At 44.1% G+C, this 576,716-nt stretch overlaps 1 protein-coding gene and 2 long non-coding RNA genes across 3 annotated transcripts; 1 reads left to right on the top strand and 2 right to left on the bottom strand.

Moving 5' to 3' along the window:
* Positions 102,628 to 349,942, top strand: ZFHX3 (zinc finger homeobox 3). The gene is made up of 10 exons (XM_021097088.1): positions 102,628 to 102,919; positions 180,613 to 183,392; positions 190,004 to 190,500; positions 245,613 to 245,844; positions 302,686 to 302,793; positions 322,785 to 322,918; positions 323,056 to 323,256; positions 333,257 to 333,359; positions 334,622 to 340,099; positions 343,950 to 349,942. Exons 2-10 carry the CDS (start codon positions 180,659 to 180,661, stop codon positions 345,629 to 345,631), a joined length of 11,169 nt encoding a protein of 3,722 aa, XP_020952747.1. The 5' UTR covers positions 102,628 to 102,919; positions 180,613 to 180,658; the 3' UTR covers positions 345,632 to 349,942.
* LOC110261270 lies at positions 331,096 to 344,997 on the bottom strand. The gene is made up of 4 exons (XR_002345306.1): positions 344,909 to 344,997; positions 341,706 to 341,744; positions 340,859 to 340,973; positions 331,096 to 333,382 (listed from the first exon to the last, which is right to left on the bottom strand). It is a non-coding gene; the product is annotated as an uncharacterized LOC110261270 (long non-coding RNA).
* LOC110261269 lies at positions 345,030 to 523,353 on the bottom strand. Its single transcript, XR_002345305.1, has 5 exons — positions 523,112 to 523,353; positions 437,070 to 437,145; positions 354,931 to 355,076; positions 345,445 to 345,632; positions 345,030 to 345,120 (listed from the first exon to the last, which is right to left on the bottom strand). It is a non-coding gene; the product is annotated as an uncharacterized LOC110261269 (long non-coding RNA).

The following is a 576,716-nucleotide window of genomic DNA, read 5'->3' as shown; positions in this document are numbered from 1 at the left end:
AAATATAATTACCTTCAACCCTACTCTCCGTGGTGTTGTTGGGAATTGCCTCGTTCTGTTCCATAGCTTTCACTTTCTCCTGGATATCTCAGGTCGTTCTTTTTATTTCCAAACCTTTCTTTCTAGAAGGTGTAGTCCGTTTATAACATTGGCCCAAGAGAAGTCATGAAGTGCAACGCTCTGCCCCAGAGCTGGGCTCTTTCTTTGGTCATGAGGGGTGGGGAGGACAGACTCTCCCTGGGACAGCCACTTGCTGAATCTCGTCTGATGACTTGAAATTAACAGGACTGGAGTTCCCGTCGTGGCGCAGTGGTTAATGAATCCAACTAGGAACCATGAGGTTTCGGGTTCGGTCCCTGCCCTTGCCCAGTGGGTTAACGATCCGGCATTGCCGTGAGCTGTGGTGTAGGTTGCAGACGTGGCTCGGATCCCGCGTTGCTGTGGCTCTGGCGTAGGCCAGTGGCTACAGCTCCGATTAGACCCCTAGCCTGGGAACCTCCATATGCCACGGGAGCGGCCCAAAGAAATAGCAAAAAGACCAAAAAAAAAAGAAAAGAAAAAGAAAAAAGAAATTAACAGGACTGACTCAGGCCACTCTGAGAGAGGTGGACGCCTTCCACTTTCTAGCCTTATCTGGTTGCGTTGCCCACAGACCCAAGTCTGCCATTTTATTCTGTCAGTGTCCAATGCCTCTGTAACGACTCTAAAAAGGAGCAAAAGCCAGTCCAGAAAACATGTCACCATGGACAAGGCACCAAATGGGGCTGGCCATGTTGCACATAGCAAATCTCAGTGGGGTCAAGGGTGGTATATTAAGAATGCAGGGGCAGAGTTCCATTTGTGGCTCTGTGGGTTAAGAACCCAACTAGTATCCATGAGGATGAATTTTAAATCTCTGGACTCACTCAGTGGGTTAAGGATCTGGCAGTGAGTGGTGGAGGTCACAGCCAAGGCTCAGATCCTCTGTTGCTGTGGCTGTGGCATAGGCCAGCAGCTGTAGCTCTGATTTGACCCCTAGCCTGGAAACTTCCATATGGGGCAGGTGTGATCCTAAAAAGACAGGAAAAAAAAAAAATCCAAGGGTTCCGGCTTAGTGGTGTGGTCCTTTTTGGAGACCTGTTGAAACCTTTCTGCACTTGAGCCTTTTCACAACTTGGTCCCTACTTTTCCTCTCAGATGCTGTCACATTTTGCCTCCAGGCTGAAATAATTCCATCCCATTTCTCTTGTGCTCCCTGCCTTGCTCTGACACACCTGCAGGCCTGAGACCCTCTTAGGAACTTTCGAAGACTCTACTCACAGCTTCCTAAATCTAACCATAGCCACATTAAGGAGGATGGTCATTTTCCCTGCCGTTTATGCAGAGCAGTTTGGGGTTCCAGTCTTCTTGAGCACGATTGAAAATGACGCACCTCTGTGCTTGTTGGTGAGTAGTGCAGGGAATGAGATTGCAGGTTCTCAAGTCTGACCACCCCGGTTCAAATCCCAGCTCTGACATTTACTAGCTGTCTGACCTCAAGCATGTTAACTTTATCCTCATGACTCACCTGTCTTATCTGTATAACAGGGAATAATAGTATCTCCCTCTTGCAGTTGTTGTGAGGATTAAACCCATAAAGGTTAATGAGAGTGCTTGATGCATGGCAAGCCTTCCATAAGTGCTGGCTCTGTTCCAGGGTATCTAAGGAGTATCAGTTCCTCCTTAGGTGTTCTTGGTTTGAGATGAACTTGTCCTTCAAAGACCTAGGATGTTCAGACTCTCAAGGGGGATGAAGGATGAACACATCATGGCTTCAGGTTGCCCTTTACTTGGCAACTTTTAAGCACAACTTACATCAAAACTGATAGTCATCCTTGACTCAACCTCTCACAGCCTCGTGTGATTGAAGGACAGGGAGACTCAGGAAATGGAAACGTTGCTGTAAAAATTAATCAAAGGATTTCATTTCAAAGTTCTCATTGTTTCCTCTGCTACCCATAGATAGCACATGCAGAGTTCTCTGTGGGTTCCTTGCAGAAGCCAGAACCTTGCAAGGATCTCCGAGTGGCCTAGAAGCTCTGCATCCTCCAGCAAGACTTTCACGCAACCTCCCGACCCTTAGCTGCCAAACTGGGATGTGTCGCCCCCATGCCTAGTTCACAAGATTGTGGCAAGCAAGCCAGAGAGTAAAAGCATTTGAAATATAGGCACTGTTATCATGAAACACAGATCTTCTATTGTCTTCAAATCAATAATACTTTTGCAATGTATTTATTATCTAGAATATTGCTCAAAACCCTTAGAGTACTCCATCTCTCCCATGTCATTATCTCATTGTGTCCAAGCTCTACTTTTTTTTTTTTTTTTTTTTTTTTTGCTTTTTAGGGCCATATTTGTGGCACATGGAAGTTCCCAGGCTAGGGATCAGATTGGAACTGCAGCTGCTGGCCTACACCACAGCCGCAGCAAAGTGGGATCCGAGCTACACCACAGCTCATGGCAACAGTGGATCCTTAAACCACTGAGCGAGGCCAGGGAATGTACCGGCATCCTCATGGATACTAGTCGGGTTCATTACTGCTGAACCACAATGGGAACTCCACGTTCTACCCTTTTCTAATGCCCAAATTAAGCCTCACTCCCTCTAAAAAGCTGGCCCAGTGCATACACACACAAACACAACGTTAGACTTTCACTCTTTTGACTGTTAGCTTACTTACTTCTGTCATTTTCCCTTGCTTTGGTATTTAATCGTCAATTTCAGGAGTTGGCAGACTTTTTCTATAAAGGTCCAGATAGCACATATTTTAGGCTTTGGGAACCATACTGTCTCCGTCACAACAATGCACCTTGGCTCTCGTAGCCCAACAGCATCTTAGACGGTATGTAAATCAATGGTAACGGCTATGTGCCAATAAAACTTTATTTATAAAACAGGTCAGGCCTAGGGACTGTGATTTGCAGTTCCTAATCAATAGCCTGGCTTTGTTGTTGAAAACCATTATTTGTGCTTTTTTTTAATCTACTCTATGGGATTGTCAGGACCTCAAGGACAAAAGTCTTTGTTAGGTGTTTGTAATGCCCTCTGCTCCACTTCTCCCAAGCCCAGCCCCTGGGTCAGTACATACATGCTCAATTTAACTATCTCATGGGAAAATTTTATATTTTTTGTGAATAGATGAACTTATACAACCAAGCCAGGCTGAATGCCCTGAAGAGTTAAATCAGGGACAAAGAGACATGTAGTCCTTACAGAATGAGAGATGGCCCTTTGCACGTCAAATACGTGAATGTAGCAGAAATGTCACCGACTGATCACTGTCAAATCCTGAGGGAAAAGCTATGGAAAATACAGGAAGACCACATGTTCCTGGAACATGAGCTCTGTGCGTGAGCAATGCCACAGACGACCAGGAACAGGGGTAGCCTGAGTCTTTCTGAGGGACATGGTTATAACTGAATCCACAGACATTCTTTAGAAGCAATTCTTATTCTTCTTCTTACATCTATTGTTTGCCATTTAGACTCATCTGAAAATAAGTATTTTTATGTGTGGAATTATAACATTCCAGGAACAGGTAGATTAGTAGTTTAGAGCATCAGGGCTTGGAGTAATAACCTAGTTCAAAACTAAGGGCCTTTGCATAAATTCACTTCTCTAAGCCTCAGTATTCCTTCTGCGACCTGGGAATTCTGTGAGGATTGAATGAGACCAGGTATATGAAGAACTTAGTATAGGGTTCGAGACAGAGTCAATATGTAGTTATTTTTAGCATCTAGTAATAGCCGTAGTCATAGAAGTCAAAGTCACAACAGTAAAAAAAAAAAAAAAAATTGTTTCAACATATGACCCAGGAATTCCACTCCACTGCACATATCCACAAGAAGGGAAAACCTATGTCCGCACAGAAACTTGTACACACATGTTCACAGCAGCATTATTCTTAACAGCCAAAGAGTGGCAACAACCCAACATCCATCAACTGTTGAATGGATGATCAAAACGTGATCCATCCACTCAATGGAATATTATTCCGCCATAAAAAGCGGTGAGGTACTGACACACATGCTACAACATGGATTAACCTTGACAACATTGTGCTAAATGAAAGAAGTGGAGTCACAAAGACTACCTATTGCATGAGTCCATTTATACAAAGTGTCTAGAATAGTCAAATACACAGAGACAGAAGGGGCGTCAGTGGTTGCCAGGAGCTGGGAGGAGGGGCACCGGTAAGGAAAGAGGAGGAGTGACGATTAATAGGAATGGAGCTTCTTTTGGGAATAAGGAGAATGTTCTAAAAGGAGACAATGGCTATTGTTGCACAACTCTATGAGATACTAAGTCTGCTTTAATAGAGTAAATTTTATGGTATATAAATTAGAGCTCAATAAAGCATTTTTTAAAAGACCTTTCCTTTAAAAAAAAAAAGTCAAGTAATTTATTTATCCTTACCAAAAAATAATCTGTAGTATATACCTTATTTTCCCTTGATGAGCTAGAAGTTTATGGCTTAAGAATTTCCCCCCCCCCAAAAAAATGTGTTACGTACATATATTTTTTACAAGCAGATTAGCGCTCAGTATAGTTTATATTCCATTTGTTAAAATGAACTTATCGGAGTTCCTGTCATGGCTCAGCGGAAACGAATCTGACTAGCGTCCATGAGGATGCAGGTTCAATCCCTGGCCTTGCTCAGTGGGTTAAAGATCTGGTGTTGCTGTGAGCTGTGGTGTAGGTCGCATTGCTGTGGTTGTGATGTAGGCCGGCAGCTACAGCTCTAATTCAACCCCTATCTTGGGAACCTCCATATGCCATGGGTGCAGCCCTAAAAAGACAAAAGACAAAAAAAATAAACTTATCAAGGGCGTATGTTTATATGCCTTTTATAAACTCCAGTTAGTTATAAACTCCAATTAGGTATAAGAAGTACTCAGTGTTGAGAAGTATCTGTAGGGTCTGCTCTGTGCTGTACATTACCTTGGACAAAAGGATGGAGGTAAAATAAGGTCATAGGGTCATGAACCATATAGTTCAGCAGGTCTTGGCACAGGAGGACTTGGTCACACTTCAGTTTTTCTGTACTTTTTATCATAAGAACAAAGGGGTTCTTCCCAAAGATAAATCATGCGATCATCTTCTCATCATGCCTTTTCAAACCCATCTTCCCAAGGGCACAACACCCCCACCCCCACCCCCACCAAAAATCTCAATTCCAGAGTCTAGAAGTTTCAGTAAGTTCGGGATCCCTACGTTTTACCTAAGGAAAGGAACCCACCAGGCCATGCATGTATGGACAGCATTTTCTCCCTTGAAGACCTACAGTCATAGAAGGAGTGTCGGGGTTTTAGGAGCATGAAGATCCTAGGGAAGCTTGCTCACCATGTAGATTCCTGGGCCTTAGCCCAAAAAGGCAAACTCAATAGGTCTGAGAAGGAGCCCAGGAGACAGAGCATGTTTTAATAAACATCCCAAGTTACTCTGTGGGGGAGTGTAGGCACCCCACTTTGAGAAATGCTGCTTTCGGAGTTTAGAAACCAATGCGCTGCTGGCTGTGTATTGAGCACTGGCCTCAAACAAGCCACTGTCTAGGCCCTTTGGGAGGTGTGGCGACCTAGAATCTGTCCCGTGAGGAGCACATAGTCAAATCTGGGAGGATTGGAAAACTCAAGCTTGAGAATTGACTTCACACATTGCATGTCATCAATAACGGACGAGTGACTGAGACCCAGACTGCTCCATGGGCCCAGGTGGTGGAGAACTTCACAGAGGAGATGCCCCGTAGGTAAAGCAGAGCGAGGCCAAATTCTGGAAGGCCCTAAAGGCTTGGCTGAAGGACTGAGACTTTACCCATAGAGCGTGGGGGGCCCTGAGAACTTGGGAACGGAGAGTGCCAAGTTGAGGTGAGTGCTGTAAAGGGATTATTCTGATGGATGATAAGTCTCTGGGAGCTTTGTTGGAATGAAATGAGAACTAAATGATGAAGCACCAGCATGATGGTTGAGTCCAGAATAGATTGGAGCAAAAAGGGGATCTAATCAAGGGTGAAGGGGCTAAGACTGGCCTCACAGCAGAACAAGCCTGTCATAACAGAATTCCCATTTTACCTAATATCTCTTTTACCTCAAAGAAGAAGCAGGAGTTCCCTGGTGGCCTATCAATTAAGGATCCAGTGTTGTCATTGCTATGGCATGGGTTGGATCCCTGGCCTAGGAACTTCTGCATGGCCCAGGGCACAGCCAAAAGAAGGGGGAGGGGGCGGGGGTGGGCAATACTAATAGCTTTTCTTTTGTAGACTCATTGTAAGACAGATGCTAATTTGAAGGAGGCATCGAGGAAGTGAGGTTATGATAGCAATAATAATGGACGTGAAGATAGAAGTAAGGATTTAACCAGCCTCAGAGATTAGGAAAAGTGCCTGTGGGGTGAGGAAGGGGAGGGGTGGGGTGCGCCACATGTGCCAAGCCCTGTTTGGGGTTCTTGCCCTGAGGACCTTGCTCCCTGGAATGGGACATTGCTTGCCATGAAACCCATCCACAAGCACACTAGAAGCAACCTTTATAAAGGGTCGCCATGACCACTCAGGAAAACTTCCTAAGATGCTTGACCACAAACAGAAGCTGGTCATCGTAAAACAGTTAATAATCATATATCCAAACAATGCCTAACATTCAAGGAAAGGCATCCCTAATAACAAAGCTTAAAGGAGAAACATAACGAGGTTGGTTATTATTTGCTACACGGTTTTGGCTATGTAACAAACCACCCCAAAACTTAATAGCTTTCAACCGTCGATCATTTCCCACGATTCTGTGGGTAGGCTGGACAGTGCAGCTGTTCTGGTCGGAGTTGACTTGACGGAAATGAACAAACAAGAGGGGCCTCATTCTTGTGGCTGGCAGTAGGCTCACTGTCAGCTGAAGTGATGTTCTCACCCTTCAACAGGCTAGCCCGGGCTTCTTCACATGGCCTCAGGGTTTCAAAGGGCGGCAAGAGATGCAGCCTCAGTGCACAGGTATTTTTCAAGCCTCTGCTTATGTCACATTTTCTATGGTCCCTTTGGCCAAAGAAAGCCACACAACCATACCACAATCTGTATAGACACTAAAAGCACAGATAAAATGGGGGGGGGGGTAGATGTGTGACCATAGAGATGACCTATATCTTGCACCTCTGAAGGAAGCAGCAATTTTCTACTTAATTCTGCTTAAAGGATCTAGAAGGATAAGGGTCAATGTTGGGCTTATGGTATACTTGTATGAATGTGAATGTTTGAATTATTGTGAAAGAAATTCATAAATACACACTATTGATAAATAAAAGTCTTGAAAGGGAGGAGAGAGAAGGAAGGAGGGAAGGAAGGAAGGAAAGAAAAAAGAGAGGGGAGGAAAGGAAGAATAAGAAAGGAAGAAGGAAAGAGAAAGATATTTGGGTTGATATATCCAGTTTCACTACTTTGCATTGGCAGAACACGACCAGTCTTATAAAGACTCTAAACTATTTGGTTGTCATCACTTGTCTTGTAAAATAGTCTCCTCTGTCCTGAACTCCTGAGAGGGTCAGATTTCTGCCTCTGAGGAAATGCTCAGCAGTGCACATCCAGGACCCTGTCAGAGAGCAGAAGCCCAAGTTTCCATTCCAGGCATAAATGCTTGGACTGCAGACCTAGGCTTGGAAAGACTGAAGATGCAGACCAGCCACGCCCCATTCTGAGGACATAATTAATGTGCTATTTTTTTTTTCACCAACAAAGGATTACTAAAATACTGCATGATTTCCTTCAAAAAATGTGATCCTCCCTTTCCTGTCTCATTTTTCTTTTCCTGGATCTGAACAAGGTTTCCACTGGCTCACAAAAACAGTTATTTCTGTTCTGTTTTCCTCAACTCATCTTCCAGTTCCTTGATCCCAAGGAGTCCAGAAATGCTAAGGAGAACTGTTAGCAGAAATTTAGGGGCTGCGTCTCTCACTCAGGGCTCTTCTCTAAAATGTTTCTCCTCCTTGCGAGGACAGTGGCTTCTTCTGCATCCCACAGCAAACCTCTTGGTGTTATAAAAAGCCAACTAACTAAATAATGCCATAGGAATCTTAATGACTAGGGTCATTTGGCCAACAACATCACAGTTTTTTCCTCTCAGAACTCAAGCATTTAAAATTACAAATATCTCATCCAATTCAAATTTAATTACCACTGTTCAAACTTTAAGAACTTCCTCATTTTCAATTACGTGAAATTGGAAATATGAACTACTGCTGCTGAAAAATGGTGAATTGATTCCTTTTTTAAGGGAGAGCAGGAAAGTGGTGCCATTGTCATTTCTTCTGGATACAGTTTCTATTGTTGACTGGCCATTTCTTTATCAATCTTCCCAAATCACTCAGGTCAATTTCTTCACCTTTATCATCAAGCAAGAGTGAAGTTACCCTGTGATGAGTTCTGATGTCTGATTTGACCATAGACTCTTGTTTCCAGACGAAATGTCAGTGTCCCAGAGCTTGGCTGATGCAGCTTTGACAATGGAAAAGGCCGTTTTAAGTAAGAATTGGGATGGGAAATCAAGGACTTAGTCGCTTTTAACCCAAGCTTGGAGCCACTTCTGCAGCATCTGTTGAGCTTGGAAGGTGCAGCACCTGAAGGGCTTCTAAAGGATCCCGTTCATGACTTGTCTTCCTTCCTGTGAAAGTCTAGACATTAGAATCAGGCACACCTGGCCATGCTTTAGAAACAGGGCTGCTGGAAAGGCAGGGCCCTGAGCAAAGGTGTCCTTCAAGAGAGTCTTACCTACTTGAAAGATAGCACCTTAAAATTATGGTGGATTCATGATAGCAGGTCTCTGAAAATCCATTTCAGTATGCTTTATCATCTAGTCCTTTGTCTCTAATGATCATTGTTGAGAAAGAAAAAACCCAGTTTTCTTTTGCTATCCCAAATCACTTTTTTTCATATTTTTATTGAAGTATAATTGATATAAAATATTGTGTTAGTTGCAGGTGTACCGAAAAGTGATTCATGTATATCAGATATAGATAGTAGACATATTCTTTTTCAGAGTATTTTGCATTATATGTTATTACAAGATATTGAATATAATTCCCTGTGCTACAGAGTAGATCCTTGTTGTGTATCTCTTTTATATACAATAATGTATATCTGTTAATCCCAAACGCCTAATTTATACCTCTCCCCTTGTCTTTTGGTAATCATGGATTTTTTTCTGTCTTTGGGTCTATTTCTATTTTGTAAATAAGTTTATTGGTAGCATTCTTTTTAGATTCCACATATAAGTGGCATTGTATGATATTTGTCTTTCTCTGTCTGACTTACTTCACTTAATATGATAATCTCTAAGTCCATCCATGTTGTTGAAAATAGCATTAGTTCATTCTTTTTATGGCTGAGTAGTATTCCATTGTGTAAATGTACCACATCTTCTGTATCCACTCATCTGTCAGTGGACATTTAGACTACTTCCATGTTGTTGGCTATTATAAATAGTGCTGCTATGAACATTGAGGTGCATGTATCTTTTTTGTATTTTGAGTTCTCATCTTTTCCAGATATATACCCAAGAGTGAGATCATAAATATAATTCTGTTATATTTATGATAAAGTTTTTTAAAATGCTGTTCTCCATAGTGGATGCACCAGTTTATACAGTGTAAATTAGTGTAGCCAAATCACTTCTTTTTTTTTTTTTTTTTTTTTTTTTGACTTCTTAGGGCCGTACCCATGGCATGTGGAAGTTCCCAGACTAGGAAACTGTAGCTGCTGGCCTACAGCACAGCCACAGTAATGAGGGATCCAAGCCACATCTTTGACCTAGACCATAACTCAAGGCAACACTGGATCCTTAACCCACTGAGCAAGGCCAGGGATTGAACCCATGTCCTCCTGGATCCTAGTCAGGTTTGTTACCACTGAGCCACAATGGGAATTCCCCAAATCACTTCTTTAAATGGAACCTACTCACCTACCTATCAAGTAGTTCATAAAATAGGCCTTATGTTTATGTTTCCAGAAAAGAAAGTTACAAATAAATAAATATGTGTGTATGTATATATGACTTATATGATGGTATAATGACACGCATCAGAAATATGTGTGTATCATTATATCACTAGCATCCATTTGAAATGGGCTGCATCTCATCACCACTGGCATTTCTGTTTACATGGAAGGTGGGGAGTGGGGTGAAAACTTTATTTCCACTCAGCTTCCTCTTTGGAAACCAGAGTCACTATGTCCAGGAGGTGCTCCCAGTTTCATGTTGGAAGAACGTCCTTTCTGTTGACCCCTTCGAGCCCTTGAGATTATTTACCCTTAAATGCGTGCTGTTTTGCCTTCAGAGCAAGGAGAACTGTCTTTAAGAGTATAAGTGCCAACTGAAAAAAAAATCCTTTATCTTTATGTTGGAATTCTATTCATCTTTCATTTCCACAAGCTTACCTTTTAGTTTGTTTTTTTTTTAAATGCCCTTCCCTACACACACGTCCCCCATTCTTCACCTATCTTTAGTATGACAAGGTTTTCTGAAGGTTGAGGATTTTGTATCTGACTTACAGCTTTTTCCCTGAAACAAGTTTCTATTTACCAAAATCTCACATTACCATGGTAACTATCGAGAGGCCCCGAAAATGTATTTGTTTTTTCTGTACTCAACCTACGCAGAGTCACCGCAAATGGCCACAGAAATTACATTAAGAATTACTTCCAAGGCCGAGAAAGAGCCACCCACCCTCTCTGTCATTCATTTCTTTCCATTTTAGTGTGTCGTGGGGGGAGACTGAATGGCCAACCCAGGAGGAGAATAAAACCATCAGTACAGACTCTTCTTGTTACTTCACAGACAGGGAGAGACTGTCCAGTGGCTGTGTGTGCCCGGTCAGTGGTGCGGGAGAGAGAAGAGGAAGTGGTGAAAAACGGAACAGGAAACAGATGGGAGATGAGATCTCTCAAAACTCCCAAAATTCTGAAGAAAAAAAAAAACTCAGACCAGCCTAGTTGCTTGAAGATTAGGACAGAAGTGAGGTCTGAGCATTGTAGCAAAGAGAGCCCAGCTGAAGCTGGCCAGGCAAGGAGTCGTGTCACATGGCCACCAATTCCAACTGACCCCAGCACAGTGGGAGCAAAGGGAAGTGAGAAAGCTGGACCATTTCTGAGTTAATTTGGGCCAGGAGGTGGGGAGCGGGCTGAACCTCTTGCAAGGATTTTCTCAACTCTAGCTCCACACTGAAGGCTGAAATCTCGGCAGTCATGTGATTTGGGCTGAAGAATGTGTCTTTCTCCACTAAGAATTGAGAGGTATTTACTAGGAAGGAAGCCTGTAGTGGTGGCTACGGGAAAGGGACTCAGACTTTACATCTGCAGCCTTTAGGGCTCCTGTGAGGAAAAGGAGGGTGCGGAGTCTGGAGTAAATGGGTCAAGGTCGTATTCAGTGACCTCCCCTCCCCAAAGCAGAAACATCAAAGAAACCAAACAATTTTATTAAAAATGCATCCCAAAGTGCCAGGTCAGAGCTCTGGAAGAACGGTGGTGCTGATTATCTTCCTAGGTCGAACCAACATCCAGACGCTGTCCTTGTCTTCGCTGGTTTGGCAACTGGGGTGGAGGGGCAGGGGGAGGGATCACTCCCTAACCACCAAAAGTTGAACCTGCTTCCTGGAGAGATGCTAAAATCTGACAGTCCAGCAGACCTCCTCCTAACAAAGCCTGATGACAACGCCATCCAAACATCCCAGACACCCCTCCCCCTTCCAGGCAACTGCATTTCCCTTGTGACCTTGCTCAGCCTGTGGTCAGGAAAGAGCCTTTGAACACATCTCCAGAGCTGCAGCGATTAGAAGGTCTTTGATTACTCAGCTCAGCTGGTCCTCCCTTCTCTCCATTTCCCCCTGTCCCCTCCCTCAGCCCCCTTCACCTCACCCAGTGCCCAGACAGGTTTTTTTTTCTAACACAACCAATTTTTTTTCCTCTCTTTTCATTTTCCTATAGCATCCTAAACCTCAAGATGTGGTTAACACTAATCCTGATTTATTTAGGGTTTATCTGCATTATTAATTCCAATCATGGAAGAAAAAAAAGTGTTCCCGGCCCTCATTTGTATACAAAGTTTGGGTGTTTATAAAAAGATCAGCAATCCCTGGGAAACATATTTTCTTTAGATATCTTTTAAATCCAAACAACTTTCTTTTCTAGACAGAAAATATTCCTGGAGGTGGTCCCCCCTCCTTCACAATTTCATTTATTATTATTTTTCCCTCAGTCGAGATCCTTTGAAGCTGCTTCCTGCATTAATCTGGACTTAATATGGATTTAAACATTTACAATGGAAAATAATTTGGGTTAAAAAAATAATCTCCCTTGATAAAGCTAGAAAACCTCCACAACTGTCAGCATCTCTGACAGCCAGGAATGGAATGAGATTCTTGAAAATGCATATGGAAGAAAGGGAAAAGCAAGACTAACAGGGTATGTGTTATATTTTATATCTGTCAGCTGTTATGACTGACTGGAGTTGAGTGATATCCAGGGTCTTGACTTGTTGTTTGAATGAATTCATCATCACTTGGAACATGTGAACAGTTATTGGTGCCCAGGATATACTAAAAATATCTCCCAGTGGAGTGAGAGAAGGCTGTCTCTCAGAGGTAGCAGCCTGCATCCATCACTCGGAAAAAGGCTACTCACTAAGAAACAGTTCTAACCCCTTCCTTACAACTTCTGTGTTCTTCAGCCTATTAACTGGCGTAACACTGGATATTGAAAGTTCACATTTCTTTGGGTCGTGCCCCCAGCAAGGCCAGTGCTACCCCGGGAATTCTTCCTGGATTTGACTCAAGGAGAACATGGAGATCAGAATATTTTCATGGGAATTTAAAGGAATTCACCTTAGTCCTCCAAGGCTACTTTGTCAGACCTCAACGCTGAAGGCTTGTTTTGATTTCTGGGGGATGTACAAAATGCAACTAAGCTGAATCCAAGAAGCACCCTTTCTCCAGGGATGGAAAGTAACATGGCACAGATACCATCACTTTCCATTCCTGTGGCAGACATCACTAATCAATCACAGCATCCTTTCCCACCGAGCCAGGAGGCAGCCTCTGTATCCTTCTCAACACAAACACCCACAGTGGATCCAATTTGGAACACTTATTGAAAGCCATTCACCATTCCTGTGGGCCTTTAGATGGCTGACTGATCTGGCTTTTAGCATCCCCCTTCAACCTACCTTGTTCATTGTTTCTGGCTCCTATTTCTGCTCTTGATTATGTGGGGACATAGCTCAGGGAACAATTCCAGAAAGAGGGCATGGTCCCTTTGACTGCCATAACTTCCAAAATAACCAGTCCTAACCAGATAAATTGGAAACCGTTGCTCAGAAAAAGCCACCCCATTCCTGTTTCTGAGCCCCAGAAAGTCTGTCTCCTGCAGACTTTCTTCCAGCATCCCTCAGTCACGTGGGCCAGGATGCAGGGTGGCTGGGATAAACTTCTAGAACTCACTTGAGCACTCAGAACCAGTTATACCACACTCAGAGCCTTCACTCGGTTCCTCAAGGCCTTCTCTCAATGTGCCTTTGATCATTTCCCCCATGTTCATTCTTCCTAAGGCCCCTGTTAGGCAGCCACTTGCCATGGTCCACATGCGACCTTGCTTTCCCATCCAGAAAGCTTTCCAGCCCTCACACACGCTCTATGCTCCTCTAAGATGTCTCCTCAGTTAACCGACTCTATAGCTTCCACCACTTTTGGTCTGTGCCATACAGTTCAGTTGAATAATGTTTCCTTCTTTCCAAAGTAATATAAACTCAATCTAGACATTTTAGAAAATGTAGATATACCAAAAAGTAGAAAATCAAATTGACTTCTAAATCCCATGAGGATGTTCATATTGATGTATATATATGCTTCTCTTTTTAAGAAATAGTTTTTAATTATAAAAAATTCATATAAAGTGGGTGAATGTTATGGTTTCTTATGTATAAATTATACCTTAATAAGCTGATCATACATCTAAACGTTATACATAGAAAAGAGTATATATAGTGTGTCTCTGAACTTATACATGCATTTTAAACAAAAATATGAGTTTCGTATTCTATGTACACTCTTGGAAAGTCTATAAACTTTGTTGTCTGTAGTCTTTTAGATCCTAAAACATATAATTGAATAATCTTAGGGGTTACACCTACATTTGCAGTATTGCAAAGATAGCTCAATATGTTCACTCATTCTTTTTTATATTTCTGAACAGCTTTATTGAGATATAATTTCCCTACCTAACGATTCACTGAGAGTGTACAATTTAATGGTTCTGGGTATCTCTTCACAAGGTTGTGAATGCATCTTCATATTCAACTTTAAAACATCGTTAGGAGTTCCCATCGTGGCGCAGTGGTTAACAAATCCGACTAGGAACCATGAGGTTGTGGGTTCGGCCCTTCCCTTGCTCAGTGGGTTAACGATCCGGCGTTGCCGTGAGCTGTGGTGTAGGTTGCAGACGCGGCTCGAATCCCGCGTTGCTGTGGCTCTGGTGTAGGCCAGTGGCTACAGCTCCAATTAGAGCCCTAGCCTGGGAACCTCCATATGCCGCGGGAGCGGCCCAAGAAATAGCAAAAACACACAAAAATAAATAAATAAATAAATAAAATAAAACATCTTCATCACGCCAAGGAAAATCCCCCACACCCACTGCTGGTCATTTGCCTTCCCACTTTTCTCCAAGCCACCTCAGCCATAGTCCACCACTCATCAACTTTCTGCCTCGCTGAGTGTTCACGTTGTGGACATTGCATAGGAATGGAATCATTCCATCTGTGGTCTTTTGTGACTGGCATCTTTGACGCGGCATGTTTTCAAAATTCATCCACACATTGTAGCGTTCCTCATTCCTTTTCATTGCCAGGTAATATTCCATTCTTTTTGCCCATTCTTTATAAGAGTTTGTGTTTTGACATTGTGGTAGTGATGTTGATTGTAGTCCTTTACTGAATTGAGTGGCTCTTATATCTCCCATCTGTGCACCCTTTAATCATTCCAGTCATTATTTTTTAGAGGATTCTACTGAACTTACAAGAAATCCAGTTCCGTTCATCAGATACGAAATGCTGGGGATACAAAGATAACTGGACACACAGTCTATTTACATCAAATCGTAACAGCAAACCATGTCCATGCATCACTCTGATACCTCTAGCTTTTAACTCATACTTTAATTTACATTAATTGGATGTAAATATATTAATGTTTTTCAAGTTAATGTCACATGTTTTTATGTTTCTACCCATGCTATTCTGTAAGCTACCCCCAAACAGGATCTATGGATTTTGTTTCTTTTCTTTTCTAATAATAGCGATGATAATTAGAGCAGCTACCATTTACTACGTGTTTATTTGATCTGCACAACAATCCTGTGAGGTAGCTATTGTACCTTCATTTGCTGATGGGGAAACTGAGGCTCAGGGTGATCAAGCAATTCTCTGAAGGCCACCCTTGTGATGAGGGTGGTTCCTGGACCACCCTCGCCCCCGGCTGCATGGAGGACATTCTCAGCAGCCAGTCAGTGATACTGTCCACCTGCCATGCTGGCAGGCAGCTCTGCAACTCAATCTGGGCAACCTGAAATAGTCTCCAGGGATAAAAGATAAAGTCAGAGAGTCTCAAATCTTCATCCTGAGGCATCTGTGGTTGTGTCCATTCCATTCTTCTTTTGACAGTGTTGGAGACTCTCCCCCCGCTCCCAAAGAGTTCCCCCTGCTTGGTACAGAAATCATTAGATGTTGTCTCTGGAGTTCACTATTTTGGAACAAAACTTGAGAAGATTCACCTAGGGATAATAAATTAGGAAGTTCCCCACCTCCAAGATGCATCATTTGATAGAGCAGCGTGATAGAGGGCAGGATTTGAGAAGCCAGGCCTCCTGTTTTGGGTCTCTAGAACTGTCCAGCTGCCTTCCTGAGACACACTTGACTGTTCTGTATGTCATCCTCAGCAATAAGGCAGGTTACCTCCGTGAATCTACATATCACAATGAAGACATTCAATAAATATTAAATCATAATTATTGTTTCTTTCACATTCGTTGACAGGATAAAATCCTGGTAAAGAGCCTTAAAGGTCTAATTACTTCGTAGGCACTGAAACCAAACTGCTAGTTGAAAAATTAATTGTGGAGCCGTCGGAGATGGAGGAGTAGGAAGTTGTTTTGAGCGGTGGTGTCACTTTGAAACTCCATTTAAGATGTGGAGCAATAAATACCAACGCGAGCTGCCAAAAGAGACTGAGCAAGTGGAGACTAGGTGTGCAGCTGGCACTGAATGGACCGGAGTTCATTTACTGATGACTTTGGCACACAGAATACGTGTTGAATGAGTGACCAGCTGAATCAACTAATAAGCAGAAAGTGTCTCTAGGGATATTTAGAACAATATACACATGAGCCCCATGGTGCACATAGAGGCCACCAGTATTAATAAAAATAATTGCAATAGTAATTAACATTTGCTGAGCCCTAGCTCTGAGCCAGGACCTATTTCAAGTGCTTCAAATGTATTATCTCATTTAATCTTGGCAACACATTGTGAGGCAGGGAGTTCCCACTATGGTGCAGTGGGTTAAGAATCTGACTGCAGCAGCTCGGGTTTCTGTGGAGGTGCGGTTCAATCCCCAGCCTGGTGCAGTGGGTTAAAGGATCCAGCATTGCTGCAGCTGTGGCATAGGTCACAGCAGTGGCTCAGATGCATTCCCTGGCCTGGAAAACTTCCATATGCTGTGAGTGTGGTCATTTAAAAAAAAAAAAAAAAAAACATGGAATTCCCATCGTGGTGCAGCAGAAACGAATCTGACTAGGAATCATGAAGTTGTGGGTTCAATCCCTGGCCTTGCTCAGTGGGTTGAGGATCCGGCCTTGCCGTGAGCTGTGGTATAGGTCGCAGACAGCGCTCGGATCCCACGTTGCTGTGACTGTGGGGCAGGCCAGCAGCTACAGCTCCAATTAGACCCCTAGCCTGGGAACCTCCATATGCCACGGGTGCGGCCCTAAAAAGACCAAAAAAAAAATTGTGAGGCAAATATCCTCATTTTATGAGGAAATGGGAGTTCCCATTGTTGCACAGCAGAAATAAATCCGACTAGGAACCATGAGGTTGCAGGTTCGATCCCTGGCCTCACTCAGTGGGTTAAGGATCCGGCATTGCCATGAACTGTGGTGTAGGTCACAGATGTGGCTTGGATCCCACATTGCTTTGGCTGTGGTGTAGGCCGACATCTGTAGCTCCAATTAGACCCCTAGCCTGGGAACCACCATATGCTGCAGGTACAGCCCTAAAAAGAAAAAACAAAATAAATAAAAATAAAATAAATAAATAAAATGAGGAAATGGAGGCATAGAGAAGTAACTTGACCATCATCACATAGTTTAAAATTTTTTTGACTGTGCCATTCTCTAATCTCTTAAGAGATCACTGAGTTTCCAGAGCCTTGAAAAAGATATATATCCAGAGGAGTCTGCTGTGGCACAGTTGGTTAAGAATCTGGCTGCAGCAGCCTGGGTCCTTGCAGAGGTACAGTGTCCTGGCCCAGGGCAACGGGTTAAAGGATCCATTGTTGACACAACTGGGGATCAGATTCAATCCCTGGCCTGGGAACTACCATATGCCACAGATGCAGCCATTTAAAAAAAAAAAAGAAAAGAGTTCCTATTGTGGCTCAGCATGTTAAGAACTTGACTAGTATCCATGAGGCTTCAGGTTCAATCCCTGATCTTGCTCAGTGAGTTAAGGATCCAGTGTCGCCGCAAGCTGCAGCGTAGGTTGCAAATGTGGCTGGGATCTGGCGTTGCTGTGGCTGTGGTGTAGACTGGCAGCTGTAGCTCCAATTTGACCCCTAGCCTGGGAACTTCTATATGCCTTGAGTGCAGCCCTAAAAAGAAAAAAAAATCCATGGATTTTTCCAATCCATGGTTTTCAAAGTGATCCATGAAACCATGGAAGTTACTTCAGAAGTTCATCAACAATAAAGTATTTGTGCCAAACAAGGATAAGTCTAGCTCCCTGAGGAAATATTTGCTGCTAGAACCTGCTTTGTATATTCCATTTCCACATAGCATTTTCTACTTAAACAAAAGGGAGAGAGAGCGTTCCACTGTTACATTTTGAGGCTGTAAATGGTTTGTGACGCACCAGGTAGGAAATTCTATAAGCTTTGCACGCCACACCATCTCTGTTACAACAACTCACTTCCACTGCTGTTGTGCAAAAATGGCCATGGACAATATGTACATGAATGAGTGTGGCTTTGTTCCAATAAAACTTTATTTATAAGTGTAGACAGTGGGCCAGAGTTTGCTAACCTCTGGTCTTGGTCATCCTCCCATGGTCAAGGGGACCAAAACTTTCTAAACACTGGGCATCCTGCTGACTCAAAAAAAGGAGGGATGTGGTCCAAGACCCCCATACCTATGAATGCCCATTAGCAGAAGGCCACAGCGTAAGGGAAAGGAAAATGAATGTGTATTGAATGTGAACTTTGTGTCAGTTACTCTGCAAATGGTTCTACAGCTGAATGAAGCCGCCTGGTACCTGTGAAAGGTGAACAGCAGGGTTCCCTTCAACAAAGAAAACCCTCGGACTTGGAGAGGTGAAAATAGTAACAAGAGTCAAGCCAAGGTCTCCGTATGCGAGGACACCATGTGGACGTGGCTTAAAGCCGTGTGACTTGTCCTCTCGTCTAAGAGACTGGAAGGTGACTGAGAAGTCATCTTCAGTTGACTCTTCTCTAGGAAAAACCATTCAAGTTCCCTTCATATCCTCACTTTGCTCCTTTGAAATGCTTCACCAACTCTATTAAGTTAGAGGCTTAAAGACTAGTGCGACCATATCTATATGAGTTTTCCCAAGGCATTGTACAAGAGGAGAATAACCTCGCAATTTCAATAAGCTGCTCTCCCATGAATGCTTTCGAGTCTTTTATTGTCTATCTTAGCGAGTGGCATCAAGGGCGTGTATTAGCTGGTGATCCTCCATGATCCATGTGTCTTTTATAAAGATCATTTTTTATCTCTGTACTTTGTTCTCTACCTCCTGTCCTTATCTCTCGAATTCATACTATGCTGGGAAACGTTGGCATTCTAAGTCTTCCATAACCTCCTTTTCCTCAAATATTGAATGGCACTACCAGCTTGGTTATACGGCCCCAGGAGATAAATCTAATTTCTTCCTCCTGCCTGGGATAGGTTGAGATTTTGAGGCTAGATGTTGATGGTTGGAATGCTGAATCTCTTCCAGAACACACATTTATTGTCTTCCTTCATGTTTGCCAAAATGCCTTGCAGCCAAAGGACCTCTCACATCTACCGTCAATGCATTCTGGATTCGTTTCCTCTCGAGAACCAATCATCCCCATTCAAGCAGCGGCAGAATGGCTAGCGCCACCCCAGAAGTCAGACAGCACCATGTCTCATGGCTCTCGATTCTGAAAAATCCCATGTCTGAGAGCCACCGCAGCCCACCTCCACAACTGCTTGTGAAACAGGAGAGAAATCCATCATGTGGAAAACTCAGCCATCAATAAGCAGCTCTGCAGGCCTTTCAGTTAGGGACCAACCACAGACCTGGCTCTCCATCAACAATCAAACAGTCTTTAGCTGGGATCAGCCGCTTCCATCACCTCTGAGACTGGCAGATTTCCAATAAAGCCAATAGCCCCACCCCCAGGGTAAGGTCATCAGCAGGAGGCAGGCATTGTGGTTCAGCCCAGCAATTTGACAACGGTGTTAGCTTACACTCTATTAGCCAGCAGCTACACCCTGACCCCTGACCCTGACACTGACCTCAGAGGGCCCTCTCCCGAGGTAGACTCTGATCATTTGTGGTGGCCCGCCCTGCTGGTTAGCATGAGAGAAGGCCCATCAAGACCGAGCAGGGCTCCCTGGTCACCCCTGCTCCCAACAGGAGGCTTAAGGCTTCAAGTACAGAAACAAGCCAGAGTTGAACCCAAGATGGCAAAGGTGAAAGTTCAGAAGCATATCCATCAGCAGCCTGTCACCAAAAGACGATGGAAGAACCATGGAAGCTTTCAGCACAGGGAAGAGCCGTTGTCTCCAGACAGCTCTGCTCCTTAATGGAAAAGACATATCAAAATATGGCTTACAAAATACAAAATAATGGACTGAGATGTACATTATATGAGAGTGTCAGATTGTAATGTACTTTACAGTGGGGGAATTAGATTGAAGTGTTATGCCAGGGTAGTTAGGTTGAAATATGGATTATCCGAGGAATGGTAGCTTGAGATGTGCTTTATAACACAGTTGTTAAATTAAGACTGCACGTCAAGGCAGGCATTAGCCTGAGATGTGCATTATAGCAAAATTGTTAGGGGAAGATGTGGGTTCCACTTTGGGAGGGGGATAAGAGCCAGAAAAACACCTTGTATGGAACAGTATTCGAGGTTACAGAGAGCCTTCGGCATTGCGTGGATTTCGGGGGTCCGGATGAGAGCATGTCTTCCATGAGTCTAGAGAAAGGGTTCCTTCCCTTCTCCTCTCTCCGCAGTCAACCAATCTGCCACTTTCCCCACTTTTCCTGTTAGGGACTGAAAGGCCTCCCCCATCAATAAAAACATTAGCTCACTAAACAGCCTGATGGCTTTTCCTTCCCTGGCTTAACCCTTTGGGAGCTGGGGTTTCCTTTGGATTTGTAAAGATATTGATCCCAGATAATGTTTGCTTTTCTACCTCTCTCTTTCCTCGCCTTGATGGATCGGGTTAGGGCTGCATCTCGGCAGCCAGCTCCCCGCAGGTACCCGGGGAAAGGAGAGTGGAGGGCAAGGCAAGCGTCAGGTAGTTAACACCCCCAACAGGCTTTCCAGGGACAGACAGGCAGTAACACAGTGACAGGGGAGAGGTGTGGATGCTCCAGTCACTTTCCATCAGCACAGGATATCGCTTTCGATCTTCCTCATTCCTGTCGTGATCCTTGTACCAAAATGTCTTTTCTGCAACTTCAGAGCGTTGTGTAATTTCTAATTCATATCAGAGGCTGTCTTGAGGTTGGCCGCCCTGAGTTGCGTTTGTAAAGACTCCTTTCCCAGTGAAAGAATGTGCGTTTTCCCAGCTTTGTCAACGTGGGATGGATACAGGTATCTGGGTCACTTGCTTGCGCCAGTGGCCTAGGTGGGGAGGACATTAATAAACCCTGGCCTCAAATGCAAATCTTACCCAAGAAAAATAAGAATGGCCATGAGAATGAAAAAAGATAGCCGCCTCCTCTCGCTCATCCGCCGCTCGGTCTACATCAGGTTCACGGATCGTCTCCCCAACAGTGTTTTTGTTCTTTCTTCTCGTCCCTAGGTCGGAAGATATAATTTACAGCCTCCAGAAGTCTCGCCGAGCCTGATTGGATGGTGTCCAGCTTTGCCGGAATCAGGGAGGTGAGTTCCAGCCTTCTCGTTTCTCAGTGAAAGAAAATGTTATACCAGGTGAGTGAACGCGGTCATAAAGACTTTTACCTGCCAGACAAGGGCACCCAACAAAACCAAACCGTTCAAGGGAAATTGCAGTGTCATTAGACACCTCCACATTGTGCCCTGAGGTCCCAGGAAAGAGGCCAGCGGGCAATCCTTGGTGTGTTTTGTCAGGCCCTGGTTGCCTAGATAGGATAGTGGGTTTTAGCAAGATCACAACCCTTGCCTTCTGTGGCTGAGCGTGCTCTGGACAGGACACAGAAATGTGACAGAAATATGTTGTCCAGGTAGGCAACAGCATCGTCCCTCCTAGCGGGTCCTTGCCAGCTTTGGCCTCGGGGAGGGCCTTCTTCCTCCTCCTTTTTCTGAGCATTTCCTGGTTAAGCCCTCCTTAACTTCATTCTGATGTGTTCATTTCTCTTCTGGGTGTCCATTCCTGCCTCATTTTCTGACATCACGTTTTCCTTAAAAATAGGCTGCAAGAGCTATTTCTAGCCCCTGTCAAGGGATCTGTCCAGCCAGACTCCCACGGGATGTAGGAATGAGTTTAAAAACCCATCCCGGAGAAGGACGTTAAAAAAAGAGAGGTTGGCTTAGTCCCAGACTCCTTTTTTAAACAAATCTTCTATTGGGTCAAGTCAGATATTTGGGGCCCCTCCCTGTAAGAGGAATTACATTATGGTTCTCTTGAAACGCCGCCTAAAATGCCACTCTAAAGAAGCATCACATAATATCACAGCAGAATCAGGGTGGCCTGGTGGCTGGAAGCAGCTCTGGAATCCATGTCCACCCCAACCCGCCGTGTCACTGAATTGCTTTGTGAATGTGGGCAAAGCACTGGACTCTCCTGAGCCTCCGTTTCTCCATCCATAAAATGGGTTCAGTGGTAGTATTGACCTCCAGGTTATTAGGAGGGCTGAACAGGCTAATGCATACAAAAGGCTTAGTCTTATGCCTGCCACAGCGTAATCACTCAACAGATGGTGGCTTTAGCACCGTGCCACCAACTCGCCCATTTACCTTGGGCTCCCCTGGCTTTGATGTATCACATGCCACGCCCACCCTCGTGCATTCGTTAACACATCTGGTTTTAGAAATACGCTGTGTGCGTCAGCCTCGCTCCTTTCCAACACTCCTGTTTATGAGGATTTTCTCTGTTCAGGGAGAAGGGCAGCCCTGCCAATGAGGGGCGAGACCGATTAAAAGGGCCTCACCGGTGGAATATAATCCCTCCTCTGTACTCACTGGTGACCAGCCACGGTTGTCTTTCAAAGGTAACAGTTCATCTCCACCGTGGGGATTGGCGTACGGTCCACAAATAGGGCCTAATGTGATCCGACAGGCCTGATTTCTCTAGATATATATTAAAACAACATGCTCAGTGCTGATGGCTCCCAGGTCCTGACCCTGAACAAGGCCTTATGACGTCAGGCAACCTGCCCGGGAGAGCTGGCGGGGGCAGAAGGCCAGAGGGACAAGGTCATCGGCTAATGAAGTGGTCAGCATTGAGTTTCTGTCACTCAGCTGGTTAAGAGGAAACTGAGAGGGAAGTCAAAGAAAATGGGAACATTTAAGGAACAAAGGAAAAGGCTACATTGCCGCTAAGGCTCCGAAGGTGAACTCTTATCTGCGGGGGCGGGGGGGGTTGGGGATGAAATGCAGCCCATCCGAGCCTCTCTTGGAGCCTCGTTCAGCTTTATGTACTGAACATGGACTGGCTGAAAAAGCGTTTAGAAGAAGCTAACTCTCTGTGACTCCCAAGTTTGAATGAAAACGAGCAGGTACTAAACCAGCCTGCTCTTGTGTTCACTTTGGTTTCAGACCATGAGGAAAAGTAGTCAAGAACACAAGCTTAAGAACGGAATCCAAACTGATTCCCTCTGGGCTCCCAGCAGGCTATCCTCGGAGCTTCAGCATCCTTACCTGGACAGCTGCTAATGGTACCCACCTCAAAGGGAGCTGGGTAGAATTAGATGAGAAAGTGCATGTATAGGGCTTCTCGCGGTGCTTGGAAACCGTTACTCAAGTGTCCGCAGTGTTGTTATTCCACATGTTCTGACAGTCCTAAAAGGAGTCGGGCTTTTGAAAAATGGATAATAAATCGTGTGTTGTATAGAAACAGGACAGTTACACCCGTTTCACGGCAGCCATTTCTAATGCCTCCCATTGGGGGAGCACTTCAAACTTTTGAACCACTCACCTAGTCAACAAATCATCAATGGCAAGTGCCACGTGCTAAGTGCTATGCTGGGTCTTGGGGCAGAGTTGCATTGAAGAGAGCCTTTCTTGACTTTGTTCTTCACGGCCTTGCTGGAGAGGCAGAAATACCGAGACATAGCGCATAAGTGGTGGTCTCTTATAAGAATGTGGCATGGGCTGGGGACAACCAGCTCTTCTTGAGAAGGTCACAGAGAAGTCAAAGAGATGAGGACATTCTGATCTTGACCCTCCAAAGGATGCCTTGAGACAGGTCACACTGCTCTCTCCCCCTTCCTTTTATATGTAAAGAGGTTGAGACCCAAGCAAGTTAACCCTTGCCTCGTTTGCAGCAGTGCATGGTAGGATGGAGACTATTACCCCGGTCTCAGCAGGAGGAAGCCTTCTCAGCAGCATCAGAATGAATTGGGTCCACTGACGGCCTTCCAAGGTCCCCAAGCCTTTCTCCTCCCCAGCACTCTCCCCAGACACAATCCAGCTCCTAAACATCCCAATGCCCAAAAGGGCGGAATCTTTCAGCTCCATTCCCTGAGTTATTACAAAGCTTCTTTCAAGTTTTTTCCCTCCCATTTCTACAAGTGAAGTGCCATGGGTTAGGCGAAGAAGCACTGAACGGGGAGATCACGGACCAGGATGCGGAGCTCAGCAGTGCCATGGTTTCCCTCAAGTCCCAGAGCCGCGAATGTCCCAGGTCCCCACATGAGGAAACTTCCTGTTCCCCAGCACTTCTGCCTTACAGAGATGATCTGAGGGTGAACTGAAAGCATTGATCCAAGGAAGCACTTGGAGCGTAGAGTGGGGAGCATAAAGTTCCAATCGAAATGATTATCAGATTAGACTGCTGTAGCCTGGGAATAAAGAGTTGGAACATCACCAGGGAACCAGCTCCCTCTTCCCGTCATGACCCAGGCAAACACTTCTTTCTCCAGATCCACTTCCTTGGGACTTTTGGGGGACCTGGGGACACTGGCAGAACAACATGGGCACTCATGTGCCCTTAACCAAGGCTGCTCTCGTTTTTTCTTTCAAATATAAACCTAACTTTAAGCTTTTTTCTGATTATAAACAAAATATATAATCTCTTTTTAAAGTCCAATTTATCAAAGCATAACGAAGATTAAGATCACCCAAAATTCCACCACTCTGAAGCAAACACTCTTGACCCAGATCATATCCTATCAGATGCCTTGTCTGCAGACATATACATATATGTGTCTTATTTTATGTCTGTGGTATCATATTATGCTTATGTCCAAAACAACACAGCCCCTTAGTGAATTACAGATTTGCATATTTCTTTTCAACAACTGCATTGCCTTCTGGTGCTGGATGTACCATTACTTAACTAATCCCCTGTGGAAGGGTGGTAATGTTATTTTAAACAATACTCTAAGGAACATCCTTGTGTTTGGTGAATCTTTATAATTGTCTCCTTAGGATAAATCCCCACAAGTTGGAATTTCTGGGAAAGCTGTCCCCTTCAACCAAATGTTAAGAAAGATTTCAGGTGGAGCATTGAAGGACCCAAAGGGCAATGACCACCCAAGCTGAAGAGTCCCATCAATCCTAGTGACCCGTAACAATTGCCAGAACCCTTATCCATTCCTCTATGGAGCTGGGAGGGTGAGAGGAGGTGAATTTTCCTATCCCCAAGATTAAGCATCATGCCAGGAGGGTCTATAATGATCTGCTTCTTTGCTTTTACTTCCCACCGCCTACACTTCTTGCCCTGGCCCTTGGACCCAGTCAGTGCACCTCATACTGCTCTCTCTGCAGCCCTCTTCATCCCCTGACTCCTGGACCATCGGCCAGTGAATTCCATTTTCCCTTGACTGGGTTTTCCTCCTGCTTTTCTCCATATGGGGCCCAAAGGTTGATTAACTCCTTTGGGGAAGAGGAGGCGCTTGAGACCAGCCAAGCAGTGAGTTGGGTTGGGTGATTACACTGCAATATTTTAATTTGCCTTTGGACAAATTCTCCTAAGCTTTCCTGAGAAAATCTCCCATTAGACGTAGTCATTTAATTTAAGAACAGTTGGGAGAAGAAGATGAGCTAAGACGACAGATGGAGGAATGCAGATGTGTATGTCTTGGAGAGGAAAGTGCTCGGAGGATTTGGCATCCGGTGAAGCACGAGGTCAGCTTCTGCGGTTGTGTCCCTGGGCTTGAGAAATGTTCAAGAAATCACTAAAGTACAGTGATTTTTTTTTTCTCAGATGACAAGCAAGTTTCATTATTTTCTCTTGTCTATACAATCGTAACAAGGTCACCTGAAGAACTGGATGGCCTCTACACATACCTCAGGTCTAGTACACACAAAAAATAAAAATGTGGAGAAAAAATTTGAGTAGCCTTGTAGGAAAGCAAAATAAAGCAAAGAAATAATAACAAGGCTTCTGTGGAGAGAAATTTTCTTTGGTCACATGGCCACAAAGATAACTTTTTTTAATTCTATGCTTACTCTGATTTCCTTCAAACAGATTTTTCTGAACATCCTAATTTGGTGTTTGCATAATTCAACATCTATTATTGTTTTAGGACCATAGTTATTATTTTAATTATAATTTAAAGCTGCCTAATATACCCAGAGGTCACTGGGCACCTAAAAGAAATAAATAAAAACAACTTGCCATTTTTAAAAGCAGCATGTTTATTTGGAAGTCCCATGAGCCACTCAACTAAGACATCATAAAACCTTCAAATAAACTAAAATGGAAACTAAATAAAATGTCCAGTTTTAATCTCCTTAGAAGGCATGCAGGAGACGGTTGCAGCTAGCAGAGTGCTGGCGTGAGAACTCTCAGCATGGCGTTTGGGAACCCCAGTGTGTGTCTTGATGCGCACATCCCATATCGCAATCAGCAGCATCCTAATCTCAGGTGAATCATCCTTGAGTCTTGATGTGAAGTTTTAGCCAACAGGAAGTCAATCTAGCGATGAATTTGGTACAGCAAAAGTAAAGGGAGAGTTCCTGCCGTGGCTCAGCAGAAATGAATCTGACTAATATCCATGAGGACACAGGTTCCATCCCTGACCTCTCTCAGTGGGTGAAGGACCCAGTGTTGCCATGAGCTGGTCTAGGTCGCAGACATGGCTTGGATCTGGTATTGCTGTGGCTGTGGCCAGCAGCTACAACTCCGATTCAACCTCTAGCCTGGGAACCTCCATATGGCACAGTTGCAGCTCTAAAAAGACAAAAAACAGGAAAAAGAAAAGGGCATGCCAGGGGCTTGGTAATGCCTACCCCCTGACTGTTCTATCCAGGTGGCATTTGATGGCTTTCTCCAATGTAGGTGTCAGTAAAGCAGGTTCAGGTCTCATTAACTCTGATGTTTTAAATGTGGAATTGCTGAAATATCAAAGTCTAGTGATTTTACATTTGGAAAGTGTGAGAAATTTCAAAACAGTTACATGATGTTCCTACATGTGAGTTTCCATAACAGAAAACAGTAAAATCATTTTCAAACCATTGACTGCTAGTATTCTGCATGTAATCAGAGCTGTTATGGTTTGTTAAGCAACAGAATTATCTACTGGGCAGAAGGTTTATGCTGCTGTAAGACCTTCTAGCTACACAAGTGTGCAAATCAGTAAATATGATAGAATCCATCGAATAAGCATTGTCAGGATTTCCAGAGGAAGGCATCCAGTCCCTCCACCCCCAGAATGGCCTGAAGTAGCTTAGGTGACTCTCTTTGGGATCCAAAGAGCTGTCAAATTTGGATTGCTTAAAGTTCCAAGAACAAGGAAGAGAATGGGCTCCCAGAAATCTCTTTCCTTACCATGGAAGAAGAAAGAACGAAAAGAAAAGGCAATGTAAGGCAAAAAGAGAAGAGAAGAAAAAGAAGTTGATCCTCAGAGTGCAACCTCCAATAGCTTCACGGACTAAGCAAAGAATTCAATACTATGGGAATAGTGTAAGACAATAGGGAGAGGTGGGGAGTATGGAAAACACACACAGCCTATAGAGCAACTGCTGCTCAACTCCAGACAATGACTCCCAGGCGCAGTGTAACCAGAATCTTCAGGTTTTCAAGAGAATCTGGAAATAACTTTTTTTTAAAAACTTGAACTATCTCTAACTTTGAATGTTGGCAATCAATTTGCTATAAACACCCACACAACATAAGAACCAAATAAAAAATCAGCATGCCACATTCAGCCTGTGGGCTGTAAGTTTGTAAACTGTCTGAGACAGAAGTAAACAGATGGGAACTGAAAAGAGGCACAGATTCTGAAGCATGAAACATAATTTATATTAAGGATTCTTTCATTCACTGTTTCAGATAAGGGAGAGTCTTATCAAGTCTTCCTGCTAATCCCCATCTGTAAAGGAAAATATACACTTTTTCTCTCTCATGCTATCCAATGCCCTCAAACCTAAAACAACTCTTAATATCCTTTCTTTTTGATTATCTTGTAAGTATTAGGCAGGCAAACAAGTTCTGAATGGACTGAGCTAGGAAAATGCTTCAGACCTCTTAGCATTCTGAGATGAGGATGGGTGGATACATAGAAATTATTTGTAGAAGGCACAGAGTTATTTTGCATCTATTTGCAATATTTCTTGGGTGAATTATAAATTTTACCCATTATTTAAGGATGTTATCCTTACAACAGTTCTGGCATTTCAGCTTAAAAATATTGATATTCAGCTGGTGTCTCAGTCAGTTTTTACTAAGTAAAGCTGCAGTAACAAACAACCTCCAAGTCTTAGTGATTTATGACAAAGATACATTTTCATATACAAAATTGCATGAAAGTATCTGCTACATTTCAACTAAATTGCATGGTGTATTTTTGCTCCATTTCATCTTTATTCTGAGTCCTGTTCCAAAGGAGCAGCTTCTCCCTGGCTTCAAAACAATGTCCTGCTAGAAAAAGAAGAGAAAAGAAAGTACATAATGGCTTTTAAAGCCTCTGCTCAAAAGTAGCATATATCACTTCCTCTCGTATTTTACTGGTGGCCATAACAAGTCACATGACTAAGCCTGATGTTGAAGCCAGAAAAGTCTTACCCTCTCTCAGGGAATGGCAATATTTAGGGACAATGAAACAATCTCCCACAGAAGGTACTGCTCAGGGACTTTGAAAGGGAAAAATAAGGGGACGCTCCCCAGCATCTTCTTTTGGAGAAACAAACCTAGCCCTCACGCTCCTTTCAGACCTTGGTAAGGACCATTCAGGTCATTTGAGCCGTAAGTGATTAAAAGATGGTACCTAGAGTCAGACTTCCTGAGTTTATATGTTGACACTTGACTGTATTTCTCAATCCTCTTGTATATTATTTTTTTTAAGAGATACAAACATTAAACACGCCTGCCTCATTAGACTGTTGGGAGGATTCAGGGAGTGAAGAAATGTACTTATAGAGAGAGAGAGAATACTTAGAACAGTGTTTTGCTCATAATAAGTATTGGTTATTACTACAGTGATGATGACTAGAAAACCGTTAGCTCAAATGCATCTCAGCCTCCTTTTCACCCCTCCGTTATAGCTAGATTAGTCCAGGTTTTTTTTACTTTAAGGATGCCATATTAAAATGCACATACTTCTTGAAGGTATAAACCCTTACATTCTTATCAACTATTACCTTTGGGGAACACTTTGAAGGTAGGTTCCAGGAGAATGGGTATAGGACAGGGTCCTGGAGACACTGAGATGGAGAAAATAGAAACTGGAGAACAAGAACTTCCAAAATAAACTTGTCACACCTGATGGTTTTACCAAAACCAACTTAGACCAGACCAGTGATTCTCATCCTTGCATGGCTACACATTAGAATTGAGAGGATATTCAGACCATACTCTGGACCAATGACATCAGAATCTCTGGGTGAGATGCAGAGATTAAACTCCCAGGTTCTTTTTATGTAAAACCAAGATTTATTAGCCCAGAAGCAGTCCACCTTCCACTCAGAGTACCTGATTGCCTCCTTCTTGGTCCAACCTTTGCTCCACCCTGGATCTGCATTAACCCCCGTTTCTCCAGCACAGTCCAGATGAAGTGACTAGAAGAGGGACATTTGCTAACAAAGAAGAGGGAGAGATATGGCCCAAGTCAAGCATTTGTCTTTCCTCTCTTCCTGATTGATCACTTTATACAATAATAAAACTTTTAAAAGGTTGAACCTGAACTGAGGCTGTGACTGTGACACAATTAATCAAACTCTTGAAGAATCATGTTACATTATGTGCTTCAAGCATTGATCCACTTCACTAAAAGTTGGCCTGAAATACAACCTAGACACAAGATATTGGATCCATAAGAAATGGCCAGAATGCTGTCGGATGCTTTGTGCCTCCAGGCAGTATCTGGATGCACAGCTGACCAGACTTTGAAGCAAGATAAATTCTAACATATCAAAGAGGATGCCACTGGTCCCACCATGCTCCACATTGCTGGGAGTGGAAGTACAGAGAAGAGAGGACTGATGAGGGTGTGTTCCTCAAACCTGCTATCATTGCACCTAGATGATCATGATTCTGTGCAGCAACAAGACTCCAAGGCTCCTCACCTGTTCTTGCATTTATCACAGACGATACCAGCATCCCTGCTACCATAAACTCTTCCCCATGATATATTTTGGGGGTCTTCTCTAAATCCAAGTTTTATAGGCCCAAATGCACCCCCTTTTAACTCACCAGGAAGCATCAGATCGATAACACTCTCTAACATCTATAGGCAGTGCCTTGCAGTTAACCAAACCCTTAAAAGTCCCCAGACTCACTTGAGCTTCACACCAGCCCCAGGAGGGAGGAAGGTGAGCCAGGACCCAGGACCCGCATTTTACAAAGGAGGAAACTTGGTGGGGAAGTGAAGTGAGTTGCTGGGGTCGTGGGGCTCGTAGAAATGGAACACCTGGGTTTAAGACTTATATCCTGTGGCTTCCAGCCCCTTCCAGGAAATGTGGAAGACTACAAAGGAAATCAGGTCTTGCACTGACCCACTTCGCCAGCCTTCCCCTTCTCCTCCAGGCATCCCTCCCACTCTGTGCTGTCCCATAGCTTCACCCTCGCTTTGATTAGCATCTCCAGAAGTCTCTCTCTGCTCCCTCCCCTGGAAACTGCCCTGAACTTAGCTGGACCAGTGAAAAGACAGATGTGCCCTCAAAGCCCGGTTCACCCTTGAAACCTAACTGTGTGACTTTGGGCAAGTTATGCTATGCTTTTGTGTTGCCTTCTCTGTAGAATGGACAATTACAGGTACCTACTTCTTAGGCCTGTCTGAAGGATTGGCTGAGTCATGGACGTGAGGCACTCTAACCATATCTAGCATTTACTGGGCCCTCAAAAAGGGCAGTTGTTTTAAAGCTATTTATATTGAGTGATTAATTTTATATAATAGAGCTAATAGCTAGCATTTTTCAAGGCCTACTATGTAATGACACGTGTTGCATTGTTCTTCGTACTTTTCATGTAATTCTTTCATTGATTTCTCATGACAACGCTATGAAGCAGGTAGTATTATTACCCCACCTTACCGCTGAAGAAACTGAGACACAAAGAGGTTAAATAGAGCCAGCAAGGGCTAGACCCCAGATTTGATCTAAGCAGTATAACTCCAAAACCAGCACTCTTCCTTCAGACACAATCTCCTGTTGGAGAGAATGCATAACAAATCTTTAACATTGCTTCTTGCCATTTGCAACTTTAAATAACAATATCTTTGAGTAAAATAAATAACTTACACATATAGTACTTAAATGGAAAGGAGTGAATTTATGATGGTGAAATATCAGCTATTATTGCAAAGAGGACAGACAATGAGTAGGAATGAGGACTTTCCAGGTGCTGCTAAAATTATACCATGAATATACTTTTTAAATTGAAGGAAGGAATCATAAGAACATGTTAACAATGATAGTTTTTGTAGAGCAGGACTGAGTTTGGGTGAGGATAACAGGGTTTTTTTGTTCATTTTGTTCTTTTCTGCATTATTTGAGTTTTCAAACCCAGCTCCACACACTGGTTTTGTTTTATACTAACAGGATTTATTGGAACAATAAAAGTATTGCTTTATTTTGTTATTTGTTCTTTTCTTCTTTGTATACTCCACATTAAAAAATATAATAATGGGAGTTCCTATTGTAGCTCAGTGGTAATGAACCTGACTATGATACATGAGGACACAGGTTCAATCCCAGGCCCTGCTCAGTGGGTTAAGGATCTGGCATTGCCATGAGCTGTAGCATAAGTCACAGATGCGGCTAGGATCCCAAGCTGCTATGGCTGTGGTGTAGACCAACAGCTGCAGCTCCAATTCAACTCCTAGCCTGGGAACTTCCACATGCTGCATGTGTAGTCCTAAAAACTAGAATAAAATATAAAATAAAATTAAAAATAATGAATGTAAATGAAAAGACAAGCAACAGGAGAAAACAATTGCAAATCATGTGACTGACAAGGTATTAATCTCAATACTCAATATATATACAGCTCACACAGCTCAATTTAAAAAAAAAAAAAAAAGCCAACCCAGTCAAAAAATGGGAAAAAGACCTAAATAGCCATTTCTTCAAAGAAGACTCACAGGTGGCCACAGACATGTGGGGAAAAAAAATGCTCAGTAGTTATTAGAGAAATGCAAAGAAAAATTACAGTGAGATACTACCTCACTTCAGTTAGAATGGCCGTCATCAAAAAAATCCACAAACAGCAGTTCCTGTCATGGCTCAGCAGAAACAAATCTGACTAGTATCTATGAGGACACAGGTTCAATCCCTGGCTTCACTCCATGGGCCGGGGATCCAGCGTTGCCATGAGCTGTGTAGTGTAGGTCACAGACGTGGCTCAGATCTAGCATTGCTTGAGTGTGGCATAAGCCAGCAGCTGCAGCTCCAATTCCACCCCTAGCCTGGGAACTTCCATATGCCTCAGGTGCAACCCTAAGAAAAAAAAGTCCAAAGATAATAAATGCTGGAGAGGATGCAGACAAAAGGGAACCTTTCTACACTGTGGGGCATGTACATTGGTACAACCACTATGGAAAACAGTATGGAGGTTCCCCAAAAAAGTAAAAGTAGAGCTACCATATGATCTAGCAATCCTATTTCTGGGCATATATCTGGAGAAAACTATAATTTAAAAAGATATATACACCCCTATGTTCATTTACGATAGAACATGGAAGCAACCAAATGTCCATCAATGGATGAATGCATAAAAAAGATGTAGGATATGTATAGACACACATATATAAAACACACAATGGAATAGTACACAACTATAAAAAATGAAATAATGCTATTTTCAGCAACATGGATGGACCTTAGAGATTATCATACTACGTGAACTAAGTCAGAAAGAGAAAGACAAATGTCATAGGATATCACTTGTTTGTGGAATCAAAAAAAAAAAAAAGATACAAATGAATTTATTTACAAAACAGAAATACACCCACAGACATAGAAAACAAATTTATGGTTACCAAAGAGGACAGAGGAGGGATAAATTAGGAGGATGGAATTAACACATACACACTACTATCTATAAAATAGATAACCAATAAGGACCTACTGCATAGCACAGGGAACTCTACTCGATATCTTGTAATAACTTATAAAGAAAAAGAATCTGAATATATAGTCTTTTACCTGAATCACTTTGCTGTACACTTGAAACTAATACAACATTGTAAATCAACTAAATTTCCGTTAAAAAAAAAAGCTTACTATAATAAACCAGATTATGAAACTTAAAAAAAAAATTAATGAACGTAACATTTAAAAATTGTATTGTAAAACCAACCACTTGCTCTACTCCAGTGCCACGGCCTCAAACTGCATGTCATTTCAACAGAGAGATAAGAAGGAGCAGAAGAAGGAACGAGAGCGCGCACAGAGACGGGTTATAATTAAGTGCCCGAGAATGCAGAGCCATCTCTTGAGACCGTACTAGTCCAGCTCTCTTCCCAAACATGGTATTTTCCCTGATGTGTTTTTTTTTTTTCTCCCCACCAGAAATTTTCCACTTTAATTATGTGGGTTAGGTTAGAGGAGTTCACCTTCGGAACTTTAAATGCGCAAACAGCTAATCCCTTCCATAAGACACATTTCTGGGAAAGCCCAAAGATAAATGTTTACAGCCTGTGCTGGGAGAAGAGAACCCAGTGAAATTGGAAATGATTTAAGCATAATGTGCCCATGCCTGAAGAAACAATTTAGAGAGACTCGAGCCTCTATGTTCTGGAATTCTGGCCTTGGTTCTCACAAAGAGTGGAATCGCTGGCAATGCTCATAGTTTTCCCCCCCTTTTCCCGGTTTTGCCTTCAACATGAGAAGGATGGTAATTAAAACCATACTTAAAATATTAAGTCTACTACCTAAAGGAATGAAGTTTATTAAAGTTGCTAGGCGTTAAGTACAGAAACTCAAAATAGCTTGAGCACACTCCCTTTGGCATATACCCAAAGTATTGGTTGGAGTCTAAGCGTGGAGACGGCAGACACATAACACACACACACACACACACACACACACACACACACATCAATACATTGATATATGAATAAATGGAAGGTGTTTCCCAAGTAACTAAATTTGACAAGCAGAGAGCAAAGATGACTTCTCTCATTAAGATACTTAGAAGCCAGATACTCAGAAAAATTAGGTAATGGTCTCATAAGGGCACAGAGAAAATAAGGACCAAACCCAGGTACCACTTAACCTCTTTGCGTTTTAGTGTCTCAGCTCACAAGGGGCCAGTGGTTGGCGGAAGGATATGGGGAAGGCAAAGAAGATACGTGGAACGACCCGGGGAATCAGGCAGGACCCCGGCAGGACCCCGGCACCAGGCAGGACCCCAGCACCAGACAGGGGGTAGGTCGTGTTGGGCCCCTTTTTCCTGGGGATCTCACGGTGCCTCAGCTGAGAGATGAGCACTCTCCCTCCTCCCCAGTGGGCTGGATGGAATCTACAGGCCAGTCCAGGTAAATTTCAACTATGACCGAGGAGTATTCCATGGTCATCCTTGTCTCCTCTCCTAAGGTCAAAAGAGAAGGGCAGCCTGGCATAGTGGGAAAAGCTCAGTCCTGGATTCAGATATCAGCTTTGGACATGGGCCAGCTCACATCGCCATCCTGAGGGTTGTTGTGACGCACGAAGGTGATGCTGAATGGCGGGTACTCCGTGGGCAGCAGGGACTTGGCTGCTCTGGGCTGCTCCGCTCTCCAAGGGTTCCGCTCACACTGCACCACTGCTCGGATGGCCTCCAGGCTGGATATGGACCCAGACCCAAGAAAACCCACCAGCAGGATGAGGGCTGCCGTCTCTCTTAGAATCCTGCTCACTCATTTGGCCTAGGACCCCCTCCGTTTGGTGCTTTCTAAGGACTAGACACCATGGACAACCCATGAGTCTCTTAAAAGCAGTATGAACAAGAGGTGATTTCCTTATATGTTTGTTTTCAAATTCCTTGAAGAATTCCTCTAGGAATTTCTTGGAGCGCACTACCTAGTGCATAGTAGCTGCTCAATAAATGCTTATGACTGAATCAGAATTAGTGCTACCAATTATTGAGCTTCTATTATGTTCCACGCCCTGTACTCCAAGAAAATCTTGACTGTCTTCTTCCATCTCCTAAGTGGAAAAGAGGCACTTGAACATAAAAGAGACCAGGATTTGGAATTATCATTTGAACTAGCTTCCCATCCTTCATTCTAGCTGGGTGGGAAAGTATTTAAATCCTCTGAGCCTCAGTTTTTTCATCTGGAAGATGGATATAATATATTATCTACTTCCTAGAATTTCTGTGACATTTAAAACTAGGTATATAGGAAAGTAAGTAGATAAATAGATCTTTTATATGTGTGGGTACAAACACACATATGAAATCATATAATATGGTATCTAGGACCTAGGATATGATGTTAAGAGACAGATGAAAAATCATATATTATAACAACGCAGTGAGATGGGGGTTATTACCCCCATTTTATGGATGAGAAACTCCTCAGAATAGTATCCTGTGACGGAAGTCCATCCAGCCTCTTCCATGAATAAGGAGCGTCCTTGTTGGTATCATGACTAAGTGGAGAATTGATCTGGAACTTTAGAAATACCCGAGATTGAGGGAACAAATGGAGAAGTTTATTCCAGAAGGTTCAAACCTTACAGAGGCTTGTGGGAAGGGATGGGGTAGATGCAATAGTGAGAAAGCAAAAGAAGCACCAGCCCTGTTTTGTTTTGTTTTGTTTTGTTTCTTCTCTTCCTATATAGAATGCTTGAGTGTAAGCCAACTGGCAAACTTTTTCCCAAGCCTACACTGGGAGACCTATTATTTATTAAGCACCTAAGCTGAGAAGCAGGATAGGAAAATGGTTAAGAAAGAGTGCTCTGGAGTCATCTGCCTGGGCTTAAATTCCTGCTTGTCATTTACAAGCTGGTGACCATGGGAGTCTGTTAACCTTTCTGAGTGTTGAGTTCCACACTTGTAAAATCAGGATGATAATAATAGATCCTTTGCAGGGTTGCTTTGAGAATTACACAAATTAATATATGCAGGGCCCATGCCATGCCTATACCTTGAAAGCATTCAATACAACATAATTTTTTATTGTCGTCATTCCTCTTTTTATACACTTTGTATTCATAGCCAAGATTTGGGTAGATTAAGCAATGAGCCAAATCACTCAATGCTTAGTAACTGGTAGACACAGAAATCTAAAACCCATGCCCCTGGACCAGTTAGAAAAGGTTTGATTATGCTAAGTAACTAACAGGCCCAAAAGCTCAGCAATGTGACACGATCAAAGTTCATTCATCACTCACACAAAAGCCAATGCAGTTCTGGACAACTATCCATGTGTTAGCCCAACACTCCGGGGATGGGGGTGCTCTTATCCACATCAATACAAGCACCATGTATGATCACAGTGGCAAACAAAGAGCAGGAAAGTTGTGCTCTACCAGTTAACTGTCCACCCAAAAGGGATACATGTCTTTTCCACTCACATTTCACTGGCCAAAACAGGTTACATAGCCACACAATTCAAGAAAAAGAAGGGCACTCCTGAGCACGTGGAAGTTCAAAAAACGAGTTATCGGTGAGCACCAAATCCTCCAGAGCCAGTCTCTTGGCAACTCTACAGCGCACTGCTCCACTTCTCTCTTTGGTAGCACCAGCCGTTGGTCAACTTTCCCCTACTGTGACAGTTTCAACACCCCTTAAGTTCAGGGAAAAGCATTGTGGTTTTCAGTGAACTAATTAATCAGAGACTGTTTCACAAATCCCAGCCTGCTCTTGTCCCTTTCCTGCCTGTCGGCAGCACACCGTGGTCCATGGCTGTCCTCCAGTACACGCAGTCAGCTCAGTCGAGACCAAGGCCACCCATCCCTCCATCTGGGGGCCTCTCCTCTTCCCTCATCCATCACCAGGGTCCTGTGATCTCACCTGTCGATGTCCAGCTCTTTCTTGCTTGATATCTCAGTTCTGGAACAGAGATGTTCCAGCTGCTACCTGGGAAGACTCTAGCCCCCAAAATATTTAGTTAGCAGCCATTCAGTTAAGTGGAATTGACTTTTTATCGGCTTTCCTCTGTACGGCTGCCACCAGCGAAGGTTGTTTCCTCCTTCCCTCTTCTCTGCCTGTCAGTTCACTCCACATTCCTATCGGCAGCCTTTAGCTCTGATCAATACTAACCGCTGTGTAACAGCTCATGCACGGCTGCTCTGGTTTGCATCGATCAGACCCTTCTTCCAACAGGTAGCCAGCTATTTGAGGCAATGACTTGAGATAAACACCTACTTTTACTTCAGGCTAATTCATTTCAGGTGGATTTCAAGGAGCCGCTGCACCCCATCTCTGTTAGACAAGCTGAAATCATAGAGTCAAGATCAACTCCGCATGTGCTTGAGATCCTAGGAGACCTTTCTTCCTCTCCCCCTTTTTCCCCTTCCCTTGTATGTTGTAAGTGGCACTTATAAACAAGATACCAAGACTTGGGACACCGAAAATGCCACTTCAAAAAATATGTCAGCCAGCCATCCCTCTTTCCTTTTAATGAGATGCATCTGGAACTGCAGGAAACCCAGGGCTGCCCAGAGGCAGCATTGTCACCGGGCAACAGAGCATCCTTCCAGCTTCCCCGGAACTAAGCTCGTGATATCCAGCAACCCTCGTCTCTCACCACCTCAGGAGGCCGTCCTCGAATACACCCCCATCCTTGTTCCAGCCTCACAAGTGAACCTGCCAGGACCTGATATTGCAACATCAGTTATTATTTTGCTATTGATTAGGAGTTGGTACAACTTCATGGTATTTATGTGATAACTGGAAAACATTCAAGACTGGAAGATGTATTCTTCTTTCCCAACATGTACACTAAGTGTGGTTGCATGGTCCATCTGACACCATTATGACCCTGTCACTTGGGTCCCAAACCTCCTGTTCCATTTCTCTTTCTCCAGTTCCCCACCCCCCAGCCCCCACCAGCACACCCAGCTCATCAGTCCCCAAATTCTGTTGAGCCTTCAGTTGCAGTGCAGCTCCAGTATCCTGCCCATCATCTTGGTCACTGTCATCTTATTCAAGCCCTCCTCTCCTGGTGCTTGGACCACTGCAGTATCCTCCAGCTGGTTGCCTGGCTTCCCGTTGTTCTCTGCTTTGTTAATTTCACCCTGCACATAGATTTCTCTTCCTTGCACTCTTCTGTGATTGCCTTTCTCATCTCAGAAGTCCTTATTGGCTTCCCATCACCCACAGAATAAAGGCAAACTCCTCAGTCTGTCATTCTGGTCTTCAGTGATCTGGTCCTTACCTGTCTCTCCAGACTGTCTCTTGCTGTCCTCCAGCAGAAACTCCACACTCTATGCCATCTGAATAACTCCCTAATTCCTCTACAAGAGTCTTTCAGCTCTGTGCCTAAAATACAGATGTCATGCTCCACACTGCCTTTGAATTTGCTTCAAATCCTGGCTCTACCACTTATTAGCTGTGTGACCTCAACTGAGTTATTTAACTTCTCTCTGCCTCAGTTTCTCATCTGTGAAATAGAGATGCTCATAGCACTTAACCCACAAGACAGTTATGAGGATTAAATATATTAGTATACGTATGGCATAAAGAATGGTACCTGCCCATAGTAAATTCCAAGTAAATCCTCTCTCTTATTATTTTGTTAATATCTTCCCAACTGCTCCAAAGCATATCTTGTCCATGAATATTCTCTAGGTCACCTTAGCAAAAATTACTCATTTCCTTTTCTGCCTCTTAGAGCCCTTGGTTTATACTTGGATGATAATGTCATCATAATTACTGGGTGTCAGGCACATACTCAGTGCTTTTATATGCATTATTGCTTTTAAATCCTTGGACTGGATGCCTTCCATTTGCCTCAGATCCACTCTCCTTCCTTCATCACCTCGCTTTTTGGCACAGGAAGCTGATCTGTATGTCCAGTGGCTGCTGGTTGGATTTGGCCATCAAGGAGCACTGGCAAGAAACAGGCAGGAAGAAGTTTTTATTCACCTGGTTCCTTCCCAGACTTGTCACTGCAGAACAGCCTTGTCTTTCGACACAAGGTCATGGCTCCTGCCAGATGGCCCTCTTGACACCACCTGCTCTGGCTCCAGCTCTCAGTCACCTCCTTGCCTCTTCTCATCTGGGGTGGTACATGGCCTCAGGGTGCTGCACTCTCCCTTGTGAGTCCCTGAACCCTGACCACACATTTGTCAATACAATTGTTCCTCTATAAACTGTCCCCAGGAGTTCCCGTTGTGGCTCGGTGTGTTAAGAACCCCACTAGTATCCATGAGGGTGCAGGTTCCATCCCCAGCCCTGCTCAGTGGATTAAGGTATAGGTTGCTGTGAACTATGGTGTAGGTCACAGATGCGGCTCAGATCTGGCATTGCTGTGGCTGTGGGGTATGCCGGCAGCTGCAGCTCCGATTTGACCTCTAGCCTGGAAACTTCCATATGCCACAGGTGCAGCCCTAAAAAGCAAAAAATAAAAACAAACTACCCCCAAATTATCTTCATTCCTGTGTGCCACGCTGGCTGACACAGTTCTCATTATAACCCTGCAAAGTAGGGACTGTCATTTTTACCAAAGATGCCCAAGATCACCTCCAGCGAGTGATGGAACCACACCTGCCTGGCTCCACAGCCCATACTCTGAATCACACTGAATCCTACTCTGAATCACTCCGTTCTAATTTGGTATAAGTAAGGTGGCTACTTCTCTATGGATTTCCACACCTCTTTGTCAGAATATATTCATTTGCTTTGGCCAACTTAAAAAACACCCCAAAACTTAGAGGCTTCAAATAACAATCATTCATTAGCTCACCATTCTGGGAGTCAGCAATCTGAACTGGCTTCAATTGTGAAGTTCTTTTGCTGAATTCACCAGGTTGGCTCATATGGTGTAGCCAGTTGGAAGATTTTCTGGTAGTCCCTGGTGGGGTCACATAAATGTCTGCCCTATCAGGGGGATCCACAGAGGTGACCAGCCACATGTCTCCAGTATCTAGCAAGTTAGCTTAGACTTCTTCACATGGTGGCTGGGTTCCAAAAAGAGCAAGCCTCTGTGTGCAAGCACTTTTCAAGCCTCTGCTTGCATCAGGCTGTCTCATGTCCCATGGGTATAACCCAGATTCAACGACTGGCAGAATCCACTCCACTTCTCTGGTGGGAAGAGCAGCAAAATACTTGAGCCATTCTTTTTTCGACCTTCCACAAGGGACACTCCTTTCTGGAAAGACCTATGCCTGGACAAATTCACATCCTGTATCCTCCTAACCCAACTCAGAAAAGCAGTACGGGCAGGTTCTGTGTTTCGGGGGTGGGGAGTATCCGCTTTATAGCTTGGTGAACATCTGACACTCTTCCTGCCTGTTACCACCAGACTGAAAATAATTCTGAAAGGGAAGTCTCTTAAAACTTAGCATGAGGGAGTGGAATTTTTTTTTTTTAATTAGGCTTCAGCAGAATTTTTAAAAGAATCTTTCTTTTCTTCAGTTGCCTCTCCCTTGTTATAAATTTTAACTCCACCCAGTGGCATACCACAGCCAGCCCTCTCTGCTCCCTCCCAGCCTTCCACACCACTATTTGCTTGGCAGCCATGCTCAGCTCACATGGCCGCAAAAGGCAGAGGGAGAAGTCTTGCTTCCTGCTCTCCTCACTTCCTCTTTTTTGCCCCCTCCATTTCTCCTGGAGCTCATCCTTGTTGGCTCATTCCTGCTTTGCACCCATCAGGTGCCCTCCCACAACCAGAATTCTAAGAAAAGCTGAAAGTTTAGCCTCTAGGGTTGCCCTGTACAGCCCCTCCATTTGGGCATTGCACATAGTGGCCAAGAGACTCAGCCAGAAGACTAGACTTCCAGGATGCCCTAAGATAGAATATTAATCTAAAACGTAACTGTGAAAGTATACTTTGAAATGTCTGTGAGATCGTGCACTTGATGTGGTTAGCCATTCATTAACATATTTCAAAAGTATTTATTGAGTACCCACTATGTGCCAGGCACTGTGCAAGCTCTGGAAATAGAAAACGTGGTTCCTGCCCTTGAGAAACCTGTGGTCTGGGGACAGCTGGGAGAGAGACAGGCACATGAAGAGATCATATAGGTTAATGAGGCACACTATGTAAGAGGATGTCATGAAAAGCCAGGAGGCCACTGCACCTCGCCTGGGTGACCAGGGGAGGCTTTTTCAAGATGACGCCTGCTAAGGTCTAGTCCTGTCCAGTAGAAGTAGACTACCAGCAGTTATATAATTTTACATTTTCCAGTAGCCACATCTTAAAAAAAAAAAAAAAAAAAAAGTGAAAACAGGGCAGTTCCCATTGTGGCTTTGCAATAACGATCCTGACTAGTATCCACAAGGATGTGGGTTCAATCCCTGGCCTCGCTCAGTAGGTTCAGGATCCAGCATTGCCATGAGCTGCAGTATAGGTCACAGATGAGGCTCAGAGCCTATGTTGCTATGGCTGTGGTGTAGGCCAGCAGCTGCAGCTCCAATTCAACCCTAGCCTGGGAACCTCTATATGATGTGGGTGTGGCTTGAAATTTTTTTTCAAAAAGTGAAAGTAGCAGGAGAAATTAATCCTAATAACATATTTCATTAAAACCAATACATTCAAATTATTGCTATTTCTCTACTAAATTTAAAAATTATTAATGAGATCTTTTACATTCCTTTTATTATACAAAGTCTTTGAAATCTAGTGTGTGTTTTATAATTACAGAATATCTCAATTTGGACACCAACTTCTCAACAGTTAAAGTAAAAATGTAATTCTACCAAAGCGATAAAGTTGTGTTTAAGAGAAACATATTTTATATTGCTCCAATTTAAATTTTTAGAAATTAAAAAAATAATTTTAATTTTAATAAAATTAAATTAAAAATTCAGATTTTTTTTCACTTCCACTAACCACATTTTCAGAACACAATAGCTGTATGTGATTTGTAGCTATGATATTGGAGAACACAGGTCCAAAAGGATAAATAGATGTGAAGCAGAGAAAGTAGAAAGGATTGGGCATTCTTGGCAGAAGAAAAAATAGTGTGAGAAAATGCACATAAATAATATGGGGCATGGACCATGCCATTTAGTATTACAGTGGCTAATGGGCAAGGTTAGTGATGGGGAAAGAGCCGAGAGTGGAGGGATAAGCAAGAGACAGTCAAAATGAGGCTTGAGTGCACCAAAAGTAGCAAGCATCATACCTTTCATAAGAATGTGCATAGGAGTTCCCATTGTGGCCTAGTGCAAAGGAATCTGACTAGTATCCATGAGGACCTGGGTTGGATCCCTGGCCTCCCTAAGTGGGTTAAGGATCTGGCGTTGCCATGAGCTGTGGTATAGGTCACAAAGGCAGCTTGGATCTGACATTGCTATGGTTGTGGCACAGGCCAACGGCCACAGCTCCAATTTAACCCCTAGCCTGGGAACTTCCGTATGCCGTGGATGCAGCCCTAAAAAGACCAAAAACAGAAGAAGAAGGAGAAGAAGAAGAAGAAGAAGAAGAAGAATGTGCATAATGTATGAGGGAAGTTGAGCACAGAGAGAAGTCTCAGGTGTAGCCCTGGCTGGGGCCACTAAGCCCCAATGTGAAGGAATCCACCATCCTGGCAACCTGGGTCAGAGGCTCTCAAGTCCACATCTGAGATGATGCCACTTGGCAAGACAAAGTATAGAGTGGGTGCAGAGTGTATTCCTTTTTTTTTTTTTTTTTTTTTTAGTTCTACTTTTTTTTTATTTTTTTCATTTTTTTATTACTCAGATGAATTTATCACATCTGTAGTTATATAATGATCATAACAATCTCATTTCACAGGATTTCCATCCCACAGCCCAAGCACATCCCCCCACCTCCCACCCAAAACTGTCTCCTCTGGAGACCATAAGTTTTTCAATGTCGGTGAGTCAGCATCTGTTCTGCAAAGAAGTTCAGTCTGTCCTTTTTTCAGATTCCACATGTCAGTGAAAGCATTTGATGTTGGTGTCTCATTGTCTGATTGACTTCACTTAGCATGATAATTTCTGGGTCCATCCATGTTGCTAAAAATGCTGGTATTTCGTTCTTTTTAATGGCCGGGTAATATTCCATTGTGTATATGTACCACATCTTCTGGATTCACTCCTCTGTTGATGGACATTTAGGTTGTTTCCATGTCTTGGCTATAGTAAATAGTGCTGCAATGAACATTGGAGTACATGCGTCTTTGCAAGTCGTGGTTTTCTCTGGATAGATGCCCAGGAGTGGGATTGCTGGATCAAATGGTAGTTCTATGTTTAGTTTTCTGAGGAATCTCCATCCTGCTTTCCACAGTGGTTGCACCAATTTACAATACCACCAACAGTGTGCTAGTGTTCCTTTTTCTCCACACCCTCTCCAGCACTTATTGTTTGTAGACTTTTGGATGATGGCCATTCTGGCTGTTGTAAGGTGTTACCTCATAGTGGTTTTGATTTGCATTTCTCTAATAATGAGTGACGTTGAACATCTTTTCATGTGTTTTTTTTTTGGCCATCTGTATGTCTTCTTTGGAGAATTGTCTGTTTAGATCTTCTGCCCATTTTTGGATGGGCTTATTTGTTTTTTTGGTATGGAGCTGCAGAAGTTGTTTATAAATTTTGGAGATTAATCCCTTGTCAGTCGATTCACTTGCAAAGATTTTCTCCCATTCTGTGGGTTGTCTTTTTGTGTTGTTTCGGGTTTCCTTTGCTGTTCAGAAACTTTGAAGTTTGATTAGATCCCATTTGTTTATTTTTCTTTTTATTGTCAATACTCTGATAGGTGGATCTGAGAAGATGTTGCTGTCATTTATGTCAGAGAGTGTTTGGCCTATGTTTTCCTCTAGGAGTTTGACAGTGTCTGGTTTTATGTCTAGGTCTTTAATCCATTTGGAGTTTATTTTTGTGTATGGTATCAGGGAGTGTTCTAATTTCATTCTTACATGTGGCTGTCCAGTTTTCCCAGCACCACTTATTGAAGAAGGTGTCCTTTCTCCATCATATATTCTTACCTCCTTTGTCAGAGTGTATTTGCTATAACCAGCAGAAGTCAACTCAAACAGATTTCAATGAGGGGGCTTGAAACGGCTCACAGGGACCCATCCAGCAGTAAGGCAGGCCATGTTGGTTCCAGTGCTCACACATATAATGAAGGGACCAGGACACTTCTTCCTCTCCACTCTGTGATTCACATGTTGACCTCGTCCTCAGACCTGTTCCCCTGGGGGCCTTAGGATGCCTGCCAGCCAAGTTAGGAGCCCTGTGTTTGCTCATTTATATTCAGTGGTAGAGAGTGCCTCTGTACCATCATTCCAAGGAGGATTTCTGAAATGCACCTGACGGGGCCACCCCAGGACACCCCTGAAAGAAGAGCTATAATCAGGGAAATGAAAGGTGTTAACTGACTCAAATCATTCAGAGCTCCCAGCCCACAAAGTCCGTGGGCTGCATGGGGGGAGTATTCACCTGAAGGAAAAGCTGGATGATGTGAAGCTGGGAGGAGAGGACATGAGTGGTGAGTGGCAACTGACATGTGTCAATGACAGTCCACCCCTTTGGCTACTCAAGATCCGTGCATGCCCGTTGTCCACAGAAAGCCTTTCACAAATGCCTGTAACTACATAAAAGTTCATGCAGAGCAAATGGAAAGAACCCAAAGGCCCCTATAACTACGTGAAATCCCTTTCCTTGAAATCCAGAGGTAACTCCTTGTGGTTCAGTGACATGTGGTTAAATGATATCATCTACCCCAGTACAATATAGTGGATAAGGAAGAAGGTGTATACCATAAAAACTTTGTTTAGAAAAACAGGGAAAAGACGTAGCATATCATCTAGAACAGAAATAAGACTCCTAGCAGTAGAAAAAAATTCTTGGAATCTAGCATAGACCAAGGAGGATCATCTTTTTCCATTTGTCCTCCCTGAGCATGTCTGAGGAAGAAACTAGAAGGACGTGCTCTCTGGGAATTACACTGCTTCAGCAGTTCAAAAGCTTTTGGTGCAAATGTGGGTGCTCAGACTGGTCCTAAGATTTGAGCAATTGTAAACTCCTGTCATCCTCTCACAGAGTTTCTATGGCAGCACACATTAAAGCAGTTAATGGGCTTCCCATTTTTTGCTTCTAGTTGATTCCACTGGTCAGCAGCCACAACCAGAGGGTTTGTTTGGTCATGCATTTCAAATTTGGAAATTTCTGTTTCCTAGCCAATATCCTCTGTGCTTCACCATATGCCTAAACTTTTTGGCCATAACTCATGATAAGAAATGAATTTTACTTTACAACCCCACATATTATCATGCATGTATGTGTATTAATATGTATGCATGCACAGCCACATCACAAGTTGCATGCAACAGTATTTACCCTTCCTGTATGAGGTGCTTGCTGATATTTTCTTTTCCACTGGGGGAAAAAAAAGAAGAAGGAAGGAAGAAAAGAAAAGCTGGTCACACCAAATTGATTTTATAACCTACTAATGGGTCATACCCAGTCTGAAAGCAGTACCTTAATTGAGGCCTTGTTTAATGGCTGCCCCCTTTCACTTTAGCCTCTACTTTGAAGGGAGTAAAAACAATAGCTTTGGATAGAGAGATCCTTATAATTTCTTCTAGCCCTTAGACTGTTACCGGATACAACTTCATAAAGCATGTGAGTCTCCTCTTAGAGATTGTTTGACAGGATGTGCCAAGAGAGCCTAGGATAGGCTGGTCAGGATCTTTGCCATGTCCCAGTCTCATCTCCTGGTGCCCCTCTGGCCTCCCTGCTTCTATGTATATTAACCTTGGTTTGCAATCGAAAATGTGGCTTTGCCACCTCTACAGGCCCCAGGGTAAGGACTTTCTGCCATCTTGAGTCACAGACCACAGGCAGAAAGGAACTCTCTCGGCAAAGCTCTATGTCTTTTACTTTCTGCTGGAAAGCAGGCCACCTCCAGCATCTCTCTTCTAGTACTTTATTAAAGGCTGCCAGAAATAGCTAACCTCCTGCAACATCCTCAATTTTTTCTACCAAATTAAGCTTTGATAGGTCCTCCATCTGCATCCCTCAGCACAAAAATCTATAGTTTTGCCCATTGCATAGAGACCTCTACCTGTCCAACCCAGAGTCTGGTACCCTTGTTGGCTGCCCTTGGCCTCCTTCCCTTGCAATTGCATTATTTAGGGGGTATTGCTTTTCTTTCTTCCTTCCTTCCTTCCTTTCTTTCTTTCTTTCTTCCTTTCTTTCTTTTTCTTTCTTTCTTTCTCTCTCTCTTTCTTTCTTCCTTCCCTCCATCCTTCCTTCTTTCCTTCCTTTTTTTTTTGTTTTATTACCATGCCTATGGCATGGCCAAAACTTAAGTTTCCAGGCCAGGGATCAAACTTGTGCCACAGCAGTGACCCAAGCCACAGCAATGATAATGCAAACCCATTCTCCCTGAAAATTAGTTTCGCCTCTCTTTGTCTTAAGACACAGTCCTTAACATGAATAACTTTCAGCAAATCCCAATTCATGTGTTAGGATTCTCAAAGGAGGAGTTCCCATCGTGGCTCAGTGGTGAACGAGTCCAACTAGGAACCATGAGGTTGCGGGTCTGATCCCTGACCTTGTTCAGTGGTTTAAGGATCTGGCATTGCCGGGAGCTGTGGAGTAGGTCGCAGACGCAGCTCGGATCCCGTGTTGCTGTGGCTCTGTTGTAGGCCAGCAGCTACAGCTCCAATTCAACCACTAGCCTAGGAACCTCCATATCCGTGGGAACAGCCCTACAAAAGGCAAAAAGACCAAAAAAAAAAAAAAAAAGAATTCTCAAAGGAGTCTCCCCACCCCTCCCTGCCTCTGGAGTTTCTGGATTTCAGTGGAAAGACTCTTGGCGGTCGAAACAGTCTTCAATATCTAGAGAAACATACTGAATGGAATTTCAGGCATTAGGACTGAAAGCAGGGTGATGATGTGGAGAGAGCCAGCCTTCCAAAGCCAGGCAGCCCTGAGGTTGAGCGTTGGGTTCATCACACACCATGTGAACTTGAACCAGTCACCTCTCTAAGCCTCAATTTCCTCCTCTGTGAAATTGTAACAGTACATCCTTTCATGTGAAGCCTTAATGAGGGATATAAAGCACGTAGCACTGGACTAGCCAGAGAGGAGGTACGCAAAAAAGTTAGTATCCTACTCTAGAAGCATGGGAGAAGCTGAAGGAAACCAGGTATAGATAATGGGCTCTGAGAACCCCAGAATCTTGAGGTCGGGGTTACTCTGAAATCCCTTGGATTAGATGCATTGGTTCCCATAAAGATATCAACTTAACAGTGCTGCTGAGACTTGGAAATAAGGGGCCGCCAGGGTCAGAGTTTGCTTTCTTCAGCTGTTGGTTCTGCCCCTCCAGGTGTTGACTTCTACAAGAAAAATCCAGGCTCAGAGGTGGTGAACAGCAAGGATACCTGGGGAGGAAAGCTGAAGACAGCTACTTCTATGAGTTTAGGGTTTCCTGGAATAGTTATAGCAGTACCTAGGACCCCAGAGTGGAAGAGGCCACCCTTCACCTCTGAGCTGCCCCCATGACCAAACACAGGCTGACCATCCACCTCGTGAGGTGGCAAAGCTTAAATCCTTCCAGAAAAAAATCGCCAAATAAGTCTGCCCAATTTTTGATAACAACCTAAGGGAGGATTAATAGAGAATATTAAAAATGCAACTTTCATTAGTAAAATTCTATCTTTCCTTCAGCCAGAGTGTTAGCCCTCTCACCCCACAGCCTTGGAAAATGAGTAACATGCAAAATCCACCCCCTTAAAATTTCTAAAGAGTTCTGGCTAGAGGGGACCACCACTTGATTTAAAACTTCTAAGAGTTCCCTTGTGGCTCAGTGGGTTCAGGATCCAATGTGGTCAGTTCAGGTCACTCTTGTGGCACGGGTTAGATCCCTGGCCTGGGATCGTCCACATGCCATGGATGTGACCAAAAGAAAAAAACAAATAAATAGAATAAATAAAACTTCTACCCTGAAAATATGGATACTGAACCCATCTGTAGGAATCAAGACTTCCCTTCAAAAAAAGAAAAGAAAAAAAAAAAAATATGGAGTTCCCGTCATGGCTCAGTGGTTAATGAATCTGACTAGGAACCATGAGGTTGATGGTTCGATCCCTGGACTCATTCAGTGGGTTAAGGATCCGGTGTTGCCGTGAGCTATGGTGTAGGTCACAGATGCAGCTCGAATCTGGTGTTGCTATGCAGGCTGTGGTATAGGCTGGCAGCTGTAGCTCCGATTAGACCCCTAGCCTGGGAACCTCCATATGCCACAGGTGGCGGCCCTAGAAAATACAAAAAGATGAAAAAAAAAAAAAAAAAAGACTTCCCCTCAGTGTTTGAATTCACGTCTATTTATCATTTCTAGAACATTCCTTCCTGTGCATTTGCGGCACTCTCCCGCCTCCTTGCCTCGCCCTGGCAGTTCGCATAGTGGATGTATGTGATCACAGCCCATGGGGGTTCTTGCTTAATTGTAATTACTCACATTAAAGCAACGCCTTGGCTGGTGCCTCGCTCTCAGGTTGTAATGTGGACGTGGGTGTGGGCAGAGGAGGGCCATGTGCATCACGGCCCTGGATTTTTAATTCTAGGAGGCAGCTTTATGGAAGTTGGCAGAAGTCCTTGTACTTCCTCAGGGCTTTTGTTAACCCTCAACTAGAACCTGTTCTTGGTTTCCCAACCAGGTTTATTGACCTTCAGGTATGAGGGACCGTCTTCTAATATTCTTATATGTTATTATATATTCCTTCCTAGGAATATACACCTTCCTTCTTCCCTTCCCTTCTTTTCTTTCTGCCACCTCTCTCCTTGCTTCTTTCCCTCTCGTTTGCCTGTCATCGTTCCTCTTTCCTCCTCTTGTCCTTTTTCCAGTCCATCTCTTGTCCTAACTTTTCTGTCTCCCTCTCTCTCTCTCCTCTTGCTCCATCTTTTCTTTCTCCCCTCTCATCTTCTCTCTCTCCCTCCCTCACCTTTTCTTCCGTGACTCATTTGCACTGTTTAATTTGTGTTGTCATTTTACAATTGCGCCCAGACAAGGCCAAGGGCCAACTTGGAAAATCCCAAAGACAGTGACATCAAAGGTGCAGGGTTTCTGTGGATGCCTCGGCCGAAGTGTGTAGAACATTCGCAGAGTTTGGAGGGGACCTGCCTCGCCCAAAGCTGCAAGAGCTGCCCTCCCTCCTGGTCAGCCAGGCCCCCAGGGCAGCAGTGGGAGGCCCCCACCTGCTCCTCTGGATGCAGAAGGAGCATAGGTGACATCTGAGGCACTTCTCTCCTCCCCACCCTCCACTCCACCTTCCCACCCTGTTGGGAAAATGCTTATTAAAAAAAAAATCCGGAGTTCCCGTCGTGGTGCAGTGGTTAACGAATCCGACTAGGAACCATGAGGTTGCGGGTTCGGTCCCTGGCCTTGCTCAGTGGGTTAACGATCCGGCGTTGCCGTGAGCTATGGTGTAGATTGCAAACGAGGCTCGGATCCCGAGTTGCTGTGGCTCTGGCATAGGCCGACAGCTACAGCTCCGATTCAACCCCTAGCCTGGGAACCTCCATATGCCGTGGGAGCGGCCCAAGAAATAGCAAAAAAAGACAAAAAAAAAAAAAATCCTTCCTGCATGGCTTTGTTGTCAGCCTTTAAATTGAGACCAAGGTTCCCATAGTTCAGTGTATCCCAGGTCCATCCCTCCTTCTCTTTGGCTCATCTTCACTGTCTTTCTATTTGATCAGCATCTCTGTGGTCCCCTGCCTCTCTTTCTCTGGTTATCTCACCCTCTCTTCCTCGCTGACACCGTTCCTTTGTCCTCTCTTTTATCTCTCTTGAGATGGGGTACCGTGGGCAGATGGGAGCAGAGAAAACATGGCCCTCCAGAGAGAAGGTGTCACACATGCCCAGGACATCACTCAAAGCTTGTTCTAGGGCCTCCCTAAAAATGCAGAGAAAGGACAAGGAGACTCCCTGACCCTCGAGTCTGAGATCCTGCAAATGCAAAGCCACCCTCCAGCCATTCTGAAGGGATTCTTGAGAGGGAGCGAAAGTGGGCTTCAGGGGTTGGGAAGGACTGAGTCTGAATTCAGGTACCATCACCTGCTGCTTGGTGTAGGCGAGACCTCGCACACACACATTACACCTTCTGAGCCTTGGTTCGTTCGCCCATCTGTAAAATGAAGGGATGATAATACTTTTCGAAGTTCTGGGCACAGAATGAGATAGTAAACAGGACAAGTGTTTGGAATGTGTTAAGCACACCATAATATTATTTCCCACCTTTCCTCTCGGAACGTAGTGAAGACTTAGGATAAATAATAAAGCTTGGCACTTGAGGCTGATGAGAGCACAGCATTTCAGGTATGGCTTGCTGCTGTTTCCTGTGGATGGCAAGAACCTATGGATCAATTTTTATTCTGGGTATGCTGTAGTAACTGCATTTGATTCTTTAATGTTTAAATAGTGCCTGCTTTCCCTTAGCTGGCATGATGTTTAGACCTCCCATTAGTGCACATATTTATTTATTTTTAATTTCACTCGCAATGCGTGAAAGCATTCTCATGGGAAAAAAGCAAAATCAAACAAGATAGGATAAAACAAAAATGCCCCTTGGCCATCCCAGGAAATCCAAATTCAATCCCAAAGATAATAAAGCTTGGCGTGTGTCCCTTCAGACCAAAAGGAAAAACTTTCATTCACGTGCATATATGTACATACAGAGGTGTCTAGATTTATGTTGTGGTTTTAAACATAGAATGTATCCTTACTGTTGTTATTTTGCACCTTGGCTGTTTGTTTCTGTTCGAGTTTAAAACTGGGGAGGAGTTCCCTGGTGGCTCAGCAGGTTAAGGATCTGGTGGTGGCCCTGCTGTGGTGCAAGGTCAAACCCTGGCCTGGGAACTTCTGCATGCCACAGGTGCAGCCAAAAAAAAAAAAAAAATGCTCTGGAGATCTTTTCTTGTCATTATGTAGAGCCCTGTCTCATTTTTTCTACCTGCAGGTGTTCATTCCATAATCGTCCCACTAGAATGTAAGATCAATACAGAGATGTCTTTTTCGTTTCTTTATCCCTTAAACCGCTAATATTACCTGTACCATAGTAGGTGTTTTACTACTATGTTAACAATTACTACTATTTCTTAAATGATTAAGTGAATTAATATGGGTATACCACGTGTGGTTTTTTTATTAGTTACAGTTGACTTACAAAGTGGTGTTATTTTCAGGTGTACAGCAAAGTAAATCAGTTGCACATATAAATATATACATTCCATTTCAGATTCCACTTCCCATTTACTCTGCAGAGTACTGAGTGGATTTCCCTGTGCTATGCAGTACGTCCTTGTTATGCATCCCTTCCACATATGATAATATGTGTATATCGATCCCAACCTCCCATTTTCTCCCTCCCCCCAGTGTTTCCTGTTTGGTAACCCTAAGTTGGGTTTTGAAATCTTCGAGTCTGTTTCTGTTTTGTAAATAAGTTCTTTTGTACCATTTTTATTAGATTCCATGTATTAGTGATCCCATAATGATATTTGCCTTTCTCTGTCTGACTTATTTCACTTAGTATGATAATTTCTAGGTCCATCCATGTCGCTGTAAATGGCATTATTTCATTGTTTTTATGGCTGAGTAAATATTTCATTATATATATGTACCACATCTTTATCCATTCCTCTGCTGATGGATATTTAGGATGGATATCCATTTCTCTGGTTCCATGTCTTGGCTGTTGTAAAATAGTGCTGCTATGAACATTGGGGTGCATGTATCTTTTCGAATGATGATTTTCTCCAGATATATGCCCAGGAATGGGATTGCTAGATCACATGGTAGTTTGTGTATTTAGATTTTTAAGGAATTGCTGTACTGTTCTTCATAATGGCTGCACCAGTTTACATTCCCACCAGCAGTGTAGAAGGTTTCTCTTTTCTCCACATGCTCTCCAGCATTTATTGTTGGTGGATTTTTTGAGGATGGCCATTCTGACTGGTGGGAGGTGGTACCTCATTGTAGCTTTGATTTGCATTTCTCTAATAATTGGCGATGTCGAGCATCTTTTCACCATGTACGTTTTAACCATTCCCTTGCTGATTGACTTCAGGTTATTTCTTTTTCCTTTTTTTCTCTATGCCAAACAACACTGCAGTGAACATCCTTACCCTGCTTTGTTGTGCACATATGTGTGGATTTCTGGAGGGTAGATCCTAAGAAGTGAAATTGCTGGGGCAAAGAAGATCTCTTTTTCTGAATACTGATTGCTACGCCATCTTCCAAAGACCATGGTTCCAGTCTACAGCCCAACTATTAACGCCTTTTCTTGGGTGTCTTTTAGACATTATGTTTCCAAAATAATCATATGTCATCCTTTTCTGTGTTGATTTCAAGGAAAGAGGAAAAACAATGATTAGAATGATTAGAATTAGAATGAAATACAAGGTGGTACAGAAAGTCCTTCATTCATTTTTCCAATCATTGATTTCATTTTACGCCCTGCTCGCAATGCTGGGCATGGAAAAGTAAATGAGACCTCATACATACCCCAGAGGCTTTCATAGTCTGGACTGAATCCTTAAATGCTTAATTCTTAAAATGCAGTAGCATAAAGAGAAATGACAACTAAGTGCAGGGTCTGATCCTGGATTTGATCCTGGACCAGGAAAAACAATAGCCATAAAGAAAAAGATTGAGGCATTTGATGAAATTCAAATGGGGTCAGTGGATTAGATAATGCCATATTGATGCTAAATTTCCTGATGTCGATCATTGAACTGTGGTTGCGTGAGAGTATTTTTGTTCTTAGGAAGTACACATTGAAGTGTTTAGAGGTAAATATTCTTCAGTTGACTCTTGGATGGCTCAAAAGTATGCATTCATATAACTCAGAGCTTTCCAGTGGAGCTTTCCATGAGGAGGGAAGTGTTCTGTACTTGCTCTGATAACACAGAAGCCAAGAGCTACACATAACCACCAAGCACTTGAAAGGTGGCTAATGCAGCTGAGTTGAATTATTAATTTTATTCAATTTAAATATAAATAGCTACATGTGGCTAGTGGCTACCATGTTGGACAGCACAGATATAAACAGAGAGAGGGGAAAAATGGGACAATGTACCGAATTGGCAAACAAGGGTTTGTGGAAATGCTTTGGATCATTCTTAAGCTTTTTCTTGAGGTCTGAGTTGTATATTTTCAATTACATAATAAATGCAGTGTCATGTCAGAAGCAGTCAAATTAAAATATCACTGAGATATGTTTTATTACGATTGGCACAAATAAATAAAATTACACTAACCAGGAGCCACAGAAAGAACACTTAAACATTACTGTTAGGTGTGCCAATATATACTTGCACGAGCACATCGGAAAATGTATAAGGATGTCATTGCAGCTTTATTTGTAATACCAAGAAATTAGAGAGGGGTGAAACGTTCAACAAGAGAATGGTTATGTATGTGGCTTTGTTCTTATTCTGGAATATTATAATTTACCACATTGAGGCAAAACTTTATGTACTGAGAGGAAAAGGTATCCAAGAGAGATTGTTGGGTGAAAAAAAAAAAAGCAATCTGCCAAACAAAATGTTAGTATGGTTGCATTTTTGTAATAAAAACACTAAAAGTACACACACACACACAGACTCACTTACTTATTCACATTTATATGTACCTAGGAAAAAGTTTGCAGAAATACACATGAAACCGTTATCAAACCATCCTCCAGAAATTCCTCAAGTCCTATGGAAAGACCACCCAGCTCCATCTCTCCAGTCCTTGGGCAGGCTGTGGAGGGTCTTTTCCGAGCTCCTTGTGCTACAGCAACAGCCGGGCCTCGGCCCAGCTCTGAATCTCAAACTGGTGCCCATCGGCTTGTGAGCTGTACCTCTGCATCTGCACTACCAAGTCTCCAGAAAACGCCCCCTTGCACAGCCTAGCATCTCCAGGCCCACACAGTGCCTCTCCCCATAGCCACCAGGCCTGCAGGCAGGCAGGGTCATTACTGAGTTCCAAGAAGGGAGTGTTTATTATTGTTGTCGGTTTGATGCTGATCCCAAAAGGACCTAATCAACAGGTAATAAGACCTCCTGGGAGCGATTAGAAACCTCAACTTTAACCCTGTTCTAACCACAGCACAGCCAGGCCCTGCAGGACTCTGCCCCTAGCTGAGCAGGACCTGATCGGGAGGAGACAGCCAGGGATGTGAGAGGGAAAGCCAGCGAGGTGCTGATGGGTATGCTCGGGGTGGCGTGAAAAAGGAATCTGGAGAAGGGGCACAGCTAAAATTGAGTCTGCATCTGAAGGGAGGTAACTATACATCACTATCATCAGCATGCTTAACTGAAGAGCAGTGCTAGATACATGAGGTACAAACATAAAGAAGCCAGGCTCCTGCTATCAACATGCTCACAGGCATGGGAATAAAGACCTGCAATATGATAGGAGCTATACAACAGGATGGGATTATTCAGGGCACAGGACTGGTACCGAGAAGGGGAGTATCCACCTGGTTGGCTGAATCAGGGAAGGCAAATGCACCAGTAAAGTGATGTCTCGTAGTACATAGATATGACAGCATCTGTGGGTTGGGCATGACGGGCTCCCATTTAGACACCCACTTCTACCAGGGACCTCACTGTGCCTTTAAAGTTGCCTTAAATCCTTTTTCTTTTTTTCTTTTTTTTTTTTTTTTTTTTTGGCTTTTTGCTATTTCTTGGGCCACTCCCGCGGCATATGGAGGTTCCCAGGCTAGGGGTTGAATCGGAACTGCAGCCTCCGGCCTATGCCAGAGCCACAGCAACACTGGATCCGAGCCGAGACTGCAACCTACACCACAGCTCAGTGGATCGTTAACCCACTGAGCAAGGGCAGGAACCAAACCCGCAACCTCATGGTTCCCAGTCGGATTCGTTAACCACTGCGCCACAACGGGAACGCCCCTTTTTCTTTCTTTATAAGGTTGACTATATATGAATAAAACCAAAAAGGAATTAATTTAAAAACATATACTTAAACACTTGCTTTTCCATGTCGCCATGACCCCCCTGCCACCAGTGAGATGGAAAGTTCGTCTCACCCATTAGCAAAAGTTAATAATGCCTGATACGATGACAGCATCGTGACCCATTTCTCATCACCCACATAGTGACCAAGTGTGTCTTTCCATCACTATCACATGGGAACATCCGTGGAACAGAACTGACTAACTACACACAGGCACAGCGCCATTGACGTCGATGGAGAGTTGATAAATGTTTTAATTACTTAAAGCTTCCAAAGCAAGGCCTCTGTGATGAGTGATGGAGACAAGGAAACAAAGTCACATCTGCAAAGGCCAGATTGGCCCCCAGGTTCTCCCAACTTGCACAAAATTGTGACAGCTTCTCCAGTTCTTATTGGACAGGATTTTGCATCTAGCCTAAAACTAGCTGCAAGTGTCATGCCAGCCGTTGTGACCAGGCCCAAGAGCACAATACAGACAGTGAAACTGGACAGCAGCATGGCAGCCATCTCACAGGTCAACGTCTGATGCCCTCAGAGAAGGAAAGTTTGACCATTTATACCTTGCTTATTTCTGGGTTCTCATTCTGCCGGAACAAAAGTCCTGGACACCGAAAGCTGACACCATCCAAAACCAAAACCAGTGTCCATTTAGTCTTCTCAGACCTGATAAAGAATGTCAACGGCATTAGATAAAAAAGAAACATACAATTATACAGATTCTTATTACACACACACACATTCACCCATGCACTTAGCACTCAGTGCTGGGTATGGGGGGAAGAAAATCCTTGCGCTTAGAGAGCTTGCACTCTAATTAAAGGAAAGAGAGAAAATCAGAGCATGATGAGAAAGGCCAGGCAGTAGGAGAAGCTCAAACTAAGCAGGAACTAAGAGGAGAAAACCTGACATGACTTAGGGAAAAAGGGTCTGGGAAGGCTTCAGAGGGCCCTTGCAAGTGGGTTTTGATCTGGCTGATGGAGAGGGTTCTCCCGGTTCTGGGGTTGGTGTTCTAGACGGAGGGGACTGTGTGTCAAACACAGAGGCTGGAGGTGGTAGATCTGCATGTAAATGGTGAAGGTGAGAGGGATGAGGAGGCCAGGGGAAGACTGAATCCAAAGAAATCTCAACCCCAAAAGTCCTGAAGGCCACGAACAAATTTTGACCTAGAAAGCCATGCAGGTGTTCTTTTTTTTAAGAATTAACAAAGGAAAGTTATTTTTTAAAAAACACAAAACAGGAGTTCCATAGCAGTGCAGTGGGTTAAGGATCTCGTGTTGTCCCTGCTGTGGTTTGGCTCACCGCTGGGACATGGATTTGATCCCTGGCCCAGGGAACTTCCTCGTGCCATAGGAATGGACCAAAAAACCCACATAAGACAGCGGCTGAAAATATATTTCCGAATGTGTGTCATTAAGCACAGTGAACATCTGGGTATTAAAAGCTGATATTTTATAGTCACAGTCCCTCTGCAGGACACGCACACGAGCTCGTGTGCTCTCAGAATGGCCCAACAATGGACATACTGGACAAGCAACAGGGAGCACACAGTCAAGTGAGGGACAGACTTGGGTTCAACCCCTCTCTGGCGTAATGGTGGAAGTAAGCACGGAGCACTGTGGGAACCCTTTGGGGAGCAGAGGCCAGGGTTGAAGAGGTGGCTGAAGATGGCTTTCCCAGTAAGAAAGACGAGCTGTGTGTTGAAAGCTGACTAGGAGTTAGCCAGGGGCAGCAGGTGCAAAGCCATGGAACACCTCAAGTTGGCTGTAGCCCCAAAGGGGCTGTTTTCGGGGCCTTCTGTTTGTTCCCATTACTTCTGCAGAGCTCTGTCTCTAACTATGTGTTAGCCTGCCGTAATTAGTGAGCACCTTTCCAGAGTCCCTCAGAAAGAAAAGATCCTCAGCCCTTCACAGAGATTTGCCCAAATTTTCATATTTGAATCCATAGCCAGCACCTAATTTGAGGATGGGGAGACTAAACACAGCATTTTGCCCAGTTCTTTTGGAAATAGTTTCAGTGGCTATTCCCCCAGAGACTGCCCCCCACCCCTGCAATGTTCCAGGTAGAGACAGTTGTCTTTCATAATCTCACCTATCAATTGAGTTTGTCCCAAAGAGACATGGCTGCTTCTTCCTTTGAGGTCACCATCACCACGTATTCCAGGAGAAGCCATGCCATCAGATTAGGAGTTTGACAAGAGACATCAGGATAGCACGAGTTACCCTGGGACTTTGGTCAAATTGCTAAACCCCTTGTCTTGGTTTCTGTGTCTTTCTCACAATATCAGAGCAACTCTCTTACGGCCCAGGAAGATGACCTTATATGGGAAAAAAAAATCTCTGTAGAGAGAAGTTGTTATTTTATCAAACCCGGAAAACATTCATTAAACTCTTAGAACTCTCCAGGTACTTTGACTGGACCAGAAGGAGTCACGAGGCAGAATCCCCACACTGAGGAGTTCATGGACTCACAGAGAAGTTCAGATACTAAAACCAAGGAATTGTCATTATAACATGAAAAGTGCGGGCATAGAGGGAGGTTCAAATTGCAGGAGAAACGTGGAGGAGGAAGGTCTGTAAATGGGGGGCTACGGGGAGAAGAGGCCCTGCAGGGGGGATGGTCCTGCAGGAGGGACGGGCTATTGTAGGACATGCCTGGGGGAGGAAGGCATCGGTCTTGTAGAAGGAAGAGGGAGAGGCCATGTGGGGAGCTGGAGTGTGAGGAACATGGGACAGTGCCAGGAGGTGGGACTGGAGACCTGAGATGCTCTTGGCCCTGGATTTAAACCCTCTTTGGTAGAACTGGGAGCCGGTGGAGGCCTTTATAGAAACGTAAACGTAGGGACACGAGACCCCAGTGGCTCCCATTTGTTGAACACCTAACATACACTAGGAACCATGTTAAGCACTTAACATGTTTTCTCTTTTGACCTTGACAACAACCTATCAGAGAGGTACTATTTTCACTGCCCTTGTACAGAGGATGAAACTGAGGTTTCAAGAGGTTAGAAACTTACCCAAGGTCCCCCACTAAGGGACAGAGTTAAAGTTATGACTTCATGTCCAGGTTAGGTTTTGTTGTTGTTGCTGTTGTTAATTTCCATCTTAACACATGCGGATAAATTAAAAGACACATACAGAGGAGAGAAAGACTAGCTGTAATTATGATCTTGGACATGCCTTGAAAGGTTGAAAAATCCATGCAGAGATCAACACATGTCAGCAGTGGGCCTGTGATTAAGAAATTCACCATTTCAATTCAATTCAACAAATGTTTTTCAAATCACCAACATCAGGCAAGGTCCTGTGCTCTAGAAAAGCAAAGATGACTTCCAGCCAAGAAAGTCACTTTTGGGAGTTTCACATCCAATAGAAGAAGCAGATATGCATGCAGAGATAGATTCCCCCAAAATGGACAGAAAATAAGTGCCGGAGATGAAAACGAACACACAACCTGAATTAAGAGGCTGGGAGAGGCAACATTGAGATGCATCTTGGCTCATGGGCATGCTTCCCCATTCTTATTCTAAAAGCGTAGGAGTGAGGAGGGAAGAAACAGCACCTGATTAATAAAGGGGCCATGTCAGGAGGGATGGTCTCCTGGGTGGCAGTGGCCAGAGGGTGGAGGTGTCATGAACAAAAATAGTATATTCAGGAAGAAAGTCAATCTTGATGTGAACTTGAATGCAGAAGAAATGCTAAACTTCTCTGTGGCACCCAGTTGGATGTCTCTTAGAGCAAAAGTTCTCAACCGGGGAAGTTTTGTCCCCCAGGGGACATTTGGTACTGTCTGGAGACTTGTTTGGTTGTCACAACTCAGGGAAAGGAAGTACTATGGGCATGGAGCGGGTAGGGGTCAGGACAAGCAAAGCACAGGAGAGCCCCTGCCACAAAATAGTGCCAAGGTTGAGGACACGTGTCTTAGAGCATCCCCAAAACTGTGACCTAAGCACCCTATGCAAAAATGGAAAAATAAGGATAATTCAAAGGCCATCATCAAATGGACTCCTTTCCAAAGTACATGTTTCTAGTTGTAAAATTCTTAAGAGGGGCAACAGAGAGCTTTGGTTGAGGTTCCAGGATGCCCACCTATGATGACTGCCTTCTGGACCCCCAAGGAGATATCACCACTTTGCCTGGATGCCTTCTTCCTCCTGTCAATACATTTGGGGGGGTCACCTTCAAACCGCCCCCTGCCCCATTCCTGTGCCCTCCCACACACACATGCAGGAGAAGAGTGACCTTAGGGCATCCTGTTCATCCTCACCACCCAATAGAACAATATCTCATTGTTCATGGCAACCGTGGTAGCCATGCCAGCAGACAAGGTTCTCAGTTCTCTGAGCGATTCTGGGGGGTCCAGAGGCCACCTTAGAAATTCTGGGAGTTCCCATCGTGGTTCAGTGGTTAACGAAGCCGACTAGAAACTATGAGGTTGCGGGTTCGATCCCTGGCCTCACTCGGTGGGTTAAGGATCCGCGGTGTTGCCATGAGCTGTGGTGTAGGTCACAGACGCTGCTTGGATCCCACATTGCTGTGGCTCTGGCATAGGCTGGTGGCTACAGCTCTGATTAGACCCCTAGCCTGAAAACCTCCATGTGCCATGGGAGCGGCCCTAGAAATAGCAAAAAGACAAAAAAAAGAAAAAAGAAAAAAAAAAAAAAAGAAATTCTGACTTGGTAGTTCTTAGGCAGGGCCCAGAAATGTGCGAACTTGACTTGTATCCCCAGAAATTCTGATAAAGCGGATCGGGGGCCACAATTGAGAAGCTCTTGTTATAGGGGTACAAAAGGGGTGGGTAAAGGAGGGGAAATGCAGCAGGTGAGATAACATCAGATTGGGCATAGCAAAGGCAGGCATGATTGAACTGATGGGATACAGACCAGAACACCAGGGAGGTGCTGGACACCATGGTTTTCTGATGCTTTACGCACAGAATCATTTCTTCAGAGAATCCTGGGAATTCTAAACTGTAAACCCCCAAACTGGGAGATGTTCTGACTTCAGTGGTGTGAAAGGGCTCTCTTGAACTCTGCCACTTCCTGATACTTCCGAGAGCCCAATCCTACCAAAGATTTGCAAAGTTAATCAAACCCAGCCGACTCCATTCTGCCAGACCAAAGAGCAAAAAGAGCACACCCACTGGTCCCATATATTGACTCTTGGGTATCTGATGACCTCACTGACTGATGCTTATTGTTTCATTTAGTAAATATTTTTTGAGGACTGACCATGGGCTAGGGACTATTCTGGAATATGAGTAGTATGATAGGGCCATCCATCTGCTGTCCATCTTTTAATTTTTTTTCTCTGCTCATCAGCCCAACTCTCAGAAATTAGGAAAAGGAGAAGGAAAGAAACTAAGTGAAACTCAGAGCCTGGTTACTTGCCAAGGGTTTTAGTGACTATGATGGCAGAATCCTGGAAATTACCAACAGTGAAACCCAAGGCTTCTCTCCAGGTGTCCTTTGTCCGAAATCTCCCAGCTTCTTCATCCTCAGGTGTAACAGGCTGATTATTATGGTGAGATGGTGAACGTGGAACCAACATCTCAAGTCATCAAGACAACGTTCCCAGGAAAAGGAATTCCAATGAGAGGACCCGAGATAGAAACCAGAATTCCATTGAGAGAATACCAAGGCATGGCAGATGCTCAAGGCAGACCGGGGCCCCAGATCAAGGTGAAGCTGAGACCTGTTCCTGCTCACTCTTTACACCCACCCCACTGCTGTTTCTGCTGAGAACAGGACACGCAAAGCTAACCTCTTAATATTTCCAAATCATGCTGTTTTAAGAACCTGGCTGGCTGGTGCGTGACAAAAAAAAAAAAAAAAAAAAAAAACTGACAACAAAAATTACTATTCAAAGTAAAGTATTATTTTAGGGTGACATTATTTTTTAAATCCACATTTTTCATTTGTTATAACATGTAGCAGCTCTGTGAACACATAGATAAGAGGATACAATAGATATTTGACAGTGTAGTTCTCAGAATATTTGCATATCCAAGAGATTATTTCAGCAAGTATACTTAGACTGACCCTATTAACCATTCACAATATTTTGTCTTGAATCCAATTCACACTCTGTAGACATGTCCAATTCACATTTCAGCTCTTACAATGTTTTCCCTCTTAGACTTTATATTAGGAAATAAATCCATAACATCAAATCTCATGACAACATCTGCTCCGACTGACATGATTGAAAGGGAATTTCACTCATGCCAGGTTATTCTGTTTCTTAATTTGTTCTTTATCATACCCAAGAAGCAGCGTGTTTTTATCAAGCCCAATATAGAGAATTAAAGCTGCTGGTACAGAATTCCCAACTGGCACCAGCCTGGGCAATGCCAGAAGGTGACTACAAGAGCAGCAGTGTTTGACAGGATAGATGGAAACTCATTCCCAGACATGAATGGCTTTTCCACTTGTGCCCAGGCCAGCTCTGCCGAGCTAGCAAGCAGATCATTCAAGATAAAGGTAATCAGTGTGTACAAGATGCAATGACCTTTTATGAAGAAAAAATTAGTCCCTATATACTAAAGACTCAGATTCTTATACACCAACAGTCATAGCAGCATCCTTCCCAATAGCCAAAAGCTAGAAACAACCCAATGGCCATGAATAGATGAATGCATAAACACACTGTGGTATATCCATGCAAGGAAATAGTATTCAGCCATGAAAAGGGATGAAGTTCCCTTATATGCTACAGCATAGATGAACCTTGAAAACACTATGTTCAGTGAAATAAATCAGACACCAAAGGACAAATATTGTATGATCCTACTTACATGAAATATCCAGAAGAGGCAAATCCATATAGATGGAAAGGAGATTAGAGGTTTCCAGCAGCTGGTGAGTTCATGGGTACAGAGTCTCTTTGGGGGATGTTGAAAAATTGTGGAAATAGTCATGAGGGATATGCAACATTGTAGATGTGATTAACATCACTGAATTGTGCATTTAAAAAATGGTTACAGAGTTCCCGTCGTGGCTCAGTGGTTAACGAATCCGACTAGGAACCATAAGGTTGCGGGTTCGGGTTCAGTCCCTGCCCTTGCTCAGCAGGTTAACGATCCGGCGTTGCCGTGAGCTGTGGTGTAGGTCGCAGACACAGCTTGGATCTGGCGTTGCTGTGGCTCTGGTGTAGGCCGGTGGCTACAGCTCCGATTGGACCCCTAGCCTGGGAACCTCCATATGCTGCGGGAGCAGCCCAAGAAATGGCAAAAAGACCAAAAAAAAAAAAAAAATGGTTACAATGGCAAATTTTATGCTATACATATTTTACCACAATGAAAAGTTAATTATATATTTATATATAATTATTAAATTATGTAGGCATGTATATATAATTATTTAATTTTTCATTTATATATTTAAGTATTCATCTATATATAATTATTTAATTTATATACATATATATAAAATACCTGGAATCAGACAATCAAATTGCAAAAAAAAAAAAAAAGTAACAGCTATACATGGGAAACAAACTGAAGTTAGAAACACAATCAGCGGCCAGCTCAGAACCACTCAATGCAAACAGTCCCAGAAAGAATGACACCTCTTATCTTGTTCTTGCCAGGGCCTCCCTGTGGAGGTGGGTATTGGTTTGCAGCACATACGTGTGGCCACCTTTGAGACCTCATACCCCTTGTTTGGGGCGGTGGCGCCCATCTCTTCAGGCTGCGTGCTCTTTTGTGCCAACATGCCCGGCTCGGGATGAGGCTCCAGAAGCAAGCCTGCTCCTGAGTGTTCTTCAAGAAGAGCTGTAACACAGCGTCACGTGCTCTGCCTTCTCCTGAGCTGGCTTCCTTCCCACCATCACAACACCAGCTTCATTTCCTGCAGGGTGGGGAGGTGGTGTTTTCACTGGTCAAAGAAATGCGAAGGAATCCCGTGGAAGGCGGGGAGGTCTCCTGAGCTCTTGAGCCATGAAGGACCTGCCCCTCTCAGCCTTCCTCTCCTACCTGCTGCCAGAAGGAGAAAAGGCTGCTTTCGGGAACTGTTCCGGGAGCCCAAAGGCAGCTCGGGCAGCGGCAGCAGCAGGCAGGCGGGCAGTAAAGTTTCCAGATCCCCGGGGATGTAATCACATTCTCCAACCAGGTGCTTGTGGCTTCCAACCTTCTTGGCCTGAGGCCAGAGTTTCCAGGCTTCCCACCACCCTCAAGCGCCTTCCCAGCATCTTTCCAACCAGAAACTTGTTAACTGTTTTCCTGTGCTTTTATCCAGATTTCAAGGCACCCTCTGTGTGTTAAAAACTTCAAAGTAAGTTTGTGCACTGAGTGCAACTCTGTAGCAAGTGGAAGCTCCAAGCAGCTCTGTTGAAAATGGTTTTGTTCAAAGGAATGGGGCAGGGGTTCTTTCCTCTTCCCCCTCCCCCTTTCTTTCAAATGAAATTGCATTTGTGTGTGGATTAAGTTGCCTGGTATCAATCCTGAACTTTTGTGAAGCTGAAAAGCAGAACAGCCACACAATATTTAAAATGTGAAATGATTACAAAATGGCACCGGGCCAATGTTTATGAATCATTGAATATGATCATAAAATCATAAAAAATAATCACCAAAAGGTAAATAAATTACCCGGCTTACTGCTTATTTTCACGTAGGGTCTGACACAAAAGCTGCAGCCATGAATGATTTATACCTGTTTTAACAATAATACTCATTTTACTGAAAGATGGTCAGCACTTGGGCTGCTGTGGGCAACATGCCAGTTGTCGAAAGGTTAATGTTTCAGCAGCAATACATTAAATTATGAATAATACCGGTCCCAAAATGGAAGGTTATTAGCTCAGTATGCTTAATTAGCCCAGCTAGAACTTTGCCATCAAGTAGCAGGGCCCATTACTGCCGCACTAGCGAGAATGGGGGATGGCCGCCTTGGGATTCCAATGCCAGGAGCGGGGCCAGGTCTCAGAGACTGGAGGGGTGTGGGGTGTGTCCTCGGTTGCCTTCTCATTCCATGTACCATTACGAGAAGCACCTCTGAAGCTGGTTTTCGGGATTTTGAACTCTCCCATGTTCTATCCATGAAGTCTTCTCAGAAAGAAAAGAGCAGAGATTATTGCAGAGGGCGTGGTCCTGAGTACTGGAGACCCGCTGTGATCTGCTTCCACATCTGCTCGTGGCTGCTTAGGTTGGGACCTGCCATCAACACTCATCCAACAAGAGCATTTATGGAACAACTACTGCATGCTGGGCACACGCAAAGTGGTTAACAAGACAAACATTTGTTCTTAGATCTGGGGGCGGTGGGGGGGGGGAGCCCTTAAACAACCAGCTGGGCAATTCGTGCCTTCATTACAGCCACATGACAGCCACAGGTTTAAATCAGCAGCGCCTGGACTGGAGTCAGGGTAGGGGTCTTGGATGGTTTCCTGAAGGAAGTGCCATTGGCTCTGATCTCTAAAGGATGAGTAGAAATGAACTAGGAGAACCTCTAGAAAAACTCTCTCAGACAGGGAATAGCTAAACCACAGCAGGGTCTGCAAAAAGGATGGTACTAGAGAAAGATGCAGGCATTGCTTAAAAGGAGTATTGGAAGCGCCTTTGCCTGCCAGGGCCATAACAATGCTGTGGAGCACTGAGCTTGTATGGATGCTTGTGTGCACTCAAGTGTGTGTGTGTGTGTATGTGTTTCTGCACCTGGTCCCACAACCACCCATCTTCCTCGCCCCAACCTGGCTTTGCCCAGCCAGGTGCTCCAGTTTAAACTTGGGAGTTTATAGCCAGGAGTAGGGCCGGGACTGGTCCGTGCCCTGCCGGCTACATCCCCACTGTCTGCATCGCTGCCCAGCTCTACTTAGTACTATTAGTAGCTTGTTTTTCTAAGCCCTGAAATTCATTTTCTTTTCCCGCCTCGCTTCCAGAAAAATAAATAAAAGTGAACACATCACTCATTTAAGACGAGGAATGGAATTTAGGTTGCGTTTTTCTTTCTATTTTTATGATTAGTTAGAATTTTCCTGGGAACGCGGCCAGGAGGGCATTATGGTGAGATAATGTCCTGTATTTAATCAGTGCTGCAATGGCGAACTGCGCTCTGTGGGGAGAAGCCGAGTTAACGCATCCTCCTCTGTCTTGTGTGTGCTTGCAGGACACCACGGGTTAGCCCAAGATGAAGACAAGACGGAGAGGCGGCTGGGCCCCAGGCGGGTGTGACAGCCCACGGGGGGACAGGATGCAACCGTGACCGCCTACATGCAGGACCCATCAGCCCCGAGAGCCCTGAAACTCCCCAAGGGAGCGGAGTGCCAAAGGCCCCCAAACTGACCAAAGTCACCGGCCCTGGTCCTGCATCCGGTGGGGACTTCCGGCGTCTTCCTCGCAGCCTCGGACAGCCTGTTGGCTTTGGATGCACGCCTTGCTTTCCAGTGAGCATCCCGCCCCTTTGCCGCCCCAACACAGTGTGCATGAGGCAAGCGTGAGGCTTCTAAGTGAACCTGGGAGTCAGCAACAGGTAGGACCGAATCGGCCCTTCACTCGGCGTATGCGTGGCCATCCAGAGACAACCCCCACCCCAGGACCCCTGCGGGAGGTGCCTGTGGGAGTAGACAGGGTCTGGAGTTGCTCTCATTTTCCGAAATGGTTGCTCCATCCCTGAAGAACGAAAGAATCCCGGGCAGTGGTCAAATGGAAACATATCTCTTAGCGAGATGTCTGAAAGGCAGGAACAAGGAGGGGAGGGATTTCACTTCTCTGAAGGCCTTCCTTCTTCCCTTCCTCGAAGCGCAGATATAGGTGGATGCATGCAGACTGACTTTTCTCTGCAATTAAGCACGGCGGTGGCCAGGAAAACGGGAGCGTGGGGGTGGGGGCGGGGCACACCCAGCCTTCGGTCCTCACTGTTGTCCCTTGTTAAACGTGGGGTCTGCGAGAGCCGACTGCTCAGGTAAGGGCAGTGCAGAGAACAGGATGCCCCAAGCAACCCATAAATAGCAGGGCGAAGACAAAGTGTTTATTACCTGGCCTCGCGAAGCCCGTATAAATGCTCTCCCAGGGTGCGAGAGAGGGGAGCATGTGTGAGCCGGCCCGCCTGCGTCCCGGGAACGGGAGTCCCAGACCCCGCTGTTCGCGCTTGGCTTGATTCTATGAAGGCGTCTATTTGATGGAACGTACTGGAACAGTTCATAGCCGGCCCAGCAAACCTTGTGTGGAGACAGAGCTTTCTTTTTCTCTTTCCTTTTCCTGTTTGCAGGGAGAATGAGGCCTTTCTCTTCTCGGCCCTTTGCTCTCCCCAAAGTTGTCTCACGAGGTCATTGCCAGCTGACAGGCTGCCTTTCAGTGCAAGGTTTGGATGGAAACAATGCCCTGTTTTCTGGGGGGCTGGGGAGGCTCTGGGCCTATTCCTGCCCAGGCTGCCCTAAATTTAAATGGGTTATTGTTCTAGTAGGGCTGAAGTTTTCTACAGACAATTTGTCTATGTGATACAAGACTTTTTCCTTCTGGGGTGTGTGTGTGTGTGTTACTATATACTATATATATATATATAGTAATACACACACACACATAAACATGAATACCTACCACCAATACTGAGCATCAGAAAGGTGGTTTAATATCATCATATTCAGGAGTTCCCAATGCGGCTCAATGGGCTGTGGAACTGATGTTGTCTCTGTGAGGATGTGGGTTCCATCCCTGGCCTGGCTCAGTGGGTTAAGAATCCAGCATTGGCGCAAGCTGCAGTGTAGCTCCCAGATGTGGCTCAGTGTTGCCATGGCTGTGGCACCGTCCACAGCTGCAGCTCCGATTCAACCACTGGACCAGGAACTTTCCTGTGCCACAGGTGCAGTCATAAAAAGGAAAAAAAAAAAAGATCATCATGTTTATTTTCCAGCCAGGTTCAGCCACTCTCTTGCTGTGTGTCCTTGAGCAAGTTACTTACCCTCTCCAGCTAGGCATTAGCATCCTCAGTTCAGACTAGTCTGCCTGTTAAGCTTCCTTCTAGTTCAAACATACTTTGACTCTGTGATTGCAGGATATTACATTACCATGTTCAACGACGAGCTTAAAAGCACTTTCTTTGAATAGCTTATCCATCAACAGAACTGATTTCTAAGAGCAGTCAAGGATATGTGCTGGATGTTCTATTGAATCTCCTGAATACCGAATTTAGTGCTTTGCAGAAATGAATGGCACGGAGTGGAAAGTAGACGAGATCTATGTCGTCAAGTTCTGGGATCTTGAAAAACCCTTATAGTTATACTCAGGGTTGTCAGCTGCAACAATCTTTGTCACCAGTGGATAATACTTTGAGACTTAAGAAGCAGTTTCAAAAGCTATATATATTGGGAGTTTCTGAATAAGGACTCAGCTCTGCCAACTCTTTCACTGGATGGGGAATGGCAAATAGATAAAAGTAATTCACCAAAACAAAGGTAGACTATTTTTCATTATTAATAGTGATCAAGTAATGATGATAATGTCAAGTAATGATGATCACATCAGAGGCCTCAGAAGAAGCTGGTGGAGAGGACCCAGCCTCTGGGATGCTAGGAGCCTTCTAGCACAGCCAGCCTCAGGCTGGTGCTGGCTGGCTCGACAGAAGTGCCGCCAACATAGAACCATGCTCAGCCTTCTAGGAAGGTAAGTTATGAGCTGGGCCAAGAAAGAGGGATTCCCCAGGGTTTTGCCAGTGGCTGCAGTCAGAATCACAGCCCTGCAGCCACTGACCGCCATTGCCCACTCCTTTGTTGATCTGTGCGAGGTGGCCTCTCCAGCCCAGTGAGCCAGAATCCCTTTTGGAAAAGCCTGAAACTGCCTGGTTAGAGGTCTTTACTGCTTCTTCAACCTTCTTTCCTTCCTTCCTTCTTTCCTTCTTTCCTTCCTTCCATCTTTCTTTCCACAAACACTAATTGAGCATATATTACGCTCCAGGTGCTACATGAGGCATGCAGTACTCATATATTTAAACAAATGGTCCCTGAGCTCAAAATACTTTCTGCCTCACAAGAGAGATAATCCAGTAGACAGAGAATCACCAATCTAGTTTAAATAGAGCTACATACCTTGAACTTGGAAACCATAGAGTAGGAAGAGAGGAGTTAGGCCCAGAGGGGATCTCAGAGGAGCCGTTCTGTGTAGGTGTTGATAGGGGAGGCCAAGGCATTCCCAGCAGAGGAAACACAGCTTATTTGGAAACCTTAGGTAGATGTTTTGTGGCTCTCATGTAGGATTTGGGAAAGAATGGAGGCTGGGGATGAGTTTGGGGATCCACAGCCTCAAAGCAACCATGCATTGGGTTCAGGAATATTTCTTCATCCTTATACACTGCAGACAATTGCCCAGGCCTGCTCATTAGTTGAGGGTGGGGTAGGGTGGGTGGATCTCCAAACCTCGCCAATTATTCATAAAAGATTTGATGACCATTCTTAAAGCCTGTCTCTCAGCGTGACGTCCTGCCTCGGGCTCCATGTCTGCAAGAATAAGAGCTTGGCCTGATGTACTCGCCCCATCCAAGGGTGAATCTTGAATCGGAGGGTTTCTGAGACCTATACCCTGATACCTGACAGTAGGGTCAGTGCAGGGTCCAGGGACAGTGTGGGATCACCACATCCATGGTTTAATCACAGTGGAGTCCTCGATATTTCTTGCATTAGACCCTTTGGCCCAACTCTCTTTTTGATTTCTCCTTGGTAAATGGTATGTCTTCATTGAAGATATGGAAGTGCATGCATGAAGGTAAAATACTAACCTCGCCTTTGAAAGTAGGTGCATGGCTATGCAGGCTACTGAGCCAGGCCCAAGGCTGTATTCTATCCATAGGCAGAGGCCCCACCCAATCCTACGCCTTCCAGCAAGCCATGCCCTTCTGCTTTAGGCTGTCTCTGCCTACCGTCCCCTCCCACAGCCCTACCATGGAGATTAAGTAGAATGACCTCCATTTCAGGGTGTATATAGGGCCATGACTCTCCAACATGCCCAGCACTCTAGGGGTTAGAAGACCAGCCTTCTTGTGATAAGCCACGTTCCGATAAGCAGTTCTATCTTCTGAAACACATCTCAATATCCCTGATCTCCTGAGTCTATTCATTGGACTGCCTTGAACTTCAAGACCTACTTGATCATGTTTGAAACTTCATATGATTACCTGGATTCGTGGCCCCACAACCTCTTCTGAGTCCTGATCCTCATGTGCCTCACTCATTTCCCCCTTGTGCTTCTCCATGTCAAGAGGACATTAAACAGGCTTCATTCAGGTGACTCCTTGTGTGTTCTAGCCGATCTGAAGTCATGGAGACTGCAAGTACAGGTATGTGAAATACAGGAAATGAAAGTCTGGCATAGCTTATAAACTTGCCTGTCTCTCACAATTTAAAACACTTCCTGATCTTTGAACCAGAGCAAATTTCATAATGCATGAGAATTTGGTGACACTACCCTTTACCACTGGAAAGAACCCAGACTGACATGAACAAAGCAATCTCGTCCGTGGAAGAAGATGTACGAACGCCACTTGCTTGTAGAGTCCCAAGGGAGTCTTGTCTGTCATCCTCTATTTTTAATTAGAGCTGTAATCATCTCTCAAGAGGCTTCTGGAGGCTTCATTAAATCTACCAGCTTCCCTATGATATATAAAACGGGTGATGTCTAAAATCTTGGCCATATCAGAAATTCGAGGAAGCTGGGGAAAGTGCATCCATCATCTAGGAGCTTCAGGTAAAATGTGTTTTCCTTTCATCCCTACAAGACCGAGACTTTGTGGCAATCAGCACTGAAACAGAACCCTTTCCAATGGGCACATTTGCTTCATGTCCACCTCACAGCCCTGGAGCCTTACATTGTCCAGTTACGTCTTTAGAAGCTGTCTTTCAGGGCCCTCTTATGATCATGAACGTGGCTCACTGATGCTTCTTGCATGATTCTCCTGGGTCTGCGTTCCTCTGTCTGTGGAGAAGGAAGTGCCCTCTGGGTGCAATTCACCAAGGACTTTTCCATTAAGCTACTCTGAGGTCAAACCTACTGCTGTCAGCAGTGTTCTGAAACCTCTCTACTTCCATTCAGGCTCCCATCCAAACCAATGCCCTAGGTAGGGCTTCCAGCCTTGGTACCATTACCTCACCCTGAAACTGCCAAGTATCTTTTATGGTGTTTTTCACCTGTGAGTTACTGCACGGACCCACGACTGGTGGTACCTGACCCTTTGAGAGGAACCAGTCTTTGCAGATATGGGGCTAGAAGCATTGCCATAGACCAGGGGTTCTCAGTAGTGGTCCTCTTGATACTTTTTTAATTAAAAACTTGTATTGAGATCATTGCTCTAGGCATTTTGAATCAGATAATTCTCTGTTGGCAGGTAGAGGCCATCCTGTGGATTGTAGGTATTTAGCCACATCCCTGGCCTCTTACCCACTAGATGCCAGTGGTACCGGTTCCTCAGTTGTAACAAGCAGAAAGGTCTCCAGACATGGCCACATGTCCCCTGGGGTAGGGAAACAGAGTCACCCCCTCATTGGAAATCACTGCTCTAGACCTCATGCTGTGTGGGGCTATGTGGCTTTTCCAGTAGATGAATGTTCTGGAGTATTTATGGAATCTTCTCTGGCCTATAAGAAACAGGAAAGACATGACCACGAAGAAAGTCACTTGACCCAAGGAAACCACAGGACTTTCCACCATTCATTTACAGTTCTTTTCCTGTCTTACATATCAGAGAATCACTCGGACGTGTTAGCTGTTGTGATGCAGAGGGAAGCTAGATTTCCTTGCCCAGCCATGTCATGTCCTATTGAAACACTTTTTCTCGTCATCACAGGAGGTCTTGTTAGAAAGCCCATAAAGAACTTTGTCTGCTTGTTGTCCTGACTTAGGTGGTTCCACCAGGCCAAGGTTTTTCTGAAACACCATTTCTGTTGTCTCATTTGGCCATTGCCACAGCGTCTAGTAAAGATGTGATGTGTCAGAAACTGTGTCATCATTTCTCAATGTTTTCATCACACTTCATTTCAAAACGAAAAAAAAAAAAAATGCCTTTATTCTAACAAGTTCGTTTGAATGAGCAGTGACTAAGAGAAACAATTGGGCCTGTGGAGATCTGTCTAGGCACTTCGCTTCCTTTAGGCCTAAGAAGCATAGTCTCCCAATATTCACTGCAGAGTCTGCTTTCCTCTTGCACAAAAAGTGAAAATCAATTAATGGAAATAAAATGTAAAATCCATCCATTCATTCATTCATTCATTCATTCAGAGGAAAATTACCAAGTAGGACATTGTGCTAATTACTGTGAGATATTTAGAGACACATAAGACACAACTTCAAAGTTCAAGGGCTCTTTGTCTAGTAGTAGGGTCAAATGTGGACAAGAATATTTTTAATACAAGTCAGGGGTCCTATAACCTAAGTGCCATAGGTGGGCATGGGAAAAGAAGGCAGATTCTGCACATTACAGCCCACTGTCTGGCCCCAGACTCTAGAACGCACATGTAAATGGCCTGTGAGAATGCTTCGTTTCCCTCTCAGACAAGGTTGGTATAGACCAGTGGATCAGAGAAATATGAAAGACAAAAATAGCTGGGCTTTACTGAAGCCCTTGGCAATGGACAACTTGTCCATTTATCTCATGGGAAAGAAGACGAAGCATGAGTTTGTTAGCACTTGGTTGACTGTCGTCATTGGTGTCATTGTGGAGGGAAATTCCTGGTGCTGTGACTTTAGGGTTTTTCATCTTAATCCATGTGTGGTTGTCATGAAGTCATATGTTGGGGATAAAGGACTCAACATATTTTGATAGACCCAGGCAATGTATCAGATCTAACAAGATGAAATATCACATAAGAAAATGGAAGGGCTTGTCTTGGATCTAAAAACCTATCTACACAAAGACAGAGGAAGGGGCTAGGCTTGGCAACAGATGTTGAGACAGTTTTTTTTTTTTCCCAGATTTTGTGTACATTAAGAATCACCTGGCATACTTGCTTAAAATATGAATTCCCAGTTGCCACCCTCAGATTGTCAAATTTAACAAGTTTGAGGAATAGACAAGAATCTGCATTTATTAATGCTCCTTGGACATTCTCTGGTAGAAGCTCCATAAGCCACACTTTGCAAACCCCTGCCTTAGAGGTCTGAGTTGATAGGAAGAGAATTCAGCAATTGTACTGAATAAAGGGTAGTGAGAACAAAGGCAGTGAAAACCCTGCTCTCCCAGGCCAGGCAGAGCAGAAGTGAATAATTTACATTTAATCTTGGGGCATGACCCTTTAAGAAGAGAAGCAAACTAGGAACATGGAGGCAAAGGGACTCAGAACTAGGTCACACAAAGAATAGTTGAAGGAACTGACAGTGCCCAGAAAGACTGGAGAGAAGGGGCCAGGACAGGAGAAAAGTCATCTGCATGACTTGCTCCATGTGGCCTCACAGAATGACATTAGAATCAGTACAGGAGCTACAGGGAATCAATCTGGGCTTAAAATAATGGCCATCCTTCTCCAATAGGCAGAGGCCCACAGGCTAGAGGTGTTCAGTCATGGACTGGAGAACATGCTTTCATGATACTTTCAGGAAGTTGATCGTGAAGCAAAGAGTTGCATATTGAATAGGTAATTAGGATCAAGGAAAGTATTGCTTGTTTTATTTTGTTTTTAATACGAAAGAATAGAGCATGTGTAGATTTCCAAGTAGAAATGGATTGATTAAGGAAAGACAGGAGTATGATGGAGGCAGGCAGGCGGTGGGAACGGGAGTAGGGAGAGAGAAATACATGATGGAGTGGGGAATTGGATGGACCTGGAAGGACTGGGCTCCAGGGCCCAGGAAAGATTTGCAACGGAAGCAAGCAGAAGACTGGGGGTAATGGTTAAGGATATAAATGCATTTCATGGTGGGCAAGAGGGTGCCATGAAAGGCAACTTAAGGTAATGCAAATGGGCAAGTTGAAGTTCATTCCAATCATGGTTTCAAGAAGCAAGGGGTTGAAATGTGTTGTCCAGAGTTAAGAAAGAGTGGGGTTGATGAGGGTTTGAGGAATGTGGGAAAAGTGTGAAGTACCGGGTTTGGGGAATTCATGAAGAAGTCAACAGCCATCCATGACTGGCTTATTGCATTGCAGAACTTTTATTAGGGCACATTCAGCTCAAGTGCTTTGCGTTCCCAGCAGTGTTGATCCATTCAGTTTGGAGGTTAAAGTGAAGAGAGCCGCTGGGCATAACCCGGACTGGAAATCAGCATGGTAGTCCCAAGAAAGGATAAAGGAACTTAAATTTCAGGCTCACAGAAGTTGGTAAATACCAAGCTTTGACCTGTTGAGGACCATATGGATTTCCGCTTCATAGTCTTTGAACAAGCATCCATCTCCATGAAATTTAGACACCCCAAACTCTAGAGTTGCTTACTCAGAAGTACTCAAGACAGCTAATGTCATTTTAACAATATCATTTCTGTGCTCCCATCCTGGTCTGTACAGGCTGTTCTGTATCAGGGCTGTTCTGCCTTTGAGTTGGTATCATGCAGTGTATGTTCTAGAAATGTTGGGCTTCTACTAAGCCCTGATGTTTTATGAAGTGCATAGACCTATGAGCACTGTAACTTATGTTGCAGTATAAGCTATGAGGGTTCTTATTTGCTTTCTTCTATTTTTCTCATTTACTTCCTAGTGGATTTGCATATATTTATGGAAAATAATGGCTTTGACTTGCCTGAAGCTTACAAGATTGAGACAGTCTGAAAATTCACCATACCTATCTTTGACCTTGAACCCATTAAACTCAGAAATCTCTTTAGGTAACACCTGAATCCATGGGAGAAAACTGGAAACAGGTGTTGAAGTCTTAAATCTTGACCATCTACTTCCTTCTTGTTTTTTGCATGCTCAGCTTTTAAATATTCCTTAAATGCTGGTAGAAATGCCTTCTTTTTTTTAAAGTAGCTTCTTTGCAGCGCAAAGATTTTTCATAAGAGGATCTCACTACTGGTTAAAATCATGGGAGTGTAACTTTGTTTTTAAAAACTTGGCAAGACTGAAAAGAAGCAGGATTAATGCCTCTATTTTTAAAAAGCAAAAGGGAAGTTCGTAATGTCCTAATCTGGAACTTCACCTGGGGGGAAAAAAAAAAAAAAAAAACGAAAAGGCCACCAAATCATTTCTAGAATAATCTGTAGTGAATACAGTGTTGGGAACTTATGTCACTTGACAGAACAAGTCCTGTCAAACTGATTCATTTCCTTCCATGAAAGAGTAACAAGATTTTAGTAGATTGAAGGGAAATGATAAATGTAATCTATGTTTTATTTAGCAAGATGCTTGAACCTGTTCCATCCAACATCTTGGTCGATAAATTCAGAAAATTTGGGGACTGGCATTAGCTGTCCAGGGGGGCAACTGAGCTCTATCCTGGGGTCTGGATTTAATAGCCCTTTCCTTTTTGAGAGGCTCTGCAACAGGGGAGAAGTTACCTGATCTGCTTTAAGAGGAAGAAATGATGGCAACTTACTCCAAAATGATCCTTTGAGTCCTGAAAAATGTATCTGATGTGTTTGTCATTCATGGTTTTGATTATTCAGATACGCTCCGCAGATCGGTTATGAATATATATTTTTTATCAAATGAAACAGATGCTGGCTGCTCGCAGTCATTCACATACCCTGCTTGTACATCCTTCTGAAAATTCCCCAAGAACTTCCTGACAGAATTGGTTCTCAGGCTTCTCTGTCACCAAAGAGGAGGGGGAAAAAATAAGAGGAAACAATAACTCTGAAAGCAAGTGAGATGTGTGGAAATAAATCTGTCAGGCCCTGTAATTCCAAAAGGGAAAGATACTTCTGGAAATTCTGCTCCAGCCTAAGAAAGAGTCTGCTGCTAGAAATGGTGATGATATTGGGCTGATGATTTTTCCTTGGATTTACATGTCCCCTCTGCCACTGGGAGCCCACGTCCCTTAATAGCTTGTGTTATTCCTAACTATTCATCTTCACAAGACCCCGCCTGAGGACATCTGCTTGTGTTGCTCACATTTCAGTAACTTTATGGCCGGAATTACGTATATCAGATACCTGTATATGGAGAAAGTTTGTCCTTGATAATGTATCTTAATCTCTGCCTCCTTTCCCTATGCTCACAGATTGGACCCAGATCCTCATAATACCTAAAAAGAGCATCTTAGAATTGTTGAGGACCGTTTGGCTTTCTGAAGCCCTTTCACCATCATTTGATCTTCACAGCCTAACCCAGCAGTGCAGGAGGATAACTAGTATCGGGATAAGGTTAATCATTGCTATTGTGCATCGAACACCTGCCAGGTGCCAGGCCTTGTGCTAGACACGTTGTGTTTACCATCTCATTTAGTCCTTCACCAGTCCCATGGGGTGTGTACGGCGATCTCCATTTAGGAGGAGAAAACACACTCTGAGAATTAAGTTACTCACTGGGGGCCATCCTGGCCTTAAACGCAGAGCTGGGGCTGGGACCCGTCTTTTTTTTTAATTTTTTTTTAATTACTCAAATAAATTTATCACATCTGTATTTGTATAATGATCATAACAATCTAATTTCACAGGATTTCCATCCCAAGCCTTTTGTGATCTTTCCATGCTCTAAGTTTCAAGAATTTTTTTTTTTTTTTTTTTTTTTTTTGTCTTTTAGGGCTGCATCTGAGGCATGTGGAGGTTCCCAGGCTAGGGGTCGAATAGGAGCTATAGCCACCAGTCTACGCCACAGCCACAGCAACACCAGATCCAAGCCATGTCTGTGATCTACACCACAGCTCACAGCCATGCCAGATCCTTAACCCACTGAGCGTGGCCAGGGATTGAACCTGCATCCTCATGGATACTAGTCAGATTCGTTTCCACTGAGCCACAACGGGAACTCCTCAAGAAAAGATCTTGATTATTCCTGGGAGCCAGGGTGTTCTTTCTTATATTTGTTTCCTTTACTGTATGTTTTTAAATCCACGTATTGATTTATATGTTGTACATCACTGCAAGGTGCATCCATCTCTTGTTCACCGTCCTTCACACCTTGACTGTAAGGCACGTCCATCCTGAGCTACCAGCATCACCTCTCTGATGCCCTGCCCAAGCAGATCAAGGGAGAGGTTTTATGGCTTAGGTACCAGCAAAGGACTTTCTTTCTGTTCCGTGGTCATTTGCCTTAAGAGAGAGAAGTACTATATAACTAAATTGTGTTTTTAAAAGTAGGCTGATGAGGAGTGTCTGTAGTGGCTCAGCAGAAACAAATCCAACTAGTAACCATGAGGTTGAGGGTTCAATCCCTGGCCTTGCTCATTGGGTTAAGGATCTGGCATGTCTGTGAGCTATGGTGTAGGTTGCAGACACGGCTCAGATCTGGCGTTGCTGCGGCTGTGGTGTAGGCCAGCGGATACAGCTCTGATTCGACCCCTAGCCTGGGAACCTCCATATGCCGTGAATGCGACCCTAAAAAGAAAAAAAAAAAGAAGAAAACTGATGATAAAAGTAGTTGTCAATCCACTTTGTCTTATTGTTATGCCATTTTAGCCCAGCCTGCAGGCTCAGTAGTTGAGACTGTTTCTTTTAATAAGTAATAATAGAGTAAATTTGGGCAGGTGCTACACCCACAGTCTGCAGAACTTCCGGGTGAAGGATCAAACCTGCACCACAGCAGTGACAACACCAAGTCCTTAATCACTCGGCTACCAGGGAACTCTGGAGTGAATATTTTTTTAAATGAAAATAAAGAATCAGAGTTCCTGTGGTGGCTCAGCAGGAACAAACCCAACTAATACCTGTGAGGACAAGGGTTCATTCAATCCCTGGCCCCGCTCAGTGGGTTCCGGATCCAGTGTGGGTGTGGCTGTGGCTGTGGTATATAGGCCAGCAGCTGTTGCTCTGATTCGACCCCTAGCCTGGGAAGTCCCATATGCCATGGTGCGAGCCTAAAAAGACCAAAAAATAAAAATAAGGAACCAGATCTCAGAAAAAACGCTCGGTGGAAGTCATTAGCTTTGTTCATTCATTCTGTCTTTGTTATGCATATCTCTGTGCTCAAAACGGTTTTCATCCTAGAATCACTGGCAATCCAGTGTCATCATCAACATCATCCTCGTCTTCCTCTTCCCCATGGCACACAGGCACATCATGGAGTACCAGCAAGCACACTGGGCATTTATGGCGATGTGTACAGTGTAAGCTCCTTGTGGTGCCTGTCCTTGGGGAAGCAGGTGGGGTGACCCACAGCAAGAATACACATCTATTCATAAACACACATGCATTTTCACATCATCACAGGTACTGCCAAACAGATCTTATTGATGCTGTTTGGGCACCTAGATAGTTGTAAACAAATCCAGAATAGCTACCCAGACAGCTGAATATGAGCAACTAGATGAGGTGGACTTCAACATGGGGGCAGGGGCAGGTCCATGTGAGGTGGTGAGCCTGAGCTAGACTCGAGGATGGGGAAAGGACTTCCCAGATGTCCTTTCCCAGATCTATCCAAGGTGGAAAGATCTAGAACCCTTCTATGTTTTCTGCATAATTCCCATCACCCTCTATCCCTTCTCTCTACCACTTGGCCTTCACTTTGACAACTGATGATAATTTTGCAGCAGAGACTCCATGACATAGGCACCTCAAGCGCACAGCCAGGAACCTGTGCTCCCTCTCATTCAGGAAGGACTCTATAAATGTTCATGGAGAAGAGAAGAATGACATTGAATGATGTCGACACCACTTTATGCTGGTTTCAAAAGCCACAGAAATCATTCATTGACCAACAGTGCTATCTATCTATCTACCTCACTGACGAATCAAAACAGCAAGTCCTTGGCCTATAACATTTCGACGTTTAAAACTAGAACTTCTACAACATATAGAAAGTTCTGGATTTCCAGCATGTCCAAAGAGGGTTTAGATCCTCACATGCCTGAGGAGACATATCTGTAACCGGACCTACTGAACCAGACCCTTCTGCCAGCATTGTACATTGATCTGTGACAAGGGCTCCAGAAGGTAACCTCATAATATCCGAATTTTCTCCTTACTGGCTGCCAGGACTTTTTTTTTTTTTTTTTTTTTTTTTTTGCTTTTGCTTTTTAGGGCTGCACCTGCGGCATATGGAGGTGCCCAGGCTAGGGGTCAAATCAGAGCTGCAGCTGCCGGCCTGCACCACAGCCACAGCAATGCCACTAGGGCCATGTTAACACACACAGTACTGGAAATGTTCCTCCAGAAACAGGCGTGTAGAGATGCCTGGTGGCTCAGTGGGTGAAGGACCCAATGTTGTCACTGCTGTGGCACAGGTTCGATCCCTGGCCCAGGAAATTCTGCATTCCTCAGGCATGGCCAAAAGAAAAAGAAAAAAAAAAATAGGAATACATGTGCACATTGAAGACAAGGACTGTTTTGGTGTTGAAAGTCCCTTCTCTAAATTTTACTAGGGTCCTCTCCCACAGGATGTTGTATTTCTGATTGTCCATATAATCCAGTGGTAAAAATGCCCATGAACGCACATCCCCCTGGTAGAGCTCCATCTTTATGCGTGTTGGGGATTATGAGTTCACGTCTGAAAGAATGATTCCTGAATGGCCTCACCTCTGCATGACCTCCCCATTCCCCCTTCTGCTGCACTGGCTCATCCCAACCCACAAGGTGTACGAACCCAGCAGAGAACAGCCTGGGGTGAGAGGTGGGAGCAGAAGGGCAGATGAGCATGTGTGTTCTGACCCTTGGCCGGGCCAGCCATTCCATGATTCTGCCCTGGTTGTTTCACCCTCTGGCCTCACTCCCTTGTGCTCTTCTTTTGAAGCAGTTTCCAGGGGGCACCCTACGGCCACCTTTCTGTAAGGGTAAATAAACTGTTGGAGGCCCCCGTGTCTTTATTAAACAGTTCCTCTAAATGGTGTGCTCCAGCTCTGTGCCCACGTGCACCAAGCAAGCTTTCTGGGAGCAACCCCAGAGCCCTGACACAGGTTCCTTGAGTAAACAACCCTTTGAACAGGGTGGGAGGCACCTGCCTGGATGCCTTCCTCCCTGCCTCCTGTGTCTTTCCAGTTCCCAGGGTCCCAGGTTGGAAGGATGCTGAGCTGCCTCCTACGCCCCCTGGGCAAAATGAGGAGCCGAGGGACACATGCTCCCCACCCCCCACCCTGCACAAGGCCAAGGGCCGCCAGGATATGGGTCTGGCTGCGGGGAGGGAAGGGGGTCTGTGGAAATGCCAGAGGGAACCTGGAAGAGGGAAGGTGGAAAAGAAAAAAAGAAGGCCTGTTTGACCAACCCCCCAACACCTACATCTCCAAGCCCACTGGAGCAGGAAATTGAGGGGCTGGACGCGCAGCCTTGCTCTGCCCTTCCCCCACCCTGGATCTGGAAGGTTTTCTAAGCCTTCCAGACTTTTTTTTTTTTTTTTAAAGAAATCTCCAACCTATAGAGAAAGAGGAAGTGTATTTTTAAAACAGAGTGAAGACTCAATGGCCACAGATCTGAAAGAATAAAAGAGGAAGAAAGGCTTATTGAAGGAAAGGAAAAGGGCATGGAGGAGTGTGTGTGTGTGTGTGTGCGCGTGTGTGCGCGCGCGCGCACGTGTGTGTGTGTGTCCGTCCAGGACGGTCTAGGAGAGAGCCTGCAAGGAAAGAGAAAACAAAGGAAAGTGTGCCAGGAGAAAGACAGAGAAATAAGTGGGAGAAGGCGCGAGTGGTGGGGGAGGAGGCCGGTGGCGAGAGAGGGATGGATGCCGGAATGCGGCGGCGGCGCGGCGCTGGGAGGGACGGAGGGACGAGGGGGGGAGGCCGCACATGTGAGAGAGACAATGATGTCAGCATTTCCTTCTGGATTGGTCACGTGGTCCCTGCCAGGTAAACAGACTGGAAATAGACTCCATAAAGGCCGAGCCTGCTGGGGGGGGGGGGGGGAGGGCGGGAGGCGCTGCCGTTTCACCCTTTCCTCTCTGCGGCGTCCGAAACAGAGGGTTGTTTTTTTTGTTTTGTTTTTTTTTTTTGCACGTTTGTGACAAGGTGGTCTCCGAGTGGAACTACATTTTTACGAGCCCCAAGAATATGACTCAGGGAGGGAAAGCTACTTGCTTTTAAAATTAGCTCAAGGAGTTCAGAGACATTTTGATTTTTTAAAAAAGCATGGAGGTTGGGATGAATGGAAATTCAAGCTCAGATGCTGTGGGGCGGGGGAGCTCGGGGTGATGCTGATCCTCGTCTGTCTCCTTTGGAAGAGGGTCAGATAGGTCTAGATTAAGGGTGGATTGGAAGGCTGCAGTTTAGAACGGAAGGATCAGATGCTGTGATTATCAAGATTAGGAAAAAGAAAATGCTAACAGACTCAAGGTGACTATTTTAAGGGCGTTTGATACAGCTCGGTATGTGACTGTGGTGCCACAGGAGGAATTGAGACCCCATGGAAGAGATTAGGTGGAAAAAAAAAAAAGAAAAAGCAAGTTACTGTGACTTCAAATAGAGTTTTTTGTTTTTTAGGTTTTTTTTTTTTTTTTTCCAAAATGATGTAAAACAGCTCCCAAGCAAAACAGGGCAGGGCATCTTAGATGTCTGGAAACTTTATCTGAAAAGCAGAGTGGATGGGACAGGTAAATTTTCCACCTGGAAAGCTCTAGAATCCAACATGGCAGGGGTGAGGAGAGGTGTATGGCTCTTTTTTTCAAATTCCTGGATGAATTCCCCAAGAGGTTGCGGGTTCGATCCTGGCCTTGCTCAGGGGGTGCAGGATCCGGCGTTGCCATGAGCTGTGGTGTAGGTCGCAGACGTGGCTCGGATCTGGTGTGGCTGTGGCTGTGGCCTAGGCTGGTGGGCTACAGCTCCAATTAGACCGCTAGCCTGGGAACCTCCATACGCCTCGGGTGCAGCCCCAGAAAAGACAAAAAAACAAATTCCTGGAAACAGGACCTTTGCATCTCTGATGGAATAGCTTAGTGAGGTCATTCTTTGAATAATTTTGAATTGAAAGGAACTACCTTATTTTGGTCATAATTTTCTCTGTCCTCGTGGGAATTTGGCCAAAGCCTGTGGGAAGGAGAGTGACCAGCTCTCCTCAATCAGTTTTCTAGGATGGAGGGCATTCCTGGGGTCAGTTTTAAATATAGGACCATCTTGGGCAAAGTGGGACCAGTTGGTCACAGTATCGGGAGGCCTAGTCTAGTGGGAATAGAAATAAGAAGATAACTTGTCCCCACCGTGGCCCACCAACAAACAAAACAAAGTCCTCTCACTCTTTTTCTCCTCCTTTCTCCTTGCTCTCATTTCATTCCTTTCCCTCAGCCTTCCCTGATGCTTGCAGAGCAGGGAGCACTGCAAGGGGAACTGGAGTGTCTGTGACGGTGTCCCCGAACTTGGGAGTCGGCAGAATATAGCTAAGGTGAACAGATGGCTTTAGTTGCACCTGGAAAAAGAGAGAGAAAAATGTGCATCCTTGCTGCTTCTCCCTCATCTGTGCCTGCCTTCAACATCCCCCTTTCCTTGGGGGGAGGGGAGGTCCCCTCCGTGTCACAAGTGTACTTTCAGCTCTTGGGTTGAAAGATAGATATTTGATACCCCTCTCCGTTAACAAAATACGTCACTCGGACAAGACTCCCAGCCCAGGGTTATTTTTGCAGCATTATGTAACTGGATTGCCTGCTCAGGAGTACTTCCTTAACAAGGCTTTCAGCAGCCCCTCGGCAGGGGCCTGGCCGGCCCTGCCCAGTTGCACACACTCACACTTGTGCAGTTTCAGCCCAGGTCAACCCGGCTAAACATAGCTAGGAGACATCAGCTTTCACCAGCTCTGCCTACCACGTCCCCTGGCTGCAGAGCCCCTAGAAGCAGTGTTTCAGTGGCTGGTAGCCAGAGGTTGGGGAAGACCCTCCCAGGGCAAATCTCATATCCACAGAGCAGGTGTTCTTGTTCTGAGGGAGCTGCAGGCCTGCAGCTATACAGACCCTCCCCGATTTCACCCCACCCAACCCAGAGCTTCCTGCCCCACCAAGGCCTGCAAAACTGAGCTCCTGGGCCAGCCTTAGAGTGACCAGGGGACCCTCCAGAGGCCTGCCATTTGGCTGTCGCTGCCCTCTCTTCTTCCCAGTTTTCTGGATTTCCTCATATTTGTTCATGAGTAATTGGTCATCTGATCATCCCTTCCTGTTAGCCTGCTGACTCACAGAAGTTAGAAATTTGTCTGCGCTTCAGACACAGTAAGAAAATTTACAAAGAGAAACAAAAAAGGCCGGGTATGAACTTTCCCTCTTAGGACCAAGGCAGGCCTGCAGATTCGGGGGAACCCTGGGCAACTGTTTTGGGGGTACTAATATGTTGCCATCCCCCTGGGGGCTTGGTCATGCTGTTGTGTTTCACGGTCCTTTCTGTCTGGCCTGTTGACAGCATCCTCCATGACCTTCCGTAGCCTGACTCCTAGCTTTGAATCCAGCCTGGAACCCATGTCCCAACCAGAGGACCCATCCCAGAGTATTTTTCTTGCCCTCTGCTCAGCCCCTGGCACTGCACATCTCTCTTACATTTTCCCCCGGGGCCCCTGGTTCTCTACCTTAACAAGAGGCAGCTGGTGTAATTGAAATAGCTTTAAAGCCAGATGGGAGCTGGATTCACATCCAGTTGGAGCCCTGAATAGCTTTGCAATCTTAATCTCTGAGTCTGATGTTTCTCATCCATAAAATGGGACTATTAATACCCATTTCCCAGGGCCACTGGGAGATGTGAATACAATGACCTATAACGTGCCTTCCAGGCGACCCACACTTCATCCCCTTTACCCTGCGTGGGATGCCCTTTTTAAGGCTGCAGAGTGGAGTCTCCTCATCCTTTGTTGGGAGGGAGGGTGAAGAGGGAGAGGAAAGAAGTGCTCTCAGGCTCAGGCTCCCAGCACAGAGCCTCTGGAAGACAGACCCCTGTGGCTGATCCGTTTGGGAACTCTTCCCAGCCTGCAAATCTGTCCCCTACCCTCACCCCCTTTACAACCAAGGTCTGCCTGCACCCCCCTCCCAGGTGGGTACCAGCTCTGGTTTTGCCTGTGCCGAATCGCAGGGGCCCCCCAGTACCCAGAGCAAAGGGAAAAAGGGATGTGTGTGGTTTCTCCCAAAGTGTCCACCTTTGTGAACTAGTTGGAACTGGCAGGTCAGCGATCCTGAGGATAAACTGAGGCATAAACCGCCATGGGCAGAATACTGGGAAGACCAGGAAAGAAGATTTCCTAGCGGTGGGGATGGGGGCGGCAAGAGCCATGACCCAGGGGTACCTCTCCCTGAAGTGCACCAAGGCCAAGAGTGGGTGGCTTTGGCTGTACCTGCAGTGGGGGCAGGGCCGGGTGGAGGAGCGCCTAAGGCAGCCGCACCGCTGTTCCAGTTGGCAGGAAGCCCTTCCCTGAAGACTGTAAGTTTAACCTTTAGCATTCAAGTGTCGGGGCTTAAGTGTCGTTATGAGCAATTCTTCCTGCTGCAGCGTTCCCAGACTGCAGGAAGAGGGGTCGGCACAAATCCACCCGCTTTCCTTTTTCTTCCCAGACAAGACGGAGAGGGCGGGAGGCATGCGGAACCAAACAGGCAGACACAGGCATCCTTCAATGGGCCCCTCGCTAACCCTAAACATCCAGTCCCACCCCCTTGGCCAGCCTGCTGCTCCAGGACTGAGTGTGGGTAAGGACCCCAAGGGGTCCCCTGCTCCCAGATCCCCTGGGGCTGTGGGGTGCAGAACTTCGGCTGGCTGGGAATGGCTACATGGGAACCCTGTCCCTTGTCTCTGCAGTTGGATTCAGGGCCCCCAACTGCTCCCACTTTGGTGTCCCACAGGATGGGGCGGGGGCACCTGTGTCTTTGAAAGAAGCTGGGAAGCCCAGAGAGGGTGGTGGAGAATGATGCAACCCCAGAGCAGCCCAGGGTGGGGAACGAGCAGAATGTAAGTGGGGGCACAGGTGCTGGGCCTGGGCGTCTCAGGCCATGCACAAGAGGTGTGCTGCCCCTGTGCCCTCTCCTTCACAAGCGGCTCCTGGAGCCAGGCACTGGGCCTGGTGATTTTGTGGCGGGACACCCCCCTCGGCAAGGTCTACATGGGGTGCTCCAATTGCTCCGCGGGGAGTCACTTCCTGGCAGAGCCAGCGGCCCTACATTGTGCGCACCTGTGAGGGTTGCCCAGGTTCCAGGGCAGTGGTTCTGCACCACCACCTTAAGCTCCCCAGCTGGCCTCTCCGGGGGCCTGAGCGCCTCCGCTTCCTGTCGGGAGCCCCAAGCCGGCCGGAGAATAAAGCTTTGCCGAGATGGGGCTGAGTGTGCCAGACATTAGGGACGCGAACCCTGGCTCGGGGAATTGTGGTCAGTGTCTGGGAAAACTGTCGGGATCCGAGAGATTGTGGTTCATGGGGAGGGGAGAACAGCCCGCGGTCGCTACGGTGGGAAGAAAAGCAGAGAAGAAAAGCAGACGCGAAAAGCGTCCGCTCTAAGCCCGGGCCGGAGAAAAGTGGCGTCGAATGTCCCCGCTGCCCCGCTGAGCTCTGGAATTAAACAGGGAGGTGGCTGTGCACACAGGGCGCCACTGCCCTCCCCGCTGCCCTGGCATAGGCTGGGTCCGCGGAACATCCGCGGAGAGCCCAGCGAGTTGGAGACCCCCGGGCCTGGCGTGCACCGGACTCTTCGAAACCCACGGGGCTTCGCCCTGTTCTCCGCCCGCCGGTCTTAACCAAGCACGGGCTCCATATTTCGTGCCATCCGCGTGCAGGAAGATGGGTTTGCCTTTTTTTCTGGTTCTACGAATAGGAAAAAAACGAATTGGAATTTTTTTGCTTTGGAAAAATATCTGTTCGGTGTCGTTTGGTGGTGAAATTGTCCTTGGAATTTTTTTCAGCGTTATTTGAAAAAGAAAAAGGAAGTTGATGCGCGCCCCAAATCTTGTTTCCCTTTAAACCGTCCCCTTAGACGTGCAGTCGGTTACCGCAGATGTTTTCTGGGGCAAAGAGAGCGAAATGAAATGGGAGGGAGGATGAGGGCTGGGAATCTCTCATTTTAAATCCCATTACTGGCTTTGAGGAGAAGCACAAAAAAATGAGGGAAAGATGGTTCGTCCCCCACTGATTTTCTTCACTTCAAAGATTTCCCTCGCCCCTTAAATCAGAAATATTATGGCACTAGGTATTTCTCAAGGAAAAAAAGGCACATGTTTCTTCAGAGTATGTACATGGTATAGGTCCTTTTTTACATTTCTCAGAAAAAAAAAAAAGGTGGGGGGCGAAATCAGGCACTCAATTCCCTGGCTATTAAACAAGCCATGCCTGCAAGAAATTCAGGCATCGGGGGATTGCTCAGCCGCGCATCCCTCCATTAGCGCACGCCTGCGTGTCTGCGTGTCAACAATGCACGTGCTACTGTGGGCACCGGCTCCTCGCACCCGCCCTAGTGGGCTCTGGGCAAAGGGGTGCCAGATCTCAGTTACCCGGTCTCAGCCTTGCTCCCCAGCCCATCACCCCTGCCTCTCAAGGATCCCTTCTTTTCTGCCTCCAGCTGGGAAGTCGGAAGCCTCAATCATTCTCCTCCAAGTTATGCCCTTGGAATTCCCTAAAGCCAACATAGCCAGACCAAGGGGCTCTTGTCCTCGAGTTGTTCACTTGGTTGCTTAAGATGAGGTTAGTTCTCTCTTTCTCCCCCCTCCACCTCTCTCTCTCTCTCTCTCTCTCTCTCTCTCTCTCTCTCTCTCTCTCTCTCTCTCTCTCTCTCTCGGTTTCAGGCTTTAGATATAGTGCAAACTTCTGGTACCAGGTCACCAAAAGGGGACGGCGGGTGGTGCTGAGCCTAGAAGAGCCATCAGTTCCCAGGCGCCTCCTGCCCCAAGGTTGGATTTCAGATTTCCATTGCAAAGGAGCCGAGAAAATTGGGAATCTGACTCAAACCCTGGAACAGACTAATTGCCCTGAATTTTCACAATGCGCCATGTATTCAAAATGAAGGGCAGGTGTTATCATTTGGAACTCTTTCAAGGACCCAGGCGCTCCAAGTTTGGGGCTAATTCTTTAAAGGTTTTACTTCTGAGAAATAGGGAAAAAATGAATGAAAGAATAAAATATACCCACAATCCATGGACTGGGGATGGCACTCAAGAGTAGGTTGTGGTCTCTTTTGAATCGGGAGTTCAAAAGGGAGGGGGAGCTGTTCCCTCCCCCTTGCCCCAGGGATGAAACCTCTCTAGATTCTAGCGGCCAATTTGGTTTGATTTCCGCGGTTTGGAGGCTCTGGCTGGGTAAGGGGCGGTGGGGCTCGGAAGACAGACCTCAGCTGCCTTCTGGACCAGCTGGTCCACTCTTGGCCCTGGAAGCAGAAGCTGAAATCGGGGTGATTCACCCAGGCTCTGGCAGCTGGAGGGAGCATCTGGGGAGCGCATGGCTGAGCCTTCCCTAGCCATGCCCTTGTATGTGGACCTCCTAGCTCCTTCCTCTCCCTGTCTACTCTCAGCACCCCCCACCTGTCTCCTGTGCCCCAGGGATCTAGTTTCCTTTTCTCTCTGTCATTTCGTGCCAGTTCTTTGCCCACCAGAAACTCCTTTTTCTTGGAGTTACTTTCCAATAGGGCTGCTGTTGTCCTGAAGTCCAACCTTGTGCGGGTGGATTTGGGAAGCTCTTTCTCAATTAAAGCACCTTTTCTGGGCACTGTGTACATCCTCCTATGGTCCCCAGGACCTCACCTGAGCGGCACAACTTGGTATGCAGCAATGCCCAAACAAAAGCAGACTTCCGTTGCTTTGCTCTTTTCCAGTGAAACACCTCAGAAACAAACCTGCACTTGGTTTTTGGTTATCTTTCAGGCATGAAAGATATTTTCACAAAAGTATTCTCCGGGATGCCTGAGTTGGGGGGAAGAAAGCTTGTGACGGACAATGTGGGCACAAAGCAAGAAGCTGCAAGTAATGGACACCACTGTGTACATCCACTCACGACTGTGAGCAGCGCAACCTGAGTCAGAGGCGCTGGTGCCGACATCCCCAAATCCCCCATCCTACCAAGGGCACCCCTGATTTCTGCCAACCGGGAGCATTTTCTACCCAGAAATAGCTGCTTACCCTCTGGCACATTAAGAGCAAACTTTCTGATTTGGTGGTTGAGACTCAGAGTATAGTGGTTTAACCATAGGACAGAGCTGCGGGTGGAGCAAGTCTGGGCGTTCAAAAGCACCTCTCCTGCACCCCTAGGAGAAAGGGGGAACTGTTCGATTTGTCTGGGGGTCAGGAGGTTGGCTGGGGGCGGGGGGAGGTTGGGAGCCGATGGATGGAGCGCCAAGTGCCACGCCAGGCTGCCTCTCCCTCCTGTTTCTGCCTCCCTACCTCATCTTCTGCCATTTCCAGAGGCAGGAGAAAGGTGATCTCGGACTTGACCCCTAAATCACAGCTGCTGGTGGCTGCACCTCGCTCCGGGATGAGCGCAGCCCCTTCCCCGGGCTCGGGCAGCTTAACCCTTTCGTCCCCTCGCGCTCAGGGGCCGGCGGCAGCGGCGCCTCTGACCTCGGCACTGCCGAGCAGCCCGCCTCCTCCGCGCGGCACCTTGGATCCCACGAGGAGACCACAAAAGGGCGAGACTGCGGGGCGCTGCAAGCCTGGGGCACGGGCTGGACGGCCGGGAGCGCTGCCGGGGAGCCGGAGGAAGAGCCGGAGTTAGCAGAACACAGAGGGATGTTTGGATCGTGTTAACTACCCAGACAGATGCACTTCGGCATGTCTGCATTTATGGAATCCATATGTTGTCGTGGCAAATGAAAGGACAGTAACACGTACATACAATAGACTTAGAATAACAATACACATTCAAAAAGGGACCGCACATTCTTCACCCTGCAACCCTTCTCTTAGATCTAGCTCTGGAGTTGTAAGGAGAGGCGTCCTTTCAACCTCCCCTGCCTCCACACGGGGTTTTCTTTTTTCTTCCTCCTCCTCTTTTTTTTTTTTTTCCTGTCCCCAGTCCCCCAGCAGAAGAGAACCCAAGGCCCAGAAACGAGGCTCTTTGGAAGTGAGATCTCCTAAGCTCCCCTTCACCTCCCTTCCCTCTTAAGACTGGCCCATCGCATCTTTTAGCCCTCGGACCAAATCATAGCTGTTCATACTGCAACCCTAGACTCTGAAAATTGCAGGGGAGCAGATTCTTACTCAAATTAACCATCCACATCTTCATCATTAAGCCAACATTTCTGTGTTAGAGTTGCACAAAGGTAGCTTCAAACCGATCTGGAAACAGAAACCTCCTGCCGGAGAGCACAGCTCTGGACAGTACCTGCATTTATGTACACCTTGTATATTCATGTGCACATATATGTTTACATGTACATAGAGATGCAAAGACATCTGAGGTCATTCAAATGTATATTTATGTACCTGTTTATGCATATATCTTTGTGTTCATATATACATCCATTCATTTGAGCGAGAGACAGAGAATATACACATCAATGCGATATTTAGCCTGCATTCCACTTTCCCTCCTACTGTAAATGTCTTAAAAACAGATTGGTCTAAAATTTTCTGTCCTCTTGCCAGCTAAATGAAGGATTTAGATTCTGAGTGTCTTGGTTCCTTTTTTCATTTTGTACATAAAATAATCCATACAGATGCTGGATTATCGCCTAAGCATTATTCAATCTACAAGCTTGGTACCTCTCCTCCTTATAACGAATTCACTCAGTAAAATTAGCATAAGTATTTACCAGATTAAGCTGACATTTTCCTATATTGCAACACGAAATACATTTATAGCCAGAATTTCCCCCAAATAGCCTGTACCACTGGAGAGACTGACTTCATGCCGTTTTGTATAAAAAAACAAGCTACAAGTTCGCCTCTAGTAGTATTTACATTTTTAAAAGAAAATAAATACATAGCATTTAAGTGAGAGTTCGCCATCTACAAGGAGAAATTGAATTCTGGAACATCTTACAAAAATAAACTAACAGATTTATGAAGATTCATGAAGACAGATAAATAGGAAGCAAATATACTCCTGAGGGTCTGAACAATTTTCCTTACCTGGTGTATAATGGAAAAATTCAGAATTTACCAGTCTTCCTTCAGTCAGCTACATTTTACACTGACCTGCACTTTGGACTGAAAGGGAAAAAAAAAAAAAAAGATTAACTGTTGCCAATGAAAAATTTAAAATAATAATCAGAAACCGGACAAACCGAAGGTAAAAATATACAATGGCTACAATAAAGATAAATATTTATTTAATCAAAGCAGAAGTTGTGTTTGGACTGTAGGAATGTTTCATCCTTCCCTTAAAAAAAAAATCAAGAAAGAAAAAAGCCAGAGTCTTTGCAGACTCCTGGAGAGTTCCCATTGTCCAGGGCTATCGAGAGCCCAGAATGGCATTAACCTCACAAAAGACACATTGTGCAGGGGACAAAAAAAAGCCCCTTCTTCTACAATAACTTTTAGCTTTTTTATTTTTAGAAAATGACAAAGGTTTTGCAAGCACTGACTGGTGAAACCTGTAGCAAGCCAGGCTGGACTTGGCTTTATTGATCTACTGTCCCGCATGGAAAGCAGCCAGGAAAAGTTTGAATGGCAATCCAGATTTGGCTCATAGAGAGGAAACCCCCGATTTTTCTAAATGTATTTTTTTTTCTAAATAAAACTGCATTATTCCCAGAGTGAATTCAGAAGGATTAGATGAGGTAACCCTGCAAAATCCTAAACCGGTTTTCTCCTCCTAGTCTCGACTAAGAAGCAGCATGCTCTTAAGAGCATTGGAAAAATCTTTCAAGATGAAGAATTCCCTTCTAATCAAACAGATTTCCTGATTAGTTCCCCAATTCCTTCTAAAATAAATAAACCAGCTAGGATGGGACAAATTTTTTTTCCTCAAAAAAAAAAAAAAAAAGATAAGTTTTAGTGCGCGTTCTCTCTCTACCTGATGTTACAGGGTTCACGAATGATGCCTTCAAAACATAAATGCTGTTCTTACATTTGTTTGCAGATCACTTAAAGTGCAAATTGCATTTTCTTTTATTCCAGACATTGTATTTCAATGGTACTAGTTCATATTTAGAACTTACATAATACATACTTGTCATTAAAAAAAAAAAATCTACTGCATGCAGTAGCAGTGACGCTAAGGCTAGGATTTGGGGGGTGGGGAGAAAAAAGGGAAAGAGAGAGAGAGACTCTTGTTCTTCCTGCGTTTGTTTGCTTGCTTTTTGGAGGTGCCGTACACCCGCCTAAGTGATGCCTTTGATGTACTGGGAATCGGTACAGTAGCAGGGTCCCTAGTTGCTGTCTTTGATTCTAGGGGTCTCCTTTGGGCTCTGGTGGGATGTACCGCTCCTAGTCTTTATCTGAAATTCATTCTCTCTATTTCAAGCCCTTTGGCTTCAAGACTCTGCTCCAAACTCTTGGAGATAGCTATAAGACTTTTTTTTTTTTTTTTTTTTTTTTGGCATTAGGGAAGGGGTATGTAATTTCCCCCCTTGCTACACTCTAGACCTTTCCTCACTATTTAAATATATTGGCTTTCTTTCTTACAAATTTAGTCTGAAATTATTTTTCACTGCCTTTATTACATCCCTGCTTTTGATGGCAAAATAGCTTCCTGTGTTTTGAAAACATCTGCTTTCCAGGTTTTATAGGAGAAAATTGATTTTACTTTTTTCTTAAGTCCAGAAAGGTAGAAAGTTGGACTTGTTTCCAAGTGCAACTTTTCCTTTTCTTGTCTTTCCTTAAGTTACCCCCCTTTCAGTTCTGATTCACTTTCTCCCTTTTATTTCTTCTAATCATCACTCCCCTCTTCCTCTCTCCTAAAGAACCAGAGAAGATTGATTGCATCTTGTTTCAGAAGACAAAATTAACATTTTATATATTTTTTTGTCTAGTCTATGGTACGTGTTAAAAGTTTTCTCCATATTTTCTCCATTTGTCTTCTGATTTGGGGGGGAGGTAATTTTCCTCCTTAAAAAGAAATCTCTGATTTGCAATTTAAAGTGGCCTCTATTCTAAGTCTGCTGCTTTTCTGCTCTTTCACTTAAATCTTTGCTTTAAGCTGTCCCACTCCATTATTGCCCCCCTCCCTGTCTTTGAAGATGCTCTCTTCCTATTTAATTTAAACATTGCTGCGCTTGCCAAATTAAAAAAAAAAAAAGACAGGGGGAAAGAAAAAAACAAGAAAGAAAGAAAAAAAAGAAGGAAAAAAAAAAGGAAAGAAAAAATCTTAAAAAAAAATCTTAGCCAGGTTCCTATTGTTGCTTCTCTGCATTTCACTTCTCGGAGTGTGTGTGTGTGTGTGTGTGTGTGTGCGCGCGCGCGCGCGCGCGAGTGTCGTGTGTGTGTGTGTGTGTGTGTGTGTGTTTTTAATACATGCATAAACTTTTGGTGCCTCTCTCCCTCTTCCTAGGCTCTTCTCCCATCCTCTCTTCCTGCTCTCCTCGCCCTGCTCATCACTTTCCCCTGGTTTTTTTTTTTTTTTTTCCCTCCCTTCCTCCCCTCTGCCTCCCTCCACCTCCCCCTTTTCTTTTTTGCTGAATCTTATTGATCCAGAAGGTGGCTAATTAGCCCTTCCCGTCGTGCCTGGGTAATGAAGCACATGCGCACTGAATTAATCACAGCCATTTTTTGCAGGAAACTAATTAGCAGAATAAAGATCCAAAGACTTTTTTTTCTTTTCACTCATCAGCTCCCACTTCCAGCGCGTCCCCTCCGACCGCTGCAGCCGCCGCCGCCGCCGCCTCCTCCTCCTCCTCCTCCCGGCCGCAGCCGCCGCCGCCACCGCCTGCTTTGCATCCCAATTACAGCCTAGAGCCGCTGCCGCCGCCGCCGCCGCTTCTCCTCCGTGGCCCCTGCCCGCTCCGGGGGCTGTAAACTCCCCGCCAACCATGCTGCTCGGCGGCAGCGGCGGCGGCGGCTCCGGCTCCCCGGCTGCGGCCGCCTCCCGCCCCGGGCTCCGCCGAGCGCGCTCCAGCTCCGCCGCCGCCGCCGCCGCCGCCAGCAGCGCGTCCTCCGCCGCCGCCGACCCCCGCCAGCCGCCGCTGCTGCCTTGATGGGCTCCGCGGCCCGAGCGCCTCTTTTCGGGATTAAAAGCGCCGCCAGCTCCCGCCGCCGCCGCCGCCGCCAGCAGCGCCGCTGCAGCCGCCGCCGCCGGAGAAGCAACCGCGTAAGTGGCAACTTTTCCCTCTTTTTTTTTTTTTTTTTTTTTTTTTTTTTCCCGCCGCCGCCGCCGCCGCCGCCGCCGCCTGCTCCTCCTCCTCCTCCCGCCGCCACCGCCCGGACGCGGGGCTCCTCGGGGCGCCCGGGCTGCTTTGCATGGGGCTCGTCCTGCCCCTCCCGGCTCCCGCGCCCGGCCGCCGCCACCCGCGCTCCCCGCGCTCCCCGTGCCCGCGCCCTGCTCGCTCGCTGCGTCCCGCTCGCCTTCCCCCTGCGCCAAACTTTCTCTTTCTCTTCTTCTTCCTCCTCCTCCCGCCGCCGCCGCCTCCGCCGCCGCTGCCGCCGCCGAGCCGGGGCCGCCCCCTCCTCCCAGGCCCCCGCGCCGCCGCCGCCGGCCGCCGGCGACCCCCGGGAGGGTGGAGGCGCCCGGGGCGAGGCCCGCGCGGCGAGTTTGGAGGCGCCGCCGGGCAGGGCCGGCCGGGGCGCGGGCCGAGGGCGGGAGGGCGGCCAGGGTCCGGGCGCCGAGACAAAGGCGGCGGCCAGCGGGGGTGGGGGGTCCGCGGTGCCGAGCGCCCCCGCCCCCGCCGCCCCGGGCCCCCAACTTTGCCCCACCCCGGGAGGCGCCGGGGCTCCGGGCTGAGCCGCCGCGCGGGGCGCGCACCCGGCCCGGAGCCGTGGCCGCGGCCGCCGCCGCCGCCGCTGGCCACCCGGCCGCCCAGGCGGGCGCCTTCCCCGCCAGGGCTCCACTTGCCGGGGACGCGACTGCCGGGCCGGAGCCCCGGGGTCCGAGAGCGGGCGAGGAGGCAAGGCGGCCGCCCGACCCTCTACCTGCGCGCTCTTCGCCCTGCCCCATTGGCAGCGCCGCGAGCGCCCGGAGGGGGCTCTGCCCTGGACACTAGGGGCTCCCGGGGGCTCGGGACTGCGCCGCCGGCCGGGAGCAGACCTAGCCTGGCCGGCCTCTCGGCCAGCTGAGTTAAGAGACATCAGAGGATTCCTTTTTCTTCTCCTTTCTTTCTTTTCTTTTTTCTTTTTTTCTCTCCGCGAATGTGGGATTGTTTACGTTCTGTTCCCCACTCTCCTCCCTCGTCCTGTTCCACTCCTCTTTTCCATGTATTTTCTCCATTAGATGCACAAACCGCCTCCCTGAATTTTACATTATGCATTTTCCTGTACATCTTTTGGCTTATCTGTTGGAGTGTAGAGCTAAGAGTATTTTATGTGTGGTATGTACATTGTGTATGGACTCAATGGGCTTATTGTGGAGCTATTAAATTTAAAAAAAATACATTTTACTGTGCACATTAATCTGTTGCTCAGACTCTGACTTTTGCAAAATGTTGTGCAATTCCTTCGACTGTGGCAAATTCTTTGATTACAAGTGCTTGCAAAAATCACCCACTCTCAACTTTTCCCCCTTGTTGCTTTGAAGTTGGGTAAATATGACAATTTTTATTGGTCTCAATTATTGAAACTTGATCTAAGGACTCTATGGAAGAAGGAGGCTGTTTGCCTTTTTCTTGCCTTCAGTTCCAGTGACTTTTTAAAGAGGGTTTGTTAAGTACCTTTGAAGAATATGACATACGGTGATCGCTTGGCTGTGATGCAAATTACAGAGCATAAATTCACTTTGGAATTAAAAAAAAAAAGATTCAAGCCCTTTCAGTGGGGACACGTGAGGATTTATTACGTTTTTTTAAAAAATGACTTTTTTCCTCCCTACTTTGGGCGAATGGCTAGTTCCAGACCAACTTATTTGGAGGTCTTCGGAAAGAAGCTTGGGAAATGGGAGAGGGTAGAAGATTGATCACAATCTGCATAATCGATAAGGCAGCGTGCTGCAATCTTGTACCTACATTTACTGTAAATTTCTACAATATCTGCAGCGTGGGGCTCCAGTGCCTGGCTTGGCTTCTTAGGGCGGATTTAGAGGCAGTACAAGCAGAATTTACCACCCAGCCCTCCGGAGTAACATAGAGGAAGTCCACTGGCTCATTTTAAAACTCCTTCGTTTTACGCTACATTTTTTAAAAAAAATTTATTGGCGAATCGGTTTACGTGTGGAGGTTTCAGGTACTGGACCCCCAAATGTAGGTATCCTATAGGTTGAAGGGAGTGGAAAGTATTGGAGGGGGTCAGAGGACGAGAATTCACTTATTGAATTACCACGTTCAGGGGCCCTCTGCTCTTCTTATAATGTGCAGTGTCCTTAACTGGTGCAAGTAATTTACAGAGGAATACAGGAGAGAGTAATACACCAGAGGTTGTAGCAGTGTCAAAAGTAAGGATTGCTGTGTGTGTGCATGAGAGAGAGAGAGATAATACAGACACTTATCTTATAGTCAGGGTGGAAAGCTTGGTGGTAGGTGAATCCATATTTGGAGATGATTTCGAAATAGTCTAGCAAATGGTGCACGAACAGGATTTCATAAAAAGTGTACACGGAGTCAGTTTTGGAAGGATTGAGATTTGGGGAGATGAGGTGTGGGCAGGAACTCACTCTAGGCCAGCAGCTTTCCTCTGTGTGTCTCTCCCTTCCCCCTCCCCGAGTTCTAGTTTTTAATTACTTAATGCTGAAACGCACAGGGCTTATATAAATATTTGCAAATGCTCTTTCCTATTGATTTCTCTGAATAAACTGCCCTGCTCGGGTCCAGAGAGGAGGCAATTCAGATCTGTGGACTTTTTAAACATACAAAGTCTCTGGAGGAGGGTTGGCCTGTGCACGCGTGTGTTTGTGGGTAGAGTTGTAGACGTGAAGATTTTGGGGGGCTGCAAAGAGAGTTCAGGCTCTCTGGGCTGGAGCTGGCCCCAAGGCCTGGCAGCTCTGAGACAGGCGTGTGAGTGTGTGTGTATGTAAATTTGTGTCCATGTATATATACTGTGTGGGTGTCTACACTGGGGGAGTCCGAATGCATATGCACTTATACCCCCCAACCCCCCATTAAGTATGGAGCAGTTTTCCAGGGTTCTGTAACTGTCTTCTCCTCAGGGTCACATTGAGTTCGAATCTGACCCAAGGTGCAGGAATCCTGCAATGGGGAAATAAAAGAATATACAGAATGGGGTCAGGTCAGCTGCTCAGAGGCCAAAACCCCTACAGCTGCTTTGATTTTATTTTTGTGTGTGTATTTTAGGCTCCTCCTGCCATGTTACAAATTGGGCCTCCCCCTCTCAGGTGCTTGCTTGGTAGCTTAAAGGCACCCGAGCCTCTACCTGAATAGATGTCTGCTCCCAGCAAGAACAGAAAACCCAAGGTACCAAATCCCAAACAAAACAAGGGAGGAGGGGGAGGAAAAAAACCCCTGTTGGGTTCAGGCAAATAAGGTTGGGTCTCCAGATCCGATTACAAAGCAGCTTTGAATATGCAAGACAGCACACAGGACCAGTTATTCCAGTTACAACAAACTATTAAAAAAAGAGAGAGAGAAAAGAAAAGGCATGTTTAGGTCGTAATTTGTTCGTACAAGGAAAAGAATCCCATATAAAGCTGCCTTTTTCTCCCCCCCTCCCTTTGCTGGCTTCACACAGAATTCACTCACCCTTTTCCGATTTGTCTACTGTATAGGTTCTTTTATTAAAATCTTTGGGTTTAGGAAGATCGCTGCAAGCAACACATTTTCTGTATTTTTTTCCCTTTATCTTAGAGGAGAGTTGGCAGGGGTTCTGTGGTTTGCAGTTACACAATATGTTATCATGTTTTTAATCACTAAATCATTGCAGTGGTTATAGATTTACAGTCTTGGGGTATTACAGAGAGGAGCAACGGCGGCTATATATATATATATATATATATGCTTTTAAATTACACCAATGTAAACTGAGTATAGCAGCTGTGAATATGGTTGACAGACTTTATCCCCCAACCCCGCCCCCAGCCCCAGCATCTTAGTTCTTTTTCCCCTCGTGATTTTTTCCCCCAAGTTGTTCGTTTTGCTTAAAATAAACGATTTCCCCCTCTCCTGAATTCCTTGTCTCTTCACCACCCTCCCCCCACACAAAAATTTTTATTTTTCTTTCATTTCAGACCTGTAACCCCAGATAAGGTAGAATTCAAACTCTTGAAATATGACTTTGGATCAGGGACTACAAGAAGAAGAATTTTAAAAGTGGATTTCCTAAGGAATTCTCTTGGTTTTCGTACCGACCTCCTGTATAGGGATGGAGGGCTGGCTGCGAATCAGGAGGCTGGGGGTTGGCCGAGGGGAGGGAAGCCAGGCTTGTGGCCCTTGCTTGCCTGGAACCTCCAGTGTCCTGTCATCGTGAGCCCACTTTCAGCTTCTGTTTTTCATATGATTATGTAACAGAATCCTTGGCAGCATTAAAAATTCAGTATTACAAGCTGATTGTAATGCTGCCTCATTAGACAGCGCTGTCTGGCCTTGTATTAAGTGAAACACAGAGCATGGCTTTCAGATTATAAACACCAATAAATATTAAGGATCCGCAGAGCGGGCGGGGGTGGGGGGGAGGATAGTCTGCTGGGTTTTTGGCCCCTTCTGGTCTTCTGTCCCCCTCCCATGTTCTTCCCTTCCTCTCCCTCTCCCCACCCCGCCCCCACCCACACCGTGGTAACTGTCATTTATTTTCTTGGGATGCTGATGTGTCGACCCTAGTGACATTTTAGGAGGGCTTTTTATAGAGTTATCTTGTGTACACAAAAGGTTTGGAAGTTTGTTTTGTTTTGATCTGCCATAAACAGGCCCTTCACTTTGCTGATGTCATTTCCGTTCATATTTGAGTTGTTTATTGTGTTTCTTCGCAGGCCCTTCTCGTCCCTACCCCCACCGTGCTTTTCAGCAAGGAGTCTGGGGCTGCCTGGGGAAGGGGGGGACGCGTTCCTCAGCTGCCAGGTCTGGGTTCAAAGGCTGAGGGTTGCGTGTCCCTGCCTCGTCCCAGGAAGATGTTTCCCGCTTCGGATCCGGTTAAACACCCTGACATCCACTTGCCCTGGTATTTTCATGGCACGCAGTGATTCATCTCGGCTTCCTTTCTTTGAAGCACCCCCCACCCCCACACCCCCGCCTCTGGCCCCGCGCGCACACACACACACACACACTCGCACGGGCACACACACACACACACACACACACCTTGTCTGTCCACATCTCCATGCAACTCCCGCCCCCCACCAAAAAAACCCCCAACCTCCCAGTCTGGTAATGATGACTTTGATTCAGTCACAAATTGGAGGCTGGCTTTAGGGGCTTCATGCTGTGAAGAAAAGAAAATGTTTCCAGGCGTTACCCCACAGCATCCCCCCCCCAGCTTCTGTCCTTACTCAGTTTTAATTCCCTCCTTTTGCATTTGTTTTCCTGCTGCTGCCTTTTCATAGCCATAAAGGTCATTCTGATGTTACTAAAAATGACCGCAATGTCCAGTCTCATTTCCATGTGATCTATAATCGGAATCCCCCCCCCAGGAAAAAAAAAAAAGTAGAGTGGGGAGAGGAAGGAGGAAAAACTGAGTGTGTAGGCCCCCAAGGCTTTCCTCTAATAGGATGATGGGTTTTAGGTTAAAAAAATATTGTTTTGTTCTTTTAGATTCAGAAATAATAGGGAGAGAGGGAAAAGCAGTCATTAGGAAGTTCACTGAGCTGCTTTCCAAGCAAGACGGGTGAAAAATGAACCTGCTCTGACACTTGGCTCCATGTGAAAACCCCAGTAACCTCTCCCCCCTTCCGTGGCCCTGGCCTTTTGTTCCTGGAGAACGGAGCTAAGGTGCTTTTTCTCCCAGACCAAAGGCAGCAGGCAAGGAGTCCCCTTGTGTGCTCATCGGCCTTTCGATGGCCTTCTCATGGTTATTGTCAATGCAGGCTCCCCCAAACAATTGCTCCAGGGAGACACAAAAGCAAAAACATTTGTCCTATTTTTTGAACCTCTTTGTTTTAGCTTTCCCCCCCCCATCCATTCTTTAAATTTCACAGTTTCTATTTGTCTGCAGAGAGACAAACGGAACAGCATGAAGCAAGCGCATTTTACCGTAGGCCTCACTGGCGATTGGAACGGCCTCAATAGAAATCCAGATTCTCAAAACACTGGCTGACTTGGAGGAGATGTGAAATTTCAGCTCGGGGCTTTTAAGTGAGATTAGCACAGATTTCGAACCAAAAATGCACTAAGAGGAAAAGATAAGACAATGGGATTCTGGACTCATTGGGGGCAAGTGTGAAAAGGGTCATCTTTTGTTTATCTCTGAGGATCCTGCCCCAAGAAGCGGCCGCTTGATAGAAAGGCATTGCAAACCCAAATGCATTTCTTCATTTAAAAAAAAAAAAAAAATTGGATTCCGGTTATGGTGTTCCTGGTGTATCGTTGAAGTGGTTGTTTTAATGCACGTGTAGGGGAACTGTTGGTACGTACTCTGGTATTGATGCTGCGTTGAGATTTTTTTAAAAACTGCAATTTATATAAAGAGGCCACACCCCTTCCCCCTTTTCTCTCCCCTCCTGCTTCCTTTTTCCTTTCTTCGCTCTCCAACCAGAATTCAGTGGTTTGCACCAGGCTGAGGGCAGAGGGATGTGTCAGAGTGTGAGGCAGGCCTGTGGACAAAACAGGAGCCCACCTCTTTTTCCTGGCCCCAGACAAAGCTCCTCGCTCTCCTGTAATGCATGGACCCTGATTGCGATGCTGTCCTTAAGCTTAGGTCTGCCTTTTCATTAACATTCTCAATTTCAAGGTTTAGCAACACAAATGTAAGAATCCCCCTGGGTATAAAAGTCTTGCATGGCAAATTCTCTTGGCCCTTTCAGAAATATTTTTGTTTAAAAAAAAAAAAAAAGAAAGGTATCAAGCTGTTTACCTCATGTTTTAAAACTGTTTCAAGGCAGTTTCCTTATTTTTGCTTTCTGAAAACGTGGACTTTGTCACTTAAATTTGAGGAGAGCTCTTTCCAATCACAGGGCTTTTTGGTTTTTTGTTTTAAATGATTACTCTTGGGGGTCTTTTTTTTAGGTGTGTCATTGACAGATTTTGGGTCCGAGCTGGGGAGGGTGGGTGAGTAAACTAGATAATGCTCCACCTAAGATTCAGGGGTTACAGTTAATCTATGGAATTTGCACTGTACCGAGAGACCTGAGGCCTTGAGGTTTGAGACAGAGAAATGTGAACCAGAACATCTGTTAGGCCTTGGCACACCCGCCTTCACTGGTTAGGAAGGTGAGCGTGGGCTGTTTCGTACCATTCCCAGGAGGGTCTGGGTACCAGGCCCCTAAGTGTGACTGCCTAGAAAGGATGGGGTGAACTCAGGGCATGGAGTGCCGTGCAGCTGCCCAAGAATCTTTGCTTATTTCAGGGACTTTTTGTTTTGTTTTGCCTCGTGCCCTCTTCTGGCTTTTTCTTTGTTCAAGCCTCAAGGTTATTTGAGCACTAGTTTTAAAATCAATGTGTATGTATAATTTAATAAAATAAAGGAGGATCTGGAAGAACACACAAATCTGCCTCGACCCCGTTGGGCTGTGAAGATGGAGCCCAGATGTAGCTAGAAGTCAGAAGGCTGACATTCGCCGTCTGCCAGCTCAGAGATCATCTGTACCTTTGCTGAAGTGAAAGGAGCAGCATTGGGGGGAGTGAGTGTGTAGGGTGAGAGAGACAGAGAGATAGCAAGGGAGAGAGGGAGCGAGAGAGGAGGAGGAGAGAGAGAGGGAGAGAGAGCACACGCCAGTCTGGGCTGGGAGCTTTGTAATTTACCAGCCAGCTAAGTAAGCATCAGGGGCTGGCCTCTGGCTCGGAGAGTGGCTGAGGAGGGGTAGGGAAGGGGTTAGCATTCCCTGATTTCTTTTTAAATATTTATCCTTTTGGCTGTTGCCAGTTACGCCTTCCAGATGAGATGAGACCAGCTCTGGAGAACTGGAAGGGAAGAATTGCCTTTTCTGAGAGGGGGTTTATTTGTCAACAGTGTGCAGAATGGAGCAAGCAGGGTGCCAGGCTGTCCCTGCGGGGTAGGCCAGGGGAGGGGGACGTGGGGGGGTCACGTCTGGAAGCTGCCCTTCGAGCTGGGGGAAAAAATTTGCATCATGTATGTCAGAGAAACTGTTGATTCCATGCGGAAGTGCCAAAGTGGCAAATTCCCTCTGAAGAGGTCTTGTTTTGGTTAGGGATGAAAATAAGTTTTGGTCGAGGTGTCACCCCAGCTTTTGTGTGGTCCTTTATATTTCTAATGATACAGAGGTCATAGCTTACCTGCCCGTGGATTACGTGTTAAATGTGTGCCTGTAACAAAGCCAAGCTTGACCAGGCCTCGCGGTGTTTGTAGCTGGTGCCCTGGTGCCGGATTTAGATAAGGGCAGGGACTCAGGGTCACTTTCAGTTCTACTTGTCAGGCCTTTGAGGGGCAGGAGGCCGGTGACGTGCCTGCCACTGGGGACTGGCAGTTTCAGGACAGATGCCCTAAGGGCCTTCAGCCCAGGACCTCCACATCCGCCCAGGCTGCCTCAGAGCTGGTTCTTTGGGCTTTCCAGCTATTATTTTATTGATATTTATCTGTGGGCCCACAGGTTCATGATGTCACTGGATTGGGAGGCTTTTCCCCTGTTAAGAAAAGTTAAGGCAAAGCAGCAAAATCAAAGTTCCCGACAGTATAAACATTTTCATATTGTCTTTAATTTATCTGATGGGTGGGGAGTTGCTTCCAGGTAGGACCTGGGGGCCGGGAGTCTGCCTGCTCCTTAAGACTTTTCCAGAGCCATCTCTGGATTGTGTGTGCCGCGTTACTTGTGTTATTGCTCGCATCATCATCTTCATGTATTATTCATAGTCCCTTTTTCAATTAAATTATTAATTGGTTTTCTGTAAGGTGTTCTCAACTCATGTGGCTAATATAAATAATAGTGTGTTTTGAAAACACCACCTGTTCTTGGGCCTGAAGTCAGGCGGTCTGGAAACAGCTCTGCAGTGGCCATACTGGTTTACAAAATCATCCTCCACTTTCCTTTTTTCCATCTCCACTCCCCTCGCCACCCCCCCCCACTCACTCTCTCATGTGTGACAGAATTTGGCTTGTGCTCTCCTTTGTCCCTAATCGGACATGATTCCCTAGAGGCAGTCTTTGCTCCCTGGGCCCCAGCTGGAAAAAAAAAATTTTTTTTTTTTTTTTCCCTGAGTCTCTTACTTGGGCTGAAATGTAGAGAGGGGTTGTCTAGCCCCAACAGGTAAGATATGTTCATTTGAACCTGAATTATATTGGGCCAGATGCCTTCTAGTTTTCATCACCCCTTTCCTCCTGCATCAGTGTGTGCTTAATGCTAATACGATTCCATACATACAGCGCTTCGCCTCATGAGCTTATTATATTTCTAACACTTGCACGGTTCATTATTGTGCAGTCAGAAAGGACTCTCAAGGCTGTGGGGCCAGCCTGGGTGGGTGGCTTTCAGAAAGGGTAAAAGCAGGTGCTTTTCTATGCAGAGAGTCGGGAGTAAATTCAGACCTAGCAGTGGGATTCTGGCAGGGGGACAGGGGACTTCCGGTGAGATTTCTGTGGTGCTGCCTTTGCATGTCAGAATGGAGAAAGTGAACCTGGGGCGGTATAAAAGTGTCCAGCAATTGCTTGGACCAACGGGGCAGCCCCATTAAATTTGACCTGGGTGGTAGAAGCTCCTTACGCAGGGCATGATCTATACGTCTTATCTGTGGCTTTTAAGGCGTCTTGTTAAAGATACTGTAAGGTTAATTGCAGGCTGCGACTTTTCTTCCCCTCTGTCTTTCTCTTTTTTCCTTCTCTCCCATGAAAAACTATCCTTAAGCTGTCACTGGAGAGCAGGGGATGTTTTTTATAAGTTTCCGCAGCTGAAAACAGAAGTTCTCTGTAAAGCAGTTAATAGGATGGGTGTGTGTTGCAAATAAATTCCTGTCCACATTGGCTAATGTCCCCACGCTAGAGTGGCCTGGCTGTGACGTGGATGGGGCCCAGAGACCCATGGCTCTGGTCCGGAGGCCCCAGGCTCCTTGTTGTAGCCGAGGGCGCGTCCCTTTCTTCTCGCCCGATTCTAGGCCGGCCCCCGACTTTTGATGAGTGAGGGGTCAGCGCCCGGGGAGGACCGGGCTTTGTTCCCGCCCGCCCGGCCGGTTCTCCGCGCGGCGCAGGCCGAGCCGCCCAGGGCTCCTGTCCCCGGGTGCGCGCGGCCCAGCCTGCCTGGAGGCCCGTGCCCGGAGCGCGGCCGAGCGCTCGGGCCTCGCGCGCCCGTGTGTCCCTGTGTCCCCGCGGGCGCGGCCGCAGCCCAGCACCCGGCCTACGCCCGGCACGACTGTAGATGTCAGGCTTTGCCCGGGGAGCCGAGCGGCGGCGGGGCTGTGAGTTTCAAATTAACCTTCCGCTTTGTTGCCGTGTAATGTGGATCCCCGAAGGCCCCCCGCCCCGCCTGCCCCCCTTCCCCGGGCGGTGCGCGCCGCGAACTGCGAGTTGAGCTTCATTTACATAAAGCCATTCCGGGCGGGCGGCGGAGCCGGCAGCGGGCAGGCCGGGGACGGGGACGCGAGCGCCGCGCCCCGTGGGTGAATCCCCGCCTCGCGCCCGGGGACCTGCCCTCCCTCCCGGGGAGGGGCGACCGCCGGCCCGGCCGGGGCCGCGAGCATGAGCCCCCCTCCCCTGCCCCGGGCCCCCTCGCACCTAGCCAGAGCCAGCTCGGAGCCCCGGGGGCAGCGGGAGGTGGGGAGAATGCCGCCTGGGGTGGGTGCGTTCGGGGCTCGGGTGCCGCTGGAATTTCCCGTGGTCGCGCCCGCCGCGGCCCCCGGACCTGCGAGTGCCTCCTCCCTCTGGAGGTGTGCGGAGCCTTTGTGTGCCAGGTGAGTGCAGCCTCCCGCCCCCGCCGGCCCGCCTGCCCGCGGGTTCGCGCAGCCGGCCTAGAGCTGCAGGCAGGTGCTGCGAGTCTTGGCTGAACTTCCCATTCTCTTGGGGCATGTGGGGGAAGGGCAGGCTGGATGCACCTGAACTACCTGACTCCCAGTTGGAACCTACCTGGGGTGAGAGCCTCTGCATCGCGCTCAGCACCGAGTCAGGCCCTTCCTCCTTCCCTCCCTTCCATCTTTCTTCCCCTCCCTTCTGCCTTCCTTATTTTGCTTTTGGATTAGTTCCTGCCGGTTGAATATTTGCGGTGCTGGTGTCATTTAGAAGTTTGGGTTCCATTGCCTAAAAATGCACCCTTTTCATCACAAGAGAAGTCACCGGCCAGTTGGAAACAATGCGAAGAATGCGCTTGTTGGGGAGTAATTAAAGGGAGAATCAGAGTTCGTGGAGCTGGAAGGCACCTTTGAAGATAGACTCATTTGAGTTTGTGGGCACTCTGGGAAAACCAGAGCTGCGTCCATTTCCATGGAAAGCGGGGTGGTCAGGAGGGAGAGCTGAGATGTTTGTCCTGTTAAAAGAAGGGGAAGAAGGCCCAAGTTAGGTCAGTGGCAGAAGAAGACAAAAGTAATCATGGTAGGCTAGAGGGGAAAGAACTTTCTGGAAAATGGTCCTTTCTGCTTTGGACATACCTGTGTGATAATGATGGGAAAATGCCCAGAGGGCAAAGATCACAGCCCCTGCCTGCCTGGTGCATTGCCTGGCACTGAAGTGCACGTGCCATAAAGTGGTTTAAATGCAACTCTCAAGCAGGTGAATCCAGGGGGGTCATCCCTTCCTGCACCCACTATTTGAGTCATTTAACTGGCCTGGAGAACTATAGAAGCCACCGACAGATAACCTCAGAGAGGGCTGATGGCCCACTTGGGCACCGGGAGAAGGCCTCTCCCTCAGTCCTGGGCCTGGATGGTGGAATGCATCAAGGCAGAGCAAGGAAGACAACCTTAAGCCTCGAAGGCAGATAGTGAGGAAGTTTCCCGTCGTCTTATTTCACCCTGTGCTTTGAGATCCTTGGCAAAAGGTGACTAAATACATGGAGTATAGTTTAAAGCTCGCGCTGGCTGGAGAACTTGGTTTCTCTGCCGTCAAGCAGCAGGTGTAGAGTCGGCCCCTGGAGTCCCCTCATTCCTAAATTCAGGAGGTGTCAAACCTTCATGTTCTTTTAATGGCTGTGGTTTCTGGATAGGTTTCAAGGGGAAAGCCTAAAAATCACGAGCTCCAGCAGCCTGGGCTGCAGAGGGAGGCGTGAGTGCTGGGGGCAGAAACTGCAGCTGAGAGGCAAACAGGCACCTTCCAGGGCAACCTGATCAAGACAGGCCGAGGCCTGGAACCTGGGCCTGTTCCTTGTTACCACAACAGCCACTGGCGGCCTGAGATTCTGAAGCCTTCTTGTCGCCCAGCCTGAAAAGCAATTAGGGAACCAAGGTGGTGGAATGTGAGGGAAGTCAGGCCACAGAGGTTCTCAGTAACATAAGGGTCTCAACAATGGGGTCATTGGAGAGAGGTCCGTACCTGGATGTTTGCACACCTGTATTTGTGTTCCTTCTGTTCCTCGGAGCCCCCCGAAGGCCCCCTTTCAGAGGGCATGTGGCGCTCTGAGGGCCAAGAGAAAACTTTCCCTCTCTCCCTTCCTTAAATTACAGGACTAAGGAGATTGTCTGCATTTAGTTTCCAGCGTGTTTTCAGAGAGCGTGTAAGTGCCTCTCAGAATGGGCCAGGGTCACACGTTGCTCTTTCATTTAATTACACAAGTGTTATTTAACAACATGGGGCAGATGCAGAAGCAAGCACTTTTACACTTTAAAAACAGTCCTTTTGGAGTCACAGGGAATTAAGTGACTTGGAGACCTTCTGTCTTTATCACATGGATCACGTCCCTTTCCCAACTCTCTTTGGAAATGGCTGCATTTTCTATGGGATAGAGCTGCTGTTTTCCAGTTCTCCTGAAAACAGCTTTGATTGACAGGGGACTATTGAGAAACACTTGCTAACTCTTCCAAAAAAAAAAAAAAAAAAAAAAAAATCTGACTGCTTCTCCAGCCACCTGAAACTTTAATTTTGGTTTCTTCCCTTCCGTCTTTTATTTGCACAAGTGAATACTCAGGGAGGGTGGAAAGGGCCCAAATAAAACAGTCTTCTCAGCAGGCCTCTGTTTGGCTCTTCCCAACAGGACAGTGCAGTGCCCGCCTTCTTGCTGCTTTGGGGTTGGATTTAACTGCTGTATAAACTCGGTGCCAATTGGACTGCCCAGTGGCAAGGAGCTAAACTAAGTGAGATTTCAGTTTTCATCATTATGACTTTAAATGATGATTACTGGACACTCCCAGGCTAGGCCTGGTTCACCTCAGGTGACCCAAAGGTTGTTAGTTCATTAGCATAAATCTGTAATTGCAGACTACTAGTAAAGCATTTTCTGGGGCGAATGATGGCACGGCTGGCTTCCTTTAGTTCTGGTCACAAGTGGTGTCTAGGGAGTGTGCCCTTATTGTAACTGTGTGCTATTATTCCTTTTGGACATTGGGGCTTTTTTTTTTTTTTTTTTTTTTTGGCTTCTGAAGTGTTAGTGTGAGAACCTAGAAATACTCCTCCAGGGCTCAAAGCAGCCCTTTACCTAAGACATTATTTTTACTGCAGGGTTGCAACCGTCTCATATGAAAAAGTAAATATTTAAGTGACTAAGCAACATTTTATGAAAGGGTAGGGAACTGCTCCAAGGGAAAGAAAACGAGTTGTCTTTACACCCACTTTTTGGAGTTGCGAGCTTGCTTCCTAACCTGAAGGGTTTGCCCTTGGTCTTGGAGCGTGGTGGTGATTTTGCCCTGAAGAACCTCGCAAGCTCCATCTCAACACTGGCCGGCGTTTCAGCGATAATGCACCTGACGCTCAACATTAATAACCTCAAGAAGCACCGTATGTGCTGTGGTTTATACTCGCATTTGTTATGAAAATGGTGGCTTGCTCTTAGCCTGGCCTATTTCTGTAGTGCTCGGGCCCCTTGGCCTTCTCTGGTTCCCGAGGCTGGTGTCATTAACCAGGATGGGGGCGTTACCAGAAAAACACCACAGGAAGGCAGATTCCATTACAGTGACCTGCATAGGGGTATCCCAGTGTCCTGGTATGAGAATCTGCTGGTAATGGTAGCTGGTAGAAATCACAGCATAGCCCAGAACCGCTGTCAGAGGATGGCGTTCTGGGTCAGAAACTGTGGTGGGGGAACGGGGGACCTAGTTGTCATGCAATCCGGGCAAGGGAATTCCTTCGCAGGAGCTGGTCTCAGTTGGATATTAAAAGGTGCCTGTTCCGTCCAAAGCAGTGTCCTGAGTCCGTAGGCCACTCAGATTGAGAAACACACACACACAGAAGCTGAGATTAAGTCAAACTGCCCCAAGGGAGGGACCCAGGCAGAAATCTTGGCTCCTTGGCAAGCCACTCTCAAAATCCAGATTAACGAGGAAAACTACAAAATCAACAACTGTCAGATTGCCTTTCTGTATGATTTAAAGGTGGTTGCCAGACTCTTCTCTTTGAACATGTACGAAGTGACAATCAGATGTTGGAGGGCTTCTCCCCTCCTCCTCCCAACGTAGTAAATGACTCTTATGTGGACAGGAACTGGGGAATTGACAGCAGCATTGTGTTAAAGCTTCAGGAGCAGTGCCACAACTTGAATGCTTTTTTTCTGCTTTTCATTTTTGGGGGCAGGGGACAAGATGGTGAGAACAAGGCAAGTGTGTTTCTGGCGAATTCTTTGCCCGAGGAAGGTGGCTTGGTCTATATGTCACTTCGAAAGGGGATTTTTCCTTAGATGTTTCTGCTCTTCCTTCACCCTTAATTCCTAGAGTTTCTTGCTTTTTTTCTTTTTTCTTTTTCCCTTTCTTTCTTTTCTTTTTTTTTCTTTCTTTTTCTTTTTTTTTTTTTTTTTTTTTTTTTTTGGTAAGGATAAGGTATGAATAAAAATGGGGAAAGAGACATAGAAAGTTTGCTAGGTGGCGAAGTTGGCTTCGTTTCAGAATAGGACTTGTGATTTGTTGGTTCGAAGCCCAGGCAGGGCCTCTGAGCTAAATGCCTGTGCTTAATCTGCCTTTTGGGTGAGCCCTTCTCCCTTCCCACGGGAGGGTCAATGTCTGGTCTTGTCAACACGAGGATTAATGCATGGAGGGTTTGATGGGCTGGCCTCTTGCGTCCTGGGTGGGTGGGGGCCTCTCAGGTGGTTCTGCTGCTCAGTCTTTGCATTTCGGTATGGTCACCTGTGCCGCCGCCAAGATTTTTTCCATCCTCTTCCCTCCCTGAAGTCGGCCCAGGACTTCCAGGGCAGGGAGAAGTGGGGTGTGTGGAACAGGTGCTCCCTCCCACCCACCGCCCCTTCTGGCTGCTGCAGGTTGGGACTGACACCCCCCCCCCATGCAAGCTGCTCCTTGTGAAGATGGGGAAACCCCAGGCCTCTCTCCTCCCATTCTGCTAATCACATAATGGCCTTAAAGGCTTTCTCAAATGATTATCTTGTCTTTAATTTTAAGTGGGTCTTTTGGGGCAGCAGTTGGGCGTTTATGGAGTATCTTCTGTCATCTGTAGGCAGACTCTGAACTGGGAAAACTGGCCCCATTGGATGCTGTGAAAAGACAGTGGAATTTTCATCTGCTGCCGATTTCACGCACCGTCCCAAGAGTGATTCCGGCCACAAACCTTTGATCTGGGAGTGAAACTTGCCCCTCTTGTGGGCCTCTGGAGGCAGGAGTTGGTGACTGCTCAGACCTCCTCCTCTGTGTGTGTGTGTGTGTGTGTGTGTGTTGGGGGGGTCAGCTAAAGAGAAGTGCTGAAGTATTTGGGGGGGGCATTCTTTGGAGGTAGGCAAAAAGCAGTTTTGCCGGGTTCTGGATTTGCCTCATTTTATCCAGGAATGCAGCTGGAGAAAACCGCTCCTAAGTCTCTTGGTTGAACTAGATCTTGAATGAGAACTGTTGCCTGTTGTGGCTCTGTTCTTGGCTCTGCTTTTCCGCATTAAAATTCCAGTTCACAGGTGGCTCTCTGTCTCCTTCACGGAGCGTCTCGAGCAGAGAGGCCTAAGGATGAGCTGGGTGAAGAAAGGACTGTGAGGCTTATTTGGATGCTTGATTTCAGGCCTCCGCATCCTGCCCCCTCTGCCCCAAAGTCACATACGTGCCTGGTGACATGGGGAAGTCTCGATGCAGTAGATACACAACTCTCTTCAAAAGACTTTAAACTCCTGTAAGCCTATAAAAAAGTGCATGTGTGCAGCCAGGCAGTTACTCTCTTTCCACACCTAGGGTTTCTGAGCAGCCTCTCTTGGATAACCTTTCCTGACGTCTTTTCCAGTGAAAATACACTGCAGACACATGTGCACCTTTGGTTTTCTCCTTTTCAGCAACTTTCCTCTTTTTTTAAAAAAACAGCTTTTCTTAACTGCTCAAGAAACAGTGCAAGCCTCTTCCACCGTTTCAGGCCCTCTTCCTAAAATGCTCTTTGGCTCAGGGCCTTGGTTCTTAATGTACATTTGGCTGGTGAGGGGAGTGGTTTTTGCTTCCCTTGTAGCATCACTGCATTTCTCCGTGGAACATCTGCGTCCTTGCTGAAGCACCAGGTCAACTTTTGGACCTTAAAGAAGAGGCCTGGGCATTCAGTGAGTGTTAGAAGTTTGATGTCCCTTGCAAAAGCAGCTGCTTTCACATGCCACCTCTGCTCTGCCAGGTTTTCGAATGGTGTCACTTTTACACCTGATACATAATGATTGTCCAGAGACGCTCGTCCATCTGTGTCCCTGGCTCTGAGCACCTGGGCGCACCTGCCTTACTTTTAAAATGTAGTGGCAGGAAAAGAATGGCAGGAGTGAACCTAACACGGGTTCTCCCCTCCCCCCACTTTTTCAAAGAGCAGCTTGAAGCTGGTTTTTCCTGCAACAGGTATGAAACCAGAGGTAGAGGCATCTCTGGGGGGAGCAGAGGCCTTTTACACCTTGTGGGGAAGGGCCGTCAGTTTACTTTTTGCTTCCTGGGGAATCTGACGTTTGTCCAGACACGGGAGATGATGCTGGCCGATAAAGGAGGTCCTGGTGCAGACTCCTCTGTGTCTGATTGGAGGGCGGTGTGGTCTCGCTCATTAGTGGAAGGAGTGAGATAGTCACAGAATCCAGAGTGCCGCTTTATGAGTCACTCTTGAAACCGGGGTGCTGGTGTTCACACTCTGTTTCCAGGGAGAAGCAGAGATGCATCAAATGAGCCTGCTCTTGGGAAAGTTGGCTTTTGTTCTCCACTCTGCCTTAGCCCGGACCCCTCTGTTGGGGTCACAAGCGTGAGGCCTGTCTTTGTTCCAGCCGAGCGGTGCGGCCGTGGACCCACCACGCAACCTCTCTGAGCCGTATGCCTTCCTTCCTCTGTACCGTGGGTGCCAGGCACAGCTCCCACGTACGATGGGGATGAACCGGAGGAGAAGACCAGTCTTCCCAGTGCGGGGTCAGTCGCCTCTCCACCGAAGTTAGTTCCCAGCTGCACGTCCTGCGCTTTGTGTTTCTTTTGTCCCTGCCGGTGGCCTCTGCTCCCCTTTGTGTCCCAGCACCCTGGAAGAAAGAAACTACAGGTCCAGCGTTTCTCCGGCTCTTCCCTTAGGGGCTGGGAATCAGGCCAGCTCTTCGTGACATCCTGCAACTGTGTTCAGGAGTGAAAGGGTCTGAAATAGACGCTGTGTCCCAGTCCTCCCCAGCCCTCCCCTCACGTGCTTCCCCCCCCACCCCCGCCGCCCCCCCAAGCTGGCAGGCGGCCTTCTAAGTGAGCAGCCCACTCAATGACCCACCTAGAGAGGCCTTCCCGGGCTGGCTTGTATATGCTAATAGGCCTGACTTGTCCTGGCTTGTTTGTAGTGATTTGTGGAGGCATTTATATGCAAATACTATCAACTTGCTGAGTTAATTATCATGTGCCCTCCCCCTACCCCTTCCTGCGGAGCCTCCCAGCCTGGCTCCGCCAAAGGGGCCGTCTCATTCATCCCTGAGCTCTTCCTGTCTTGGCCTCCTCCATCCGCTGCCCTGTCCCCTTCCTGTCCCCGCAGGCCCGATCGCAGCTCCTCCACTGCTCCGCCACCCGGAACGGAACCTGTGTGGTCAGGGCTGGGGAGCTGGGCACGCTGCTGGCTCGCCCCATGCCAAGCCTCCTTGAGAGGTGTCCCTCTGCGGCCCGGGAGCGCCAGCTCACGTTGCCCTGAGCTTTGAAACCCCGTTTTTTCTAGCCCAGAACCTCAGAAGCAGCTCCCCAGACCTTTCAGCCCTTGAAACTCAGGCCTCGTGCTGGTGACAAAGTGAACGTGCTTCTAACATCAGTATTATCACCGTCATTTCCCCACGTTGTGAATTCCTCCACAGCCTGTTCCCAATTCTGAGCCCGGCAGAGGGGCCATTTTGCAAAGGGATGCCCGCCTCCCCAGCCGCCTGCCCCTGGAAACCCGAGCATTAAACGTGTGAAGTCCTGGCCCTCAGACCCAGCTGCTGCCAGGCCGTGTGGGGGCCCGGTTGATGTTTGGGGTGGGAGGGCTTTGCGTTGGAGGAGCGAGGGTCCCCGACTTCTCCGGGTCAGATGCCAGTAGTACTCGCCCCCATCCCCTCTCCCAATCAGAAACGTCTCCAGCAGTTGCCCACTGTCTCCTGGGGAGGCAGAATTGCCCCCGTTTCAGAACCCCTGGGGTCGACTGCCTGCATGTCTCTTGGATAAAAAGATGGCAGGTTCCTGGCGCCTCCAAGTTAGAGCATCCTCTGAGATGATGCGACCTACCTGTTGGCCGATGTTGCCATTTGCTTGGTCTTAGGGCCTTGTTAGCATTTAAAAATGAAGACTCTTTCCTTGTAGGGCATGGTGATGGGCTGGCATCTGAGGTCATAACATTTTGTCCCCCAGAGTGCCACCCCATAGAAGTAGGAACTCAGGCCCCACGTGGAATTGTACATTCTCTAGGTGTCACATTAATAAACAGTGAAGAAAAAAAAAAACCCAGGTGGGATGACGTTTAAAATATATATATATATATATTTATTTATTTTTTGCTTAACCCGGAACATCGCCGTGACCTTCTCATTTCAGCAGCTGGGACTCGCCAGGGCCCAGGGGGCGCCTGCGGGCGGTGGCTGCCAGGTCGGCCCGCTCAGCTCTAGCAAGGATGATGCTGGCCCTCGTCACTGGCTGTGGACTCCAGCCATTTTCTACAGTTCCCGAGTCTGGGGGGAAGTTTTTTTCTCCTTTCCTTAAAAAAAAAAAGAAAAAAAAAGGCTTTGTGTTTATTCTCTGGAAAGTAGGGCCTTGGCTGCACAGATGCAGCTGTGTGGAGCGGAGGCCGAGGGAGCCGGGGCCTCTAATCTCCAGGGAGGCTCCCCCGACCTCTGCGGGGGAGCACCCTGCGCCCGGCCTGGCAGGAGGGGGCATGATTCCGAGGGCTCGTGCCCTCGCACACCACACAGACTCATGGTTCGGGTTAATTTTGTGTACAAGGTCCCTTTTGTTGGAGAAGGGGGTGAAAGTCCACAGCTGTGACGGGAAGTAGGCGACGGGCCTACTGGGATGACCTTGTTTTGGAAAGTCGAAATGGAACACTAATGGCAGAGATCTGAGCCGGGTGATGGATGTGTGTGTGTGACGGGGCCTAAAGATAAGGTGAAGAGTATTTTAAAAGTTACTTTAGTGCAGCCTCCCAGATAACCAGAGGCTGGGGGCCAGTGACAATTTATGGTGCGCTGGTAGTCAGGCCTGTGGGTTGGCCTCGTTTTATCTTCTGCGTCCAGGCTCCGTAGCTTAACTGGTGGCGCTCTGTTTGTTTATTTTATCTTTTTTTTTTTTTTTGGAGGGGGAGGGCGGGGGGGGGGGGAACTGATCAGGTTCTGCTGCAGGGAAGCTTAGCGGCATTTATAACGCCTGGGGGTGGGGGGCTGTTCATAGTTCCACTCCTGGGTGCTTTGGGACGCGTCCTGCCTTGCTGTGCCTTATCATCACGTCTGCGGGTGTTGCCACCTCGGTGGAGTTTCCAGTCGCCCGGAGTGCAGGCCTACACCTTGCGCGGTGCCCCACGCCTGCCAGAGATGTGAACGGGGCGGAGGCGGGGAGTCCTTCTGAGAGCTTTCATGTCTGAGGTCAGCCAGCCTTTCCTGTTGCTGAGCAGGCGGCGCTGGGCTGGCCAGCACACCCGGCGCACTCCACTGGTGACCAGGGCGGCTCCGGGTGGCGGGTGGCTGGCCGTTTCTGGACAGCAGATGTGCGGGGGTGTCCTCCGTCACCCAGTGGGATCCTTTCATCCCTGCACGGAGCCATGCCCTAAATGCTGCCTTCCTTAGAACGTAAAGAGACCCTGAGGTTTCCAAAGTCCCCACGGATTTGTTGGGGTTTGATCCTGGTGACTGGATGCTCGCCTTCCTACCCGGGCGTCCCAAGGAAGGACCGTGCAAACTACTCCCAAGCTTTGTTCTTGGGACAGTGTGTGTTCTTGAGCTCGTGGGGCCTGTGCTTTCCAAAATAAACTTTATGATCGATTTGCAGCAAAATCTTGCTTGTTTCTTATTTGTACTTTGACTAGGTACCGCTTTTTTTTTTTTTTTTTTTGGGCGCGGGAGTTCTTTCATGAGGTTCAATCAGGATAAAATAGGAAGTTTTGCTGAGTTTTGGACCTATACAAAAATAACCTCTTGACTCCTAGACTGGAGTAGGCTTGTGGGTCTCTTGATTTATTTATCTAGTTACTTATTTTGAGGGAGGGGGATGTGGTCTAAGGTTCCTTCAGACTTTGCAAGTTACCTCTCTGTAAGCCCCTGCCATCTGCTTTAAAAAATTTATTTTTTCATTTTAAATCCTCAAAGACAAAGGGACCTGGAAGCTCAGACCTGTCCTGCCACATTCCTGAGTAATTTGGTTTTGATTAACCCAAGGAGAAAAGTTGGTTTCTCCTAGCGACCGAGGGGATCAAAGCGCCAGGAGGGGCAGTTCTAATACACTCGGTCCTCCGCTCCCCCCCCCAACCCCCCGCCTTTTCAACCTTCCCCCTCTTTAGAAAGCCTGAGCAGGAGTTATTTCCACTCTCTGACTCTCAGAGGAGTGGAAGTGTATCATAGAACTTTGGATGGACGGACGGACCCAGGAGAAATACACCCCCCATTCCTTTCTTCCTAAACTCCTTTCCCCCCACAAAGCTGCAAAGCACATTCCTCTGCTAATCCTGCTGCTGGAGGAATGCAAATGGCTGTAATTGTGTGCCCCAGGATGGGCCTTCCGCATCTGTGCAGCTTTTCTTCTTTGAGGAGGTGGCTAAAAAGTTCATTTACATGGAGAAATGAGACTGGCCTGTGATCCCTAGTGATGGGACAGGCGCTGTCTAATAGGAAAGGGGCCACGTCTGTGTTCTCCTGCCCCTTGCCCCCCCTTCCCTGCTCACTTGTGTGTGTGTGTGTGTGTGTTGGGGGTGGGTGGCCACCGGCCTCCTGCTGGGCATATTTTATGGGAAGGGCTGTTAAAAGAAGAGGACGCTGCCCTTGATAGGGAGAAATCCAGCTGGAGTAGGAGGCAGAGCCTTGGAATGGGCAATCAATCCTTGTATTAAACCACAATAAACAACTTAACTGTTTTTCGAAGCAAACAATGGGTCTTAGCAGTAATTGACAACCGTTTTGGGTGAGGGTGTGTCACTCCGCGGGCCTTGTCCGCCTTCTGACGCACATCTGACCCCCCCCCCCACCCATGGCCAGATTGCAGGTATAAGTGATTTGGATTCTAAGATTTTTCAACCCAATTAGACGTATCACTTGGCAATTGGAAGGCTGTAGCTCTAGGGGGCTGTTGAGAGCGGACCAGAGAATTCTGCCTCCGTCCTGCTCAAGAACACCTAACTCCTGAGACTGAAATTGAACCACAGACTAAGGTTCTAGAACAGCACCCCCTCGTAGTATGGAAGTCACTTAAATCATTGAAAATTTTCTAGTGGCTACATTAAAATGTTAAAAAAAAGCCAGTGACGTGAATTTTAATTATGTTCTCTTTTGCCCAGTATATCTGAAACGTTACCATTTTAACACATACTCATTATCAAGAAAACTTTGAATGAGACACTTTGCACCTTTCACAGACAGCCCATGTGTACTTGGTCCTTGGAGCACGTCTCATCTCGGACCAGCCCCGTTTCGTAGGCACAGAAGCCCTGGGGGGCTGGTGGCCACCTCTCCGAAGGGGCAGGGCTGGCATTTCAGGATGTGCCCTGAGCTCTTCTGAGGTATCCTATTGAGAGAGCCTGAGCTGCCCATTGTCTCTTGTAACTGGCTGCTTCCACTTCCTGGGGTCCAGGGGCATGGGCTGCATCTCTCTACAGCTTCTTCTATAAAAAATGGTCTGAGTCCCCTGACACCCTCATGGGATGAGGAGGAGGCAAACATTTGATGCTGCTGTGCAGACGTTTTGTAAACTGTTTCTTGGCACCCAGGTGGGAGGTGGAGGGACCCACCTGACTTCGAAGGCCATTCAAACACAGAACAGCAGCAAGTGCAGCAAAGTGGGCCACACCCGGGGGAGGGGACACGGCAGGACCGCCTCCACTTGAGTGAATTCAGGTGTGTTTATGACAACAGTCTTAGGCTCTATGCGTCACCCCCTCTTTATTTGTGCAGTCGGTGGCAGGCTGCAGGGAGCTTCTGGAAACCACCTGTTGGTGGTAGCTTATTGGTCTGTGGCAGGATGGGCCTGAATCAGGACCTGAGACACGTGGGTGATCAGTGCCCTGTCCTCTGATGCCACGTGGGCCTCCTAGTCAGTGGGCCTGGGTTGATTGCCGTGTTGCTTGGAGGGCCTTGTCTTTTGGAGGCTCCAGGGCTGCCCAGGTGCAGCCGTTGACCTGGTCCCCAATCCCAGCAACCCAAAAAACCCATCGCTCTTCCCTTAGTGTTTATTTGGATTTCTCACCTCTCACCTTATCTTAATGTCAACCGGTGGAGCCTTCTTTCCCCATCTAGGGCCAGTGGGCTTCTCTGGTTGAAGGTGGAGAAAGGGAGGGGCAGAGGGTGACAAGGAAAGAATCAGAAACCGCCTTGCACAGGAGGATAAGGGAAGGGGGGATATGTGATGGAGGCAAGAAGTCCTCGTCCTAGACTGGTTTTTGTTTTGTTTTTGTTTTGTTTTTTAATTCAAGGCTGTTCATGTTTTTCTCTTGTTCACTCCTGAAGTGACGTCTCAGAGCTAGAGGTTCTAAGTCCTGACGCTGCAGCCCTGATGAGTCGAGTAGCCGGGATGGCAGTCCTGGTTTCTGCTGGCAGAAAGAGCACCTGTAAACCCTGTCCCACCAAGGATGCGCCTTCCTGCAGAGCAGCGGTTAAGTCTGAGGGTTTTCTCACTATTGCTCTTAGCGTCCCTTCGTCTGAATGTGATAACCATCCTCTTGCACCCTTGCTGTGCCCGGGGCACCCACACACCCACCCACCCAGCCAGCTGGCCGGCCGGTCCGAGGGCTGCCGCCTCCAGGGGGACAGTGGGGTTCATGCCCCTGGTAAGCCGAGAGGCGGGTGTGGGTTTGGGGTTTTAGGGAGGGAGGCATCTGATTCCTTCAATGGGCTGGCCTCCTGGGAAGGCAGGAAAAAAACTGTGAAAGTGTGAGCTTGAGTGGCCCCGGCGCCGGCCTCTGTTGGGGCTGGAGGAGCGCAGCTGTCTGACCCCGGGTGAAGAGTTCAAATCTGCATTTAAAAGGCGTGCCAGCCCCCCTGCCCCCCTCCCCCCAGTCAAGTTGAAACTGTTGGTGTTTTAGAGGCTACGGTCAGGCCTTGCACTGGGACAGCAAACAGCTTCTGCCACCACCAGTGATGGGGGAAGTGGGTGTGGGGGGGAGGGTGTCTCTTCTGAGACGCAGTTCTCTTGGGTGACAATAGTTGTCGAGGACACCCCCCTCCCCGGGTGGGGGGCGGGGTGCGGGGGGAGTGCCTGGAAAGAGGGAAGTTTCTCCCTCGGGCTGACACTGAGTGCTTAACCCCTTTTCCCCTGTGCTCTTGACAGGGCCGCTTGGGGGGGTGTGGAGGCCCAGGCATGCCTGGGGGGTGGGGATGGGGGAGGCCAGGTGATGTCTGGTGGCCGCCGACCTTGTCCAGGGAGGGATGTCTCCCTGCTTTGGCACCGATGGTCTGTGCCAAAAGAGGGCAAGTCTGCCAGTCCCTTGCTCCTCTGTGCACACCCGCAGTCCTGAGCAAGGGGGCCTCTTGCGCTTTTCTGGAAGCTTCCTCTGCGGGTGGACTCTAGATGGGCCACATGGGGTCAAGGAGGGCGCAGGCTTGGGGGTGGGGAGAATTGGGGGTGGGGCGGACACTGGCCTCAGCCCCTGAGAAGTGACGGGAATGACATCGGCAGCCCCCTCCCCCTCGCCGCACTCTGCTTCCCCTGCGCAGGAGGGGGTCTGGCCCTCGCCCTGCCGGAAACCCCACCACTCAGGCTCTGATTTGTTTACTTGAGCATTAGGTAAATGTAAACAGTTCAACCTCTCCGATTTTATATCCCTAAAGGGTCTGAGTGTGAATACAAATGGGTATTAGGCCCCTGTGGTTTCAACGACTGTCCCCACCCTCTTCCTTGCTAACTAGCAGGTCTTTAACCCGCTGGGAGCAAGAGAAGGTCCTTTGCCAGCCCCAGGACTCTGGGCGCCCTCTTTTCTTTTCTTTTTGGTTTTGAAGGTGGAGATTGAATACGTGGTGTTGGGAGGCCTCGTCTTTGGACCAAGAGTTGCAGAGAGCAGAGAAGCAGCCTTCTGTTAAGGGGAAGGCTGGTTATTTTGCTCTCCTGTTTGCGAGGGAGAGAAGTTTTCTGTGTCCCAAGCACTTGGGAATCTTGATCGTTTGGTTAAACTGGTGCTTTGGCGCAGAGCGGGTGGTATCGTTTACCTCCGTTTCCCCCTTGCTGAATCCTTTCTCTTTTTTAAAGTGTAGTTGGAAACTTCGGCTTTTGGACCCTCTTCTGCAGGAGAAGTGTGGTCTCTTCTCAGGTCAGTTTAACACCTCTTGGTGTCTCCCCTTCTAGGGTATGGCACATGCATTTTATTTGTTTTCTTTTCTTCCGGGCATCATGGGCACTCTAGTCTTGAGGGCCATGCCAGGTTCTAGAATGTACAAATCCCTGTGCCCTCCCCTCCCCTGCCAGCTCCTCCCACTCTCCCCATCCCCGCCAGTTCCTGTAAGGGGCTCCCTTGTCTGCAACCAGAGGGCCATCGTGACCTCCACCCCTTACGTCCGCGTTCTGGTTGGTGCATTCAAGGCCCGGGCACTTCTGTTCCCTGTGGTGGCTCTGAGTCCAGTCACGCCATCACGGGGGCATTTTAATTAGCAGGGCCTTAGTCATTAGTGAGTTATTGTTTTTGTCTGGAAACACTTAAGTACTGTTTACCCGATGTCTCAACGAAATGCAAAACAGCAATTAAGCAGAAATTTGTTGTATGAGGCAGGAACCAAAATGGATTGTCAGAAGCAGGTCCTGGTTCCTCCAAACCAAGGGACATCGCTCCTGCCTTCGGCCTCCTGATGACCGGAGTCCTCTCTGTCTTGGGGACCTGCCCCCCTAGAGTTATCCGGTAGAAACACTCCGGACGACATGTCTTCCGGGGTCGCCCTTCCTTCCTTGGTGTGGACCTTTAGGTGCGGTGAGGTGTTCGTGTTGACTTTTTTCCTTCCCTGGCCTTTTTGTCCACTACCTGGAATATTTCAAAACCTTTCCAACGAAGATTAATTATTTGTGAAACCTCTTGCGTACCCTTGGGTGACAGTTAATAAAACTTGAGTCTGTTTTTTTTCTCTGCTCCCGGAGACCCACGTGCCACTGTGAGTCCGCTGCTTCGTGACCCCTTGGTTGGTTGGGATGCTGGGATAGATAGCCCTTTTCCTTTAAAAAAACTGTTTTTATGGAAGTTCCTGTTGTGGCTCAGCAGGTTGAGAAGGTGACTAACATCCATGAGGGTGCGGGTTTGGTCCCTGGCCTCGCTCAGTGGGTTAAGGATCCGGCGTTGAGGTCACCAACATGGCTCAGATCCCCGTGGCTGTGGCTGTGGCGTAGGCTGGGAGCTGCAGCTCTGATTTGATCCCTGGCCTGGGACCTTCCATATGCCACAGGTGTGGCCCTGAAGAGGAAAAAAAAAAAAATCTTTTTTTAGGGATTGGTGAGAAAACATCGAAAATGAAGAATTCTGGCTAAGGCGGAACTGGAGAGGCCCTAGAATGAAAAGAAGGGGATGCATGTGAACACCGCCAACTTAGGCCAGAATCACTGACACCCCCCCCTCCGCCAAGGAAGGAGAGTTCCTTGCTGAAACAAATCAATGGCCTCTGCTTTGGTAGAATTCTCGCGCCCCCCACCTCTGCCCCCCATGCAAGGTTTATGGAAAATGGAATCACACGAGAAGGCCGAGGAGGCCGTGTTAACTCTGAATTTCATCACGGTGGCTTCCCTTCCAGGAGACAGGGTGATGTGAAAAGACCCTTGGTACCAAGTTGTCACTGGGGACCCCAGTTGCTAACCACTTGGGCTCTTGTTGCTCCCTGTCTCTTCTCTTTTTTTCTTCTTTTCCCTTCAAACAATATCTTCTGACTTCAGATTTCTGATAAATTGATAAGAGGCATTGCGTGAGTCAATAGAGCTGTAGACACTTTGCCAATATAACCCCGGCTCTATTGATCTGCCAGTAAATTAAAGTCTTACTTAGAGGCTGCCGATATTTCTAATCTCCTGCCTCACCAATTACATCCTCCCAGCTACCTGGAAAGGGGGCTTGAGCCTTTGAACCTTGCGTGGTTGTCATTGCGAGGGGCCCACTGTCCTTCCACGAGCTTGGGGTTGCTTGCCTCCCAATCCGGAGGGAGAAGGGGGAACATGGAGGAAAATGAGCCACATTCACTCCTCGCGTGGCATCCGTTTTCAGGCTCCAAGATTCACGAATACAAATTTCTGCAGAACAGATTCCATCGTGGTGGCCGTGAACATTTGATCACATGTCTGCAGGTGACTCTCACCCTTGAATTTTGCTCCATGGTGGAAGGTAGAGAACGTTTTGAGTAGCTGCCCTTGGCATGTTTTATGGCCGTCTCTCACTTTTAAGAAATGTCGACAGCTTTTTTCTTGCCCTGAGAGGAAAGGGGAGGTAGGATCAAAAGCTGGATTGTTAGTGTTCATCACTTTTTAAAAAATGCCTGAAAGTTTGGAAAAGAGAGGAGGGATGCCCACACAGGAGGGACCGGGTGCCTGTGTATGTGCCCGCTGCTTTTCTGGGTTTTGTGTTACAGTCGTGCCTTCTCATCAGAGCAGACCTGGGGCAGAGAACTTACCTCTTTGTCCACCGGAACGCTTGGCCTTGGGGTCCCCTCTGGCACCCCCCTCTGCCCTCTCTCTCACCTGTTTGAAGTCGAGTAACAATAACAACTGCTTCAAGATGTCGCCCCGGAACAGTGGGGCTCACCGGGTTCCCGGCCGGGTGCCCACTTTCCGCCGTGGAGGTTGGAGCAGATCGTTGGTCTGATAAGCTCTTTCAAGTCCCGTTTATGTGGCTGGCTTTGGGAAGAAATCTCCAGATAACCGCTGCGTTCTCTCTAATACTCCAGAGCGAAAAATCAATGGCAGGGATAATTCCTTCCCTTGTCCGACACACACTTCTCATGTGTTCCTACCCCGGGCGGCGCGCAACGAAATTTTAATGACAAATCCAGTCCCAGGGTCCCATCTCTTCCCCAGCATAACTGGGACGGAAAGACTCGGGGGCAGGATGGGGGGGCATCTGGGTCCCCTTTAGTGGAAAGAACTGCCAGGCCCCTGAGGACCTGGGACCCTTCCCAGCACCCCCCCCACCACCACCACTTTCCTCTCTGGGGACAAAACTGGGTGCAGAGCTGGGGTCAGGCAACGTGGGAAGCTCGCTGGGGCCGTGCATTACCTGACTGGGTCAGGGAGGGAGGGAAGGTGCACCCCAGGGTCCCCCTCACCCTCCCCCCCGCCACCCCCGACCGGGAGTGAGAGGCTTACAGCCTCCATTCTGCCCGAGCGAACCAAGACCGACGGTTGCCCGCCTGGGGTGGTGGAGGCATCTGCTTCAGAGCTGCTCGGGTCCCCTGGCCTGGCCTGGAGACGGCCTCCCCACACGGTCCCTCGGCGCCCTCGGGGCCAGGGAGTGAAGAAGATGTTAGACAAGGAGAAACCCCAGGGGGTTGGGATTGACTTTCCCCTTTGTTTGGATTGCATTGTATTGTAGGAGGTGTTTAAATCTTGTTCACACCTGTCGAGGCTGAGGCCTGGCTTTGAGAGCTGTTTGTAACAAGACTTCTGTTGTTGTTGCCGAAAAGGTTTCTAGCTCACAACAGAGAAACTTTATTGTAGCAACTTGTTAATGTTCAATTAGGCAAATTCTGGGTGCCCTGAGGCAGGGGATGGGCAAGCTGGCTCTCCGACCGCCCCGCAGCCCCTGTTGGCAGGGATGGGCTGGGAGACGCAACGTCTTGTCCACGGGCTCCTCCGGGAGCCACAGGTGGGATCTTGGCTTAGGCTGTTGAGTCCCTTGGAGGCGGTTGAGGCTGGTGGCGGGGAAGGAGCAGGACTGACGCCAGCTCTGCGTCTTCAGTGGCAGCAGTCTCCTCCTGTCTGTTGGCACTTGCGGGCTCGCCCACCCTTGGGTGGGGCACTGGCTGTGCATCGAGCCCAGTTGCCTGTGGGTTGGGAGGAGGGAGGGGGGCCTCCAAACCCGGTGTGTGGTGCTCACTGCCTGGGGCGGTAGAACCCTGTTACCTTTCTGGATCCAAGCCTGACTGGCTGCACGTGGGTATGTTCCCTGGCTTTCGTCCTGGCGTGGTTCCTCTGCAATGACTGTCCCGCACCGTGATGGGCAGTGTTTTCTAGTGCCTGGTAGACTGAGGTCTGGACAGTGGAAAGGGAAAAACAGGAAGCCCGTTTGCCTAGTAGGAGGTTTTATTCCACGGCGCTTACATTCTGCCCCGCAAACATGGTCGGCCGACAGCTGTCTTTCCAGGGTCGAGGATGAGAAGCTAGAGCGTGAGGGGACTGGAGTTGTGCTTTCACAAAAGCCAAAAAGGGGAGTTCCTGTTTTGGCGCAGCGGAAACGAATCCGACTAGGAACCATGAGGTTGCGGGTTCTATCCCTGGCCTCGCTCAGTGGGTTAAGGATCTGGCATTTGCTGTGACTGTGGTGTAGGCCGGCAGTAACAGTTCCAACTAGACCCCTGACCTGGGAACCTCCATATGCCGCGGGTGCGGCCCTAAAAGGACAAAAGCCAAAAAAAAGAAAAAAAGAAAAAAAAATACCAAAAAGGAGAAGCTTGGAGAGGCCCTGCCCCATCCTGCTCCCCTCACCTGCTGTCAAGGTGCACCTGGCAGTGCAGACGGAGGGGGGAGGTGGGTGTGGCCCCTCCCGGTGTCAGAGAGTCTGTGCTGGCAAGGTCTGGCTATAAAATATTGGCCCCCGTGGCAGCCTGGCTCGGCAGTGTTGAGCGATGAGGAGTGCGGGGCAGCCGGCAGTGTATTAAACACTAGTTGAGCACAGGAGGGGCAGTATATCACCGGAGAGAGATAAGCAAAGTTCTCTGATAGTGGATCAATAAAGGTTAGTGACATCATATCTCAAAGTGAGGGAACCTGCTTTCTGCACAGCCATTTATCAGATCACAGCCTGGAAGGGCATTAACCCCTTTCTGGCCAGATTCCTTCTTACTGAGCACAGACCCAAACTCCTTCTTGGGGAGGGCGGGGCGTCCCTCACCCCAGCATTGTATTTAAGGACGCCTCGTGGGCTGATTTTGGAAATAAATGCCTTCTGCAGTTAGCACGTGCACCGTGTGCTTAGGGAAAGTTTCTTAACTTTGAAATTTGTGCAGAAAGTCCCATTAAAAGGCGGTGCTTCTGCCGAAGTCTAAAGACGCTGCCAGTGCACTGTGGGTGCAAAGCTGCGTTGCCTTTGGACGCTCAGGGGCTGGGGTTTGTGTTTGCTGTTGGTTGGTCAAGCAGTTTCATTGGACGAGATCATTACAGTTGTAATGAGCCTGAGAATGATCATGCGTTGTCCTTTGGGCCGTGTAGTGTTCTAGGTATTTACAAGTCTCCCAGTGGGCCAGGACTGGCAGACTACAGCCTGCAGGCCAGATCTGGCCCAGCGCCTGCTTTTGTTTGGTCTGTGAGCTGAGCATGGTTTTTACCCTTTTAAAAGGTGGGGGTGGGGGGTTCTAAAGAAGAATGATACTTTCTGACACATGAAAATATGCGAAAATCGTACTGTGTCCTTAAATAAGGTTCTATTGGAAAACAGCCGGGCTTGTTTGTTTAGTGTCCTGTCTGTGGTGGCGTACATGCCGCAGTGACAGAGCTGAGCAGTGGCAGCGGAGACTGGATGGCCCCACGAGGCCGAAAATATTTACCTTGCTCTTCACAGAAAAATGTTTGCCAACCTCTAGGCTAGCCTCTAACGGCAAACACACTGCCAACTAGCTGTGTGACCTTGGGTAAGTCACTCCACGTCTCTGTTTCTCTGGTCTTGGTGATAAAATCTTGTCCCTTGCCTACTCCAGGGTGTTCTAAAAGTCAAATGAAAATTGAGGAGAGATGGCTTTGAAAAATAGCTTGCTTGTCTGTGCGCCACGTTTCTTACTCAGTTAGCAGGCCCTCCAGTATGTCAGTCCGTCTGAGATTACCAGGCCCAGGGACTCGCCTCCTGGAAACTGGCAGCCGGGGCGATAGTGGGCGCTTGTCTCGCACGTGTGTCATTTTGGGTGAGGTTGGAGTTTCTTTGTCTCTCTGAAAACTTGAAGACAGACCTCTTCCCCGAGCGATCGTCTTCTGCCTTGCAAGGGAACATCAATTTTCCTCAGCGACTGCAGAGATTTTTATCCGTAAAGAGCTGGATCACTTTTCCTTCCTTCCCACCGGTGATTTATAGATGGGAGAGCAGGCCTTTTCCTGTAGGTCTCTGGCTGTTTATCTTTTAGGTTGGGCCCTGACAATGTGCTGGCTGGGATGTTCACATTGGCCAGGGCGATGGGGGGCGAGGTGCCCATTCCAGGGCCCCAGGGGGTGGGGTGGGGGGAGGAGGGGAGGCCGGAGAGTCCAGCCCAAAGCTCATGGGCTGAGGTCCAAGTGGAAAGTGTATTTTCATTGAGGAAGTGGAGGTATTAGTGGAGCCGGGATTACCGTGTGATTGTGCTGTCAATACTGCCGTATTGAGTCCGCGAGAGCCGGCACAATACGGGGAAACACTTAGCTCACTACTGCTGCTTATTGAGAAGCCAATAGCAATTTACTTGCTGACACTTGACATCAAATCCATTCGCAGAGGTGGAGCTCCTGCAAACGACCGTGGAGCTCCCACCCCTTCCCCGGGGGCCCTCCGGCCTTGGGGGTCCGCCAGTGCGCTGCCTCCTGGGGTGTGTTGGGGGACGTGGGGGGGTCGGAGTGGGGGAGGGATGGGGGGCTGCTCCTGTGAACTTTCAGAGCTGATGTCTTTGCCTCCTAATCGCGACGGGTCTTCTTTCAACAAGTGCTCTGCCACCCCCTCTTCATTCCTCCCTGAGCTGTGAGTTTTCTGCACGTGGGAACTTTCTCCTCCTCTTCTGCAGGCAAAAATTGGCTCCTTGAAGTCGATGCAGGAGGAGCTCATCTGTGGGAGGGCCGACGAGTGTCTGCAGGAGGTGGGCAGAGTCAGAGGGGAGGCGGGAGTATCCTGGGGAGCAGAGGGACCTCCTGGTACCCAGGGTCGGGGGCTGGGCCTCCTGGTGTCCACGCTCCGGGGGGGTGGAGGGAGACGGACATGTGATTCCAGAGCCGCTGGGATCGGGCCCAGCCGAACACCCTGTTCCTCCTGTGATTAGTTGTGTGGAGTCTGTCTGCAAAGTGTGCGGCTGCTTGATTTACAGTGTTTTCACTCCGACAGGTCATGCAAATGCCTTCCGAGCCTGGGTTCTCCTCCCGGCTCCCCGGTCAGGGGAACTGCATTCTGGGAGATGGAGCCTGTCACACAGGGATTTGGGGGTGTGACCAGGTCACAGCTCCCATTGGCTGTTCCGGCCTCGCTGAGCGCTGGCGCCACTGAGCTTTGTTCCCGCACCCCCTTGCCGCGGCGCCCAGTCCAAAGATTTTTTTTTTCTAGTGTGTCTTACATGGGTTTCTTTGCAACCACTTGTTGGCACTTGGGTGGAGGGAGACCGAGGCCTGCGTTGTGAAGGTTGGAGGATCTCAAGCCCCACCGCCGTCATCGTGGATGGATCCTGTTGCCCGTGGATGGGGGAGGGAAGCTTGTGAGAGGAGGCCTCTGCCTGGGGGGTGTTGTGAGGCTCCGTGGAGACTGGCAATGCCAGAGCCTTAACCCACTGAGCGAGGCCAGGGATCACACCTGCATCCTCATGGATTCTAGTCGTGTTTGTGACCGCTGAGCCACAGTGGGAACTCCGGCCTCTGACTGTTTTACCTTTTCTCCTTGTGACCTTGATCGGGCCCAGCATCTGATGCAACGTGTGGGCAGAAAGAAGCCTGTGCCTCTGGTCTTGATGGCATGCCCTGCCAGGGACAAGGTTATTGAAGTATGATAATGCTTTGTGATGGGATGACTTTCTCTGAGAAGATGACAGCACTTCAAGGAGGTCACTCTACCTGGTTTGCAGATAGAGCAGTGAAAGCTGGTGTCCCTGGCCCCAAGCCTGTCCAGAAGCGCAGGTGTCCTTCACAGCTCTTTTGCTTTGTGTCGCTGTCTAACGTAGATGAGGCCTGTCGCCCTTGGACAGACACTCTAGTGTGTGTCATCCAGGTGACCTTCTCCTGGTTGCTCCAGCTCTGGGATGGGTGCGGGTGGGGGCAAGGCAGTGCCACATGGGTGGCTTTGAGGTTGTGGACCTGAGCTCTGATGCTGCCAAGCTTCACGATGCTCCCTTTAACCCCTTCCTAAGCCCTGGTTTTCTTTTACACGAGGGGACCTACTGAAGGACACATAGGCGTCCTTTTTGGTCCAGATTATCAGGGGAGGGAGTCCAGAAGGTGCGTGGACCTGTGTGGGGCAGCAGAAAGTGTTCTCATCAGCCCAGTGACCTTGCCCCTATTCCTGGGGGACGCTGCTCCCATCCTGCTGTTCTTCGGCTGGTGGTCTGGATGGATCGGATGGTGAGCGAAGGTCCAGCCAGGTGGCCAGGCTGTTTCTTGACCAGTGTGAAGACGTGCAGGCCTTGGCTTTGTCCAGGGTGGGTTCCAGGCTTGGGATCATGTAGACACAGCCTCACACACCTTCTAGGATTTGTGCGTTCCTATTTATCTTCAGGACACTCTCCACCGTCTGTGGCTTTTACTCTGATGCTTGCAGCAAGACTTGTGTTGTAGGGAGTTTCTGTCATGGCTCAGCGGTAATGAAGCCAAGTAGAACCTCAAACCCATGAGGATGCGGGTTTGATCCCTGGCCTCGCTCAGTGGGTTAACGATTTCGCGTTGCCCAGAGCTGTGGCGTGGGTCACAGACGCAGCTTGGATCTGGCATTGCCATGGCTGTGGTGTTGGCAGGCAGCTGCAGCTCTGATTCGACCTCTAGGCTGGGAACTTGCACATGTGCGGGCCTTAAAAAAAAACAAAAAACAAAGAAAAAAAGCTTGTGCTGTAGTGACATCTGGGGAGTTGTCCTGGTGCTTCTCTCACTTCAGCTTAGTTTCTGACACTGGGCCCTTCCTCCTCACTCTCACAGGCTGGGTCTGGGCCCTGTCCTCTCATGGCTGAATTCCTGCAGGTTCCTAAGGAATCTGCAGTCTGCCTGCCCATCTCTTTCTGCCTCCAGGCAGCCTCTATGCCGGAGATTTCAAAGTTGTGGCCTGTAGGCAAAACCTGGCCTAAAGTTTTGTTTAACCATATGGTATTTTAAAAATCAACATATTTCAAGATAAAAATCGGGATTGGAACCTTCTCCTGGGGGCGGGGTGGGGGTGGGGCAGAACCAGGGCATTTGGCACTTCTTGAGCCTTGACAAGGTTAGAAGCCGGCTAGAGCAGTGGCTGCCCGTCTTAGAAGGGGAATGTGCTTTTTAGGTCACAGGGTGGGGCCTGGCACAGGTGTCCCTATGTTCCTGCCGGCTCTTGTAGATACATGCTTCTGGGGTCACTCTGTGTCTACACTGCCATGGAATCTCTATTTCAGTGGTTCTCAAAGGGGCCAGTTTTGCCTTCTCTTCATCCCTGGGGACATGTGATAATGTCTGGAGACATTCGTGGTTGTCACAGCTTGGGGAGAGATGCTGCTGGCATCTGGGGGTGGAGGTAAGGGCTGCTGCTTAGCCTCCTCCAATGCCCAGGACAGCCCCTCCCCACCCCTGTAGAGAGCTGTTTAGCCCAAAGCACCACTAGTGCCAAGGTCAAGAGACCCTGCCTGCTTTTCTTCCTCTCATTTTTCCAGTCAGGGGCCTGCAGTGGCTCCTTGACACGTAGCATTTTCCACCTGCCTGCGAGGACCTGTGAGCTCTGTGTCCCTGAGGCCAGCCCCTCTGGCTTGGCCCGCTTGCCCCACGGTCAAGGCTGCACCCCTTCCTCCCCTTGGCCTTTTGTCCATTCCCTCATCAAATATCTGAGGAGGTCTCGTGTGCCAGGCACTGTTCTAGGTGTTCTAGGTGTTGGCACTATTGCAGCGCAGGGAGGGGAACGAGAGCAATTCTTGGCTTCATGGAGCTGTCCTTCCTCCACCCCCTCAATGCACGTAACTAGTAGAAAAAATGCAGAGTTGGAAGAGATGTTCAACGCTGTGAGCAAAAGCCGAGCAGGGCGAGGTGGAGGAGGACAGCGCCTGGCAGGTGGAGTTGGGTCGTGAAGAGGCCTCGGGGGAAGGCGACATTAGGGCAGAGGTGGAGCACGCCTGGCGTGTACTGAGGCCGCAGAGGCCCGCGTGGCTGGAGCGGGGGTGGGGGGTCCAGGGCTGAGCTCCCTCTGCCCTGAGTCAGGTGGCCACGTTGGAGTCATCTGCCGAAGTGATTGGACCTGCACTGGACGAGCTCCCTCTGGCAGCTGTTCAGGGCTGAGGGTGGGCACACAGAGCCCGGGGGTGGTGTGGGGGGAGGTGGCTCTGACCGAGGGCCTCGAGGAGCAGGGGTGAGAAGCAGCGCTGTGTCCTGTGGCTGCCAGAGAAAAGTGTTACAACACCGAGGGCTCACACCCGCACAAGTGGGTTCTCATACAGTTCTTCTGGAGGCTGGAAGTTTGCGGTCAAGGTGTCAGCAGGGCTGTGGTCCCTCTGAAGCCTCAGCCTCCTTGCCCTCTCCCGTCGGATCGCGGCGGTCCTCGGCATCCTGGACTTGTGGCCGAGGCCCTGCAGTTTCTGCCCCATTTCTCCGTGGGTGTCTCTGTGTGTCCTTTGCGTTCTGAGGGCACCACCCTAGCCCAGTACGACCTCTGCTTGGTTATACCTGTAAAGCCCCAATTTCCAAATAAGGACACAGGGGGAGGTTCTGGGCGGGTGTGAGATTCTGCTACACGTGGTCACCCTCTGAGTGTGTTTCGAAGGTGGAGTGTTGGGTCGGGTCGGGGGCCGGGAAGAAGAGTCGGGGATGCCTTGAGTGGCCAGAAGGATGATTGTGAGCTTTGCGGGGAGGGGCGCTTCTCCTCAGCAGCCCCTCCCCCTGGCCCCAGAGCCCCCGTGCCCCTCCCTGGGCTGGCGTCTCTGCTCCATCTGTGTTTTATTGAGCTGCTACAGGTCTCCTTGGTGTCACTGTTTAGGCCTCTCTGACTTCGCCACTTAAAAATTTAACAGTTTAATTCCAAATAGAAGGGAGAGGTGCCATGTCTGTCTGAGGAAAACTGGAAAGGAATTTAAGAGGCTTTGTTTTTCAAAGTCCTGGAGCCTGTGCACTTTGAACTAATCCCCGCAGTTGTTCCGCAAGGTCTGCAGGAGGGGACACATCCTTTTTTTCTTTCTTTCTTTTTTTTTTTTTTTGAAAAACTCAAGAGCTAAGTGTCTTAAGAGGTTCCCCAGCAGTTGGTTCAGATCTGACCGTGAATGCCAGTGGGCACGCAGGGCCTTGGTCTAGAGGACAGTTGGGGGTGGAGTGGGGGGGCCGAGTGTAGGGAGACACTCCTTGCTGGCCGCCCCCCTCAGCCCAGGATGGCTCAGGACGCGGGTGGAGGGAAGGTCAGAACCACTTGAGTGCATGTTGGGGTCTCGGCCTCTGAGGGCCTGTGTGAGACGGGGAGCTGTGGACTGAGCTCCTCCTCCTGAGCTGAGCTGGCTTTTCCACGGTTTGGGGGACAAGGACATCTGGAGATGAGCTTCTTGACAGGAACTATCTTAGGAGTGAACCACACCTTCTGCAGGCAGTGCTCCCGATGGGTTTGGTGGCTGCCCTGCAGGCGACAGCACCCCGGCCCTGGAGAATGTCTGCAGGTGCTTCTGCTCTCCAAGGCTCTGGTGTTTGAGAACCCAGGGACTGGGTTCTTGCTCTAGTATTAACTAGCTGTGTGATGCTGGGATGGTTCCTTGTCCTCTCTGGGCCTCCGCTTCCTTGTGGCCAAAATGGAATCAGTGCTTGTGCCCACCTCACAGGTTGTCAGGAGAACAAAACCAAGTGTGCAGATGGAAGGTTCCCTGTGCTTCCTGGCATACGATGCTACAGGCCGTTACACTCTCAGTGCTTCGTGACTTTGCCACTACTTTGGTGAGATTTGGAAAGAATTCAGAAGAAAAGGACGGATAAACACGGCTGTAACTCCCCGAGCTTCCCTTTAAACGAGTGACTATTTGAATGGAAGAAACGTCCAGCACATGTAGGGCGTTGAAGTGTTGCGTCGAGCGCAGCACTGGAGGTCTGAACGGATCAGTCCTACTTGCTTTCAGATTCGATAACATCCTTGCCAGGTCCCGGTTGGCAGGTGCCATCAAAGACGACACAGTGGGTTGGGCTGGGGCAGCTGATTCCATGGTGGTTTGTCTCCTGTGTCTCAGAAAGTGCCCCACGTGGTGAGGCCAGTCTTGGCCCTGCCAGGCTGTGTGGGGAGTGTTTTTCTTTCAGGATGTAAGTTGGTGCCAGTTTGGTTTGAAATGTCTTGTAAGAAATCAGAAGTATGTCGTTATTTTTTTAATAGAACGATAGCAAGGTTAGCCATCTCATTTCTGGTTTCCCTGGATAGTCTCCCTTTGATCTGATCTGAAATTTGGTCTTGATCACCAAGGCAGTGTTTGTCCAATGTAAAGTTTTTGTGTGGGAGTCATTACATTTATTTAAACAAATTTTATTTATTAAGAAAAAAATTTTTTTTGACCAGCCGGTGGCACATGGAGTTCCCAGGCCCGGGATCAGATCCGAGCTGTGGTTGCCGCAGCTGTGGCAACACCAGATCCTTAGCCCACTGTGCTGGGACGGGGATTGAACCTGCACCCTGGTGCCACAGAGCCCCTGCTGATCCCACTGTGCCACAGCAGGAACCCCTAAACAAATTTTAAAGTAAAGGATCCTGACATGTCTGTAGAGTAATCGGTGTGGGTGCCTCCTGTACTGGTGACAGTGGCCTTTCCCCCGTTTCTGGTGTATTGTCTCTCTTTTCTCTTACATGCTTAGCTCCCAGACCAAGAATGTGAAGGGTTCGTGGGAGATGTTGCAGAGTTAAGTGGATTTTGTCTTTCAGCGACGATAAGGAGCGGTGATTCCCATGGAATGTCTGCCGCTCTTTCGGACGGGAAGGCCAGAGGGCTCCGTATGGGACCCACGCGAAGCTGGAACATGCCCTTTTTTGCTGTTGTTGTTTTAAGTATTTATACCCTGCCAGGGATGGCAGACAGCTCTCTCGTTTTTCTTGCTAGTGGACTAAACAAATAAACAGTCTCTGTTGTGGGTCGATGGAAGAGGAGGTCTTGAGAAGGCTGCGGAGAAAGGGGATGGGGGTGGGTGAGCCCGAGCATGTTATGAGAACCGGGGCGCGGTGCAGGGGGCGGGGGGATCTCTCTAGGAACTGGGTCAGGTCTTGGAGGGAGCAGTTGCTTCCTGCGAATAAGATGACTCACACTCTCCAGGTTCATGCCCTTTAGAGCAGGAAGGTCTACCCAAGGGAGACTGTGAATCTGAGGGTGCAGATGTAGGCTGTGGGGAGCAGGGGCCCAGGGTCAGTTCAGGGTCAGACAGGGAGGTGCTGAGGCCGGGAGGGGAGGTATGGGGGCTGGACAGAGGCCTGGGGGGGCGGGGGGGGCACCTTGGTGAGGAAGGTGGATGTGTGTTGTTCAGATGCAGTGGGAGGGTGGCAGTAGCCTATAAACTGCATAGCACACCCAAACACACACACACACACACACACACACACACACACGTGCGCTGGTGCCGCTGGAAGATTCCTAGGCTCCTCTGGGGCTTAGTGTTGACCCTGAAGGCCTTTCCTGGTGTATAAAGACCAGGTAGGAGTGAGGCAGGCACTTGCTGGCTGCACTGGGCCACTTCCCAGGGTGAACCGGCCACAGGATCCTTCGTAAAGTGACAAGGGTTCAAATCCCTCCTCTGATGGGAGGTGGGATGAGAAGGTGCAGGTGCAGTCCTGTTTGACTCTCGTGTCCAGTGACGGTGTTGAGGACTCTTGTGTCACGCATCTCAAGAGATACAGTCAGGAGAGCTTGTTGGAGTGGAGTGCTGGGTCTCCCGGGTGCCTGTTCCTAGAAAGCTCTGCCTGAGTCTTTGGGGACTGGAAGCTCGGGCACCAGCAGCAGGGCACAAGCAGAGCTGGAGGCCGAGGTAGTTTGGGGTTGGCTTGAGGAGGATCATGGAAACAGAGGCTTCCCTCTCCCGCCCTCTTCAAAGACCCGGAATCATTTGGCTCAAATGGGGAAATCCTCCCTCTAAAAGTAGGGGCAGTGGGAGGGTCTGAAGAAGTGCATGGGGGCTCCGTGCTGACAGCAGCTGTCCCGGCCCGTTTGGCTGGTGGCCCGGCTCTGTCCCCAGCCCATAGGACAGGCCCTGGATCACTGCAGCCCCTCCGTGTTTGAGCGCTTGGGTGGGTCATGCCCTGGACAGGCTGCTGCTCTTCGTGTGGGACCACGTCGTCGAGCACCCTGGGACCTGGAACGTCAGCTACAGACGTGGAGAAGGGACGGCTGTGTTGAGTCACGCGGGCAGCCAGGCCGAGGGCGGGGAGCCCAGGGAGGTGCCGGGGAGAGCAGGGTCGCCAGAGCCGCGGTGGCTCGGCGAGGGGAACCTCCGGGATGGGGCTGGCAGCAGCTTGGAGCACTTGCAGACATTCCTTTTACGTAGTCCTCCTCCTATGGCGGACGGACGCTATTTTCTGGGACACCTTCCCAAACCCTCCTCCCAGATAAAAATGAAATAAAGATGCCGCTATGCCCCTTCATCCAAGTGCATAAGGAACCCCCGAGCCATGTCTTGAGTTTTACTGGTTGCCCACCCAGCCCTTGGAATTGTTTTGTCTTTTGTAAAAGCTCCTTAAAGCAAAAGACCTCCTCCCCTTCTCCGGGAGCTGGGCTTGGGTAGGGTCCCGAGTGAGCTCACACTGCAGTGAGAGATTCCGTCCAGCGCCACCCCGCTCTCACCAGGGCGTGATCCCACATCCGTGGGAGGGACAGAGAACATTCTTGGTTCACGTAGAGGTTACAGAAAGGCTGTAAATGGACGTTCGTAGAGAAGAAGAGGAAATTACTGGAGTCAGAGCTGTGGTGTGAGGGCTTTAAAAGAAGGCCATACATTAGTCATAAGAGCCAAGGGAGATGGGATTCTATTTCTGGGCCTGGTTTATTTTGGGGGGGGGGCACATCAGAAGAAGTAGTCGGCAGAGAGAAAACTGGTCAAGTGGCTCAAAGATTTTGAATCTTGGGCAAATTAGATGCCGCTTTTGCCAAAATCCACCTTCTCTTGGACTTGGAATATTCCGAGTTGCATCTTTATTAAGCAGAGGCGGAATGAGAGCCCTTTGTGGAAGGTTGGTTAACTTTCTTTTCTTTTTTTTCCTTTGACTACTTTACCCGGCTTAAAGTGCCACCTTGTACACGTGCCCTGAAGTCACAGGTTTAACTCCCACGGAGGAAGCCTAGGTACCCTGACCCTGAACATCCTGACACGCCCTTCACGACGTTACTTGTTAAACATAACGGAAACGGGCTACACTGGGAGCGTGTAAACCAGTGACTTGTAGGGTTGGGAGGATTAAGGGGTGGATGGGTAGGGAGGGGTGGGAGGTCTGACATGGGCTTGGAGGAAAGCCGAGGTCGGCTGGAGTCCTAGGAAGAGCCTGGTGGGATCCTGCTTTGCGTAATCCGCGCAGAGAACGTGCTTTGCAGAGGCCAGTGTGGAGCGCAGGTGCATTGCATTGCTCTGTAGCCGGACAGCCTCCTTGACCCCCGTCGGGCTGGCCATCGTGTGGGACATTCTTCAAGGCGCCATGCCCCGCTTTGGTCAGCAGCGGCTGGTACCTGTGTGGCGGGTAAAACCCACTCCTGGAAAGCTGGCTCCTGCGGAGGTGTTGGGCAACTGGGGCCGGCTGGCAGCCAGCTTCTGATGTGGTTGGCTGCCTGGCCCACACCTCTCAGGTGCTGGCGAGATGGCGTGATCCAGAGGCCCCAGGCTACCTCCGAGGTGGGCAGGATGCCACCACCTTCCAGAGCCTTCCTCCTCTCGTTGTCTTGAGGAGCCCCGTGGGCACAGGCTCTGGCTTTCCAGGGCTCAGGCTGGCTGCCCGGCAGCGAGGCGAGACTGCAGGCTGGCCCACCTGTGGGATCCATGGAGCGAAGTTGGCTTGGCCCAGCTCCTGTCCGTGTGGTAAAAGGAATTGTGGATCTGGAGGCGCTTCCTTGTAGGTTTTGTGTTTTGTTTTGCCCAGTATCTTCTGTTGGATAAAATCAAAGTGCTGTACACATTCTTTACTGTTTTTCTGTCGTTTCCCTGGTTTATGAATCACAAAGGCAGCAGGCTAGGATGGGAGTTGTTTTTTCCATCTAGGTGCTAAGATGCTCTACTGAGCAGTACTCACAAGTCATAACCCTTGCTTATGGCATCACGGGTCTTGGGTTCTCAATTTTGGTGAGCGAGAGCAGAGGATTCAGCGGGCTCCTAGAGTCCAGAGAGAAAGGCTGTGTGGATCCCAATGAGGACGACTCATGCCTGAAGTTCAAGGGTATTTCTGGTTCTGTGTGTTTATCATCATCACAGTCCCCTTTCTCCGGAAGAGATGCTGTTAGAAATGACCACAAACCTTGTGGCTTAAAATAACATAAATCAATCTTCTCACTGTTCTAGAGTCTTGAAGGCCAAAATCAGTTTCGCTGGGCTAAGGTCAAGGTATTGGCAAGGCTGGTTCCCTCTGGAGGCCCTGAGTAGAGCATCTGTTTCGTTGCCTTTTCTAGATTCTGGAGCCTGCCCCTGTGCTTGGCTCGAGACCCTTTCCTCACGTCTACTTCTGACTCTTTAAATTCTCCTGTATCCTTGTTATAAGGACCTCTGTTGCTGCATCAGGGCCCCCTGAGCCATCCAGGAGAATCCGGATCCCGTCTGAAAAGTCACCTTTGCCATGCAGGGTAATACAGTCACAGGTTCCAGGTGTGAGAACACGGACATCTTGGAGGGGCTCCTAGATGGCCCACCCCAGGGGTCCTGTGGGAGAATTGGTACAGAGAAGGAAAGCCCCCCATGGGCCTGGGTGGGATTAGACTGTAAAGGTAAACCAAGCATCCTTATGAAAACGGGAGCAAAGGATGCCTCTTCTGGCAAACTAGGTTTCCTGGGGAACAAGGGGGAGGGAGGCTTTGTGGTGAAATTTGGTAGCTTCTCTCTTCCCCAAATGCTGTGATATTGTTTTGTTAGATTGCATTGTGATGAGGCGCCAAGAGCAGTGCTTGAGAGAGTTTATGAAGGATTCTCGAGGAGTCCTGTCGCGGTACCATTAAGAGCAGGGGTTCAGGGGACCTGGCCGCACTGAGAGGTCAGTTGCAGGGTAGGGTAGGCAGCAGAGATGGGAGGGATGGAGGCCTCTCTGGGCTCCTTGGGCGGCCTCTGGGGCTGGTGCCTCCCCTACACAAGTGCCAGGTCTGTGGTTCGTTGTCAGAAGTGGTTCCTGTGTGCCCAGGTGGGGTGGTATGCCCGGTCACTGGACCGTGGCTTTTTGGCAGCCTCAGAGGGAAATACTTTCGTGGAATGGGGGCATGTTTCTAGAACCACCACAGATGCATTTTCTACTCGAAGCGATAGTGCAAGTGGCACTTCATTCCTTGGCCAGCCCCTGGTGGTCTTAGTTTGAACTATGTGGGATTGCTCTTTCTGGATCAGGTTGAAGTAATTAAATATCATTATGGAGGAATGTGTTAGGTTCTAGGTAAAGATCTTAAAAGGTGCAATTTTTTTGAACAAGTAGAGATAATTGGATGAGATCATATCACACATGCCAGGTGCTCAAAAACCTGAGGTCAAAGCGATTTCAATCACATTACTGTTTTTTATATCCAGTGGCCGAAATTAAGAAATAAGTGGTTTTGGAATTCCCACTGTGATGCAGTGGGTTAAGGATCCAGTGTCACCTAGGTTGCAGCTGTGGCTCGGATTTGATCCCTGGCCTGGGAACGTCCATATGCCATGAGTGCAGGTCCAAAAATAAACATTAAATTAAAAAAGAAAAAGAAAAAAGTGGTCTCAACCAAGTACCAAGGAGGACTTAGAGGGTGGAGGCCAGTTGCTGCCATAACCCGCGGCCACTCTCAGACGTCTTCGGGGGCTGGGCTGGTGCAGGGGTGCCTGGGGCTGAGGTGCTAATACCAGTGCATCGTGGGGTTGAACAGGAGTTCAGGGCGCTCTGCCTGTTGTGGGTTGTACTTGTTCCATGAGATGGGTGGTGGTGGGAGAACTGAGATCACGTTCTCAGTCGGTGGTGGCTTCAGAGTGTGGTTGAGCAGTTTGCTTCTTCAGGCACCTCGAGTTTTAAGGGGCAGTGGCATTTGACTGCAGCTTGAATGTGCTTTGTGCCTGATGAGCTGATGGCCTCTCTCTAGAGACAGTATTTCAGTCGTGGTGGGAGGGGTATCCTCCTCGGGCCTGGACAGCAGCAGCTGGCTTCTCCTCCTTGATAGAGGCTTACCTGGGGCCCCCAGGATTTGTAGGAAACACCCAAGGAACCATCCCACCAAACTGAGGTGAAAGGCATTGTCGTTCTTCTTGCATCACCCCAGCTTACCTCTTAAAACGCCATCAGGGGACTTGTGACCTTGCAAGGTTAGCCAGAGAGCCCAGGACTTGCTTTGAATGACTCCTTCTTCAGAATGTGGAGCCCATGTGCCGGCCGGGCTGCCTGGGAAGGGAGTGCTTTCCAAAGAGAGACTCGGAGTGTTGGGCTGAGTGCAGGCTTCTGGCTGCTAGCTCGGTCCTTTTATGAGGTGTCCAGAGTCAGCTCCCCTGAGAAGTGGAGGCTGAGACGAGGTAACCTGGCTGTGCAGGTCAGCAGGGGAGGTTCTGCCTTGGGGCAATGTGCAGGGCGCTCTGATAATGCGGCGTTTTCGCTTTAATGCATCTTAGATGTGGATTATACTATTAATTACTGCTGGACAAAAAGGGATTAGCGCAGCTGGCCTGCCTTCCCCCCCTGCACTTTTACACTTCCCCTGTGCTCGGAACGGCCAAAGGGCAGTAGGTTTTCCTGTCATCTGTCTTTTGTTTTAGCAGCAATGGCTGCTGCCCCTCCTGTGCACATAGGTCAGAGGGGAATGAATGAGGCACAGCGCAGTCCTGAACTCCACTTGGTACGTGGGCGATCGATGGAGGTGGGGCTCTCCTTCCCGAGTCTGGCGCTCTTTATGAGGCTTGAGGCTCGGCAGATGTCTGTCTGGATGGCTCGTCCCCAGCAGGGAGAGCCTCTAGGCTGTAGGTGCTGCCTTCCCCAGGGGCTCTGCCTCCCTGGGTGCCGTAGGTGGGAGTCCCAAGGTGCTGTGTCCTTAGGAGTAACTTCAGTGGTCCAGGAAAGTCCAAAGGATGGCTGTGACGTTTGTTGCTAGCCTCCTCCAATCTCAGTGCCAGGATGGAGATCTTAGTAGCCAGCAGTGAGCTCATGCCTTGTAAATTGAGACATTCTGAATTCCTTAGTTTTTTGGTTGTACCATCTCATCCTTGTATAAAACGGTATGGCTTTTAAGTGATCTCTGATTACATTTTCCCCCATATTCAGGCTAGTATACTCATTTTTCATCCATATGGCACGAATTTTTTTTTTTTTAAATAGATGAGGCATTAAATAACAACATCTCCGTAATAATACTCCCAGGAGTACATAACGTGGTAGTGTTTGCAATTACACACAGTGTAATCTGTTGCGTGTGCAGGCGTGTGGGCTTTCTGTTTACTGGCATCCTTCATTATATGGTAACATAATATACAGAATTTCCCAGTTGTAGAAATTAGAAAGTGGAAAACAGATTTCTTCAACATAAATTGGAAAACCAATTTACAGAGTTGGTTTTTTCTTTTCTTTCTTTCTTTCTTTCTTTCTTTCTTTCTTTCTTTCTTTCTTTCTTTCTTTCTTTCTTTTTTCTCTTGCTATTGAAAAGCTTGTGGCAAGACGGGAGTTGACAGTGGCATAAAGTTACAATCACCAGTTCATTGAATTAACTTGGGATTTATTTTTTTAAATTTATTTTTAAAATTTATTTTTTGTCTTTTTTAGGGCTGCTCCCGAGGCATATGGAGGTTCCCAGGCTAGGGGTCCAATTGGAGCCGTAGGCACCGACCTATGCCAGAGCCACAGCAACGTGGGATCTGAGCCGCGTCTGAGACCTACACCACAGCTCACGACAATGCCAGATCCTTAACCCACTGAGCAAGGCCAGGGATCGAACCCACAACCTCATGGTTCCTAGTTGGATTCGTTAACCACTGCGCCACGACGGGAACTTCCCTAACTTGGGATTTAAATTCATTTTAAATAATCACGGAGAAGCCTGCCACAACCAAGATGTACAGTATAGAGCATACAGAGCATTCCAAAAATGGGAAAGCTGTGTTGGAGTTGGAGAATATTGGGAAGTCTGCCATCTTCTCCGATGTACATTCGAGAATTTCAGGTTTCAAAATGGTAGCCTGAATGAAACCTGACTGACTCAACTTTTTTTTTTTCCCCCCCTTTGGTACTTTTCCTTGAAGCTCTTAATTCTTCTGAACTTGAGGATTACAGAATTAGAGATCATATTTTTTCTCTTCCTTTTTCTAGCCCTGAATGTTCATCATCTTGGAGCCAAGTCTTGCTTCATGAAAACAATCTCTAAGTTTTATCAAAGGAAGTATGGAAAAAAAGAGAAAGTATGGCAACTTGCTTGGTTATATACTTAGTATATCTGGAATGGTTTTATTCCATTTATTGAGAGATAGCTTTGCTTTTTAAATTAATTTTTAAAGAGGCAATACATACTCATGATAAAATTTTCAGAAGGTACGAAAGAAAGTGCCTTTTCTCTCTCTTCCTGTATTGTGTGCTCCTCAATCCCTGTAGGAACCCCCTAGAATCACCTGCCGTTATATCCCTTCTCTGAGGCATCCAGCATTATAGAAATAAGTTTTGTTTTGTTTTTGCAGTAAGTAGTGTTTCCTCCTTAAAAATAAATTTCCTCTTGCCAGTGTTTGTCTTCTTTCAGAGATTTTTTTTATCCTCACTAGAATATTGATTATTAAAGATATCATGAAATCCAGTTACTTGGAAATTAAAAAATATTCTCCTGAATTACTTGGGTCAAAGAGGAAGTGAAATTACTTCACTTACAGAATCATTAGGAGGTACTGAAAACTCTGTTTATCTAAATATGTGGATTATTACCAAAGTGTTTTTCAGGGACATATTTATAGTTTTAAATACTTTCATTATTAAATAAGAGAACTCGAAAATAAGTGAATTCAGTATTCAACTCAGAATTGGAAAGAATAAAACAAGCGTGATGAGGCAAGTTGTATTAATGAATTAGAAAACAGACAAAAACATTGAAGCGATACTTCTGAGAGTTATTTATTTGGGGGAACATTCAAGGAAATAGGCTAAACAACTGTCATGTCTAAGAAGAAAAACTACACAAAACTAAAACTGAGGGTATAGAAAAAAAGAGAATAATTATACTTGAAATAGATATGTTAGAATATAAAAATAAAATATAGTAACTTAAAATACAGTGTTGAAAATCTCAGTTGACATGGCTTTTTTAGATGACTCAAAAGTCTTAAGTCCTTAGACCAGGAGCTAGGGAAGCAACTAAACATTAAAAAAATAATAATAGTACTTCCAAAGAGGGCCCTGGATGCAAGCAGTTTAATGCATGAGTTCTTTTAAACTTTGTGGGACAGAATAATCGCCTGCTCAATAAACTGTTGGAGAGCATAGAAAAGAGATAAAGCATCCCAGTTGATTTTACAAAGCTAGCACAACTCGGGGGGTGTGGGGGGCGGGGGGGGGAACCAGAATCATTACAAAGATTACATAAAAAGAAGACTATAGATTGGACTCAGGCATGAGTATAGATGCAAGAACACCAAATAAAACAATCACAGATTGAATTCAGCAGTATTTTAAGGGAATCATGATCACATAGGGTTTATCCCAGAAATGTAAGAGGAGCTCAGGATTAGAATGTCTCTTCTTCAGGAGTTCCCGTCGTGGCTCAGTGGTTGACGAATCCAACTAGGAACCATGAGGTTGCGGGTTTGATCCCTGGCCTTGCTCAGTGGGTTAAGGATCTGGCGTTACCATGAGCTGTGGTGTAGGTCTCAGACGTGGCTCGGATCCCACGTTGCTGTGACTCCGGCGTAGGCCAGTGGCTACAGCTCTGATTTGACCCCTAGCCTGGGAACCTCCATATGCCGCGGGAGCGACCCAAGAAATGGCAGAAAGACAGGAAAAAAAAAAGAATGTCTATTCTTCAGATACATCATTTAAGTAGAACAAAGAAGAAACACATAATATATATCCCAAAAAGGCATTTTGTAGTTCTCTATTCTTACTCCTACTTTGCTTAGATTTTTTTTTTTCTTTTTTTTTCATTGAGCCACAAAGAGACTGCATTAATTTGATGAAGAACGCGGCACCTCCAATGGCTGGAGACTTAATGGTGAACCAAAAGAGGCAGCATAATGAAATTGGGACTAAAACAAAGATCGCCCAGGGTCCTCATTTCTTTTTCCTGCCTTATTGAATTGGCCAGGATATAAAACTAAAGTCCAGTCATGGTTTCAAAGAAATAATACAAATTATTTGCCAATGTTATTGTCTTCCTACAGTGTCCAAGACACACGTACATGGCATTAAGTACAGAGTTCACTTACCAAGGAAAACTTCAATTATCACTCTTTCCTTTACCGAGAAAATAGAGAATGTTATAGAGACCCCTCAGTAGAATGGAAACAAATAGAAGTGTGTTTGGGAAAGGTAGCATTTCAAATCAGCTAGAAGAATTCAAATAACAACAGCTGACATGTTCCAGTATTTCTAAGTGCCAGGCCTTCTGGTTAAACACTTTCACGCGAGCTCATTCATTTACTCCTCACAAGACTTGTGTAAGGTCGACTCTAGACATAGCTCCATGTTACAGATAAGGAAACTGAGGTTCAGAGAGTTGAAGTAACTTGCCCAAAGTCCCCCGCCTTGAACGCTGATCTGATTGGCTCCAAAACCAGTGGACTCCGTCAGTGTGCTTTACTGCCTGTGTATCATGCAATTACACAGTAAATAGTTATAGGACAGTTTGATAAGCACATGGGGAAATTTTGGTTAGAGCCTTCTTTGTAGCACATGTTACCATACTTTACACATGAATTAGGTGTAAGTAAAGCTAAAATCGCAAAAGCTAGAAGGAAGTATAGGTGAATATTAATCTGAATATGGGGCACGGGGTGGTATTAGGCCTAACTCTTACGGCAAAGAAATTGTGCCAGAAAAGTCTGATTGACTTGACGTAAAAGTCCGATAACTCTTTTTTTTTTTTTTTTTTTTTTTTTTTGGTATTTTTAGGGCCACACCCACAGCATATGGAGGTTCCCAGGCTAAGGGTCCGGTCGGAGCTGTAGCTGCTGGCCTACACCACAGCCACAGCATTGGGTGATCTGAGCCAGGTCTGCGACCTACACCACAGCTCACGGCAACACCAGATCCTTGACCCACTGAGCAGGGCCAGGGATCGCATCCTCATGGATGCCAGTTGGGTTCGTTAACCACTGAGCCACGACGGGAACTTCAATGTCTGATAACTCTTGATGCTAGGCACTCATACCAGTATTTAAAGGTGTATGACACACTGAGGAAAGATATGGACAACACATGTAATTGCAGAGTTTGTCCTCGATAACCTTAATATATAAAGAGGTCTTGGAGTTCCCGTCGTGGCGCAGTGGTTAACGAATCCGACTAGGAACCATGAGGTTGTGGGTTTGATCCCTGCCCTTGCTCAGTGGGTTAAGGATCCGGCGTTGCCGTGAGCTGTGATGTAGGTTGTAGACACGGCTTGGATCCGGCGTTGCTGTGGCTCTGGTGTAGGCCGATGGCTACAGCTCCGATTCAACCCCTAGCCTGGGAACCTCCATTAAAAAAAAAAGTCTTAAAAATCAGTGAAGGGGGGCTCCTGTTGTGGTGCAGCGGAAACGAATCCGACTAGGAACCATGAGGTTGTGGGTTTGATCCCTGACCTTGCTCAGTGGGTTAAGGATCCAGCGTTGCCGTGAGCGGTGGTGTAGGTCGCAGATGCGGCTCAGATCCCTCATTGCTGTGGCTCTGGCGTAGGTTGGTGCCTACCGCTCTGATTGGACCCCTAGCCTGGGAACCTCCATATGCCTCAGGTGCGGCCCTTAAATGGCAAAAGACAAAAAAAAAAAAAAAAAAAAGGTAGGAAAAGATAATAGGAAAATGAGCAAAGACTACAAATAGACATTTATATGAAGATACATTTTTAAAAAAGAATAAATTCAGGTTACCCATCTGAAGAGCCCAGATGATAGCTCATTGTTCTAAGTTATTTGCTTACTAGCAAGATTGAGCTTTCTTGGGTTTTTTTTTTTTTTTTTTTTCAATGATATACACACACACACACACACACACATATATATTTTTTTTTTATAAAGCAAATACCCTGGTTTGTGGACGAGTAAGTGCACCCTTTCTAGAGGGTGTTTGGCACTGCATGTTAAGAAGCTTTAAAATAAAATTTATTTAATTTCTAGCTTGTCTTGACAGGAATTCCTGATTCTCCTTTGTCTTACTTTTTCTACCATAGCCTATTTTGCCTAATAAGATAATAAATAATATTGTATAATTTCTACATTTATTATCCTTGTCTCCCCTGCTGGAGTATAAGTTGCACAAGGAGCAGAGATCTTTGATTTTTCCACAAATTTGTCCTAGGACTAGTGACCCACTACCTTCAAGTACAATAAAGAAATCACTGAGTTCCTGTCATGACTCAGCGGTTAACGAACCCAACTAGTATCCATGAAGACAGGGGTTTGATCCCTGGCCTTGCCCTTGTGGGTTAAGGATGCGGCATTGCCATGAGCTGTGGTGTAGATGGGCAGCTATAGCTTCGACTGGACCCCTAGCCCGGGAACCTCCATGTGCGGCAGGTGCGGCCCTGAAAAGACAAAAACAAACAAACAAACAAAACAAATCAGCAGTTATGCAAAAAAATTTATAAGTAGATTTTTATTGCAGACATTTATAATAGTGAAAAACAGCAACCATTTAAATCTCTCACAGGGGATTGATTTAAACTGTGGTGCATCCATATGGCAGATTCTTATGTGGTTTTTTAAAAACTCCTGTCTTGTGGTTATGAATGTGGGAAAACTGTGATGGAAATGAACGGAGGCTGTGTGTACTTTAGGACTTCAGTTTGACTTTTAAAACATGCAGAGGAGAGAGATTGAAGGATGCCTATACCATGATAGCGACCTGAGTGGTTACTTTCAGGTGGTAGAATTACAGGCTCCTTGTAATTCTTTGTTTTCTGGTTCCTGAATAGTGAGTATGTTAACTTTCATAATCGTAATAAAAAAAAAACAAAACCCTAAAACGTTGTCTAAAAGTGGGTGAGAATGTAGGATGGCTTGAGTTCTCTTGGTCTGTGGACATGTCTAGAAGTATTTTGGAGATAATTCAATCTTGTAAATTAGCCAAGAGCCTAATTTAAAAAAAAATCAGCAAGAATGCTTCCCAAAATGTCCTTAGGCTCCTTTGTCTTAATTATTTATGACCCTTACTCTAAGTGTCCAGAGTATGGGTTTGTAAAAATAATGAAAGTCTTAGTGATGTGCAAGCTTGTTCTGTCCTCCTGGAGATGCAAGAACATCTCTGCCTGGTGTCGCTTTCTGATGGAAATGTTGCCTTGTTCTTCCTGGGGTGCCATAGAATTTCAAAGTACGATGGGCTTGCACCTCAGCGTGAGCTGAGAGGGAGGCTCTTCGCTTCTCACATTAACCAAGGGACAAGCGGTCTGCCTGTTGTGACCAGTCCCTGTGTGGAAGGACTTTGGGGGCAGGTATAGGAGAAGCCACCAGGTGAGAGGCGAACCACCTGCCATCGAATGTTATCAGAGAGATGTGCAGAGTTCCCGAAATTTTCCTAGGCAGCAAATCAGAAGTAGCTTCAGCATGTTTGGGCTGCAGTTTCTCAGCTCCCTCGAGGGTCACGTGCCCTCTTGGCCAGCGTCTGAGTTGCATCTCTTCAGCTTTATATGACTGTGGGTCCCGATTTCTTGATCTGTAAAAGGAGACGATTAGACGAGCTCATCTCTGCACTCGACTTTCAGGTCTGCCTTCGGAAAGACTCCCGTGTCTTTTTATATTAAAGCATGTCTTTTAGGATGTGTCATCTGTGGCGATGAGTATTGTCACTTACTGGCTCCGTGGTCCCAAACGTGAGCCCGACGGCTCAAGTCACCTGGTGAGGGGAAGGTGGCTGTAAAGAATCAGTCTGTACCACAGAGTGATTCAGTTCAACGTAAGGCACATATCCATTCTTTTGCAAATTCTTTTCCCATCTAGGTTCTCACAGACTGGAAATGATCACAGCCTTGTCCATCAACTATATTTCAGCCAAACTTGCAAAAATGAAAGAACACCGCATGGTACATGAAAAATTTTCAACAAATATTTGTTGAATTAAAAAAAAAAAAAATCAGTCTGGCCTAAGTAAGAATTCTTGTCACTGCACATACTAGCCAAAAATGTATCCTTTCCATTTGTACCATGGAGGGGTGTATTCATAATCTATTGCTACCTAACAAATTAACCTGAATTTAGTAGCTTAAGACAACACACAATACTGTCTCACGGTCTGTGGGTCAGACATCTGGGTGTGCCCGCAGGTCTCTCATGAAGCTGCCTTAAAGGGGTTGATGGGGCTATTGTCTCATCTGAAGGCTCGGCCGGGGAAGGACCCCCGTCTGAGCTCCTGGGTTGTTGGATTGGGGTTGGGGCTCTGTGCCGTGTTGGTTGGTGGCTGCCCTCAGTTTCTTACCACCTGCCCCCTCCCCAGAGCACACACAGCATGGCACTCGACTTCCATTAGGGGAAGCAAGGAATGTACACAAGACAAGCTACAGGCTCTTTGTAACCTCGTCTCAGGAGCAACCTCTTTGTAGCTTTCTGGTTAGAAGTGAGTCACTGTGCACGGTCCACGCTGAAAGGGGAAGGATTGCACAAAAGTGTGACTACCAAGAGTTGGGATCAGAGGGGTCTCCCCACCAGGAGTTGGAAGGACTGAGGGGAGGTGTTCTTTTAAGGTGTCAGGAATGTCTCTGATGCCCCAAGTTATCTCCTACCCCCACCCCCATCCCTGGTTTAAAGGCTGCTTTTCCCTTTTTTTTATTTATTATTTATTTCTATTTTTTGTCTTTTGTCTTTTCAGGCCCGCACCCTTGGCATACAGAGGTTCCCAGTCTAGGAGTCGAATTGGAGCCACAGCTGCTGGCCTACGCCACAGCCACAGCAGTGCAGGATCCAAGCCATGTCCGCGACCTACACCACAGCTCAGGGCAATGCTGGATCCTTCACCCACTGAGCGAGGCCAGGGATCGAACCCCCCAACCTCATGGTGCCTCATCGGATTCGTTTCTGCTGTGCCACGACGGGAACTCCTAAAGGCTGCTTTTCTCAAGGATAGTCTGTGGGGTTGAGTGGGGTAGGTTAAAATGGGAGGCGGGGGTCCGATCACATGATCTAATGTCCATTCCCCATCCTCTCACACCGAGGCCTTGACGTGTCTGTTGGCCAGTCTCTTAGACCCATGACTCCTCGCCCAGTGTCTGCTGGGTGTGGCGTGTCTGGCGTAATTTGAGAGGGAAATGGGTCTTTGGCCGATGAAAACGTCCAGTGTGTGTTTCCGTGGGTTAGGCGGCTATTTGGGGAAATGCCTGGGAGGCTGCGGGTCGAAACAGAACAGCCTTCCGAAGCTGCCCCTTTTGGTGTCTGAATGCTACCACCTCTGGAGTCGAGGAGGTCTTCCTGGCACAGCCTCTGTTAAGGGACACTCCAGTGGGCCGAGCTGGGTGCCAGACATTGCCACAGCCCTCGGAAATGAGTAAGAGAAAAAAATCCAAAGCAGAGACCTCCCCCAAGAACAAGCCGAGCTTTGTGCAGAACAGGCTCCAAATATGAAAAGCCCATTGTTCCCGGATGGCTTTTTAATTACTGCTCACCACTCACACCCATCAGCTCGCCAAAAAGAGCCGCCTCCTTCCTTCCTCTCCCCGCGCTCGTCCTCTGCTCCTCTCCCCTGGGCCTCGGGGACAGGTCGAGGGACCCTCGAGGATGGGAGGCTGCCAGGAACAGTGTTGACAGAGCGAGTTCCCGTCTTTTCTCCTGCCCGCGGTACTTAGAGGGGAGCCCTCCACCTGTTGGAGCGCAGCCCTCCGCGTTTCCAGGTTCGGGAGCCAGGCCTGTCCCCCGGGGGCTCCTGGAACAAATCCCGGCCTCGGCCCGTTCCAGTCCTTCCTCCCTAGCGCTGCGTGCACCTTCTCTTGCCCAAAGCCGGAACAACGAGCCAGAAATGAACAGTTTTCTGCGTGTTACAGTTTTCTCCTGGCTGTCCCGCTCTCAGAGCTGAATCCGGATGGAAGGGCCTGTCCAAAGTCTTTGGTTTTCTAGTGTTGCCTTTTAAATCAAAGCCTCTCTGCTCCTCCGGGTAGGGCTGTCCTCAATCCAGGGAAAGGGGCCCTCTTGGGAGTTGCTGCCCAGGCCGTGCGTCTGGTGGGCTCTGGCACCGGGAGGCCTGCTTCCCTGGGGCGGGATGGGGGGTGGGGGAGCTTGCATCATGCTGACAGTCCGTGGGGCCAGGGGTCCTGTCGGGGGGTTCGGCGCCCAGGGCAGATGCGTCATCTCTGAGCAACTGTACTTAAGGCAGCTCCCGTGCCACCCCTGCCCAGATCTGGGCCGAACGTGCCAAGTTTTCTGATGATCGCTTGTTGAGAACACGGCCTCAACATTTTATCTCCTGTGGAAAACTTTCCTTCTGTTTACGGGCAATTCCCAAACCTATGGATTTGGACCTTAAAATTCCGCAGGCATGACCTCAGCCAGCTACTCTGTATAAATTGGTCTACATTGTGTACACACATCTTGTGTGACCAGGGCCGGCATAATTCGGTATGAAATGGAGTCTGTCCTAGTGGAGACCACGCCAACGAGGAGATGTTGATGTCACCACCACCGAGTTAACTACCAGTCATTGGGAAGATGGTGCATTTTAGGTCACAGGGTTACAAGATTTTTAAATTAAGTGGGGGGTTACTTGAATGGTGGCCGAGCCCTGGAGAGAAGATCTGATTGACCAGATACGTTGTGCATGATTCCTTCAAAATCTGTCCACTCCAGCCGCAGCCAGCTTCTTGATGTGTCACCCCGATGTAATTCGTCAGTGCCGTGGGAAAGAATCTCGAATAGGGGTGAAGTCTGTGAGCAGGAAAAACAAGCATAAGTTATTACAGCAAGGCCAGATTAAAGTTAATGTTTTCGGTTCTCATTGGCAGAGGAAGGCCGTGCTTTTTAGATTCTGGCACATGGTACTGCCAGCCACACGTGGCTACTGGGCACGTCACATGTGGCTGGTCTGCAGTGAGCTGTGCTGTAAGGACACACACAGGTTCGCAAGGCTTAGTGTGAAAACGAGGGGGAGATAGCTGAATACAGATTGCATTGGAAATGGTATTTTAGACATACTGGTATTAAATAAGATAAAATGTTTCAGTTTGTTTTTTCTCCTTTTTAACATGGCTTCTAGGAAATTTGTTTTTATGTATATGGCTCCCATTTTTTTTAACGGCCCCACACATGGCATATGGACGTTCTTGGGCAAGGGGTTGAACTGGAGCTGGAACTGCCTGCCTACACTACAAACGTGGCAACACCGAATCTGAGAGCTGCATCTGTGAGGTACACTGCAGCTTGCAGACTTGCTGGATCCTTAACCACCTGAACGAGGCCAGGGATCGAACCCGCATCCCCATGGACACTGCATCAGGTCCTTAACCTGCTGAGCCACAATAGGAACTCCTGTGGCTCCCATTTTAGATGAGGGATTTAGAGGAAGGAAGCCTAAACAACAGAGACCCACAAATGTGCTGGTTTTGGTTCTCAGCCAGTGAACTTTGGGGAGAGGCAGGGTTGGCTCGGATTGGGGAGCGCTGTGAAAGATGCCACCAGGGGTGATCTGGGGTTGCTCTGAGTTAAGCCATCCCAGACAGAAATTTGTTAGGTTGCATCCCCCTGGCTGTAGTCAGACGGTGAGGGGATGAGACAGGTGCTGTGGCCAGGAAGACGAGTCACCCCAAGTACCTGGGGAGGCCGAGTGCTGTGGGTGCACTGAGGCTGTGGGCCTTAACCCTGGCAAGCCCTCGGGGTGGGGAGCAGAGAGGAGGAGGTTACTCAAGAGCTGGAGCAGCCCTCCGGGGGTACAGGACTCTTGCTCAACGGTGAGGCCTTTAAGAGACGACAGCTATTGCTCAAAGGGACCTCTGGACCCTCTGAATCCAATCATTCCAGTTCCTCAGGCCCACGGGCAAGGCAGCAGCGATTAATTCTTTGGTGGTATTAAGATCTTAGCCCACGGTCATGGATGGGAGTCACAGAGCAGTTGTGCACAGAGCCTGTTTGCAAGGTTGTGCCTTTGTATAAAGCCACGTTAGATTCCTACTGGTGATTTCCTTTCTCAGCGCGGTTTGGGAGGGTCCCTTTGAGGGCAGGGCCCAGCGGTTCTCTTTCTGGAGCACTGAGTCTCCTCCTCCTTCATGGAGCCCTAGAGGCTTTCTCGTGGACTCAGAATGCCCAGCCCCGCTATTGGCTGTTGCCAGCCCAGGGGTCAGGGGTTCACCATCGCAGTTGTCAGTAGTAATATCTAGAGGGCTCGCAAAACGAGATTGACCTTAAGCTGCTTTTAAGTTTGTCTTTCTTGTGATCCTACACCAGAGTACTGGTCAAACCAGTCTGTATCTGGCTGATGATTATCAATAAAGTAAACTTACCTCTGTGGCCAGGAACAGTTTCCAGCATCCGGCAGCATAGACTTACCTGGTGAAACTGCCCTAGTGACGGAGGTTTGTGTTTCATGGAAGGCAGTGCCCCTCAGTGTGAGAAGTCTCAGCCATTTCTGCGCAGAGAGGGGGCCCCACGCCCCCACCCCTCTTGTGGACCCCCCAGCCGATGCAGAGTCTTTGATGGGATTGGTCTCTTTCCTAGAGGGCTCTCGGATGCTTGTCCGCATATTAGGTCCTGGAGAATGAACGGGTGACCGTGTGGGCTCTGGATCCAGCTTCTTGTGCTGGTTGGTGGCCTGCATACCCTGGTTTGCAGAAGATAAAAAGCCACAGTCCCTTGCCTGCCAGGAAGCCATGTCTAGTTGGACCAATAATTATCCATGTAAATGATGACGTGCATTTAGAGGCCTAGGAGAAGGAGAAGAACCTGTGAATAAATGCTCACAGTGAAGAGCAAGGCAAGGATAGCTCAGGGCCTCTTGAGCAGAAAATCGGGAAATGCTGGGACCTAAGGGCTTGGGCAGCCGGAATAATGCCAGCATTTATGTGCATTTTCAGTTTGCACTGCTTGCGCATGTGCCCATGGACCCTCGTCACAATCTCAGAGGTCGTTTGGTCAGACCAGGACGTTGCTGGTGTTTTCTGGCGAGTTGCTGAGGCCCCTGCGAAGTCACGGGGCACTTCATCCAGGGTTGTGCAGCTCAGGGGGTGCCAGGACTCCGCAAGCGGCGGGGGGCTGGTTCTTCTGCGTTTGCTGCCTGCCTTGTTCCATCCCTCGCCTACTGTTTCTGCAAAGCTCGGAGAGGGACCGAGAGCCTCTGTGCATTTCACAGGAGAGGAATTGGGGGGCTGGCCTTGGGGAGAAGAATGACAGCTGTGGTCATGAGAGTGACTGGAGGAACAAAAAGGGCGTCCATTGGAGAGGTTTGTGCCAGCGGTTTAATTTCCTTTATTTCAGGACTGGAAGTTATTTAAATTACTTTATAGACTTCCTGTTTCCTTGCAAGAGCTCATTAAGCCCTGGGTGAGCTGCAGCCTCGCCTCGCCGCGACGGAGCAAGGGGACCCGCAGTTCCCATTCTGTCCTCTGGGGCCCCCACATCCGGGCGGTAGGTGCTGAGCGTGGAGGAGATGGGGCCGCTGGACCCTTTTGCTGGAGGTCCAGTTAGGACTTGACACTGAGGGTGCTCCTCAAGGACGAAGCATTCCCCAGTCCTCTGTCCTCCGTAGACTCCTTTCTGGACCTGTCTATTTCACCGTCCCGGTACGGAGAAGAGGCCAGCCCATCTCGCCCCGCCACAGGACCAGGAACCTTGCCTTGGCTTTTGGTGCCAAGCTATGGCGTTAGCTGCCAGTGCGTGTGCCGTGAAGGCTGAGGGTTTCCCTGGTGATCGGGGACCCGTGTCGGTGTGTGAGTGTGGATTCCCGTAACCCTCTCTCTTTCACTTGATGGGAGGGCTTTCAGGCAGGGATTCCAGAATTGCGCTATAGCTTTTGAGCCCTGCTCAGAGGCACGTCTTGAAGAGCTGTATGTTTGCCTAGATGATTTCCCTTTAAACTTGCCAAGAAAACACTTTTCGGTGACCAGGAAACACCCCTCCACCATGGGCATCTGTGACCGTTCTATCCTGAGGAAGCCTGCCCCTACGTTCAGGGCTGAGGTCATGGGTAGCGTGCTAATCAGGAACAGCAGACAGGTGTTAGGAGGGAGCGGCAGTGGTGTCAGCATCCAGAAGCTGTGGCTGGCTCCCTGTGGGGCTGTGGGCCAGTGGCAATGCAGGGAAGCCCTGCTGCCGGCCTGCCGTCCAACTGGGAAAAGGTAGAGAAGGTGGCGATGGGATAGGTGGCCACATCCAGGTCTCCCTTGACTCAGTGCGTTTTACTCCTTGGGTTGAAGGTGTGCCCTGCACTGTGTATAACACCCCTTGATATCGGCACATCCTCGGTTTCGGCCGGTCTGGAAAGTCTTGGGGGAATCCCATACCTGGGGGTTGGGAGGGACATCCTTCCTCACTAACAGCCAGGCCAGAATCTTAAAAAAGGAGGTAACGTAGGAGTTCCTGTCATGGTGCAGTGGAAACAAATCCGACGAGGAACCATGAGGTTGCAAGTTCGATCCCTGGCCTCGCTCAGTGGGTTAAGGATCCGGTGTTGCCGTGAGCGGTGGTGTAGGTCCCAGACACGGCGCGAATATGGCCTTGCTGTGGCTGTGGTGTAGGCCAACAGCTATAGCTCTGATTGGACCCCTAGCCTGGGAACCTCCATATGCTGTGGGTGCAGCCCTAAAAAGCCAGAAAAAGAGAAGGAAGTCATACAGTGACTTCAGTGGAACCTGAGTCAGACTTGCATGCCTCAGTGAATGCGGAGTCTTAAATATTCATTTACAACGCTAAGGTCTGTAATTTCTTCATAAAGAATTCTAAAATAATAAAGATGACCTGGTAGGCAAAATTCACTGGTATTTTCTAAAAGCTTTTGATAAGGTCCCTCATAAAAGATTAAGAGAGAACAAAACCACAGTGTGGCGAAAAGTCCTTGTTGTGGATTAAAAAATGATTAAGTGATAGGAACAGAAGAATGCTGGTGGAGACCCACTGCTTGGAGCGGGGAGAGGTTAATAGAGGGGTGTCTGAGGAGTCGGTCGTTGGGGCTGGAGTTATTAAGTGCATTAATTGTTTGGAGACGGGAATGCAGGGACTGCCGCTACCTGCCTTTTGTCCCTGGCTTCAACCTGGAGAGAGTCTCTCCAGCCTTGAATCTCCTGGGGGATCAGGCCCCCCGAGCAGGGGCAGAGGAGGTGAGGTTGGCGACGTCTGCGGCGTAATTCAGATGGGCAGAAAGTCTAGCCCACACGGAAAAGCTGCAGTGCCCCTGACCTGGCCCCTTCTCCAGAGGACAGAGGTTTAGGAGTTCCCACGGGCAGCAGCAGTCCCGTGAAGTATAGAGCAGATAGAGGAAACGGGGAGGGGGTGGCGCTGAGAAATACAGGGTTTCCATAGGACGGCCGAAGCCTGCTCTGGCGCGGATGGATCTTACTGTCCTGCGCTGTTGGGGGGAGGGACATTTTTAAGTCTTTCTGACCATGTTGTGTGCAGTTAGATTTATTTTTAGAGTCACAATGAGGGCAGTCTGCTGTCCATGGAAATGCTGCCTCTTTTGTTCTCTATGGGGACTTTGCAGGGTCCTCCGAAACACCTTACATACGTGCGCACGTGGCCTCTTGGGTGGGTCTGGTTGAACTACCACATCATGGGAGACGATCACGCGGAACCTTAGGGTCGACCAGTGGCCTGGCCTCTGGGATTTTTCTAAGTTCAAGGTGGGGCATCGAAGCCGTCTGGGGAGGGGAATGGGTTTGAGTTGAGCAGGGGCGGGGGTGGTGCAAGCCAGCTGTGGAGCTGCCTCTTTAAGGCTGTTTTCTGTGGTCCTTCTGTGGCTGCAATGAAAGTTTCTTGCCCGTGGCCATCTGCCTCCAGAGCTGGTGCTTTCCTGAGTGGGATCTTCCAGGCAGGCCACGGATTTCTCTCTTCACCCCCTTTGTTTTGCGATCTCCTTCTTTTTAGCTGTCTGCTTACCCGAGTCCCACTTTAATTAAAACCTCGAAGAGGAGTTCCCGTCGTGGCGCAGTGGTTAACGAATCCGACTAGGAACCATGAGGTTGCGGGTTCGGTCCCTGCCCTTGCTCAGTGGGTTAACGATCCGGCGTTGCTGTGGCTGTGGTGTAGGCCGGCGGCTACAGCTCCAATTTGACCCCTAGCCTGGGAACCAACATATGCCGCGGGAGCGGCCCAAAGAAATGGCAAAAAGACAAAAAAAAAAAAAAAACAAACCTGGAAGAGTGCTGGCCTCCTTCAGCAATGCTGCTGAATCCCTCCTTTTGGCTGTGAGCAGATGCCTCTGTGTGGGTTGGGGTCCCCAGCAGCACCCCCCCCCGCCCCCCTCGGGGGAATTTTGCAATCTTGGTCCAGCATAGTTAGAAGCTGCAATTACTACTTGGTCGCTAATTACCCGGCCTCACATTAGATCAGTTTACAGAGGGAGCTTGGAGCCTGTCAGCAAAGGTCAGCCTGAGGTCCTCTCGCTCAACAGCCCTCTTGTGAGAGCTGTACAAGGGAAAAAGGCATTAAAGGGGAAGAGCTGGGGACCCGCTCCAGGCTGCTCGGTCCTCGCTGGGGGGTGGGAGAGGGAGACGCGCCGATGCGGACTAAAGGGGTCACAGGGGCTGATAACCCTTCTCACAACCTTTCTCAGAAAGCCTGGAGGAAGGCGCAGCCCTTTCATTGAGAAGCTGTGCTTTAGAGAGGGCGAGGTAGATACGCAGAGGCAGCCGGGACGTGCCTGTCCTGGACTTTTCTTGGTTGACTCTGTTAGAAAGATAGGTTCAGCCACAGTCACTGGGTGGGGAAGCAGAGTCTGGGAGAGAGAGTGCTCCCCAAATGTGTGCCGTCTTTGTACCACCCGAACTATGTTCTTTGCTTAAACATTTTCTTTTCATGCATTCCCTTATTAAAACCATAAATACCTGCTCTATCATCATCTCAGGCAGTGATACAGGAGGAATACAGGTTTGGGCTAGTTGTATTGGCTCAAATAAACATTAACTAGGGAGCCATTCGAATTTAAAATGTTCACCCACGCATCCCCTTCGCTCTGGCCAGCTGTGCCTGGAGGACACCCTGGAAAATAATGGTGTGAAAGACACTGGTCTGGGAATGTGAGTGCTTGTCTTCAAGGCCAGCATTGCTTTGTCATGAGATGTGAGATGGTGGGTGGGTGACTGTCCCTGCTTCTCTGAGCCTTGAAAGAGAGAAATCTGGTCTTCGTCAGATTTCATGCAAACGAAATGAGACCTCCCCTCTCTGTATGCATATGTGTGTAAAAATATTAATAACCAACACTTAGTAAGCCTTTACTGTGCTAAATCCTGCACTGTCTTATTAATCCTACAACCAGATGGGGCTAATATGATCTCTACACCCATCGTATGAGTGATGAACCCAGGGTGGGTTAAGAACTTGCAGCTTTTGGAGTTCTCATTGTGGTGGAGCAGAAATGAACCCAACTAGTATCTTTGAGGATTTGGGTTCGATCCCTGGCCTTGCTTCGTGCATTAAGGCTCTGGTGTTGCCTCCAGCTGCAGTGTAAGTTGCAGATGAGGCTCGGATCCTGAATCACTGTGGCTGTGCTATAGGCCAGCAGCTGCAGCTTTGATTCAACCCCTCGCCTGGGAACTTCCATATGCCACACCTGCAGCCCTAAAAAATAAGAAGATCTTACCCCTTTTAAGTGGCCTCTGTGCTGGCAGGCCAGCCCAGGACAGAGGCTTGTAGCCTGTTCTCTACCCTGTATAGGAGTTTTCTGTCATTGACCCACTTCAGGGTGTTTGCTTAGAGCCTCTGTCATACCTGCCCCTGGGGAGCAAGGATTAGATAAACACCGTTTGGAGTGAGCAGTGGAAAGAGGAGAGCCTTCAGGTCCGTGTGCGTGGATCTCTGAACTCCCGCTGCGGCCCTTGCATGGTCCTCAGTGCTGGTTTCCAGTCGTCCGTTCAGCCCTTCACTGGTTGGGACAGGCCTGGCCCTCACCGTGGCTCCCCTGCTTCAAATCAGGGCTGAGACAGCGTGTGGTCCACGGGGGCCTTGCGGGCAGGGGTACAGGGTGTCACGTTGATAAAGGGCCTGCAGCCCTTTGAGAACTCTGAGTCCAGTCTCGCTGCCGGTACAGGGCGTGTCCCTGGCCCCACAGGGGCTGACACTGCCAGGACCCAGGAGGACACTGTGCCATCCTGACCTCCGACCTAGCCGAGGGTCCGTGGGTGCTGGGAGCGCTCATGTCAGCCCCTCCCTCACCTTAAGTGGCACTGCTCTCCCGCTGCCCCAGTTGTGGTGCGGGGCTCTGTGCTCCCCCTTGGATACGCTGAGCAGGAAATGAGCCCCCGCACGTTTTCATTTGTATCCCAAACGTGCAGAAAGGAAAAGAACCCTGCGTATCTTTTAAGTGAGGGAAGCTTGGCCCAGGGTGGAGGCTTGGCGGGTGGGAGGGTACCCTTGAATGGACCTGAAGCCCAGTCGGGGGAGGGTTGGGTTTGGAGGTGGAGCAGGGCCTCTGGCTGGGATTCCTCTTCTTTTCCCGAGCACCCCCCCCCCGCCCCCGCCCGCCCGGCCTGTGTGTGAAGCGGGCCTTACAAAACTGCTTTGCTGAACTTCCACCCGCTGGGTGCTGACTCACACCACTTCCCCTCATATAACTTCACATTCATGTAATTAACATATAATTTGATACCTGGAAATTCATGCTGGGTGGAGCTGGAAAGGATTACTCAGCTTTTAGCAATTCAGGCTCTGGGGTTATGGAACGCCATGTGCTGTGTCCTGCTTCTCCTGTTACTACTAACTTGTTTTGCCAGCATTTCTCCCTTCTCTCCTGTGAACATGAGTGAAAATGATGAGACGGTGTGTGTGTGTGTGTGTGTGTGTGTTTTGTCTTTTTTGCCATTTCTTGGGCTGCTCCCATGGCATATGGAGGTTCCCAGGCTAGGGGTCTCATCAGACCCGCAGCCGCTGGCCTACACCACAGCCACAGCAACGCAGGATCCGAGCCACGTCTGCAACCTACCCCACAGCTCACAGCAACGCCGGATCCTTAACCCGCTGAGCAAGGCCAGGGATCAAACCCGCAACCTCATGGTTCCTAGTTGGATTCGTCCACCACTGAGCCACGGCAGGAACTCCTGTGTTTTTTTTTTTTTTTTTTTTAAATCACTTTAACAACAAAAGAGTTGTGGTCCGCCTGCCTCCCTAGTTAAAAATAACCCTCTTCTCCCATTGCCTGGTGGCATTTGGTGGTGCCATAGTTTATTTCATTGTTTCTCCATTAGGGCAGAGCCATCAGTATTTAAAAAATGCAGCCAGTACTCATCAGGGAAGAAGAACGATGAAAAATTAGGATGACTTTGCAATTTAAATGCAGAGTGTGTGCTGATGGTTATAAGGTTTGTTGGAGAAATTATTTACTGTGTTGACACATGTGTTAATATGGGGGATCACAGTGCTTAATATACATGATACCTGCCTATTGAAAGATAGAAAGCCTGGGCGAACTCTGACCTGGTGCTGTGAATCGGCGCAGTTGAAAGCCCATCCGAATATCTTGAAAATACATCTAAACGTCCACCGGCTTTGAAAGATGAAAATTCGTGTTGGGATGTGAACTCAGAGGAAGGAAAAGAGTGAATCCCTTGCACAGCCATGGCCACAGCTTCCTGAGCCCGTGAGTTCAGAAGAATCCAGAGGCCTGGTCCCAGGTACACACACTCTCACTAGTGAAGTACAGGGAAGGGGGGCGTGGGGAGGGCGCTCAGAGGCTGGCCATTCATTCCCTGCCCTGGATTGTGCTTGTGAGCCTTTCAGGGTTTGAGAACTTGACTTTGGAAAGCTTCTAAATTTGTTCCTAGTGGGTTGATTTATTTTGTTGAGGTCAAATTAGAGCTAATGGCCCTAATGGTTTACAATGCTCCTAAATGGTTCTTAGCACTTAGGCGGGCTTGGCTGGCCATCGTGGGCGGGTTTCCAAGTGTGGACCTTATCGTTCCGAGGGTATATTTTTTTTTGTCGGAGTTATTGTTTGAGAGCACAACTCCTATGTATGAGTGAGGTTAAAAGGTAAGGGCAGAATTCGTCACACTGCATATTCAACTTTCTCCTGGTATCAAGTCCAGGGATGTGTGTGTGAACCGGGGCCCCATGGGCACATGGAGCCGAGAGCCGGGCATCCGGCTGGGAGTTGAGTGGTCGATGACTGTCCTCTGCCGCTTTGCCTAGGAGTGGGTTGTCCATGAAATGCAGTCATAGCGAAGCCTTGGATTTCCTCCTGGCCTTCCTGGTTGCCAAGTAGCTCCTGGAAGAGTGGGTAACCGGGTTAAACTAATCTCGGTGCATTCCTTCCAGCCATGCTGCAGTATCTGTGAGTTCATGGGAAGGTCTTTGGCAAGGGGATTATACTCTGCACAAAACTGGCTCCAGTCTCCTCATTTCTGTGTCATTGTGAGTAGGCGGAGCAGACAGGTGTCTACAAAGGAGCAGCGTGTCTGAACTGGTTCACGGAACCAGGCCGTGCATGTGTACGCACAGGCAGGCTCCATGGGCAGTGCGCTGCTAGGGCCGCTGGGTACTGCTGACACGGGAGAGGACTCGGGGCTTCAGTGCCTAAGCAGAGGTCATGGTGCAAGGTCAAGATAGGAGCGTGGGTTAAAATTTCTCCGTGCTTTGGTTGAAAAGGAAGAAGCTGCCTCCAAATCATCTTTCTTTGGCCCATCAACTCACAGAGGAGGAGGGCTCCTAAGGTGTGACTGTGGTTTTGTTCAAAGCCAAGCCCAGTCGAATTCTGTTATTGGTAACATCCTGCTGGTCACTGTGGACTGAGCCTGTGCTGTTGAGGGTCGAGTGGGGGTGGGAGGGCTTTGCCTTCGCATCACAGGTGTAATGGCTTCTGATTTCTTCTCAAAACATGGGTCCTTTTTCGCCTTCTTGCATACCATGAAAATTCACCCTTGGTATATTAGCAGGCTTTGTGTCCTGAAGCTACCGTACTTATTCTTAGGACCCAGTGAGTTTTCCCTGCAGCAGTTTGATGAGCTACCTGTGAGATGCCTACTTCTCTTGAGAAACATTTCCACCGTCATCCAGTTCACCTTGGAAGTCAGATCACAGCCTGTGACAATAATATCACCGCATATCCCCCCCAGTGCCATTAATCCAAAGACTTGGGTCTCAGGGCAGATGGCTGTATCTGTAACCAAGAGGGAGTTAACGCAACGGGTAGTGAAACGAAGCTGTTGCGTCGGGCACGGTAGAGTTGGAGACACGAGCCCCGCATGGCAGGCAAAGTCAGTGCTGAGGTTTGTCGGCAGAATGCATTCCAGCATCAGCCTGTGTTGAGTTAGTTCCACGGCCACCAAGTTCTCCAGAGAAGTTTTAATTACAAACCAAGGTGATGTGGTTTCTTAAATGTGTTATAACAAATGGATGTTAGCTCAAGTAGCCCTGAGCAGCCCCCTCCGTCAATAAAACCCCATCATTATCACATGGCAGGCTCTGAGGAGGAAATCTTAACGCCCCGAGTGTCTAGTCGGCTGTGCTTCCGGCCTCCTTTTCCTGCAGGTGGGGGCAGGGCGAGGCTGGAGGTGGAGAGCCCCTTCCTCTGAGGCCCCTGAGACCCCTGAGGGCAGGGACACACCCAGGACGGGTTCTGATGTGGTCCCTGGGGCTCGTAGCCGCCCCCCCCCGGGAGGGGGGGAGAGGCCCACTTTTTGGTGGTGGGCCACGGGTGGGAGTTTGGGGGAGGGAGGCTGGTTATAATGGAAGACCTTGAAATGGCAAATCTTTTATTAGTTTTGTAAACAGCTTTAGGAAGCACTGGGAGCATCTTGCAGGGACCCTGCAATTATCATAATAAACAGTTTTATCATCTGCTTGGCAATCAATATTGTGGCTTATGCTGCTTTAGTATCTCAGTGGTATTGATTACCTTAACAACTGTGCTGCGGTCAGCTTCCATTAACCCCTGCTCTGCCGGCAGGGCCCGTGCCTTCCACGGTCGGGCGGGTGGAAGTCTGCTCTGGTCCCAGCTCAGGCAAGTGCCGGGATTTGAAGACTGGCCAGAGGGTCAAACACAGCTTTTATCTCAAGGCGCTCAACAAAAGGAAGGGTTTTAAACAGGGAAGCTAATGCAACTTTTTAAAAGCATCTTGTGTGTGTGTGTATGTGTGTGTGAGTGGAGACAGTGTGTAAAACAATGACAGCGGTGGGGTTTCACCTGTGACTCGGGAATTTGAATGTTAAGAGTGAACACTCTGATTCTGCCCTGCCTTGCCTCTGTCCAGTTTTCCTCTCTGCCCCACCTCTGCCCTCCCCGGGGTGTGTGTGTGGGGGTGGGGGGGATGAGCGTGAGTGGAGTTGGGGACTGCAGTGCCGACACACTTATGTAACAGGCCTTCCTGAGACGCTTGGGCAGGTTGCTTTGTGCTCTGCATTTGACTTTCAGAGAGAAACCACTTATTTCGGGACGCCAAGTTCCAGGATTCAGGTTCCTCTGGACCCGTGAGGGTCTGGAGTGAAATGGGCCGCTCATAAGATGACAATGCTGGAGATGCATTTCGGTGCCACTTTAGATTACATTGTTCTCCTTGGCGGTCCCCTGCTTCTGGTCTAGTTCATGTTTACATCCCCCTTTTGTCTTTAGGAAACGAAAGGCAACAGGGACACAGCCCTGTGGAGCAACTGGGGTAGAGTCCCCAGACCCAGCCAGTAGTTAAGGGTTAGGTAGCAAGTGACAGTCATCCAGAAACTTTTTGGGAGAAAATCTCACTAGCAGCGGTTGGGGGTGATGGTGTGTGTGTGTGTGTGTGTGTTGACTTTCTGTGTTGTTTTCTCTTTAAACTGCTCTATTTTGTTTTGTTTTAAAAGAGAAATATGTGTGTGTATATTTCTGTGTATGTGTTATATGCGTGTGTATATATATGTGTATGTATGCATGTGTGTGTATATTCATATGTAAAGTGAATATAAAATGAAGTGTGTGTGTATATTCATATGTAAAGTGAATATAAAACGAAGCGGCGGAGGGGTGAGCTTACACACTATATCCAGCAACTTAACCACTTTAGCCCAGTTTCGGTGCACACTGTCATGGGGTCTTTAACATTTGGCACCAAACCTTGCAGATGCTCTTCACCCTGAGGGACGCTGACCTCTGATGAGAAGCCGGCTACTACAGCCAGGCATTGGTTTTTCAAGTTGTTGAGTTGCATGGAGTCGCTGGGGAGTGGAGGAGAAGGAAGAGGAGGAGGAGGTGGCAGCCTCCTGCAATTTGAACTAGGAGGAGGGTGAATGGCTTTGGCAGCTGTCACCTTCCTGCCCTTCTTGCCAAGGTGCAGCCTCTGGCTTCCTTATCCTTTGTGGCTTCCCAAGAGGAGCCAGGAGTGGAAGTTTATCAGAGAGGGAGGAGTTCAGTAGCTAGGTGTTGAAGGCAAGGGCTTGGAGAAGTGTAGGTAGGTGTAGCCAAAGGAGTCGCAGGTGTACGGGGCTCCAGGTCATGGAATTCAAGGCCTGAGCAGATAAAGGTCCATTTAAGAGAGAGAACCAGGAAGCCAGGCCATATAGTCTGGGCAGCAGGATGTAAGGCTGCAGGCTCTATGTGGTGAGGCCCAGGGTCGTACTAGCAAGACAGTGGTATCTGGCACAGGCTTGATGAGGGGGGCTGAGCCACGGATGGCAGTGAGTAGGTAGACCTGTGCAGGTGAGGGAATGGCCCCAGGGAGGAAGGGTGGGTGGGGTCCTCTGGGGTCTACCCAGGGCCATGGCTTAAGTAAGCTCACCCTCCTGAACCCACCCTCCCGGGTCATCCTCCCTCCGACTGGAATGTCCGGGAATCTCCATCCCTGCCTTGTATTCTGGACCTGTCCACTTCTGTCCTCAGTCTCCTTCTGCCCAGACTGCCTTGGTTCCACAAATTGGAACATTTGATTTGAAGCAAAATGTTCTTTGTAAAATGTCACTTAGGTCCGTAAGTTAGGTTTAAAGGGTGGGCCAAAATTCCCTTATTTTCCCTCATGATAGGACTGTCGCTCAAAGGGCTCCACCGTGATGGGAGAGGGTAGACCAGATGGCCCGGACCTATCGCATAAGCAACACTAGTGATGGGGATGAAACCCCCATTTTTAGTTTTGGGTAGATTTGTGCACTTTGATTGGGTCGTAATGCAGCAATACCATGGCCAGTATCACTGTTTGCATTACCACGCTGATCTTGACTTGAACTCTGCATTGAAACTAACTCTTCTAAGTCTGCATTGAGACTGACTCTTCTAAGTCGGCATTGAGACTGACTCTTCTAACTCATGAGGAGCTCCTAGATGTTGACAACTGTTTCCTTTATTCTTTTCACAAATAGCGTCTTGAGCCATGTGGTCAGACTTGTGGGTAGTAGTATTGTGTACGTGGTGGAGGATGGTTTAGAGGGAGTTGCATTCTTTTTCAAATTTTAAGACTTGATGTCTTGCATCAAGGTTCTTGATTTTGTGGAACAACCTAGTCTTTGGTGTTATTTATAACTCTGCTTTTTAGGTGTGAGCATGAAATACTTTTGGGTTTTTTTTTTTTTTTTTTGGTATACTCAGTTTTTTTCTTATTTAGAAGATGAAATGTGATTTTTGAACAGTTTGAAAAGATGAGTCTCTTTTGGGAAGTGATATCTTCATAGAGAAAAAGAACACTGGAATAGAAACTGGAGACCTGGTGCTGCTTCCTGATTTGCTGCTAACCACCTGGGGACCTTGGGAAGGAATGACTCACAGTGGTCACTCTGACGTTGGATGAATCTTTTTAAAGCTGTAAAGTCTGAATTATGGTTCCTATTCTGTCTACTTAACAAGACAAGATTGGTGGTGGTCAAACGAGAGAGGAATTTAAGAGGGCTTGAAAACGTATAAACCACAGGACAAATTGAAGGAGCATTATTACGTGTTCCTGGGGAGGTTGGTGCTAGGAGTGACTGTTCTCTTGGTCAAATACTAATGCTCCCGTGAAAACGTTCTTCGCAAGAGTATTTCCCAGGAACTGCAGCATGGTGGCGGGTTTGTGTGGGCCCACATGGGGCAATAAGCTCCCTTATCACTGAGCTGTCCTACTTGAAGATGAGCCCGAGACCGCAGCCCAGAGGGAACCAGTCAGTTCAGACTTTACAGAGCAGTTAGGGTGACTTATAAAACATTCATACTGTGATGAAAGACAGTGGGCTCGAAAACAGGGGTTGATAAACATCATCTTATTTTGTAAATCCCCCGAAAGGATTGAAAATTATTTTTTAACCCACTCCGTCAACCAGTGGAGGCTTTTAACTTATCAGTGGATGTGTATTTCTTAATCAGAGTTTGACTGCAGGCTCTAAATCAAGCTCTTAAGTAATTTTAGGCTGTTACATGGGGCTCATTTTTGCTCCCTAATGGTAATGATAGTTGCCGTGTATAAACGTGTCCAGGACTGTGCTCAGAGCGTGATGCATATTCTCTCTTGCTGGATCAGTGGTGGGGTGGTGCCTCGGACCTTCTGAGGGAGACGGAAGAGTGGGTCAGCAAATGGTGAGTTTTGAGCAATATTGAGAAGTAGCTGGAGTCGAAAGTACTTCTTTGGAAGTCCTTTAGCTCTTCTAAAGAAAGAAAAATCCATATTTCCTTGAAAAAAAGCTTAGCTTGCCATGAATATGTCAAGGCTGAGAAGCTTGGCTCTGGCTAGTGCCGTTCCTTTTTCAGGAGGTGCTCCTAAACTGGGTAAAGACAGAGCTTTCTTTTTCTCTTTCTTGTTTTAAAGGGGGGAAAAAAAAAAAACTGTATTATGTAAAAAAGAAAAAAGGATGCACCTATCACCTAGACTTAACCACATTCACTTTTTGTTAGATGTGTTTAATCTTTTTGTTCATTGGCTTTGATTTTAGGGCTATTCAAAGATACCAGGAGGCTTCATCCTTTTCTTGGGTAGTAAAAATACTATGGCGACATAACAAAATTAACACATTCTTAACATCATCAAGTCTCAACGTGCCATTCAGACTTACCTGCTTGTCCCCAGAATGGCTTTCTGCAGTTGGTTCGTTAGAACAGGTGCCCAGATGAGGTACATCATGCATTTAGTTGTTTGGTTCCTCCGTCTCTTAATCTAGATCAGCCCCCTCGCCCTCACTCTGGCCTCCATGTGTGCCCACCGCTACCCCCCTCGCCTGTGGCTTTTGAGGGGTGATGGGGAGTAACTCCTGTGGTAGAATGGGCACTGTCAGCATGGCGTGAGGGTACCCGGGTCTGCTAACTCTGCCACTGCCCAGCTATCTGACCTTGGACAGACCACCAGCACCCTCTGGGCTCATTACTCTTGTCCATCAAAGGAGGCGGTGAGACCAAATGGCCTCAAAGTCAAGCCTTCTCGTCATGACCTTTTGAAAGGTGGCGTTTGCTACCTAAATCCTTAATTTCAATTGTTGTAATTTAGAAATTATTGATGCTAAATAGTCCCGAGCAATTGGCTTGTTCTCTCCCCCCCCCCCACCCCGCTCTTGGACGCTGTGAATAGTGTACTTCAAACAAGGTGGGTATGTTTTTTTCCTGGACTTTGAGAAAGCTTAGAGTCAGATTTATGGCTCAGTGTGCTGTTATTGTGGTGTGCATTTTAAGCTTCCTTTTTGGCTCAGGTTTTCTCCCGCTCTTGTTTGTTCTTTCTTCTTTTGCCCTGGCCTCAGTTTACGCCGTGGTGTTATGAGTCTTATACGTGCTGTGAATAAATGATTACGTGTTGGGTATTCTCTCATGCCCCTGACCTCTTCTGGCAGCGCATTCACCCAGGGTCCCTGTCTTATGTGTTCTCTGTTGAGCCACAAATGAGGTGCTCAATAAAACCTTAGTGATAGATTTTCATTTGACATATTGTCATCACTTATGCATGTACCTATGAAAAGGCCATTTTTTAAATGATTTTTATTTTTTCATTAGAGTTGGTTTACCGTGTCCTGTCAGTTTCTACTGCACAGCAGAGTGACCCAGTCACACATATACATTCTTTTTCTCAGATTGTCCTCCATCGTGTTCTATCCTAAGTGACTAGATATAGTTCCCTGTGCTATACATGAAGAACCCACTTGAGTGGTGCAGGTTGTTGGAGCAGCGTGGATGTTGCGTGTGTGGTCTGGGCCTTCTCTGATTCCCATTTTGCGTGGCACAGCGGCCAGAGGAGGTCTGTGGAGTCGCATGGGGAATTGTTTTTTCTTTCTTTCTTTCTTTCTTTTTTTTTTTTTTTTGGTAGACCTTGTCTTCTTGAGCAGCTCTTCACTGTTTTTCCTGAGGCCTTTGGTGAGTGACGCAGTATTTGCTGGGCAAATGGCTGGGGGGTGGGGGCGGTGTCTTAACTGTTAAAACCGCAGTCATTCTAGGCATTCCAGAGAGTTCATCCTGGTTCCAGCCTTGGATCTACGGAGCGCTGTTGTGGAGATGTGCAGGGCACTGGAGGTGGATGTATCAGGCAGTTGTCTGCTCCGTCTGATAAGTAGACCGGGCAGGCAGACGTGCTTCATCCTGGGACTCGGGCATGCGCATGTGCGTTCTCTTGTTGGCTCTCGCTCAGGCTGCTTTGCTTTTGCGAGGCTGTCTTAACCCTCAGTGAGGCACTGGGCCCAGCTGGTGCTCTCTCCTTTACCTCCCGGGACCTCTGCTTCCTTGACTGTCCAGGAGCAGAAGATGTTCCCTCTGCAGCATTTGGGGTGGGTCCGAGTCCGAGCATGTTGAGCCCCTGGCGCAGTGCCTGGCACACACTAGGTGCTCAATAAATACATGGGCAGAGCCTTCAGGAGCATGTCTACGAGTGGTTGGGGGACGTATTTAGCGCTGTCACTAGTGGCCTCCTCTTTTCTTGTTAGTGACATTTGGAAAGGGACCCTTTAAGGGTTGGTTTCAAGGGGTAACGCGTGAGGTTTGAGGGCTCTGCCTGTGTGCGGGCCCCTGGAAGACTTCCCTCTCGTCTGTGCAGGAGATCCAGGGCTGAGGTGCCCTTGTTGGTGGAAGGCGTCCTGCCAGCAGCGGGGCCTTGCCTCCCGTTGCCCTGCTGAGGGGAGCGCAGACCCAGTCCCAAGGAAGGCGAGACCCCTGGGGGTCCGGGGTGCGGCGAGGAAGTCGAGGCTCAGGGCTTGCAAGTTTTCTTCTAATGGAATTTCCCATCACTTACTGCCCTGCTGATTTCTGATCAATGAAAATGAAATTGCATCACCTCCTCAGAGGCTCCACGTATGCCTGCTGCTTCCAGCTGTGTCAGTTCCGGTAAAATAATCTCATCAGGCGTGCGAGAGGGTAATAGGAAATAAAAATAAAAACCCACAATTAGCAAGAGGCCTTGCAGCTGAGTAACACTTTCCGTCCCGGAGGCAGAAAGGCTGGGTAGTGAAGGCTTAGGAAAGAGTCCTTTTTCTAAAAAAAAATAAAAAATAAATAAATAAAAAATAAAAAAAAAGAAAAGAAGAAAGAAGATTCCTGGTCCTTTGCATCTCCCTTCTTTCCCCCTCCCTTCCCTGAACCCTCGCCCTCAGCCTTGATATGCATTTGGGTTGAAATTGTGCACGGCCTTTTCTGGCCTCCTTGTGAGGTCGGGGCTTGCTGTGTGGTAGGCACACAGGACGGTGGCTTTTGCTTTTCTCCTTCCCCCGTCCCCTGCAGACAGACACCAAATGGATTACAGAAATTTCAGCTTCTCCCACTGACCTGTGACAGGAAACCAGATGGTTGGGGGGGAACCACTTGGAGCCGAGTTAAGGTTGGTGAATAGGCCTCTCAGAGCTGGTTCATTTTAACTCCTGGACTTCATGCTTCAATTAAGAACGAGACTCCCCCTCTGTGTTCTTCCCCCAAATTCCCAGCGCCGGGTCCTCTCTGTGCGCATCATGTGCTCGGGTGCAGAAGGGGGAACGTGGGGACACGCCAGCCCCAGCCCCTCTGGATCAGGCTTAGGGAGGGTGAACACTGCCTTTGGATCATCCTGCTGCTTCTGTGTCTGGAACCTCTCAAGTCCCCAGCTCCAGTCTGAGCCGAGGCCAGAGAAACCAGGGTGGGGGGGGTGCATGGGGCAGTGAAGGTGAGGGAACCTGTTGGATCACCTGAGAGGAGCCAGTAGAGGTGAAATCGTGCCATCTCTCATCAGCACCCCTAAGGTTCCTTTAACCAGTGACCTCATGTTGGTTGAGGGTGAGACCCTTGACTGAGATGAGCACGGCTCGAGGGGTACAGTAGGGACGAACCCAAGTGCAGGGTCCATGGTGTCCCTGGCACCTAGGGGCTCAGGGCAATTGCACGGCTTGCTAAAGATGTGCTGGCAATGGTTAAACCATGTTTGTTTTTCAAAGTGCAGTGGACGTCAGAGGTCATCCTTGGCCACATCTGGTTAATAAAGGGACAGATGCTGGCCTTAGAGCAGGAGGGCTCTGGAACGGGGCAGCAGCCTCCTGGATGACGGCATGGCTGCCGAGAGTCCGGCAGCAGGTGAAGTTCTGTGTCTCTCCCTGCTGGCGGCCTCATGGTCACCATCCCAGGTTCTTGCTTTGCAAGCTGGTAGGAGCCTGTATTGATAGGAGGGATGCTGTGTATATTGTAGGCATTCAATAAACATCTCTTGAGTGAATGAATAAAAATCATTAGAGTAGCTAGTGAGCTTTAGGCTCAGCATTATTCACAGGCGCTTACAACTAAGACCGACGTGGCCAGAACCCCAGTAGCCTCTCTAGTATTGGGGCCTAAGAAATTGGCCCTGTTAACCGGCCAGGTTGGAGTCCCCCAGCCTCAGCTTGGCTTAATGCTGGCATCTTGCGGAGCTGCAGGGACCGTTTCCACAAACCCTCTGCTGTTGAGGCGCTGTCCGAGATGAGGGCTGCTGGCTGGAAGTTTTGGTGGGACAAGCCGAGCTCTAGGGGTCCCGCTCCGGAGTGGAGTGGAAGTTCTTTAGGTGAACATGCGTCTTTCATGTTTGTGTGTTTGCTCGAGTCCGATTCTCCTCTCTCGTCTGAGACCCTTTGCACAGAGTCTGGCTCTGCATTGATCACTTCGTATGCCTTGCGCTGGCAGTTCTCCCCCAGGGATCAGACCGAACCAGGGTGTTCAGGAAGCCAATAAGGAGAAACGTGTAACCGCACTCATTCCCAAACTCCGTTGTTCAGTCTTCGTAGCGTTTGGATAAGAGACTTTCAAGCGTGATTAATCCAAGTCCTATTGACCGTGGCCTTGGTGAGTCTTCACAGCAGCTCTTGACCCGAGAGCAGCGTTTGGAGCAGCGAGAGGAGAAAGGCCATCTGGGCCATGTGTGCTGAGTTCATGAGGGCATAATTGTTGGTTCTTTGGGTGGCATCTGGACGGTTGAGGAAGTGCGATCTCTTGGATCCTTAAACTTGAAGAAAAAGTTTTCCTTTGTTGTTTCCCCTAATTCCCAGGGCCGCTCTTTGAAGTGGCCAGTGGTAAATATGTCTCAATCTGTTTTTCTTGATTAAAAGTAACGGTGCACATAATCGGCTTCCTAATTACCGGGTGGGATTTGGAGAAGGGGCCGAGAGGAGGAGGACACGTCATAAAGTGTCACTCCCCCCACAAGCGGCACACCCACCCACTCAGCGCCTAGTTGAGCTTTCAGCGTTGGAATTTGGAGGTCCTTAAAACACACTCACAGTGCAGGATCCGCATCCTCCTTGCATCCTGGAGTCCTCCAATGTCACGAGAGCTGCTGCTCCACTTTGCCAGGAGGGGGGAAACTGGAATTTAAAATAACTCCTTAGGGAGTTCCCGTTGTGGCTCAGTGGTAACAGACCTGACTAGTATCCATGAGGATGTGGGTTCAATCCCTGGCCTCCCTCAGTGGGTTAAGGATCTGGCATTGCTGTGAGCTGTGGTATAGGTCGAAGACATGGCTGTGGCTGTGGCACAGGCCAGTGGCTACAGCTCCGATTTGACCCCTGGCCTGGGAACCTCCATATGCCACAGATGCAGCCCTAAAAAATAGATAAAATAACTCCTTAGGCTTGTAGGATTTAAGGACTGCCTAATAGGAAAGGTGCTTCTCAGGTCTGCAGTTGAGGAGGCTGTTCTGGGGTGGAGTGGCCGTCTACGGTGGGCCCCTTTCCCAGTGCCGGCATAGGGGAGATGCTGGGTTCACACAACCTGGAGGGTATCAGCCCGGGCTCAGCCTTCCTGAGGCCTGGGGCAGACCCTGTGCCCTGGTCTACCATCCCCTGGCTGTGCCCTTGCCAATGTGCCAATGGCTGGGCCTTCCAGCCTGTGTTCCTGCTTTGTTTAGTGGTGCCTCTTGCTCCCTGCTGCTTGAAAAGCTGTTTATGCTAACAAGCCGGGGAAGATCTGAAGACCTTGCTGTGCCTGCACTGGTGAGGGGCCCTGCGTGTGTGTGTGTTGCCCCCTTAATGAGCCTTCGAAGGGCAGCCCTTGTTTGTTTTGTCAGGGTGCCAATTCCGGAGCCTTGTGCCAGAGTGCGCTGCCGAGGGCGAGCCCACCATGTGGCTTTCTTCCCACCAGCAGGAAAACACACTCCTTTTTCAAAGAGTCATGCTGGAGATGCGCGTTGAAGGAGACTTTCCCTCCCCAGGACCACCGGCTTCCCTGTCATCCGGGCACCGCAGGTGGCAGCCTTCCCGGAGGGCAGGACTTCCTCTATCCGGGAAGGTCGGGTGGGCTTTCCCAGGTGCTGCTGCGTCCCAGAGAACAGCAGCCGTGGCAAATGACTACCTGTTCTCACCTTGATCACGTCCGTATAAAAGAAAGCTTAGGGCCCATCGGCGGCTGCTTCTACCTGCATTCTGGAAACAGCCAGTGTAAACAGAGACCCTGCCCAAGTTCCGTTTCTCTTGGGTGACTGCAGCTTTGAACCCCCCCCCCCCCCCCAGTTTCTCCAGCTATTCAAATGAAATGTTCTGCTGACTCAGAACTACCTCCTAAGAATTCAGGAACCCCAGTAGACGCCTCACCTCTTAAACTAGTGAGCAGAGCTTTTCTCGCTCTTGCCATGAGGCAGAAACCTTGTGTATAGCCCGGACCCGATTCCCCTCACTCTCCCGCCAAATGCAGAATCATGCTTAGGATTCGTGGCCTCCTGGATTTTTGTTTCCTTGACCGTCTGTTTAGGATGGCTGGAACCAAGGCTGCCTCTGTAGACTTCAGACCTTCCGAATTTTTGGATTAGGAAAATAATACATCTAACCCTGGAAACCACACGATCCTGAAATACCGCCGGTGTCATTCCTGAACCTCAAAATTAGGATGAATGGGTCTTTGGTGATCAATTTATATGTAATGTTGAGATCAACACGCTCCCACCAGTGTTATTTCAGATGTCTCCTAGAAAGTATGCTCTTAGTCAGGTTTTTCTGTTCCTAGTATACGCTTAGCCCTGAGCTAGGAGATGAACAGAGCTAGAAGCTGACTTTTGCCCTCAAGCAGCTTCTGGTTCATTTGTAGAGATCAGAGTAACCAGGGTACAACAAAGAGAGATGGTCTTCGGGCCAGTGTGGTGGTGCTTGCTGTGGGGTCCAGAGAGGAGAGAGACATTAGTGAATGAGCTTGAGTGACAGGAGGGGAGCTGATTGCCTCCGTGGACCTGGGGCTTGTGTTTCTTTACAGGATGTCTGATGTGGTTAAATGTTGAAGAGAGAGGACGTTCAAAGGGCTTGGGGCTGCAGAAAGAGAGGCACGGCTGCGTGAGGGTGAGGAGGCGATGGGGAGAGGGGAGGCGGTGGGGAGAGGCCCCGCCTTCGGAGACTTGAGAAAGATGGTTGATTCCTAGAGTGGGAGTCAGTTTAGCCTGTTTTCAAGGCAGACTGGAGAGCGTACGTTTGAATATTCGGGCCATGGTCTCTTACAAGGGAAAGACCCTGGGTGAGTTTGAGAGTGGGGAGGCTAGAGGGAGCTTTCCTTTCCGTTTTCTGGAATCGACGACAATGACGGTACCAGGAGTTCCATCCGGAGAGACCGGTGGTGGGGGAGGGACTGTTCCGTTTGGACGCGTTGAGCCACGCCGAGTGTTGGGTGATGGGAGGCCCGCCGCTGCAGATGTCTTGTGCTCTGCTGAAGGTTCGAGCCACGTATCCAAGCGATAAGTCAGGAATGGAAATTTTTGTTTGGGGAGTCAGGCCATCATTTCAGTAATTGAAACCACAGAAGTAGTTAAGGTAGTTGATGCACAGAGATAAGAGCAGGGGGCCAAGGAGGGGGGAACGTATGCTGGTGGTTAAATGCTGGAGAACAGAGAGGAGAGATGTCTGTGGCTTAAAGGAATAGGGAATTTTCTCAAATAACTGGAAAAGCACAGTCATGGAGAGCTGAAGGGAAGGGAAGGGGCCGGGCCTGGATAGAGGCTAGAAAGGGAGGCGGAGGGCCAGAAAACTGTCAGAGAAGCGTAGACTGGTTAGAGTTCAAGGGGCTCGTCAGCCGTCTTGAATGCCAGGCTGATGGGACAAGAGGCGGGGAAGAGGCAAGGGCGTTGGCTGCCTGAGGAGGGCATCGGTGACCTTGGAGAGAGGGCCGGATCTCAGAGACAAGGGGCCCTCTCACCCCCAAAGCCATGTCGAGCCTCCGCTTCGGAGAGCCTGAGCCTGCCTTCTGGGGTGGGGCCTGGCGCCTGTGTGTGAGCTGTCACTGAGCTCTGTGGGTGGGTCTGCTGCACGCAAAGCCCGAGCGCCGTAGGTGCCACGCGGTCCAAAAACACACAGAGCTGGGGGAGCCACCTGGCTTTGGATGGTGGCCTGGGGCGGGGTGTGAAGCCATGGGTACAGTCTACTTGATGAAAGGCGTTGAGATCCCAGAGAAGGAGGGAGAAGCCTCGTGTGACTGGCGGCGTGAATGGTCAGACCCTCATGCAGGAGCCCCCGTGGCAGTGGCACGTGGTAGCGCGGCACGTGGGGGGGCTGGCCAGTGAAGCCCTCTAATCAATCGTCATGGAAGGGACCACACACCCCTGCCATAGCCATAACAGACAGTTCGCAAAAGACCCATCAATGGCCAAGAAGGCTCTGCAGATTGGTTCTTTCTTACTAGCAAATAACGTAAGTGGAAATGAGATGCCATAACTTGCGTGCCAAATTGACATTTTTTTAAAAGAGCAAAATAATACCCACTATTGATGAGGGTACAGGAAAACTGAGGCTTGTGTGCCAATGAACATAAGTTGGAAGGACTTTCCTAGAGGGCAGTTTGGCCTATGCCAGAAAGCCTTAAATATTCCTAGCTTTCGAGCCAGCAGTTAAACTTCCAGAAATGTATTTTCAGGAAACAGAGTTGGAATATTGTGAGTAAAAGCCTAGGTTTTAAAGTAGGAAAGAAAGCTTACAGGTTTTGAAGGCTGAGTTAGCTAGTATGTGACTCTTGTAAGGTTTAACCCTCTGAGCCTCAATTTCCTCATCTGTAAAATGGGCTGCTGCAGGGCTCTAATGAAATAATGTCTATTTTATTTATTTTATTGTTTGTCTTTTCTAGGGCCGCACCCATGGCATATGGAGGTTCCCAGGCTAGGGGTCTAATTGGAGCTGTAGCCACCAGCCTCTGCCGGAGCCACAGCAATGTGGGATCTGAGTCAGGTCTGTGACCTACACCACAGCTCACAGCAACGCTGGATCCCTAACCCACTGAGCAAGGCCAGGGATCGAACCTGCAATCTCATGGTTCCTAGTCATATTGGTTAACCACTGAGCCACGACAGGAACTCCATAATGTCTATTTTAAAAGTGCTTAGGAGTTCCCGTTGTGGTTCAGCGGAAACAAACCTGACTAGCATCCATGAGGATGCAGGTTCGATCCCTGGCCTTGCTCAGTGGGTTAAGGATGCGGTGTTGCCACAAGCTATGGTATAGGTTGCAGATGTATATGGTATAGGACGCAAATCTGGCGTCACTGTGGCTGTCGTATAGGCTGGCAGCTATAGCTCTGATTCAACCCCTAGCCTGGAAACTCCCATATGCCATGGGTGCAGCCTTAAAAAGCCAAAAAATAAAATTAAAAAGTGCTTAGAGGAGTTCCCTTTGTGGCTCAGTGGAAACTAACCCAACTAGTGTCCATGGAGATGTGGGTTTGATCCCTGGCCTTGCTCAGTGGGTTAAGTATCCAGCATTGCTGCAAGCTGTGGTGTAGGTCGCAGATGTAGCTCAAATCAGGCATTGCTGTGGGTGTGGCGTAGGCTATCAGCCATAGCTCCTATTCACCCCTAGCCTGGGAACTTCCATATGCTACAGGTGCGGCCCTTAAAAAAAAAAAAAAAGAAAAAAAAAGTGCTTAGAACCGTGCCTGACCCTACTAAGTGGATGGTAAAAGAGCTTCCTCTTATCTTTATTATTGTGTTATTATATATGCACAAAGATTTATGAGAGTTTATTGCAGCATACACAGCAAAATATTAGAGATTGCCTAAATGTCCACTAATAGAATTTAGTGAAATTATGCTATGTCTCTGTAGGATGCAGTATCTATGTACCCATCAGTTCTAACTTAGAAAGAATATGTCATGTCATGGAAAAACTTTAATGCCTAAATTAAGTTAAAGGGGCAGTCCACCTACGGAGCCATGTGATCTGAGCTTGGTAAAGATATGTAACTGTAGACATGGAGAAGAAAAAAAAACCTGAAGCCTTTCTCCCTACCAGTGGCTCCCTGGCTGGTGGGATTATAGGTGATTTTTATTTCAACTATTGAGCTTTTCTACACTTATCCAGAATTTTTAAAAATAATCAACACATACTGCTTTAGCCAGACGAAATTATTTAAAATAGATCTACCATCACGAGATGCCAGATTGAAACTGTAACGGGCCAGATGGCACAATTTACATCACTTCCTAACTTCTGCTCCATAGCCCGACAGAAAAAAATGGAGAGATCAGAAATGGGCTCTTTTGAGAGGATTTTTTTAGGAAGTTGGAGGAGATGAAACGTTTGAGGTGCTGGCAGGGAACGCACTGACGTTGTCGGTCACATTAGTGGCAGAAGGTGTCCCGTTCAGCCGGGAGAGAACCTGGGATGGGCAAGGGGCGGGCGGGGGGACGCACCTGCCAGGTGGGAGGGGCTGTTGATGCGCTGGGAGGGTCAGGCGCCTGCCTCTGGTGAAAGGAGGTGCTGCCTTGCATCCGGCAGGGGGATTAGTGCACTATGGAGAATAAATCCAGGTCAGGAGAGAACCCTTCAGGCAGATGGTGCAGAAAGGATGCTAGCCTTCTGTCCTCAGGAGATGGTGGCAGGGTCTCAGAGTAGACACTGAAGTAAGTACCTAAGAGTTGGGATACAGATACTCAAACAGCTGGTCAAATCATCCCAGTTTTTTTTTTTTTTTTTTTTTTTTTTTTTTTTTTTTTCTGGAATAACACAGAGAGTAAGTATGAGCTGGGTAGTTTCACTTTTTGTTCCTGTATTCACGGGTTTGGTCGTTTTTGAACGGTGGGTGTGCCTCCATATGTAATAACCATTCTATTTCCCTAAGTACCAGCTTGTCTGCTCCAACACCCACAGCCTGGGCTCCTAGGCCCGGCTGTGCTTCTGATCTCGCAGCTCCCTCCTCTAACCCCTCCTCGACTCCACCGCAGCCCAGAGTCTCGCGGTAGTTGTGGATTCCCTGCAGAATGGACTGAGCTAGCAGTTTTCACTTCCAGCCTGATTTATGTTCACGCTGGAAAGAGCACAGATGCACTTATTAGCAAGCATGAAGCCCAGGGCCTGGACGATTCTCTGGGCCTTCTGGGCAGCAGTCCTCCTGCAACACAAGAGACCTGTTCGAGCATGTGTGTGTTCTCTGACCTCGCTCGCCATAGTTACAGAATAATTCTTAAGGCTACTTGGAAATTGCTACCAAGAGGCTGGAATCTCACCTATTTATGGCTTAACACTTATTGACTTACACGCAACAGCAATATACAAATACAGTTATTGTATGGAGCACAGACTAGGATTGGATATGGTTCTTTGATTCCATGCTAAACAGATGAGAGTATTATTTCTTTGCCCCTTGAATGAGGTTTCTACTTATCTTAGAATCTCGGTTGCCTGTGGCTTTTTTTCCCCCCAAGGCCATGGAGATACTTTATTCATTGTGTGTTTCACTAATATGTTTTCATCTAGGTTAAGCGGTGCTCCCCCTCTGTCGGTTGCTGGGGTTGTTTGTTTCTGTGGTGGCTGCCCTTGTCCTTTTCTTTAGGATGGCTTTTCACCAAGGTAGGGAAATCTGTCCTGAGTCAGGATCCTGGGTGTCTTGATAGATACATTTCAGTGTGTGTCACTTGAAATTCTGCCCAAGTCAGAATGGACATTTGTCGTCTGCAGCCAGAGAGGCCTCTTTCTAGCATCTCTCAGCTGAAGGAAGGGGAGCCAAGGTTTCTGTTTCTGTCTGTCTGCACCTCCACATCTAGCCTGCTAGCCTCATTCCTCTCCTGAAGCTGTGCCAGGAATGGATTTCAGATGACCATAAAGGCAGGGGAAGCGGGCCGGGTTGGCTCTTCATAGGTATCTTGGGAGGTTCCCCACGTAGAGTTCCTGCGCTGGACAGTTTCTTTTCTCCGCTGGCATCGTTTCAGGTGTATAAGAAAGTTACTGTGTTAGAGCAAAGACTTCTCACATACTTTTCACCCAGACCCCCTCATGTTAGCATTTTCTCAGTTTGGTCTGTATGGATGTGTCTTTTTGCCTGTAGGTGCACACACACACAGTCGCATAGGTTTTTCCTAAGCCACTTAAAAATCGAGATATCATGCCCCTTCCCCGCTAAATGTATCAGCACCGATTCCTTGAAAACAAAGATATTCTCTTGTGTAACCACACCGCCGTGATCAAACTTAGGAAATTAACACTCCTCTACTACTGTCACCCAGTGGACAGACCTTCATGAGATTTTTCACGTCGTCGCTTGCACCCTTTCTGGGAAAAGAAAATCCAGGTTATGCGTTCGGTTCATTGGTCATGTCTCTTTAGCCCCCTCTAAACAGTCTTTCCGCCTCCTGACACTGGCATTTCTCAAGGGCCTGGGACACCTGGTAGACTGTCCCCAATTTGGGTTTGTCTGGGGCCCCCTTATGATCAGGTCCAGGTTTGGCATTTTCGGCAGCCGTGTCAGGGAAGGGGTGCTGTGTTCGTCCCAGCGTGTCCTCGCAGGAGGCGCAGGATGGCGATTGGCGTCATCCCTGGGGGTCCTGACTTCCATCCCTGGTGAAGCACGATGGTGTCTGCTGGGTTTCTCCACTGGAAAGTTACTGTTTTTCCTTCTGTAACGAGTAAGTGTCTAGTGGGGAAATCCTTTGAGACTGTGTAAATATTCTGTGACCACGCACACTTCCAGCCGCCAGTTTTAGGATCCATTGATTCTTGGCCGAATGGGCTGGTATGATGATGGTTATGAAATGGTGATTTTCCTGACTCCATCGTTCCCTCTGCATTTGGTAGTTGGAGCTTCCCCCTAGGGAAGAACGCTTCCTTCTCCCACGTTTTTTGTTTTTTTTTTTTTTCCAAAAGAATGGAATGGTGGGTTCTTATTTTATTATTGGGTTATAATCCTTGACCCTCATGTAGTTTCATACCTCAGATTGCCCCACGTTCAGGCAGGGGGAGTCCCTAGTACCTGCTGCCATGTCTCTCGGGGGCGTTCTTCATTCTTAGAGCACCGCCTTATGTTCGGGCTCAGAAAGATGCTCCAGGCTTATCTTGCACTTTGTCTGCCCCAGCCGGAGAACGGGCTCGTTCTCCAAGGAGCCCTGGGTCCCTTCAGAGGAGAAGTGAATGGTCACACTAGACATTTCCTCAGCTAAGAGAAAAAGACACAGAATGTGTCCAGGGGTCATCTTTTTTCCCCTCTCCAAATGCTCTCATCTCTCCCAATACCTTGATTTCCGCCATGGTTTTATTAAGCCCCTATCACGTCTTGGGTGTGCAGGATACAGAGATGAATGAGACAGGAAACCTGTTCTCAAGCTGCTCAGAGTCTAGTGGCCGAAATAAACCGGACAACAGGTAATTACAGCAGGGTGCTAACACCAGAATTGCGGCGTCGCCCTATGTGGAACTCTGTGGGGTCACAGAGGAGGGGGTTAAAGCTGATGAGTTGACTGAGTAACCAGGATGGATGGACCAGGAAAGAATGGAATCTTCACCCTTCAGAGGACCCAAGGGGCTGCCCGCCGGACCCTCCTGGCTGTAGCACAATGCCTTTCTCCTCCATTCAGGGAACCTGAGCCTACAGGATTTCACAGGGTCAGCATTCCATTTGGGAACTTCAATAATCTGGAGAAAGGTTTTCATTTACATTGAAGTGACCTCCAATTCTTTATAAATTCCCATCATTATTCCTAGTTAAACCCTGAAGCTAGGACGAAGGTGCAGTAGCTAATCCTCATGGTGTGTGGCAGGAGGGGCCTTCTTATGGTTCTGGATGGTTGTCCTGCCCTGCAGTGGGGACATCTCATTTCTGTGCTCTTGAGCTCATCATGGTCGGCCATTCCTTTGTCAGTACCCCCATGTGGCTCACCACCTTTTTCCTGCAGACAAAGAAAATGATGGGGCTGTGATCCTGTAGATTTTCAACAGCTGGAGGTACACCTGCAGCCCAGAGGCCATACTTACATCTTTGGCCACTGTGTCAGCTTCCACTGGATTTGTAGTGAAGTAGTACCTCCAGGTATTTTTTTGCATGAGCTTCTGTTCATCCAGGTCGCTTCCATCCTCTCTCAGTTCATTGTGTGTTAAACACAAAGCTTCCTATTTATCCTTGCAAAATTTCATCTTATTCATTTGGGCCTGTTGTTCTGTCTTGGTCAGATCTTTTTTTCTTTTCTAGTCTTTTTTCTTTTTCTTTTTCTTTTTTTTTTTTTAAGTTTTGATTCCATCATTTGGCAGGTTAGTTAGTCCACTCAACTTTATGTGTTTGCAAATTGCTGTATGTGCTTGGTCTCGCCTGCCTCTCAAGTTTTTGATTTAAGTGAAGGTTCCAGGGAGAAGGCAACCTTGAAGCATGTCCCCTAGACACACTGACCTTTGAGTGGGCACTTTAGGTGACCGAATCCTCCAGCTTTCAAATCAGGGCCCATTTTATTATCTGAAAGACAGTTTGCCACCCTAGCTACACAAGGAAGTGATACCACTTTGGGATCTGTTATTAAAATCGAAAGATACCCTCTATTGCATTTCTCAGATCATTGCATCTAAGTGAAGCTCTTTTTCAGCTTATTTTATGTGAATTTTCCTGCAGAATCTCTAGCTAATCGCTAATTCCTCAGGACTTTTTCTCCCCCAGATGCTCTTCAGCAACTGTTGCCTGTGTGTTAAGACTGTGAGGAACTTGCAGTGTATAATCTACAATGTAGCCTTTAAAATCGAATGTCATCACTTCATCCAAACGAGGACACCCCTCCCGCTTTCCCTTGTCTTTTCTTATGTGACTTCCTAGTGCCTTTCCACTCCTTCACGATGCATTTATTTGTTTGCGCTCTCTCCCCTGGAAAAAGGTAAGCGGAGACCTGTTTATTGTTGATTCCCTGGCATCTGACACGGAATAGGTACACAGTAAATACTGAATGAAGGAAGGAATATATTTCTTGGTTTATAGGTTCTGGAATCTGCCCCCCGACCCCTTTTCTTGAAAGAGGTCAGGATAATGGGCCTACCATTCAGTTCTTGGCAACTCTTCTATCCCTGTCTCCTGTGTGAAGATATCCAGGTAAAGAGATTTATTTCGAACTCTGCTCCCCCTGCCACTCCCCACTGGGGAGGGAAATAAGGACGTGTGTATAAACTGGCAGTGTTCTGTTACATGGCAGTCTTTTTTTTTTTTTAAATCACTGTACCCGAGGCATTTGGGAGTTCCTCAGCCAGGGATTGAATCTGCATCACCAGTTCCTTTAGCCCACTGCGCTGGGCTGGGGATGGAACCAGTGCCTCCATAGTGACCAGAGCCACCCCAATTGGAGTCTTAACCCACTGCACCATGGCGGGAACTCCTATTACATGTGTTGACAGCACGTGATCCTAGAACGGTCCCGGTCCCTAAAGATGGAAGGCTAATGTCAGGTGTCCTGAAGCCGCCTTTGAGAAGCAGACGGTAGAGGAAAACGTAGGAGAATGGCTCAGAACACAGATTCCACCGCCAGACCATGCTTTTGTTATTCTGGCTGCATAACCGGAGCAGCCTCAGTGTTCCCATCTTCAAAACGGGGATAAAAATAGCACCCATCTCACAGCGGGGTTATGAGCATCAAGAGGGCCTTACCATGATAACTGCACTCAACAGGTGATGGCTTCCCTTTAAAAGCTTTGGGCAATAAAGGCACAAAGGAGGAAGTGAAGTCACCCATAACCTTATCCCCTAGCAATTGCTGTTGTAAAATCACTTTTGATGTAAATCTCACGTATGCCCATATGCAGGTCTCTATTGGCTCTGTTCACTTAGCATCCTGTGTGATCATTTTCCCACGCCTGTGAATAGTTTCTTTAAAAAATATATATATATAACATCCTATGGAACACCACACACTGTAATTTAGAGAGTCCCTTGTTTCCCCGGATTATTTCCCTCTGCTTGTCCTGTTCTAAATATTGCGATGAATAATCTTGGATCTCTCTGCATATCTTGGATTGTTTCGGGGGTGGAGGAATTAGTGAGTCAAGAGGCACGTGCGTTTTTGAGGCTCTTGATACCCTCGGCCGAATCGCCCTCCGGAAGACAGTGCTCCTTGGTCCCCCTCCCGCAGGTGGGGAGCACCCGGGAACCAGCTTTGCTTACCCGCTGCTTTGCTTCTCTCTGGTGATACTGCACAGAGGCAACAGTTTCTCGCCGTCTCTGCTCTCTTTGTTTTTCTTTTCTTCCCCTTTGTTTCCTTTCTTGGTTTTCTGCCAAACAGCCTCTTGTGAAAGGACCGCCTAATTAACCCTGTGCTAATTAACAATTTAAAATTACACAGTGCGACTGTTCGTGTTTAATTCTCCGGGAGCTGGAGCCACAGCGGGAGCCCCCTCCCCTTCCTAGTAGCTGCACCCCCCCCACCCCAGCCTCGCCGCAGTAACTGTTGCATGGAACCCAGTCCTGTCTCCTTAAAGGAATGTGATAACACCATCATATCCCATCTTCTCAGGTGAAAACGGAAGATGGGTGACTGTTACATAGGGGGGCGGGGGGAGGCGGGGACAGCATAAGATGGTGGAGTTTTATCGTTTCAAACAGTCTTTGAAACATAAAGACTGATATTAGCAAAGATGCAAGGGCTTTGCAGGTAGGTTCCAAGGAAACGACCTTGTGAGGGGAGCAAGAGCAGGGGGCTCTCCAGAGAGATGCTGGAGCTTTTCTGTGCAGGACGGCTTCTTAGAAGGCAGGTGGAGGCGCTAAGCAGAGAATGCTTGAGTGCTGCATGATGCCTGTGTCTTCCCTTTAACTCTCTCAACTGGAGAGATGAGTTCTATTGACATCTAGCTGAATACTTAAAACTTCACACACATACGCACACACACATGCAAACCCACGCCAGGTCCAGCATTGGTGGTTGCCAGTGGAGCGCGTCTGTACAGTGCCTCTGTGTTTAAAGGGAGTTTGGGGGTGTAAATGGCTGGAGAGAAGTGGGTTGCAGGAGGGGTGGAGGGTTTGGGGTGTGTGCCCTGGGCCAGGCAGTAGTGAAGGATGAGGAAGGGGTGCAGAGCCAGGGGTGGGGGGCCGCCTGTGAGAGCACGGGGACCTGCTGGGTTCCCAGGCTGCCCTCTGTAACGGAAGATCATTGATTTTACGGGAAACCGTGTTTACAGACAGAGTGCTGATCGACCTGCCGAGTTGACTTCTGCCTCCTTAAGTAAGAACTACCTTTTTCTTATTGACTGGCTGATAAACAGAGCGAGAGGAACTGCCGGCTGGCTGGGTGGGAGAGTGGTGGAGGGCCTGGGTCCTTGAGCCGAAGGATGGGTCAGGATTAAGAGAGTTCTTCATCTCTGTGCTCCGGTCCCCTCCTGACCGCCCTCACCCCTGCACCTGCCAGGGCCTGGTGGGTGAGCCCAAGACGGACCCGCCTGGTTGCCTAGCAGCGCAGGCACCAAGCAGGGAGGAGCTGGCAACCTGGCGCTGATGTTGTCAAGTAGAGAGTGTCTCAAGCTTTGATAATGCACATCCCCTGGAGATTATGTTAAAAATGCGGATTCTGATCTGGGGTAGGGCCGAGGGTCTGTGTTTCTCACAGGCGTCCTGGTGAAGAGACGCCGCTCTCCTCTGAACCGCACTTGACTTGGCAAAAGTTGTGAGAGCTTCTGCCTGGCCAGCATGTGCTGAAGGGGGGCCCAGAGCAGGCACCTTAGATACGCAGCAGGATTCTTCTTTCCTGCCAGCCTCTCAGTGAGCTGTTGCCCCTGTGAAGGAGTGGGCCCCTGTGTGTCCCCTCTCACGGGGCTGGCAACCTGCCCTTGCCCACGGTGTCATCTTTTCTCAGCACCTTTGGCTGACGAATAGAAAACAAAGTTAGGTGAGTTTTTCCAAGTCGCAGTCCCTTCGCTGGGTGATTTGTGGAGGAGGAGGAAGAAGAGAGCAGAGCAAGAAAAGCCCACCAATTAATTGGTAAACGCTCGCAGGTTTCTCGGCCCAGTCCAGGCTGGAGAGGAGATTGGCTTCGCTGTCGATACAAGTCCCTGGTGAAGCATCAAAGCTGTTCTCCTTTATCAGTCGTGGCCTCCCCTTCCCGCATGTTCCTGTAACTTACCAAGCATTTATGACATTGATTTTACAATCGGGCTGTTAACCCTCCCGCCCCTTCAGGCCTGCCAACCTTTTTGGCCTGAGCTGTCAGTCAGATGTCATCCAGCCAATCATGCGCATCCTTAGGAAGGGCCACCCCGGGTTCTCACCTGTATCCCAGCTGAGCCTCGTGAGGAAGTCTCCCTGCCTCTGCTGCTGGGTTTGGTTTAGTGTAGTCATCTTTGTTTAAAATCTGCGTCTTTTCTAAGGCACATGGAACTTTGTTGCAATGGAGTTTGAGGTTGTAAACCGAGAAGTGGGGTGTGTGTGTGCCCCTGTGTGTGTATTTGCAACAAAACTTGACACGTTCTTCTAAAAAGTTTTTTCTCCTGAGACTCCTGGCAAACCTGCCTTCCCTGTCTTTTCCCGAGGGGGAGCTGTTGGCTCATCGTGGAGTGAGAATCAAGCAGTGAAGAAAGAATGGGAAGATGGGGGTTGCAGGGAAGAGGGAGACCAGGCCCAGCCAAACCTTCATCCTCCGTGTGTGAATGAGACAGTGGGTGGGGAGGCAGCCACGTGCTCTCCAGGAAGGCGGCACAGTGGAGCGGGTGGCCTGGGATTTGCAGGCGAACGATCCGGGCCGTGCAGGGCGCTGAGTTGCCTGGAGGAGCGGTGCTGGGACAGAAGAAATGATCCTGTGATGTTGCTGCCACAGAAGCAGAGCAGTGGCTGGTGTCTGATGCTTCCTCCCCAGGGACTTTTGAGGTCTCAGAGGGCACATTCAGCTCAGTGGCACTTTGGAGTCGGAAACGGAAAAGCCCCAGGGCTGAAGGACAGCTGCTTGGGTAGCGACTAATAACTAAGAGGCAGGTGTGGAAAGGGGGCTGGCTGAGCCCAGCTGCCATCTCAGCTGGCCGCGAAGATCCCTGACAGCCAAAAGCTCCCCCGCCCTGGTGGTGAGCAAGCTCCGTCCACACAGGGCGAGATCCTCTCCACCGGCGCGGGCACCCGCCCACTGGGAGTCTGGGCAGTTCTTCCTAGAAGCATCAGGCTTACTCTTTGTACCTACGTATTTTGGGTCTGAAGCCAGTTGGGTCACAGGCAAGGGTGTTCTGTGGCTTGTGGGGAGGGGATGGGAATTGGGAGACGCTCCTTTCTCAGTGTCGGGTGGGCATTGGGCTCATTTTTAGATTTAGGCCCTCAGTTTAACTGTTGGTTAATGGGATGACGTTTGCCAGGCCGGGAGAGGGTGAGGTTGCAGCTGTGGCCCCTTCTGGGGGCTTTGCAGAGCTTGTCCAGGCCTGCCCGCTTGTCCTTGAACCTTGCGACCCTCGAACTCTGTTCTGTGAACTTTTCAAACTAGAGATGTGGTCAGTAAGAGCAAGCGCACAATGCCGCCTCTGAATCAAATGGTGTGTTGCCGCCTAGGTTTCTCATCCTTTCGCTCAGGCTGCGAAGCCCTCCTGCTCCAGTCTTTCCATTTCCTGCGTTCCCCTGGCCCCCAGACAGCGCACGGGGCCGGGGTGGCTCTGTACTGCCATCCGTATGTGAAGGGGCCACTGTTGTGTGTCTGCCCTCCGAGGGGTCTGGTGCGTTGGTGCGGCCACCTCCCCTGGGGCTCGTCTCTAACACAGTGCTTGCAAAGAACGCAGATTCCAACCCGTCTCCAGGGGTAGAGCAGCGACAGTCTGAAGACAAAGAGGGACTCTCCTGATGCCCCCTTCCCGCGCCCCTGCTCCTGCCCTGCACCCCGGCCGTCACAGCCCGGGGTGCTCCCCGCTCTCCACACCTTGGACGGGGTGGGGCCATGGCTGGGGTCCCCGCTGCCCCGCGTCTCCGTTGTGGGTGTGGACAGAAGCCCGTTAGAGCGCCCCGTGCGGACCTGAGCCTCGGCCCTCCTAACCTCTTTCCTTTCTCTCTCTCTTCCCCCTCTCTCCCTCCTCTCCCCCTTGCCTCCGCCCTTCAGGTCCGATCCGTACTGGGTGCAATGAAAGCTCCACGCAGGCCTTACCATGGAAGGCTGTGACTCGCCCGTCGTCTCGGGGAAGGACAATGGGTGCGGTATCCCTCAGCACCAGCAATGGACTGAACTCAACAGCACCCACCTCCCCGACCAACCCAGTAGCATGGAGCAGCCCGCAAGCGAGACCCACGGGCCCCTGGACAGCCTGAGGGCCCCCTTCAATGAGCGCCTGGCGGAGAGCACCGCGCCGGCCGGCCCCACCGCCGCCGCCGCCGCCGCCGCCGCCACCGCCGAGCCCGCCGGCAAGGAGGTCAGCTGCAACGAGTGCGCGGCCTCCTTCGCCAGCCTCCAGACCTACATGGAGCACCACTGCCCCAGCGCGCGGCCGCCGCCGCCCCTGAGGGAGGAGAGCGGGAGCGACAGCAGCGAGGAGGGGGACGAGGAGAGTGACGTGGAGAACCTGGCTGGGGAGATCGTGTACCAGCCGGACGGCTCGGCGTACATCGTCGAGAGCCTGAGCCAGCTGACCCAGGGCGGGGGCGCCGGCGGCAGCGGGCCTCTCCCGTCGCTCTTTCTGAACTCTCTCCCCGGGGCCGGGGGCAAGCAAGGGGACCCTTCTTGTGCTGCACCCGTCTACCCGCAGATCATCAACACTTTCCACATAGCCTCATCCTTCGGGAAATGGTTTGAGGGCCCAGACCAGGCTTTCCCGAATACCTCAGCCCTGGCGGGGCTCAGCCCCGTCCTGCACAGCTTCCGCGTATTCGACGTGCGACACAAAAGCAACAAGGATTACCTGAACAGCGACGGCTCTGCCAAAAGCTCCTGCGTATCCAAAGATGTTCCCAACAATGTGGACCTGTCCAAATTCGATGGCTTCGTGCTCTACGGCAAGAGGAAGCCCATCCTGATGTGTTTCTTGTGCAAGCTCTCCTTCGGGTACGTCCGTTCGTTTGTGACCCACGCGGTGCACGACCATCGAATGACCCTGAGTGAAGACGAGCGGAAAATTCTTAGCAATAAGAACATCTCCGCTATCATCCAAGGGATTGGCAAAGACAAGGAACCCCTTGTCAGTTTTCTGGAACCAAAAAACAAAAACTTTCAACTCCCTTTAGTTTCCACCGCTAACCTCATAGGCCCCGGACACAGTTTTTACGGTAAATTTAGTGGCATTCGGATGGAAGGGGAGGAGGCTCTCCCAGGCGGCCCTGCCGCTGGCCCCGAGCAGCCCCAGGCTGGTATCTTGACCCCCAGCACCCTCTTGAACCTTGGCGGGCTCACCAGCTCGGTCCTGAAGACCCCCATTACCTCAGTTCCCCTGGGGCCCCTGGCCTCCAGTCCTACCAAATCCTCAGAGGGCAAGGACTCTGGGGCAGCAGAAGGAGAGAAGCAGGAAGTGGGCGATCCGGATTGCTTCTCCGAGAAAGCAGAGCCAGCCGAGGAGGAGGCGGAGGAGGAGGAAGAGGAAGAAGAGGCGGAGGAGGAGGAGGAGGAGGAAGAGGAGGAGGAGGAGGAGGAGGAGGACGAGGGCTGCAAAGGACTCTTTCCAAGCGAGTTGGACGACGAGCTGGAGGACAGGCCCCCCGAGGAGCCCGGGGCCGCGGCAGGTAGTAGCAGCAAAAAGGACCTTGCTCTCTCAAACCAAAGCGTTTCTAACTCCCCCTTAATGCCTAATGTGCTCCAGACCCTGTCGAGGGGCGCAGCTTCTACTAGTTCTAATTCCACTTCTTCCTTTGTTGTCTTTGATGGTGCGAACAGGAGGAATCGTTTAAGCTTTAACAGTGAGGGCGTCAGGGCCAACGTGGCAGAGGGCGGCAGGAGGCTGGACTTTGCTGATGAAAGTGCCAATAAAGACAATGCCACAGCACCAGAACCAAATGAAAGCATTGAGGGTGACGATGGGGGCTTCGTCCCCCATCACCAGCACGCTGGCTCCCTCTGCGAGCTTGGGGTGGGGGAGTGCCCGTCGGGGAGCGGCGTGGAGTGCCCCAAGTGCGACACGGTCCTGGGCTCCTCCCGCTCGCTGGGCGGCCACATGACCATGATGCATTCTCGTAACTCGTGCAAGACACTCAAGTGCCCCAAGTGCAACTGGCACTACAAGTACCAGCAGACGCTGGAGGCACACATGAAGGAGAAGCACCCGGAGCCGGGGGGCTCCTGTGTCTACTGCAAAAGCGGGCAGCCCCACCCTCGGCTGGCGCGAGGCGAGAGCTACACGTGTGGTTACAAGCCTTTCCGCTGTGAGGTGTGTAACTACTCCACAACTACCAAAGGCAACCTCAGTATTCATATGCAGTCCGACAAGCATCTCAACAACATGCAGAACCTGCAGAACGGAGGCGGGGAGCAGGTCTTCAGCCACACGGCCGGGGCAGCGGCGGCGGCGGCCGCGGCGGCGGCGGCTGCGGCCAATATCGGGAGCTCCTGCGGGGCCCCCTCGCCCACCAAACCAAAAACCAAACCCACCTGGCGGTGCGAGGTGTGCGATTACGAGACCAACGTGGCCAGGAACCTCCGCATCCACATGACCAGCGAGAAGCACATGCACAACATGGTGCTGCTGCAGCAGAACATGACGCAGATGCAGCACAGCCGCCACCTGGGCCTCGGCAGCCTGCCCTCGCCCGCCGAGGCCGAGCTCTACCAGTACTACCTGGCCCAGAACATGAACCTGCCCAACCTGAAGATGGACAGCCCGGCCTCGGACGCCCAGTTCATGATGAGCGGATTCCAGCTGGATCCCGCCGGGCCCATGGGCGCCGTGACTCCTGCTCTAGGTGAGGCTGACTCCGTGTGTGTTTGTTCTGATGATGGGCATGAACCCGGGGGCAGCCGAGAGTGGGCCGAGGTCCTCAACAGGCCGGGTTGATTCTCTCGAGCCCCGTGGCTGCGGTGGAGTCTTACTTTCTTGAGAGTTGCTTTGAGCATCCAGCCATCACATCTTTTTCTCAAGAATCCCTGAACTCTGGGTGAGCCTGTGGAAGATGGTATGCGTTCAACAGAGACACAGTTACACGCCAGCTCCACGGGCCGGGATTAAAATTTAAGGGTTTCCTCTTGGTTTTTGGCCTCTGGTCACCTCTCCTTTCTGTTCCCCATTCCCTGTTTCTCTGTCCCTTCCTTGATTTGAAAAATCACGACAATTCCCCGAAACGTGTGGGTTCCATTAAACGTTTGTTGAAATGTACAAGAAACTCTAGCTGGCGCTTTAAATAGGGACAGTCATCTGTAGAAGAGGAACTGGAAATTGTAGCGTACCTTAGGAAGCAGGCCGAGGCTGGTTGTGAGCTGAGCGGGAGTCACCCAGACACCTCTCTCAAAGCTCTCCACTGTTGTCACCAGGATCTCGATGAAAGAAAGAGACCCGTTCTTTCTCTCTCTTACTTCCCATGAGCTGCTGGTGAGGAGCCTATCTGGGAATTAAACGGCCCTAGAGCACCATGAGGAGTGGTGTGACAGATGAGAAATGAGTAAATGCTCAAAGCGTACCTTAAAGAAGGCTAAGGTTTTCCGTCAGATCCTGGTTAGCGGAGTCTTGGTTGCCATGGAGAACATGGATCCATGTTGAGTGAGTTGGCGCTCTTAGCAGTTGGCTCAGTAGAGCTAGGAGGGGACCAAGAGGATAGGGTCAGCATGCTAAAAGCCGAGAGTCTGTGTTCCAAGCATCATGAGCACTTCTGGCGGAGAGCTTCTGCAGCAAGAATATGTACAAAACGGTTTGGTGAGGAGCAGTGTGATGCCTGGGTCCCTCCTGCCCCCCACTGCCAGTGCCTCAGACGGGCACTGCCTCGTCTCCATTCTTGGACTCCACCAACCTCCTGGGACCGGCAGGGATGTCCTGAACGAAACGGGATCCCCTCACTGACATGGGAGTAAGTTGTTCTCGGCAGTGAAGTGTGTGCAAGTACCTTTATCCCGGAATGGCTTAGGTTAATGCCAGAGGGCTAAACCTCACCCGTTGGCACATCTCTGCGTGGTGTTTTAGTGCTAATTGCTGCTGATGAGTTCTATTTCATAGCACTTAATTTGTTTTTCTTGCCCTGCATTTAAATTTGAATCCTTGCTACTTTAATCTTGTTTTCTGTTGTGGAACATTGACCTGTTGATCCTTTCTTACCAACCAGTTTGAGGATGTTTTACGCGCTGGTTAATCGTCTTATTTGTCCCCAGAGTGAACCACAGTGGTTGTACACTTAGGCATGGTGTCAGTGCTCTGAGTTTTCTTTTTGCAAAGCCAGTGGGAATTGGGGTTTTCTTGTCTGGAGATTTAAAATCTTGGGGGAGGCAGATTTTGGAGTAAATCAAGTATAATGTAGGTGGAATGAAGACACAGAAAATGGATGGGTTCATACTGGGTCAAAGTGAGGACTTCTTAATTACCTTGAAAACCAGTAATTCTGACGAAGGCTTGAATTGAGAAGGAGAGAAATATTTTGCTTTTAACACCCACTGTCTGTGAGTCTGCGGGACGCCGTGCCTTACTGGCACATGGCAGGTGCCAAAGGCCTAGAAGAATGAATGCTTGTCTTCTGCGATACATAGAAGATCTGGATTTTTTTTTTTCAATCCCCTAGAAATTTTTAATCAGTTCTTTTTTTTTATTATTCACATATATAATTGTTTTATGATGTGTCAATTTCTGCTGTACAGCAAAGTGACCCAGTCATATATATATATATATATATATATGTATATATATATATATCTACATTCTTTTTCTCATATTATCTTCCATCATGTTCTATCACAAAACATTGGATATAGTTCCCTGTGCTATACAGAAGGACCTCATTGCTTATCCATTTGAAATGTAATAGTTTGCATTTACCCAACCCCAAACTCCCACTCCCCCTCCCTCCTTCCTCCCTCCCCTTTGGCAACCACAAGTCTATTCTCCATGTCTGTGAGTTTCTTTTCTGTAGATAGGTTCATTGGTGCTACATTGTAGATTCCACATATGTGTGATTTCATATGGTATTTGTCTTTGTCTTTCTGGCTTACTTTACTCAGAATGATAATCTCTGATTGCATCCATGTTGCTGCAACTGACATTATTTTGTCCTTTTTTATGGCTGAGTGGTATTCCATTGCGTATGTGTACCATTTCTTCTTCTTCTTCTTTTTTTTTTTTTGCTTTTTAGGGCCAAACCTGCAGCCTGTGGAAGTTCCCAGGCCAGGGGTTGAAGTGGAGCTACAGCTGCTGGCCTCCAACACAACTACAGCAATGCAGGATCTGAGCCACCTCTGCAGCCTACACCACAGCTCACGGCAACGCCAGATCCTTAACCCCCTGAGCGAGGCCAGGGATCCAGCCAGCATCCTCATGCATCCTAGTTGGCTTTGTTGACCGCTGAGCAAAGAAGGGAACTCCCTGTACCACATCTTCTTAATCCATTCATTTTGTTGATGGACATTTAGGCTATTTCCATGTCTTGGCTATTGTGAATAGTGCTTCAATGAACGCAGGGGCGCATGTGTCTTTTTTAATTGTGGTCTTGTCCAGATATACACCCAGGAGTGGGATTGCCAGATCGCGTGTTCGTTCTTTATGTCGTTTTCCCAGGAACCTCCATGCTGTTTTCCACAGTGGCTGTACCAGTTTACATTCCTGCCAGCAGTGCAGGAGGGTAATCTTTTTCTCCATGCCCTCTCCAGCCATTCTGACCCATGTGAGGTGGTGCCTCATTGTAGTTTTGATTGGGAAGATTTGGATTTTCTTTCTTTCTTTCTTTCTTTTTTTTTTTTTTTTTTTTTTTTTGTCTTTTTGCTATTTCTTGGGCTGCTCCTGCGGCATATGGAGGTTCCCAGGCTAGGGGTCTAATCGGAGCTGTAGCCACCGGGCTACGCCAGAGCCACAGCAACGTGGGATCCGAGCCGCGTCTGCAACCTACACCACAGCTCACGGCAACGCCAGATCGTTAATCCACTGAGCAAGGCCAGGGACCGAACCCGCAACCTCATGGTTCCTAGTAGGATTTGTTAACCACTGTGCCACGACGGGAACTCCTGGATTTTATTTCTTAAAGACAATAGAGTTCTTCCTTCCAAAGACCTTGTCTAGGTAGCCAAGGAGGACCTTTGAATTTCCAGTGTCACTGCTTATCCGCCGAGGTGAGTCTCTGGACACCTCCTGTGCCTGCCTGAAGCCCCGAGAGCCAGCTAGATGGAGTATGAGCAGCAGATAGGTTATTTATTCTGGAAAGTGGCGTGGGTGTGGGTAAGATAGGATGTGATCTCTAGGGTTCATCATTTGAGTTGTGGGACCTCAGCAGAAGCCGGCACATGCAAATGGAAGGAGCCGTCCTTTCCGGTTCTGGCTGCAGTTCTGTGGACCTTTCTTGAGGCCTCTGTGAGGGGGCCGTGGGCATTACTGGCCTGTGGGCTCTACAGGGGGACGTGGTTTTTTGTGGACTTCACACCTGTTTGCCAAGTTAAGTTCTCCTTCGCCCTTTGACAGGCCCTTCTCCTTTGTCTTGGCAAACAGATGTTGATGCTGGGGATGCTTTCTTTCTCGAGGCCCTTAGGGGAAAGGTTGCCCTCCTTGGTTTGGTCTGGTTGGATCTGCCCTCCATTTGCAGAGAAGATGTTAGACTTGAGGTCGGATGAACGCCCTTCCAGACATCCCTTTGGACTAAAGTTTAGTACAGCACCGAGGCACAGGTAGCTTGCTGAGGTGTCCACATGTTCCCTGGGCATCCAGCTGGCCACCGGACACCTGCACCAGCTGAAAAGCTCGTCTGAGCCTGCTTTTGCTGGTAGACAGTGTCTTAAGCCCTGGGCCTCTCTGAGGAGGTGCTCATAGGCGGACTCACGTGCCAGGTGTCAGGTGTGTATGGGGGCGGGGCCACTCCTCTCCAACAGCACCTGTGCACCCTGCCTGCGGAATAAGCCCCCACACGGCTCCAAATGTGGCTTGGGTGAGGTTCCTCTACTTCTTGGGGGCTGAATTAGTCCCTTTCCTCCGTGGATCTGTAGGATTGCAAGCCCTGGGTGTGTTTCTCCAGGGTATAGTTTTCGAAGGGAGCTGTGGCTTGCCGGTCACCCTCATTTCCCTGCTTCTCTGCTTCTCTCTTTGATTTGCATTTCATTTTAAGAGCTTGGGATGGGAAGAGGGACTTATTTCCTCTGCATGTTCTGAGGACTTCTCATTTTCACTCAGGCATCTGGCAAGTGACAGCTGAATTTCTCTTCAGAGCGATATTGATGTGCTGAGGTTAAATTTAAAAAGTGAAGACGATTTGATGCTTCAGGTGGTCGGCATCAGAAACAAATATATGTTTGCTCCTTGTCTTACCCTCCGGGCAGTTTTTGCGTTCACTGAACAGTGTGGATGTTTCCTGGATGCTGCCTGGCCTTCATCCCCATTAAGGGATAGAGCTTTTAGGCTCCCCCCTCCCCCACCCCCGCCCTGCTTGTTTTCTCTCTTGTCCTATAAAGAGTGTCATAGTTATGGCTCCTCTCACCAGGGGAGATGGCAAGAGAGAAGACAAGCAGAAAGCTTCCCGAGTCTTCTGGAATGTGTGCGCAAAAGATTTCTGTGGCTTTGCTAGACTGTGCGCAGGCTTCAAATGCAGCCACTCTGCCTAGTCAAGCCGGCACTGAGTTCATCACTCTTAGTGCCTCATGCAGCATAAATAAGAAAATCTTTTTCTTTGCTTTTTAATAATAACATCTTTTTTTTTGATTAGCCGCTAACTTGGATTCTAATCAGTCATTAAGAAAATAATAATAACCTCAGCCCAACCACAGGTAAAAGGGCAAGTTTAAATATCAGCTGGGGAGTGGCAGGGCAGGCACAATAGCTCGAGTGTGCGTTTGTTTAGGGGAGAGGCGAAAAATAGAAGCTGGTGCTCAGCATTCTGCCTGACTGTAGGCTTCTAGGTAATGGAGGGAAGGCTGCTCTTTCCAAGCCTTTCTTGTGTTATAAGTAAGAGCTCAACGTATTAATTTACCGCTGGTAAATGGGAGCCGGTCCCTGGTTTATGCAGGGTGGTGACGGACTGAAAGAGAGCAGGGGCAGAGAGGGAGGAGCCGAGCTTTCTTGGACCCTTTTTTCTGGGGGCAGGGGGTCGGGGGGGACCACCGTCTGACTTCTTCATTTCACTGTCCATCTCTGTCCAGCTTCCCAAAGCTTTAACATTTTGGCTCCTTTTTACCCTTGTCTGGCACAGATGTTTGGGCCTCTGTGCAGCGGGCTGGGTACTCTCTGGAGGTTCAGCAAGGAGAAGATGACACCGTTATCCTAAAGGGGCTGCATCCTGTTGGGGACACTGGCCAGCATGTGGCTCTGTCTGTGGCTGGCTTATGGCAAAGTGGACTGTGACATGACCCACAGGAGACCTACATTTCACGCGCTGTGGGGGCTCAGGAAAAGGAAAAGATGCTTCTCTTGGGGAGATGGGGGAGGAGCCAGCACCACTGACAGGCAGGTAGGATATTGATGAGGAATAGGGAGGTGGTTTCCAGAGTCTCTGATTTAGAGCTGTGCTGTCTGGTACAGTAGCCACTAGCCACATGTGACTAGGGACGTTAAATGTAAACAGATTAAAAATAAAACGAAAAATGTGTTGTACATTAGCCATATTCTAATTGCTCAGTGGCCCCGTGTGACTAGTGACACACAATCAGTGCTGATCCAGAACAGTTCCATCTTCGCAGAAAGTTCCGTAGGGCAGCACTGCTTTTGGTAAATTCTGGGCCCAATTCTGATCTGTCATGAAAACTTGGCATCTTAGATTATAGCTGTAAGTCATTCCCAACATGTCAAGGACCAGAGTTCTACTTTTTTTTTTTTTTTTTTTTTTTTTTGCCTTTTCTTGAGCTGCTCCTGCGGCATATAGAGGTTCCCAGGCCAAGGATCCAATCGGAGCTGTAGCTGCCGGCCCCACGCCACAGCCACAGCAACGCAGGATCTGAGCCCCATCTGCAACCTACACCACAGCTCACGGCAACAGTGGATCCTTAACCCACTGAGCAAGGCCAGGGATGGAACCTGCAACCTCATGGTTCCTAGTGGGATTCGTTAACCATGAGCCACGACGGGAACTCCCGGAGTTCTGCATTCTATGATGCTTATTTCTGTCTTTGCTTGGATCTGATCGAGGAGGCGAATTAAAATAGTTGAGAAATTTTGGTTCCTACTTTTTTCCTAGGTATTCTTTTCCATAAGAAAAAAAACAAAAAACAAAAAACAAAAACAGTTTTCCACTGATTTCACCGTGTCCGTAGGAAAGATGAAACACACCAATTGTGTGTGTGTGTTTCCTGGTTGGTACCTGTGGCTCTTGAAGTCATTTTTTTCTCCTGGGACCTGGGCGAGGGCCTGGTGGTGTGGGAGTCAGGGCTGCTGTGAGCCTGGCCTGATGCTCTCTCCTCTCCTTCCCTGCAGTGGGCGGTGAGATCCCTCTAGACATGCGGCTCGGGGGCGGACAGCTGGTGTCGGAGGAGCTGATGAACCTGGGCGAGAGCTTCATCCAGACCAATGACCCGTCGCTGAAGCTCTTCCAGTGCGCCGTCTGCAACAAGTTCACCACGGACAACCTGGACCTGCTGGGGCTGCACATGAACGTGGAGCGCAGCCTCCCAGAGGATGAGTGGAAGGCGGTGATGGGGGACTCCTACCAGTGCAAGCTCTGCCGCTACAACACCCAGCTCAAGGCCAACTTCCAGCTGCACTGCAAGACGGACAAGCACGTGCAGAAGTACCAGCTGGTGGCCCACATCAAGGAGGGCGGCAAAGCCAACGAGTGGCGGCTCAAGTGTGTGGCCATCGGCAACCCCGTCCACCTCAAGTGCAACGCCTGCGACTATTACACCAACAGCTTGGAGAAGCTGCGGCTGCACACGGTCAACTCCAGGCACGAGGCCAGCCTGAAGTTGTACAAGGTAAGTCCTGGCTGTCTCTGGAAGGAGTGGGTTGGATCCTTGGGTGACCGGGAGGGCTGGGGGTGGGTGACAGTTCATGCCGTCGGCCGGCCAGGTGGTGGCTGGCAGGTGACCTGGCGTTGGAAGGCGAGCCACCATCCCCTTCTTCAGGAGGCTGCACCACGGCGGCAGGGTTCAGCTGGGACCTGAAGGTTCTCTTTGCGGGGACCCTCATGTTTTGGGGGGGCGGGGAGCTCGTTTGCAGCAGCAAGGTACTTACCTTGTTCCGCTGTCTTTAGAACTGACTTTTTTCCTAACTCACAATTGCTGTTTCCTGGCTCTGGCTTTGATGTTGTGCTCCAGTGTTTCCTCTCTTTCCTGCAGGCTCTCTGGTCTCCTTTTCCATCTGGTCATTCCCCCTTTTTTAGTCCCCTGGATGCCCCCTGGGGTCCTTTGTTGATTTGTTCATTCATTCATTCACTCATTCAGCAGATATACTCCGAGCCCCTCCTATATACCAGGCACTGTTCTGGGCATATGCCTAGTCCGTGCCCTCAGCAGACAAAGGTCCTTGCCCTCCTAGAGCGTCCCTTCCTTTTGGGGAGGATGGCCGATCAACACAATGAATGAATTATATGGGAGACACTGTGGGGGCGAATAGGTCAGGTGAGGGCGCCGTTGTTCTTTCCCCTCTGCTTCCTGTGTTCTGTGCCTCCTTTCTCTTCCCAGAACTTAAAAGTCCTCCCTTTTTCCAGGCTTAGTCCACTCGCCTCCTCTTCCACTCTACCCTGCCTGCCTTCCCCTCCCCCTCTCTAACCCCTCCCCCTCTCTAACCCCTCCCCCTCTCTAGCCCCTCCCCTCCCCTCTCTAACCCCGCCCCTCCCCATCTAACCCCTCCCCCTATCTTGCCCCTCCCCTCTCTAACCCCGCCCCTATAGCCCCTCCCCTTCTCTAACCCCTGCCCAACCCCTCCCCCTCTCTAACCCCTCCCCCCATTCTTCCTCTCAGTCCGTAGACGGTAATGAAGGTACCGGTAACGAGGAGGAGGTGCTCAGATACTGTAAATAGTCCTTTCACTTGCACTGCAGAATCGCTCCAGACGTTTCTATTGATTTTCACTGGACTTAAAGCCTCACCTTTTTCTCTAATCATCCCATAATGGCTTTAGTATGAACAATCAGGTACAAATCGCCATAAATCTGCCCGGCCTCCTCCCACGTCCCTTCCACGCCCTCTCCCTCTCTTCCCATTTCCCTCCCTTAATTGCTGTCCGTCTCTCCTCTCCCCTTTCACACCGTTTCCCACATCTTTGGGCCACCGAGGGCTGGGTTTCTGCTGACCCTGAGCTGCGCGAATCCCCTTCGAATCTCCTTTCTGCTGACGGTGATCTTAAATGGCGGCTCCAAATAAAAGGAGGCTCTGATCCTTTACCCATATGGGCCTCCGCGGAGACGGATACACGTGATTCCTTTTACAGTTGCGCTTTCTCAGCTTGTGGAGAGGCCTGTGTGACCTGGATGAGAAACCATTTTGGGCAAAGGAGGAGAAAGCAGGCATGAAGCAGTGGGAATAGAATGTTCTGGAATTGCTGGCTGACTGGCAGGGATGGGCTGGAGTGGGGGGGAGGGGATGCCAAGCGGCCAGCCCGCCCCCTTGTCCTGAGCAGCAGGACCCTCCCTGGGTGCCGAGCCACCCCTGGAAGGAAAGGCTGCTTGCCATCCGTTTAAATCAGAGGTTTTCACTGGCCACAGGGTGGTGCCAGTGTGGTCACGAAAACCTGTCGGAGAAACTGGTGGGAAAAACAGTTTCCAAAGGACTCAACTGTGCAAAATAGAGTATGAAGGGCTTGCTGTGGCCCTGGAAGGTGTCAGGCAGCCTTGATGGAGGTCATTTAGAGGTGGTGCGAAGGGCAAAGGCAAAAAAATGCCCTTTAAATTATAAAGTGCATGGGGTGGTGATTAACTCTTCACGCCCTGGAGATGACTAGCCCTTGGCTTTGCTTCCCAAATCCTGGAACCTAGAAGATTTGCCAAGTCTGGCCCTCTTTGGTGTCCAGACCTTGGCCACTGGTCCCACCGGGAGAGTAGGACTGAGCTGGTTTCCAGGGTGGCCGTGAGGGCAGCAGTTGGAGTGTTTCCATTTGTGTTTTGCTGAACTAGCTCTGCACACTCATCCTTCTCTGCCTGGGTGTTTTCTCTCCCTCTTCTCTCTCTCTCTCTCTTTTGTGTAAAAGATGGAAGAAATGCCTGCTCAAAACGGGCACTTTAGTCGAAGGGCCCCGAGTATTGGGCTGTGGGTGGAGCATGGGACTCCACGCTTGAAGCAGAGGCGTCCAGGCAGTGCGTTTGGCTGGCACATCCCAGGGGTGAATTCCCCGTGTCAGGCGCCCAAGGCTGTTCGTCTCTCTCATTAGTCCTTGGGTAACGACTGTCCCCGTGGCTGTGCTGCGGGGGCAGCCCCCCCCCGCCCCGATGTGACCCAGAAATGTATCATTTCAGTGCCTGCCCCGAGCATTCCTGTCCCCACAGTGTGACCAAGATAAGCTTCGTCACCACTGGGGGCGGGGACGTGGGGGGGGTGTCCCTCTCCCAGGGTCTATAAGTCTGAGGATTTGAGGTGGGGGTTGGAGGTGGTTTGAGAGGCAGTTTTTCTCTAGGCCCTGGTGTGGCCTATGGTAAATGGAGATTGATTGCATGTTATTTTTCCTCTTGCTAATGTAATCCATTAGCCCAGCACATGCATAATCAGTTTAGAGCACAGTTAACTGGATATAATCGAGTTCTTTACTGTCTGCTAGAGAAACAGCTCCAGATGCTGCTGGCCCGGGGAGGGCACCGGTGGGTTTCTCACACGAGGCCCTCCTCGCTCACTCCTGATGGGTCTTGGTTCTCTGGCCCGTCACTCCTGATGGGTCAGGGAGACGCCCACCGCTGCTTGCTGCGGCACCCACTCCACTGGCCCTGAGGTCGTTGACTTCCTCGTGGGCCCCCCCACCCTCTCCTTCCCCTCCTCTTCCTTTTCCACGTCAGGGGAGGCAGAGCAGCAGTCCCAGGAGATGCAGGCACAAGTGTAGCTTTCCGGTCTGTCATTTGACCTCATACCGATCCAGAGTCACTTCTCTCAGTGTCATAAATCCTGGGACGTACGTTGCTGGATTAAGGACTGAGCTGTCTGAAAGCGTGCGATAGTTTCTAATCCAGACACCAGAGAGGGTCGGGCTCATTTGCAAAAAGGAAGACCTGCCGATACTGTCTCCCTCACCTGCAAGTGTCTAGTTGGGGTTATTGTGTGAGAGCAGTTTTTAAATCGAGATTCATGTTCCTTGCAGTCTCCCTGCCTCCCAGAAGTGATGGAGAGTAGGGGGTAGGCTGGGGAGCCCTCGGTGTCCAAGGAAAGCTAGTTCCTTTTTTCTTGCCTCAAAGGTGACTTTTGTGACGCGCTCATGGTTGAATTCCTGGAGTCTTTTGTGTGTGCATCTTAAATAGCGGTGGCTCTGGCCCGCCCCTAGCGATCACGTGCCCACACCTCACAGCTGCCATCATGAGGCTGGGACTGACCCCTCGGGAAGGCCAGGGGCCCTGGTCAAGCTCCTGGGTTTTTCTCTGCAGTGATTCTTATTCTTTCGGAGCCAAATGGAAGCGTGCCGTGGGAAAGGTACTTGGCTCTCCTTAGGCTGAAGCTCCAGACAGTGAATTCTGCACCGAATCGCTTTCCCACATAAACGGATCAGCCTTCGAGGACCTGCTCCCCGGCCCCCACGTCCCTCTCCTATGCGGGGTGCTCATGCTTGTCCTAAATAGGGGGCAGCGGATACTGATACACACCTGTCCTCTGTGCTTCTCCACCGGAGCAGATCCTGCGTCCCCAGTGTGAGGGTTCAGAGCAAGTGCGAGCTCTTCTGTGTTTCACCTGCCTCTCCTGCTGTGTGCCTTCCTGGCGCTCTCTGAAATTCGGACTTGTTTTCTGCCTGGAGGAGAAGGGGCAGAAAGGACAGTTGGAGATCAGTGCACACCTGCCAGCTATTAGAATCTGGTTTTCACTTTGATGTTTTTCTTCACCTGCGAGCCATTGGCATGGAAATCCATCAACTCTAGCAGATAGATTAAGCCCCACCAGAATCTATTACTCAAACAGTTCCCAGCTGAGTTTTCTTTGATAGGGCCCAGCCCGAAGTTTTCGTATTAATCTTAAGTGCTACACAGAGAAGGTTGTCTACCACGGAGTGGGGTCTGGGCCCCATGTGAGCTGCAAATCGGGGGTGAGAAGCCCAGTCTGCTTGGCTTAAAGCAGGAGGTAGAGTCTGGCGCCCACGGACTGAAAAATATTCCCCCAGAGTCTCCACACAGTGGACTTTTTTACTTGCCATCGTTGGGATAATTCGAGGGGAAGGAGGTAAGAGAGTGCATCAGACTCTCCCGTTACTTTAGACTCCAGCTTCTCAGGTCTTTCCCTGATGTGTGAGAACCTCAGGCTCCCTCTCCCATCAGGGCAGTCACTTCACCATAGGATGGATGGACGCGTCAGAAGACGTTGTACAGCAGGAAGTTCCCGTTGTGGTGCAGTAGAAACAAATCCGACTAGGATCCATGAGGATTCGGGTTCAATCCCTGGCCTCACTCAGCAGGTTAAGGAACCAGCCTTGCCTTGAGCTGTGGTGTAGGTCACAGACCCGGCTCTGATCTGGCGCGGCTGTGGCTGTGGCTGTGGCTGTGGCGTAGGCCGGCAGCTGCAGCTCCCATTCGACTCCTAGCCTGGGAGTTTCCATATGCCGTGGGTGTGGCCAAGAAAAAAAAACAACCGTTGAAAGATGGGGTTTGCAGTTTGTTTTCTTCATGCTCCTTTATGGGTACACAGGGCGGCAGAGTCTTGGGGAGACGACTGTATGCTTCCTGCCCGGAGATGGAGACTGGCAGCCTTGGTCTTGCTTTGGAAAACAAAAAGCCTAAATCCTCTGCTGAGTCTCCCCCTTCCTTTTGGCCCTGGTGTGATGGTGTTTGAAGCCCTGGGACAGGTGTCATCTGGTTTACATTGTCACTCTGGAACCAGTTTCCTCAAACCTTGTTTTCTCATTAGGTCAATTTTTTTTTTTTTAAGTGCATAGTTTTTCTCTCCATACCTTGGTGCCTTCAACCAAAAATGAAAGGCAGGGAATGTTTTCCTGTGGTTGATTTAGAAGGTGTGAAAAGCCAGATGTTTGGGTAAATTTTAACACATTTTGCCTTCATGCCCTCCATCTCCTGGAGCAGCTGGGGGTCTGAAGGTCATTTCCCTTACTCGATGGCTGGGCTCACAGGATGGGGGGTGGGGGGTGCTCCTGGGACTGGGCAGGGAGACTGGGTGGGGGTGCTCCTGGGACACATGGCCATCGCTGGAGAGCCTAGGTGGGCTCTGGCAGGATTTTTGGCCAACTGTGAACTTCGGGGGGACTCTAGGAAGGTTGCAACATCTAAATCTTTTCTGGAGGCAGGGCTTGTGTTGGGTAGATTTAATCCTTCGCTGCTGTAGGAACCCCTGCATGTGCTGTAGGAACCCCCACATACGCTGTAGGAATGTATGGCCAGCAGATGGCCAGTGGGTGCGGTGTGGAAGGGTGGCACCTCACTGCAGTCTCGCGCTTCCGGCAAAACTTTCCCACCTTCTTCACCTGAATCCCTCCAGGGGGTATTACTCCATTCACCACATTGATTCCCCTGCTTACCTTTAAGCACAAGCTTTGTCTTGAACCCTCTGGTTACTGGGTTGTACACACAGCCTCAAGTCAAGGAGGCTGAGTCATTGTTCCCCTTTTGGCTCTACACTTTAATACCATATAACGGATTTGAAATCTTACTAGATGTGGGTTTTTGTTTGTTTGTTTCTGTACTAGATATACTACCTATTGAAAAACCATCTTCATAACCATTAGCCGTAACACTTCCCCCCTTTTTTCCAAATGCAAAAGCATTTTTATTTTCTCTCTTTTTGTCCCTGCGTCCTTTTCGTGGATGGCAAGGAACGGATCAGACCCCTTAAGAATATTATTGTCATCTTAATTATTTCTTACAAGACTAACTTTCCATGTTTCTCCCAAGTGTAATCTCGTAATAAAATGTGGATTCTTTATTTTTTATGGTAAAAATTATTAATATGTTTAATGTAAGTTCACTGTAGAAAAATTCAGGGAAGTATAGGAGAAATAATTATCAGCCTAATCCTGTCATTGGACAACATACTTTTCTTTTTTTTCTTATAACCTAGGCATCTTACAAAATTGGAATTACGTTGCAACATTGTACCATAGTCCTTCCTCGAACCTTTAAGTATTTTTCAATAATTTGTATTATTTATTTATTTTTCTTTTTAGGGCTGCCCCCGCAGCATAGAAGTTCCCAGGCTAAGGGTTGAATCCGAGCTGCAGCTCCCAGCCTGCGCCACAGCCACAGCCACGCCAGATCCAAGCAATGTCAGCAACCTACACCCCTGCAATGTTCAGGGCAACGCTGGATTCTTAACCCCCTGAGCGAGCGAGGCCAGAGATTGAACCTGCATCCTCATGGATACTAGTCGGCTTCTTAACCTGCTGAGCCGCAACGGCAACCCCTCAATAATTTTTTTAAATGGAAGTCCTTTTTCTGCTTTCCAACTCTGTTCTCCAGAATCGAATCACTGTTGTATTTAGATGAGCTTCTTTTTGTTTTTTTCTCTGCTCACACCGATCAATGTGTGTGTACACACATACCTACCACTCTCTGAAGCAATCTTTGCTCACACACGTTCTGCTTTTGGCTTGCTTTTCTCATGCAACTTATAATCCTGAAAATGATTTCAGGTTGTTATGTATTGATCTGGTTCACTCTGTTTTAGTGGCTACATAGTTTTCCGTTTATTGCCCGGGCCCTCACTGAATGTATATTTGAGTTGTCTGCAGTTTTGGTCTTAGAGTGAAGGAGTTCGGGAACAGATGTGTCCATCCCTCTCTCTACACTTGTGCTCTTCCAAGACGTGGAACTGCAGCCTCCAGGGCGTCATATGCCCACAGAAGCTACTTTCTGATGGCCCTTCAGAAGGTAGACCCTTTCAGAACATTATGAACGTCATTAAGGACATTTGAAATACTATGAAAATTTAAATATTTTAAACATTCCAGGTATTTTTAAGAATGCTGATGTCCTCCCAGGACTGGGCGAAGTTCAGACCCCTTGTGGTGACCAGCGCCGTATTTTTCTGTTTTCATCAGCTTGGCACCTTTGTTTCGATGTCGGTCTCTTTTATTGTGAAAGAGGTGGAATACTTTTTCACGCATTTATTGGCTGTTGGAATTTCCTGAGTGGCTTTCCTGTTCATAGCCTTTGCCCTGCATTCATTCATTCACTCACTCATTCCTTCGTTCATTTGGGGGCTTGTTCTCTTTCTTAATGGATTTCCAAGAGCTCTTGGTTTATCAGGACCCGCAGTCCCTACTGTGCTTCTCCGGTAGTTTCTCCGGGTCTTTCATTCGCCTTTAACTTGGCTTATGCTGTGCGTCAGGCTACAGAAGCTTTTCACGTGTATGTCGTGCAATCTTCACATCTGTTTCTTTACACTTCTCACTCTTCCCTTTCTCCAGGGAGGCTCTCGCGTGCGCCCTGCTAATATTGTACAATAATAAAACTAATAGCACCTCGAGGACACTTATCACAAACCAGGTTCTGCCCTTCCTGCTGTACATGTAGTAATTGATTGAATCTTCTCTTAATCTACCTGTTTTCAAACGGGGGAAACCGAGGCAGAGAGCGTGACCAGTCACAGCTGGGGAGTGTTGTTGCAGTGGGTCTTCAAACCCAGGCAAACTGGCACGGCTTGATTGATAGTTTCTTCGATACTTTCTCCCCCCCACCGAAGACTTTGATCCGTGAGGCATGTATTTTGTGTATGGTACACTAATAGGGCCCTGTTTTTGCGTATTGTGTGATGTAGGGCTGTATTTTCCTTTGAATTGGATGGTTGGTCCCCCAGCAGTTTCTTAAATAGCCATCCTTCCCTTGCTGAGGTGAGAAGCCCTGCTCATCATCCCCTGTTCTCCAGATCTCAGGGCGCCTCTCGAATATTGGGCAGATGTGGGTCAGTCCGAGCACATTGATGGAGCAGTGCTTCTTGAAAGCCCTGAGGAGTAGGAGGAGGGAACAGGGGCAGACAGTTCCCTTTTGTAGGCATGTAAAGCTCTGGATGAGATTTCTTCCTCCTCCTCGCAAGCATATTCCCCAGGGTGAAATTTCTTGTATTAATTGCCTTCATCAAATTCACCAGGATGAAGGAATCTCCAGGAGAGATGGGGTCTTAATGGGGCGGGGTGGGGGGGAGGTTGGAATTTTTTATTGTTTCTTAATGGAGACTGTGGATCTCACTATTTAAAAAAAAAAAAAAATAGAGGACAAATACTGAAAGTCCAAGGAGTTCCCTTTTCTGAAGTTCTTATTTGGAGATGGCGAGTCTGTGTCTGCTTATTTCCAGGAAGAACCATTTTCAGCTACTGGTGATAAGTCTTTTGGACTCTAGAGAAGGTGTGCTATGGCCCCTGACTCAGGCTGAGAAGCACAGAGGTCTCATTCCAGGAAAAAAAATCCCCCCCCCCCCCCCCCCCGCCGCCCCAATCCCACAAATCCTTAAGCTAAAAGCCCTAGACCTTCTTGGGAGAGAAAAAAAAAAACCTCAAATTCTCCATCCTTCCAGCCCACCCCCGGTGTCAAGGAATAAGCCACAGTACTTGTGGAATTCTTCGCACGGATGCCATCTGCCGTCTTAGGGGTGGTCTGTAACCCTTAGGAGAATTTTGCTATGACTATTCCATTGCCTCCGCATTCCAGAATGATTCCATGTGTTACAGTTGCTTGAGGTAAACCCGGTCCGGAGGAAAGCGGTGCCAGCGAGCAGGGGCAAAGGCGTAAACCCAATTTTGAGTCCTTTCAACTTGCTCAGGACTTGGGCTTAAAAGGGCAAATTTGAATACATTTAATTCCAACAGGTGTTTCTGGTTTTTTGTTTTGAAAGGGAAATTGTAAGGGAACAATTAAGCATTGTCAGGAGGCAAGAGTCTTTAAATAATTACATAACACACCTGAACCATAGTCTTTATGCCTTTTTCAGCATAACTTGAAACTATAAATACTATTTTAAGTGTAGGGTGGGAAAGGCTGTTGCTACGAAAACCATTTTGGTAGCACTAACTGAGTCATTTTATACTTCAATATTTCATAAAATTAGGTTTCCAACACTTTTTTTTTTTTTAAAGCAACCAAGACGTAGGGTGAAAGTCAAAAACGTTGGCATTCCTGCTGTGATGCAGTGGGTTAAGCATCCAAATTCAGCAGCTCAGGTCGCTGCAGAGGTGTGGGTTTGATCCTTGGCTGGGTGCAGTGGGTTAAAGGATCTGGCATTGCTGCAGCTGTGGCATAGGTCGCAGCTGTGGCTCAAATTCAATCCCTGGCCCCGGGAACTTTGCTACATCCTTGGTGCAGCCATAAAAAAAATGTCAATGACAAGGAAATCTGTTGCTTACAGAGATCTTGGAGGTGATTGGAACGAGCAGTCTCAGGCTGGTGCCCCTCAGAATCATTGCAGATACCATGGCAGGGGTCTCAGGGCCAAGTTGCCAAATTTGGCAAATAAAAATACAAAAAAGTCAGTTAAATGTAAATTTCAGACAAATTTTTTATTTTAAGTATGTGCTATAAAATATAATTATATGTATGTATCTGAAAATCGTATTTACCTGGGCATCCTATATTTTACCTGGCAACCCTTCCTCTGGATGATGAAGTTCTTTCATAGTGTCCTACCCAGTGGCCCAACGGGAGCATAAAGCAAGATGAGTGGCTTCCTTGTTGGTAAAGCCTCTTTTTAAAAAATGGGTCCCAACAAAGAGGAAAATTACAAATGCCTCTAATGACAATTTCCAATTTTTTGTTAGAGAAAGCTGTCCTATCAGATTTTCACATTTTCTACATTAAGTGCTTTTCCTATACTGAAATCTGAAATTTTCTCCAGCGCTATTTGTTAAAATTTGCTATTCAATAATTTTTTCATTACACTCTTTTATTGAAGTGCTTTCATGTCACACATCACACAGAGAGATGGACGGCAGGATGCCCAGTTCAGTCTGTGGCAGGCAGCTTTGCCAGGTGCATCTGCCATCCTTGCTCACGGTCGGGCCCCTCCGGCCGCCTTCTGCACTTGTTACTTGTCTGTGGGTGATAGAAAGTCGAAGCCCATGAGCATTGGCTCTTGTGCAGGATGAGAGTAGGAGATGCTGAAAGTGAGTCTGGGAAAAAAAAAAAAAAAAAAAAAAAAAGAGTTCCTGTTGTGGCTCAGAGGTAGCAAACCCAATGAGTATCCATGAGGATGCAGGTTCAATTCCTGGCCTTGCTCAGTAGGTTAAGGATCTGGCGTGGCTGTGGCTGTGGTGTAGGCCGGCAGCTACAGCTCTGAAGAGACCCCTAGCCTGGGAACTTCCATATGCCACGGGTGCAGCCCTAAAAAAAAGAAAGAAAGAGAGAAAAAGTGGGTCCGAAGTGGGACTAATCAAGAATGATTAGGGAACCTTCTCTGGGGTCTATACCCTCCTGTAAAAGGCAAACCGGGCAGAAGGTTAGAAATGTTTATCTACTGATCTATTTGATTTGTAACCTGTTAATTAGCAGGGCAGGTTCCCAGACCCAGGACGGAGGCCTCCAAAGCATATCTGGTCTCTTAGGTCAACAGTTTGAACCAACATTCCGTTTGCGGGAATGGCTCTGCTGTGCCGGGGAGTCGGGAAGGAATTGCCTTCTACCTGCTGTGCCCGCTGAGCCTTTCTCTCGCTCCTTCTCCCACTCCTTTTCCCTCCCCCAAGGCCGCAGGCTCCCTTCTTAAGGATCGCTGGGCCCTTGTAACCACCTCGGATCCACCTGGTTCTCTGAGGGGGGCGTCCCTGCCACTGTCTCCCTGAGGTGCTTTTCTACTGCTGCCATGCACCCCGTGCCCTGGTTTGGTCTCCAGGGCACATGTAGTGGGGAAGGGGCTTTCTCCCTCAGGTCAGTGGCATTTATGAAGTGTCGATTTTGTGCCCAGCCCTGAAGTGAAGCTTGTCACATGTTAATTTAAAAACCTCTTGTGTGGATAGTACTTCGTGGTTGTGTTTGTATCCCGTGCCCCTGAATCTGTTTGCTTTTCCTGGTGCTCTTTCTTCCAAGCCTTCGTCCTGTTGGAAGGGAGCCCAGGGGACATGAGCAGGTACCAGGTGTAGTTCTGACTTAGGAGATTATTTTTGCAAAAACTTGGGGCACAGAAGTTATCCTGTGTGGGGCTGGAACTTATTTCTAATACACCCTTTAATCTCCTTTTCCAGCCAAAGAGCTGGAAAGATCCTGCAGCCAGCCATGGCCTTGCTGCTACCTGAGCTCCCCTGACATGGGAGGAGGTGGGGGGAGAGACTCCTGAGTGACCTCAAGGCTTTTCCAAGAGGGTTCCGTCCTCAACTGTCAGTGCCGCATGGATACCCCCTGGGCTGCTGGTTGGTCACCTGCGCTTGTGCACACGTATGGAGTGAACCCAGGTCCTTTTTTGGCTTTTATGCTCACGTATCGCAGGGCCTTTGGGACAGTGGGGACAACAGTATCAGGGTTTTCTGTTTGCTCCTGGTTCCACCTGGTCCTCGTGGGGGAGACGCCGTTACTGTGGAGGTCCTGCCCATGAGCTGTCAGCGCTCCCAGAGCCTGGAGTGACCCTGTCTGTCTTTAGAACATGTTTTGCCAATTTAAAACACACTCCTTGGAGTTCCCATCTTGGCTCAGTGGTTAACGAACTCGATTAGTATCCATGAGTACGTGGGTTCGATCCCTGGCCTCGTTCAGTGGGTTGAGGATCCAGCATTGCTGTGAGCTGTGGTCTAGGCCGCAGACGTGGCTCAGATCCTGCATGGCTGTGGCTGTGGTGTAGGCTGGCAGCTGTAGCTCTGATTTGACCCCTAACCTGGGAACCTCCATATGCCATGGATGTGGCCCTAAAAAGACAAAAAAATAAAAAATAATAAAATATGCTCCTTTGTGTTCCCGAGTCTTTACTAACCTCTGACTTTCAAGGGGGCTGCGAAAGTTGTCCGAGCAGCATGGTATGAGTCCTCTGCAGGTGCGGCATGCCGTCGGGGGGGATAGGGGCCACCCAGTGCTCACCCCGCACCGAGCTGGTTCTCAGGGTGATCTTCCCACCCCTGCCAGGCCTTCGGGCTTCTCTGTTTCCCTTCTCCTACCAGCTCCCTCATTTTCTACAGTCATTCAGGATACAGGGAGCCCAGAGCCCTCCTAGGTTCTTCCCGTCGGCTGGGCCAAGGGGCGTGGGTCCTGGAAACCGCGATGTCCTCCGTGTCCTAGACATTAGTCAGCGAGTGTGACTTTGCGGCCAGCTGTGATTTAGGAAGCACCGTGGGGAGCCATTTGGCCGGAGGCATCTGCTTGTGCGTGTTTGTTCCACTTCTGGTTCTCAGATTAGGATCCAACCATTTTTATTTTGTATTTATCTTTGCCCAGACGGGGTTCCTATTAACGATGGCCGCCGTGTGGGAAGATCGCACTGTTTCTCCAGGGACAGGAGTTCTGTGATTTGATCCAGGCTCGTCGTGTCCGACTTTGAATCCATGCCCCGCTCTCCCCCCACCACACCCCCTTTCTGCCTTTCCATCGTCTTGCTGCCACAATTTGCATGTCTGGCCCTTTGGTGCTTTGAGTTTCTCCGAAGTTCAGGCTCCTCGGGGCATCTGCAGGTTAATTATGAGGTAGCGAGTCCTTGAGCCTTTCTTCTGGGAATGACTTTTTTTTCCTGATGTTCTAGTTCCCAGAGGACCCCCAGAGCCCCCAGGCCGCTCTGTCTGCATTCTCACTGCCTCCCACAAACACTGTCGCCTGCTTTCCTCCTTTGCCTGGCCCGCTCTTTCGTCCTCTTGGAGGAACGGGCCACTTAGAATAAAATCTCACCTGGGGAAGCCTGACAGCAGCTACAAAGCCTAGCTCCACTGAGGGCAGACTAATTACACAGCTAATTAATCCAACAGATGTCACTGTAAATGCTCGTTTCTTCGTAATTTGGACCCACGGTGCCAAGATAGGCTTTGGGCCCCACTGGAAAGGCCTCCCTTTTTCAATGTTTTTTTTTTTTTTTTTTTTAATCAAAGTTTGTAAGGGATAGCTTACTTCCTGCCCCGCCTCGATGCTCCAGTGACACATCCCTCTTTTTCCAGAAAGCTCTTTCCTGCTACTGCAGCCCCAGATGGTATCTCTGCCCTGAGTGTATGTTACCCCATTTGGCACTGAGGGCTCTGTGTCATGCGTCAGATTGTTTCTCCAACTGGTTAGTTAGTACACCTCTTCCGAAGATGATCTGCCTTAACCAGTGTCTCGCTCTCTTGAATGCAACATGAGACAGACAGGCAGACACCCTTAGATGGCCACCAGTTTCTTTCCCTTTGCTTCCTTGTCTCTCCTGAAAGCAAGTTGGTTGGCAGGGAATGTAGCTAAAGAGTGTCTGAAAGGTGCCATTCTGATATCAGATGGTCAAAAATTATAGAACACTCGTGATTTGGTTAGCGAAATTGAAAACCTCGCAGGCGAAACAAAAAAGGATTCTTGGAGGTGGGGGGAGGGGTGTCCAGGGGAAGCAGGAAGGAGCGGTGCTTGCGTTCCCTCCCCCTCACTGATAGGAGAAGAACGGACAGGATGCAGGGCTCCGTTTTCTGCAGGGGGCCTGTGGTCATAGCTGTGGTCCCAGACCTCAGGCTGACAGCCTCTGCCTGCAGAAGCTGACTAGTTCCTGGAGGGTGGTGGCCCCGGCCCACGGCCACAAGGACTGGGTCTCCTTGCTAACATCGTCTTGCCCTCCCTCAGCCATGCCCACCTGTGAGCAAAATCACAATGTCCCCTCCTGGCTTCTGTGACACCCGTCTTGTGGTTTGTTGGGTCCCTCTCTGGCCCTTCTCTTTGGCCTCCTTGCTGGCTCCTCTTCTGTTATTTATAGTAAATGCTAAAGTCCCCAGGGTTTGGCTCTGGCCTCCTCCTCCTTCTTCTTTGTGTTTTCATTAAAGTATAGTTGGTTTATAATGTGCCGATTCCTGCTTTATAGCAGAGTGACACAGTCATACATATATGTACATTCCCTTTCTTACTGTGTCTTCCATCGTGATCTATCCCGAGCGACCATATGTAGATCTCAGGCCCCCTTCTCCTTCCTGAGTGTAATTCTCCCCAGCTGTCTTTTCTTTTTCTTTTTGTCTTTTGTCCTTTTAGGGCCGCATCCGTGGCGTATGGAGGTTCCCAGGCTAGGGGTCGAATGGGAGCTGCAGCTGCCGGCCTACACCACAGCTCACAGCAATGCCGAATCCTTAACCCACTGAGCGAGACCGGGGATTGAACCTGTGTCTTCATGGTTCCTAGTCAGATTCGTTTCCGCTGTGCCGTGACGGGAACTCCTTCAGTCAATGCTTTTAAGCAGCATCTCCCTTCTGATGACATTGGAAGCTGTCTCAAGCCCTGAGCTTTCCCTTTGCTCACCTCCCTGCTGGACATTCCCCTTTGAATGTCTGTCTGGCAGCTTCTCAGCCTTAGCGTGGTCTGGAGAGATGTCTTGATGACCACGTAGCTCCCCAACCCCCTCCTCCCCTGGGCTCGCCACTGTGGTCAGGGGCACCGTGGTTAGGGCCACTGTGGTCAGGGCCACCGCCAGCCCAGCACTGCCGGAGCCAGAGCACGGGATTGTTCTGGGCCACCTCTTCCTCTTAGGCCCCCAGAGCCAAACCATCACTAAGTCCCGTCGCCTCCACCTTCGAAGTGTGTTCCCTGCTCTCTCCCTGCATCAGCTCTCTCCCTGCTGCTCCCCTTGCCCCTAGAGTCCGCTCTCTACACAGTGGTTTCGTGAAGAGGGAAGTCAGGTCATTTCACTCCGCTGCAGCGACCCAGCAGTGGCTTTCCATCCCGCTTCAAATAAAACCCAGCCTTTCTACTCCGGCTTCCAAACCTCCTTGTAACCTGGACGCCACCCACCACGCAGCCTCACCTTGTAACACCTCTCCTCTTCCCACTACGCTTCACCTGCACCGGCCTTCTTACTGTTCATTAAGCAAGCTGAGCGTGCTCCTTCTGCCGGCTTTTGCACTTGGGGCTCCACTGCCTCGAATGTGCTTCCTTGACCTTGACATCCAGCCCTGGTCCTCTGAAGGGCTTTCCCTGACCACCCACCCTCAAGTCGCCACTGAGAATACCTTCACCTGAGTTTCCTTCTACGCATGGACAGTTATCCTCTCTTCTTTGCGTTCATTTATTTATTTGTCTACCAAAAGATCAATGACCATGGTTGTCTTATTCGTGGTTGTATTCCTGGCATTAGAACAGTGTCTGACACCAGCTCAGTAAATAGCTTTTTTTTTTTTTTTTTTTTTTTTTTGGTCTTTTTCTCCTTTTAGGGCCGCACCATGGCATATGGAGGTTCCCAGGCTAGGGGTCTAATCAGAGCTGTAGCCGCCGGCCTATACCAGAGCCACAGCAACGCGGAATCCGAGCCACGTCTGCAACCTACACCACAGCTCACGACAATGCCAGATCCTTAACCCACTGAGCGAGGCCAGGGATCGAACCCCCAACCTCATGGTTCCTGGTCGGATTTGTTTCCGTTGTGCCAAGAGGGGAACTCCTAAATAGCTATAGAATGGCCGCGGGATGTGCCCACAGTTTCTCCACTGCCCTAGGAGCAGCCTGGTTTGAATACTTGCCTTGACCTAACTGAGAGTCCAGAAGCATATGTTGGAGTAAACTGGCTGCCCTGCACAGCCCAGAGCATCCAGCACTGTTCACAACAATGTTGTTTATAGTCACTTTTGTGTGGCCTTTTTCCTCTCTTGACCCACTGAGAAACAGTCCTGGGGCTGTTGTGCAGCTTGTGTGCAAGTAATTTGAAAAACTCCCAAATGCAGCCATCCTCGGCTCTGTGTCCCCAAATTCTCCCAGCCAGAAATCCAGGCTCTCAGCAATCACCGAATGTGATGCAGAGGTAGAAAGAGTGATGACACATTCCTCCTTTTACGTCACAGTGTGGTCTGTTTGCGTCGCGGTTCTTCTCCGCTCTGCAGTAACAAGACCCTGTAGAGCAGGATCTGTTGACTCTCATCCAGCTTTGTTTCCTTCCCAGACGTGCAGGAAGGAGATAGACCATCAGTGTCGACGGCAGATTGGATACCTGAAGCCCCAAATCTTAAATATAGAAACTTAACAATTAGGTTCAGTCCTGAAACGCCTACTCCTTCTCTTTGCTTGGGCTCTGCTCTGTTCCCTCTGCAGCGCTTTGGCTGCGATGCTAGTTCGCCCCGGATCAGGTTGTCCCCAGGAGAACCACGTTCCAGGTGGTGGAACGTATTGCCAGGAAGGGAGGAATCCCAGTCTTCTTCTCTCCTGCCCCACGTTCAAGCCACACATGTCTGAGTACCTTCAAGGAGCAGGATGATGTAGCAGCTTCTTGAAGACTGCGGTCCTAACTTTTGTAAACTTGGTTGACTAGGATCCCAAAAGAGATATATTTTACACCGGTGACTTGGCACATACACAGAGAGAGACATCTTGTATATGTTCTTGATACAAAAGTTTTATAAAATAACTTTATCCGTAGTACATTCTGATGCTTTCGTTTCTATCCTATTCCATTGTTTTACACACAAATGCTGGTTCTGTTCACGCCATTGATTCCATGATTCACTAACGCAGTGACTCTTTACCCAGAGAGCTTTAAAAAAAGGCTGGGGGGGGGGATGCTGCCTGGCCCAGCCCTCTGAGGTTCTGATTTCATTGACTGTGGGCTTGTTATGTGTAGCTCCAGATTGAGAACCACTGCTCTGGGGGATCAGGACCCACAATTTGAAAAACACTGTCGTGCAGAATACAAAGAAGGGATGATGACTCAGTAAGGGCTGGTGGATGTGCACACAAGAGTTATCCAAGTCTGGAAGGAGGTGGAAGGAGAGAGATCACATCCAGTTGGTTAGATCCCAGCAGACCTCCTGGGAGTTTGTTTGGACTAACTTTGCAGAGGGACAGATCCCATAGACGGGCAAGCTGGACAGAAGACAGAGGCAGATTCATTTCTTCCCCATACTGAACCTGAGGCCGTAATTCTAAACTGATTTTAGTAACTAGAGCCTCCTTTCATGCACTTGTGGTTACTCTAACTTCTCAAAAAAAAAAAAAAAAAAAAAAAAAAAAAAAAAAAAACAGTTGTGAGCCAAACACTTCACGTCCGCAACACACTGGAATAGGGGCCTTTTGCTAGTAAGGAAGTCTGCTCAAACAATCTCTTAAAATACTAGAAAATACTTTAAAAAGTACCCTGTAAACAAATATTGAACATAGTTAACAGTGTGCATGCTGAAGTATTAGGGGGGAATGTGTGGGGCAAAGTGTGCTCGTGTCTGCAGGTGACTTTGAAATGCATTAAAAAGTGGAAGCTTCATTGATGGGTGGATAAAAAGATGCCAGGTACACAACCAAGTATTAGTTTTAGCATCTGGGTGGTGGATAGATAGGTACTTACTATATGATTGCCTTTTTTTTTTTTTTTTTTGTCTTTTTGCTATTTCTTTGGGCCGCTCCCGCGGCATATGGAGGTTCCCAGGCTAGGGGTCGAATCGGAGCTGTAGCCACCGGCCTACGCCAGAGCCACAGCAACGCGGGATCCGAGCCATGTCTGCAACCTACACCACAGCTCACGGCAACGCCGGATCGTTAACCCACTGAGCAGGGGCAGGGACCGAACCCGCAACCTCACGGTTCCTAGTCGGATTCGTTAACCACTGCGCCACGACGGGAACTCCATGATTGCCTTTTCAACTCTTCTCGGTGATTGAAATTTTTCATAATATCACGTGAGTGTAAAATACTAACACATGATGGTCAGGTGGTACTTCTTCCACTCTGAACTCCACTACCTACAAGCTGTGGGTTCATGGTCAAGTCTCTTCTCCACCCACGCTGTCCTCCCCTCCGCCTTCCGGTGCCACAGAAAGAGTAATATTGATGTTCTTGGCAGCTTCTGAAGGGAGGGCTCAGATATTTCTGGTTTCTTTCTTTTTCTTTTTCTCTGACAAACGCATGTATTTTGCTGGAGGCAGAAACACGCCCACCTGAGAGGTCTCAAACCACTGCAGGAGAGGCAGTGGGAGTTGAACAGGCTGTTGGTCATTCTAGAAGTTTCAGATGCTCAGTGGATGTCTGAAGCTGGAAAACCTCCCGTTAGGATGCCCATGTGTCGTAAGGGGAACCCAGGTAGCTTGGAGTTTGGGAGAGTGTGAGAGAGAGAGAGACTCCCTGGTGTGAGGCTGTTGGGTTTGAATCCCAGCTCCCTTTCTTAACAGACGTGTGGCTCTGGACGTATAACTTAATGCCTCCGTGTTCTGCTGCTGCAAATCGGGCTCCTGAAACAAGCTGCCTGGAAGGACGTTTGGGCAAGCTAAATGTGGTGGCACCTGGGAAATGCCTGCAGTGAAGTCAGAGCACGGCACAAAACAATGCGCTCTCCTTCAGGAATTGCCATTTTCCTGCGTTAGATTTTCTGTTGTCTTAGGTAGACCACATAAGTGAAGTCATTTTATAATTTGGTTTTCATTCGTTTTGAACTTGGCAGCTTCCGGTGCGGGGGGACAGAAAGGCTGGTGGAGTGTTTTTTGGTTTGCAGGAGGGAGAAAGAATTTCCCTTCAGAGGTGTGACCCCTTTGGGCAGTGAAGCCTTTGGGCAGGTAATTGAACTGCCATCCCTCATCCGAGGTCCCAGTGGAAGAAGGACAGGTTGGGAGGAGCCATGAGGTTCCCCTGCACACTAAGAGCATCTACAGGAGGTTTTTGTTTGTTTGTTTGTTTGTTTTAAGGATGACTTCAGTGTCTTCTGTGGAATGGAGCAAGAAGTGATCTAGTGAATTACTTAGGAAAGTTAGAAAGTAACCTCGGTCCAGCTTTATTTTTGCCGCTCCTTCTGTGACCCCCTTCTCTGGGAGGTACCGAACAGCTTTTCAGTGCTGAGAGGAATGAGTTGTGAAGTTACTTTTACTGACATAATTGTATAATATTGTCCTACCTGACCTGGGAGGTCTGAAGGGGGGGGGACTTCATTACTTAATTTTGTTTTTAAACAGGGCTTCTTCCCCCCACATCCCCACACACACCCACATTTCCCTGACATGACCAAGATTCCGTGCACGTAAGAATTTAGATTTGGAACCTGGTTCAGAATGCACGACACACTCTGACCTAGAGTCTGTCTTTTTTCCCCATTTCCGTATGTGTATAATTTTCCGTTTAAAGCTAATGCAGATTCACGCTCAAGAGATGATCACCCAGAGATGCTCGGCATGGGCTGAAAAGGGAAAGTTACAGTCTGGTGAAACGGGAATGTGTTTGGCTTTGGTGTCTCTTTCATGTCTTGTATTTGTATCTGTTTACGTTTTGTAACCTTGGCAACACCACAGACTATCGTAAAGGGGGGACAGCTTCCGAACACAAGTGAGGTGTTAGCTGGAGTGGTGCAGCTGCCGCACCCACCGTGCCTGAGCACATTTGTGCCAGAAACCGCAGTGTTGGGGGCACGGATGGTTTAGTGTTGCCTGAGAAGTCTTGGTTCGGTGTTGGCATTGGTGTCCCTGCTTGTGGCTGTACCATCCCAGTCTCCATTCTCTGTAGCGAACACCTGCAGTCAAGTACGCAAAATGTTTCCATGGCAACTGTTTGTTATCCATTAATTGACAATATTCTGAAATGTTTCTTAAGGCTGAAACTTTTTTTTTTTTAAACTGTGCATCCCTCCTCTTGCCTTATCTGTGCATTGGAAGTTAATCGGCTACTCACGTTGTGGCTGTTTTCTCCCTACCCCACCTCTTTTGAAAGCTGTGGGGGGTTTTTTTGTTTTGTTTTTTGGTTTAATGAACTAAATGGCTAAATCTGGGGGTCTCTGATTACAGCTCTGAGTTAGTAAGTGGGAGGAGTGGCCTCCCTCCTTGATTTGAAAGAGGCAAGACTTAATGTGAAACAATCTTTAACATCTGAAATGATGTGCAAAGTATGTGCAACAGAAAAGAAAAAAAATCTCACCGAGTTCATTGCCTGCCTGATGATGAGATCAGCGTGAGCAGATCTGGAAGGTATACTTGAGAAACAGAGCAGCTCTTTGTCATTTGAATGGTGAATTTCATGACTCCTAGGAGGATTGAGTTTGGGCAACGAAAGTCTCATGCTGGTGTCTTAAGAGGCAGGTAAGGAATGTGTCCGCAGCTGCTGTTTGGAAACACCTATGAGATGAAATGCAAATCAATGGCAGTAACATGCTAAGGTTGCAAATTCGAACACAAATGAGGAAAGGCAAAAGGAAGTTTTGCATAGCAACACTCGCTTCACATGTGGTGGCTCTTACTTCCAAATATGATATTCTCACACGCAGGATGTGGGGCCTTACTGTGCCCCTCCATTATATTAGTCCTTGGGTAAAATTTTACATTTTACAACCATCGCCTGCGAGTCTTTTGCATTTCTCGAGCTCTCGGATGTAGGTAACAATTCTGTCATTTATCTTCTGGATCATCATCACCTTCCTTATTTTGGAAGCCTACGGACATTATCTTTGTTTTCTTCCCTAGTGGGTTTTATGGGTATTTCTAGATGGTATCACTTCTGAGCCATTATTCACAGTGGGCAATGGCAGGTGGAGGCAAACGCCAGTTTTCGTTTGGTTGCTGGAGATCTTGGTTCCCGTCATCTTCCCCGCCTTTTCAGTTTTGAAATGTTCTTCCTATTTCATGTGCAGCCTGTGCCCTGGTCATTTTGGGCATTGGGACTTTCACTGGCTTCCAGATGCTTTGGACCTACAAAGCCTGTCTTTAAGAGTAGATCATAAAGGATTCCTTACCCCCCCCTTTAAAAAAAAATGTCCCCCCCCCAATTCTAGATAGTTTGAGGAAGGTGTTCAAGAAGCATCTTAAAGGAGCACTTGATCAGATACCACCTCTCCCTGGGCATGGTTTAGAGTGGGCAGGAAGCTCTGTTTGCAAGGGATGACGTGGGAAGTATGCTAGAGTATATATGCATGTATGATTTTTTTTCAGTGAAGGTTTCTTGCCCTCTGTCCCCCTTTTCATGTTGGGGGTCTCGGAGCCCAGCGCCTCTCCGTGACTGTGGTTGATTCAGCATAATTGATGCCGTCTCATTTCCCACAGCTGATGAGGATTATATCAGCTTGGTTTAACAGTCTCATTTTCTGCTCCCAGTGCACACTTGTTTTAATGTGTTTCAGTTAATGAGGTAGAAGAGAGAACGAGGTGTCACTGTTGATACACAGAGAGTGAGCTGGTGCCGAGAGCCCCGCCACAGCTCACGTGGCCCCAGGCGTCCCCGGGGGACGGGTCCCGCAGAGCAAAGCCACCTTTCCGGAGCCCGGTTGTTTGTGGCGAATGCAGATAATGACGACTCCCTGTCAGCTTCGCCAGCTAGTCGTCTTCATACCCCTTCTCCCTCCTTGGTGTTGTCTGGCACTTGTCATGATCACAAGTCGTAACATGGCTCAGGTCTTGGGGTGCCGTCAGGAGTGTTGACCGGCACCCCTCTTCCCCCCTCTGAAAAGCTTTGCTAAACTCTCAAGTTCCATCCACCGGCCTCACACCCCTAGGTGGGCCCCTCCCCAAGTGACAGTCTGTTCCTTTGAAGTAACGCATGTAAAACCGTCCTCAGGAGTCCAGGGGGAACATACCTGTGTGCGGGGACTATGGAGAGTCTGAGTCAGACCCTCAGAGTTTGTATTTCAGGTCAGAACAGCACTGTGGTAAGGGCAGCAGAAGAGGTGGAAGAAACTTCCAGGGGTGATTTTCTTTGAGCAGGAGTCTGGTTTGGGTCATGACGCTGCTGTCGCTCCTTGGGGATGTGGGCCCCGGAGGTAGGAGGCCGGCCTGATGGAGGTGCAGGCACACCCCCACCCCCGTCCCCACCCCTGCCCCTTCTTGGAGATCCTCAGTGAGCAGGCTGCTGCCTCCGGGCCAGAAGCCAGGGCTGGTGGGCCTTTTGCGTATATTCAAATCGCCAGCTTCCGGACACGTGGGAAGTAGAAGGAGTGCCAGGGGCCCAGCAAAGGGGACCTTGCCCTGTTCAGAACCACCCTGAGCCCCTCTGTGCCAGGACAGGCTCTCGTGCCCCCATGCCCACTTCTGCCATGTTTCACCAAAGCCCTTTCCTTTCCTCCTCTCTCTCTCTCTCTGGGGTTCCCTGAATGGTTAAACCTGTCCCCTGGCTTTGGCATCGTGCCAGCCACTTGGGGCGGCGCGCAGCTGGAGGCCCCCAGCACATCCCGGCTTCCCGAAGGCACAGCGGCCGTGGGTTTCAGCAGGAATTAAACAATTACTAAGACTTAGTCCTCCCCACCTTCCATGGATTGACTCTATAAATTGTCAGCCTGTTGACATTTTAATGCGAATTATGTCATGTGGTATCCCCTTTGATTTCGACATGCCTCAGTTTGTAAATACATGAGCCACTGAAAGGCTTGTGGTTAGTGTACACGCCGGAGGCCCCAGGGTTTTTGGTGGGGGAGAGCGTGCTGCTGAGCACACAGTGCTGGAAGCGTGCCTGGTGTGGAAAGCCTTGCACAACCACCCCAGCGGTGCGGGGGGCCCTGCCGGGAGCCCCAGTGCCATGCTGCTCGCCTTCTGGGCAGCAGGAAGGCCACCACAGCCTTTAGGATCAAGTCACAGAGTATTTTCCTTGGATGTATTGATGGCTGAGCGTTTGCCCAAAGTCCCCATGCAGCTTTGTTCCAAATTCCATGAAGCATGTCACCTCCTGCATCACCAGTGCCTGGAGAACTGACTTGTTCTAGGTAACAGAACAAACGGGAGGGCAAGGGACCATTACCTGGAGCAGGTGTTGCCCTGGGAAGGGAGCCACTGCTCCGGTGGGGAAATGATTCCAGAAGGCTTCTTAAAGAAATGATTGATGGGGATTGAGAAGTTGGGGAGAAAAAAAAAAGGTATGGTGTAAGGATTATTAAGATGTAGAAAGGAAAGAGGAATCGAAGATTCTGGATGTTCAGGTTCTAAAAGTGAAACTAAGGGAGGACCTGTTGAGATAGATTTTAAGAGGCAATTTTCCAGTGAGAACAATCCAGAACCCCTGTGCTTAGGACTCTGCTCCAGTCCACTGTGCTACACACCCTATTTTCTAGCTTCTGATCTCTCCTTAATTTGAGACCTTCCTTTAAAAACCCCGATGGGTCCGACGTCTTGGCGGTGCTCTGGGTGTAGAAGGTCAGTGCTCAGCAAAGTTGGCATTAGCCATTTCGAGGTTGGATGTGCTGTGCCCGGAGGAGGCGGGCGGGGAGGACATCATCGGTAGACCCTAGGGATGGACGAGGTAGGAAGCCTGGTTTCTGCTTGGTGCAGCCGGGGCGTGAAATCGCTCCTCCTCTGAACCCAACAACCGCTGGGCCTGCTGTTCGTGTTGCAGTTTGGCTGACTTACAAAAATGTCATGGGATCTTTAATGGCCATGGGTGGTCGGGACCTATTTCCCACGTGCTGAGTAATTCCAGTTTCATGTGTGAATAATGCCCATATTAAAGCAATTAGAGCTACGCATAATCTGAAAAGGAAGAAGGGACCAAATTCCTGTTGATCACAGACACTTGCAGCTCATGGATTGCTCCGGTAACTTCCGCCAGTGCCTGAAATAGTTTGCGATGGGTTCTGGATCTCAATTCTTTTTTTTTTTTTTCCTGTATTTTCTAGGGCCGCACCCGCAGCATATGGAGGTTCCCAGGCTAGGGGTCGAATTGGAGCTGCAGCCGCCGGCCTGCACCGGAGCCACAGCAACGTAGGATCTTAGCCGTGTCTGCGACCTACACCACAGCTCATGGCAATGCGGGATCCTTAACCCACTGAGCAAGGCCAGGGATCAAACCTGCAACCTCATGGTTCCTAGTCGGATTCGTTTCCACTGAGCCACGATGGATGGGAACTCCTTCAATTCATTTTTTAAAAGTTGTAATACGGACAAGTGGTTTGGAAAGCAGAGTTGCTGTGGCGAGCCTATCTTTTGCCTCCTCTGTGGATTTATCTGGCTTTTCTTACTTGGGGAAGGAAGTGAGTAAGAGGGTGGGATGAAGTGAGAGAGAGGGCAAGAGTGAGGAGTGTGAGAGAGACACAGAAGTCGCCTTCCTTTGGGGCGCTGTTTAGTAGGAGACCGTAAGAAATTATATGTGGTCCCCCTCCCACGTCTAGTTAGAGTTTAGCTGTGAGAGTGTATGAGAAATACAATGACCAGACAGTATAATCATCATGGCCCATAAGAACATTACTCTTGGCTAAGTACAAAAAAAGTTCCAATTGATGTGTCCTCCTGCCCCCCAATCAGAAAAACAACAACAGTGACGTCCAGGATTTAAAATGAACTCTGTGTTTTGTCAAAAGGCCATGGAGTGTTGTTTGCAACAGGTGCATAGGTCGGGGTTACCTCTTTCCTCGGTATCGCAGTCACCTGGTGGAAACATGTTTTCCGACGTAAATTTAGGGCCGTTTTCAATAACCTGACGTGTGTTCGTAGCTTGTTGGGGGAGGGGAGTAGGAGCCTTTGCCTCTTTTCGTTTCCCTCAGGTCTTCCGGAGGGTGTGAAACCTACGATTCCTGCGTGGCCAGGCCCCTCCCCGCCCCGTAGAAAACTGGTCTGGGGAGGACCGGGTCGCTCGGTGACAGCTGGGTTCTCGGGCTCCAGAAGTGAGCAGGATTCTGGGGGACTGCGGAGTCGCAGATGAATTTGCTTTTTGCTCCTCCCTTCGTTCTTCCTCCATCTTCATTCTTCAGAAATCCAGGCACCTCAAGGTGTCATATAAGGGAGTGGAAAAACACAGGAATAGAGTGAGAGGGTCCAGCCGTGGGCTGTGTTTCAGCACAACCTGGAAGTGCGGGTCGGGTCCTTGACGTTGCCGCTGTGGTTGGGGGCTGCTTACTCCGCCCCGAGACATGTTTATATCCCATGACATTCTCTTTTGCTTTTGTCTTTTTAGGGCCGCACCTGGGGCACGTGGAGGTTCCCAGGCTAAGGGTCACATTGGCGTGCAGCTGCCGAGCTGCCCCACCGCCACAGCAATGCCAGACCCTCAGCCCCCTGAGCCAGGCGGGGGACCAAAACCGCATCCTCGCACTTACTAGTCGGGTTCATTACCGTGGCACCAACAAAGACCTCCCTGTGACATTTTCTAGAACTCTTTGCCTTTACAGAGTTAGGGGCCTTGGGATTCTTTTCATTGGACTTTTTCAAGTGTGGCTGGCTGGCTAGCGGGTGGCGTCACTGATGACTACCAAGGCAGTGGCCTTGGAATGACCACACTGAACTCGGCGCTGCATCCATGGTGGCCAGGGCTTGCTCGCAAGGAAGGAGCCTGCCAGCCTCTGGGCAGCCAGGAGAAATGGTCAGCGACTGACCCGTTTCTATAGCACAGCAATGGCTTTGTGTCAACCGCACATTCCAGCTGGTTCCAGCCCCACCGGTTATTTGCATTGCACACAAACAGTGGATTGTACAATGCATGCAGGTATCGCCGGCCTTGGCAGTGGACCACAAACATGAATGGGATCTGTGTGTCCCTGTTGTAGGACCTTCTCAAACCACCCCCATTACTGCCTGGCCGGAGTTCAGACTTGCCAGTGGTGGTGATGGGGGGTTGGGTATCCCACTCTGCGTTCTCACTTCTGAACATGCATTTATCTAAAGGGTAGGAGGAGCTGGGATTACCACCCCTTAGGAAAGAAGTGCCCTGAGGAAGAAAACCCAGGAGGTTAGTTTAATAAGAAGAGAAAAAAGAGGGACATCAGAGGGAGGCGGGGGGATGAAAGAGAGAGTGAATGAGAAGGCTTTCTGACAATTAACTAATTCTCCTTGCTCTAACCCATGACAGAATTAATCACACATTAACACACTGACAGCAAAATTAATGTCATATGCAAATTAATAGTGCGGGCTTGGCATTCACCAGCCTGTTGGCTTTTTCAGGCTGGCGTTGTAGTTACACCCTCCGGCCCCAGCCTACAGGCTGCTGCATGGGTGCCACCCCACCCGCGCTCTCCCAGAGAAAAGCAGCGCTACGGGGGACTTGGAGCGACGTGCCCACTGCTGACTTGAAACATCCTGTGGCAAAACCCATCAGCCCTCTCGACTGCTGGCTTCCCATGTGGGCATCGGAGTCAGAATCAGACAGCTGTCGGTTAGGACCCCTCCACTGGTACCTCCAGCGTAGTCTTCCCAGCAGCAGCTCTCCCTGTAGGGACGTGGGGGTGGTGGTCTTGAAACCGTCTAGGAAGCTACCGCCGTGTTGCTGCTGGGAGGCCATCCTAGGAGGCGCCTTGGGTTGGCGGGCAGGCGTGTTGAGTAGAGACCTCGGTCAGATCTCAAGTCATGAGCTGCAAAGTGAAAACCATCTCATGGGGCTTCCAGGAAGTGTACCCTATGGCGACCAGCTCTACGAGAGGAAACGGAAGCCTCTCCTTGATGTGAAAAAGTCATAAATAACCAGCAGAAGGAACAGTCTGTCTCGGAAGATTCCGACGGCTGAACTCTAGTGCCCGGGGCAAGCGGGAACTAATAACCCTGTGCCCGCAGATGACTAACCCACTTTTGAATTCGCCATCTGGGATACTTGTTATTTTGATCCTTGATGAGCAGTAGCATTGTGAAGCGGGCGTTACAGGGAATGTAAGGACACGGTCCTGCCCTGGAGGCACCCGTGGGGGACGGGCCGTTCACCGTAAGATAAAAAACGGTCAGCCGTGGACGTTGATGTCGAATGAGTATCGGCATTTCCGTAGAGATGCTGATTTCCGTAGCTCTTTCATTAGCTCCCACTTCATCTGCTACCAAGGAGAAGGGACTTGAGATTGACGAGGGCAGGACAGAGATCTGGAAGCAGCCCTGCTGCCTCTGGGGTCTCGTGAATTCCTGGGTGTGCTGGTGCTTCTTCTCACTGCACATCTAGTATAGCCCCGAGACTGGCTGCCTGGCCTAAGTCAGGGCCGTGGAAATGGGGACCCTGGACAGTCATCCACATAATACTTTGGTTTTAGAAATGAAGTGCGGAGTTTGCATGTGTCAGGAGTACAAGTATATCCCTTCTATCCTTGATACCTGAATGGATGGATGATGGATGGATGGATGGATGGATGATGGATGGATGGATGGATGCCAGTGTATGTATGTTTGTTATACACACACACACATAAACACGTGGGCATTTTTGCAGTGATTTTCAAGTAGGATATAGTGCCTTAGACACTCCTAATTTCATCCATCTTTACAGTGGCTTTACCACATATGGGCAGAGCAGGAAGCTAGATTGGGAGTGGGTTTCTGTATTGTTCCTAGCTCTGATCTGTACCAGCCTCAGACCCTGTATAGGTGCCTGAACACCATCTGTAAAATGGACCTCTGCCTCCCAGAGTTATTAGGATTGGATACCCTGATAGCTGCGAAGGAGTTCCAAAAAGCACAGCATAGAGCAACTGAAAGCCAATTTCTTATGATTACTCTCGGCTCACAGGAGGCAACAGCCTCATAGATGAAAACCAAGTCCTAGGAAGGCACCTGGAGCAGCAGTGCCCTGTGGCCGTGTGTGCCCTAAGATGTGCTGGGCCACCCTGCTGCTGACCTGGTACCCACATTGACTCCAGCCCCCAGGGTCGAAGGTGGCGACTTGACAGACCTCCGTGCTATGATCCAAGGCCAGCCTTATGTGCTGCAGAGTTAGGATCAGGCCTCATCTCCGTGGCCACGCCTCCCACTTGGCCTTTGTCGGTGTAATGGGTTAAGTAGAATGTGGTGCATTAGGCTGGTGGAGAGGCAACGCTTGACAGTGGCCAAAGGGAAGGCCCTCTTTCTGGAACAGGTAGGCCTGAGCTGGGTGACATGGGGTGTGACCGGGAGATGGGGGAGGGGAGTGAAACCTGTTAATTAGCGGGTGATACCGAGGGGCATGGGCTTGTCAAGGTAACCGAAGAGGGAAGAATTGGGGTGCAGAGAACAGAATCAGGAGGTGGGTGCCTGGGGTTAAAATTCTCAGCACGGTCGGGCGTGCGCTTTTTTTTGTCCCACCCTGAGATGTGGAAATGGAGTCTGCTGTTCCTGTTTCCTGGCGGCAGGGCACGAGTGGCAGGCGTGGATGGGTTCTGCAGATGCTGCAGGAATGAGGAGAAAGAAGCGAGTCAACTGGAGCCCACAGTGCCTTTCACAGACCTTGATTTTGGAGCGGGCTGGCAGGGGTCCTGGGTCCCGCCAGGCCCAACTGGGAGCTGGGCCTGCTTCCGTTTTGCCTCTGTGTCTGTGGCCATTTTAGTTTTTCCCTGGGTGGCCTTGTCTCGGATGCTGCCTGCTGCCTGCCAGGGTTGCTAGGAAACCAGCAGAGGCCTATCTTCTTGCTCCGGACAAGGCCCCAGCCAGCCTCCCGGGGCCTGGAACCAACATGCGTCCCACGCACACGGGAGCCAGGTGTACCCGCCGGCCCTTCCTGGTCCTTTCCTTCCAGACCCCTTCCTCCTTTCTGCGCACTGGCCATGTGCCGCCTGGCCGTGTTCAGGGAAGGCCGGGACATGCTGCCTGTCACTGCTCTGTTAGTCACCTTGATACTCAGATGCCTTTATCCGGGAGGGAGTGTAGCCCCACATCCAAATGGCAGTGGGGTTTGCTCTCATGATTTTACTAGGACCTTTCTCAGGTCACACCTGAGCAACCCGACCCTCTTCAGCTCTCTGTCCCCCTATCTGCTGCCCATGGTCTCCAGGTAGAGCTCCCTCTCTCCTGCTTCCCTCCGTCTGCCTAGTACCTTGAAGCTGGATGCGTTTGGGCTGTGGCGTCCTGGCGGGGAGTAACAGGTCTCATTTCTGCGGAGGGCATGCCTGTGCCTGTGCCTGTAGGAGCCGCATCTCTTGGAAGCTTTGCTGGTTGTTTCCCTGTGATCTTCCTGCCTCAGAGCCCTGGGTGGGGCATGGGGGTGGGGGCAGGGTCTGTAACTCAGAACCGGGCTCAGGAGGTTAAGAGCCCGAGAACGCCCTGCGTCCTGCAAGGATCGTTCCTCCTGCTTTTGGTTGAATTTGCTTTAAAAACATAAGTAAGTTGTCTCCTTCTATTTGGGGAAGGCGCTCTGCAGGTTCTGCCCAGACTGGCGGTTCTCACCCTTGACGTCCACCCTCCTCCTCCTCCTCCTCGGGGATCCCCGGGCTGGTGTGTCCTGTCGACGAGCGCGGAGACGAGTGTGATGTTTCTGCCCGTGCGCCTCCAAATATAAAGTGGGCTTATCCCCTCTCTGGATGAGGCGCTGACGTCGGCGATGCTGATATGTTTGAAGTGCTCCTCGTTAAGGGTTTTTTTAACGTTGGTAAACGGGTCGTTTGGCGCATGACGGCGAGTCCTTACTGTGGATTATGCTGCGGCTGTTAACAGTGATGGTGCCTGTGTATCTTTTAATTGGAAACATGGTCTCAACCTGGCATTAAATGTCCTTAGATGCTTTCATTTATGTGGAATGGCGAGATACGATGCATACGGGTTAAAGATGTCAAGATGGCTTTTGGCCAGAAGTGCTCATCTTAGTGATGGAATTTGGTGATTTTGACTTTGTTTCTTTCTATAGTGCTTTAAAAAAAATCCCAGATAGTTCTTAAAACCTATGAAAGATTCCACCTTTCCAGGGGTTGCCAAGGTTGACTGTGGATCCCTGTCCGCTGGTGAACCTTTCAAAGCATAGTTTCTGGCGTTCTGCCTGTGAGTTTGTTTCCGGGGCTCTGGGCTGGGGAAGTGGAAGGGATTCTGTTTCTAACAAGCTCCTGGTCCCAGAACAGCATTTAGGCAATACTCACCCCGATGAAGGAACATCTTCCAGAAATTTTTCTAACCGGTGGTCATCGCGTTCTCTGAATGTCTCTACTTTCTTCACGTACAGGCGTCTGCGGGCACCTCTCATTATTAGAACCCTTCCTGTTGAGATCCTCTTTATGTTATTACTTTCAAGGGCAGAGAGCGTTGTTTCTGTTCATTTCCCAAAAGAGTATTTTCCTGCAGATGTTATTTATTGTAGAATGCAAATGATACTGTGTGCCTTTTGTAACGGGTTGCCTTAAACTTTGCCATATGTGCTTTTTTGATATCACTAAGTATTTTCCTACATGTTGAATTTTTTGTAGCTGCGCAGCGCACCCCAGCATGACGGTGCCATAGTTTATCCAGCTAATTACTTCCTTCTCTTTTTGTCACTTGTCCCTGCACGTGTCCCTTCTCCATTCAACCGAGCACACCTCACCAGTGTTTCTAATTTTTCAACCGAAGTGGTTTCCAAGATCCTTAACATCCCTGTCCCCTGCCTCTGACGTGTGTGCTTGTGGATGTGTCTCCTGGGTGACGATGCTTCTTGTGGTGGCGTCTTCGTGGTGAAACCCCCCTGGTGGATGACCGGGTCGTTCTCCTTCCTTCGTATAGACACAGAATCATCAACTTTCTGATCTTTTCTGAAGGAGCCGCATCAAGCCCTTGGGTTCTCTGGAACTTGGGGTCCCTCGAAATGATCAGAGTTTTATCGTTGCTTTTGTTTCCACGGAGCTGACAGTTCAACCAGGCCTCCCTGCCCCCTGAACTTGAGGAGAGAACCGGGCATATACTGCTGTTTCCCTTCATCCTGTTGATTTTGTTCTGTGAGCGCTGGCCACGTTCCCGCAGGTGTACTGTCTGCAGATTGAGACTGTAAAGTTGTCCTCTTTTATGTATGTATTTTTTCATTATTTATTGTTTAAAAAAAAAAAACTTCTAGAAATGCAGAGAAGCACAAAAGAGAAAGTCCCTAATTTTTTTTTTTTTTTTAGTTTTTTAAAAAGAGTTTATTAAGGCATCCTCAACATACAATAAACCACCCACAAGGCATACATTTTTGACATATATGTATGTCCGATTGTAAGTTTAAGGTGGACGTATGTATACCCCTGTACATCCGTCCCTGCTGTTAAGGTCATGGACATAACTAGACCCCATGGTGTGAATGTCACTATCCGCCCTCTTCATCCGCACCCCCGGCAATCACTCGTCTGCTTTCTCTCACTACAGATTAGCTTGCGTTTTCTAGAATTTTATTAAAAGGGGATTATACAGTGTATGTACTCTTTTCTGTTTGGCTTCTTTCGTTCGGCGTAATTATTTGGGGATCCATACTGTGGGTGTATCACTAGTTCATTCCTGTTTCCTGCTGAGTAATATTCCGTTGTATGGATATATCACTTTTTGCTCATCTCTTCACCTCTTCATAGACATTGGGTCTGTCTCCAGTTTGGGGCTATTAACATAAAGCTGCTTTGAACCTTCACATACAAGACTTTGCATGGACATATGCTTTTCGAAAAAATCCCTAATTTCACCACCCAAAGACGGTTTTAATTTTAAACATTTTTGGTACATGACATTTTAGCCTTGTCTATACAGATGGGGATATTATAACTTGTAGAATTTGAATGATACTGTATTTTGTAACTGGCTTTCAAACTTAGGATATTTGATTTTCTTGATGTCACTGAGTATGTTTCTACCACTTGATTTTTCATGGCTACGCAGTGCACCCCTGTAGGAGGCTGCCATGAATTATTTAGCTCTCTCTCCACTTATTCCTCAGGTTTTTTCCCATTTTTCACTATTATAAAGATTTTAGTAAATATCTAAGGTAAACCAACAAATTAGAAGAGCTCCTTCTGTATCAAAAATGCTAAACATGCATTTGCTCTCTTCGAGTTTGACCCCCCGCCTTCACCACTATCTTCTACTGTTTATATGTTTTGAGATTCCAAAGTTACAAGTTTTCATAGAGTGAAGTCTTTTCATCTCTGCTTCCTTCCTTTTGTTCAGCTTAGCAATCCCTCTCCCTGCCAAGACCGTGTTCGCTTATGTTCCCTGTTATTTCGTCTATGGTTTCATGTGTTGACGCTAAGCTCTGTAATCCAGCTGGAGTTTATTTTTGTATATGTTGTGAGGCAAGGATCCCTCCATGTTTATTTTTGTCTCAATTCGTTATCTTCCCCGGCCCCGTTTACTACGCAATCTACCCCCTTTCCTGCAGTGCTTACTCAGGGCCACCCTATCACATGCGAAATTCTTTAGACACACACACACACGTGCACATGACATTCTTATTTGGATCTGTTCCTTCCCTGGTTCTTGTTGCATTTGTCTGCCTTGACCTGGGCCTGTAGCACTGTTTTAATTGAAGTATAGTAATTCTTTTCTGTTTCACCTGTTTATTGTTGTCTGACTCTTAGACTCCTTGTTGGGGAGGGTTGGAGGTTGGCGGGCAGCACTCGTGACTGTTGCCATCTTACTGGCAGCATTGGACGAGAGTGGTCGTGGTTAGATCGGTGGGATGTACTGTAGGCATTTTCCTCCACGTGGACTTGCGTTCATGGTCAGTGTCCTTGCAGCCACATTGCTAAGACAGAGATGCTTCACCGTGGTAAAATCCAGATTGCTTACAAGGATATCACAGTCACATGTCCTCGTCACAAGGATGTCATAAGCAGATGTCACTAATGTCGAATAATCTGCGGATCCACCAGTTCCGTCGTATTGAGAGCAGTAGGGACAGAAACAAAGGGAAGAGTTAAGGTAAGAAAGACGTTGAATCCTTGTTCTGTCCTTGGTGAACTGGTGTTGACCTCTCGCGAGTCGTGACTTTCTTGAGTCCTGACAAGTGTCTGCTGAAAGGATCGTAGGTGTTTGGCCACACCGAATGCCCCAGCCCTCACTTTCAGGTTTTGGCAGCATTAAAAAATCAGGAAATGTGCCCCTCTGGAGTGCTAGTTTAGTGTTTCCGACTGAGGTGAAGCATGGACATACATGAGAAAGGATGTGTTGACATGTTAAGCAGTTACCTCCATGAAGCGGTGTTTGGCGCCCCGTGAGCACCCAGATCTCTTGCTACTGTTAACACCCCTCAGCATTTATTAAAATCTCTATATGTGCTCTTAAAATTCCCATTGAAGGTCTGGCTGGATGGATGTGTTTAAACAGAGGCTGACCATGCTGACCTGGGCAACTTAGACGGAGACGAGTGCCAGGGCTGTCCCTGTTGTCCCCGTGTTCTGCGATTCCAAGTGTGATTCCCACTTGTGAGATGGGATCCGGGTGGGGCGAGAAGAATTTGTGTGATGTGGTTCTATATTGATGTCCTTTTACAGATATTTTTATTTATTTGTTTTTACAGTCGAACCCAAGGCACATGGAAGTTCCTGGGCTTAGGAGTCGAATCAGAGCTGCAGCCATGGCCTTCGCCACAGCCACAGCAGTGAGGGTCCGAGCTGTGTCTTTGACCTATGCTGGGGCTTGCAGCAATGCCTGATCCTTAACCCATTGAGCGAGGTCAGGGATCGAACCCACCTCTTCATGGACACCATCTGGTTCTTAACCAGTTACTGAGCCACAGCAGGAACTCCTAAATTTGTATTTTTAGAAAACAGTTTTTTTTTGTTTTGTTTTGTTTTTTTTGTTTTTTTTTTGTCTTTTGTCTTTTTTGTCTTTGTTGTTGTTGTTGTCATTGTTGCTATTTCTTGGGCCGCTCCCGCGGCATATGGAGGTTCCCAGGCTAGGGGTTGAATCGGAGCTGTAGCCACCGGCCTACGCCAGAGCCACAGCAACGCGGGATCGAGCCGCGTCTGCAACCTACACCACAGCTCACGGCAACGCCGGATCGTTAACCCACTGAGCAAGGGCAGGGACCGAACCCGCAACCTCAGGGTTCCTAGTCGGATTCGTTAACCACTGCGCCACGACGGGAACTCCAGAAAACAGTTTTTGAAATATAGTTGATTTATTCGTGTCATTTGAAAGGCACAAGTCTGCAGGTGAAACAGCTGGAGAAGCATAGAAGTCGGAGTTAATCAGAGGAGAAATGGTGTTTAGATAGTTAGAGATGACATGGGGGGGGCGTCCAGGAGGAAGGCAGCGGTTGTTCCCCGCCCGCGTCTTGGGCGTCTTGGTTGTTTTTCGCTGTGGGGAAGGGTGATGGTAAGTCGCTGTGGGGGCTGAGTAACAAGGGCCATGGGGGGAACGTGGCAGGGTCCACACGTTCCTGGTTCTTTCCGTTTTTCTCAGAGCAACTCATTTCCTTGTTTGTTTTCGATGTTAAAATATCAGCGCTAATGGTTGGGATTGAATTAGCCCACATTGTAGATCAGAAGGTCAAGGGCCTCCGCCACCCCTCCTGCTCCTCGCCAACCCCTCTGCCATCTGGGTAGTTGATCTCTTTCTATCTTGGCATCCCCTCTCTCCCCAGACGTGCTCCAGCCCTGACCTCTGTGCTTTGTTTCGACTCCAGAAGTGTCTTCTGAGGGTGTCACAGGGCAGCCTCAGAAGAGTAGGAAGAGTAAAGGTTATTGGGGGAGACACTTCCAAGCTGGTCTCCATGACAGATGAGCTGGGGGATCCGTCAGCATTGAGCTTCGTGGATTTTGAGCATCTTCTTAGCTCTCTCATCAGCTCAGCTGTCCTGTATTCCTTGCCTCACCCTAAACGTAAAGGGGGACAGTCCTCTCTTGAAACCCTGCCCGCCCCCTGGCACCTCGGTTTTGTTGGGTCTGCTCAGCCCTGCAGTGCCATCCTCGAGTGCCTCCGGGAGTGGCTGTACATCTTTCTCGAGAAGCCTCTGTCCCATTTGGCTCTTGACATCCTTCCCCAAGTCACTCTTTGCTGTGAATGATCCTTTGCAGCTCCATTGGACTGTGTCGACGTTTCCAAGTTGTATATGGAGGAGCAGGGTCACAGAGCTCACGGAGAGATCTCTAGACGAGCTGGAGAGCCGGGAGGCCTGCGTTCAAATCCTGCTCCCCCCGTCTTTAATCATGGTGTTAACATGAGCGAGCAACCGACCCTCTTCGGGCCACGTTTGCCCATGTGTAATTTGGAGCCGATCGTGGTAACGTGGTAGCCTCTCGTTCATCAGGCTGCTGTGAGGATTAAATGAGTTAATAGAACTGAGTGGGCAGGGTGCTGCCAGGAAGAGAGCGAGGGCGCTGCGTTTATCCATCGATGTTGTTGAGAATCCGGGTATTCAAAACAAAGGCAACAGCTCTGACTTTGCAGATAGACACCTGCGTTCGACACTGCTTGCATGAGGAGACGTTCCTCTCTTTTAGAGGATGTGTTTGTTTTTATCGAACAACGTAGTAACCAGAAGGTGGAGCCTCTGCCCCTCCTGCTGACTGAGGGCTGTGACTCCCTGGTCACGCATCCGGGGTGGAAAGGGAGAGCGGGTGCCGTGGCGGTGGAGGAGCCTGGCAGAGCCACCCTCTCCGAGTGAAGAAGGTTAATGTGACCAGCGGTCAGTCATGGGGATGTCACGTTCCCCGGGTGCTCTGCCGTCGGACGGGTACTTTGCCAAAGTCCGTAACCTGAGCAGATCGTGAGTAAGCATCGGATAAATCACAGCTGAGGGTTGCTCTCCGAATACCTGACCTGCATGCTTCAGAAGGGTTGAGGTCACCAGAGACAGGAACCAGCACAGATGGGAGGAGGTGCAACAACTCAGTGCCACGTGGGCTCCTACGCTGGCTCCCGGTACAGAAAAAGGGCGTGAGTGGGAAAACCATATACATGTATGAGGCCTGTTCCGCACTAACGGGTTCTGACAAACGTCCCAGATGTGAGATGTTCGGCGTTGACCGTCGGGGGCGCTGGCTGAGGGCATGTGGGAACTCTGTACTACCCTGGCTGCTCTTCTGTACATCGAAATTCATTTCAAACTCAGGAGATTTTTAGAACCAAACGAAGACAACCAGAAACCCCAGAATACCTGCTTGTTTGAAAATTGGGCCATCCGTTTTAAAGAATACGAAGGGAAAGGCCCGCCTCATCTCCTGTGCCCTGCGGCCATGCCTCTCCAGGGCCGAGACCGTGAACGGGTGCTGTTCCTTCCAGACCTCCCAGTGCACGTGAACGTTTGTATTCAAAAACCATACAAAGCAGTTTTGGCTCCCTTTCTGATGATGCACACGAGACACTGCACACCTCTGTCGTGTGAGTCTACCTCTTTTCCAGATGCTCTTTTGGGCATACGTAGGCACGTCCATAGGACTTGGTTTAAGCGATGTTTGTTTAGCCAGCGCTTAATTTTATTTTCCACTCAGATTTCTAACCCATCCAGGTCCCATTTATATTGCCTCTGCCCTTGCCCGTCTTGCTAAAGCCTCCCAAATTAGCATCATCTGAGAATTTAATTAACTTGCTGTTTACTAACCCTCTCCTTTCAAGATAATTAATGAGGATGTGAAGTGACACGGGGCCTGACATGCCTCCCCATGGCACCTGCGCAGGCACCTACCTGGGCGGGCCCCGCGGGGGCGGCCATGTCCCCTTGTTTACCTTTGGCCAGTGCCCGGGCTGCATGGCCACCCTCGGCCCAGGTACAGATGGCAAATGTTTGCTTAAAATCAGGCTTTCCTGCCTCACCTTTTATCCACCTGTTTTTCTGCCTTGTTAATTAAAAAGCCTCATTTGACTTAGAATGGAATGCTTATTTGTGTGTGTGTTAGTCCCTAGACAGAGTCTACATTACCGAGCTTGAAATTAACCTCGGGGAGAGAGTCAGGTGTTAGGTTCCTTTTTGTTTCTGGAAAAGTGGCAGCGTAGCGTCTCCTGCCTTTCTTCCCTGCCCCCACTTTCTACTTAATCCCGGAAACTAGCGGCTCTCATCGACCCTAGAATTCATGTCCCTCCCACGACAGACATGTCCTGGGTCTTCACTGACCTGGTGGCCGCTAACCACGTGTGGCTGAGAGACTCGAAATGTGGCTTGTGCGACCGAGGAGTGGAACTTCTCATTTACATGTACTTCGTCACACGTGGCTACTGGCTACCATCCCGGACCGGCCCTGTGAGCCCCCCGTTATTCGCCTTGGCTTATCTGTGGCAGGTCTGAGCCCCCCAGCAGGTTCCCTCCTCTCCCGAACAGCTCTCTTCTCCAGCAGAGAAGGTAAACTGCTCTCTCCATCACATCCGGCAAGGCTGTAATTAGGAAGGTAAGTTTTCCGAGGGAAAAAGATGTTACTTTCTAAATCCAAATGTAAATGACTTGGATTATCCGTGTCACTGAGCGCTTCATTCATGCAGATAATTGAGAATTGACAGTGTCCTTTTCCCTCAATTACTTCCCGATAGTTCCATGTGTTACAATGGGAGGAACATGGAGCTGTTTTTAAATAGCTATGTTAATGTCCTCATTAATTTTACCTTTTCCTACCAATTAACAAATATTAACTCCCGTGGCAGAATTAAGTTGGCTTCCCTCACCAGCCACCTTCATCCTCGACACCCTTGTCGCCTGAGCGTGGCATCGCCCAGCTTTCCGCCTTCCGTTCTGTGGTCTGCCACTCCGGCAGAGGCACTGGTTTCCAGGGGGATCTTTGGACGGGGTTATTCACCGTGTGGCCTCACCAGCGTGGATCCAGGACGAGAGGATCGGGGCGGGGGGGTGGACATCCGTGTCCCCCCCCTCACAGGCCACATTGTCTTTTACACACGGCACAGCCCAGCAGAGACAAACCCACGTGCCTACAGGGGCCGTGCTGGCATCGTATGTGCCAGCACCAGGCTGGAGGGTGCCTGCCCCACCTTATCCAGATAATTGTAAAATAGAGTCTGAAAGTCTCAGTTGCGTGGGAACGTCACAGATGTTACAGTGCTGGTCATTCATGAAGAATGTTTAAACCTCGGAGAGTTTGGCAGCTCATGACCGCGGTCTCTCCAGTTGCTGACAGTTTGCCATCTTCGGCCTCTGTCCTCTGCCCACTAGGCAGTGAAGAAAGGCGTCTGGAGCCCCTCCATGTCCCGGGCAGTTGTGAGAATCTGTTGCACTAAAGAAGGGCCAGACCCCTTGAAGTCTGCACAGGGCTAGGTACACGTAGATGGTGTTGGTGAAAACATCTTTAAATATTTTATGTTTCCAAATCCAGGCTTCCTGACCACTGCTTGCTTGATGTCAAGATCATTGCTGGCCTTCTCGTTCTGAGAGATGCTTGGGAAATAAAAGCATGGCGTGCAGGAAGGTGCACAGGGATGACGGTGACCTAATTTTCACCTTTTCCTTCTGCTCCCTGGCTCTTTAAACACGGAGTATTTTCAGCTGCTAGAAGGCACAGAGGAAACCTACTTTTTTTTGTTGTCTTTAAGAAATTCCGCCATAGGTTAGTTAAAAGTTGAATCAGTTGCAGGTATTGTTTAGTTCTGAATACATGTATAGCTTGAGCTTTCCGCTCACGTGGCATCGTTCACGGCGGTCATAGAGATGCGGAATTCGAGAACGGGTACCTTCATCACAGCACATTCACACCCAGGTTCTTAGGTTCAAATGCCTGAAAACGAGGATGAAGGTTGATTGTTCAGGGGTGATTTCATAATTCCAAATTAAATGGTACTTCCGTTACTGTTGACCTTCCGTTTGAAATAGCCAATGTTTATATCAGGTTTGCATGTCTGGCTCTTACTGAGTTTAGACAAGTTGGAAAGAACTTATTTTGCTTAATGAATTTGTGTGCGCACGTGTGTGTGTGTTTTCTCTCCTTTTCACTGATATTCTCAATGGGTAAATTTTTTCACGAAGTTTTTCATCAGGGGTTGGCACATAACTACTGGAGGCGGGAGGGGGCAGAATGCCAGCCAGTTACTAGTTTTTATAAATAAAGTTTTATTGGAACGCAGCCCACCACTGCTTATGTCCTCTGCTGGCAGAGTTTGGCAGTGGTAACAGAGACCAGATGGCCCTCAGCCGAAAATATTTACTATCCAGATATTTACAGAAAAAAGTTGGCAGGCATCTGGTTTAGATGATGGAAACGTGTCTCTTAAGAGGTGGTGTTTTTATGAATTCTGGGGGAATTGTGGATGAAGACATGATTCTCCCCAAACCGTCCTTAAAAACGCCGTTGTCCACTCTGTCGGCTCTGGTTTACTCCCGTGATCTTAAGAATTTGCTTATCAGATGTTGGATGCAACGGCCCTGGTTTCATGGTAACTAAACCTGCATCAGCATCTTGCTAATGTACTGCTGGTCATTTTATTCAGTAGACTGAGTGGCTTTCAGTGTTTCTGTGGAATGGACCCTGCTCATTAGCGAATATGTTCCGCTTTCAGTTTCGCTCAAACACGAACGCTTTCTCAACCTGAAACAGCGGGTATTATTCTGAATGTTAGGCAGTATAGCTCTCCAGAAGGGCAGAGTGCTCCCTGATCATCGTGAGCCGTGCGCCGTGCTCCTCCGTCACGATAATGCCGTGAGGTCGGTTCTTAGTGTTGCCATCCAGACTTTAGCGCTGCAGCGGGAAAGGGTGACTGGCTGAAGGTCACATCTTAACAAAGCCCACTGTCATCTCCTGAGTCATGTTGGTGCTGGGGACTGCAGCTGGCACCGGTGGGACTCACAGCCAGGGGCTGGCCAGTCCTCCTCACCGGTTCTTTCCCGGCAAATCCGGTGATTTCATTAGCGAGGTAAGTGAACGGGTGACCCAGTAATTAATTTGCCTTTGTGTAGGTGGAGGGCCCCAATGAAATCAGATGGTGGGGGAGGCTTTCTGAGCCTTAAACTGCCACCCCCCCACAACCGAGGTTCATCCCCCACAGCTTTTTCTTTGAATCTTGTGTGACCATTTATGAAATAGGTTCATAGTAATTTCCTCTCTGGAGAGTCAGCGCCCCTCCTCGTGCAGTGACGTCATTCCGTTTTACAGCCGAGGAGGGCTCCGTGTCAGAGCCCCCTCTTCTCTGCACAACCCCCAATTCCCAGGCCTGTGGTCCTGCTGCCCAGTGACCTGGCCGCACCGCATCCAGTAGGAGCGCACATGGTCCCTGCCTTCAGGAACCTTCCGGTCTCATTGGGGAATGCGCCACCGACATAAAGCCCATCTCTGGCGCTCGGGGTTTCCGTGGGCGATGTGCTGAGAGATGGAGACTGTGAGTTCAGAGGAGAATCATTGTGGGCAGAAATGAGGGGCTGAGCCAGAGGGAAGTGTGCACGGGAGGGAAGGGCATGAGCCGGTATCCCTCCCTCTCTCTCTCTCTCTCTCTCTTTCTCTCCCACACACACACACACGGCCACCGAGGGACACCAATCAGTAGACAGCAGAGCTGGCTGGAAACAAGGGGGTGCAGAGCAGGAGAGGGTGGGTGGTAAGAGCCTCCAGTGCAGGACTTTTCTCACATACAGAGAATGATGAAAGCACTGTTCAGAGAAGATTAATCGTCGCTCTCACTGTCACGTGAGGAAACAGGAAGCAGGAACGTGAATGGGCAAATGGGGAATGAGTGAGTCCCAAGCTGGAAGAAAGACGACTGTAAAAGTACATGTCCCTTGTCCCTTGGGCTGGCTGTTGGTTCCTCTGGCCTCGCGTTAATACAGATTAATCTGGAAAGGTCATTGAAAATTTTCTATTTTAATATTTTCAGTCTTTAAAAGACTTACTTTTATAAAGTGTCTATGGAGTTCCGTTGTGGTGCAGCAGGTTAAGGATCCGGTGTTGTCACAGCAGCGTCTTGGGTCTCTGCTTTGTGGCAGGTTTGATCCCTCACCCAGGAACTTCCACATGCCACGGCTGTAGCAAAAAAAAGGGGGGGGGCCTGTAGTGTGTATGAACACAGAGCAAGCTACGGGATTTGAGATTCCACCAAGATGTCATCTGTAGATTGAGGTGGTGGCGAGTGACTGATGACATCCTAATGCTGCGGCCCCAGGAAGCAGCCACGGGCTCGTTAGGGTGCCCCAGTCACACAGTCCCCCCTAACATGCACGGTGCCTGCTGGAGCATCCTGGGGCCCAGAGCTGCGGGATCTCAGCTATCCTCTCTCTACTGCCTTTTCTGTACCCTCCTCTAGACGTCCTAAACCCTATCATTGTCCTCAAAGAGATGGTCCCACTTGCCGGTTTCATGGATGTAGTTTTTTGAACTTTGACTTTCGCTGAAGATCCCTCCAGGTTCTCCAGAAGGTTTTGTAAACCATCCCCTGCCCGGAGTGCAACTGACCGTGCCCCCAGCAGACCTTGCACCGTGCTCCTTCTCACTGCTTACTGGTTCTTGGACCTGCTGGACCAGAAGGAGTTTGTTGCAAAGGAGGAAAGGATGTTTTGGCGATGAAGAATCTCCCTGTATGTCCCCATTTAAAGATACGTTTAAAAATCTCTCTCTCCCTCGCTGACTGGCCTCCCAGCCACAGTCCCTTGGTGGGGGTTCAAGAGCAGAACCAGGAGACGGTGGCTCTGGTCCCAGGTGTTTGAAAGACCCTGGGGAGGGTCTTCCGTAAGCGGGACTGGCCAGCCAGTCAGGAGTTTGGGCAAAACCTGGAAAGAGAGGGAGGCCCATCGAAGCATCCAGCCTCTGAGCCTGGGGGCGGGGGAGTGTTTCCTCCAGGTCCTAGGACTGGAAAATTGATGCATGTGTACGATGCAGCCAGTTCTCAGCATCCACATAGCAGCGGTTCTCAGCACACAGGAGGACAGGAAACTCGGGAAGAAAGTAAAAATGTGTGCGTGCATGTGTCGAAAAAAGAAGTCTTCATCCTGCTGGTTGAACACGGGAGGCTGTCCAGACCCGCGCACATTCCGTGGATGTCCGCTCGTCCCGCTCCTTCTCAGGGCATAAGCGCTGCCAGGCCACTCTGTTGACTCTTTTAGACATTTTATGTCTAGAACTCAACTGTGTACAGAATGGTTTTTATCTCCAAAGGGGTGCTGGACCCCGTGAACTCATCCTCCGAGTTCTCGCGGCCGAGTTACTCCCCCGAGAGGCATCTGTGCTGTTTGCGCTCTACCCTGTCTTTGTGATTGTCTAGATAGATGTTCTGGCTGCTTCGCAGTATGTCCAAGTCTTGCAGTTGTTCGTCAATTCCGTCGTAAAAGAGGCCGGTGATATTAAACTTGTGGAAATATAGCAAGGGGTGCAGACGAAACGGAGGGCGGAATGACAGGAACAGACGAGGCTGTCCTCTGGCTGGGGGACATTTGGATCATTTGAAGGGGGATGGACAGCACTTTTGTGATTCATACACTGAAATAATCAAGTCACTAAATACAGCCACTTAGAGTAATCATCTCCTCCCCCCAAAACACCTTATGTAAACAAGCAGTGTGTTTTGGCAAACATATTTTTCTGCCCTCCCACCCTCCCATCTTGGTCACCAAGGGCTGGGGAACCCCGTATAAGCGTCCAGTGAGGCAGCTGCCGAGAAGGAGGAATCACGGTGGGCACGGGTGGGGCCACCTGTGCTCTGATATCCCGGAGGCGAGGTGGTGGAGTTCCAGCCCGGGTGTGTTGGGGAAGGACTTCCAGCTTTAGGTGCCATCTGCCGGCTCTGGTGGGGGTACAGCCTTTCAGCAGGTGGAGGGGGCTCTGGGACCAGAAAGATGAGGGTTGGTACCTGAGACGGGAACTGCCAGGCTTTGGATTGCCTGTGGGGTGAGGTGGGGAGGCTTGACGTCGGAGCTGGGGGGAGGGCATTGGACTCAGAAAGCTAGGTCTTGGGGGGCAGCGGAAGACCAGGGTGGAGGTAGCATCGGAGCTTTAGAGGGGTTTCTTTGTGTGGTCAGACTTGCCACCTGCATGGAGCGGGAGCTGTGCCGCACACGGGATAGAGAGCCCTGGCTTGGTCTCCGCAAGGGTGAGATGCATTGACGGTGTGGGGCAGGGGTGGTTTGAAACTCTGTGAGACACGTCCAGCATGGATGCTGCTGCGCAAGGTTCGTGGGGCCCAGGGAAGGGCCAGGCAGAGCCAGAAGGTCCACAGAGAACGCCTGGCCTGTGAGCTGGGCCTTGGAACAAAGGCGGGATCTGATCTCCAGAAAAAAGATTTTTCCTTCTCTTCTGCTCGTCCCAGTACCTTTTAGAAGATGGTTATTCTTCTGTCCATTCACCATGCAGAACTGGTGACTTTCGGAATTCAGCCGTGCAACCCACTCCGTGATCTTTTCCAGCTAATAAAATGGAGTTTCCACGTGGGCCTCATTCCTGGGGCTTCATTACTCCCAGAGGTCTTGCATTCTGCAGCAGGTGGGTGGTGGGCCCTGATCCAAACCTCAGGGAAAACAGAGGTTTTATAGATCCATCTTGGGCGCTGAACGTTTCTGATCCAGAAAGGACCAGCTTGCCAGCTTCCTCGCCAAGATGGCAGCGGTCATCCAATGAGCTTGGGCTGCACACAGGGTTCCTGTAGGTCGGGTCAGGGCCAGAAGGGCTCCAGGGAGCACGGATGCTCTTTGTCCAGGGACCACCCTTTGGGAAGCCCTGCTCTGAGCCATGCGGCCACAGGAAACAGCACTGCCCTTTCTCGAGGACCTCCCCAGCGGGCTCTCTTCCTGGCTGGTCCCCACAGGAACAAGTGTGAGGACACACAGGGGGCCTCCGAGGGAGGGCAGATGGCTCTGCAGGTCCTCGGCATCCTCCAGGTTATCCTCTAGTGAGCCTCCGGCCTCCCGAAGTGCCTGTGTGAATACGGAGATGCTGGGATGGGCGAAATGGAATTCTAGACTCTTGACGTCCCTGCTCCTCATCTGTGGAGGCTCCCCCATTCTCAGGACCCCCACTTGATCTCAAAAACAGGCGGTGCCCGGGAAGAGTGGTGGTTCTGTTCTTGGCTGGCTTCAGTCCCCCCCGCCCCCCATCAAGTGGCCGTCGGACCTCAAGATCCAGCGTGGTCTTCCTCTGTCCTTCTGGGAGAGGCCCATTTTATGGTCTGGAAACGGTGTCGAGCAGATGAGGGTGCTAATAACGATGGCCCGGGGAGGCCCGCAGACACCCAGAGCCCCGCCAGCTCGCCCGGTGCTCCCAGGCCTTGAGCTCATGCCCATAGGAATGTTTGACGGATGTCCTCCACTCTGCTGGACAATTAAGGAAAGCAGGAGAAGGAGGGAAGAGTCTTCAGTTAGACCTAATTTGGCCCCATATTGTTTTCTGTTAATCTATTTTGTTTTCTGTCCGTCTGTCCCAAGGGACGGGTGCCTTGCTGCTTGCTGAAGCATGCATAACTAATGTCCTCATTAAGGGCTGATCTGTTTATCAGGGCCATGCGAGGAAGCCGGCCTGCCAAACCTAGGCGCAAGCTGGGGGCCTCTGCCTCCCTCTGGGCCTTAGCCCCACCTCATTAAGCTGGTCCGGGCTATTGATTGGGAGCCTGTGTTTGGAAGAGTCTTACTTACTCCATGCATTATCTTGACAGATTGATCAGACCTGATTGAGAACCTCTTAAAGGAACGAACAGCTGTAATGGGAAAGTTGGACTCTGTCATCCGTTAGGATGATTCTGGGAGCAAGAAGAACAAGTCTGACATCTTGGAGCAATTGTATTTACAATTAACATGGCTGAAAACGATTGCCTCTATTGATCCCCCTTCCTGCAATTACAGCCCCATTGTTTACATTCCAGCACTTCAGTTATAAAAAGGAAATTCAATAATTATTGCATTATTTAAAGTTAAAGTGCCACAGAGTTTGCTGGCTACGCTTGCTGGTTGATTTAACGTTCAGTAAAATCCATGCTGAGCTCTCCATCTTGAGGCCGAACCGTATCGGCTTTTAATGAGACTTAAAAGGGGTGGTGGGGGGAGAGCAAAACTCAGGGCAGAGGGTGTTTAGGTTATTTACTGGGGGGGGCCCGCGGGGGGGACCTGAAAGCAGGGCAGAGAAACTAGCCCTGTTATCTTTTGCAAACCTGTGTCCCCTCTCGCCACGTGGTTGTCTGCTCTGGAGCCAGCCCTCTCCTGGCCTCTCGGCTCTGCTTCCTCAAAGAGGCATTTTTCTCTTTTCAATCTCTCAGGCCCTCGTCCCCTTCCTCGAGGGTCACGTATCTTCGTCAGCCTTCAACAGGATCCATAGAACTTAAGGAGAAAGGGTGACATGTCTTAGCAGCCAGAATGCATGACATCAAAGGCATTTAAACCGTTGAGAGGGAAGTTTTCTCTCCTGTCCAGTCACTTACCCATTTTCTGTTTCAAGGCGGGAACATGAAATAAAAACGAAGCCCCTCCTACAAGGAAGAAATGAGCCCTGTGCGCCCTCACTCCCCCCGCCCGTCTTCTCTCGTAATGAAGGCGATGAGGGTAATTTGTCAGCAGATTGTGGGAGCTTGAGGGAAGCCTCCAGGTTTGAGCGCCAAATTCATGCTCTCAGCAGCAGCAACCAGAAAGTGCAAGAGCACAGGAGGAATTTTAAAGAGCATTTTATTTTTCTCCCATTTGGTTGAAACTCTCCCGTGGGCTCAGTTCCAGCAAGACATCTGGACAGGTGCGCTCAGCGGGGTGCCAGGCCTCGAGGAAAAAGTGATGCCTCATGCCTCGCCATCAAGAGTCACGCTTGCAGCCACAGCCCTGGGAAAATTTAGACTGCAGGTGTGAAAGGGGAGAGGAAGATGAATAGAGCCAATTCCGACTTTTATGAAGTATCTGGAGCAGGCCAGTAGCAGGCAGCTGCTTCCGTGTGACTCTTTCATTAAGGAGGTGAATCCCTCTGTGCAGGCACCGCATGATTTATCGAATGCCGTTTGCTCGAATCTGAAATACTCTTTGGGAAAAGGTGGGTGGTGCAGATTTTAGGCCTTGGAAGTTTCCCTTCTTACAGGAGAACCTCTCCATGTATTCGGACGTGGGTCTCTTTTCCGTGGCACTCGCTGTCCAAAGTGGTTGACTGTTGTCAGAGTGTGAAACCAGACCGGAAACATCAACGCCCCTCCCACCCTGGGGAGATGGTGAGAAATGCACAATCTTGGGCCCCATCCTGGACCAGGTGAATCAGAAAGCCCTGGGGTGGGCCTGACACTCTGTATAGCATGACGTGCCCCCCTGTTGGGCAGGAGCTTCTGATGATTGCTTCAGTTAGAGAACCACTGAGCTAGAACCGTGTGCATCATTACCAGCCAGGCCCGTGGTGTTGCACCTGCCAATCAGAAGTGAGGAAGCAAAATCTGGGCTCCAGGTAGAGAGACAGTGACTGTGCCAAATAGTCAGGTGGTGTTCCACATCTTCTGAATGAGTTTCACGTTTGTTTGCTCATGTGGTTTTAAAAATTGCCTCCCAGGAAGGCAAGGCAAGCATAAACAGCTGCATTTTACAGATGAAGTAACGCACCTGTTTGGACCACCAGGCAGGTGTTCTCTTCTGCCGTGTGGACTGTCACGGACTGGCCCTGCAAATAAGCAAATCCTTCAGAGTGGGTTTAGGGAACCAGGCGCGTGTCTCCAAGCCATTTCAGCTACATTCTCCTTTCCTGGTGCTCACCCGGGGTGTTCCAGACACGATAAGGCACATGGTTTCAGGTTTTCATTATGTTGGTACTTGATGGGCAAAGAGATCCAATCAACAGATAAGGTTCTGTGCCAAGGACGTGGGCCTGGGGTGTGGATCCCAGCTCTGCCTGCATCTGCAGCATGACTTTGGGCAAGTGACTTAATGTAAAATTTAAGCACCGCCTGTAAGGAAGAAGTCAGCCCTGTGTGTGTGCAGTAGCCGCTCTGTCTCATGCTTTCTCTACAGCACTGTTTCCTTCCTGCCAACTGGGGATTCCTCTTTGGGGCTGGGGGATGGTTTGTGGTGGCGGTTCCCAGGGAGGGGGCAGCATAGACTGGTCAGAAGGAGGGAAACGTCAAATAGATAAATTCAGTAGCCATTTCTATTCCTAATCCCAAAGCTTAACCCATTTGAAAAATCATGATAGTTACAGTAGTAGCCGCATTCATCAGGGAGGTGACCCATACATCGGGCACTGTATTGAGTGGCCCATTGACTCCTCCAGCAGTATTGTGAGGAGGTTCTGTTCTCATCCCAGCATTGCAGAGACGGGGAAACTGAGGCCCAGCCAGTGTGCATAACTTGCCCACAGGGCGAGAGTGTCCCCCTGACCTGCCTTAATCCAGCGTGCACCTTAAGCCACCACGACGGCAGCAGTGCGACACAGACTTCAGTGAGGACCGTTTGGGCAGCATGGCTATGGCAGCCTTCGTTCGGTAGGTGGGATTAGACCTGCGAGAGCTGGGAAGTCTCACCAGGGAAGGAGGCAGCCTAACGAGTGAGGAAAGTCACCGTTGCCAGGGCCTTGTCCTCGTGCGGGGCCTCTCCTGCCGACCCCAGCAGCTTTGGGTAGTTCCTGGAGGACGGCCAGTTGGAGGTCAGCCTCGTGGGACCCACTTGGTTGCTTTCCCCACCAAATGCTTCCCTTGGCTTCCGAGCCCCACATCGATGCCTTGCCCATCGTGGAAACGAGCCCTTATTTCTCTTGAGACCTCGTGCTCTGATGGGCCCCTTGCTTGGGGAGGGTCTCTGCACACCCCCACGTGCGTCCGCTCCAGGGAGAGTTAGGCCACTCCCCCTTCTGCACTTTTCCCAACAGAGGAAAATGAAGTCTGTTAATAGGATGGCATCAGCACTCCGCAGGCGTCTACATGTGCGTTTTTCTAGAGAAGATTTCAAGCGAAGGCAGGTACAGCCTATAGATGGTTGCAGGTTTATGCTTTTTTTTTTTCCTTCTGGGACTGACTATACGTCTCTCAAGGAACACTCATCTTGAGACTTATGAAGGAGGAAGTGTCATTCACACAAGCGAGGCGATGCAGGGTTGCAAAGTCTTGACTCTGGCCTTGGAGCTTGGATACTGGGAGCGAACAGTCGTGGCTTGTTCCAGGGCACGAGGAGTCTGGCCTAGAAACCAGAAAGTAGGTCAGAGCAGCACAAATGGATGGATCTAAGGGAACATTTTTACTTCCTTTCACTTTCTCTTGTAAATCGTGGTTGGGGCTTATATCTTACGCTGTCTGCCGGGCTCCTGCGGTGAAATAGGACTAAATTAGCATGTGCCGAAGATGAGGGCATGAGTGGGTGAAAAGCCAACGTTAAACAGAAAATACATATATATTTAGGTTGACCTTCCGGAAGCTTTCCTAAGAACACGGCCTTAAATTTGGAACTGCCGCACAACCCCTGATTAAAAAATTAACCGCCCCTCTTCTGGGTTGCATTATACCTGAACCAATTTTTTGAGGCATTTCAGGTGTACGCCTGGGTCTGGGGAGTCTCATATTCCAGAACTCCCAGCAGCCAGTGCAGCGTAGCTGGGCGGCCGTGGACCCAGCCTCCAGTCCCGGGTTCCAGGCCTGTTTCTTCCACGTGCTGGGAGACCTCGGGAAGAGAGAGTCACCTGACCCTTCTGAGGTTCTCCAAGGACAGGAGCTAAATGCTGCCCACCTCGGGCTGGAATGAGAAGACTGAGTGTGTGAAGGTGCTTCCCCAGCAGTAGATGCTGTTCCCTGGGTACGATGGTGAATTCTCCCTCACTTGATTCTTCCTTATTTCATCATAGTGGGTAATTAGCACAATAACTCTGGACCCCCTTCATCCAGTTCCTTCTCACTGGAGGTGTCGGTGAGATTTTTCCAGTCCTCACCCCGAGCCCCCAGCTTGCTGTGGTTAGCAGCGTTTCCCCTCCTGAGGCCTAATGCGACAGCAGCCTCTTGCATTGGGGGCCTTTGTTTTTTGCTCCAGAGGCCCATCCACCTGCCAGCGTGGAGATGCATGGCTGAGCCCGACAGGTGTGTTGGGGGCCTTTCTGTACACAGGGCTTCTCTAAGGCGTCAGATGTGTCTGGTGTCCCCGGGGTAGCCCTCTTGCTCAGAGGGGTGTCTGGGAGCTGCTTGACCTCATCAAGGAGCATCCCTGTTTGATTTGCTCTTGGGGTGGTGAATCCACGTGTGACGAGAGGGGTGGGCATATGTGCGTTCCCCTAACAGGTGTTATTCTCTGAGGAAGCTTCATTTAAGAATCCTGTGTGTTTCCGTGTGTGTGTGTGTGTGTGTGTGTGAGAGAGAGAGAGAGTATACTTTGTCTCTTTCTACTTTAAAAGGGAGGCTTTGACAAAACCTGATCAATATTTTGCATTCCATGCATGAAGAACCAGATGTTAGAAGTTTCCTATTGTTGGGGAGGAGGAGGGGGCCGGGGCCCCTCCAGATTTATAGAAATCAATGTCCTCTGACAGAAGTTGGTTCGTTTTCCTGGGAAACAAGTAACAGGAACACATTTTTTTGATTTTCGCAATGAATTCTTTTCTAACAAGGGCCCTCTTTTGGTCTCTTTGACTTTCAGTCTTCGGCTGGGCTGGACGAGCCCAACATAGCAATGGGGGTGGAATCCCACGAAGGAACTCAGGCTGGCTCCTCGCCTAGCCTTGTTGTTTTAATTATTCATTTGCTTTTTGCACTCAGCCGTCCGGGCCCGGCTTATTATCCGAGGGGCCTCTTGTTGTGTTGAGGTCTTTTCTTTAGCAAAGTTCTTCCCCTGGAACCAGACCCAGAAGGGAAGATGTGGGACCTGGCTGTCTCCACGTTGGGGGCACAGGACCGTGGCCTTCCAGCTCAACCTTGAGGTGGGACAGGTGTTACCAGATAGAGGCCATTCTGACGAGACCAGACCGATGGGCGGGAGAAGTCTCGTGGGAGGGAAGCCCTTCCCCGCTCATTTCCAGCACAAGGTGTGCAGGTCCCGTTTCTACCCGCTCGCCGTGAGGACGGTCTGTTTTCTGCCGCATGGTGGTAATTTGGAGAAGGTGGAGTCTGGGCTCTTTTCTCTGCTTCCGTTTACAAGGCAGGCTGGGTACTGGTTCCCTTCTTGTAGGTCGTCGTACCTCTTTGAGCTTTTGGGAAGTAAATCCTCTGGCCTAGTGTAGACATGGAAACGACTCTTAACTTGCAGTTCCTCTGACCCCGTGTTTTGCAGGCCCTTTTTAAACCAGCCCGTGAGATCGGAACCACCAAGGAAACCCTTGGTGGTTCAAGGTTAGAGGAGAGGCTGCCCGGCCCGAGCGAGCTGGATTGGACCTCGAGGCCATTGTCCTTGTGCTCGGATTGGACCTCGAGGCCACTGTCCTTGAGCTCCGTCCATCCCCCTTTCTTTCTTTCTTTCTTTCTTTTTTTTTTTTTTTTTTTGTCTTTTTGCTATTTCTTTGGGCCGCTCCCTCCGCATATGGAGATTCCCAGGCTAGGGGTCGAATCAGAGCTGTAGCTGCCAGCCTACACCAGAGCCACAGCAACGCAGGATCCGAGCCGCGTCTGCAACCTACACCACAGCTCACGGCAACGCCGGATCGTTAACCCACTGAGCAAGGGCAGGGACTGAACCCGCAACCTCATGGTTCCTAGTCGGATTCGTTAACCACTGCGCCACGACGGGAACTCCATCCCCCTTTCTTAATATTCTTGTTGATCCTGTGTCCTCATGGTCGTGGGTGGATAGGTGCTCATTTTTCTTGAGCAAACTGGGATTTCCATTGGTCCAGCTGGAAGGTGTATTCTCACATTGGTACTCATGCCACAGGGGCATCCTTCTTACATCCCTTGGTCTCCACCATCCCTGCCTTATCACCTGCAGGCTAAGGCCCTTGGGTAGGACACATTCTGTGTGGGGCACGTGTGTTTTATAGTGTCTTCCGTGTTGTAGAATTGAACCAAAACCAAACCCCGTCTGATGGGCTCAGTGGCCAGTTTTCTTTGGGTCCCCACGTGGCACACATACCTTACGACACACTGAGCACACTTGAAGTTACTGGTCTGTTTTGTTGCTTTGCTTTTTTTGTCTTTTGTCATTTACGGGCCATACCTGCAGTGTTTGGAGGTTCCCAGGCTAGGGGTCGAATTGGAGCTGTAGCCGCTGGCCTCCGCCAGAGCCACAGCAACGCCAAATCCGAGGCATGTCTGTGACCCACACCACAGCTCATGGGCAACGCCAGATCCTTAACCCACTGAGGGAGGCGAGGGATCAAACCTGCGTCCTTTTGGATACTAGTCGGGTTTGTTAACCACTGAGTCCTGATGGGAACTCCCTGTTTTATTTTAAAACTACATACTGGATTTGATAGAGGTGAGCAGTTAAGAATTTTGAGTGCAGGGTAAGGAAAAATGGAAAAAGCCACACAGGACCTGGATTCCCCTCCGCAAGGATGGGAGAGCTCCGGGATGGAGGGGGAGAGGGTTGGGGGGCATCTGGGATCTGCGTGGGAGAAGAATCTCCTGCCTGCCGAGGAGAGCAAGATCTCTGAACGGAGGCAGCCCCTTCACTGAGTGTTCCGCTGGGATTTGTGCCTTGGTGGATTCTTCATATATTACAGTGAATTTAATTAAATACATTGTGATCCCAATTGAGGGTATTCTAATTAGCTGGGTCAGGAACAAATCATTCTCCCTCCTTCTCCAAATGAAAACATCGACTCTCATCTTCTGCAGGGAAAGCGTGTCCTCCCTTGGCCTGTGCGGTCCTTCTCGGCCTCTCCAGCCCCACCCCTCCTGCAGCTGCTTATTTGGCCGGTTCCGAGGGTGGGATTCTGGGGATGAGGCCAGTGCCTCCTGGGAGGGAGAGGGTGCCTGGCCGACACGGTCAGGGCGCTGACCCACTCAAGGCCTGGGAAGTGACCAGATGGTGTGGAGAAGGTCACACAAGTCAGGACCCTGCTGCTAGCTCTGCTCCAGGTTGGACAGCCTGAGAATCACCCAGCGAGAGTTTATAAAATGTGGTGAGAGCCGAGGCTGTCGCAAGCAGGTAGACCTCAGGAGACGCTAGTTGTGGCTGCGAGTTTGGGTGGGGCTATAAGCAGGTTCTCCTTAGAAACCAAGAAATAGTGTATCGTGGCGTGGGTGTGTGTGCGCACGCACGCACGGGTGCATGCGCGTTGGAGAATAAGTAAGCTTGGAATTTTGAATTAAGCTTCCGTGCAAGTAAGGGAGAGAGGCCGCGGCTCTGTTTTCCACATTCCTTCTTCTTCTCTTCTCTGCCGTTTGTAACGTGTGCCTGTTTCCCTTCCAAAATGGTTCTCAGACGTCAGACAAAAGACTTCCTGGTGGCAGAAGAGAATGCCACTGACCACCACGAGTTCAGGGGTAGAATGGCTTGGGGACAACATCACTAGATCAGTTATTTTTTAAACTCAGGCCCCCAGTACATTTTTTCTCAGTTCAGGATTTATACACTCCTATCTCCCAAGAATCTGGATTTGAGGACAAAAGACATCATCTGTCATCTCAGCGCCTGTCCAACTCCTTTTGGCCAAGATAGCCTCCCTTTTGGCCTGGAGATTGGAAAACCCAGCCGTTTGGAAAAATACCCTCACATTCATATTAAAATTTTATGTTTAAGATTCAGAGCCGTATTGCAAGGAAATCCTGTATCATGGGAAAGTAATGGGATGTGGGCTTTAGGCTTTAGTGGCTCTTACTCTGATTTTACAGTTTATGCTACCCCCCCAAATCCCTCAGTAGAACCTGATTGCTTTGGGTTCCGTGTTTATTTTCCTTGTTATCTTTCCTTCTGTCGGATTTTGTTGAAACTTTAATAAGTGTCATTCTTTCGGTCTTAGTGATCCAAGACGGCAGTGCCTGGCTGCTGGACAAGTTTCCTGTTCCTCTTTTCCAAGCAAAACTTTTGCTCCCAGGAATATCCTGGTCTGGTTTTTGGCTTGGCGGGGGCCGGGGGTGGGGTCCTGGTGGCGAAGCACCAAAGAAGGCACGGGGACAAGCTCATCCTTTCCGTCTCCATCGTGCCACCAGACCGTCCTTCAGCCCAGGCTTGCAGCCTGCCGAAAGCATTGCTCTGCTGCTTTCCACCCTCCTGAAATGCTCTGCCAGGAGCCTCATGTCAGATGCAGCCCATGGAAGATAAACCGTTAAAAAAAAAAAATGTAACGGTTCCAAGGTGTCTCAAGACAAGGAGCTTGTGGTTTTCAGTGGTCATTTGACAACGTTGAGCTTGCTGCATCTCTCAGCTCTCCGTGGTCGCATGTGCCCTAGGACCGCTCTTCCTAGCGGGAGTGTTGTGTTCCAGGGCTCTGTGCGCAAGTGTGTTCAGCCACCCGTCTCAGGGAACAAAGAGGTTGTTCGCTCTTGGACCCATGAGGCCCTTCATGTGGTTCCTTGCAGGTCGACCCCAGAGCAAGAGTTATTGCGGAGCAGTGGAGCCAGTTCACACGATTGAGGTCCTGGACCCCCCTTTCCCACGCTCGTTTTCCTACGGCGTTCTGTTGGTCCATTTCCTCTTTCCGTGAGGGCCACTGCTTCTGGAACGTTCCCCCTTTTGCAGTGAACATAGAAGGCGTGCCTGTGAGCACATGAGCCTCAGAGCCCTGCCCTCTGCTGGGAGGGCCCCCTGGTGTGTGTAGCGCTGGGTGAAAGCGCCCTGAGGGCAGGGAGGAGGCGGGAAAGAGGTCTTAACCTGAGCGCTTGGAACACCTGCTCTGCGTTTCCTCCTCCAAAAGGATGCTGGGGGCTGTGAGGCCCAGGTTCTAGTTCTCGCTCTCGCAGTAACTGGCCGGGTCACCTCGAGTGAGCCACTTCAGCATTCGGGAATTGTTTCTCCAGCTTTCTGTGCACCCAGTAGAAAAATTCCCTCTTCGTTTTCACACGAGTCGTTTGAGACGAAGGGGCCTGCCTTCCTCTACCAGGAGCGTGCTGGTTCCCTGCTTGTTAGTGAAGAGGGTCCGTCCTTCTCAGCAGGTTCTCCAGGAGGCCCCGAGCGGATGTGAACGCTGTGCCTGGATGGTCTGTAATTCTTCTCCACTCTGTGCCCCGAACTTGATTCCTGTGTGTGCCTGCTTCCTGCTGCCTCTTCCTCTTGGACCGCCACGTTCTGGAGTCCGGAACTGTCTTGACACAAACACAGCACAGTGTCATTTGGACCCTCTGAACCCTAAGCCAGAGGACTTTGAGATGTTGACAGGGAACTAGTCCGGAGAAATTAATGTTTCTGTCTTTTTTTTTTTTTTTTTTTTTTTAAATCCGGGGGAACCTTACGTTTGGGTTCTGCTCCTAGACTGTCTTTTTTTTTTTTTTTTTTTTTTTTTTTTTTGTCTTTTTGCCATTTCTTGGGCCGCTCCCACGGCATATGGAGGTTCACAGGCTAGGGGTCGAATCGGAGCTGTAGCTGCCAGCCTACGCCAGAGCCAGAGCAACGTGGGATCCGAGCCGCGTCTGCAACCTACACCACAGCTCACGGCAACGCCGGATCCTTAACCCACTGAGCAAGGGCAGGGATCGAACCCGAAACCTCATAGTTCCTAGTCGGATTTGTTAACCACTGCGCCACGATGGGAACTCCTAGACTGTCATTCTAAATGCAAAACCTTGAGTCATCTTTCTGGGGAAATGGCCGGACAGTGACTTTGGCACTATGGTACTGACCTAAGTGTGTGCAGGTCGGGTGACCAAATAGACTGTCACCGAAAGCAGGGGCTGGCGAACTTTTCCCACGAAGACCAGATACTCCTGTGTTAGGCTTTGCAGGTTGGTCCCTGTTGCAGCTGTTGAACTCTGGTTTTCATGAGCAGCCGTAGATTAACAGATGTGACTGTCCCCCCATAAAACCTTATTTATAGAAGAGGCAGCAGGGTGGGTTTGAACCGTGGGCCAGAGCGTGTTCTCAGTGTGTGTTTCTGAACAAAGCGGGACACTTCAGAGGCTGGAAGGAGGAGCCTTTCCTGAGGGCGCCAGAAAGACCAGTTGTTTTTCCTTCTGATTTTTAATTACCATAGGAGGGCACTTTTTTCATGTCTTAAAGTTAGGTTGAAGTACAGTCCATGTGCAAGGTTGTGCTAATCTCTTCTGTACGGCAGAGTGATTCGGTTACACGTGTACACACATCCATTCTCGTTCAGATTCTTTCCCCATGTGGATTGTCACAGAATATTGGATAGAGTTCCCTGTGCTATACAGCAGGTCTCTGCTGGCCAGTCATTCCCTACACGACCGTGGGCAGATACCCATCCCAAACCCTCCGTGCCCCCTCCCCGCCCATGCACCTGTCCCCTTTGGTAACCATACTTTTTTCAAAGTCTGTGAGTCTGTTTCTTCTGCACATAATTTATACTATGAGGGTGTAATCCATCCATGTTTTCAGCCTGACATGTTTCGGGGGAGGCGGGAGCGAGAACAGCTTGCCCCCCGTCCAGAGAGCTCTGGGGGAGGGCATGTTGGCAAAACCAGGCAGCCCACCAAGGCACCCGTGTCAGGCCGCAGCCAGGGCAGGATGGGCTGACGGTGGGCCTGGAGCACCTTACCCAAGGCATGTCCCTGTCCTTTGCCCTCGCAGCACCTGCAGCAGCACGAGAGCGGTGTGGAGGGTGAGAGCTGCTACTACCACTGTGTCCTGTGCAGCTACTCCACCAAGGCCAAGCTCAACCTCATTCAGCACGTGCGCTCCATGAAGCACCAGCGCGGCGAGAGCCTGCGCAAGCTGCAGCGGCTGCAGAAGGGCCTTCCAGAGGAGGACGAGGACCTGGGCCAGATCTTCACCATCCGCAGGTGCCCCTCCACCGACCCAGGTGAGTGGGCTCGTGGGCACGGGAGGCTGGGAGGGGCAGAGGTCGACGGAGCACTGGCTTCGGTGTGGTGCATCCAGCCCTCGTGTCTGCGACTGGCCCCCCGGGTGAAAGGCATGAGACATGTGGATCGTTGCTTTCCTGTTACTTTCTCTTGAAGGAACTTAGCCCCGCTGTTCTTCCCACACCACTGCCCCGTGCGCAAGCCGGCAGACCTTGCGTCCCCTCTCCCCAGATGCCTCCGGGGTGGGACTGGGGAGGGGGGCATGGTAGATTCAGCTGATTGATTGGCATTGCCAGAGAGCACATGCTAAGTTATGTCTTGCTCAGCTTGAGAACGGGCCGTGCGTGGCCTCGAGTCTGGTCTGGAAGGATGAACTTGAGGGAGGATGGAAGCAAGTGTTTGTGAGAAACGTTGTGGTTGTTTCGGAGAGCGACTCCGGCTGTTCCTGGCTTGGTGTGCCCGTCATGCCACAAAGAGAGCGGAGACCTTCCAGCGGGGACTCGGCCCACTCTGCTTGCCGTCCTGGTTCTCACCCGCAATCGCCTTCCCTGTACTGCCTCCCGCCCCCACGACTCTCCTTCCCACCGGGGCCACATTCCCCCCCTCTGTCGTCTGTCGTTTTTTCAGCCTTCCAATCCCTTTCTCTCAACTTGGCAGCACAGGACTGCTCTTTCGGGCCCGTAAAGCAAAGGCGCGCCCTTAATCCTGTGTTCCACGCTCTTGTGTGGGTCCTCTCAGCTCCCATGTCAGCCTGCTGTGGCCTCTTTCCTCCCGTCGTCATGCTGCCCTTGAGAAGGTCACCGCTGACCTTGGGTTCACCCAGCCCGGTGGCTCCGTGCCGGCCTTTTTCTTTCCGTGGCTTTGACATTGCCACCCAGCCCCTGCTGGAAGCACCCTTCCCGGGGCCTGTTCCTTGCCTGTTCCTCCCCTGTCCTCCTGCTGCTCTTCGGCATCCTCATGCCCCTCGCCAGCTCATGGTCCTTGCCTGCCCCGTGTGCTGACATCACCTGGCGTGAGGCCAAGCTCTCAAAGCTCTGAGCTCCTGGCATTGGCACATGGCCTTCAGATAGCTTCCTGGGCTTCTCCCTGGTGCCACCTCGTAGACACGAGCTCATGACTTCCCCTCCAGCCTCCTTCTCCTGACTGCACGTTGGCAAATGACCTGGCCAGGCTGGTGGCTCAGGGTCTTTTTATCTGGCCATCGCCTCCAGCACCCTCGCAGCCGTCGAGCCCCAGCGGCCGTGTGCGGATTTTAATCCTAATGTTGTCAAATTTCACACTGTTAGGGTTTTTAAAGGCAAAAGGCTCTATGGATCCTCCTGGGACAAATGGCCTGCCCCCCCCCCCCCGAGTCCTGTCCCCCAGAGCACCGGCTCTCAAGTTTAATTGCTCTTTTAGTGAACTTACTTCTGTATTTCTTTATGTGCCTTCGACTACTTTTTTTTTAGTCAATTTTAGTCATCATTTCTTGGCTTTCTACTCTGGAAAAAGGATTTTACTCGTATGCCATTTTACACACCCACACATTCATACCTAATCACACGCGCCCCGCCCACAAACTCTCACGCAGACACCACACACACCCTGTACTCCGTACACACTCACACACACACCCCCCACACACACGCTGTGCTCACGCACAGACTCGGTACCCACACTCTCCAGCGCCCCCCGCCCCCCAATCTTCCCCTCCCTCCATCTTCCATTATGATTAATAATTTGGGGTTATATTAATATTCAGTGTTTTCATTATTCTAACTCTATAAATATTAATCACAGCTGAGCCATGTAGAGTTTTCTAATTTCATTTACCTTCTTGTACAACTTTTGTTTTCCCTGGTTTTCCAGGTACCTATGATTAATTCATGGCTAACCCTCTGCCAGAGCAGACGTTTCCTAATCTCTGCAGGCTCTGCTGCATCAGGTGACCTGTCAGCTTCGTTTCCTCCTGGACACGTCCCTCCTGAGACCTTCCGGGAGGGCGTCCTGCTCCTGTCTCCATCACCTGGTTGAAGCTTTGCTCCCGATTTTCCATCCACACGGAGCCGGATTCCCCGGCGATGGGACCCCCCCTCCCCAAACTGGGGACTCTCCCCTTGCTGCTAGAGTAGCATTGTCACAGAGGATTGGCGGGGTCTTCCCCACAGTCAGTCGGACTTGTTGCTTTGGCAAAGGACTGTGCGGGGTGCCAGGGTAATTCTGTCTCATCTGGGTCACTGCAAGGCTGGCTGTTCCTTCCCATGTGTATTTCAGATGCCCCCTTTTGGCCCAAGTTCAGTCTTAATCTCTGGGGCTTCTGTTGGGAGCCTGACCCCGTGCCTCTGCATGTGAACTGGGGATGGGGGCCCCAGACACGTCAGGGCCCCAACTCCGAGACCGCTGTGCCATGGGGCCGTAGGGGTCCCTGTTCCTCCTGGGGCATTTGGGCCTGTGTTTGATCCTGCCACTCCCCATTATGCTGTTATTAAGTCGTCTCACTGGATTTTCCTTCCTCTACCATCTATACTCAGACCTATTTATTTCAGGTTTTGGAAAAGAATTTTTTTTTTTTTTTTTTTTTTTTTCTGCCAGCTCTGCATATGTCATTGTTTGACTCTTGCGCTTTTTAAAGCCGGTCCCTTTCGCCCCTCAATTCTTTCTTTCACTCTGCTCAGAATTCCCTTTTTATTAATGAGGTGCCCCAAACTAAATAGTGTACAGCTGCCATTTCACCCGGGGTCTATGGACTGGAACAAACAGTTCCCTGTTTGATAATGTAATTCTTCTATTTATGCAGTCACTCTGGAATTGCTTTCTTACACCACTGCCTTCTGGGTTTCTCTCATTTAATGTGTCTTAGGGTTCCCCCGCCCTTCCCCGAAGTGTATGAGCAACTTTAGTCTCGATGGTAGACTTCCTTTCTCTGTTTCCAAAGCCTTTGGTATTGTCTTCGGCCCGGGAGTCATCTTTGGGCTCCCCACCCACCTCCCTTCTCAGAGGGCTTTCTCCTCCACTCATACGCTCTAGCTGAGCTTATGCTCATCACTCGTGACAAAAAGGAACAATGACTAGGTGACAGTCATATGGACATGAACAGGCACTCCGTTCTATTATAGCAACTCCTTGAAGAAAACTTGCCTTAAAATGTATCTCTCCTCTCCCCCAGGAACTGACTCCTAAAAACTTCTTAGAAGAATGCCTTTAAGGAAAAGGATGTGGACCTGGCAGAGTTAAGACTTTGAAGGACACCCACATCCTCTTTTGTAAACACAGACTTTATAAAATCCAGGCCTGCCTTGTTTGACGGTGCTTCGCAGTGAGCGTCTCCTTTTGCAAATGAAAGGTTTGTGGGGGTCTATGCACAGAGACCGGGTGCCATTTTCCCACCCGCGTCTGCTCACGTGCTATCTCTGTGTCACATTTTGGTGATTCTTGCTGTGTTTCTCACCCCCCACCAGCAAACATTTTACAACCTCCTGAAGGCTCAGATGACAGTGAACATTTTTTTTTTTAATTAAGTTGCCTCCCTTTTTTTTTTTTTTTTTTAACACATAAAGCTACTGCACACTTAGCAGACTGCAGTGTAGTGTAAACGTCACGTTTATACACACTGGGAAACCGCAGAATGCGTCCAACTCACCTTCTTTCCATGCTCGCTTTGTTGCGGTGGCCTGGAATCGCCTCCAGTTTCCCTGCCTGTATTCCCAGTTTCTCCTCTGAGATATAAGGATCGGGATATGAATCTTCAGCTGGGAACAGACGTCTTTCACGTAGCGTAAAGGAACCTCGGAGCCCTGCTGGGCCCCTTTCGGGAGCCCTGCCTATTCCGACTCTAAGCCCCATGTAGACGGTGTTGCTGTCTAGGGTTTTCGTTCCCGGGGCTCTGTCATCATCGGGTTCGGTGACGCTCTTCTTTCTCTTTCCTTCCTTTCCTCCTGTCTTGTCCACATACGGGAAAGTTGTACGCAGAAGCCATCGGAAAGAACGTCCTTTTCTTCTCTGAGCGCGGGACCTCGGAGCCCAGGCTCCTGTCACCTTCTGCAGGTGGCAGGGCTTTCCTTGCCGAGGCTGATGGAGTGACTCCTCCAGTGGCCTCTTCCCTGTGGGCGACAGAAACATTGCCCGCCAGCGCACGTGTCCGTGTGGAGAAGGGGAGGCTGTGAAGGTCCCCTCTGCCCTTCAGCACTTGGTGGCAGTGGCTGGGGTTGACACCCACCTTGGCCCCTCTACCCCTTGAGAGGCCTCGTGACCAGACGTAAAGCATCCAGGTCCTGCCCTGCTGCGCCCGGGGCCCGGGTCTCGGTCGTGGACAGTGTGCTGAGAATTAGGCCACCCTCCCGCCACGGGCTGCTTGTGGTCCAGCCTCACCCTCACGTCAGCGGGCAGGCTGGCTCCTGTATCACGCGGGCTCTACCCTCGGGTGGAGGCCTTTGTGTTTACGCGTGCCACCTCTTGCCCCTGTGCTAGATACACACACGCACACATATATAGGCCCTTCCCCTTAAATAATAAAAATGTCTTGGAATTAGCCATCTCAGGGAAAAGAAAGGAATCAAACTGAATGTGGTTCACCCCATCCCAGTCTTTTTTTGCATCTGACCTGCTCTTTGGATGTTGGCCTCGAGGGGAGTTTCTGCAAGCCCAGGCGTTGTGACTTTGTGGGCACTTAGCCTTCCTGTTTCATGCCCCCGCACAGGTAGAAGGAGAGAGGGCCCGTTGTGATGGTGCCGCACTGGGTTTTATCTCCCAGCTGCTTGCTGGCATGGGCTGTTTGCTTCCCCTCAGTTGACCAGAAGCTCTTGGAAGATGGAACACTCTCATAGGTGGATCGTGTAGGATCAGCTTTCCTGTTGGCTTATTAAAAAGGCATTTCTGGCTCCCGGGTGAAACGGGAGTGGATTTCACTCTGTCGGTGCCCTGGGCCTCCAGAAGACAAGAGGTGCTTTGTGCTTCTGCCATCGGCCTTCCTCTCCTTTTCCTCCTCCTCGCTTTAACTGCTGCTTTTACATGGACTTGACCTGCGAACGTTGCACAGATATAATTGAGTGATTCTTTGTTGAGCACCTACTATGTGCAAGACTTGGAGTTGGAGACAGGGCACAGCTGACGCCTCCTCTCAGCCCTTGGTGTGGATATACTGCTTAAGAGGCCAGCCCAGGCCTTCCAGGCAACCGGACCAGGGCTCAATTTCCAGAGGGCGTGCTCATTCAGGCTTGGGGGGAATATTTTCCTTGGAGCCTCTTTCACTGACACATCTTTGGCGCTCAAGGTAGTGAAAATTCCTGGGGTCAGGGAGGCAGACGCAGCCGGCCAAGTGATGATGTGGTTTTGGTGACAACGTTTACTGAAACACTCACTGGCTTCACTTGATAGATTATTTTTTTTGAACCAAGTTCCAGGGAATTCTGCTAAACTCATACAGCTTAAGAGAGTAAGAAAATGTACTGTTTTCAACCTTCTCATTTGCTTTTGTTTTTATTTTTCAAAATTGGTGTAAGGCTGCCCTCTGAATATGAAGTGCATCTTTTTTTTTTTTTTTTTTTTTTTTACGAATAGCTGAATTATATGGAAATTCAGTGTCATTTTTCTTCTAGCGCTGAAGTACATCGTGGCCAGTTCTGAGGTGTAGTTTTCATAAAACCAGCATAGCTCTCTCTCCTTTTTCGTTGTGACTGTATGTTTTGTCCACAGGGCTTGGGAAAGGGGTAGGGATAAAGTGTTTCTAACTAGAAAAGTTAAATGTAAAAGCTCAGCAAAACAAATTGGGGCGACTGAACGTGTAAGCGCTCATGGAGGAATAGAGAAAGTACGACTTTATCTGTTTTAAACACATTCCCTGAAGGAGGACTCTTTGGACAAGGATTGTGAATTTCATTGTGCTTTCTTAGAAGGCTGCTCTATAATGCAAGGATAAAGTGCCATCATTACGGATCGACACGAAAAGGCAATATAATTTTGTTAAATGAAAAATGGAGTTCTCAGAAGAGCATAGAGTTTGATGCTATTTTTTTTCTGAGTATTTTTCCTAAAGCTTTTAAGATCACCATTCTAAGCAAAGTTGGTAATTGGCGTTTCTGGCTGTTTCATGGGTGGGGTCTGTTTATACAGAATCTAATAGAGTGTCAGGCCCATGGCGAGAGCTTAGATAATAGTGGTGCTTGTTGACAGAGATATTAGCAGAATTGCTAGCAATATGCCAAGGAGTAAATCTTGGCTGTCTTTTGTTCACAGAGATAGTTTTCGCTTCGTCTGTGTAAAGCCTCCATGGTTTGATTACTGCCTGATTCGCTTGCATTTTGCATCGATGTGAAGAGGACAGGAGTAGTTCTTAGGGTGTATACTGTCTTGTTTTTTTGTTGGAACAGAGTTCCTGATTTGCCTTAATTAGTCCTCTAACAATCTACAAAGGTCAGTGCCAATTGCCTGTTCATTTACATTTGTAATTGTGATGGCTTCTGATTACACATTCCTTGTCTCAGTCCTTCCTCTAAGGAGGTGCTCGCCTGTCCCTCCTCCTCCCGCACATGTGTACGCACGCCTACATGTACATGCCCAACACGCGCGCGCGCGCGCGCGCACACACACACACACACACAGACCCTGGTGTGGGAGCTGAGGCTCCATCTCTTCATACAAGAAGCCTTTGTGATGATGGCATTGTCTTCCTGGAACCTCCGCATCCGTCAGGGCAAAGGAGAGGCTGTTGCTGCTAGGTTAGGGATATAATGAAGCCAGAGTCAGGGAAACGACGTGGATGCAGGCAAGTAATCCAAGATCCATGATCTGGGAGCTGTCTTGAACCGGGTCATTAAAAGCAGTTGAACTTTGCCGCTTGCTTTCTGCAAAATATGCTAATGATCGGGCCTGTTGGGGTGCACATAGCAGAGCCCTGGTTCACTGTGTCCCATGTTCCTGGTCCGGAAGGGACCCTCTGGGAGGACCTGATATCACCGGGATAGTAGCTTGGACAGTGAGGCCCTCATCTTCAAGCCCCCACCTGGTCCGTTTCCTCTCTCTCTCCTCCAGGAGAGATAAGTGTCTGTACCAAGAGGTCCCGCCTTTTAGAGGAGTTCCCTGAGGTCTGGCTGCAGGAGCCTGAGTCGTAGTCATTTTCATTCATTCGCCCTTTCCTACTCTGGATCCGCCATTCACTTGTTACTTGATTTTATGGGTCTTTCGAGGCCATCAGGGCCTTGGTTTTACTTCCGTACGTAGCAACAGCGCGTGCATTGCCCTGTGCACATGGCTATACACTGCCTGCCTGTTAGCCTCCTCCTTGGCTGGAGGCTATAGTTGTCTTGTGTGCTGTCCCCTTGGGTAGCTAGTGGCAGGGGGGCCCTTGGGGCCAACCCGCCCTGCTCCGTATGAGAGGCAGCAATACTGTGACCGCCCCCTCTCGGGAAGGTGAGACCAAATAGCACAGCAAAAAAGAGCAAAGAAAAAAGTCACCTGCTGGTGGCTGCTGGAATTAGGAGGGACTCTGGGGGGTTATCTGGGGTGGTGGGTATTGAGGGTGAGCCCTAGGGTCTCCTGCCTAGGGATGCGAGATGCCGGAGAGCCCAGAAACACAGGGACCCCCAAGGGAGACAGAGTGTCATGTCACGCCAAGTGTCATTTCAGTGACCCCCTTATGCCAGTCCCCTGTGAAAGAGGTATCCGAGGAGCTTGAAAGTTTGAAACTTGGCCCCCAGCCGAAGATGGGCAGCCTGCCTGCGTGTCAGTGTTGTGCTGGCTTGGGGTTGGGTTGTGTCCCTGAATTTCATTCCAGGGGAGGGGCCTTGGGATGGGGACCACTGCACTGGCGTGGGTCCGTCATCCTCGGCTGCCCCAGCCCACGTGCCCAGCCTCATCCCAGCTTCTGCACCCAGCACCCCCTTTGTTGCTCACATGCAATTTTCCAAGAGAAATAAAGATGTGTAGGTGTTTTTGCCTTTGGAAATACCTGAAGGATCCATTTCTTGGGCTCCTTACATCCTATATGAAACTCGTTCCTGAGCTTGGTAGGGGACCAGGGAGGAAAAGAGAACATGCGTCTCTCTCTTTGCTTCACAGAAATAGCTCAAAGCCGCCTTCTCAGACTTAGAGATGTCAAGGAACCCCCTTCAGACGGTGACCCAATTATGAGAATTAGACTCCCACGTGATTTTTTTTTTTTTTCTCAAACATTGACTAGCAGTGGAAAGTTTTCTGACCTTCCAAATCAGAATAAGGAGTTCCCATCGTGGCTCAGCTCTAACGAACCTCACTAGTATCCATGAGGATGCAGGTTTGATCCCTGGCCTCGCTTAGTGGGCTTAAGGGTCTGGCGTTGCCTCGAGCTGTGGTGTAGGTTGCAGACACAGCTCAGATCCCGCATTGCTGTGCCTGTGGCGTAGGCCGGTGGCTGTAGCTCCGATTTGACCTCTACCCTGGGAACCTCCATATGCCTCGGGTGTGGCCTTAAAAAAAGACCAAAAAAAAAAAAAAATCGAAATAAGTGTTGTCCATAGTCCCCTGGTTCTTGGGTTTTTAGGTCCCTTGAGAACAGCAAGGAAGCTTCTCCAGATGCTCTGTCTGCTCATTCAGCACAGCAGCCACAAGCCTCCTGTGGCTACTTAAGTTTAAGTTAATTCAGGTTGAATAAAAAATTTAAATTCAGCGTCTCTGTCATACCAGCCAGATGCCAAGTGCTTCTTAGGGACGTGGTTCATGGTTTCCTGGGTGGACAGAACAGATTTATAGAACAGTTGAGAAGGTTCTATTGGACAGCGCAGGCCAGCTCTGAGGACCCAAAGGCCCCTGCCACTGGGTTCCTCTTGGGGTCCTGCAGGTCCAGGCTGGGTTTGGGCTGCATTCTCCCTAATGCTGTCTGGCTTCCCTTCTAAAGAACACGGTGCCCGCCTGCTGCCGGCTTTCTGCTAGGCCGGGTAGGGTGTATTCTTTATTGCTTTTCCGACTTTGTTTCTTTCTTTTTTTTCTTCTTTCCCTTTCAGTTTTTCTTAGTACGGGAGAAATATGTTTTCAAGCAGGCATTTACTTTTGGTTGTGCCCCTTAAGCCTAATCCATTGGCCGTTTTGAGGGAGTTTGAAAGGACTTTGTAAAGATGTATCTTTCAGAGGGGGCGTTAACGGCTTTCGTACCTCAGGACTCTCTTGAAATCTTGCGTGTGTGGTTCATAAAAAGAGCGATTTGTTGCTTTTAAAAGCTCCTTGACTTCTGCCCTAATTAGAATATTAAAAATTGGACGGTATGTGATTTTTCTTGGAACAGGCCTGTCTTGTTGTTTTCAGTTTTATCCAAAACTGTCATCATCTCATGAAGACAGAAGAAGAATCTATGTGCTTTTCTCTCCCTGTTTTCCTTGGTTTAAAATCCTCTGCGTAGGACGGAGTTTTTCCTTCCTGACTGCCTTGGTTTGCTTAGGGCGGCCGTAACGAAATGCCATAGATGGAGTGCCTTCAACGACAGCGTTTTTCTCACAGGGCTAGAGGCTGGCAGTCCAAGATCAAGGTTTAGTTTCTCCTGAGGCCACCCTCCTTGACGTCTAGACGGCTGCTGCCTTCTCTTCTTCTCGTGGCCTTTACTCCGAGCGCTTATCCCCGAGTCTCTCTGTATGTCATGGGCTCCTCTTCTTCCAAGGCCATCAGTCAGGGTGAGCCCCTTCTCCATTCTAACACCCGTTTTAACTTAATCACTTCTTTGAAGGCCCTTTCTCTGAATAAGTCACAGCTGAAGTGTCAGGGGTTCGCGCTTCATCAGAGGAATTTGGGGAACTCGTTTTAGGCCTTAACACCAGCGTTCTGACAGCTCAGGCCAGAGTCTTGTTTCTTTCTTCTTGTTCCTTTTTTTTTTTTTTTTCATTTTCTTTTTTGGCCACCCTGTGGCACATGGAGTTCCTGGGCCAGGGATCAGATCCGAGCCACAGTTGCAGCCTGGATCCTCAACCCACTGCACCAGGCTGGGCATCAAACCCACGTCCTGGTGCTGCAGAGACACTGCTAATCCCGGTGCACCACAAGGAACTCTCAGTGTCTTATTTATTTTTCTGTGGTCCTTTTGGATGTGGGAGACAGACGTGGAGGGCGCTAGGGAGACTCTGGACGTAGGCTTTCTGCAGCCTGGTCACTGCCCGCCGGTCCCTCTGCAGCCTTCTGCTCTCATCACTTGGTCCTCCATGAGGTCCTTGGCTGGTGAAGAGACACAGCGAGCTTCTTGGAGGGGCACTCCATTCGAGGTCCCCTTGTCAGGCCGGGAAAGGGGTCAGAGCCCTGTGTCCTCTGTGCTTATTTAACCAGGAATCTTTTCTCGCCTGACCTGACCCAGGCTCCACTCAAACCTTCTGCTGATGGACCCCCAGCCCCTCGTAGGGACGTTCTTGTGCCTGTGCAACCTGGCAGCCTTCACCTTGAGACACCTTGCCCTTGCCAAGGGTCCTCCAGTGGGCACTTGAATATGAGCCTTGTAGGGGAGGGTTTATAGAAATAGCAGCCCCTGTTACCCACCAGTGCTTTCAGGGATGGGCAGAACTCCCTTGTGGATTTGTGCATGGTGTTTAGTGGCCTGGTGTTGCTCTGGTTGGAAATAAATGCCCCCCAGAACCTTGCCGTGAGCCGCATGCCGTGGCTGTATTGCTGTCAATTGTTTGGGCTTCCGTCCTGAGGACTTTGGTTGCTGGAGGTGCCCGAGGGACTCTTACTCCTTGGCTTTACCTTATCTGTGTCGAATCCTCCAGCTACACTATATAAAAGCCCCATGTTTGTTTTCATCCATAATAACTTTCACGGAGGCCCCACCCCTCCAGGTGTCTGGAGCGCACATCCTCCTTCTCAGCCCTCATCTTCCCCGGGTGCCGCCCGGATGCAGGTGTTGTGACTGCCTCCCGGCAGGGCCTTCCTTCCACGGGAGTGTAAGGCCTTCTCTCCTTCTCAGCCAGTCGCTGGTCTCACGTCTCCAGGCTCCCCCTGTTCCAGACTCTGTTTTGTGCTCAGTTCTGTGCATAAGTAGCAGACGCTCGGATTAGCTCAGATAGAAGATGTTTCTTTCCCTGCAGGAGGTTCTCGTGGACGTGCTGCTCTAGACGGAGGCAGAGCTGGAGGCTCAGGGCCACGCTCTCCCCCCTGCGTCTTGCTCCTTGCTTTGGGTGGTGAACTCATCCCAGGCACAGGCAGTACTTTGCCGCAGGGTCGGGGGTCTTCGTCTGGAAGGAAGATGATCCACGACAGGGTCCTCTCAGGATAGAAACGAAAAATAAGACCGAGGCGAGAGAAGGGGCAGTGGTTATTTGGGGTTTTTTTTGTTTGTCTTTTTGCCTTTTCTAGGGCCGCTCCCGCGGCATATGGAAGTTCCCAGGCTAGGGGTCTAATTGGAACTGCAGCCACCGGCCTACACCACAGCCGCAGCAACTCCGGATCCGAGCCGCATCTGCAACCTACACCACAGCTCACGGCAACACCGGATCGTTAACCCACTGAGCAAGGGCAGGGATAGAACCCTCAACCTCATGGTTCCTGAGACCACAACGGGAACTCCAGCAACGGTTGTTTGTGACTCCTCATCCATCAGAGCTCCAGTCTCCATCTTCTCCCAGGCCCGGACACACTTGGCGTGGTCTCTCTAATACTCAAAACCCTTCTGTGATTTTCCTGGGTGAGTTGATCCCAGAAGCATTGAGAAGCCCCGCAGGGTGGAAGGGGCAGCACGCGGGCATCTGTACTCGAGTGGCCCAGCCTGTCACCACTTAGGTGATGCATTTAGTGATGAGGATGTGGCCTGGCCATGGGCCGTGTGTGCCAGTGTCCACCCCAGACGTTTGTAGGGTAATGACGGGCATTTGTTGATAGATGTTAGCTGGACGTTGGGTGGGTGGGTCTTAATTATCAACAAAACAACGAAGCCTGGGCGGGCAGTTAAACTCAGAGAAAAAATCAAAATTGGGGCTCTGATTTTTGAAAAAGGGAAGGAGAGAAGGTATAGGAGGGGGGTGAATGCTGAAGCATTTGGCAATGAGGAGGTGACGAGGGGGCGCCAGTAGGAGGACAGTTTGACTTCCTTACTTCTTTTAGAAAAACCGCGGCTGGAAAGCAGCAAGCAGTGTGGGTCCAGAAGCGGCGTTCTTGAGTCCCGCAGACACGGCCGCGTCCTTAGCATGGCCACACACTGCCCGAGGCTTTGGGAAGCCTGCCAGCAGGGCAGGAACGGAAAGTCTGGAGTTTTCCCTCCAGCAAGGGGGAGACAGACACCAAATAAACAAATAGAGAGTGTCAGGTGTGCAAGGTGCTGTGAAAATAGAACCAGGAGGGGCCGGGCGAGATGGGGGAGCCGTTTTGTATAAGGTACTCTGAGAACGTTCTCCCCGGAGGTGACAATGGAACTGAGCGGAGAACACGAGCGGGAGCGGCCCTGGCAGAGGCCCGGCGAGCTCACAGCCCCTTGGCCCCTGGAGCAGCGGGGCCACGGGAGCAGCGGGTGGAGGGTGGGCGAGGGGGCTTAGGGAGCTACGGACCCTGGTGGGACCCCAGCAAGACGTGCGGTCCCGTTTGGATTTTGTTTCCATCAGGATGGGCGCGGTGGAAGCAGGGGCGTGGTGGTGTGACTTCCACTGTTCAGGTTGCCATGGAAACTTGTGTGTCCGCTGTAGCACAGATGTGAGTTGTCTCCCTCCCCATCACCCCTAAGTAAAAGAGCCCTTCAGGTGAGGAGGGGGCACCGTGCCGGCTCTGCAGGACCCCTGTTGCAGGGGTAACGCTGACCTTGCCCGGCTTTAGAAGCTGCTCCCTGGGATCACCGTAGCGCTTTGGAGTTCCCTGGTTTAGCCCGGGGCTCAGCGGTTTCTTTCACAAAACAAAACCCGTTCCCGGTGACTCATGACCCAAGTGTGGAGCCTGGAACAGACTTGCGTCCTTTCGCCTGGAAGATGAGATGCCTCCCGTCCGGCGTAAACAGCCACCACGAGGAAGGAGAAACGGCTCTGGTCAGGCTGTGTGTCAGGACGGTGTTGAGAGCCCACTGAGCACCTTGCGTCTCCTCCCGCCCGCCCCCTTCTGACGGGCATTCACCTGCCACACAGCATCTTGGTGTGTGAGGCTGACGTCCGTTTCCTGGACAGGAGTTTCTCTTCACGGACTTAGTACTGGATTTCCGAGAGTGCTCGATGCCCTTGCACCTGTCCCAGTGCTGCCTGTCCAGAGGTCATTAGCCTGTCCTGGGAGAGCCGATGACCCTGCTCTGACTTGCATGTCTAGCCAGCTTTTGATGGACAGGCCTGATCTAATTTTGCAGCCATTTTTTTCCTCCGTGGACATGTGCCCAGACCCCAGGCGGATCTGAAGACTTCTTCAGAACACATAAGACCAGGGAGATTTGTGCCCCACTGTGCTGTTTTCTCTGAGCTTTGCTCTGATCAGGAATGCAGACTGCGGTGTGTGTGTGTGTGTGTGTGTGTGTGTGTTTGCAGTAGATGCTGTGCAGGCACGGGGCCTTCATTCCCTTCAGTGAATCTGTATTACACAGCTAATTGGAAAATAGTGATTCTTTTTCAATAAGTGTTTTGGGGCCATTCCTCCTCCCTTAGGGTCCCGGTCCCCTTGGGATTGTAGACACACATTGAGAGGCCCCTGGAGGGAAGGATGTTGGTATATATCACGGATATTGGGAAAGAATGTTTCAGCCACACCTGGCTGCCGTGTGTGAGGACAAATTTAATTTATTTTAAAAATTTGGCCACAGGCAGCCTTTTCTGTCTGTTCTTTTAGGGCAAGGGCAGGGGGGTGTGGGTTGGGGAGGAATTGAAGAGCAGCAGCAAGCTATGGTTTGCATTTGTTTTCTCCCAGATTTGACCAGCCAGCAGAAGCGAGATTATCTCTAGAGGATATGAAAGGTTTAATCATTTTAATTTCGTTTTTATTAAAGTTTATCATAACTCTTTTTTCCAACGTGCTCTGGTAGGGAGAGAGGAGGAGGTAATATAAATATACACAAACCCCCAAGCATTTGGTTAATAAACTCTCGAAGGGGCGGCTCCACAAGGGGAGGAAGTGGTTGGATGGCTGGGGACAGTGGGCTGGCCAGGGCATGCCGTGACAATGCTGAAACGTGGCCGGCGTCTCGTAAGCTTCCCATCCACCTCCAGCAGACACTGGCCTGGGAAGCTCATGGCTTTCACTAAATAGAGAGAGAGGAAGCTTCAACTCTTGTCTTATTCTATCATGGTTCTCGAGTGGACTGAATCTCCAAGCCATTTCTCGCTACAAGAAGCCTAAATTTGGAGTTCCCATTGTGGCGAACTCCAGTGGTAGAAACAAATCCAACCAGGAACCATGAGGTTGCGGATTCAATCCCTGGCCTTGCTCAGTGGGTTAAAGGATCCCATGTTGCTGTGAGCTGTGGTGTAGGTTGCAAATGGGGCTCGGATCGGGCATTGCTGTGGCTGTGGCGTAGGTGGCAGCTATAGCTCCAATTGGACCCCTAGCCTGGGAACCTCCATATGCTGCAGGTGAGACCCTAAAAAACAAAAAAAAAAAGAAGTGCCTAAATTTACAGAAAGTAATAGAATTTGCTTTTGTTAGAGTCTTCTACCCCTTATCGTAGCAATGAAGTATTTGAACCTGGATATTCTGAAGACTTGCTTTAGGCCTAATACTAAACCTTGAGGTGTGTGTGTGTGGGTGTGTGTGTTTTATACGAAACAGCAAAGTTGGGACAGAAATAGTCCTAATTTTTGAATTGGGATACTGTCCTATAAATGATAGTGAAATGAGGCAGTTAGGAGCCGAGATGAACAGACCTGTTGGCTACTTTTCCCTTTATGGCAGTGAAATAAGCTCATTTCAAAGTTAATTCAGTTGTCCTGAATCACCTGGCTATGGACTGGCATCCCCAGGGGCTTAGCACAGACCTCCCTCTCCTCCGAGCCTGGGAAACCCCATGGAGGCCTGAGTTGGGAATCTGGCACTGAGATCAGAGATCAGGCAGGATGTTGCATCGCCTGCACACGGTGAAGTTGCGTTCACGCCTCTGTTCTTTCTCATCAAGCCTGGAAATTGGACTCACACATTTTAGCCTTTTTTTTTTTTTTCAGCAGTAGGATGAAAGCATTGTCATATCCTTGAACCTGACTTCGTCAGGTAGTTCCCTGAGCCCGAATGTATACCAGCCTTGAAGTTTGGGGCTACATTCAGATTTTGTCATACTTGCTCTGCCATCTTTATGGGGGATGGTTGGTTCATTGGTGGAGAAGCAGCTCTTCTGTGACTCTAGTTCCTTGAATTGTGTAGAAACTGCACGGAGGAGGCTTCATCTTGGCGCTTGTGTGAGTGAATGACCTGGCCCCCCGCAGGCCATATGCTCCACACAGGTTCCCTTGCGGGCTGGGGACCCCCTGGGCTTCTGGGCTGAGTGTGGTAGCGCTAGGGCTTCGCTGAGGAGCTGTGGGGAGTGGGAGATGTCCCAAACCAAGTCTCTCTTCTGAGATAGACACCCAGAGCCCAGAGGCTGCCCCAAGTTTGCAGGGATCTCCTGCGCCCAGCTGGCTGTGCTCCGGCAGGAGAGCGTGCCAACAGCCCGGCAGCCTGTAATTTTGGAATTCTTGTATGGGAGTTACTTGAACCAGTCAGGGGCAGCCTTCTTGGTCAGTCTCGGCTGGGGTTGTCTGAACACTAGAAATGCACATATGCTCCTGGTGGGCGCTTCCTCACAGGTTGGGTAACCCCCCAGGAGAGGGGATCAGACCCCCCTCTTCCCTGGGCCGCCCTTCTGTCTCAAGTCTGACTGGATGGTCACAGAATGTCTGATTTGCCTATGAGATCTTAGCCCCTGTATTTTGAAAGCTGCATAGACTATGAAGATAGAGGGTGGGAAAGTAAAAAATGTATGCGTATCTTTTTTTTTTTTTTTAGGACCACACCTGCTACTTATGGAGGTTCCCAGGCTAGGGGTCCAATCAGAGCTGCAGCTGCTGGCCTACGCCACAGCCACACCAGATCCTTAACCCACTGAGCGAGGCCAGGGGCTGAACCCGCAACCTCATGGTCCCTAGTCGGATTCGTTTCCACTGCGCCATGATGAGAACTCCATCTATGCGTGTTCTGGAACCTCCTAGCATTCAGCTGTGTAGAGGCATCCCAGGATGGCTCACATGAATCAGGGGTTTCATTTTCTCTCACGTAAGCAGGCCTGGGAGGAGGGCAGTCAAGTGCAGGAGTCAAGGCCCCCCAGAGTCAGCAGGGGCCCAGCTTCCTCCCGTCTTTGCACACCGCCGTCCTCATGGTCTCAGGATGGCTGCTCCGTCTGAGCTCCAGGCAGGAGGAAGCAGGAGGGGAAAAGCAAAGGGCCACCTGCGTTCGCCTCTCCAAAGAGCTTTCCCGAAAGCCTCAGCCAGTTACTTCCTCTTGCGTCTCATTGGCTAGAACTCGGTCACGTGACTACTCTGGGCACCAGTAGAGACTGGGAGATGCAGATTTTAACTGGGGGTATTGCTGCCCCAAATAACGAAGAGCAGTTATTAGGAAGGCAATTAGGAGCCTCTGCCACACATCTTTTAAAAGATAAGGAGGGGATTAAGTAAATTGTGTTATGACTATGTGGTGGAAATCTGGGTAGCCATTAGGAATAATGCTCTTGATTAATATTTAAGGGTATGGAAGAAAGCTCAGTAGACAGGGAAGCAAGACCCCAAATCATATATAACTGTCCTAGTTTCCTTTAAAGTACATATAAATACACGGAGATGTTATCACTGATTATGGGCGATTTTACTTCCTTTGCCCTTTTTTGTATTTTCAAGATTTTCAACAATAGGCACTTATTGCTTTTATGATCAGGGGATAAAGGCAAACTTTAAGGAGTAGAGAACTTGGTAATTACTATCCTCTGTATGAGATATACTTGATGGAAAAATAAAATGAGTAATAAAGGGGAAAATCTATAAACCTGTAGTGATAATGGAATGATGATGAGTAACCATAGCGCTGTGGATTCATCAAGCGCAAATCCCATCATGCTAATAAGATGAAAGGAAGTCACGTACGTCAGTTCTCATGGCAAGGGGAACGTGTGCGGCACAAATGCACACTTACATTCTGCAGGCTCTCGAGGCACCTCCGAAGCATTCGCCGCTCTGTCCAAGAATCCTTCCAGGGTGACTCAGAGGCAGTTCTTTCCCCCATTTTTACTCTGGAAACAATTGGGGGAGTGTTGAGCTTAGCAGCTGTTTAAGTACCTGCTAGTCGTAAACAGTCGTTTCTGTGAAAGAGTAGATGATAGAAGAAACAGCCCCACCTATCACCTTTTGGGATAATTTCTCACACACACACACACACAGACACACACACACAGACACACACACACACACACAGAACAGTGTTCAAGATGACTGACGGTAATCACCAGAGAGGAGGGCAGGGCAGCAAAGATCCTGGGCCTCCCAAGGGGTGATGACTTCTTGGCTTGAACCACTGGGGAAGCTCCACAGGGCGGGCTAACCTGTCCCTGATAGCAGCAGGTAGAGGAAGAGTGCAGGGGCTCTCAGAGAGGTCAGGCATTGGGTCGGGGCGGGGGGGCAGTGAGCAGGCCTTGCAGCTGGAGAACGGGTCCTGGGTGAGGACCTCCTGCCACCATCCCATTCTCCATGGCTTCGTCCGTTCTCCCCTCCACCACGCCCGTTGGCCCTTTGGAGAGGCAAGTGGGATTGCGAGTGGGACTCTCTGAGATGTGTTAAAAACAAATACAGCAAAACTCCTGTCTTTCCCATGGCCTCCCCCTCCCATTCAGAGCCTAAGGAGAAATCCGTGCGTGTGTCGAACCCTGACTAAAAGGATGACTAAGAAACAGAGATAATCCATTGGTTTCTGGGCTCTTTGTGTTCAGGGGACCTGCAAGGGCTGGTGAGAGGTTGGCTTTCATTTAACATGTTCATTAATAATTTGAAAATGAGTGGTAAATGAAATTTGCATACAATCTAAAATATTTATGCAGTAATGTGTTTAATTTCCGATACTTAAGAATACAGAAAACACGTAATTGGACTAAAGATGTTAGGAATCTTAGTGTATTTTGTCTTCAGTTTGTACTTTATAATTTTTCAATTTCGGTATGATTTCAGATATGCAGAAAAGTAAAGAATAAAAAGAATTCCCATGTATCTTTACCCAGATTCCCCAGATGTTAACATTTTAGCACATTTGCTTTATCAAGCTCTCTGACTGTCACACACATGCATACACAGAGATAAACACATTGTTATTTCTTCTGCCTGTTTCTTAGTAAGTTTCACACATGGTACCATTTGACCTCTACATACGTTAATGTACATTTCCTAAGAACAAGGACAGTATCTTACATAAGCACAGAAAAATTGTCAAGATAAAAAAAAAAATTAACATCGGGAGTTCCCATCGTGGCTCAGTGGTTAACGAATCCGACTAGGAACCATGAGGTTGCGGGTTCAATCCCTGGCCTTGCTCAGTGGGTTAAGGATCCGGCATTGCCATGAGCTGTGGTGTAGGTTGCAGATGTGGCTTGGATCCCATGTTGCTGTGGCTCTGGCCTATCCTGGTAGCTACAACTCCACTTAGACCCCTAGCCTGGGAACCTCCATATGCCACAGGAGCGGCCCTAGAAAAGGCAAAAAGACAAAAAAAAAAAAAAAAAAAATTAACACAGAAGTAATAGGTAATGTATAGCTCTTCAAGTTTTCCTAATCTTCCCAGTTATACAACTTATATGAAAAGAAACTCCTAGATCAGAAGTTATATTCAGCTCTCCATCCTCTTTTAAAGTCCTTGAATCTGGAAGAGTTTTTCATTTTTTCCTTTGTCTTTTATAGCCTCAGTGTATTTGATGAGCACAAGTTAATTAATTTGTACAGTGTCCTTCAATTTGAGTTTGTCTGATGTTTCCTTATGATTAGAATCAAGCTTTGCGGAGTCAACCATTGTGGCTTGGTGGAAATGAACCCTACTAGTATCCACAAGGGTGCAGGTTTGATCCCTGGCCTCGCTCAGTGGGTTAAGGATCCCGTATTGCTGTGAGCTGCAGTGTAGGTCGCAGATGCAACTTGGATCTGGTGTTGCTGTGGCTGAGGTTTAGGCCGACAGCTTTAGCTCCAATTCAACCCCTAGCAGCCTGGGAACTTCCTTATGTTGCTGGTGTGGTCCTAAAAAAAAAAAAAAAAAAAAGAGAATCAGACTTTGCATTTTGGTAAAAATTCCTAAAAAGTGACATTGTTCTTAGTACATCCTATCAGGAGGGACATGGTATTGATTTGTCTCTTTTGGTCATATCAACTTTGATCAGTTAGATACAGCAATAGTGATGAGTTAAGTTAGTGATGAGTTAGTAGTTATGGTGATTAGTTATTGTAAAGTCACTGTTTTCCCCTCTGTAATTAGAGAATTTAGTGGAGGAATACATTCAGTCTCTTTCATAAGGAATTGAATTTTTTAAATGGGATTATTTGGGAAAATATATGCTAATAAAAAATCAATAGATAGAATATTTGGCTTGAACGTAGTAGAGTCATTAAAGTTGATTTTTAAAGCTCATGTATTGTTTACCAGTTTCTGGATGATTAAGTGGTTCAGCCATCCAGAATATTGAAAGTGTGGAAAGAGCCTTGTTCAAAAATGCTCCTGACCACTGATGGTGGAAGTGAATGGGGAACAGTGAAAATAGCCAAAGAAACGATGAGAGTCTAAGAAGGAAGGCAAAGCATCAGCCTAGCGAGAGCCCGAATTAACAGGGCCTTTGGAATGTGAAAGTTGGGAGTATGGCAATTCTTCGTTCAGTATTTAGGGGAAACAGGCACTTCTTGTTCTCATCGGTGTGCTCGGATATCAGGGGGCCTCTTGCCGGGGAGGCTCTGGCAGGATGGGGTGGGCAGCTTGTGCGGAGTATAGACGGCCAAGTGGGGCCTCAGGCGTCCGCCGTGCTGCTCGGTGTTCCTGGATCCCTCCAGTCCCTGGACTTGACCATAAGCCCTAGTAGGGCATTTGATTAGCTTTCCTTTGCCTCTGCCAAATCTGATAAAATTCTCCGTCCTTGTTCACCTGTGTCTCCTCCCTCCCTCTGAGGGGTGCAGGTGGGAAGGCTGCTCTTGGCCCCGGGGTGGCTCAGAAGGCTCAGCCTCCTCTTCACCTGCCACGCTTCTCTCCCCCGGCTCTGGTGGAGATACAGCCTTCTCGTGTTTCTTCTTCTTGCATCAAATCATGGTCCGTTCTCTCTCCTGTCTGCTCTTGGAATCGCTGCCCCGCTCTAGCCATCTTCCTTTCTGGAGGTGGGTATTCCTCCTCCCTTTCAAAGCTGGACACACAGTAGAGCCTGTCTCCTGACTCCTTGGGAGAAGAGAGGTGTGTTGAGCCCTTGGTGAGGCGTTGGATACGGAGAAGGGAAACCAAAGGGGGCTCGCGTTGTGCTGAGAGCCTCACTGTCTAACAGGGAAAGATTCCTAAAAAGACATGGACGCCGAAAACTGCTGATGGGCCAGAGTGTAAAGGGTGCAGGTGTGTTCCCTGTGGCTGGCGGACCGAGTGGGAGCAGGTGGACAGTAACTCCCCAGGGAGCTAGGATGAGCCATGTTCTCCCCGAGACGGGGGCTCAGACTCTGCTCTTGGGGAACTAGGAACCGCAAGAGGCTCATACTTAGCAGAGCCATGGGGCCTCACCTGTTTTAGGGGAGCAGTATGGGCTCCTGGGTGGAAGATGGAAGGGTTTGAAGGTGGAGCTCGTGGAGGGTGAAGGATGAGGGCGATCTGAGCTAGTGGAAGCGGGGGAGGCGGTGCGGGGGAGGCCTTTGGTGCTATTGAGGTGGTTCTGTCTGGGAGAAAGGGAGAGAAGGCAGCTGAGGGTGACGGTGAAGTGTCCAGCGAGGGTGCCTCGCTGGGTGCCGTCAGCGCCCGGCGGGAGAGAGCAAGTCCAGATGGAGGTCTGGCTGAGAAGGGAGGTTATCCTTGAAACCACCTCATCTGCCTTGTCTCCCACTTTTCTAAATGAGTATAATGAACACAGGGCCTCATCTGTGCCACAGAGCCATACACATAATCATAATTATGGACTGTTTGTTTATCTCATACTGTTTCAAAGAGCTTTAACAGCCTCGTTTGGCCGATTATTTAATATCTGCTTTCTCTTCATCCCTAAAATCGTAAACCTCTGTGGAGCAGGGAGCATGTCTTAGGCTGCCTGTGTGGGACCTGGTCCAGGCTTGTCCTGTTGGTAAGTAGCTCCGCCAGGGCCATGCTTCCTCACGGGTCCTCTTGCTGGCTTCTTGTGGGCCCTGTGGTCAGCTCTGAACCTGGCCTGACTCCACCATGTCCCCAGAGCTGCTGTCTTTTTCCGGCCTCAATAAGTGTTCACCCCCTTTTGACGATCCGTGAGAACTCTCCAGAAGAATCACCCAAGCAGGTGTGTGCACTGACCGGGGGCATCAGAAGAGGAAAGCTTCCACCTGGAGAAAGAAGTGCCTGGTAGGGCCTGGTCCCTACAGCATCGCTTCTTTTTTGTTTCTGCAAAAGATCTCTCCCTAAGTCCGCTTTTGTTCACCTTGGCTAGAAAGTTGACAGGAAATGAGCAAAAAGTTTGATCCATTGAGAGCAAATGTGGTATGCAGGCTTCGGTGACTGGAAGAGGAGCTGGCTACTCTTTGGCTCCAGGGGGCACCAGCTCGTGGCTGCATTACAGCAGTGCTCCCCACCACCTTCGGTTCCGGGCCTATCTCCCTCCCCAAAGGTGTTCCGCGTGTCCTTCCATCTTCTGGGTAGAAGGGGGATGTGCTTGAGAAACAGGTCTTGCCCCCCCCACCCCACCCCCGCCGCACCACCAGATGACACAGAACGCGCCTCTCCAGTTGGGTGACGTGCCCGTTTCTGCTTTCCTGTTACCGGGGCAGTGCCACTCCAGGTTTTCTCGACCCTGCTTAAGAAGGGCTCGTTTTTCTAAATTGAGTGTCACTACTCTGGGTATCGCGTAACACGTGATATGCATGACTAGGGGTGTGCTTCTCTCAGCAGAGTCACAGATGATACTTGTCGGAGCACTGACGAAAGGGGCTAAGGAAGCCGACTGAATAGTCTGACGCTGGGTTTGTCAGACTTGACACCTGACCTTCCAGGTCACTTTGGTACAGCCTGTAGCTGGGAGACAGTCGTGTGTCAATGAGATGCATCTTAGTCTATAAGCAGCTCCTGCTCCAAAATAAGGAAAGCAAGACATGCTTGCTATTCCTAAAATGACAGTGTCTATATGTGGGTTGGGAAACCCCACAGCCTGTGGGGACTAGACTCCCCCCCCCGCCCAGAGATAATGACTCTTCATATTTGGTAGAATTTCCTTCTCTAGAGAGTGTAATTTAGGGCGCCTGGATATTTAATGCTTGTTCTGTGATCCCAGGTCATTTTCTTTTTTTAAATTTTATTTTATTTTGTCTTTTTGGACTGCACCCGTGGCACATGGAGGGTACCAGGGTAGGGCTCAAATCAGAGTTACGCCACAGCCACAGCCACACAGGATCCAAGCCAGGTCTGCGACCTACACCATGGCTTATGGCAATGCTGGACCCCTAACCCCCTGAGCGAGGCCAGGGATCAAATCTGCGTCCTCATGGATGCTAGTCAGATTCTTTTACACTGAGCCACGATAGGAACTCATTTTCGAACTTAGGCAGAGCCGCACTGCAGGCGGGGGTTCATGCCTGTGTCAGTGATAGAGCTACAGGGAGGGAGGGAATGGGGTTGGGGTCGCTCTTGTGCACTGACTGTTTTTAAAGAGATGAAATCGCTTTGGAACCTCTGGGATGGAGTGAAGAGACGCGTGGAGGTGCCCAGACCTGCTGTGACCCTGCAGGGGTCCCCTCTCCGTCTCCCCGTCCCCTCTCCGTCTGCACCTCCTCAGCTCCAGGGAAACCTGGAGGTTCTCCTCTTTTCTTTTGCAGCAAACACTGGGGACTTTTCGATCCGACCTGGTTTCGAGACCTTTTCAGTGTCACAGGGTAATTTAGATCCCCGCTTTCCGAGCTGGTTGACTTTGGTCAAGTTACATAATCCAGGGATTCCTGACCTTCCAGGTCCTTGGATGCTTTGAAGTGACCCCTCACCCCAGAAACAATGCTTGGAAACAAAACATTCTACATGTTTCTTTCAGGGGCTCTGGGTAGCCCGCCTCCGAAAGCGTCATCCTTGTATCTGTAACAGGGGCTCCTCCCTGGGGTCTGTCTCAGCCATTCCCATAGGACAGGCCAGTGAGAGGGGGTAGATGAAAGCTTCAGATTGGCCTCAGGCTGGCACCGAGCTGATGCGCCTTCTTTTCGATCCATCCTCACGCTCCCTCTCCTCCTCTCGCTGCAGTCAGCTGTGCCCTGGCCCATGGTACCTCTGCCAAGGGAGGGACGTTAAGTCTCCTTTCGCTCCAGATCATTGGTCAGGATAGAGGCCGGCCAGGTTTTCATTTTTTTCTGTCCACAGTGATTTCTTTGTTCCTTCTCCCCCTCCCTTCTCGTAGGGCATCTCATGGCCGGAAGCATCGTTTATCTTCTGGGTCTGCGGCTTCCATACCCCATTTCTCTCCTCTTGGTGGTTGAGCTCAGAGAAGCCCCGGGTCTCCGTCTCCCCCTCACGCTGTTCTGGAGCCACGCAGGGTCTTCATGGTGGCATTTCCTTTAGCCGTCAGGGCAGTGGAAGCCCTGCTCCAGATTTCATGCTTCAAACAAGCACGAGTGGCCTAACCATGTCCTTGGCCTGCAGGGCGTGTGGCTTCATTAAGGGATGGAGATCCAGGGGCCTTGGTCACTGGTGGAACTGGGAAGGGCCAACCCTCATGGCAGGGACACTGGTTTGTTAGGAGCTGGAGGTGACCCTGACCCTGACCACAGTGGTGGCCTGCATCCTGGGCCCATCGTGGGTGGCTCCAGCTCGGCAGCAAAGAGCCTGCCTCTCTTCCCGTGTCCTGTAGCTCACCCCTTAGACTGGGTCCTGACTGCTACCCTTGGATTGACACGTTGGGTGGGGACAAGGTCTGAGCTCATTCTTGGTGCTGGCAGGAGTGTGGCCAGGGGCTGTCCTAGCCCAGGGGCCTGGCATGGCCCAGCATGGAGCCCCCTTCAAGGGGAGGGCCCGATTCAGGACCCAGTGGGCTTGCTTGTGAAGTGAGAGCTCATTGGGTCCCCAGGATGGGACTTCGGAGAGATCCTGCCACAAACGCTTTCTTCCGCTGGCCCCTTCCCCTCCCAGCCTGCCGGGTCCTCGGCCTTGGTCTTGTCATCTGACTCCAGCTCTGCCCAGGCACATGGCAGTCACCTGTAGGTATTTGGGGGTGGGACTCCATCACGTCATAGGTGAAGGTTAAAAGTTTCGTAGGTTCTTAGGCCGTCGTGCCATCTTTTATTTAAAATAGTTCGTTAAGATAGGGCGGCTGTCACTGGCCTGAGGGTAGGAAGGAATGCCGAATCCACTTGGCGAAATGTTCTGGCGGGGAGACCAACATCTGCCTCACGCCTGCTCAGGCTCCGCCAGCTGCCCCATGTCTCCGTTCACGTCCCTCCGCAGTTCCAGGGGAGGCCACGCTTTTTCAGTCAGCAAGGTCACCCACCGCTCATGCACTGGGCAGCACGCCCACTGGGTTGCCCTCAGCACCATCTCACGGCTGCAGCATCTGGATATTTCCTACAGGCTTGCCCCGTGGACGGTTGAGGGCTTTCATTCTCAGTTCGGATTCCAATTGAGGCCACATTTGCTGGAACTAGTCATCCTAGGGCCACCAGCATGACTCGGTGACATTGGAGCCATTGAGAGGTCAGCTGCCTCTCTGCCAACACCATATGGTGCTCCCTTCTCAAGTTTGTCGAAAGGTTTCAGAGTTCTATGCCTTTTGATTCCTGAGAATCTGTTGATAACAGTGTTTAAACTATTGTTTAAATGGTTTAAGATGCAGTGTTTAAATTATCGGCATGGCAGGGGGGCGCTTCTGCGTCTTCCTAAGACATGGCCTGGCTGGCCCTTCACAACTGCGTGCGAGTACCTAAGGAGCCGCTACCAGTGCTTGTTGTGGTCATGTTTGTACACGTGCCTGTATGTTTTAATGTTTTACTGAAGCTTCCTTTGTGCCAGGCTTCTCCAAAGCCCTGGAGAAATGATGGTGAGTGCGGGATGAGAGGCTGAGGGCCCAGCTGGTGCAAAGGCCTGGGGGCAGAAGGAAGGCCAGTCCGGGGAAGGGGAGAGGCAGGCGGTGGGGACGCTGGACCCGCCTTTTGTAAGCAGGTCTGTGTCTGAGGCTTGAGAGCTGTGACAGGAGTTTCGAAGCAGCCTGACACCATCAGACTTACCTGTAGGGGGCAGAGGATACAATTTATCACTCATTCCTGTCCTTGTAGAGCTTGCTGTTGCAGGGAGTGGAAGATGGAAAATTAGACAGAAACATCTGGTCTTATGCCAAATGTTTAAAACGTCAGGACTTTAGTGTTCTTGAATCTCTAGGCTCTTGGTGAGTTGGCTTTTTCAGGTGGAAGTTTCTCTGCTGTGATCTTCCAGTCCCAGACTCCACTTTGCAGGGAGTCATTTACATCAGTTCGTTCCGGTGAGGCTGATGTTCCTGAGGGTGACCGGGTTCCCTGGTGTGAGGAAATGCTCTCGATTTACAGGCTTGGAGGACCAATCCGAGACCCCACTTGGGACCAGTTCCCGGGCCTCAGGCTGCCAGGACACCCGTGTGGCTGCGCTTGTGCTCAGCCACTGGGTCTGAGTCTGGAACCTGCCTGTGCCTGAGTTGCCATCTGCCCTTGCCCTGGGGTGATGGTCCCTTTGCTCCGCCATGAATGTGTGTTCACCACATTGCTTAGAGGAACGATCTAATGTCCCTTCACCTTTGCTGATACTACTTTTTTTTTTTTTCCTGCTTTTTCTAGGGCCACTCCCATGGCACATGGAGGTTCCCAGGCTAGCGGTCTCATTGGAGCTGCAGCTTCCGGCCTACACCAGAGCCACAGCAACTCGGGATCCGAGCTGTGTTCTGTGACCTACACCACAGCTCACGGCAACGCCGGATCCTTAACCCACTGAGCAAGGCCAGGGATCGAACCCGCAACCTCGTGGTTCCTCATCGGATTCGTTAACCACTGCGCCACGATGGGAACTCCTGCTGATATTACTCTTTATAGAGAGATTTAAATGTGCAGAAGGGAGACGTGCTGCATGACAGACACAGGCTGTGACAAGACAGCCCTGTGGCTGTAGAGACCGGTAGGTACCAAGGTGCTTCCAGAAGAGAGGTGCCGATGTTCACGATCGTGTCTGCCAGTTGTTGGCGGTGGGTTGGCATCATCTGCAGAGGGAGGGGAAGGCCAGGGGGAAAGGCATGCCATGGCTAGTCGCCGTCGGCCAGGCAGGAGAAGAAGGCAAAGAAAGGGGGTGACGTGGTGTTTGTCATCTGGGGAAACCCTGCGAGCCTGAGAAGGCACCTTTGTGCTCGTGCTCGTGCACATGCACACGCGCACACACACACTCACACCCACACACAGATCATCATTTACAGTGATTAGATAAGAGATGAACTTTTGAAAGATGTCAGAGGAACAACCGGGCTTGTGTAAAGGCCCAGAAAGGAAGATTGACGGAGCATTTAGCCAAATCCTTTCCCACGTGGGAGGGAGACCCGCCTCGTGGCATGACTTAAGAGTTTGTAAATTATGGAGTTCTCGTCGTGGCTCCGTGGTAGTGAACCTGACTAGCATCCATGAGGACGCGGGTTCGATCCCTGGTCTGGCTCAGCAGGTTAAGGATCCAGCGTTGCCATGAGCTGTGGTGTAGGTCGCAGATGCGGCTCCAATCTGGCGTGGCTCTGGCTGTGGTGTAGGCTGGTGGCTACAGCTCTGATTGGACCCCTAGCCTGGGAACCTCCATATGCCACAGGTGTGGCCCTAAAAAGACAAAAAGACCAAAAAAAAAAAAGTTTGTAAATTATGAAAAAGGCAGAAAGGGTCAAGTTTTTGATATTGGTAAAGTGATGAAAAGGGGGAAAAAATGAGTGAAAACTGAAGAAGGTTTTTATAGTGGTTAAATACTTGTATTTGCAACTTCCCACGGGAGAACAGAGACCTTCAAACCAGTACCTGATGAGTCGGGAAGGGCTGTCTGAGCATCACCCCAGATCCCAACTTGGTCAGGGCACCCCGCTCGCCTGGGCTCTAAACCGAAGGTGGATTTTCTGGACGCGAATCTGAATCTCTTAAAAAATAATCGTCCGGGAGCCCAGTATTATTTATCTAAGTCGGGCACGCTGACAGAGAGGACTGGGTCTGCAAAAAGGAGGAAAGCAGTGCAGGGCTGCAGCGAGTGTAGTTGCCCCGGGCTCCTCGGAGTCACACACACCCATGGGCTTCTCCTTGTTGGTGTTGTCATGTGTCGCCCATTTCTGCACACAGGCCTCTGAGCCTCTTGCCTGGGGGTCAGGACCACTCCGGGGCTTAGGTCCCCTGTAAGTGACCTCTCCTGACTTCAGGTTTACCACACGGAGACTCATTTCCTCTGACCAGTGCCCTGTGTTTACTCGTATAGCCGGGAAGCTCTCTGAAGACTGAAGAAGGGTGTTGGTAAAACTCACCACTGCCCTGAACTCTGCCTGTGTTCTAGTCAAGATGCTGAGTTCAGCCTCTGGTTTCTTCTGTTGTAATTTCGTGTGAAGTTAAGGCTCTGTTTTAGGGAGTTCCCACTGTGGCTCAGTGGGTTAAGAACTCGGCTCGCATCCATGGGGATGTGAGTTCAGTCCCTGGCCTTGCTCCATGGGTTAAGGATCCGGCGTTGCCATGAGCCATGGTGTAGGTTGCAGACGCGACTCGATGTGGGCCGGCAGCTGCAGCTCCGATTTGACCTTTAGCCTGGAAACTTCCCTATTGCCTCCCTTAAAAAAAAAAAAAAAAAAAAAAAAAAAAAAAGGCTCTATTTTAAATGTTCTCTATGTCTGCATTTCCCTCTCTGGGAGACAGAAAAAAAGCAAGGCCTTGTGGATGGGCCAACAGATTTCTGGAGATTTCCACCACAACCGTAGCAGGAGAGTTGCCGGAGGAAAGCTGCGCTGGTGATGGGTGGTGGGCTGTGTCCCCACGTGGCCGCACTGAGCCGGTGATGGTTGTCATGGAAACCCACACCCACAGACGGGCCTTTGCCCCATTTCCACCCACAAGGAATGGAATCCAGAGAACTCTCCAGCCTTCGGGGCCTGGAGAACATGGCTGAGCTGGGGAGAGGGAGAGATAAGAGAGGATTGGACCAACTGTTTATTTAGCTGAGCTGGATATTTCTGGAGAGAGGAAGTCAGTTCATCTTTTTGGTAGAAATGCCTTTCTGTGAATTGCTTTTTTAAAAAAACCAACTTCAAGATGAAAGCTAGTTCTCTTTTTGGAAACGTGAAGTTCTCTCGCCAGGTTGGAGGCATCAGTCAATTCAGGGAGGGCTTGTAGGGGTGCAGCTGGGAGCGGAGTGGACAGCGTATCGGGGGAGCCTGGGGATGCCCTGCCGTGGCCAACCCTGCCCATCTGCCAGCTCGGTGGCCTCGGGAGCTGAGCGTGAGAAGCAGACTGAGGCCCAGGTTGAGCCGGGCATGGCTTTCTAGATTAGCTCCCTGAAATGGCCCTGTTTGGATTGGCTTGGAGCTGAGCAGGAGGTGGGCCAGCTTTCTGGAAGGGGGGCCAGCCCGGCCAGCCGGGCAGGGACCCGAGGCTGCCAGAGCCTCTGCCCTCCACCTCGCCCAGGCTGCCACAGCTGGTGCAGAAACAGGGCAGCGTGTCCACGTCTCTCCTTCCCTCTGCACAAATTGGAGACGACTAACCTTGCCATATTTAGTGCAGCGCTAACGGCCACTCGCCTCTAAGGGGTAATCATGCAGGCATAAATTCGGAAAGTTGCTAAGCTATGAGCAGTCTTATGAGCATTAAAAGTGTCCTCTTTGCCAGAAAGGTCATTCATAACTTGGCTACCCTGCTGATGTACAGTCAGTGATATTGATTGATTAATGTATAAAAGCACCAGATCCATTTGCTTCTATGAAAGAGAATAAAGTGCGGTCAACTCACTCTTTATTTTCACCTCATCCTTTTGTTTGAAGGACATTTTTCCCCCTTCTTTTTGTTTTGCTGGCTAGGTTTAAGGGGGTTACAAAAAGCCAGTTTCTGCCAAGTAATGTGTTCACAAAGGGAACATTGATTCACATCAGTGTCGCTTGAATTACCCTTAAAGGTTTGCCAAGGAGTTGCTCTTATATTAACCTTCTGTTCGTGAAGGGAGAAATAAATAAATAAGTCTTAATGTCAAGTTCATTGCTTTGGATTTAGTCTTGGACCTGGTCTAAAATAATTTCTTCCGTGGCTGATTGGGTTGAAGGGCATTGCCCAGAAAGTCCCTTGTTTGTTTTGGGGGTACCAGCTGGGGGCAAGGGGGCATAAAGGGAAATGAGCCCCCCCCAACCCCGCCACCACCGCCTGAGCCCTCCTGGGCACCAGATCAGGGAACAGACGCCGAATTTACTTCCAGGGCAGAGATTAGTTCTGATTGGCTGCCTCGCATTCAGACTGCGGCGCTGTGGTCCCTTCCCTCCCTCTCGCGGGCTGTTCACACGATCAGGTGGTGGAAACAGCAAGAAAGACCTTTGTCTGAAAGATGAAGGATTCTGGTGGGCAGAGCGACTTGGCTTCTCAGCCCCGATGCAGTGAATTAGTTACCCAGTCTAGAGAGTCATCCTTAAATTTCCCAATTCTTTACAGACCTAGCAGGGCAGTAGCCTGAAACGGAGGAAAAAGAACTCTCCTTGCCTTTTTTTTTTTTTTTTTTTTGAAACTCAGAGTTTCTGTAGTTGTCGTTATTGTTTTAATTTTTCCGTTTTTCATGCAGTCTGGAGAATTTCCTATTCTTGAAAAACCAAAATGGTGGTGGTGGTTTCTTAAGACCTAGAACATACGGATTCACCTATAATTCAGTGAGCCTTGGGTATCACATGGGGGAACGCATTTTGCCACCTCATGGGCTCTGTTAACTAAGGCTTCATTTTGATGAGCAATGCCCAGAAAATAGCCCTGCACTGGACACATCTGAGGCTGTCCATAATTGCTGGCTGACTGGCCATATCAGCGTCTTCAGCATCTGACATGGCCATTTTCAGAGCTGGAAGCATGCCAAGGCACCTGGGAATCCCGGGGAAGGTGGCACTCTGGAACCCAGGCTGCACTCAGCTCCCGGGGTGGCGTGGTCTGAGGCATCGCCTGCAGGTGCCAGTGTGGAGTCCCTGTCGGCCGCCCTGGAGGCGGGTGGGGATGAATGCTGGTCAGCCTGCCTGTCTGTTCTTCTAAACCAGGCCCCCCACACTTGGCAAAATCTCCTTTACCAGGTCCAAGCTGTTCATGCACAGGGCCCAGCAGAATGTCACGACCTTCTTTCTCTCAAGGCTCCTGCAGATGCTGGAAGAACCGCTCTTACATCAGTTCGAAGCTCTTGGGCGCAGCGAGTGTTGATGGCTGGGAAGCACTGAGGCGTTTTCTCTGGGCTTAGGGAGCATCGACCCCTCCTTCTTCCCTGGGAGCCTGGGCCCTTCCCTCTGCCCTGGCTGCTCTAGAAGCAGCGGGTGAAAAAGTCAGTTGCTTTTCTCCCCTCCCGGAAGTGGTTTGTGAGGGTGAAGGTGTCGAAGCCCTGAAGATCCCTCCTCATTAAAAGGAGACTTGGCTTCGGTGCAGAAGCAGGTCTTCACGCAGAGGCATCAGAAATGCCCCCCATACGGCCCCCGAGGTCACACTTTGCGTGATCTCATCTGCTGCGGTGCAGGGGCTCATGTCAGTCTCACCCGGACCTTGTCCTAGCGCGAGCAGGGGGACCGCAGACAGACAGGCCCAGCTCCAGCTCGACAGTCACATGTACGTTCGCGGCTCTGAATGCTCGTTGCCAAGCTGACTCCACTGGGGAGGTGTTGGCCCATACGGGGAGCCACGCTAACTTTATGTAATTGTTTAATTAAAACCTTGGTTTGCTAATTGCAGTCTGCACACAAGCGCCTTTTGTTAATGAAAGGCAACCTCTGTGCCTGGTGCTCTTATAGGCACAGCATTTCTCCCCCAAACCCTCGCTTTTTTTTCCACCTTGAACGTCAGCCCTTAGGTTCCCACGTGGGGAGCTGGCAGGTGGCGTTTCTCGCCACTGGGGGAGATGGCCCACAATCCCCCTTGTCTGTCCTTGTCAGCATCCTGTCTCGGCTCCAGTTGCCTTTCTGATGTCACACTGCGGTGAATGAAGTGTGTAAGCCCCTTCACCTGCTGGAATAATCAGAAAACTGGAGGAACCCCCCCCCCCCCCGTGTTTCTCTGGCGTAAGCATTATTTTCCATATTCCTGGTGCAGGAGTGGAAATAGATACATTTTAATGTTCGCTTGTTAAAGGGGAAAACTTCCCTTGATTCCCAGATGAATCTTGGCACTTTTTCCCCCCTCATCCCCTGGCTGCGGTGATGGGAGCTGGCTCAGAGGAAAGACGGAGAACGAATCCATTTTCTCTCCTCTGTCTCTGCAGAATAAATTAGAATTTGCCTGATTTAATAAAATGGCTTCATCTCCCTGCCATCTCCCCATCTCCAGAGCATTCCTTCTGTTGTGGCCCGTCTCTAATGGATCTCAGCGCCGTATCGCCTTATTCCAGGATAGCGGTTTCACATGTAATGCGTTCCCTTGCACTCGTGTGTGCGCTCGCCGTGTCGCACATGTGCGCACACGCCAGCTTTAGGGGACCCTGACGCCTGAAGGTGTGGAAATGTGTCCCCAGACCTCATTTTCCCCGTTATCAGGCGCGATGGTTATAATTGGTGGTGAGGTCGGTGCCATGTGTCATCCGTCGGCCATTCGTCCAGCCTCCTGGAGTGGATGTGACCACGGGGTGGAATGTATTTTGGGGAGCAGAGGCGGAGGTCGAAGCTGGGAGTTGGCGGCATAGATGTGCGCACCCTGCCCAGCCCTTTCTCTGCGTAATTGGGGCCCGTTTCTCTGCGTGTGGAGCGGAGTACTTTGCAGTCTGCCCACTGCCCTCAGAGGCACTGGTGGGAGTTTGTTGGTGGAACCGGGAATGGTTTTTCCGTGTGAACCCCTTCAATTTGTGTTGTAATTTCTATTTCCTAGGTTGAATTTTTTTTTTTTTTTTTCCCCTTTCCTTTCCATCCTGACACTAATTACGCCAGCCGCACTGGGATCCCTCACTGCTGGGAGGTACCCAGCTAAGTGTTAAGAAGGGTTTTAAAAACAGGCTGAACTCTTTCTTAATGAGGCTCAATCGGGCTCTCCTCCGGGTGGTTTTGTTTTGCTGATCTGTCAGTTTTTCAAGGATTTAATTGCACTTTTTTTCGTATTAGTCTTTGAAATTGGCCTACACAATCTTGCTATAAAATAACGTTTTTTTTTAAGCACAAAGTTAGTAGCTTTTGTTTTCCCCCCTTCGTTGTTGTCGGGAATTTTATTTTTCACTTTTACCTCTCAGGACCTTCTGCCAGTCATCTTTGGGAGCTCGTAGTAGTGGAGGGCCCAGAAGGGCTGGGCCATCGCGTGCCCGGTTTCCAGGCCTCAGAGGCAGTTTCCCCATTTCTTCAGCTTCCTGTCTATCTTCGGGTCTTTGATAATGCAGCTCAGCTTCTGTCTCCACTTCTGAGTTGGCTTTGGGTCAGGGGCTGGGAGAGGTACAACTACCACTGGTTTTGGCCTGGACATGACAGATTCCATCAAGTGGTGCCAGGCCAGCTAACCAGCATCTTGAGTCCTCAACCATGGGAGGCACAGGCGAGAAAGAGCCCGAAAGACAGAACGCAGAAGTTTCCAGGCAGGGGAGGGGGAGAGAAGCAAGGCCATATCCTTTATGCTATTATCTTTATGGCAGAGAAAAACATGCTTGAAGCAATCAGCATGAAATTCTTAATTGCTTCGCTTACTTCTGCTCTCCTCATGGGACAGATTGTGCAAATGCTGGAGCTGCCAGGACCCTCATGTTAGCACACTGTCCCTGCTGCACACACTATTTTTAACTAGTGCTTTGTTTTGCAAAGATGCACAAAGCTTTTTCTTTTCTTTTCTTTTTTTTTTCCTTCCCAAAGATGCTAATAAACAGCAGAGGCAATAAAAGCTGCTCCAGCCACCCTGACAGCAGTTACACTTATTAGGCTGCGTGCCTAGCTTGCTCCCCCTGCCACCCTGCCTTCTGCTTCCTCTCTTTGGATTTCTTCGTTCCTTCCCATTCAGCACGGGCTTTGGCTTTTAAAATATATATATATTATATATACATATATTTTAATTTTTGCTTCTTTGAATTTATCCCGTGAACAAACCCATTTCCCTTTCCCCTTACCACTCTCCTGCATCTGATTTGCATCCCTCTGCTCCTCTCTCTTCTGATGTGTATCTTCCTCTTTGAGATTTCCAGTCCCCTCTCACGAGGATGTAAAATCCAAGAACAAGATCTCAGAGATTTCAAAATAAAATAAAAGTAAACTCTGCTTAAAAAACACTTTAGCAGGAAAGCCAGGCTAATTGTAAATCAATGGGTCTTAAAATGCAGCATCGATCTCCAGTTAGAAGTTTGAAGGGGAAAGCAGTAATTACTGCACCAGAAGGTAGTTTTTCCTCTTAGTAAGTTCTGGGCAGAGAGAAGGCTCATTAGGGCAGCACTTCGGAATCTGAGTAATTAGTTTAAAAAGTACTTTTGTGGTGTTATTCCCTTGGCTAGAAATTATGGGAGTCCTCACAGATTTATGGCTCAATTCTGATACGATTTGATTATTATCGTGTTTGGTGTGGAAGAACCTTGATACATAATCGCCCAGGTAAGATTCAGAGAAGTGTGGATCAGAGTCTTGGGAATGAAGCATCTTTCTGGAGTAGGTGGGATTTGATTCTTGGAGGATTCCTGCCGTTGACTGAGGGTACTGAGTGTGACCAACTTGGAACCCTAACATGGAAGCCCCGTTCGACCACTCTTGGCCAAGCTTGTCATCCTTCACGTTGACATGAGGGTCTGGTGACAAGGTCCAGTGAGACGTCGGATATAATACAACCATTTTATTGTCACCCAAGGCAGGTCTGCTGGAGCGTAAGTTCCACAAGGGTGGGAATGCGTCCTTGTCCACTTGGATCCATAAAACCCGGGAGGGAGTAGGTGCACCTTATGGCTGTGTTTCAACACTTGGTGAAGAAATACATGAACAGACAAGTCTTCTTTTCTGTCTTCGAGAGCTTCTCAGCTCTGGTCTTTGGGGGAGAAAACCGCTACACAAGCTTGCTGTCTGGTTAGATTATCGGCTGCCTCTCTGAGCATTCGCTGTTGCAGATGAGCTAATCGGCCCTTTCTTAAAGCGACTGGGGTTTTGCTTCATGGAAGGTTATCAAGAGATCACTCTGCTCCTTTATTTTTTATTGTAAAGAAAATACACAACATAGGGAGTTTCCACTGTGGCTCAGCAGGTTAAGAACCCAAGTGGTATCCATGAGGATGCAGGTTTGATCCCTGGTCTCACAAGTGGGTTAAGGATCCAGTGTTGCCATAAGCTGCAGGGTAGGTGGACGGATGCGGCTTGGATCTGGCATTGCTGTGGCTGTGGCGTAGGCCAGCAGCTCCACTCTGCTTTGGACCCCTAGCCTGGCAACCCCCGCATCCTGCAGATGTGGGACACACACACCTGCAAAAAAGAAAATACACAACCTAGAACAGTACTCATATATCAGCTATAATCTCACACCTAGATGCAGCTCGCTCAATTTGCCATAGTATCTTTCTCATGCCCGGATGGTATTGCTAGTGGGTTAAATGTACTTCAGAGTGTTTCGTTGACTCTGAGCTCAGAGTTTTACAATTCTTACTAGAACTTGAAGTTTCCAGTGTTGTTTCGCAGACAAGTTCTCTGAAGAGTGTCCTCTGCTGTTCGTCTAGGATTGTGTGTCTGGAGCTCCCACTGTGGCTCAGCAGGTTAAGAACCCAACACAGTGTCTGTGAGGATGTGGGTTTGATTCCTGCCCTCACTCAGTGAGTTAAGGATCCAGCATTGCAATCAGCAGGTGAAGGATCTGGCATTGCCACAAGCTGCAGCGTAGGTCACAGATGTGGCTCGGATTGGCGTGGCCGTGGCTGTGACGTAGGATGGCAGCTGCAGCTCCGATTGAACCCCTAGCCTAGGAACTTGCATATGCCTCAGGTATGGCCCTAAAAGAAAAAAGAAAGAAAAAAGAGAATATAGAATTGTGTACGAGATGAAGTGGCGTCAAATTTTATGAGTGGATTCTCCTTTCCTTAAAGATGAAATCTAATTTGAAGCCACTGGGTAATTTTTTTAAAGCTTAAATATAGTTATTTGAGGAGTTCAGATTTGTAGCATTTTTGGATCCAAAAAAAAAAAAACAAAAAATAAGACTGAAGCAGAACTGATCGACATTTTGATCAGAATTAAGAGTTATGGAAGATAGTTAAATAGTCTGGACTAAACTTCTGTTTTGCTTATATGTTCTGTTTTGGTTCCATTATTTTATAAATCCTCATTCCTGTGGAGGTGTCCTTCCAGCTGGTAACAGGTGTTTAGCAGTGTGCCTTGTCATCTGAGTGGCAAGAGTTGTTTTTATTCAAAGGTTCTCACCAAAAAAAGTTAACTTAGCCACACCAGTTAACGCCCTGGCCTCCAGTGTGTTAAATGTTGGCATATATCACATTTGAGGATGTTTATTATTACAGCACTTAATAATAACCAGTCATTTAATAACCAACTCGAAATGAAACTAGAATCAAAGTTTGCGAAACTCCCGCAGCGTCACCAGCTTCCCCGGAGAGCCATTCAGACACAGTCGCACCGTAGGAAATCTACCCTAGGAGTGCACTGGGATGCTCGCCGCTGGAAGAGCCCAAGGTGGTTCTTGCTGGGAAAATCACTGTGATGCCGAGGGGCTGACAACAGCCTCGCCTGGGCTATCTCCCAGTCTCTTGAATCAGTGACCACTGCTGCTGGATGAAGCCTTGAGTTCCAAGTGAAGAGTGACTTCCCCGGCTCAAAGAGGTCTTGGCCTCCCCTGGAAGCCTCTGGCCCCTCCTCTCCCTGCCGTCTCCCAGGCTCCCTCCCGTCTCCCAGGCTCCCTCCCGACAGGGTGTCACCCGACCGGCCATCTCCCCCGGGCTCCTGCCTCAATCTCTTCAGGACTCGCCTGTGTCCTGGGAATGTGGAAGGCCGGAGGGTCCACGTGGACAAACGTCACTCTCTATTTATAAATGAGAGGAAATATGTCCACTGTTTATCCTCGAAGCCCCAAGCTGTGCTTGCAAACTCTGAGAATGATGTCCCTGGGCCGTGGCCCCGCCCGCCTCCTGTGCTCTGTCACCGCTCTCCCCAAAGCAGCTTCGTCCTGCCCCCACTTGCTCTTCACCGCTTCTGGTTGCCTGTTTGCTCTCTGCTCCAGTTAGATGTCGTGCTTTCGGAGTTTACTAATAGTGCTAGCACCGCTGAGTGGGGTAGTGGTTTGCCCCCCCGCCTTTGTCTTTTTAGGGCCACACTCTTGGCATATAGAGGTTCCCAGGCTAGGGGTCCAATCATAGCTGCAGCCGCCGGCCTACAACCCAGCCCCAGCAACGCGGGATCCGAGCCGCGTCTGTGACCTACACCACAGCTCATGGCAGTGCTGAATCCTTCACCCACTGAGCCTGGCCAGGGATGGAACCCTCATCCTCGTGGATGCTACTTGGATTGGTTAACCACTGAGCCATGAACAGGAACTCTGTGATTTGCCTCCTCTTTTCAATTTAATTTATTTTTGGCTTTTAGAAACAAATCTGGAAGAACATTTCAAACTGCTCCTTCTGGAGGCAAACTCTAGTTGATCCTTTTAAAGCCTGTCTCAGGGGTCAGGCCTTCCCCACGTACTCTCCCAAAGCCACAGGCACATCAGCTCATCCCCTTCGCGGTGGCGTAAGTGGTCGCTAGTCACCGGCAGGGTCCCCCTCTGAATACATGGTTCTGCGGCCCCACCCTGCGAGGCATACCCCAGGCTTTTTGAAACAACCGACCCCAAAGACATGCTGGTGCCCAGCTGTGGCTTCACAGGGGTATTAGCGCCCTTGCAGTGACTTATCATAGGCATCTCCACGCACATTAGAATGTCACGTGTGTGTGTGAACTTACTGGTGATGACGGTGGGGCACTGTTCCTACATGATGAGTCCTTTCCGTGCTGGAGCTTGGGATTAAGACGCGTGGGCCGTGTTTTCATGCAGAGCCCGTCAGTTGGAGGCACCAAGGGAGCTGGATGCCATTGGGCAGGGAGGCAGGTGTGATTGTGGATCAGGCTCAGCGGCGGGGGGAGGGGGGTGTCTGAGGAGGCTTCCCCAGGTAAGAGAGGGTTGATGATGGTGGTTTGTGTTGTTAGGCTGCTCCCATCTTTGCCTGGAGTCTTGTCCAGTGTCCATCTGGAGACCTAATCATTTCTGTTGGTGGCTCATCTAGAAAACTACGGATTCCTCCAGGCCTCCCGTTTGCTCTAACAGCCCTGGCCCCTCTCACCTTTCCTTCTAGCTCACCTACCCTGATAGAGAAGAGCACTCTTGTCACCACCAGACCATGGAAAGGTGATTTTTCAGTGGGATGCTGGGGTGTGGGGGTTTTGAGTCTCGATAGTTGAGCCCTGAGTGGCAGAGAGGCCAGCTGGAGTTCGGATGAGAACCGGGAACTCTAAGGGAAGGCTGGCCTGACACGGCTGCGCCTCCTGCCTCTGAACAACCAGGGGAGCGAATGGCAGCCGCTGGCCAGGAATTGATTGCATTAATTGATATGCCAATAAGAGAGCTTGTTACATCCGCCATTGGTTAGGAGGCCAGCTAACAAGTCTGCTGATCAATGGCACCAATAAAGATTTCATCCATTAATGAGCAACATGGTAATTAATGTTATCCATAAACCAATTAGCCTGGCTGGCTAATGCGCCAGTTTGCACCGTGAGTGGCGGTGCCCAAAGTGGCCGGGCAACCGCCTGGTTCCGTGTGGAGTTGGGCCTTCCAGCGGGCTCCTGGGCCGCGACAGAGCCTGGGACTCCGGAGGATTACGCCACCGAAAGAGCAAGGGAGGCCCCCGTGGAGCACTGAGAGCCGAGGCGGAGGAGAGCTGGCAGATGGAGTCCTTGCTGGGCCCCAGGCTGGAGCACAGCTGTGCCCAGCTCGTCCCCAGTACCTGCTGGGAGGAGAGCCCGGCGCCCTCTCCCCTTCCAGCTCCTTCGGCTGCGCGGCTTTCCCATGCGCGTCTCTCAGGGGCTGTTAGGGGCGTAATGGAATGACTGAGTTCCCAGGTCACTCGGGTCCCAGCTGGGCACGCTCTCCCCAGGGACACCCCGTCCGTGGCTCACACGCACTGCCCTGCGCTCCTGGAGGGCGGGCCGAGGCCTCTTCTGGGAACCATGAACGGTCGCCTGGTGAGGTCATTAGCATCTTTCCAGCCCCCTACCTCCGTGTTTCAATAGGGAGGAAAATTTTGCGAGAAGAAAGAAAGAAGGCGAAACAGATGATTTGAAGCTCTGCCTTTTTCCTTCCCCCCCCTGGTTTTTTGCAATGACATCAGTGGGTTGTTTGCCAAGCATAACCTGGCAGCCTGGCGGCTCTGCCTGACTGCCTGAGATTTCTGGGCACCGTGCAGCTCGCCAGCTCCAGCCATGGCAGCATGCCAAGGTGACGTTCCGTGACTAAGCAGAAACGAGGGCGAGGGAGAGAGGGAGGAAGAAGGTATGTGTGGTTGGGGAGCCGGGGGAGACAGTGGTCCCGGGGCTGGGCGTGGCGTGGGGAGGCCACGGGGAGACGCGGAGGCACAGCCTGGGGCATCCGATCAAAAGGCCGGGTGACGGGAGAACCCTTGGCAGGCCAGGGAGTGTCTCTGTGGCACTGGGTGGGGGCGGGGAGAGGAGGGGCCGCATAGGGCAAGAGCCACAGCCCCAGCCTGGGAGGCGGCCAAAGGGGTCTGACTTTGGAACCGAATGAGCCAAAGCGAAGGTGACAGCCCTGAGGGCCTGGAACTATTGAGAAGGAGGCTTAGGGAAGCTTTTATCAGCATCAGGCCCGATACTCCTCAGCGGAGTTTCCTTTGCATTGTTAGGTATTGACCCTCAGAGACCCCTTGTGGATTCCCTAATTGAAAATTAATACTAGATCAATGCCATGGGCAATTTGCATATTGATCATAAACAACTTTGAAGGCACCGAGTGTGCGGCAGATCAATAGGGCTCCTGAATAGGCTGCAGAGGGAGCAGCTCCCAGTACAATGCACTCCGAGAAAGGTTAATGATTTGGGAAGTTCCTAACTGCTCAGCGCAGGGATGGGCCCCCACACCGCACAGCGTCCAAGAGCAATTAGTAGGGGCCTGAGCCGCCTCCCCGCCACCCCCGCCCCTCTGCCACCCAGCAGAGAGCGAGGAGGGTGGCTGTGCTGGAGTGAGGGAAGGGGCTGGCCACGAGTGTTTTATAGTTGCCTTTTTTGGCGATGGATGAAGTCTTGGGGCAGTTTATTCTGGGAAGTGTACTGTAAAAGGCAGCAGCCGAGTTAAGGCTCCCGTTCCTACTCTGGCCCCTTCCCCACAACACACTTCTCCCGAAGACTTGGGTGGAATGAAGTGGGGAGAGGTGACAGCCCCCTTTACCCAGCCACCTCCTCGGGCCTCCATCGCTGGTCACCTGAGTTGGTGTTGCCTTTAAGCAGTGATGGGCTTGGCTGCGTTTTACGTCCTGTCCCATTCACCTGCCACATTCTGGCTTTGTGCTTTCTTGTCCTGCTCTGGCATCGGGGCTTGTCTTACTGGTCCATCCCCAGCCCCCTGTGGAGCCCCAGCAGGCCTGGAAGGGGCTCCTCCAGGCAGCCCTCTTCACCTGCCCCCTGTTCCCTTCTTTTGTTCTCCTGCAGCCCCCACCCCCAAACACATGGGGGCCTGACCACTGATTCTGTCTCGGCCCTCCCAGGGTACTCTCAGATGGCTGGTCTGAGGACTCAAGGCAGCCTGAAGAGCCAGGTGATGCCCGCTCACCTGCACCTAGCTACTTGGCTCCAGCCCCGAGGCAGTGGAGGCTGGTGTGCCAGTGGTGGTCACTAGGGGGAGACACCTCTTAGGTGGTGGCGAGTGGGGCGGGACTTCTTTCCACAATACCCCCGACCTGCCCCCAAGTTCATCGGGCACTCAGAAGAGCTCACGTTACAATAGCTGCCCGGCCAAGGGCATGGAGCTTCTTTAGATGATTATATTTGCAAAGTGCATTGAAATTCATTTACATGGAAAGGCCATATGGTTTCAGAGAACGGATGTGCAGAATGGTTGGTGGCGAGTTTCTAGGTTGGAGCTGTGGCCCTTCTGTGCTTTGAGCCCATGGCCCCATCTTGGCACTGTCCCCTCACCTCCTCAGCGAGGTGCTTTGGCCCACGATGGTCGGATAGTACTAGTGGCGTATGGCTGTCAAGGCTGTCCACGTGCTGCCCGCATCAAGGGATGGTCCACGTTTCCTTTCTCCTCTTGGCATTTCCTCACCAGTGCCAGCTCCTCTCCACTGCCCGTAAAGGGAAAGGCTCATGGAGATGTTATCTTTATCTGCATTTATATATTATAGTACACCTGCTTGGAGAACTACAGTAGCCTGTTTGTGAGAAAGCCCTCCCAGGGCAGCTGGGTAAGCTGTGCCGGTTGCCGCCCCCCCACCCCCACCCCCGCCAGCCCTCCTTCCCGCACAGCCCTCTGCTGTAGGGGATGAGCAAGGACCCAGTCCATCCCAGATTCTACCTCACAAGCAGGGTGGTCAGTCTGCGGCCATTTCTGCCCAGTAGGAGGGGTGCTGAAGGGAAGCTCCTTGTTCTGATTTTCACACAAGCACCTTACATATCAGCATTGCCCCTGACCAGAGGTGGGCTTGTAGGACCTGTGGGAACTTGCCCCTGGGATCCCCGTCTGAGCTGTCTCTGGGCCAGGCCCCTCGCCTGTCTTTGCACTTGCTGGTCTGGAAGGGCTCTTGTGCTCAGAGCCTCACTTCGTCCAGGTCTGGGTTTCCGTGTCACCCTGCGTGAGCTTCGTCTATGAAATAACCCTGGGATTCCTTTTGTCCCCTGTTCCTGCTTGATTGTCCTCCCCTGTCCACTTCCTTACCTATGTCCAGTTGTTCAGCTGCTTTTCATCTGTCTTGTTCCCTCACTTCCCGCCTACCTCTGCCCCAGGAGAGCAGGGGCCTTCCTGTCCTGTTGACAGCTGTTTGGTGCCCAGAGCAGGTGTTCCATGGAGACGCCTCGTGTGGGTGAGTGGACGTTTAGCTGGAGCAGAAGTGTAGCTTCCACAGTGGAGGCCACAGCTCTGAAGGGAGTTGGTTAAGAGCATGAGCCTTGGCACCAGCGCTGTGGCCTTTGCTCGTACTTTAACCTTGCCGAGCCTCAGTTTTCTCATCTGTGAAATGGGGGCGATGATGGTACCTGCTGCAGCTGGGTGATGATTGTATTCCCGCCATTATGATTATTATTAGGTAATAATGGCCTAAGCAAGTGTAGGCTACTGAGGGGCCTGGTGTTGGTTTGCATGATCAGGCTCTTGGCAGAAGGATTTTACCCAGGCAGGAGAGGATGCACGTGGCTGGCATTTTGCTCTGATCAGTCCTGTTTTGCTACTCCCGTCCACTTTCTGTATGCACTCGAGGCACTTGTGATTGTATCAAAGAAAGCAGCACCCCAGGCCGAAGGCTCCTGGGGTGGGACCGGGTGGCCTGAGGTGGAGTGTGAGAGCGCCCCAGGGGTGGGGTGGGGCAGAGGGTCAGGGGAGACTGGGGAGCCCATGTCAGCTGGGTTCTGGACCAGGGGTGGCTGCAGCCCGGCCAGCCCAGTGGGCAGGTGGCGGGCCATCCCTGTGCATGTGATTACTTCATTACGGAGCCTTTCATTGACTCGGCTGCACTGCACTGATGAACTAAGACTGGGACAAGAGCACATAATTGAGGGAAATAAATTCCCATCACAGGCCTGGCTGCAGCCAGAAATAAGTGTTCCCCTCTGGGCGTGAGCGTGTGTGTGAGTGGATGGGGCTGGGGTGCCCGTCCCCAGCCCTCCTTCCCTCCCGGCACCTCCCGGGCGCTGGCTGCAGGCCCAGAGAGCAGCATCCTTCCAGACCTGCCTCTGTGTCCCCGGCTTGGAGCCCGGCCTTCCGCGCCAAGGTCCTTTCATCACCCTGAGGGACGGGAACCTGTCGGGGGCCCCACCTGTTCACACACCTGTTCTTTCTCTCATTCAATCCATCTACCCGAGTCCGTTTGTTTGTTCACCTTCAGTCCTGTCTGCACGCTCTGCTTAGATCTCCGTCAAGACGGAGAAGGCAGCTCTGGTGCTGCCCTTCTTAATTGAAATCGCATTTCATTCATCTGGGAAATGAGGCAGAGGAGGGGGCGGGGCGGTTTTCCACGGCAGCTGATTCGACAGAGGCCAGGCTTGAAGATACCAGTGCCAAGAGTACGAAGCCCAACACACGATCTTGAGAAAGAATTTCGAAGCCAAAGCCATTTGCATAAAACTAAACTGAAAACCACATAACCAGCCACATGGCTTTAACCACCATACACACAAAAATCCTACTGTAGTGCATTTCCTCAAAACCAGGAAATGAGTGGCTCAGGTCACCAGAGCCTCTGAAGCTGGTCATTACTAATCAGTTGTTTACAGCAAAGAGATTTTTTTTTTCCTCCCCCAGTGTTTTCTGGGCCTTAGAAAACATTTCCTGGAATCCTGACTGAAGTCAGTGTGTGCCGTGGGCTGGGGAGACACGTAGGGCTGGGAAGCAGGTTGCCTCAGTTACAGAGAAGCATGGGTGGCGTGCAGGCAGAGCAGAGAGAACTGGAGAGCCCTCACTTGACACCCTCTGACCTCAGCCAGTGGAGCTGAATGCTGGAGAGCCAGGGCTGAAATTGCAGTCACTTTAGATTATTTGGAGCGAGGAGAGTCTGGGAAAAAAGGGTCTGTTGACTACAGGAAGCTGAATTCTTCCTCTGCTGAAAAGCTTATTAGTGGAAGGGGAAAAGCAATTACTTGGCTTTTGCTAGTTCTCTGCGGCAGGGATTCGGGGCGATGGCGGCCCCTTGGACCTCACCCTGGATCTGAAGGATCTCTGACAGGCCCTGCCCCAAGCCACTGGGGTGATACCTCTGGGCTCCCCTCCACCAGAAAGGGCATGAAGGAGGTGGGAGGAGATTGAGAGAGAGAAAGAACGAGAAAGAGGGAGAAGGAGAGAAACAGGGGAAAGGAAAGAGGCAGGCTTAGCCTGTCTCTCTCTTTTTTTTTCCTTTTTAGGGCCACACCCACGGCATATATGGAGGTTCCCAGGCTAGGGGTCCAATCGGAGCTGTAGCTGCTGCCGGCCTCCACCAGAGCCACAGCAACACGGGATCCGAGCCTCATCTGTGACCTATGCCACAGCTCACGGCAGCGCAGGATCCTTAACCCACTGAGCAAGGCCAGCTGTCGAAACCACGTCCTCATGGATACTAGTCTAGTTCGTTAACCACTGAGCCACGACGGGAACTCCCAAGGCTTGGCCTGTCTTTAACGTGATGGTTTTACTTTGGGTACCACGTGGCCAAGGGCAGGAAGTTATCAGGGTGTATTTGCTTAGAAACATGGATATCTGGGTCCGGAGGGACTGGGTTTTTTTGGTGCATTTTTGTTTGGGTGAGCCCATTTTTGTCCAAAAATGGGTTTATCTTTTGTCTCAAAAGGTAAACCATAAGTTGCTTTAAACAGCTATGGTACCACCGTTAGAACCCATTTGCTGCAATATCAGAGCTTTTTTTTTTTTTTTTTTTTTTTTTTTGTCTTTTTAGGGCTGCACCCATGGCATATGGAGTTTCCCAGACTAGGGGTCGAATCGGAGCTGTAGCCGCCAGCATACGCCAGAGCCACAGCAACTCGGGACCCGAGCCGCATCTGCGACCTACACCACAGCTCACAGCAACGCCGGATGGTTAACCCACTGAGCAAGGGCAGGGATCGAACCCAAAACCTCATGGTTCCTAGTTGGGTTCCTTAACCACTGAGCCACAATGGGAACTCCTATCAGAGCTTTAATGGATGAAAATTCCCCAGGAGCCAGAGCTTTAATGGATGAAAATTCCCCAGGAGCCAGCGTGCAGGGAGCAGGGCACCAGGCCTCACCTTTTAGGCTGCCCGTTCCTCCTTTCTGTGCTTGTCTGGCTGCGTGAGTGTCACCTCGACCGCTGGTTTCCTCTGTGGCTGGTGCCCCTCAGCCTCCTTTGGACACCCTCCTTCCGGCTGCCTCACCGTGTAGCCTTGCCCTCCCCTTCTCCAGGCCCTGGGCCCCTGATCAGTAGAATTGAGGTGCTTCCGGTCCCCCCAGTCCTTCATAACAAAGGCAGATCCCTCTGATGACCAGGTTGCTGCAAACAGCCATTTTTTCTTACGTCGCTTTTGACTCGTGTTCATGCTTTTATGCCTTCTCCTTTTGCTTTCATGCCTATGTCACATATTTACATTGATATCCTTTTATATTTTCTACAGCACACAAACTTCTCATTCCAGCACCTTAATGGGTCAAGCTAAACTTTACACACCTCAATTTTTTTAGTCTATTGACCCATTTGTCTTTCTTGCCTTTGTCTCGTGCTTCAATTTATTTCTCTTTAAGGCTCAATTTTTGGTCATTTCCCTTCTGCTGGAACAATTCCTGTTCTTTCCAACCTATCACCAAAGTTTTTCAGAGGTTGAGTCAATTCGCAGATGAATTCTTTCCAAAAATGATCTTTTTTTTTCCTGCCGTTAACATATATTTAATTTTAAGATACGCTCTTACCAAGGTGGGGTTTTTAAGGAAAGTTTCTCGTGGGATACGATCTTCATCCTCCTCCTTACCCCTCCTCCTCTTTTTATGTTTAAAGTTATTTGTTCAGTGACAAATCATCGGACCATCTCAACTTTAAGATCGCCTTGCTTTGGGTTTGCTTTTGGTTCACGCCTTTGGCTTGTTTTACTGCTTTCGTAGCTGGAACTCTTGGCCTCATCAGATGAAGCAAAATATTTCACTGGGTGTGAGTTTCCTCTCCTTCTTCTCTCTGCCTTGGGTCCATATTCACTCTGAATAAGGTGCCCACTTTTGGAAGTTCGGGGAAGGTTCTGATGGAAGGATTTCCCTGTCGAGTGTTTCTGGTACTTTCTCTGGTTGGAGTAGACACACAGAAGAGCTTAACCATCCAACATTGTTTCTTTAAAGTGTAACCGTGTGCAGCACACTTCTGCAGCTCCATCTTTCCTAACCGTCCGACTCTGTGCCTTTCTGCCCGCGTCCCCAATGACTTTCTCTTTCCACGGCCACATCTTCTGTCTGTCGGGTTTCATGCATGGGTTGTTGGCGAATGTTCCCACCATGAAGGAGAAGGGTGTGAATTGAGAATTCAGTTCTTCGTTTGCCTTGTTGATCATGACTGTGTTTTTGTGCCTTGAGATACACAGTGGTATATAGATTTGGGGAAGTAGACTGGCTTCCTTGCTTTTCAAAGGATACTAGTCTCTTCTTAGGTCCAAGCAACATCTCACGGGAGGAAACGGTGAATAGATTTATACAAGGTCCTGAGGCTGAGACTAAATCACAGTTCGTAGCCCTGGCAGATTTGGGGATGGGCTGCTCTCCACAGCCAGAATCACTGAGAGGACAGGTGTGTGTTGGGGGCGGGGGTGGGGGTGGGCAGTGGCGAGTGGCATCACTTTGTGAAACCGTGGAAAAGGACCATTGTACAAGGTCCACATTTTAAAAATGCAGAGGCTTTGCATTCAACCATTGGCATAACCTCAGAAGGTTTTAAAAAGGGGGAGGAGATCCAAGAGTTTTCTTTTCTCCCTCTGGGCACAGAAGAGCCTCACAAGGTGCACGTTGAAAATGACCACAATTGAATGCGTCCATCTGCTTTTTCTCCCATTAAGGCAGGACAGCTCGTGAACATAAACCTTCGGATTTTCCCTGTGCCTGAGCTTCCTGCTTCCCTTTCTGTGCAGTTTCCTAGGAAATGTCAACTAAAACAGGTTGCTTCTGCTGCCTAGTTGTTTCAGACTGAAGCGTGTTTGGGGACTTGATGGTGTTGGAGATCGGCCCAGCTTTCGACGTTCCACGTGGAGGCGCATCCTCAAATGTCTGGGGGTGGGGGTGGGGTGTGACTGCAGATGCTCCAGGCAGAGGCAGGGCGCTTTGCCACCTGCACCAGACAGAGAACGCCTGGTAGGCACCTGAGGACTCCCAGTGCACTCAAAGATTCTTTTCTGGGCCACCGCCAGGTTCATGTGCGTTTCCAGCACTGCATTCTGGGACGTGGGATGCTGTTAGATATGTGGTGACCGCTGTGCATGCTTGGGTCTGGCCGAGGGAGGGCAGGTTTAGCTGGCGCTTTTCTGGGTTACAGAGTCGCCTGGAATTGGCCTGATGTCTGTTTTGCAGATCTGGTTTGGAAAGCGTAAGCCTTTGTTTGTGCTTTGTTTTTATGAATCAGCGTGTTTTACCAGCTGTGCATATAAGTGGCTTATGATCATGCAGAATGAAGCTCATTGACAGCCAGCTCCTCACGCTGCTGCCCACTGATGGGAGGAGACTGGTATTTGTGCCTGCGTCCCGTGCTTCCCGGGCAAAGCTCTCTCCGTAATGGGCTGGAGACCCCTTTGGACAGTGTGGGCAGCAGAGTGAGGCCCCAAAGGGGCTGGGAACTCGAGCCCCTCGTTTGTGTGTCATACGACTCAAACCCTTGGTGTCATGCTTTTACCTTTCCTGGGTCGAGTGCTGTTTGTTTGGATGGCCAGAAACAAAATGTTCACCTGTTTCTTTTTCATTTCTCTGTCTTGCATGTCCCAGCCCCCACGATTCCCTCTTTCCCTTCGGCATTATTGCATCCTGTCTCCCCTGCACTGTAGTCCTCGGTTCTGCATGGCCACCACCGGCCCCCTCGCCTTCTTTGCTCTCATTCCGGCATAGACGGCCTCCGCTGGCGCTGGCAGTCCTGTTTCGAGAGCCCTCCCACAAGGTTTCACTCCCACCCACTGGGCTCTAATCGTCATCCTGTAGTGTTCCTTCTGTCACATCCCCTTCCTTTCCTCTGCGCCTTCATTGTATGGAGATGCTTGAGTACACTGAGAGGACTGCCTTGCCTTTGTTTGTCACCTATGTGTTTCCAACATTTTCCAAGTAAAAATAAATGAGGAAACACATCTGAGCTTTTTGAATTTTTTGCCCTAAGTGTAAGATTGCTCTCTGACAAGCCAGGTCAGTTTGGACTCAGAAGGTGACACCAGGCTTCTTTAATGGAAACTGTTAATTTTTTTTTTTTTTATTTACTCTCTTTCTATCACTCATGTGTGTTTATCTGTCTTGTCTTCTCCCCTCCAACCATGGAAGCCTGGCAGTGTTTATTTCCAGCAGGGTGTTATTGAAAGACAGATGCTTGTAGGGACTGCTCAGGCCTCACACCTGGAATGTTAAAAAGCTTTCAGGCAGATCTGTTGAGTTGAAAAATGTCCCTTTCTCTAAGGAGGGGGGGCGGGGGGGTGGTACCCCGTCTGAGAGGCTTCCTTCCCCCACCCACCAGGTGGTCGTGACCCCTAGTTCTGACGGCACATCCAGACCCCTTAGGTACTGCTTTCAAATCCGCAGAATGGTTTAACTGGTGAGCAAGCTTCTGAGGCCCTTTCTCCTCCATCAAGACCTTCCTCCTCCTCCCCCTGCCTCTTCTCGCCTCTGCCGATCAGATTTTCTGCCTTTAAGACGTTGCCATTTACTCTCTGCTCTCCTTCTCTTTCTCAGTGGCGCCCTGAGTTAGAATCATTATTTTCCTCTGCAACTTTCTTTTTAATGGAAGGCTGAGGCGGGGGCGCGGGGGGTGGGGGCACCCTTCTTGGTTTCAAGGACCTTCTATTTTGCTCGCCTCTCCTTTCCAGAACATTCCAGTTTGGCGTGAGGTTAAACTGTGCAAAATACCGTTTGAAAGAAAAGGAGGAAAAGAGAAAGGAACTTGTCAAAATGCATTTGTTAGATCACGTTTTAAATGAAGTACAATTGAAGGTAGTTTTTGTCCAAAGAAAGGAAAAACCCCTGCAAATCCGCTGAGCTCCCAGCGAGCGAGCCTCCTTCGTCGTCGCCCTGACATTGAAGTGTAATTTTTCATGGTTATTTGGACTGGAAAATGGGGGGGAAGGGGAGAGATGGGCCTGCGATTATTTCCCATAAATGACAACACAATCACATCACGCTCCGCTACAAACATGCTCGGGGAATTTGCCTTTTTTACATTTCATGTGTGGAAGTAACAGCAGCAATCACGGCTCCGTAGAAATCCAAGGGAATTAATCCCCGCTGAATCCAGCGTACTGCGAAGATCTGGGACAGGGCTGCCTTTCTGGCGTAGCGTGGATTCTGAAACCATTTCAGGGCCGGGTGTTTGTATTTTACAAACTGGAACTCACATCTTTCAGTTATTTAAAAAAAAAAAATCTTCCTGGGACTAGCCACCAGGCGAGTCAGCGACATATTTCGTTCCGTTGTGCTTTGTCACTGCACGCTGGCTTTCATCCTTTCTGTGTTTCTGCAGGGGGCAACCCAGGTGCTTTTGCTGAGAACACAGATAAATGGAACCGGTTGCAATACCGGCTCTAGGCGTTTCCTCCCTTTTTCTCCTCTCGTGACCCCCACCCACCCCCTTAATTCCAGCGTGGTTTTGACAAATGGTTCAAATGACCAAGTGGCCTTGCCCAGGAGAGGAAAAATGGCAGGACCCTGGCCCTGCGTGTGACAGGGCCGTCTGCGCAGGAAGACAGCTCAGAGCCGGGCAGTTTGCTCTGGGAGGCCCAGGCCGCTCTCTCCTGCCCACGCTCACGTCCACATCCAGGGTGGATCTGAGCGAAAAGCGGCCGCGGAGGCCCCCAGCCCCAGGCTTGTCTCCTGGCCGCCAGCCTGGCTTGCGCAGGCTGCAGCATCCTGGGCTCCCTCCTGCTGCACCAGCCCCATTTTTCTTGTTTCTATAAACAGTGGCAAGATCTTCAAATATACAAAAGCATAAATGGTCTCTATTCTCCAATTAGTCATTTTAATAATACCCGATGTTGCCTTCGGGGTGTTGATTCTTTGAGCCTGGTACCGAAGCCAAGGCAGTGGGATAGGGGCCGCGAGAGGGGCGGTGGGGGCGCGAGGGGGCGGCCGCCTTCTCCGTGGCCCCCGGCGTGCTGTCCGGCCTCCACTGCCTGGCACGCTCCGTCTAGAAACACCCGGCGCCACCGCCCAGGAGTATTCATTTAATGCACACACTTCGTGGTAAAAGGAATCCTCGTGGTAAGATGATCACCGAAAGGACCCAGCGGGGAAAAAAGGCGCTGTTGGAGGGCAGAGTGTCTGAGCCTTTCCCAGCTCCAGGTCCTCTCCCGCTCACCTCCTCTTCCCTCTCCGCGGACTCAAAGTCGTTTTTATAAACGTCATCTTCGGGCAGCCAGTTGTATTTAAGACATCTGATTAGCACTTTGGTCACTTAAAAAAAAAAAAAAAAAGCCCCCTGGGATGAGATTACTCCCTGTGGGGGCACCAGGCTGAGCCCTGATGGTTCACTGCAGCTGGAGAAGGGTCCTGGGCAAGGGGGCCCGGCCTGGCCTGGCCGAGAACTCAGAAATGGGAAAGATGGAGGACTGAGGCGACCTGGACAGGGAGACCTACCTCTGCCCTCCCTGCTCTGTGCGCCAGCCCCGTGTGAGCGTTTGGAGCGGCCGGGCCATAGGGGGAGTGTCCAAGACCAGAGTGCCTTTCACGCAGTGCCCTGGCCTCTGTTAGTGCACTGGGGGCCTCGGGGCTGCTGGAAAAGAAAGGGCATCTTATCCTGAGAAGGTAGGACGATACTATACCTCTGAGGACTGAAGGAATGTGCCAGCCTTGGAGCCCCCCCCCCCCCGCTCCACCCTCCAGCCCCACTCTCATGCCCCCCCACCCCCACCCCTGAAGGTTTCCCGCCAGGACTGTGATGATTGTATCTCTGAATGTCTCGCTCACATGGTGGATCTGGGTCCCAGGCCCTTCATCCGTGATTTGGCTTATTCCTCAATTACTCTGCCCCGTGTTATGATGTGGAAAACAGAATGGACAAAGTTCGCCCACAATTAAAAATCATACTCAGATGATGACCCACAGTGAACTTCCAGGTGGGTCAGTTCCCGACCCTGTGCACACGGTGAGGACGTGCAGTCACCTTCACCATGATGCCAAGTCTAAGGACCAGTGTGTTCAGAGAATATAGTCTGCACGTGTGGTGAGCAGCAAGCACCTGGATTTATGGGCAAGTTTCTGGGACGGTAGTATCGCCAGTCACAGAACCTAATGGCTCAACGCAACCTCTCAGGCCGTTTCCAAGCCTGAGGCAGGGCCAGAAAGACACCGTTGAGCAAAACCACAGCGTCAGTGTTTGAGGAGAAGGTGTTGGGAAAGTGTCCGGAAGTCACTATGCCTTTGGGGTGTCGCCGAGGCACTAGGTACTGGTGGGACCTGCAGGTGCCATTCAGGGAGGTGGTGCTTGCAGCACCATCACGAGGGAGAAGAGAGTAGTTAGGGGCCTGCCCCCAAGCGTGTGGCCACAAGCGCCGCCACCATTCCCCGTACTCTCCTTGGCCTGGAGAGCTGTGTCGAGTGGGGGACCCACAGAGCTGTCTGTCCGTCCGCATTGCAGACCATATCCTGTCACACGTCGCAATTGTAGCAGAATTTGCACGCACCGGATCTGATTCCGAATGAGCGCTGCAGACCTTCGCCGTCATCTTTCATATTGGAGGATTTGCTTTGACCTCTATTTGCAAAAGAAAGCCTGCGTATTTTGTAGAAAATGTCCAGCCATTAGAGGTTCCCTGCGGATGACAGGAGGCCGCAAGGATGGGGCCAGCTGGAGCCCTCAGCCCTTGTTCTCCAGGGGTGCCCATCAGCACTGCGAGGGGACAGCCAAGGGACTCGACACGGAGGGTTAGTTACAGGAACAAGAGGACCAGACGCAATTATGGCAAACCTCCGCTGCCCACCACTGAGGCTGCAGCCAAAGGGGCCGCCACCCTCCGTGTCTCCTCCTGCCGGTCAGAGTGTGCCGGGCCTTTGCCGCCAGCTCCGGTGGTTGTCCTTGGTTAATTAGGTTGAACATGGAGAAAGGAAAAGCTTTAACCCTATCTTCAAAGTGAGCAGATTGGTTATTTTGTTTTTCAAAGAAGAGGTCCGATACACAATTAAAACTTGTTTCTGGTAAACCTCATTCCAGGAAAGATGAGCTTTTAACAAAAGGCTTTTGACAGCTGCAGGCTATTTCATTTTTTTTAATGCCGAATGAAAAATCAATACATTTTTCTGGGTTATACATATTCAGAACGGGCCTGATATTTCCATTATAATGGAAAGTGGGTGTCTGTGCACATCTCGCCTGTCAGAGCTGCACCGCCGCATTTTCCAAGCCACTGCTAAATATTTCAAACCTGATTTGATTGTGGTTCATGACAGCTAATGTTTCTCGGCTCTTGAGCCTGCCGACAGGCAGACGCACTTTAGTTCACTCCCCGCCCTCAAACGCTGCTCCCCCCAAAGAAAAAGGAAAGAACAATTTCATTCTTCAGGGATCCCAGATTAGTGTATTATTTAAGTCACATGATCGCCTGAGCCTTGCGTGCACGACACCCGGTTCGGGTTCGTAGGAGAATGTCCAGATTTCTATCACCAAGGCCCAGCAGGAGTCTTGCCAGGTTTGGGAGGCGGTTTGACTGAGTCTGCATCATCCTGTCCGGAGTTAGGAGCGGTTCGGACTAGCCTCAGCCAGTGATAGACTCTCGTTCCGTCAGGTCTGTGATTTGTAAAATACACGCCATGGATGCAGCCCTCGGCCCTCGTTATTGGCTGCACAGTATCCTTTTTTAGCAGCTGGCCCATTTTCTTGGATGACTCGGTCAGAGAGTGGGCGCAGTGGTGGCGAGTGACAACCTCGTGCCGATGCCACCTTTGTTTTTGCTTCTGCCTCGTGCTCTTTCCACAAACCAATTTCCAGGTGGTCAGTGAAATTGTTGCAGACACCGCCCCCACCGCCCCCCAGTGGATCGACATCCATCAGGGGGTGCCAGTTGGCCCATGGTCCTCCTTCACCACACATGGGCAAACCACGCAATCCCCTTCACCGCCATGAGTAGAAGGTGTGTTAAGAGAACATTTAGGGAGTTCCCGTCGTGGCGCAGCAGAAACAAATCCGACTAGGAACCATGAGGTTGCAGGTTCGATCCCTGGCCTTGTTCCATAGCTTAAGGATCTGGTGTTGCCGTGAGCTGTGGTGTAGGTCGCCGACGTGGCTCGGATCTGGCATTGCTGTGGCTGTGGCTGTGGCCAGTGGCAACAGCTCTGATTGAATCCCTAGCCTGGGAACCTTCATATGTCGCGGGTGCAGCCCTAAAAGGACACAAGACCTAAAAAAAAAAAAAGAAAGAAAAAAAAGAGAGAACATTTGGCATTTGTGGGACATAAAACTGCCTTAACTGAGGAGAAATCTTCTGGAGCCGTGGTATCATCACTCCAAGACCTAAGCTGCCCCAGGAGCCCTTCCCTTTTAGACGGAGTGCCTGCTGAAGTTCTTACACCTGAGGGCTCTGCCCTTACCCAGGAGACGGGAGTGGGCGCCAGTGAGTGCTGTCAGGAGAAGCGGTTGTCAGAAAGAGAGGGTGATGGAAATAGATTTTTTTAAAGGCCTTCAGCCTGTGTTTTACATGGAAATTGAGGGCAGAAGGGACACCAGGAAGACCTCACACCTATTCAAGATTTGCTTCTATTTCCCTAACCCTTTAATGTGGAAGTACATCCAAGTAGGAGCAGTGCCCTAGTTTCAGGGCTACTGTAGGGTGTATCCACGAAGTAGGCGTCTGCGGCGGCCTCGAGGGGAGGTTAGAGGCACCCCCCTCTGGAGTCTTCTGAAGGACAGACCTTCTTGTGAGATGCACTGGGCCTCCCTGCTTCCTGCCAAGAACAGGGCGTAGAGAGCAGAGGTGAACTTGCTGACCCAGGCCCTGGCTGTGCCCCTGAGAAGGCCTTCCTGGTGGGTTCTGGTTGGGTTCTGATACTGGGTTCAGCTCTTTGGGGAGAAGATGGTTTTGAATTGTGTTTCTTGGCCTGCAGAATAGCACGGGGGCTGTTGTATGTATTGGGGAAGGAAAGTGACTTTGTCTTCTGAGGAAGAGGATTTTCCACATAAACCTGGATCCACATCCATCAGGTTTTTGCATGTTCCCACCATCTGTCAGTAGCTGATACTATAGAGGAAAAAAAATTGACTTCTCTGATGACCCCAGCCAGTTGCCACTGACTTCACTGGGGGGAAATGCATTCTGTGATCTGTGGGGAGAAAAACCTTCCCTGTGTGGCACTCTCTGGGCATGTGGGTATCAAATGAACATCCCTAAATGGAGCCTGGGCTACATACCAGCCCCAGGAGCTCAGAGCATGGGCGCAGCTGTTGCAGGGCTGGATGCCATCCTGCTCCCGGTCCCCACGTGTTTCTAGGACAGGGAGCCCCAGGTCCTGTCTGCAGGTGCCTAGGCCTGGGTCTTAGTGAGGTGGCTGTGAGGCTTGGGGGACCAGTAGAACATCCCCTGCCTGCAAAGCATTGTGGGCCCGAGCTGTCCAGACGAATTCATAGTTTATATCTCTGTTTTTAAATCATTTCTCTACCTTTATTGGTATTCAGAGCTCACAGTTTTCTGGTTACTGTCAGCCTGGGCTTTCATCCATTTTAAAGAGCTATTTTTCCTCTTGCTGTTGATGATGATGGTATAAAGACAGATGGTGTAACTGCTTATGAATGTCCTATTTTATTTCCCCAGGACCAGACAGTTCACTTGAAGACGTATATTATTTCCACATGCTCAGGTTAGGCGGCCCAGACGCTGTCTGCCTCCTGTGGCGAGCTGCCCTTCCAGGCCTCGCCATGCAGAGGGCGACACCTGTAGGTCACACTTGAAACTGCAGGGAAGCACCTCCTGGGCTGAATGGGACCTGGTGTTCTCGCAGGGTGAGGATCTGCATGTAAGCGAAGCTGGCTTGTCCAGGCGTTTCTCAGTTGTTCCTCATTCCACCAAGCACACAACACCTTTTTGGCGTCTAATATATTAGAAATGATAATATTAAATCTAAAAACTGAAAAAGAAGACGACTCAATTTTTCATTTTTCTATCTTGCTTTGTAGGGCCGCACCCGCGTTATATGGAGGGTCCAAGGCAGGCTAGGGTCGAATCTGAGCTCCAGCCGCTGGCCTACACCACAGCCACAGCAACGCCTGATCCGAGCCGCATCTGCGACCTACACCACAGCTCATGGCAGCGCTGGATCCTTAACCCACTGAGTGAGGCCAGGGATCGAACCTGCAACCTCATGGTTCCTTGTCGGATTTGTTTCCACTGCACCACAGTGGAGCTCCTGATTTTAAAATCCTTAAAGAAAATGGCAAGGGAGGGGAAGAAGGAGAGAAGTAAAAGAAGTTCCTAAGTTTACCCCTGTCGTCTCCCCTCGCACTGGAGCTCAGCTGCCTTCACTTTTCTGCGTGTAGCGGGGCCAGGGCAGAAGAAAGCCAAGACCCACGTAGGCTCGTAGAATATGGGCTCCAGGAGTGTCACAGAGTGCCATGCGGGTTCCTTGCGCCTTGCATGAATGATGAGCTTATTCCTCAGGCTCTGTCTTCTGAATAGATTGGTTTGGAAAGGTTCAAAGAAGTGGGGTCAGTGCCAGAGTGACCACGAGTTCTTAACGCTTGGCTTGAATGGCTGCAGCCCGTGTAACACACGGCAGAGAGACACTGGCCTTGGAGATGCCCCGCCCCCGTGGGTAACTCCTCCCTGCTCTGCAGAGCAGCACCTCCAGACACTGTCCATCACATCAGCGTATTCCCTGTTTTGCAGGCGTCAGACTGCCTCCGTCTAAGGTGCTGATGTTATGTGTGTGTGCCGGAGAGGAGGGCCCGTGAGCCATCGCTTTGCATAATCGCGTTTGGTTAGTGTATGGGTACTTAGAGGTATTTTGTATCATAGGATGTGTTAGGGCAAATGAGTATATTTTAAGAGACCTAGCTGCTTGGGGTAGACCCAGTTTAATAATACTGATTGAATGCTAGTATCCGCATTCGAGGATGGATTTTATAATAGAGTGTGGAACAGGTTTATCAAAAGCCTAAACATGTGCATTGAACATCCTACCTGGACATAATTAAGATGGGGTAACTTGCTTGTTACTGCTCAACTAGCACTTTCTATGGGTATTTTTCTCCCCTAAAGGATACGGAGTGTTCACGTGGTGCTGTATAGCCGATGGACCTCAGACCAAAGCTGCCTGATCTTTCTCCGTTCGAACTAAGGGTGGGCATGGGGAGACTCAATGGTAACTTTCCTGTACACTGAGGCAGGAGGAGACCTAGACGTTCGGTGTAGGAGCCTCTTGGTGGGGCAGAAGAATGATAGGCAGCATCTTCTCTCGTCCGGGTTCCCCACAGCTGCCTCCTACCTCCCCTCTCGGTGGTCATGAAGACGTGTTCTCTGACCCCTAGTTCAGTTTTCCAGTTCTGGGACTTCTACTGGCTTTGGGGGAAGAGGTAGGAAAATCTGGCTCCTAATAGATACTTTCTTCCTCAGATGTTTTGTAAACCCTCTGAGGTCAATTTACTTTGAACTCCTTTTACTTCCTGTGTGAGATGAAATTTCGAAGCCATTTTCTGGTGGATCGGGGGGCACTACACCTGGAAATGTTGCAAAGTAGAGCCGGGGCTAGAGGGAACTAGGGCGACATTGAACATAACCCCGAATCCCATCATCCCTGGTCCCATGGCTCTGACCTCTTGATCTCGTGCCGGCCTTGGGCGGCAGACGTGCGCGGCGGGGCCTCTGTGTCTCCACCCAGGAAGGTGTGCTCTTCAAAGTCTCCCCCAAAATGTTTCATCATCAACCCACTTTGGTTTGCCTGGCTTACTCCTCCTTTCAACTTGCTCTTAATGAATGCTTTAGATAACTGTCCAAAGGGCCAGGGAAGCCAGAGAGAAAGTCTCACTGCCTCTCCCTCGGCCTCAGAGCGTCTTATCCTCCTCATCCCCACTTCAGCAAGCCAGTCGCATTTTACTTTGTGATTAATTTAATGTTGGAAACAATGGTTCTTCTTCCTTCCCTCAAGCCACATGTGCGGCGATGGAGAGAATTTCCTTGGTTTGTTTTAAGCCCGTGCTGGGTAAAAAAATGCAGGGGCTCCAAAATGGACATGTAGGATTCCAATGCCCTTTTTGTCCCTTTTCTCTGCAAATAGAGCTTCTCGCCATTGCTGCCTGGCATGCCCCCAGATGTCCACATTCTAGACCTCTTCCCATTGCTGCGGTCATGGCACTGAGACTCTGTGAGTCTTCAGAATATGAATGACTGTAAAACCTCCCGCCACTGTCTGGCACATGCGCAGGCACCGTGAGACCTTATGAGGGTCAAAGGTGGGGTTGCATCTAGTTTAACGCCAGTCCCCAGTGCCGGTGGAGTTAGGCAGGACGCTAACATGGGGCTCCTTTTTTGCATGCAATTTCAAGAACTCGGATGGAGTCATTCCTTCAGCAGGATTGGCTTTTCAATGAGAAAAGCTCCAATGAGGCATCCAGATTCCATCCGGAAATACCTGATGTCCGCACATCTAGGGCGAGTCGCAGTCTCATACCTACGAGCGGGGAAGGGAAGTCCGCACGCTTACCCTTTCAGGGGCCGCTGGGAGGAGAGGGGGCCAGGCGTCGGCTGCTTGCGTTTTGTGGCCGGTACGTCTTTGGAGTAGAAGCCAGGAGTCCTTCATCTTCTGTCTACTTTTCATCCTTGACATTTTGTCTTTCTTCTCTTTCAGAAGAAGCCATTGAAGATGTTGAAGGGCCCAGTGAAGTGGCTGCTGACCCCGAGGAGCTTGCTAAAGACCAGGAGGGTGGAGGCGACAAGGACCAGAGCAAGTGGACAGGTAGAGTGTAGCTGCCCTCCAGCTCCAGCGCTTCCTCCGCTGGAGGAGCCAGGCCCCGGGGCCGCGGGCGGGCGCGTCCTTCCTCCACCCGCGCCAACCTGGCTGCTTCCGTGCGGATGGGAGACGGGTTTTATTTTTGCTTTTCTCATTGGTCGTCTTCCTTCTCCTCTTAATGTTAGAGTAAAGAGTTTTTTAAAGTTTTGTGAGAGGCCCCTGTGCCAGCTTGTTGGTCATCACCCAGGTGTCTGGCTCCGTGCCAGGGGCCGCTGTGTTTTGAGGTGGCCTTGCCAGCCCCGCCTCCCTGTTGCTCTTTTGCCCTTAGTGTGGTTCTTCCTCGTGGGAGGTCCAGGGCCTGTCCCACCGCTTCCAAGCCTGGCGCAGGGATTCGCCACGTGGCTCTTGATGGGTGTCACCCCGGAATCTCTCAGGGGGAGCTGTGGGGGAAGGGGGCCTCATTCTGCCTCTGGGGCCCCAGGCAGCCTCTGCATGTTTTGGTGCCCTCCCTTGGCCTCTGAGATGCACCCAGAGGGGAGCCGAAGGCCACAGAGCCTGGCAGGAGGGTGGCTGACCAGAAGAAATTGAAGAAGTCAGGAGGGCAAGTGCTGTTTCTGGCAAAGCCGGTGTTAAGAGACGCGGGGAGTGGTCCTCTCTCAAGATGTGGCATTTGTGCATCTCAGGGGCGCGGGGGGAACTGCTGCAACTAAGAAGAAAAGCTTTGGCGGTTTTTTTTTTTTTTTTTTTTGAGGAGCAGCAAGGTTGTTTCTGAGAAGACTTACCTGGACAGAGAAGTCTCCCAGAAACCACCACAAGAATTAGAGGAAATGATACGGCAGGCAACAGCAATTATTTTATTTGGTTAACCTAATTCTTATTGCCTTCCACTATTAAGATTGTAATAGTTTGATTTTCTTTTTTTTTTTTTTCCTTTCTTTTTTTTTTTTTTTGAGAAAATATTTACCTTCTGGTGTCCATATTGGTTGGGCCTTTGTTACTTTTCCAGGCATGCCTGTTCTTAAATCATGTTCGGTGTTGGCCTTTGCTATTTAAACAAGATACAGAATCTTGGAGAGAGGCCAGGGGAGAGCAATGAAAATGACTGAAGGCTGAGAAATACTGCCCCTGAGAAGAAGCTGAAAAAATGGGGGCTCTTCCTTCTAGAAAAGAGAAATCCGAGAGGCAGGGAAATAGCATCCAGGTGTCGGGAGGGGCCACGTCACCTGTGGGCCGCTGCTCTGCTTTTCCTGGGCGTCCCTGTCACCGAATGCGCAGCCCGTCCGTGCTGCTCATCATCCCCTTTTGAACCGGGCTCTGTGGTGTCCGGAGGCCTGTGCTTCACCTCGTGCGGAGGGCCAGGGCCGAGCCCCTAGGGCATCTGGAAGGAAGGCAGCAGAGGATGGGTGTCCGTGCTCGAAGGCCCTGGGGGTGTGAGGAGAGTCCACCCGGGTTGCTTCTCGTGCCTTGGGATCCCAGCCTGTGCTGCAGTCCTGAGATGAGATCGAAACAAACGTTGCAGACAGCGGTTTAACACATCTGCCTGGAGGACGTGCGTCGGGAGGCAGATTTCACAGGCGAGGTTTGGAGACGGCGCAACCTTCCAGGCCAGTCGGGGCTTTGTTCTCACGATTTGGGTGCCTGGCTTCTCATCCTGCTTCAGCCACTTGCACTGTGACTGCCTTGCTCACAGTGCCTTTCTGTGCCTCGGTTTCCTCACTGGAGCTGGGCATTGAGAATGGCCCTCGTCCTGCCGTGAGGGCTGTTTGAGGGTGGGAAGCTTAGAACAGTGCCTGGCATATAGTGACTCTGTGTCAGGAGGGGCTTTTGGTTTTGTTTTAAGTTTAGATAAATAAAAGGATGAAAAGCAGAGGCAGTTTCTCTCCCAGTCCTCCTTTTTTTTTTTTTTGAGAAGCTGAGGGGAACATAGAAGGATTTAGTGGGATTGTACAGGTGGTATGTGATATGTGTGTTGGCTGCATTCTGCATGCTAAGGACACGAAAAAAACAAGAAGTGGCTGCCATTTGAAAAGCTCCTACTGTGTGCTAGGCTCTATGCCGGACACCTTGTATTTGCTCGTCTAACTCCTACATCAGGTTAGGGCAAGCTTTGGTGAGGAGGGTTCAGTGAAATCTCATTCCGAGTGTTTATACTTCAGTGGGAATGTGTCTTCAGCCCCGGCAGACGTGCCTGGCAGTCAGGAACCTGCACAAAGACTTAAAAGGAGCACCCAAAAGAAGAGTGTTGAATAAAGCTCAACTTTCTCATTCAAGCGACTGGCCGTACTTAAGCTTTCTTTCTAAAAGATGGACAGAGAATGAATAACCCCGAGATGCATCTTGCCAGTTGCACAGTGGTAAAGAGAGAAGGGAAAATTCTTCCTCGACTCCTGCCAATGATCCTCTTTCGACCTGAAGAATAATTCTGTCTATATTGTTTGAGTGTCTAATGACAGGCTTTATTAAGGTAGTCGGGCTGATGTGATCTTGGAATCGATACATGTGCCAGCAGCCTCTCCTGAGCTTTCTTTGGGATCCTTATTAGTATTTTGTATAAAAAAAATCTGCATTTGTTCCATTTACTCCCTAAATTGAGCCATTCCTGTCTGATTAAATGTGATGGGGAGTGCTTCCTCCCAGCAAATAAATAAATAGTGATTTCACAATTTGTACTGTTGATTAGTGGCTGCTCAGGATGCAGATTAATAATATTTCAAATGGGCCTGGATAATTGGCATTTTCTCAGCTATTGATTATGTAGTTTGGGGGTTTCTGCAGGAATGGATAATCTTTACTAAAATTTTTTTTGTCATTTATTTTTGCATTGAGTTGGGACTCCTGATTTCCTTTTTGATGGAGGTTGGTAATGGACCCTCTTTGGGTTTCCTTTACTTAGGAGTCAGGTCTTTCACTTTGAGTGGCAGCAAGATAAGCAGCACAGTGACTTGAGTCATGGCAGCATCAGTCCCACAGTCAGTGGTCCCTACCACATGCAGGGCACTGGGCAGAGTTCCACCGATCACGGGTCCCTTGAGATTATGGGCCTTGCTTTTAGGAGACGTAACGCGGTCCTGGGGATTTCAGGACCGCCTGTGTCTTCCAGCAGTCTCGCCGTGGGTTGGTGCTGTCCCATGGAACTTGCTGTGTCTGCGCTGTACGACATAGTGGACACTAGCTGCACACGCTGCTGAGTACGTGCCATGCAGCTAGTGCCACTGAGGAGCTAAGTTTTAAATTTTATTTAATTTTTATGAATTTAAAGTTCCGTGACCTGTGGCTTGTGGCAGCCGCGTTGGTCACTGCGGCAAGAAATCCTCAGGAGCAAAGGAACCTTGAAAGATACACTTTCCAGTTGGAATTAAGGCTACGCTAAGCTCTAACTCCTTGCCAGTTCCTGTTCTAGTGTGTCACACCTGCCCCTCCCAGCAGGCACGCCACACATGCCACACAGCTAGTCTCGGGTGCACGGGTACTGATCTCTGTAGCCCAGGGGTTGGCCTGCAGATGGGGGTGGTGGGGGGAGAGGGTGGCTACTGAAGCCAGGGGCAGTTGCACCTTCATCTCTTGATACTCACTTGCTATGGTTTTCTCTGTGCTGGGCCGTGAGGACGAGGTGGGCTGGCCCTGCTTCAGATACATGATTTCATTTGATTCTTACCCACCACTCTGTGAAAGAGGTGCTGCAACGAACAGCCCCCTCACCCCCTCCTGCCATTTTGCAGATAACTAAGTGGAGCTGCCAGAAGGCATAAGACGCGTTCAAGTTTGCATACGGGCTGTCCCTCTTGGGGCAGAGCCCTGGCTCTCACCAGGGCCCTACACCACCTCTCCAAGAACGGAGTTTTTCAGTCTAATCATTTGATTGAGTTTTCATCTCCATCCTGAGTCTAGAGAGTAGCACCCTCCCGAGGTCGTGCAGTGCCGAACCGTAACATGACAGCCACCTCTGTGTTGGAAACGCGTGGGGCCGTCAGCCATGCACCTGCCTTGTGGTACGTCTGCATCGTGCTGCCTGAGAGCAGGTTGGGGAGGTGGAAAGACCTCTCTAGATGTGGACTCAAGAAGCTCACCCGTTAGCAAGTGGCCTTGGCCTCTTGCAGCCTTGGGTGCCTCCCCTCCAAAACCTGGACAAGACACACCCACCAGCCTAGGCTGCACGGTGGCACAGGGACGAGCCCTGGGTAAACACTTCAGGGTCCCATCTAGTCAAGGCAAGTGTAAAGCACCCTTGTGGGCCACTGGAGGGTTCAGGAAGGTTCTTTGAAGCAAGACCTCTTCCCTCATGCGCAGCCATTTCCACCGTCCAGCTGCGTGCTTTTCCTCTTTTGCAGTGTGAAAGTGCTGGCATGTTCTCGTTCAGCCGTGTGGATTTGAGTGTGCGTGTTCTGGACTGAAGAGCCCCCAGTGTCGGCAACGGAACAGTAATTAATGTAGTGATTATCCAGTCAATCATTAATTGGTATAAATTAAGGGCTATACAATTAATGTGATGCTTTATCACCAATAATGAGGGGAAAAAACTGAACTCTTGGCAAAAGAATCATAGCAAGATGGTTATTTAAATCCTACAGCCAAGGTGGTTTCCAGCCACAGAGCACTAAGCTGGGTCTAGTTAAGCTAATTTGAGACAAGATGACCCGGGGGTACGGGCGCTTTAAAAAACAAACAAACCAACAATGATGGGGCAACAGTCCAACTTCCAATGACAGCGTGATAATGCTTCAGAAATCCCGAACGGACGTCTGTGTTGGTCTTTTTTGCCAGAAGTTTTGAGTCCGCCTGTTGTAGTTTGAGTGTGGCGTTTCAAGGGGAATGGCCTGAAGGGACTTTCTTTTATTAATTTTTTTAAATCCACGGTGCTCACCTCACACAGAGCAATTAGTGCAGTGGAGCGTCCCTGATTTGAATCTATGGAAGATTGCTGTTGAAGGAGGTATTAATGGGCTGGCAGGGTCTGGGCGACTGTTGGGGAAAAGTGTGTTTATGGAATATGGTGCTGGCAGGCATGATTTCAATCGGATTTGACATGTTTAACATAAATGTATAGTGTACGGCTCTTGCTGCGTATGAATAATTCCTACAGCCCCACTGCCTTTCTAATTACTGAGGTTGAAAAAAAGCAGGTCAGGCACATCCTGGTGGAAATCTATTACCAGCCCTCCCCCTCTTCTCGCCGTTGTTTACAGCTTTGTATAAATCGGGCTGCCATTGTGGGGGAACGGAGCGCCTGAAATGGAATCTGCCACAGAGAAAGGAAAGGGGCTGAAAAAATACTTAAAAAAAAAAGACAAACGAAGGTACGTGCAGAGAGGGAAGCCAGAGCTCCCTGCTACGAGGAGGCAGGGGCCCAGGGCTCAAGGCCCGGTTCTGCGGCTCAGATGCGCTGCATGACCTTAGTCCCTGGACCTCAGTTTCACAATCTGTAAAGCGGTAGGTTTGGACCAAACGGGTTCTTGCAGTTCTGGAACTTCTTAAAATCAGGTTTGGGAGTTCTCATCGTGGCACAGCGGAAACACATCCGCCTAGGAACCACGAGGTTGTGGGTTTGATCCCTGGCCTCACTCAGTGGGTTAAGGATCCAGCGTTGGTGTACACTCTGGTGTAGGTCACAGATGCAGCTTGGATCCAGTGGTGGTGTGGCTATGGGGTAGGCCGGCAACTGCAGCTCCAGTTGGACCCCTAGCCTGGGAACCTCTATATGCCATGGGTGCAGCCCTAAAAAAAGCAAAAAAAAAAAAAAAAGGGTTTGGAGGAGGGATAGTTGTACCGTAGTGTGGACTGTAGGAGAATATTGATTTCTCAGGTCACAGTGCTTGGGACTTGCAAGGCTTTCCTGGATGTCTGGCCAATGGAGACGGGTGGGTCAAGAACCCACAGAAGGAGTTCACACGGGCCCTGGAGGCTTTTTCCAGGAAGGTTGGACATACCCCTTAGTGACAGGGACCCGTGCTTGAGGCATCAGAGCACTGCATGCCTCACCTGGGCCAGTGACATGGGGCCCATCACACCTGTCACAGCCCAGTGATGAGGACCTCGGTGCAGGAATCTTTGAGATGCCGCTGGGTGCCTTTGAGTGGCTCCCCGGGTCCCCACCCTGTCATTGGCCGGAAACCAGGCCATTCCCTGCGTCTACAGAAATCAGTTTGGCCTTATTCTCTGCCCTTCTGGAACTGGCTTCCATCTTTCCACCTCACCTGAAAGTCACTTTGTCTTTGCAGTAGGGTACGTGTGAGGGACTGCCGGGAGCCTGGCTGGCATGCCCCTTTGTGGTTCACATTCTTGCCAATGGAAACTGGTTTGGGTTTTAGGTTTTCACCCACAGATGGGAATTGTGCAGCTAAGTCAGCGTTTCCAGAGTCCCCTTGTTCCCCGCCCTCTCTGCCTCTCCCCGTCCTTCCCCCCCCCCCAAACCCCTTTCAGTATAACTGGGCTGCTTAAGTCACTGGAGGCAGAATTCTATCTCACAATTGAAAACAAACCATGTGAGCTATTTTTATGTGGTGAAGGCGAACTAGAGGGTGTGGCGTTTATCTGGACTTGCCTGAATGCCAGTAATTCGGAGATCTTGGCTTTGAGAATTTATATTAAGTCATGAGCGAGATGGGTACCACCTCACTGGAGCACATATTTTTTGGTGCAGATAGTTAATGAGATTGTGGGATATGCCCAAAAAAAAAAAAAAAAAGTAGTAAGTAATTGGAACTCACCTTCTAGAAGAGACATCATTCGCAGTCATACAGCTATGATAACAGTGTCCTGAGAACTATCATCAAGGTATAGAGGGCAGTGAAAATGCAGATTCAGGAGCAAATTGCTTTTCATCACGACAGAAAATACCTTACAGATTTGCATGCACGTTGTTCCCGCCAAGGGGCGCTGTTCATCGTCCTTGCGTTAGTTTGGGCTTCGCTTTGGTGCTGATGCGGGAAGCGCCTCGTGATTGGGATCATGATCATGATTTGAAAACATGCTGTGGTGCCTTGCGCACGGGACGTCAGAGCCTTTTCGTTAGGCACTCACGTTCTTCCCGGATCCAGCATTATCTTTATTTAGGAGGCCGGAGGACTGAAACACATCGGTGGGAAACGCCAAGGTGTCCGATTTGTGATCAGACCACAGTTTGCCTTCCGGGTCGGGGTGAATTCCCCAGATGATAGAGCTGAAGAACGCGGGACGTAGTCGCTTTATCTTCCTGTATCACGATTGGAGAAGCTTGAGAATCCTGTTTCTCTGGTTGTCAAACACAGTTTTCAGGGCCATGTGGCGTTCATTCATTTTAGTGTTTTGTTTTAACAAGTTGTTTGTTTGTTTGTTTGTTTGTTTTTTGGTCTTTTTGCCATTTCTTGGGCCACTCCCGCGGCATATGGAGGTTCCCAGGCTAGGGGTCGAATCGGAGCTGTAGCCACTGGCCTCTGGCAGAGCCATGGCAACGCGGGATCCGAGCCGCGTCTACAACCTTCACCACAGCTCACGCCAACGTCGGATCCTTAACCCACTGAGCAAGGGCAGGGACCAAACCCGCAACCTCATGGTTCCTAGTCGGATTCGTTAACCACTGCGGGAACTCCTATTTTAACAAGACTTTTATTTTTTTTTTTTTAGAGCTATGTCAGGTTTACAACAAAATTGAAAAGGAAGTACAGAGATTTCCCCTATACCGTCTGCCCCACCACCCACAGCGACCCCCACTCTCAGCATCACTCACCAGGATGGTACCTTTTTTTTTTTTTAAACCAGTGATGAACCTGCACGGATCCATCATAATCATCCAAAGTTCACAGTTCACCTTACGACGCACTTTCGATGTACGTTCTGTGGGTTTGGACAAACGTACAATGACATATATCCTGGATTATAATGTCACCCAGGGTATTTTTATTGCCCTCAAAATCTTGTGTGCTCTGTCCATCTCTCCCTAACCCCACATTCACTCACTTTTGTCATCTCCAGCACCTAGCTAGTGCTGAACTCTGTTTCAGTGTCTCATTAGCAATCACTTGGTAAAAGAGCATGACCATAAAAGCTTTCAAGTCCAAGTCATTCCACTCTCTGCTTTATGGACACCAAACCCATGGGGCGAGTTGGATTCTTCGATGCAGGTTTACAGAAAAGGCAAATTCAGTGTCTGTGCTTGTCCTAAACACCAGGCCTCTCTGCTCAGTCTGTAGTTTCATGGCCACACACGCACCATATTATTTCCCAGAGATACTTTGAAAGCCGACGCTGCAGGCAGAGAAGTTGGAGCTGCCACCGTGTGCTAGACTCTGGTGGACTTCATGTGCCTGATCTCTCTTGCTTGCCTCCCAGACGCCCTGCGACCAGTGCTGTCCTTGTCTGTCTGAGGGAAGAAGCTGACCGTCCACCGTTGTCGTTGAAACGCTCAAGGTCACACAGCCGAGACTTGAGCCAGGCTGTGGCAGCTCCGCTGACCACTGTGCCGTTTCTTAGCAAGGGGGGCGGACACCTTTGTGTAAAGCAAACTTGGCCGGAGCAAGACAGGAATTGGTGAGGAGCCCCTGCAGGTGCGCTCGAACCCTCCCCCTGCCCACGTCCTGTCCCATTCACCGACGGTCCCGGGCCTTTGGGGGCGGTGAGCAAACTGAGTGCAGGGCCTCTGTGGAGCGTGAGATGGAAACTTCACTCCCCGTGGGCCACACCCTGTCCGCAGTGCACACAATCCAAGAGGAGACATACCGTTGCCAGTCTTCTTGGTACTTGAAACCTCCAGGGGAAGACGAGAATTTTCCCACTGAACAGGCCCACTCAGGGGGACTGTGTGATGCCTTTGTCCCCAGCACAGATACTCCTGTCCAACCCGGACACGCAAAGAGAAATCCTTGGCGGGTCTCGGGGGAAGTTGATGTGCAAGGGTGCTGGGAAGTTCCGCCCAAGGTTCTTCGTTATCTGCCGCCTTGCTGGACCCCGATCGGAGGCCTTTGTTGTCACAAAGGCCGTTTCACTCTTAAAATTTAGTGCAGTATTTTATGAAGACAGGTTTGGAATGGAGAAAAAACTGGAAGCGTTTTCTTATATTCTAGACCCCGGGAGTCTGTGCTGTGTTGGGGCTCAGAGGCCCTAACTAACCTAATTAATGTTTGATTCGATAGGGACAGGATGAGCTTCTGCTAATTAACCGTGGCCTGGCCCCAGCGTGACCCGTATCGCCCCTTGTTTTGACCTACATCTCACACCTCTGGACTCGTCCCTGTGACTTCAAGTGTCGCTAAGGTCCTCCCCATTGTAGTTTTTTTCCCAAGTCCATGATCGTCACCGTCCTGTAATGAAGCCAGAAGGCGGAGTGGTCACGCAGATCCCGACGTAGCCCCCTCGGAGGCCCTGTCCTCACAGCACCCGGTGACCACCGCTGCAGAAGGTGTCTGTGCACAGCCTTGGAGGCTCTGCCAGGGAAGACGGGACACTTGGGGGAACTGAGAGGAGGCCAGAGACAGGCAGGCTGATTTGGTGTCTCAGAGTGAGGAATCGGGTCGGGGCCTCTTTGGTCCCCAGCTCATGGCACAGGCCGGGCTCATGGTGGGTGGGTGCCCAGTGTTTCCAAGTTACTAAATATACTGACAGCTGATGTTGGCCCAAACGAGGCAGTGGCTGGTGGCTCTGCTTTGACTGGTGTTTCATTCATAAACCTGACACCGAGGGAGCAAGGTGCCTTGAATCTGAATTGCGGGATGGCCTTTGGGGAGCTCCAATCAGTGTAGTTAAACAGCCTTATGCATATTTCAACAAGGAATTAGTACAACAGATTGATGCCTCTGATGTGGAGCTTAGCACTGTTTTTCCCCAAAGATGCAGACAAGCAGCAGCCGCCACCCGTCCAGACGGGCCCGCCTTCTCACCTTGGCTGCTCGCTGGGCAAGCACGACGTGATTCCCTGTTCCCAGAACAGTGACTTGTGGCCACAGAGGCCCGTGTGGGTCTCCCCGTCCCCCCGACCCCAGGGCTAAAGCAAAGGGAACCTCGGGCTGGTGTGGCCTGCAGGTGCCAAGGCCTGGCACCAAAAAGATGCTTTCTCCTTGTGCAGAGAGCAAAGAGCCCAGAGGTATTTGCCCTTTTCACAGAGGTTCTCCAGGCCACGTGGAAAGAATGAGACTTCCATCAGCAAGGCGGTCTGTCATTACTCTGCATTACACGCTCACAGAACACGTGCAGGTTATTCCTTCTGAATTTCTGGGCTTTGAAAATGTATCTGCGTTGGTTGTGAGCAGCCTGGTTCCCTGAGGGACAGCCACATTTAATCTTTCACCTTTGGCCTGAGGGGGAAAACATCTAGCTTTGAGACCAAGCCTGGCTTTCGTCCCCGACTGTAAATGATGAGAGTGTCATTTTCAGCCAGTCATTTGAAAGTGGACTGCCGGATCCGCCCACGCCTGCCAGGCCCCCTTATTTAATTCTAGTCCACCCATGAAGTGGGACGGTTCCTACCCATTCCAGGAAGCTTTGGCTCTGACAGCGGTTCTCGAAGTGTGGTCAGACCATCAGCCTCACCTGGGAACTCACTGGAAATGCAGGTTCTTCGCATCAGACCTATGGCGGGTGCGGGTAGGGCCGCCTCCTGTGTTTTAACAAGCCCTCCAGGGGATTTGTGACTCACGCTTGAGTTTGAGAATGTTGGGGCTCTGATCTTGGGGCATGGGTGAAGTTTGAGACCTAGTTCTCCTTTAACCACGGGCAAGGCCATAAGCCCCCCTGTGTGAGAGAGGTGCTGAGCATTCCTGGAAGACAGAAGTGTGTGGAAGAGGCAGATGGACTCCCTGATCCCAGGGGGAGGAGGAGAGGTTTGGTCATGATGAAAAGCCATCAGAGACCTAGATGTCTTTATCTAAACACTGGCAAAAAAGTAGCACCTGGGTGAAGGGGGCAAGACCTCTCTGGGCTATTCTTGCAACGTCCTGTGAATCTGTAATTATTTCCAAATAAAAAGCAAAGTATTGGAGTTCCCGTCATGGCGCAGTGGTTAACGAATCCAACTGGGAACCATGAGGTTGCGGGTTCGGTCCCTGCCCTTGCTTAGTGGGTTAAGGATCCGGCGTTGCCGTGAGCTGTGGTGTAGGTTGCAGACACGGCTCAGATCCCGCGTTGCTGTGGCTCTGGCGGAGGCCTGCGGCTACAGCTCCAATTCGACCCCTAGCCTGGGAATCTCCATATGCCGTGGGAGTGGCCCAAAGAAATAGCAAAAAAAAAAAAAAAAAAAAAAAGCAAAGTATTAACGATACCAGCAGTAGAGCGTCTAGATTTTCAAAATGGTGACCTGTCTGGTTCATCTTTGAGCTGGCAGAGAGAGGCAGGGAGCTATTCCTCAAGCACAGGTACCCTCGTGTCTAGCATGACTCCAGTCTTTGAAATCCTTGGTGGAAACAGGACGCCGTGTCTGGTAAGTTGATGAGGCCTGTGTGTCTCACTCTACCTACCCAGGCATATTTTTCTGCTTATTGAGTAAGTGGTTGTACCTCTCTAATGTGCTTTCTAGAGAGCTACAGGGGCAGCGTAGCTTGCAGTCATGGAAAATTGGGATTGCATTTTGAACAGAAGGTTCTTGACCTCACTGGGCTGGACTCTGGGACAGATTCCACACCATCAGTCAGGGAAGGGCGGCAGCTGAGCCGTGGCGACCCCCACTGGCTGTGCCAGTCCCCGAAGTCCTGGCCTTTGAGACACAGCACACACACCCCCCCCCCCCCGGCCCCCACAAGATTCCTCTCTGAAACATCTTTAAGTGCTTGGTTGGAGGCAGAATGAAACCATACAGGTTTAACGACCATGTTGGCAGCAAAGCAGACCCTTTAAAGGAACTGTTCTCTGTATTTGGGGAGGAAGAGAATCGAGCCAGACCTCTGGCCACTTAGCAAGTGCAGCAGCTCTGAGGGAATGTGAGTACGAAACCCTCGCCTCTCCTCTGGGGCGGGACTTGCAGGCAAAGGCCAGGAGCAGCTCCACATTCCACAACAGCGTGAAGATCGCAAAGTCCAGCAGCAGAGATGACCTTTCGGAAGTCGTGCGCTTCTGCTTTCTCGAGGGGGAGGGTGGGGCCGTGGAGAGAGCTCACTGCCCCTTTCAGTTCATTTGCATCATGAGCTGAGTGACCATTTGCAGATCCAGTGAAGCTTCTGTGAGTGGCGTGCTGGGCTCATTATCCCAACTCAGGCATTAAGTATGGAGTTGTGTGAATTTCTTTCTCCCTTAGTCAGTGGAGATAGATAAAAGATTGCTGTAAATTTCTGGGGCAGGTGGCGAGCTGGTTTACGGAACACAAGGCGATGAGAACCTCTGGCTTACGGAAAGTAGCATGAATTAATAATCATTTAATTGGCTCCTCCATTATGTTGCTGGTTTGGGAGATGGAAGTTTAGATGGAGGGGCTGTCAGTGGTACTTTAGCTCAGAGGCTGATGGTTGAGAAGCAGGGGCGGCAGCTGCCTTTGGCCTCTCCGCAAGGATGACACATCTGGCAGCATCCCCGGCCTTCCGTGGGCTCACCTTGGGGTCCCCAGAAGGAAGAGGGTGGGCACTTTGGTGAACACCGCTTCCAAATGCCACAGCCCCATGGAAGGAGGATATCCACACGGGACTCCCCAGCGACTCGGCCGCTCAGCGCACGCCCACGGCCGCCCCAAGGGAGGGCTCTGTGGCGGACAACGTCCACCAGGCCAGCGGCACCACTGGCGTGTTGAGGGACGAGAGGGTGAATTTTGCTCGGGAAGCAGAAACTTCCAGTACTTTTGATTTTCTTGGAGGGCAAGTTGATGTCTTGGGTCTTGGTTAATAATTAGAGAGAAGCCAAGAGCTGGGCGCCTTGAGTTTCCATTTCTACTTGATTTCCAGTGTTTTTTCAGGTTTCTTTTTTTTTTTTTCTATTTGTCTTTTTAGGGCCATACCCCTGGCAGATGGAAGTTCCTGGGCTAGGGGTCGAATCGGAGCTGCAGATGGCAACCTACACCACAGCTCACGGCAACGCTGGATCCTTAACCCACTGAGCAAGGCCAGGGATTGAACCCGCATCCTCATGGATGTTAGTCGCGTTCTTCGACCACTGAGCCACTGCGGGATCTCCGGAAGGGTGGTTTTATCGGGTGAAGTTAAAGGGGCCGTGTTCCCACAATACGTGACCACTTTCTGACCCAAAATTGTACTTACCTGCTCTGCAGTTAGTCGCCTCCTACCTGATGAGGCCTTACTAGGCTTGTTTTAAATTATTCTGTGTGCTTAGAACGTCATCAAACCACTTCTGGACAATTGCAGACAAAACTTGCATGAATTTAAATTGGCTCTTTTTTCATCCCTACACCCTCTAATTAATATGCCAAAGGGGTACATTTTCAAGTATTTTTAGAAGATAAATATTCCCCAAGCAGATATGTTAAAAAAAACAAAGGATATCTGGAAGTCGATGTCACAGAAATGATGTTTTTTCCTGAGGAAGCCTTGTGCAGTCTCCTGGCTTGCCCTGTGAGATGAGATTGATGCCAAGGATGCAGAGGAACCTACGAGAATAAAACTGAGAGTCATGAATCGGGTCAGCCTCAGTGTTTCTTTCTGTCAGGCGTAGTGGCCACCCATCACACTTTTAAGGGGGAGTGGTGGCTTTGGGTCTAGAAAGTCGACGTGGCGTGTTCTGTACTCCGTAACAAGGACATGCTGGTCCTGTTTGTGCCTCACCAGCAAGATGGTGAGCTTGCGTGTGGGGCAGCCTTAACTCCTGGCACCCCTCACACCTCCTAACACGTGGCAAGGAATGCCCGGCTCCTGTGCCCCGAGGCTGTGGTCCGGGTTTCCCCCACCAGTTCCTTCCCCACTGCCCCTCCTGCCTCACTTCCTAGAGTGTGTAACAGACAGCACGTGCACTCGCGCGTTTCCTTGCCACATTTTTAGGCCCTTTGAAGTGCCAGGAGCCCAGCGTGTTGCCTGTGGAAGATTCATTGAGATTTAACACATATTTTCATAGGGCATAGCTGCCAAAATGAGGAAAAATCGCTTCAACCAGCAAAGCAAAAAATACCACCTGATGTTTTATACAGTGCGGATCCAAATATCAAAGTTTTCAGGGACAGTCAAATTTAAATGGTGAACTGTTTAACTTTAGTATTAAAAATAATATAAATATATGACAAACTTAGAAAATGGGGAACTGGTCCACAATGCCATCACCTAAAGACAACAATGGTTTTCATCTTTTTTTTCTAATGTCTGTTTTTCACAAAGCTGTATCATGGTATAATGCCCATTGTATCTTTTCTTTTTTTTCCAAAATCCTCAAAGACTTTTCCATATTGCTTTATTTTTAAAAACTTTTTACAATTTTATAATGATTTTTATTTTTTCCATTATAGCTGGTTTACAGTGTTCTGTCAGTTTTCTACTGTACAGCATGGTGGCCCAGTTACACATACATGTATACATTCTTTTTTCTCACATTATCAGGCTCCATCATAAGTGACTAGACATAGTTCCCAGTGTTACACAGCAGGATCTCACTGCTGATCCATTCAAAGGCAGTAGTCTACATCTATTAACCCCAAGCTCCCCATCCTTCCCACTCCCTCCCCTCCCCCTCGGCAACCACAAGTCTGTTGTCCATGTCCATGATTTTCTTTTCTGTGGAAAGGTTCATTTGATTCTAGATATTAGATTCTAGGTATTAGATTCTAGATATAAGTGATATCATATGGTATTTGTCTTTTTCTTTCTGACTTACTTAGTATGAGAGTCTCTGGTTCCATCCATGTTGCTGCAAATGGCATTACTTTGTTGTTTTTGATGGCTGAGTAGTATTCCGTTATGTGTATATACCACATCTTCCTAATGCAGTCATCTGTCAATGGACATTTGGGTTGTTTCCATGTCTTGGCTATCGTGAATAGAGCTGCAATGAACATGCAGGTGCATGTGTTTTTTTTAAGGAAAGATTTATCCGGATATATGCCCAAGAGTGGGATTGCTGGATCATATGGTAGTTCTGTGTATAGTTTTCTCTAAGTTTTCCATACTGTTTTCCATCGTGGTTATGCCAATTTAGATTCCCACCAACAGTGTAGGAGGGTTCCCTTTTCTCCACACCCTCTCCAGCATCTGTTATTTGTGGACTTATTAATGATGGCCATATAGCTGTCATTTTTAATGTCATATGATACTCAATAGAGTGGCTGTACCATTGCTTCCTTAACTGTGCTCTATTGTAAAAGGTCTAGATTGTTTCCAGTTCATTTTGTCATTATTGTAAAAGCCACCAAAGGTAGTAACCCTTCAAGTTGTTACCAGTGCAAATCAATGGTTCTGGGCACTGCTGAAATCGTGGCTCGACTCTGGAGCTCATCTGTTTCCACTTCACGTCTGTGACGTCAGAGAGGCCTTAAAGTGACCAGTCATTGATTTTCTTAAAATAATGTTTTAAGAACTGTGACACCTCTCCTAGAATTTACGTTCAAGTTTCAAAAAGTCTTCCAAGCAGAAAACCACGGTATTTTCCCTCCGGGTATTTGGACAACCTCATTTACTTACACCTACAATGTGTGCTAGTGACAGAACTGAAGTAGAAGTTGATTTCGGGACTCTGGCCTCTCGAAGTGGATCAGAGAGAAGCAGCTTGAGAAAACCTGGCACCGCAATGGAGGAGAGTAAACCCTCTCCCCGCCTGCTGACGCAGGACTCGCACAACTGTTTACCCGCCTGCAGAAATTACAGAAAGCCTTTAGTTCCATGCTTTGATAGGGATTGACATGTTTCATTTTTTGAAAAATTTTGATCATAGTTGATTTACAGTGTTCTGTCAGTTTCTGCTGTACAGCCAAGTGACCCAGTCATACATATATAAACATTCTTTTTCTCATAGTTTTCCATCATGTTCCATCACAAGTGATTGGATATAGTAGGGATTGCTATTTTAAGGTCTGGAGTCAAGCTCGGAAGGGGGTCTGTCAGCCTAGTTGACCCTCACTCTTAGGGGCAGTGCCCACACCACCCAGGGAAGCACAGTGGGGTTGTCTCTCGGTGCTCACGCACTCCAGTATCGGAAAGGCAGGGCTTTAGCTTTAGAGAAGCAGCCAGGGGAGCTGCAGTGGCTAATGTGCACTTCTAGACAGATCTGATCCTAATAAAAGTGAAGGCTGCCCTCAGCAGAAGGGAGATGAGCCTTAGACGTTTTTAACCCCAGTGAATGTGGTATTTCGCATTATAGCAGGGCTGTTGTGTTCCTCTGGAGAAAGAGGAAATGAGCGAGCGAGTGCTGATTTTATTTTTTAAAACACATTTTGTAAGAACTCACCTCCCGCTCACAAAAGAAGCTTTAGAATTCCAGAGCAGTCTGAGAGTATTATATATATATGTGTGTGTGTGTGTGTGTGTATAATATATATATTCATATATGTGTGTATGTAATATATATATATTCATATATATATATGTATGTATGTATGTATGTATGTATGTATGTAATAAAAGTCCCCCTGTCCATGCAGGGGGCAAAGAATAGTGGCTTCTGACACCAGAATTCTCACCTCTGCCACCTCATCACAAGACATCATGGGTTCACCTCAAAGGAGGATGGACTCTTTGGTCCTGCAGCGATGCTAATGCTGCACTGGGTTCCACTCTGTTTGCTTTTCAGCCAGTGAGATGAGTTGGGTGGTCTCAGCCTCCTGCTCGTTCATCCACAACTGGTGAGCACCTGCATGGCTGGCAGTCCCTGTAAAACAGGGAGCAGGCAGATTGAAGGCACTGCCACGGTGGTGTCCTGGCCTTAGAAGAGCAAGTGTTGTTGCAGGTCAGGCCGACTGACGAAACGATGGGATGGGTGCTTAGAATCCTCTTGGCTTGCTCCTGGTGGAAGGAGGAGCAGAGAGCGAGCGGCTTTTACCTGTAAGCCCTGAACCTAACCTAATCCTTCGGGTTGGAGGTGGCCATAGGGAAGGTGAGGGTTGGCTCTGACAAGTCACCATCTGAAGGGTCGCCGAAGCCTTCACCCACCCCATCTTTAGAATTCATTTGCAGGGTTAATGTATAAAAGACAACCAGTAAGCAAAAATGAAAAATGATGGAGAATAAGAAACCTTCTAGGGGCAGGGGGACCTTAATTCCCTGAAACATTAATTAAAGACTCCTATTGTGCAAACGTTCAGGCAGGGACCCATCACAGTCTGAGGTCTAAAACCTGCGATGCAAGGTTTCCAGGGATCAGGTCTGCAGGGGCCAGGAGATGGGAAGTGGGCCATGGGGGAACCAGACTAGAATGTTACAGCACCTAGTTAATCGGCAGCCAGTCCATCACATTAAATATCCAGCCGTCATGTATTACCTTTCAAGTGAAAATGAATAACTCCCATTAAGAGCAAAATGGGTTTGAAGTCGATTCGAGACAGATTAAAGTACTGTTATGAATGTGTGTGTTGGAGGAGGAGGGGTCTGTGTGTAAGATGCTTGTCCTTGTACTTTTTAAATAATAGATGTTCTATAAACTTATGTGGACCAGGTTACCAAGATACTGGGGTTAAAGGTCACAAGATGTGCATTCTGGGAAGAGCATCAACTTCCTGGAATATTTCCTGCATTTAGCAATTTTTTTTTCAAAATTATCATTTGGCCTTAAGATTTTAATGAATAAAATTGATTTTCTACAATTGTTTATTAAAGCACACATCTGTAATGACAGCATCTTGGGTATCTATGTCGGAACAAATTTCAAAGCTGGCAACACATGCGAGGTAATGAGACTGGAAGAGACAGAAAGCAGTTTGACCAAAGAGTAAAAATGAGGCTTCTTGAACACACACACACACACACACACACACACACATCCTTTTTCTCACATTATCCTCCATTATGTTCCATCACAAGTGACTCGATATAGTTCCCTGGGCTATACAGCAGGATCTCATTGCTTATCCACTCCAAATGCAATAGTTTACATCTACTAACCCCAAACTCCCAGTCCATCTCACTCTCCCCTACCCCGACCCCCATTTGGCAACCACAAATCTGTTCTCCATGTCCATGAATTTGTTTCTTTTCTGTAGATAGGTTCTTTTGTGCCATGTATTAGATTCCAGATATGTGATGATATATGGTATTTGTCTTTCTTTCTGACTTCAGTTGAGTCCCTAGTTCCATCCATGTTGCTGCAATTGGCATTATTTTGTTCTTTTTATGGCTGAGTAGTATTCCATTGTGTATATATATATACCACATCTTCTTAATCCAATCATTTGTTGATGGATATTTAAGTTGTTTCTGTATCTTGGCTATTGTGAATAGTGCTGCAATGAACATGGGGTACGTGTATCTTTTTGAATGAAAGTTTTGTCCGGATATATGCCCAGGAGTGGGATTGCTGAGTCATATGGTAGTTCTATGTATAATTTTTTAAGTTTTCCATAGTGGTTGTACCAATTTACAAACATAAGACAAGACAACCATAAAACTTCTAGAAGAAATCATAGGCAAAACATTCTCTGACATCAGCCAGAAAAATGGTTTCTTAGGTCAGTCTCCCAAGGCAACAGAAATAAAAACACAAATAAACCAATGGGACCTAATCAAACTTACAAGCTTTTGCACAGCAAAGGAAACCATAAAAAAAAAAAAGAAAGAAAAAAAAAGAAAAGAAAAGAAAAAAAGAAGAAGCCTACGGAATGGGAGAAAATAGTTTCAAACGATGCAACCAACCCGGACCTAATCTCCAAATTATAAACTTAAACAGCTCAACAGCAAGAAAACCAACAACCCAATTGAAAAATGGGCAAAAGACCTGAATAGACATTTCTCCAAAGAAGATACACAGATGGCCAACAAGCACACGGAAAAATGCTCAACATCACTAATTATTAGAGAAATGCAAATCTATAATGAGATACCACCTCACACCAGTCAGAATGTCCATCATTGACAAGTCAACAAATAACAGATGCTGGAGAGGATGTGGAGAAAAGGGTACCCTCCTTCACTGTTAGTAGGGTTTTTTTTTTTCTTAGCACTTTTATCAAATTATGAAAAATGAAATTACATATCTGAAACAAGTGAGAGAGCCAAACGTCAGATACTGACCAGGTTTTGGAATGACTAAATCTGAACATCTGGGGATCCATATTTATACTGGAGGAGCCCTGCTTATTTACCCTGGTTAAACCCTTTTAGCCCAGCTGTTTTCTCATCAGACTCCTTTTCTATGCTCCAGAGAACTCCCTATGCCAACCCACTGTTGGTCATGTGACTCTCCTCCTTCATTGGTGTCTTGAGCCTTTGCTGGAGTGGGGTATAGAGGGCATGGTTTGGGCAAGCAGATGGGAAACTCTCCCTCTTACCACCCGCTCTGAATAAACTCTTGTGTCTGGAGCTTTGGCTAGATTATAAGTTGGACTCATTTCCCATCTACTTCCACTCTTGAGTTAATTTCTTCCCCAAAAGCAATTTGCTGAATCCAAACTTGACTCTTTTTGGCACATGCTCACATGCAGATATCCGTGTGAACTCTTCTCGGGTCACATTTATCACATCTCCTGTGATGGTGCTGCGCTGTGATTTCAAGAACTGCGACAGTAACATTGGGAGCGCCCAGTTCATTCCATCTATGAAGGCAGAGTGTATCTGGTACTCGGGGTGACTCATGGTTGGTGAAGCAATTGGAGAGACTTTCCCACCCACCCTCAGCCCGACTGCTCCCGATAAACCCCATAATCCAATGGTGTGATTGGGGGGAGCAATTCAGAATAGACTGAATTCAGCTCACTTCAACTTGGAGCCTTTTAGTCCATTTCTTTACTCTTTTCCCCCCAGTGTTCAGTTGTTAAAGTTGTATAGACAGAAATTCACAGGGGAAAGAAAGAAACACTTGCTGCTTTTCCAGCATGCCTGATAAATCAGTCCGGATGCTCACCCTACTTTAATTTTGGTGTTTCCAGAAACTCTTGTGCTATAAATGAATGTTGATTTTCACCCAACGCAAACCCTCTGGGAGCTGGCCTGGTCTGGCTGCTGTATTGTATCTTCTGCTTTTCCTTCCAGCATCGTCCAGCCAAGCAGAGAAGGAGCTGACAGATTCTCCTGCAACCTCCAAACGCATCTCCTTTCCAGGTAGCTCAGAGTCTCCTCTCTCTTCAAAGCGACCAAAAACATCGGAGGAGACCAAACCGGAGCAGGTGAGCTCGGAAGGGGCTCTGCTTGGGGGAGCGTTTCAGAGGCCGGTGGGGAGTCAGTCTCGGGCAGGTGGGCTGGGGGCAGGCACAGTGCTGGCGGGAACGGCAGATTCAGCAGGGGGCGGACGTGTTCCCCACAGATGTACCAGTGTCCCTATTGCAAGTACAGCAACGCCGATGTCAACCGGCTGCGGGTGCACGCCATGACGCAGCACTCGGTGCAACCCATGCTCCGCTGCCCCCTGTGCCAGGACATGCTCAACAACAAGATACACCTCCAGCTGCACCTCACCCACCTCCACAGTGTGGCGCCCGACTGCGTGGAGAAGCTCATCATGACGGTAGGGTGTGCGGGAGCAGGACCTTGGGGCTTTTCTTTCCCCTGGCGGGGGGGTCATCGGGGGTGCCAGAACGTGGACACGACCCTGTGCTGTTGTAGAGAGCTTCCTGGGACCTCTGCTTACCTGCCGAGACTTGGCCTGGCTCTGGCCCAAAGGGCTGAAAACATTCCATTCACCCTCTCTCCCCACAGGCTGCAGTTACCTAGATGAGCTAACCGTTTACATGAAGAAATTATCATTCAGATTCTCCAAATCCTTATCCAGCAGGTTATCTTCTAGGTTGCTCTTAGATTGATGATGTCGTATTGCATCCTCACAACCGCTGTTTAAAAAAAGTGTGACCCGTTTACATTAATGACTGAGGAAACTGAGGCTCAGAGAAGTTCATTGCCTTGATGCCACTTGTAAGTGGCAGATTCTGAGATTTGAGCCCACATTGTCCAATGTGAGGACTGTAGCCCTGTGATATGGGGGTCTCTCAGTGGATGCTTTCATTCTCAAAGCAGGAAGCTGCTCCGTTGGCTAAATGGTTGATTCATGAATGAGGGCTTTGCATTCTGAACATGAGGTTGCTGTACCTGCAGGGCATGGCTCTAAGTGGCCACTGTTAACATGGCCCAAAAGATTAGTGTCAAGATTTAAATCTAATGTAATGTGGAAACTTTTCAAAATACTATAGGTGATACAATATCCTCCTTCCTATCTGTGCTTGGGCTGCTGGAAAGCCCTTTCCTGATGACTAGAGGGAAAACCTCCAATGAGAAGTATTCTTACTCTAACTTCCTTCAACAGTGGATTAATAGGAAGTTAATTTGATTGCCTTTTTGCCGGAAGATTCCTGTGCTGGGTGCAGACATATAACCTCTAGGCATTTCCCCTTCCACTTGGTTATGCAAAATTAATGAGTAATGTGATGTCGTGTATACATATATTTGATGATGCATCAAAAGAACCTTAGCAGCCAGTAGGAAACTCAAAGCTGAGCTAGCATGAGTTTCATTTAGAGTTTAAGTTGACTTTCCATGGGTACTTTCAAATAGATAGCCTGGTGAACATTGTTGAAAGATCCTCTGTAAACGGAAACTTCCTTTTGTGGATGGGTGGGTTTCTCTGTTACAAGTTTCCTTGGAATTCTCACCAACCTTGGAAGTAACAAGGGGAATTTTCTCAGGCCTCACCACACTTCCCACTCATACCCTGGAACTCTGGGAGCCTGGAGAACAAGGAAGAGACACAGGAGGGAAGCATTTTCAATACTTAATGGCATTATCCTTTTGCTCTGGTGATTATTTTTCCTGTTTAATATCAATCTGGTCTAGGAAATGTGAGCCTGTAGTGATCTGTATGATTGGTTTACAGTAGACAGTAGTCTCATTTATACATCCCTAGGGACCAGTATATAAATTAGACATCCATTGTTTGTCATACTCTTGTAACGGCAACAGTATGATACATTCAGAGTAGCCAGTCTGGTGGTGACTATGAATCTTCTTCATTTACCACCAGCATCTTTGAGAGCAGGCTGTTACTGCTGGGTTTGCTCTGGTACCAATCCCTAGGATATTTCTGAGTGTTACCCACTCAAGCCGTGATTTTCAGCCTTTTTGTTTGTTTGAGACTCTACTGAAAGTGATTCAATAGCTTTACCAGGTTATTCTATGCACAATGAAGTCTGATGACCACTGTAAAAAACTCCATGTATGCTGCATGTGCAGAATGCCAGCAAGCATAAGGATACCAGAATATTCACCCATGGAACCAGGAACCCTATTGGAGGAAAATCCCTGACAACATAATTTTATAGGAGAAACATGTTCCCTAAAGGGCCCGTGCTTGGCACCATATACAGAAACCCCTGTGTGCCTACTTCATCTTTCCACAATAGGCGAGATGTTTTCTAGACATTTCTGGAAAAAATGTGCAAATTGTGGGAAATGTGTTGACTATAGGAAGTTCATTTGCTGGCAACAAGAGAAAGTTAGTGGATTCAGAAATAAAGTTGACGGAGTTCCTATCGTGACACAGTGGAAATGAATCCAACTAGGAACCATGAGGTGGCGGGTTCGATCCTTGGCCTCACTCAGTGGGTTAAGGATCCGGCGTTGCCATGAGCTGGGTGTAGGTCGCAGACATGGCTCGAATCTGGCGTTGCTGTGGCTCTGGCGTAGGCCAGCAGCTACAGCTCCAATTGGAGCCCTCGCCTGGGAACCTCCATGTGCTGCGGGTGCGGCCCTAAAAAGACAAAAAAAAAAAAAAATTGAAAGTTGTGGGAAATATAATCATGTGATGGTTTTATCCTTGACTTAAAGCTGTAGGTAAGGTACTCTTTGTTTGCATGACAAGATGGAGTTTTTGCATGGCTGTCAGTATTGAATTGGCTTCTCCAGTCATGAGGATGGTTTGCATTGAGCCAAAATAAGCAGTACCACCTTGATCCTTGAACAGGATGGAGAGGAAAAGATGAGCAGCTGGGCTTAGAGGGGAATCTGTGGCCACACATTGGGGTGAAGCAGCATCCTGTCTGAGGGCTGGGCTGCTGATCTTGGTCTCCACCCTGACAAATTAAACAGCTGCTGCTGTCCTTCCTCTGAAGAGTTTGGTGTTAAAATGGAATTTGCAATTGTTTTATATCTAAGTGATTATAATGAACCTGTGGTTAAAGTCATGCCTCTGGAGGATATTTTTACAGTGATTTTATTAGAAAATTGGCCAAGGGAAAGTACTGGTTAGGCTCCCTGACTATATATCTGTTGCTGGCCAACTAGAGCAGGAATCTCTGAAAACAGCATGATGAGAAATGCCCCTCAAATCAGAGCTCCATTTTCTAAGCCATCTCATTAAGGAATGGTCAGTGTGAGTCATTCATCCTCCAGGAGGAAAAAGTTAGGTCTGCTTTGTCCCTGAGGGGTTACGATGGATGGCAGTGAGAGGAATGAATCTTCTTCCCTGCCAGATGGTTTGGCTGCAGATTAGGAAAAGCTGGAGAAATCCACCAAATAGACAATTCATGGCAGATATAGGGTGTGTCCAGGGTATCTAAAGCTATAAATTCTGGTAAATATTTTTTGCTATCTGGGCCCAAGTTCTCAGGATCTGGCTTGAATTGGGTTGCAGTCCCTCTAAAAGTAAATTCCACCCTGATAAATGGAAATAGATTACTTTCTACACAGTGTCTTTCTGTTCAGTTGTAAATGGAGAGTGTTTTGAGGAGGCTTCATTTAATAATACCTTATCAGACAGCTTTCAGGAACCTGCAGTGTCTAATATGTCTGTTGCTATGGTAACAGCTGCTTGCTTATGCTCTGCATCTCATATCTATGTCTTCCATGGGCCCCCTTTTTACCGATGAAGAGGCTTGAAAAATATTCTCCGCTGGGAACAATTGTAGCTCTGGCCCTCCCATATGGAAACTGCACCCACAGCACTTCATTCCGCTTGGCCTATTGGAAACAGAGCTCCAAAGGGTGTCTTTACCCACGTCATATGAAAGGACATCTATAAAGCTTAAAGCACTGGGACAAGTGCCCTCCAGACCTAGCTGAGCAGCCCACCCCCCAAGCCAGGGCCACGGAACTATTTACAGAGAAGTGAGAGATTGCCAGTAGGTGGTGGGGACTTGGGGGCTGCTGCTCATGTCCTCCTTGTCCCACTCTTTTAGCAGAGGAGGGTTGAGGGCGTGGGGTACAGGTTTCTGGTCCCTAAATGAGAATGAAAAAGACCACCCAGCATGCACTTCAGTACTCTTAAATTATTCTAATTGATCATGCGTCCTTCTCAGTGGCACGACACACCACTGGGATTGTGGAGCATTAATATGGAGGGAATTGTCTTTGTTGCTCGAGCACGTCACAAAGTATGGTGGCCCAGTGGAGAAGGGGATTGGCCCTGAAGCAGCCCAGGAGCACCTTTTCCTCTAGCCCTTCGTCTTTGCTCCCTTTGGTAGTTCCTAGTTATTCAGTATGTTTTGTCCAGGCACAGATCCTCCTCCTCTCCTGGCCCTTCACTGCCTTCAGCCCCCCAGCCCCCAGCCCACCGGCCCAGGCAGTAGTCTGTCCTTGTGATTGTTTTGCTCAGCATCTGTCTCTCTCTGTGCTCGTCTGTGCCTGTGCATCCAAGTCTCCAAGTCAGGCTGGTCGCCTGGCCCCCCCCATACTGGGGCTCTTGGGTGGCCACCGGCCCTGGGGCTGTTGCACCCGCCTGGGTACCAGCTCTCACTTTGTCTCCATCTCAGAGGAAGGTAATGAAAATAATCGGGCTTCATTAATTCCAAGCCCTGTGAGATGATAGCCATTTGGAGCCTGTTTGCCAATTAGATGGTCTAAATTAGAAGTGACCTTGGTATACTGCCACTGCTTGCCTCTCTGAGTCTAATGAAGCTTTTCTCGCCAATTCCGTCTCCTTCTCAGCTCCCTTCTCTCTCGCTCACTCTCTCTTGCTCGCTCTCTCGGGGTGTGTGTGTGTGTGTGTGTGTGTGTGTGTGTGTGTGTGAACTGTTCATGTGTTTCCTGTTCTCCACCTACCTCCTTTTTTAGTATTTCTTAGTTTAAAATCTGGTTCAGGGATGCATTTTCTGACCCACATGAATGTTATGATGACCCTGAATCTTTTTCCTTAGAGGTTTTAGATTTAAAAAAAAAAAAAAAAACCAAAAAAGCAGGGAAGGGGAGACAACCACATAGAAGACATTTTAGAAGGACAACAAGACAAAGAGAGAAATAACCTTTTAGGCTCTGTGGTCCAGTGCCCAGCCCAGCGCATTTGTAAGGTAGTGAAGCAGAGAAAAACCTCTGAAGCTCTGCTGCCAGGAGGTGCCTGGCTTGCTGGCTGTAGACGCATGGAGACCAGCTTGAGGGTCCCGGCAGCTGTGGAGGTCAGGAGAGGAAGTGGGCCACCAAACCCTTGCTGGTACCATCGGCTCTGGATACCCGACTAGCTAGAATGCTCAGTTCTGGAGGCACTTGGCTTTTAACTTCATGCTTCAATTTTTTGAACAGGACCAGTACCTCATTCACAAGGGTGGAGAGACTGGCCGGGTATATGCAGGAAGGCTTGTGTCTGAAGCTTTCCCTCTTGGTTTCCCCTCCATCTGAGGTTCTTCATTCTATGGATTTTTCACTGAAAAGTAAAAGACTTGAGTCTCCTTGGGAATCTAGGTTTTGGCACATCTGTACTTTGACTTGGAATGGGGAAAGAAGGAAGCTCTGCTTGGGAAAGTGATGCCAAGGCTGTGGGGATGAGGGTCTCAGAGAAGCCAGGTTCGATACTTGCTCTAAGAAAGTGGCTTTGCTTTCTGGCGTGTGGAATTTGTTAGTTGCACTGATCTAACCTCAGGGTGGCCTCGAGAGGTGAATGTGCATGAACAGTCTCATTAAGAATTTAGCGAGGCTTATATACTCCTTGGCTACTCAGGGTGTTATATTTGGCCATTCCACATCCATGACCCAGAGAAAGCAAGGAGTGGAGAGGGCGCCTTACAATTCCAGCTTCTTTCCAGAAAGAATAAACATCGATGTTGGCTCCTGCCGGGTGTCACAGTGGGGACCCGGCCTGCAGCTAAGACTTGAGGTTTTCTCAGGTGTGTCCTTGGGGCTTTCAGACCGCTCACCTCATAGAAATCTGAAAGGCATTAAATCATAATCCAAAACAATGGTGAACTGATCAGAAGGTAGGAACTTCGGTACTTATGAAATCACCTTTCCTGGTAGTTCAAGGGCAGTTAACTCAAGTCCAGGAATATCCCTCTAGGGAGCCTGTGATTTCCTGAAATTATCTGCAGGAGTCTGTGTTTGAAACTATTTTTCTAGGAGTTTGCAACTTTCATCATATTTTCTAACGAGCTTATGATGTCTAAAAGGTTAATTATTCTGGGTGTGAGCTTCTCAGGCACAGGGACCTTGTCTTGCTCTGTCTCAAAAGCATGCAGCACAGGGACCTCGTATAATGTTTAGTGAAGGATGGTCAAATGAATGGATGAGCAGAGTCACTGCTTCTCATCAGCTAAGTTGTTTTGAAATTGCTTAAGCACAAAGATTTTTAGTATCAGTGTGGAACTCTTCTATTTTCAAGAACCGCTTAAACTTGAAGATTTTCAGCATCAGAGCCAAGCTCCACATTTCTCTGGTTATATGTGAGACCCATTTACTTGTTAGGAAGGTACTAGAACCACCGTTGTCTTATTTCAGCGCCCCTGCTCAGTTGATGTTTTCTCCCTACATTCTCATAACTCTGCATAGTAGACTTGGCTCAGAGTTGTGGGAAGAACACACGTAGGATCCAGATCATGGCCACTGCCACCAATCTTTTTCTCTTTCTTTTTTTTTTTTTTCTTTTTAGGGCCACACCTCGGCATATGGAGGTTCCCAGGCTAGGGGTCTGATCAGAGCTGTAGCTGCTGGCTGACACGTTAGCTACAGCTACTCAGGATCTGAGCCACGTCTCCAGCTTACACCATAGCTCATGGCAATGCTGGATCCTTAACCCACTGAGCGAGGCCAGGGATCAAACCCTCAACCTCATGGTTCCTCGTTGGATTCTCTTCCACTGCACCACGAGGGGAACTCTTGCTGCCAAATCTTGAGTGACTCAAATTCTGAGGAAGTAGTGGCTCCAACCAATTGAATTTCCTTACCAGAAAACTTTGACTTTGGGTAAAAAGGTCTATTTTCATAGTCTCAGGTCCCCTCCATACATTCATGAGCAGAGTCTGGGGCATGTAATTTAACCTACTCAGTGTTTATGGGTGTGAGATTATGGGAAGAATCCATCTGCACGGATGTCACTGTAGAAAGTGGAGGTGTTTATTCCGACTGATTGTGTGCCGCTTTCTGGCTAAACCTGAAACTTTGTGTTTGGCTTCTGAGTCTGTGGATGGAGGGAGTTAGGGAGGGAGAGTGAAGGTGGAATACCGAGCGAGCTCTCTGAGCAGGGGAGCTGTGGGGGCGGAATCCAGTCCTTCTTGGGTCTCCATGGTTTGGGCACTTTGGAGTGGCTCTGGTTTCGCTGTAGTCAGGTTTGGTCCGCTCACGTGGCCGCGTGCGCCAGTGCTCCTAGGGAAAAGGAAGAGTCTTTGCAGAACTGTGCTCAGCAGTGCTGAGCGACTGCCTTGCCCACAGACCTCGAGCTGTTCCTCAGACACTGTGGCTATGACTGAACCTTCCACACAGTCTGGCAGCCAGATATGCCTGGGAAACAAGGGGTGCCAAGGCAAGTGTTTGAAGGAATTCTGCCTTTGGCCAACTCTCATGTTCCTCCATGAGCAGAACTCCTTAGTGAGCCACTGGCAGGACTGTATTTTTAGCTCTTTATGAAAATGTATGGAAACTTCGAGTGACAAGCTTGAGAAACTGGTAGGAGAGGGAGGAGTGGACCGAGACAGGGGGAACATGAGTGTCTGAGAGCTGACATGGAGTCCTCCAGTGTCAGCACCCAAAGAGGCACCCATTTCAACCTCTCTGTTCAGACACGTGCACAGACAGACCCCCAGCAGAATGTCTAGATCTTTAGGATTCCCTTTGGGGATCTTTTTCTTTGCCTCTGGGGAATTTCTTGCCCATTAAAATTTTATGTACCAGCCTTCTTGTTTGTTTGTTTTCAGGGAGAGGTTGGGTACACTATAGATGAGAAGATGCAGGTAGATAAAAGTAATTGCTTAAACACATATGGGGCAAGACTTACAGGTTTGGAGGCCCAGATTAAGATGCAGAGGAGCATGTGAGGTTGATGATTATATTTCGGGGAGAGTTAATTGATGGAAGGTGAAGGCAGACAAAGAACTGCTGCTTACTGCCTTCTTGAATCCCAATCAGGAATTATGATTAAAGTCGCGGCGAGACAACAGAGGGCTGATGAATTGGTGTCTTTTTTTTTTTTCTTTTTTGCCGTCATTCACACTTGATTGACTTCAACCTTTCAAGTGCAAAAGTCTCTCTTTTCCATTATTATTCATAGCCATCTGAGTTTTTCTAATTAAAGTGTATGAAAACAATTACTGATCCGTCGTACTGAGTCTGTTAGAGGGGATGTCTGCCTTACTGTAATGCGTATAAAAAGCCCACAGTTTTCTATAATGATGTGCAGCTGAGGTGTTAGATAATTTTATTCTTTTTTACTCTGTAGGGCTTTTTTTTTTATTTCTCATGATTCATTTTTCATAATTCCTAAAGATCCCAGGAAAGGACTGATCCTGCAGCTACAACCGAGAAAGGAGGTGGGGGGGAGTCTTTTTTCCTTTCCCTTTCTCCCCCTCTTGCCCCCAACCTCGTGCTCCCCCTTGGTTGAGGACCATAAATTAATCGGTGACCTTTCACTTCTTGGATTCCCGCTGGACTCCCCAACCACACCGGTCAGAAATGCTTTCTATTAAAAAGAAAATAGATGGAATGAGTTTGGCAATCTCCGCTCCATTCCTAACGATTCATCAGCAGCTAGTCTTAACCAGCTGCTGACGAGCTTTGTGTGAGGGTGCAGATGTCTGTCTGTGTGAGCAGGAATTCTGTGTCAGTCACATGCACCTGCCATGCACCTGTTCTTCGTAAACACAGGGTTTCTCAGAGCCCTTCTCCACAGTGCCTGTTGCTTGATTTTTGCTCCTACAGGCCGCTGGGTTGCTGGAATTATTCTAATACCCCAGTATGTCCCAGGGAGTTGGCTTTTTGGTATGATGGGGACAGCTGTCCAGGTTTTCTCTAGGAGTGAAACCTACCACCGATGATTCTAGTGAACATGTCAGCAGCAATTATGAGCCAGGCCAGGGTCCTCAAACCGTTAAAAGTTAATAGTAACTTATTTTAAATATTTAATTTTGAACAGTAATCTAGGTGTTCAACAGCAAGGTACTATCTCAGTAGTCATGTTTAATGGAAAAATAATGCCCCCAGGTGGGGCTGGGTGCCGTGTAGAAAGGTAACGGCAACTCCTTAAGTGTCTGTTCCTGTAACCCCAGGGTCAGGCTATTTCTCAGGCTGTCATCAAACAGGGAATGATTTCTAATTCATTTGGGAACATCACTGCCAACTATCTTCCCACCCTGTAGGAGGCAAACGGATGTTGCTTCTTTTGGAATGAACAACCTTTGATCCTTACTTTGGATATTGAGGCCTTCTTATCACATTAATGTAGGACAAAATGATACCGTGTTTGGACAAGCTTCTGGCCAGATGGCATGGAAGCCTGGAGAAACATCTAAAGCTCTGACTTTAAACTGCAGCTCTTCTGACCCAGGCTCATTCTGGAATTGCTGTACTAAGAAACAGCAGCCCTGGCCCAGGTGGGCCTGCCCTGTTGTAGAACGTGTGGCTGGGCCACGGGCTGCGAGTTCCCGCTGATGCTGTGTATCTTGGGCAAAGACTCCAGGAGAAATCCTGGCTGCAGTGAGTCATAAGAAGTGCTTGTTAGCACTTGATCTCAGCTTGTAAAGGGTTACAAAATGTTGTTTCCTGGAAAATCTGCCAACGTGTCTGCGTGTCCTTAGCCTTCCCTTTGTTCTCTCCCCTGCTTCTTACCCTTTCCTTCGCTCTCATTCCCCTCCTCTTCTTGCCTGAATACATTTTGAAAACAGTACTACAATGCTCCCTGCTTCAAGATTACAGTGTACTTTACTAGGTATGATTTAATTAGGGCCCTTATTATGTTTTCAGCAGCTTAAGGTGGGCCTTTCAACTTATCTACCTAATTGGTTGCACAAGAAGTTTCACAGCCCATGACAAAACATTGTCAGTGATCAAAGTCAAAATTCTGCATAAAGGAAAAATATTAATAATAAGATTATTCTTCAAGTGTGCACTGCTAATTATGTCCAGAATGTAACCGTAGAAACACTTTTGACTGATGTGAGCTTTGTCTAATAAACATGAGTCTTCAGTGAGCTATGAAAAGTGACACCTCCAGCTTCACACTGGTGAAGGCTAATTTTGCTTATTAAATAATTTTTACAGATCTCCCCATTTTGTGTCTCTTTCCTCTCCATTTGACTCTGCTCGCTTCTCTGCCTCCTGCTCTTCAGGTGACTACCCCTGAGATGGTGATGCCCAGCAGCATGTTCCTCCCAACGGCGGTTCCAGATCGAGACGGGAACTCCAGTGTGGAGGAGGCAGCCAAGCAGCCCGGTTAGTGTCATTATTTTTGACTCCTGAGAACAGAAACAAAATGAAACCCAGGGTCAAAAGCAGTGGTGCCAAGAATTCTTTACAGTACTCCTAAGCCGAATGTAACTGCTCAAGGGATAAGGGGCACTGTTGTGTCAGCTACTTGAGACTCTGATTCTTGGCGTGATTTGTGTATTCCTCATATGGCTTGAAGTGAGAAAAAAATCAGGTGAGAACAGTGGGCTTTTTGATGGACACACGCCCCTTCGACTGTACACTGAGGGAGTTTTAATCAGAATCTCAGTCAGGAGACCCATGACTTAGCATCATAACCTGTTAAATACTCCCTCTCGGAGGACTTAGTTACTCGGGAGGGACTGGTGATCTCAGGTGCTCTCAGGGAAGTGGATTAGCTGCCTTTCTAGGAGCTGTCCCTGCACAGCGTTCTCCTTGGAGACCTCCAGGACTGCCTTAGGATGCCGCAGAGAGGTGCATTGGGAAAGAACTCGCTTGTAGACATAGATGCTGCGGGTGGCACCCCATGGTGGGTCCTAGCTGGGCGAGTCCTTACACCCCTGTTCACAAGTGTCTCCTACATCTCTGACTTCTTGTCACCAGCTGAGCTAGAAATTGGGAAGGGCTAATACCGTATCGCCCCGACTCCACCCTTGTGAGTTCTCCACATTAGACAGTGGACAGCTGATCTGAAAAAGGGTCAGAGAATATTTATAGGTGTGGTAATCTCACTGTAGCAAAAGTTTTAATGTATTTTAATAATTGGCCACTTGAATATTCATTGTGTATTTATTAGAGATGACAGTCAGAAGTCATAACAAGAAATTCAGTGCCTAAAAATATATTCCAAAATGTCTTCTATTACAGTGGGTAGACATTCTTGCAGACTCCCCCCATCTTAGGATAGCATTAATTCATATAGTCTACAATTCAGATCCATGTCAGGGGGTGTGCTTCAAACCAGTTCTTGAAAAATTGAGGATTCTGAGTCCAGCAAGTATTTAAAAGACAAATCTGTGCTACGGTATGGTCTCCTAGAAGTCGAAACTTCCTGCATGTCCTTTCCTTCCCCTCTGATCATATGCACCTGCTTATAACCTGTGCTCTCGGGGGTTGGGGCCCTTGGAGAGATTGTGTGCAGGGTGGCTATTTCCCTCATTGTGAGACCGTGTTCGTGAGGCCTTGCTGGGTAGACAGCTCTGGGTGCCATCCTTAAAACAAAGCCTTCTTTATCATTGGGTTTGACTTTTTTTTTTTTTTTTAACCAGAAACCTCAGAGGATCTGGGAAAGAACATCTTACCCTCTGCGAGCACAGAACACAGTGGAGATTTGAAACCCTCGCCTGCTGACCCAGGCTCTGTGAAAGAAGATTCAGGCTTCCTGTGCTGGAAGAAGGGGTGCAACCAGGTTTTCAAAACTTCTGCCACCCTCCAGACGCACTTCAATGAGGTTCATGCCAAGAGGCCTCAGCTGCCCGTGTCTGATCGCCATGTGTACAAGTACCGCTGCAACCAGTGCAGCCTGGCTTTCAAGACTGTGGAAAAGCTGCAGCTCCATTCTCAGTACCACGTGATCAGAGCTGCCACTATGTGCTGTCTCTGTCAGCGCAGTTTCCGAACTTTCCAGGCTCTGAAAAAACACCTTGAGACGAGCCACCTGGAGTTGAGTGAGGCTGACATCCAGCAGCTTTATGGTGGCCTTCTGGCCAATGGGGACCTCCTGGCAATGGGAGACCCCACGCTGGCCGAGGACCATACCATAATTGTTGAGGAAGACAAGGAGGAAGAGAGTGACCTGGAGGATAAACAGAGCCCAACGGGGAGCGATTCTGGCTCAATACAAGAAGACTCGGGCTCAGAGCCCAAGAGAGCTCTACCTTTCCGAAAAGGCCCCAACTTCACCATGGAAAAATTTCTAGACCCTTCTCGCCCCTACAAGTGTACCGTCTGCAAGGAATCGTTCACACAAAAGAACATCCTGCTGGTGCACTACAATTCTGTCTCCCACCTGCATAAGTTAAAGAGAGCCCTTCAAGAGTCAGCAACGGGTCAGCCAGAACCCACCAGCAGCCCTGACAACAAGCCTTTCAAGTGCAACACCTGTAACGTGGCCTACAGCCAGAGCTCCACTTTGGAGATCCACATGCGGTCTGTGCTGCATCAGACCAAGGCCCGGGCAGCCAAGCTGGAGGCTGCCAGTGGCAGTAGCAACGGCACTGGGAACAGCAGCAGTGTCTCCCTGAGCTCTTCCACCCCAAGTCCTGTGAGTACCAGTGGCAGTAACACCTTTACCACCGCCAATCCAAGCAGTGCTGGCATCGCTCCAAGCTCCAATTTACTGAGCCAAGTGCCCACTGAAAGTGTGGGAATGCCGCCCCTGGGGAATCCCGTAGGTGCCAACATTGCTTCCCCTTCTGAGCCCAAGGAGGCCAATCGGAAGAAGCTGGCAGATATGATTGCATCCAGGCAGCAGCAGCAGCAGCAGCAACAGCAGCAGCAGCAACAGCAACAACAGCAGCAGCAACAACAAGCACAGACACTGGCCCAGGCCCAGGCTCAAGTTCAAGCTCATCTGCAGCAGGAGCTGCAGCAGCAGGCGGCCCTGATCCAGTCCCATCTGTTTAACCCCGCCCTCCTTCCTCACTTCCCCATGACCACTGAGACCCTGCTGCAGCTGCAGCAGCAGCAGCATCTCCTCTTCCCCTTCTACATCCCCAGCGCCGAATTCCAGCTCAACCCTGAGGTGAGCCTGCCGGTGACTAGCGGGGCGCTGACGCTGACTGGGACCGGCCCAGGCCTGCTGGAAGACCTGAAGGCTCAGGTTCAGATCCCACAGCAGGGCCATCAGCAGATCCTGCAGCAGCAGCAACAGCAGCAGCAGCAGCAAAGCCAGCTCTCTCTCTCCCAAAGTCACTCTGCCCTCCTTCAGCCCAGCCAGCACACTGAAAAGAAAAACAAATCAGTCATCAAAGAAAAGGAAAAGGAGATCCAGAGAGAGAGGGACAGTGCCGAGGGGGGAGAGGGCAACTCGGGACCAAAGGAATCACTGCCAGATGCCTTGAAGGCCAAAGAAAAGAAAGAATTGGCCCCAGGGGGTAGTTCTGAGCCTTCCATGCTCCCTCCACGCATTGCCTCAGATGCCAGAGGGAATGCCACCAAGGCCTTGCTGGAGAACTTTGGCTTTGAGCTGGTCATTCAGTACAACGAGAACAAGCAGAAGGTGCAGAAAAAGAACGGGAAGACTGAGCAGGGGGAGAATCTGGAAAAGCTCGAGTGTGAGGCCTGTGGCAAGTTGTTTTCTAACATCCTGATTTTAAAGAGTCATCAAGAGCATGTTCATCAGAATTACTTTCCCTTTAAACAGCTAGAGAGATTTGCCAAACAGTACCGAGAGCACTATGATAAACTGTACCCCCTGAGGCCCCAGACCCCCGAGCCACCACCCCCTCCCCCTCCCCCGCCTCCACCCCCGCTTCCCGCAGCACCTCCTCAGCCGGCTTCCACGCCAGCCATCCCCGCGTCCGCCCCACCTATCACTTCACCCACCATCGCACCGTCCCAGCCGTCTGTGCCGCTCACCCAGCTCTCCATGCCCATGGAGCTCCCCATCTTCTCCCCACTGATGATGCAGACGATGCCGCTGCAGACCTTGCCGGCTCAGCTGCCCCCGCAGCTCGGACCGGTGGAGCCTCTGCCTGCAGACCTGGCCCAGCTGTACCAGCATCAGCTCAACCCAAGTCTGCTCCAGCAGCAGAATAAGAGGCCTCGCACCAGGATCACGGATGACCAGCTCCGAGTCCTGCGGCAGTATTTTGACATTAACAACTCCCCCAGCGAAGAGCAGATCAAGGAGATGGCAGACAAGTCCGGGCTGCCACAGAAAGTGATCAAGCACTGGTTCAGAAACACTCTCTTCAAAGAGCGGCAGCGTAACAAGGACTCCCCGTACAACTTCAGCAATCCCCCTATCACAAGCCTGGAGGAGCTCAAGATCGACTCTCGGCCCCCTTCGCCGGAACCTCAGAAGCAGGAGTACTGGGGGAGCAAGAGGTCTTCGAGAACAAGGTTTACTGACTACCAGCTGAGGGTCCTGCAGGACTTCTTTGATGCCAACGCTTACCCAAAGGACGATGAATTTGAGCAACTGTCTAATTTACTGAACCTTCCAACCCGAGTCATAGTAGTCTGGTTTCAGAATGCCCGACAGAAGGCCAGGAAAAATTATGAGAATCAGGGAGAGGGCAAAGATGGAGAGCGGCGTGAGCTGACAAATGACAGGTATATTCGAACAAGCAACTTGAACTACCAGTGCAAAAAGTGTAGCCTGGTGTTTCAGCGCATCTTTGATCTCATCAAGCATCAGAAGAAGCTGTGTTACAAGGATGAGGATGAGGAAGGGCAGGATGACAGCCAAAATGAGGATTCCATGGATGCGATGGAAATCCTGACTCCCACCAGCTCCTCCTGCAGCACTCCGATGCCCTCCCAGGCTTACAGCGCCCCAGCACCATCGGCCAACACAGCTTCCTCTGCTTTCTTGCAGCTTACGTCAGAGGCAGATGAACTGGCCGCCTTCACTTCAAAATCAGAAGTGAATGATGAGAAACCAAAGCAGGCTGAACCTCCCAGTGCACAGCCAAACCAAACCCAAGAAAAGCAAGGACAACCAAAGGCAGAGCTGCAGCAGCAAGACCAGCCCGAGCAGAAGACAACTGCAGCCCAGCAAAAACTCCCGCAGCTGACGTCCCCGCCTTCGTTACCACAGCCGCCTCCACAAGCGCCTCCCCCTCAATGCCCCTTGCCCCAGTCGAGCCCCAGTCCCTCTCAGCTCTCCCACCTGCCCCTCAAGCCCCTCCACACGTCAACTCCTCAACAGTTGGCCAGCCTACCTCCTCAGCTAATCCCCTACCAGTGTGACCAGTGTAAGTTGGCGTTTCCATCATTTGAGCATTGGCAGGAGCATCAGCAGCTTCACTTCCTGAGTGCACAGAACCAGTTCATCCATCCCCAGTTTTTGGACAGGTCCCTGGATATGCCTTTCATGCTGTTTGATCCTAGTAACCCACTCCTGGCAAGCCAGCTGCTCTCTGGGGCCATACCTCAGATTCCAGCAAGCTCGGCCACTTCCCCTTCAACTCCCACCTCCACGATGAACACTCTGAAGAGGAAGCTGGAGGAAAAGGCCAGTGCAAGCCCTGGCGAAAATGACAGTGGGACGGGAGGAGAAGAACCTCAGAGAGACAAGCGTTTGAGGACAACTATTACGCCAGAACAGCTAGAAATTCTCTACCAAAAGTACCTGTTGGACTCTAATCCAACGCGAAAGATGCTGGATCACATTGCGCACGAGGTGGGCTTGAAGAAACGCGTGGTACAAGTCTGGTTTCAGAACACCCGAGCCCGGGAGAGGAAAGGACAGTTCCGGGCCGTGGGCCCAGCGCAGGCCCACAGGAGATGCCCTTTTTGCAGAGCGCTCTTCAAAGCCAAGACGGCCCTGGAGGCTCATATCCGATCCCGTCACTGGCATGAAGCCAAGCGAGCTGGCTACAACCTAACTCTGTCCGCAATGCTCTTAGACTGTGATGGGGGACTCCAGATGAAAGGAGATATTTTTGACGGAACTAGCTTTTCCCACCTACCCCCAAGTAGTAGTGACGGCCAAGGGGTTCCCCTCTCACCAGTGAGCAAAACCATGGAGTTGTCTCCCCGAACTCTTCTCAGCCCTTCTTCCATCAAGGTGGAAGGGATTGAAGATTTTGAAAGCCCCTCCATGTCCTCAGTCAATCTAAACTTTGACCAAACTAAGCTGGACAACGACGACTGTTCTTCTGTCAACACAGCAATCACAGATACCACTACTGGAGACGAGGGGAATGCAGATAATGACAGTGCGACGGGCATAGCAACTGAAACCAAATCCTCTTCTGCACCCAGTGAAGGGCTGACCAAAGCGGCCATGATGGCGATGTCCGAGTATGAAGATCGGCTGTCCTCTGGTCTGGTCAGCCCGGCCCCGAGTTTTTACAGCAAAGAATACGACAACGAAGGTACAGTGGACTACAGTGAAACCTCGAGCCTTGCAGACCCCTGCTCCCCAAGCCCTGGGGCAAGCGGGTCAGCAGGCAAAGCTGGAGACAGCGGGGATCGGCCCGGGCAGAAACGTTTTCGCACTCAAATGACCAATCTGCAGCTGAAGGTCCTCAAGTCATGCTTTAATGACTACAGGACACCCACCATGCTAGAGTGTGAGGTCCTGGGCAATGACATTGGACTGCCAAAGAGAGTTGTTCAGGTCTGGTTCCAGAATGCCCGGGCAAAGGAAAAGAAGTCCAAGTTAAGCATGGCCAAGCATTTTGGTATAAACCAAACAAGTTACGAGGGACCTAAAACAGAGTGCACTTTGTGTGGCATCAAGTACAGCGCTCGGCTGTCTGTACGTGACCATATCTTTTCCCAACAGCATATCTCCAAAGTTAAAGATACCATCGGAAGCCAGTTGGACAAGGAGAAAGAATACTTTGACCCAGCCACTGTACGTCAGTTGATGGCTCAGCAAGAGTTGGACCGGATTAAAAAGGCCAATGAGGTCCTCGGATTGGCAGCTCAGCAGCAAGGGATGTTTGACAACGCCCCACTTCAGGCTCTCAACCTTCCTACAGCATATCCGGCGCTCCAGGGCATTCCTCCCGTGTTGCTCCCCGGCCTCAACAGCCCCTCCTTGCCGGGCTTTACTCCATCCAACACAGGTGGGTTCTGCTCTAGGCAATTCTTCCCGATTGAAATACCCACCGAATGAGCCCTTGTTCTGTGGCTACCACACAAAACATCTCGGTGTTGGGCAGATAGGGAGGCTGCCTTTTCTAGCTCGCTAACAGCAATAAAGCGTCGGGTCCCTTCCATTGAGTCTCCCTAGAGCCGTGGCATCCATGACTCTCTGACTTCCCAGTTCATGGCTGGACCAGTTTCCTGAAACCATCCTCATGCCTGGTATTCAGCAGACCACCAGAGTGTGTGCTACAGGCATAAACTTGAGGGTCTTGATGTACTAGACCCTGGGATATTCTCAAGAAAGCCTTTTCCATCATAGACCCTTCCATTCAGTCCTTTTGGAAATATGTGGAATATGCAAAATATTTGAACATCCTAGCTAATTCTGGACTGTGCCCTGTGGAACTTGGTTCAGAAGAATTTAAATCAACTCTCTGCTTTCACCTGTGATCCTGCCTCCTTTTTTAGAGAGGCACTGTCAGGGTGGAGCCTTCCTCCTGGGGTTCTCTGTTAGCCAGAAACACAGTGCTATGTTCATTTCTAATGGGATTGCCTTGGTCCTGGGATGTACTACCCAGGAACGTGTCTTGGGCAATACGGTTTTGAATTTTGACATGTCGCAGTCTTCCAGACAGACAAAAGATGCTAATAGTCATTTTTAGGGGGACTCAGTCGCCCCATTCATTTCCTTCTGCCTATTTCCATTTCTGATTCAGAGTCACATACTTAGTACTTACTTTTCTACTCACGAGAACTACTCGTGGTTCTTCCTCTGTACCTCTCTTGTTCCTCCTTTGTCCTCACCCGTCTTCTCTGAATCCAGCCGTCTTTCCGACCTTTACCTCCAGGATCCTGTGAGATTTAGGCATAAGTCAGCAAGCCCCCCGCAGCCTGTAATGACTAATGCGCATCTGCTGAAGGAGAGCCCTTCAGAGTGCCTCCTTGCCTTCAAAACACGTCCCTCTTCCTAGGGGTTGAAGCGGTTCTGCTGCTTCCCAGAGCAGCCCTGCTTTCTGCTTGAATTAAATCCAAGTTTTGTAATTCTGACAGTGTTTTACAGAACATGAGGCCACCTCATTCCTGATCTCAGTTTCTTAGCCAAAAGAGAAGAAAAGACAGCATTAAGATATAGAAAGTTGTTGCTCATTTGTGTTGGCCAGTAATGTCAGAGAATGATGCTAAAAGCCAGCCAGATGTAAGTAGACATAAACAGGCTATGGTCAATGGCTGGGCACTGAATTACTTTTGTAGCCCAGGGAACCTTAGCACAGGGTCTTGGGAAGTGCCAACATTTCATAATAATGTGAAAAAATTAGAATGTCTTTGCTATTCCCCTTCTTTAACAGAAGAGAAAAGTGAGGCCCAGACAGGTCCAGGCCATTCAGCAACCTAGAGTAGGAGCCAGGGCTCCCACCCAGGCCTCTGGGCTCCCAAGTGCTATATGCTCCTTCCACAGCACTCAGTAAGAGCTAGTCAGTCAACAGGTACATGTTTAGTGCTATTCAGGTTCTGACCACATAGGGTGGACTCCAGGTAGAAAGGTATGCTCTTAATCATTCAAGGCAGCCATGCGTGCCCCCTTACCAGCATCCGGCTGTACCACAGCTCCCAGGAGCACTGCATCTGGAGTTGGGAGAGAAAGACCTTGTTTAATATGTCTGGCCCAATGGTAAGCTCTTCCCATATGACCTTCCATTTAATCCCTACATCCATCTAGTGTTGAAACCTGAGGTTCTAGGCAACTAATAAGCCCACTATCACACAGCAGATGTCTGTCAGCCATAATCCACACCACATCAGTCTTGCTCCAGGGGTGTGTGATGCAGCCTCCAGGGGATGGGGTGTGTTTGCTTGGTTCTGATCTTACAGAAGAGAAAACTAAGGCTACAGAATCATTGTGAGAATGTACTGAACTACTTTGTTGAACATGGCTAATGTAGAGCCCCATCAACAGAGGTTCAGTAAATGTTCCTTAAAATTGAATTTCTTTTGTGCACTGTCAGTTCAAGACAGAGAAAGTCAGTTCTTAATGCCATAGGGATGGGGAGGCCAATAGGTGTTCCTTCTCTGACCTGCTGATCTGTCGGCTCTGGCTACAGCTCCAGCCTAAAACCTAGAGCAAGCCTGTTGCCTAGAAGTGGACAGAGCCATGGCCCAGGTTTCAAATTCATGATCTGTTCTATCTCTGTCTCGTTTGTGCCACTTTAACAAATGAGACTTTACTGAGTTTTTCTAAGTCAGACGTAGCTTCTCCCCTGATTTTAGTCCCTGAGGTGCATTGAAGAAATTGGACAACTTAATCTCAACAGTTCCTCTTCTGCCATTTTGGATGAATAAATTAATGTTAGGCAATGCTGAGGGAAGCATCCTTTCTGGCTAAAAATTAATCCACATTTTTCTGGGGATTGGCAACTGTAGGCAACCTTGATCTCTTCACCTGAAACTGAAGGTTTTTATTTAAATGCATTGGGGTAGCATTTAACCACCTGACTTGGAGCTGGAAATCAATGTTGTCTTTACCGAGATCTGGGCTTCAGGGTGTTTTTCCTCATGAGGACAGTGACTTGTTTGGAACCCCAACCCTAGCTTTCTTGTGGAAGGGGGTCCAGATGAAGTACTGAGAGGCTGTGGGGCTTCTGATTTTACATTTTGGTGTCCTCCGAAGCGAAGGGACACATACCGCCTAGTGCCTCAGATGTGGTCAGTGCTGTCCTTCCCCACCACCCTGCCTGTCTTAACACACGTGCAGCTTCATGAACCAGAAGCAGCAGCCGCCGCCGCCTTCTGTCATCCTGGAACAAAAGACCCAACCCAGGAGACAGCTATGGGTCAGGGAGCATTTTAGGCTTGAGGCTGGGTAAAGGCTTTACAGGCAACAGTAGATTAGGCCTCAGTGTGATTGAGGATGGGGCAGTACCCATGTGGGCCTGGGGACACGGTATGCCAGCCATGAGTAGTGGTGCCTGGGGTAGGCTGCGATGTCAGGAATTGCTGGCGTCAGCACTTCAGGCCATTCCATTTCTGACATTGTTTTTCTTTTCTTCTTACGGTTAGTTTCTCAAACATCTGCAGCCCTAACCCTCCTGTATGTCATTCAGGCATGGGCAAAAGAAGAAACTGCTCATTTTTCCAGTGGACTCCAGAATCCTATTCCTAGACAGTCACATTTTTCAGCACATTTGCTAAAGCAGAGCAGCAGAGCCAAAACAGTGGACCCATGTTCCTTGAATGGACTCCTTTTATTTCTTCTCATTTCTCTTCTCTCTGCCCTAACATGTCCATTCAGCTACAGCCATGGAGGCAGAGAGGCACACGCTGTAGAGCCTGTTGTGTTTGTTCTTGGGGTCTTGGTGCCTGACTGGGTTTCTTGCTTTTGCTCTCTTCTCCAGACAACTTCTGGTGGGGCCTCTTGGCTCTACTATCTCTGTGGGGTTTTGATGAAGACTGTTGGTTCAGATGGGTCCCAGCTGGCAACAGCTAGTTTGGGGGCCTCCAGACTCATTGCCTTGGGCAGAGTGAATGGTGGCTGGGATTAAGGTAAAGAAACTCTGCAAGTGATGTGTATGGTGCGTTGGGCAGGAAGGTGTTGGTAGCTTTTTTGCAGACAGGGGAAGCATGGAAATTGACTCAGGGGTGCGTCCTAATGAGAACACAGGCTATCCAACCCTGAGCCTGGCGGGACAACTCTGTCAGAAACATTGGTTTTGAGAGGATCCTTCAAGTTCAAACCCGGAGCTCTCAGCCTCTGTGCCAGTGACATAGATGAAAGGTCTTGAGCTTCAGCCTCACCGCAGTAGACTGACATGTGACTTCTCTGTTTCCTTTCAGCTTTAACATCTCCTAAACCGAACTTGATGGGTCTGCCCAGCACAACAGTTCCTTCCCCTGGCCTCCCCACATCTGGATTACCAAATAAACCGTCCTCAGCATCGCTGAGCTCCCCGACCCCAGCACAAGCCACCCTGGCAATGGCCCCTCAGCAGCACCCCCAACCCCAGCAGCAGCCACAGGTGCAGCCGCCGCCGCCCGCAGCCCAGCCGCCACCTGCACCACAGCTCCCGCCGCAGCAGCAGCAACAACGCAAGGACAAAGACGGTGAGAAGGTAAAGGAGAAGGAAAAGGCACACAAAGGGAAAGGGGAACCCCCGCCTGTCCCCAAGAAGGAGAAAGGAGAGGCCCCCACGGGAGCCGCAGCCACGATCTCAGCGCCACTGCCCACCATGGAGTATGCAGTGGACCCTGCACAGCTGCAGGCCCTGCAGGCAGCCTTGACTTCAGACCCTACAGCGTTGCTCACGAGCCAGTTCCTCCCTTACTTTGTACCAGGCTTCTCTCCTTATTACGCCCCCCAGATCCCTGGCGCCCTGCAGAGCGGGTACCTGCAGCCTATGTATGGAATGGAAGGCCTGTTCCCATACAGCCCTGCACTGTCGCAGGCCCTGATGGGGCTGTCCCCAGGCTCCCTACTGCAGCAGTACCAGCAATACCAGCAGAGTCTGCAGGAGGCGATCCAGCAGCAGCAGCAGCGGCAACTACAGCAGCAGCAGCAGCAGCAGCAACAAAAAGTGCAGCAGCAGCAGCAGCCCAAAGCAAGCCAAACCCCAGTCCCCCCGGGGGCTGCCTCCCCAGACAAAGACCCTGCCAAAGAATCCCCCAAACCAGAAGAGCAGAAAAACACACCCCGCGAGGTGTCCCCCCTCCTGCCGAAACCCCCCGAAGAGCCAGAAGCAGAAAGCAAAAGTGCGGACTCCCTCTACGACCCCTTCATTGTTCCAAAGGTGCAGTACAAGTTGGTCTGCCGCAAGTGCCAGGCGGGCTTCAGTGACGAGGAGGCGGCGAGGAGCCACCTGAAGTCCCTCTGCTTCTTCGGCCAGTCTGTGGTGAACCTGCAAGAGATGGTGCTTCACGTCCCCACGGGCGGCGGCGGCGGTGGCGGCAGCGGCGGCGGCGGCGGTGGCGGCGGCGGCTCGTACCACTGCCTGGCGTGCGAGAGCGCGCTCTGTGGGGAGGAAGCTCTGAGTCAACATCTCGAGTCGGCCTTGCACAAACACAGAACAATCACGAGAGCAGCAAGAAACGCCAAAGAGCACCCTAGTTTATTACCTCACTCTGCCTGCTTCCCCGATCCTAGCACCGCATCTACCTCGCAGTCTGCCGCTCACTCAAACGACAGCCCCCCTCCCCCGTCGGCCGCCGCCCCCCCCTCGTCCTCGTCCTCCGCTTCCCCCCACGCCTCCAGGAAGTCTTGGCCGCAAGTGGTCTCCCGGGCTTCGGCCGCGAAGCCCCCTTCTTTTCCTCCTCTCTCCTCATCTTCAACGGTTACCTCAAGTTCATGCAGCACCTCAGGGGTTCAGCCCTCGATGCCAACAGACGACTATTCGGAGGAGTCTGACACGGATCTCAGCCAAAAGTCCGACGGACCGGCGAGCCCGGTGGAGGGTCCCAAAGACCCCAGCTGCCCCAAGGACAGTGGTCTGACCAGTGTAGGAACGGACACCTTCAGATTGTAAGCTTTGAAGATGAACAGTACAAACAAATGAATTTAGATAAAAAAATTAATAACAAACCAATTTCAAAAATAGACTAACTGCAATTCCAAAGCTTCTAACCAAAAAAAAAAAAAAAAAAAAAAAAAAAAAGGAAAAAAAAGAAAAAGCGTGGGTTGTTTTCCCATATACCTATCTATGCCGGTGATTTTACATTCTTTTCTTTTCTCTTTTAATATTAAAAGCAAACAAACAAACCTTAACCCTGTTACATTGTGTCCTTTTGAAGGTACTATGGTCTGGGAAACAGAAGTCCGCAGGGCCTCCCTACGTCTTTGGAGCTTAAACCCCTTGTATATTTGCCCCTTTTCAATAAACACCCCCACGTTGATAGCACAGAGGAGCCCGGCATGCACTGTATGGGAAAGCAGTCCACCTTGTTACAGTTTTAAATTTCTTGCTATCTTAGCATTCAGATACCAATGGCTTGCTAAAAGAAAATAAGAAATGTAATGTCTTTTTATTCTCAGGTCAATCGCTCACACTTTGTTCTGTTTTCAGAATCATTGTTTTATATATATTATGTTTTCAGTTTTTTTTTTGTTTGTTTTGTTTTTATTTTCGTTCCAGAGAAGATTTTGTTTTGTTAATTTAAAAACGGGCAGAAAGTATTCGAGAAAAACAATGTGAACTGCTTTAGCTTTCTGGGGATTTTAAGGATAGCTTTTCTGCTGAAGCCAATTTCAAGGGGAAAAGTTAAGCACTCCCACTTTCAGAGAAAGAAAAAAAAAAAAAAACCCATACACACAAAGAGTGTTGAGGACTTGTAGCTTAAAAAAAAAAATAAGTTTTAAAAACTGACTTTCTGTATTTATGATAGATATGACCATTTTTGGTGTTGAGTAGATTGTTGCATTGGAAATGAACTGAAGCAGTATGGTAGATTTAAAAGGAAAAAAAAAAACCTTTTGTGTACATTTAGCTTTTTGTATGGTCCAGCTGACAGCTCCTCATTTGATGTTGTCTTGTTCATTCCTAGCAGATAGATTGCAATCCGTTGATTCGCCTAAGCTTTTCTCCCCTTTGTCCCTTAATTCCATTTTCTCTTCCCTCCTCCCACCCTATAATCTCCCATTTAAGGTAGCTGCCTTCATTTCTTAGAGGGTAGCTGCAGAATTATTTTATAAAACTAAAGAAAGAATTTCAAAGGGTTCTAGGGGTCATTAGGATCCTCAGATTATTTTTGGTTGGGGAGTTGAAACTTTTTAAAGGCATATAATTCTAGTTACCTATGTCTATTAGCCGTGTACGTTTATTTTATTTTTTTTTTAATTTATCCTTCCTTTGGCTTTTCTTTTCAGCCCTTTTTTCCCCTCCTTGTTTGGTAGATGCTTCAAATACTCTTTTCCTAAATGAAAGCATTTGTTTTGGTTTGTGTAATTGGGCTGTGTGCTTTTCTTTTCTAAAAAAAGTTTTTGGTTAGGGGTTTGGTTTCTGTGTTTTTGTTTTTTCTTTCCTCTCTCAGAAAAAGAAATTTCATGCTTTAAATAAAATCCAAAGACACACCCTTTCACTGCTGATGCAGAAAAAAAGGGAAAGGGTTCTTGTTACTTGAGAATTTGTTTCTGATTTAAACAAGACTTAGTTTAATAAAAGAAAGAGTAAAACAAAAGATTCCCAGGTTGTTATGTGCTTCTTCTGCAAGCAGAGAGGCAACTGTTAATGACAATTCCATATACCAAAAGATACATTTTTTACTTCAAAGTTTTGTCCTTGTGTTAGGCAGTCTGAGCGGCGAGTGATCCAGAGCGCAGCCAACAAAGAAGCAGATAGCAATGTACGTAGAAAGCAAAAAAGGAACCGTGTGTGAGGCACTTGTGTTTATATTAATATCTGTATTCCTGTAACACACAACGCAACATACACCCTTTCTCATCTTAAACAAACGGTCTGAACTTTGAAAGGAAAACTTTGTGCTGCTATAACGTAGATTTTGGAGACAAATAGATGCTTTGCTGTTTCACTTTCATAGCCAAACATCAACAGAAACAATCTCTTCTTGCCCCGAAAGTGTGAAATCCTTCTCCCCTTCATTCTCTCCTTATGTTTCAAAAGGGAACTTTGAAGACTGTGAATGCAGGTTCCATCTGGTCACCTTTCGGGCTTCTTTCCCCAGTGCTGAAGCCACTCATCGACTTTGCAAAAAGACTGGAGCATTCCAAGATCTGAAAATGGATTTTTTTCTTTTTTCTCTTTTTCTTTTTTAGCCGGGACTATTTTATTTTTATGAATTTGTTTTTAGTTTAATGACAGAGTAAGTAGATCCTGAACTGTTGTATATATTTCTAACTAGGCTGATTGATGCACAGTGCAAATTCCTTTTTTAATTGTTTTTTTAAGTAGAAATACTAAAGAATACCATCTAACTATTCATACCAGTATCCAGTTGTAGCATAAGGTGTCAAAAACAAATAGGCAAAACATTTGCTGTTTTAACAAGCTATTTCCTTTTAACAAGAATTCTTGTATTTCTCCCTGTGTTTGAGATGAACATTTTTAAATTTCAAAGTTGTACAGTTTTTGTTTTCCATTATTTTATCGTTTGTAACTCTATGAAATATATATATATTTTTTGCCATTTAACTGTTGTATGTTACTCTGTGTCTGTATCATATAGAAAAAAATTGTTTTTGTTTTTGGTTCTCTATGTGATACCAATTAACAATTTAACACTAGCTTTACCTGTCAAATTCTGCTAGGTCTTTTCTGAAAACTTTGTTTTTAAAAATGCTAATTGCTTGGTAATAGTGCAATTTCTGTCCCTTTCCCTCTCCCCCAACTTTAAGATCATTTCCTTGTAATTTTTTACCCCTCCCCCCCCTTTTTTTTGGTTTGGGGTTTGTTGTTTTTTGTTTTTGGTTTTGGTTTTTTTTTTTTGAGCTACTATGCCATCCTCCCTCTGTGAGGCAGTGAGTGTCAGTATTGTTATTGCCATGCCTCGACCTGTGGGTGTGTGTAGCAACAGCTAGGCGGCTGGGTAGATTAAGCATGCTTCCACCCACCAGTATTCCTCAGAAGGGTTATGTGAGTGTTTCAACCTGGAGTGGGTTGCATGCTTAATGCCGTCCTCAACAACTAAACCACCCACATACATGTTCATTCAAAAAGGAAAAAAATAATAATTCTCAGCATTAACCCAGAAGTAGCAAAGCAGTCAGTGATGGTGAAGCTTAGAGGTCAGACACTGAGCTAGTTAGATGTTTGTGGGCTGACATCACCATGGCTGTGACCAGTATCATTTGCAGAGCATGAATTCATGACGACTCTCAACTGTTTAGATTGGTCTCAGAGAATATACTCCTGTCTGCTGCATAGTAAGTACCTGAATAGGATAGCTCAACTCGCTGTGGTTCTTCACTTCCATTGACACTTCATATTTTGCTTTTTTTTTTTCAAATCTCCACAATGTGGGTTGGTGCTAGACTTCATTCAGTCACAGCACCTAACGGACCCAGAGAACAGGAGTTATTTCCTCCATCCTCCAAAAAGAAACTCAAGAAGAAAACACACACATGGAGAAGTTTAATAAATCTAGGAAGTTTTTTTCAATTAAAAACTATTTAAAGAGATGAATGTGTGGCCAAAGTTTTACACAATTGAAAATAAAGTAAAACAGACGGCATGTGTTTAAACCTGAGTTTATCAGGCATGGCAGGAAGTTGCAAGAGAGAGGCAGTGACCCAAGCCAGTGCACTTGATGTTCATGGACATATATTTTTTTTAAATAATAAATTAAATTAAAACATTTTAAATAGAAGCATAAATTGAGTTGGTTGTTTGTTGGCGCTGAGATACTGCCCACTGTGAAACAAAGCTTTGACTAGTTTTTTTGTTTGTTTGTTTACTTTTTTCGGGGGGAGGGGGGCAAGTTTGGGTAGGAAAGAAAGCATACATGAACGTGACCCTGAGGTGAAGAGGTATATGAACAGCCTTTGCAATGTACAAAAAAACAAAAAACAAAAAACAGAAAAAAAAAAAACAAAAAAAAAACAAAAAAAATAGAGCAAGTGAAACCAAAAATGATGTTCTTGGTGTTTTTCTATAATGTAGTCTTGTTAGCTTTTTTGTTACTGTAACAATGCTGATCTCGAACTGTACCAAAATACATGGAGACTAACAAACAGAACCACATGGAACTTTCAAACTGAAAAAAACAAAATTTGTCACAAAAACTTTGTTGTCATAGTTAAGTTGATTGTAGATGGTAATTGAATATACTCCTTTGAAAATATTTCATCAAGTATGTTTCCTGCTCATTGTGATACATTAAAAAAAAATATGAGCAAAAGTTCTTGTCTCTATCATTAGATTTTGTGTGTGCATGGATGAGAAAGAGACTGACACCTGGCAAGGTGTAAATCTGAACAGTACCCTGAGGTTGTACGGGCAGGGACATTTATTCCAAGATACACAAGCCCTTTGGAATTTCTAAGTGTCCTTGTATTTCCCACCTCCTGGCACTCATGGAAGTGCAGGATGTGTTGATGATGGCTCTGACTAGTTTATTTCATGGAGAAGGGTAATAAGCCTGATAGCTTGGATGATATCTGGCCCCAAAGAACATCTATGCTTTTGGTTCAAATGTCTATAACAGAATTTAAGATACTTGGCACAACCACAAGCAAGGAAGTTTTGCTGATGGCCAGGAGAAAGGTAAGTTTAACTTTTCTAAAATGGGAATCAGATCCAGTGTTTATGACAGAAGGATAGAAAAGGTGAGTTGAATTAAGTGGATGATTGACTGTTTATCATTCCTAGCAAAGGACTTTTTAAATTCCTGTTAGAGCAGAATTTTAGATAAAAACAGTCTGCAAAACAGTAATAACATTAGTAATTCTTTCATACAAGAGAAAACTCAGTTCTCTTTTCAAAAATCCTCCCTTACAGCATAAAAATGCGTGGAATTCATTAATAAAGAGTACATCCAAGATCAGGCCCAAAGGCCTTCCATTCATCTCTAATTTATAGCTGAAGCCCATAAATAATTTACAAAACTCTAGCAGAGGGCTTGGATGGCATTGCAGGCTTGCTGTGTCCTTGCAAGGTCTGCAACATCTGCCCTCAGCCAACAGGGGTCTTTTCTACCCCAGGAGTTGAGCTATGAAACCCTTTTCTCTTGGCTCAGATAGCCATTGTCCACTAAGTCTTTTTTCTTAGTTCCTGCAGCAGGCATTCAAGAACAAGCAGTGACCGTATTAACTCAACATTTCAAAGAATTCTACAACTGGTACAGGCATTACTAGTGCTCAGAAAGGGAAAGTTGGTTCCCTCACTGATAGCTGAAACCTCTGGCCAAACAAGTAGTGCCACTGTCCCTAATCCTGATCGTTTCCCAGGCATTATACCTTTCTTTTGGGTGTTCCTGCAGAAGCAGTTGGCTTCTATCTCAGTATGTTTTCTTGGCACACAGTTATGTCACTGATCTTTCTTCTGACCCCAGAAAAAGGTACAGTATGATAAAAATTGTTCAGACTAAAAGCCACGTCTGCCTTTCTAAGCTATAATTATTTTAGGATCTGGCAGGATCACACTGAAATGTTTTAAATGGAACTAGTTTTGCAAGGAGGTTTTGCTGCTTCAGCTCTTTGGAGGAAGGTGACTATAATTCAAATTCTTCTTAAGATAAATTTTTAACAAGAAAATAAGACAAAACCTCAGTGATGGGTGAGCCCTTTGTATCAGAAAATCTCTGAGCACCTATATGGCGCTGAGAAAGGATTGAGGCTTTCTGTTGCTAGAAAGGCTTTTTACTAAAGGGAAGTCTTCCAATCTGGCTTCAATATAATGCTCATGTGGATATTTATCTCCTTGGAATTAAGTTTTCCCCCTGGAAAATATGAAATAGCAACATCTTAAAATGGCTGATTCGTGTTAGTCAGGTAGCTGTTTCTAATTTTGCTTTAAAGAAATGTCTGTAGTGCCTAGCTCCTGTTATATAGACTAGTGACCTTACAAATCTTAATTTTAACAAGTTTAGACTTTAAGTTACAAGAGCACAAGCAGCTTAAGAGTCAAGTTGAAGGATGAGAAGTTTGCACCTGCTCCTCTGCTCTGCAGCCTTAATTACAGCAGGACAGATGTGCTCACTCAATGTCTATACGTTACTGATGTGGGTGGACCAGCCAAGCCAACAGCAAAACTTGCGAATTAGTGCTCTCGAGGCTGTTAAAGTCGACAAAGCTTTCCATTTCATAGCAAAGGTGGTATATTCCTTCCTTCCAACCTTCCTTCCTTCCCCTCTTCCTTCCTTCCCTCTTTCCCTCTTTTTTTAACTGGAGACATATGTTTCTTAAATGTCTTAGCCAATTAGCTTAGATTCTTCTTAATCTATCTTTCTGAGTTTTTAAATTACAGATGCAAAAATAAATTTGCTGTTTATCCTTTATGATTGCTTCACTTCTTATCTGTATTGGACAGAAAGACTAATCTAATTTAGGATTCTCTTATTAGCACAGGAATAAAAACTTTCAGATGCCAAGATCCTTTGGCTTAAGAAATGAGAGCTAAGAAACAACAGAGTAGCAAGTGAGAAAGGCATCAGACATTCTGTGCCTCTTTAAGACCAAAAGCTGCTTTTGGACACTCACTCTGCTTTGCCTTCCTACTCTCAAAACACTGCTCTTCCCTAAAGCTCACTTATTTATGTATTGCTGCTGTCTTTTAGATCCCCTCTGTAATGCTTTATATTTGCATGACACGTGAAAGATATTTTGTAAAGTTTTTTAAAATTATTTCTTGCTTGTTTCTCAAAATGATCTATAAAGTAGGCAGAGTGAGTGACCTTTATCCCGGCTGTTCAGGACAGTGAGGTAACGAGTGAGAGGAGATGGATGGCACTAGCCATGCGTTCCGCCTGTCCAGTGCTGCTTCTCCCCACACGGTGTTAGAAGAGTGGTTGAGGGTGTGGGCTCAGGAGTCAGACTGACGGGGCTACACCAGTGACCCCAACTGTATTACTTGCTCTCACTATAAGATGAGGAGAGTGGCCTCATCTTCATAGGTTCTTTATGAAGATTAAATAAGTTAACATCTGTAAAATGTTTCAAACACTGCTCAGGATGTACTGAGTGCCGAAACTCTGGTGCTACTATTATTGTCAGTATTAACTCTCCACTTCTTTGTTGTAAATCCCTTGGAATTTCAGCTTTCTAACCCTTGCCTTACTTCACAGAGGGTGTGGGGACTGCAGTTGTATAAGTGAGTTCCATCAAGCCTTTGCCATATATGTGTATAGCTGATGCTTCCCTGTCTATACATATCTTAAAGGGTCCAGAGATTTTTCAGGATGTTTCTGCTCATGAGTTGCACCAGGGTACCATCTGTATTTCATTCTTTCCATGGCCAACTTCTAATGATTAATTTGGTCAGAGGAAATGATGGCTTGTAGTTTGCTTCTGTTTGTAAGAAAAGACATTCCTGCCTCACCATACCTTGACAGATGAGCTGCTTAAATGTCTGGGGTTACAGAGAGTAGAAGAGACAGAATAGATTGTGATAATTTGCCCATTGCCTTTGACTGCTTTGAGGTGGTTTGGATTCACGGGTTGGGAGCTGTAGTATCCAAGATGAGATTGTGAGTGAATGAATTTTACATGAAACACAGCTGAAAGAGGAAAGCACCAAAGAAATGCAGCAAGAGGATCTTTCCATTCCCAAACACAGGAAGATCTTTTAAAAATACTATTATTCTAGTAACCTGCAAAATAAACATCAGGAAGAGGAGTGGGAACAACTGAGTAAAAACTGCACTCACACAGAAGAAAGGCTTAGGTGGAGTATTTGCATAAGAGCTTTTGCAGATAAGAATTCATCAATGATACGGGCTTTAGGAGACTGCGCTTCTATCTGTGAACTTTCTCCATTTTTAATCAGAAACAAGGATGGTATTAGAAATAAGGTTCCTGGTATTGTTATGAGTGGGCTGGTAAAGGCTATGGAGGATGACTGGTAAGTCATTTTTCTTTTTTTCCAAGGATAATAACCTATAAATGAAGCTTTGGCATATTGCCTATAGATAGGTTATTATCATACAGTGTCTGCATTTGATTTGTTATATGGTTCTAAGTTTGATGTTGTCCGAATAGTTTTCAAAATTGTATTCAGCTAAACTTGTTTCTTTCAATACTGTAAACATATTGCTCCACTGTTGCCCCATTTAAATTGTTTCCATTAAGAAATCTGCTGTCATCATTATTTTTTCATGCTTTTTTCCTCTACTTTCTTTCAAGATTTTTCTCTTTATCGCTAGTCTTATCACATCATGTAATGATGTGCCCTGGGACAGTTTTATTTATGTTTCTTGTGCTTGGGGTTTGCAGAGCTTCATGCATCTGTGAGGTACTACTCCTTGTCAAAGTTGGAAATTCTTCAACCATTGCTTCTTCAAATCCTTTTTTTTTTTTTTCCCTCCTGTCTCCTTCCCTCCTTCTCCCCTCCAACCTCAGGGATTCCAATTATATATGTATTAGGCTGTTTGAAGTTAATTCAGAGCATGCTGATGCTCTGGTTTTGTGAAGTTTCTTTTTTGGGGGAGGCAGCAGTGCTCTTTACTCTGTGCTTCATTTTTGATCTTCCGTGTCTCTACTTAACTTTTGAACGTATCAAATACAGTTAGAGTAATTGCTTTACTGTCATCCTCTGCTAATACTGTGATCTATCTAAGTTCTAAGTTGGTTTGATTGAGTACTTTCCTCATTAGGAATTGTGTTTTCCTGCCTCTTTACATGTCTGGTAATCTTTGGATACCAGTTATTGTGAATTTTACCTTCTTGAGTGCTGGATATTTTTGTATTCCTATAAATTTCCAGGTTTTTGGGGGGATACACATAAGCAACTTTAAAACAGTTGGTCCCTTCAGATCTTGTTTTTAAGTATTGCTGGGCAGGACCAGAGCACTAATTAAGGACTAATAATTCCCCGCTATTGAAGAAGGATCCTTCTGAGAACTCCACTCAAATGTTCTATGAACTCTTCCCCATCCTGTAGGCACAGCAGGTGCGGTTCCCTCTTACCTTTTGGGCTGGTTCTTTCCCAGCCTCAAGTAGCTTCCTACCATGGAGGCACTGGTCAGCACTTTTCTGAATACTCGTGGAGGGCTCTCTTCTCTGGTACTCTGTCCTGAAAATTCTAGCTGCCTTGGTTTCTCAAGATTCACCACTATTTCCTCAACTCAGGGAGTCTGCTAGGTTCCACCTAGGTTCCTCACCCTATGTTGTGGCCTGGAAACTCTCAAGGCAAGAGTGTGGAATAATGAAAGGGCTTACCTTGTTTGCTTCTCTCTCTCAGGGATCACTGTCATTCACTGTGTGATGTCCACTGTCTCAATAACCATTCTTTCATATATTTTGTCTTGTCTTTTTAGTTGTTTCAGCTGAGAAAGGTACATCTGGTCTCTATTGCTCTGTCTCAGCTGAAAGCAGAAATCAAATTGAGTTTTTAGATATAAGCAGTAAAAGTCCTGCATACCTTTCTAAGTTGCTACCTATGCTTGTGAAATTTCCCAAAATGTTTCAATTAACTTAGGAGTCTGATTTCCCCAACAGACTTCTCTGGACATAACAGAGGCTGACTTATTCTTTGGATCAAAGGTTGCAACTAATTCATCCTTTTGCTTAATCACAGTGATCAGAAGTAGAAGAAAGATAGGTAAATGCATAATTAAGCCATTTTTTGCCTTGCCATAATGCCACATAGAGTGGAAAAACCACTTGTTAGGTTTTGAAGTTCTAAGTCAGCCCATGGAAGCAGAGGTATGACTGATGGGGAAATTTCAGCTCTTCCCCCTTGATAGAAGGGTTATTACTATTCATAAAGTTAATTCAAGTCTTTAAAAAAAAAAACACTTTCATTTCAATGTGTCCTTCACATGGATCATTTTTCAGGCTAACCAAAAGTGGCTCAACGAAATTCATTAATTTGGAAGTGTGGTTCTCACTCTGAAATGACTTCATAGCACTGAGTAATATACAGGAATGATAAAAATCAGGCTCCAGCAGTCACTAGTCATTCTTGCTAAAGTCGAGTCATATTTCTATGTGTGTTTACTATTTTGGCAGAAATTTGATCCTACTTAAATTGGGAATATAATAGTATATCCATGACCTGTGAAAATCTTCAAGTATTAACTTATTACCTACTTTTAAAACTCTCAAGATTTGTTCCAGGATATCTTTCCACTATACTTATCTGCAGACAATCTGCTCCACTAAAACCAGTTTACCTTCTAAACACACCCTATACTTTCCCCTCTATATTTAAAGCCTTAACTAATGTCATTCACTCCATGGCATCACATCACATCTGCCCAGTCCCTTTTCTGACCCCTTAAAGCAGCACGTGCCTTGCTTGGCAATGATCCATGCATATATCCTATAGCTAGATAGCCTACTATCCTACATTTATGTTTAATGTTTGAATAACTGAGTAAATGAATTAAAGAATCAATAAAAGAAAGGTATTTATCCTCATCTTTGTGTGTATTATGAGAAGCAAGGTCTTAAATGGATGAGTGAGTACAGAAAGAATTATATAAAATTAGGATGGAACACTTGAAAATTTTTTCAGTCCCCAAACCTTCCACAAAGTAAAGGATGAGGGACATTTTTTTGAGCAGAGAGCAATGGAGAATAGAACTCAATTTTAAAAAGTTAAATTGGATAGGATAAAAACTATACTAGGCTCCCCCTCTATCCCCCCTCCAAAAAAGCTATACTAGGCAAATGTTTTCTTTTTAGGAGAGAAAATAATTACAATTAAAAAAAAAAAAAGCCTAAGGAATTTGGAGGTACCAGTTGAAACGCTATATAGCTTTGTCCCCAAACTGAAAGGTAGTATTAGGTAGTTATTTGAAAGGAGTTACAAGGTTATGTTTTTCTAATTAAATGCAAATGTTTATAGAAAATTTGAAAGCTAGGCCTCACGCCAAACCTAGAAAAACTATTAAAATATAATCCTAATAGAGCTAGATAATTCTGAAGTTTCAAATTTGCCCTCATTTACTAGCTGGTTTCTGTGGCTGACTCATTAGAAAAAAAAGATGCATAGAATATTTTTACGATTTTCTGTCTGTCCATTCCCCTTTTTCCCAAGGAGCATGCCTAGGATGTTTCATGGATAACTTTCACCAAGTCTTTAAGGCCAGTGCAGAGGAAATTTCAAAGCCACTAGAGACGGATAGGAGAATATAAAAGGAGATGTGTGTGTGTGTGCTAAGGATTAAGCAGGGGCGGGGGTGGGGGGGGGGGCTTCCACTTAATCCTCAAAATTAAAATCCCAAAATCACATGGAAAAAATTTACCAAGATAACCAACAACTTAATAATCAGGAGACAGACTTTACTTAAAATCAAATGGCCTAGAATCTTAACAACTAGTGATTATGAAACAAAAGCAGACAGGTATGACTGAAGAAAATAATTAAATTTAAAACACTATATATGAAAAGTAGAATAACTGAATTAAGATCAATGATAAGTGATAATCACAGACATAATGATACAGCCATTTCCCAGAATGGAAAGATTTTGTCAGATTAAAAGTACACATGGCATACCAAGGATAAATGAAATAAGACCACACTCAGGCACACCCCAGTGAAATTAGAGGCAGTCTGTAAACTCTTTTTCTTCTGATGGCTTTTATGATTTTTCTCTTTGCATTTTGCCAAGATGCAAAAATTAGACTATGAGGATATTATTTTTTATCATTAAGAACAGATAAAGGAGATAATAGAGTAATAACTACCAGGTACTGTGAGGAAAAAAAAGTGTATGTTTCTATATCTTGTTAAACTATCATTTAAGAGTGAGAATAAAGAAATTCTAGAAAAGCTGACATGGAAGGTAAACTTTAAAATCTCTCATAACTGCCCTCATGAAAACAGAATGACTAGAATGACAAAACCAAAATCCACAAACAAGATCTACCAAAGGAAAAAAAAAAAACCAACACAACAACAATAACAAAAAACACTAGGTGATAAGACATTTTACAAACCCCAAAATAAAAGTAGAAAGGGACAAACTACACGCCCTGCATGGCATCAATAAGTATCTAAGAAGAGGAATCAGATGAGCCTGAGAAAGGGAAACCCTAAACTAGCCAACAAATACTCATGAAAACAGCTAAAACTAGGAGAGATTTTCCAAGTTCTTTTTTTTTTTTTTTCTTTTTGGGCTGCACCCATGGCAGCATATGAAGGTTCCCACGTTGGAAGGCTAGGGGTCAAATCGGAGCTGTAGATGCTGGCCTACACCAAATGTCAGATCCGAGCTGTCTGCAGCCTACACCAAAGCTCACAGCAATGCCAGATCCTTAACCCAATGAGAGAGGCCTCATGGATCCTGGTCAGATTTGTTTCCACTGAGCCATGACAGAAACTCCTGTTCTTTTTTTTTTATGTTTTGCTGTTTCTTTTTTCTTTTTAGGGGTGTACCCATGGCCTATGGAGGTTCCCAGGCTAGGGGTCTGATCTGAGCTACAGCTGAAGGCCTACACCACAGCTCATGGCAAGACCAGATCCTTAACCCACTGAGCAAGGCCAGGGATCAAATCCATATCCTCATGGATACTAGTCAGGTTCATCACTGCTAAGTCACAGTGAGAACTCCCTTGCAGGTTCTAATTACATAGTCAAGGCAAGGTAAGATATGAAAAGGTTGAAAGTGAAGTTCCATTTTAGGACAAAATATCACAATGAGAAGAAACTAGTTAACAGGATTCAAATTGAGCAAAATCTAGGTAACAGAGAGAAGAAGGTGAAAGGGAGAAATGGAGAGAGAAAGCACATGGGGAGAGATAGCATGAAGGCATTCAAGAGTCCTCATGTAAAACTGAGGGAATGGCATGCTCACTTTGGTAGCACATATACTAAAAGTGGAATGATGTAGAGGATGCCCACTCTCACCACTTCTTTTTGGCATAGTACAGGAAGTCCTGGTGATGTAATCAGACAAGAAAAAGAAAGAAAAGGAATCCAAATTGGAAGAAAATATGTAAAATTGTCATTATATGCAGATGACATGCTACTGTATATAGAAAAACCTAAACTCCACACAAAAACTACTAGAACTAAATTAATAATAAATGAATTCAGTGAGGTTGCAGGATACCAGATTAACATACAAGAATATGTTGCATTTCTTTACACTGACAATGAAATGTCAGAAAAACTAAAAACACAATCCTGCTTAAAATCATGTCAAAAAAAACAAACAAACTAGGAATAAACCTAAGGAGGAGATGAAAAAAATCCTAAACAAAGAAAACCACACATCATTGATAAAAAGGAAACTGAAGATGATTCAAAGAAATGGAAAGATATCCAATGCTCCTGGAATGGAAGGATATTTTTTAAATGTCCATACTACCCAAAGCAATCTACACCCTAATAAAATCCATATCAAATTACCCATGACATTTTTCACAGAACTAGAACAAATAATCCTATAATAAATATGAAACCACAAAAGATCTAGAATTGCCAGAGCAATCCTGAGGAAAAAGAACAAAGCAGGAGGTATAACCCCTCCAGACTTCAAATAGTGCTACAAAGCTACAGTAACCAAAACAGCACGGTACAAAAAACAGACATAGAGATCAAGACAATAAAACAGAGAGCCCAGAAATAAACCCACATACCTATAGTCAATTAATCACTGACAAAGGAGCTAAAAATATACAATGGAGAAAAGATAGTCTCTTCTGCAAGTGGTATTGGGAAAGCTGGACAGCTGCATGTAAATCAATGAAACTGGAACACTCCCTCACACCATAAACAAAAATAAACTCAAAATGGCTTAAAGACTTAAACATAAGATACAACACCAGAAAACTCCTACAAGGAAACTGAAGCAAAACATTCTCTGACATAAATCATAGCAATATTTTCTTCCAAAGCAAAGAAATAAAAGCAAAAATAAACAAATGGGACATAATCAAACTTGCAAGCTTTTACACAGCAAAGGAAACCATAAACAAAACAAAATCAATGGACTAGGAAAAAATACTAGTAAATGATGCAACCAACAAGGGCTTAATTCCAAAATATACCAACAACTCATACAACTCAACATCAAAAAAAAAAAAAAAAGAAAGAAAGAAAACAATTCAATCAAAAAATGGGCAGACGTTGTCTTTTTGTTTTCTTTTTTGTTTCCTTAGCTGTGTAAAAGCTTGTCAGTTTGATTAGGTCCCACTGGTTTATTTTTGCTTTTATTTCTGTTGCTTTGAGAGACTGACCTGAGAAAATATTCATAAGGTTGATGTCAGAGAATGTTTTGCCTATGTTCTCTTCCAGGAGTTTGATGGTGTCTTGTCTTATATTTAACTCTTTAAGCCATTTTGAGTTTATAACCACTGTAAACTGGTACAACCACTATGGAAAACAGTATGGAGGTATCTTAGAAATCTATACATTGAACTACCATATGATCCAGCAATCCCACTCTTGGGCATATATCCGGACAAATTTTCCTTAAAAGACACATGCACCCGAATGTTCATTGCAGCTCTATTCACAATAGCCAAGACATGAGAACAACAACAAACAACAATATATATACACAGTGGAATACTACTCAGCCATAAAAAAACAACACAATAATGCCATTTGCACAAATGAGACTTTCCACAGAAAAGAAAATCATGGACTTGGAGAATAGACTTGTGGTTGCCAAGAGGGAGGGGAAGGGAGTGGGATGGACTGGGAATATGGGTTATCTGCTGTGTAGCACTGAGACATAACTTATGGTTACCAAAGGGGAAAAGGTGGAAGAAGGGATAAATTAGGAGTGTGGGATTAACAGATACACACTACTATGTATAAAGTAGATAAAACAATAAGGATTTACTATATAGAGCAGGGAACTATTCAATATCTTACAAAAATATACAATGGAAAAGAATCTAAAAGGATATATATATAACTGAATCACTTTGCTGTACACCTGAAACAAACTATTGTACATCAACTATGGGTCAATTTTTTAAAAAGGAAAAAGAAAACCCCAAAGGACAGCATTTGTAGAGCTTCTGGGTTAGTGAGCACATGGAGATGCAGAGGGAGTGGTACCCCAAAGAGAGCATGGAAGCTCTGAGTCCTTACTCCACACCTTGATCTGGTTATTCCTAAGTTACATCCTTTTATAATAAACCAGTACTCTAGTAAGCAAAAAGAAACTGAGGAAGTGGAATGAACCAAGAACTCTCAGATATGAGACAATTTTTTTTTTCTTTTGGCCATACCCATGGCATGCAGAAGGTCTGAGGTCAGAGATCAAACCCATGCCATAGCATAACTTTAACAAGAATCACTAGAGGCAGGAAGCTAAAAATGTTATCTCAACTCATTCATTCCTCCAAAAATTCAAGAAAATCAGTATCACGTAACAATGATCAATAGAAAAGGATTATGGTTGAATCTCAAAGAAAATTAATATAAGAAAAAGTAGTAATGAGAATAACATTCCTACAATGAAAGAAAAGACATGCTCATCAAACAAATGAACATTATATAGCCTAATACTCCAAAATGAGCCCAAAGAAATGTTTTAGAACTATAGAAGGGGTTCCCACCATGGCAAAGTAGGTTAAGAACCTGACTGCAGTGGCTCAGGTCACTGTGGAGGCATGGGTTCGATATTCGGCCCAGTGAAGTGAGTTAAGGATCCAGTGTTGCTACAGCTATAGTGTAGGTCACAGCTGTGGTTTGGATTTGATTCTTGGCCTGGGAACTGCAGGTGTGGCCATTAAAAAAAAAGAATAACTACAGAAGATATGAGAAAATGATATTAGGCTTAAGAATAATCAGAATTGAGGTGATAACTTGAAACAAAATTAGAAACAAAAGTTCATTTTAGAGAAAAACTAAAATTCCTTTAAGAAAAGTAGAAAATGAAAAAGAAAATTTTAAGATTCAAAAAAATAAAAAGATTTTTTTTCTCTGCTTTCAACTAGGATATATAAAGCTCCAAAGACTCTAACTCCATTTGAAAAGGGATAATGTATGAAATTATCATTTTCTTGAATCCACTAGAGATCCACTGCTGAGGTTAGATAACAATGAAGTAAACTGAGTTCCAAAGAGGAAGAAGCCTTTCCAAAGAGAGAGGTTGCTCATGACTGTCTCACCTTTCTTTCTTTTTTATGGGGTGGGGGGTTTGGGGGAGCAGGCCATGCCCGAAGCATGAGGAAGTTCTGGGGGCCAGGTATTGAACTGGAGCCACAGCAGTGACAACACCAGATCCTTAGCCTGCTGAGCCACCAACCTGCTAAAGTCACCTTTCTTTAGCAGAGTATGGAAAAAGAAGTACCCACTATAAAAGCCTGTAAGAAAAAATCAACTACAAATTTAACAGAATGTTAATGGCCAAATGAGGGCAGTCACTTGTAACTCTTCCTCAGGCCTCCAGCAGGTGCTCTGAAAAGACTAGTATAGCCTATGGGAGGTGATCAGCTGTTTCTGGAAAAGAGGCATTAAGCACTGCCTGCTTCCACAGACCCTCCTCTCTGCCAAAACATCCAAGCAGGAGAGAAATCTAACCCTGTTGCTCCAGGTCACAAGCAAAAGACACTTCATGGCTGGGGAGGAAATAGAAGGGAAAAACCTATACCCCTAGGGTAGAGGCAGGAAAAGTTCTTGGGCTCTGGATGCTACATCAAGACCATGCAGATGTCTGCAACAACTGGGGGAGGAGCAGAAAACTCCTGCCAAGGATGACCTACATAGGACAAGGCAGAGTTTGGCTGCCAAGGGAAGGAAGAACGAGAACATTGAGAAAGGCCCTTCCAAGGTACACAGGGCCTCCCTAAAAGTGAGGCTGGGCCTAGATAAAAGAGCCTCCTACTCTGCTCCCACTTAAGGCTATCACTGAGTGATGAGTAACAGCTAGAATGTGAAGAAAGACTCCCTTCAGTGCAAGCATGCAGGAGTAGCTGAAAGACTAAGGGGATAACAAAAATACTGTGAAAACTGCTCTGATACCCAAGCACCCAACAGAAGCCTGTAATCAGAAGAATGTGAAGTTTGTGGTGTACTAAAGCCAGTTCTTGACACTCCTGACTCAATCCCCTAATAAAGAAAAGGCATGTTCATTTCCAGGCATAAACACTACCTTACTCCCAACTGTTCTATACATAATGTCACAAAAAAGAAGCAACCAAACATTATGTGACTACTTATGGAAGAATATAACAACATTTACGTAATTATCTTGACAAAAACACTGAACTGATCAAGTGTCTAGATTTAACTACCAGTTGTTTCCAAGGTGTTTTGGGCTGAATCATGTCCTCCCAAAATTCATATTCCTAACTTCTTAGAACATCACTATATTTGGAAATGAATCCCTTAAATAGGTAATTAAAGTTAAACATGGTCACTAGGGGAGCCCTAATCCAATATGACTAGAATCCTTATATAAACAGGAAATTAGGACACAAACATACACAGAGAGATGACCATCTGAAGACACTAGAAGATGAGGACCAACTACAAGCCAAGGAAAGAGGGCCTTAGGAGAAACCTATTCTACCAATATCTTGATCTTGGACTTCTAGCTTCTGGAACTGTTACCTAAGTGCTCTGGTCTGTGGTAATTTCTACAGGAGCCTGAGCAAACTAATATACAAGTTATATGGAGAATAGAGTAACACAAGGATGGAATAAACAAAATCAATCTCTGTAGAAAACTTTCTAAGTTGAACAGATTTCTTTATCAAGTCCATTGGACAGTGAAGGAAATGGCAAGAAAAAAATCTTATGTGTTAAAAGATACCCAGGAGTTCCCTGGAGGCTTAGTGGTTAAGGATCTAGTGTTGTCACTGCTGTGGCTCAGGTCACTGCTGTGGCATGGGTTCAATCCCTAGCTTGGGAACTTCCACATGTCACAGATGTGGCCAAAAAAATAAAAAATAAAAAAATAAAAGATATTTAAAAACCATATTTAAAACACAATGGTAAGGTGATTTATTTGGGTCTTAGTTAAAATCGTAGTTTTTTTAAAGTTATGATATTCAAGACAATTAGAAATTGGATCATGGCTAATAATTTCATAATATTAAGAAACCATCATTAAGGGAGAAGGAGGTAAATAAATTAAAACCAAGAGCGCCACAAAAGAGAATTCTAACAGAAGATACCTTATGGAATTATCTAACATCAAAAGAATGTATAACCTTAGGGTGTGTGTAATCCATAGTGGAATAGGCCTCTCAAAGATGTATAATGTGGTTTCGAATTCCTTAAGAAGTCCGTGGAATCTCAAACATTAAACTTAGTTTCCTGGACTAAGCCATTGTAACCTGGCACAGCAAATATAAAGCTTCTCTAGAATATCCGTTCATCATATGTCTAAAATGATCTTTACATGTACTTTTCAAATACAGTATTTAGTTTAAAAAGACAACCAAGAACACAAGGAAGTTAGGCTCCACAAGTGAGAAACGACAATAAAAATAGTGCCTCAATGGTATAATGCATAATGAAATAAGTCAGAAATATAAAGACAAATACTGTATGATATCACTTATATGTAGAATCTAAAAAAAATAAAACTAACTAGTAGATTTCCCTATGGCTCAACCAGTTAAGTGTCCAGTGTTGTCACTGCTATGGCTTGGGTCTTGGCTGTGGCATGGGTTTGATCCCTGGCCTGGAAATTTTGCATGCCACGGGTGTGGTCAAAAAGAATAAAATAAAACAAACTAATAAATATAATAAAAGAGAAATGAATTTACAAATATAGGGAACAAACTAGTAGTTACCAGCAGGGAGAGGGAAGTGGGGAGGGGTAAGATAAAGGAATGGGTATGGGATACAAACAGCTATGTATAAAATAAATGAGCTACAAGGATATTCAACAGCACTGGAAGGATAGCCAATGTTTTATAATAATTACAGATGGAATATAACTTTTAAAAATTGTGAATCACTATGTTGTACATCTGAAACTTATGTAATATTGTAAATCAACTATACCTCAATTTAAAAAGTCTGTGTTATACCAACAAATTTTAAGAAAGAATTATAAAAAAGAGCCTCTGGAGTTCCCTTGTGGTATAGCAGGTTAACAATCTGGCATTGTCATTTCAGTGGCTCAGGTCTCTGCTGTGGTGTGGGTTCAATCTCTGGCCAAGGAACTTCCACATACTGCAAGTATAGCCAAAAAAAGAAAAGCCTCAATAATTTATGACTTATATACTGAATTTATCAAATGCAGATCATAAAATGATTATGTTGATTATATTTGATGAAACAAAAGCTTAAAGATATGTTAATTGGATAGGAAAATAACATAAAAATGACAACAAGTTAAGGACTCAATTGATGAATTTAACAGGAGGTAGGACATAACCAAAATAATCAGAAACAAATCAGAAGAATGTATCAAAAATGCTGAATGGGAAGATAAAAGGATAAAAAATATAGATGAAAGGGTAAAATATATAAATCACAAAGGGACAAGACCTGACATATATTTAGTCAATATCCCAGATGAAGAGAAAGAGGAGGCAATATTTGAAGAGATGGTGGCTGAGAATTTTCTAGAAATAATGAAAGATGCAAATTCAGATATTTTAAGTCTAGTAAAAAGTAAAGGCAAAGAAAATAAAAAGAAAAAAGAACTATACATAGACCCATCGTAGCAAAAGTACAGAAAACTAAGGCCAAAGTAGGGCAGAGAAAGCAGACCTTTTACTTTCAAAGGAATACATGTTAGTCAAATGATTATGCAACAGCACCAATGGAAGCTGGAAGGCAGTGGAATGTTATCATGAACTGGTTCAAAGAATATACTTGCCAATATAGAATCCTATACTCAGTAAAATTTTAGAATGATGGCAAAATAAAGACATTTTCAAATGAACACAAAGAGTTTACAATCTGTAGACTGACTAAAGGTTGTATGTTGGTCAAAAGCAAAATGATCCAGAGAGAAGATCTGATGCAACAAGACATGAATATTTTTAAAAAGCTGAATTATATGCAGATGCATCTAAATGAGCACTGATCTCCACCAGAAAAGTGTTAGAACCAAATTTGTATTTGGTTCCAGTAAAGCTGTGGGATAAAAAAATCAATATACAAAAGTCAGTTGTGTTTCTATATACTAATAACAAAATATCAAAAAGAAATATAGAAAAAAATCTTATTTACAATTTCATCAAAAAGATGAAAATACCTAGGGGTAAATTTAACCAAGAGTTGAAAACCCTGAACACTGAAAACTATAAGACATTGATGAAACAGACTGAAGAAGACACAAAGGGAGATGCTCTATGCTCATGGATTGGAAGAATTAATATTGATAAAATGTCCATACTACCCAAAGCAATCTTCAGATTCAATGCAATCCCTATCAAAATTTCAATGGCATTTTTCCCAGTAACAGACTAATCCTAAAATTTTTATGGAACTGCAAAAAACCCCAAAGATCCAAAGCAATGTTGAGAAAGAAGAACAAAACTGCAGGTATCACAATTCCTTATTTCAAACTACATTACAAAGCTATAGTAATCAAAACAGTATGGTGTTGGCATAAAAACATACATAGATAAATAGACCAGAACAGAAATCCAGAAAAAAACCCACACATATATGGTCAGTTAATTTACAACTAAGGAGCCAAGAATATTCAATGGAGGAAAGGATAGTCTCTTCAACTAAATTGTGTTGGGAAAACTGGACAGTCACATGCAAAAGAATGAACCTGGACCACTGTCTTATACCATAAACAAAAATCAATTCAAAATATACTAGCAATTTAAACATAAAACATGAAAACATAAAACTCCAACAAGAAAAATAAAAGAAAAAACAGAAGAAACAAAAAAATTTAAAAATAAATAAAAATAGAATAAAAATAAATTAATTAAAATTAAAAAACAGAAGAAAAAAACAGGAAAAAAATTAAAATAAATTTTAAAAATTAAAAAAAAAACAAAAGATTTATCTCCTTGACATAAATCTTGGCAATGATTTTTTGGATTTAATGTCAAAAACAAAGGCAACAAAACCAAAAATAAACGAGTGGAACTGCATTAAATTAAAAAGCTTCTGGAGTTCCTGTCGTGGCGCAGTGGTTAACGAATCCGACTAGGAACCATGAGGTTGCGGGTTCGGTCCCTGCCCCTTGCTCAGTGGGTTAACGATCCAGCGTTGCCGTGAGCTGTGGTGTAGGTTGCAGACGTGGCTCGGATCCCGCGTTGCTGTGGCTCTGGCATAGGCCGGTGGCTACAGCTCCGATTCAACCCCTAGCCTAGGAACCTCCATATGCCGCGGGAACGGCCCAAGAAATAGCAACAACAACAACAACAACAACAAAAAAAAGACAAAAGACAAAATAAAATAAAATAAAATAAAATAAAAAGCTTCTGTACAGCAAAGGAAACCATGAACAAAATAAAAAGGCAAACTAGAGAATGGGAGAAAATATTTGCAAATCATGTATTTGATACAGGGTTAATATTCAAGATACATACAAAAAAAAAAAAAGTAGTTCCTGTCATGACTCAGAGTGGTTAATGAAACTGACTAGGAACCATGAGGTTGTGGGTTCCACCCCTGGCCTCGCTCAGTGAGTTAAGGATCTGGCATTGCTGTGAGCTGTGGTATAGTTTGCAGATGTGGCTCGGATCCCACGTTACTATGGCTCTGGTGTAGGCCAGCAGCTACTGCTCCGATTGGGCCCCTAGCCTGGGAACCTCCATATGCTGTGGGTGCAGCCCTAGAAAAGTCAAAAAGACAAAAAAAAAAAAAAAAAAAAAAAAAAAAAACAAAAAAGAAAATCAAGATACTCACACAACTCAAAAAAAAAAAATCCCATTAAAAAGTAGACAGAGGAACTTAATATTTTTGTGAAGAAGATATACAGATGGCCAATAGATACATTAAAAGGTGCTCAACATCACTAATTATGGAAATGCAATTCAAAACCATAATGAGATACCATCTCATATCTGTGAGAATGGCTATCATGAAAAAGGCAAGAAATAAAAAGTGTTGGCAAGGATATGGAGAAAAGAGAACCCTTGTGCAATGCTGGTAGGAATTTAAATTGGTACAGCCACTATGGAAAACAGTATAGAAATTCCTGCAAAAATTAAAAACAGAAGTACTGTATGACCCACCAATTCCACTTCTGGCTATTTATCCAAAGGAAGCTAAATCACTATCTCCAAAAGATATCTGCACCTTGTATTCACTGCAGCACTGTTTACAATGGCCGAGACATGAAAACAACCCATCAGTGAATAAATGGATAAAGAAAATGTAGTGTTATGTATACAATGGAATATTATTCAGTTTTAAGAAATAAGGAAATCCTGCTAATGGCAACAACATGGATGGCAAACTTGGGGGCATCATACTGAGTGAAATAAATCAAAGGACAAATATTACAAGATTTCATTTACACATAGAAACTAAAAACCTAAGTTAAAGATACAGAGAAGAGACTGATCGTTGCCAGGGGCTGGAGGATAGGTGAAATGACAGAAGGTGGTTCAAAGGTGCAATCTCCCAGTTATAAGATAATTAAATCCTGGGGGCATGATGTACACCATGACGACTGTAGTTCTATCAACAAACAATACTGTATTGTAAATTTGAAAGTCACTAAGAGAATGGATCTTAAAAGCTCTCATCATGAGACAAAAAATTGTAACTATATGAGGAGATGGATTTTAACTAAACTTATTATGGTAATCATTTTGCAATACATACATATATCAAATCATTATGTTGCACATCTAAAAGTAATACAGAGTTATATGTCAGTTACCATCTCAACAATATAAATAAATAAGTGAACACTGTTGGTATAAAACAATAATTGTGTAGTTTTTAAAAATACATAGAATTAAAATATATGACATTAGCATTAAGGCTGGGGAGAGTAAATGGTATTAAAATCCTTTAAACTTCTTGTACTATCCATGACGCCTGTACAAGTACTGATTCCTATTAGGCTTTTATCCCTGTGTTAGTATAATTGTTTTAATTTTTTTAAGTTTTATGCACTTGTATTCAATATTCAAAATATGGCATGGGATAAGCTTAATGTTCAATCAGTTCAGTAAATGGTCTATAAATTGAGAAGGTATTCTTGCCATAGAGGAGAAATCAGAGTTCAGAAAGAAAAACAAACATTTAGGTTTTTAATTTTCAAAACTTCATTAGCAAAATAAAATATATCCACTAGCCACATTTCAAATTCCAGTGCCCTTTAAAAAAATCCCTGAGTACTAAAGACTTCTTTTCTTTTTGTCTTTTTCCAAGGCCACACCCACGGCATATGGAGGTTCCCAGGCCAGGGGCCCAATTGGAGATGTAGCCACCGGCCTATGCCAGAGCCACAGCAATGCCAGATCTGAGCCACGTCTGCGACCTACACCACAGCTCATGGCAACACCAGATCCTTAACCCACTGAGCGAGGCCAGGGATCGAACCCACAACCTCATGGTTCCTAGTCAGATTCATTAGCCACTGAGCCATGACGGGAACTCCTAAAGACTTAATTTTAAGTCAGATCTACTGTGGTATAATGTACACACATTAAAAAATCATACTTTTTACGTATACAGTTTTATGAGTTTCGACAAATGTGTATGTTGTGTAACACCACCAAAATCAATATATAGGATATTTCCATTACCCTTGAAAATTTCCATTCTTTGTAGTTGGTCCTTTCCCTATCCCCAATCCAAGAACCACTAATCTGTTTGCTTTAGGGAATATGATATAAACAGAAGTATACAGAATGAACCTTTTTGTGCCTGGCTTCTTTCACTAAGCATGAGACTTTGAAGTTTCTTCTATGTTATTATATGTGTCAACAGTTCCCTTTTATTATTGTATGGCTATACCATGATTTAGTTACCCATTCACCAGCTAATGGGATATTTGTATTGTTTCTGGTTTGGGACCATTTTTAACAAAGCAGCTATAAACATTCATGTACAGATCTCAGCGTGGACATATATTTTCTTTTCTCTTGAGTAAATACCTAAGCATGGGATTTCTGGGTCATATGGTAAATATAATACATAACTTTATAAAAAGATACCTGTAGGAGACAAATTCTAAAATGACCCCCAATTATTCCAACCTCCTGATATTGACTAGACAATACCTCTCCCATGAGTGTAAGTGGAACCTGTTTCTAACCAATAAAATACAGCAATGGTGGTAGGATGTCACTTCCATGATTACATTACATAAAATTGTAACTTTTGTCTTGCTAGCAGACATTATTCTTTCTTCCTGGTTCTGATGTAGATGCCATATAGATAGCCTATTAGTAAGCAACAGGGCAACCCACAGCCAACAATGAATTCACACTTTCTGATGGCTCACAAGGAACTAAATCCTTCCAACAACCACATGAGCTTGGAAGCAGATCTTTCCCCATCTGAGCCTCAGATGAGACTCCAAGCATGACTGACATCTTGACTGCAGTCTTCTTTGGGACCCTAAACAAAGGACCCAGTAAAGCTCAGAATCTTGACTCACATAGAAACTGTGAGATCATATATGTGTGTAGTTTTAAACCACCAAATATGCATAATTTTTGTGGCAAGTAATAACTAATATTCTGCCCATTTTCTAAAATGGTAATACCAATTTACATTTCTTTCATCAATATATGAAAGTTCCAGTTGCTTTACAGACCAACTAGTACTTGGTAGCAGCAGTTCTTTAAATTTTAACCATTTTAAAAGGTGTGTACTGGTATCTCATTGCAGTTTTGTATTTATTTTATGACAAACAACTTGAACTATAGATTCATGTGCTTATTTGCTATCCATCTTTCTATTTTATTTGAAGACCGGAGCTTTAAATTTCAAGACGATTTTGTCAATTTTTCTTCTGTATGTACTTTCTGTGAGCCAAGAAATTTGTGCAAACCTAAGGTCACTCTAGACTTAGAGGTCACTTTAAAGACTTTCTCCTACCTCTTCTTCTAGAAGTTTTATAATTTTAGGTTTTGCATTTAAATCTATGATTCATTATGACTAGAGTTTTTGTATAGGATATGAAGCATGGGTTGGGGTTCTTTTTCACATTTAGATATCCAACTATCCCAGTACTATTTGTTGGAAAGATTATTATTCCTCCATTGAACTACCTTGGTGTCTTTGCTGAAAGTCAGCTGATCATATATATGTGGTACTATTTCTGGACTCTCTACTATATATCACTGACCTCTATAACTATCCAAATCAATACTGCAGCATCTTGATTACCACTGTTTCATAGTAAGTCTTGAGATCAGGTAATATAAATCCTCTAGCTTTATTCTTTTTTCAAAATTGTCACTTCCCTCTAATTTGATGTATATGACTCAATATCATACCCATCAAAAACTCAGTAGGCTGCATTGTAACTGATTCCAATATTTATGTGGTGTTATACTCTAAATCTTTGTCTCCTCTCAAAATGCTCAAGGTAACAGAATTAGCAGGGGACAGGGAGGCTGGGGAGGTGACTAGGTCATAAAAGCAGAGCCCTAATGAATCAGATTAGTACCCTTATAAAAGCAACATGTGGATACAACAGGAAGTCTGCAGCCTGGAAGAGGGCCCTCCTTGACCATGGTGGTGCCCTGATTTTGGACTTCTAGCATGCAGAACTGGGAGAAATAAATTTCTGTTTGTAAGCTACCCAATCTGTGGTACTTTGTTATAGCAGCTTGAACAGACAAAGATATATGGAAATACAAAAAACGGAGAAGAACCATAATACTCTTGAAGAAGAAATAAGATAGAATATCTTGTACTACAAGACATAGAGATTTGTTTTACTACTATGCGGTACTACCTCACACCTGTCAGAATGGCCATCATTAACAAGTTCACAAATAACAAATGCTGGAGAGGATATGGAGAAAAGGGAACCCTCCTACATTGTCGGTGGGAATGTAAATTGGTATAATCACAATGGAAAACAGTATGGAGATACCTCAGAAAACTCAATATAGAACTGCCAAATGATCCAGCAATCCCACTCCTGGGCATATATCCAGACAAAATTTCCCTTAAAAAAGATACATGCACCCATATGTTAATTGCAGCACTATTCACAATGGCCAAGACATGGAAACAACCTAAATGTCTATCTCCAAATGAATGGATTAAGAAGATGTGGTATATATACACAGTGGAATACTGCTCAGCCATAAAAAAGAACAAAATAATGCCATTTGCAGCAACATGGATGGAACTAGAGACTCTCATACTAAGTGAAGTCAGTCAGAAGGAGAAAGATAAATACAATATGGTATCACTTATATCTGGAAACTAATATGCAGCATAAACAAAACTTTCCACAGAAAAGAAACTCATGGACTTGGAGAACAGACTTGTGGTTGCCAAGAGGGAGGGAGAGGGAGTGGGATGGACTGGGAATCTGGGGTTAATAGATTCAAACTACTGCATTTGGAATTGATAAGCAATGAGATCCTGCTGTATAGCACTGGGAACTATATCTAGTCACCTGCAATGGAGCATGATAGAGGATAATATAAGAGAAAGAATGATGTGTGTGAGAGAGAGAGAGACTGGGTCACTTTGCTGTACAGTACAAAACTGACAGAACACTGTAAGCCAACTATAGTGCAAAAAATAAAAATCATTTAAAAAATAAAAAAATTAAAAAGATTTGTTTTAGAGCTTGAGTAATTAAAACAGTGTGAATATGTACATAGATGGACAAATAAAACATCGACAGAATAAAGAGCCCAGAAAAAGATCCATACATACATGGAAACTGAATTTATGACAAAATTCAGAGCAGCAGGAAAAGAATGATCCTTCCAATAAATGATACTAGAAAAACTAGGTACCCATGTGTGGAAAAATATGAAATAGGACACCTCTGTAGAATCATTTTCAAGTGGATTACAGACCTAAAATCTCTTTTAGTAAAACAATATAAAATTTTAAAATTAGAAGGCAATATAAAAGAATGCCTTGATGATCTTGGGGAGGGGGAAGATTTCTTTTTAAAAAATCATTTAAGAGAAATGGAAATGCTGAAAAACTTGACTGTATTAGTATTAAGAACTGCTTGGGAGTTCCCGTTGTGGCTCAGCAAAAACGAATTTGACTAGCATCCATGAGGACATAGGTTCGAACCCTGGCCTCGCTCAATGGGTTAAGGATCTGGTGTTGCTGTGGCTGTTGTGTAAGCCAGCAGATGCAGCTCCAATTCAACCGCTAGCCAGGGAATCATATGCCCCTGCTAAAGAAAGAAGAAGGACATCTTTAGCATATCAAAGAGACTAAAACTTTTATGAATTGTAAACCACAGAGTAGGTGAAGGCATTTGCTACATGTATAACTAAGCAAAGTACTAGTATTCCAGCTATACAACGAACTCCTAAAGTCATTAAGAAAACGATAGAAAAGTGGATGAATGGCAAAAAATCTCAATAGGCACTTCACAAAAGAAGAAATTCAAAAGGCCAATTAACATGTGAAGATATTCAATTTCATTAGTAATCTGGGGAATAAAGATTAAAAGTACATTGTAATACCATTACCAATGTAATCTTGAATTTTACAAGATTAGCTAAAAATCTGATAATACCAATTGCTGCTTTAAATTTGGAGCATTCTTACAAACTAACGGTGGGAGTGTAAATTGCACAACACCCTGGCATTACCCAGTAAAGATGAGGATATGCATGATATATGATCCAGCAATTCTACTCCTATTTGTATATCCTAAAGAAACTCACCAACAGGTACTTGCTTGCAATACAAAATTTTCTTGTAGTAGGCCTCTTTGTGAAGACCCTAAACTGGAAACCCTTTTATTTACAGATCAATTCTTATGTAGTAAAACTAGAGAAAAGGAAGAATGCAATATCCATGAAAGCTGGGACAGTGTTTACCGTCACTCTAAGTATGGTGAACAGAAAGGGGCATGTGGAAAAAGGAAGGCTTCTGGAGTTCTTTGCTGGGTGTGTCTTTTTGCCATTTCTTGGGCTGCTGCCGCGGGACATGGAGGTTCCCAGGCTAAGGGTCGAATCGGAGCTGTAGCCACTGGCCTAGCCAGAGCCATAGCAACATGGGATCCGAGCCACATCTGTTACCTACACCACAGCTCAAGGCAATGCTGGATCCTTAACACATTGAGCAAGGTCAGGGATCGAACATGGTTCCTAGTCAGATTCGTTAACCACTGAGCCATGACAGGAACTCCTGGAGTTCTGTTTCTTAATCTGGGTGATAAGTTTTTTCCTTTATATGATTCAGTTAAACTGTACTTTTAAGTTTTTTAAGCCCTTTTCTGTATGTGTGTGTTTGTTTTCCAAAATAAAATGGATGTTAAAACATTCAAGATCCAATACAGTTTGCATAATATGCCAGCATTTGTATACAGAAATATGTAACACACACTTATTTTATACCTATATAAGTAGTATATGTGTAAGAGTGTGTATGTATATTGATTATCTCTAATGGATTCAAAAGATGTTAGTGGTTGCTTTTGAGGAACGGGGGGAGCAAGAGTGGGAGAGAGACTTAGTTTTCATTATATTTCCTTTTTACTGTTTGAACTTTATTAACAAGTACATCACTTTTACAAAAACAACAAAGAAGAATTACATTTTATACCAAAGGAGCCTACTTTTACATTGGGCCAAGAAAGAGGGTCCATCACAAGTTTACTCCCGTGAAGAACAAATTTAAACACAAATGCTGCCTCTTATAGCCACAGTATACCTCTTTGGCCTGCTTGGTACCAACTTACACCCCCGGTTTTAAGTGTTTTGGTACAATGACACCATAATGTGTTTTACCACACACTAGTGATAAAAAACTCACTATGGTTCCAGGAACAACAGAACCTAAACAGATGACTTGATGAAGCTTAAAACTGTGTCACTGGCCTACTTTGGGTTTGATCTTTATTTTTACTGAGGATGAAGGCATGACTCTCCCATAAACCTGGCAACTTACTCCCACCCATATCACTTGGTTATATGGCAAAGCAAGTCCACTAAAGCAAGTGCTCAGAATCATGAGTGGCTGGCACACTTATACAACTTCAACAGTTCTAAGGTTTTTCTAAAAAATGTTTTCTCAGATTGCTCTAAGTGAATTACAATGTGCTTCTTAAACACTCAGAAAAATTTTCTGGATGACAATACTCACAGGAGAAAAAACTGAGACAATCAGAAGGAAGCTCCTATTTAGTAATATGTTTAGTAATTTAGCAAAATTTTAGTAATTTCAGTAATGTTTTAATGCTAGGAATATGAAAGAAATTTTTTTTTTTTTTTTTTTTTTTTTTTTTGTCTTTTGTTGTTGTTGTTGTTGTTGCTATTTCTTGGGCCGCTCCTGCGGCATATGGAGGTTCCCAGGCTAGGGTTCTAATCGGAGCTGTAGCCACCGGCCTATGCCAGAGCCACAGCAACGCGGGATCCGAGCCGCGTCTGCAACCTACACCACAGCTCACGGCAACGCCGGATCGTTAACCCACTGAGCAAGGGCAGGGACCGAACCCGCAACCTCATGGTTCCTAGTCGGATTCGTTAACCACTGCGCCACGATGGGAACTCCAGAAAATTTTATACAATAGTTAAAAGTGATATAGCTAAGAATTCTTCACTTAATCCTCTTTCCTAAAGGTGCATTATATCTTTTGTTTTCATCCAGTTCTAGTCTCTTGCTTACTCCTTAAATCCGTGCTGTCTCAAATCCTTTTCTGAATCAGAACTACATGTACACATTCCTAAGCTTGCTCGCTTACTTTTTTCTTTTCTTTCTTCTCTCTCTTCCCTCCTCGTCTTCTCTCTCTCTCTCTCCCACCCATTCACCCTCCTATGCATGTGGTTTATGATCACATTTCCTGGGACTGGTTATAAATGCCCTTCCTTTCAATATACCGAGGAATATACTTCTCTATATGTTTTCATAGTTAAAAGTTGAAGTAGGGTAGTCATGCTGCTCAAGACCTTTGGTAAATATTCTTTTGTAAAACATACCATATATAGTATGATAAAGATAAATGAAAGAAATTTACTGAAGTAAATGAAATATTTTTTGAAACTTAACTTTCTCTTTAAAGAATAATTTCTATCATAGTTTTTTTTTTAATTTAAATGTCCATTAGATATAGACTGGCTGTATTAACATAGCAAGAAATTGTGATTCTCTAACAAGAATATACAAATGATTACCTATATTTTGCAGCTGATTATATAACCGGTACAGCTAAAATTTATAAAGATAAGCACTCAAGATCAAAGCATCCCAGTTTATTCAGTTTTAGGTTTGGACTCAGCACTTTAAAGCCGTGTTCTTTATTGAATGCCAAGAAGTGAATCATTGGATTCTTGGCTGCTGTGGTTCTGAATTCCATCAGTGGTCATTCCTTGTTTAGAGACAAGTGTGATTCAAAGGCCAAGTGTATTTTTGTAAGTAACCCTCTTGTTCTTATCTTTTCTACCATAACTGTAAGAAACTATGAACATTGTCAGTCTAGAATATGGCCTCCTCTGATTGCCCAAGAAGAACAGAATGTAAATCCCAGTGCTAAAAAAATATTCTAATCTATAAAGTAACAAATCTTTTAGGACTCTTGGAAATAGCCAGAGGGCTGTCCACTGAAGCACCAAACCCAAGTTAAGAGGTTTATGACATCCACCCTGGGTTAATCTGATAGCTTTCACAACAGGAGAACATATCAAAAAGAGAAGGAAAATAAGTTAGCAGATATACTAGAGACAATGGAATATCATGTCTAAGTATGGGAGAGTACTGCTTATTTAGTGGCAACTTCAGATAAAAACCTCAGGTTTTTAATGTGTTTTGATAGGAAACCTGTTTGAAGCCTTGCAGGACATCACTGAAAAGGATCTTCCTTGGTCCTTGTTAGCAAATGATTTTCATAGTTGCTGAATACAAAGAGAAAATGACTAGCTTAGACCATTGCTGCCTTTTATTTACTTCTTGTCTGGGTCATTTTTGGACCATGCCTAGGATACAGCAACTGCTCCACACCTTACAGTATGGGCAAAGACGAGGACTGGAGCAGCAGAGGAGGCGCCTCCTTATAAAACATATTCCTTTCCAAAGAAGTCTGAGTTTTTACCTATAATTGTAGGCAAAGGAGATTTGAATGGCAGCGATGGTACAATTTAACAGAGTTCACAATCTGCCACATTCGAGTGCTTAAAGCTCCCAAGGAAGCCATGTAAGCACATCTAACTATCCTCCAGCAAGGCCTGTTCTCCGATGTGTCTGAAAGAAAAGTGATCATCATGTGCAGACACTTCAGGGACTGGCCCTCTACTTGGAGAGCTGTACAATATCGAGAGCTTTGCTACCCCGTCTGGGGACAAAATTTTCTCAGCTGTGCACCTACCAGGTCATCCCAGCATACAGTGAAATAAACCATAAAACATTTCTTTTTACTTATCAGGCAGAAAAATGATACTACTTCCTTTAAATCTGGTTTGTTTCTCTTTTCTCTTACCTAACCAGTTCTTCAACCTGGGGCTGGAACTGATTGAGGCTTTAAAATGCTTTGTTGCTGGTTGTTTTTTCTAATAAGCACAATGGTGTACTCCCTTTGGAGGCAGGGGCCGCATGTAATGAGTCAATGCTTCTGTTAACTTTAAGAACCCTTAATTATTTCCACCATTTTCTCCACGTGTTTTCTTCACTGACTGTGTGAATCAGAGGCAGGCTGCTGGTTGTCAGAGACTGGAAAAGTCACTGGCCTTCCTTGTTGGCAAGGAACTGAATTCCGCAGCATCTGTATTCATGGACAGAGTATCCTGTCTCAGAGTTTGTGCAGCACCTTCTGTTTTTAGTTTACTGGTGATCGGGGCACATCACAAGAACTTGGAGTGCAGCTAAAGCCAAATCAGACTTGACAGAAAATTATTAGCAGGGTACAGAAGGAAAAAAGATCCCCCTTCCTTTCTGTAATCAGGTTAATATGTGCATGGAATGTTTCACTTAAAAAGGTAGTGTGTTTTGGCAAAGCTGGTTTCTTAAGTAGAATTTCAGTTCCCATTATGCGAGGCTATCCATTGCTGCTCTGGCAGGGCCTTTGATCAGTGAACTCGGTGGGGGAGAAGGGCATAGGCATATTAATAACTTCAACATGTGGCCCTTCGGCCCAGCTGTACCCTTGTCTTGGAAAAAGGCCAACTGGAAAGGGTTTTCTTAACACGACCTATGTATGCATATTTTGGAAAGGGGTAAAGGGAAGATAGGGGTTCAAAGCAGTAAGTAAAATATGGTTTTATGGTGGTTCTTTCTTTTGTCCTGGGTCCCTACTGGGGGCATCTGGCTACTACATATTTGGATCCTATGGACTCTGGCTCCACCCTGAACTTTTACTATCTTCATTCCTTCTTCAATAATGTTAAAAAGATTAAAGCTGCTGGTTTAATTTACATACCAGCTCAGAACAAGGTTAGGGAGAAGCAGGAGGCTCTGTAAGAGTCTACAGGGATGAGAGATTCATGGGAACCAGGTGCTTGAAATGAGAGTTCAGCATCCATTTGCCAAGACTGTATCTTTTGCCCTTTCACCCCTGCACTGGTATTTTTGACTGTTTTATTTTAACAATCACAGGCGTTAGACCTCATTAAATTATTGTTATAGACTAGAGCCCAGCCTGCTCTTTTAGTGTTTGTTTCCTTGTAGTATTTTATACCATCCTCCTTCCATTTTCTTCTTCTGGGATGTTCATTTGCCATGTATCCTTGTCTGGTCCTGAAAAGGTTCCTGAGTGACTTTTCACCATACTCATGGGGAGCAGGCTTAGCTCATTACAAGTGTCTGTTCGACAATGGCCTCAGCTGACATTCATCTCTCGTTCCCTCTCTCTGCTCTTCTTCCACCTTCAATTTTATAATATTCTCACTATTTCCTTGATCCAAGTACTCTACCTTTCTAATCCCCTAACTTCCTGATACTGCCTTGACACCATGGATTAGCAGGGAATGATCTCAGGGGTGGGATGTGATATACCAAGGGCACTGCATTAATTAGGATATAAATATGACCTCTGTAACAAAGGCCAAAATAACAACGTTTTAAGTGTGGCAGCAGTTTTTTGTGTCATGTAACAGCCCCAGTATGAAGTGGGACTAAAAAAAGTGGCTCCACCATTTCAGGTATCCTGACACATTCTCTCCTGCTGCTTTCTTATTCTCAATATGCAGCTTCCATCATACAGTCTGGGAATGCTTCTTTAGTTCCTGTCCTCATATTCTCATCCTGCCAGCAGGAAAGGAGAAAGGTGAGGGGAGGCATGCTCCTTCCACTTTAAAAATATAAATTTGTATTTACTACTTCTCATATTCCACTGTCCATAACCTAATCATCTGGCCACACCCAGATGTCAGAGAGAATGGGAAATAAATGCTTTGCCTGCTGGTCTTCTGTACCACAGGAATCTGCTTTAGCTTTTTGTTTCAGATAACTTTGGATACTGTGAAATTGTGAGAAAGCTATATATTTAACTAGCACAACTATGCTGTCTTCTTGGAAAAGGTGAAAATTAGAAGAAAAGGACAGGTCAGAGTATGATGGTATGTTTTATTTATTTTTGAAATATTATTCTCTGATCACCTCACACATTTATTCAATCAACAAAGTAAGCATGCCAGATACTGTACAAGGCTCTGGGCTTATAAAATCACTGTCAATGGAGACCTTATCTTTAGGCATCTTTCCACAAGAAGCATTCAGACAAAAATGCCAATGTGCATGAACATGGGATTTCAGCAGGACTCTCATAAGGAGTTTATTCAATAGATAAAAGGAAAAGAGCTAAGTAAATATGAGATAATAAAAGGCCTTATATGTCATTCTCTCAATATAAATGGGTAGGAAATAAGGGGAAAAAATTAAGAGGAGAGAGAAAAAAAAATCAGGAGGGGACCAGCAAACTTGGGAGGGATCTATGAAAGAGGAAAGTCCTGCTGACTGGCAGGGGATCAGCTGCAGCGGAGGCGGATCTTCAAAGCCTTGGAGAAAAACACAGAAGCCAGTCTAAGGAGGGCAAGTGGAGAGAGAGCTGCAGGGACAGTTGGTTATCTCACACCACAAAGAGACACTAGTCTGCTGGGGCAGGCAGGGTCTGGGTGCTGAGGCTCAGGCTTCAATGGTCGAACACATGGAGAGGACTAGAGCTGGTGGTGTGCCATAGTCCAAGGAGTGTGGGAGGAGGTCTGGGCCTGCCAGAGAAGCAAGGCGCTCCTGACGAGGAGTGCCAGAGGAGTGGGGTGGGACTGACAAGGGAATTTCTTTCTCTACATGTGTGGAGGGCTCCACTTTGCCTGGCTACAGGGGTAGGTGCAAGCTACTGCTGCTGTCTCAGATTCCAGAGGTTGGCATGGCCCACTGCCACTGAAGGTCTGACTACCACACACTCCCTGCTGCCCCTGCCTCCCCAGGAGCACATGAGGTCCACCACTGTCACCCTGCTAAAGGCCCCACAATAGGATGTAACCTGATCCTCCCACCTCCCCAGGGCTCGCCACTGGTGCCAGGGTCCCCACCTCCCTGGGAATGCATGTAGGCAGTGCAACCACACACCCCTTATCAAGGGGATAATGGCCTGCACATGCTGAGGAAAGAGATAGACAGCAAGCAAATCAAAAGCAGCCCTCACACCAAAAAAAAAAAAAAACCAGTAAAGGCATATAAGCTATGCTGGGACGCTCCCACATATAAATAGCCCTCCAAGACTACAGAAGATAATTATTTCCCATAACTCCCAAACTCATAGAGTAAGAGAAATATAAGCAAAATGAGGAAGCACAGACACTATTTCCCAGCTAAAAAGAACAGGAAAATTCCCCTGAGGGAGCAAACAATGAAACAGACCTCTTCAGTCTAACAGATACTGAGTTTAAAAAGGAGAAAGTGAAAATACTGAAGGAATTAAGAGCAGATATAAACAGTAATGCAGATTACTTTAGAAAGGAACTAGAAACTATAATGAGGACCAAGAAAAATTAGAAAATTCATTTGGTGAGACAAAAGCTGAGCTAAAGGCAATGAATAGCAGAATGAATAATGTAAAAAATGAACAAGCGACATGGAAGATAGAGCAATGGAAATCACCCCATCAGGACAGCAGACAAAAAGCCAATGAAAAAATGAAATCAATATAATAGATCTTTGGGATAATATAAAGTGTGCCTATCTATGCATTATAGGGATTCTGGAAGGAGAATAAAAGGGGATTGAAAATGTATTTGAAGAAATTATGACTGAAAACCTCTGAATCCAAAGAAGGAAACAGATATCCAGATATAGGAAACACAAAGGGGACCCAAACAAGATACACCAAGGGGCCCCAAATAGACATACACCAAGAGCTGTTATAATAAAAATGGCAAAAAGTTAAAAGAGAGGCATCTAAAAGAAGCAAGGGAAATACAAAGAGTTAATTAAAATGTAACCTCCATAAGGCTATCAGCTGATTTCTCTACAGAAATGCTATAGGCCAGAAGGGAGGGCAAGATATATTCATAGTCTTGAAAAAGAAACATTTGGCACCTAGAAATTCTACCCAGCAAGATTATCATTTAGAATAGGAGAAGAAATAAAAAATTTTTCAGACAAGCAAAAACTGAAAGAATAGAGCCATACTAAACCTATCTTTAAAAAAATATCAAAAGGTTTCCTCTAAAGAGAAAAGAAACAAGAATATTTAGGAAGGGGGAAATCACAACTGGGAAGTAATCAGTTAAATAAACCAGTACATAGATCAAAAAGGAAAAAAAAAAAGACTATTTGTGAAAGCAATGATAAACAAAAGGAACAGCAAAAAGATAAACATAAGACATAAAAAAGGTCATCAAAATAATAACATCTGGTGAAGGAGAATAAGAAAATGTGAACTCTTTCTTAAAAGTATGTATTTGAGCCTATATGGCTCTCAGTCTAAAGCAAGCAGACACAGGATGGGGTTAATGTACTTGAAAGACAGGTCAACCACAAATCAAAGCCAAACAAGAGATTCACAAAAACCAAAAAGAACATGATCCTAAAGTAAACGGAAATCATCAAACCACAAAAAGAAAAATAAGGGAACAAAGAAGAAACAGAACCAACTGGAAAACAAGGTTTAAAATAGCAATAAATACATTTTTATCAATAACTGTCTGTAAATGTCAATGGATTAAATGCTCCAAACAAAATGCACAGAGTGGCATATGGGATTAAAATAACAAGAGCCTACAAAATGTGAACTACAAGAGACCAACTTCAGGGCAAAGGACACACAAAGACTGAAAATGAGGGGATGGAAAAAGATATTTCATGCAAATAGAAATGAGAAGAAATTGGGGGTGTGTGTCCCCATACTCATATAAGACAAAAGAGACTTTAAAACAATGGCCATAAAGAGAAACAAAGAAGGACACTATATAATGATAAAAGGATCAATACAAGAAGAGGCTTTTACACTAATCAGCATATATGCATCTAACATAGGAGCACCCAAATACACAAAACAAATATTAACTGGCATAAGAGGAGAAATAGAATACAATAATAGTAAGAAATTTTAACACTCCACTAACATCAATGGACAGGCCTTCTAGACAGAAAATCAATAAGTCAACAGAGATCCTAAATGATACAATAGAATATACACACTTAACTGGTATTTTCAGAACATTATATCCAAAAAAACCAGAATATACATTTTTTTCAAGTGCACATGGAACATTCTCTAGGCTTGGCCACATATTAGGGCACACAAGACTAACCTCAACAAATTTAAGAGTATAAAAATTATTTCAAGCATCTTCTCTGACCACAATAGCACAAAACTAAAAAACAACCACAGGAAAAGAAATGAGAAAAAAAAAAAAAAAGAATTACATGAATACTAAAAAACACACAACTAAGAAAGCAATGGGTCAACAATGAAATCAAAGAGGAAATTAAATATTACCTTGCGATACGTGACAATAAAAATACAACCATATAAAATCTATGGGATGCCACACAATCAGTTCTTAGAGGGAAGTTTATAGCGATACAAGCCTTCCTCAAAAAACAAGAAAAATCTGGAGTTCCCATCATGGCGCAGCAGAAACGAATCCAACTAGGAACCATGAGGTTGCCAGTTTGATCCCTGACCTTGTTCAGTGGGTTAAGGATCTGGCATTGCCGTGAGCTGTGGTGTAGGTCACAAACACAGCACAGATCCTGCATTGCTATGGCTGTGGCAAAGGCCGGCAGCTATAGCTCCAATTCAACCCCTAGACTGGGAACGTCCATATACTGTGGGTACGACCATAAAACGCAAATTCACACACATGCACACATAAAAAACGCAATGAAACTCTCATAAACAATCAAAAACCCAACCTAATCTACTACCTAAAATATTTATAAAAAGAACAAACAAAACCTAAACTTAGCAGAATGAGAGAAGGAGGGAAATAATAAAGATCAGAGATGAAATAAATAAAATAGAGGGACGTCCTACTGCAGTGCAATGGGTTACAAGCCCAACTGCAGTGGTGTGTGTTCAATCCCTGACCCTGGCCAGTGAATTAAAATATCTGGCATTTCCACAGCCACAGTGTAGGTCGCAGCTGCAGCTCAGATTCAAACCTAGCCTGGGAACATACACATGCCACAGATGTGGGCATAAAAAATATGAAATGAAATGAAATAGGGATTAAAAATAGAACAAAATTATTAAACCGAGAACTGGTTCTTTGAAAGGATTTTTTAAAAAGTGATAAACCTCTAGCCAGGCTCACCAAGAAGAAGAGAAAGAGAATCCAAATAAACAAAATAAGAAATTAAAAAGGAGAAATCTCAATTGGTACCAGACAAATAAAACAAACAAACATGAAAATACTGTGAACAGGAGTTCCTGTCGTGGCGCAGTGGTTAACAAATCCGACTAGGAACCATGAGGTTGCGGGTTCGATTCCTGCCCTTGCTCAGTGGGTTAACGATTCGGCATTGCTGTGAGCTGTGGTGTAGGTTGCAGACGCGGCTCAGATTCTGTGTTGCTGTGGCTCTGGCGTAGGCCAGGGGCTATAGCTCCGATTCAACCCCTGGCCTGGGAACCTCCATATGCCGAGGGAGTGGCCCAAGAAATAGCTAAAAAGACAAAAAAAAAAAAAAAAAAAAAAAAAAGACTACTGTGAACAATTATATGCCAACAGATTTGACAACCTAGAAGAAATGGACAACTTTCTAGAAACATACAGCCCACTAAAACTGAATCAAGAAGAAATAGATAATTTGAACAGATTGATCACTAGAAGTGAAACAGAATATTTAACTAGAAAAAAAAAAACACTCCCTCGAAATCAAACTTATGATTACCAAAAGGGACAACATGATGGGGGAGTGGGAGGATGGGACTAACACATACACACTACTATATGCAAAAGAGAAAACTAACAAGGACCTACTGTATAGCACAGGGAGGTCTACTCACAGGAGAAGGTATGGAGAAAAGGGAACACTCCTGCATGGTTGGTGGGAATGTAAATTGGTACAATCACTACAGAAAACATTATGGAGGTTCCTCAGAAAACGAATAATAGAACTACAATATGATCCAGCAACCTAAATGCTCATCAAAAGATGAATGGATTAAGAATATATAGTACATATATACAATGGAATACTATACAGCCATAAAAAAGAATGATACATGGGATGAAGAAGGCAGAAGAGTAAGATGTGGCACTTTCCATCTCCCAAAAACATATCAAAAAAACCATCTACATGTAGAATGATTGACACAGAACATCTGCTGAAGGCTGGCACAAGACCTTATTTAAATCACCAAAAAGGCAAAACCCTCCCCATAACTGGGTAGAACAAAAGAGGAGAAAAAAAGAGAGCATGGGAAGAGAAAAAAAAAAAAAAAAAGCCCTGAGAGGGCTGTGAAAGAGGAAAGGAAGAGCACCCTGGGAGGCCAGCTGATGGGGAGATCAGCAAGGATAGAGGGGGAACCTCAAAGCCTCAGAGAATAGTGCAGCAGCAAGACTGAGGAGGACAAAACAGAGAGAGATTGTACAGACCATTGGAAACACTGCTGGGGACACAGCCTGAGACACTCGGGCAGAGGCTGGGTGTGGAGACTCAGGCTTTGGAGGTCAGATCTGTGGAGAGGACTAGGGTTGGCTGTGAGGAGACAACCTGAGGAGCTTGGGAGGGGTGCACAACAGGCTGGGTTGCAGAGCGTCATAGCTGAGGGAGCAAGGGAGAAGCTGTGGTTAACAGGAGAAGCAAGGTGGCATTGCTTGGGGGAACAGCTAGTGGAAGAGGAATGGGACTGCCAAGGGAACATCTTTCTCTGTGCATGTGCAGGGTCTCAGGCAGCAGGGCACCTCTTGTGCAAGCGATGGGTGGCAGGGGCAAACCACCACAGTGCCTGCCACCACTAGGGGTCCATGAACAGGCACCACCTGTGGCCCCAGTAACTTCAGGGTAGCCATAGAGGAGAGCACTGCAACTGATGATGACCTGTTGCCTTCACTCCCCTGGAAATGCATACACCCTGCTGTTGCTGCTGCAAAGGCTCTGGGCACCGCCTACACTTCACTAAGGGTCAATGTCACTGGCCAGGGCCCCACAACCAGGAGCAGCCTGTGCCCCCTCCCCATGGGTCCTTGACAAGGGCTCAGAAACCAGTCTCTGGCTATAGGCCCTGCCCATTGCCATCATCTATCTGGAAGCACACACAGATAGTACACCAGCACACTATCAAGGGAATAAGAGCTTGCATACACTGAGGAAAGAGAGAGCAAGCATCCAAACCAAAAGCAGCCTTCATGTGATATGTGTGTGTGTGTGTGTGTGTGTGTGTGTGTGTGTGTGTGTGTGTGCTGTAAGCCCTTACAAGCTACCCAAGGGCACTCTCACATATAAATGGCCTTCCAAGACTACGGTAGATGTTTTTCCTCAACTCGCGGAGTAAGAAAAATTTAAACAAAATGAAGAAGCTCAGGAACCCTTCCCAGTTAAAAGAAGAGAATTCTCCTGAAGGAACAAACAATGAAACAGACATCTAATGTCTAACAGACAGAGAGTTCAAAAGAAGATTGTGAAAATATTGATGAAATTAAGAGCGAATACGAACAGTAATGCAGATTACTTTAGAAAGGAACTAGAAACTAAAAGAGAGGCCAAGAAAATTATAAAATTCACTTGTAGAGAAACAAGTAGCATTAAAGGCACTGAACAGCAGAATGAATAATGCAGAGGAATGAATAAGTGACTTGAAAGATAGAATAATGAAAAACAATCAGAACAGCAGACAGAAAACCAAGTGAAACAACTTGAAAGTAATAATAGGGATCTATGATAATATAAAGTGTGCCCATCTATGCATAATAGGGATTCTAGAAGGAGAAGAAAAAGAAAAGGAGATTGAAAATACATTTGAAGAAAATATGGCTAAAAACTTTCCAAACCTAAAGGAAATAGATATCAAGATACAGGAAGCACAGGGGGCTCCAAACAAGCTGAACCCAAACAGATATACAACAAGACATATAATAAAAATGGCAAAAGTTAACAGTAAGCAGCAAGAAAAAACAAAGACTTAATAATAAAGGCACCCCCATAAGGCTACCAGCTGATTTCTCTACAGAAATACTGCAGGGCAGAAGAAAGTGGCAAGATGTATTCAAAGTTCTAAAAGGGAAAAGTGTGTAGCCCATAATACTTTAACCAGCAAGAAAAATAGGAGGATATATATACATTCTTTTTTTCACATTATCCTCCATCATGTTCCATCGTAAGTGATTAGATATAGTTGCCTGTGCTATACAGGAGGATTTCATGTGTGATTGGGTCACTTTGCTGTACAGTAGAAATCAACAGAACAATGTAAACCAAATGTAATGGAAAAAAATAAAAAGCATTGAAAAATAAAAAATAAAATGGGGGGAGGAATAATTTCTCCAACAATCAAAAGCTGAAAGAGTAAAGCAATACTAAACCCATTCTAAATGAAATACTGAAAGGTCTTCTCAAAATAGGAAATATAGGATGGAGGAAATCACAACTGGAAAGAAATTACTCAAATCCCATACAGACCTAAACAGGGGAAAACATTTCTAAAATTGAAGATAAAAATGAGGGAAGCAAAGGATAAACATGAAGACATAAAAAAGGACATCAAAATCATAAAACATGGAAAAGGAAAGTAAGAAAGTCTAGACTCTTTTTTTTTTTTTAAAGAGTGCACTTGAACCTATATGATGACTATCAGGCTAAAGCAAGCAGATACAGGAAGGGGTTAACATACCTGAAAACAGGGCAACCACGAATCAAAACCAAATAATACATTCATGAAAACTAAAAAGAAGAGGACACAAAAACAAAAACAAAAAAAAAAAAAAAAAAAGGGAAACTACCCAACCAAAAAAAGAAAGGAACGAAGGAAAAATACAGAATCAACTGTAAAATGAGGTTGAAAATGAGCATAAGTACATATTTATCAATAATTACCTTAACTGCCATTACACTAAATGCTCCAATCAAAATACACAGAGTGGCAGACTGGATTTAAAAAACAAGACCCTACAATATGCTGCCTACAAGAGACTCACCTACGGCAAAGGACACATATACATTGAAAGTGAGTGATGGAAAAAGATATTTCATGCAATGTAAATGACAGGAAAATGGAGTCACAAAACTCCTATCAGGCAAAACAGACTTTGATACAAAGGCCATAAAGAAAGATAAAGATGGACACTATTTTTTGATAAAAGGATGAATTTAAGAAGAGGATATTAACACTTGTCAATATATATGCCCCTAATATAGGAGCACCCAAATACATATAACAAATACTAAGACATAAAAAGAGAAGTTGATGAGAATATAATAATAGTAAGAGATTTTAACACCCACTCACATCAATGGACAGGTCTTCTAGACAGAAAATCAATAAGGCAACAGAGATTCTAAATGATACACTAGAATAGTTAGACTTAACTGATATTTTCAGAACATTACATCCAAAACACCCAGAATATACATTTTTTTCAAGTGCACGTGGAACATTCTCTAGGCTTGACCACATATTTGGGCACAAAACTAACCTCAACTAATTTGAGTATAAAAATTATTTCAAGCATCTTCTCTGACCACAATGGCATGAAACTAGAAACCAACCACAGGAAAAGAAATGAGAAAAAAAAATGACTACATGGATACTAAAAAATATACGACTAAGAAACCAATGGGTCAACAATGAAATCAAACAGGAAATTAAATATTATTTTGGGACAAGTGACAATAAAAATACAACCATATAAAATCTATGGGATGCTGCAAAAGCAGTTCATAGAGGGAAGTACATGGTGATATGGTCCTTCCTCAAAAAAGAAGAAAAATCTCAAATCAACAACTTAACCCACCACATAATTAAAAAAAGAAGAACAACCAATACCTAAACTCAGGGGAAGGAAGAAAATAGTAAATATTGGAGAGGAAATCAAAATAGAGATTGAAAAAATAAGATAAAAAAAATCAAGTAAACCAAGAGCTGGTTCTTTGCAAGTGTAAATAAAATTGACACACCTCTGACCAGACTCATCAAGAAGAGAGAACCCAAACAAACAAAAATAAGAAATGAAAAAGAAGAAATCTCAATGGATACTGCAGAAATAAAAAAAAAACACAAGAGAATAGTATGAACAATTATATGCCAACAAATTTGACAACTTAGAAGAAATGGACAACTTTCCAGCCCACCAAAGCTGATTCAAGAAGAAAAAGATCATTTGAAGAGACCAATCACTAGAAACGAAACTGAATATGTAATAAAAACAGTCCCTACAAATGGAAGTCCAGGACCAGATGGGTTCACAGGCAAATTCTACCAAACATACAAAGAAGAACTTATGCCAATTGTTCTTAAATTTTTCTAAAAGATGAAATAAGAAGGAACACTCCCCAAAACATTCTATAAACCTACCATCACCCTAATCCCAAAACCAGATACTACCAAAAAAAAAAAAAGTATAGGCCACTATCTTTGATGAATATTGATGCAAAAATTCTCAACAAAATTTTAGCCAACTGAATCCAATAACACATAAAAAAGATCATACACCATGATCAAGTGGCATTCATCCCAAGTTCACAAGGATGGTTCAACATATACAAATGAATCAATGTTACAGACATTAACAAAAGAAAAGTAAAAAACCACATGAGCATCTCAAAAGATGCAGAAAAAGCATTTGACAAAATTTAACATCTATTTGTGATAAAAACTCTTACCAGAGTGGGTATAGAGGGAACTTAACATAATAAAAGCCATTTATGAAACCCACAGCCAATACAATACTCAATGGAGAAAAGCTGAATGCCCTCATACTAAAATCTGGAACAAGACAAGGATGCCTGCTCTCAACACTTTTATTCAACATAGTACTGGAAGTTCTAGTCTCAGCAATCAGAAAAACAAAAGAAATAAAAGGTATCCAATTTGGAAGAGAAAAAGTAAAACTGTCACTCTATGTAGATGACATGATACTATACAAGGAAAACCTTAAGGATTCCCACACAAACACCATTTGAACTGATCACCAAATTCAGCAAAGCACCAGGATTCAAGATTAACATTCAGAGATGGACTGAACTTCTGTATACTAACAATGTAATATTAGAAAAGGAATGTAAAAAATAATACCTCTAAAATTACACTCAAAAATTTAAACACCTAGGAATAAACCTGATCAAGGAGGTGAAATACTTATATGCTGAGAACTATAAAATGTTAATCAAGGAAATTAAAGAGGATTCAATGAAATGGAAAGATATCTCATGCTCCTGGATTGGAAGAATTAAAATCATTAAAGTGTACATACTACCCAAAGTAACCTACAGATTTAATGCAATCCCTATCATATTACCCATGACATTTTTCACAGAAATAGAAGAATCCAAAAATTTATACGGAGCCATTGAAGATCTAGAAATGCCAAAGCAATCCTGAGGGAAAAAAAACCAGCAGGAGGCATAACTCCACCTGACATCAGACAATATTACAAAGCTATAGTAATCAAGGCAGTGTGGGATGGTACAAAAATAGACACAAAGATCAATGGAACACTACAGACAGCCCAGAAATAAATCCATATACCTATAGTTAATTAATCTTTGAAAAAGGAGCCAAGAATATAAAATAGGGAAAAGACAGTCTCTTCAGCAGGTGGTGTTGGGAAAACTGGACAGCTGCATGTAAATCAATGAAACTAGAATACACCCCACACCATGCACAAAATAATCTTAAAATGGCTTAAAAACGTAAATATAAGACAAAATACCACAAAAGTCATAGAAGAGAACATAGGCAAAACATTCTCTGACATCAACTGCACGAATGTTTTCTAAGGTCAGCCTTGCAAGGCAATAGAAACAAAAACAAAAATAAACCAATGGGACCTAATAAAACTTACAAGCTTTTGTACAGCAAAGGAAACAATAAGAAAACCAAAAAGACAACCTATGGAATAGGAGAAATTAGTCGCAAACAATGCAACCAACAAGGGATTAATCTCCAAAACATACAAACAATTCATACAACTTAACAGCAAAAAAAAAGTCCCCCAACAACCCAACTGAAAAATGGGCAGAAGATATAAATAGACATTTTTCCAAAGAAGACACATGGATGGCCAACAGGCATATGAAAAAATGCTCAACATCACTAATTATTAAAGAAATGCAAATCAAAACTACAATGAAGTACCACCTCATACAAGTCAGAATGGCCATCATTAGTAAGTCTACAAATAACAAATGCTGGAGAGGGTGTGGAGCAAAGGAAACCCTCCCATACTCTTGGTGGAGAATGTAAACTGGTACAACTACTACGGAAAACAGTATGGAGAGACGTCAGAAAATTAAAAATAGAACTACCATATTATCCAGAAATCCCACTCCTGGGCATATATTTGGACAAAACTTATATTGAAAAAGATACATGCACCACTATGTTCACTGAAGCACTATTCATAATAGCCAAGACATGGAAACAACCTAAATGTCTATCTACAGATGAATGGATAAAGAAGATATGGTGCATATACACGATGGAATACTACTCAGACATAAAAAAGAACAAGATAATGCCATTTGCAGCAAGACAGATGGAGTTAGAGATTCTCATACTAAGTGAAGTAAGTCAGAAAGAGAAAAACAGATACCATATGATATCACTTATATGTGGAATCTAAAATATGGCACAGATGAACCTATCTACAGAGCAGAAAGAGACTCACAGACATGGAAAGCAGACTTGCGGTTGACAAGGGGGAGGGACAGGCAGTGGGATGGACTGGGAGTTTGGGGTTGGTAGATGCAAACTATTTCATTTGGAGCTGGATAAGCAATGAGGTTCTGCTACATAGGATAGGGAACTATATCCAATCACTACTGATTGAAAAGTATAGAAGATAATATGAGAAAAACATAGTATTTACATATATATAACTGGGTCACTTTGCTGCACAGCAGAAATTGACAGAACACTGTAAATCTATTATAATAAAATTTTTTTTAAAAAAAGTACAAAATAATGACATTCACAGCAACATGGATGCAACCAGAGATTCTCACACCAAGTGAAAGAAGTAAGAAAGAGAAAGACAAATACAATTAGATATCCCTTACATGTGGAATCTATAGCACAAATGAACCTATATACCAAATAGTAACAGATTCATGGACATAGAGAACGGACTTGTGGTTGCCAAGTGGGAGGGGGGAAGGAATGGGATAAACTGGGAGTTTGGGGTTAGTAGATGTAAACTATTACACTTAGAATGGATAAGCAATGAAGTCCTCCTGCACAGCACAGGGAACTATATCCAATCTCCTGGGATAGTTCATCATGGAAAAGAAAGTAAAAAAGAATGTATATCTATGTATGATTGAGTCACTTTGCTGTACAGCAGAAATTGGCACTGCACTGTAAATCACAAGAATTTTTTAAAAATTCTTTAAGAAATCAAAATCAAAACATATTACATCCAAATTTGCTAATATACCTTATTGCTGAAAACTGTGGAAAACGGGTATTCAGGACAACATTAGACTAAAATAAAAGCAGTACTTTATAATTTAAAAAAGGTAAATAGAAGTTCCTGTTATAGCTCAGTGGGTTAAGGACCTGACATTTTCTCCATAAGGATGCAGGTTCAATCCCTGGCCTCACTCACTGGGTTGAGGATCTGGCATTGCCATAAGCTGCAGCATAGGCTGCAGATGTGTCTTGTCTTGGATGCAGGGCTCCTTTGGCAGTGGCATAGGCCCCAACTTCAGCTCAGATTTGACTCCTGGCCTGGGAATTTCTATATGCTGTAGGTGTCTCCATAAAAAGAAAAAAAGAAGGCAAACAGACTCTAAAATAACTCCCAGTTACCTCTCCTTCATGGTATTGATGCCTTTGTGTAAGGCTCTTCATTTTTTTTTTTTTTTTGGTCTTTTTAGGGCCGCACCCACGGTATATGAAGGTTCCCAGGCTAGGAGTCAAATCGGAGCTGTAGCTGCCGGCCTACACCAGAGCCACAGCAATGCAGAATTCAAGCAGCATCTGTGACCTATACCACAGCTCATGGCAATGCCAGATCCTTAATCCACTGAGCGAGGCCAGGAATCAAACCCACAACTTCATGGATGTCAGTCAGGTTCGTTAACCACTGAGCCACGATGGGAACTCCAAGGCTTTCCATTTAAGTGCAGGCTGGATCTGCTGACTCTCTTCTAACCAAAAGAATATGGTAACAAAGACACACTACTGTATATAAAATATATAACTAATAATGACCTACTCTATAGCACAGTGAAATCTATTCAATAGTCTTTAAACTTATGTGGGGAAAAAAGAATGGATATATGTATATGTATAACTGATTCACTCTGTTGTACAACTGAAACTAATTCAACATTGCAAGGCAACTATATTCCAATAAATTAAAAAAAAAGAATATAGCATAAGTAATGAGATTTCCACAATTTAATTACAAATAACTCTACCTACCATTGCTTTCTCCCTCACTCACTCTGATAGACTCCAACTGCTGCACTGGAAGCTGCTCTTTGGAGAGTCCCACATGACAAGGAGCTGGTATCTCAAGCCAATAGCCAGTGAGGAACTAAGGCTTGCCAACAGTGTGCAAATGAGCATGGAAGTGGATCTTCTCACAGATGAGCCTTAACATGACTGTAGAACTAGCCAGTAATTTGATTATCATCTTATCAGAGATTCTGAGCCTGAGAACTTGGCTCACCCACACCTGATTCCTTACCCACAAAAACTGTGAGATGATAAATGTTTGTTTAAAAGTCACAGAGCTTTGGGATAATCTGTTACATAGCAACAGATAACTAATAGAAATTTTCATACCTGGAAGTGGGTACTGCCTTGTCTTTGGAAGCAGGCAGTGGGTGGAGGCTGTAAAGAATTCAAGGAGGATGTTAGAGACAGTTTAAATTGTCTTTACTAGACTATTAATAGAAATCTGCACTTTGATAATACTGCCACTAGGGGTACAAAAGGAAGTGAAGAACATGTTAGTGGTTAACTAGAAGAAGAGGGATCCCTGTTCTGTAGAGGCAGAAAGCTTAGCAACACTATTACCTTAATTAACATGGAAAGCAGGACAAGTGCTGAACAAACTCGGTGACCTAGCCGAGATTCCCAAACAACTGCTGAGATTACTACTTAATTTTTTCTTATGCTTATAATAAAATGAGAGAGCAGAGAGATATGTGGAAGGAAGGATAGTTAAACAAAAATGAATCAGAACTAGAGAATTATGGTGGAGTAGGAAGCACTAGAAATTCATCTTCATACCTAGACAGCATTTGTCCTGGAAGAATCTGCTTGATTTAGCTGTTTTGGAACTCTGGAGTGTATTAAAGGGTTACAACTTCTGCAGGAAGACTTGGACTGTAAATTAATTTAGGTCAATTTCAGCTCTTAGCTCAGAAGCCACTACCCATTGCCCACCCTCTAGACCAGCGGCATGCAGCCACATACATTTTCCAGGAACAGTTTGCATGCAATTTGCCAGAGCCAAGGTAGGCAATGAGGACCCTGTCCTCCAAATTTCAGAGATCTATCCTCTGATCGCTGATTTCTGCTTCTGATTGCAAAAGGATAAACAAAGAGATGGGCAGCCATAATTGCAGTGCTTACCACCAATGCTGCAAACCCAGCTGAAGTGGCATTTAAGAAATTTAAAGGCTGGATACTTCCTCTCTTTTATTTATCTCTTTTCCCTCTTGTGGAGCCAGAAATTTAGAGCCTAGTATATTCTAAAGCAACCACACGTACGGGATTTAGAAAATCACTATTACTGCACATACCAAGGGATAGATCTAGGTTCAGAAAAGACTTGAGAAGATACTAAGTTTACCTCAGGCTCACTGCTGACACAGAGGAAAGCTACAACTTAAAAAAAAAATCCCAGGAGACAGAGAAAAATCTGTTTAACTAAATCAACAGACTGCCCACTGAATCAACAGAAACTGTCTTTGACAATTATCAGATGACAAGCTATCCAGACAAAGAGTTAAAAGTCAAGAAAATGATGGATGAATGAAATAGAAATATGAATAAAGGGACAGAAAATGTAAAAGAAACTAAAAAGAAATTCTGGAATGCAAAGTACAATAACTGAAATGAAAAACACACTACAGGGATTCAGAGGCAGATGTGAACAGGTAGAACGAAGCATCAGTGAACTTGAAGAGAGGACAGCTGAAATTACTGACTATGAAAAACAGAAAAAAGACTGAAGAAAAGTGAACATGGCCTAAGGTACCCATGCAATATCATCAAGTGGAAAAACATACATGATAGAAGTTTCAGAAAGAAAAAAAAAGACAGAAAGGAACAGAGAAATTATTTAAAGAAATAATAATTGCAAATTTCCCAAACTTGACGAAAGAAATGAAAATAAATATCCAAAAAGCTTAACTAATGCTGAGTAGGATAAACCCAGAGGATCACAACAAGCCCCACTGTAATCAAACTGTTAAAATCCAAAGTCTAAGAGAAAATCTTGTAAGCAGCAAGAGAGAAGCAAATCATCACATACGAAGGATTCTCAATAAGATTAGAAGCAGATTTTTTATCAAAAGAAACATTGGAGGCCAGAGGAATTTTATATTCGAGGAGCTGAAACAAAAAACTGTCAACCAAGAGTCCTATGACCAGGAATATTGTCCTTCAAAGGTGAGAGAAATTAAGACATTCCCAAATAAACAATAGGGAGTCTATTATCACCACATCTGCCTTATGAGAAATGCTAAACGGATTCTTTCAGGTTGAAATGAAATGACACTAGACAGAAACATGAAATAGAATGAAGAAAGATCTCTATAATGATGAATACACAGGCAATTACAAAATCTAGCATTACTTTTTAACTTTGGTTTGAAATTCTCCTTTTTGTTTTCTATGTGACTTAAGAGACTAATAGTTTTTATGTTAAAAATTTTAATTCAATTTATTTATTAGTCCATGTTTTCAACAGAATGTATATAATAAACTGATACAATATTTTAACATCAGTAAGTAAAACAGGTGTGATAAAGCTGTACAGGAGTGGAGTTTTTGTGTGTTATTGAGGTGAGGCTGGTATAAACTCAAAGTGTAGTAACTTAAGGATATTAGATTTAATCCCACGGTAACCACAAAAAATTAGCAATAGAATTTCCACAAAAAGACATGAGAAGAACAGTTTCCATTGTAGCTCAGCAGGTTATAAATCCAACTAGTATCCATGAGGATTTGGGTTTGATCCCTGGCCTCGCTCAGTGGATTAAGGATGTGGCATTGCCATGAGCTGTGGTATAAGTCACAGATGTGGCTTGGATCTGACGTTGCTAGGGCTGTGGCATAGGCTGGAAATGCAGCTCCAGTTCCATCCCTAACCTGGGAACTTCCATATGCCACAGGGGCAACCCTAAAAAGACACACACAAAAAAAATTTATATATATATATATATATATATATATATATATGAAAAGAGGGAGTTCCCTGGTGGTCTAGTGGTTAGGGTTTGGCTCTTAAACTTCTGTGGCCTGGGTTCAATCCCTGGTCTGGGAACTGAGATCCCATATCAAGATACCACACACCATGACACCTCCCTAAAAGAGGGAAAGAAAAGACATTATTGGGCCTAGGTGTCCAGGATCCCCTCTTTCTTTCTCTCTCTTTTTCTCAACAGTGTGTGGAAGAAAATTTTAAACACTTTATTACAAAAAGAAATGAATAAACACAAAAGAAGATAGTAGCGAATGAAATGAGGGATGATACAGCAATAAGGTGTATTGATAACAATAAAATAACAGGAGATGGATATCATATAAAGTATCTTCTCCAACCTCAACAGGAAGATGTTAGAAATCAGTTAGAAGAAGAACACTGAAAATTCACAAATTTGTGGAAATTAAACATCACACTCTTTTCTTTTTTTGGCCACCCCATGGCATATGGAGATCCTGGGCCAGGGACCAGATCCAAGCCACAGTTGTAACCTACACCACTGCAGCAACACTGGATCCTTTAACCCAATGCACCAGGCCAAGGACTGCACCAGCAACCTGGTGCTACAGAGATGCCCCCATCCCTTTGTGCCACAGCAGGAACTCCTAAACAACACACTCTTAAACAAACAATGGATCAAACAAGAAATTTAAAAAATACTTAGAAATGAATGAAAACTTCAAAAATATAATGAACTTTACAGCACACAGTGAAAGCTATAGGGGGAAATTTATATCTATATATACTTACATTGAAAACAGACATATCTCAGATCATAACCTAAACTCAACAACAACAAACTCAGTTTGGTCTCAGAAGAACAAACTAAACCCAAAACTAGCCAAACTAAACCCAAAAGGAGGGAAATAATAAATACTGTAGCAGAGATAAATAAAATAGAATAGAAAAACTAGAGAAAATCAATGAAAACATAAGGTGGTCCTTTGAAGAGACTAAAAAAAGTTACTAACCTTTAAATAGACAGAATATTTTTTTTTTTTTTTGTCTTTTTGCCATTTCTTGGGCCGCTCCCATGGCATATGGAGCTTCCCAGGCGAGGGGCCTAATTGGAGCTGTAGCTGCCAGCCTATGCCAGAGCCACAGCAATGCGGGATCCGAGCTGCATCTGCGACCTTCACCACAGCTCACGGAAATGCCGGATCCTTAACCCATTGAGCAAGGCCAGGGATCGAACCCTCAACCTCATGGTTCCTAGTCGGATTCGTTAACCACTGCGCCATGACAGGAACTCCCAGAATAATTTTTATAAAGAGAGAAGACTTAAGTAACTAAAATCAAACATGTAAATAGGGACATTACTACCAATTCTACAAAATAAAAAAGACTGTAAGAGAGTACAAGAACAACTGGATGTCAAGATATTTGATAACCTAGATGAAAAAAAACTCCTAAAAATACAAAACCTATCAAGACTGAATCATGAGTAAATAGAATATCTGAATGGACCTATAGCTATTAAGGAGATTCAATCAGTAATCAAAACCTCCTGATGAGAAAAACCCTGGATCTGATTACTTCACCAGTGAATTTTTCCAAACATTTTAAAAATATCTAACACCAATACACAAATTTCTACAAAAAACTGAAGAGGAAAGAACATATCTAAATATATTCTATGAGTCCAACATTACCCTGATGTGAATGCCAAAGGCACTACGAGAAAACTAAAAATTAATATCCCATATGAACACTGATGAAAAATCATTAACAAAATAATAGCAACCCAAAATCAGCATGTTAAAAGGCTTATATCCCAGGACCAAGTGGAATGTAATCTAATTTAATATGAACACTGATCAATGTATGTACCGTATTAACAGAATAAAAGGAAAAACCCCACATAATCTCAACTGATACAGATAAAAACATTTGGCAAAATTCAGCACCCTTAATGTTATCAGCAAACTAGGTATAGATAGAAACTACCTCAACATAATAATAAAAAAAAAAACCCACAGCAAACAACATACTCGATTGTGAATGACTGAAATATTTCCCTCTAAAATCAGAAACAGAGCAAGAATGCCTTATTTTAGCACTTCTATTAAATATAGTACTGAAAGTTCTAGCCAGACCAGTGAAACAAAAAGAAATAAAAGGTATTCAGATTACAATGGCAGAAGAAAAAGTATCTCTATTCACAGAAGATGTAATCATATGTGTAGAAAACCTAAAAGATCTCTCTCTCTCTCACACACACACACCTGTTAGAAGTAAAAAATTCAGCAAAATAACATGATGGAAAACCAACACTCAAAAATGAGTTGTTTCCACAGACTAACAATGAAGAATTTGAAAAGGAAATTTAAAAAATCATTCCATTTCTAATAGCTTCAAAAAAGAATAAAATTCCATGAAATTAATTTAACCAAGGAGGTGAAACACCTATACAATAAAAACTATAAAACTGCTAAAAGTGCAGAATTTCCTGAAAACTATGAGACACCAAGGAAAGAAACTGAAGACACAAATAAATAAAAAGATACTCCATGTTCATGGATAGGAATAATTAATATTTTTCAAATGTCTATAACTTACTACTTAAAGTCATTTATATATTAAATGAAACCATTATGAAAATTCTAATGATATTTTTCACAGAAATAGAAAAACCAATCCTAAAACACAAACAGAACTAAAAAAGACCCCAAATAGCCGAAGCAATCTTAAAAAAAACAAAGCTGGATGCATCACACTTCCTGGTTTTCAACTGTATTACAAAACTACAGCAATCAAAACAGTATGGTACTGACATAAAAACAGAAATATAAACCAATGAGACAGAACTGAGCCCAGAAATAAACCCATGTATTTAACAAGGTTTTAATATTTGACAAGGGAACCAAGGAATACTCAATGTGGAAAGGATAATCTCTTCAATAAATGGTTAGATAACACTGAATATTCATTTGCAAAAGAATAAAATTTGATCCCTATCTTATACAGCTCACAAAAATTAACTTAAAATGGGTCAAAGACATAAATGTAACACACAAACCTATAAAAACTCCTAGGAGAAAACAGGCAAAACATTCCTTGGCACTGATCTTGGTAATCATTTTTTTTGCACTTAACACCCAAAGCACAAGCTACAAAAGCAAAAAATAAATGAGACTACGTCAATCTAAAAAACATCTTCCCAATAAGTAAACATAACGAAAAGGGAACATACAAAATAAGAGAAAATATTTGCAAACCATATATCTGACAAGAAGATAATATCCCAAATGTATAAGGAACTCATACAACTCAAAAACAAATAATTTGATTAAAAAATGGGCAAAACGAGTTCCCATCATGGCTCAGTGACAAGGAACCCAACTAGGATCCATGAGAATGTGGGTTTTTGATCCCTGGCCTCACTCAATGGGTTAAGGATATGGTATTGCTGGGAGTTCCCGTGGTGGCTCAGTGGTTAATGAACCCAACTAGGAACCATGAGGTTGCAGGTTTGATCCCTGGCCTTGCTCAGTGGGTTAAGGATTCAGCGTTGCCGTGAGCTGTGGTGTAGGTCGCAGACGTGGCTCGGATCCTGTGTTGCTGTGGCTCTGGTGTAGGCCGGTGGCTACAGCTCGGATTCGACCCCTAGCCTGGGAACCTCCATATGCTGCAGGAGTGACCCAAGAAATCGCAGAAAAAAAAAAAAAGGATCTGGTATTGCCATGAGCTGTGGTGTAGGTTGCAGACTTGGCTCGATTTTGTGTTGCTGTGGCTATGGCGTAAGCTGGTAGTTGTAGCTCCAGTTCAACCCCTAGCCTGGGAACCTCCATATGCCAGGGGTGAGGCCCTAAAAAGCAAAAAAAAAAAAAAAAAGGAGTTCCCGTCGTGGCGCAGTGGTTAACGAATCCGACTAGGAACCATGAGGTTGCGGGTTCGGTCCCTGCCCTTGCTCAGTGGGTTAACGATCCGGCGTTGCCGTGAGCTGTGGTGTAGGTTGCAGACGCGGCTCGGATCCCGCATTGCTGTGGCTCTGGCGTAGGCCGGTGGCTACAGCTCCGATTCGACCCCTAGCCTGGGAACCTCCATATGCCGCGGGAGCGGCCCAAAGAAATGGCAAAAAAAAAAAAAAAAAGTCAAAGGACCCAAAAGATATTTTTCCAAAGAAGATATACAGATGGACAACAGGCACAGAGGTACATCAAAAGCTACTCAACATTGCTAATAATCAGGGAAATGAACATCAAAAGCACAAGATATCATCTCACACCTGTTAGAATACCTACTGTCAAAAAGATAGTAACAAGTGTTAGAGAGGATGTTTAGAAAAGGTAACCCTTGTGCAGTGTTAGTGGGAATCTAAACTGGTGCAGCCACTATAGGAAAACAGTATGGTGGTTTCTCAGAAAATATTGAAAATAGGATTACTATGCCATCCAGCAATTCTACTTCCGAGTATTCATCTGATGGAAATAAAATCACTATCTCAAAGAGAGACCTGTACCTGTAGGTTCACTGCAGCATTATTTAAAATAGGCAAGATAAGGAAACAACTTGTATCCATCAACAGATGAATGGATAAACAGAATGTGATACACACCAACAAAACTGGAATATTATTCAGTCATTAAAAAAGAGGGAAATCCTACCTTGCAACAACATAGATAAAATCTGAGGGAAATATGCTAGGTGAAGTAAGTGAGACAGGGAAAGACACTGCACAATCTCACTAGTATATGGGATCTACAAGAACAAAACTTATAGAAACAGACAAAATATGGGTAGTTGACAGCATCAGTGAAAATGAGTAAAGGTTGTCCGTTTATAGGTTCTGGAGATCTAGTACAGCATGGTGACTATAGTTCACAGTACTATATACTTGAAAATTGCTAAAAGGGTAAATCTTCACAAAGTTCTCACTATATACACAGAATGGTAACTACATGGGGTGATGCATGGTATTCATTTTGCAATGCATATATATACCAAATAACTGCATGCATACTTTAAACTTACAAAATGTTATATGTCACTTACATCTAGAAAAAATATAAATTAAAGAAGACAAATAAATGGAAACATATCCCATGCTCAAGGACTGGAAGACAATGTTGTTAATAGAAAATCTGGGATATGAACATTCCAGTAATTTTTTGCAGAAATTAAAAAATCTTAAAATTCATACAGAATATCATGTGACTCAGACTAGCTTTAAAAAATCTTGAAAAAGTAGAATAAATTTGGAAGACTCAGACTTTGACTTTGATTTTAAAACCTACTACACACTATAAAACTCTTAGAGGAAAACATAGGCCAAACACTGACATAAACGACAGCAACATCTTCTCAGACCCACCTCTTAGAGTATTGACAATAAAAACAAAAATAAACACACGGGACCTAATCAAACTTAAAAGTTTCTGAACAGCAAAGGAAACCCTAAACAACACAAAAAGACAACCCGTGAATGGGAGAAAATATTTGCAAGTGAATCAACTGACAAGGGATTAATTTCCAAAATTTATTAACACCTTCTGCAGCTCAATACCAAAAGAAACCAAACAACCCCATCAAAAAATGGGCGGAAGATCTAAATAGACAGTTCTCCAAAGAAGACATACAGATGGCCAAAAAAACACATGAAAAGATGTTCAACATCACTCATTATTAGAGAAATGCACATCAAAACCACGATGAGGTACCACCTTACACCAGCCAGAATGGCCATCATCCAAAAGTCTACAAACAATAAGTGCTGGAGAGGGTGTGGAGAATAAGGAACCCTAGTACACTGTTGGTGGGACTGTAGATGGGTGCAACCACTGTGGAAAACAGTATGGAGATGCCTCAGAAAGCTAAAAACAGAACTACTATTTGATCCAGCAATCCCACTCCTGGGCATCTATTCAGAGAAAACCATGACTCGAAAATACACATTACTCCGATGTTCATTGCAGCACTCTTTGCAACAGCCAAGACATGGAAACAACCTAAATGTCCATTGGCAGAGAAGTGCATCCAGAAGATGTGGTAGGTGTACACAATAGAATATTACTCAGCCATTAAAAGGAATGAAATACCAGCATTTTTAGCAACATGGATGGACCCAGAAATTATCATGCTAAGTGAAGTCAGCCATACAATGAGACACCAACATCAAATGCTTTCACTGACATGTGGAATCTGAAAAAAGGACAGACTGAACTTCTTTGCAGAACAGACATTGAAAAACTTACGGTCTCTGGAGCAGACAGTTTGGGGGGTGGGGGGATATGCTTGGGTTATGGGATGGCAATCCTGTGATATTGGATTGTTATGATCACTATACAACTACAGATGTGATAAACTCATTTGAGTAATAAAAATAAATAAATAAATAATTAAAAAGGTGGTACCTTCTGAGTACTATGCAGAGTTACACAAAGGGTCTTTATTATTATTATTATTTGCTTTTAAGGCCACACCACGGCATATAGAGGTTCTCAGGCTGGGGTCCAATCAGAGCTGTAGCCGCCAACCTACGCCACAGCCACAGCCACACAGGATCCAAGCGACATCTGCGACCTACACCACAGTTCATGGTAACACCAGATCCTTAACCCACTGAGCCAGGCCAACAGATGGAACCTTCATCCTCATGAATGCTAGTCAGATTCATTAACCACTGAGCCAGGGGAAGAACTCTCAAAAGGTCTTTTTTAAAAGATTAAGGATGAGATCCTCTCAAACAATAGGATCTCTAGGAAGCTTAAGAGCTTTGTCCTATAGACTCCTAGGAGATAAAGAAGAAGTCATCTAGAGTAGTTTTCTGATTTGTGACTTTTGTGTAAGGAAGTAAACCCTGTAAGAGGTTCACAGGGGCATGAATTTTTTTCTTTTTAAGAATTATACCAGCAAGAACTTAACCAGCTTGATCTGAAAGGGTCCAAATGAAACATACAACAAATTTTAAAAAAATGGCCATGAGACACCCCCATCCCCACCAAAAACAAAAACAAAAAAATTTACTGGCAGGAAAAGCAAAATGAAACAATTTCCTGACCATCATCATGAAAAAAAGAAAAAGGAAAAGGAAGGATGACTCTCAAGGTGAAACCAGGAGTCGAGAGAGCAGTCAAAACCTATGGAGAATCGATGACTTGGTCTCATCTAGGTCTTGTGACCTAATCAAGGAACTTCCAACATTGGACTAAATCGATTTTAGAATTGCAATGAATCAGAGACTCTTTTGTGTTTCCAATATCCCATGTTTTTTGAAGAAAAATGTGAATGGTGGTTTTCTTAAGCCTCCTTCACAAATATATGTTGGGCGTGGGTGGGGAGGAGTTTTACAGATTAAGAGGAATTGTAAGAGTTGTTCTTATGGAATACCTGAGGAGTTTTATCTACAAGAGGGTATAAATTGTTGATGAAGTTTTGAACTATGACCTGACGCTGTAACTTGATGAGACTGGAGGGCCTGAGAGTGGGGATGAATATATTTTTTATGTATAACGGACATGAGTCATTAGACTTAGAAAGTCTATAATAGACAGCCTCTAAAGTGGTCCCCAATGATCCCCGCTTTTTTATATTTGTGCCCTTGAGTAATCCTCTCCCCTTACGTGTGGACTAACTCTAGTGACTTCAAAAGAATGTGGCAAAGTAATGATGTCATTTCTGAGATTAAGTTACAAAAGAACTCTGGCTTTTACTTTAATCACTGTCTCTCTTGCTTTTTCCCTTATTCACTCTGAGGGACCATACTACCATATTGTAAGTTGCCCTGTAGAGAAGAATACGTGGCAAAGAGCTGATATTTCTAGCAAATAGCTAGTGAGGACCTGAGGCCTCCTAACAGCCAGGTAAGTAAGGCTGGTAGCTGATTCTCTCACAGTTGAGACTTCAGATCACTACTGTATAGCATAGGCAAGTCTACCTAATATTCTGTGATAATCCATATAGGGAAAGAATCTGAAAAAGAATGGACATATGTATATATATATAATTGAAGCACTTCTCGTTGTACAGAAATTATCACACTGTAAATCAAGTGTACCTCAATAAAACTTTTTTAAAAATGAAAAACAAAATCACTACAATATTGACACCTTAATTGCAGTCTTGTGAGAAACTCATCCAGGGGACACAATTAAACTGTGCATGGATTCCTAATTCAGAGAATATATGAAATAATAAATGCTTATTGTTTAATACTGTTAAATTTGGTAGTAATTTTTTATACAGCAAGAGGTAACTAATATACCCATAATGAAGATCTAACAATCAGTAACATTAATGTTCAATATATATATCATATATATATATATATATATATATATACTCACATATACATAATATGGTCTTTTATCTTTTTTTTTTTACTGAGGTATAGTTGATTTACAATATTATATAAGTTTCAGGTGAATGTATTATCTATTTAAGAACCCTAGAATATTCGCAAAAGTTAATCATTTATTAGCCATCAAAAAAAATTCAATAATCCCAAAATGAAGAAATAGTACAGATAAAATTCTCTGATCAAAGGAGAAAAACACCCTAGAAATATTTTCACAACTTTCTTAAATAACAACCCTTAGACCAAAAATGAAGTCAAAACCAAGATTACACAATTTCTTTTTTTAAAATAACATAAGAGCATACATCAGCTCATATAGGATAACTACAGATCTCAGAGAAAAATATATAGCCTTAAGAATTTATGTTAATCTGCAAGTTAATAAAATAAAAATTCAAGAAATTGGAGGGCACCAGCAAACCATTTCACTAATAACTAGTCTAAACAAGAAAAAAGGGGAGTTCCTGTCGTGGCTCAGTGGTTAACGAATCCAACTAGGAACCATGAGGTTGCAGGTTCGGTCCCTGCCCTTGCTCAGTGGGTTAACGATCCAGCGTTGCTGTGAGTTGTGGTGTAGGTCGCAGACGCGGCTCAGATCCCGCGTTGCTGTGGCTCTGGCGTAGGCCGGCGGCTACAGCTCTGATTAGACCCCTAGCCTGAGAACCTCCATATGCCACAGGAGCGGCCCAAGAAATCGCAAAAAAAACAAAAAACAAAAAACAAAAAGGTAAAAAAGAAATAAAAAATTAGAATAGGGAAATAACATTTTACAATATATGTTAGTCATTATGTTATATACCTTAAACTTATGCAGTAATGTATGTCAACAGCATCACAATAAAACTGAAAGAAAAAGAATGGGAAAATAACAGATTCAGAGGAAATATAAAACAAATTACAACAAATTACTTTAACTTTCTATATATGTGAAAATACTGAAATGGGTAAATTTTTAGGAAAATGTAAATCATAAAAATGTACCTCAAAAGAGAAAGCAAATCTAAAGTACCAAAGGAAAAAAATGTTTAATTATCCAAAGAGCCACCCTTCCCCCTCAAAATGTTCCAAGCCCAGAAGTTTTTCGTAGTTTACTTTTCACCACTATTATTTAGCGGTATTATGGAGACAGTAGCTGATACAGTTAGGCAAGAGAAAAAAATAAGATTTAAGCTGGAAAGGAAAAGGAAAAGCTATCATTATTTTTAGGAAGTACAATACCTATTAGACCTTTTCAAGTTCCGTAGACAACATAGTCCATAACTAGAAATATTGCTCTGGCCTACATATTAAGTAGTAAAGAAGGCTGCCAGCTTTAAATGGGTCCAGGTACAAGAAAGAACTCTACAGAAGGTAAAGGTGTGGTGCAAGTGGCTCAGTCACTTGAGTCATACAATCTAGCAGAGCTTGGGGTGTTACGGGTATTAGTTGTGATAAAAGGTACAGTATGTTTGTGGAGAGCCCTAGGGGAAGAATCAGAACATACACCCTGAGGTCCTAGTGCAAAGCCAAGACTTCTGCAGCATAAAATTACATGACTTTTAAAAAACACCTTCTGGCATGATACTGAAACCTGAGAGATTGAATATTTGACCATAGGACACCTAGTGACCATAAGTCCAGAACTGCTGAACCCAAGTTGTAATGTTAAGTTGGCCTACCAGTAATCCCTTTTAAGGATAATCATGAGCAGGACCAAAGGATACATGAGCAGGTAGACCAGACCCCCATATCATCTACCATAGTGCACCAGAGCCCTGCCTCAACTCTGACCTATGGCCTATATACAACTCTTGTAAAATATTAAACCTATGTAAACCATGTGAAGGAGGTGGATAAAGTCTGAATTTTAAGATAATTAATGCATCAGACTCAAGACCAAAATGTACCGTAGCTGCATTTTAGCCTTATTCAGGGGTGGCCTTTAAAGACAAAGGAGGAATTCTCATTGTGGCGTATTGGAAACAAATCTTACTAGTATTCATGAAGATACAGATTCGATTCCTGGCCTCAGTGGGTTAAAGATCTGGCTTTGCCATGAGCTGTGGTGTAGGTTGCAGATGTGGCTCAGATCTGGTATTGCTACGGTTGTGGCTTCAGCCAGCAGCTGTAGCTCCAATTCAACCCCTAGCCCAGGAACTTCCAAATTCTGTGGGTGTGGTCCTTAAAAGCAAAAAAAAAAAAAAAAAAAAAAAAAGGCAATGGAGAGAGAAAATCTTCCCAGCGGTCAGAGCTTCAGGCAGTGGTGATCTACTTTTTGGAAGGAGAAGTAGCTTATGCTAAGAGTATATGGACTCACAGGCAATCACAAATGGCTTGGCCTACTGGTCAGGGACCTGGGAGGTAAAAGATTGAAAGACAAAGGCATATGGATAGCACTATGAGAGTAGATATGAAGTATAAATATCTTTATATTAACATTAATGTTCACCAGGAAGCATCTATCATGGAAAGAGCATTAAACCTCAAAGTAAACAAAATTATTTGGAGAGTTAATATTACTCCATTTTTATTATTGGCCATGCAGCTCTACAGACCTATGAATGAAGTGACACGTGTAGCAGAGATGGAGACTATTCATGGGCCCCAACATTCCAGACTCTCATTACTTAAGGCTGATATAGCTGTTACTGTTTCCAAATGTGCAACTCCCAGCAAGAGACACTAATACTGAGCCTCCAATATGGCAACCAACCATTAGATGTCAAGTTGATTACATTTCATACTGGAAGTACCGGCCATTTCGTTTTGTTTTGTTTTCTCCCTTAGAAGAATTGATACCTATTCCAGATATGGGCTTGCCTGTCTTTTTCTCAGGGCCTTAAGAAATCCTTGTTCCATAGGCATGGAATCCCACACAACACTGCATCCAACAAGGGAACCCTCTTCACAATAAAGGGAGTATAGAAGTGGGTCCATGGGATCTACCTTCTGTATCACTTATTGTACTATTTAGAAGCTGCCAGCCTAACGGAACATTGGAATAGACTGCTGAATGGTATATCTGAAGCACCACCTCAGAGGAAATACCCTTCAAAGATGGAGAACCATCCTCTAGATCATGGTATACACACTGAATCAGAGATCTTTATGTGGTGCTTGTGTTTTCAGTAGGACATAGAATCCAGGAGCCAAGGAGTGGAAACAGGAGGGGCGCCCACTTGCCATCACTTTCAATGAATAGAGGGGATTTTGTGTTTCCCAGCTCCCCAAATCTGGTGTTTACAGAGTTATAGGTCCTGGTCTTCAAAGAAAGAACACTCTCACCAGGAGATACAGTATGAGTTCTTTTAAATTGGTATTGTGGAGCTAGAAGCTTTGGCTACAATACACTCCGGGATCCTTGTAAGAAGAGTCACCACCTTATCAGGAAATAACAATCCCTAAACAACAGAAGAAAATAGAGTGTCTGCTCCACAGTAGTGCAAAAAGGAACATGTGTGAAATTCAAGTGACACAATTGCGCATATTTTTTTTCTTTCTTTTTTTCTTTTTCTGCCCAAATATGACTGAATTGTCAAAGGCAATACTCAGCCTGAGACAAGTATGAGGATTTGTTTTGGGTGATCCTACCAGGCAAGTCAGTGAGATAAGCAGAACTAGCAGCTGAAGGTGAAGGGAATTCAGAATGAAAGTAGAATTTAGGGTAGTTCCCGTCATGGTGCAGTGGAAACGAATCCGACTAGGAACCATGAGGTTGTGGGTGTGATCCCTGGCCTCGTTCAGTGGGTTAAAGATCCAGCATTGCCATGAGCTGTGGTGTAGGTTGCAGACATGGCTTGGATCCTGTGTTGCTGTGGCTGTGGTGTAGGCCATCAGCTATAGCTCCAATTCGACCCCAGCGTGGGAACCTCCATATGCTGCAGGTGCAGCCCTAAAAAGCAAAAACAAAACAAAACAAACAAACAAAAAAAAACAAAGAAAGTAGAATTTAGAGACGAGTACCTTCTGTACTCCTGAGACCAATTTGCAACAGTGAAGTTGAAGTTCATCCTGCTAATTTCCCTATTCTAAGTTTCCTCTCAGGAATAGAGACCCACTATAGTCCTGGAGGAGGTGCTGCCTTCATAGGTATGGAGGACTAGATCTACCTAATACAAAAGGTGAACCATGTTGATGTACTGCTCAAATCCCCCTTTATGAAAGAATTTGCTGCTCACCTCTGGGCAGCGCAGTCAGCTGACAACCTCCAGCTGTTAGTTTCAGCAGGGTTTTCTTTAGCTTCTGAATCAAAGTTATGCTTTTCCCAGTGCAGCACCTGGGAATAACTAAGCAAAGCAGCTGTAGCTAAAGGCATACTCTTCTTAGGGCAGGCCCGGCAGTGCCTGGACTAGTTGATAGTACCAACACCCTGGCTAACAGGACAAATGCAGGTCTTATCAAATAGGAGATCTTTGCTCTGGATCGCCCCATTGGACTAACAGACTGGGTCAGGTCAGTATCATAGACTGATCCCTCTCCCCACCAAACTGAGCTTCTTTCTCTTTTTTTCAAAGGTATTATGTGCACTCCTCACTTCATCTTAACAACTGCTTCCGGATAATCCAGTGTAAGTCACTGAAGTAAGCCTAACATTTTCTTCTCCTTATAAATGGCATAAATTTTTTTCCTATGTGAAGAATGCATTCACTATTTTTTGGAATCTAGTAAGTTTACTAGGAAAAAATTCATTTTGATTATTTTGAGCCAATCTTGTTCAACATAAACAGTGTGTCCCTTTCAATGTGTAATATATTTGGAACTTTTATTTTGAGAATGTTTCTTAAATTACATCTGTAAATATTCATTCTATTTTCTTTTGCTTTATTTTCCTGGGACTATAGTCCCGTGTGTGTTAAAACTTCTTTGTCTTGTATATATCTCTCTTCTTCAAATTCTTTTAAACTAATTCTCCACTTTTATTCAATGTTAAATTTTCTCATTTCTATCTTCTTTTGCTTTTATGAATGTTAACTCACTCTATATTCTTGTTATCTTCATCCAATTGTTTCTTCTACTTCTTTAATTATAACCAATATCTTTCTTTCTGTTGTTTCACAACCACTTGACTGCATTTTTGCTTTGTGGTCTTCGTTCTACAAGTGATTTCTTCATTCTTCATCTTTTGTTTTTCATGGAAACTATTCTTTATTTCCTTGAACACCCTTACTGTATTTTATTTATTATATTTTACTTAATTCCATTTGGAGTGAATTCATATTGATTGTTACTTTTGGTTTGGTTTCTTTCTGAGAAGTAAACATGTTTCTCCACTAGGAATTGTTACTTATTTTGAGGTTTATTTCCATCCCACCTTTCTTCCTTCAATGTTCAACCCAATCCCTAATCAGGTAGTTTTATCTTTACCTCTTCCCAACTCCTGATCCCCCAATTGAGAATGAGGGCTGATAATGGTATGTCAGGGTTCCTGCCCCAGGAAGTTGATGTGGGGGATATTCTTGATGCTGTCACAAAGATCACAAGGCAGCTTGTTTCTGTTCTGGTTATGAGGATTTGTCTTCCTTCAGGTATATCCTAAAGTTCCCGAAACTTGCAGCCCAATAGAAACTTTTCCTCCCAGACTTTTTCTCATGAGAAGATCCCTTACCCTAGCCCTTGAATTCATGTTTTGATCCAGGTTTCACGTTCTTGATTCAGCTGTAGCACATGAATAACTCCTTATCCAACAGGAGCTAAATTTGTGGCAAATATTGCCCTTTTGTTTTTTTAAACCTTCAACAAAGAAGGACAGTGACTTCAGCTCCACTCACTATTTTGCTTTTCTGTTCTATATTTGGTCCCCAGAGATACTGATCTGTTCTTGAGTTTACCTGCGTCTTTTGGTGCTTTAATATTTTATTGAATGTTGCTAAGTGTTGGAGTGTTTCATATCATAAACTTAAGAGGTCATTTTGATTGGAAACTCCCTAAAGGTAGCATTTAAAATATGAAGTCAGAGTTCCCACCATGGCACAGTGAAAATGAATCTGACTAGGAACCATGAGGTTGTGGGTTTGATCCCTGGCCTCACTCAGTGGGTTAAGGATCTGGTGTTGCCTTGAGCTGTGGTGTAGGTCACAGATGTGGCTCAGATCTAGCATTGCTGTGGCTCTGGTGTAGGCCAGCAGCAACAGCTCCGATTAGACCCCTCACCTGGGAATCTCCATATGCCGTCAGTGTGGCCCTAAAAGGTCAAAAGACAAAAAACAATAATAATAATTAAAAAAATAAAATACGAAGTCTTTATGAAACGTTTTTGGAAAACCGAAAGAGCATTTGGGAAAAAAATTGATGTGGATTTCTACCTCATATACCTTACTAAAACAAATTTTTAATAAAGATAAAAACCATAATAATGAAGCCACTAAATTACTAGAAAATATTTCTTAAAGAGGATGCAGAAAGTGTTAAATATAAAGGAACAAATAAAGAAATTTGACTACATTAGAATTAAGAACTCTTGCTCATCAAAGGCATTATTTAGAAAGTGAAATGGCAAGCCAAAGAGAAAGAGAAGATATTTGTGATACACATATTCAATAAAGGACTCATATCCATGACATATTTTTTAATGGAAGGGAAGAGGTTAAACTGTCCTTATATGCATATGACATGACACTATATATAGAAAATCCTAAGGACTCCACACAAAAACTACACAATCTGATAACTGAATTCAGCAAGGTAGCAGGATACAATATTAACATTCAGAAATCAGCTGCATTTCTGTATATTAACAATGAAATATTAGAAAAAGAATATTAAAAATAACTTTTCATATCACACCAAAAAAAAAAACCCTAGGTATAAACTTAACCAAGGAAATGAAAGATTTATATGCTGAAAACTATAAAACATTAATCAAGGAAATTAAAGAGGATTCGAAGAAATAAAAAGATATTCCATGCCCCTGCACTGGAAGAATTAATATTGTTAAAATGGCCTATTACCCAAAGTAATCTACAGATTTAATGTAATCCCTATCACATTACCCATGACATTTTTCACAGAACTAGAACAAATAATCCAAAAATTTGTATGAATCCAAAGAAGATCCAGAATTGCCAAGGCATTCTGAGGGAAAATAAAAGCAGAAGGCCTAACTTCCCAGACTTCAAACAATATTACAAAGCTACAGTAATCAAGACAGTGTTGTACTGGTAAAAAACAAAAACAAAAACAAAACAACAACAACAAAAAACAGACATACCAAATCAATGGAACAGAATGGAGATATCAAATAAACCCAGAATACCCACACACCTATACAAAACTAATCTTTGACAAAGGAGGCAAATATATAAAATGGGAAAAAGACAGTATCTTCAGCAAGTGGTGCTGAGAAAATGGAACAAATGCATGCAAATCGATGAAACTAGAACACACCCCACACCATGCACAAAAATAAACTCAAAATGGCTTAAAGACTTAAATAGAAGACAGGAGACCATAAAACTCCAAGAAAAGAACATAGCAAAACATTCTCTGACATCAACCATACAAATGTTTTCTTAGGACCATCTCCCAAGGCAATAGAAATAAAAACAAAAATAAGCCAATGGGACCGAATCAAACTTACAAGCTTTTGCACAGCAATGTAAACCATCAAAAAAAGAAAGAACAAACAACCTATGTAATGGGAGAAAATAGTTGCAAATGATCCAACTGACAAGGGCTTAATCTCCAAAATATACAAACAACACATTCAGCTCAATAACAGAAAAACATTTTTCAATTCGTTTAACTGAAAAATGGGCAGGAGACCTAAATAGACATTTTTCCAAAGAAGACATATGCATGCACAGTAGGCACAGGAAAAAATGCTCAACACCACTAATTATTAGAGAAATGCAAATCAAAACTACAATGCGGTATCACCTCACACACCAGTCAGAATGGCCATCTTTAGTAAACCCACAAAAAGCAAACGCAAGAGGGTGTAGAGAAAGGAAAACACTCCTCCCTCCTACACGATTTGTAGGAATGTAAATTGGTACAACCACTATGGAAAACAGTATGGAGGTTCCTCAGAAAACTAAATATAAAACTACCATGTGCTCGAGCAATCTTACTCCTAGGCATATATCTGGACAAAACTACAATTCAAAAAGACACATACACCCCTATGTTCACAGCAACACTATTCACAACAGCTAAGAAATGGAAACAACCTAAATGCCCATCAACAAATGAACGGATTAAGAAGATGTGGTACATATACACAATGGAATACTACTCAACCATTGAAAATAATGAAATAATGCTATTCACAGCAACATGGATGGAACTAGAGACTCTCATCCTGAGCGAAGTAAGTCAGAAAGAGAAAGACAAATACCATATGATATCACTTATATGTGGAATCTAAAATAGGGCACGAATGAACCTATCTACAAAATAGAAACAGACTCATGGACATAGAGAGGAAGGAGTGGGATGGACTGGGAGTATGTGGTTAGTAGATGCAAACTATTACATTTAGAATGGATGAACAAGTTCCCACTATATAGCACAGGGAACTATGTCCAGTCTCTTGGGATACCATGATGGAGTATAGTACGGGAGAAGGAATGCCTATGTGTGCATGACTGGGTAACTCTGCTGTACAGAAGAAACTGGCACAGCATTGTAAGTAAAATATACCTTATTAAAAATAAGTACATATTTTATATTATTACAATAATAAAAAGTAATATATTTTTAAAAACTATAGATCAATAAGAAAAATAATTATTTTAATACCATTTTTAAAACCAAGCAAGAGATTAGAACAGGTATTTCACAAAAAAATAGTGTATCTAAGAGTCTAAAAAAGATATTAAAAAGTGCTGAATATTATTAGTCAGCAGTGAAATACAAAAAAAAAAAAAAAATGACAATGAGAAACCATCATAAACTCACCAGAATGTTGGTGAGGATATGGAGAAACTGGAACTCTAAAACACTGCTGGTAGGAGTGTTAAGATAGTAAAACCAAATCAGAAATCTAGCGATATCCACTAAAGTTAACTGTAGACCTATCAAAGGTCACACAGGTGAAATCACAGTCCTCGCCAAAGTCACATAGAAAGGAAGTAGAGGAAACGATATCTATCTAGTATCTTTACTGCCACTCTGCTCTTCCACCATAACTCAGTTCCTTCTACAAACACACTAGTGCCTTATACGAACTCTATTTCTTTTTCTGGTTCAATGTTACCTGAATTCATTTAAAATGGATAACCTTATCATAGATTAGCCCTTGGTTGATTGCCTGTGTTTACTAAGCTCCTTAATAGAAGCCTAGAACTAGGTCAATATCAGAAGAAACAAATAAAATAATATGAATTGTTATTTTCTGATTTTTAAATGCAATAAAATCCCTACCAAATACACATTAGAATTAGTTTTTAAAACTGGTTTGCCTTGCTACTGCTTGTCTTGGTTATAACCCTCAGTGTCCATAATGTCCTCACTTCCTGCCCATAAACAAAATTCAAGGTCATGGCCTTGCCTAGTATTTATTTGTTTCTGATGTCACCTGTCTATTACCTTAAAGTCCCATGTAGTCTCACTTTTGTGAATCTACTAAATCTTATATTTTATGACTTATGGATTTCATGTGAAATCAGTTATCTGGAATTCATCATACTTTTTTTCCCAGAAAATTCATTCCTTTGCTTATCAGGATCCAGTAAATCTGCATTATTAAAAAGTATAATCCTTGTCAAAACATTTTGAAACTTTTCCCAATCTTTGCCTTTTGGACAATGCTAAATTTCTGCTTTCTTTGCCAGTCTATGGATGTCCAATCATATAAAAGTACCAAACTGCACATCGAAATACTCTTGTGTTAATTAAAACGCCACATTGATCTGTTAATATGTCTTATTAATATCATGTTTGAGCCTAAATGGCATGGATAGAATGTTCTATTCAAAAGTAGCAAGGGAGTTCCCACTGTGACTCAGCAGTAAAGAACCTGAATAGTATCTATGAGGAGGCAAGTTCAATCCCTGGCCTTGTTCAGTGGGTTAGGGATGCAGCACTGCTGTGAGCTATGGTGTAGGTTGCAGACATGGCTTGGATCTGGTGTTGCTGTTGCTATAGCATAGGTCAGCAGCTCCAGCTCCAATGCCACCTCTAGCCTCCAATTCAACCCCTAGCCTGGAACTTCCATATGTCACAGGTGTGGCCCTAAAAAGACAAAAATAAATAAATAAAATAAATAAAAATAAAATGCAGCAGCTTAGAACTATAGGAGCCACATTTGTGTTGTTTAATAATGGAAACATTGATCTTGACAGTCCCTCAAATAATTAGGAATCCCTTTAAAGACACTTTAGGAATCCTTTCTAAACCATTGAAAAATTTTAGACAGTACCTAAGAAAGAAAAGAGACTCTCATATTTCAGTAAAAAGCCTGGATATTTCAAACAGTTTGCTGGAATACAGTGAAACAAAGAAATCTCCCCAGATGTCAACCTTTTCCCTGAAGATCAAGAGGCTTGGGCATGGACAGGAGTAGGGAGGAGTGTTCTTCTGAGCTCTGAATCTGCAGGAGAGCTTTTTCTTGATTGATTAAAGAGACAAAAATGGCTAAGAATTAAAGCAATCTGGCCAAATGAGAGAATAGGTTCATAATGACTTTCGCCTCCTCAAGACATTTTATGATGATTTTGTACATGTGGGAAAACATAGGCTTCTTCACAAACTCTTCATTTCAGACTTTGAAACGGATGAGTTCTTCCATATGAACAGCATGTAATGAAGACTAAACATTTTAAACAGAAGCTAATGCTGCATTAAGCCACAAATAATTTTAAATATTCAATAATATACATATTTTATGTACATATGTTTTATGACCAGACTGCTTTTTTATCCAAGTTAGGTTCACAGTGTGCTATATGTCTTAGTGCTCATATTTATTTTATAAAGCTGTGGCTCAATTTCCTTTGTTCTTCATTGTTGTCTTAGTTTTCTCAGTCTGCTATAACAAAATACTACAGATTAGGTGGCTTATAAATAACAGCAGTAATTCATTTCTCACAATTCTGAAGCCTGGAAAGTCCAAGATCAACGCACCAACAGATTTGATGTCTAGTAAGACAGCCATCTTTTCACTGTGACCTCACATTGCAGAAGGGATGAAAGAGCTCTCTGGGGTCTAATTTATAAGAGCACTAATCCCATTCCTAGCGCTTTTCTCTCATTACCTAATCACCTCTCAAAGATCTCATCTCAGTACTACCACAGTGGGGATTAAGTTTCAACACATGAATTTGGGGGGACATAAACCTTCACTCTATGGCAATAAAAAAAATTGTCCTGGGGCTCACGTTTCTTGCATCTTGATATGTTTCTAAGACTTCTCTGCCTTACCTGAGGATTCTTCTTTTTGTCTCTGAACCTAAGTGTTAAAGGGTTCACAACAATAAAGTTCTGAGTCAGGGACTGTAGGATGGTAGCAGCCAGAAGGATCTGACTGAAGGCAGAAGATATCAGGTTCCAGGGTAAGACAGCAGTAGCCATGGATATCCTTCCTGGAATCTACCTTCCTCCACCTTAGGCCACACTGGAGATCAAAATTCTAGCTGGACAATTACTAGTTTTGTCCTAATACTAGGTGTTATATCTCTTTCTCTTAAAAAGAAAAGGAAGAAGAGACAAATATTTCTGAGAAGCATCACTTGGGCTGTATGGTACTCTCATTGTTCTCTTGATTTTCATTCACAGAAATCATTTCTAGCCTTTCATGACCAATAAATGTCCTACATAGCCTTATACTTCCTTGGAATTCTATTTGACCCCAAAGGTAAGTAGGTCACATCTTTTTTTAATACATATAAAAAGTAGAAGAGTGAATGCCCAAAACTCATAAGAATCACTAGATAATTATTAGAAATACAAAACATCAGTTTTATCCTCTAATCTACTGCTTTAGAATCCATGAGAGGGACTCAGGGGGTTTACTTTTAATAACAACCTCAAGTGATATTTTCATCAGGTAACTTTAGAATACATTGCAGAAAGTCACAGTACTTCTGATATTAGATATGTGGTGGCCATATCAACTAAACAGGACATTTTTGAAAGTAAAAGAAGGTCTATTAATTCAGTGGTCCAAGTGGCAAAAACTGGGACAATTCTGAGCAAATTAGGACATACAGTCATCCTCGTCATAGATATCACTATCTTCATCTTCACCTAGATCCTTTATTTATTTTTGAAATCATTTTATAGAGATACATCTTATATGCCATGCAATTCACCCATTTAAAATGTCCAATGTGTAGTTGGGATTTAGACGGTGGAGTAGAAGGACTGGAGATCAACTTCTTTCATGGAAACACCAAAATTACCACCAACTGCTGAATAGCTATTAACAAAATGGACTGGAAACTACCAAAAAAGATATCCTACAACCAAAGACAAAGAAGAGGCTCACTGAGACAATAGGAGGAGCACTTCTGCAGTATAAGGAATCCCATACCCACCACGTGGACAACTGCAATAACTATCACAGAGGCTCTCCCACAGGAGTTGGAGTTTGGAGCCCCATAACAGGTTCCCATGCCTAGGGGTCTGGTATTGGGAGGAGGGGTTGTCAGAGCATTTGGCATTGAAGGCCACCAGGGCTTATGCACAGGAGTTCCACAGGACTGGAGAAAACGGAGACTCAACAATAGGAGGGTATACACAGGTTTATGTGTATCCCAGGGCAAAGCAGAGATTCCGTAAGAATCTGGGTCAGACCTGCCTGAAGATCTTGGAGGATCTCCTGGGAAGGCAGGGGAAGGCTGTGACTCACTGTGGAGTAAGGACATTGGAGACATAGATCTCAGGAATAATTATTGGCATGAACGCCCCTAGAGGTGGCCATTTTGGAAAAATCAGACCCCACCCATCAGAGCTGAGAAGCCCCAGGCCAAGCAACAAACAGGGTGGGAACAGAGCCCCACCCATCAGCCAACTGGCTGCCTAAAATCCTCCTATGCACACAGAGACAAAGCCCCACCTACCATAGAACAAGACTCAGCTCCACACACCAGTGGGCAGGCACTAGTCCTTCCCATCAGGAGGCCTGAAATAAGCCCCTCTACCAATTTCAGCCACAAGGGAGCAGACATCAGAAGCAAAAGAGGCTACCACCCTATGGCCTGCAAAAAGAAGACAAATATATACACACAATGAAAAGGCAGAGAAATATGACCCAGATGACCCAGATGATGGAACAACAATGATAACAAAAAACTCAGAAAAACAGCTAAGTCATATGGACATTAGTAACCTCCATGAAAGACTTTAGAGTAGTAATAGTAAACATGATTGAAGATCTTGGAAAAAAACTGAGGCAAGGATTGATAAATTATAAGAAACACTGAACAATGAAATAGAAGAGTTAAAGATTAAGCAAGGAGAGCTTCAAAATATAATAACTGAAATAAAAAAATTCACTAAAAGGAACCAACTGCAGAATATTTGGGGCAGAAAAACAAATAAGTGAGGTGGAAGACAGACTGGTGGAAAGCATTGACATGGAACAGAAAAGAGAAAAAAAGATTGAAAAGAAATAAAGACAGTCTAAGAGAACTCTGGGACAACTTTAAATGCACCAACATCTGTATTATAGGCATGTGAGAAGGAGAAGAGAAAGGGCCAGAGAAAATATCTGAAGAGATAATAACTGAAAACTTCCCTAACATGGGAAAGGAAGCACTCACTCAAATCCAGGAAGCACAATGAATACCATATAAAATAAATCCAAGGAGGAACACTGCAAGACATATTAATCAACCTGACCAAAATTAAAGACAAAGAGAAAATATTGAAAGCAGCTAAGGAAAAGAAACAAGTAACATGCAAGGGAACCCTGATAAAGTTACCAGCTGATTTTTCATCAGAAACTCTGTAGGCCAGAAGGGAGTGGAACAAGTGATGAACTTAATGAAGTTATTCTACCCAGCAAGGCTCTCATTCAGATTTGAAGGATAAATCAAAAGCTTTACAGACAATGAAAAGTTAAGAGAACTCAGCACCACTAAATCAGCTTCATAAAAAATACTAAAGGAGGAGTTCCTGTCGTGGCACAGTGGAAACGAATCCGACTAGGAACCATGAGGTTGCAGGTTCAATCCCTGGCCTCGCTCAGTGGGTTAAGGATCTGGTGTTGCTGTGAGCTGTGGTGCAGATTGCAGACGTGGCTCAGATCTGGCATTGCTGTGGCTCTGGTGTAGGTTGGCAGCTGCAGCTCTGATTAGACCTCTAGCCTGGGAAACTCCATATGCTGCTGGTGCAGCCCTAAAAGGACAAAACACACACACACACACACACACACACACACACACACACAATACTAAGGGAACATCTCTATATGTAAAAAGAAAAAAGACCACAACCAGAAACAAGAAAATTACAAATGAGAAGGCTCACTGGGAGAGGCAAACATATAGTAAAGAGAGGAAATCATCCACACACAAAGATGCTACCAAAATCAGAAATCATGAGAAGAGGAGGGTACAAATGCAGGATACTGGAGATGCATTTGCAATGAAGAGACCAGCAACTTAAAAAAAATCCTGTATATAAATAGATGACTATATCAAAACCTCATGGTAACTATAATAAAAAAATCTGCAATACATACACATATAAGAAAAATCAATCCAAGCACAACACTAAAGATAGTCATTAAAACACAAGAAGACAATAAGAGAAAAAAGACCAACAAAACCAAAAACCAAATCCAAAACAATCAACAAAGTGGCAATAAGAACATACCTATCAATAATCACCTGAAATGTAAATGGCCTAAATGCCCCAACCAAAAGACACAGACTGACTGAAACGATATAAAAACAAGACCCATATATATGCTGTTTTTAAGAGACCCACTTCAGTTCTAGGGACACATACAAATTGAAAGTGAGAGGATGGAAGAAAATACTTCATGAAAATGGAAATAAAAAGAAAATTGGAGTAGCAATACTCATATCAGACAAAATAGAACTTAAAGAATTTTACAAGAGACAAAGAAGAACATTACGTAATGATCACAGGATCAATCCAAGAAAAAGATATAACAATTATAAATACACATGCACCCAACATAGGAACACCTCAGTATGGAAGGCAATTGCTAACAGCCTTAATAAGAGAAATCAACAATGACACAACAACAGTGGGGAATTTTAACACCCCATTTATGTCAATGGACAGATCATCCAGACAGAAAATCAACAACGAAACACAGGCTTTAAACAATGAATTAGACCATATGGACTTAATAGATATTAATAGAATATTCCACCCCAAATCAGCAGAATACACATTCTTCTCAAGCCATTGAGAAGATAAAAACCCTATTCTAATAAAAACTCTACAGAAAGTGGGCACAGAGGGACTCTTGCTCAACATAATAAAGGCGACATATGAAAAACCCACAGTGAACACTCTCAATGGTGAAAAGCTGAAAGAATTCCTGCTAAGATCAGGAACAAGACAAGGATGTGCACTCTCACCACTTCTACTCAACGTAGTTTTGCAAGTCCTAGCCACAGCAATCAGAGAAGAGAAAAAAAATAAAAGTAAAAGGAATCCAAATTGGAAAGGAAGAAGTAAAACTATCACTGTTTGCATATGACCATGATACTATACCTAGCAAATCCTAAAGACACTACCAGAAAACTGTTAGAGTTCATCAAAGAATTTGGTAAAATTGCAGGATACAAAATTAATACCTAGAAACTGACTGCTTTTCTATATACTAACAATGAAAGATCAGAAAGAGAAATTAGGGAAACATTTATCATTGAATAAAAAGAAAAAAAATATCTAGGAATAAACCTACCTAAAGAGATAAGATCTGTACTCTGAAAAGTGCTGATGAAAGAAATTAAAGATGACACAAACAGATAGAAAGATATTCTACGCTCTTGGATTGGAAGAATCAATATCAAAATGATTATACTACCCAAGGCAATCTACAGATTCAACGCAATTCCTATCAAATTACTGGCATTTTTCACAGTACTAGAACCAAGTATTTGAAAATTTGTTTGGAAACACAAAAGACCCTGAATAGGTAAAGCAAAATAGAGCTGGAGGAATCAGGTTTCCTGACTTCAGACTAGACTGCAAAGTTACAGTCACCAAAGCAGTATGGTACTGGCACAAAAAGAGAAATACAGCTCAATGGAACAGTATAGAAAGTCCAGAAATAAACCCATGCACCTATGGTAACTAATTTATGACAAAGGTGGCAACAATATAGAAGGGAGAAAAGATAGTCCCTTCTATAAGTGGCAGTGGGAAAACTGGACAGCCACATGCAAAAGAATGAAATTAGAACACTCTCTAACGGCATACCCCCCAAAAAAACTCAAAAAGGATTAAAGACCTAAATATTACACTGGTTAATTTATCTCTAGAGGAAAACATAGGCCAATCACTCTCTGACATAAGCCTCAGCAATATTGTCTCAGAGCAACCTCCTGCAGTAATGACAATGAAAAAAAAAGGGACCTAATTAAATTTCAAAGTTTTTGCATAGCAAAGGAAATCCTAAACAAAAATGAAGAGATAACCCACCGAATGGGAAGAAATATTTGCAAATGAAGAAACCAACAAGGGATTAATCTCTAAAATACATAAGCACCTCCTGCAGCTCAATATCAAAAAACCAAAAAACCCGATAAATAAAATGGGCAGAAGATCTAAATAGACATTTCTCCTCAGAAGACATACAGATGTCCAAAACACACATGAAAAGATGCTCAACATCACTAATTATCAGAAAAATGCAAATCTCTACCTTATACCAACCTGGATGGCCGTCATCAAAAGTCTGCAAGCAGGAGTTCCCATTGTGGCATGGTGGAATGAATCCAACTAGGAACCATGAGTTTGCGGGTTTGATCCCTGGCCTCACTCAGTGGGTTTAGGATCTGGCATTGCCATGAGCTGTGGTATAGGTCACAGATGTGACTCAGATCTGGCATTGCTATGGCTGTGGCGCAGGCTGATAACTGTAGCTCCAATTCGACCCCTAGCCTGGGAACCTCCGTATGCCACAGGTGTGACCCTAAAAAGCAAAAAAAAAAAAAAAAAGGCTACAAACGATAAATGCTGGAGAGGGTATGAAGAAAAGAGAATCCTCTTACACTGTTGTTGGGGATATAAGTTAGTACAACCACTATGGAAAACAGTATGGGCATTCCTTATAAAACTAAAAATAGAATGACCATTTGATCCAGCAATCCCACTCCTGGGCATCTACCCTGAGAAAACCATGACTCAAAAATATACGTGTACCCCAATGTTCATTGAAGCACTATATACAATAGGCAAGACATGGAAGCAACCTAAATGTCCATCAAGAGAGGAGTGGATAAAGAAGATGTGGTACATACATACAGTGGAATATTACTCAGCCATAAAAAAGAATAAAATAATGTCATTTGCAGCAACATGGATGGACCCAGAAATTATCATATTAAGTGAATTTAGTCAGATAGTGAGACAAACATCATGTGCTATCATTTACATGTGAAATTAAAAGAGAGATAATAAATGAACTTATTTACAGAACCAAAACAGACTCATAGACTTTTAAAAACTTATGGTTACCAAAGGGGACAGCTTGTGGGGGGTGGATGAACTGGGGGTTTGGGATGGAAATGTTGTAAAATTAGGTTGTGATGTTGGTTGTACAACTATAAATATAATGAAATTAACTGAATTATAAAATAAATAAATAAAATGTCCAATTTGATGTTTTTTAAAATATATTCAGAAAGTTTTGGAACCATATCACCACAATAAGTTTTAAAACATTTTCATCATGCTTGAAAGAAACCCTGTATCCTTTAGCAGTCACCCCATACCCCTTCCCAAGTCCTATGCAACTACTCATCCATTTTCTGTCTCTGTATATCTGACTATTCTTAAAACTTCCTAGAAATGGGATCACACAATATGTGGTATCTTATGACTTGCTTATTTCACTTGGCATGATGTTTTCAAGGCTCCATGCTGTAGCGTGTATCAGTGCTTCATAGCTTTTTAGTGCTGAATAATATCCCACTGTATGGATATACCATTTTATATTCATCTATTTATCAGTTATAGATGTTTGGGCTGTTTCCACTTTTTGCTTATTATAAATAAAGTTGCTAAGAACATTTGTGAACGAGTTTTTGTGTAGACCTATATTTTTATTCCTCTCTGGTATATACCAAGTCCACACTCTTTTTTTGTCACCCCTACCTTGGAAGACTGTAATAAAGAGTTTTCACAAGCCTTGTACAAGAGCAAGAAATCAGTAGGAATGATTGAAAGGCAAAAAAAATGTGTTCCTTAGATTAGGTGAAACAGCCATTCTGTTTTAAAAATTCACTTATGCCATTTCTAGCAATGACCCAAATACCTGTTCAGGAATTAGAGTGGTTGAAAAAGAGATACAGGTAGGAAAGGAACTAACCTTGGGGATGAGCAAAAATCCCTGCTAGCCTACCAAGAATCCTTCTTTCAGAGTTTAAGATCATTCATTTAAAAGCAGATGGACTAGGAACTTCTGCTGTGGTGCAACAGGATCAACACACCTCTGCAGCAATGGGATGCAGGTTCAATCCCTGGTGTGGCCCAGTGGATTAAGGTGTGCCACAACCACAGGTTAGGATTAAGGTTGTAGGCTGCAACTGTGGTTTGGATCCAATCCCTGGCCCAGGAACTCCATATGCTGCAGGGTGCCTCCCCCCCATTAAAGAAAGAAAAGAAAAGAAAAGAAAAAGCAGATGGACTAATACATCAAAGCTAATAATAGTTTCAAAAAGCTCCTGGGTCTTTATTCTCTGACCAAATATTTGCATTCTCTGTCTTGAATCAAAACTTTTAATTTCTAGTGTTAATAGTTCATTCACTGGTGTCTTCTTCCATTCAGTCTTTTTCTTTAAAATGTATGATACAGACAGTCTGAGTTTTCAGGAGATGTGTTTAACCTTATAAAGATTTACGGATAGGTGGAATGGTCTTATGTGAGGAGAGACAAAGTAAATTTGTGTTAAAATTAAATGAATACCTATGAAAGAGAAAATAAGAAAGAAAACTGCTGGTTTTCCTTTCCTCTTTCTTTTTTCCTGTCACTAGTCTGTACAAGTCTGGAACTCTAAGAATCATTATATTATAAATGTCTCCAGGTTTCTATTCTAATGGGTTCCAGGTTTTCCTGCTATAGGGATAAAACTAGCAGACTTAGTAAATCCTTATTTATTTGTCCCAAAGGCCAGGCAGTACTCTTTCTTCTTTGCTGCTGGTTTCTATTCACTCACTGCTTCTTCTCAGGTTCTTTCGCTGCCCATCATTAATCTTTCAAGTTACAGCTGGTGGGTTCAGAACAAAACCATCAGAGGAACTAAAAAATGAAATATTTACCTGCACCAATGGAGAAAAAAGGCCTGTCAACTTTGTCCTTTCGATGTAATCACATTTTTATTTTATTTTATTCACTTTCTAGATAGAAGACAGGGGGTATATACACACACACACACACACACACACACACACACACATACACTCAAATATATATATATATATAAATATGCATATATGTGTGTGTATATTCCCTGTGTTAAGATACTATTTTTATTTTTTACTATCTATCTTCATTTGTAATGAGGTGTAATATATAGAGCTCAGTTAGTTACCATGGAGACAATGGTCCTCTGTTTCTTATCAGAGAGCCACATATCGTCTGGTGTCAGCCAAGGAGGGATGACAAAGGCCTCCCCAAGAGTCTAGCTCTGCAATTACTGAGCAATCAAGCATCTCCTTTAATAGAGCACATACAGGTATACATGGCACGTCACTCAATTTTCTTATTCCTTTTTAAACTTATATAGGAGGATGCAGTTACCAAGAAAAGATACATTCTTCTGTTAGATGATCTATTTATTCAGGATTTCAATAATATTCTTCGGTTTATATAATAAAGCTCACTAGCTACCATCCTATTTTAAAATCTCCCATATTTAAAAAATTTGAACAGTTATTATTTTCTTCTGAAGATATACTACGATCTTCCTTTTATGTGTTAATCTTTTTTTTTATGGTTTGTCATTAACTGATGAAACAAAGGTGTGGATACATGAAAATCACCCTCTCTAAATTTCTTCTTATTCAAGATTTTCCCCTAAATTCTCTAACAAAATTTCTAAAGTGATCAATGAAAAAATTAAAAATGTGAATGAGTGGTTAATTTTTTATCTTCTGGTAAAGCTAAGGAAGTATAAGACATATAAGAGGAGAAACAAACAAAAAAAAACCTCTAGTTTTTCTTCAAGGATTTTTAGCTTACCTGCTGGCTGGCATGACTTTCTAGATCTGACTTGGATGTTCAGATTCAGATTTTCTAAACTCACTTGGAAGTCTGTGGTGAAACCGGGCATGGAGGTATGCCCTGAGGCCTTCAAATTGGCCTGGGTCTGTTACTATAGATAGGCTTCTTACAAGAATAGCTAACTTTTGTCCAATAATGTTATATAAATACGGCTGCTCTGATTCAGTTTCTAAGCTCTAGAACTTTGCTAACATGCCCTATTCCTTAGAATGAGGAATGTTTAGGTATCTAAAAACATGATCATTGCTGGGTATGGAGAGATGGAAACCGTGAGAAACTAAAAATGTATGTGGTATGATTGCTGCTCTAGGAAAACTTAAAATCTAATTGGGAAAACAAGCCTTTAAATTTAAATACAAGGCTCAATAATATGAATCAAATAACAAAGAAAAAGTATTTAACAGCATAGTAGGGAGAAGAAAAAAGATCGATCCAGTCCAGAGTTAATGGGATTTACTGGAAGTGGTGAGATTTAAGACTGGTGTTGAAGGATGGAAGAAAAGAAAACGACATCTAGGCAAAGAAAATGGCAGATGCTAACATGTTGCAGTTGGAAGGGTCATGGTCTCAGAGGACCATGACAATGTCAGCATTACTGAAGCAAACCATTCTTGAGTTTCACGAAAACTTCTAGAAACAGTTCAGATGATGATGTTAGCTTCTCCCTATTATACTACAATTTCCAACCCTCCAAAGGTTCTCCTCTCTTCTCCAGAAAAGAAAAAAAAAGAGAGAGGGAGAGAAAAGGAAGGTAGTGAAAGGAAAGGAACGGAAGGAAAAAGGAGAGGGAGAAAGAAGGAGGGAAGGGGGGAAAGGAGGAGGGAGTCGAGGGGAGGGGAGAAAAAGGTGGGAGGGGGAAGAAAAAAAGAAAAGAAAGAGGGGGAAGGAGAGAGGGAGGAAGGGAGAAGAAGAAAGGGAAAACAACTACATTCAAAATGACACAATAAAGAAACAAAAGGCAGAGGCTGACATTTTTTTTTTTCAGGTAGAGGACAAAGTAGGTTTTCAGAGGCAGAATAGGAACACATTCTGTACTATATGCTCCCCATATGCCAGCAATGTCATTAATTAGACAGAAATGAATGACTGGAGCCTTGCCAAATGCAGTTCAGGTGATCAAGGGCTATATACTCATATGTTTTCATCTATGCTCTGAAATCGCTGGCATAGCTACACAGTATGCGTAGGCTTTGTCAGGAGCTTGATAGGAGCCTGAATTAATACTAGGCTTTAAAAGACCACTGGATCCTGGCATTTTTGTTACGAAAGATGGTTTCAAAAATATACAGTTTCTTTCAGCTGGACACTGGAGAGACATTTGATCCATGGCATAAGCTAGGGGCAGGGGGAAGCCAACATAAAAGTTTATTGGGGTTCCTTGAAAAAGTCTGCAGAATAGGTTTACTGGGAGGTGACTGGAAGGAATGAAGATGTTCATGGTAACATGACAACAGCAAGTGCTCCATAAACATGATGTATTCTATGTGCCTAGTACAATGCTAAACACAGCATGCTTCCAATCTCGTAATCCTCCCAGCACTGTGAGATCAAGAGTAGTGACCTCTACATGTTATAGGTGAAGAAACTACAGTTCAAGAGAGGTTAAGTAATCTGCCCAAATTCAAAGAGTAAGTGGCATGGATCTGATGGAACACAATGACCTGAATCAATCATAACAAAGGCAGAATTTGCTTCAAAAGGTATAATTACTATAGTATGTATTTTTGTAGCATTTTCCTCTCCTCCATCTTCTTTGATAAGATTATGATGAAAAGGCAAAAAAAAATCTGTATTTCCTTTGTAAATTTTATCAAAAAGCAATCATTGGAGAGAGTATTTCTTAATAATCAAAAGAGGAGGAATGGTGACATGCCATTCAAAGGTAAAGATTTCTTTTTTTTTTTTTTTTTTTGGTCTTTTAGGGCCACACCTGCAGCATATGGAGGTTCCCAGGCTAGGGATCCAATTGAAGCTGTAGCTGCCAGCCTATGCCAGAGCTGCAGCAATGCAGGATCTCAGCTGTGTTGTGACCTACATCACAGCTCACAGCAACACCAGATCCTTAATCCACTGAGCGAGGCCAGGGATCGAACATGCATTCTCATGGATGCTAGCTGGGTTTGTTAACTGCTGAGCCATGACAGGAACTCATCAAAGATAAAGATTTCTTAGAACATTACAGGAAAGTAGCCAAACAATCAAGATTTTTCTATAAAATGTCTCTTTAGCTATGAAGAGATCCACACAAAAATAAAATTTGTAAGTAAAGAGATTTTAGCATTTCCTATCTTTTCTCATTCATTTTTCCTTCTGTGGCTTTAAGACAACAAGTTCCAAAGATCTTACTTCATGACCTGGCCCTCTTGTCATTCTTGAATAGGCCAAACTTGTTCTTATCACAGGGTCTTCACAATGCTTGTTCCATTCACCTGGAATTTATGGCTGACTTGTCAACACCCACAGGCCTGTCCAGCACTCAGATCTTCATATTGACCTTTTCTGACTAAACTATTTAAAACATTTCTCCTTCTCTGCCCACAACTCACTCTCTTCCCCATACTCTATTTCCTTTTTTAAAAAAAGGTTTTTTTTTTTTTTTTTTTTTTTTTGTCTTTTTGCCTTTTCTAGGGCCGCTCCCATGGCATATGGAGGCTCCCAGGCTAGGGGACCAATTGGAGCTACAGTCGCCAGCCTATGCCAGAGCCACAGCAACTCGGGATCCGAGCTGCATCTGTGACCTACACCACAGCTCACGGCAATGCCAGATCCTTAACCCACTGAGCAAGGCCAGGGATCAAACCCGCAACCTCATGGTTCCTAGTCGGATTTGTTAACCACTGCACCACAACGGGAACTCCAAAAATTTTTTATTATAGTTGATTTACAATGTTTTGTCAATTTTTGCTTTCTGTCATTCAGCAAAGTGACCCAGTTATACATACATATATATATATATATATATATATATACAATTTTTCTCATAATATCTTCCATAATGTTCCATCAAAAGCCCACAAACTACTTCAATAGCCTTCTTCTCCTTCATAGCACTTACTACCTTCTGAAGTTTATTATTTCATTCATTTTATTTTTTATGTATTTTTGTTTTGTCTTGTTTTTTGTCTCTTTTGCCTTTTCTAGGGCTGCTTCCTGTGGCATATGGAGGTTCCCAGGCTAGGGGTCTAATCGGAGCTGTAGCTGCCGGCCTATGCCACAGCCACAGCAACACGGGATCTGAGCCGCGTCTGTGACCTACACCACAGCTCACGGCAACACCGGATCCTTAACCCACTGAGCAAGGCCAGGGATCGAACCCGCAACCTCATGGTTCCTAGTCGGGTTTGTTAACCACTGCACCACGACAGGAACTCCGTATTTTTGTTTTATTCATAATATATTTATGTATAAAATGTTATGTTTTAGTTATTACTATTTTTTCAGTACTTATAAAAGTAGTTGGCACATAGTATGCACTTGGTAAAAATATTTCCTGAAGGAATGAATGACCACTACATCAGCCAACTGGAGTGGGACAACGCTAAAAGAGACGCATTTGGTAATGTTTCACAGTTTAGAAGTGCTTAAATATTACTTCAATAGTCAATATCCCACAGGATGCTATTCTGCATATCAACTAGATATATTAATAACACTTACAAATCAGGGAATTCTATTTGCCATCAGGAATCTTATTTGCTTGAAGCCCCTCAGCTCAATTTAAATTCTTGCCATAGTTGTGGGCCCAGCTAGCTAAGTGTTCAGATTCCTTCAGAGCACTGGTAAGGATAGTCAGTAGAATGCTGAAGAGTAACAAAATGTGACATTTCAATGAACTTTGACATTTTTATTGCCATTTCAAACAGCAAAGTTCTTGCTTTCATTTACCAGAAACGTTCCTGAAAAAAGCGAGGTTTTTATTTTTGCTTTTCTGACTAGTACAAATTATAATGCTCTGAATAGCTACAAGGTAGTATCATGTGCTATAAACTGAATATTTGAATATTTGTGTTCCCCCCAAAATTCGTATGTTGAAACCTATTTTTTCATTGTGGTAGCATTTGAAGGTGGGGCCTTTAGGAGATGATTAGGTCATGAGTAAAGAGCTCTTAAGAACAGGATTAGTGCCCTGATAAAAGAGACCCCAAAGAGAACCCTCACCCCTCCTTCCCATCTATGAGCCACGAAGCAGGTTCTCACCAGACACTGCTGGTAACTTGACCTTGGACTTCCCAGCCTCCATAACTGTGAGAAATGAGTTTCTGTTTATACACTACCAGTCTATGGTATTTTGTCATAGCAGCCCAAACAGACTAAGATGCCATAGTTAACAAATGAAAACCAGCTGGTTAGAGCAGGTAACTTTTTGTTTATAACCCAGAGTTATACTGGATTTTTTTGAGTATTTGAGGAGAGAATGGCATCAGGGCTGACAATTCAATCTCACACTCCTGGATGTTCGTATGTTTCCTCTGCTGATATATCTAGGAACTAGGAACGTGTCCGTCATGGGTTACATCCCATTCCAGTTTCACTGCCCTGATGTTACACTGAAGAATAAGCAGGCTGAATCTGTGTCTTGCCTCTCCATCCCCCACTACAGAGCTTGGCAAAATACATCATATTTGAATTTGGCTAACCCTAAGCTGAGAAGCAATTATGTTTCAAAAACAATTACTGGCATTTTTGCTGCCAAATGATCTTTTTGTTTGTTTTAATTTGCAAAATGAGGCTGAGGTAACAAATATCAATAAGCGAATCCTATGTTGGAATTGACAAACAGAGCCAGGTTCCTTATAATACTTCCAATGGGAATCATAATTATTATTATTTGCCAAATTGATGACTGAAGGATTTTCCCACTGAGTCTTCACAACCAGAGGCAGACACTACAGTTCACAGTGACTTCCATCCAGGTTTCTGCTCCTAATTCATCAAATTCTATTTAATTTTTAGGATATCATATAATGTTTCAAACTTTCCCTATGGGAAGTAAAAAGAGATAGGAAGTCCCTCAGACATACCTGGTAGAAAAGAACCCCACTCCTAGTGTAGTCTCCAGTCATAAGAGCCCTCCCTAACAGAGTACACATGACTAATCACTCACTTTTTATGGTTTATTGAGGAAATTTATATTCTATTATGTATTCATTAATTGCTAATTTTTGAAGATTTATAAATTGTATGTTTATCCTGGAAACATTTCTAGCAATTTCATCTTAAAAACTTGCATCATAGTTCAGTTACCTGGAAAGGATGTTTTAAGTAAAACAAAATGTTCAAGGCTTCATATGAAATTCTTCTAGGAAAGCTTTTGGCCCTTTATCACCATTTCAGGGCAGATACAAAGTGAGAAAGTTGATCAAATTAGCACATAGGGCAATGTTTAGTGAGCTGCACAATGGCAAACATTACAGTAAGGAGATTCTTAATAAAAACAATAATGTATCAAGATTTCATAGAATACAGAAAATGGCAGTAGAAGAATGCATCTTTAAATAGCTATGCAAAGGTTTTCACATTACCCAAGTGTGATAGAAGTCCCATGCCCAGCTTTAGCAGTCACTAAAGTTAACAAATCTTGGCTTGATCAGCCTCCCATGCTTTCTTCATTTTAAGTAGCTGGTTCCAGATTTTAGTGAGAAAGCTTTCAGCTTTTCTCCACTGAGTATGATATTAGCTGTGTGTTTGTCATAAATGGCTTTTATATTATGTTATCTTCCCTTTATACCCACTTTGGTAACAGTTTTATCGTGAATGAATGTTTAATTTTGTAAAATGCTTTCTGCGTCTTTTGAGATGCTCAGGTGGTTTTGAATTTTTTTTGCTAATGTGGTACATGAAGTTGATTGATTTGTGTCTGATGACCCATCCTTGTGAGGTTGGGATGAATCCCACTTGATCCTGGTATATGATCTTTTTTATGTTGCTGGATTCGGTCAGCTAAAGTTTTGTTGAGAATTTTTGCATCTATATTCAAAGCTATCAGCCTATAATTTTCTTTTTTGGTAGTGTCTTTCTCTGGTTTTGGTATTAGGGTGAGGGTGGCTTCACAGAATGTCTGCAATTATTGCTTCTTCAATATTCTGGAAAACTTTAAGAAGGAATGGTATAAATTCTTCTTTGTGTGTTTGGTAGAATTCACATGTGAAGCCATCTGATCCTGGACTTTTGTTTGTAGGGAGTGTTTTTATTACACATTCAATTTCGTTTCTAGTGATCAGTCTGTTCAAATGATCTATTTCTTCTTAGATCAGTTGTGGCAGGCTGTATGTCTCCAGAAAGTTGTCCATTTCTTCTAAGTGGTCAAATTTGTTGGCATATAATTGTTCGTAGCATTCTCTTGCGTTTTTTGGATTTCTGCAACATCCATTGAGATCTCTCCTTTTTCATTTCTTATTTTGTTTATTTGGAGTCTCTCTTTCTTCTTATTGGTGGGTCTGGCCAGAGGTTTGTCATTATATTTACCCTTTCAAAGAACAGCTCTTGGTTTTATTTATTTTTTCTATTGTTTTTTGAATCTCTATTTTATTGATTTTCTCACTGATCTTTACTATTTCCTTCCTTCTGTTAATTTCAGGTTTTCTTTGTTCTTTTTCTAATTCTTTTATGTGATAGGTTAGGTTGTTGATTTGAGATTTCTCTTATTTTTTGAGGAAGGCCTGTTATCACTATGAACTTTCCTCTAAGAATTGCTTTTGCAGCATCCCATAGATTTGGAATGATTAGGTTTTCATTGTCATTTGTGACAAGGTACTTTATAATTTCCCTTTTGATTTCCTCGTTGACCCACTGGTTTTCAGTAGTGTGTTGTTCAGTCTCCATGTAGTCAGTTTTTTCTCATTTCTTTTCATGTGCTTGATTTCTAGTTTCAGGCCACTGTGGTCAGAGAATGTGCTTGATATAATTTATATGCTCTTAAATTCGTTGAGGTGAGTTTTTTGTCCCAGTATGTGGCCAATTCTAGAGAATTTTCCATGTGCACTTGAAAAGGATGTATATTCTGATTTTTTTTTTTTGGATGTAATGTCCTGAAAATATCAATTAAGTCTGTTACACTGTGTCATTTAAGATCTCTGTTGTGTTGTTGATTTTCTCTCTAGAGGATCTGTCCATTGATGTGAGTGGGGTGTTAAGGTCTCCTACTATTATTGCATTCCCATCAACTTCTCCTTTTATGTCTGTTAGAATTTGTTGTATACATTTGGGTGCTCCTACCTTAGGGGCATATATATTGATAACTGTGATATCCTCCTCTTGAACTGATCCTTTTATCATTAAATTGTGTCCTTCTTTGGCTCTCTTTATGGCCTTTGTTTTAAAGTCTATTTTGTCTGATATGAGTATTGTGACCCCTGCTTTCCTGTCATTTCCTTTTGCATGAAATATCTCTTTCCATCCACTCACTTTCTTTCTTTTTTGGCCTTTTTAGTGCCACACCCACAGTATATGGAAGTTCCTAGGCTAGGGGTTGTATTTGAGCTGCAGCCATTGGTGTATGCCACAGCCATAGCAACACCAGATCTGAGCCACATCTGTGGCCTACACCACAGCTCATGGCAACACTGGATCCCTAACCCACTGAGCAAGGCTAGGGAAACGTGAGTCCTCATGGATACTAGTTGGGTTCATTACCAGGGTGCCATTCCTCCAACCACTCATTTTTTTTTTCCACTGTATTATTATTATTATTTTTTAAGTTATTTCCCTAATACTTTTTCTACTGTACAGCATGGTGACCCAGTTACACATGCATGTACACATTCTATTTTTGCACATTATCATGCTCCACCATAAATGACTAGACATAGTTTCCAGTGCTACACAGCAAGATCTCATTGCTAATCCATTCCAAAGGCAATAGTTTGTATCTATTAACCCCAACCACCCCACTCTCTCACCCTCCCACTTGGCAACCACAAGTCTATTCTGCAAGTCCATGATTTTCTTAAGTTACATATGTCATTTGCCCTAAGATGAGTCTCTTGTAGGAAGCATATTGTAGGCTTTTGTTTCTTTAAGCAGTCTGCCACTCTATGTCTTTTGATTGGGGCATTCGGTCCATTGACATTTAAGGTAATTATTGATAAATATGTATTAACTGCCATTTTAAACTTTGTTTTCCAGTTGATTCTATGTTTATCCTTTGTTCCTCTCTTTTTTTTTGTTGGATGATTGATTTCCTTTTAATTTATGCTTGTGTCCTCTTCTTTTCAGTTTTTGTGAATGTATGATTTGTTTTTGATTAGTGGTTGCCCTGTTTTTCAAGGATGTGAACCCCGTCCTATATCTTCCTGCGTGAGCCTGATAGTCATATAGTCTCAAAAACAGTCTACAAAAAAAGCCTAGATTTTCTAACTCTTCTTCCCCACATTTTATGATTTTTAAGGATGTTTTTACATCTTCATATTTATTCTTTGTTGTTCCTTCTGTGTATACTCAATAGAGAAAAGCTGAAAGCCTCTGGCTAATATCTGGAACAAGACAAAGATGCTCACTCTCACCCCCTTTATTCAACACAGTATTAGAAGTTCTAGTCTCAGCAATCAGACAAACAAAAAAATAAAAGTATCCAAATTGGAAAAGAAGAGGCAAAACTGTCACTATATGCAGATGACATGATACTATATACAGAAAACCCTAAGGTCTCCACACAAAAACTAATACGTCTAATGAATGAATTTAGCAATGTAGCAGGATACAAGATTAACATTCTGAAATTGGTTCCATTTCTGTATATTAACAATGAAATATTAGAAAAGGAATATAAAAAACACTACCTTTTAAAATCACAACAAAATAGTAAAATACCTTAGGATAAACCTGACCAAAGAGGTGAAAGACTTCTACACTGAAAATGACAAAACATTAATAAAAGAAATCAAAGAGGATTCAAAAAAATGGAAAGATATCCCATATTCCTGGATTAGAAGAATGAATACTGAATGAATACTGTTAAAATGGCCATACTACCCAAAGCAATCTACAGGTTTAATGTGATCCCTATCAAATTGCACATGTCATTTTCCACAGAACTAGAATAAATAATACAAAAATATATGGACTCATAAAAGACCCAGAATTGCCAAAGTTACCCTGGGGTAGGGGAGAGTAGAGGTATACCTCTCCCAGACTTCAGGCAATATTACAAAGCTACAGAAATCAAGACAGTATGGTACTGGTACAAAAACAGACACAAGGATCAATGGAATGGAATGGAGATCTCAGAAATACACCTAGGCATCTACAGTCAATTAATCTTTGACATTGGAGGCAAGAATATAAAATCATAAAAAGATAGTCTCTTCAGCAAGTGGTGCTGGGAAAAATGGATAGCTGCATGTAAATCAATGAAACTGGAACATACCCCCACACCATGCACAAAATAATCTTAAAATGGCTTAAAGATTTAAATACAAGACAAGACACCATAAAACTCCTAGAAGACAACATAGGCAAAACATTCTCTGACATCAACCATACAGATGTTTCCTTAGGTTAGTCTTCCAAGGCAACAGAAATAAAAACAAAAATAAACCAATAGGACCTAATCAAACTTGCACAGCAAAGGAAACCATTAAAAAAACAGACAATCTACAGAATGGGAGAAAATAATTGCAAACAATGCACTGGACAAGGGCTTAAACTCCAAAATATACAAGAAACTAATACAACTCAAGAGCCAAAAAAACCCAACTCAATTGAAAAATTGACAGAAGACATAAATAGACAATTCTTCAAAGAAGACATAAGGATAGGGACTAGCCACATGGAAAAAAGGCTCAACATCACCAATTATTAGAAAAATGCAAATAAAAACTACAATGAAGTACCTACTACATCACACCACGCAGAATGGCAAATATTAGTAAGTTTACAAATAACAAATGCTGGAGAGGGTGTGCAGAAAAGGGAAACTCTCCTACATTGTTGCTGGTGGGAATGTAAAATGGTATAATGGTATTATTTCAATAATGCTATGGAAAACAGTTCCTCAGAAAAACAAATATAGAATTACCATATGATCCAGCATTCCCACTCCTGGGCATATATTCAGACAAAATCTTTGATTCAAAAAGATACATGCACTAGAATGTTCATAGCAACATTTTTCATAACAGCTCAAAATGTGTAAATAACCTAAATATCCCTTGACAGATGAATGGATAAAGAAGATGTGGTACATATACACAACAGAATACTACTCAGCCATAAAAGGAACAAAATAATGCCATTTACAGCAACATGGATGAAACTAGAGACTCTCATACTAAGTGAAGCTAATCATAAAGAGAAAGACAAATAGCACATGATATCACTTATATGTGGAATCTAAAATATGGCACAGATGAACCTATTACAACAGACTCATAGACATAGAAAGCAGACTTGTGGACTGGGAATTTGGGGTTAGTAGATGCAAACTATTACATTTAGAATGGATAAGCAATGAGGTTCTGCTGTATAGGTCAGAGAACTATATCCAATCACTTGTGATAAAACAGGATAGAAGAGAATATGAGAAAAAGAAGAATGAATATATACTTTATATATATATAACTGGGTCACTTTGCTGCCCAGCAGAAATTAACAGAACATTGAAAATCAACTACTATAAAAATAAAAAAATAAAAATAAAAATAATATTATTCACAGCAACATGGATGCAACTAGAGATTCTCATACTATGTGAAGTCAGAAAGAGAAAGACAAATAGCATATGATATCCCTTACATGTGGAATCTAAAATAGGGCCCAGGAGTTCCCGTCGTGGCGCAGTGGTTAACGAATCCGACTAGGAACCATGAGGTTGCAGGTTCGGTCCCTGCCCTTGCTCAGTGGGTTAACGATCCGGCGTTGCCGTGAGCTGTGGTGTAGGTTGCAGATGCGGCTCGGATCCCGAGTTGCTGTGGCTCTGGCGTGGGCAGGTGGCTACAGCTCCGATTCAACCCCTAGCCTGGGAACCTCCATATGCCGCGGGAGCGGCCCAAGAAATAGCAACAACAACAACAACAACAACAACAACAATAACAAAAAGACAAAAAAGACAAAAATAAATAAATAAATAAAATAGGGCACAAAGAGACCCATCTCCAAAACAGAAACAGAACAGACTTGTGGTTGCCAAGGGAGAGGAGTTTGGAGGTGGAATAGACCTGGAGTTTGGGGTTGGTAGATGCAAACTATTACATTTAGAATGGATAAACAACAAGAGCCTTCTGTATAGCACAGGGAACAATATACAATTTAGTATAGATAATGATGGAAAAGAATATAAAAATAATGTATATGTATATGTGTGGGTGTATATATATATATATATATATATATATATATATATATCTGACACTTTGATGTACATCAAAAATTAACACACTGTAAATCAACTATACTTAAGTAAAAAATCTTAAAATTTTAAACAAGCAAAAATTCCTAGAAGAGAACATAGGCAAAACTTCCTGACACACATTCTACCAACGTTTTCTTCTATCAGTCTTCTAAGGTAATAAAAATAAAAGCAACAATAAACAATGTAACTTAATCAAATTCACAAGCTTTTGTACAGTAAAGGAAACCATAAAAAAATTTGGAAAGGCAGCCTACAGACTGGGAGAACAAACAATGTGACCAATGAGGGCTTGATTTTCATAATACAAAAGCAGCTCATGCATCTCAGGAACAAAAACAACAAAACAACACACCCCAACTGAAAATGGAAAGAAGACCTAAATAGACATTTCTCCTGAGAAGACATACAGATGGATAGTAGGCACATGAAAAGATGCTCAACATCACTAATTATTAGAGAGAAATGCAAATCAAATCTACAATGAGGTGCCACCTCACACTGATCATAATGGCCATCATCAAAAGTCTACAAAAAATAAATGCTGGAGAGGGTGTGGAGAAAAGGAAACCCTTCCACACTGTTGGTGGGAATTCAAGTTGGTGAAACCATCTGGAGAGCAGTATGGAGGTTCCTCAAAAAAACCCCTAAAAATAGAGCTGCCATACTATCCAGCAATCCCACTTCTGGCCATATATCAAGACTAAACTATAATTCAAAGTGAGGCATATACCCCTATGTTCATAACCACAGGATATTCTTATATTTCAGAAAAGAAACTGAAACACAGTTTCATAATATCTCCTTATTCTTTGTTGATTCTATGAAGGACATCATTACTTCCGTTTTACAGATGAGAAAACTAAGCATCACATTAAAAAACATGCACAAGATAAAAAGAGCTGTTAAGTAACAGAGCTGGGATTTAAACCAAGAGTTCTCTGATTCTAAAGTACTTTTCAACTACATATTTAACTTAAGAGAAAGAAGTAAACGGTAACAACAAAAGGCACAATGGAGTTTTCTATATGGCAGGCACTAATCAAATAGGTGGGGAAATGGGACTTATAATGTCCAGTTCCAGAGCTATGCTCTTACCACAACATAAACTGCCCCTTGTACCTAAAGTATATAATGGGAGCAACTGTTTGGGATTTCATAAAATGAGAATGGTTTCACAGGTAAATATATTAGTACTACCATCTAGCTAATATTTCTTGAACACTTACTAAACACTTTTGATAGACATTATAATCTGCCCCCCAGGTCCACCTTCAAGAATGAAGGACTTCTTGATGGGAGTCCTAAAATAAGGCAGCCCTCAGTTGTCTCCTCTCATTCAAAAAACTTACCTTGGGGTTGGCTGAGGTCTTTGCTGAGAGTGCAGGGCAGCTCCTTTCCTACAGGTGTTGATCCAAAGAGCACTCCCTAATAAATAATAAAGAACTGAATGTTAATCTTGACCTAAGAGCTTGCTCCCCTAGGAACCCAACCTGAAACAACACTTTTCAAAATCTCATTTAACTCTCACCATCCTGTGAATTGGTGCCATTATCCTCATATAATCATCTTACAAACAAAGACACTAAGGCTTAACTTTCCCAAGGTCACAGAGCTTGTCAAGGATGGAAACAGAATTTGATCTGAGAATGTCTTAATTCTGAGTCTGTACCCTCATCTTCTATATGACTGCATATGTAGAGAAAGGATCAGTAATTGAGATCTGTCATTAGTTCAACATGTATTTAATACTGAGGGGAAAAAGGGACTCTCAGATCTTGAGAGAAAATAAAATTAACATTTATGTTTAAAGCAAAGGTAAGAATAACGGCAGTAGTTGGAATGACCTGAAATGTAAACCCGGCAGCCTGATAAGGAAGACTGGTCAAGAAAATGGTCAGTTTTTCCTCTAGGTCTTCTACAATTTATTTCTTGAGAAGACAGAACTAAGGGCAAAGAAAAGTTCCCATATGAAAGGGGAGAGGAAATGTTCAATTAAAGATTTACTTTATATATTATCTTAAATGCAATGAGAAAAGGCTTCACACTCCAATATGCAAAGTTTATCATACGAAACATCTGTATAGCATCTTTCCTTATATAAGAGAAGTTGAAGACATAAAATACCAGCATATGGCTGGCTCTGGCTTTAATGAAAAGTTACAGGGTATGGTGTTCGTTCACAATATTCTAAAAGATGTGGGGCAGTGTTAAAAGATGGTTGGGCAGAGAGGAGTTGAGATGGTACACAGTCATAGCTTTTGCCTGACTTACGCTAGTAGATCACAGGTTTTCTCCAATGTTGTAAATTTCCAAGTACTATTATCTATCCATCTTAATTTTCTCACTTTTTCCAGGACAGATAAGATTCAAGCCGTATATCTCTTGACTTATATGTAAGCTTAAATTGTGCAGAATCCACTTTTTTAAATACACTTCTTTTTAAATTTCCTATATTTCCAAGAGAGGGAAAGGGAAAATTGCAACTAAAAAAAAAATCCAAATATTAAATTTATCCTCTCTGTGCTCTTATGTCCTTGGGTGCATCTTTGATTTCATTTAAAACCTAAAGTAAAACTAAAATATACCCAGAACATAAGAGGGCCTGAAAAACCAAGTTCAGAGAATATGAGATGCAGTTAGCAAAGATTACATGCATCAGTGAACTGTACTAAATTGAACACTTTTAAATGCCAGAGATTTTCTCTGTGAAACTGGGGGGTTTGGAAGGAAAATCAATAATGTTGGGAAAGAGAAACCCTCTTCACACATCTCTAATTAGTCAGAGCAGAATCTGGTGGATTTCCACATTACAACTGGATCAAACTTGTGAAATTGGTTTTGATCCCAAACTCATTTGGTACATCTTTGGAAGAAGCTCCACTCAAGACAATCAAAGGCTTTTCAACCTTGAATGAAGCCCACGATCAGTCTTTCAGTGTGCATCCATCCTACATTATGTTCAGTGTCTGTCTAATGATGCCTCCCTCCAGCAAATCTCCCTGGAATTACCCTGAGAGAGCTCCCTTTATAAGAATAGGCATAGGATGTTCACACTGGTCAGGTTCAACTTTAGCTTGAGCCTTCAAAATCTGTATTAGTAAGTGAAACCAGGCATAAAGAGGCACAGTTTTTCCATATCTTTTATTTAATATATTGAATAAATGTTGCCCATATTGTTTATATTAGGGCACGAACCCCTCTGTAAAATCTTTGCTCAAGTCTAATAATAAAATAGATAAAGGGTTTCTATATTTTTCTGAATAATCAATACCAAAGCTGTGCTGATGCAAATTTATTTGAACCCCAGGGAATATTTCCTTTGAAGTTCTGGGAAAATTTTAAATATAGTGTGCAAATCAATAACTGGACAAAAACATCTCTGTCAATGTGTTCATTTTTATTTGGAAAGGAAATATATATTTAACTGTAATCTCTTTGTCATTCCCTCTATGAACCCTTTCCTCAGATAATTTCTTTCACAAAAGAAAGGACTCCTCAAGCCCAAAAGACAGTCTTCTCACATGCTTTTCTCTTTTCCCATCATTTCATGTCCAGTTTTTGAGCCTTAGCTAACTGGTATGGTTTGAGGGCATTTTCAGAAGGGATTCTACTAGCCTGGTTTGGTGGTATGTGCTGTTTTGAATGGGATGCATCTATAAGATTAAAAATATATTTTTTCATTACTGCCTATTTTCACAGTCCACTAAGCAAAAATACAAAGCAATTTTTTTCCTCCCCCATTCTCCCTTTCTCCCTTTCTTTTCTTTCTTCCCCTGTGGAGTTCAAATTAAAGAAAGGTGAAAATTGAAGCTGTTGTAGGCAAGGCGATTGCAACATGCATATTTGATTTTTATGATGGATCTAAATTGCTGAATAAGGCCATGGAACAAAGGGAGACTGCGGCTCCCTGCCCATCACACGCAGCCACTGAATGCAGAACAAAAGCTTCGGCCATTAGGGGCTCAGCAGGGAGACACATTATATAAATGACTTTGTCTTTTCTGCTCCCTCCCCTCAACTGGGTGCACTGGACAGGGATCAGGTATAAGAGTGTGTGTGTGTGTGTGTGTGTGTGTGTGTGTGTGTTTTATGATTTGCCAGGGCAGGAGATAAGAAATCCTGGAAACAACAATGGGAATAGAAAATGTGCAGCATCTTATAATTCAAAGAAGCCATGCTTTACTCAGGGGACCAATGTGGTTCTTGGCACTGTGGTCAGAGCACCACCTAAGAAAACCACTCCCCTGAGAAATCTGGTGCCTTTTCAGAATAACCTGTGGCTTTTCTCTTAACTGTTTGTTTGTTTCATTAGGAATGATGAGACATAAAAACACCTGGAAAAAATACAAAAGCTTAGGATTCCAAAGTAATTGCCAGACCTCCTTAAAGAACAAACTGACATACATACAGTTCTTTTTTCGTTGCCTTCTTAGAGTCGCACCCATGGCATATGGAGGTTCCCAGGCTAGGGGTTAAATCGGAGCTACAGCTGCTGGCCTACATCACAGCCATAGCAACGCTAGATCCGAGCCACGTGTGTGACTTACACCACAGCTCAAGGCAATGCCTGGGTCCTTCACCTACTGAGCGAGGCCAGGGATCGAACCTGCGTCCTTATGGATACTAGTCAGATTCGTTTCCACTGAGCCATAACGGGAACTTGGACATACATACAGTTCATTGTGGCTCTAGTTTCCTGAGAATCTACTACTTTTAATTCTTCCTTTTAGACAAGGTTTTTCTTTCAGAAGGAAAAGAGAACTATATATCAATAAAAATCCTAAACTATCACATAGCTGAATCAACCTGTTTTTAAGAGGCTCTCTATGGTGGTGACTTGAATAGGGTCCACTGTTTTTCTGGGCTTGAAACACCAGCAATCCTACACATACACATTCAACAATCTTTACATAGAATTAGTTCTGTAGGATATTAGCATGCTTCACTATGGTGAATGATTTTATTATTTCTAATATTGATAGGGATAGAGTAGGATAGTTATACATGCAGTTGCAGAAGTCCCAGTAAGGGGCCATAGGTAGAGAGGGAAACCTAGGGAACTTTGGGAGACCACTGGAAATTAATAATCACTCAAGAAAGCCATCAGAATGTCGTGGAACAAAGCAGTATTGCTTAACTATAAAACCATAAATAAAAGCACAAGATACACCTCGAGTCATTAAGTGAAAGATAAAATGAGGCCTGCATTCAAGTTCAGCGAGATAATGATCCTTAGGACCAAGGACAGGAATTTAAGGGAAAGATGACATTCCAAAGATGAGACCCTCATTATATGGAAACCTGAGATGATTCAACATACTGTAGCAAATGTTACCACCCTTCTGCTAATTTGAATAAGCACCAACACAGTCTTATTTTGACCTCATAGTGTCAAACACTCTCTTACCCAACACAAGAGAGAAGCTAGTGGTGTAAGCTTGATGTCTACTCAAAGAAAGAGGGAGAAGGCAGTCTCTTCACACACTCCATTTTCCTTGGATTATAAAAATGTAGCCCACATAATCCTCGGTGCCGAGCCTCTTTTCCTGCCTGCTTGTATCCCTTACAAGCATTATATCTTTATAAATCTATTTCTTGACCATCGCTTTGTCTCTTGCTGAATTCCTTCCTCACTGAGACATAAAGAACCTGAGCCTCATTAAGACCAGACACCAGATGAGTGATACTAATTTAAAAACCATGGGTTCACGTCCCAATCTGGATTTTGGCTGGGTTCAAGTCAGAGCTCTTTTGGTTTCAATATCACTTTAAGAGGTAGGGACTAGGAGAGAATTCTCTTTGCAGTTGGTTGGTTGAAGCACAAAGTAATTAAGTACACTGAAGGTGACACAGTGAGTTAGAAGCAGGCTAACACTGAAACCCAGGTCACTGGATGCTCACTTCAGCCCTATTGCTGTTCATTTCATGAAAGAAAATAGCTCAATGATAAGTTTCCACCTCTTAGTAAAATTCAAAAATTATAGTAAGATCTTCAGACAATTCTCCAACTCCTTAAAATACTAGAGAAATCAGTCCCACTGTAAACCAAAGTAACTGAAAGTCTGTCATGTGCTACAGAACTAGAACTGAGGGTTCTCGGCGAGAATGAATCCCAAGACAAACTCAACATAAGGGCAAATACATCTTTAAGTAACCTAACAATGGTGGAACTGTGTAAAGATAGCTAAGCAAAATGCCATGAGACAACTGCCATTTATCATACACCCTATCACTCTGTCTCAAAATGGGCAATTCACTTAAAGTAGACTCTCATCACTTATATGAAAGCTGAGGGACAAACAGTGGGTTGTTACTGTAGAGTAATTCAGTTCTGAGCTACAGTGATCACCAAGCTAGCTAACTTTTTACTAGTTTTTTGGTTCTTACTTTAAGATGGTTAGATTCCTTCTTCTTGGGCTGGAAAAGGTCTCTCAATAAAGACTATTTAGGGATTAACAACAGTATAATCAATACTGTCTTACACTTATGCTTATCAATAGTTTTAATGAGGAGTTCCCATCGTGGCTTAGCAGAAACAAACCTGACTAGTATCCTTGAGGACGCAGGTTCAATCCCTGGTCCCACTCAGTGGGCTGGGGATCTGATGTTGCCCTGAGCTGTAGTGAAGTTCACAGACACAGCTCAGATCTGGCCTTGCTGTGACTGTGGCATAGGCCAGCAGCTGTAGCTCCAATTCAGCCCCTAGCCTGTGAACCTTCATGTGTCCCAAGTGCAGGTCTAAAAAGCAAAAACAAACAAGCAAACATAAAACAATAGTTTTATTTTATTATTATTATTTTTCTTGTGTTTTTAGGGCCGCACTCATGGCATATGGAGGTTCCCAGGCTAGGGGTCTAGTCCGAGCTGTAGCCACCGGCCTACGCCAGAGCCACAGCAACGCCAGATCTGAGCCGCATCTGCGACCTACACCACAGCTTACAGCAATGCCGGATCCTTAACCCACTGAGTGAGGCCAGGGATTGAACCCGCAACCTCATGATTCCTGGTTGGATTCATTTTTTTTTTTTTTTTTTAGGTTTCCCAGGCTAGGGAATCAAATTGGAGCTACAGCTGCTGGCCAGTGCCACAGCCACAGCAATGTCAAATCCGAACCATGTCCTTATCCCCAACCCATCAGCAAGACCACGGATCAAACCTGCATCCTCATGGATGCTAGTCAGATTCATTTTCACTGAGCCACAATGGGAACTCCAAAATAATAGTTTTAGGAGTTCCCGTCGTGGCGCAGTGGTTAACGAATCCGACTAGGAACCCCTTGCTCAGTGGGTTAACGATCTGGCGTTGCTGTGAGCTGTGGTGTAGGTCAAAGATGTGGCTGGGATCCCGAGTTGGTGCGGCTGTGGTGTAGGCTGGCTGCTACAGCTCCAATTAGACCCCTAGCCTGGGAACCTCCATATGCCGCGGGAGCAGCCCAAGAAATGGCAAAAAGACAAAAAAAACAAAACAAAACAAAACAAAATAATAGTTTTAATGAAATGGGATAAATAAATGGTTAAGGAGAGTCCCTAACCTTTTGTAGCCAGAAGTGGGTGGGTAACAGTATGGATAAATAAGGATGTGGATCAGTATAGTGAAGAAGAGACTGCTGTATAGTTATTCATTCATTTATTCAGTTATCAAATATTCATTAAGGGCCTACTATGATTTTATGTACTGTGGAATCAGTGTAAATAAAACACAGATCCTGCCCTAAATAATAATCTTTATGTGGTTAGGGGTTGTGGTGGAGATATTAAACAGTATACTAATATATACATAAACTAATATATGGCAAGACATATGAAGAGAAAGAGCAGGGCTCTATGAGAATGTTAACCGAGAGGAACTATCTCATCTGCTGAGACGGCTTTAATAAAAAAGAGATATTTAAGTTTAGGCAGGAAATAAAAGGCTAATATACTCAAATTACCTACATTTCACTTTCTGAGGTACTTCCCAAGATATTAATTAAAAATGAGAGTCAAGGAAAAGATGTATTTCCTTAGCTTTTCATATACATTCAATTCTCATTTACCCTATCAAAAAAGAAAACTTTTAGAGTTCCTGCCATGGCTCAGGGGAAACGAATCTGACTAGCATCCATGAGGATGTAGGTTTGATCCCTGGTCTTGCTGATGGGTTGGGGATACAGTGTTGCTATGAGCTGTGGTGTAGGTCAAGGACATGGCTCAGATTTGGCATTGCTGTGACTGTGGCACTGGCCGGCAGCTGTAGCTCCAATTCAATCCCTAGCCTGGGAAGCCTAAAAAAAAAAAAAAAAAAAAAAAAATACAAAATAAAAATAAAAAAAGAAAACTTTGTTACTTCGCTGAAAAGTTAAACAAAATACAAATTTGGCTATAGGCCTTAGGTAATTTAAATTTACTTTAGAATAAAAGCCAAAGGCCAGAAGGCTAAAACTGTACAATACAATATGGAAGCCACTACCCACACTTGACGATTTCAGTTTAATTTTAATTTAAAATTAGGTTCCCCAGCTACATTAACCCCACTTCCAGAGTTCAGTATATCGCCACTATATTGGACATCAGTGTAGCTAGATGCTATTAAAATTAAAATTAAACATTGAGTTCGTCAATTATCCTAGCTATATTTTGAATGCTCAATTCAAGTGGATAGTGGATATCAACAGACAGCAGATAGAGAACATTTCTATCACAGCAGAAACTGCTACTAGGTAGCATTTCAAAACTATGTAGCACCTCCTGCCTTTCAAATCTCATAAACTACATTCTGTCCTTGTTTATGCTACTCTAGCCATGCTGGAATTCTTGTTGCTCTGGAGTCTATCTCAGGGCCTTTGCATAGTTTAGTCCTTACCTTCCTCTCCATCCACATCTTATATGACCATCTCCAGCTATTGTCTTTATCTTTAACCATGTCAGCTTTCTTTCTATATTCCTCATTCTCCAGCTCTCTCTTTTCTGAGAGTCTTGAAAATATTATTACCTTTACTTGTAAGGCTCCTCCTTCCCTACTTTACCTTCCCTTAAACTATCAGTTCACAGGGGTGGAGTCAAGATGGTGAAGGAGTAAGATGTGGAATTCACCTTCTCCCACAAACACATAAAAAAAAATTCACATTTGGAAGGCTTTGCACAGAACATCCAATGAACACTGACAGAAGACCTTAAACCTCCAAAAAGGTCAAGAAACACTCCACATAACTGGGTAGAACAAAAGGAAAAAAAAGAAAGAGGGAGATATGAAAGAGGAAAGGAACCCACACCCTGGGAAGCCACTTAACTGATGGGGAGATCAGCCAAGACAGAGGGACGTCAAAGCCTCAGAGAAAAGTGCAGCAGCTGGACTGAGGAGGGCAAAGCAGAAAGAGAGCCACACAGACCATTGGTACCACCAATGGAGAATGGTATAAGCTTATAGGACATTTTTTCACCATAAATTAAGTTAGGACATGTATGTATAGGTCTGTTAGGAAGACCTGATAAATAATTCTTTTTCAGATTTTAAAACTATTTTATCATTAATATTAACTAACAGTTTAGGAGTTTCCATGTAGCGCAGTGGAAACAAATCTGACTAGGAACAATGAGGTTGTGGATTCAGTCCCCGGCCTCCCTTAGTAGGTTAAGGATCTGGTGTTGCCATGAGCTGTAGTGTAGGTCACAGATGCGGCTCGGATCTGGTGTTGCTGTGGCTGTGGCTGGCAGCTATAGCTCTGATTCGATCTCTAGTTTGAGAATCTCTATATGCCGTGAGTGCAGCCCTAAAAAGCAAAAACAAACAAACAAAAAAATCAAGCCAAAAAACTCCTAAATCTATGGGCTTCTGCAAAAGCAGTTCTGAGAGGGAAGTTCATAGTGATACAGGCCTTCCTCAAAGAAGAAAAATCTCAAATCAACAACCTAACCCACCACCTAAAAGAATCAGAAGAACAACAAACAAAACCTAAAGTTAGCAGAAGGAAGGAAATCATAAAGATCAGATAGGAAATGAATAAAAGAGATTCAAAAAAAATCAACAAAACCAAGAGCTGGTTTCTAAAGGGTAAACAAAATGGACAAATCTCTAGCCAGACTCACCAAGAAGAAGAGAGAAAGAACTCAAATAAAATAAGAAATGAAAAAGGAGAAATCCTCAACAGATACTGCAGAAATACTAAAAAAAAAAAAAAAAAAAAAAAAAAAAAAAAAAAAAAAACCAAAAAAACAAAAAAACCCCAAAAAACAAAACAAAACAAAAAAACCATAGGAGAATGCTATGGAACACTTACATGCCCACAAACTTGGCAACCTAGGAGAACTGGACAACTTTATAGAGGCATACAGCCCACCAAAATTGAATCAAGTAGAAACAGATAAATTGAATAGACTGATCACTAGAAATGAAATTGAGTATGTCATAAAAACACTCCGTACAAACAAAAGTCCAGGACCAGTGGCCTCACAGGCAAATTCTCCAACCATACAAAGAAGAACTTACACCCATTCTCCTTAAACTTTTCCAAAAGATTGAAGAAGAAGGATCATTTCCAAAGACATTCTACTTTTTTTTAAATTATTTATTTATTTATTTATTTTTGTCTTTTGTCATTTCTTGGGCCACTCCCATGGCATATGGAGGTTCCCAGGCTAGGGGTCAAATCGGAGCTATAGCCGCCGGCCTACACCAGAGCCACAGCAGTGCGGGATCAGAGCCGCGTTTGCGACCTACACCACAGCTCACGGCAACACTGGATCCTTAACCCACTGAGCAGGGCCAGGGATCGAACCTGCAACCTCATGGTTCCTAGTCAGATTCGTTAACCACTGAGCCACGATGGGAACTCCCCAAAGACATTCTATTAAACCACCATCACCCTAATACCCAAACCAGACAAAGATACTACCAAAAAAAAAACTATAGGCTGATATCCTTGATGAATATAGATGCAAAAATTCTCAACAAATTTTTAGCCAACCAAATCAAACATATAAAAAAGATCATACACCACGATCAGGTGGGATTCATCCCAAGTTCACAAGGATGGTTCAACGTACACTAATCAATGTCCTACACCGCATTAACAAAAGAAAAGTCAAAACCACATGATCATCTCAATAGATGCAGAAAAAGCATTTGACAAAATCCAACATCCATTCATGATAAAAACCTTTACCAAGGAGGGTATAGAGGGAACATAGCTTAACATAATAAAAGCCATTTATGACAAACCCACAGCCAATACAATACTCAATGGAGAAAAGCTTAAAGCCTTCCCTCTAAAATCTGGAAGAAGACAAAGATGCCCACTCTCACCACTTTTCTTCAACATAGTATTGTAAGTCCTAGCCATAACAATCAGACAAACAAAAGAAATAAAAGGTATCCACATTGGAAGAGAAGAGGTAAAACTGTCACTCTATGCAGATGACATGATACTGTATATAGAAAACCCTAAGGACTCCACACAAAAACTACTCAAACTGATCAAGAAATTCAGCAAAGTAGCAGGATACAAGATTAACATTCAGAAATCGATTCTAGGGAGATCCCACTGTGGCTCAGCAGTAACAAACCTGAGTAGGATCCATGAGGATGAGGGTTTGATCCCTGGCCTTGCTCAATGGGTTAAGGATCTGGTGTTGCCATGAGTGGAAGTGTAGGTTGCAGATGTGGCTCGGATCTTGTGTTGCTGTGGTTTTGGGGTAGGCCAGTAGATGTAGCTCCAGTTATACCCCTAGCCTGGGAAGAACTTTCATACTCTGTGGGTGTGGTCATAAAAAAAAAAGAAAAAAAGAGAAAGTAATTGATTCCATTTCTGTATACCACCAGAAAAGGAAAATAAAAGCATTATAACTTTTAAAATAGCACCCCAAAAAAATCAAATACCTAGAAACAAACCTGACCAAGGAGGTGAAAGACTTATATGCTGAGAACTATAAAACATTAATAAAGGAGATTAAAGTGGATTCAAAGAAATGGAACTATATCCCATGCTCTTGGATTGGAAGAATTAATATCATTAAAATGGCCATACTACCCAAAGCAATCTACAGGTTCAATGCAATCCCTGTCAAATTACCCATGACATTTTTCACAGAAATAGAACAAACAATCTAAACATTTATATGGAACCACAAAAGACCCAGAATTTCCAAAGCAACCCTGAAGAAAAAAAAGATCAAGCAGGAGGCATAACTCTCCTAGACTTCAGGCAATATCACAAAGCCACAGTAATCAAGACAGTTGGTACTGGCACCAAAACAGACATACAGACCAATGGAATGGAACAGAGAACCCAGAAATAAACCCAGACACCTATGGTCAATTAAACTTCGACAAAGGAGGCAAAAACATAAAATGGGAAAAAGACAGTCTTTTCAGTAAGTGTTGCTGGGAAAAGTGGACAGCTGCATTTACATCAGTGAAACTGGAACACACCCTCACACCATGCACAAAAATAAACTCAAAATGGTTTAAAGACTTAAACATGAGGTAAGACACCATCAAACTCCTAGAAGAGAACATGGGCAAAAAATTGTCTGACATCAGCTGTACAAATGTTTTCTTAGGTCAGGCGCCCAAAGCAATAGAAATAAAAACAAGAGTAAAACAATGGGACCTAATCAAACTTACAAGCTTTTGCACAGCAAATGAAACACTAAAAAGATAAAGATAACCTACAGAATCAGAGAAAATAGTTTCAAATGATGCAACTGACAAACGCTTAATCTCAAAAATGTACAAACAACCCCTACAACTCAACAGCAAAAAAACAAACAACCTGGGAGTTCCTGTTCTGTCTCAATGGTAACAAACCTGACTAGTACCCATGAGGATGTGGATTCGATCCCTGGCCTCTATCAGTGGGTAAAGGATGTGGTGTTGCTATGAGCTGTGGTTGGAGTTGGCTTGGGTCCTGCACTGCTGTGGCTGTGGCATAAGCCAACAGCTGCAGCTCTGATTCAACCGCTAGCCTGGAAGATTCCATGTGCCGCTGATTCAGCCCTAAAAACATTTTTGAAAAATGGGCAGAAGACCTGAATAGACATTCTCCAAAGAAGACTTATGGATATCCAATAGACACATGAAAAATGCTTAACATAACTAATTATTAGAGAAATGCAAATCAAAACTACACTGAGGTACCACCTCACACCAGTCAGAATGGCCATCATTAGTAAGTCTACAAATAACGAATGCTGGGGAGGGTGTGGAGAAAAGTAAACCCTCCTAGAAGCTTGGTGGGAAGGTATATTGGTAAAACTACTATGGAAAACAGTATGGAGATACCTCAGAAAACTAAATATTGAACTATACATGATCTAGCAATCCCACTCCTGACCATATATCCAGACAAAACTTGCATTCAAAAAGATACATGAACGCATATATTCACTGCAGCACTATTCATGATAGCCAAGGCATGGAAACAAGCTAAATGCCAATCAACAGATGAATGGATTAAGAAGATGTGGTACATATACACAATGGAATATTAGCCATAAAAAAGGAGAAAAACAATGTCATTTGAAGAAACATGAGTAGAACTAGAGACTCTCATACTAAGTGAAGTAAGTCAGAAAGAGAAAGGCCAATACAGTAGGTTTCACTTATATCTGGAATCTAACATACAGCACAAGTGAAGCCATCTACAGAAAAGAAACAAACTCATGGCAAGGAGAATAGACTTGTGGTTTTCAAGAGGGAGGGGAAAGGAGTGGGATGGACTAGGAATTTGGAGTTAGTAAATTCAAACTACTGCATTTGGAGTGGATAAGCAATGCTGTCCTGCTGTATAGCACAGGGAACCATATCTAAGCACTTGTGATGGAACACGATGGAGGATAACGTGAGAAAAAGAATTTATGTATATATATGTATAACTGGGTCACTTTCCTGTACAGCAGAAATTGAGAGAACATTGTAAATCAACTATAATAAAAAATTTAAAATAAAAATTCATCAACAAAAACAAAAACAAATTATCAGCTTATTTATTATTCCAACAAGAAAATCTTTTCTGACTAGGTCAAATTCTCCTTTTACAAATTACATCCTTTTCTTACATAGTGCTTATTACTGTGGCAAGTTTCCATTTATTAATGTCATTTGTTATTCATGACATTCTCTTCAAATCCATTGAGAGTTCCATGAGAGCAGAGACCATGTTTGGCTTTGATCACCATTGCATTCTCAAAAGATGGTAGAATGCATGCAAAAAAACAGGAGTTTATTTGTGATTGAATTATTCGCAAATGAATGCTTAGGAAGAAACTGCCAATGGTCACTTTAAAATATATATGTTGTATTGCTTCTTCCGTGCATGTCAAGTACCCAAATTCCAAAGCGAGATTACAGAAGTGAATAAAAATGAATGATCGGGAATGTAACACTTTCAAAAGTGTGAAGAACTTCTTTCAGATTGATAAAAAGTATTGCTTTCCCCAAAGGATAATACAATTAGTAGAGGTATAATTTATATTCCTTTTGCTTATATGAATTTTCTGGGAGTTCCCGTCGTAGCTCAGTGGTTAATGAATCCGACTAGGAACCATGAGGTGGCGGGTTTGATCCTCGGCCTTGCTCAGTGGGTTAAAGATCCGGCATTGCTGTGAGCTGTGGTATGGGTTGCAGACGTGGCTCAGATCCGCGCTGCTGTGGCTCTGGCATAGGCCGGTGGCTACAGCTCTTAGACTCCTAGCCTGGGAACCCACATATGCCACGCGTGCAGCCCTAGAAAAGGCAAAAAGACAAAAAAAAATTTGTGATATTTCTCCAAAATTATGTATTGGTGTTGTAAGGATGTTACTTTTATTGAGACATCAAAAATTATTATACTCCAGTGCATCAGAAAACCAAAATACCTAAGAGGCACAGTGGTTTAAAAATAAGAGTGCTTGGAGTTCCCACTGTGGTGCAATGGGATGGGTGGCATCTTGGGAGCGCTAGGACACAGGTTTGATCCCTAGCCCAATACAGTGGGATTAAGAACCCAGTGTTGCTGCAGCTGCCGCTAAGGTCAAAACTGTGGCTGGGATCAGATCCCTGGCCTGGGAACTGCATATGCCATGGAATGGCCAAAAAAAAAAAGAGAGTGCTATTTTTTTTTTTACTGACAGACAAACCAAACTTGAATTTCTGCTTCTGAATTTTGCTAGTTCTGTAACCTTGAGCATATCGCCTCATCTCTCTGAACCTTGCTTTTCATGTGAAGATAATAATAGTATACTCTACATAGGGTGGTTGGAAAGGTTAAATGAGTTAATGGGTACAAACATTCAATAAATGGTAGCTTAAAATGTACGTGCAAAAATAGCCAAATTTAAAGTGTCCTGGCTAGCTAAGCTTAGATCTCAAGTATTTTGTTTCTTAGTTATTTGAAAGTGAAAGATTTTAACTCACTGACTCCAAGTTTAGCTTCTCATATTTCTTTTGAATGTGAGTGGTCCACATACTTAAGGAATTCAAGTTAGTTCCAAGGAATTATATTTATTCACCTATTCAACAAGTATTTTAGTTTGCCTCCTATACATCAAGCCCTGTGTTAGGGATAATATAGTTAGCAAGATAGATGGTATTAATATATCTCATTCAACCTTAATAACCTACATGATTCTTGGATTTGTATCTAAGATAAAAAACTTAGTTACCAACTGTCACAAACTATTTGCATTATATTGATACAAAAATATTCAAATAAATGATTTTTTAACAAGTGATTTTTTTATAGATGTGTGAACAGTACTTCTATAATATATTATCTTAGTACTGTGTTTATGCTATTGAATATTTAACTATTAAGCCCAATAATAGTGAATTAGTTACATAAATAATAATCAATCCATTTAACAGAATACTATGTAATTACTTAAAATGCAGCAGGAGTATATTTACTCCTGTAGAAAGATGTTCATGACATGTTGGTGAATCTAAAAGGTTTACATTTTAAAAGGTTCCCCGAGTTCTTATGTGGCTCAGTGAGTTAAGGATCTGGTGTTGTCCCTGCAGTGGCTTAGGTCACTCCTGTGACGTGGGTTTGATGCTGGCCTGGAAACTTCTGCATAGTGAGGGCACAGCCAAAAAAAATGGTTTCAAAGCTGTGTGTTTAGTAAGAAGCTATTTACATAAAAATCATACAGTATATGTATACATAAGCAAAAAGTCTCAAAGGACAACACAATATTATTTTTAATATCAGTTGTTCACAAATTGACTACATATTAGGATCAACCGGGGAGTTTTTAAAACAAACTGGTACGGAGATACAAGTAGAAATTCCTATTTAATTGATCCTCTAAAGGGTCCAGGCATCAATATTTAAATTATACATTCTAGGTGATGCCAATGTGCATCTAGGATTGAGAAACACTTTTTCCTAAGTGGTGGGATTTTATTTTATTTTGGTATCTGTTTTTCTAAATTATATACATGAGAATTACTGATTATTTACACAATAAAAAGTTATGTCACTTTATTAAGCAGAACACTGTTAATATTACCATGGGTTGCCAAACATTGAATTAGGATACATAGTAAGGTTCCTGTTTTTTTAATTTCTGAATTTGGTTAGTTATGATTCTCTTTTTTCTTTTGGCCATACCCACAACATATGGATGTTCCTGGGCCAGGGATCAAATCCAAGCTGCAGCTGTGATCCTTACCCACTGCGCCAAGCCAGGATTGAACCTGTGCCTCAACAGTGACCTAAGCTGCTGCAGAGACAATGATAGATCCTTAGCCCTTCTCTTACAAGTTCTGATATGCCGTATTTTCATTATTTTTTATTTTCAAATGTTTCATATTTTCCATTGTGATTTTTTTCCCTTAAAATTTCCAAATATATTTCCACATAGCGTATTTTTTAAATTTCCAAAAATAATTAATTTTCTAATTATCTTTATGATATTCCTTTCTAGTCTAATTCCACAATGATCTGAGAAAACACCATACTATTTCAATCCAAAATTTTTGATAATTTCTTTGTAGCAGGACTAGAGTCCAACTTTTAAACTATTCTGTGTGCATTTAGAAGTAATAAATATTATAAATCAAAGAGAGACAAATATCACATGATATCACATATGTGGAATCTAAAAAAATGATACAAACAAACATTTTTACAAAATAGAAACAGACTCACAGACATAAGAAAGACTTACGGTTATCAAAGAAAAATGGAAAGTGAGAGGGATAAATTAGGAGTTTGGGATTAACAGTACTACTACATATAAAATAGATAAACAACAAGGACATACTGTATAGCATAGGAAACTATATTCAATACTTTGTAATAATGTATAATGGAAAATAATCCGAAAAAGAATATATACATAAATATATTTGAGTCACTTTGCTGGACACCTGAAAATAACACAATATTAAAAATCAACTATACTTCAATAAAAACATAAGTGTTTATTATATAGTTATAGTGTGCATTGTGATTTTATATAAGAAATAAATAAATCAAGCATTAATTGGGTTGTTCAAATTTTCCTTCCATTGCTTTTTGTCTAGTCTAAAAGTCATAGAAAATAGTGTATTAAAATAGCCCACTGTGATTATGAATTTCCATATTTCTCTTTTTGTCTTATAAATTTTTTTCTTCATTAGGTACATACCTATTTAGAATTACATTCGCTTCCAGGTGAATTAAGTATTTTGTCAAGAAATGTTACTGTTTATATATAACAACAATATATTTTAAATGACTTTATATGAGCTTAATATAGTAATCACATATTTCACTTAGTTAGTGTTTAAATGATTTGTTACACTGTATTACTGACCCTACTTCTTCACCCTTTTCTGTAGCTACATCCTAGGCCATGTGACTGCTCTTTCTTCCACTAGAGGCAGAGTACCTCGCTGAGCTTTGCCTTTGGGTTCAGTCACATTACTCATTTTGGCCTTGAGATGCTAGTAGCTACACTGCATACAGAGACTTGAAATGTGCTTGTTCAGTTAAACTTGCCCATGCTTTTGCTATCATGATAATATGCCCTGACTACATTGGTGGTCCAAGAAAGAAGAGCTGATCTGGACTCAGATTCTAGTCTGGAGCCAAGCTAAGCCTTTCAACTTATCCCAAGATGTATGAGAAGAAAAAAAATATTTTCATTTTAAGCCACTGAATCAGGGGGGATTATTGCGGCAAAAGTGAACAGATACAGAAGATGGTAAAATATAAATGGGGTGCACCAGGAGAAAAACCTAAAATATATAATAGTAGATTTGGTACCAGGAAACAGAAAGTGAGGAAGCTATAATAGAAAGCTGTAAAAATGGCAAGGAAACAGTTACTGAAGATTGGGGAAAAGATGTCATGTAATGGCAAAACATACTGTAGAAACGTTGCATGGGATTATCTGGCAGAAAATTATTTAATAAACTTGTGGGAGCAAATAAAGTATGGGGGAAGTAAAATTTTAAGGAAAATGTTAAATATACAAAATGTTTGTTTCTAGCTTTATCTGCTCAGATAATACAAGAAAGAGAAGACTCCAGAAAAAAAGTGGTTTGTTTACAAACAGAATTAAAGAGACTATAAACTGCCCAGACATTTCAGGATTGGAAAATTAAACTTTCTTATCAAATAAAAGTTGTAGCCATTAAGGAACAGCTTCAGGGGGAAGACCACACCCCAGACACCAAGTAAAGAGCAAATCAAAAGTATCACTATTAGACCTTGTGTTAACACCTCTGGAAGAACTGAGATGGTGCCTTGCAGATCATCTCTCCTAGGGGAAAACGGTAACTTCTAGAAATATAAAGGACATAGTCCCACAAAATGGTGATGCACTCCTGAGTACTTGTAAATTCAAGTGGAGGGAGAAGGACATGTCTCAAAAGAATGGTGGGTGTGGTTTTTGGAATAGAGTGCTGATTAGAATCAAGTATGAAATTAGGCAGTTTTTGAGAGATGAATACACAGAAGCACCGCTAACATGAAGTAAAAGAAACTGTGGGAGTTCCCGTCGCGGCGCAGCGGTTAACGAATCCGACTAGGAACCATGAGGTTGCGGGTTCGTTCCCTGCCCCTGCTCAGTGGGTTAACGATCCGGCGTTGCCGTGAGCTGTGGTGTAGGTTGCAGACGCGGCTCGGATCCCGCGTTGCTGTGGCTCTGGTGTAGGCCAGTGGCTACAGCTCCGATTCGACCCCTAGCCTGGGAACCTCCATATGCCACGGAAGTGGCCCAAAAAAATAGCAAAAAAGACAAAAAAAAAAAAAAAAGAAACTGTGATACACTGAGGTGTAAAAAGACTTCTGGATACCACTATACCTATTAGAATGACAAAAATAAGAATTCTGGCAACACCAAATGCTGGAAAGAATGTGGAGCAACAGGAATCCTCATTCATTGCTGGTGGGAATGGAAAATGGCATAGCCATTTTGGAAGTTTGGCAGATTCTTACAAAACTAAACATACTCTTACCATATAATCTAGCACTATATTATTCCAACTATATGGTATTCTAGAAGAGGCAAAACTATGGAGAGAGTAAAAAGATCAGAGGTTGCCAAGGGAAGGGGAGGGAGGAATGAATAGGTGGAACACAGGATTTCGGGGGCAGTGAAAATATTCTGTATGATAATATAATGGTGGATACATAACATTATGCCTTTGCCCAAACTCACAAAATGTATAACACCAAAGGTAAACTCTAGCACAAACTATGAACTTTGTCTGAGGGTACTGCAATTTAGGTGAATGGATAAATTGTGGTACATCTAGACAATGAAATATTATTCAGTACTAAAAAGAGAAGAGCTATCATGCCATAATGTAACTATTTTGGGATGATGGACCCTATCTGAAGGCTTATAACTTCCAAATGAAGGTTTGTACAACAAACAGTATATTTTGTGTAAATCAAATATACTTCAACTACTTTAATTTTTAAAAAATTTTTTAAGAAGTTAATTTTGGCCATCTTAGTACAATAGCAAATACTCATGCCCATCCCCCAGCCCTATGGCAAGCAGCCCTGCATATGTTCCATAGAGCAGGTTGTATGTAGCTTCTGAGAGTCATGGTTGGCAATAAGGACCCTGTCCTCCAAATATTGAGGCTATGTCTCTGACTGCTGACTGCTTCTCCTGACAGATGCAGATTCAGGCAGCCAATGCTATAAGCCCCTCTACCTCCATCTGAAGTGACTGCCAGGGGATTTAAAGGTCTCAGACACCTTTCTCCTTCTTCATCTTTATTTCTTTGTAAGCCACACACTTAAAGAGAAGAAATTCAAAACTAAATGTATATATGGGATTTAGAAAGTCATGACATAGGCTCAGAGAAAAGTGGAGGCATAGAAACAATCTAAGAAGATCTTAAGTTTACACCTTAGGCTGATCCCCAATACAGAACCAGCCTACAACAAGAACAAACAGCAAAACCTGGGGAACAGGGAGGATATGATTTCCAGAGTTACTACAATATAGGTTTCAGTTTTTGTCTAGTTTTCAACAACAACAACAAATCACACGGAATATAAAGATATAGGAAACTGGAGTTCCAGTCGTGGAGCAGCGGAAATGAATCTGACTAGCAACCATAAGGCTGCAGGTTTGATCCCTGGCCTCACTCAGTGGGTTAAGGATCCAGCATTGACGTGAGCTGTGGTGTAGTTTGCAGATGTGGCTCAGATTTGATGTGGCTGTGGCTGTGGCTGGCAGCTGTGGCTCCAATTTGACCCCTAGCCTGAGAACTTCCATATGCTGCAAGTGTGGCTCTAAAAAGCAAAAAAGAAAAGAAAAGACAAGACAAGACAAGAAAGAAAAGAAAAGAAAAGAAAGGAAACAGGAAACTATGAGCCATTCGAAAGAAAAAAAAAATCAAAAGAATATACTACATGACATTAACAGAATAAAGGGAAAAAAACCCACATGACCACCTCAATTGATGCTGAAAAAGTATTTGACAAAATTCAACACTATTTCATGATGAAAACACTCAATAAATTAGGAACAAAAGGAAACTAGCTCAACATAATAAAAGCCATTTATTAAAAATTCACTGCTAATCTCATTCTTCATGAAATAATGTTAGCTTTTCTGCTAAGACCAAGAGCAAGGCTAGAATGAATGTCTATTTTAGCCACTTCTATTCAGTGTAGTACTAGAAGTTACAGGCAGAGCAATTAAGCAAGATAAAGAAATAAAAGGCATCCAAAATGGAAATGAAGAAGTCAAGTTACCTGTTTACAGATGATATGATCTTGAATGTAGAAAACCCCAGAGATTCCACACAAAAAAATTGTGAGAATAAACAAACTGAGCAAAATAGCAGGATACAAAATCAACAAACATTAGTTGCATTTCTATACACTAACAATGAACAGTCAGAAAAGGGAATTAGGGAGTTCCCACCATGGCTCAGTGGTTAACAAACCCGACTAGCATCTATGAAGTCACAGGTTCAATCCCTGGACTCACTCAGTGGGTTAAGGATCCAGGGTTGCTATGAGCTGTGGAGTAGGTTGCAGATGCAGCTCGGATCCCGTGTTGCTGTGGCTGTGGTGTAGGCTGGTAGCTACAGCTTCAATTGGACCCCTAGCCTGGGAACTTCCATATGCCGCAGTGTGGCAATGGGAGAAAAAAAAAAAAAAAAAGCAGAAAAGGGAATTAATAAAATTCCACTGATGATACGATTTGTACAGTGAAAACTACAAAACATTGTTGAGAGAAATTAAAAACTACATAAGTAAAAAACAAATGCATCCTAAGTTCATGGACTGGCTACGTAATATCATTAAGATGTCAACACTACACACAGTGATCTACAGATTCAAGGTCATCCTACCAAAATTCTAATGGTATTTTTTGTAGAAATAGAAAAATCCATGCCAAAATTCATATGGAATCTCATGGGACCCCTAATAACCAAAATAATCTTGAAGAAGAAGAACAAAGTTGGAAGAATCACACTAATGATTTCAAAACTCACTAAAGCTACAGTAATCAAAACAATCTGGTACAGGTATAAAGACAGACATACAGACCAACGAAATAAAGCAAAAGGCCCAATAATAAACCCTCACATATATGTTTTCTATGGACTGAACTCTATGCACTTGAAATTCCTATTTTGAAGCTCTAACTTCTCATACGACTGTGCTGGAGAGAGGGCCTTTAAGATTAAATGAAGCCATAAAGGTAGCATCCTGATCTGATAGACTTAGTGTCTTATAAGTAGAAACATTATAGCTCTCTCACTCTATCAAAAGAGGACACAGCAATAATACAGACCTTTTATGCCACAGGTATGCCTCCAAACCCCCACCCCCCAAAAAAGAGAATATAGTACTTTGTAAGCCTGGAGGGGAACTTTCTCCAGAACATAACCATGCTGGCACCCTGATCTTGGACTTCTAGTCTCCAGAATTCTGAGAAAATTAACTTCTGTTAAGTCACTCAGTGCATGGTATTTTATCATGGCATCCTGAGCTCACTAGTACAACAGTCAAGCGATCTCAACAAATGTGCCAAAATTATTTAGTGGGGAAAGGGACACTCTTTTCAACAAATGGTACTGGGAAAACTGGATATCCACATGCAAAAATATGAACTTAGACACTAACCTAACAGCATATCCAAAAACTCTATGTTCAAAATGGATTAAAGATTGAAACATAAAAGCTAAAACTATAAAATTTTAGAAGAAAATACAGGACAAACGTGTCATGACCCTGGATTTGACAATGATTTCTTTGATATGACACTAAAGGCATAGACAATAGAAGTAAAAATAGACAAACTGGACTTCATGAAAATTAAAAACTTGGATGCATCAAAGTATACTATCTATTGAGCAAAAATACAACTTACAGAGAAGGAGAAAATATTTGAAAGCCACATATCTAATAAGTGATTGATATAAGAATATATGAGATCTTCTATGTTAAGCATATTCATTATGAAATCTCTGCGTAAAAACTATTATCTGACTCACCTGTGTCAGTATCTTTCTATTGAATGTTGTTTCTCTTGATTTTCTATCAGGTGGTTTTATTTTTTCCTATGTCTGTTTTTTTTTTTTTTTTTTAATTTTCATTGTATACATAAACAATTGCAGAGAGACAGCGGGAGACTAGGATAATTTTATCTTTCATTATAAAGGATTTAAGTTTATTTCTTGGAATGGGTACGGGCACTAGCAATTTTGTGTCCTCTAAATCAGATTAAGATTTGAAATAATATGAAGCTGGTTTTCAATCCCTGGGGAGGCTAGTCTATTTCAGGTTAATCCTTCCTTTTAGATATAATGAGGTATTTCTCTCCTCTTTGTTGGCCTGAACTCCAGTTTCCCCCACAGGCTTTGTGATTCTGAGTATCTCTATTGAGCTTCCCAGCCTTTTAGCCATCTTTATTAGAAATGATAGATACTTAGGTCTGCAGGAAGTGGCAGACACCTCTGGAGGAAAAGCACTTCAAAATGCCAGATTCATCTCTCTTGAATGCACTCTGAGTTGGTCTCAGAGATTTTTACTATATTGTTAGCATTACAAAGCCTCAAATAGGTTTCTTTCTATTTCCTCCAGCTTTTCTAATTGTTCTTAGTAGGAGGGGTGGTCCAAATTACTTAGGCTACAATTATTACTAGACACCAAACTCCATACCTTACTTTTAAAAGCATATTTAACTGTCAAAGTAAATTTTCACAAACTGGTCTACAGATCATTTATAAAAGTATCATCCATGATGCTGATTTAAAATGCAAATTCCTGAATTCTCTCTCCAATCTAGCTGACTCAGAAATATTTTTTAACCACATCCCAGTTCACTGAGTACCTACATGTATATTAAAAATGAAAAACTGGGAGTTCACATAATGGCTCAGCAGGCTAAAAACCTAACACTGTCTCCATGAGAATGTGTGTTCAATCTCCAGCCTCATTCAGGTTAACCATCTGGTGTTACCTCAAGCTGCTGTGTAGGCTGCAGCTGAAGCTCAGATCTGATGTTGAGTGGCTGTGGTGTAGGCCTCAGCTGCAGCTCTGATTTGACCCTTAGCCCAGGAATTTCCATATGTTGCATGTGCAGACATAAAAAGAAGAAAAAAATAATCAGAGAGATACCCTTATTTATATCATGATAATTGGCCATCCAGTCACAAACTACTACTTTAAAGAAGAGTTAAGGAACATTATCTTTTAAACAAAATTCCTAGTATATTTTGCAAAAATGCTATCAAATAAAAAGAAGGACAAATATGAAGCGAACTTCCATAGTTTCAAAATCATTTTTCTTAAATGGGTAAGCAAATATACTGGCAAACTTTGCACAGGAAAAAATTAAGTTATCTTTTCTGATCTTTTACTTAAGAGTAAACTTATTTTACAACATGATTATGAGGAGTTCCCGTCGTGGCGCAGCAGAAACGAATCCAACTAGTAACAATGAGGTTGTGGATTTGATCCCTGGCCTTTCTCAGTGGGTTGAGGATCTGGCATTGCCATGAGCTGTGGTGTAGGTCGCAGACGTGGCTCAGATCTGGCGTTGCTGTGGCATAGGCCGGCAGCAACAGCTCTGATTAGACCCCTAGCCTGGTAACCTCCATATGCTGCAGGTGCAGCCCTCAAAAGACAAAAAACAAAACAAAACAAAACAAAAAAAAAACATGATTATGAGATCTATATCTATATATGTAAAATATGGAATGGAAAGTTTCAAATCAAGACAATCTCATTAATAAGATCAAGATGTGTATAATGAGAAATTATCCAATAACAGGAGCCATTTTACCTTTTTTTGTACTAATTTGGAGTTTATTTAATGAATTATTAGATCAAAGAATTATAGGATGAAAATAAATGGTAAGATAAACATTACATTTTTAAAACTTAGCCTAATGAATCTTGGTTAAAATTTCCTAGTGGCGAGTTTAAAATTTCATGTTTAGGAAGAAATGAGAAACAATTTTATTCTCTTACACTCATAACCCCCAGTGGCGTGTTAGACTCCTTATATTTCTCCTTGAAATTTAAAATGTTTATGGCCAGTTCTCATTTAGCTTTTGCTTAGCTAAGCCTTACATATTAATTTCTTTTAAACTTGGCTAGGATATCAATTCCTTCTAACTCTTTAATGTCTGAAAATTCAGTTTCATTAATTTCCTTTTATTAAAATCTTCAAAATGCAACACAATTTTCTTGTATATTCCTGCTGGAAGAAATAGAAGTACATGAGAATACTCCCTTCAGTTACATGTTAGCTTTCATATAATTATTACTTTGCCAGGTAGGAACATTTTAATCAATTTTTATTTCCCTAATATTTGTTTGTATCTATTGCTTAATCATCTTCAAAAATGTTCTGCACAGTTTTTGTTCTTTTATTTTTTTTGGGGGGGGGGGCTGCACCTGCAGCATATGGAGGTTCCCAGGCTAGGGGTCCTATGGGAGCTGTAGCCCCTGGCCTATGCAACAGCCACAGCAACTCCGGATCCAAGCCACATCTGCAACCTACACCACAGCTCACAACAATGCCAGATCCTTAACCCACTGAGCAAGGCCAGGGATTGAACCTGTGTCCTCATGGATGCTAGTCAGATTTGATTCTGCTGAGCCAAGACAGGAACTCCCAGTTTTTTGATCTTTTAACCCAAACTAATCACAATGCTTCCCGACACTCTATTCATCTTCTCAGAATCTTCGTCTCTGATTAAAAAAAAAAAGTGACCTTCAATTGTATTGTCCAATCCCCATGGGATTTTTCAGTCATTGACTTAAAACCAATGTATTTTTTTCTCATTCTGTAACTAACCCTCTACATAAAACTCTCTGAAACATGTTACAAAAACCAAATCCAAACTGTATGTTACTAGGGAAAAACAGAAAGCCAGTAAGGCAAATAACAAGATTAAAAGAGAACAACCCATACTGAGGGGATTTGGGACCATACTGATGGTCAATTCAAGTTATTCAAACCAAGCATATTTTGCATTGGCATGAAATGTATAAATTGGCTGTTTACTTGATTCTGAATTCTAAGTATAATTGTACCATGCTCTGCTTCCCTGTCCCCAAAATACTATTCTTGAGCCCATAGATTAATCTTTAAGAAGCTGTTTCTGAACATCTACTACATTGAGTTTGATAATGACAATGTGCATTTTAAAAAATTTTCTATTACTTAACACACAAATTTGAATTTATGTGCTCAATTTTCTTATATATTCTGGTACTCCTATTTCCATTCCAACCCAATTTAGCCTTCTTGAATTTCAAGTCAGGGAATCTGTCCATCAGTTCCTCTCATGCAGACAAAGACTATATTACTCAACCATACCTGAAGGACTGTACTTACCAAGATTTCCAGCAAAAGACTCTATTTGTCCTCATGAAAATAACCTACAGTATAGAGAACATTCACAGAGTAATCTTTCCTAGTTATAAAGTGAATTTGGTGAGAAGACTTAATGCTGAGGTGAAGGCTAGGATTCAATAAATAGAATCATTATTATCAAGTAAAAAATAGTTGATATTCACACTGCCAAATTTTACGCCTGAGGGAAAGTTAACTTTAATATATTTGGTTCACACTTTTTATGGAAATAGTATTAAGAGAAATATCTCATGGAAATAATGTTAAAACAAAATTTAAGTGTTGGGAAAAACTTGCCATGTTAGAAACCCATTGCTATGACCATAAAATTCCCTATGTTTATCCACTCTGTAAAAATGAAGAGATAAAGGAGGGTGAGAAAGAGACAGAACTGTGGCCTCCTTTCCCTGTATGATGCTACCTCCAACTTAAAAATATTGAATGGTGGCTCACGAAGGAATTGTCTGAATAAAAAGAATTAAAACAAGTCTGAAAAACACTTGAGACATTTTCATCACACTTTTAGTTTGCTGCATATTTCTCCCTTTGCTCAGGGACTTGCAGTGGGAAAAGAAGCTGTGCCCCTGAGAAATACTTCTCAGTGTGCACCACAATTTGTGCTGCATTTGAGGTTTCTGCTCATTAAGAACACCTATGAGTTTCTTCTTTGTTTAAGAGGGCAGAATCCAGTAATAACTCAAATGCCCAGACCTCTCCCCAGACATCATTTTTAACAGTCCAAGAGGAGCTGATTCAAGGTCAGAGGTCACAGACTGTGCTCCATTTGCCAGCTGGCAGTAAGCTCCAAGGACAGAGGGTGCAAGAAGCGTGACGATTCCTCAAGACGATCATTCACAGAGCATTGAGAGGATCCCCGCGGATACCTCAGAAATACTCATTTTATCTCAGTTTGGTGGGTTGGGAGAAGAGGGGGTCAATTTTCTGGGATAGCTTTGCAGAGCTTCACATGCTATGATCCCATCTCACTGAGACTGACTTTATTTTACACTAGCACAACAAAGCTTAAGAGAGGATAAAAAGTTTCTATCATAGATAAACATAATCTGCCCCGTGACTCAGAACAGAGGGATACTAACTAAAAAGCAAACACATGGAAACTCATTTGAGGCAGAAACAGTGGCTAGTGTAAATAATCTAGAATGACAAGGAAATTTCCAAACAGAAGGAAATGGTGATTTTAAAATGTTGATCTATAATTATTTTGGGTGAGTTCTTTACTCTCCAAAACTTTCTTCTTAGTTTTTGTTCACTGGCCCCATACTATATCCAGAATGTGACTGTTTTTCCTTTTCTAAATGGCTAAACTGAGATGCTGTGTGTAAGAAATGGAAAGTGACAAGATATGACCAAAGCATTGGAAATCAATCCAAACTAAATGTGCTTCTTAACTATAAGTGAACAGTTGAAAACAATCCTCTTTTATAGCCATGGAGATAAATACTCTGTTTTTATTAGGAAAAAATTGCTTTGGACTGAATAAAGTCATTTGATTAACAAGTCAAAGCAGATGGTTTATTGATATTTCAGAAAGGAGTTTACAAGGTCTAGTGAAAAAAGAGACCCAGCTCTGAATTAACAAATTACCCTGGTATATAGGACATTGACAGTTCACAGCTAATAAATTTATGGGCTACTGCTGGGTGTTTCATCCCTATTTGGCTTATTATGATAAAATATTGAGGGATGGGTAACCTATAGCCTTATTGCAATATACTATATTGACCTTTGACCTTTGGGACCTGACAGCAAAACTATGTATTAGATTTTTAATTTGTCTTAATCTAACAGGATCAACATCACTGTTGTGTGGTTTATTTTGAAGAGGCTATTCAGTGTAACTAACACATGGCATGCTGGTTTGGGATTTGCTGGGACTCAATTCTTAGAGATTACGAGTCACATGATAAAATCCACAGGACACTGGCAAAATGGTATGTGATCTGAGCGAAGAAAGTGTATATAAGGAATCTCATTGTTGAACTCAGAAGGAAGTTATTTTTGTCTCTTAGAAAATTTCAGAAACTTTGCATTTGAACATGAATCTTTTGGTTTCAATAAAATTAATTTAAAAATAAATTTAATTATCTCTATGTTTTTTTTTAAATTGTCTGGATATTTGATACTATGTTACTTTCTCATGTTTTCCATTCTATATTTAAGTATTTAGAAAGTAATTTCATAGTCTCTATCTGATAATGCTATCATTAGAAATTCTTGGGCATCCAATACTGCTATGTTAGGTCTGTTGATTCTTAAAATGGACTACTTTCTGTATTTTCTAATTTTGGATTACGCACTCATTTTTAGTGGGAATTTGTGGGAATCCTTGGATAAGGGTATGTCTTCTCAAAATGTCTGCTTTCGCTTTTTATAGGTGCCTCAGGGATTTTTCCAGCCTAGGGTGACTTTTTGTGTCAGTTTCTTAGGTTGGGAATTCCTGAACTGCCCAAGTAAGGTAAATTTGATCCCAAATCAGAATAAAAGCAGGTCTGTGGCTATGGATAGTAAGGAGAAACTAGATATTTCTTTTCTGTTTCTTTCTCTTTCGTCCCATCCTCTTAATCCAGAGCCCATGGCTAGTTAGACTAACTCTTCCTGAGTTCTTACTGTTCCAATAAGATTTTTTTATATTCCCCTTTTCACTTGGGATGTAGTCTTTGGAGGATTTCAGTACTATATATGGCAACCTTAGCTACAATCCTGTGCCTCTCACAGCTTGAGGTACTTAAAACCTTACTTAGACCCTTGGGTATTGAGATTGGCAGACTCCTCCAGGCAGCTACATGTTAGCTCACACTTACTCGATTTCTTTTTCTTTGTTTTGGGCTCCTGGGAAATAATTTTTCTTACTTTCTTATTAGCTCAGTTATCATTCAAAAGGATTTTAAAAATAATTTACCCAGAAATATTTGATAACAGTTTTCAGGTTAACATATCCACCAAATTTTTAGGATTGGAAGTCAGAATTCTGTTTTAGAAATGTCTCTTTTCACATCAACAAATTAGGTAGAAACAGGTAGGAAACTTAAGGCTCAGAAAATTTGTCCTATCAACTTTACTTATTTCATGATACACTTAGGAGTAATCTGATTTATCAATTAGCCTACAAATCTCATAATTACATATTTCTCCTATTCAGTCATTTTAATATCCTGGATATTGTGTTCAATATTTTGGGACAGCATACAGAATTAGACACTAACATTCCTTTCTAAAACCCCATGCAAAGCAACCTACTCAATGGGAGAAAATATTTGTAAATCACCTATCTGATAAGGAGTTAATATTCAAATATATTTTAAAAACACTCATACAACTCCATCACTAAAACAGTCTGATTAAAAAAGGGGTAGAGGATCTAAATAGACATTTTCCCAAAGAAGACACAGAGACAGTCAACAGGTATGTGAAAAGATGCTCAATATTACTAATCATTAGAGAAATGCAAATCAAAACCATAAGGAGGTATCACCTCATACTTATTAGAACGGCTATCATCAAAAAGACAAGAAATAACAAGTAATGGTGGGGATGTGGAGAAAAAGGAACTGTTGTGCACTGCTGGTGGGAATTCAGATTGGTGCAGACACTATAGAAAACAGTATGAAGGTTCCTCAAAAAACAAATACAAAAATACCATAAAATCCAGTGATTACTGCTCCGGGATCTAGAGGAAATGAAGACACTAATTCCAATAGATATATGCAACCATGTTCACTGCAGGACTATTTACAATAGCCAAGGCATGGATGCAACTTAAATGCCCATCAGTGGATGAAGAATAAAAGAAAACACCACACAGATATATAGGAACATTATTTAGACATAAAAAAAGACGGAAATCTTGGAGTTTCTGCTGTGGTACAATGGGATCAGCAGTGTCTTGGGAGTGCTGGGTTACAGGTCCGATCCTTGGCCCAGCACAGTCAGTTAAGGATCCTGTAGCTTAGGGTGCAACTGATCTGATCCGCTTAGATCTGATCCTAGCCCAGGAACTCCATATGCTATGGCGGGGCGGTAAAAATGGGGAGAAGAAGAAGAAGAAGAGGAAGAGGAGGAGGAGGAGGAGGAGGAAGAAGAAGAAGAAGAAGAAGAAGAAGAAGAAGAAGAAAATCTTGATGTTTATAGCAATATGGATGAACACTGAGGCATTATGCTAAGTGAATTAAGTCAGACAGAAAAAGGCGAATACAATGTAATTTAATTTATACAAAGAATTGAAAATGAAAAAAAGTCCAGATTCATAGATACAGAGAACAGACTGATAGTTGTCAGAAGCAGGGAATCTATTCCAGGGGGGTGGGCAAAATAGGTGAAGGAGGTCAAAAGGTACAAACTTCCAGTTATGAAATAAATAAGTTCTGGGGATATAATATACAGCATGGTGACTACAGGTAATAACACTCTATCATATATTTGAAAACTCTTAAGAGAGATTTATTTTCATCATGAGAAAGAATATTTTAACTGTGTGTAGTGATGATTAATTATCAGTGATAATTCTGCAATATATACAAATATCAAATCATTATGTTATACATCTAAAACTAATATAATGTTATATGTCAATAATTTCTCAACAGTAATTTAAAAAAAAAAACCCTATCCTTGAAATACAGGAAGTGCTTTAAGTGGTCCATTTTAGGTAAATTATCAAGTCATCAAATTTTCATGATATAGTAAACATTCAGCTTGACATGATATTTCAAAGGAATTTTACATGGATTACTCCAAATATAGAAATCACTGTATTTAACAAGATTAGAGATACAGCTCAGAAATCTACAGACCTTTAAACCTTTCGGCTTTTCCACAGGAGCAATCAGCAACCAGTAAATACAATTAATGCTTCAACCTCTGTGACTCCCATATTCCATACTGACATAACAGTGGATGCAAAAGAGTCTCCTTGTGGCCTTACATATACTGACACTACAGATAACCTAACCAAAACATAATGAAAGGAATGGTTGAATTAAAGTTTTGATGCAAACTTATACTACTGCCAGACAGAATAAAGACTGGAATGGGGGTTAAAGGGAGAAGGCAACAATGAATAAAAAGAAAAAAAAATGATGAAATAATACATTTATCATAGGTTTTCTTCCAACAGATCACGGACATGTTTCAGAAAATGTTTTATGGCATGTTATTTAGTATAAAAATATTTCAATTCCTTTTCTTATTCTGTGCTTTTGGAAGTGAACTTATTACAAAAATGAGAGAAAAATCACTTACTGATAAAGAAATTCAAGGGATCTATAAAACCTGTCTTTGAAGTATAGGCAACAAACTTTTTGTTACCTTAACAATAATGTCTACATTAATAACATTTTTCTGACCTCTTAAAATTTTGCTTTGAGCACTCCAAGGGTAGTCAGGGGAAAGGATTAATTTAGCAAAAATGGTATTTCAAGTTTTAGTTTTGTAAATATGAAAGCAAAATTATTGAACTGAATGGAAAAAATTGGTTCAAAGATATATCTAGTCTTGCCCATTAAATTATCCCACAGAGTTATTGCACAATAATTAAACTTTTGTTTGGATATGGGACTCTTACTCAACCTTCACATTTATATTCATCATCTGATGATCTCTGATTCTGGTTCAAAGTACACACACACCTCAAAAGTTTTATACCGCAACTTAGGCTCAATGCTGCCATTAATTTATTATTTTTTTGCTCAGTCCCCCTAAAAATATTGAGGATGAATGAAAGGTAGTTTAAAGAACACAGACAAGAAATTGACACTTTACAGCTGAAGCTAGAGGAAGCAATGAAATAGAAGAACAGCTGTTGCCCTTTAAAAATTGTACCACAAAATCAGGAGTTCCCGTCGTGGCGCAGTGGTTAACAAATCCAACTAGGAACCATGAGGTTGCAGGTTCAGTCCCTGCCCTTGCTCAGTGGGTTGACGATACGGCGTTGCCGTGAGCTGTGGTGTAGGTTGCAGACGCGGCTCAGATCCTGCGTTGCTGTGGCTCTGGCATAGGCCGGGGGCTACAGCTCCGATTCGACCCCTAGCCTGGGAACCTCCATATGCCGTGGGAGCGGCCCAAAGAAATAGCAAAAAGACAAAAATAAATAAATAAATAAATAAATAAATAAATAAAAATTGTACCACAAAATCAGTATTAATTCTGGTGCAAAAAAAAAAAAAAAAAAAAGCCACTCCTACCTTTTGAAAATTTCTCTAAAAGAAAATGAATCACATGATGTTTTCCTTAGGAAAATAAAAGGAAAAGGCTGAGTTATTCTGAGTTGGTGGAAGGGAAAATATCAGAAATCAGGAAAGAACATGTTAATTTGCACCAAATTTTAGCTCTGCAGTGTGCTAAACATTATCTTCATCTAACGGTAACATGGTGATGAATGGGACATGAATGCATCTTTTACTGCCTCTCATTTTTTTTAGTGACAGTTCTCCAATGGACAGTTGGACACAGGAATTTTTAAGATTTCTTCTGTAACCTTTTTTCATCCCTCTACTGTAACAGAATCTGTAGAAATAATTTCAAAAGCTGAAAGATAACTTAGTGTTTTCTCTAAGGCTTCTTTGACCCTCTTAAGCTTTCCACAAGCACTAGGTATCCTCCCAAGTGAAACAGTCCTACTATAAAATATTATTTCTGTTCTTCTAATCAGTCAACTATCCTCAGTTTCATTTACAAGGCTTTAGATTAACTTATAGAAACCACTGCTCTTAATTTCTGTCTTCTCTTCCAACTTTACCCTCTTACCATTTATTCTTTTAAAAGCTGCTATTTTTATCTCTCTCTCCACTTTTCTATTTGTCCATGAGGGTGGTACTATGTAAAAAGAGAATTTTAGAATTTCAGTTTTTATTCTCTCAAAAGTTTATTCAAAAATGATTTGGAAAAATGAAGCCTAATTACCAGTATATCTTTAAATATCTAGAGTAAATATATAACTTTTTGTAAGTAAAAACATTTACTTTATAATTGAAAATTGAAAGTGAGCCTATAAAGTAATAATAAACAAGAGTTGTTAAATGATATAGCTCACCCGAAATAAATCGCAAGATAAGAAGACAGTGATCAGCTAAGAAGCTGAACATACTGCTAGGTGACGCTGGAGCAGAATTTGCTATGGTTCAAGGACAGAACAATGATAATGTGATAGCAAATCTACAGAGTTAGCCTTAAACAATGGAGAGATGCAAACCTAAGCATTTTTGCTTCAGTGAAACTATCTCTAATGAGATCATGGACATGTTTCAGAAAATCACTGAAGCATTTCAAATGTGTGTATAACTTTCAGATGTGAATGGATTGTCAAGACTAGGGTACTTCCAATCCTTACTCCTTTTAAGCAATCTTCAGGAGTTGAGATACATTTATGGATGAATATACAATGGGCCCCCAAGTTAAAGCAACTCAGTTTTAAGAGAAAGAGTTATGATAAAAGGCCAAGGCAGATGTAAGTGCCAGCCTAAGTAATGAACTAACTGTTTTGGTTTACCAAGTCTTCAAATAGCTCTGGGAAAAATCCATAATGCTATCTCAATTTCTACCACCCTCAAGTTAGCATAAATTCTGTTTTATCTCTTGCCCATGGCTTGTCTTTGATCTTGAGATTTTAACCTATAAAGATAAATGAAATCATATTTAAAGGTGGGGAAAAACTTGGGAGTTGTAGCCACAAATTAATCAAATTTATGAATGTAAAGGAGGGATGCAGTTATAACCAGACAGAGCGCAAGGTTACATTTTGAAAAGTATACAGTTAAAATGAAGAATACTATGAATGAAATGAAAAAATATAATCTTTATCAAATAAACCACATAGGTTTTCATAAAAGTTAAGATTACCTAATAATGACAATTTACAATTGGAGAGAGTAGGAATATTTGGATATCATCAGCCATTTTGCAATACCTACTTATTATTTTAAAAACCTCTTACAATAATGAATAGATTCCAAGAAAATAAAATTATCATGGGCTGATTCTATATGACAGAGTCTGTAAAGGTGACACTGAAGTCCCAGTATTTCATTATGGTCACATACTGCCTGATTACATCCAGCTATAATGAACTCAGTGAAGAAAGTGAACTTAAAGCCCATCATACTACATGTTAGAATTTGATAAACAAGCCAGGAATAAAGAATAGCCATCGACAGTGAGAGGAATAATAGAAAAACCATAAGAAATGGAATTAAGCCCCATATTACTCCTTTTTTTTTTTTTGCCATGCCTACAGTCTGCATAAGTTCCCAAGTCAGAGATGAAATTGAAGCTACAGCAGTGACCTGAGCCACAACACTGACAATGCCAGATTACCAGGGAACTCCTACTTTTATCCATTTCTAAGCAATGACTCTTTTTTTAAAGTTAATGGAAAACTTATGCTATTCCTAGGTTTTATACACAAGGAAAAGATGTGACTCTTTGAAATTTCTTATCAAAATTTGTGGAAAAGATAGAGTAGTATGGGAGGAAGTGAGTTGGAAAGAAAAAAAAAATTTAAGCTGGCATTTAGAGGTATTTGTAGTACTCAAAGATGCTTCAGATATCCATATGGGGAAATTAATTTGAAAGATACTGCAGATTCTATTATGAATACCTCTATAAATGTCAACAACCCTATGAAGAAAAGCCACAATAACTCAGTGATTTCAAATTACGATGAAAAGATTTTACAATAAATACTAGGTGTAGTTTTCCAAATGATTTAAATGGTGTTACAGATTACTGCTCCTTGATAATGAACCTGGTCACCAGAGAGCTCTGATGGAGATGTTTAAAGGGATTCATGCTTTTTCATATCTGTTCACACAACCTCCATTCTTCAGCCCATGGATCAAGGAGTCATTTCAAGTCTTATTATTTAAGAAATACATTTCATGGACAAAATTAAGGTGGCAGAGTAGAAGGACTGGAGCTCACCTTCTCACATAAAAACAACAAAATTATAACCAACTGCTGAAGAACTTCAACCAAATGGACTGCAAAAAAAAAAAAAAAAAAAGATACCCTACTCCAGAAGACCAAGAGGAGACCAAATCAAGACAGTAGGAGGGGCAATCACATGACATATGCAACCCCATACCTGCTGGGTGGGAAGCCCACAGACTGGAAAGTAACTGTATCACAGAGACTCACCTACAGGAGTGAGAGTTCTGAGCCCCATGTCAGGTACACACACCTGGGGATGTGGCATTGGGAAAAAAAGCTGCCAGTGTGGCTTGTGTGCAGGAGCTCCCTGGGACTGGGGGAAACTGAGACGCCAATCTTGAAAGATGCCCACAGGCTTTCATGTGCATTGGGTCCCAGGGCAAAGCAGAGACTCCAATAGAATCTGGGTCAGACCTAACTGCATTTCTTGGGATCTCCTGGGAGAACAGGGGGTGACTGTGGCTCACTGTGGGGGAAGGACACTGGAGGGAAAGTTCTCTGGAATGATCATCAGCATGCATTCCTCTAGAGGTGGCAATTTTGGGAAAATGTGGCCCCACCCATCAGAGCTGAGAAGCTCCAGGCCAAACAATAACACAGGTGGGATCACAGCCCTAAACATCAATAAAGGCTGCCTAAAGAACCCCACCCCCTGCCGCCAACCATAGAGCCACCTCTAATCTCACCCAGAGACAAAGCCTCACTGAACAGAGGGATAAGAATCAGCTCCACATACCAGTGGGCAGGCACCAGTCCCTCCCAATCAAGAAGCCCAGGCAAGCTCCCAAACCAACTTTGGCCACAAGAGGGAGTGGACATCAGAAGCAAGAGAGGCTACAACTCTGTTGTCCGTAAAAAGAAGACCACCCCCCCCCCAAAAAAATAACCCCAAACAAAATGAAAAAGCAGAGATCTATAACTCAGATAAAGGAGCAAGAAAAAAAATCCCAGAAAAATAGCTAAGTGATCTGGAGATTATAAGCTGCCAGGAAAAAGACTTGAGACTGACGATAGTGAAGATGATTCAAGACACTGGAAATAAACTAGAAGCAAGGACTGATAGATTACAGAAAACATTGAGCTAAGAAATACAAGATTTAAAGCTTAAGCAAGCAGAGACGCAAAATACAACAACTGAAATAAAAAATTCATTAGAAGCAACCAACAGCAGAATACAGGAGGCAGAAGAAGGAATAAGCAAGGCGGAAGACAGACCACTGAAAATCACTGATATGAAACAGAAAAGAGAAAAAGGATTGAAAAGAAATGAACACAGTATAAGAGAACTCTGGGATAACATTAAATGCACCAATATCCGTATTATAGGGGTGCCAGAAGGAGAAAGAGAGAAAGGGACAGAAAAAATATTTGAAGAGATAATAGCCAAAAACGTTCCTAACATGGTAAAGAACCACTTACTCAAATCCAGGAAGCATGATGAGTACAATATAAAATAAACCCAAGAAGGAACACTCTGAGACACAATTTAATCAAACTGACCAAAACTAAAGACAGACAAAATATTAAAAGCAGCTAGGGAAAAGAAAGAAATAACATACAAGGAAACCCTGATAAGGTTATTGGCAGATTTTTCAGCAGAAACTCTGCAGGCCAGAAGGGAGTGGCACAATATACTTAATGTGATGAAAGGAAAAAAACCTCCAACTGAGATTACTTTACCCAGGAAGGCTATCATTCAGATTTGAAAAAGAAATCAAAACCTTTACAGATAAGCAAAAGCTAAGAGAATTCAGAAACATTAAACCAGCTATAACAAATACTAAAGGAACTTCTCTAGGAAGAAAAGGCCACAACTAGAAACAAAAATACTACAAATGACAAGGCTCGCCAGTAAAGGCATATATACAATAAAGGTAGGAAATCATCCATGCACAAATATGCTACCAAAATCAGAAATCATGAGAAGCAGAGGGTATAAATGCAGGACACTGGAGATGCACTTGTATTTAAGAGACCAACAACTTAAAACAATCTCATATATATATATATGTGTGTATATATATATATATATATTTCTATATCAAAATTTCAGGGTAACTGCAAACCAAAAATCTACAATTTATACACATACAAATAAGAAAAATAAACTGAAGTACAAAACTAAAGTCATCAAACCACAACAGGAAAGAACAAGAGAAGAAGGGAACTAAAAAGTACATAAAAAACAAATCTAAAACAATTAACAAAATGGCAATAAGAACATACATATCAATAATTACCTTAAATGTAAATGGACCAAATGCCCCGACCAAAAGACACAGACTGGCTGAATGGATACAAAAATAAGATCCATACATATGCTGTCTTCAAGAGACCCACTTCACTTCTAGGGACACATACAAATTGAAAGTGAGAGGATGGAAGAAAATATTCCAAGCAAACAGGAATCAAAAGAAAGCTGGAGTAGCAATACTCATATCAGACAAAATAGACCTTAAAATAAAGAAAATTATAAGAGACAAAGAGGGACATTACGTAATGATCAAAGGATCAATCCAAGATGAAGATTAGCAATTGTAAATATATATGCACCCAACATAGGATCACCTCAATATACAAGGCAACTGCTAACAAACTTAAAAGGAGATATTGAGAATAATACAATAATAGTGGGGGACTTTAACACCCTCTTACAGCAATAGACAGAGCTTCCAAAGAGAAAATCAACAAGGAAACATAGCCCCTAAATGAAGCATTAGACAAGATGGACTTCATAGATATTTATAGGGCATTCCACCCAAAAGCAGCAGAATACACATTCTTCTCAAGTGCACACAGAACATTCTGGGCTACAAATAAAGCCTCAGTGACTTTAAGAAAACTGAAATCATATCAAGCATCTTTTCCAACCACAATGTTACACGACCGGCAATCAACAAGAAAAAGAAAATGCAAAAAAATGTGGATAGTAAACAACATGCTATTAAACAACCAATGGATCGTGAAGAAATCAAAGAGAAAATTTGAAAATACCTGGAAGCAAATGACAACAAAGATACAATACTCCAAAACCAATGGGATGCAGCAAAAGCAGTTCTAAGAGGGCAGTTTATAGCAGTACAAGCCTATGTCAGGAAGCAAGAAAAAGCTCAAATAACCTAACTTTACATCTAAAGCAGTTAGAGAGAGAAGAAGAGACAAGATCTAAAGTTAGCATAAGGAAATAAATCATAAAGATCAGAGCAGAAATCAATGAAATAGAAACAAAGAAAACAATAGAAAAGATCAAAGAAACTAAAAGCTGGTTCTTTGAAAAGATGAACAATATTGACAAACCCTTAGCCAGATTATCAAGAAAAAAAGAGAGAGGACTCAAATCAATAAAATTCAAAATGAAAAAGGAGAAGTTACAATGGACATCACAGAAATACAAAGGATCATAAGAGACTACCACATGCAACTATATGCCAACAAAATGGGCAACTTAGAAGAAATGGACAAATATTTAGAAAAGTACAATCTTCTAGGACTAAACCAAGATGAAATAGAAAAGATGAATGGACAAATCGCAAGTACTGAAATTGAAACTGTGATTAAAAACCTTCCAACACACAAAAGTCCAGGAACACATGGCTTCACAGGCAAATTCTATCAAACATTTAGAGAAGAGCTAACACCTATCCTTCTGAAACTATTCCAAAAAATTGCAGAGGAAGGAATACTCCCACTCCCAAAGTTATTGAAGAGGCCACCATCACCCTGACACCAAAGTCAGACAAAGATACCACAAAAAAGAAAACTACATGCCAATTTCACTGATGAACATCGATGCAAAAATCCTCAACAAAATACTAGCAAACCAAATCCAAAAATACATTAAAAGGACTATACACCATGATCAAGTGGGATTTATCCCAGGGATGCAAGGATTCAATATCCACAAATCAATCAGTGTGATATACCTGTTAAGAAACTGAAGAATAAAAACGATATGATCTTCTCAACAGATGTGGAAAAAGCCTTTAACAAAATCCAACACCCATTTCTAATAAAAATCCTTCAGAAAATGGGCATAGAGAGAAATCTAACTCAAAAAAATAAAGGCCATATATGAATAACCCAGAGCTAACATCATTCTCAATGGTGGAAAGCTGAAGGAATTCCCACTGAGAACAGGTACAAGACAAGGATATCAGCTCTCGCCACTGTTACTCAACATAGTTTTGGAAGTCCTAGCTACAGCAATCGGAGAAGAAAAAGAAATAAAAGGAATCCAAATTGGAAAGGAAGGAGTAAAACTATCACTATTTGCAGATGACATGATATTATACCTAAAAAATCCTAAAAATGCTCCCTGAAAACTATTAGAGCTCATCAATGATTTTGGCAAAGTCACAGGATACAAAATTAATATACAGAAATCGACTGCATTTCTACATACTAACAATGAAAGACCAGAAAGAGAAGTTAGGGAAACAATCCCATTTACCATCACATTGAAAAGAATAAAATACTTAGGAATATACCTACCTAGAGGAACAAAAGACGTGTACTCTGAAAACTGTAAGAGACTGATGAAAGAAATCAAAGGTGACACAAACAGATGGAAGGACATAACATGCTCTTGGATTGGAAGAATCAATATTATCAAAATGACTAATCTACCCAAGGAAATCTAAAGATTCAATGCAATCCCCATCAAAGTACAAAAGACACTTTTCACAGCACTAGAACAAAAACAAAATATCTTAAAGTTTGTTTAGAAGTACAAAAGACCCAGAATAGCCGAGGACATCCTGAGAAAGAAAAATGGAGCTGGAGGAATCTGGCTCCCTGACTTACACTACAAAGCTACAGTCATCAAAACGACATGGTACTGGCACAAAGACAGAAATATAGATCAGTGGAACAGAACAGAAAGCCCAGAATTAAACCCACACAACTACACACAACTAATCTATGACAAAGGTGGCAAGAATATGCAATGCAGAAAAGACAGTCCCTTCAGTAAGTGGTGCTGGGAAAACTGGACAGCCACAAGTAAAAGAATGAAATTAGAACACTTCCTATCACCATATACAAAAATAAACTCAAAATGGATTAAAGACCTAAATTTAAGACCACATACTATAAAACTCTTAGAGGAAAACACAGGCCAAGTACTCTCCAACATAAACCACAGCAATGTCTTTTCAGATCCACCTTCTAGAATAATCAAAATAAAACAAAATAAACAAATAGGACTTAATTAAACTTAAAAGTTTCTGCACAGCAAAGAAACCCTAAACAAAACAAAAAGAAAACCCACAGAATGAGAGAAAATATTTGCAAATGAAGCAACTGACAAAAGACTAATCTCCAAAATTTATAAACACCTTCTGCAGCTCCACACCAAAAAAACAAACAAGCCTATCAAAAAATGGGCAGAAGATCTAAAACAGACAGTTCTCCAAAGAAGACATACATATGGCCAAAAAACACATGAAAAGATGTTCAACATTACTCATTATTAGAGAAATGCAAATCAAAACCACTATGAGGTACCACTTTACACCAGCCAGAAAGGTCATCATCAAAAAGTCTACAAACAATAAATGCTGGAGAGGGTGTAGAGAAAAAGGATCCCTATTACACTGTTGATGGGATTGTAAATGGGTGCAACCACTGTGGAAAGCAGTGTGGAGATTCCTCAGAAAATCAAAAATAGAATTACCACTCAATCAGCAATCCCACTCCTGGACATCTATCCAGAGAAAACCATGACTTGAAACATGTACCCCAATGTCCGCTGCAGCAAAAGATACAATAGCCAAGACATGGAAACAACCTGAATGTCCATCGACAGAAGAGTGGATAAACAAGATGTGGTACACATACACAATGGAATATTTCTCAGCCATTAAAAGGAAAAAAATAACAGCATTTGAAGCAACATGCTTGGACCTACAAATTATCATGCTAAGTGAAGTCAGACAGTGAGACACCAACATCATATGTCATCACTTACATGTGGAATCTAAAAAAAGGACACAATGAACTTCTCTGCAGAACAGATACTGACTCACAGACTTTGAAAAACTCATCATTTCTAAATGAGACAGGCTGGGGGACTGGGGGATGCACTGGGGTTTGGGATGGAAATGCTATAAAACTGGGTTGTGATTACTGTTGTACAAATATAAATGTAATAAAATTCACTGAGTAATAAAAAAGAAAAAATAAATGGTGTTGTATTTCATAACTCAAAGTTTAGCATATTTGCTTCCTTTTTTCTACATAGTATAGGAAGTGGATTACAATAAAAAAAAGAAGACAGAGATCCCATTTCATGATTAGAATATGTAAATGACAAAAATAAAACAGAATAATATGGAAATGTAATGTCATAATTAGAACAATTCTATAATTATTTTAATATTTGGTTAGTCTATATAAAAGTATGAAAAATAAGGGGCAATAATCTGATATTAGGAAAGAATTCATAGGGAAATTATCTGAAAAGATAACACAACCAAGTAATTTAAAATATAAAGACAAGGAGTTCCCATCATGGCGCAGTGGTTAACGAATCCAAATAGGAACCATAAGGTTGCGGGTTAGGTCCATGGCCTCGCTCAGTGGGTTAACAATCCGGCACTGCTGTGAGCTGTGGTGTAGGTTGCAGACATGGCTCGGATCCTGCATTGCTGTGGCTCTGACGTAGGCCGGTAGCTACAGCTCTGATTTGACTCCTAGCCTGGGAACCTCCATATGCCGCTGGAGTGGCCCAAGAAATGGCAGAAAGACAAAAAAAAAAAAAAAAGTAAAGAAAATATAAAGACAAGGAGTTCCCATCATGGCGCAGTGGTTAAAGAATCCAACTAGGAACCATAAGGTTGTGGGTTTGGTCCCTGGCCTCACTCAGTGGGTTAAGGATCCAGCATTGCCGTGAGCTGTGGTAGTAGGTTGCAGACGCGGCTTGGATCCCATGTTGCTGTGGCTCTGGCATAGGCCAGCGGTTACAGCTCCGATTCGACCCCTAGCCTGGGAACCTCCATATGCTGCGGGAGTGGCCCCAGAAAAAGGCAAAAAGGAGTTCCCATCGTGGCTCAGTGGTTAACGAATCCGACTAGGAACCATAAGGTTGCAGGTTCAGTCCCTGGCCTCGCTCAGTGGGTTAACGATCTGGCGTTGTCATGAGCTGTGGTGTAGGTTGCAGACGCGGCTCGGATCCCACATTGCTGTGGCTCTGGCATAGGCTGGCGGCTATAGCTCCGATTCAACCCCTAGCCTGGGAACCTTCATATGCCGTGGGAGGGGCCCAAGAAATGGCAAAAAGACAAAAAAAAAATAAAATAAAATATACAGACAAAAAAGGAGGAGCCATACTCAGAAATAAATTACCCATTTGTTAAAATGAAACTAATTATATCTTTAAAATGATGAATTTGTGAAATAACTTGACAATAGGTGGCAATCAATAATTCTAATCTTAATTTTCATTGAAGCAGCAAGAAAATATCCCCATCGTCTTCCATTAGTCACTAAAAATCTTTTCAGAATCTAGGGCAAATGTGCAGACTAAAATAATGTAAATTTGGGTATAACCATGGTTCTTAAACTTAAGTAATCCATTGCCCAAAAGCTATAATAGAATATAATAAATTAGAAAAAAAATTGTACACATATCATGAAAGTCAAATTCACAGTGAGGTATATGGGATTCTAGAAGTCTCTAACTTTCTGAGACTGAAGGGTAGTGAACATCTAATGACAACCACAAAATATACTTTGTGGTTACTTCTAGAACCTAGTACCATGCTGGCTGAGCTATAGATATGACAAAGTATAACAAGTCTTATGTTTCTTATACTTAAAAAGCCTTATGTTTCTTTTTCTTAGAAGTGTATCTTATAACTATTGTATAGTTTCTTATTCTTAAACTTTAAAAAATCCAAAAAATCCAGGCCTAGCAGCAAATTTCCTGAGCTATATCATACCAACTCCTTTTCGTCTATGCCTTTATTTCTAAATAATGTATGTACATGCAAGTGTTTGAGTGTGTTTTATTTTCCCACTAACTGTTGTCAGGACTAAAGTTTTACAACTTTGCTGACCAAAGAGTATTTCTCATCTTTGTTCACATTATGAAGAATCCAGAGCTTGTGTTATACTCTCACAGCAGTAAGCATGTTGGAAATAAAAATACTCTACATTTAACCAAAGCATATCTTGACGTTTACAAATATATATATATATATATATATATATACACACAAATACACACATATATATATGTAATACAGAGTTCATTTAAAGATGCCAGGTTTACATGAGATTACTTCCATCCATGCTTATATAAAGATCAACATGTCACAAGTGAAGATAGCTAGAGAATGCAAGAAGGATGATGAAATGGGACTGGGATAGCTAAGCTTTGGAGTGAATGAAACAGAAATCTAAGAAAGAGGATTTCTTAGAAGGTGGATATGGATTTTGACTGGTTTATTATGGAGAGGTTCAAAAGTCATAGGCTAAGGCAATGGGTCTTAGGATGAAAACTGTAGAGTCAGGAAATCTATTTGGCACTTCTTTTCAAAGATACTTCTGAGTGATAGAGCCAATATGAGAAATCTACCACCCAGTATGATACAAAGATTAAAGGAAAATCCAGGGAAAAGTCTCAAAGACATTTCATGAAGCCATCATCATCCTGATACCAAAATCAGACAAAGATACAACCCCCCCAAAAAAAAGAAAGTTATAGGCCAGTATCTTTGATAAATATAGATAAAAAAATTCTCAGCAAAATTTTACCAAACTAAATCCAAAAACACATTAAAAAGATAATACACCATGACTAAGTGGGATTCATCCCAAATTCAAGGATGGTTCAACATATGCAAATCAATCAATGTAATATATCACTTTAACAAAAGTCAAAAACCACATTATCCTCTCCATAGATGCAGAAAAAGCATTTGACAAAATCCAACATCCATTTGTGATAATCAAAGTGGGTATAGAGGGAACATATCTCAACATAATACAAGCTATTTACGACAAATCCACAGTCAATACTGAATAGAGAAAAGCTAAAAGCCTTCCAAATAAAATCTGCAACAAGACAGGGATGCCTTCTCTTACCACTTTTATTCAACATAGTATTGGAAATACTAGCCACAGAAATCAAACAAGAAAAAGAAAAACAAAGTTATTCAAATTAAAAGAGAAAATCTAAAATTGTCACTATATGCAGATGAAATGATACTATATATAGAAAACACTAACGACTACACAAAAAACTACACAATCTGATGAATGAATTCAGAAAAATAGCAGGATGCAAGATTAACACTCAGAAACCAATTTCATTTCTCTATACTAACAATGAAATATCAGAAAGGGAATGTTAAAAAAAAAAAAAACCTTTTAAAAATTGCACCAAAAAAAACACAAAAACCCACCTAGGAATTAGGCTAACCAAGGAGGTGAAAGACTTCTACACTGAAAACAATAAAATATTAATAAAGGAAATCAAAGGGAATTCAAAGAATGGAAAGATAGCCCATGTTCTTGGACTGGAGGAATGAATATTGTTAAAACAGCCGTATTACCAACAATCTGCAGATTTAATGCAATTCCCATCAAATTACCCAATGACATTTGTCACAGAACTAGAATGAATAATCAAAAAATTTATATGGAATCATGAAGAGCCCAGAATTGCCAAAGCAATCCTGAGGAGGAAAAAAAGCAGGAAGCATTAACTCTCCTAGGCTTCACACAATATTACAAAGCTACAGTAATCAAAACAGTGTGGTACTGGCACAAAAACAGACACATGAATCAATGAAACACAATAAAGAGCTCAGAAATACACCAACACACACATGGTCAATTAATCTTTAACAAAGGAGGCAAAAATCTATAATGGAGAAAAGACAGTCTCTTCAGCAAGTGGTGCTGGGAAAAATGGACAGTTACATGTAAATCAATGAAACTAGAATGCATTTTACTGTAAAAAATATTTTGTTCCTCAGTTTTCCTATTTTTTAACCCTATAAAAATTATTTGATGGAAGAATTCCCCTAGTGGCCTAGTGGTTAAGAATTTGGCATTGTCACTGTTGTGGCTAGGTTACTGTTGTGGCTCAGGTTTGATCCCTGGCCCGGGAACTTCTGTATGCTATCGGCATGGCCAAAAAAATTATTTGATGGAAATACAAGAAGCCAGTATAGAGCAGAATTCATGGTTGTCCTATCTACGAAGAATATTGGAAATTATTAAAATGAAAGATAACCCCTCTTAAGATAGCACTTTTCAACTATAAATAGAATGTCTTCTAATATTTTGGCTATAACACTGTGAGAAATTTAAAAATTAAAAAGACATGGCAGGCAGCAAAGAATGCATGATGAAAGGAATGGTTTTGGTTCCTATGGAAGATATGCAAATGTTAAGACCTCAATAAAAATCAAAACATTATTACTAATGGCATCTAAGATGACAAGGATATTGAGGAATATGAATCTCTCTAAAGAAACTACTTACTTTCTTTGGAAGTTCCTGTTGTGGTACAGCGGAAACTAATCCGACTAGGAACCATGAGGTTGCGGGTTTGATCCCTGGCCTTGCTCAATGGGTTAAGGATCCGGCATTGCCATGAGCTGTGGTGTAGGTCACAGACACAGCTTGTATCTGGCATTGCTGTGGCTCTGGTGTAGGCCAGCAGCAGCAGCTCTGATTAGACCTCTAGCCTGGGAACCTCCATATGCCATGGGTGAGGCCCTAAAAAAGACAAGAGACAAAAAAAAAAAAAAAAAAAAAAAAAAGAAAGAAAGAAAGAAAGAAAAGAGAAACTACTTACATTCTAGATAAGCAAAACTAGTGAAACCAGATTCTTCTAAGTTTTAAATCTGTGGACACAATAGGTTTACTATCTATTGTTGAAGTGACTGTAGAAATGACAACTATGCCTCTGACAGGTAAGAATAAAATTATGACAGGAATTCAAAGACAGCAGTTTCTTGGAGTTTGCTATAAAAATACCTAAGATAATAATGAATGGTATGAACTGTTCAGGTATAGAAGTATCACTCCTCTTTTAAAAATTTCTCATCATGAAGTTTTTCAAAGAATTAATGATAAATGTTTTTATGTTTAGCCTTTTAACCTCTCCATCTAATACTAATACTCAGATTTCTGAGTTTTCTGAGGGTCAAGGTTAGGCTAATAATAAATAATGTAATAACCATGCATACTACCTAGGCAACTAGAGCTCAAATTGAGGGAGTTCTTATTATACTTGATACATTCTTACTGTATCATACATGAAATTTACTGTATTTTATTTTGAAGAGCTGTTCAGTGGGGAGATTCACTGAAAGAAGGGAATGGGTGATATTCCATTTAGTTTTGTAAAGATTCAAAACAACCAAATTGTGCTTGTATTGCAAAGGTACGCAAGTAGCCAAATTATTAACAAAAAATATCCTCAAAGCATGAGAAGCGACGTTAGAAATGATTTGGTCCACTCCTCCATCCAATGAAGGATTCTTATCAGTTTCTCAAAAACAAAAAATCAGTTTATTTTATTGTTTAACACCTTTTCCCCCACCTTGTGGGCGTGGTCATTCCTTTGTCTTTCTGCCATCCATGACTTCAGGTCTAAAAGGAGGAGGGTGAAACAAGAAAGATCTCAAATATTCCTTTTAACTCATCATTGATTCTCATGTATCTGTTGCCAGCTGGAACTTACTGACATAAATTAAACATTACGTGAGCTCTTATGCTTATGAATTTTTTTCAGTGCAAAAGTTAAAGAAATGTGTTCTTAGTTCTAAACCATAAAAAATGAAGATTCATACAGACTTTGTGTTCTGAAAACTTTTAAAAAGCATTGTTTTTCATTACATAACACTAATTAAGTATCTTTGGTCATCCTGAAAAGAGATTTCTTCAGTTATTACTCTGAATGTCTACTTGCCAATGGATAACATCTTGGAGTTACCTGATGAGTGGCGTGATCATTAGAACACTGCATGGGAATTCTGATCTGTGGTTTATTTATTTTGGTAGTCATTCACTTAGGTTTCAATCGCAATACTCTCCGCAGATGTTGCTCTTGCTTATGCTCTTTGTTCTGTGGCTGCTGGTGGGAGCACTTGTATGTATTTGCAAGTAAGACTTGCAGTACTGAGATGTAGATGTGACAAAGATTGAAGTCAGTTATAGCAAGCAATCAAAGAAGCCTATATATAATTTAATATAAATTAAGAACATATTGTAAGGAAGCAATTTGTCAATTTTATTTGGGAGAGAGAGGAGGAGTTTAAAAGAGAGTTCAGTAAGCTTCTCTGAGGCTTAGTATAAGTTATATATCTGAGAAAGGAAGGTTCACGTACATGGGATATAAAGTAGAATCAACAGTTACGAACGGAAAGACTAGAAAAATAGCTCAGCATAATTTGCTGAAGATGAATATACTTGTCTGCATTGTTCTAAGGCTTAATCATTTTTATTACTACTACTATGTTTTCAACAGCAGTTAGGAACCAACCTGACACAAAATGAGTTCTGTCTTCCTGCTGTCATTTTACTAGAAGTATGAAGAACAGACTATTCTATTTTTCCTCTGTGGCCTGCAGTATACATAGCCATAACCTTCGAAATCACTGTGTCATTAATTCGTTATCTACTTTGTTACTCATTTTCATCCTTAGGTATTTTTGACCATTTGATGACTTTCTGATCTTGCTCTCTCTGAATACCTATTTTGTTTTATTGTTTGTCTCTAAAGCAGTCATAGTTTTTATTTTGAAAGGGTAGAATCTCATTTTGCTGTTTCCACTCCGTATTTCTGAATTTTCTGGGTACCTTTTTATTGCTTTGCTGCCCTTACTGCTATTTGCATCACCTCCCAATTTAATATCATCTGTGAATTTCATTAACATTCATTTTACTCCCTTTTCTACATCATTAATGCAGAGGCTACATAAGACAGGACAAAACACTGATCTTTGCAGCACCTAGACACATTTCCCAACTTGATATATTTCCATTTATGCTTTATCAATATTTTTTATGGTTCTCCAACCAGTTTTGATCCATACAACTGTGCTTATAACCAGGACAATCTGAACTAATTGTATACAGATGTCATGAGACAGTGCATCAAAGGCTTCACTAAATTTGATAAATGCTACATCTACTGTATTTTTCGTTTGCTAATATTATATCTAAAAACTCACATTCTGACTAATCTTAATGTGTACAGTTCTAGTAATCTCTACATATTTACTTCTCTTTTAATATTTACACTATTATTTTCATGTAATGAATTCGGAGGACACAGTGAGTGTCCTAACTTTTTCTAACTTTTAATACTTTTAATTTTGGAATAATTTTAGACTCACAGAAAAGTTACAAAGACAGCAGAGTGGGTTCTGTTATGACATGGAGGATATCACATTGCATTTAGCACTCGTGTGTCCTCTGTCTCAGTGATCTGTGCCAGTTTCCTCAGTCTTTCACTGTTTTCCATTACCCTAACACAAGTGCTAGTCAGATATTTTGTAGAATGGCCTTCATTTTGGGTTTGTCTGATGTTCTCTCATGATAAGACTGGGGTTACGATTGGAGTGTAAACTGCCATAAAAACTAAATACCCTTTCCATTTCATGCGATATACTAAGAGTATGTCACATTAACTTGACTTATCAGTGGTATGTTAACTTTGATTACTTGTTTAAAGTGGTCTCTGCCGGCTTTCTCCAGAGTAAGTTAGAAATTTTCCCTTCCCCCAGTCTATCTCATGCATTCTCTGTGATGGTTATTATAATGCCCCAAAGTAATAAATATTTATTCTTGGGGGGGAAATTCACTCTTTTTATGCATAAAACATGGGTAAACATACAGTATATAAACAGGTGTAAAGTAGATTTGTAGTATTAAAAATTTCGTAAGGGAATTCCCATCGTGGCACAGCGGAAGCGAATCTTATTATCCATGAGGACGGGCTCAACCCCTGGCCTCAGAGGGATGGGGATCTGGCATTGCTGTGAGCTGTGGTGAACGTTGCAGATGTGGCTCAGATCCTGTGTTGCCGTGGCTATGGTGTAGACTGGCAGCTGTAGCTCTGATTCAACCCCTAGCCTGGGAACCTACATATGCCATGGGTGCAGCCCTAAAAGGACAAAAGACAAAATATAAAATAAAATGAAATAAAATAAAAACATGTGTGTATCTATGTATGTGTAACGGGGTGACAAAAAATGGAAAAAAAAAACCACTGAAAGATTCTTTTCTAGTCAATGGAATTAAGTTACTTAGCCCATCCTAGATACAAACAGGGGAAATTAAGCTCTACTTTCTGGAGGAAGGAATTTCTACATACACTATTTAGAATTTTTCTATAAGAATATTCTTTTTTTAAAGTCATCATTCAGGTAAATTTTTTGTCAGTCATTTGGGACTATGTTTCTGTGTTAGTTTGGATAATCCAAAAAGCAGATGCCAAGATGTGATGAGACATGCAAAAGGCTTATTAAAAGATTTACCTTTAAAAGGCAATGAAGAGGAAGGCAAGAGAGACTCTTAGGATACCTGTGATGGAGGATGAGGAGAGGGCAGGAAGAATATCAGACTGTATCACAGTTCTAAGAAGGCTTCTGCCCAGCCAACTGGGAATCCTTTGCCAAAATATCCCATTTAAGGAGTCCTATATCTCATAGGAAAAAACCTGGATTACAACCCCAACACGTGTACTCATTGCCTGGAAGGATCACTTGGGAATTTTAGTCTTGAACTTGGGAATGGGTTGTAAAAGTCAGTAGCACCTGGAACCATCAGTCAATTATGGTCAATTATGTTTCCTGCAGCAGGAGGTCTAAGCAGTACACCTTCATGCTCACCACAGCCCATAATTTTATACAGCCTTATTAAAACACAAGGAATTCTTCCTGAAAGAATATTACCTAATTCTTTCCCAATTTCAGGTAATAGCTTTTTACATTTCTAAATATAGTTGCATATAATGTGATAACCAACAATTTAGTAGAAAACACAACTTTATTTTTCCACTTAAAAATATTGCTTTAAAAATTTCTGACACTCATAAAAAGAAAAGTTTCTTAAATTAGCTCACTCTTCTGAAAATGACAATTATAAATTCTGACTAAAATATTAAAAAAACACAACTAATTTTTTTATACAATGACTTTTATTTTTTTCCATTATAGAATAGTATGGAGGTACCTTAGAAAACTATACATAGAACTACCATATGAACCCAGCAACCCCACTCTTGGGCATATATCCGGATAAAACTTTCCTTGAAAAAGACACATGCACCTGCACGTTCACTGCAGCACTATTCACAATAGCCAAGACAAGAAAACAACCCAAACATCCATCTCCAGATGATGAGTTAGAAAGATGTGGTATATACACACACAATGGAATACTACTCAGCCATCAAAAAGAACCAAATAATGCCATTTCCAGCAACATGGATGGAACTAGAGACTGTCAGCCTAAGTGAAGTTAAGTCAGAAAGAGAAAGACAAATACCATAGGATATCACTTATATCTGGAATCTAATATACAGCACAAATGAACCTTTCCACAGAACAGAAAATCATGGACTTGGAGAATAGACTTGTAGTTGCCTGGAGGAGGGGGAAGGAGTAGGATGAATTGGGAGCTTGGAGTTAATGGATGCCAACTATTGCTTTTGGAATAGATTAGCAATGAGATCCTGCTGTGTAGCACTGAGAACTCTGTCTAACCACTTAGGACGGAGCATGATAATGGGAGAAAAAAGGATGTACACATGTATTGGTAAATGGGTCACCATGCTATACAGTAGAAAAAAACTGCATTGGGGAAATAACAATAATAAAAAAAAGAAAAAGCATACACACAAATGTCTCTTTTGTAACACTGTTTTTAATGGTTAAACAGATGAATAGGATGCTTGAATGTTCTACAATATAGTAAAACAGCTATAATGGAAAAAATAAAAATCATTATTAAAAAAACAAAGAAAAAACTTCTTTTTACCATACCATAGCATAGGATGTCACTTATATCTGGACTCTAATATATGGCACAAAGGATCCCTCCACAGGAAGAAAAACAAAAACAAAAACAAAAACAAAACACAACTATTTGAAGGGACTGTGGTGCAATCAAGAGCAGGAAGAAACTGAAGGGAATATAACTTCTGAAAGAAGGGAAGACAATAAACAACACCAATATTTTTCTGTCTCCTGGTGAAATTATTTCCTAGTCTCTATGGTGCATATGGAAGAGAGCTTAAGCTCTATTTCCATAAATACTGAAATTATCAACAATTTGGGGGTGTGTGTGGTGGTGGAGGATGCTGAGGCATCTCAAGTTGAATTGTGAGGCTGCTAGATCAGCTGGAAATTGAAAAGGAAGTTTTCAAGGAGAAGCCACTAGGAGTTGAGTGAGGAAGAATGGTAGCTCCAAAATCTGCAAATACCTGCCCTCAAATATTTGGTTGATTCCTGAACTGTGCATGTGAAGAGTGATATCCAAAAAACCTCAATGAAAGCAACACATAAAAGACTAAAATAACTAATCAGAGGAGTTCCCTGGCAGCCTAATGGTTAAAGGATCCAGCATTGCCACTGCTGTGGCTCAGGAACTTCTACATGCCATGGGTGCAGCCAAAAAATAAAATAAAATAAAATAAGAAAGCAGAAATTTCAGGAGCTTCCAAGTGATAAGGAGTCAGAGTTTGGAAGGTGAATCCCTTAAATTTAGAGGGTATTGGTAAACACCTCAGACTTTCTAGAAACCCTAAAAAAATATAATTTAAGATTCATGCCTAATACTAAAGGGAAAACTGAAATAGATACATTCGAACCAAGTCTACAACCAAGCGTCCACAGAATTGAGAAAATCCACCAGTAATTTAACCACTGCTAGAATAATATTTGAAACACGTTTCAGACAAAGACAACACAGTCAAGAGTTTATCAAACATATTATCCACAATGGAAACATATTATCACAAAATTACAAGATAGAAAGAATTTGCGAAAATACAACCTATAGTCAAAAGAAAAAAGTCAAAAGAAGTGGATTCACTAACAATCCAGATTTGGTATTAACAGATAAAGATGTTAAAGTAGCTATGACATAAGTTAAAGAGTGTACTGGAAAAAAAAGGATATAATTAAAAACATGCAGAATTTTAGAAGAGATATGAATACCAAAAAAAATCAAATAGAAATACTAGAAATTAGAAAACAATATCTAAAATGATTTAAAAAAATTACTGGATGGAATAACACATTGTATAGTATACATGAAAGGCTCAATGACATTGAAGATAACTCAATAGAAATTACCTAAACTGAAGCATAAACATAAAAAGGTGTGAAAAAAATTAGCAGATCATTAATTATGTGTTTGTTCAAAATTAAGCAATCCAGCATGCTTATAGTTGAAGTCCCAGAGGAAAGGGAGAAAGAGAAAAGTATAGAAAAAATATTTTATAAAATATTGGACAAAATTTCAAAAATTGGTTAGAAACATAAGCCTATAGGTCCAAGATGCACAAATGAAACCACAATGAGGTACTTCATAACCAAATTGCTTAAAACCAAAGGTAAAGAAAAAATTATTTTTACTAATGGAAGTAGCAGGATTGGGAGGAATGGGAGAGTCTATCCAGGGCAACAACAATAAAAATGATGACTAACTTCTCATTAGAAATTAAAAAAGAAGAGAGCGCCCATAGATAATGGGTACCACCAACTGGTGCTTCACAGCCTGAGACAATGGGGCAGGTGCTAGGCACTGAAACTTGGGCTACAGAGGTCAATTCCAGGAAGAGGACTTGGGTTGGCTGTGCAGAAACATCCTAGGGGAGGGGGCTGGGGAGCAGTGCTCTACAGTTAAGGAAATGTGAGTGGATGCCTGGTCTGACAGAGACACAAGGAATCTTTGTTGGGGATAGCTGGTGGGGCAGGACTATCATAGAAACTACTTTCTCTCTGCTCAGGCAGACTCTCAAGTTGGGAGGCACCTCTTATGCTTGCTACAGGATGGGCTACAAACCAGTGCAGCCATCCCAGACTCCAGAGATGGGTGTGGCACACTACCACTAAAGGTCCTGTGACCAGGCACTACCTGCAACCCAGTTACCTCAGAAGTCACTGTCATACAAAGGGGTGCTCTTGCATAGAAGGAACCCTCCAAGACTACAGTTTGGCTCTCTAAACTCACAGAAAAAGAAAACCATAAGCAAGATAAAGAAGCTCAGAAACCGTTCCCAGTTAAAGGAACAGGATATTTCACCTGAAGCAGCAAACAATGAAACAGACCTCTGCAGTCTGACACACACTGAGTTCAAAAGGGAGACAGTGAAAACACTGAAGGAATTAAGGTTGAATATCAAGGAATTAAGAGTGGATATGAACAGTAATGCAGATTCCCTTAGAAAGGAACTAGAAAATATAAGGAGCAACACAGAAGAATTATAAAATTAACTTGCAGAGACACAAACTGAGCTAAAGGCATTAAGAGCAGAATGACTAATGCAGAGGAACGAATTAGTGACTTGGAAGATAAAATAATTGAAATCACCCAATCAGGACAGAAGAAAGAAAACCAAATGAAAAAACATTAAAGCAATATAAGAGATCTATGGGATAGTATAAAGCGGGCCAAACTACGCATAAAAGGAATTCCAGAAGGAGAAGAAAAAGAAAAGGGGATTGAAATATATTTGAAGAAACTGTCTGAAAACATTCCAAATTTAAAGGAAACATTTAAAGGCAGCAAGAGAAAAAGCATTAAGGCTATCAGCTGATTTCTCTACAGAAACACTACAGGCCAGAAGAGAGTGCCAAGATTTATTGAAAGGGCTGAAAGGAAAAAATCTGTACCCTAGAATACTCTATCCAGCAAGAATATCATTTAAAATAGAAGGGGAAATAAAGAATTTCTCCAACAAACAAAAGCTGAGAGAGTCCAGCAATACTAAACCCATTCTAAAAGAAATACTGAAAAGGCTTCTCTAGATTAAAAAAGAAGTAAGAAGAAATAGATGGAGGAAACCACAGTTGGAAAGCAATCACTTAATAAGCCAATATACAGATCTAAAAAAGGGAAAAAAAAAACAAACCAAACCAAACTACTGCAAAAACAATGATAAACACAAGGAACAGCAAAAGGACAAACATGAAGATGTTAAAAAAGACTTCAAAATCACAGAATGTGGGGAAGGAGAGTAAGAAAATACAGATTTTTTTTTTAATCATGAGTTTGAGCCTATATGACTAGTAGGCTAAAGCAAGCAGATACAGGAAGGGGTTAACATACCTAAAAAACAGGGCAACCACAAATCAAAACCAAACATTACACTCACAAAAACTAAAAAGAAAAGTACTTAAGTATAAAATAATGGAAATCATCCAGCTAAAGAAAAGAAAGGAAGGAGAAATACTGAATCAACTGGAAAACAAGGTTTAAAATGGCAATAAATAAATATCTATCAATAATTACCTTAAATGTCAATGGACTGAATGCTCCAATAAAAAGACGTAGAGTGGCACATTGGATAAAAAAACAAAAACCTGCTATCTACTGTCTACAAGAGACTCACCTTAGGGCAAAGGACACATATAGACTGAAAGTGAAGGGATGGGAAAAGAAATTTCATGCCAATGGACAAGACAGCAAAGCAGGAGTTGCAAGACACATATCAAACAAAATAGACTTTAAAATGAAGGCCATAAAAAAAGACAAAGAAGGACACTATGTAATGGTAAAAGGATCCATTCAAGAAGAGGATATTACAATCGTCAATATATATGCCCCTAATATCAGAGCACCCAGATACCTACAACAAATGCTAACAGATATAAAAGGAGAAATTGAAGGGAATATAATAATAGTAGGAGACATTAACACCCCACTCACATCAATGGACATATCCTCTAGACAGAAAATCAGTAACAAAACAGAGATCCTGGAGGAAACAATAGAAAAGAGACTTAATTGACATTTTCAAGACATTACATCCAAAAAAATCAGAATATACATTCTTCTCAAATGCAAATTGAGTAATTGATCACATATTGGGGCACAAAGCTAAGCTTAATAAATTTAAGAATATAGAAATTATTTCAGGTATCTTCTCTGACCACAATGGCATGAAAGCAGAAATCAACTACAGGAAAACAAATGAGAAAAAACTAAACACACGGAGACTAAACAACATGCTACTAAAACCAAACCATCAATGAGGAAATCAAGAAGGAAATTTAAAAATACCATCAGACAAGTGATACTGAAAACACAACCACTAAAAATCTATGGGATGCTGCAAAAGCAGTGCTCAGAGGGAAATTCATAGCATTACAGACCTTCCTCAAAAAAAGAAGAAAAATCTCAAATCAACAACTTAACCCATCACCTAAATGAATTGGAAAAGGAACAAACAAAACCTAAAGTCAGCAGAAGGAAATCATAAAGATCAAAGAGGAAATCAATAAAATAGAGATTCAAAAAGCAATAGAAAAAAAATCAATAAAACCAAGAGCTGGTTCTTTGAGAAGGTAAACAAAATTAACAAACCTCTGGCCAGACTCACAAAGAGCAGAGAAAAAACCCAAATAAACAAAATAAGAAATCAAAAAGGAGGAGTCCCCGTTGTGGCACAGTGGTTAACGAATCCGACTAGGAACCATGAGGCTGCGGGTTCAGTCCCTGACCTTGCTCAGTGGGTTAACGATCCGGCGTTGCTGTGAGCTGTGGTGTAGGTTGCAGACGCGGCTCGGATCCTGCGTTGCTGTGGCTCTGGCGTAGGCCAGTGGCTACAGCTCCGATTAGACCCCTAGCCTGGGAACCTCCATATGCCATGGGAGCGGCCCAAAGAAATAACAAAAAGAAAAAAAAAAAGAAATCAAAAAGGAGAAGAAACAATGGATACTACAGAACTACAAAAAACCATGAGAGAATACTATGAAAAACAGTATGCTAACAAAGAAATTGACAACCTAGAAGAAATGGACAACTTTCTAGAGACTAACAGCTTGCCAAAACTGAATCAAGAAGAAATAGATCACTGAACAGACCAATCACTAGAAATGAAGTTGAGTATGTCATAAAAACACTCCTCACAAATAAAAGTCTAGAACCAGATGGCTTTATAGGCGAATTTGAGTAACCATAAGAGGAAGTTTTCCATTCTCCTTAAACTTTTCCAAAAGGGTGAAGAAGGAGGAACACTCCCAAAGACATTCTATGATGCCAACATCACCCTAATAGCAAAACCAGACAAATACACCACCAAAAAAGAAAACTATAGGCCAATATCTTTGATGAATATGGATGCAAAAATTCTCAACAAAATTTGAGCCAACCGAATCCAACAACATATAAAAAACCTCATACACCACGACCAAGTGGGATTCATCCCAGGTTCACAAGGATGGTTCAACATATGCAAATCAATCAACATCATACACCACTTTAACAAAAGAAAAGTCAAAAACCACATAATCATTTCAATAGATGCAAAAAAAGCATTTGACAAAGTCCAACATTCATTCATGATAAAAACTCTTACCAAAATGGCTATAAAGGGAACACAGCTTAACATAATCAAAACCATTTATGACAAACCCACAGCAAATATAATTCTCAATGGAGAAAAGCTAAAAGCCTTCTCACCAAAATCTGGAACAAGACAAGGATGCCCACTCTCATCACTGTTATTCAACACAGTATTGGAAGTCCAAGCCACAGCAATCAGACAAACAAAAGAAATAAAAGGTATCTAAATTGGAAAGGAAGAGGTAAAATTGTCACTGCATGCAGATGACATGATACTATGTATAGAAAACCCAAAAAATTCAGCCCAAAAATTACTCAAACTGATCATCAAATTTAGCAAAGTAGCAGGATATAAGATTAACATTTAGAAATCACTCACATTTCTGTATGCTAACAATGAAATATTAGAAAAGGAATACAAAAACACAATACCTTTTAAAATCATACCCCCCAAAATTACACACCTGGGAATACACCTAACCAAGGAGGTGACTTATATCCTGAGAACTATAAAACATTAATCAAGGAAATTAAAGAGGATTCAAAGAAATTGAAATATATCCCATGCTCCTGGGTTGGAAGAATTAATATCATTAAAATGGCCATACTACCCAGAGCAATCTACAGGTTCAATGCAATCCCTATCAAATTACCCATGACATTTTTCACAGAAATAGAACAAACAATCCAAACATTTATATGGAACCACAAAAGTCCTAGAACTGCCAAGCAGCTCTGAGTAACAAAAACCAAGCAGGAGGCATAACTCTCCCAGACTTCAGGCAATATCACAAAGCCACAGTCATCAAGACAGTGTCGTACTGGTACCAAAACAGACATACAGACGAATGTAATAGAATAGAGAACACAGAAATAAACACAGACACTTATGGTCAATAAAACTTCAACAAAGGAGGCAAAAATATAAAATGGGAAAAAGACAATCTTTTCAGCAAGTGTTGCAGGGAAAACGGGACAGCTGCATGTAAATCAATGAAACTGGAACACACCCTCACATCATGCACAACAATAATCAAAATGGCTTAAGACTTAAATGTAAGCCAAGACACCATCAAACCCCTAGAAGAGAACAAAGGCAAAAAATTCTCCAGTATCAACCTTACAAATGTTTTCTCAGGTCAGTCTCCCAAAGCAACAGATATAAAAGCAAAAATAAACTAATCAAACTGACAAGCTTTTGCACAGCAAAGGAAACCATAAAAAAAATAAAAAAGACAACTTACAGAATGGGAGAAAATAATTTCAAATGAAGCAACTGACAAGGGCTTAATCTCTAAAATACACAAATAACTTAATACAACTCAATAGCAAAAAAGCCAACAACCCAATGGAAAAATGGGCAAAAGACCTGAATATACATTTTCAAAAGAAGGTATACAGATGGCCAACAAGCACAAGAAAAAATGCTCAACATCACTGATTGTGAGAGAAATTTAAATCAAAACTACCATGAGGTACCACCTCACACCAGCCAGAATGGTCATCATTAATAAGTCCACAAATAACAGATGTTGGAGAGGGTGTGGAGAAAAGGGAATCCTCCTGCACTTTTGGTGGGAATTTAAGCTTGTACAATGACTATGGAGAACAGCATGGAGGTACCTTAGAAAACTATATGTAGAACTACCATATGCCCCAGCAATCCCACTCTTGGGCATATATGTGGATAAAATTTTTCTTGAAAAAAGACACATGTACCTACATGTTCGCTGCAGCACTATTCACAATAGCCAAGACATGGAAACAACCTAAATATCCATTTCCAGATGCATGGATTAAGAAGATGTGGTATGTATGTATATGTATATATGTATACATACATACAATGGAATACTACTCAGCCATCAAAAAGAACAAAATAATGCCATTTGCAGCAACATGGATGGAACTAAAGACTCTCTTAGTGAAATAAGTCAGAAAGAGGAAAACAAATACCGTATGATATCACTTATATCTGGGATCTAATATATGGCACGAATGAACCTTACCACAGAAAATAAAATCATGGACATGGAGAACAGACTTGTGGTTGCCACAGGGGAGACGGAGGAAGTGGTATGGATTGGGAATTTGGGGTTAATAGAGGCAAACTATTGCTTTTGGAATGGATAAGCAATGAGATCCTGCTGTAAGCACTGGGAACTATATCTAGTCATTTATGACGGAGGATAATGTGAGAAAAAAGAATGTATATATGTATTTGTGACTGAGTACCCTTGCCATATAGTAGAAAATTGACAGAACACTGTAAACCACCTATAAGGAAAAAAGTAAAAATCATTTAAAAAAAAAAAAAAAGATGTCGCTGTCATAGAGGTCCCTGCAACCAGGTACCCACCTCCCTGGGAAAGCACACATCCCACTACTGCCATTGCCTAGGGCTCTGGGCATCACCTAACTTCCCTGAGGTTCACTGCCACTGCCAAGCACTCTTCAAGTAGGAGCAGTCTGTTGCCCCTACCTCCCTGTGGGTCATCAGTACTGCCAAAGGCCCAGTGACCAGGTGCCCCTTCTGGCACTAAAATCACCCCCACTTTCCTGAAAGCACATGTAGGCATGCTGTATAAAAGGAATAATGGCCTGCACACACTGAACAAAGAGACAGCAAACATCCAAAGCCAAAGCAGCCCTAATGCCAAAAAAAGTAACCCCCACGAGCCACCCAGCAACACTCCCACATATAAATATCTCAGTAAGACGACAGTAGATACTTTTCCCTAAAATCACAGAGTGAGAAAAATGCAAGCGAAGTGAAGAAGTTCAGACAAAAGAACTGGAGAATTCCTCTGCAGGAACAAACAATGAAAGAGATCTTTGCAGTCTAGAAGACACTGAGTTTAAAAAGCAGGTAATGAAAATAATGAAGTAATTAAGAACATCTACCAACAGTAACAAAGATTATTTTTATTTATTTATTTTTTTACAGTTTCAAGGAGCATTGTTTTTTTTTTTTACTTTTTTTATTACTCAAATGAATTTATCACATCTGTAGTTGTACAAAGATAACTTTAAAAAAGAACTAGAAACTATAAGGAAGAGCCAAGAAAAATTAGAAATTCATTTGCAGATATGAAAGCTGAGCTAAAGGCATTGAATAGCAGAATGAATAATGTGCAGGAACGAATAAGTTACTTGGATGATAGAAAAATGGAAATCACCCAATCAGGCCAGGAGACAGAAAGCCAAATGAAAATAAAATGAAAGTGATATAAGAGTTCTATGGGATAATTAAAGTGAATCTAGGCATAATTGGAATTCCAGAAGGAACACAAAAAGAAAAGGGGATTGAAAATACATTTGAAGAAATTGTAGTTGAAAACTTATCAAATCTAAAGAAGGAAACAGATATGCAGATACAGGAAGCACTGAGGGCTCCAAAACAAGTTGAACCCAAATAGACCTCCACTAAGACATTTTATAATAAAAATGACAAAATTTAAAGATCAAGAGAGGATTCTAAAGGCAGCAAGAGAAACACAAAGGGAACCCCCATCAGGCTTTCAGCTGATTTTATTTATTTATTTATTTATTTATTTATTTATTTATTTATTTTGCTTTTTATGGCCAGACTTGAGGCATATGGAATTTTATTTATTTATTTATTTATTTTGCTTTTTATGGCCACACCTGAGGCATATGGAATTTCCCAGTCTAGTGTAGATGCAATATGAGTTGCATCTACCAGCTTACACCACAGCCATAGTAGCAACATGGGATCTGAGCTGCATCTGTGACCTACACCACAGCTAATGGCAACACTGGATCCTTAACCCACTGAGCGAGGCCAGGGATTGAAATCACATCCTCATGGATACTAGTCAGATTTGTTTCCACTGCACCACAATAGAAAACCCCCTGATTTCTATACAAAAATGCTACAGGCCAGAAGAGAGTGGCAAGATATATCAAAGTTCTAAAAGGAAAAACAACAACAACAACAAAACAATACCCTGTAACATCAAATACTCTACCCAGCAAGATTATCATTTAAAATATGAGAAATAAAGAATTTCTCAGGCAAATAAAAACTAAAAGAATACAGCAATATTAAACCTATCCTAAAAGAAATAGTGAAAGTTATCCTCTAAATAGTAAACAAATCAGGAGATACAGGATGGAGGAAATCACAGTTGCAAAGTAATAACTTAAGGCAGTATACAGATCAAAATGAAAAAAAACTTATTTATCAAAGTGATAATAAAAGCAAAGAATGGCAAAAGGATAAACATGAAGATGTAAAAAAGGAATCAAAATCATAAGATATGGAGAAAGAGAGCAAGAAAATCTAGAATCTTTTTTTTAGAATGTGTTTGAGCCTCTATGACTCTCAGTCTAAAGCAAGCAGATACGGGAAGGGGCTAACATACTTGAAAAATGCAAATCAAAAACATACAATAGATTCACAAAAACCAAAAAGAAAAGAACATAAACATAAAATAAAAGGAAATCATGCACCAGAAAAAGAAAAAGAAAGGAAACAAAGGAGAAACATAGAATCAAATGGAAAGCAAGGTTTAAAATGGCAATAAATACATATTTACCAACAATAAACTTAAATGTCAATCAACTGAAAGCTCCAGTTGAAAGACAAAGAGTGGCAGACTACATAAAAAAACTGGAGCCTACAATATGCTGCCTACAAGAGATTCATCTTAGCGAAAAGGACACATACGTGAGGATGGAAAAAGATATTTCATCCGAATGGAAGTGACAAGAAAGCAGGAGTTGCAATAGTAATACCTGACAAAAGAGACTTTAAAACCAAGGCCATAAAGTAAGATAAAGAACACTATTTAATGATAAAAGACCAATTTGAGAAGAGGATATTACATTCGCCAGTATAAATGCCCCTAATATAAGAGCATTCTTATACATAAACACTAATAAATATGAGGAGAAATTGTTGGAAATGCAATAATAATTGGAGATTTTAACACCCCACTTATATCAATGGGCAGATCCTCTAGACAGAAAATTAATAAGGTAACAGAGATCCTAAACGTTGCAATTAGAATAGTTAGACTTAATTGATGTTTTCAAGACATTACATTAAAAAAATCAGAATATACATTCTTTTCAATTGCACAAGGAATATTCTCTAGGATTGACCACATGCTAGGGCAAAAAACTCACCTCAACAAATTTAAGAGCATAGAAATTATTTCAAGTATTTTCTCTGATCACAATGACATGAAACTAGAAATCAGAGAAAAATAAATGAGAAAAAACTGACTACATGGAGACTAAACAAAACGGCACTAAAAAAAAAATCAATGGATCAATGAGGAAATAAAAAAAGAAATTAAAAATACCTTTACAAATGACATTCAAAACACAACCATACAAAATCTACGGGATGGCTCAAAAGCCTCTCTTGGAGGAAAGTCCATAGCAATACAGGCCTTTCTCAAAAAAGAAGAAAAAAATCTCAAATACACAACTTAACCTACCACTAAAAGAATAAGAAAAAGAACAAACAAATCCTAAAGTCAGCAGAAGGAAGGAAATAATAAAAATCAGAGAGGAATTCCATAAAATAGAGATTCAAAAAAAAAAAAAAAGAAAAAAAAATCAATAAAACCAAGAGCTGGCTCTTTGAAAGGTTAAACAAAATTAGTAAATCTCTGGCCAGTCTCATGAAGAAGAAAAGAGAGAGAACCTAAATTAAAAAAAAAAAAAAGAAATGAAAAAGGATAAATCTCAATGAATACTGCATAAATACAAATAATAATAATAATAATAATAATAATAATAATAATAATAAGAGAATACTATGAACAATTACATGCCAACAAATTTGACAACCTGGAAGAAATGGCCAACTTTTTAGAAACATAGACCTACCAAAATTTATTCAATAAGAAATAGATAATTTTAACAGACTAATCACTAGAAATGAAATAAATATATAACAACAACACAAAAAACCTTACAAACAAAACTCCAAGATCAGATGGCTTCACAGGCAAATTTCACTAAACATACAAAGAAGGACTAACAGCAATTCTTCTTAAATCTTTCAAAAGAAGAAAAAAAGAACACTCCCAAAGACATGCCATAAAGCCACCATCACCCTAATACCAAAATCAGACAAAGATACTAGCAAAAAGAAAATTACAGGCCAATATTTTTGATGAATATGGATGCAAAAATTCTCAATAAAATTTTAGCCAACTGAATCTAACAACACATTAAAAAGATAATACATCATAACAAAGTGGGATTCAACTCAAGTTCAGAAGCATGATTCAACATACACAAATCAATCAATACATTGAAAAAAGAAAGGTAAAAAAACCCCACATGATCATCTCAATAGATGCAGAAAAAGCATCTGACAAAATTCAACATCCATTCCTATAAAAACTCTTACCAAAGTGGTACAGAGGGAACATATCTCAACATAATAAAAGCTATTTCTGACTTACCTACAGGCAATATAATACACAATAGAGAAAATCTGAAAGCCTTCCTGCTAAAATCTGGAATAAGACAAGGATGCCCACTCCCACCACTTTTATTCTACAAAGTATTGGAAGTCTAGCCACAGTAATCAAACAACAAAAAGAAATAAAAGGTATCCAAATTGGAAGAGAAGATGTAAAACAGCCACTATATGCAGGTAACATGATATTATATATAGAAAACCCTAAGGACTCCACACAAAAACTACTATATCTGATGAATGAATTCAGCAAAGTAGCAGCATACAAGATTAACATTCAGAATTTGATTGCATTTCTATATACTAAAAATATTAGAATAGGAATTGAAAAAAAAAACTTTTAAAATAAAATACCAAGGCGGTAAAGACTTCTACACTGAAAAAATAAAACATTAATAAAGGAAATCAAAGAGGATTCAAAGAAATGGAAAGATAACCCATGCTCCTGGCTTAGCAGAATGAATACTGCTAAAATAGCCATTCTATCCAAAGCAATCTATAGATTTAATGTGATCCCTATCAAATTATCCATGACATTTTTCACAGAACTAAAACAGATAGTCCAAAAATTTATATGGAAACATAAAAGATCCAGAATTGCCAAAGTAATCCTGAGGGGAAAAAGCAAACCAGGAGGCATAACTCTTAGACTTCACACAATATTACAAGCTACAGTAATCAGAACAGTGTGATCTTGGTATAAAAACAGACATATGGATCAATGGAACACAATAAAGAGCTCAGAAATAAACGATGCACCTAATATCAATTAATTTTTGGGTAACAAGGACCTGCTGTATAGCACAGGAAAACTTACTCAATGCTGTGTAATAATCTATATCTTAAAAGAAATGGATACATGTATTTGTATAACTGACTTACTGTGCTGTACACCTGAAATTAACATAAATATTTCAAAAAAGAGAAAGAAGAAAGTAAACTGACTTTTTTAAACAAATGGTGCCAGGAAAAAATGGATACCCATAAGCAAAAGACTGACGGTGGACACTTACCTTACACCACATATAAAAATTAGTTCACAATGGCTCAAAGATCTAAACATAAGAGCTCAATCTATAAATCTATTAGAAAAAAATACTGAAAAAGTTTCATGATATTATAGTTGGCAATGACTTCTTTCATGTGACACAAAAGCAAAGACAATGAATAAAAATAGATAAATGAGCTTATTTTAAAATTTAAAACATACGCACATGAAAGGACACAATTAACTAAGTAAAAAAGCAATCTATGGACTCCAAGAAAATATTTGCAAATCATATATCTAATAAAAATTAATAACCAGAATAAAGAATTCATACAACTTAACAACAAAAACCAAATAATTTGATTTAAAATGGTCAAAGTACTTGAATATACATTTTTCAGAAGAAGATATATCAATGGCCAATATGCACATGAAAAGAAAGTGAACAACACTAATCATTAGAGAAATACAAATTGAAACCACAAGATGCCATGTCACACTTATTAGTATAGCTTTTTTGTCAAGAAACAAACACAGAAACAACAGCCTTAGCAAGAAAATCCTCACACATGCTACAACATGAATCTTGAGAACATTACAGTAAATGATATAAGCCAGTCACAAAATTACAAATACTGTATAGTTCTACTTACATGAGGTATCATCTAAAGCTATCAAATTTATAAATGCAGAAAGCAGAACGGTGGTTGCCATGGATTTGTAAGAAAGAGACTGGGGAGTTGTGTAATGGGCACAAATTTTCAGTACTGCTAGATGAAAAGAGTTCCAGAGAGTTTCACAACAGTGTGAATGTACTTAACACTAGTGATCTATACACCTAAAAATGGGTAAGACGGTAAATTTTCTGTTATTTTACCACAATGTAAAAAGTCAATCAACTGTATAAAGCAAAAAAATAATAATATATTGTGGAGTTTATAATGTGTACATGGAAAATGCATGACAAAATAGTACGAAGGATGAGAGGAAAGTACAGGTATACCCTGGAGATATTGCAGGGTCAGTTTCACATCACTGTAATAAAGAGAATATCATAATAAAGCAAGACATGATTTTTTGTTTCCAAGAATATATGTTATGTTTACACTAAACTGTAGTCTGTTAAGTGTGTAATATCATTGTGTGTAAAGAATGTACATACATACCTTAATTTATGATACATTATTGCTAAAAATGCTAACCATTATCTGACCATTGCAGATTTGCCCCAAATTTCAATTTGTAAAAAAAACACAGTATCTGTGAAGTACAATACAGCAAGCTGTGATAAAACCAGGTATGCCTGTAAATATTGTAATCTCTAAAGCATCCAGTAAAGTAACAACCCAAGTAGGTTTAAAATGGGGACATATAGAAAACAAGTATCAAGATGGTAGATTTAAAGACAAACAAATTAATTAACCATTAAATGTAAATGGTCTAAATACATGAAGAAAAAAATTGCTTTTAGGAAATACATTAACAAGCACTAGCAATCTCATTGAAGAACTTTCTAAAATGAAAATCTGCATTATAGATATGATGCCTCATTCTTCAGATAGTTCTGATTTTACCATACGTCATGGTTATTTACAAAAGAAGTATGTTCTTAGTTACCTATATTGCAGATATTTTAAAAATGCTTCCAGTGAGACATACTATCAGTGTAGCACTTCTCTATGACAAAAACATTATGATGGTACAAAACCAAGAAAATTTTTAACAAGTAGGTTGTTTGTGGGGGGATTTTTCTTCTTCAATGAATTTTAATTCTGTTCTTCTAAATCAGGTCTCCCTCTATTTTCCAACTGCTTCCATGGGGGTTTTTTTTTTCAATTTATAGATTTTTATGGAAATAGAGCATAACAAGACAGATTATCTAAATTACTTATTTAAATATTAAGCCGAATTCATAGTAGCAAACAGATTTTTTAATGCAGTTATAGAGGAGGAAAGTGGAAATTAAAGCATTCCCCTGATATATTTCTACCTAATTACACCCCTCTTTTTTATAAACCCTTTGGTATAATGAAAAATGCTTTGCAGACCATTCCTTTAATTCCTTCACAAATATGCTATAATACTTTTGATTCTCACCTTGGTGCTAATACAATAGACGACCTAAATCCAAATGAAAAGTAAATGGAAAAATAACTAATGCATTTTTTTTTTTAGCTTGGGAAAGCAAGTTATTGGATTTATAAGTCAGGTGTATACCATAAATTTGCTTCTGTCCTAAGATAAAATCCACCTTAAGAAAGTAGCTATATTTAGCATCTTATTTATGTCTATGATCTGTTTCAGGTAAACCTAGGCATTTGCCATTTTTAGCTGTAGCACTTCAATAACATTCTGCCAGTAGCAGCAATGTAACGGAATGAGAAGATTCTTTTAATAGAATGAAATTGGCATTATTTTGCCTAATATGCTGATGACAGTTATGTAACTAATAGATATGAGAAGTTACTGAGCAGTGATTGAGATACATGTATCTTCATGTGAGAATAAAAAAAGAATGACAAATATTCTGTTACACAGACTAATAGCTATAGTATACACTCATCTCCCCCTGGTTTATACAACACCAATTTTGTTTAGGCATTCACCCTTTAAAAAGTGACACAATAAAAAACTTGAGGATAAATTTTGATTTGTCTAAGCCCATTCAGAGGTAATTCGTAATCGCTTTTTCCTTGCCAGTGATCATATAGGAGGTGAGAATATAAGTCATGAAGGCAAGTGTGCTGCAAAGTTTTGGATGAAGACTTCAGTATTCTCAAAAAGAAACACACATGAAGACATGGTGTTTTCTTTGCTGACTGCTGTTTTGACTGAATTAGATGAAACTGTAGTGGTCATCTTCTGACTCTGAGGAAACCCAGTCTCAAGACAAGGGTTAACACTTTAAGGATACCAGAGTGAAATAATGGAGAAAATCTGGATCCTGATGATGCCACTGAGAAGCTGGCATGACCAACCTAGGAGCTATTCTATCTTGAAACTTCTTATTTGAGAAAGCATTTTCCAAAACTTTGAGTGATTTTGAAGTTTAAAAAAATTTGACTGCAGTTGAAATTACTTTTACATATCTACTTACTAGGTACATGGTATTGTGCTAAGTGCTGTACCTGAATTATTTTAATACAATAAATATATGAGACAGCTATTATAATATGCATGTAACAGAAAAGGAAATTTTGTCTCGTAGACTTTTGTGTGTGTGTGTCTTTTTGCCATTTCTAGGGCTGCTTCTGCAGCATATAGAGGTTCCCAGCCAGGGGTCTAATCGGAGCTGTAGCCGCCGGCCTACACCAGGGCCACAGCAACGCGGGATCTGAGCCGCGTCTGCGACCTACACCACAGCTCACGGCAACAATGGATCCTTAACCTACTGAGCAAGGCCAGGGATCGAACCTGCAACCTCATGGTTCCTAGTCGGATTCATTAACCACTGAGTCATGACGGGAACTCCTTGTGTCACAGACTTAAATCACATTGCCCATGGTCATATAGTTAATAAATGGCGAGCTGAAAATTCAAAACTTTTTTTACTTCCAAGTTAGACTTTTAGATACTTTATCTGAGCTACTGACTCAGTGTTATTTTATCAATATAATTTCACAAAAATTATTGACAACATATTATAGGGTAGATATACTATGCTAATCTCCCCAATAACTGTATTCAGATTGCAAGATTTTTACTGGAAGCAGTATCTGAGACTGTACATGAGAACAAATATTAAGTCAATTCTACCAATAGACTTGGTAATAGTGTTTTCTATTAGTAACAGCCTCTCTATATAAATAATATGTTTAATTTATTTACATAGCTTTAGTTTTAGAGTGGATTGGAAAGCAGAATAGATTGCAAAGATCTGTGCTGAGGGTTGGCCAGGTATGAATCACTTTTGTCAGGTCTGCATCTGTTGGGATATATAGGAAGGTCATCTATAACTAATGAGAATTCTCAAGAGTGTAGCAGCAATCGCATGTCCTGAGTGCATGTTAATTCTAATTTTAATCATGATATGCTTAAGGACCTACTTAGAAATCACCAATTACTAAGAGCAAACAAATATTTATTGGGTATTTTACTAAGAACACAGTACTGTGCTAGATGTAGGAAACATAAGAGAACTATAAACTATGAAATATTAGTTACATTCAAGCAGTATATACATTCTTGCCTGGATGATGAGATTAAAATAGCAAGAGAAAGATGCAAGAAATATAAATCATCAAATGCTTATATGAAGGTGAAAATAAGAAGTTCACAAAAGAGATCTCTAAGCAGGTGCCAAATACATGTCTATATACCACCTTATAAATTTCAAAAATATTTCATGTTTTCTGAGGTGATATTCATAAAACTGCATCAAGGCAGGAAACACAAGTAATATTTAATCAATACTGACAACTACCATTAATGCTAATCTCTGATGTATGAGACACTGCATAGAGCACTCTTCATTTTCTTTTTCTCATTTTATCCTCACAAAAATCTCATGTAGTAGGGACTACTGTCCCCATTTTCAGAAGCTGAAACTGAGTTAAACTGCTTGAGAATAGACAACTAACAATTCAAAATTTGTACTTAACAGTAACAATGAAAGTTGAGATTCTACTACTGAATTTTGCCAATATTGTGAAATAATAATGAATCTCCCAAACTTATAAATATCTCACCTATAAAGAAAACTTTTCCTTATTTTGTCTCAAATAGCCTGAACAAAATTTCAGTAAGTCTAACTGTGGTATATATGGAATGGTTGGCCAAAGGAGGCCTGCCGTAGAGCACAGGGAACTATACCAAATATTCTGTGATAATCTACATAGGAAAAGAATCTGAAAAAGAATGTGCGTCTATGTACAAGTGAATCACTCTACTGTACAGCAGAAATTATCACAACATTGTAAATCAACTATACTTCAATAAAACTTTAAAAAAATATCACACCTAACAACCTCAAACCTATATACTGTCTTTGTGAAACATAAAACTTTCGGAATTATAAAATACAGGCCTTTTATATATGGCTTATTTCACTTAGCATAATATTTTCCAAGTCCATCCATTCTGCAGTATATATCAGAATTTAATTCCTTTTAATGGGTAAATAATATTCCACCATATGGATAAACCGTATTTGTTTAACCATTCATTTGTTGCCAGACACTTGTGTGGTTTCCACATTTTGGTAACTGTATAATACTTTTATGAACATTAGTGTACATGAACCTATTTATATACGTGTTTGGTTATATACTTAGTAGTGGAATTGCTATGTTTAACTTTTTGAAGAACTGACAAACCATTTTCCATAGCAACTGTACTGTTTTATAATTCCACCAGCAATGTAAGAAGGCTCCAATTTCTCTACACACTTGCCAATATTTTCTTTATTCTTCTTTTGCACACTTTTCCTTTCCCTTTTTTTTCAATGACAGCTATACTACCAGTTGTGGAGAGGAATCTATTGTGGTTTTAATTTGCAGTTCCCTAATGAATAATGAAGGTTAGCATTTTTTCTTTGCTTATTAGCCATGTGTTTATCTCTTTGGAGAAATGTCTATTCGAGTCCTTCACAATTTAAAAAAATTGGTTGTCTTTTTTGTTGTCATTGAGCTGTAGCAGTTCTTCACATATTCTAGATAATATACACTTATCAGATACATGATTTGTAAATATTTTCTTCCATTCTGTGGACTGTGTTTTCACTGAGTGTTCTTTGAGGCATAAAAGTTTTAAATTTTCATGCAGTCAATGTATCTCTTTTTTATTGCCTGTGCAATACATCAAAATATGGTCCTATTTAAGAAACCATTGACAAATCTAAGGTCATGAAGATTTGTCCCGATCTTCTAAAAGTTCTTTTCAGCAAGAATTGCTGGGAAACCTGGAGAGCTACATGGAAATCAATGAAACTAGAAAACACCCTCACACCATACACAAAAATAAACTCAAAATGGCTGAAAGACTTAAATATAAGACAAGACACCATCAAACTCCTGGAAGAGAATATAGGCCTGGAAGAGAATATAGGCAAAACATTCTCTGACATCAACATTACAAATGTTTTCTCAGGTCGGTCTCTCAAAGCAACAGAAATAAAAGCAAAAATAAACCAGTGGGGCCTAATCAAATTGACAAGCTTTGCACAGCAAAGAAAACCAAAAATAAAACAAAAAGACAACTTACAGAATGGGAGAAAATACTTTCAAATGATGCAATGGACAAGGGCTTAATCTCTAAAATATACAAATAACTTAATACAGCTCAACAGCAAAAAAGTCAACAACCCAATGGAAGAATGGGCAAAAGACCTGAAAAGACATTCCTCTAAGGAAGGTATAGAAATGGCCAACAAACACATGAAAAAATGCTCAACATCCCTGATTATTAGAGAAATGCAAATCAAAACTACTACAAGATATCAACTCACACCAGTCAGAACGGTCATCAGTAATAAGTCCACAAATAACAATTCCTGGAGGGGGCGTGGGGAAAAGGGAACCCTCTTGCACTGTTGGTGGGAATGTAAGCTGGTACAATGACTACGGACAACAGTATGGAGGTACCTTAGAAAACTATACATAGAACTACCATATGAACCCAGCAACCCCACTCTTGGGCATATATCCGGATAAAACTTTCCTTGAAAAAGACACATGCACCTGCACGTTCACTGCAGCACTATTCACAATAGCCAAGACAAGAAAACAACCCAAACATCCATCTCCAGATGATGAGTTAGAAAGATGTGGTATATACACACACAATGGAATACTACTCAGCCATCAAAAAGAACCAAATAATGCCATTTCCAGCAACATGGATGGAACTAGAGACTGTCAGCCTAAGTGAAGTTAAGTCAGAAAGAGAAAGACAAATACCATAGGATATCACTTATATCTGGAATCTAATATACAGCACAAATGAACCTTTCCACAGAACAGAAAATCATGGACTTGGAGAATAGACTTGTAGTTGCCTGGAGGAGGGGGAAGGAGTAGGATGAATTGGGAGCTTGGAGTTAATGGATGCCAACTATTGCTTTTGGAATAGATTAGCAATGAGATCCTGCTGTGTAGCACTGAGAACTCTGTCTAACCACTTAGGACGGAGCATGATAATGGGAGAAAAAAGGATGTACACATGTATTGGTAAATGGGTCACCATGCTATACAGTAGAAAAAAACTGCATTGGGGAAATAACAATAATAAAAAAAAGAAAAAGCATACACACAAATGTCTCTTTTGTAACACTGTTTTTAATGGTTAAACAGATGAATAGGATGCTTGAATGTTCTACAATATAGTAAAACAGCTATAATGGAAAAAATAAAAATCATTATTAAAAAAACAAAGAAAAAACTTCAGCCCAAGTTAGTGGTTTGCAACAATGAAGAGAGGTATGACAGCAGTTGCTGCTGCTTTTTGTCTGCACCTCTGTGATCAGAAATCACTAATCAGTAATCAGAGCAAAAAAAAAAAATTAAGAAAAAGTGTATCCTATTGAGCATATTACAGAAGTTAAAAAATGTTAAAGTTTTAGTCTGAAAAAAATAAATAAAGGTTTTATCATTTTAGCTCTAATATTTAGGTCTTCAAATCATTTTGAGTTAAATTTTGTATACTGTGATACTATGTAAAGTAAGTATTCAAACTTCATCATTTTATATATTAATACAGTTTTCCAAATACTATTTGTTGAAGAGAATATTCTGTCCCCTTCCAAAATGGTCTTGGCAGTCTTGATGAAAACCACTTTACCATAAACGTGAGAGCGTATTTGTGGGGACTTAATTCTATTCCATTGGTGTATATGTCCATGTTCATGTCAGTAACAAAATGTGTTGAATACTGTTGACTGCACTAAGTTTAAGAATCAGGAAGTTGTACTCTCCAACTTTTTCTTTTCAAGACTGTTTTCATTATTCAGGGTCCCCTGAAATTCTTTTTGAATTTCAGGATGGATTTTTCTATTTCTGGGAAAAAAAATGTAATTGGGATTTTCAAAAGGATTGAACTGAATCTCTAGATTACTTTGGGAAATACTGTCAATAATATTAAGTTTTATAATCCATGATCATGAGATCTCTAATTGTTTTCTTTGTTTCAGCAGTGTTTTGTACATTTTAGTGTTCAATATGTCTAGTGACTCATAAGTTAAATTTATTCCTGAGTGTTATTTTATTCTTCAGGATGATATCATACATTAAATTGTTTTCTTAATTTCCTTTTCAGGTTGTTTGTTGTTTTGCACAAAATGTATTTTTTGTGTATTGATTGTGTACCCTGCAACTTAGCTGAATTCATTTATTACTTCTAAAGTGAGTGTGTATGCATACTTCTATTTTTAAGGTAACATATGTAATCATGTCATCCGTGAACAGCTAATTTTATTTCTTTCTTTCACTTTGGATTTCTTCTTCTTGCCTAAGTGTTCTGGATAGAACTTCCAGTATATGTTGAATAGAAGTGGTAAGCATGGGTATCCTGACCTTACCCCTGATCTCAGAAAAAAAGTTCCCAGTTTTTCATGTTTGAATATTTTGCTGGTTGTGGGTTTCTCACATATGGCCTTTATCATGTTAAGGAAATTCACTTCTAATCCCAGTTTTTGTTCTTTGTTTTTGTTTTTTTGGTGTTTTTTTTTTTGTTTGTTTTTTTTGCTTTGGCCACACCTATGGCATGCAAAAGTTCCTGGGCCAGGGATCAAATCTGTACCACAGCAATAATCAGAGCCACAGCAGTGATGATGCTGGGTCCTTAACCCACTGAGCCACCAGGGAACTTCTAATCCTTGTTTACTGAATGTTCTTTTTTAATCATGAGACATTATTGGATTTTGTCAAGTGATTTTTCCACATTAATTGTGATTATATGTGGCTTTAATTCCTCATATTAATGTAGTATGTTACAGTAATGGATTTGAATGCTTTGAGCTTATCTAGCCTTCCATTTGACCATGGTGTATAATCCTTTAACAGGCTGCTGGGTCTGGTTTGCTAGAATTTTGTAGAGGATATCTGAACTTATATTCATAAGTGATACTACCCAATAGTTTACTTTTCTGGTAGTATCTTTGTTTGATATTATGATAAAAATATTGCTGATCTCACAGGATAAGTTATAAAATGTTTTCTTGGAGTTCCTTGGTGGTCTAGTGGTTAAGGACTCAGCATTGTTATTACTATGGCTTTAGTTATTGCTGTAGCTCAGATTAGATTCCTGAACCAGGACCTTCTGCATGCTGCGGGCAGGCCAAAAAAAAATTTTTTTGTTTCTTCAATTTTTTGGAAGAGCATGAGAAGGATTTTTTTTTTTTTTTTTTTTTGGCTTTTTAGGGCTGCACGATTGGCATATAGACGTTCTCAAGCTAGGGGTTGAATTGGAGCTGCCTATGCCACAGCCACAGGAACACCAGATCCAAGCTGCATCTACAACCTATACCACAACTCACAGCTACGCTCGATCTTTAACCCACTGTGCATGGTCAGGGATTGAACCTGCCTCCTCATGAATACTAGTTGGGTTCATTACCACTGAGCCACAACAGGAACGCCTGAGAAGGATTTGTGTCAATTCTTTAAATATTTGGTTGAATTCAGCATTTCTCTTGCCTGAGGAGACAGATCCAAAAAATATTGCTAAGACCAATGTCAAACAGCACAATGCCTATATTTTTCTAAAATTTTATGGTTTCGAGTTTTATATTTATGTCCTTAGTCAACTTTTGAATTTACTTTTGCAGATGTTATGAAAAAAGGTTCTAATTTAATTATTTCACATGTAGCTGTCCAAATTTCCCAACACCTCTTATTCAAGAGACTGTCTTTCCCCATTTTTGCCACCTTTGCCAAAGACTAATTGACCATATGTGCCTTGGTTCATTCTAGGCTCTCCTTCCTGTTCCTCTGATTCATGTGTTTATTTTTGTGCCAGTATCACTGTCTTGATTCCTTTGCTTCAGAGTATAGTTTGAAGTCAGATATCTGTACCTTTATTTTTTTTCTCAAGATTGCTTTGGTTATTCCAGGTCTTTTGTGGTTTCCTATTAATTTTAGGATTATTTATCCTAATTCTGTGAAAAATGTAATGAGTATTTTGATAAGGATTGCACTAAATGTATAGAATGCTTTGGGTATGGACATTTTACCAGTATTAATTCTTCCAATCCATGAACACAAGAAAACTTTCCATTTATTTGTATCATCTTGAATTTCCTTCTTCAATGTCTTACACTTTTCAGAAGACAGGTCTGTGAGTTCTTTGGTTAAGTTTATTCCTAGGTACTTTAACTTTTAGATGTCATTGTAAAATGGGATTATTTTGTGATTTCTATGACAGTTAATCAATGTAGAGAAAAGCAACAGATTAATATATATTAACCTTGTATCCTGCAACTTTATTTAATTCATTAGTTCTAATAGTTTTTTTTGGTGGAGTCTTTTAATTTTTCTACACACAGAATCATATTAAATGAAAATAGTAAGAGTTTTACTTCTCTTCCAATTTGGATGCCCTTTATTCCTTTTTCTGTTCTGACTGTTTTGGCTAGGACTTCCAATACTATACTAAAGAGAAATAGTGAGAATTGGCATCCTTGTCTTGTTTTGGATAATGGAGGAAAAGCTTTCAGCTTTCAACATTGAGTATGATGTTAGCTGTGGATTTGTAATAAATGGTCTATATTATATTTAAGTATGTTCTATCTATACCAATACTGTTGAACAATTTTTTTTTTTTTTTTTTTTTTTGCTTTTTAGGGTCGCATCTGAGGCATATGGTAGTTCTCAGGCTAGGGGTGGAATTGGAGCTGCACCTGCCGGTCTTCACCACAGCCACAGCAACACGGGATCCGAGATGGGTCTGTGACCTACACCACAGCTCACAGCAATGCCACTGAGTAAGGCCAGAGATTGAACCTGCATCCTCATGGATATTAGTCAGGTTTGTTATTGCTGAGCCACACTGGGAATTCCAGAAAAAAAATTTTTCATAAACTAATGTTGAATTTAGTCAAATGCTTTTTCTGTATTTACGGAAATTTCAATGTGCTCTTTCTACTATGTTTTGTTAAAGTGGTACATCACTTTGATTGATTTGTGGATACTGAAGCATCCTTATACCAGAAGAATAAATCCTGTTTGATCATGGCTTATGAGCCTTTTTATATTCTAGAATTTAGTTTGCTAATATTTTGATGAGGATTTTTGCTTCTATGTTCCTCAGGGGTACTGGCCTGTAACTTCTTTTTCTGTAGTGTCTTTGCTTGGTTTTGGTAACATGGTAATGCCAGTCTCATAGAATGAGTATGGAAGTTTTCCCTCCTCTTCAATTTATTTGGAATAGTTTGAGAGAGATGGGTATAAGTCTTCTTTAATGTTTAGCATAACTCCATTGTAAAACCATGAGATCCTGGACTTCTGTTTGTTGAACATTTCTTAACTACTGATTCAATTTCAGTACTAAAAACTTGTCCATTTGGATTATTTTTTTTCCTGATTTAGTTGTAGAAGATGTACATTTCTAAGAATTTATCTATTTTTTCTAGGTTATCCAATTTGTTTGTATATCACTGTCTGCAGTATTCTCTTATGATTCTAATTCTCTGACATCAGTTGTAACTAGATCACCTCTCACAAAAACCCAAAATCACAACAGAATGCTGAATAACCATTGACAAAATAGATTGGCAACTACCAAAAAGATATCCTACACCCAAAGACAAATAAGAAGCCACAACAAGACAGTAGGAGGGGCACTTTCATGATATAAACAAAACTCATACCCACTGGGTGGGAGACTAACAGAATGAAAAATAACTATGTTGCGGAAGCTCTCCCAGAGCAGTGAGAGTTCTGAACCCCACATAAGGTCCCCCAGCCTGGAGGTTTGGCATTAGGAAGAGGAGCCCCCGGAGCATATGGCATTGAAGGTCAGTGTGCCTTGAGTGCAGGAGTTTCACAGGATTGGGGGAAACAGAGATTCCACCCTTGGAGGGTACACAAAAGATTTCATGTGAACTGAGTCCCAGGACAAAGCAGGGACTCCATAAGAATCTAGGCCAGACCAACCTGAGGGTCTTGAAAAGTGTCATGGGGAGGCAAAGGCCACAGGTCACTGTGGTGGCTGTACAGTGGAGGCAGAGGTCTGAGGGAATAATTTTGGGTGTGAGCTTCATTGGAGGTTGCCATTTTAAAAAAAAATCTGGCCCCACCCAATACCCTGCAGGCACCAGGGCTGAGAAGCCTCAGGCCAAACAACCAACAGGATGGGACTACAGACATACCCATCAAAAGACTGTGAAAGTCCTCTGAGGCACACAAGTGCCTCTAATCCAACCCCTCAATATGGCCCTGCCCACCAGAGGGACAAGACCCAGCTCCATCTACCAGCACTCAGGTACCACTCCCTGCCATCAGAAGCCAGGACAAGTCCTGGACCAAAAACACTGACCAGGGGTAGACACCAGAAGCAAGGGTGGATACAACCCTGCAGCCTACAGAAAGGAGACCACAAACAAAAAGCTAGACAAAATGAAAGAGCAGAGAAATATGCTTCAAAATAAGAAATAAGACAAATCTCCAGAACAACAACTAAGTGAAGTGGACATAAGCAAGCCTACATGAAAAAGACTTTAATGACAGGAGGATGATTCAAGATCTGATCTCAGAAAATAAATGGAAGCAAAGATTGAGAAATTACAAGAAATATTTAACAAGAAATAATAATTAAAGAATGAGCAGAGATAAACGATATAATAACTGAAGTGAAAAATACACAAGAAACAATGAATAGCAAAATATATGAGGCAGAGGAATGAATAAATGAGGTAGAAGACAGACGAGTAGAAATCACTCATGTGGAACAGAATAAAGAAAAAAGAATGAAAAGAAATAAGAACAGTCTAATAAGAGACCTCTAGAACAACATTATACACACCAACGACTGCATTATAGAGGTCCCAGATGAAGAAAAACAGGGAAAGGGCCTGAGAAAATATTTGAAGAGATCATAGCTGAAAACTTTCTAACATGGGAAAGGAAACACTAGTTCAAGTCTAGGAAGCACAGTTGAGTCTCATACAGGATAAACACAAGGAGGAACAAACAAGACTCTTATTAATAAAATCAATCAAAATTAAAGACAAAGAGAAAATATTAAAAGCAACTAGGGGAAAGCAACAAATAACATACAAGGAAAACCTGTAAAGTTATCACCTGACTTTTCTGAGGCCAGAAGTGAGTGGAACAATATATTTAAAGTGGTGAAAGGGAAAAGTCTATAATCAAGAATACTCTTCTCAGCAAGGCTCTTATTCAAATTCAATGGAGAAATAAAAAGCTTTACAGACAAGTTCAGCAGCACCCAACTAGCTTTACAACAAATGCTACAGGAACTTCCCTAGGCAGAAACAAAAAGGCTATAACTAGAAATAACAATGTTACAAAAGAAAAGGCTCACCAGTAAAGGAAATATATAATTAAAGTAGGAAATCATTCACACACAAATATGATATCCAATCAGTAATTCCAAGAAGAGAAGAGTATAATTACAGGCTACTGAAAAAGCATTTGATGTTAAGAGACCAGCAACTTAAAACAATCTTCTGTGTATATAGACTGCTTTGTCAAAACCTCATGGTAATCACACACACAAGAAAAATCTACAAGAGATACACAATTAAGAAAAAGCAATAGAAACACTAAACTAAAGATACTTATCAAGCCACAAGAGCACAGAACAAAAGAAGAAAGGAGGAAAAAAGGCTATAAAAACCACATACAAAGCAATTACCAAAATGGGAGTTTTTGTCATGGCTCAGAGGTTAACAAACCCGACTAGTATACATGAGGTCACAGGTTCAATCCCTGGCCTCACTGAGTGGGTTAAGCATCCAGCATTGCCATGAGCCGTGGTGTAGGTTGCAGGCATGGCTCAGATCCCACATTGCTCTGGCTGTGGTATAGGCTGGCAGCTATAGCTCTGATTGGATCCCTAGCCTGGGAACCTCCATATGCCACAGTTGTGGCCCTAAAAAAGACAAAAGACAAAATAAAAATAAAAAACAATTACCAAAATGGCAGTAAGAACATACATATCAATATTTTCCCTAAATGTAAATGGATTAAATCCCTCAATCAAAAGATACAGAATGGCTGCATGTACACAAAAAATAAGACCCGTATACATGTTGTCTACAAGAAATCCATTGCAGATCCAGGGACACATACAGACAGAAAGTGAGAGGATGGAAAAAGTTATTCTAGGCATACAGAAATCAAAAGAAAGCTAGAGTAGCAATACTCATTTCAGACAAAATAGACTTTCAGATAAATAAGGTTATAAGCGACAAAGAAAAACACCATATAATGATCAAAGGAACACTCCATGAAGAACAATTATAAATATATATGTACCCAGCATAGGAGCACCTCAATATATAAGGCAACTGCTGATAGACATAAAAGGAGAAATTGAGGGAGTTTGCTTGTGGTACAGTTGGTTAAGGATCAGGCACCATCATTGCAGTGACCCGGGTTCAAACCCTGGCCCAGGAATTTCCCCATGCCATGGGCACAGTCAAAATAAAAAGGGTCACTGTTGTGGCATGGGTTCAAACCCTGGCCCAGGAACTTCCATGTGCCATGGGCACAACCACTATCTTTTAAAAGGAGAACTAGACAATAACAAATAATCATGAGGGACTTTACACCCCACTTACAGCAATGGACAGATCATCCAGACAGGAAACCAACAAGAAAATACAGGCCTTAAATGATACATTAGATCAGATGGACTTGATATTTACAGAACATTTCATCTGAAAACATTAGAATACACATTCTTCTCAAGTACACATGGAACATTCTCTAGGATAGATTATACCTTGGGCCACAAATCAAGCCTCAGTATATTTAGGAAACTTGAAATCATATCAAGCATCTTTTCTGACCACATTGCTATAAGAAATTAACTACAAGAAAAAAGCAGCAAAAAATCACAGACACTTGGAGACTAAATAATACGCTGCTAAACAACCAATGGATCACTAAAGGAAATCAAAAATGAAATAGAAATATAGGTAGAGATTAATGAGAATGAAAACACAATGATCCAAAACCTATGGGACACAGGAAAAACAGTTCCAAGAGCTAAGTTTATAGCAACAGAAGCTTACAACAGGAAATAAGAAAAATCACCAACAATGTAACCTTACACCTCAAGCAACTAGAGAAAGCAGAACAAACAAAACTCAAAGTTAGCTGAAGGAAAGAAATCATAAAGATCAGAGCAGAATTAAATGAAACAGAGATGAAGAAAACAGTAGAAAATATCAATGAAAACTAAAAACTGGTTCTTTCATGAGGTTTTGGGTTCAATCCCTGGCCTCACTCAGTGGGTTAAGTATCCAGCATTGCAATGATATGTGGTGTAGGTCGCAGACATGGCTCAGATCTGGCATTTCTGTGGCTGTGGCATAGGCCTGCAGCTATAGCTCAAATTAGACCCCTAGCCTGGGAACCTCCATGTGTCACGGGTGTGGCCCTAAAAAGCAATAAATAAATAAATAAATAAATAAATAAATAAATAAATAAATAAAAGCTGGTTCTTTGAAAAGATCAACAAAAGACCTATCAAGACCCATCAATAAAAAAGGGAGGAGTTCACGTCATGGCGCAGCAGAAATGAATCTGACTAGGAACCATGAGGTTGCGGGTTCAGTCCCTGGCCTTGCTCAGTGGGTTAAGGATCCAGCATTGCTGTGAACTGTGGTGTAGGTTGCAGACGTGGCTCAGATCTGGAGTTGCTGTGGCTGTGTCGTAGGCCAGCAGCTGTAGCTCTGATAAGACCCCCTAACAAAAAAAGAAAGAAAGAAAGAAAGAAAGAAAGAAAGAAAGAAAGAAAAAAGGGAAAGGCCTCAAATCAATAAAATGAGAAATGAAAAAAGAGAAGTTAGTTCTAACTGATACCATGGAAATACAAAGGATCATGGGTATAGTACAAGTAACTATATGCCAGTAAAATGGACAGCTTAGAGGAAATGGGCAGATTCTTAGAAAGGTACAATCATCCAAGGCTGACCAAGGAAGAAATGGAAAATATGAGCAGAACAATCAAAAGTACTGAAATTGAAACTGTGATTTAAAAACTTCTAATAACAACAACAAAAAGGAGTGCCCTCTGTGGCTCAGTGGTAACAAACCCAACTATAATCCTTGAGGATGTGGGTTTGATCCCTGGCCTCACTCAGTGGGTCAATGATTTAGCATTGCCTTGAGCTGTGGTATAGGCCAGCAGCTGTAATTTCAATTCGACTCCCTAGCCTGGGAACCTCCATATGCCGTGAGTGTGGCCCTAAAAAGCAAAAAGAGAAAAAACAGAAAACCCACTTCTAACAAATGTCTAGCACGAGATGGCTTCACAGGTGAATTCTATCAAGCATTTAGAAAAGAGTTAACATCCATCCTTCTGCTATACTCCAAAAAACTGCAGAGGAAGGAACACTCCCAAACTCACTCTATGAGGCCATCATCACCCCAAGACCAAAATCAGACAAGGATACCTTAAAAAAAGAAAATCACACATCAATATCACTGATGAATACAGATACAAAAATCCTCAACAAAAACGCAAGTAAACCAAATTCAACAAAACATTAAAAAAATCATATACCATGATCAAGTGGGATTTATCCCAGGGATACAAAGATTCTTCAATATCCTCAAATCAGTCTGTGTCATACAAAACATTAAGCAACAGAAGAATAAAAACAACATGATCACCTGAACAGGTGCAGAAAAAGCTTTTGACAAAATCCAACACTCATTTATGATAAAATCCTCCTTAAAGTGGATATGGGGGGAATTTATCTCAATGTAATATAATCCATAAATGATAGATCCACAGATAATATCATTTTCAATGGTGAAGAGCTGAAAGTATTTCTGCTAAGATCAGCAACAAGACAAGTATGTTCACTTGCTACTTTTATTCAACATAGTTTTGGAATTCCTAGCCATGGCAATTGGAGAAGAAAAAGAAAAGAAATCCAAACTGGAAAAGAAAAGTAAAATTGCCACTGTTTTCAGATGACATGATACTATACATAGAAAATCATAAAGAGCTCATCAATTAATTCTGTAAAGCTGCAGGATACAAAATTAACACACACATCTCTTGCATTTTTATACACTAACAATGAAACATATGCTAGAGAAACAAAGGAAATGATCCCATTCACCACTGCATCAAAAAGTGTAAAATACCTAAGAATAAACCTACTTAAGGAGGCAAAAGATCTGTATTCTGAAGATTATAAAATGCTGTTGAAAGTAAGTGAAGATGATGCAAAGAGAAGGAAGGACATACCATGTTCTTAGATTGTAAGAATCAATATCGTTAAAATGAGTACACTACCCAAGGCAAACTACTGAGTCAAGGCAATTCCTATCAAATTACCAATGTCATTTTTCACAGAACTAGAACAAAAAAATTTTAAATTTGTATGGAAACACAAAAGACCCTGAATAAGCAAAGCAATCCTATGAAAGAAACATACAGCTGGAGGAATCCCTGATTTCAGACTATACTACAAAGCTATAGTCATCAGAACAGTATGGCTCTGGCATAAAAACAGAAATATACATCAATGGAACAAGATAGAAAGCCCAGAAATAAACCATGTACCTACAATCATAATCAATGACAAAGGAGGCAAGAATATAGAATGGAGAAAAGACAGTCTCTTCAATAAGTGATGCTATGAAAACTAGACAGCTACATGTAAAAGAATGAAATTAGAACACTCTCTAACACTATACACAAAAATAAACTCAAAATGGATTAAACACCTAAATCTAAGACCAGATACTATAAAACTCTTAGAGGAAATCACCGGTAGAACATTCATTGACATAAATTGCAGCAATATCTTTATGGTTCCACTTCCTAGAGTAATGAAAATAAAAACAAAAATAAACAAATGGGACCTAATTAAACTTAAAAGCTTTTGCACAGCAAAAAAAAAAAAAAAAAAAAAAAAAAAAACCCCACAAAATCCCCCACAAAGAATATGAAAAGACAACCCACAGAATAGGAGAAAATATTTGCAAATGAAGTGACCAACAAAGGATTAATTTCCAAAATATACAACTCACACAGTGCAATATCAAAAAACCCAGTCAAAATATGGTCAGAGGATCTAAATAGACATTTCTTCATAGAAGAAATACAGCTGGCCAAAAAGCACAAGAAAAATGCTCAATATCACTAATTATTAGAGTAATGCAAATCAAAACTAAAATGAGCTATCACTCACACCAATCAGAAAGGCCATCATCAAATACTCTAAAAAAAAATCAATGCTGGAGAGGGTGCAGAGAAAAGAGAACCCTCCCACTGTTGGTGGGAATGTAGACTGCCACAACCACTGCAAAAAAAAGTATTGAGGTTCTTCAAAAAGCTAGCAGTAGAACTACTACAAATCTAGCAAAATCCCACTCCTGGGCATAAATCTGGAAAACCGGAAGTTTCCATCATGGCTCAGTGGTTAATGAATCCGACTAGGAACCATGAGGTTGCGGGTTCAATCACTCAGTGGGTTAAGGATCCGGCATTATCGTGAGCTGTGGTGTAGGTTGCAGACTTGGTTCAGATACTGCGTTGCTGTGCCTCTGGCACAGGCTAGTGGCTAAAGCTCCGATTACAGCTCCCTAGCCTGGGGGCCTCCATATGCTGTGGGTGTGGCCCTAGAAAAGACAAAAAGAAAATCTCTCCCCCGCCAAAAAATCTGGAAAACAAATATAATTTGAAAAGGATCCAAGGATCGTGTACCCAATGTTCAGCGCAGCAATATGTACAAAAGCTAAGACATGGAAGCAACTTAAACATCCATCAACAGATGAATGATAAAGAATACGTGGTACATACAATGGATTATTACTCAGCCATAAAAAGAATGAAATAATGCCATTTGCAGCAACCTGGCAGGACCTAGAGATTATCATACTAAGTGAAATATATCAAACAGAAAGACAAAAGTCATTATATCACTTATATGTGGAATCTTAAAAAAAAAAAAAGATACAAATGAACTTATTTATAAAACAGAAACATACAAGCTTCAAAAACAAACTTACCCTTCCCAAAAGGGACAGGTGGGGGGAGGGATGCATTGGGGGTTTGGGTTTAGGATATGCACACTACTGTACACAGAATGGATGGTCAACAGGGACCTTTTGTATAGCACTGGGAACTGTATAACATCTTGTGTTAACTCATATGGAAAAATAATCTGAAAAAAATGGCTATGTATAGGTGTATAACTGAAAGACTTTATTGTAAGCAGAAATTATCACAACATTGTAAATCAACTATACATCAAAAAAAAACCTTTCAAAATGAAAAAAAAATGTATTATTTGGTTCAAAAATAAATAACCCAAACAGCTCTTGGTTTCATTAATCTTTTCTAATCATGGGTGAGGGTTGTTAAAAATGCACATTCATGTGTTTCACTCTGGACCAACCAAACAAAATTTCATACATAGAGTCCAGCAACCTGCTTGATAAATAAACACTCCATATTAAGTCTTAGCACACTGCTTTGGGAACTAGTACATTATATCAGGTTTCCTCTAATTTTATAGGTTCTACCTTTTCAATGTTTCTTTCCTTTCCTATGGCCTCTCCCCTACTTTAAGACTGCTTCACATCTTAGTGGGACATTAGTAATAGGACTCCCTTGCCTCTAGGATATTTTCCACTCTAATTTATCCTACACAAAGGACCCTTATAAATCTTACTAAATCACAGCTCTGCTCATTTAATGTGACAAGAACTTATTGAGAGCATACCATATACCAGGTGCTCTAGGGCAGAAGGTTCTAAGTGGGGCTGATAATCAGAATCATTAAGTGGAAGAAACCTTTTAAAAACAGAGATCCTCTACCACTCCTCCAGGCCTACTAAATCAGGATCTACAGAGCTAGATTGAGAAAAGTTTATTGTTACAAAGTTCCCCAGGTGACTCTGATACTTTTGAGCAACACTAGACTGAAGCATATAAAGATTAAAACAATCTTGGGTATTTAGATTGTACTGGGGGGCAGATATGAGCATAAGCAAATATCTAACATAAACCAAACTGATTAATGCTATATTAGAAGTACCAAGTGCCTTGAGAGAGATTAATTCTAACTGCATTAAACACCTTTTGTAACACACCAACCTGGAAGAAATCTTTTACTTTTCTAATTTCCCATAGCACTTTATAATTCTCTTACGATCTCATTTTTATCTTAAACTATAATTATTTTTGTATATCATTCCTTTTCTCTCCACATTTACTTAAGGTCAGAGCTTTAGCTTTATAAGAGCACATAATCTGAAAAAGAATTATTCTCAGAGTTCTAATTTATTTACAGGATAAAGCTGTACTTAAAAAACTCTAAATTGTGCATGGTTATGCATTTAATAAATTATCTCAAAAACTGGATGTCCTTGTAACTCTTGGATATATGTGGCCAAAGTTATGGATTTTAACCTCAGTAAGGCCCTTAGTACAGTTCCTTCAACATTGCAGGTACTCAATAAAAAAGTTATGTGAACCAGTAGGGTCTGGGGAAAATGTCTTTGGATATGCAAAAACATACTTAAAATGTCTGGTGTTCACTTAAAAGGTTATATAGATTCCAAATGAAATAATACGCTGGTGGTTTTTGGAAACCAGCTCGCTATGAGCCAAAACTAATCAGCCTGTTTTTGGTTTTTTTTATTGTTGTTGTTGCTGTTGTTTGTTAGTTTGGATGGTCTGGCACTGTGCTGGTGTGCTTGGGTGTATGTATGTATGTATGTGTTGTGTTTTTCGGTTTTTTTAGAAATTTTAACATCTCTGAGCAAATATTCTCCAATTTACCATAGGCTCTACCATTCCTTATTACTTTCACTAATCAGACATACACAATTATATTATATATAAGTGTAAAGATGAGAGTTCTCAAGATGACAGACAAAAGCTACCAATCACCTTTGCTTTTTGAGCTGGCTACTGTTATGTACTGAATTGTGCGGGTGGCAGCAGGGGCATTCATATGCTGAGGTCCTCATCTGTGGTACTTCAGAATGCAACCATTCTTGGAGATAAGGTCTTAAAGAGATAACTAAGCTAAAATGAGGTCTTTAGGATGGGCCCTAACCCAGTATGACTGACACCCTTTTATGAAAAATGTGGACACAGATGTCTAGGTACATGAAGTAAAGACGTGTAAAGACAAAGGCAAAACTACATGTCAGTGAGAGAGGCCTCAGAATGAAATCAACTCTGCTGACATCTTGATACTGAACTTTCTAGCTTCTAGAATTGTGAGAAAATAAATTTCTGTTGTTTATGGCACCCAGGCTATGGTTTCTCTGTTATGGCAAACACAGCAAACTAATACAGCTACCAAGTATATGTAATATCAATCTTAACTTAGGCATTTCCTACATCAAATGTGATCATTCTGCCAGGTAGAGTGGTAAATACAATTCTAAGTAACTTAGAATCTAAAAGATGAGGCAAACTATGTGTACACTCATCAACATAAATGATAAAAACATTAACAGGCCTAAAGCATTAACAGGCTTAAAACTATATATACAAAAGCCAAATAAACAGTACATTTATAATTCTATAGGTGTTCTGGAGGGAGGGAGTTGACTATGGGTTATACCTCAAAAAATTCAATTTGACCTGATTTTTGAAGGATAAGTAACACTCAACCAAGGAGATGGGAGAGGTCATTTACAAGAGAGGAATGGAGTGTACAAAGTCAAATGCTACTAGAGGGAACACCGTTTTTCCCAAGAACATCTAATTTAGGTTCAAGTCTCCTTTCTCTGCTTTCGAAACTCTAAAATCATGATACATTTTTAAATTAATGGCCCAAGTCCTTATAAAACTTAGGATATTTATCCTGCAGATAAATAACAGTGTAACTAACTTTGTTCAGTACAATACTGACATCCAAAGGATGGTCTGGTTCATCTCTGAGGCCTCTTGGGCCTCTGCTAAGAGTTGGTTTTATTTTCAAATGGACTACTGAGGGCAATAAGCAATTCACAGAACATTGTCTTTTGAAATCTAGCCATTTTTTGATCTCTTGCCTATCTATCAAATCTCATCATGTTAAATGGCTCCACAATGCAGGTGGCCTGTGTTTTCTTAAGTGCTGCTTCTTCTGAAGAATGTATTACTCAGTTCATTAATGTTTCATACCTAAGTATTCTAATGTATTTAATTTTTTATTTAATGAAATTTCTAACCTTGAGGCTGAGGAAGTGCTCATTAGCTGGGAATTTTGAAGATGGAATTTTAAGAATCAGGTTGGCAGGAAACTAAACACGTAGACCTAAGCTTTCATAAATGCATCCCTGTCTTAAGTCTAAAAGAAGAAATTCTTCTTGATAAGCAGATAAGTTCTGCTGAAGTTTTCTCTTAGATTCTGGTGATAAGCATTTAACACCGACTTTTATGGTTTGTTAAAAGATGTGTTTCAAAGCTCCAAATTTTGGGGTTTTTTTTAAAGCCTTATTTTTTCCTTCATCATTTCAACAAAGTTACTTTCTTCCATAAATAAGAGACTTGTGTGAGATCATTACCATCAAAAGAGATAGACATTGAACCAAAGACGCCATGTCTAGCATCTGGTTTCAATTATTTTAGATGCAAGAGATTCTCTAAGAAAGAATAAGCCTCAGCTGAATTAGCTCAATTCCTGTAATGATTTGGGCTCAAAGCACCTGCTCATTTTACCATCTACCCTCAGATTTAGGAGAAATTAAGGACTTAAATTAGAGAAATTCTGAGACTGTTACAGAAAACTTTAAAATTCAGGTCTTTGTTCGCTACTCAGTCAGATGAAACATGAGGGTCCGAAAGAACTAGAATTTTAAATTTAATTGTAACTCAAATTACCCGCACTATGTAAAGACTATAAAATGTGTTTAGCGCAGCAAAACATTCACACGGTTAAGAAATTACTGAATGTTTAGAGAACCAAATTTTCACCATTTTCTTCTTTTACTACCCGCTCCTTGTGTGAGAGAGTGGACGGTTTCCTTTACCCCTTAGATAAGAAGGGGGTGGTTACCACTACACGCTTACCTTGGGGAAACAACTTGCATTTTATAACTGGACAGGAAAGTCGTTTGGTGAGGGAGAAGGCTAAAGGAAACGGAGGCCGCTGGCGTGACCACAACACAGGCCTAAGGTTACTCTTGAGCAGAAGGCTTCAGCCCCAAACTACCTCGCGCCTCTAACAAGGCCTCTTTTCCCGCGGAGCCTCGCCTTCCCGCAGTAAGTCACACATCCCTCCCACCCGGAAGCCGTCGTCTTGGCAACGCTGTTTGGTCCCGCCCCACCCTTTCGCCCCGCCCACTGCCCTCTACGTCTGTGGTCCGCTGGACTTCGATTGGTCCATCTGTCCTTCACGCTGGAAGACGTACGGAGCCGCGAGACTCTGGAGGTCGCATTTGAATTTGTGGCGCGTCGAGTTCGTGAGGTGGAGAAGGGAGCGGGGCGTCTTCCTGGAGCCCCAAACCCGGTGGTGAGCGACCCTGGAGGGAGAAAGGTGAAAAGGGCGGACGAGGTGAGGGGGCGCTGAGTCAGAGAGGCCGCCTCAAGATGAGGACTTCAGCGGGGCTGCTTCACTCCCTGAGGCAAGCGTGACAGAGGTTCGCCTCCTCGCAGCCTCTAGGTTCTTCTCTCAAGTGGTTTTTGTCGCGTCTCCGAGGCCACGCGCCCGCCCCTTTCCCGTCGCCCCCGAAAAGAGGCTTCTCCTGACGCTCCCGTCCCTCTTTCAGGAGCGGGCTTCCTCAGTTTCCTTCCCTCCGCGGGAGCAACCCTCCCGACTCTGCGGTGCTTCCACCTTCCCCAAGCATACTTCCCTCCTCCCTGGCCTTTCCTGTTCTGTCCTCGTCTCTGTCACCGATGCCATCAGGAGCTTTCTACGAGCCCTTGTCTGTGGAAACTTTCCTGAGCAACCTGAAGCGCGTTATAAAGCGCTGCAGTAATGTAAGCTCTTGTCCTAGCTGCTGACCCTGAGTGAGGATGGATTCATACGGAGAATAGGATTATTTTGCTCTTGGTCGGATCGTGTTGACACATGACATTTCGTGTTGGTGTTATGAATTCCCCGTCCAGACAGCAGAGTAAAGTCAATAGGTCTGTTGGAGGATAGTCAGACTCAGGCTTGATCGGAAATGTAAAAACAACTATTGATTTAAAAATCTTCCTTTCATTAACCTTCTACGTGTATTACAGTCTGACTCCCCGCACCCCACCCCCAGGTTTTGAATTTGAAATTGATATTCAGAACCATTTAAGGAGTTTTGCGGTATAAATGGACATCTTTTCTATATCCCCTGTCTATGACTGTGAAAATCCTCCATTTTCTTTCCAATCTGATAATTCAACAAGATGTCCTCTGTGTCCAAAACATTGGAACATAGATTCTTAACTTCGATGCAGGGATCATCGTCCCTTTTAAGATAAAAGAAAAACCTGGAGCTTTTGTATAGAATATGACACACTCATACACACACACACACACGTTATATAAATTTCAGGAAGTTTTTTTTTGTTTTGTTTTTGTTTTTTTGCCATTTATTGGGCCGCTCCCGCAGCATATGGAGATTACAGGCTGGGGGTCCAATCGGAGCTGTAGCCACCGGCCTATGTCACAGCCACAGCAACGCGGGGATCCGAGCCGCGTCTGCAACCTACACCACAGCTCATGACAACGCCGGATCCCTAACCCACTGAGCAAGGCCAGGGATCAAACCCGCAACTTCATGGTTCCTAGTCGGATTCATTAACCACTGAGCCACGATGGGAACTCCGATTTCAGGGAGTTTTAAAGACCACTCTGAAGTATGGATATCTGTAGATATTTCCAAAAGTGTGTTCCCATTTCTTCCCCAACAGCCAAAGCAGCTAAGTGTTTTACTTCTAAAAATTAATGTAATTTAGGAGTTCCCATTGTGGCTCAGGGAAAACGAATCTAACTAGTAGCCATGGACACGGGTTCCATCCCTGGCCTCACTCAGTGGATTAAGGATCCTGCCTTGCCTTGAGCTGTGGTGAAGGTCACAGACATGGCTGGGATCTGGCAGTGTCTGTGGTGTTGGCCACAGATGTAGCTCTGATTTGACTCCTAGCTGGGAACCTTCATATGCCCCAGGTGAGGCCCTGAAAAGACAATAAATAAATAAATAATTTAAATTTCATTCAGTTTCTGAATTCAGACTTGTTCTGTTAACAAAGCATTGTAGATCAACTATACTTCAATAAATTTTTTTAAAAAAGTCTTGGTCTGAAGAAGTGGGCTTTGAGAAGTTTGAAGCAGTTGTCTTAGTACAACCTTTTTTAAATGTTGAGTATTCTGAATATTTTATTTTTGTGGATGTATTTATCGAAGTATAGTTGATTTACAATATCATGTTAGTTTCAGATGTAGAGCATAGTGGTTCACTTATATATATAACTGATCTATCAGCTTATATATATGTGTAAAACTGAGTATACTTTTCTTTTCCCTAAGAACTTACTACATTGAGTATAGTTCCATCTGTTATACAGTAGGTCCTTGTTGATCTATTCTATATATAGTACTAGGTATATGTCAATCCCAGCCTCCTAATTTATCTCTCCCTCCAATCCTTTCCCCTTTCGTAACCTCAAGTTTGTTTTCTGTCTTTGATTCTCTTTCTGTTTTGTAAGTAAGTTCATTTGCAACTTTTTTTTTTTTCTTTTAAATTCTTCATTTAAGCGATATATAATATTTGTGTTTCTTTGTCTGGGGTAGCACAACTTTCAAATGAATATTGGGTTAAGAATTTTAGAGAAGTCACTGAAATGCTTTCTAAAATTATAGGAAGGTAATTCACAGATGAAGATATGGCCATACACGCATACAAGAAGTAAATTGGCAAGATTTTATCTTTTTGAATTAACATAAAAAATTAGGAAAATTCTTGATCAACATCAACAGTTAAAATAATTTATATGCCTTAATTTTTTATATGTCTTATATTAAGATAATTATTATTGTGAAATTCCTCTAGCATGTCCTGAATATTATTTAGGTCACTGAGCATTATTTTTTTCACATTACTATTTTAGTTAACCTGAAACTTTGTTTTATCTGTAATGTGAGAAATGGCTTTAAAATTTTTTGTTTTGTGTGGAGTTCCTGCTAAGGCTCAGTGGTTAATGAATCCGACTAGGAACCATGAGGTGGCGGGTTCGATCCCTGGCCTCGCTCAGTGGGTTAAGGATCTAGCATTGCCATGAGCTGTGGTGTAGGTCACAGCCACGGCTCGGATCCTGCATTGCTGTGGCTCTGGCATAGGCCGGCGACTACAGCTCTGATTAGACCCCTAGCCTGGGAACCTCCATATGCCTCCAGTGTGGCCCTAGAAAAGACGAAAAAAATTTTTTTTTGTTTTGTGGTTCCTGTTGTGGCTCAGCAGAAATGAATATGACTAATACCCATGAGGACACAGGTTCAGTATCTGGCCTCCATCAATGGGTTAGGGATCTGCCATGAGCTGCTGTGTAGGTCACAGAAGTTGCTCTGGCGTCGCTATGGCTGTGGCGTAGGCTGGCAGCTACAGCTCTGATTTGACCCCCTAGTCTGGGAACCCCCATATGCTGCCGGTGGGGCACTAAAAAGACAAAAAAATTTGTTTTGTTGGTATTTGGAAAACAACTAGCTCACCATCTGTTTTTGTAAATAAAATTCTATTGGAACACAGGCACCTCCCTTCCTTTACTTGATTCTGGCTGCTTTTGTGCTACAAGTTCTGAATTGAGTACTTGTGAAAGAGACTATATCGGCTTCAAAGCCAAATATATGATTGTCTGGCCCTTAATAGAAAAAATTTGTCAGCCTCTGAAATAGGACATCCCTTCCTCCCTGAATGGATAACGTCATGTTCCCACATGGTTTCTGTGTATATATATTTGCTTTTGCTTTTGAGCTTTTCCAGTCTGTTTCATTTGTCTCATCTTGCTCATATAACAAAACACATTGTTTTCATTCACTTATCTCTAAAGTAAGACAATATTAAGTAGGTTAAAGTGCTTCCCCTACTCCCTATACCAAGTTGTTCTCTTATTTATTCTTGACCCGTAAATCCTCCTTATTTGGTTTTGTACTCAGTTCATTACATACCATGAGAAATCTTTTGGGGGTTTTGATAGGAATTGCTTTGACCATGCATATTAATTTGGGAATAGTTGTCATCTTTACAGTATTCAATCTTTCCATCCATGAACATAGTATACCATGATTGTTTTTATGTCTTTTAATTTGATCTTAAAATTGTTTTCTTTAGAGTGTTCATAAGGGAGTTTGGTCTTGCTATATTTTGATTTTCTGATTTGAGCATTAGGGCAGTGCTGTCTGACTTCTATATGTGATCTGGGATGTGTAGTGTTCTTCTATATGGAAAGATTTTGTATAGGATCAATCCTATACAAAATCTTTCAATATTTATGTTGTTGTTGTTAAATATTTGATAGAAAACACCTGTGTATCCTGCTCTTTGTGAGGAGGTTTTAATGAAATTAAGCAAATGAGAATAAAGTCAATTTCATTTTATTTATATCTTACCATTTCTGGCACTCTATTTCTTCTTGTAGATCCAATTTTTCATCAGTTTTCTTCAGTCTGGAGAACTTTCTTTTTCTTTTTTTTGTCTTTTGTCTTTTCTAGGGCTGCACCTGCGGCATATGGAGGTTCCCAGGCTAGGGGTCTAATCGGAACTGTAGCTGCTGGCCTATGCCTCAGCCACAGCAACGCAGGATCCGAGCCGCATCTGCAAACTACACCACAGCTCATGGCAACGCCGGATTCCTAATCCACTGAGCGAGGCCAGGGATTGAACCCAAAACCTCATGATTCCTAGTTGCATTCGTTAACCACTGAGCCACGATGGGAACTCCTGGAGAACTTCCTTTAACATTGCTTACGGTATGGCTTGTTGATAATGAATTCTGTTAATTTTTTTAATTTGAAAATATTTTTAGTTAAATTTTTTCATTTTTTAAAATTTAATTTTATTAATTTTTAATTGAAGTAAAGTTTTTTTTAATTACTCTGACTTTTATTGCATTTATAGTTGTACAATGATCATCACAACCCAATTTTATAGCATTTCCATCCCAAACCCCCAGCAGATCCCCCTACCCTCTAACCTGTCTCATTTGGAAACCGTAAATTTTTCAAAGTCTGTGAGTCAGTATCTGTTCTGCAAAGAAGTTCATTGTGTCGTTTTTTTAGATTCCACATGTAAGTGATAGCATATACTGTTGGTGTCTCACTGTCTGACTTCACTTAGCATGATAATTTCTAGGTCCAAGCATGTTGCTGCAAATGCTGTTATTTCGTTCCTTTTAATGGTTGAGTAATACTCTATTGTGTATGCATACCACATTTTGTTTATCCATTCCTCTGTTGATGGACATTTAGGTTGTTTCCATGTCTTGGCTATTGTATATAGTGCTGCAATGAACATTGGATTTAGTTAACTTTTTGAGAGATTTATTTTTAAACTGGATAAATAATTTTTTTAGCACTTTAATATTCTATTTTTTTCCAACTTATGCTGTTTTTAGTTAGATATTTGGAGTCATTCTGAGCTTTCTTCTAGTATGTAATGTGTCTTTTTTCTACCCTCTAGCTGCTGCTTTTTTAAAAGTCTGAGGCTTAATTTACATATAGTAAAATTCATTTTTTAAAGAATATAGTTCTTTGAGTTTTGACAAATGTAAACTGTTGTGAACTACTTTCATAGTGAAGATAGCTTATTTCTCTAAGTCTATAAAGTTACCTCATGCTTCTTAGCATCAATTCTCAGATACCATATGTATCCCCTAGCAACCATTTATCTGGTAATCTGCTACTATTGTTTGCACTTTGAGAACATCATGTTAATGGAATTCTGTAGTATGCAGCCTTTTATGTCTGGCTTCTTTCATTTAGCATAATGTATTTAAGAGTCATTCATGTCGTTGCATGTATCAGTAGTCTCTTCCTTTTTGTGTGTGAGTAGTATTCCATTATATATATGTACCATAATCTGTTTATCCATTAGCCAGTTAATGGACATTTGTGTTCTTTCCAGGTTTTGGCTATTAGCAATAAGCTGCTAATAGATTATGGAATCTCCATATGCTGGGGTGCAGCCCTAAAAAAAGAGGGAAACTAGTTGTGATCCATTAGTGAATTGTTCAGACAGCATTGTTTATAATTGCAAAAATTTGGAAACTTTCTTAATGTCCATCAGGAGAAAAATGAGTATAAAAATTGTCATATATTCTCAATGAAAAAGTGAAGAGGGGATTAAAATAATGAAGCAGAGAAACAGGAACCAATATGATGAATCTCACAATCATAGTTTGAGCAAAAAAAAAAAAAAAAAAAAACTATTTCAGAGGAATCTATTATAATAGGTGTAATACCACGTTAAAGTTTAAAGATATATAGAACACTGTTAATTTAGTAAATGTGTAAAAACTGCGTGGAGATCATAAACATCAGCTTCCAGATAGTAATTTGTTATGGAGATAAATTGTGGTATGAACTTGTAGGGGGAGCAGGAAGAGAGGAAGAATGTCATTAAGGAAGAATTATTAGAGTGCTTAAACTGTATTTGGCAGTGTGTTATTTCTTAAGCTGTATGATAGATACACAGAAGTTTTACTTGATTTTTTTCACTTTAGAATATTTCAAGTAATTTTTATAAGAAAATTCTTAGGACACAACAAAATGGAAGGTAGAACTTGGAAGAGATATATCAGCTAAAATTTTTTTTTACTTAAGAGCACAATATCAAATGTACAACTGAGGACAGATAAGAACCAACTGATAAAAGGATGTTGGGGGAGAATTGATTTATGTTCTTGAATTTGTTTTAGTTTTGTTTTGTTTTTTGTCTTCTGTCTTTTTAAGGTCGCACCCTCGGGATACGGAGGTTCCTAGGCTAGGGGTCGATTCAGAGCTGTAGCTGCTTGGCTACGCCACAGCCACAGCAATGCCAGATCCAAGCCTCGTCTGTGACTTACACCACAGCTCACAGCAACGCTGGATCCTTAACCCACTGAGTGAGGCCAGGGGTCAAACCTGCGTCCTCATGGATACCAGTCAGGTTCGTTAACTGCTGAGCCATGATGGGAACTACATTCTTGAATTTGTAATCATGTACTTCTTTTAAAGAGGTTGTGATTTCCTTTGGGAATACCATACCAAGCAAAATTAAGCATGATGACTTGCAAGCAATTTCACTAATGCATGTTCTGCACAGTGGTGCTACTTTCAGAAAGTTTAATCAATGCCTTCTAGGAGATTTTGAAACTATCAAAGAGTCTCAGAAGGAGGAAAACAAGGATGTGGTGGGGTATTAGGAAAAGCCTTGAGATCTTTCTCACATGGCATAGGAACTCAGTTAAAAGATAATCACCTAATCAGGAGATCTCCTGAGAAAGATTACGGAGCTGATGGAGGAGTATACTCAAGTGGCCTCTACTTTATTGCTAACAGTTCCCATTCTAGTTTTAGGGAATTATAAGATTTGATCCTTGTCTTCAAGGAGATAGGCATTTATTCTAACTACACCATCAAGCCTTTTACCTGGGAAGAGAAATTTTTTGTGGAGAGGGCTTTATAGGAGTTGTCAGTTCAGAGGGCTAGGTTCATTTAAAGAGCACTAACCACAGAGATAAATAAAGCAAACAGGAGGCCCAAGGGACTTCCAAAAACCCAGACCTGCAGAACATGTATAGGAATTATTAGAACTTTGTATAGCTTAAGTTTTCTTAAATTTTGAGACAGTCTCTGGTTGAATTGTGTTCCACTGAAACATATGTTCAAGTCCTAACCCTTGTGAATGAGGTTGTATTTGTAAGTATTGTTTTTGCAGATATATTATTAGGGTGAGTTGTAATGCAGTGTCTGGTGTCTTTATAAGAGAAAGAAAAAGGAGATTTAGATACAGAGAAACAGAGGACAGAGACACTCAGGGAAGGTTCTGGCCATGTGATGATGATAGGAGCAAAAACTGGAATTAATGTAGCTGTAAAGCAAAGAGCACAAAGGATTGCTGGCAACCACTAGAAACTAAGAGGGAAAGAGGGATTCTTCTCTAGACTCATCAGCGAGCACGACTACTAAACCTCTTAGTTTGTGTGGTATTTGTCAGCGACGTCCTAGGAAACTAATACATTCTACATCTTTATTACTTTTGTTGGGCACTATTTATTTCCTTGTGGCAATTAGCAATAAAATACTTTTTTTATTTATTTAAATTTTATTGGAGTATAGTTGACCTACAGTGGTGTATTAGTTTCAGGTGTAAACTAGCAAAGTGAATCAGTTATACATATACATGTATCTATTCTCTTTTCTCATATAGGTTATTACAGAATACTGAGTAGATTTCCCCATGCTACACAATAGGTCCCTGATAATTATCCATTCCACATACAGTAGTGTGTATATGTAATTAGCAATAAAGTACTTAAAATGGAAATGACTACTAGGTTTGCTTGGTGGGACATAAATTAAAAAAAAATACTGGGTAGTTAAGATTTCTTGTTCCTGCATAATGGAGGAAAAGATAACCTATATATATAACAAAAGGAAAACCTCTAGGGTCCAGAAACAATTAAAGTGCTGGAAAAAAGGAGCATTAGGCCTATAGGCTGATCAAACTGCTATACTGAGAGGAAAGAGATAGGTCTCTGTAATTGAGAGACTTAAGTTTTAGACGCATATAGCCACGAGAAATGAGGTCTTGGAGTCTCTTTAAAGTCAAGTGGTTAGAAATCAGACCCCCTGCTATTGGCGCTTTCTAATTTAATATAATTAATATGTTAGTAATTATAAATATAATTGCAAATACATTGTCTCATACTTAGCATTTAGTGTTTGTTTCATCACTTCATTCTGATATTTTTCCTTTCTTCTGTTGGACTGATTTTTTTAAATTTCATTTCCTATTCTCTTCTATATTCTTAATTTATCAAATCTTTTATTACCTTACATTTATTCTTGTATTTTCATATTTTGCTATTTTAATTTTCTAGATATTTTGAATTTTCAGAGATGTTATCATTGTAAATTTACATTTTTTGTGACTTCATTCCTTCCTGTGTATCCTACTTGCCCTCTGTGGGATCATTTTCATTTTGCTTAAAGAATGCCCTTCACTATTCATTTTAATGTGGATTTGTTGAGGACAGATTCTCACAGTTCTTCACCTATTTGAAAAAAGTATATATTTCACCTTCACTGATGAGGTGTAGTTTCCCAGTTATGGATTGACAGTTCAGTTTTCCCATCCCTTAGAGGATGTAATTCCATTATCTTCTGGTCTCTACTGTTTTTTCCTAGAAGTTAGGGGTCAGATTTATTTTTATACCTTTAAAAGAAACTGACCTCTTTAAGATTTTCCCTTTTTGATTTTTAGTAGTTTTAGTATGGTGTGCCTAGATTTACATATTTTTATAATGTATACTATTTATCCTTTGGTAGTATTGAATTATGGCTTGCTATCTTTGGCCAGTTTTGTAAAATTCTTGATCAGTATCTTCTCAGATGCAGTTTCTTCCACATTCTCTCCCTTTATCCCAGTAAATTACCTTTTCTATTTTCAGTCATTTTCTATCCCTTTACCTCCAACACTAAGTAATCACTAATGTGCCTTTTTGACATTACAGATTCATTTTGACTTTTCTCTAATGTCATATAAATGAAATTTTACACTATGTATTATTTTGTATTTATTTTTTCCAATATTATATTTCTCACATTAACTCATATTTTAGTATATATCAGTATTATAGTATTTCTGTATCTATTTATACATTACAATTTGTTTATCCATTCATATGTTGATTGACATTTGGGTTGTTTCCAAATTGAAATTATTATGAATAAAGCTGCTATGAACATTTGTGTGTAGTTGTTGGCCAAATACCTAGGGAGTGGAATTGCTGTGTCATACAGTAATTATACATTCAGTTTTATAAGAAACTGTCAACTGTTTTCCAAAGTATTTATATGATTTTATGTTACCTTCAGGAATGTATGAAAATTGCAATTCTCAACATCTTTGTGAACACTTGGAACTATCAATCATTGAAATTTTAGCCATTCTGGGAAATTTATATCTCATTTTGTTTTTTTTGTTTGTTTGTTTTTTAGGGCTGCACCCGTGGCATATGGAGGTTCCCAGGCTAGGGGTCCAATTGGAGCTACAGCTGCTGGCCTATGCCACAGCCACAGCAACATCAGATCTGAGCCCTGTCTGCAACCTAAACCACAGCTCTTGGCAATGCCAGATCAGTAACCCTCTGAGAGAGGCCAGGGATTGAACCTGCAACTTCATGGTTCCTAGTTGGATTCTTTTCTGCTGTGCCACAACAGGAACTCCACATTGTGGTTTTAACTTGTACTTTACTGATGTCTAATGATGTTGGCCATGTTTTATTACCTTACATCTTGTGTTTATTGTGTGTTCGCATCTTTCATAACGTATCTCTTTAAATATTTTGCCAGTTTTAAAGTGACTTGTCTTTTTTTATTGAGATATTAACGTTCCTTATATATTCTGTATAAAAGTACTCGGTTAATTAGGTTTCTTCAGAATATTTTCTACTGTGAGATTTGCCTTTTTATTTAATTAATTAATTAATTTAATTTTTTTGCTTTTTAAAGCTGTACCTGTGGACTATGGAGGTTCCCAAACTAGGGGTCGAATCAGAGCTACAGCTGCCAGTCTATGCCACGGCCACAGCAATGGCAAATCAGAGCTGCGTCTGTGACCTACACCACAGCTCACAGCAATGCCAGATCCTTAACCCACTGAGTGAGGCCAGGGATCAAACCCGCAACCTCATGATTCCTAGTCGGATTAGTTTCTGCTACACCATGATGGGATCTCCTGCCTTTTTATTTTTAAATGATGTCTTTTCAAGAGCAAAAGTTTTAATTTTGATGATGTCCATTTATCCATCTTTGATTTTATGGTTCATGAGTTTTGTGTCCCAAGAAATCTTTGTCTACTTCAAAGTCACAAAGATTTTCTTCCTATGATATAAAGTTTTAGCTTTTACCTTTAGGTCTCTGACCTATTTTGTGTTGATTTCTTTGTGATGTAGTGTTTGGGATTAATTTTTTTCTATATGGATATCCAGTTCTTCCAGCACCATTTTTACCATTCCCACTTGAATTATCATTGTTTCTGGTAATGAAGGAGTACAACCTTTTTGAACAACACTTCTGAGGTAACAGTTATAATCTGTCAAAAAGATACAGGGTATCTGGACTTGCATGGTTCAGTTTTCAAGCAGTCCAGCTAAACTTAAAAGGTCTGAGCAGAGATTTCAACTGTTACTCATTACAAAAGAACGATTTACTATTTGACTTCAGCCAAGTTAACTGCCTATTGCAATAAAATATCAGCCTTCTTCAAAGTGCGACAATGTAATTCAGAATCTCCACAAACACATTATCACAATGTCCATGATATAGTAAAAAATGTCTACAGACACCCAAAGAAAGGGGAGAATGTGATTTTTGTCCAAGAGAAAAGGCAGTCAGTGGAATCAAACCTCAACAGAATTGATGTGTTGAATTAGTACATAAGGATTTTAAAGTAAGCATCACAAATATGTTCAATAATATAAAGGGAGATTTGCTTGTAATAAATTAAAAAATAGGAACTCTCACCAGAGAAGTAAAAACTTTTTTAAAGTGGCAGTAGAGGGGAATTCTGGAGTTGAAAATTTAGTACCCTCCCAAGAAAAATCACCAGATAGGATTAATAGCAGAGTGTAGTAACAGAAGAGATAATGAGCTTGGAGACAGACCACTAGAAATTATTCACTGTGAAGAAATCAGAAAAAAGACTAATCAAAAGCAAACATAGCCTCAATCACTTGTGGAACAATATCACAATATCTATTATATACCTAATTTGAGTCCCAGGAGAAAAAGTAGAGGAGCAAATAACAGTAATAATAATAATAATTATAATAATATGAAAAAGACAGTGAATGAAAATTTACCAAATTAGGTGAACAACAAATTTACAGATAAGGAGAATAGCGAAAAGCTGGGCAATTAGGAAATGAAGCAAGGTTCAGCCATGTAGTTAAACTGTTTGAAAACATCTAGAGTAAAATGACATACTATAGAACAAAACAGTATGAACTAGATTGATTTCTTATAAACAATAGAGGCCAGAAACCAAAGGAATGGTGTCTTTAAAGTATTGAAAGCACACACAAAAAGCCTGTTAAACTTTTATTCTCTCTTCAACTTTTGAGAATGCAGGTCAAATAAAACATATTTCATATAAACAAATCTTAGAGAATATTCTGCCTGCAGGTCTTCACTATTAGGAATGCTAAAGGAAGTTCTCAAATACCTTGGCACCTATGTTGACAAGCAGTCAACCTAATGTGCATTATCCTATTTCTGGACTAACTATTCTGTTCTTCTGATTTATACATCTATCCATTATGCAGCTACCACATACTATTTGAAATAAGGTATAATAATTCTCTAAATCTGGAAGACTTAATACCTAGTGCTGTCACACTTGCAACTTATGTTTCTCTAAGAAATCTCTGTGACTGTTGGCCCTTTCCCATATACATTTGAGAATCAACTAGTCATTTTCTACTGAGTTTGTTGAAAATCTATTTGTGATTATACTGAATCTATATTAGACCAATAAGTTGGTAATTATCTGCGTAAGAAATATGATTCTTATAATCCATGTAGTTATGTCCTTTCATTTTTTGCATCATCTTTAAATTCTCTCAGCAGAGTTTGTTGTTTTCTTTGTATAGATCTTGTGCAAATTTTGTTAAATTTTTCCCAGAGTAGTTCATATTTCTTGGTAATATTGCAAGTTTTGTTGTCCTGTAATTTTTTTTTTGCCAAGTGCCAGTATTTAGGAAAGCATTTAATTTTTCTGTATTAATTCACAATTCTTTGTGGGAGTTCCTGTCATGGCTCAGTGGTTAATGAATCCAACTAGGAACCATGAGGTTGCGGGTTTGATCCCTGGCCTTGCACAGTGGGTTAAGGATCCAGTTTTGCCATGAACTGTGGTGTAGGTTGCAGACGTGGCTCAGATCCCACATTGTTGTGGGTCTTGCTTAGGGTGGTAGCTACAGCTCTGATTTGACCCCTAGCCTGGGAACCTCCATATGCCGTGGGAGCGGCCCGAGAAATGGCAAAAAGACAAAAAAATAAGAAATAATAAAATAAAATTTTGTGACCGTGCTAAAATTTACTATTAGGTTATATTTACAAAAATTTGTTTATGATGTTTTACTTCTTTCTTTCCAATATGTGTGCCTTTACATTTATTTATTTATCTGTTTATCTATTTATCTATTTTAATTGCACCGTCTCTGACCTTCAAGGTGATGTTTAATAGCAGAGAGGGTACATCTTTGCCTTATTCCTGATTTTGGGGATAAAATATTTAGTTTGTCTCCATTAAGTGTGATGAAAGCTATAGCTTTTTCTTTTTTTTTTTTTTGCCTTTTCTAGGGCTGCTCCTGCGACATATGGAGATTACCAGGCTAGGGGTCGAATCGGAGCTGTAGCCACTGGCCTATGCCAGAGCCACAGCAATGTGGGATCCAAGCCACGTCTGCAACCTACACCACAGCTTATGGCAACACCAGATCCTTAACCCACTGAGCAAGGCCAGGGATTGAACCCGCAACCTCATAGTTCCTAGTCGGATTCGTTAACCACTGCGCCACAATGAGAACTCCAAAAGCTATAGCTTTTTCATAGTTGTCTCTTATCAGATTGAGGAGATTCCCTTTCATTCCCTATTTTGCTGAGAGTTTTTATCACTAACAGATGTTGAATTTTTGTCAAATAGTTTTTCTGTATCAATTAAAATGATCATATGTTTTTCTTCTTTATTCTGCTAATAAGGAGGATTACATTGATTTTTCACTGTGAAGCCTATTTTGCATTGCTGGAATAATCTCCAGTTCATTATGGTGTATTATTATTATTATTATTATTACTATAATAATTTTATGTTACTAAGTCACATTTCCTAATGTTTTGATAAGAATGTCTATGTTTAAGTTTGTGAGTATATAATTTTCTTTTACCTTGTAATAGCTTTGTATGATTTTGGTATTGTTGTTTTAATACAAAAAGAAAAAAAGTGTTTCTTCCTCTTTAATTTTTAAAGTCAGATCTGTGAGGAGTAAATGCTATTTCTTCCTCAATTGTTTGGTAATGTTAATTGAGTGGAAAGTACGGAGAGTTCCCACATACCCCCTGTTTCCACATATGCACAGCCTCCCTCAGTGTCAACATCCTGTATCCAGAGTACGTTTGTTACGATTGATGAACCTACATTGACACATCATTATCACTCAAAGTCCATAGTTTACAGTTTGTGTTCACTCTTGGTATTTTACATTTCATGGTATTTGACACAAGTATAGTGACATGTATCCACCATTTTAGTATCATAGAGAATTTTTTACTTTCCTAAAAATCCTCTATGCTCTGCTTACTCATCCCTCCCACCCTTCTTACCCCTGGCAACTTTTGGTATTTTCATTGCCTACAAAGTTTTGCCCCTGCAGAATGTCATATAGTTGGAATCACATAGTATGTAGCCTTTTCAAATTGGTTTCTTTCATTTAGTATGCATTTAAGGTTTCAACCCGTCTTTTCATAGCATAGCTCATTTTGTTTTAGCCCTGAATAATATTTCATTGCATTGAGGGGCCACAGTTTATACCACATACTGAAGGGCATCTTGCTTACTTCCAGGTTTTGGCAATTATGAATAAAGCTGCTATAAGCATCCATGTGTAGGTTTTTGTGTAGATGTGAGTTTTCAGTTCCTTTGGAGGAGCACACACAGCACCAAGGAGCATGATTGCTGGGTTGTATGAAAAGATTAATTTATTTTGGTGCATTGTGGGAGAGCATGTTCTAGTTTCATTGATTTGCATGCAGCTGTCCAGGTTTCCCAGCAATTCTTGCTGAATAGACTGTCTTTTCCCCATTTTTTGTTCTTGCCTCCTTCATCAAAGATTAATTGACCATAGGTGTCTGGGTTTATTTCTGCGTTCTCTATTCTGTTCCATTGGTCTGTAGGTCTGTTTTGGTACCAGTACCACACTGTCTTAATGACTGTGGCTTTGTAATATTGCTTGAAGTCTGGAAGAGTTAGTATGCCTCCTGTTTGGTTTTTGTTTCTCAGGACTGCTTTGGTGATTTTGGGTCTTTTATGGTTCCATATGAATTTTTGGATTGTTTGTTCTATTTCTGTGAAAAATGTCATGGGTCATTCCATAGGGATTGCATTGAATCTGTGGATTGCACTGAATCTGTGGGTAGTATGGCCATTTTTACCATATTAATTTTTCCAATCCAGGAACATGGAATGTCTTTCCATTTCTTTACATCTTCTTTAATTTCCTTGATTAATGTTTTATAGTTCTCGGCTTAAAGTCCTTGGTCAGGTGTACTCCCAGGTGTTTGATTTTTTGGGGTGATATTTTAAAAGGTACTGTATTTTTGTATTCCTTTTCTAGTATTTCATTGTTAGTATGCAGAAGTGCAACTGATTTCTGAATGTTAATTTTATATTCTGTTACTTTGCTGAATTTATTGATCAGTTCAAGTAGTTTTTGTGTTGAGTCCTTAGTGTTTTCTATGTATGGTATCATGTCATCTGCATACAGTGACAGTTTTATCTCTTCTCTTCCTTTTTGGATGCCTTTTATTTTGTTTGTCTAATTGCTGTGGCCAGGACTTCCAATACTATGTTGAATAGCAGTGGTGAGAGTGGGCATCCCTGTCTTGTTCCAGATTTGAGTGAGAAGGCTTTCAATTTTTCTCCATTGAGTGTTATATTTGCTGTGGGTTCATCATAAATGGCTTTGATTATGTTAAGGAATGTTCTCTCTATACCCACTTTGGTGAGTTTTTGTCATGAATGGATATTGGACTTTGTCAAATGCTTTTTCTGCATCTGTCAAGATGATCATATGGTTTTTGACTTTTCTTTTGTTAATGTGGTGTATGACGTTGATTGATTTGCATATGTTGAACCATCCTTGTGAATCTGGGATGAATCCCACCTGGTCATGATGTACGATCTTTTTGTTATGTTGTTGGGTTTGGTTGGCTAAAATTTTGTTGAGAATTTTTGCGTCTATATTCATCCAGGATATTGGCCGATAGTGCAGCAACATGGATAAAACTAGAGACTCTCATACTGAGTGAAATAAGTCAGAAAGAGAAAGACAAATACCATATGATATCACTCATATCTGGTATCTAATATACAGTACGAATGAACCTTTCTACAGAAAAGAAAATCATGGACTTGGAGAACAGACTTGTGGTTGCGGAGGCGGGGGGAGCGGGGTGGATTGGGAGCTTGGGGTTAATGGATGCCAACTATTGCTCTTGGAATGGATTTACAATGAGATCCTGCTGTGTAGCACTGAGAACTATGTCTAGATACTTCGCAGCATGACAATGGGAGAAAAAATTATGTATGCATGTATGTATAACTGGGTCTCTATGCTGTACAGTGGAAAAAAAAAAAACCGATCAACACAGATCTACCCTTAAAAGATTATTTTAGTTTTCTAGAAAGAGGAAAAACTGCCAAAGTGTCTTCTGGAATTGCTGTACTGTTTTGCATTTCTGCCAGCTGTGAATGAGAGTTCCTGTTGCTCCATATCCACACCAAATGAGTGTTTTGGATTTTTGGCATTCTTATAGATGTGTAGTGGTTTTTAGTTGTTTTAATTTGTAATTCCCTAATGCATTATGATGTTGACCATCTTTTCTTACGCTTTTTTGCCATTTGTATATCTTGTTTGGTGAGATATCTGTTGAAATCTTTTGCCTGTTTATTAATGGGGTTTGTTTTCTTATTGATTAGTTTTAAGAGCTATGTTCAACAGCTCTTTGGTTGGTTTGACAAATTCTCTCAAGGGAAAATGCTTTTTGTATTAATGAGCTCTAAGTTCACATAATGATAGCCTTTCATGTGAAGTCTTTCATGTCCAATAATGACCTTTCTCTGGGAACTCCAACTTCTTGGACTGCCAAACTTGACTGTGGCTATTGTTCTTTCCAGACTTCTGTGGAACTGGGGATGGGCACATGGGCATAGAGCAAATTAAAATGCCACAAAGCTCATTGTTCTTATAGAGATTCAGCTATTTTTCCTGAGTTATTATTCCCTAGGTTCCTGCAAACCTTTGGTTAATTTCTAGCATTTTGAAAAAGTTGATTCTGATAGTTTCTGGTAGTGTTCTCATTGCTTCTGTGGAGGAAAGGGTTTTCAGAGCTCTTTACTCAGAAATTTTCAGCGATACTCACTCTCCTTTTGTGAACAAGATTATCATAATTAGGAAAAGAGATGGAAGCCAAAGAGTTAGAAAGTAAGAGATAGAGCAAACCTAAGAATGTTGAGAAAAGAACTGTGGATGTGATTGTTAAACTAAGGTCCAGAGTAAAACAAAATAGGTAAGAAGCCAAACAAGTTTTTTTTTTTTGTCTTTTGTTGTTGCTATTTCTTGGGCCGCTCCCGCGGCATATGAAGGTTCCCAGGCTAGGGGTCTAATTGGAGCTGTAGCCACCGGCCTATGCCAGAGCCACAGCAACACGGGATCTGAGCCGCGTCTGCAACCTACACCACAGCTCATGGCAACGCCGGATCATTAACCCACTGAGCAAGGGCAGGGACCGAACCCGCAACCTCATGGTTCCTAGTCGGATTCGTTAACCACTGCGCCACGACGGGAACTCCCCAAACAACTTTTTGAGAGAATTTGATGTTTCAGCTTAGTAAATATAGAACAGTTTTTCAGAATGGTTGCACCAATTTGCACTCCCACAAACAATATTTTAGTTAATATGATTGACTGATAGTCAAATAGTGTACTAGCTAATCATGTGGGGATTGTAGTAGTATTTTATTTTATTTTATTTTATTTTATTATTTCATTTTTGGCCGCCCCACAACGCATGGAGCTCCCTGGCCAGGGATCAGATCCAAGGCACAGTTGCGACCTAAGCTGCAGCTGTGGCAATGCAGGATCCCTAACCCACTGGGCTTGGCAGGGGAATGAACCTATGTCCTGATGCTCCCAAGACACTGCTGATCATGTTGTGCCACAGCGGAAGCTCCTGTAGTCGTATTTTAATTGGCATTTCCTTGACATCTAATGAGGCTAAGCATATTTACTTAGGTTTTTCAACTGTTGGGATTTCTTTTCTTTAAATGAAATGTCTCTTCATGACTTTTTGTTGTTTTGGTTGTTCAGTACGCAATAAAGTATATCAAGTACACTAATCTGAAGTGTATAGTAAAAATTTCGCATTGTTTTACAGTGTATATTTCTTTATGTATATTTGTCTGTGCAAGATATAGGACATTTCCAGCATCCCATGATTCCTTGTGTTCATCCTCAGTTATTACCACTCCTTGTCTTCCCAGAGATACTTCCCACAGTTCTTGCTATTGTCAGTATTGATAAGGTTTTTCTCCATTTTTTTTTTTTTTTTTTTTTTTTTTTTTTGCTTTTTAGGGCCGCACCCACAGCATATGGAAGTTCTCAGGCTAGGGGTTGAATTGGACCTGTAGCTGCTGGCCTACACTACAGCCATAGCTGTAGCTGTGTCTTGGAACTCTGGATCCAAGCTGCATCTGTGACCTATACCACACCTGTGAGGCCAGGGATCAAACCCACATCCTTATGGATACTAGTTGGATTCGTTTCCCCTGCGCCACAATGGGAACTCCCCAATTTTTTTAATAGAAGTAAAATATACGTAAGAAAAAATTTACTATCTAAATCATTTTAATTTTAGAATTAAATTAATTTGTAATCTGCAACTATTACCACCATCCGTCTTCATAACTCTTTTGCATCTTGTAAACCAAAGCTCCATACCTATTAACAAATAACTCTTCTTCCAGCCCCTGGCAACCCCATTCTACTAATTGCCTTTGCTTTTGACTACAGTTAAGTATACCTCATTTAAGTAGAATCCTGTAGGATTTGCGTTTATGTGACTGTCTTATTTCACTTACCATGAAATAAGGTTCATCCATGTTGTGGCACATTTCAGAATTTCCTTTGGTTGAGTGATATTCCATTGTATATTTATGCTACATTTTGCTCATCCATTCTTTGGCGTATGGACACTTTACTTGTACCTTGGTGAGTAAATGTGAATTAATGCTGCTGAGAATATGGGTGTACAAATAACTCTTCAAGACTTCATTTTCAATTCTTTTTTTTTTTTTTTTTTTTGCTTTTTGGAGCTACACCTTTGGCATATGGAAGCTCCTAGGCTAGGGGTCGAATCAGCACTGCACCTGCCCACCTGCGCCTGCATCAGTGCAGCACCAGATCTGAGCTGCGTCTGCAGCCTACACCATAGCTCATGGCAATGCCAGATCCTTAGCCCACTGAACAGGACCAGGGATGGAACCCAAGTCTTTGTGGATCCTGGGCAGGTTCATTACTACTGAGCCACATCAGGAACTCCCTCAGTTCTTTTGGATGTATACCCAGAAGTGGAATTGCTGATGATATGAGAATTGTATTTTTAATTTTAATTTTTTGTCTTTTTAGGCTTGCACCTGTGGCATATTGAAGTTTCCAGGCTAGAGGTCAATTTGGAGCTGCAGCTGCCAGCCTACACCACAGCCACAGCAAGGTAAGATTTGAACCACATCTGCAACCTACACTGCAGCTTGTGGCAACACTGGATCCTTAACCTACTGATTGAGGCCAGGGATCTAACCTCCATCCTCATCCTTCTTAACCTACTGAGCCACAATAGGGATTCCCATGTTTTTAATTTCTAAGGGAATGGCTGTACTCATTTCCATAGCAGCTGTACCACTTTATATTTCTATCAAGAATGCAAAAGAATTCTAATTTCTCCACATCCTTGCCAACATTCATTATTTTCTGGGTTTTTTGAGTTGGATTTTTTTATAGTAGCCATCCTATTGGATGTGAGATGGTATCTTATGATAGTTTTGACTTCCATTTCCCAAATGGTAGTGATGTTAAGCATCTTTTCATGTGTTTATTGGGTGTTTTATACATCTCTGGAGAAATATCTATTCAAGCCCCCCCACCTTTTTTTTTCTGGCCGCCCTGTAACATACGGAGTTCCTGGGCCAAGGATCAGACCTGAGCTTCAGCTGCGGACTAAGCTGCAGCTGCAGCAACTGGATCCTTAACCCATTGTGCTGGGGTCGGGAATTGAACCTGCATCCCAGCAATCCCAAGATGCTGCCAATGTATTCTGCCACAGTGGGAGCTATCTTTGCCTATTTTTGTATCAGATTGTTTTTTCCTTTGATGTTGAGTTTTAGAAATTCTGTGTTCTGGATATTAATCTTTTATCAGATAAATGATTTCAAATATTTTTTCACATTTTGTGGATTGCCCTTTTACTCTATGATTAGTGTCTTTTCATGTATAAAATTTAAAAATTTTTATAAAGTCCAATATGTATACTTTTTCTTTTGTTACCAGTGCCTTTGATGTCATATCCAAGAAATCATTGCCTACTCTAATGTCATGAAGCTTTTGCTCAGTGTTTTCTTCTAAAAGTCTTATATTTTAGGTCTTTGATCCATATTGAATTAATTTGGTGTTAGGTAAGGGATCAATTTCATTCTTTTGTGTGTAGATATCCAGTTATCCAGCTTTCCCACCCTTTTCCCATTGAATAGTCTTTGGACCCTTGTTAAATATCATTTGGCCACACATATTTGTGAAGATTTATTTCTGGGCTCTTTATTCTATTTCACTAATCTATAGGTCTGTCTTTATGCCAGTATCACACTGTTTTGATTACTATAGCTTTGTAGTATATTTTAAAATCAGGACATAGAAGTTTTCCAGCTTTGTTCCCCTTTTTCAAGATTATTTTGGCTGTTCAGGGTCGCTTAAATTTCCTTATGTTTAAGTTGAGTATTTCTTTTTCTGCAAAAAGTATCATTACAATGAATCTGTAAATCACTTTGGGTAGTATTGATATCTCAACAGCAATAATTCTATTCAATGAACATGGGATGTGTTTCCATTTATTTTTATTTTCTTTAATTTCTTTCAGCAATGTTTTGTGTTTTCATTATAGAAGTCTTTCAGGAGTTCCCGTCATGGCGCAGTGGTTAACGAATGCGACTAGGAACCATGAGGGTTCTATCCCTCGCCTTGCTTAGTGGGTTAAGGATCCAGCGTTGCTGTGAGCTGTGGTGTAGGTTGCAGACATGGCTCGGATCCTGCGTTGCTGTGGCTCTGGCATAGGCTGGCGGCTACAGCTCCGATTGGACCCCTAGCCTGGGAACCTCCATATGCCACAGGAGCGGCCCAAGAAATGGCAAAAAGACAAAAAAAAAAAAGAAGTCTTTCAACTTCTTGGTTAATTGCTAAATATTTTATGCATTTTGATGATATTATAAATGAAATTGCTTTCATAATTTCCTTCTCAGATCATTCATTGTTAGTTTATAGAAATACAATGGATTTTTGATTGTTGACTTGCTCCTTTGCTGATTCCATTTATTAGTTCAGAAATTATTATTGTGGAATCTTTAGAGTCTTCTACATAAAAGATCAATCATCTGTGAACCAAGATAATTTTACTTATTTTCCATTTTGAATGCTTTTTTTTTCCCCCTAAGTGCTCTAACATCACTTAGCTCATTTAAAAGTAGGTATTACTGGAGTTCCCTCATGGCCTAGCAGTTGGGTGGGGAGTTGTCACATGTATGATTCAGGTCACTGCTCTGACATGGGTTCAGTCCCTGGCCTGGGAACTTCTGTGCTCCATGAGCACAGCTCCCCACTGCCAAAAGTATGTGTTACTTTGTGTCTTATTTATTTTACTTAAAACACCATTTCTATAGCCATCTTTTATTCTTTCTCATTACTATGTAATATTCCATTGTATGAATATACTACAATTTGTTTATTTCTTCTTATACACATTGAGGTTGTTTTCAGTGTTTGGCTATCATTATTCAAGCAGCAATGAATGTTCTTCTTCATGTCATTTTATAGACATATAAAGACTTTGGTAGAAAGCTTTAAAACTACTGGGTGAAATAACTTTTATTTTGTTGTTAATTTCTACTTTTATTATGTGATCAGAATTTTTTTTTTTTTTTGTCTTTTTGCCATTTCTAGGGCTGCTCCCATGGCACATGGAGGCTCGCAGGCTAGGAGTCTAATTAGAGCTGTAACCACCGGCCTACATCAGAGCCACAGCAACATGGGATCTGAGCCACATCTGCAACCTACACCACAGCTCCCAGCAGCGCCGGATCTTTAACCCACTGAGCAAGGCGAGGGATCGAACCCGCAACTTCATGGTTCCTAGTCGGATTCGTTAACCACTGAGCCATGACGGGACATCCAGAATATTGTTTATATTTTTTCTTCTTTATGGAACATATAGAAGCTTTCTTTAAAACTTAATACATTTGGTCAGTCTTTGAATGTTTTACGTGTACTGAAAGAGGAAATTATTTATTATGGGAGTTTAAAGACCTAGATAATGATATAGCTTGTTTAGTTTATATATTTCATGTCCTTTTTTGTACACTTGTATCTAGTTTGATATGTTGATGTCTTCTGTTTGTTTTCTTTCATTTTTGCATCTTTATTGCTCCTTGATTCTATTTTATCATGGTACTTGCTGTGCAATTTGGTACATAGATAATCATAATTATTACATATTTATTTTGAATTGGTTTTTAAAAGAAATGTTCTTTTTTTGGTATGTTAAGTCTTTTTGGCCTCAGTTCTAACATGATTAATATCAGAACTGCAGCACCTACTTTCCTGTTGTTTTCCTTGACTACATTTGTCCCTTTTATTTTTACTTTTTTTTTTGCTGTTTAGGGCCGTACCTTTGTCATATGGAAGTTCCCAGGCTAGGGGTCAGAACTGGAGCTAACTGTCCTCCTGTACCACAGCCACAGCCATAGCAATGAGGGTAGCCATGACCTACACCACAGCTCACTGCAATGCTGGGTCCCCAAACCACTGAGCAAGGCCAGGGATCCAACCTGTATCATCATGGATACTAGCAGGATTTGTTTCCACTGTGCCACAATGGGAACTCCTGTATTTTTACTTTTTGAATCACTTTATTTTAGATGAGTTTCTCTAATACATTGTAGAGTTGTTTTGCTTAATTAATAAATTTTTTAAAATAGAGACAGTATATCAGTATACTTCTCTTCTATTTCTTGCAATTGTAAGCCTATTCCTTTAGGATTCCTTAGTAATTAATGGTCTGATCTAACAGGTTTTAGATCTATTTTTAGGGTTTCCCCACTTGCTAGTGCTTATTTTATCTGTATTTTGTCACCCCTAAGCCTCTGCTTCTCTCTCCTTTTATCTACATAGTGGCTCTCTTTCTCTAACATGGGCTTCAGAAATGCTTTCTGGCTTTTAGCATTCATTTCTCTACTTACATGTATTTGAAGTTTATGGTAGTCTTTGTCTCTTAGTTATTCTGTAGATGAGAATTATGAGATTTTTAATCATTTCAGTAGTTCTATCAGATAACATTTGTATTTGTTGCAGTCTGGCTTCTTGGAATGTGACTAATTGCATAACTTTTTTTTTTTTTGGTCTTTTTTTGTCTTTTTAGGGCCATACCCACGTCATATGGAGGTTCCCAGGCTAGGGGTCAAATCGGAGCTACAGCTGCTGGCCTACACCACAGCCTCAGCAATGCCAGATCCAAGCTGTGTCTGCGACCCTACACTACAGCTCATGGCAACGCCGGATCCTTAACCCAGTGAGCAAGGCCAGGGATCAAACCTACAACCTCATGGTTCCTAGTTGGATTCGTTTCTGCTGCTCCATGATGGGAACTCCTGCATAATTATTTTTTATTTTTTGGACCCATTCGGGTGATGTCAATTTGGCATGTATATTTACTTGAGTGCTAGATTATGTTTACAACTTGTGGCTTCATGTTTTTCCCTGTTTTGCTCATTTCTAAGATGCCTATTCTTATAGTCCCTTAAGCCCAGACCCTTGGATCACTTTTACCTTGAGGGGCAGCCCTTTGCATGTCCACCTTCTTGGAATGAGAGCCTTCTTTTAGACTCTTAGGGGTAATTGTGTTTATTTTCCATCTTTTAGTCCAAACAAGATCTGTAAGTTTTAACTCTTGTCAGAATGGACAAAAGCAGATTCAGCAATCCACTTAACTTCTCTGAATTTCCACTTTGACTTAGATTTTGTATTTTATCAACCGAGGTGATTTTAAGAAATTTTTCTATATATTACCTCACATTTTTATTTGTTTTCAGTGATGGATTCAGTGCAGATACTCTTCGTTCTCTACATTGCCTTAAAACAAGTTTGTGTTTGATGATGAAATTTGGAAAGCCATTTGTAGGAACTTTTTTTCTCTTACCATTTTCTTCCCACTGTGCACCCACATACCCATATTCACACCTTTAAAAGGAGACAGATTCTTTTACTTTTTAAAATTTACTTTTAGGGAAAGGTTTATGAAATGTGTCTGTTGTCTGTAAAGTTAAGTTGTACTTTTTCATGCAGAATTGTAATTATTGCTAACATTCTTTAGACTCTATGAAGCCCTTAAATAGTTTTCTGAAGGTAGAGATTTAGGCTACAATCAAAATATCTGGGATATTTCTCTAATTCTAAGAATTTTCGTGTCTCAGGTCATATTTCCTTTGCTAGTGGAAAATAGGTAGAGATTTAACATGAAAAGCAGAAGTAGTCTCCCTTTCTATTTTTGTCTCATCCCTTAACTCTCCAAATGGTTAGAAATTTGGTAAATTGATAGAAGTTTTTTTGTGAAATTGTATACTCATGATTAAGTTTTACAAGTAGTTTCAGAATATATATTATCTTTCTTAAAGCATGAATACCACAAAGACAAGGACTTGTTTTAAGATGACTTTTAAATAGTTTCCTTCTATGAAAGATTACCTAATCAATGTTAATTGATGAAGAGAGATATTTTAATGTTCCTTTAGTATTTTGCTTTGTAAATAAATAGGAAAAGTGAATATCCCATAACATTTCTTAAGATTTACTTTCTTCTTTCTCCAGAAAGTAGCAAGGTAAATAAAACCATCATTCTTTTCTAATCTTCATGAATAATTTCTCACTGGCCCTTGGTGAGAGGCTCTTTCCAAGGCCACCTTATAGCTACAAAGATATAGTTTAGACCTTGCAGTTTAGGCCTCTGTGAAAATGCTTCTAAATTACAGAAGTGGAGAGAGCTTACACTTAATCTTTGGATAATTTCAGTTGTGGACTTGAGAATGAAGCAGCTAGGGGGAAAAAAGATTCCTTGTTAGAACTATAAAACCTACTGACTGTATCTTGGCCAGTGTTCCCTTTTTTCCAGTAAGCTGTCTGCTATACAGAGGTGTATAACCCTAATGGCTTGTTGTATGCCATTAAAAGGTATTGTACACTCATAAAAGAATGACATTTTGATCAATGCTGTTAAAAGAATTACTGTCTTGACACAGAAAAGCTTTCCTGCTGCAAGTTTAAAAATATGCCTTTAAAAGCTTTTTATTGAATACCTTTGCATCCCTCAGAAATGTGCCATTTTGGCATGAGGTTACTCTGAAGTATTCTACATTGTAACTTAAATACAAACCCTCCTATTTACCTTTAAAAAGTAGGAGACAGGTATTTCCCTACCAAATGGAGCTTAAAGACATGATAGCATCTTAAACCACTGTATCTTATCTAAAAATAGAATTTTTGTAAAAAGAAAGCTGAAAACTAAATTATTCCTTTTTATTTTGTGAGGTATTGATTTTTTTTCATGCTGTTTTGTTTAAACTTTGTGGTTTTAATTTCCCTTTGGATTTAGGAATCATGCCTCTCCACCCAGTTCAGAGATGGATCTTTTCTAATCACCTGGGAATTGGTTTTCTTAAATGGTGATACGTTGAATGTGTTTTTCTCCTGTTTCTTTTTCTTTTATTATATTTTTGATTAGGAGTTTATGAAAACCATATCATAATAGACACAGTTGTCCAAAGTTGACAGTTTCTTCTATACACAGTTGGTTGTCTACAGATTTTCTAATGTACTAATGCTATAATTTTAGCTTTATTTCATTCTTTGTAATACTTCTAGTAGTACCTAACTTCTGACATATCATATTTTTCTGATTTGTGAAATGAGTGCTGAAAACCCCAATTTTCTTAAATATGTCAGTATAGAATAATTATTTACTTGTTAGATTTTAAGTTTTATACTTTTATTTATTTTTTGTTTTTTAGAGCCACACCTGCAGCACATGGAGGTTCCCAGGCTAGGGGTCTAACTGGAGCCAGCCAACGCCACAGCCACAGCAACTCGGGATCTGAGCTGCGTCTGCAACCTACACCACAGCTCAAGGCAACACTGGATCCTTAACCTACTGAACGAGGCCAGGGATTGAACCCGCAACCTCATGGTTCCTAGTCGGATTTGCTTCCTCTGCGCCACGATGGGAGCTCCAAGTTTTGTACTTGTAAAATTTGGTATTTAATCACAATCTAAAGAACTTTGCATGCATGGGCATATTTTAAGGTAGATGGCATTAGTTTTTGTAAAGTATGCTGACTTTGTTATCTGTTTTACTTGTAAAAGCAGGTGTTTTGGTGGTGGTATCGGCTTTTTTGTTATTCACTGCTCACTAAGTACCAGGTGTTTTATATATACTATAAAACTAAACCTTGTTGCAGTTTTGTCATGTTCTGTGCTATAGTACTTTCCATGGCTCAAAGAAGTTAGGTAATTGTTCAAGCAATGAGTAAGTTGTGAAGTTAGGATTCAAAGATTGGTAGTGTGACTCCCAACTGTTGTGCTATTCTAACCCTTTTTATATGTTATTTTTTTTGTTCTAGGTGGTATTCCCATTTTATAGATGAGGAACCTGAAGCTCAGATAGAGTAAGTACTTCACTCATGACAGAGGGAAGGAATGACTGCCTCTGTTAGACTTCAGAGTGTATTTTCTACTATATAGTACTCATTATTTTTCCTTTGTCCTTCTCATTACACCGCCTCTTCATTATCTTTGTGTATTTGAAGATAGTTTTTATTAGAAATTTTGGGATAAGAATTTGTCTCATGATTTTTCACTTGTGATTTAGAAAGAATCATGTTAAATATTACATAATTAGAATAGGTATGAAGAGAATTGAATTCTTGTGCTATCTCTGATTCTGGCTATATAACATTGGGACAAATCACCTATTTGGGGTCTTTTTTTTTTTTTTTTTTTTGACTTTTTGTCTTTTTGTATTTTCTAAAGGGCCACACCTGCGGCATATTGAGGTTCCCAGGCTAGGGGTCTAATCGGAGGTACAACTGCCAGCCTACACCAGAGCCATAGAAATGCAGGATCCGAGCCACATCTGCCATCTACACCACAGCTCACGAAAACGCCAGATCCTTAACCCACTGAGCAAGGCCAGGGATTGAACGCGCAACCTCATGGTTCCTAGTCAGATTTGGTAACCACTGAGCCACGATGGGAATTCCCTATTTGGGGTCTTATTTTTAAAATGCTGTCATCGGTTTGGATGATTTTAAAGATTTCCTCAAACTCTAAAATTTAATTTGACTCTATTTAGATTTAGTGTTTATACTTGTTTTTTTATAATGTTTATGCTTGTTTTTTAGCACAGATAAGAATTTTACCACATGTATTTTATCCCATTAAATGTTATATTTTATTAAAGTTAGGGGACAAGGAGATCTGATTTTTATTCTTTATTTGCACTCTTATATCCAGTATTGAAGTTCAATAATTGGAAGAAATTCCATATAAAGAAGTAATTAATCTTAGTATAAAGATACTCTTTCTTTTAAACTATTGAAGATTCTTTTAGTCTTTACAGTTAGAAGGAAAGCTTAATATTATAAAAGGATATATATTGTTTTTCATAGAAAATATTTATATCAAAGAAGATAGGGAAAGGGGACTGTTACCTTTAAAGCACTTGAAAGTTTTTACCAATAATACTAATAGAAATTATAGTTCTACGTAATTTTTATTGAGAGTTAATTTTTTGCTATTGTATTGTACTAAGCATTTTATATACATTGCATCATTTACTATTCATGAAAGCCCTATGATATAGGTGTGATTATTATTCCCATTTTACATATTAGGAGATAGAAAATTGATGAGTTAGCAATTTCTTTTAGAGCTACAGTTAGTAAGTGGTAAAGCTGAGATTTGAATCTATACAGTACTGCAGAGATTTTATTTACAAACTGGAGGATAATTATAATCAGGTTATCATTGATAATGCTTACAAATGAAACATGAAATTTTTTAGGAAAATATTAGGTTTGATGACTTTTGGTAAATGACAGTTTCCAAGTTCTCAGTTTTGATCACTACTTAGTTATATATTTTACTGATACAGTCATAAAACATGTAATAACTTTTGGATAATTTTATAACATTACTTATTTTCTGAAGAGTTAATAAATTCCTTTGAAGTTATAGGAAAACATTCTTTGAAGTTTGGAATGGGGATGGGGTGAGCATGTAGGGGTTAATATGCACACAAAGAGATGCATGTGCATGGATTGGAAGCTGGAGATTAGGGTCATCCCAGTTTGCCTAGGCTTGGGTTTGTAGATCATGGAACTTAAAGTGCTAAAACTAGGAACTTTGCAAAAACAGGTTACAGGCAAGTATGTATCTACTTATACATGTATGTGTGTGTCTCTTAACTGCACACATGATTGAGTGGGGAGTAACAAGGCATTTGCAGAGGCTAAAACAGCTCTGAATTCAGTGCCTAGACCGATATTTGTCTGTTTTATTAGCAGAAACCTTAGTCTCTTGTGTTTTCCCTGTTTCAGATAACCTTTTCTTGTCATGAGAAATTAATTTCTTTGTTGGAATCATTGCAAGTAAACTTGATAGCAGAGGTGCTGTTACTGGGGCAGCTTACACAGTGATTTGCTAAGTACAGCCTCTTCATAAAAGGTGAAGCAGAAGTCGATTTATTGATCACTACCTGGATTTTAGTAACCTGTTGAACTACCTGATTTTTTTCCCTTTCTCATAATGTCCACTATCTTTATTTCTCTGTATACCTTTGGTTTTAGTTGTTTCCTATGGAAACATTTTTTTACATGTCTTTTCACATTATGTAAACCATTTTTGTGTGTGTATATTTGCTTTTTTATAGAGTTTGAATTGTCTAAAAACTCTTATTAGATTAAACCACATGAAATTGCCAAGATCTGGCTGTTTCTGACATATAGCAATGGCAGCTTCTTATGTCTGAACTGATAGTTTCTTTGTTTGCTTTTTTTGCTTTTTAGGGCTTCCCCCACGGCATATGGAAGTTCCCGGGCTAGGGGTCGAATTGGAGCTACAGCTGCTGGCCTACCCCACAGCCACAGCAATGCAGGATCTGAGCCACGTCTGTGACCTACACCACAGCTAAAGGCAATGCTGGATCCTTAACCCACTAAGCAAGGCCAGGATTCGAACTCGCATCCTGGTGGATCCTAGTCGGGTTCGTTAACCACTGAGCCACGAAGGGAACTCCCTGAATTGATAGTTAATTCAACTTTTGATTATTTGAAAATATTAGGCTACTAACTTAAACCTAAGCAGAGTATTCCACTGAAACCTTGGTTAATGTTATGGAGGAACTGAAATGAACTTTGAGTTGAATACTCTTTGCTGTCCATTTGCTAAAAATACATTTTAAAAAGTATAACTCATGTTGAAACACTGAGCATTGCATAGACATTAATATTAGGCATTTAAAAGCTTATTTGAACTAAAGGTTAAGACAAAATTTAACCAGTTTCTTTCTCAGAATTGTGACCCATTGTAGTAATTTAAAGCTATAGCGGGTAATGTAAATGTTCTTTTTGGAAGAAGACTACTCCTTTCATGGAATATGATTTAAAATTGTTGCTGTATTATAAACAGTAACAAGTAACAACCAATAAAATTACTTTCTCTGCCTTTTGGATAGTTAGTCTGAGAACAAACATAGGGTATAACTTTTTTTTTTTTTTTTAACGAATGTAGCCAGTAACTACTTGTCTTAGCCTCATATGCTAACTGTCATAATTTTGAGATTTTTGTGTATGTATAAAATTATACATGTGAATTTTCGATGTTAAAACCATACTCTTTTTTTTTTTTTTTCTCATCTCTTGCTTCTTTAATACCACATTTGTATAACACTTGGCTCATAATAAGGGGAGGGGTCTTAGCTGTGGATATAGTAGACTAAGCTGAGGTGAGCTAAGATTCTACCTTATAAAAATAATAAGCTGACATATAATTTTAAGGAATTGACTCTCACTTTTAGACTTTTGCATCTCTTATACTCTTACAGTGAACTGAAAGATAGATGTATCTTTTAACAGTATTTTGCAAAATTTGAACTCATATCTTTGTCTCATTTTTTTCCTCATCATGATATTTCTTGAATACTTATGATGGTGTCTTATTACATCTCTTAATTTGTCGCTATCATTGATATCAAATATTTGGAGCTTCCTCTTACCGAAGTATTGTACTTAATCTTACATCTTTTTCACAAAGTACTTTGTGACTGTTAAAGAATATTATACATGAATCATGGTTTGGTAGATCTTTTCAGAAATAAAGCAGCATGATTACTGAGACTGTTTAAAAAATGCTTTCCTAAGTCTTTAAAAACAGTTCTCATTGTTATACACTATATTATGAGATAATAGACTCAAATGTAATGAAACATGTTCCGTTGCTCTAATATTTCTAACTTGAGTCTATCCTTAAACAGTTTAGCTTGAAAAGCTGAAAAACAAGTAAGTGTAAAGCAGGGATGATACTGATCAAATAGGGATTTGATACTATAGCTTTTTTTAGAGACTAAATTCATGGGGCAATTGACTAGAGGACATGATGTTTCCTGATCACAAAGATACCTTGAACACAAAGATTCACATATTGTACGTATACAGCTTAATGACTTTTTATAACCTGATGATACCTATGTAGCTGCTAGCACCTTGATCAAGAAATTGAACATAATTTGCAGCCTGGAATCCCTCTTCCTGTTAACTTCTGAACTGAACATCATGCTTTATTTACCCAGCTAAATTTTAGTTGAGTATTTATTTATCTAGATTTAAAACTGTCTGAAGAGCAAGACTACTTAAATTTTGTACAAATTATCCAGATAGTTACATTTTTATCTTCTGCATAGACAATATGGCAATATTCAGTTAAATTTTACAGAATTTTAAATGTCAGTAGTTCCCTTAGTTGTCTCTGTGTCAAGGATTTAGACAATTTCTGAGTGTGATCCTGATCTTTCTGATTAACTTCATTGCTTGGACAGTGACTGACATCCAAAGCTGATTTGATTGGCCTCTTAAGTTTCTCTGTTTGGAGCTCCTGAGATTATAAAACTCAATCATATGCAGAGAATTTGCCATTCAAACTGACAGTTCTGTTGGGTCAGATGGTGTGATTATTATGCATGCTATAAATGCATTGTTTTTGCTAGGGATATTTTTGTTTTCCTTTGCAATGTAGGTGGAAGCTCTGGTCTCTGAAGGTGAAAACTAGAACATATTTCTGCTATCTCTGTTTGGCTTTAGTTTCTTTATTGAATTTCCATCTGTGTATGCTGAGCTGTTCCAGTCACAGTCTCAAACTCATTTTTTTTCCCACTGATGTTTTGTCAAAGAAAGAACTGTCCTCTTTGGTGAGATTGAAATGAGTAATAGTCTTTTGACACTATTGGCAAGTGGCTTTCACGGTCCATGGCAGATCTAATGAGCTACAGCTGCCTGCTGAAAATTTCAGCTTTTGATTGTCTGAAAGGATCCCTGGAATATGGACTTGAATTTCTGTGTACATTAAAACAAGAACAACACAATCTTGACAAACTTACAAATGTGTTGTGAATTGCTTTGTAAGTTATAACAACATTCAGAAGTATACAGTTTCAAATGCAGTACTTTTTGCAGAATCATGGAAAAATGAATAATATAAGCTATTTGACAAAGGCAGTTTTGCATCAGGAACTGAAATTTATGGTATATTAGTTGAGAAGGTCATTGTTCATATTTAAGAGAAAGGAGATTATATTAATACTACACTACAGTGTGGAGATATATATATATATGCATTCTTAGATATATCTCATATATGTATGTATATATATATTGATAATATCTATATTGATATATATATATATATATCTTGGAACATCAAGTTCTTGTGCATATGCAACTAGGTATACCATATGAAAATAAATTGTATTGCATGAAATCATACAACAAAGTGTGATAGGCTTGTGGTTTGGTGGATAACCCAGTATATATAAACACAGTTATATCCAAGGATTAGGGTTGCAACTTCAGTTATTTCTGTTATTCTGAGAATGGAGAGTGATCTCTTAGAATGCTCATGTAGAAAAGTAACTAAACCATTTTTTCTCAGCTCATATGAAGGAAATATTTTATCTCATGGTTGAACTAACCCCTGTTTATGGGCTTGCATAATGGTATTTTATTAATTTAAATAAACTGCAACTTCAATATATCGGGTTTCAGAAAAGTATTCAAAGGGGCATTTAGTTGATTGTTTTCATATCAACTACAAGAAAGCTTCATGAAAAACCTTGCTTGACTTCCTACTTTGTAAGCATAACCAGCTAGTGACCTTTGACCTGCAGTTTTTCGTCTGCTGTAATATTTAGATAAAGGGGATATCACTGAGAAAGAGGATGCAGGTAAAAAGAAGTACAGAGAGGTCATTTGATAACATTGAACAGATTAGTAGAATCATTATTAAGTACTATAGTAGTTACAACCATAAAACAGAGCAAAGATTCTTTGAATTTAATATGAGGTTCTTGATATAGGAAGGCATGAATTTTACACAGGCTTTTAGGGCACATGGATTGATTTAGGGCAAAAGGAGACTCGATACACAATACAGAATAAGGATGACAAAGCATGAACATCTAAAACAGGACCCGGATGGGAATGCTTCCCTCATCCCTCCTTATTCTTTAGTAAAGAGTTAACATTAGAATCACATTCTATATTATTTGTAATTTTGGAATAAATTCATTGTATATGTTGTGTATGTATACTAATTGATTAGTAAATTAAAAAACAGAAAAGGAAAGAGGAAGAAAGTTGTGACTTTTCCAAGAACACAATCTGTAAAAACCTGGAGTAAAGAAAAGAACAAGGAAGAAAGTGGTAGATAGATTAAAGACAGATCTTCACTGAGATCATAGCATAAATTGCATAAGACGCCCTCTGCCCCATTTCAAGTTAGTATTTAATCAGATCCTCTTCTCATTATTTCTCTTTGTTACCCAAGTTTAACCAACTTTATTGAGATATGATTCAATACCACACAGTTCATTCCTTTAAGATGTATAGTGCTGTGATTTTTTTTGTTATTGTTACAGAGTTGCGTAACTACCACCACAATCAATTTTCGAACAATTTATTTTCCCAAAAGGAAACCCCATACTCATTAGCAGTCACTCCCTATTCTCCCTCAGTACCCTAGCCCTAGACTATCCATGTGATCCACGTTTTAAAAGTTGTCGATTTGAAATTCCCTGCTTTCTTCCAAGGACATTCTAGTTCACACAATTTGATTGATTACACAGTTATGATCAGGAAACCACGAGTGTTCTCTTTGTTGCTATAAGTCTTGTAAATCAAAGAGAGTAACATATAAGTGCATTCTTAAATATATCTGGTTATATATAGCTTCATAAACATGTTTTCCAGTGGTTGTTTTTATCATAGATATAGACCTATTAAATACACACCACCCTTAGCCCTGGCTCTGATCTTTAACTTAAAGATTCAGAGAATATTGATTTTGTCTAAGTCCTAGAGTTTTTGGACTAAGAGATTCTGATTCATTCTGACAGCCCTCACAAGATACTAATGTGTAACTCATAAAGCAAGTTCTTCAATATAATGTAAAATATTTACCCAGTGCATGGGTTACAGTATCCCCTGAACAGCACACTCTCTTCCTATAAGAAAAGCTAAAGTGTTATCAGTACGTTGCCTTGCACATATAGAATCAAAGTAAGAAGTCTAGTTACATGGTTCAAACATTGTGTGGCATGACTCTTATAGTCACACTGTGGTAGCCAGAGTAATGTCCCCCCATCCAAAGGATAACTTTGTCGTAATCCTCACAACCTGTTAACATTATAGAACAAAGAAGACTTTGCAGATATGATTAAGTTAAAGTTGTTGAGATGGGAAGATTATGGTGGATTATCTAGACCCGTCCAACCTGTTTCCTTATAATTGCAGAACCCTCTTGTGGTGAAATGGTAATGGGGTTATGAAAGAACAAGAGAGGTGTCAGTATGGGAAGAGCTCAACACACCATTGTTGGCTTTGAAGATGTGGCAGAGGGCAATGTGCCAGGGAATGCTGGTGCCCTCTAGCAGCTGAAAGTGGCAAGGAAATAGATTCTTATCTGTGTTTTCCAAAGGGAATACAGCTCTGCTGACACCTTGATCTTAGACCTGAAAGACCAATGTCAGACTTCTGATTTATAAAACTGTACAATAATAAATTTGTGTTTTCCATCACCCTAATACCAAAACCAGACAAAGATACTACCAAAACAGAAAATTATAGGCCGATATCTTTGATGAATGTAAAGGCAAAAATTCTCAACAAAATTTTAGCCAGCTGAATCCAACATCATATAAAAAAGATCATATACCACAACCAAGTGGGATTCATCCCAGGTTCACAAGGATGGTTCAACATATGCAAATCAATCAACGTCTTACAGCACACTAACAAAAGCAAAGTCAAAAGCTACATGACCATCTCAATAGATGCAGAAAAAGCATTTGACAAAGTCCAACATCCATTCATGATCAAAACTCTTGCCAAAGTGGGTATAGAGGGAACATAGCTTAACATAATGAAAGCCATTTATGGCAAACCCACAGCAAATAAAAACTCAATGGAGAAAAGCTGAAAGCCTTCCCACTAAAATCTGGAACAAGACAAGGATGCCTACTCTCACCACTTTTATTTACCACAGTGTTGGAATTCCTAGGCACAGCAGTCAGACAAACAAAAGAAATAAAAGGTATCCAAAGTGGAAGAGAAGAGGTAAAATTGTCACTCTATGCAGATGACATGATAATGTATATAGAACACCCTAAGGACTCCACATAAAAACTACATGAACTGATCAAGAATGTAGCAGAGTAGCAAGATACAAGATTAATATTCAGAAACTGGTTGTGTTTCTGTGTGCCTACAATGAAATATTAGAAAGGGAATACAAAAACACAGTACCTTTTAAAATCACACCCCCCCAAAATTAAATACCTAGGAATAAACCTGACCAAGGAGGTGAAAGACTTATATCCTGAGAACTATGGAACATTAATCAAGGAAATTAAAGAGGATTCAAAGAAATGGAAAGATATTCCATGCTCTTGGGTTGGAATAATTAATACCATTAAAATGGCCATACTACCCAGAGCAATCTACAGGTTCAATGCAATCCCTATCAAATTACCCATGACATTTTTCACAGAAATAGAACAAACAACCAAACATTTTTATGGAACCATAAAAGATCCAGAATTGCCAAGCAGCCCTGAGTAACAAAAACCAAGCAGGAGGCATAACTCTCTCAAACTTCAGGCAATATTACAAAGCAACAGTAATCAAGACAGTAGTGGTTCCAAAACAGACATACAGACCAATGGAACAGAATAGGGAACCCAGAAATAAATCCAGACACCTATGGTCAATTAATTTTCGACAAAGGAGGCAAAAATATAAAATGGGAAAAAGACAATCTTTTCAGGAAGTGTTGCTGGGAAAACTGGACAGCTGCATGTAAATCAGTGAAACTGGAACGCACCCTCACATCATGCACAAAAACAAGCTCAAAATGGCTTAAAGAATTAAACATAAGACAAGACACCATCAAACCCCTAGAAGAGAACATAGGCAAAACAATCTCTGACATCAACCATACAAATGTTTTCTTAGGCCAGTCTTCCAAAGTAATAGAAATAAAAATAAACCAGTGGGACCTAATCAAACTGAAAAGCTTTTCACAACCAATGAAACCATTAAAAACAAAAACAAAACAAACAAAAAAAAAACAACCTACAGAATGGGAGAAAATAGTCACAAATGATGTAACCAAAAAGGGCTTAATCTCCAAAATATTACAAACAACTTAATACAACTCAACAGCAAAAAAACCAACAACCCAATTGAAAAATGGGCAAAAGATCTGAATAGACATTTCTCCAAAGAAGATATACAAATGTCCAACAGACACATGAAAGAATGCTCAACATCACTGATTATTAGAGAAATGCAAATCAAAACTATCATAAGTCACCACCTCACACCTGTCAGAATGATCATCATTAACAAGTCAACAAATAACAAATGCTGGAGAGGGTGTGGAGAAAAGGATACCCTCCTACGCCACTGGTGGGAATGTAAATTGATATAACCACTATGGAAAACAGTATGGAGGTACCTCAGAAAATTAAATGTAGAACTACTATATGATCCAGCAATCCCATACCTGGGCATATATCTGGACAAAATTTTCCTTGAAAAAGATACATGCACCCCTGTGTTCATTGCAGCACTATTCACAATAGCCAAGACATGGAAACAACCCAAATGTCCATTGACAGATGATTGGATTAGGAAGATGTGGTATATATACACAATGGAATACTACTCAGCCATCAAAAAGAACAAAATAATGCCATTTGCAGCAACATGGATGGAACTAGAGACTCTGATACTAAGTGAAGTAAGTCAGAAGAAGAAAGACAAATACCATATGATATCACTTATATCTGGAATCTAATACACGATGCAAATGAACCTTTCCACAGAAAAGAAAATCATGGACATGGAGAACAGACTCGTGGTTGCCAAGGGGGAAGAGGAGGGAGTGCGGTGGACTGGGAGTCTGTGGTTAATAGATGCAAACTATTGCCTTTCGGGTGGATAAGCAATGAGATCCTGCTGTATAGCAGTAGGAACTATATCTGGTCACTTATGATGGAACGTGATGGAGGATAATGTGAAAAAAAGAACATATATGACTGGGTCACTTTGCTATCCAGGAGAAGTTGACAGACCACTGTAAACCAACTATAATGGAAAAAATAAAAATCATTTAAAATGTGTGTTTTAAGCCACTAAATTTATGGTAATTGGTTGTAGTACCAATGAAAAACTAAGACAGATTTCTAGAGTTCTTGTAACATGTATCTACTCAGTAAGCCTTGGGCAAGCACACCTTTTTCTAGAATCCGCACAAATGGGCATTGCCCATGTTTGCCTCAGTGGCTCTTCTTCCTTTGTATCTCAGGTGCCTTCCTTAAAGCGTTCTCTTTTTTCTTTTTCCCATTTTTGGCCATGCCCCTTACATGTCGAAGTTCCTGGCCCAGGGATTCAACCCACACCACAGCAGTGACCCAAGCCACGATGGTGACAACACTGGATCCTTAACCTGCTGCACCACAAGAGAACTCCTCAAAGCCCTTTTTTGAATGACTTATTTATTAAAATGCATTTAATAAGAATACAGACTTGAGAAATGGGCCTTGGTTGAATTCTGGCCCTGCCATTTTTATTAGCTGGGTAACCCTGTACAGGTATCTTAATATTTTAAGCCTTGACTTTTGTGAATAAAGCAGGAAAAATAATACCTACCCTTTGGGGATATTTGGAGGATAAAATGAGATAATGTATGTAAAATGGCACAATGCTTGATATATAGTGAGCCCCTAATAAATGAGAGTTGTTATTATCATCTCTTAAAGACTAGAAGGAATTTGCCAATAGCATGCATTCTAACCCTCATTCAGATGAAATATATTAAAAACTACTGGTACAGCTATTGTGTTTAGATGACTAGTCCACAGAGTTCTGTCCATAGCCCTTTGGCTCCTGATCTTGTGCCTTTTAACTGAAAAAGACTTACTTTTGGAAACTAATGGATAAATTAAAACCAGCTTTGGCTTATAGTGAAATTTGTAACTCCTTTTAATATTCCCATTCTTCTTAGAGCTAATGTGAAATAGAATGCATTAAGGAAAACCTGGAATTCTGTTTTTATAACTAAAAAAAAATTTCTAATGACTGGAATTGTTTCTTCAGTATTTTTTAAATCCTTAATGCCTGGGAAATGGCTGACACATACTAGGCAGCAGTAAATGTTTATAGAACTGAACTAAATTGAGTTCTTAGTAGTTACTCTTTGACAACCTGTTTTGAGTTCATCTCTTTTGTTGCTACCCTAATTTAGGTTTTTTTTTTTTTTTTGGACCTTGCCTATTGCAAGAGTTTTTGAGTGTTTCTTTTTGCTACTTGTCTTTCCCTCCTGAATTAATTTTCCACTGTACCACTAAACTAGGCAATGACTGTTGTACAGTATATCCTCGTCTATGAAGTCTTCTTTATCTTTGTCCCATTGGATATTTCCTAATATCTGAACATATATACATTATATACATATATTTTTTTTTTCTTTTTTGGCTGAGGCATATGGAGTTACCAGGCCAGGGATTGGATGCGAGCTGCAGTCATGACCCAAGCCTCACCTGTGGCGACACTGGATCCTCAATCCACTCTGTCCAGTCGGGAATCAAACCCATGTCCCAGTGTTCCCAAAATGCTGCCGATCCATTGCTCCACAGCAGGAACTCCCCTAATAGCCATATTTTAAACTCATTGTTTCCAACATTTCTCCAAAGAACATATACAGTTGGCCAACAAGCACATTGAAAAAATGCTCAACATTACTGATTATTAGAGAAATGCAAATCAAAACTACCATGAGGTATCACCTCACACTAGTCAGAATGGCCACCATTAATAAGTCTACAAATACTAAATGCTGGAGAGGGTGTGGAGAAAAGGGAACCCTCCTACATTATTGGTGAGAATGTAAATTACAACCACTATGGAAGACAGTATGGAGGTACCTCAGAAAATTATACATAGAACTACCATATGACCCAGCAATCCCACTCTCGGGCATATATCTGGACAAAATTTACCTTGAAAAAGACACATGCACCCGCATGTTCATTGCAGCACTATTCACAATAGCCAAGACATGGAAACAACCCAAATGTCTATCTCCAGATGATTGGATTAAGAAGATGTGCTATACACACACACACACCACACACACACACACACACACACACACACAGTGGAATACTACTCAGCCATCAAAAAGAACAAAATAATGCCATTTGCAGCAACATGGATGGAACTAGAGATTCTCATACTAAGTGAAGTAAGTCAGAAGGAGAAAGATAAATACCATATGACATCACTTATATCTGGAATCTAATGCATGATGCAAATGAACCTTTCCACAGAAAAGAAAATCATGGACATGGAGAACAGACTTGCAGTTGCCAAGAGGGAGGGGAAGGGAGTGGGATGGGCTGGGAATATGGGGTTAATAGATGCAGTCTATTGCCTTTGGGGTGGATAAGCAATGAGATCCTGCTGTATAGCACTGGGAACTATATCTAGTCACTTATGATGGAGCATGATAATGTGAGAAAAAAGAATGTATACATGTATATGTAACTGGGTCACCTTTCTGTACAGTAGAAAATTGACAGACCACTGTAAACCAGCTATAATTGAAAAAATAAAAATCAGTATAAATGAAAAAAAAATTGTTTCACAACTTTTTATGGCGTGGTATGATTAGGGTAGTAAGCAAGCCATCTTATGAGTGGAGGTTTTGGATTCTAAGGGCTGAGTCACCCTTTCAGTACAGCTGTCACCTAATCTGAGCACAGCACTATGCCTTGGTATATTTACTGGGAAGCTCTGCCTAATCTAGCATTTTAGACTGGTTGCTGTTGGAGTTCATTCTGTCTTTTGCATTGATATGTAATGAGCACCATTTGTGTGCATGCCAAGCTCGGAGGGAAAGTAATTGACAGCACTGGTCAAGTATTTACATGAACCCTCCGTTCCAGGGAGACAAATCAGGTTATGGGCCTCCAAATGGGCCTTTGCTATTCCTCTCATACCTTTGCTCATGTCTTTTACTATTTTCAAACAACCTGTATTTCTTTCATCATCTGTCTGAAGCTTCCTACTGTCTTTTCCATACTGCTGACCCTAGTTAAAATATGGCAGTTTTATGTGTTGTATTATTTACCATTTCATTACATAGTTAACTCATTTAAGTTTGGTGCCCTCTGTAAAGCCTAGATTCTTTCTTTGTATTAATTCTTATTCACTACTTTCTATTTTTATTTTTTAATATTTCCCTTTATACATGTTCCTAATATTCTTATGATATTTATCCCACTCCCTCTCCTGACAACTTTATATCATAAATTCTGAGAAATATTTAATACTATTATAGTAAACATTAAATAATATTCATTGTGTATATATATTTATCTGGTAATAGCAAATTTTTTCTTTCTTTTTTTTAATATGATTTTTATTTTTTTCCATTATAGCTGGTTTACAGTTATATCTAGAATCTAATATACAGCACAAATGAACCTTTCCACAGAGAAGAAAATCATGGACTTGTAGGATAGATTTGTGGTTGCCAAGGGGTACAGGGAGGGAGTGGGATGGATGGAGCCCTTGGGGTTACTAGATGCAGACTCTTGCCTTTGGAATGGATTAGCAATGAGATCCTGCTGTGTAGCACTGGGAACTATGTCTGGTCATGTATGTTGGAGCATAATAATGTGAGCAAATGTTTTTCAAGCTCATACTTGGGCTAGCATTATTCTACTAGCTTTAGGTATATTTAATGTATTTAATCTTCACAGCAGCCCTAAAAATAAAAAATATTTTTATGTCTCCATTTTGCACATGAGAAAATTGAGACATTGGTAAGTTAAGTAACTTGACAGAGGTTTTACACTATTAAATATCAATGCCAAGGTTGAAATGTAATCCATTACAGAGGGCAGTGCTGATAGAGCCCATACTGAAAACCATTCTGTAATCCTGTGCTGCAGAAAAAGCCAAGTTTATATATATATAGTACCAATAGGTACTTATAGCTAATACTAAACATTCCAATAAGGTGAGTAGGGCTGTAAGGTAAGAGCAATTGTAGTCATAAGAAATATCTATTAATCTGGAGAGTATGATAACATGCCATCAACAAGTGGTCACTGTTGTAAAAATCAAAACTTAATATTATTCATGGAGCACCACCTGTATATGCCAAGAAATGAACTGGATACCTTACCTATATTATCTCATTGAATCCTTAGCCTAATATCATCGATTAGTTGCTATTATCCCTATTTTATAGATTAGGTAAAAGAATCTCAAACAGGTAACTTGCCCCAAAGTTACTGAGCTGGAAAGCGGTAGAGCTGAGGCTGAAACCTGGGCACATCTGCCCTGTTTCATTTTCCCAGTGCCATACTGCCTCTCTGGTGATTGGGGCCTGAACAGAAGAGCAGGAGATGGGCAAGTAAACTATTATTAGAATATAGTTAGAGCTGTGCTTAATTTTGGAAGCTAGTACATGATAGTGGTACTTTTTTCTTCAAATTAGAATTTGAGGAAAGAATATAACCAATATTCTTGAATAAATCCAGTAAAAGCATTATTTATCTTTGCTAAACCATTACTTTGTGATCTTGGCTAAGCTTCTTTCCCTTTTTGTGCTTCAGCTCTATCTTGTACAACATATATGTGGTTAATAGGAATCTATTTATATCCAAAGATGTTTTATGATGTTAGGAGTAGTGATTCATACTCTGGCAGTTAGTACTACATAAATACTATTTTTTAGTTCTCTGTCTGAATATTGACACCACCATGTTTTTCCTTTATAGCATCACACTTTTACTTTGCTGTCTTTTTTTTTTCCTCCTGAGACTGACAAAAAGATTGTTCATAGAGAACTGACTATGAAGATGACACTCTTCATTGTATCTCAATGGCTGAGGCTGCATGTGTGGTTTCTTCTCTGTCTTTAATTAAACTTGTTTTTTTCAGTGCTGTAGCTGGGAGCACTGTGTTGACACAACTCATTCTTGTACAGAACAGATTAAAATGTCAGTGTTCTAATGTTCTCATCTGTGGGAAAAAGAAAATATTTGGGATATTTTATTTATAACTTTTAAAAGACTCCTCTGTGGAGAAAGATTACTTGTAAGCTGGAAAGCCATTTGACAGTTAAAGGGACAGAACTCTATTTAATATTAGTCTAACAAAAAAGGGGGAAGTATAAAAGCTTCCTAAAACTTTTCTAGGGATTTAGAATACCTCTTTCTTTCTGTTTCCTTCTTAATTTTCACTTCATTATATCTTTAAATTCCCTAGTGTTCTGCTTAATCCTTCCAGATGCTGTGTATGCAGGATATTGACCGTTTCCGCAAGAGGCAGTCAGTCATTACAGTAAACACAGATATTATATGGAAAAGGGCTGCTAGCCAAGGGAATTTGGGTTGGTACATTGAGTCTTAAACCTTCAGATCACAAGTCTAAATGTATCTGTTTTTACAATGGAGTCATTAGTATTTGCTAGCTATTTATTGTGAGTAGGTGAGCAGATTCACTATAACATAGCTTGAGATTCTTTTCTGCCTGTCAGGCATTCTCAGAGTATAAGCTACAGGAATTAATGCTTGGTGCCCTGCAAATTTTAGAAGTCATAGTAAAGAGATAGGCTTGCTGCAAATTGATAAGGTAGGGACTTAAGAGGAGCTAAAGACTTATGGAAAATTTGCATGTATGTGGAATATTTCTGGGTATCTCTATATATTGATGTACTGACTAATTAATCCTTACAGCTATATGAATAGGTGATATTATCTTCACTTTACAGATAGGAAACTGAGGCTCTTAAATGTAAAGTAACTTGCCCAAGCAACACAGGAAATGGAGAAGCTGGATTTAAATCCAGGGAGTCTGTTCTATGGCCCGTTAGAGAGTTTCTGAAAGTTTATTAACTTTTGACTTTGTACAGTTTGGGAGCTTTTTTTTTTTAACATTCTGGTGACATTGTTAAACCAACATGTAATTTTGAGTAGATGAAGAAGATAAATATTGAAATGACAAGGAAAGTCCCACTTACGTTCATGTGCTAGGTGTATCCAAGCAAAATTTCTAGTCTTCTTTGGGTAGATCTTAATTGGGACAGGGATTATGACTTGTTCTGGTTTTCCCATATAAAGGCAAAAGGTAGCTTTCCATAAAGGCAGATTAGTATTCCAAAGTGCCCACTCCATACTCCTGGTTTTGGAAGTTAGCTGCCCTCTAGCAGAGCATCTGCCTTGCAGACCTTATTTAGAGATTTGCTTGATTTGAGTTGTCCCCTGGGTTAACAGCTGTGGAATCTGTATTTCTTTGGCACTGCTTCCTTCTATGTAAATTACAGATGTTCTCTAATGCCCTTTTGGGCTGCTTTTGGAAAAAGAGGAAAGATTAAAAGCCTTTTTCTTTTTAAAGAAATCTGTCCTAGGTTCTAAGTAGGAGGAAATATATTTACTGAATTTTTCCCCAATTATGTTTCCCTTCAATCTTTGAAACTACTCCTTGCAACCCTGCTGCTATGGGATCAATTTGTTGGCAAGGGTTATTCAAACATGAGCAGAATTTGTCTCCTTTTTGGATTAAAGTGCTAAAGCCAACAATAACAATTTTCGTGTGGGAACTGGTGCTCAATATCCAAGCCAGACTATACTTGGTGGTCTGTAATTTACTTCAGATTAAAAACAAGCATTTGAGGGGAATGAGGGTCTTTTCCCAGGTTTTTGTTTTCATTTCCAGTCTCTTTGTTGCCCCCCCCATACCTGTTATTTTTAAATAGATGTTGTTTTAGAGGTACTTTTTTTGCCTTTTTATTTAGGGGTGGGATGGATGGGGTACTTGAACTGAGACATAGAGTTCTTTTTTAAAAAAAAAAATAGCATTTATATTAAGGTATAACTTACCGTTGTATGAACAAATTTGCAGTATACAGTTTAAATGAATTTTTTGCATATGTATATCTCATTTCTCTCTTCTCCATTTCCATTTTTATTTAACTTTTACCCACCCTTTTATCCTCTTTTGCTGGAGGGAAAAAAAAATCACATAGTCTTGGGGACTGCTATACTTAGTTTAGATTTTTGGATTTAACCTCATTTGGACCCCTAGTATTGTGTAGCAGTTCTGTTTCCAATTCAGCTTTCCTCTTACTCTTTCAACAATTCTTTCTCACTGTCCTCAGGGTTTCTATTTACGTATTACCTTTTAGCTTGTGTCTCTTTCATCACCAAGCAAGTAAAGGCATTCAGGAAGGAGCTCCATTATCTTCTGGTAGCCCCCTTATTACTCCCCAGTATTTATATACCCTTACCTCTTCTTCCTGTCTAAAGATGTGCTTTCATTCTCTTTTGTCCTTCTTAGTGATTCACTTTAGCAGTTTTTCCCTCTTTTCCCCTTTAGCTTCTTTGTTAACTTATACTCTGTATATATGTGTGTTTGAGACTTCTCAATTAAACAAACAAGATAATGCAAAGTTTGTCCTTGACCTTGAGCCACCCTCCAGTTGCTATCCAATCTTTCTCCTTTACTTCATGGTCAAGCTTCTTGACTCTTCACTGTTTCCACTTCTGATCTTTCATTTGCTCTTCTTAAACTGTAGGATGGCTTTTTTTTCTCTCTTCACTGAAACTGCTTCGCTACAATCACCAGTGACTTTTGTCAACTCTAGTAAATACCTTTTTGCCCTTTCTGAAGTTTTTTCTTTAATATTTTTTTCTTCTTCCTGTATAATCTCCTCAGACTCTTTTTGCGAACTCTAATTATTTCTCTACCCCTTAAATGTAGGAGTTTTCCAAGGAGTTTTCCATCTTTATCTGGCCTTACTTCTGTTTCATGCATTTTATGGACAGTCTGGTCCACATGCACAAGGTTTTAGTTATTGCCTGTACCTCCTACATCCTGCCACTTATTAATTCTATTTTGAATCTTTCTCTTGATCTCCAACTTTCAGACTAACCATCTATTTGGATATGTTCAGTCACATAAGAAAAACTGACATTATCATCTTACCTCGGCATGTCCCTTCCCCAAAATAAATATGCTTCCCTTGTTGTAGTCTCTATCCTAGTTGGTGACACTGTATCCATTCTTTACTTGATAAGCTTTTTCCTTCCTTCCTCCCTTCTTTCTTTTTCTTTCTTTCTATATTTCTTTTTACAAAATTCATTTGTTTGGAGCTTTTATTCGTGTCAGTTTTGGTATATTTACTTAGAGTGTTATTTATTTATCTCGATTTTCTTTCTTTTCCTTCTTTCTTTCTTGCTCTTTCTTCTTTCTTTCTTTCCTTCTTTCCTTCCTTTCTTCAAAAAATATTCTCTGCCAGCTACTAAGTTCTGGAACACAGCCACTACCAAGACATTCAGAGATAGGGTCCCTGCCTTTAGTCTGAAGGCAGGGGGACTGACAGAGGAGAAGACACATGAACAGAGAATTACATTGCAATACATTGTAGTAAATAAAATGGTAGAGGTGTGTACCATATACATTTGTAACACAAAAGAAGTGAAGAATTCAAATTGTGGATTCAGGAAAAACTTCTTAGAGAAGGTAATGCCCTAGTGGAGTCCTCAGAAATAGGAGCTTGTTATGACTCCTCCCTTTTACTTTTCTTTTCTCCTCCAATATTTGCTAAGTCCCATTAATTCTAGACTCTTAATATCTTCCAGATTTATTATATCTTTTCTATCACACCTACTCTTGCATCTTCGGAATATAGCAGCAGTCTCCTAATGTCCTTCCTTTTTCCATTCTCAGTATTCTCTTCCCCCAGTTGGTTATCCACACTGACACCACAGTAAATCTTGTAAGGAACCAATCTGATCATGTCCTTTACAGGTCTGAATGTAAAATAACACTAATTATATGCATGTATCACATTTTACTTATCCATTCTTAAGTTGATAGACATTTGGGTGGCTTTTACTGGCTGTTAGAATGCTATTAGGAACATCTGCATAAAGGTTTTATGTGGACATAGGTTTTCATTTCTCCTATATATCTAATATCTAAGAGTGGAATTGCTGGGTCATACATTTTCCAGATTGTTTTCCAAAGCAGTTGTGCCATTGTACATTCCCACCAGCATTGTATACAGGTTCCAATTATTCCATGCTCTTGCCAACACTTGTTTTCCTTTTTGTTTTTTGATATTAGCCAACAATACTAATACTAATTAAAGTATTCTCTCCTAGTGTTTTTGCTTTGCATTTTCAGTACGGCTGAGGATGTTGAGCATCTTTTGATGTGCTTTTTGGCCATCTGTCTATCTCCTTTGGAGTAATGCCTATTCAAATCTCATTTTAAAAATTGAGTTTTTTACCTAGAAGTAAACCTACCTAAAGAAACAAAAGACCTGTACTCTGAAAACTACAAGTCACTGATGAAAGAAATCAAAGATGACACAAATAGATGGAAAGTTATACCATGCTCGTGGATTGGAAGAGTTAATATTATCAAAATGACTATACTGCCCAAGGCAATCTACAGATTCAATGCAATCCCTATCAAATTATCAAGGACATTTTTCACAGAACTTGAACAAAATATTTTAAAGTTTGTTTGGAAGTATGAAAGACCCAGAATAGCCAAAGACATCCTGAAAAAGAAAAATGGAGCTGGAGGAATCAGGCTCCCGGACTTCAGACTATACTACAAAGCAACAGTCGTCAAAACTGCATGGTACTGGCACAAAGATAGAAATATAGATCAGTGGAACAGGATAGAAAGCCCAGAATTAAACCCATGCACTTACAGCCAACTAATCTATGACAAAGGAAGCAAGACTGTACAATGGAGAAAGGACAGCTTGTTCAATAAGTGGTGCTGGGAAAACTGGACAGCCACATGGAAAAGAATGAAATTAGAACACTTCCTAACACCATACGCAAAAATAAACTCAAAATGGATTAAAGACCTAGATATAAGACCAGACACTATCAAACTCCTAGAGGAAAACATAGGCCAAACACTCTCTGACATAAACGACGGCAACATCTTCTCAGATCCACCTATCAGAGTATCGACAATAAAAAGAAAAATAAACAAATGGGACCTACTCAAACTTCAAAGTTTCTGCACAGCAAAGGAAACCCGAAACAACACAAAAAGACAACCCACAGAATGGGAGAAAATCTTTGCAAATGAATTGACTGACAAGGGATTAATCTCCAAAATTTATAAACATGTTCTGCAGCTCCATACCAAAAAAATCCCATCAAAAAATGGGTGGAAGATCTAAACAGACAGTTCTCCAAAGAAGACATACAGATGGCCGAGAAACCCATGAAAATATGTTCAACATCACTCATTATTAGAGAAATGCACATCAAAACCACAATGAGGTACCACCTTACACCAGCCAGAATGGCCATCATCCAAAAGTCTACAAACAGTAAGTGCTGGAGAGGGTGTGGAGAAAAAGGAACCCTAGTACACTGTTGGTGGGATTGTAAGTTGGTGCAACCACTGTGGAAAGCAGTATGGAGATTCCTCAGAAAACTAAACATAGAACTACCATTTGATCCAGCAGTCCTACTCCTGGGCATCTATCCAGAGAAAACCACGACTTGCAAATACACATGTACTCCGATGTTCATTGCACCACTATTTACAATAGCCAAAACGTGGAAACAGCCTAAATGTCCATCGACAGAGGAGTGGATCCAGAAGATGTGGTACATATACACAATGGAATATTACTCAGCCATCAAAAAGAACAAAATACCAGCATTTTTAGCAACATGGATGGACCTAGAAACTATCATGCTAAGTGAAGTCAGCCATACAATGAGACCTCAACATCAAATTCTTTCACTGACATGTGGAATCTGAAAAAAGGACAGACGGAACTTCTTTGCAGAACAGATGCTGACACACAGACAGTGAAAAACTTATGGTCTCCGGAGGAGACAGTTTGGGAGGTGGGGCGATGTGCTTGGGCTGTGGGATGGAAATCCTGTGAAATCAGATTGTTGTGATCATTATACAACTACAGATGTGATAAATTCATTTGAGTAATAAAAAAATGAAAAAAAAATTGAGTTTTTTTGAGTTATGAAAGTTCTTTATATATTGGAGATACAAGTCCTTCATCAGATACATGATTTGCAAATATTCTCTCCTCTTTTGTGGAAATGTCCTTTCACTTTCTTGACAGTCTTTTGAAACAAAAAAAATTTTAATTTTAATGAATCCTCCTTATGTATTTTTTGTTGTTGTTCCATATGCTTTTGATGTCATTTTAATTTTTATTAATTTTTTTTATTGTTTTGCTTTTTAGGGCTGCACCCACAGCATATGGAGGTTCCCAGGCTAGGGGTCAAATCAGAGCTACAGCTGCCGGCCTACACCACAGCCACAGCAATATCATATCTGAGCTGCGTCTGCAACCTACACCACAGCTCATGGCAGCGCCCGATCTTTAACTCACTGAGGGAGGCCAGGGATCAAACCCGCAACCTCATGGTTACTAGTCAGATTTGTTTCCACTACGCTATGTTGGGAACTCCTGATGTCATTTTTAGAAACCATTGCTCAGCCTAAGGTTATAAAATTTACCCCTAAGTATTCTTCCATGAATTTTATAGTTTTAATACTTACATTTCAGCCTGTAATCTATTTGGAGTTATTTTTTGTGTGTATGGTATGAGGAAGGGTGCAGCTTCATTCTTCTGCATGTGGATGTCCAGTTTTTCCAGCAGTAATAGTTGAAAATGCTGTTTCCCCCCATTGAATTGTCTTGGCATCTTTGTAAAACAAACAAATAATTGGCCATAAGTTTAATGGTTTATTTATGGATTCTCAGTTCTATTTGACAGATTTATATATCTATGCTATGCTTATGCCAGTACCGCATTATCTTTATTACTATAGCTTTGTAGTAAGTTTTTAAGTTGGAAACTTTACATCTTCCAATTTTATTCTTCTTTGGAAAGATTGTTCAGCCTCTTCTTAGTTCTTTGCATATGAATCTGAAAGATTTCTGAAAAAAATGCAGCTGTTACCTTGGTACATAGAATTAAATATGTAGATCAATTTGGGAAGGAAGTATTGTCATCATAATATTAAGTCATCCAATCCATAAATGTGGAATATCTTTCCATTTATATATTCTATAGTTTTTCAACAGTGTTCTGTAGTTTTCATCCTATAAGTTTTAAATTCTTTTGTCAAATTTATTCCAAAATACTGTATTCTTTTTGATGATATTATAATGAGATCTCTTTATTAATTACATTTTTAGATTGCTCATTTTAAGCATATGTTAGAAGTACACTTTTACAACTTTACTGAACTGGTTTATGATCCACTAATAGATATTTAATGGGTCTTTGGATTTTTGACATGTATGATCATGTCATTTACAAAAAGGAGTATTTTTATGTCTTTGCTTTCAATCCAGGTTTCTTTTATTATATTCCCTTGTCTAATTATCCTGGCTAGAGCTTCCAATAAATTGTTGAACAAAAATGGTTAAAATAGATTGTTTTTTTTTTTTTTTTCCTTTTCATTCAGAGGATGCATTCAGTCTTTCACTGTTAAGTATAACGTTAGCTGTGTGTTTTTCTTAGATTTTCTTTATCAGGCTGAATAACTTCTATTCCTTATCTGTGGAGTGTTTTCTTAATCATGAAAGGGTGTTGGGGTTTGACAAATGCTTTTTCTGTTTCTATTTAGATGATCATGTGATTTTTGCCTTTTAGTCTATTGATATGGGTATGTATTGATTCAGATGTTGAACCATTCCTGCATTCTTAGGATATATCTCACTAGGTCATCATGTATAATCCTTTTCATGTGCTGCTGGATTTAGTTTGGTAGTATTTGTCAAAGATTTTCTCATCCATATTAATGAGACATCGATCTGTGGTCTTCTTTTCTCGTGATGCCTTTGTCTCATATTGTTATCAGTGTAACTTCTTAGAATAAGTTTGGAAATGTTTCCTTCTCTTGAATTTTGGTAAAATTTGTGAAGACATAGAATTCTTTTTCAAATATGTAGTAGAACTCACTAGTGAACTCTAGACCTGGGTTTATGGGAGGTTTTTATACTACTATCAGTCTCTTCTTTGCTATTCAGGGCTATTCAGATTTTCTACTTCTTTAGCCAGTTTCGAGAAGTAGTTTCTGTCTTTCTAGGAATTTGTCCATTTCATCCAAGTTATTTAATTTGTTGTTTCACAGCTTTTCATAGTGTTTTCTTCTAATCTCTTTTCTTTGTGTATGGTCAATAGTGATAGATCCTGTTTCATTTCTTTTTCTTTTTTTTGGTCGCACCTGCAGCATATGGAAGTTCCCAGGCTAGGATTGAATTGGAGCTATAGCTGCTGGCCTACACCACAGCCATAGCAACACCAGATCCAAGCCACATCTGTGACCTACGCTGCAGCTTTTGGCAACGCCGGATCCTTAACCCACGGAGTGAGGCCAGGGATTGAATTTACATCCTCACGGTTACTGTGTTGTGTTCTCAACCCACTGAGCTACAGCGGGAACTCCTCTTTCATTTCTGATTTTAATAATTTAAGTCTTCTCTTTCTCTTGGTCAGTCTAGCTAAGGGGTTGTCAATTTTGTTACTCTTTTAAAAGAACCAACATTTGATTTTGATGATTTTTCTCTGCCTTTTAAAAATCTTTTATTTCATTAATTTCCACTCTAATATTATTTATTTTTTTTTCCTGCTTGCCTTAAGTTTAGTTTTCTCGCTTTTTCTAGTGTCCTATTGTGGAAAATTGATCTATTGATTTGAGGTCTTTAATGTAGGCGTGATAGCTATAAAAATTCCTACGTAAGCACTGCTTTAGCTGCATCCCATAATTTTTCTTATGATTTTGCTGTTTTGTTTTTATTGCATTCATTTAAAATTACTTTTTAATATCTTTTATTATTTCATCTTTGATTTATTGACTACTTAACTGTGTTGTTATTTTTCACATATTTGTGGATTTTCCAAATTTATGTTACTGGTTTCTAATTTCTATCTACTCTATATGATTTCAGTCATTCTAAATTTATTGAGATTTATTTTATGGCCTAATGTATAACTAAATGTTATTCTGGAGCATGTTTATGTGCACTTGAGAAGAATGTATATGCTGCTGTTATTGGGCAGTATTCTTTAGATGTCTGTTTGTCCCTGTTGATAGTTTCATTGCTTTGTAGTTGTTCTATCCATTATTGAAAGTAGGATATTGAGGTCTTCAAACATAATTTTTTAATTGTCTAATTCTCTCCCTTTACTTCTGCCAGTTATTTCCTCATATATTTTTGTGGCTCTGTTGTTAGGAGCGTGTATGTTTATAATTGTTAAGTCTGATGGATTGACATTTTTACCATTATAAAATGATTATGTTCATCTCTAGTAATCCTTTTGTTTTAAACCCTATTTTACCTTGTATTAATATGGCTGCTCCAGTTTTCTTATGGTTGCTATGTGAATTATTATATATTTCCCATCCTTTTACTTTTGACTTACTTAGAAGTATATCTCTTATGGAGAGCATATAACTGAATCTTTTTTCTTTAAATCAAGCATGACAATCTCTGCATTGTCATAATTTATAATAGTACAGTTGTGCTGTAAATTGTTGGTTGTGCTTTGTTGCCTAAGTAACCCCCCCAAATACAGTGATGCTCATGAGCTTTATATTGAACAATTTCTGAATTTCTTCTTCCTGTTCCTATCCTAGCATTTTGAATGTTGCCATTGTTAGATATAGATGTAGATAGAGATATATAAAGCAAATACACCTCATATCACGTTGGTGTCTGGATTAACAAAAAAGGTAAGTTATCTATTTAGCTTTGAAACCAGAGTGTTCAGTGTTAGTGGTAGTTGGATCACATTCCTTTGAGTCAGGTAAAGTGTAGCATACAGATTAGATTTAAGCAGGACTTTTTTTTTTAAGCAGATATTTCTCTTCTAACCCTAACAGTGTTAAAGTTACAGAGTTTTGGCTTTGGAGTTGCCAGGAATAACTTTACATGGGTAATAACCAGATTGAGTAATAAAGCAAAAGAACATAATTTAGTTCCATACTATGGTAATAATAAAACTGTTACTAATTTTGGAGCTCCACATTATTTTCATAATTGGATAGGTCTTAATAAGGGAGTGGTTTCCTTTCACTAACTTCATCTCAAACCAAGAAATCTGCTTCTGCAAGAAGGGGATTAAACTTATTTTCTAAGTTAAATAATTTTCCAGCATAGGATCTTTAGTTACATGTTTTTCTTCAGGCCACAATCTAGAATCTATTAGTAGAAAGGTAAAATTGAGAATTCCTGCTTTGGTTGGTTCATTGTTTTACAACTTGTACAGTTACTATTTTTCATTCTGTTTTTCTGTCTATATTCTGAAAATGATAATTACAGACACCACAGCTATGAGGTAACTAAGGTGTTACATCCCACTTATTTAAAATCAAACATTTGGGTGGAGGGAGTAGGGGATGGTAGTAGGAAAGAAGAGTAAAAATGTAATTAAAAAAATTTGTTATCCAGACTTCCATGTAGTGACATTTAAAATAAAACTAGAAAAAGAGTTCTAGGTGATATTTTTTTGATTTCCATTTAATTTTTGGTTGAGAACATTCAGTGTTCCATCAATTTCTTTGCTCTTTTAAATAAAAGGCCACCAAAGAGTTCAAATTTTTATCCTTGTGCTGTTTAGGTACTTGTTTAGATAAAGGCTTAGTCGTGTATTACCCTCAAATTTAATTGTTTGGTCTGTGTTCACTGGAATTTTGATGTAAATTAAAAGACCACTTAACACCAAATAGTTTCTCAAGTAGTACCTGGTATTTAAATTTATGTTGAAAAACAATTTAGTTTAAGGGTGGAAATTAAAATATCCTGGTAATTACTCTGTTCTTTCTGTCCTGTATTGCTAATGATTTATCTCATTCAGATAGAATATGGCAGCTAGTGTATGATCTCTTTTTAACAATTTGTAGGTTGAACCTAATCATCTTTAACTTTGTGTTGTGTTGATTATATATTCACAATGCCTCACAAAAGGTCTTCTTTCCAAACTAACACCTTCTATTGGCAACCGGAAGGCATTACTGACTACTTGTTATCTGATATTTGTTCCTTATCTACTATCTTTTTTTACATCATTATGTCGGTGCCTGCTGTGAAAGGAACTAGAAGCCAACTAATCAATAAAACACTCAATTTTCTGCCTTCTCTCTTTTTATTTATTACTTGAATTATTTATAACAATAAAATATATTTTATTAAATTACATAAACAATTTTATATTATTATTATTATTATTATTATTTTGTCTTTTCTAGTGCTGTACCCCAGGCATATGGAGGTTCCCAGACTAGGGGTTTAATCGGAGCTGCAGCTACCAGCCTACGCCAGAGCTACAACGACGCGGGATCCGAGCTGCATCTGCGACCTACACCACAGCTCATGGCAACGCTAGATCCTTAACCCACTGAACAAGGCCAGGGATCAAACCCGCAACCTCATGGTTCCTAGTTGGATTCGTTAACCACTGAGCCACGACGGGAACCCCAAC

This window comes from Sus scrofa, chromosome 6 (genome assembly GCF_000003025.6).
Source record: "Sus scrofa isolate TJ Tabasco breed Duroc chromosome 6, Sscrofa11.1, whole genome shotgun sequence".
NCBI classification, from domain to species: domain Eukaryota; kingdom Metazoa; phylum Chordata; class Mammalia; order Artiodactyla; family Suidae; genus Sus; species Sus scrofa.
This window is presented reverse-complemented; position numbering and strand designations above follow the sequence as displayed.

Bases quoted from the DNA above. Each gene is read 5' to 3' on its own strand.
- ZFHX3 (XM_021097088.1), top strand. From the start codon at position 180,659: ATGGAAGGCTGTGACTCGCCCGTCGTCTCGGGGAAGGACAATGGGTGC. The intron at 302,794-322,784 runs GTAGAGTGTAGC...TTTTCCTTCCAG, and splicing joins GGACCAGAGCAAGTGGACAG to CATCGTCCAGCCAAGCAGAG. The intron at 340,100-343,949 runs GTGGGTTCTGCT...GTTTCCTTTCAG, and splicing joins CTTTACTCCATCCAACACAG to CTTTAACATCTCCTAAACCG.